This window comes from Crocodylus siamensis, chromosome 4 (genome assembly GCF_052110815.1).
Source record: "Crocodylus siamensis isolate JL-2025a chromosome 4, ASM5211081v1, whole genome shotgun sequence".
NCBI lineage: Eukaryota > Metazoa > Chordata > Crocodylia > Crocodylidae > Crocodylus > Crocodylus siamensis.
The window spans coordinates 1,538,855-1,998,978 of record NC_143398.1 but is presented as its reverse complement, the minus strand read 5'-3'; the positions used below and the strand labels follow the sequence as shown (position 1 = coordinate 1,998,978).

The following is a 460,124-nucleotide window of genomic DNA, read 5'->3' as shown; positions in this document are numbered from 1 at the left end:
GCTGGGGCCCGGACGCCTGGGTATCCACGTGTGTCTGCATGTGTGCCCCAGATGCCTGGGTTGTGTCCGTGTGGCTGTGTTTGTGTGTACCAACACACACGCAAAACACAGGCATTTGGGAAACACACACGTAACTCAGGTGTCTGGAGCATGCACGCGCACACACACACACACACACGCACACGCTTGACCCAGGTGTCTGGGATGAACATACAATTCAGGCTTCCAATACAGACACACCTAAATACACACACACCTCACACACAGATGCACTCACAACCCAGGCTTGCAGGTCTCTCTCACACACACACACACACACACACACACACACACACACACACACACTGTTGCTGTGGTCTATGAGCTCCGCAGTGCTGGGGGGTCCTCACGCAGCACGTGGAGCCCGGGTGCGATGAAGCGGTTGCAGCCGACCTCCTCCCACGGGCGGCAGATCTGCACTGGGTCCTGCACGCTGTGGGGGCAAAGGAGGGGTGGGGGTCCGTGGCTCCTACAACACAACAACAGTCTGTGTGTGTGTGTCCTGATGCACACAGGGGACCCAGGTGTCCGGGAGACAGAGTCACACATGCACAAGGCTCCTCCTTCCCCTCCGACCTTAGCCAGGGACCCCCGGGACCGGGAGTGGGAGCAGGGCTGTGGAAGACAAGCCTGCCCCCTCCTCAGCTGGGATCACTTTGTCGTTGTTGTCATCTTCGTTCTGGAAGAACAAGACATAGGAGGTGGGGAGCAAAGAATTTGGGAGGGCTGAGTGTTGGGTGGGGGGAGAAGACCCCCAGCCCCTCTCCCAGGGAGCAACAGCCTGCAAACCCCCCCCCCCCCCCCGCCTTAAACCCAGGGGAATCCAGTTCAGCCCAGGGCCCGTTTACACAAGCGAGAACCAGGCTGAGCTCAGCTCTGCCCCCCCCAGGCTGCAGTGGGCTGGAGTGCAATAGCTGGAGGGGGGGACCTGCACCAAAGGACACCAAAGGACAGGGGCTGTGCCCCCCCCACCCCCACCACCCCGCCACGACCAGCCCCGCACGAGCGGTGTCACCCACCGGCTGCAAGGGGGGACCTGGGGGCATTTCCCTATTTCCCCCCCTGGCTGTTGTAACCAGACCCCAGGGCAGCGGCGGGGGCGGGGGGGGAACCTGCTAGCCTCCCGCATCAGCCCCGGGTGCCCCCCCAGGCCAACAGCCCCAGAGCCCTGGGGCCCAGCAAGGCAGCCGTGCAGCGCTGGCGCTGGGGTCTGGCTGCTGTGGCCCGGGGCACGTGGGGTGGGGAGCCAGGAGCAGCCGGAGAACCCCCCATCCCCACGGGTCCCAGGCACGGCAGGGATGAGACCCCCTGCTCCCCCGCCCCAAGGCCTGGCCGTGGCCTGGCCCCCCGGCCTGCGCCTGTCACTTACTGAGGAAATAAACAGGGGCACATGGCACAGCAATGACCAGAATGAGCACGACAACGATAACGATGCTCACAATCAGGTTCCAGTCGGACCCTGGACGAGGGAAGGGGTCTGTGAGCGAGGGGCACCCCCAGACCTGCCCCAGTGCTGCACAGGCCCCGTGCCCCCTCCCCATCAGTGCCCCTGCCTTCTCCGACCCCCAAACCCTTCCCTGCTTAGCGGGGTCAGTCACCCCTCCCTCCCCGAGCGCGGGGGTCACCCACCCGTCCTGCTCCTGTCCCAGGGCACACTCAGGGCTGCACCCAGGCTCTCGTGCGCCACGTGGCAGGTGTAGCTGTTGCTGCTGCTCGGGTCCATCTCGATGGTGGCCCAGGTCTGGTAGGTCCCGTCTCCGCTGGGAAGGACCCCCGAGCGGCTCGTCTCCCGGGGCTGCGTCTCCCCGTCCTTCAGCCACACGACGGAGATGTCCTTGGGGTAGAAGCCGTGGACCCGGCACGACAGGGTGGTGCGTCCGTCCCGGGACGGCCTGTCGCTCACCTGTGCCACGGGACGCCCTGCGAGGGGGGAGACACCCCTTAGAGGGACCACCCCTGCGGGACCCTCAGCACCGCGCCCGGGAGCTGCTCTGGGCCCCGCGCTGGGCCACACAAACCGGCTCCAGCCGCCGTTTCTGGCAGGGGCAGACGGCGTCGGGTTGGGAGCACAGGGGACGGGCGACACGGCTGCGCTGGGCTCGGGGCTGCAGGAACGGGGTCGCATACTGCTGATCTCCGGTCCTCAGACACGTGGCCGGGACACGGACGCCCCGTGGGCTCTGCCCAGCTGGGAGGCCTGAGCAGGGCAGGGACAGGGCACCGGGTCCCACAGCAGCGCTGGGGCCTTGTCCGGCAGCAAGACCGAGACACAGCGCTCGCCACCCCGGACACGGGGGGACGGGGCGGGTGTTCCTGGGGGAGGGGGATGATGCCCCGGGCGGTGGCACCGGGACTCACTGCTCTGCAGCGCTGCCTCCCCGCGCCGCAGGTACCGCCGCAGCCACCCCACGCAGGTCTCCTCCAGGTAGGATCTTGTATGCTGAAGAAGGGCCGTATCCTCATTCCAGCTGCGCTGGGTGCGCTGGGCCTGCGTGGGGGCGGCTACCCAGGTGCGCGCTCCCAGGTCGTAGCTGATGAAGTCTGCCCCGTCGTAGCCCCACTGCATGTGGCCTCCAGTGCTGTTGTCTTCCTGGAGCTCACAGCCGTACGTGAACTGGAGCGTGTGAGAGCCTGAAACACAGATCCAGCCCTGGTCAGGGGCATGGCCCCAGGGAGCAGGGCCGCCGAGGGTTGCCAGGCCGGGCGGGGGCAGAGCCGAGCCCATGGGGGGCAGCACGGGGGCTCCAGTCATGGAGAACAAGGCTGAGGGGACACAGCGATGGCCCCCGCGCACCCCGGGGTCCAGGGCTGGGGAGGAGGGTGGGAACAGCCCCCGGAAGGGGAAGGGCAAGGTGTGGGGAGGAAGGGGCAGGGGAGACCGGCTGGGACGAGCCCAGGCTGGAAGGGGGTCGGCTGGGCAGAGGCCAGGCGGGAGCCCTGGGAACAGGACCTGCTGCCCTTGCTCTTGGTGACGGCACCAGTCACACGAGCTCCTTGTGCCCCAGCCCTGGAGATCCAGCTGCGCAGGCTGGCGACAGACCCTGCAGCCAGCTGTCCTGGGCACCGCAGGGCTGCACAGCCCCTGCCCTCTCACATGTCCGTCCTCCCCCCCTCCGCAGCCCCGGCTCCCAGCCTTCCCTGCCCAGCCCGTCAGTCCCTGCACGCAGGACCCGGAGCCCCTCGGCCTGGGTCAGACGGGGTCTGGGCCGGGGTCACGGAGGGGCACGGAGCCGGCCCGCAGCTCGGGGGTCATAACATCGTCGACCAGGAGGGCTGGGAGGGAGCTCAGGAGGGCACAGCTAGTCTGACCCCTGCTCCAAGCAGCACCAGCCCCAGCTCCATCATCCCAGCCAGGGCTTTGTCTAGTTGGGTCTTCAAAACCGCCAAGGATGGAGACCCCAGCACTTGACTCGATAACCACTGCCATTGTTTTATTACCCTCCTCGTGAGAAAATTCTTCCTAATAACCAACCTCAACTTCCCTTGCTGCAGCCTGAGCCCATTGCTCCCTGTCCTGTCTCCTGCCCCCACTGAGACCAGCCCAGCTCCCTCCTCTTTGCAGCCCCCCTGCAGGGAGGTGAAGGCTGCTATTCAATCCCCCCTCAGCTGTCTCTTCTGCAGAATAAATAATCCTTTCTGCAGTGGGGGGCCCACAGTTGGACACAAGGCTCCAGATGTGGCCTCCCCAGTGCTAACAGGGGGGAATAATTCCTGCCCTTGATCTGCTGGCGACGCTCCTACCAACGCAGCCCAGGATACCAGTCGCCTCCTTGGCACCAAGGGCACACTGCTGGCTCCTGTTCAGCTTCTTGTCCCCTGTCACCCCCAGGGCCTTTCTGCAGAGCTGCTGCCCAGCCAGTCATCCCCAGCCAGCACCGGGGCAGGGGATTGCTCCCTCCGAAGTGCAGGACTTTGCGCTTGTCCTTACTGAACCTCGTGAGATTCCTTTTACCCCAATCCTCCAGTGAGTCAAGGTCACTGAATCCTAGCCCGACCCTCCAGCATATCTACTACTTCCCCCCAGCTACGTGTCATCAGACACTCAGCTTCGGTCACGGCACTCTTTTCATCCCAGTGCCCACTTGTGAAGTAATGGGGACAGGCTGGTGTGCACAGAGGTCTGGGGGCCTGGCTTGCATGGGGCTGGAGCAGGCTGACGTGTCAGGGCTTGCAGCGTGGTCCTAGCAGCACGCAGCAGGGCAGCAACTGTCCCTGGCTGACTCTTCTTGGAAAGGCCGAGCAGGTTTGGAGGCCACAAGAGCTGACCTCAAGCACAGCCGCCCTGTCGTTGACACCGGTGCTGGGACAGGGCTCGGGGAGCTTCGTGCGACAGGTGAGGGCACGAGCTGGGGAGCTGTGCGCTGACCCGTGGCAGGATCGAGAACAGCTGTTCCCACCACTATCAAGCACATGGGTTTCCCCCCATGTGTCAGCCTGGGGGCTTCAGCCTGGGCACAAGAGAGCACACAAGCCTCCGTGGCTCACCAAAAGCATGCGGGTATGTCTCCTTGCTAAAAAGGAGACGTACACCCAATGGAAAGAAGGGGTCATCACCAGGGAGGACTATTCTGCAGTTGCTCAGGGATGTAGGGGGGCAGTTAGGAAGGCCAAGGCAGAGATGGGACTGGGGCTAGCTTCTCAGATTAAGAACAATAAGAAGTCGTTTTTAAAATACATAGGGGGCAAAAAGAAGGTCCCAGGTAACGTGGGGCCTTGCAGGATGCGTTGGGAAACTTGGTCGTCACACCAGATGACAAAGCCAACATGTTTAACGATTTCTTTGCCTCCGTCTTCCTAAGTAGGGACCAGAACAGCCACCTCCCTGCTGGGCCCCCCTCAGGCCCCACAGGAGGCCCACCTGGGCCAAAGGTTAGCGAGGAACTAGTTAGGGAGCTCCTGGAGGGGCTGGACGTATTCAAGTCAGCCGGCCCGGACGATCTCCACCCTAGAGTTCTAAAGGAACTGGCTGAGGTCATTGCAAGTCCCCTGGCACGGCTTTATGAGCACTCGTGGTGCTCTGGTGTGGTGCCGGGGGACTGGAAGAGGGCCAACATGGTTCCCATCTTCAAAAAGGGGAAGAAGGAGGACCCGGGAAACTATAGGCCAGTTAGTCTTACCTCAATCCTAGGCAAGCTGTTCGAGAAAATTATGCTGGCACACATCCAGGAGGGGCCAGCAGGGGACTGCATGCTTAGGGGCAACCGACACGGGTTCATCAGTGGCAGGTCCTGTCAGATCAACCTGGTGGCCTTTTACGATCAGATCACCAAATGATTAGACGCAGGGGGAGCAGTGTACATCGTCTTCCTGGACTTCCGGAAGGCTTTTGACACTGTCTCTCACCCCGTTCTCATTCAGAAACTGGGGGGCTGTGGTGTCAACACCCACATAGTCAAATGGGTCATCAATTGGCTGGTGGGCCGCACCCAGAGAGCGGTGGTGGATGGGTCCTTCTCAACCTGGAAGGATGTGGGCAGTGGGGTCCCCCAGGGCTCGGTCCTCGGGCCCGCACTGTTCAACATCTTCATCAGCGATTTGGACGAGGGGGTAAAAAGCACCTGTTCAAATTTGCTGATGACACTAAGATGTGGGGGGATGTGGGCATGCTAGAAGGAAGCAACAGGCTTCAATCAGACCTAGACAGGCTACAAGGGTGGGGGGATGGGAATAGGATGGGATTCAACACAGACAAGTGCAAGGTGCTGCACCTGGGGAGGAACAACCGGCACCATACCTACAGGTTGGGGAACTCCCCTCTTGTCAGCACGGAGGTGGAAAAGGATCTGGGGGTCATCACTGACTCCAAGATGAACATGGGCCGGCAGTGTGGAGGGGCAGTTAGGAAGGCCGACCGCACCTTGTCGTGCATCCAGAGATGCAACTTGAGCAGGTCCAGGGAGGTGATCCTCCCCCTCTATGCGGCACTGGTCAGGCCGCAGCTGGAGGACTGCGTCCAGTTCTGGGCGCCGCACTGCAGGAGGGATGTGGACAGCATGGAGAGGGTCCAGAGGAGGCCACTCGCATGGTCAGGGGCAGCAGGGCAGGCCCTACGAGGAGAGGCGACGGGACCTGAACCTCTTCAGCCTCCACAAGAGAAGGCTGAGGGGGGATCTAGTGACCTGTTACAAACTAGTCGGGGGGGACTGGCAGGCACTGGGGGAGTCCCTGTTCCCCCGAGCACTGCCAGGAGTGACCAGGAATAGCGGTCACAAGCTGGCAGAGGGTAGGTTTAGGTTAGATATCAGGAGGCGCGACTTCCCGGTCAGGGCGGCTAGGGTCTGCAACCAACTTCCAAGAGAAGTGGTGCAGGCTCCTGCCCTGGGGATGTTTAAGAGGAGGTTCGATGAACATCTTGCTGGGGTCGTTTGACCCCAGTACTCTTTCCTGCCATGGCAGGGGGTCAGACTATATGATCTACTCAGGTCCCTTCCGACCCTAGAAACTGTGAAACTATGAAAGAAGGGCTGGGATCCTGCTGCAGGAAGATGGGGGGTGTGGGGGAGAGGGCCTGTGTAACAGGGGCTCAGGCACTGACCTGCCGGGCAGGGAAGCACGAGAGCCTCGCTCTCCTGGGCGCAGGCCAGGGAATGGGTGCACGGGTGGGGAGAGGGCTCCCTCCACAGCCCCGACCCTGCAGCCCCCTCACCCCTTTGCTGGAGACTGAGCAGGTGCCTGCACCCCTGCCCGAGGCGACCGCAGGGAGGAGCTGGCTGCAGGGACCACACACCTGACACCCCGAGGTGCTGATGGGCAGGTGCCTCCCACGTGCCCTCAGTCACCCTCACTGCCAGGGTACCCCATGGCCTCCTGCTCACACCTGCCTGCTCACACTCACCGCCTGTCTGGTTGTAGCGATAGTGCAGGGTGACCCAGTTTGCGTCAAATCCTGCCTGCCAGCTCTGCAACGTCCTGGTTTCCTTGTCCCAGAAGTCTGGGTCGACGGCCCCCCGCACCCAGTCCCCGCATCCCTCCTGTCTCCGTGTCTCACTGTCATAGTGCAGAATTTGCTGGTCGTCCACGTAGCCCACGGCAGTGAAGGCGGGCAGGTCCGGGCTGGGATCCGACACCCCCGTGTAGAAATGCCGGTAGGAGTGGGAACCTGCGGGAGTGACGGGTCAGCACTAGCGGGGCAGACACCAGTGTCTCCAGTGCCCAGTGCCACCTCCCGCGGGGGCCGCAAAGGGACGACACCAGGAGGTCCCCGGGCAGCCACAGCCGCAGCCCAGCGCAGGAACGGCCGCGCGGGAGAGGGGAGGTGCTGGGTGCCCGTCCATGGGGTGCTGAGCCCGGGCGGCCCCAGGGAACAGGCAGTGCTGTGCTGAGGCCTGCTCTCTGCAGGGTTGGACCAGGCGCTGCCAGTCAGCAATGGTGGAGCAAGACCGGGGCAGCCGCGGGCACTGCTGCAGCCTGTCCCCGACCCCCACGCGGTCTCTGGGGAGTCGCTGTTCCCTGCAGGGCCCTGGACGCACGGGGACAGGGCGGATGCGGGAGAGAAGAGCCAGCAAAGCCCAGAGCAGCCTCTGGCTGCTTCCAGCTGCTCCCACATGCAGCCCCGTCCCGCTCTGCCTCCGACCCCGGCACAGCGGTGCGCGGCCCCGGGCCCGAGGCCCCGCAGGAAACACCTCCTCCTCCTTTCCGCTCCTTGTCACCCAGAAAAACACTAGAGCAGCTCCCGTGGGGCAGAGGCCCCAGACCCTCCATTGCTTACGAGGACGGGAGGAAGGCACCGAGGCGCTGGTCAGCGGCAGTGTCACATGTGGCCCTAGTCTCCCATGCAGCATCACCGCCAGAGACAGCACCAGGATCAGCAGGACTTCGATGCAGCCTGGGGGGGAAGCAGGTGTCAGAGGATCCCCGAGGCAGGGAGCACAGCACAAGCAGCTCCCCCCTGCTCCTGGACACCGGGTTCCTCACCCCGGGGCCTGGAGCCGGGGCCTGGAAGGGACCCCAGGAGCACGTCCACCCAACCCCCGTGAGGCAGCAGGATTGGACGCGTGCTGCCCAAAGACCCTCAGCCCCCAACCCCTTCCCACGGCTGCCCTCACCCTCGCCCCTGCCCCGGGGACAGCAGGGGGGCTGCGGCCGCCAGGTCCTGTTGCTACCGGGGGCTGGAGACACAGCAGAGCGCCCAGGCCCCGGCCGTGCCCCGCTGCAGAGGGAGGGGAACCCCCCAGCCCGCCCGGGCTGAGCAGGGGCAAATCCCTGACCCGGAGCGCGGAGGCAAGACCCTCCCGCCAGGACCCTGCAGGGTTGGTGCCGGCAGGAGCATTGGCGCAGCCCGGGCTGCAGCACCTAGTACCTCAGGGGAGGGGAAACCCCCTTGACCCTTGGAGCAGCAATGCCGGCGGGGTGGGGGGGGCACCCAGCAGAGGCCTGGGAGAGCAGCAGGCAGAGCCTGGGACCATGGTCACCCCGTACCAATGCATATCCAAAATGCTTTTGAATCTGGCCAGGAACAGATGTTCTGCGGTGTGGTCCTGCTGGTGCTGCGGGCTGGGTCCTCTGTGGGAGAAAGACACAGGAAGATGCCGTGCAGGCGCTGCCCACGCAGACCAGGCCAGACAACCCAGGTGAACGGGCTCCCAGCCCCCTGCTCCACTTCACAGAGCCAGGGGAGACCCCAGGCACCCAGGGCCCCGGTCCATCCCCCTTCTCCCCAAAACCCCCTACTCACCACCGGCGGGGGTGTCACTCGGCCACCCCATGGTCATGTCCTGCTCGGGCGATGCCATCCTGTCCTGCCCCGGTCCACCCTGCAGCACAGGGGAGATCCGGGGTGCTGCAGTCCTGTCCCCCCGCCCCAGAGCAGGGAGAACCCAGCCCCCCACCCACGTACCAGGCCCCCTCCCTTCCTTTCCTCCCCTCCACTTCACCACCTCCCCAGCACAGGCGGCCCTCACCCGGGGCTGGGCTGCCGCCGGCTCTGGGGGGAATGGGCTCTAGATGTGGCCGGCTCGGGGGTGGGCTGCAGGGGAGGTTCCTGGTGCCCCCTGCCCTGCCCCCAGCCCCCTCAACGGGGGGAGAATATTCTCACCCCCCTGCTCTCACCCCCAGCCCCTCCCCTCCCACAGCACCCAGGTGTCCAGGCTCCCAGCCCCCACACCCTATAGAGAAGACAGGCATCCGGGGTCCCCTCCCCACGCATGAGCGGCTGAGGTCGCGTGAGGCTGGGGGCGAACAGCGGGATCAGAACAGCTGGGTCTGGACGAGCCCTCGTTCTATGAGGGGTTGTTCAGCAAGGACAAGTGCCAAGTCCTGCACTTTGGATGGAGCAATCCCCTGCACCGGGGCAGGCTGGGGGGGATGGGCTGGGCAGCAGCTCTGCAGAAAAGGACCTGGGGGGGGCAGGGGACAAGAAGCTGGACAGGAGCCGGCAGCGCGCCCGTGCTGTGAAGAAAGCTAATGGCATCCTGGGCTGGGTTGGCAGGAGCGGTGCCAGCAGATGGAGGGACGCGATTCTTCCCTCTGTTCAGCACTGGGGAGGCCACATCTGGAGTCCTGTGTCCAGCTGTGGGACCCCACTGCAGAAAGGATGCAGCCAGGGATGGCTGTGGGGGTGGAGGAGGGGGCTGCTTTACAGTGATGGAGAGCGGGGGAGGAGGGCAGTTCTGTGAGGGGAAAGTTTGTGGTTCTGTGTGTGTGTGCACACGTGTGCATCTATCTCTGTGTGAGCACACCTGTCGGTACATGTGCATGAATGCACACATGTGCATCTGTGTGTGTGTGCATCTGCATACAGAATGCATCAGTGTGCATGGTCTCTGTGGCAGAAAGCCACCTTGGTTTCTCCCCAAAATCTCTGCCCTGTGACTCTGTGATTAGACGGTCCAGCACGGAGGATTCATACCTCAGCCGGTCTCTTTAGGTAACCTGAGCTGGCTGCAGTCCTGAGGGAGGGGGAACCTGCTCCCGCTGCCCACGGGACTTGCATCAATTACCTGGGTGGGGGGTTTCTACCTGGGGGGCTGGGATCTGCCCGGTAACAGGTGATGTATTTCAAATTGGTTGGCTGACAGCCAACCGGGGCTGACTTCCACTGGACCAGGTGAATGGGGTCACAGGGGCTATGTAGGTTGGGGGGGGAGGAGGCGCTCTTTCTTCGGCCATGAGCAAAGCAGGGGAGACAGAGGAGCCTTGCCATCGGGACCTAGCTCTCTCTCACCCCACGACTCCCGAGGGGAAACTGGAGACCTCTGGAAGATGCGTGTGAGGAAGCTACTCGATCGGATTAGATATCTAGCTGGCAGTAACACAGATGCGTGATCAAAAGGCTACCTCCGCCACACTGTTTGCTCTCTAGGATTTCTAACATATTGCTCAACCCTGTACCCTAGTTCACCCTACCCCCGTAATCAATAAAGTTCTCCTTTTTGACTGGTGTGGGAGACTTATTGAGGGGTGGGTCTAAATTATGCCCAAGAGACCCCTTAGGTCTGCAGACTAAGGGAGACTGTCCTTTTTGCCCCCGGACTTGGGGAAGTGCCCCAAGTGCCTGTACCGGGTCGAGTACCCGTCGGACATTAGGCCTGTGTTTCCCCGAGGACACAGGGCCGAGGCAGTCCCTTCTCGGGGTGGTGGCGGCACGTTACCCCCAGGCTAGCGAGGGTGCTCCAGGAAGGGGTCGGCCGGACATAAGGCGCCCCGGGGAGGCACTCGGAGCCTGGCAGGGGGTCGGGCGCAGGGGGGTGGGCGGCTCAACGCAGGAGCACCCCCTACTGGCCCCCCACATGCTCATCTGCGCACATGTGCATGCATATGTGCGTCTGTGTGCCTCCGTGTCTGCGTCTGAATCATGGGATCATAGAGCCATAGAATCACTGAGTGGGAAGGGACCCAGACAGATCATCGAGTCCGACCCCCGCCATGGGCAGGAAGGAGCACTGGGGGTGGAGGGGTCATGAGACCCCAGCCAGGTGCCTGTCCAGGCTCCTCTTGAAGATCCCCAGGGAAGGGGAGAGCACCCCCTCTCTGGGAGCCTGTTCCAGGCTCTGGCCACCCGTACCGTGAAGTCGTTCTTCCTAATATCCAACCTCAACCTGTCCTCCCGCAGCTTGTGGCCATTGTTGCTGGTGACTCCAAGGGGGGCCCTGGGGAACAGACTGTCCCCGAGTCCCTGCTGCTGGCCCCTGATAAGGTTGTAGCAGCCACAAGATCCCCCCTCAGTGGCCTCCTCTGGACCCTCTCCAGATTCCCCATGTCCCTCGTGAAGCGTGGTGCCCAGGACTGGACACAGGACTCCAGCCGCGGCCTGGCCGGCGCCGCATGAGGGGGAGCAAGACCGCTCGTGACCTGGTAGTGATGCCCCTGTTGATGCAGGACAGGGCGCGGTCGGCTCTGCCTATTGCTCCGTCGCATTGGCGACTCGTATTCATCCTGGAGTCCATCCTGACTCCAAGATCCCTCTCTGCCTCTGTGCTGCCAAGAGGGGCAGCCCCTAACCTATGACCACAGTGCTGGTTCCCTCTCCCCAAGTGCAGCACCCTGCACTTGTCCTTGTTGAACCGCATCCTGTTCAGGTCCACCCACTTCTCCAACCTATCCAGGTCTGCCTGGACGCGGTCCCTCCCTGCCGCTGTATTCACTTTACCCCACAGCTTGGTGTCATCAGGGAACTTGAACAGGGTGCTCTCCACACCCTCGTCCAGGTCCCTAATGAAGATGTTGAGCAGCACCGGCCCCAGGACCGAGCCCTGGGGGACTCCGCTGCCCACACCCTCCCGGGTCGACTTCGACCCATCCACCAGCACCCTCTGGGTGCGCCCCCGGAGCCTTACCTCGATCCTGGGCAAGCTGTTCGAGAAAATTATGCTGGCACACATCCAGGGGGGGCCAGCAGGGGACTGCATGCTTAGGGGCAACCAGCACGGGTTCATCAGTGGCAGGTCCTGTCAGACCAACCTGGTGGCCTTTTACGATCAGATCATTAGAGGCAGGGGTAGCAGTGGACATCGTCTTCCTGGACTTCCAGAAGGCCTTCGACACTGTCTCTCACCCCGTTCTCATTAAGAAACTGGGGGCTGTGGTGTCGACACCCCCACAGTCAGATGGGTCACCAACTGGCTGGAGGGCCGCACCGAGAGGGCGGTGGTGGACGGGTCCTTCTCAGCCTGGAAGGACGCGGGCAGTGGGGTCCCCCAGGACTTGGTCCTCGGGCCCGCACTGTTCAACATCTTCATCAGCGATTTGGATGAGGGGGTAAAAAGCACCCTGTTCAAATTTGCTGATGACACTAAGATGTGGGGGGATGTGGGCACGCTAGAAGGAAGCAACAGGCTTCAATCAGACCTAGACAGGTTACAAGGGTGGGTGGACAAGAATAGGATGGGTTTCAACACAGACAAGTGCAAGGTGCTGCACCTCAGGAGGAACAACTGGCACCATACCTACAGGTCGGGGAACTCCCCTCTTATCAGCACAGAGGCGGAAAGGGATCTGGGGGTCATCACTGACTCCAAGATGAACATGGGCCGGCAGTGTGGGGACGTGGTCAGGAAGGCCAACCACACCTTGTCCTGCATCCACAGATGCATCTCGAGCAGGTCCAGGGAGGTGATCCTCCCCCTCTGTGTGGCACTGGTCAGGCCGCAGCTGGAGGACTGCGTCCAGTTCTGGGCGCCGCACTTCAGGAGGGATGTGGACAACATGGAGAGGGTCCAGAGGAGGCCATTTGCATGGTCGGGGGCAGCAGGGCAGGCCCTACGAGGAGAGGCGACGGGACCTGAACCTGTTCAGCCTCCACAAGAGAAGGCTGAGGGGGGGACCTGATGGCTGTCTATAAACTTACTAGGGGGGACCAGCGAGGTTTGGAGAGACCTTGTTCCCCTGAGCACCTCGCAGAGTAACAAGGAATAACATCCATAAGTTGCTAGAGAGTAGGTTTAGACTAGACATCGGGAGGTGCTACTTCACAGTCAGGGCGGCTAGGGTCTGGGACCAGCTTCCAAGAGAAGTGGTGCTGGCCCCTACCCTGGGGGGGTTTAAGAGGAGGTTAGATGAACATCTTGCTGGGGTCATTTGACCCCAGTACTCTTTCCTGCCATGGCAGGGGGTCGGACTAGATGATTAAGCACAAGCTAAATCTATTCCAACACGGAGGAAAGGCAGCAAGAAGGCACAGCAGCCCCCCTGGCTCTCCAAGGACCTAGCGGACCTCCTGTGGCTAAAAAGGAAAGCCTACAAAGGATGGAGGACGGGATTCACCTCCAAGGAGGATTACTCCGCGCTGGTCCGGTCCTGCAGGGAGCAAACCAGGAAAGTCAAGGCTGCAACTGAACTCCAACTAGCTTCAGGCATCAAGGACAACAAAAAGTCCTTTTTCAGGTATGTGGGGAGCTGGAGGAAAAGCAAGGGCAATGTTGGACCCCTGCTAAACCAGATGGGGCAACTGGCAACTGACGCCCAGGAAAAAGCCAACCTATTAAATAGGTACTTTGCGTCAGTCTTTCATCAGTCCCATGGGACGCCCATGCCTGCTATGGGACAGGGAGATCTGGGTGAGGGGGATCCCTACCCTCCATCAATGCTGACCTCGTGAAGGAACACCTTGAGAAGCTGGATACCTTCAAGTCAGCCGGCCCTGATAACCTGCACCCCAGGGTACTCAAGGAGCTGGCGAGCGTCATAGCCCAGCCCCTGGCACGGGTCTTTCAAAACTCCTGGCGCTCTGGTGTAGTGCCCGAAGACTGGAAGAAGGCCAATGTGGTGCCGATCTTCAAGAAAGGGAGGAGAGTGGATCCGGCTAACTACAGGCCCATTAGCCTGACTTCTATCCTGGGAAAGATCTTAGAAAAGTTTATTAAGGGGGCCATCCTTGAGGGACTGGCCCAGGCTAGCATCCTAAGGGACAGCCAGCACGGGGTTGTTGTGGGTAGGTCTTGTTTGACCAATCTCATTTCCTTCTATGACCAGGTGACCTATCACCTGGACGAGGGAGAAGAGATTGATGTCATATATCTTGACTTGAAAAAAGCTTTTGATCTGGTATCCCATGGTCACCTCTTGGCCAAACTGCCCAGTTGTGGCCTTGGCTCCACCACGATCCGCTGGCTGGGAAACTGGCTCCGTGGTTGGACCCAGAGGGTTGTGATTGATGGCAGTCACTCATCGCGGTGCCCTGTGACCAGTGGGGTCCTCCAAGGCTCTGTCCTGGGCCCCATCCTGTTCAACATATTCATTAACGATGTGGACATTGGAGTCAGGAGTGGACTGGCCAAGTTCGCCGATGACACCAAACTTTGGGGCAAAGCATCCACGCCAGAAGATAGGCTGGTGATCCAGGCTGACCTGGACAAGCTCAGCAAATGGGCAAACGAGAACCTCATGGTGTTTAACACTGAAAAACGCAAGGTTCTCCACCTTGGGAGGAAAAACCTGCAGCACCCTTATAGGCTCGGCAGTGCTACGTTGGATAGCACTACAGAAGAAAGAGACTTGGGGGTCATCATTGACCACAAGATGAACATGAGCCTGCAATGCGATGCTGCGGCTAGTAAAGCGACCAAAACGCTGGCGTGCATCCATAGATGCTTCTCGAGCAAATCCCGGGACGTCATTCTCCCCTTGTACTCGGCCTTGGGGAGGCCGCAGCTGGAGTCCTGCGTGCAGTTTTGGGCTCCACAATTCAAAAAGGATGTGGAGAAGCTTGAGAGAGTCCAGAGGAGAGCCACGCGCATGATCAGAGGTCAGGAAAACAGATCTTACGACGAGAGGCTGAGAGCCATGGGACTCTTTAGCCTGGAAAAGCGCAGGCTCAGGGGTGATCTGATGGCCACCTATAAGTTTATCAGGGGTGACCACCAGGATGTGGGGGAACGTCTGTTCACCAGAGTGCCCCATGGGATGACGAGGTCGAACGGTCACAAACTCCTGCAAGACCGTTTCAGGCTGGACGTAAGGAAGAATTTCTTTCCTGTCCGAGCCCCCAAGGTCTGGAACAGTCTGCCAGCGGAGGTGGTTCAAGCACCTACATTGAACACCTTCAAGAGTAAATTGGATGCTTATCTTGCTGGGATCCTATGACCCCAGCTGACTTCCTGCCCTTTGGGCAGGGGGCTGGACTCGATGATCTTCCGAGGTCCCTTCCAACCCAAATATCTATGAAATCTACGAAATCTGCATGTGTGCTTGCATGTGCCTGTATGTGCATGCTTGTGTCTGTGCATGTTTGCATGTGTGTGCTTATGGCAGGGAAAGTGTGTTTGTGTCTGTGTGTCCGCATACAGAGAGTGAGAGTGTGCCTGCATGTGTGGGTGCATGTTTGGCCATAGTGGGGCAGGGGAACTGCTGGCACAGAGAAGAGGCGGCATGTGCCCTGCACCCCCACCCCGGCAGGGTCTCCCCAGCCTCCCTGCCGGCACCAGGGTCCACCACGATCCGCTGGCTGGGGAATTAGCTCCGTGGACGGACCCAGAGCGTAGTAATTGATGGAAGTCAATTGTCATGGTGTCCTGTGACCACCGGCGCGTGGAGTCGGGGGAGCAGGCTGCGAGTCCACCGGGCAAGCCTCCGGCCTGCTCCCATGCCCTGGAGCCTGTGGCGGGCCTCCAGGCAGGGCCTGCCCGAGCCACCCGGGGTTTCACCCCCAAACAAGCACCGCGCGGGCAGACACAGCACCTGCACAACCGCCAGGGGCTTAAGCCTCCAAAAAGTGCCCCTCCCCGCCCCCCCCAGGCTTAAGCCTCCATCTTCCACGGCCCCCCCACACTTTCCCGGTTCCCCTTGCACCCGACTGGGCAATCTGCAGCCCGATGTGGCTGGATCTGGCGATGTCAAACCTCTTGGCACTGCGGAGGGCCACTCACCCAAACTGGAGCTTTCTGATAACCAATAATGAGCAGTTTGATTCACAGGATTTTCCTGTCAATCCTGCGTAAGACCCTCTCTTGGTTTACACAAGTACAGAAATGTACTTGTACCCTTAGTTCAGTTGAAGATACTGAACTAAGGGTATAAGCAAGCAGCGAGAACAGGTAGGGGCGCGCTTCAAGAGGTAGAAACCTCTCCGACACCAACTGCTGCTGCGCCCCAGGCACCACCAGGAGCCGGAGAAAACAGCCCCTCTCTCTTGTCCCTTGCTTGGGGAGAAATCATCGCCTGAGAGCTAATGACTGCACTCGGCTTCGCTTTGGGCTCATCTGACTTTGAACGCTTCCGGGAGGAACGCACACCAGCTGCAGAGCCCTCCTCAGCCTGATGACGGGTTTTTGAACCCAAAAGCTTACTGTAATTTTTTTTCCGAATATTTAAGTTGATCTAATAAAAGATACCAGATTCACCCAAGAACCTTGTCTGCCCATAGTAAATAACTAAAGCCTTTCTGTCACCCACAGGACGAGGTGTCATGTCAATCCAGAGGCTAGCCTGGTTTTTATGGGCTCACAATCATGCCTGTAAGATACAGGTTTTGAGCAGTGTTAGTTCAAATTATTGTTTTCACTTTGGTCAGTAAAGTTTTAAGGTTTTTTCCTTCTTGAATTAAAATTTGTGATAGTGTCTGAACTTCTATAGTTATTATATACTTAATTATAGTGTCTGAACTTATATTTGTACTTGAGTGGGACTGACTGTTTAGGACTGATTTGTTTTTAACATTTTTCCAGTAATTACCAGCCAATTTTGTGGTGGGGGGAAGGGAGGAGGAAGCTGCCACGTGGCGGAGACCCCGTCCCTCCTGCCTGTTCTCAGCGCCCGGCGGCAGTGTCGGTGCAGATTTCGGTTTCTCTCTCAGTGGCAGGATATTTCCTGATACAGCCTGGGTTTTTGGCCTGCTCTGTTAGTGGCAGCCATTATTACTTTATGTTTTACTTCTGGAGGTTTGCTGGCACTACGGCTAATGAGGAGAAGTAGTGAGTAGTGAGTGAGTAGAGTGCACACCCATCTGCATATGTGTGTGCATGTGTCTGTGTGTGCATCCATGCGCCTGTGAGTGCATGCGTCTGTGTTCATGGCAGGGAGAGTGTGTTTGTGTCTGTGTGTCCATGTGCAGAGAGTGAGTGAGAGTAGTGTGCGCCCATGTGTGTGCACACCTGTGTGTGTGTGTATATTTGGCCATAGCAGGGCAGGGGGGTTGGTAGCATGGAGAAAAACTACAGACCTTGGTCCCCCCCACTACCTAACCTGGGGACTTTTTACATGCTCCCTGTAACCCACAAACAAGGGACCCCTGGCAGACCTGCCCAATCCAACCACGGGACCCTAACTGAGGAAATCTCAGGTTTTATCCAATCAACCCTAAAACCGCCTGTCACCCAAAGAGCAAGACACTACAGGCTTTTTACTGAAACTTATAAACACAGACCACCTTCCCAGCAACACCCTCCTAGCCGCCACGGACGTTACCAGCATATATATATATATATATATACACACCGACATCCCACACCAGGACGGCATCCAAGCCTGCCTCACATCGCTACAGGAACAAGATTACAACTCAGAGTACAGCCCCAAGGACATTACTGACCTTGTACGCTTCATCCTCTCACACAACAATTTCACTTTTAATAACCAGCACTGCCTTCAAACCACGGGCACAGCTATGGGCACCAAAACGGCCCCACAGCACGCCAACCTTTTTACGAGCCACCTGGAAGAAGACTTCCTCAAGGACTGCACCATCAGAGCCTCGCTATACTTAAGATATAGCGATGACATCGTCATCGTTTGGGCTGAAAACCTGCGATCCCTGACTGAGTTCCATCAGAAATTCAGCAATCACCATGCCTCCCCCATCCGACTTGCTCTTGAGCACTCCAGCACCAACATCTCCCTTTTAGACACGATGATCAGTATGCAGGATGAATGATAAAATACAGACCAGGTTATACGAGAAACCCGCGGGCCAGCCTACATGTCTGCCCGGAACCAGCAATCACCCTAAACACACCAAGAAAGCTGTGATATCCAGCCAAGGCCTCCGATCCCACAGAATTTGCACTCAGGACAACACCTGGGATTGCCACCTCACCCACCTTAAAAAGAGTCCTCCCAACAAGGACACTGCTCCAGAGAGCTCGCACGTTTGAAAGAGCTGGATACCACGTGAAGAACGGCTGCCGTACGGGAGAAACCCCCCGCCAGGAATCGCACTCCGCTGGTTACGACAACTCGGCGCCCCTCGAACCCGTACGGAAAACACTCAAACAACTGGAGCCCCGACCAGAAAGAGACCCTGCTCGTAAGGGATCTGCCCAGAGCCACCCATCCCAGCTTCCAGCGCACGCTTTCTACGATTCACAGACACAGCGAGTGGGTCCAGACTGCACCGGGGCAAGAAATGCAAAATTCCTTCATGAATGAAAATTTGTGTTAGCGTCTCAACTTCTATAGCTATTATGTGCTTAATTATATCGTTAGTGTTATGGTCCTAAACTTATATTTGGACCTGAACAGGACTGAACGCTCAGGATGGATTTGCTTTTAATATGTTCACACCATTATTATCAGTTGTGCAGCATTTGTCACGACGGGGGTGAGGGAAACCATGCCCGCCCGCGTTGCGTCCGCCTGGCTGTATCGAGAAGGGCCTCGGGCCTGGCGCCTTCCCTCACGCGGCGGTTTCCGACCGTAGCCTGGGGCCGACTCCTGCCAGAGCGGGGGAGCCGTTGGGCCGCGTCGCTCTCCCGCCCGCGGGCGGGCGCGGCGGTGCCGCCGTCTGCTCCCCCGGCTGCTGCCGCCCGCGGGGCTGCGGCGAGGAGACCGGAGCCGCTCGCTGCCCGGCCGGCGCGGGCCGCGGGCTGTGGGGGCGGCCGCTGGGAGCGGGGCCGGGGGCGAGGCGGGGCCGGGGGCGAGGCAGGGCCTTCCCCGGAGCGGGGTCAGCGCAGGCAAACCGCGGAGATACTGCACTTCGCAGATACCGCGTTTTTTACAAACTGAGGGTTTGGGGCAAGCCTGCCTCAAGCAAGTCTATTTTTAACTGCAGATGTGGTGGAAATAGCAAGAGAATTAGAAGCGGAGCCTGAAGATGTGACTGAATTGCTGCGATCTCACGATGAAACGTTAACGGATGAGGGCTTGCTTCTTATGGATGAGCAAAGAAAGTGGTTTCTTGAGGTGGCATCTGCTCCTGGTGAAGATGCTGTGAACGTTGTTGGAATGACAACCGAGGATTTACAACATTACACACACTCAGCTGATGAAGCAGCGGCAGGGTCTGGGAGGACTGACTCCGACTTTGAAAGACGTCCTACTGTGGGTAAAATGCTATCAAGCAGCAGCACGTGCTACAGAGAAATCTTTCGTGAAAGGAAGAGTCAATTGATGTGGCAAACTTCATTGTTGTCTTATTTTAAGAAATTGCCACAGCCACCGCAGCCTTCAGCAACCACCACCCTGATCCGTCAGCAGCCATCAGCATCGAGGCAAGACCCTCCACCAGCAAAAAGATTACGACTCGCTGAAGGCTCAGATGATGGTTAGCATTTTTTAGCAATAACGGAATTTTTAATTAAGGTATGTACATTTTTTTTAGACATAATGCTATTGCACACTTAATAGACTACAGTATAGTGTAAACATAACTGTTATATGCACTGGGAAACCAGAAAATTCGTGTGACTCGCTTAGTGCGGTGGTCTGGAACCGAACCCGCAATGTCTCCGAGGTATGCCTGCACCTGAGTGGTGGTCTGGGGTCACCAGCTGCATTAGCCCCTAACGAGAGTGTCAGCCTGTCCTTTGAAGCCGGGCATTGACTTCTCCTCTCTAGCTGTGAAAGTCCTAGATGGCATCTTCTTCCAATAGAAGGCTGTTTCGTCTACATGGAAAATCTGTTGTTTAGTGTAGCCACCTTCATCAATTATCTTAGCTAGAGCTTCTGGATAACTTGCTGCAGCTTCTACATCAGCACTTGCTGCTTCGCCTTGCGCTTTTGTGTTATGGAGACGGCTTCTTTCCTTAAACCTCATGAACCAACAACCCCTGCTAGCTTCAACCTTTTCTTCTGCAGCTTCCTCACCCCTCTCAGCCTTCACAGAATTGAAGCGCGTTAGGGCCTTGCTCTGGATTAGGCTTTGGCGTAAGGGAATGTTGTGGCTGCTTTGATCTCCTATCCAGACCACCAAAACTTTCTCCATATCAGCCATAAGGCTGTTTCACTTTCTTATCATTCGTGTGTTCACTGGAGTAGCACTTTTAATTTCCTTCCAGAACTTTTCCTTTGCAGTCACAACTTGGCTAACTGTTTGGCGCAAGAGGCCTAGCTTTCGGCCTGTCTCGGCTTTCGACATGCCTTCCTCACTAAGCTTAATCATTTCTAGCTTTTGATTTAAAGTGAGAGATGTGCGACTCTTCCTTTCACTTGAACACTTAGAGGCCATTGTAGGGTTATTAATTGGCCTAATTTCAATATTGCTGTGTCTCAGGGAATAGGGAGGCCCGAGGAGAGGGAGAGAGACGGGGAATTGCTGGTCGGTGGAGCAGTCAGAACACACACAACATTTATCGATTAAGTTCGCCGTCTTACATGGGCACGGTTCGTGGCACCCCAAAAGAATTACAATAGTAACATCAAAGATCACAGATCACCATAACAAATATAATAATAAGGAAAACGTATGAAATATTGCGAGAATTACCAAAATGTGACAGAGACACGAAGTGAGCAAATGCTGTTGGAAAAATGGCACCAACAGACTTGCTCGGCACAGGGTTGCCACAAACCTTCAATTTGTAAAAAACGCAATATAGTTTCATAGTTTCTGGGGTCAGAAGGGACCTGAGCAGATCATCGAGTCCGACCCCCTGCCATGGCAGGGAAGAGTACTGGCTTCAAACGACCCCAGCAAGGTGTTCATCCAACCTCCTCTTAAACACCCCCAGGGTGGGAGCCTGCACCACTTCTCTTGGAAGCTGGTTCCAGACCCTAGCCGCCCTGACCGGGAAGTCGCGCCTCCTGATATCTAACCTAAAATATCTGCAAAGCGCAATAAAACGAGGTATGCCTGTACTAACAAGCATTTCCCCTCCCCCTGCTACAGCTGCTGGAAGTGCCAACTGTCTTTGCCACCCTTGTCACAGCAGTCGCAGCTCTCAGGTTTTCTTGTTTGCCCTTAACGCGGCCCCGAGCCAGGGAGCGGCACACAGGAGGCACCCGCACTCTCACTTCGTAACTGGACAACCGCTGCGGTGAGCCCCAACTTCCTCTTAAAACCGACTGAAGATCTGCATTCCCATTGCCCTGGAAGTTTCGTTCCCGGTCCCAGACAAGGTTTCATAGATTTCATAGACATCAGGGCTGGAAGGGACCTCGGGAGATCATCGAGTCCAGCCCCCTGCCCAAAGGGCCGAACGTCAGCTGGGGTCATAGGATCCCAGCAAGATAAGCATCCAATTTACTCTTGAAGGTGTTCAGTGTAGGTGCTTGAACCACCTCCGCTGGCAGACTGTTCCAGACCTTGGGGGCTCGGACAGGAAAGAAGTTCTTCCTTATGTCCAGCCTGAAACGGTCTTGCAGGAGTTTGTGACCGTTTGACCTCGTCATCCCGTGGGGCGGTCTGGTGAACAGACGTTCCCCCAGATCCTGGTGGTCACCCCTGATAAACTTATAGGTGGCCATCAGATCACCCCTGAGCCTGCGCTTTTCCAGGCTAAAGAGTCTCTCAGCCTGTCATCGTAAGATCTGTTTTCCTGACCTCTGATCACGCGCGTGGCTCTCCTCTGGACTCTCTCAAGCTTCTCCACATCCTTTTTGAATTGTGGAGCCCAAAACTGGACGCAGTACTCCAGCTGCGGCCTCCCCAAGGCCGAGTACAAGGGGAGAATGACGTCCCGGGATTTGCTCGAGAAGCATCTATGGATGCACGCCAGCATTTTGCTCGCTTTACTAGCCGCAGCATCTTCGGGTACATCTCATATTTTTAGCCCATCTAATAAAAGATACCCGGTTCACGCAAAGAACCTTGTCTGCCTGTGTCCTTAGGCCAACGCGGCTACACCCTGCCCCCCGTCCCTCATTCCAGACACGCGCCTGTGTCCGGCCACGTTCACCCTTTCTGCCTGCGCCGTGAGAGATGCCTTCATGCAGGTGTCTTGACTAACCCTATCCCGTACAGCACGAGGGGCAGGAGGGTTTCCCCTCCGCCTAGGCGCTGGGTGCAGCCCGGGCTGGGGCTGCGGCTGCACCGCGCCGCGCCCATGCTCCTGCTGCACCAACCCCGCAGGCTCCTGGCCAGAGGGTCTTGCCCCATTTCCCCCAGGGATTTGGCCCCTGCTCAGCCCGGGCAGCCTGGGGGGTTCCCCTCCCTCTGCAGCGGGGCACAGCCGGGGCCTGGGCGCTCTGCAGCATCTCCAACCCGCGGTAGCAACAGGACCTGGCGGCTGCGCCCCGCTGCTGTCCCCGGGGCAGGGGCGAGGGTGAGGGCAGCTGTGGGAAGGGGTTAGGGGGTGAGGGCCTTTGGGCAGACTGAGGGGGACTGAAGAGCAGCCGTCACCTCCCTGCCGGGGGGCTGCAAAGAGGAGGGAGCTGGACTGGTCTCAGTGGGGGCAGGTGACAGGACAAGGAGCAATGGGCTCAAGCTGCAGCAAAGGAAGTTGAGGTTGGACTTTAGGAAGAACTTTCTCATGAGGAGGGTAGTAAACCAATGGCAGTGGTTATCGAGTCAAGTGCTGGGGTCTCCATCCTTGGCGGTTTTGCAGACCCAACTAGACAAAGCCCTGGCTGGGATGATGGAGCGTCCGGCAGCACCAGCAAAATGCGCAGCTGAAGCGTCTGCTACCACTGAGGCACCGAGGGGGCGCGTCTTCTGGAAGCCTGTGGTGTGAGTGCAGATGTGTGTGGTTAGGTGTGTATTTCCTGGAAGCCTGGGGGTGAATGTGTGTTTGTGCCTGCAGAGGAAACGGAGCAGAAGCAGCTGCCTGCGTTGGTGGGCAAAGCGCCGATGCACTCGGCCCGGGTGCGCCCCAGGCAGGAAACGCGCGCACAAAATGGCTGGCGACGTTGGTCCACAAAATGGCTGGTCATATACGTGTAACGAGGTGTGTGTGTGGGGGGGAGTGTATCTGTGTGCTGCACTGCGGAGCTCATAGAACACAGCAACAGTGTGTGTGTGCGTGTGTGTGTGTGTGTGAGAGCTGGAAGCCTGGGTTGTGAGTGCATCTGTGTGTGTTTAGGTGCGTGTGTATTTAGGTGTGTCTGTACTGGAAGCCTGAATTTTATGTTCATACTCCAGACACCTGAGTTACGTGTGTGTTTCCCAAATGCCTGTGTTTTGCGTGTGTGTTGGTACACACAAACACAGCCACACGGACACAACCCAGGCATCTGGGGCACACATGCAGACACACGTGGATACCCAGGCGTCCGGGCCCCAGCTGCACCCTGCGCCCACTATGGAGCTGGTGCCATTTCGCGTGTCCAGCAGCTGGATGTTCAGACTCTCCTTTGTCTCCGTCACAGGCCTGCCCTCTATTTACGTTTCAATTATTTAACTGAGATTTTATTTAGTTTAAAAGGGGTTAAAAACAGATTGATCCTGAGCTTCCAGCACAAGCTGAGACACTTAATAAAAAACATTAATCCCAAAAAGTACGACTATCGCTTCACAGCACTTCTCTGCTTAACGAAACGAAAGCGCCCAACAACCACACAGAGGCGGGCGGCTCGGGCAGGGCTCGAGCGTCCGGCAGCGCCAGCAAAACGCACGGCTGGGGCGTCCGCTACCTTGGAGGCACGGTGGGGCAGAGCGGGGGAGGGGGCAGGGCACGTGAGTGCGTGTCCTGGAAGTGTGGGTTGCGGGTGTGTTTAAGTGTCTCTCTCCTGGAAGCCAGGGGTGTGAGTGTGTGTTCAGAGGACCAAAGGCGGCAGGAGGGGGCACAAGCCCCCACGGCTCACCAAAAGCATCCGGGAACGTCTCCTAGCTAAAAGGGAGGCGCACCCCCAATGGCGGGGGGGGCCACCCCCAGGGAGGACTACACTGCGGTGGCTCGGGGCTGCAGGGGGGTCAGGCAGGCCAAGGCGGAGATGGGACTGGGACGAGCGACCCGGATCAAGGACAAGAAGAAGTCCATTTTTAAATACACAGGGGCCAAAAAGAAGGTCCCGGGTAACGTGGGGCCCCTGCAGGACACGCCAGGAAATTTGATCGTCACAGCAGACGACAAAGCTAACCTATTTGATGATTTCTTCGCCTCCATTTTCCTGAGCAGGGACCAGATCAGTCACCCCCCCAGCGGGCCCCCTCAGGCCCCAGGGGAGCGCACAGGTACTCGGTCTCTGGACGCATAGCCACGTGCGTGTGTGAGCAGGCACGAGGGAGCGAAGTAGGGCCTTTCCCGAACCTCATTTGTGGGAAAAACCAAAATCGAAAGGCCTCATAGAAAAAAAACATTTTTAAAGGCACACATGCTACAGTAGTCTATAAGGTACTGGTAAGTCACAGGTAAGTATCAGATCTGGAACAGGTAAACTCCAAAATAAACATTGATAGCCAACAGATAAACTACAGATAAGTATGGGTGAACAATAAATAAGCCACAAATAAAGAACAGGTGAAATAATAGCAACAGGGCTCCCAGCACAGCCCTGAGTAGGACTCAGCTCTACTGGTTGACACGCATGAAGTTCACAAAATACCAGACACAACAACACACCACTTACGATGCAAGAACCTCAAAGATAGACTCAGTCCCCAGGGGAAACCCCAATGCCCCACCAGGGAGCTGGTAAGGTCAGGGGGCCCTCCCAGCGGGACCTCCGCTTTCAGGAGGCCTTAGCTAACCGGAGGGACCCCCCTCCCCTGTGGGAATCCTTTTCCCCCGCAACTCACGGCTCCCAGGCCTGGAGGGTGGCCCTCGTCCTCTGCGCCAGGCTGCTCTCATGCCTGGGGTGGGCTTCGGGGGGGGGGTCGCTGTCCCCTGCAACACGGCTCCACTATGCCGGGCTTCTGAGGCCTCTGGCTTGGCCCTGTCTGCTGGCTCAGTAGGCCAAGCACCATCTGGCTCCCTGGACTCAATCGTTTGCTATGGCTTGCAGGCGTGGGCTGCCTCATGCAGCTCCAGGCTCCCCGACGCTCTGTGCAGCGCCTCCTGCACCGAGCTCCTGGCCTCGTGCGGGCGTGGGGACCTGAGCCACCTAAGCGCGCCGAAGGTCCTGCTCCGTGCACCATCCTGTGCACCATGTCAGCATAGCGCAGTTGTTGAGAAAATGAATCCTGCTTCCTTTCTCTTTCTGCCTCTTGTCACGCCAACAGGGTGGATCGGCCTGCGGTTAGCAGTGGAGGGGGAACTGAAAACTGGAGAGAAGGAGGATTATGAGAGTATGGGAATGTGTGTTAGTGCCTCTTGTGCACCTCCCTTCACACCCCTAAAAAATTCCACCAGTCCCATTTGCAATGAAGCTGAAGTAAACAATGCGTGTCCCCCCCTCAACCAGAGCTGAGCGCCCCCCCTCACCCCGTGCATGCAGAGCTAATGCTGCGTGCTGCGGTGGCGGGGGAGTTGGAAAATGTCTGGATGCGAGGCCAGCGGCAGCGTCCCCTCAGCCCGTCTCTGTGGGGCCCCCAGCGCGCTGTGCCCGGGGCTGTCACGTGTATTCGCGCCCCCCTAGGGACAACCCTCAGGGCACAGACAAGTGTCAGGGGTGACTTACCAAAGGTGGGGTGTAGCACATCGCTTTCGAGACGCACATCGCACAGGTGCAGGCATGAGCAGCCTGCGGTCTTCTCCAGCCCTGGATTCACATTGCCGTGCCCCCCAGGGGCAAGGCTCGTTCCTGGGATGAGTCCTTCTCTGCCCCCGCTGTGCTGTCATCTCTCACCTGCCCCAAACCTCCCTCGTCGATACAGCGAATGTGCACCCCAACTCCTGCTCCCCCAGTTTATAGTGCTTGACTGGGACAGCCTCCCTCCCCGGCAGCCTCATTTTGGTGTGGGAGAAAAACCAGACAGTCTGGCGCGGGGCTGGAAAAGAGTGTGAAAAGAAGGCGGAAAATTTTACAAAATCCCTGGGCTTGTTTGCAAGCAAAGCAGGTCAAGGAAGTCTTGTGAAGGGTGATCCAAAAAAGAGCACAATGTGAGGCCCTGACTTTGCACCGTGGCTGGAGGCTTTCCTAAAAGCAAGCCAGGCTGGCACTGTGCAGGAAGCAGCAGAGAAACAAAAAGAGGGAAATGAACCCAAAGAATGAACGAAATCCACCGTCGTGACCGAGCAGCGGAGGGATGGATGTGGAGGCAGACACCGGAAGCCAGGAGACCAGTTTTCATTGTCTGCAGAAGAGCGTCACAGCAGTTCCTCGGGCTTCTTCGCCTTCGCCCCACATGACCCTGGACCGCCCGTCCCCCTGAAATGCAGCGGTGCCCTCCTGGCCCCACTGTGACCCCGCTGAGTTAAGGGGAACCGGCTCGCCTGGAGTTCGTGGCTCATCTTGCACAGAGGCAAAGTGAGCGGCCCGACTTTTCCCGTTCAGGCATTGTAGCCGTTTCCTTAGGTAGTTCTGCACAGTCTGAAAGACATCCCTGAAAGTGGCATGTGAACGCCGTAATTCAGCACGGGACTCCTCGACCACGTCTCTCACATTGCACGTGGTGTCTCGCGCTTCCTCGCCCATCCTCCTTACGCCAGGACTCATGGCATTCGTGCGGCCAGGCTGCTTCGCTGTGGGCTCTGACTACTAAGGGCTCCGCCAAAACCTCGAGCGAGGCGCACGGGACCGTCTTTGCTTGCTGTTGATGCAAAAAGCGGTTTGTTTCTCTGGAGGCTCGCAAAGAGATCTCAGACACACACTTATTAGCAGCACAAAAGGTGTATTTGCAAATAGGGTCAGAGCAGAGTTAAAAGACTCAGATTACTCTGAACCCCTGAGGAACTTTTCAGCTGGTTTTTATCCTTTTCCTCCTGGGCACGTGTGCAGAAACAGGAACTCTTACAGCTCATTTCCGCTTCATACAAACATGTATGTGGCTACGTCACTTCATCCATCGCATGTATATTATAATTAACTACTTAAGTATGCAGAGCGGATAAGTAAATATGCATCAGCTAATTGCGCATGCTCAGAAAGTTCTTTAGGTCACCAAGAGTTGAAATCCCCCCCCGGCCTTTCAAGGACACAGTCAGTTGAATTCAAGCTTCTGTAATCTGCATGAGTATAAAACCATGGGGAGTGTGGGGGAGAGAGTGATTTAAGATAAAAACGGTAGCAAGGCTGGCCAAGGAAAGAAAACGTCCTTGGCAGTGTTTTTTGCTTATCAGGTACGAGATGCAAACTGTGCATTTCTAACAACACTCCATTTCTAACAATATTATAACAATACTCCATTTCTAACACTGTGAAAATCTCTGCAGCGCTCTGCTGAAGTGTGAGCGGGGCATCGTTCCCGGCGGTCACGGGTTGTGGTGGGTGCCCAGCAAAGAAAAAAGCAATGGTGGGCTTCCCCCCGAGAGGAGGAAAGTGCACCCCCTCTCCCCCACCCCCAGCGTACAGTGCACAAAATGCCGGCAGGCACGGAAACAGACCCCGCCACGCCGCGGCACCGCTCGTACTGCCCAAAACTTATGGGCTGCTCCAGGAACAGGTCCATGCATGCCACTGCTAGCTGCAAAAATTTAATTAGACCAGACCATTAGCTATCAAACCCAGCCTGCACAACCACCCTAAGGACACGGCAACCCACCTACAGCAACACACGAATTTCTCCCCCCCGCCCAGGGTGGGCTCCCAAACCGACCCAGCACGAACCCGGGAGTTGTCTGGCAGTGGCAAGAGGCACATCACAAGAGACTTCCCAGGTGCAGCATGTTCTTGGGTCTCGGTAACAGTAGATGATGCATCGGCTACATGGGCTTCTCCCTGACCCTCAGCCTCCTCCACTTCATCATCCGCTGCTGACGGAGAGGGGCAAAACGGAGAATGAGGATGAAATACGTGACGTGATGGAGGACATGGAGAAAGAGGAGGAGGAGGGGGAGGGGGAAGTACTGGCTGTGCCAGCGCAGTTTATTGCTGCATTACTGCGGGGAGGCTTGAGAAGGATAGGCACGGCGCTACGCCGTTCAGTGGCGAGTTGTGGTCCTGCTTTAACAGCATTAGCGACAACGAGAAGAAGAAGAAACAACTGGGAGCCAGGGGGCTTGCAAAGACGGCAAAGTGAAGAAGTGGCGCTTGCCCGGCTCCGTGGAGAAGCCGGAGGAGGACCAGCATCCGCACGGTGCGGGCCCGCGAGAGCAGCCCCGACTGGTGGGAGCGAATCGCGCTGACCGCTTGGCACGGCCAGCGCTGGCTGGAGACGCTCCACCATATCGTCCCCGTGCTCGGGCCACACAGCTCGAGGCAGGACTCGAACACGTGTCAGGCTCCCCGCCGTGACAAGGGGGTCGCAATGGGCACCGTGACGCTAGCCAGCCCCTGCTACGCTGCCAACCAGGCTGGCACGGCTGCAGCACAGTCCGGCTGGCAACGCGAGAGGTCTGCCGGCTGCTTAAGGACATCGCTGCAAAGAAAATTATTCACCCGGGGAATCAGCGACAAGTCATAGACGGCTTTAAGGAGAAGGGGCTCCCGAGCTGCGTGGGGGCTTTCACAGCGCTCGCATCCCAGTGCCGTGCCCTGAGAGGCGTGGCAGGACTTAAGCAGGAAGGGATATGCCTCCGGGATCCTGCAAGCGTGGAGGACCACCGGGGCTGGTTCACGAACATTTTACCGGGTGGGCCGCAGCGCGCGTGATGCACGCGTGTTCAGAAACTCCCCTCTGCCTGCCCTCGTGGCGAAAGGCCACCGCGCTCCCGGCGTGGAGGAGACAGTGAGCCGTGGTGTCGCCGTTCCCCTGGCTATACCAGCGCACGCTGCCTCCTCTCTACAGCCCTGGCTCGCGAAGCCTGATGGCGGGGCGTCGCCGACCCGCAAAAGCTGGCTTTCAGCGACTGCCCGTGCAGACGCAGGACGGCCGTGGAAGGCGCGGTTGGCCGACTGAAAGGACGACGGAGGGCGCGTACGTGCCCGCTGGCGATGGAGCCAGAAAATCGAATGGCCTTGACTGTGGCAGCCGGCGCGCTGCGCGGCGTCTGCGAGAGCCGCGGGGAGGTTTTCAAGGACTCGTGGGAGGCAGCGGCGTGCCAGGCAGTGGCCGGACAACAGGGACGTGGGGCAGCCGCGGCCGTGCAGGGACCGAGGGAGGCCCTCGAGGAGAGGCAGGTCGGGCGGCCCTCGTGCGTCCCTGCCTGGCACCCCCCAGGAGCGCTTTGCTCTAAAACACAAAAAATTCGGTTTTTTAGACTTGAAAGCTGTGTCTGCCTACAGGGGTGTGCGGTGTTGCGGACGGCGGGCAAGGGAGGGCGGTTAGGGGGAGGGGGAGGCAATCTGGACCGGGCTGGGGGTTGGCTGCTTCCAGACTGTGAGTGTTTGGGAAGGGGGCGTTGCACACCGTCTCACGCGTGAATGAGCCCCCGGGGAGGAACAAGCCGAACAGCAAGCCGCATTTTGAAAACCATTGCCAAAGCATTGATAAAACAAGTGACAACACACCTCCAGAAGCCGGAGGTGGCACTGCACAGACAGGTGAGGGTGCACCGGGGCAGGGAACCGGAGGGGTGCAAGGGCTGGACACTGTAGGAAGACCAATGAGCTCAGGCATGCTGGGAAATGTAGTCCAGTCCAGGAAAACCAACACCACCAAAAAGAGCCAGAAGACCTCACCACCACCATCGAAAGCAATCGCCAATCAACCGGGCGGCAACAAACACCCACCCGCCCACTGCTCTTACGATGTCATAGCCCCACCCGCCACTCTTATGATGTCATAGCCCCACCCGCCACTCTTATGATATCATAGCCCCACCCGCCACTCTCATGATATCATAGCCCCACCCGCTACTCTTATGATATCATAGCCCCACCCACCACTCTTATGATCTCATAGCCCCACCCGCCACTCTTATGATATCATAGCCCCACCCGCCACTCTCATGATATCATAGCCCCACCCGCTACTCTTATGATATCATGGCCCCACCCGCCACTCTCATGATATCATAGCCCCACCCGCTACTCTCATGATATCATAGCCCCACCCACCACTCTTATGATATCATGGCCCCACCCGCCTACTCTTATGATATCATGGCCCCACCCGCTACTCTCAGGATATCACAGCCTCACCCACTACTCTCATGATATCATAGCCCCACCCGCCACTCCTATGATGTCATGGCCCCACCCGCCACTCTTATGATCAAGCGGTTATTAAGCAGCTATAGTTAATGAGGGGTGGGGGGGAACTGTATATCTGTGGCAGGGTGGGATGGGAAGGGAAAGGAATGGCAGGGAGGAGTCACACGGCTTGTCTTCGGGATCGGGACGGGGTCTTTGGGATCACGTACTGAGGGAGAGAGACCAGATCGGCCGAGCATAGGCGGGTGCAAGGGACAAGGATTTGGGGGTGCCCGTGACGTGGCCAGGGGAGATTTCCAGTGAGAGTCCAGGAGCGGGGTCTGGGGATCGGGGCGGGGGGGGTGGCGTTCACGTGGGCCTCCCACTGTAATACCTTAGGAAAGACGTTTTTGGGAGTAAATTGGTATTTGACTCCCTCTGCTGACATCTGCGGGGATGACACATGGGGGCTTAACTCGCTCGAAAGCGCCGTTCGTGCAAACAGGAACGCTGTGGCGTGCAACCAAAAATGCACCACACCAGAAAAAAGTCACATTCACATTTTTTGGCTGGTCTACATTACCTGCCGTGTCATCTACAAACGCCCTGTTACGTCTGCTGGATCCTGTAGCAACATCAGTCAGTGAGACAGCTCTGACATGACCCTGATCGGAGCAGGGTTAAAAGTGCGGTTGTTCTGCTCCGCTTGTCCTCAGACAGTCTTGCAGATACAGCCATTACAGCGTAGGAGTTTATATCAACAGCTTCTGACACTGATACGACTCTTCTGTTTCTTTACACCACAGAAAAGTTGAGGGGTGAGCTGTCTACACATATGTATGCAGGGAACCAGAACTGGCACAGGCCGCTCCTGCCCTGCAGACCAAGGCAAAACGAGATGCAAGGGCTGGAGGTGCAAGCTAGAGAAATTCAGATGAGAAACGGTGCAAGAGTTTAACTGTGAAGATAATCGACTTTGGGAACAGCTGGTCCCCGTGGGGCTTGTCCCCCTGAGACTGCATGAGACGATCGAAACAATCTGCTTTAGTTCAAAAGGGAATTCACGGGGGAAAGTTTTCTGGCCTGAGCATTGCCGGAGGTCAGACTAGAGGGCCCCAGGGCTCCTTCCTGGCTTTGCAGCCGGTGCATCTCTTGACACAAGGAGTGCAAAGAGCCTGCCGTGCCTTGCTGTGCCGCCGCGGCGATGCACACAGCCGGCAGGCTTCAGGGCCAGGACAATGGGCAAATCTCACGTGATGCCAATGTATGTATTGTGCAATGTAATACAGCTTGGGAATTGGAAATGATACGACTGTGTAAGAGAAGGGGAGCAGGGGAATGAATGGAGACAGAGGGAGAAGCAGCCCCACAGCACAGCCGAGCTACAGACCGAGCGCGCCCGACCCCGGCGTGGAGGCCTGTGCAGGGCGACTCTGGACTAACGGCTGGTCCCTGGCACAGACCCGGAGGTGGGGAGGGAATTTGAGGGCTGAATGTCTGTATTTTAATGGCTCTGACTGCTGCCTGGTTCTTACCCGTCCAGCGTCTCTTGTTCTACTGCAAATGTCTATTTACCTGTACTTTCCCCTCCCCTGTGGCCCATGGGCTCGCGTCTCTAATCCCTAGGGCTTTGTATACAAAAGTGAGAAAACCCCTTTTGGCCGTGGTGCTCGTGCCTGACACTGCAGGGGGTTGGTGCAACTGGTGGCAGTGGTGGGATCGGGGGTCACAGGGCCGACTGTTGCAGTGAGCGCATCATTTCCTTGCTGTGCGAGCTTCGAGCAGGGGGGACGGATGCTGCAGAGGGGAGCGCACCCTCCGTGCGCCCCATCTCTGTATTCAATCCAGCACCCTGCACTGGGGAGCAGCACGAACGGGATGACTGGCACGAACAGGGCAAAGTGGCAGCTGAGTCAAACGGCTGGGATGAGACCGCTAAGCTAAAATTCCCCAGCCTGTGGTTCACAGGGAAGGCGTGAGCCGTCTACCGTGGGCTCAGGAGTGAAGCCAGGCGGGACTACAAGCTCCCGATAGGGGCCCTGCGGGACGCTTTGGGACCAGATGCAGGTCCCCGTGAGCCAGTGCCGCCTTCCTCAGTCGTACGAACGCCAGCTGAGTCGGCACGAGAGTTTGGCCTGGCCCTAAGGCAACTAGCTGTAAAGTCCTTCCCACAAGCCATGCCAGAGGGACCGGATGCGCTGGATCGTGACCGTTTTGTCAGCAATGCCTTCAGCGCAGGCCAAAAGGCAGGGAAAACCCCAGAGCCTGAATGTGGCTGTGAAGCTCCCACTGAGTTAGCTCTGGCAGACGAGCTGGGGGCTCGAAGGACCCCGGACGCTGAGGCCAGGGTACGGGTCGTGCTAAGGAGGAGAAGTCGGCAATACGCACCCAAAGGCCTGAACCGTCGGTCTTGCCGACGATGACGGAGACAATGAAGAAAATGGGTCTCGTCAGGAGGGGCGGATGGGGCCGCGACCCCCTGCAGAGGGAGTGCCCGGAGAGGGGCGGCGCAGTGGAGAGGGGCCCACGTGCTGCCGGTTAACCCGGAGGCCCACGGGATGAGGTGGTCATTGCCGGTGCCCCAGGGTTGCCCCTTCCGGTGCACGCTCACATTGCACGTGCAGTTCACACGATACATGACGTTACGAATACACACGTTACCGGTGTTTCTTCCATCCCCGCTCCCTGGAGGCGCTGCATCGCGGTGCCCGGGGGACACACGGCACCACCCGGTCCAGACACGGGAACAGGGCGAAGGAGACGCACACAAAGCTGAATGCTCAAGGGCAAGTTTATTCTGCTCGTATCAGAGAGCGTCACAGGCAGGAGGGGCACGGGGACGGCCACGTCCGTGGCAGCGGGACACAGCGATAGTTTGGAAAAGACATTTTACAGCCAGGGGTGCGGGGCTGGTCTCTCAAGGTGAGCTGCTCTCCTACAGCCTGTGCTTGCAAAGGAAGGCGAACTCCGTTGCACAGGGATAATCGTGCCACCCCTGGAAACCTAGGAAAAGGAACAGAAACGAGAGCTGGGAGGGGCAGGCCGGACCCCGCTGCCCTTACGTGGATCTGCCCCATGTTCATCCTGGAGTCAGTACTGACTCCAAGATCCCGTTGCGCCTCGGTGCGTACACAATGTGCCGCTCTGAGCAAAGGCTCTGCCTGCCGCGCCCCGTCCTCTTTGCACAGAGAGCCTTGCACGCTGGAGCCTGCCGTTGGGGCACACCTCATCCGTTTTCCCCCGCTCTCCCTCCTGCCAGGGAAACAGCCCGCAGCACGGTCCGTGCCGCCGGCCACAGGGCCCAGCATCCTCCCGTGTGTATTCTCCAGCACCAGCCAGGGGCAGAGACACAACAGCGCCTCGCTGCCATTTCACTGTCACTGGTTAGCAATAGCCTCCTCCCGGGGACAGGTCTCATAGTTTCATAGTTTCATAGTTTCTAGGGTCGGAAGGGACCTGGGCAGATCGTCTAGTCCGACCCCCTGCAAGATGTGCATCCAACCTCCTCTTAAACACCCCAGGGTAGGAGCCTGCACCACTTCTCTTGGAAGCTGGTTCCAGACCCTAGCCGCCCTGAGCGTGACATCGCCTCCTGATATCTAACCTAAATCTCCCCTCCGCCAGCTTGTGACCACTATTCCTGGTCACTCCTGGCGGTGCTCGGGGAGACAGGGACTCCCCCAGTGCCTGCTGGTCCCCCCTGACTAGTTTATAACAGGCCACAAGATCCCCCTCAGCCTTCTCTTGTGGCGGCTGAACAGGTTCAGGTCCCGTCGCCTCTCCTCGTAGGGCCTGCCCTGTTGTCCCCTGACCATGCGCGTGGCCTCCTCTGGACCCTCTCCATGCTGTCCACATCCCTCCTGAAGTGCGGCGCCCAGAACTGGACGCAGTCCTCCAGCTGACGAGAGGGGAGTTCCCCAACCCGTAGGTATGGTGCCGGTTGTTCCTCCCCAGGTGCAGCACCTTGCACTTGTCTGTGTTGAAACCCATCCTATTCTCGTCCGCCCACCCCTGTAACCTGTCTAGGTCTGATTGTAGCCTGTTGCATCCTTCCAGTGTGCCCACGTCCCCCCACATCTTAGTGTCATCAGCAAATTTGAACAGGTGCTTTTTACCCCCTCGTCCAAGTCGCTGATGAAGATGTTGAACAGTGCGGGCCCGAGGACCGAGCCCTGGGGGACCCCACTGCCCACGTCCTTCCAGGTTGAGAAGGACCCATCCACTACCACCCTCTGGGTGCGGCCCTCCAGCCAGTTGGCGACCCATTTGACCACAGCCCCCCCAGTTTCTTAATGAGAATGGGGTGAGAGACAGTGTCGAAAGCCTTCCGGAAGTCCAGGAAGACGATGTCCACTGCTACCCGTGCCTCTAATGATCTGGTGATCTGATTGTAAAAGGCCACCAGGTTGGTCTGACAGGACCTGCCACTAATGAACCCGTGTTGGTTGCCCCTAAGCATGCAGTCTCCTGCTGGCCCCTCCTGGGTGTGTGCCAGCATAATTTTCTCGAACAGCTTGCCTAGGATCGAGGTGAGACTAACCGGCCTATAGTTTCCCGGGTCTTCCTTCCTGCCTTTTTTGAAGATGGGGACCACGTTGGCCTCTTCCAGTCCTCCGGTACCTCACCAGAGCACCACGAGTGCTCGTACAGCCGTGCCGGGGTCCCGCAATGACCTCGGCCGGTTCCTTTAGAACTCTAGGGTGGAGATCGTCCGGGCCGGCTGACTTGAATACCTCCAGCCCCTCCAGGAGCTCCCTAACTAACTCCTCGCTAACCCGTGGGCCAGGTGTGCCTCCCCCGGGGCCCGAGGGGGGCCCAGCAGGGAGGTGGCTGTTCTGGTCCCGACTTAGGAAGACGGAGGCAAAGGTGTGTTTGCGTGTGCACCTGTGCATATGGCTTAGTGAAGCAGAGCGGGGGGCTGTGAATTCTGCCAGCAGAGGTACAAGGGACTTGTGCCTGGCACGGGGTCAGCATCACACCTTGCACGGTCGCAACGGTGCTGGGGTCCCCCGGATGGTGCACGACAATCTCACCTGCGTGGCTGCAAGATGCTGCGCAGTACTCGATGTTCCACAAATTATTGGGTTGCCCTCCGTCCCAAGATAAATAGCTGACCGCAGAGTCATCCGCCCACCTCCAGCTCCGATTCTGAAGAGACGAAGGGACAGAAGTCCTCGTGCAGCCCGCAGTCAGGCCAAGCTGGGCCCCCAAGTTGAGGCGCACTGAAGAAGCGACCGCCCCCGGGAAGCTGGTGTGACATGTCCAGCACCACCGAATTTATCCCCCTGGGGTTTTAACCCAGCCAGACGTAGCCAGGCATCTCAGAACAAAACATGCAGGCCGCAGCGAGAGCAGAGGAGACTCTCCGCTGGGAAATGGATGCTTTGGTGGGATTTGGAAATCAGGGTGGATAAGTATGAGCCCCCCACCACATGCATCTAAGGAGGATGACATGCTCCTTGGATGTCTAAGCTGGGGCCAGACTGCACGACCCCCGGAGGTCCCTTCCAGCCCCCTTCTCTACGAGCCCAGGACTTCTACCATTACTTCTGCATTTGGCGCTGATGCAGCCACTTCTGGGATACCACATCCTCTTCCAGGGTCTATAACTCCAGATGTTAATATAGTGGAGAGGAAAGCCACGCAGATGACTACAGGCCTGGAAACCTGCTTTATAGTGAAAGACTCCAGCAAGGCAGCGTACCCAAGAGACGATTAAGGGTCAGAGTGAATCATAGTGTATGAATATCTATGTGGGGAGCAAAACATTGCCGGCAGGTTCTTCAGTCAAAAGATAAAATCGTAGAAAAAGAGGGAGCGCAGGAGGTCACATCTGGCCCAGCACCCCTGCTCCAACCAGGACCAACCCCAACTCCATCATCCCAGCCAAAGTTTGTCTAGCTGGGTCTTCAAAACCTCCAAGGATGGAGACTCCTCCACCTCTCTGCGGAGCCTGTCCCAGTGCTTCGCCACCCTCCTCGTGAGAAAGTTTTTCCTAATATCCAGCCTCAACTTCCCTTGCTGCAGCCTGAGCCCATTGCTCCTTCTGCCGTCTGCCCCACTGAGACCAGTCCAGCGCCACAATACCATGGATGGAAGCTGAAACTCAGCAAACTCAGATTAGAAATGAGCCTTCAGATTTTAATACTGCAGGAGATCAGCTCCCGGCCCCAATCTGCCAAAGAGTGGCACAGATTCTCCATCACGGGCAGTTTTTCAGGGAGGACAGGAAGTTTTCCTGAAAGACGTGAGCATGTCGAGCGAGGATTAGTTCGGGGAAGTAAGTGCCTGCAGAGGACAGGACAAGGGGGGAATGGTCTTAAACTGCAGCAAGGGGAATCTCAGGTGGATATTAGGGAGCACTTTCTCACAGCGAGGGTTTTAAGCATTGGAACAAGCTACTCAGAGACCTTGCGGAGTCTCCCTCCCTCCTCGGTAGTTTTTAAGCCCAGGCTGGACGGACCCTGGCTGGGACGGCCTGGACAGGACAATGCTGCCTTGAGCAGGGGGCTGCACTCATGCGGCCTCTCTTCCAGCCCCCTTTTCCCATGCACCCAGGATAGGGCCGGACCCACAGGAGACAGGAGGTCGAGCTAGAGCCTGGCAACGGCCGGACGACGTGCGAGTGGCTGGACGGAGAAGTGGCAGGAGTGGCCGGGGCGGGGGGGCTGGCGCGGGACGCTCACGTGCTTGCGGTCATAGAGTCCGATCCAGACGCAGGCGTTGTTCCTGTGGTGCTGGGAGATGTACCGGGCGATCATGCTGCTTTCCACGGTACTGTGAAGGGAGGCCAGGTGGACCCCGGGACCGTAGCTCTGACACGTGATCTGGGGAGGAACAAGGAAAGGCAGCTGAAGACATTGCCCCAGCTTTGGTCTGGGTGTCTGCTTTCCCCAGTCTCCTTCCCAGCCCCCGTCCCCCTCGGCAGAGACCCCTCCTGCGTCACCAACTCTTCCCCCGCAGCTCGGGGCCCTGCTCGGGGCTCGGCCTCCCCTGGAAAACGGGCCTCGCCTCGTAGGCTGGGCCCGACACGGGTTTCCAGTGAGATCGTAGGTCTCCCTGGGCTCACGTGACTGCTTGCATGTGCTTTGGCACAGCAAGGGCACACGTGTGGGGCGGCGCTGGCCGAGGGGGGCTGCATCCTGGACAGCAGGGGCCAGAGAAGGACGCGGGGTCCCTGCAGGCAACGAGAGCGCCCCGGAAGCAGCTGAGACCTCGGATGTGCCAGCGGGGAAACGCGAGTGCCGCAGCTGTGCGTGTGCGTGTGCGTGTGCGTGTGCGTGTGCGGGGGGGGGACGGGTGACGGCCACATCTGGCGCTGCTGGGCCCATCTGGCCCCTGCAACCACCCCAGGCCTCGCCTCGCCGCTCTCCAGCCCCTCACCTCAGCATCCTCCCACCTCTTCTTCTGGGTGAGGCATCCGCAGCAGCCGCCTTGGTGGCGGAGCCAGCCCCTGCCGCACTTCTTGCCTCGACTGTCTCCTAAGGCGGCGCGTGCTGGGCTGGGGAGAGGTGGAGAGGACACGGGGCTGAGAGGCCCCGGCTGTGCTGCACGCAGCGGGGCTCCCCCCGAGCCCCAGCCCCAGCCCCAGCCCCAGCCCCGGGCAGGCGACACGACAGGGCTGGGGCATGTGGGCTCTGGCTGCGCCTGCTCTGGGCGGAGAGACCAGTTTTGGGGGGCAGTTCAGGCCCCCCTTGTTCACGGGCCCCGGGAGGTCCTGGGCTCCCAGCGCCAGGGCGGAGGCCAGGCCCGCGGGTCCCTGCACCCGCCCGCCCTCCGCAGCCTGGCGCGGGGCGGGGGCACGCATCCGGCCCAGCTGCTCGGGCGCCGGGGACTCAGTGCCACCCGCGCGCGGGGCAGCAGAGGAGCGGGCTCCTCCGGGGACCCTGCTCCGCCGGTCTCTCCTGCCGCGGGGGCGGCGCGGCCGAGGAGGCAGAGAGCGGTGCCGGCGGTGGCTCCCACCTCCTCACTTCTCCCGGGGAGAGCGGGCAAGGGCAGGGGCGGCACGGGAACGGGGAAGGCGCTTCTGAGCGGGCCCGCTCTGCGGCCCAGGCCTCTCGCCCGCGCCGCCCCCGCTGTCGGGCAGGGCAGCGCCGGGCACCCCGGGCCAGCGCCGTCCCAGCCGGGGCGACAGGGCCGCGAGGGGCAGGGACTCACCCGCGCACGTCCCGGCACCGGCCCGCGGCGGGAGGGCCGAGCTCAGTCGCTGCGGGCTGCGCAGGCCTTTGTAAGCGCCGGCGGGGAGGGGGGGGGGGGGGGGCGGCGCCGCATGCGGACACCCCGATCCGGAGCGAAGAGAGAAACGGGGGCGCGCGGGACGCTGCCGCGGCGCGGCCGGGGCACGGCGGAGGCGGGAGCCTTTCCCAGCCGGCAGGACTGAAGGCCCGTGCCGGCACGGGTGGGAGCGGCTTGCCCCGCGAGGGGCCCGTTCAACCCCAGGCACTGCCCAAGGCACCCTCCTGCGCCCGGGGCTGAGGTCAGGCAGTCCCCCTCTGCCCCGCGGGAAGATGCTTCCTGCCCCGACTTCCCCGGGCACCTGGACAGGGCCCCGTCCTTCACCGGCTGCTGCGTCCTGCCTTCCAGCCGCCGAGCCGCGGGGCAGGACAAGCGCGGGCGCGCGGTCCTGGCGTCCGGCCGTCCTCAGAGACGTGGGGCCGAGGCTTCTGCCTGTGCCGGGCCGTCCGTCGGCCGCACCCCGGTGCCATGTCCGCCCCTCCGGAAGCCTGACACCCAGCAGAAAAAAGGCACGGAAGAGTCCCCATCACAGATGTCAGACGTGTTTTACAACTGACGGCCTAAATGCATCTGACAGCAAAATGTTTCCTACCTGCCCGTTCCCGTGGTGCTCACCGCTACGTCAGACGTTAGCCAGGAAGGCGCAAGAGACAGAGAGGAAGCTCTGGACAGAGCCCAGCGCTCAAGGCTTGGTCGTGTCTTATCATTAGCATTGCGCTAGGGCAAATACTTCAATGGCCCTCATTAACCGCAGCAAACAGAGATCAATGCACAGCCCAGCGCTTCGATACCGGGGCGCAAAGCAGCCGCGGGCCCCGTCAGCCGTGCAGGCCTCAGCACGGCGCTTGTGCCTCCGACGGCGTCCCGGCGCTTCGTGGCGGGCCAGGAGGACCGCTCCGGCGCTGGGGCCAGAGGAACGGCAACGGCAGGCAGAAGCCAGCCCCGGCGGGGCACGGTTTCCCTTCCCGTCCGAAGCCCAGGCTGACAAGTCTGGGGTGGAGGATGCTTGCAGGCAGTCGGGCCACGTGTGGTTTTTGAATGATTCGAAGGATTTGGGACTACTTTGACCTGGAGCATGAGCATCCTTCCAAAACACGAGCGAGCTGCCCGGGGAGGGGGGCGGGAGGGGGCCGGGCGCTGCAGGCGGCGCCCGGGACAGGGCTGGAGGGGCCGGGGGCGGCAGGCGCAGGGGCGGGCGCGCAGCAGCCAGGGGCAAGGGGGCAGCTGGCAAGCCCAGCGCTGGCAGGGAAGAGACATGCACCGTCCTGGGTGAGCTGGGGAGAGCTGCTCCCGGCCTCCCCCTCCCCAGGCCCATCCGCGGGGCTGGGGGCTTGTCCTGGGGGCATGGGGCAGGGCAGCGCAGGGCCAGCCCAGCTGGCCTCCCCGACTGGCCGTGCCAGGTTGTCTCTAGGTTTCCAGAAGTGGCACGACTACCCCTGCCAACGGCGCTTCACCTGCATACGCAAGCTAGGAAGGAGTCCCCCGTTTCCCTAAAGCTGAGATCCTCCGTCTGGGAGCCGGCCAGTGGGAAGCCGAGGCTCTTAGGGGGAGTCCTGTCCGCATTTGCACTGGGGTGCACCCTCCGCTGCACAGTGCCATTTTAAATCTGTCCCCGCTCAGGTATCAGACCAATACAGCAGGACTTTGATTAGGAAATGTTTAGGATGGGGAATCCAAAAAACGATGACCACGCCGGTAGGGAAATACGGATCGCCCGAGCGCAGGACTAACAGTCGAAGGATGGGGGTGAGGAGGGCCCTGGGTCGTGGGGGTGGAGTCCAGGACGTGGCTCTTCTGCCTGCCGTCCGTGGGCAGGGAGGCACTTGGCGACACCGAAGCGCAGGCCCAGCCGCCTGGCCGCCTCGGACGTCACGTCCAGCGTCTGCTGCGGCGGGGTGGCGGCGGGGGCGAGGAGGACGAGGTCGCGGGCACAGGCCAGGACGCCCAACTTCTGGCCGTCCAGGTCGAGCCCGCCGGGGCCGCCCGCCACGGCTCGAAGGAGCGGCTCCACGGCCAGGTGGAAGACGATGGGGCTGAGGGGGCAGCCCTGCCTCACCCACCGCCGGATGGGGATCTCCGCGGTCCCTCCGTCGGTGGCGCGGACGGTCGTGCTGCGTCCGTGGTATTGCTCTCGCACCAGGTCGATGACACTTTCCGGCAGGCTCAGCTCGCGGAGGGTGCCGAAGGCGTGGCGGTGGGGCACGGAGCCGAAGGCGTCGGAGATGTCCAGCCATGCCACCGCACACTGCTTCTGGCCATGTCCAGCCATGCCATCACCGGTCCTCCCGGCGTCGTCCAGGGCCGTCTGGAGCGTGAAGTTGTGCTCGTAGCAGCCCTCCGTCGACGTGAAGCCCTTCCGGCTCCGGCGGACGGCCCGCCAGTCACTGCCCAGTCGAGGCGTCCCTCCAGGATCTCTCTCGCTGCCTTGGGATGGCTGGCCCGGGACAGCTTCTGGATCCAGGGGGGTGCCACCGGGTTGTAGCGCTGGTGCCTGGGTCACCTCTGTGGCTGCGGTCTGCGGTCTCGCTGCGTGGTCGGTCCACTGTTGATGCTCCTCCAGGGCTGGCCGAGCCGGGCGGCCGCCAAGAGCTGCTCTCTGGGCTGGGCCACCGAGGCCTCGAAGGTGGTGGTCCGGGAGAGCTCCTCCAGCCAGAGGGTTTGCCACGGGGTGGGCATCCTCTGCTGTGCGGACGTCTCCGCACCCGGGGATCCCGGCACGCTGGGGAGCTGGAGGGCTCTCGGCTCCTCCGGGCGGCTCCAGGATCCTCGGCGGGACGGAGGCATCGGGTGGCCTCGGGGGTCTGGGAGGAGGCTGTCCGGCCGGGGTGCAGACCTGCGTGGTGGCATCGCCGGGGCAGGCGTCTCCGTCAGGCGGTCCCTGGAGGTCTGGTCCGGTGGGGTGGCCGGTCTGGCGGGTCCTCACACCGCGGCCCGGGCCGGGGCGATGGACCTCACCAGCACGCCGGGTCTCCTCTCGGCTCCGGGGCCTTTGCATACCTTGTGATGGTTTTTAAGGGGCTCCAGGGCCCCGTACTCGGTGCCGCAGCGGGAGCACTACCATGCTGGGTGCTTATTCGTGTCACCGGGCAACCCGTGTTGTCTTGGCGGGTGGCAGGTCAGACACGGCAGCTTCGCAGGGACGGGGAAGGGGAGGAACGTGAGAGCAGCCACGTCTACACCTTCGCCTGGGTCGTCCGTGGGGGGATGCGGTGTTGGGGGGGTCGGGGCTCCTCCACCAGTGTGGGGAGACCCTCGGGGGGGCCATCCTCGGGACCGCCAGGGGCCAGGGGCCGTCGCCATTCAGGGCTCACCATCATCACCGAGGGGCTGTGGGGGTCCGGGGAGTCTGCTGTCACTCGGGGTGCTCCACCGCTGTCCGGGGGCGTCCTCCGCCGGGACGTGGCTCTCGTCAGCCGGGGCTCCAGGCCCTGAGAGTCTCTCTGCCTCCGGGGCTCCGCCACCGCCTGTTGGGGCCTGACGGCGTGGGGGGTGCGTCGGGGACAAGAAGTCCTTTTTTAAATCCATAGGGGGTAAAAAGAAGTTACCAGGTAACGTGGGGCCCCTGCAAGACACGCTAGGAAATCTGGTCGTCACACCAGACGACAAAGCCAACATGTTTAACATTTTCTTTGCCTCCATTTTCCTGGGCAGGGACCGAAACAGTCACCCCACACTGGGCCCCCCTCAGCCCCAGGGGAGGCGCACCCAGGCCCAGGGTCAGGGCGGATCTAGTCAGGGAGCGTCTGGAGGGACTGGATGTGTTTAAATCAGCCGGTCCAGACGATCTCCACCCTAGAGTCCTAAAGGAATTGGCCGAGGTCATTGCAGGACCCCTGGCACGGCTGTATGAGCACTCGTGGTGCTCTGGTGTGGTGCCAGAGGACTGGAAGAGGGCCAATATGGTTTCCATCTTCAAAAAGGGTAAGAAGGAGGACCCAGGAAACTATAGCCCAGTTAGTCTTACCTTGGTCCTGGGCAAGTTTTTTAAGAGAGTTATCCTGGCGCATGTCCACGAGGGGCCGGGGGGAAGATCATGCTTAGGGGCAACCAACATGGGTTCATCAGGGGCAGGTCCTGTCAGACCAACCTGGTGGCCTTTTACGATCAGATCACCAGATGATTAGATGCGGGGGGAGCAGTGGACATCGTCTTCCTGGACTTTCGGAAGACCTTCAGCGCTGTCTCTCACCCCGTTCTCATTAAGAAACTGGGGGCTGCGGTGTCGACACCCCCACAGTCAGATGTGTCCCAACTGGCCGGAGGGCCGCACCCAGACAGCGGTGGTGACAGGTCATGTTCGACCTGGAGGGACGTGGGCAGTGGGATCCCCCAGGGCTCGGTCCTCGGGCCCGCACTGTTCACCATCTTCATCAGCGACTTGGACGAGGGGGTAAAAAGCACCTGTTCAAATGACACTGAGATGTGGGGGGATGTGGGCACGCTAGAAGGGAGGAATAGGCTGCAATCAGACCTAGACAGGTTACAGGGGTGGGCGGATGAGAACAAGATGGGATTCAACACCGACAAGTGCAAGGTGCTGCACCTGGGGAGGAACAACCGGCACCACACCTACAGGCTGGGGAACTCCCTTCTCTTCAGGGCAGAGGCGGAAAGGGATCTGGGGGTCTCATCATTGACGCCAAGATGAACATGGGCCGGCAGTGTGGGGACGCGGTCAGGAAGGCCAACTGCACCTTGTCCTGCATCCACAGATGCATCTCGAGCAGGTCCAGGGAGGTGATCCTCCCCCTCTGTGCAGCGCTGGTCAGGCCGCAGCTGGAGGACTGCGTCCAGCTCTGGGCGCCGCACTTCAGGAGGGATGTGGACAGCACGGAGAGGGTCCAGAGGAGGCCACTCGCATGGTCGGGGGCAGCAGGGCAGGCCCTACGAGGAGAGACCACGGGACCTGAACCTGTTCAGCCTCCACAAGAGAAGGCTGAGGGGGATCTAGTGGCCTGTTACAAACTAGTCAGAGGGGACCAGCAGGCACTGGGGGGTCCCTGTTCCCCCGAGCACCGCCAGGAGTGACCAGGGATAACGGTCACAAGCTGACAGAGGGGAGATTCAGATTAGACATCAGGAGGCGCGACTTCCCGGTCAGGGCGGCTAGGGTCTGGACCCAACTTCCAAGAGAAGTGGTGCAGGCTCCTGCCCTGGGGGTGTTTAAGAGGAGGTTAGATGAACACCTTGCTGGGGTCGTTTGACCCCAGTACTCTTTCCTGCCATGGCAGGGGGTCGGACTAGATGATCTGCTCAGGTCCCTTCCGGCCCTAGAAACTATGAAACTATGACTGAGGGAGACCCAAGGTCTTCGGCTACTAGCTTGAGCCGGGGTTTTCACATTATTGGGTCCGGTGAACCACATGACCCCTCGGCTACTCGCCTGAGCAGCACGATCGCTTGTGCAACCGGCGCTCCTCCGGACGTCCTGGGGTCACCCCCTTCCCTAGCCCGTCGTGACTGATAAGAACCCGCTCTGCACCGGAGGAAGGAAAAGCAAGCTGTTAGCCAGCTCACTTTTTACATCTATTATTCCATCAGTCTACCGGCCTGGGTTGGCATTGGTCCTGGAGAAAGTGCTATACCAGGCCAAATGCAGAGAAAAAAGAAGCAGTTTTCTGTCTTTTCAGTGATTAAACTGATAAGAGCAGATTGACTTTTATTAGTAAATTTTTAGGATTGGGAATCTAAAAAGGATGACAAAGCCAGGAAGGAAATACAGATCACCCGAGCAAGGGACTAACAATAGAGGGATGGGGGTGAGGAGGGGAGCACAACTGCGTTACAGGAGATACAGGGTTAGGCGACTGAGCCCGGGGGTGTAGCAAACTACATTTGATCTGAGCCTTCAAGAGGCCGAGTGCCCATGGACTTTTTTTTCCCCAAAGCAAGGTCAGTGCTTGGTTTTTTTTGCAAAAAAAAAAAGACCATGGGCACTCGGCCTCTTGTGGGCTGAGATCCAGTGTAGTTTTTTTTTTTTCCCTCTCAGAGTTGCGAACCCCCCCCCTTCCACATCCCCCCCACCCCCGGGCTTAGTTGGCTAACACTGTATGGTATGTAACCTAGTCGCGTTCCCCTCCTCTCCCCCACCCCTCGATTGTTAGTCCCTCGCTCGGGCGCTTTGTATTTCCATCTCGACTTTGTCATCTTTTTCCTGGATTCCCCATCCAAAACATCTACTAATAAAAGTCATGCTGTATTGGTCTGATATTGCAAAAATATTTATTTCTATAATATAATATAACTCCACTTCCGACACTCTGCCAAATAGCCCCTGTGGCTCACTTGGCAGCTCAAAGCCCCTTACGTAGCTGGCCCTGTGCACCCATCTCCATACCCCCACCCACTGCCCTCCTGGCAAACTTCAAGCCAGGCTCCAGGTGAGGCTTGAACTCACAACCTGAGCCTTGCTTCACAAGTACTGCTGTGTAAGTACCACGCACCAGCCTACCGCACCACTGGAGCGCAGCATCAGTGTGCGCCACTTAGTCCCACTTCAGTCCAGGCCCGGCCTGTGGCGTCCGAGGGTCGGTGATGAGCGGGTTGCTGGCTTTCCACAGGGCAGACCTGAAACAGGAGAAGAGCTGCTCAGGGGGAGTTGGCGGGTCCCTTGCTGTCTGGCCGGGGCCCGTGGAGGACCGCTTGCCGGCCAGGTCTCTGAGCCCTGTCGCCGCCGGGAGCGCCCGGACTTTCCTCCCAGCTCCCCGGCTACGGGCAGCCCCAGGAGAGGTGGTGGATGGCTTCTGCCTGCCAGCGGCAGGTTGGTCTTGGGCAGTCCAACGGCCCTCTCTCCCCTGCGCTGTTTCTCCGTGCCCGCACGGGCAGTGCCCGGTGGGTACCTGCCAGCTCAGGCCTCTGTGCTGCTCCTGCAGCCCTTGTGGGACATTTGCCCCCACACGGCCTGACAGCAAATCCACAGGCGAAAGGCTGTTTCTTGCCCCTGCCACCTCCCGTGTCTTGCCGCGGTTCACCAGGGTCGCTAAGGTGGTGCTGTCTTTCTCTCGGAAGTGCTTCGGGACCCCCCCCCCCACGCTCACGAGCAGCCGGGCACCCCGGGCACCTCCTCAAGTGCCGGGCGAGCGGGCGGGTGCTCGTGAAGGCAACAGCCCCACGAGGACCGAGGCCCCTGCCCTGCCCGCGTCCCCCCCACGCGGCTCCTCGGGGCCCGTCTCGTCCCGTGCTCGGCACAGGCTGCCCAGGGAGGCCGGGGGAGCAGGGACGCCCGCCAGGCGGGGACCGGGAGCGGCCAGCCCGGGGTCACCGGCACTGGAGGCGCTGGGACCGGCTGCGAGAAAAGCACTTCTCTCGTTGCCGTTACACCTGCCTCCTGCTCGCCGCAGCGGGTATCGAGGGGCTTGGGGAGCAGCGCTTCCCCGTGCCCGGGGTCACGCCCGGCGTCGCTTTACAGACCTCCGCCCTACCCCCTCAGCAGCCCCTGCCCAGACGGGAGGGCCCTGGCCTTTCTAGTCTCTCCTCCAGGCCCCTCAGCCTTTCGCCTGCCCCCCCCGGGCCCTCTGAGCTCTGCCCCCTCCTCCGGGGGGCCCGAGCTGCACGCGGCCTTGTGCCCTGGCAGGAAGACGGGGTCTGTTTTGTCCCCGACGTTTTATCGGCTTGCTTGGCCGCCACCGCGCGCTGAGCTGACGCTGCCGAAGACCGGCCCGCAGCGACCCCGCGGTCTGTGCCCGGAGCCCGGCGCTGCGGACGGACGGGGGAAGGCGTTTTTCCGGGCTCCGTGGCCCACGGGAGCAGCTTCCTCCTCTCGCTCAGTGCGTGTCACGCTTCTGCTTTCCTGCCAAGCCTCGCATAAACCTCACGTAGCGGGAGCGGCATCCTCCCACCCGGGACAATGCCTGGAAGGAACAGGCTCCCCACCCCGCGCCTCCCTCGACACGGCCACGGACCGCGCCAGCCGCGCAAGCTCTGCTCGCGGTGAGGTTTGGAGCCGCGCTGCGTTACCCTCCAGCTTCGAAGCCCGGCGTGAGCCACGGCCACGTCTGGGCGTCCCGCGCGTGTGGTACGGGCGAGAGCCCTCAGAGATGGCTGCATTGCATGCTCCCCGCGTCCTCTGCGGCTGCTTTCCTTTCTCCGAGCCAAACCGCCGGGCGAGGACCTTCCCGGTACGTCCCCCAGCGGCCCGCAGCACTTCCTCCCTCTCCCAGAGGACAGGCAGCCCGGTTTCCTGGGTCGTGAATCTGCACTTGCAGCACAGCTGAGCAGAGGAAGAGCACCTTCTCACGGCTCGAGGGCCTTGCCCCTACCTCAGGCTCAGCTCGATGTCAGATTTGGGGGCAGGAAGGGGTTTCCTCCCCATTCAGACTGGTCCACACCGGGGGAGGCTGCTCTCCTCTGCGGCGGGGGCACGGCCCAGGGTCCCTTGAGTGCATATCGACAGTCTTATGTAGAAGCAGGACGTTGGCTGCCGTGGGCCCCCTGCTTTCCCTGTGGCTGGTTCAGGCGTGCCGTGCCGCGCCGCGCCATGGGCGATGTCTCACAAAGAGGATTATGGTTTGTCTGGGCTGGTGCGGACAGGCCTGATCCTGCCTCCGGATCCTGCCTCAACCTGCAGAGCTCCCTGCCAGCCCCGCTTCTCTCTGACTATTACTCTCTGAGTCATATGGGATCATTACCGGAGCGCAGAGGGTTTAAATGGGCTTTAGCCTGGGACAAGGAAGTAGAGAACAAAGGTGACCCAGATGAAGACAGAGTGCAGAGGCAACGAAGGGAGTCTTGACACAGTCGTCAAAGGGAAGTTAGGAGAGAGCCTCGGCGGGATGGAAAGCTCCTGTGGCCGCGACCGGGCGTCGCTTGTGCAGGTGGGCCGGCAGAGACGCCGAGACGAGGGGACGAGAGAGACGTGCCGTTGTCCTGAGGCCCGGCACGACGGAGGAACCAGCCCTGGTGAAAGCCTCTGGGTCGAGGTCGGAGGGGAGATGAGCAAGGGCAAGGCCATGGTGGGCTTCGTCAGTAGACCGCACGAGCCGGGGGAAGGATTGAAATTGCAGGGCTCTGTCCCAGGCCCACAGCGCCATTCCTGATCCGGATGATGGGACTCAATGCACACTTAGCAAATTTGCAGATGGCACCAAGGTGCGCGGAGGGCAGGGCTGGGATCCAGAACGACCGGGGAGAGTGCAGGAACGGTCCAACATTAATCAAATGAAATTCAAAAAGCAGACGTGCAAAGACCTGCCCTGAGGTGAGAACAACCCGCTGCACGAATAGACCCTGGGCCTCGGCTGTGGTATTGCAAAAGGGGCCGGGGGGATATGATGGGCGGCAAGCTGCATACGAGCCAGTGGTGTGCTCGGGCTGCAAAGCAAGTCGATGACTGGCAGGACTCACCTCTTCCCTCTGCAGTGAGGCTTATCCAGGCCAGTCCATGCAGGACACCTCCTGCCTCTGGGGTTTATAAGAGGGCTGTGGCGATGACGACACCTGTGCAAATAACCCAACGCGCCTGCTTCCCATCCCAGCGCCAGAGCAGACAGAGGTAGAAGAAGCTGGAGCAGGCGCAGAGACGGGCAGCGAGGATGAGGAGCGCTGCGGAGGGGCTTCCCTGGAAGAGACCCCCGAGGCCAGGCCTGGGCAGGGCAGGGCAGGAGAGATGCCGGAGGGGGCAGGAGAAGGGGTCACGACACACGAAACGGCCACGAGGAAGTCGCTGGGGATCGATCATTGCCCGTCTCTACCCGGACGAGGATGAGGGGTCACAGCATGGACCGGGCAGGTGCCAGCTGGACATGGACCCCAGGCCGCTCTTTTCCCCCCACGTGGCACTGAAGTGGGGGCTCGTGGCCACCGCTGCGCTGGGAGCCGAGAGCTCGGCCGGATCCGCCCGGGACTGGACACGGGCGTGGAGGGAAGGGGCGCAGGGCGCGTGGGACAGAGGGGGGTGGAGGAGGGCACCTCCTCGGGCCAGGACCTACGAAGGAACCTGAGGTTTGCAAACTGAGCCTTTGTTCTTGGCGGCGGGAAGGGAAAACACAGCCCCACACTTCCTCCTGGCCCATTCTCAAGCCAGCTCGCTCTGGCAGCCTTTCCTCTTTGGCAGCGCTCACAAGGGTGGCCCTTGATAAGGCTAAGCCTACGTGGCTCTCATCCGGCCCCCGTCGCCTGGGCCAGGCCCACCCGAAGCCCTTGCTCCAGGCAGATTTGCAAACACAGGCTGAGCCAGGCAGCGACTGCAAAACCGGCAGTAGTCAGACACCCCGAAACAGGGTTGGTGTCTATTTGGGAAAAAACAACCAAAAAGAAGTCTTTCTCTATATATAAAGGTTTTACGTGCGTATATACATACACATCCACACACCTTCTAGTCACTGACCGTTGCCTCCTCCACCCACCGTAGGAAGCCGGGCACCCATGACAGCACCCGCACCCGGGCAGTGGTGCACCCGCGCACCCGTCCGCAAGATATGGTTGCCCTTAAAAACCCCCGGTCTCCTTGTCCCTATGCAGGGTTTATAACTCAGTTCATTCACTGCCGCTTCCACTGGAGGTGTTGAGACTATTGTTTTAAATTGCCGGTGCGCAATCGGCCAGAGTTTGGGAACGGCTGACCTAGCCGATAACCTGCTGCTGTCGCTGCTCTTGTGCCCATCGCTGCCCTCCGCTCAGGTAGTCTCGACTTCTCTTCCACAAGGACCTGCGTAAAGACCACCCTAAGCACGGGGATGCAACCGTGAGTGACACGCACCTGTCTGTGCTTCGATTAGGTAAATGTTAATGCAAGAGGTTGCTCACAAAGGGCCCCCCCGCAGCTACGGGAAGGATTTAGAAGAAACAGGCGGACAATCCCCATCCCTCGTGCCCCGTAGGACGCCGGACTCGGCCAAGCTGCCGCGTGTGCAAGCAGGGAAAGGAAGAGTTACGGTACGCGCCGCGGAGCTGGCAGCGGGCCGCGCGTGGACAGTCAATGCATTATTTGGAGTGAGGGTGGCACGGTCCCAGACAGCAAGCAGAGTCCCCGTGGGAACCGAGCACTTCAGCACTTCCCTGGAAATGTCTCCTGTCAGGTGCTGCCACTTCAAGGTCCCCGCAGCTAATCCCCACCTCGCCCCTGCCCGCTGCAGGCATGTGCATGGACCGCAGGGCACCGGCTTCCCCCCGGCAACACGCCGCCCTCGGGCATCGGAGCTGGCTGACGTCTGTTCCTCAGAAAGCCTCCTGGCCCCAAGCCCGTGGCCTCCGTGCTTCGCCCACAGCGCGGGGGGGGCACCTGCATCCTGCTCCTTGCTGCGCCGTAAAGCCCGGGCGCGACCCCGGGGAGACCCCTCTCCTCTGGCACTGGGCGCCCGATGCCCTCCGTGCCCGCAGGGTCAGTCTCTGCAACTCGTTCCCCACGCCCGGGGACAGGGGAGCAGAAACACCCAGCGGGGACAAGGGGTACAGCCGCACCCCTGCGCAGGTTTCGGGGTCCCTCTGGGAGCAGATCGGGTCGGGGGCCATGCGCCCCCTGAACGTGCGGGTCTGCTCCCCGGGAGCACGATGCCGCCGTGGGCCTGGATCACGGCTCAGCCGTCGCGCGCTGTCCTGACAGAGCCCCGACGTGAGAGCAGAGCCCACGCTGCGTCTCCCTGGCTGGACCCAGGCACCGCTCACCTGTCCCCCCCGGGGGGGGCTTCCCTCGGCCGCTCGGACGCTCGCATCCACAGTGGGGATGGGCTCCCGGCGTGGAGGACGCAAGGACGAAGGAAAAATAGTGCGAAGGGGGGAGCAAAGCCGTGGACCCCCCTGCCCTGGCCCGAGACAGTCTCTTTGTTGAGGGCGGACATGGGAGGGACACACCGCGTCCCCCCCAGTGCGTCTCCGCTCCCTTCCCACCCCCGTGTCCACAGGGCCAGGGCTGGCAGTGGACGGACGGCTCCGCCACAGACTACCGGGCCTGGCACAAGGACAGCTCGGAGGACTCGGACTCGGCCGCAGACGAGGTCTCTCCCAAAAAAGAGCTCTGCATCAAGCTGGGGGAAGACTCAGGTGAGCGCAGGTGCAGGCCGGGGCACGGATTTCATAGATTTCATAGACATCAGGGCTGGAAGGGACCTTGGGAGATCGAGCCCAGCCCCCTGCCCAAAGGGCAGGAAGTCAGCTGGGGTCAGAGGATCCCAGCAAGACAAGCATCCAGTTTACTCTTGAAGGTGTTCAATGTAGGTGCTTGAACCACCTCCGATGGCAGGCTGTTCCAGACCTTGGGGGCTCGGACAGGAAAGAAATTCTTCCTTATGTCCAGCCTGAAACGGTCTCGCAGGAGTCTGTGACCGTTCGACCTCGTCATCCCTTGGGGCGCTCTGGTGAACAGACGTTCCCCCAGATCCTGGTGGTCACCCCTGATAAACTTATAGGTGGCCATCAGATCACCCCTGAGCCTGCGCTTTTCCAGGCTAAAGAGCCCCATGGCTCTCAGCCTGTCATCGTAAGATCTGTTTTCCTGACCTCTGATCATGCGCGTGGCTCTCCTCTGCACTCTCTCCAGCTTCTCCACATCCTTTTTGAATTGTGGAGCCCAAAACTGGACGCAGGACTCCAGCTGCGGCCTCACCTAGGCCGAGTACAAGGGGAGAATGACGTCCCGGGATTTGCTTGAGAAGCATCTATGGATGCACGCCAGCATTTTGGTCGCTTTACTAGCCGCAGCATCGCATTGCAGGCTCATGTTCATCTTGTGGTCAATGATGACCCCCAAGTCTCGTTCTTCTGTAGTGCTATCCAACGTAGCACTGCCGAGCCTATAAGGGTGCTGCAGGTTTTTCCTCCCAAGGTGGAGAACCTTGCATTTTTCGGTGTTAAACACCATCAGGTTCTCGTCCGCCCATTTGCTGAGCTTGTCCAGGTCCGCCTGGATCACCCGCCTGTCCTCTGGCGTGGATGCTTTGCCCCAAAGTTTGGTGTCATCGGCGAACTTGGCCAGTCCACTCCTGACTCCAACGTCCACATCATTAATGAAGATGTTGAACAGTATGGGTCCCAGGACAGAGCCTTGAGGGACCCCACTGGTCACGGGGCACCACGATGAGTGACTGCCATCAATCACAACCCTCTGGGTCCAGCCACGGAGCCAGTTTCCCAGCCAGCGGATCGTGGTGGAGCCAAGGCCACAACTGGGCAGTTTGGCCAAGAGGTGATCATGGGATACCAGATCAAAAGCTTTTTTGAAGTCAAGATATATGACATCAATCTCTTCTCCCTCGTCCAGGTGATAGGTCACCTGGTCATAGAAGGAAATGAGATTGGTCAAACAAGACCTACCCGCAACAAACCCGTGCTGGCTATCCCTTAGGATGTTAGCCTGGGCCAGTCCCTCAAGGATGGCCTCCTTAATAAACTTTTCTAAGATCTTTCCCGGGATAGAAGTCAGGCTAATGGGCCTGTAGTTAGCCGGATCCACTCTCCTCCCTTTCTTGAAGATCGGCACCACATTGGCCTTCTTCCAGTCTTCGGGCACTACACCAGAGCACCAGGATCTCTCGAAGACCCGTGCCAGGGGCTGGGCTATGATGCTCGCCAGCCCCTTGAGTACCCTGGGGTGCAGGTTGTCAGGGCCGGCTGACTTGAAGGTATCCAGCTTCTCAAGGTGTTCCTTCACGAGGTCAGCATTGATGGAGGGTAGGGGATCCCCATCACCCAGATCTCCCTGTCCCATAGCAGGCATGGGCGTCCCGTGTGACTGATGAAAGACTGACGCAAAGTACCTATTTAATAGGTTGGCTTTTTCCTGGGCGTCAGTTGTCAGTTGCCCCATCTGGTTTAGCAGGGGTCCAACATTGTCCTTGCTTTTCCTCCGGCTCCCCACATATCTGAAAAAGGACTTTTTGTTGTCCTTGATGCTTGAAGCTAGTTGGAGTTCAGTTGCAGCCTTGACTTTCCTGGTTTGCTCCCTGCAGGACCGGACCAGTGCAGAATAATCCTCCTTGGAGGTGAATCCCGTCCTCCAGCCTTTGTAGGCTTTCCTTTTTAGCCACAGTAGGTCCGCTAGGTCCCTGGAGAGCCAGGGGGGCTGCTGTGCCTTCTTGCTGCCTTTCCTCCATGTTGGAATAGATTTAGCTTGTGCACTGAGGATCGCTTCCTTGAGAAGCAACCACTCTTCTTGAACTCCCATCTCCCTGGGGTCACGGTCCCTGAGGGCCTGACCGAGTAGCCTCTTGAGCTTGTCAAAGTCGGCTTTTCTGAAGTCAAGGACTTCTGTGTTGCTGACTGACTTGCCAGCTTTACGGCGGATGGTGAAGGTGATCAGCTCGTGGTCGCTGTCACCCAGCTTCCCATCGATCACTAGGTCACCGATTAGGTCGTCCCCCGTAGCCAGTACCAGGTCGAGCAGCGCTTTGCCCCTTGTCGGCCCATAGACCTCTTGGGTGAGGTAGAGGTCATCCACGCACGAGAGAAAGCTTTGCGCCCGCTCAGATTTAGCTGAGTGATCTTCCCAGGAGATGTCCGGGTAATTGAAGTCACCCATGACAACCAAGGTCCTGGAGCAAGCGGCCTCAGTCAGTTCCCGGGCGAACTCCTGGTCAAGCTCGGGACTTTGAGTGGGAGGTCTGTAGTAGACTCCCACCGTTGTGTCCCCTGTGCCGAATTCCCCACGAATTTTTACCCAGAGGGTCTCTAGCTGTCCATGCCGGTCGCCAACATCAGCTTGCAGGGACATGTAGCTTTCCTTCACATAGAGAGCTACACCCCCGCCCCTTTTGCCAACACGATCCCTCCTGTACAGGGTATAGCCCTCTATCCCCGTGGTCCAGTCATGGGTGGAGTCCCACCAGGTCTCCGTTATCCCAATGACATCATATTTCTTTGCTCTGAGCAGGAGGACGAGCTCGTCCTGCTTGTTGCCCAGGGTCCTGGCATTAGTGTACAGGCAGGCGAGTGTGCCCTTGGGGGCCCTTGCCTTGCCCACAGATTGTGCCAGGGCTGGGGCACGGGTGGTCTCTCTTAAGTGCCTTGGTCCACTGGCTTTGCAAGGGCCGTTCAGCGGGTCAGCAGTGGCAGTCGTCCCCCCATCCCCCAGCGGGCTTAGTTTAAAGCCCGGTGGAGCAGGTCAGCCAGCCTGGCTGAGAAGAGCCCCCTCCCCAGGGGGAGAGGTGGAGGCCATCTCTTCCCAGCAGCTCGCTGCCTCTCTCGCCAAAGAGCGGGCTGTGGTCACGGAGGCCAAAGCCTTCCCGATAACACCAGTGCCGCAGTCTTTGGTTCACCGCGTGGATCCTCCTCTCCCTCCTCAGCCCATAGCCCGAGACTGGGAGGATCGACGAAAACACCACCTGAGCCCCCAGACCCCTAAGCCTCGCTCCCAACTCCCTGTAGCGCCTCGTGACCTGGCTGGGGGTGCTCCGAGCCGTGTCATTGGTGCCCACGTGAATCAGGAGCATGGGGTAGGGGTCCGTGGGCCGGAGGAGCTGCGGGATCCTCTCCGCAACGTCTCGGATGCGGGCCCCCAGGAAGCAGCAGACTTCCCGGGCTAAGGGGTCGGGGCGGCAGATCGCCCCCTCGGTGCCCGCAGAGTCCTCCCTAGTCGTGGGGGGAGACGGTGCTCCACCCTGCGGCTCCCGGGGGAGAAGGGCCGGGGCAAGGAGAGAACCGAGAGGGGCACGGAGGGCTGCGCGGGGGCAGAGCCGCCCCCTCGCTCTGGGGCTGAGTCCATCCCACAGCCCAGACCGGGGTTAGGAGCCGCAGGGGAAGCCCCAGGCTTGGGGAACAAAGCATAAAGCCCTGGCAAAGTGCTGGGAAACTGCAGTGCATGGGGCGAGCAGGGGCTGGGGCTCCGGGGCCGTGCCCCGAGCCTGCCGGTGGGAGCGCATCCAGACCTGGGCACGGAGAGACCCGAGGCAGGCGGCGTGGGAGCCATGGGCAGCCAGACGGCAGAAACCCAGAGGTGCTGCTCTCTGCATCCCCCAGCAAACTCCCCACATCCGCTGCCCCCTCGATTCACCCTGCATTGCCCTCGCATCCCACTCCCCTGCACGGCCAGGGCAGCTGTGGGGTCCTGCAGCGGGAGGGCACGTAGGAGCGGGCAGCTCTGCACGCTCTGAGCAGACCCGAGGCTGGCTGCCCCACGGGCAAGCTGGTTCAGCACTTGCCTCTCCTCTTCTCATCGTTTCTGTAGTGGGGGCCCACTGCTGGACACAGGACTCCCGATGTGGCCTCCCCAGTGCTGAATGGAGGAGGAATCACTGCCCTCCATCTGCCGGCGAGGCGCCTACCAATGCACCCAGGATGCCCGTAGCTTTCTTGGCACCAAGGATGCCCTGTTTCAGGGAACCCCAGCACCTCCTCGAATACTTTGTTCTCTTTTTATTGCCATAAATACTGCAAGCAGGCCCTGCCGGCCTAACTCCTACTTCCAGAAGAGCCCAAATGCTCCCAGACCAGGCCAAGGTAATCAGAAGCTTTGGGCACTTGGGGGCACAAAACAAAAGTTGTGAGAATCATTTTTGCTGGTGCCCACGGCCCCGCTGTGTCCCGGGGCGGGGGCGATGCCTGGGGCTGTGTCGTGGACGACTGTAGTTTTGTGAAAAGTTCACATGATGGTTTATCTGGTTGGGACAGGGCTGATCCTGCCTCAGTTTCCAGCTCCTGAGCCCTCGAGGGGCCTTCCCCAGGGGCTGCCTCGGGGGGAATCGACCAGGAGCGCCGCGCTGGCCGGACGGCTGCGTCATTAGTTGATAAGCTGGATCTGTAATGCTTTGTCCTAAGACTCAGGCGTATTTCCAGGAGTGCTTTTTCATCATGCCAATTTGTCACTGCAGTTGGCAGGCTCCTTCGTGCCAGGCGTGCTTTATGAATGCCCTGGAAACTCGCTCCCATTAGGCAAGTTTGAGAGGCCTTTGGGTTTTGCTAGATTTGGGAGCGGTTCAACAGGAGCCTAGACTGAGAGCCATGTTGTGATTACAAGACACGAGCAGAAAGATATATGGAAGTGGTGTTTTTGGCACTTGGCAACCATGAAGACAACCGGATCTAGAAACCTGGACTGCCAGGGAGAGGGGATGCCACCCTTTGTGCCTTGCTGGGCACTCGCAGTCTGCGCCTGCAGCAGCTTTCAGGGCCAGTCCTAAAAGCAGCCCTCGCCCAGCGTGCACCTCCTGTCTTTGCACAACCCCACGGACCTTTACTTGGAAACTTCGTGACAGTAACAGGCGCCGGGAAAGCAGGAGCAGCAGAAACGGCGCGTCGTGGACCCACTCGAGACCCCGGAGCCGCCCACCCCGCGTGGAGACGTGTGCCCGAGCTGCAGCAGAGCCCTTTGATCCTGAACTGGCCTCGTCAGCAACCGTCAGACCCGCAGATAAGACAATCGTAAAAGACGATTGTCCTCGGCTGTGGGGATTGACGAAGAAGGAAAAGGAGGAGAAAAGCCACGTGGATCCCTCCCCGGACGACCGAGGCAGTGTTATGATCTCTGCCGTCGGGCGCAGTGATGATATCGGGTCTATGCCGGTGAAGGGTCTTGCCATAGAGCAGCGGTGGGCAATTATATGGGCCCCCAGGCTACATAGGGAGTTTTGGGGAGCTGTCATGGGCCAGGGCGGCACCCCCACCCCTGCACACCAGCTCCCCAAGCCTCCCCACGGCAGGCAGGCAGGCAGGGGCCGGCGTGGGCATGGGTGGGCTGGCGCGGGTGCTGGCGGCCGTGGAGGTGGGCAGGGGCCACAGGGCAGTTGTAGAGACACAAGGGCCGGCTGCGGGGTCACGTCCAGTCCAGGGTCAGCCCCGTCCAAACCAGCCCAGAAAACCCCGTGTCCAACCTTGGAGCCGCACCCTCCCCTGACACCGCCAGCGATGCAGAGTCCCCCCCGGCATCCCTCCCTGCTCCAACGGCGAAGTTTATTTTAACAGGGAAGAAGTTCGAAGAACTTCAGCGCTGGCTCTTGGCTCCGCCGTGAGCAGGGGCTGCGGCCACAGCCGACGGCGCAGACCTCCCCATCCCTCACCCGCCCTGCCGTGTTACCGCATTACGCTGAGGTCGTCCCTGGGGCCAGAAGCAGCTCCCGTGGTGCTCCCCACTTCTGGCCCCGTCCCTGGGCTTCTCTGCCCAGACTCAGTCCCAGGGTCTCGGTGCTGCCCTCGGGGGGCTTCCCCTTCAAGGCAGCCCCCTCTCAGGCCTCCAAGTCTCCAAGCCAGTTCCCAAAAGCAAATCTCTGAATGCTATTGTCAAGCTATCCGGGGCTTCATCTGCCCCAGCCTTGACCCCCTTTTCTCCACCGGAGTCCACGGTCCTGGTCCGCTGCCTCGGACCTCAGCTCCTGGGCTTTGGCCCTTTGCACCTCTGCCCAGAGCCGGTCTCATCCTGCAGAGCCTGCGATGGGGCCTCAACACCTCCCCGGTAGCTGCAGCCCAAACCACCGATGCCAAGCACCAGCTCAGACAGTCACAGCTCAGGTCTCCGCTGAGGCTCCTAACCCCGGTCTGGGCTGTGGGGTGGACTCAGCCCCAGAGCGAGGGGGCGGCTCTGCCCCCGCGCAGCCCTCCCTGCCCCTCTCGGTTCTCTCCTCGCCCCGGGGACCCTCCGGCTGGAGCCCGTGCCTCCCTCCCACGCAAGCCCGGCTCCTCACGGGTCTGCAGAGCTGATGCTCGGGGCGCGGATGGGGTGAAAGGGGCTGCAGAGGAGGCATATGCTCAAGGGGAAGTTTATTGATTCAGAGTAAGGACGTGGCAGCCGAGGCAGCTGAGGCGGCAGGACACGGCTCCATGGGGAAGCAGAGCAGCCAGATCCACCTGAACCCGGGGCCCGGGAGCCGTGGTGCCACGGGCGGGCGCTGCCCTAGGGCGTGAGTTTGCAGACAAAAGCGTTCCTGTCATCGCAGCCGGTGCTGCCCCACGTCCAGTAACCTGGGGAGAGGAGCAGGGGGAGCTGGGCCGACCCTCCCTGCCCCACGCCCCTCCCCCACAGAGACGCGGGGCTGGGGTGGACGTGGCCCCCGGGCAGCCGCGTGCTCGTGGCTCGGCCGGGTGCTTCTGGGTGCCAGGCCAGCTGCGGGCCGGAGGCCGATCCCCACCGCAGGTGCAGGGCCAGGGAGAGGGGCCGTGTGGGGACAGGACGCTGCCTGCCCCCCTCATCCATGCCCCGGCCTGCACCTGCACTCACCTGAGTCTTCCTCCAGCTTGATGCAGAGCTGTTTTTTGGGAGAGACCTCGTCTGAGTCCGAGTCCGAGTCCGAGTCTGAGTCGAAGTCCAAGTCCTCTGAGCTGTCCTTGTGCCAGGCCTCGTAGTCTGTGGCGGAGCCATCCGTCCACTGCCAGCCCTGGCCCTGCGGACACGGGGGTGGGAAGGGAGCGGAGATGCACTGCGGGGGACACGGAGGCACAACGGGCAGCCCTGGCACCAAGGACTGGAGGGCTGGCAGCCGTATTTAAGAGGGGATGTGCAGTTATATCGGGGCAGGGAACCTAACTGCTGTCCCGGGGATACTGGTCGAAATACTAATAAAACCCAGGATGGTTCAGTACGGGGCGGACACGATGGGGTGAGGGCCGGGGATGCGTCAGCGTGGGGGTGTGAGCAGAGCAGAGATGCTGCACACACAGACAGGGGTTGTGGGGCTGGCGGGGGCAGGACGGGCACGGGGGGGGCAGGCAGAGGCCCATGGTGCAAGGTGGCACTTCCCTGCCAATGACCCCCCGAGCCCGGGAGAGACGGGCCCACTGGAGCCAGGGCCTCGGCGGCCGAGCTGGCGCAGACACCGGGCGCTCACCCCCGCCGACAGCTGGAGTCCGATCCAGACCCCGTCCCCGTCCTCATCCTCGTTGCTGTGCAGCTGATGGTGGCCGACGAGGTCGGCGACGGCGCGGTGCTCGTGCTCGTCGTGGAGGGAGGCGAGGTGGCTCCGCTTCCCCAAGCGCTGACACTGGGCCTGCGACGAGGCCGAGGCGGCTCAGCCCCACGGGCAGCAGGAGGGGAGAGCGCCCCACGGGAGACGCCACCCCGGGAGGCAGGGGGCCAGGTCGACAGCGGGGGCCGGGCCGCAAGCAGGGGCTGAATCCCAGGGGCCGATAGAGGCGGGACAGCAAGGACGGCTCTGGCCGCCGCGCCAGGCCATGGCCACAACAAGGCCAGGTGCTGCGAGATGGGGCAGCGCCGTCACCGCCGCGCCGAGAAGGCAGGTACACACTGCCGCAGGAGCAGGAGGGCAGGGTCCCTGCAGCACGAGCCCCTCAGGGCGGCTGTGTCACTTCCCCGCTACCCCGGGAGCGAACTGGTGCCCCCGAGCCCGCTGCGTCCTCGGCACCCTCCCCACAGCCCTGGGGCTGCTCACCTCGGCATGCCTCCAGCTCAGCTTTTGCGGGAAGTACCTGTAGCAGCCGCCTGCAGACTCGTCCCAGCCCTGGCGACAGCTGGCACCTTGAGCCCCTGCCAGGCCACGGGGGCAGGGTGAAGAAGACACTGCGGTGAGAGGCTGTTTTGGGGCCAAACTGCTGCTTTCCTGCGGCCCCGACAGCACCGGGGTCCGTGCGGGTGTGCACGGCGGCCAGGGGCTGCAAGACTCAGCAGGGCTCCCCCAGTTCCCCAGCAGCCCCCGAGCCCCAGCCCCGGGCAGGGCATGTGGGCTCTGCGGCTCCTCAGCCCCGGGGACTCAGTCTCACCCACGCCCGCCCCATTGCCCCGGGGCTGGTGCTGAGCTGCCCAGTAGGGACCTGGGGGGAAAGGGCTGTGGGGACCCCGCTGTGCTGGCCTCTCCTGCCCGATGGTCCAGCTCGGAGCAGGGGACAGGACTCACCGGCCAGCGACAGGTGGAGCACGAGGAGGCCGAGGCTGATGCCAGTGACCGGCCCCATCTTCTCACGCCCAGGGAGGACCAGGCGATGGGCTGGGTGCAGTGAAGGCAGCTGAGCTGAGCTGAGCATCGGCGGCAGAGGAGAGATGGTGAGGGGGCACCGTGCCCAGCCCCCTGGGCTGGAAGGGACAGGACCCGGTCCCCCGGGGCACAGGGGTGGTGGCAGCCCCGGGTGCAGGACCTGGGGGAGAGATGCCCTCACCTGGCGGTCCGTCTGTCTGTCCGGCCCACGGGGTGCAAGTGCTGGGGCCAGTCGTCGGCGGCCGCGGATTTATGCAAACCCGTCACCGGATCCCAAAGCAAACAGAGTAAGGAATCCACCCGCCCCGGCCAGCCTCCCGCGGCCCAGCCCAGCCTAGGGCGAGCCACGGTCCCCCACCCGCGGCCCCCGCTCCAGCACCGAGTCCCTGCCGCAGCCCCGTGCCCAGGAGACTGTCCCTCACCTGCAGGGCCCGGGCACTGCGGCCCCAGGCGTGACCACGAGGCGTGGCAGCAGCGGTCAGGGAGGGAGGCAATGGTCAGGCTGGGGATGCTGGTGCCCGGGGCCGAGGGGGACCCATGGGAGGTGCGATCATAACGGGAGCAGGCGCTGCCTGTTGCCCAGAAAACAGGGGCTGCAAATCAGATAGAAAGCGGGGAGCAGAAAGCAGAGCAGCAGATTGGGCAAGGGGGGGCCAGGCAGGGAGGAGAAAGCAGAGCTGCAGACTGGGCAGGAGGCACAGGGCTGGGAGCAGACAGCAGAGCAGCAGAGAGCACGGGGCAAGAAGCCAAAGCAGAGCAGCAGATCGGGTGAGGGGGCCTGGGCTGGGAGCAGAAAGCAGAGCCGCAGACTGGGTCCCCGGCCGGCAGAGCAGTCTCCCCGTGGGCCCGAAGCCCAGACGTGCGCCTGCAGAAGGGGCGATGGGCCGTGGCGGCCAGGCTGGGCACGGAGCCACGAGCCCCTCTGCAGTTTTACCCAACCGGCTGCCAAGTCTGCTCATAAGGCACCAGGGCACGGGCAGTCTCGCCTAATGGTTAGGCCACAGAGGGAGGGCGGGAGCCAGGGGCTGAGGCAGGACTTAGGAGGGAAACCCAAGGGCAGAGTCCAAACCAGGCACGGGGCCGGGGCCGGGGCCAGAAGGCCCGAGGGACAGTCTGCAAGCCGGAGTCCATGGGGTTGCACCGGCTTTGCTGGATCGGGACCGAGCCCAGACCCCCGACACCTGGGCACGGCCCAGTTTCCTGCCACGTTCCCCACGGAGGCCCTCGCTGCTCAGGTCCTCCGGGCTGACCCCACGCTGGCTAATCCCTGACAGCAACTGCCCGCGGGATTTTTATTCCCCTCCTCCTTCCCCCCGGAGGGCTTTTGCAGCTGACGGCACCGCGAATCCGGACAGACCAGTTTGTGGAGTCCGGGCGGGTGTGAGAGGGCTCCTTTTAGTTCTTGCTGCCTGGGTCTAACAGGGCAGGGCAAGCAGGGGGGCACCTCACACCAGCAGGCAGAGGGGCTCGGCGCTGCAGCCAGCTTCGAAGCTGGGATTCAGTCGCTGATCGACGTGGCCATCGATTGCCGTAGAGTCAGGCAATCCCAGGGGAGTCAGGCTGGAAGGGAGCGAAGCAGGATGAGCCCTGTCTAAACCAGCCCAGCACCAGGACGCAGCCCCTGGCATCGCCGCGGCCCTGTCGGTTGCTGTAAAGGCTCAGGGCAGCTCACGATAAAGGAGAGCCACGGGGCACCGCATGGGACAGTGCCGGGGCGGGGGGGTGCCTCCCTGCCTTGTGCTTGGCTTTCCCCAGTATTTGCGGACAGGCCCGGTGACGCCTGCGCGCCGGCTGCTCTGACCGCAGGGCCCAGCCCAGAAACAGCCGGCGGGCCGCGGGCTCGGGCGGGTGCCCCAGGCCGCCCTGCCTCAGCAGCAGTTGCCGGGCACTTGATGCGGGGCCCAGGGTGGGGTTTGCAGGGCTCATTGCCCCAGGCAGCCGAGCTGCCAGAACAGCAAGACCATTACAAGGAAGGAGGTGTTGATGCCTCTGGAGTGAAGAGTTTAGCAGGAATCGGGGAGAGGCCGACGAGCCGCCAACTCCCTCAGTGCTGCCCCACTAAAAATGTCGCTGCCGCGGCAAAGCCGTTAGTGTTGATCTTTGCAGTGGGGCAGGAAGATCAGGGTGCAAGTGCCCCAAAGCACCCCCTGGACCCACCCCTGCTCCTGGCCCAGCTCCTCACGGCACCACTCGGACCCCCGGAACAGGGCTGCCGCGGCAGAGGGAGGGGCTGCCCTGGGGCACTTGCCCCCCCGGGCACCAGCCGCGGGGGGAGAGTCCCTGGACTCGGTGGCTCGCTGCCACCCCCGCTTCCTGCTAAACCCTTCACCCCCGGCACCGCCGGCCGCTCTGTCTCAGCGGGCTTGCAGGTGCCCCCGCGCCCGCCCCGCAGCGGCAGTGACGGAGCCCGCGGCCGCGGCGGGGGCGGGGGCGGCAGGCCGGTTGCCGGGAGACCCGCAAACAATGGGCCGGCGCCTCCGGCCGCGCTGCCCCGCACTGCTGCGGCCGCCGCCGCCGCGTCCAGCGCCCGCCGCGCAGGTGAGCGCCGCTCGCCGCGCCCGCACGCCGGGGCCGGGGTCACGGGGGCCCCCGGGGGCGGCCCCGCACCGGCTCCGCCGGGTCCCGGCTGCAAGCCCGCGGGCCCCCGCGGGGAGGGGTGCTCCAGCCCCACCCCGCCCGGACTCGGGCACCCCGCACTGGCACCGGCCCCCTCGCTGGACTCAAGACCCCCGGCTTCCGTGCCTCGGGGCACCCGTTCCGCTCGTCCGCTGTCTCCGCGCGCCTGGGCACCCTCCAAAGGCCCCGAGCCCTGCCCGACAGGGCCCGCGGGCCCCCGCCCTGGGGCCGGGTGCCAGCCCCCGCAACGCGGCTCCTCCGCCCCCGCAGCTCCGAGACGCCGCCGAGCGCCCGGCATGTCGGCCGACGTGTGGGTGGGCCCGTGGAGGCCCCACCGGCCCCGCGGGCCCATCGCCGCGCTCTACAGCAGCCCCGGGCCCAAGTACGGGCTCCCGACGAGCGTGGGTGAGCGAGCAGGGCCGCGGGCTGCGGGAGGGGCCTGCCCCGCCCACCCCGGGGCTGCCGTGCTCGAGACCCGCCGCGTCTCTCGTGGCCCCGCAGGCTACCACCTCCACGACCCGTCCCGCCTCCGGGCGCCGGCCTACAGCTTCGGCCTGCGCCGCCTGCGGCAGGAGGACAGCTGCTCCCCCGGGCCGGCCTACCTGCTCCCCGCCAAGATGACCGTGCGGGGCAAGGACGGGACCCCCGCCTACTCCATCCACGGCCGCCCCCGGGACCTGCAGAGCTTCCGCACCCCCGGGCCAGGTCAGCCCCGCCGCCAGCCCAGCCCCCGGGGCGCCGCGGGGCCGTGGGGCAGGGGCTGGCTGCGGGAGCGGGGGGGGGCCGGGGGGCAGCTCAGGCGCAGGCAGGGCCGCCCCAGGAACCGGCACCGCCGCCTGCCTGTGTTGCAGGTCGCTATTCCCCAGAGAAAGCTGGGAAATGGGCCTTTCCTACGGCCCCCATCTACTCCCTCGCCTCCCGCACCAAGGAGTTCTCCAGCGACCAGACGCCAGGTAGGCCAGGCCGCGCGGCGCGGCGTGGCGCGTGCCGCCCCCTCCGGCCGGCTCCGGCCTCCGGTCTGACCCGTCGCCCCCCCAGGGCCCGCTGCCTACGGGCTCCCGCCGATGATGGGGCCCAAAGTCGTTGGCAAGAGCTCGGCCCCCAACTACTCCATCCTTGGGCGCAGCCTGATCGGTAGCTTCTGCCAGGACTTGTGCAAAGTGAGCGGTGGCCGCGGGGCCGGGGCGGGTGGGTGACGCGGCGCAGCGTGCCACACGAGCTCTGCTCCGCTCTCCCCTTGCACAGACACCAGGCCCCTGCAACTACCGTGCGGTGGACTCCAACGTGTACAAGGCACGGGCCCCCCAGTTCAGCATGCTGGCCCGCAACGTGCTCCCCGGTGACAACACTCAGAAGCCCGGGCCGGGCACCTACAGCCCTGAGAAGGTGAAGGGGGGGAAGGGGATCCGGGCACGTGCGGGGCAGGAGGGAGACCCCCGACACAGGGTGCGTGCTCGATGCCACGTGTGCATGGGTGATGGGCGGGGGGTGCAAAGGAGAAGCCGCGGCTGCTAGCAGAGGGCGGATCGGAGATCTCAAGTGGGTGTGTGTGTGTGCGTGTGTAAGATGGGGGTGGGGGGTGAGATCCCCTGAGGGAGGGGAGTGTCTGGATGGTGAGGAGAGCAGATGAGAGGTCATGTGGAGTACGTGTGCACACGCGTGTGTGACATGCAGAAGCTCATGCAGGATTGCAGCAGAGAGACAGAGCAGATGAGATCCCACGCTGCTTGTGTGCCTGGGTGGTGTGTGCGCATGCAGATGCGCACGTGCATGCGTGTGAAATGCATGAGCTTGCATGGCTTGCTACGGGAGCAGGCGTGCACAGCTGCAGCAGGCACGTGTGGGTGTATAAAACCGGGGAGCCGTGCCCTGGCACGCCCCCCCCCCACACCTGCAGTGACACCGGTGCCACCCCCCCTCTCTCCGCAGTACTCCCAGCACCGCGGGCAGACCTTCGGCATCCGCCACTCGGACTACCTGGCTCCTCTCATCGTGGACGTGGCAGATTAACCACGGTGCACCGTGTGGCCTGGCACTGCCGTGGGCACCCAAGTAGGACGGGCTGGAGAACAACCGGGCATTCGTACACGTGGGCTCCTGGTGCTTCGTGTCCTTGCAGCGGCTCCTCGTGCCCCGGTGCACCGGGGACCGGGGGCTGCTCTCCCTCCGCCCTCCCCTTCCGCCGCGCTCAGCCCGGGGGGTGGACAGGTCAGCTCTGTGGCCTCTCTCGGGGGGGCCCTGACGTCCTGGCTGCTACGTGGGGAGAGCGGGAGGTCGGGCCTGGCAAACACCGGCTGTGCCGAGCCGGCCCCCCCGGCCTCTCCCCACTGGCCTCTCTCTGAAGCCCACGTATGCCCCCGCTTCGGCCACCCCCTCACCCCGTGGCTCGCAGGGACGTCGGGCTGGAAGGGACCCCCCAAGCCACACCTAGGGTCCTCCTTGCTTGAACCGGCCCGGCCACGGCTCTGTCGATCCCGCGCTGGGAACGGTGCCCGGATGGAGAACTTCTCTGGGCGCCTGTCCCACTGCTTGACCACCCTCCTCTCCTCCTGCCTCGGTTTCCCCGGCTGCAGCTGCAGGCCGTTGCTCCTGGTCCTGTCCCCGGCAGCCATCTCCATCCTCTCTGTCTTCGCCCTGCAGGGATTTGAAGGCTAAATCCTCCCCGTGAATACCCCAATTCGTCCCCCACGAGCTGCCGGGCTCTCACGAGAGGCATCAGGAGACAGCCGGAAGGGGAAGCGCGGAGGGTTTTCTCTGCCCCCCCCGCGTGTCCCAGACGGGGGTGATGCTGTGGGCGCGGTTCCTCCACCAGCGTGACCCCCGGGTGGGCTCCCCCCGCCCTGGGGTGAGGGGTCTCCGAGTCCCCCAGCCGCTCCTGCAATGCCGCGGGCACCGGCCTTGGTCTGGTCCCCTCGCCGCGGGTCGAGCAGCACCTCCACCTGGGGAGGGCCCCTGTGAAATGGGAACACAGGGGTGGGCTCCCCTGTGCCGGTGACAGCTTAGCACCCCCATGTGCACGCGCGCGCACACACACGCACGCACGCATGCACACACACACACACACTCTCTCTCTCTCTCTCTCTCTCTCTCGCTGTGTTTTCTGCTCCCATCTTGCCCTGCCATCCCCTCTGTGTCCCCTTCGGCACGGCTGCCCCCCAGGACACCGTCCCTGCGGTCCACACACAGGGACCCCGCATTTGGCCGTGCTAGGAGTCACAGCGCCAAAAGGAGCCCCGGGCAGGAGCCGCTCGGGTCCCTGCGTACGCTGCCCCCCACCCGTCATCTGCCCCACCAGCAATTTTGACATCAGCTGCTAGTTTTACCAGCCGTGATTTGATCCGGTCTAAAGATGATGAATAAAACCCTAGAATAGCATTTTGCTTCCCTGATCAATCGCCGGTGTCCCGTGTGCCAATCGCTCCCCCTTGCTACCCCTTTCCCTGTTTCCCATTCCTGCCATCATTTCCCTCTCATCTTCGTCCCCAGGGAAACTCCCGTGGGCGCCGGTTGTGCTCTGCCGGGCCTCGAACGATGCATTGCGATGTGTTTCCAGCTCTCACTCGCATGCTTGGATTCAAACTTTTCCTCGCACTCAGTTAAGCCCTGGGGTGCTTCCAGCCTCAGGCAACCTCCAGGGCATTTGGGTGCCTATATCCCTTGGGGTCTATGGCCCAGCTATCCTTAGCACTTACACCAAGTCCACCCGGTCACGATACCTGCAAGCTTCAGAGACCGCAGGGCCCAGCCTAAGGCCCGTGGCATATCTCTACTCACAGGTCTAGCAGGCCCTCGACTTCATCTCCAACAAGCAGTAAGGCACGCCCGAGGGGCCTCCCCTGCCCACTGGGCTCAGCGCCGGGCGCCCACGACGCCCCTGCAGCCAGCTCCCGGTGCAGCCCCGCGCCCTCTTCCAAGCCAGGGCCCCGCAGCGTGGCGCAGGGTGGGCCGGGTCCTGGGCTGGGGGGAGAAGCTGCCTCTGGTTTGCGGGCGGCAGCAAAGTGACCTCCCGGGTCCAGGGAAGGGGGTGCTGGCTCCCCTGGGCGATGCCATGCTGCGCGAGGCTCGTGGGCATCCCTGGTGCCCTTTAAGGCTGGCTGGCAGGGATCCAGGATCGTGGCCTTGATTTGTGGCAACAACAGCCTCGTTGCGCAGCACGGCTGTCGCAACTGTGTTGTTGCAGCAACACGCCAGCATTGCGCAGTCCTGGGGGCCCCGGACCTGCTGCCCCTCGTGCTGGCAGGACGGGCCTGCATCGGTGCCGTGCCACATGCCTGCGCGGAGCGCCCTCGCCGCGTGCCCCTGCTGTCCCCGCGCTGCCTTGGGCTGGTGCCAGCTGCGGCTCTTCCCGAAAGCCCGGAAGGGAGAGGCCCTCGCTGCGCTGGTGTGGAGCCAACTTCCCTAGTGAAACCTGCTGCAACAGAGCCAGCGCCTCGGTGCCGGGATGGGCCCTGCAGCAGCCCATGTGACGGCGACCGTCGTGGAGCCGCGTTTCCTGGCTCTGAACCGTCCCGGGACACCAGCCCAAGGCGGCAGCCTGACGCCACGGGCCGCGGGGGCATCTTGCACGGAGATCCCCGGGACTCTGCGCGCTCCACTCTGCTGACGTTGAACAAACTTCATATCATTTTTGGTTTATGAATCATTTTCAGATTCAGAGAACAAAATCTAGCCTTCTTGAGCAGCTTGCCAGCGCCTCCCGTGTGAGCCGCTGGTTTTCAACCCGCTGCTGGTGGTCTCAGTGGGGGGTTGGCTCGAGGTCTCCCTGAGGATGGCCCCGGTGGGCATCACCCGGATTGGAGACCTCCCGGACTACGCCGAGCAAGGATGGCTGAGCCCCGCGGCGCTGGCCCCGAGCACGGGGCGTGCAACTTGCTCGCGCCTAGTGCAGGATGTGAGAGCTGCGCTGCCTGCAGACGCCCTCACCTGTCAAGCGGGTCCTGCGAGCTGCTGGCCCTGCCCTCCCGAGTCCCCCGGCCTGGCAGAGTTGCTCATCCGGCCCACCTCGCGATGGACCCCGGGGCACTCCCCAGCACACCACCTTTCCAAGCTGGGGGATACTAGCCCAGTCCGCTGTTCCACAGCCCACTGGTGCCAGCCCTACACGCTCGTCCGCCAGCCGACCCGTCGCACCCCCGGGAAGCTGTCTGGCAGGACTACTTTGGCAAGGGCGAAGCCAACGGGCCCCGGCGGCAGAGCCTCTACTCAGAGCTGATCCTGAGCCACCGGGGACCTGCGCTGGCGGCTCCTCCACGGGGCCGTCGCGCCGGGCGCGTGGCTGGCGCACTTCAAGCTGGTCTCCGACCAGGGCCCATTTGGTACTGAGAGGGGGACGCCAGCGCACCTCACCATGGAGTGTGCCAGGCTGCAGCCCCCGCACCTCCTCCTCCACAGCTCGCTCCCCAAGTTCAGGCTGCACACCCCATCCGTCGCCCCACCAAGGCCCGGGGCCTCCCGGTCATCCTCCTCCTGGCTCTGGCCAGGCTGGGCATCTGGCTATCTAGGAGAGAGGCTCTGGCCGGGAAGGCTCCCGGTGCCCTCGGGGCGTTTTTCCTCGGTGTCCTGCACGCGCATCCCCGCCCGCGAGCCCTCCAAGTCCGCGAGCCACTGGGCGCTGTGCGGGGCCCGGCTCCGCGCCCCCCGGCGGGCAGTCGCGTTGGCCTGTGACCCTGCACAGCCCGCCGTCGTCTCTTCTGGTGCCCTGACTCGATGCGCAGCGGCCGAGGGCCCCGGCCCCGACCCCGCGGGCATCCGACCTTCCCCTGCCCGTCAGAGCCGCCCCGGGTCTCCGGAGCACGGGTGCCACCGGCCACCGGGGCGCGCGCTGCGGCAGGGCAGAGCCCCGCGCCCTGTGCCCGGCCCTCCCCCGCGGGGAGGAGCCGCCCGGCCCGGCCCGGCCCGGCCGGCCTGGCCCAGGCTGTGTGCGGGGCATGGAGCCGGCGGAGGAGGACGCAGGCGGCTTCCCGCGCCTCATCCAGAAGAAGCGGGATGGCGAGCGGCTGCAGCCGGCCGAGATCCAGCGCCTGGTGCAGGGCGTGTGCGGCGGCGGCTTGCAGCAGGGCCAGATCGGTGCGGTGCGGGCCAGGGCTGGTGCAGCGGGGTGGGGGGCGGGGGTCCGGGACCCGCACCCCCCCCCGGCGGGTCCCCGCTCATGGCGGTGCGGGGCAGGGGGTCCGGGACCCGCACCCACACCCCCCCCGGCGGGGCCCCGCAGGGGCGCTGCTCATGGCGGTGCGGGGCAGGCCGGGGATGGGGGCGGGGGGGCAGGGGTCCAGCACCCACACCCCCCCCCGGCGGGTCCCCCGCTCATGGCGGTGCGGGGCAGGGGGTGGGGGGGCAGGGGGGTCCGGGACCCGCAGGGGTCCCCCCCCCCCCCCCGGCGGGTCCCCACAGGGGCGCTGCTCATGGCGGTGCGGGGCAGGGGGTGGGGGGGCGGGGGTCCGGGACCCGCACCCACACCCCCCCCCGGCGGGTCCCCGCAGGGGCGCTGCTCATGGCGGTGCGGCTGCGGGGCATGGATGCGGGCGAGACGCTGGCGCTGACGCAGGCCATGGCAGCGTCGGGCCGGGTGCTGGCCTGGCCGCAGGCCTGGCGGCCGCTCCTGGTGGACAAGCACTCGACGGGCGGCGTGGGCGACAAGGCCAGCCTGGCCCTGGCCCCCGCCCTGGCCGCCTGCGGCTGCAAGGTGAGCCCGGGCCCCCCCCAGGGCGACCAGGCCGAGCAGGGGGGGGAGCAGAGGAGGTGGCAGCCCCGCCGCCCCTCACCGGGCCGTGGGCCGCTCCCCCACCGCCAGGTGCCCATGATCAGCGGGCGCGGACTGGGCCACACCGGGGGCACGCTGGACAAGCTGGAGTCTATCCCGGGCTTCAACGTCTCCCAGAGCCCGGAGCAGGTGAGCATCCCCAAGGGGCCACGGGCGGGCGCCCAGGGAAACGGGGTCCGTGCTCCGAGACTGGGCAGACGGGGATTGCACCATCAGGAGCTTCCTCTCCCCCCGGTGCCAGGCGACACACGTCACCATCGGGGCATTGCTCAAATGAGGAACTGGGCTACAAGTGGCCACGAATCATGGGGGTATACGTCACGGGGCCCCTGGCCTGAGGGAGGCTCAGGAAGCTCAGCTGGCGGCATGTGGACCACAGCTCCTTGGCACACCTGTGCACAGGTCCCTGCAGCCGTGAAGCTGGGCTGTGGCACTCCCCGGCGCCGTGAGAGCTCCCCTCTCAAAATGCATGCCCTGCCCTGCTCCTCTGAGTCATGGAGCCAGACTGGAGTACAGGGCAAGCCCTGCACCGGGTTGGGGGTGCAAGAGAAGCCCTGCACCAGGCTGCAGTGTCTGCAGAGCCACCCAAGACAGGAATCTGGGAGCAGCTAATCCCTGTCTCGCAGTGAGCGGATGAGGAGGGCAGCGCAGGGCAGGGATGCTTTGTCTGGTGCAGAGCAACCGCCAAGGAGGAAGTCTCCAAGGGAGGGTGCGCAAGCTGATGCTGGCCCCCGCTCCAGGCTGCAGCAACGTACACGGCGGCGGGTGCGGGGACAGGGGAGCAGGCGCCTGTCCTTCCGGCAGGACGGAGGAGAGGTTTTGGACGTGAGAGGCTCTGGAAGGGCCAGTGCCCGCACTGCACGTGCAAGGGTGGAAACCACTGCTCCGGGGGCACGCGGGCAAGGGTCAGCGGCGACCCGACAGGAAGGGGACCAGACAGAGCGGCGGGTGGGCAGTTGGACAGCCAGCGGGACACATCGGAGCAGTCCCCGGTTCTCCGGGAGTGGCCGGCAGCAGACGCCCTGCTCTGGGGGGCAAGAACTCCCGAGAGGAGGCGAGGGCTGTGCTGCCTCCCGGAGCCGGCCCCACCAGCCCGGGCTGGAAAACCGTCATTGGGAGAGTCTGCCGGGTGCTGCATGCATCGTGCTGGATCACGCAGCTTAGACACCTGCTGAGACCTATAGGTCTCGACCTCCGGGCATTTTTGTCGCTCTGCGCTGGACTCTTTCCCATCTGTGCACCTCCTTCTCGGAGCAAAACTGGACACGGGCCTCCAGGAGAGGCTTCGCCGGCATTGAATCAAGTGGAAGAATCGCTCCCCTCAACCTGCATAGGACAGTCCTGCCAATACCTCCCTTTTGCAGCCACGCTGAACCAGTGACTCCTACTCAGCTTGCTGTCCACTGAACCCCACGGGTCCTCTTCTGCATGGCTGCAGTGCGGCCAATCGCTTCCTGGGTCTTATCTGTCCCACCCTCGGTGCTGGTCTTTGCCCTCGTCCTGGACTGACTTTTGCACTCCAGGAAAGTCAATTGCAAAACTCAGCTGCACTTGATTTTTGCAGTTAGCTGCAACCGTCTGTCCCCTGCTCCCAGCCCCCCTTGGCACGGCCTGCAGATCTGCAAAGCAGGCCCTCAGCCCTTTCTTGTAAGTTGTTAGTGCAGATATTAAAAAGGACAGGATCCAGGACTGAGGTACCTTCCCGTTAGACACCAAGCCGTTGAGGACTGTGCTTGGAGCACAATGATCCCCTTTGCAAGACTTCCACCTAGCCTATTTCCTTAGCTCATTAGTGAGAGTCACCGGAGACGGGGCTGAAAGCCTTGCTAGAATCACACCACAAATCAAGGCCCATCACACCTGTCACAAGGTGCATCATATAGGAGGAAGGTCCTAGTGGTATACACAGAGCGCGACGAGGCAGAAAACACTGGCTCTGCTGCCGGCCTCGCCTTGTGGACTCGTGGAACAGAGTCAAAGATCAACACATTACTTAACAGCCGCAGAAGGAGCGCTGGAGGGGCCGTGGTGGCCCCGAGACAACCTGGACAGCAGCCCGAGGAATCCCAGCGGCAGGAAGGCAATGTGGCCGCGGCTGCTGAAGAGCTGACGGCGGCTCGGACCTGGCTGCGATGGATAAAGTCGTCTCTGGCTGCCAGGGGGCACGATCCGATCACGCTCGCTCTCAGCAGACAAAGCAGTCCCGGCCAATAACACAGAGGCTTCGTGCTTTCAAAGGGCAGGCATCCCTGGCGCAGGGGCTGGGTGGAAAATGTCAGAGGGAAAACGATCGTTAACGTCTGGCGGCATCTCCAAGAGGAGCTCTTTAGAGACGTGTGAAAAAAGATGAGCGGTCTGGTGCAGAGCCACTCATTTTGGGGCAAAGCAAAGGCAGTACTTAGAGATATGCAAGCAAAATATAACACGGGGCGCAGGGGACTCAAGAGACAGCAAAGCATGAAGTTGTGAGCCAACCCCCCCGCAATCACACCAGTCTGAGCAGGGGGAATCCCTTCCTGCCCCAGGGCGGTGGGGCTGAGCCTGCGCGCAGGGGCAAGGCCCTCCAGGCAGGACCCTGCGGAAGCCCAGCGCTGCAGGAGGATCTTGCTCCTTGCAAGCAGCCAGACCCCAGCACACCAGCAGACGGGCCTGGGGGCCAGGCCAAGCAGCGGGTCGCACAAGGGGAGCTGCGGGCCACGGAGCCCTGCTCCCCCGCACGGTGCCCCAAGCTGCACCTGAGCCAAAGCCCCGCTCCTCTGCCTCGCCCGATGCCTGCCCAGAGCCTTTGGCCCGGGCACAGAGCCGCAGCAGGCACCGGGAAAGCGGCCGGCTGGTCCCTGCCCCAGCTGCGGGGCACACGGGGGGGACGAGGGGCAAGGGCAGGCACTGAGGAGCTGCTCTGGCCACAGATGAGGCAGATCCTGGAGCAGGTGGGCTGCTGCATCGTGGGGCAGAGCGAGGAGCTGGTCCCGGCAGACAAGGTGCTGTACAGCCTGCGGGATGTCACGGCCACCGTGGACAGCCTGCCCCTCATCACAGGTACGGGGCAGACTGCACACGGCTGCACCGGGCAAGGGGAGAGGCTGGGGTGGGGGCCGCCCTGGAGGAGGAGGCGTCTGGGCTCTGGGGCCTGACCGACCGCCTCGGCCTGCAGCCTCCATCCTGAGCAAGAAGGCGGCGGAGAACATCTCGGCCCTGGTGCTGGACGTGAAGTTCGGCAGCGCCGCCCTGTACCCCACCCTGGAGAGCGCCCGGCCCCTGGCCCAGAGCCTGGTGAGTCCCGGGCAGCAGGGGGGCCCCCCAGCACACTCCGGGTCCCCTCCACCCAGGCACCAGCCGCTCTCCTCCGCCTCGCAGGTGTCGGTGGGCAGCCAGCTGGGCATCAACACCGCGGCCGTGCTCAGCGAGATGGATGCGCCCCTGGGGCGGCGCGTGGGCCACTCGCTGGAGGTGCTGGAGGCGCTGGAGTGTCTGCACGGCGGGGGGCCCCGCGGACCTGCGTGAGCTGGTCACCGCCCTAGGTGCGGCCCCCGGGGGCGGCGGGGCTGCCGCATCCTGCACCCCTTCAGCCCAGCTGCTGTCACCCCCTGCCCTTGCCCCCGGGGCGGCAGCAGCGGTGCCCAGCCTCGCTCTCCCCGCCCAGGGGGCTGCCTGCTGCAGCAGTGCGGCGCAGCCGAGTCGGTGGAGGCGGGCTCCGCCAGCATCGCGGCAGCGCTGGACGACGGCTCGGCGCTGCGCACCTTCCAGGCCATGCTGCAGGCGCAGGGCGTGGCGCCCGGCGTGGCCCAGGCCCTGTGCACGGGCACAGAGGAGCAACGCTACCAGGTGCTCGGCCGGGCCCGCACCCAGGAGGAGCTGCTCGCGCCCCAGGACGGTAGGCAGGGGCTGGGGGGGGCGAGTCCCGCCAGCTCCTGGGGCCCGGGCTGCAGCTCAGCACCACGGGGCAGTGCCCACAGCTGCACCGGGCAGGGGGCCGGAGCCTGGCACACCCCGGGTTGGCCGCACACCCCTACCCACTATCCCAGCCGTGCTACTGCCAGAAACGTACGCACACACGTGCAGACACGCATCCTGTCGCATACACGGGCGTGCGCTGTGCATGCCCACTTGCACATATACACGTGCATTCGCCCATGCAGTCACGCATGTGTGCGCTTACACACAGATGAAGTCATGCACGCACACCTGCGTAGGCATGCACGCGCGCACACGTATGCACGCTCCCCCGGCCTCCCCTTACCCTGCCCTTGGGTCTGTCTCGCCGGCGGCTCCGTCCCCACAACCCCCGGGCTCTGGGGCGGCTCGGCCGAGGTCAGTCCCACGAAGGCCTCCAGCCCTCTCTCCCACCCCCGACCCAGTCCCGGGGGGCGGGGCCGCAGTGACGCGGGCCTCCCCCGGCAGGCACAGTGCAGGCCATCCTGGCGCTGCCCATCGCGCGCGTGCTGCACGGCCTGGGCGCCGGCCGCACGCGCCAGGGGCAGCCCCTCAACCCGCGCGTGGGCGCCGAGCTGCTGGTCGCCGTGGGGCAGCGCCTGCGCAAAGGTGACGCGGGCCAGGGGCCGGGCCGGGCGGGGCGGGGCGGGGCGGGGCCGGGCCGGGCGGGGCTGACCCCGTGTCCCCACCTCCAGACCAGCCCTGGCTGCGGCTGCACCACGAGGCGCCGGCGCTGGAGGCGGGCGTGGGCCGGGCGCTGCGGGACGCGCTGCTGCTGTCGGACGTGCCGCCCTTCCCGCCGCCGCCCCGCGTCCGCGACCGCCTGCTTCCGCCCGCGCCTGCGCCCTAGCGCGCCGGCCCCGGCCCCGGCCCCGGCCCCGCCACTGCGCACGCGCCCCGGCTAGCTGCGCATGCGCCCCGCGGGGAGGGGGTGGGGCGCGGGCTCCGGCTCCGGCTCGGAAGCGGCGTTCGCTCGCGCGCGCTGCCCAGGTGGGGGCTGCGGGGCTTGGCGGGGGCAGGAGGGGAGTGGGGAGCTCTGCGTGGGGGGCAGTGGAGGGGCCCAGCTGGGGAGAGAGGGGCTGCTGGGGGCAGGGGCGTGGGGGGCAGGTGGGGAGAGAGGGGCTGCTGGGGGCAGGGGCGTGGGGGGCAGGTGGGGAGTGAGGGGCTGCACGGGGCTGGGGGCAGGGGCGTGGGGAGAGAGGGGCAGGTGGGGAGAGAGGGGCTGCTGGGGGCAGGGGCGTGGGGGGCAGGTGGGGAGTGAGGGGCTGCTGGGGGCAGGTGGGGAGTGAGGGGCTGCACGGGACTGGGGGCAGGGGCGTGGGGGGCAGGTGGGGAGTGAGGGGCTGCTGGGGGCAGGTGGGGAGAGAGGGGCTGCACGGGGCTGGGGGCAGGTTGAGCATCAGCCAAAGGCCCTGCCCCCCCAACGCCCACACGCGCGTGCCCGCACACGCTGTGTCCCCGGGCAGGGCCCAGCCCGGCGCTCCCTTTCTTCCAGCCCAGGATGCTGCCGACCCTGCGGCTGCTGCTGCTGCGGCTGCAGCTGCGGCTGCGCGGGGCCGCGCGCGCCTGCCCTGCTCTGCGGCGAGGGAGCACGGCATCTGCTCCCCGACGCCCCCCGGGCATGGGCCCCCGGCGGCCTGCATCACACACCTGCCCTTGGCCCAGCCCGAGGCTCCCGGCACTGGAGCCCCTCACCAGCCCTGCGCGAGCCCTGTCTGGGGAGGCAGGAGCCAAGGACAAGACCCCGGTCATGATGCGGCTGCTGGCGGTCTTGATGCTGGGGGTCAGCGGCCTGGTCGTATTGCTGTCCCTGTACCAGGAGAAGGAGCTGAAGCGCTGGCAGCAGCGGGTGGAGCAGCTGCGGCACATGGTCGTGGGCCAGGGCGACTTCCAGCTCGTGGACCACACGGGGCAACCACGGTGCAAAGCTGACTTCACCGGGCAGTGGGTGCTGCTCTACTTCGGCTTCACCCACTGCCCTGACATCTGCCCCGAGGAGCTGGAGAAGCTGAGCGGGGCCGTGCACCTGCTGGAGAAGGACCCCAGCCTGCCGCCCGTGCAGCCCGTCTTCGTCACCGTGGACCCCAAGCGCGATGACCCGGCCGCCATGGCCCGGTACGTGCGCGACTTCCACCCGCGCCTGCTGGGGCTGACGGGCAGCCCTGAGCACGTGCAGGAGGCAGCAAAGACCTACCGTGTCTATGCCAGTGCCGGGGCTCCCGACGAGGATGGCGACTACATCGTGGACCACACGGTGCTCATCTACCTGCTGGCGCCCGATGGGCTCTTCCTAGATTTCTACACCCGCGGCAAGAGCGAGGCCCAGATTGCCCACAGCGTGCGGCGGCACATGCTGACCTACCGCTGCATCAACCAATAAATCCCCCGGTCCCGACCTCTGCTCCTCGTCTCTATCTTGGCTCCTGGCCCTACAGCAGGCCACGGCCCCGAGCCCTCGGTGTGGGCATGGCCAGCCCCTGGCACATGCTCTACCTCCCACCTTTGCATGCATGGGCTTGTGGCACAGCCTGCATACCAGCAAGAGTAGGAGCCAGCTGGAGTCTCGTGCCTGGTGCTCCCAGCCCTGCAGCCTAGGGTGCCAGTACCTGTGTCAGCCCAGCCTGGCCTTCCTCGCCTGCTTGTGGCAAATGGGCTTCCATGCTTTGTGGCAGAGCTGGAGCTGGAGCCACAGCCCCAGGGGCAACAGTGACCTCAGTGTGGGGGTGCCACAGGCTGAGGAGAGGCCCAGTCCCTTCCTCCTCTCCTGGGTTCAACAGCCCCAGTCATAGTTTCATAGTTTGTAGGGTCAGAAGGGACCTGAGCAGATCATCTAGTCCGACCCCCTGCCATGGCAGCAAAGAGTACTGGGGTCAAACAGCCCCAGCAAGGTGTTCATCCAACCTCCTCTTAAACACCCCCAGGGTAGGGGCCAGCACCACTTCTCTTGGAAGCTGGTTGCAGACCCTAGCCGCCCTGACCGTGAAGTCGCGCCTCCTGATGTCTAACCTAAACCTACCCTCTGCCAGCTTGTGACGGTTATTCCTGGTCACTCCTGGCGGTGCTCGGGGGAACAGTGACTTCCCCAATGCCTGCTGATCCCCCCTCACTAGTCTGTAACAGGCCACCAGATCCCCCTCAGCCTTCTCTTGTGGAGGCTGAACAGGTTCAGGTCCCGTAGCCTGTCCTCATAGGGCCTGTCCTGTTGTCCCTGACCATGCGAGTGGCCTCCTCTGGACCCTCTCCATGCTGTCCACATCCCTCCTGAAGTGCGGCGCCCAGAGCTGGACGCAGTCCTCCAGCTGCGGCCTGACCAGTGACGCACAGAGGGGGAGGATCACCTCCCTGGACCTGCTCGAGATGCATCTGCGGATGCAGGACAAGGTGCGGTTGGCCTTCCTGACCGCGTCCCCACACTGCCTGGCCCATGTTCATCTTGGAGTCAATGATGACCCCCAGATCCCTTTCCGCCTCCGTGCTAAGAGGGGAGTTCCCCAACCTGTAGGTATGGTACCGGTTGTTCCCCCCAGGTGCAGCACCTTGCACTTGTCTGTGTTGAAACCCATCCTATTCTCGTCTGCCCACCCTTGTAACCTGTCGAGGTCTGATTGAAGCCTGTTGCATCCTTCCAGTGTGCCCACGTCCCCCCACATCTTAGTGGCATCAGCAAATTTGAACAGGGTGCTTTTCACCCCCTCGTCCAAATCGCTGATGAAGACGTTGAACAGTGCGGGCCCGAGGACCGAGCCCTGCTGCCCACATCCTTCCAGGTTGAGAAGGACCCATCCACTACCCCCCTCTGGGTGCGGCCCTCCGGCCAGTTGGCGACCCATTTGACTGTGTGGGTGTTGACACCACAGCCCCCAGTTTCTTAATGAGAACGGGGTGAGAGACAGTGTTGAAGGCCTCCCGAAAGTCCAGGAAGACGATGTCCACTGCTACCCCTGCATCTAATGATCTGGTGATCTGATCGTAAAAGGCCACTAGGTTGGTCTGACAGGACCTGCCACTGATGAACCCGTGTTGGTTGCCCCTAAGCATGCAGTCTCCTGCTGGCCCCTCCTGGATGTGTGCCAGCATAATTTTCTCGAACAGCTTGCCTAGGATCGAGGTGAGACTAACTGGCCTATAGTTTCCCGGATCCTCCTTCCTGCCTTTTTTGAAGATGGGGACCACGTTGGCCTCTTCCAGTCCTCCGGTACCTCACCAGAGCACCACGAGTGCTCGTAAAGCCGTGCCAGGGGACTTGCAATGACCTTGGCCAGTTCCTTTAGAACTCTAGGGTGGAGATCATCCGGGCCGGCTGACTTGAATACGTCCAACCCCTCCAGAAGCTCCCTAACTAAATCCTCGCTAACCCGTGGCCCAGGCGTACCTCCCCCGGGGCCCGAGGGGGGCCCAGCAGGGAGGCGGCTGTTCTGGTCCCTACTTAGGAAGATGGAGGCAAAGAAATTGTTAAACATGTTAGCTTTGCCGTCTGGTGTGACGACCAAGTTTCCCAACGCGTCCTGCAAGGGCCCCACATTACCCGGGACCTTCTTTTTACCCCCTACGTATTTAAAAAAAGACTTATTGTCCTTAATCTGGGAAGCCAGTCCCAGTTCCATCTCTGCCTTGGCCTTCCTAACTACCCCCTACATCCCCGAGCAACTGCAGAATAGCCCTCCCTTGTGATGACCCCTTCTTTCCATTGGGTGTAAGCCTCCTTTTTAGCAAGGAGACATTCCTGGATGCTTTTGGTGAACCACGGAGGCTTGTGTGCTCTCCTGCTCCCTTTGATCCTCGTTGGGATTACCTTCCTTTGGGCTTGGAGGATCGTCTCCTTAAGGAGACCACTCTCCTTGGACATCTGGCTCCCCTCCCTCTGGGACCTCAGCGCTTCTCCAACTATCCTCCTCAGCTCATTGAAGTCTGCCCTCCTGAAATCTAGGGCCACTGCCTTACTGCTTGCCTTTGCCACCTTGCGCTGGATGGTGAATCCCAGCAGGCGATGATCGCTGTCACCCACGTGGTCGAGCACCCACAGCCCCCTCACCAGGTCATCACCCGTGGCCAGCACTAGGTCCAACAAGGCGTCTCCCCTGGTGGGGCTGTCCCTTCCTCCGCCCCAACCAGGAGCCTGGGGTACAAGGTGGGAAGCTGGGCACAGTGCAGGGTGATGGATGGGGCTTTGTGAGCGTGAGCAACCAGCCCCTACCCACAAGCATGGAGACAGCTGGTACAAAACAGCCAATTTATTGCACAAGGGGGTGGAGAGTAAGGGTAGGGCCCCCAGCTGAGCGGGGAAATAGGGATGTCCAAGAGGCTCACTGTACAGGGGGCAGGACCGCGGCCACCCGGGGAGGCCGTCAGGTGCTAGAGACGGATGGAGCTGTGTAGGTATGGAAACGCTCGTGGGCCCGCTCCTGCGTGAGCAGGCGCAACCGCATGGTGTCCACGGCTTCCTCCAGCCCAGGCTCCTGCGCCACCTCCACCGTGTAGTCGTTGGCCTGTGTGGGGGAAGGGGTCAGGGTGTCTTAGTACCAGCTGCAGCTCTTGGGGCACCAAGTCAAATCTGCAGTACCAGGCTGTGGTGGGGACCTGAGTCCAAGCGTGGAGCTGTGACCTTATCAGCCCCCTGATATGAATGAGTGGGGAGGACCTGGGGCCTGCACAGGACAGTTTCTGTTGGAGACCGTCCAACCACCCGTAGGAGGCCTGGGTCTTCCAGCGCCATTTCCGACACTGGAGCAAACCAGTGCTGGCAGGTGGATCAGCAACCCCCAGCACCCAGAAAGGCTGGAGTGGGAAGGATCCAGGCATAGTGATGCCTGTGCTCTGCTGTGGGGTGTCTGTCCCAGGCTTCTGGGCTGTACTACTTAACACCCCCCCTCCCCCCTCAGATGGAGCAGGACAGGGTGGGGGGGCAATCCTCCCCCAGGGGTGCTGGATGCTGCTGCCACCTAGGCTGGGGCTAGGGGTGGGGCTGGGCTGTGCCAATGCTCCTGCTGGCACCAACCCCGCAGGGTCCTGGCTGGAGGGTCTCAGGCTCAGCCCCACGCTGCACTGGGGCAGGAAGGGATTTCCCCCCCGCTCAGACTCGTCGCACTGGGGGGTTTTGCCTTCCTATGCCGCGGGGCACGGCCTCGGCCTGGGGTCTCTGCAGCACTTATGACCCCCCTGGCGGCAGCAGGCCGTTGGTAGATGCAGGGGCGATGTCTGGGGCTTTGTCATGCAGCTCTGAGGTCGGACATGCGGTTTGTCTGGGCTTCTTTGGACAGAGCTGATCCTGCTTCAGGCAGGGCTGGGACTGGACATGACCCTGTAGCTCCCTGCCAGCCCTGTGCCCGTCACTTCTCTATGATTTCTATGACGTGGCTGTGGCAGGGAGCAGAGCGGCTGACCTGCCCTGAGTCACAGGGGTCCTGAGACAGGCAGATACCTCCCCCAGCACTCACCAGCTGCAGCGAGGCCAGCATGTAGCGACACACTTCGAAGGCCGGCTGCCCAGCCACTAGGCTGGCGAAGGAGCGCCATTCCCCCGTGCGCTCAAAGCGCGACGCCAGCCGGTCCCCATAACTGTGGATGTCAAAGACGGTGCGGTCCTCCTGCGATGGAGAAGCGGGCATCACCCCTATGCTCAGGGGACCAGGCTGGGGCCCCTAGGCATAGGGTTACAGCCCCTGGGCCCCGAGGGTTACAGCATCCAGCCTGGCTGGGGGAACCAGCCTAGAGCAGGCCCCATCAGGACTGGGCTCTAGAGCCAGAGCAGGGCCCAACCCTCCCTGGCTCTCTGCCCCCGGGCGGGCAGGCAGGGAAAGGGTCTCACCTGCTCCTGCAGCAGTGGTCCCATCTTGTCCTCCCAGTCGCAGATGCGCCGGGACAGCACGGTCTCCCGTGCGTACTTCTGGGAGTTGGCTATGAATAGCTCCTAGGAGAGAGGAGGCGGGATCAGCACGGCGGGGCACAGCCCAGCCCCCTCTGCCTGGCTTGGACTGAGGGACCGTGCTGGGGGCACATGCCAGGACAGCTGGAAGTGGGGCGATGCAAAGGGGCTTAGCAGGTGCTGAGGTCTGACCATGGCAGGCAGAGCCCTGGGGCTGCAACTGGTGGGACATGGGGTTGAGCTAAGGTCTGCCTGCAAGTCATTCCTGCTTGGCCCCAAGCAGGGAGCCCCAGGCCACTGAGTGCAGTGGCAAGATGGGTGGGGGGAGAAGGGGCGATGGGCAGGTTGGGGTGGGAGTCTGGCTCCCCCCATCACCACCCCACAGGAGGAGGCTACGTACCACATTCTTCCGCACTAGCTCCTCGTAGCTCAGCGACTCGGGGATGTCTGTGGGGCCTGGAGGTACAGGGCAAGCTGTAGCGAGCGCGCTGGGTGGGTGCAGCAGGGCCACTGCTTCCCCCCTTCAAGGCACTGCCAGTTTCTCCTTCCCCTGGGGTCTCACCCTCCACCGTGCGCTCGAGCAGCAGGGGCCATATGAGCCCCCACGCAGCTCCCTGCCCCTCTTCGTTCCAGCGGAGCATCCCAGATGCTGCAGTTCTGTGCCTATTTCTTGCAGGCTCCCCCATCCCGAGCACTACAGGGTCCACCTAGCAGCAGCCGGTGCTGTCGGTGCCTCCCAGCCTGAGCCAGGCCGTGCCCATGGCCAGGTCTGCAGGAAGAGAGCGGTGGGCACTGGGGAGGGTATGTTACCTGGCACACCCTCGGCCAGCTCCACGAGGGGCTCCAGCGGGATGTTCTCGGGCTCCAGGAAGTCATCTGCAGGGGAGAGAACCCAGGTCAGGGCCCTTGCACGGCCATCGTACTTGTCTGGCCTCAGCCTGCAGCCCAGGGCAAGGACTCAGGACCCTAGAGCCTGCCTGGGCCCAGCCCCCTCCGCAGAAGCTGGTCCAGAGCAGCTAGTTCAGAAAAGCCTGGGCTTGTTTCAACCCGGAGCCTCCTCGCCAGCTCAGCTTGGCCCCACACAACAGGGCTGTGAACAGCTGGCACAGGAGGTGTCTGTGCTCCAACCTAGCGCTGGCAGAGCCAGGGCCACTCACAAAACCCCGGTGCTGGGTCGATTCCCTGCATGCCCAGCAGCCCCCGCTGGGTGTGACCACACCTGCCTCGCCGTCATCATGGTCCAGGTAGTTGTCCTCCCGCTCCGCCTCCACAGCAGGCAGCTCCTCCTCCGGCTCGTCAGCCTGATCCTCCGGCAGCCGGTTCAGCAGCTGCAGCCCCTGGCAGGCGGGTGAGCGAGAGGCACAGGCATCACCACCAGCCTGGCCGCTCAGCCTCGGTGCTCATTCAGCCCTGCCCCTGGAGAGCTCCCCTGGGAAAGCCCCTGGCTGCAGTGCAGCCTACCCTCTCTGCGCCACATGCCCAGACCCAGCAGATGGGCCAGGGACTGGAGCCCCTGCCCCATGCAGCTCCCCCCTTACCATCCTCCTCTGCAGCTTCCTCTGCATGTTCATCCGCTCCCGCAGCTGCCTCCAGTACATAACCTCCAGATCTGCACGAGACACGACAGAAGCTTGGCCGTTGCCCTGGCTGGGAGGGAGACAGAGCCCCAGCCCAACCAGAACCCCTGCTGCTCCCATGGACCCCAGAAAACACCCCAGGTTGGCTGCAGTCTCACAGGCCACATAGGCTCCATCCTCATCCCAGGTGGAAGGGGAGCCCCAGCCCAGGGCGGGCACCACAGGTAGTAGCTAGGCCTGCCAGAGCACCCCTGCAGCAGGCAGCTGCATGGGCCCCACCACCCCCATGCGAGAGCTGCTTTGGCAGAGGTTTGCTGGAGGATGGGATGTTAGTTGGGGGGGGGGAGGCCAAGTATACCCAGGCCACTCACCAGCGAACGTGGGCCCTTTTACTCTTGTCCTTCTGCTGTCAGCTCCATTGTGCTCTAGAGAGGCCAAACACAGCTGCAGTTAGACCTGGCCGGAGGACGGCTCCGTCATCGCGCCCCCCCTTGCAGCTGCTGCCAGATTGGGTCACCAGGAGGCTGGTGGAAGATGCGGGGGTCTACGGGCTGGAGAACTGGAGCGCGGTACTCACGGGTGGCTGTGAACCACTTCATAAAGTCCTGCAGTTTGCTGAACCGCCTCTTCCGCTTGCTGCCAGGCTGGTCGTCCAGGCCACGCGGCACTGAGAAGGGTCTCCCTGGAGTCAGGGGAGAAGGGGGCGAGATAAGCCACGGGCAGGGGAGAGGGATGCACTAGGCAGCTGCTGCCTCCACTTCCTGCTTCCATAGAGCAAGGCCAGGGCCAGGCTGACCTGGATGGAGCCACAGCCAAGCAGAGACTAAAGCCCAGAGGCAGCTACCCCTGCCTCACCTTTTTTAAAGGGCTTGTCCTCAGAGTTGCTGAAAGGGTCGAGGCTCCGCCACGGATCCAGCATCTCCTGGTGCAGAGAAGGCAAGCATGGAGAAAAGGTGCCCGGGCCATCTAATCCTGATCCCACCCCTGCCACCCGCTTGGCACCAACAACGATGCAGTCATCCAGCTCCGTGGCCACCGCCAATGGCTGCAGGGTCTGTGCCCGGCTGCAGCTGCCCCCGGCATCAGCAGGGAAGTAGGGGCAGCCATAGGTGCCTTCTGCACTTGCCTCCAAATGGGCCAGTGCTGGCAGGGACCGGTCCTTTCCCTACTGGTGCACCACAACCTCTTACCTTTATGTGCGTGCTGTGGTCCATGGCAGTGGCCCTCTCCCGCAGCATGTAGCCCTTTGTCTGGGAAGCACACTAGGAGACGGAACAAGCAGCACCATGAGCGATACAGCAGGAGCAAGTCCCAGCTCCCCACCTTGCCCAGGAACCCTGACACGGCCCCTACTTTCTGCTGCTCAAAGTGCTCGACCACAGCTGGAGCTACCTCCCCGTCCTCCTCCGGGACATCAGGCAGGAAACCACCGCCACCGTCACTACCTCCATTGTCGTCAGCACCATACTCAGGAGCCGCTGCACCTGGTAGGGGAAGCATGGTTAACTCCTTGGGAGGAAACACCCCTCCCCATCCAAGCAAGGAGAGCCCCAGCGAGCTCCCACGTCCTGCCTGAAGCCTGTCCTGGGGGAGGACAGGTGCTTATGTCCCTCCAAGCAGGACACCTTCAAAGCCTGGGGATGGGGAGAGAAGCAAACACTTCCATCCCGGTGATGCAGGGCTCAGTGCACCCACTTCCCTCCTCCAGCACAGGACAGGACTAGAGGATTACAGCATCAGTCAGCCTCTGTGCTGGAGAACCAGCCCCCAAGCACTCTCTCTGTCAGCACAGTACCCCCCCAAGACACGGGAACCCCAGTTTGTGCTCAGCTTGCAGGCAGCATGCCTCACCTCCATCATCTGAAAAGTTCAGGACTGGGATGGGGGCCTCGCAGACACTGACCTCCCTGGACCCGTCTCCGCCCCCCGGGGCGGCAGGCTGCGGTCCTGTCAGGGCTAAGGAAAAATGGGAGTGAGCACAGCACGATTTTAGTTCGGTAACAGGGAGGGATCTACCACACGTTATGACTCGGCTGACTCCTTGCTCGCAGCCGGTGTTGAGTAGCGGCATTCAGACGATGACTGGATTTAAATAAATGCATAAAGCAGACAAGAAGACTCTGAGCTTGAGGACAGGGAAGCTAGAAACAGCTGGAGGGATAACAGAGGAGGGATGTGACCAGCTGTGCCAATAATCTCACTGGGACTTAAATCTGCAGGGTCCTGGCTAGAGGGTCCTCCCCTCAGGCTCAGGCTGACGCTGCATTGGGTCAGGAAGGAATTTCCCCCCAATCAGACTGGTATGGATTCAGGGGGTTTTGCCTTCCCTTGTAGCAGGGGGCACGGCCTCTGTCTGGGACCTCTGGAGAGTCCTAGCTGCAGCCCCCCCTGCTTTACCTGGGGCAGGTTCAGGTGCGATGCCTGGTGCTGTGTGAGCAGTCACAGTAGTTTTACTAAGAGGTTAGATGATGGAATTGTCTGGGCTGGTTTGGACAGGGCTGATCCTGCCTCAGGCAGGGGGTTGGACTAGGTGACTTCTGGAGCGCCCTGCCAGCCCCACTTCTCTAGGACTCAACATCTGCAGCAACATCCACGGTCACCTGCACCATGTGGCCAGCCCCGTCCCTACTGCCCTCATCCAGCACGCGGGACCGACTGCCGTGTTTGTAAAGCTCAACCTCGAAGGTCAGACATATCCTTCCCCCCCTCCTCAATTCCACAGCCCATGGCTCAGTTTTGCAAGGGAGACTCAGCCCATTTATTTCTTATTTCAATATTAAAGCTGTTGGAGTCCCCTGTGGTTTGGTGGTATAACCCATGCCTACCATGCAGGAGACCTGGGTTCATAGTTTCATAGTTTCTAGGGTTGGAAGGGACCTGAGCAGATCATCTAGTCCGACCCCCTGCCATGGCAGGAAAGATTACTGGGGTCAAATGACCCCAGCAAAATGTTCATCTAACCTCCTCTTAAAGAGCCCCAGGGTAGGAGCCTGCACCACTTCTCAATTCCCAGACAGTTATACAACTACAGCCACGGAGGCACCAAACATCTGGACTCAGTCTGGTCTTTGGATTCTGTCTCAACAGCTTTAAAGGAGGATGGCAGGTCTGGGAAGGGAAGCTTCTGCTCCTCCAAAAATTCCTGCCCAGGCACATGCATCAGAAGTCTGGGTGGCCCTTGTGTTTACACCATGATGCCAGAGGATTGATGGTTGCCACATTCAAGACACGGTAATGAGTGCGTGCTTGTTTGGCCTGAATTTACTTTGCGTTAAAAGTCAAACCTCACTGAAATAAGGTTTATATTTTTTTAAAAAAACGCAGTTATCATTTACGTAGCAATAAACCAACACATTGAAAACCAAAGGAGCTTGTTTTGCAATCCATCGGTTCCCCCACCTCACCCCGCTTGGATAGGCCACACTCTGGGACAGGCCAGAGGCCCTGTGCTCCTGACATGGTCTTGCTAAGACTTTGGCAAAACCATGGCTCAAGAAGGCCTCCCCTTCCCCTTAACCCCACTTCTCCTCAGTGTAATGAGGCCTCTGCTTCTACCCGAGTTTCCCCCTTCCTTAGGAAGAGACCGGGCTGGGTCAGGCTGCTAAAAATATAACAAGCAGGGAGTTCCCATCCTCTTGCACATCGCACCTGGAAGAGGGTAAGCGACATCTTCCAAGAAGACAGGGAGGTTTGAATGAAGGTCTAACAGCAAAGGACACACATCCCAGTGCTGCACCTCCGTGGGGATTTGCCCAGTCACTGGTGCCCGGTTTCTTACACAGCCGTTACAACCGGCTGGTTTCTACAGTTGCCCAAAGCAAAACCCAGGTACATGGAGCGCACCCTGTTCTCACTCATTGCCTACACGCAACCCCTGCGGGGCTGATCAGCCAGCCAAGCGCGATCCAAGCCTCTAGCTACGTTCCCTGCATCATTTCTTTATGCTTAAGTACCACGCGCTAATAGCCAGGGATGAAAACAAACCACGCGGGGCTGGGACTGATCACAACAACCCAGCTGCATACCTGCCGCCATGCCAAGGTTCCCGTCCTGGCCCCGCGCCTGTAGGTGCTGCATGGGCGAGAGGCCGGCCAGCTCCAGCATGAAGGCTCCGCTGGGGTGAGGGGTGCACGTGTTCACGCGGAAATCCTTCCGGCTGGCCAGGATCTCTCCCTTCCGGCTGAGAAGGGGAAGACTCGTGTGAGGGGAGCTCCCAGGAGCTGGGGCATGGCAGCGATTGAGGACAGGCAGAACAGGGGGTTCTTGCACACAGCATGGGTGTTAGGAGGAGGAGAGACCCATTATGGGCAGACCCTGTGTCCCATCCCAGCCGGCACAGAACACGGGGCTGCAGGGATCACCCTGGAACCCAGCCCCGTGTCTGCCCACTCCTGCAGGCACCCAGCACCACACCACGTGGGGCCCCGGTGCCTCCCCCAAGCCCATCACGAAGGCAGTGATGGAAAGGCACCATGAGGTTAAACTCTACCTGAACAGGGGGTTGCCCTTCTTCTCGGCCTCCTCCGGAGGCACCAGGGCCATGGGAGTCAAGGGGACGATGTTCACGGTCTGTGAAGACAAGGCTGCGTGATCGTCCTGTCGCTCCATCCTGCCAGGACACCACAGGCCCAAGCCGGGAGCTCCGAAGGCTCCCTCACCCCCCAACAGCCAATGGCCAAGGTTTCTGGCTCCCTCCCCCCAGCCCTGTGCGAGGAGTGCACCGCGCAGCCCAAGGGGCTCAGCTGCCCGTGCTCCCAGCTGAGGTGGGATCCACCCAAAACCCCCTGCCAGGAAGGGGGTACAAGAAGCCAAGGCTGGAAATGGGATCTCTTACACTGTGCGAATGGTCCTTCCTCATGTTCACGTTGGCTGCAGACTCATTCTGAATGTCATCCAGTGAGAGGAACTGTGCAGAGAGAAACCGAGCACTGAGCAGGCCAGCACAGGGCCTGGAGAGCTGGGTGGAGACAGCACGTCTGGGATGCTGACAGGCGAGTTTGCTGGTATCCACTGAGCCCCCAGAGAGCTCTTGCACGCGGCCAAGAGCACTGGACAGTCCGCAAGAAGCTGCTGACAGCCGAGGATGATCTTGGACCTCCCCGACGCAGCGAGGGCTCGCCTGCCCCACACCAGCCCTCCTACCTCTTCCTCCTCCATCCTGGTCCTAATGGTGGCGTCAGCATCGTGGCCGTCCTCTCCCATTGACGTAGGCTGCTTGTCCCGCCTGGGTCAGGAGGGAAAATAAGAGAGTGCGGGAGTCTGAAACTGTCACTGCCAGCAGAGAAGTTCCCTGGGGCTGTGACTGGGGCATTGGTGCGACCCTAACCAACAGCACTGAGGAAATCGCGGCCCATCTCCCCCAGCTCCAGGGCAGGCAACGCGTGCAGCTGCCAGGCATCTCTGGCCCTTCCCACGAGCAAACGTGTCAGAGACAGGCCTGGCCTCGGTCGCCCAGGAGAGACAGGGCAAATGAAGAGGGCGAGTCCCCCAGTGGGCACACAGCTTCTCCAGGGACAGCCAACGCAGAGCCGTCCCCCAGCAAGGGGCACAGACGGCAGCGGGATCCAGAGGAGGAAGCAAGGCCGCAGCCTGCCGCGCTGGAGGCAGGCGTGTGCCAGGGTCTCTCCCTGCTGGCAGACGGGGCAGAGGTGCGGGGTGGCCACAAAATGCGCCGGACGCACGGCTGTGGAGGCAGCACCGTGCAAGAGCCGCCGGCTGCAGTCCCCGGTGGCCCGCGGCATCAGGCTGCAGCATGAGCTGGTCCATCAGGACATTTCAGAGCCAGGAAACATGTGATGAGGAGGGAAGGGGAGACCAGGTCTGGCTCCACAACAGTCACCGTCACCCAACTGCAGCAGCTCCGATGCACCAGCCGCCCGCCGCAGGGCCAATCCCACCGGGCCCAACCCAACAGGGCGCAGCAAGGGCCTGTCCCGGCACGCGGGTGCCAGCTCCGATACAGTAGGTTTCACTGCAGAAGTCAGCGACGGGGCAGGAGCCTGGTGGCAGCTTCACACCACGGCGGTCAGAGCCTCGCCCTTCCAGGCTTTTGGTAAGAGCCACAGCCGGCACCAGCCCCAAGACAACATGGGGAGCGCTTCGGGCAGCGCCGGGGACAGCAGGGGGCACGCGGCAGGGAGGATGCTCCCAGAGGCACGTGGCACGGCACCAAGGCAGACCTGTGCTGCCAACACGAGGGGCGCTGAGCCCAGTCGGCAGGAGACTTACTCAGGCCCTGACTTACTTCTTGTTGGAGATGAAGTCAAGGGCCTGGTAGACCAGCGAGTAGAGATATTCCACCTGCCGGATAAAGCAACGGGCCTTAGGGCTGGGCCCCGACGACGCTCCCCCCAGGCCATCTTCTCCCCCAACCCAGCCCCTGGAAGGGGTTTTCTCCCGGCGGCAGAACCCCAGACGCAGCTTCCGCGGAGCAAGACCAGGGCCGGAGGCGGCCGCGCCTGGCGAAGCGCCCCAGTGCCCGCGACCCGGCTCCGGGCGCTCACCTTCCTGCTGTAGATGCAGGCGGAGCCCTGGATGAGCAGCGCCGCCTCGATGAAGTTCATGGTGGTCCTGCCACCGTCGAAGGAGATGCAGATCTGGTCCAGCTGCAGGGGGGAGAGGAGCAGGGGCTGCCGGCCACGGCGCGGACGCGTGGCGCGAGCCGCCCGGTCCGGCAGGCTCTCGCACCGGGCCCCGCGCCACGGCCCCGCGCCACGGCCCCGCGCGCCGCACCTCCTCCAGGTACTCGCCCAGCTGCGCCGCCACGTCCACCTCCCAGTTCTTGGTGAGGTCGCGGATGGGCTGCTGCAGGTGCAGGAAGCGCGACTCCGCGTCGTCCATCGCGCCAGCCGGCTGGGGCCGGGGGGCGCCGCCGGAGCTGCCGGAGGGGGGAAGCGAGGCGGGGTCGGCACCGCCCTGCCCCGCACACGCGTGCGCGCGCACACGGGGCCTTCCGCCGCGGGGGTGGGGGCGGGGGTGCCGGCCGGAACCTGGCGGGAGGGGGGCACAGCGGGCCTGGGCTGTTCCATGAAGCATGGCGGGGTGCGGGCTGTACCGTGGGGCTGGGGGGGGGGGGCCTGGACAGTGCCACGGGGTGGAGGAGGCGGGGGGAGCACCCCGGGGTGTACCATGAGGCGGTGGGAGGGGGGGCACCACCGCACTGGTGGGGGGCGCGGACCGCCCCGCGCACTCACCGGCACCGGAGGGTGGGGCCGCTCCCGTCGGCCCCCGCGCGGCGGCCGTTTCGCGCTTCCCGCGCGCGGGTGACGTGCGCCGCGCGCGCTGACGTGCGCCGCGGGGCGGAGGGGGCGTGTCCTGCGCGGGCGCCGCCCCGTCGGCGGGCGGCTCCCGGGGCCGCGCAGCGCCGCCGCCGCCGCCGCCGCCGCCATGGGTGACCCCGCGGGCCTGCCCCGCCGCCTGCTGCTGGCCGGCCTCGCCGCCGCCTACCTCGCCGCCTTCGCCTCGCTCTACTGCCAGCTGCCCGGTACGGGGCGGGGCGGGGGCGCGGCGCGGCGCGGCGCTGCAGCGCGCGGGGGGGAGGCGAGCGGGGCCCCGCGCGCACAGCCCCTGACGCGGCGGCGGTGTGCGCAGGGCTGTACGGCCGGGACGGGGTGCTGCCGGCGCGCCGCACGCTGCGCCTGACGGGCCGGCGGCTGTGGGAGCAGCTGCGCGACGCGCCCACGCTGCTGTGGCTCGGGCCGCGCCTGGGGCTGGACACGGAGCTGGGCATGGAGCTGCTCTGCCTGCTGGGCCTGCTGGCCTCCCTCGGCGCCCTCGTGTGCGACCGCCTGCGCGACGCCCTCGTCTTCCTGCTGCTCTGGGTGCTGTACCTCTCGCTCTACCAGGTACGCGGGCGCGGCCCCCAAAACCGCCGCCCTCCCCGGGGCCGCACGCGCGCGCGGCGCTTCACACGCACGCGGGCACGCGGTTTGGCGTATGCGTGTGCGCGCCTGGTTCAAACACGCGGGCACATACAGCGACATGCGGTACTAGCCTGCCGCGCGCGGGCACGTGCACGTGCACACGCACCGTTCTAGCCCGCTTGAAATTTGTGTGCGCACGTGGTTCTAGCCTAGCGCATGCGCGTACACGGTTAGAGCCTGTTTAACACAAACACTACGCGGAGTAGTAGTTTGCTTAACGCACACGCGCACAATTTGCGCCTGTTTAAAACACGCATGCATACACAATTCTGGCCTGTTTTGACGTGCGCACACACAGCGCTAGCCAGTTTAACGTGTACGCCATTCCAGCCTGGCGCGCACGCATTTAACATGCGTGCACACTTCATGCGCACGGTTACAGCCTGTTTGACACGTGCACCACACCGTTCTGGGCTCCGCGACACGTGCACGCGGGTGTGGCCTGTTGAAGCGCTGTCGCGCAACCCAGCAGCCCGCTGAGGAGCCGGCGGGCGGGTGAGTCAGCTGCTGGGAGCAGGGGCCGGGGGGGCCAGTTTCTCTTCCGAGTCGAGCTCGTGCTGCAGCCTAATGGTTGCGTTAGCCCCCGCGGTGCCGCTGGGCAGCGAGAGCTGGGCCCAGCAGCACGGCCCCCCGGGCCCTGAGCTGCTCTGCCGAGCGCCCTGCCCCTTCCCAGCTGCAGCTGAGCCTCCCTGCCCGGCGTTCCCCTTGGGGCATGCAGGGGCTGCCGAGCCGTGTGGCTGGGGGAGGTCCCCCCCGGCGCACCCCCAGAGCCTGCTTTTCCCTCCTCTGGGCTGGGCTGGGCACTCGCTGCCTCTGCCCTTTTAAGGGGAGGCTGGAGAGAGACTTTCTCCCAGCTCCCTCCCTCCGGAGCAGTGCCGCGGGCTCCCGAGCAGCTGCAGCGATCGGTCTGCGGGCAGAGCCTGGGGGCCGTGCAGCACAGGCTGCCCCCGCTGATGCCCCTTGCCCCCACCTGCGGCCTCCCGCACCCTCGGGCCTCTCCAGATTGGAAGCAAATGACTAAACCTCTCCCGGGCACTAGGCCAGAGCTGGGCGGCTCTTCTTGCTGCAGCTCCTGGTACGGCCCGGCCCTGGCACGCCGGCCGCAGGCACCGTCTTTCTCTGGGCTGGCCTCAGCCCCATCCTCGCAATATCCTAGTGACGGGGCCAGGAGTCTCTGCCTCCCTTTCTCCGCGCCCTCTCACCCCGGCCCTCTCCCTCTCTCTGCAGGTGGGGCAGGTGTTCCTGTACTTCCAGTGGTAAGTGCCTGCCCGTGGTGGCCTGTCCGCGTGCGTGTGCACACGTGGGAGCTGCGTGGCACCCTCGCTGCCCAGAGTTCAGAGCAAAGCTGGTGTTGTCCTGGGCCGAGCAGCCCCCTGATCCCAGCAACGCGCTGCCCCCCACCCAGGCAGGGAGGGGAAGGGGGGGGAATGACGCGTCTCATCCTACATGTGGCCTAAGCCTGTGGAGATGTGACGCAGGAGCAGGCGTGGCTGTCACGGCCTCCCGCGGCTCCGCGAGCAAGGTCAAGGCTGCATCTGGACCCGGGCAGCCACGTGGTCGCAACGATGGAGGCGTTTGGCGCTCTGGCACGAGGGCTTCAGGGGCCCTTGCTCGGGGGCGGGGCAGGGGTGGGGACATGGACTCCAGAAGCAGCTCTGTGCAGGGTCCCGGGTCCTGCCCCCACCGAGGCCCGAGTGCCCACTTGTGGGGGACAGCCCTTTGTGACGTGCCCTCGTCGGCTCTTTGGGGGCTGGGGTCTCCGGCAGGCCCTGGATATCGTGTCCCCACCTGTCCTCTGGCCAAAGCCCCTAGCTTTGACCCCTGGGTATGTCCCCTCCTCTCCCCACAGGGACAGCCTGCTCCTGGAGACCGGCTTCCTGGCCGTGCTGGTGGCACCGCTGCACCTGCTGAAGTGGCGCAGCACGGCCTGGCGCCCCCACGACGGGCTCCCGTTCTGGCTGATGCGCTGGCTGCTCTTCCGGCTCATGTTCGCCTCGGGCGTGGTGAAGCTGACCAGCCGCTGCCCCACCTGGTGGGGGCTCACAGGTGAGGGCCCCGCTTTCCCCGCCGGGGCCAGCCGGGCAGGCCCTGGTGCTGGTAGCAGAGTCCCAGTCCCCTGCGCCCGCTGGGCCGTGCTGCCCCTCTGGGGTTTTGCCTTCCTCTGCAGCGGGGGATCCCACTGGGCCTCGGCCTGGGATCTCTGCAACATCCACGACCCCCCTGGCAGCAGCAGGATGTTGGCGGCCCCCTTCCTTGGCAGGGGCGATGCGTGGGACTGTCGGGGACGGCTGTGTCGTGTAGCTCCAAGGCCTCACACAGTAAAGTCTGGGCTGGCTTGGACGGGGCTGATCCTGTCTCAGGCAGGGCTTGCGTGGGATGCGACCTCGCAGCTCCCTGCCAGCCCCGTAATTCTAGGACTCCGATTCTATGGCCTGGTCTGTGGGTGGTGTCCCTCCGTCTGCCCCCACACCCTGTCCCCTGCCCAGCCCTGCCCCTCTCCCGCTCCAGACCCTCTCGCTACCCTCCGTGCCAGGCACCTGCCCCGCTCTGACCGCCTGCCCCGGGGGCCCGCTGTGTGCCCGCAGCCCTGACCTACCACTACGAGACGCAGTGCATCCCCACGCCGGCTGCCTGGTACGCCCACCAGCTGCCCGTCTGGTTCCAGAAGCTCAGCGTCGTGGCCACCTACGTCATCGAGATCGCCGTGCCGCCCCTCTTCTTCGCGCCCATCCGCCGTCTCCGCCTCTTCGCCTTCTACTGCCAGGTGCATGGTCCAGCTGGGCCTGGGGGCTCCGGGGCCCTGGGCCTGCCCCATGGGCTGTGTGGGTCCCAGCCTTGCTGCAGGGGACAGACTGATGCCTGAGGGTCTCAGGGCAAAAGCAGGGTCCTGCTGTCATCTACACCCACAGCCAGAGGCCCTTTACGAGCCCCTCTGAGGCTCAGAGCCACGGAGCTAGGCTGAATGCAAAGCAGGCCTGTCCCTCACGCTCCAGACCCGGGCATCTCCCTGCACCACAGTCCTGGCCTTGTGGTCCCTGGTGCCAGCAGGAGGAGGGTCCTGCTGCTGCCACCTGCATCTGAGCAGCAGAGATTGAATGGGGCTGGGAGGCCGTGCAGCAGTCAGTGCTGTGCAGAGCTCCTGCCCTGCAGGGTCTGGGTGGGAGGGGGCCGGGCGGGCTCTGAGCTCCCAGTGTCCCTGCAGGTCTTGCTGCAGGTGCTGATCATCCTCACAGGCAACTACAACTTCTTCAACCTGCTCACCATCGTCCTGGCCTTCTCACTGCTGGACGATGAGCACGTGGGGCTGTGGCTGGGGCGCAGCCGCAAGAGGCACGGCACCGGTGAGTCCGTTGGGTGGGGAGGCGGTTCCCCTCTGGGCTCAGTGCCCACAGATCCTGGGTATGGGTGTGGGGGTGGGTCCTTTCCCCTGTGCAGCTAGGGCAGTTGTGGGAGGAGTGCCTGGCTGGATAGAGCACTGCCAGCCCAGCTCAAGCAGCCATCACTAGGGTTCAGAGTCAGCGTCCCACACGGAGGGCTTGCCCTGGGAGCTTGCATTTTAGACACTGGCGGGCGGCTCTGTGTTGACAGTGTTCAGCCGTCGTGACGCAGCTTGTCCTGTCTCCTCCCCGCAGCCTGGCCGCCAGGCCTGTCCTCCTCCTTCTCCGGGCTGGTGGAGCTCACGGTCTACGGGCTGCTGCTCTACGGGACTGTCCTGTACTTCGGCCTGGGCATCAACTGGGAGAAGCAGCACATTGAATCCAAGATCGGTACAGAGCGGGCCCTGCTAAGTCCAACACCTGGGCCTGCGTGTCCCCTCGCGCCCCAGGGCACTAGCAGGATGCAGCCCCTGAGTTTGACCATGCTTGGAGAGCCCCTCCAGGTTGAGGCTGGCCAGGCTGCCCCCAGGCCTTGGATACAGCATCACTCAAGCCACCATCATTAGGCTTAAAAATTAACAGCTTGTGGGAGCTCTAGTACGTCCGAGCAGCCTGGGCCCGGCGGCTGTCAGCCTGAACTTCCCTATCCATGCTCAGTGCCTGTGGCTCCTGCAACCCGCCGCGTCCCTGGGGGGTGAGGTGGTAGGGGCCGCGGCTGTCGACTCCCGCCTGGTACTAGCTGACCGCTGTGTGCTTCCCCCCTCTTAGCTTTCACCTACCATGAGTTCATGCAGTGGTTGAAGACCGTGATGTTGCCTCTCATTGGGTTGGGGCTGCTCTCCCTGAGCTGGGAGATCCTCTCGTCCATGTACCGGTAAGTGACCACTGGGGGCCTGGGAGGTGGTGGAGGCATCCGGGAGAGGCTGCGGAGCCCAAAATCATAGACCCTCAAAGCTGTGGGGCTGGCAGAGAGGATCAGGCGTGTCCAAACTAGTCCAGACAAACCTGTGCCCAACCTTGTAGCCACACGACACAGTCACCCCTGACACGGCATCAGGCATCGTCCCTGGCCCGGGAAAGCTGGGGGGTCGCAGCCTCCAACGTCCTTCTTCTGCCATGGGGGTCTCGGGCACTGCAGAGAGCCCAGGTCCAGGCCGTGCCCCTGCTGCAGAGGAAGGCAAAACCCCTCAATGCACATCAGTCTGAGCAGGGGAGAAATCCCTCCCTGCCCCAGTACAGCCTGAGCGTGGGGGCAAGACCCTCCAGCCAGGACCCTGCGGGGTTGGTGTCAGCAGGAGCATTGTCACAGCCCAGCCCCATCCCCAGCCCGGGCTGCAGCAGCACCAGCACCTCAGGGGGAGGCTTGAAAACCCCCTGACACATGGAGCAGAAACAGGGGCAGGGGGCAACCAGCACAGCCCAGAAGCCTGGGACTTCCCCACAGCAGAAGGGCCCTGGCTCTTAATGCCCAGGGTGAGGCTGGCTGTGGAGTGGGGGCATTGCCGGCAGCCCTTCCCACATGTCTGCATCTGACCCAGACCTGCCCCGTGCTCGCTCCCCTAGGTGTGCCTGCATCCGGGGCTTCCTGTGGAAGCTGTGGGCTGGGCTGCAGTGGGCCGTCTTCACCACCGCCACGTTGGGGATGTTCAGCCTCTCTCTGGTGAGTGCCTGCACCCGCAGCCAGCACCCCATTGCTGCAGCAGGGAGGGCACGGGGCAACCTGGTTGCGGGGCTGGGCTCGGCCTCCTGCCGAACACCGTGGGGAGAGGGAAAAGCTGCAGCCTGTGGGGGTTGCTGGCGCAAAGCCTGCGGGCATGGGAGCCCAGGGATCTGGCTCCTGCTTTGGTATATAGTATACGGTGGTATCAGCATCGCAAGGAGCAGTGTGTGGGAATATTTAGCCTGGGAATTGGAAACTAAAGCACCTATGGAGCATGGGAGTGAGGGGTATGGCCTTTGCATCAAATTGCCTGGACTTTCAGTGCTGGAGGCTGGAAGGGAGAGAGGGAGCAGGGGAAACCCTGCTTGCACCCAGTCACTCTCCTGTCCAGCCTCCACTCCATGCGACACTGGAATCTGGGCACGACGGACATGGGTCTGACACAGTCCGCGGCAGCGCTGATGCTCCCGTGGTGCCGGGTGCGAGTTCTGCTTAGGGCAGTGCGTCTGGGGCTGAGGGGGCAGCCAGTTGTGGGTGCTGCCAGAACCATCTGTGCCTCATGACCGTCTCCCCATGGCCGTTCAGGTACCATTCACCTACATCGAGCATGAGTCGAACGGGAAGCTGTGGCCCAGCCTGCACCAGCTGTTCGGTGCCGTGGACCGCTACCAGCTGGCCAACTCCTATGGGCTCTTCCGGCGCATGACGGGGGTGGGAGGCCGTCCCGAGGTGGTGCTGGAAGGCAGCTACGACATGGAGCACTGGACGGTGAGTGGGGGTGTGAGCAATGGAGTCCCCCAGCTTGGCCAGGTCACCCTGCTGCCTTTGGGGGCCATCGGGTCTCCCCTCTGAGGACCTGGCATCTATAAGCCGTGAATCAGGGGCTTTAATAGGGTCTGTGTCACACGGGGTGTTGCAGGTTGCTGATGCATCGCCCCCAGCCAAAGCTAGTGCCGGGGTCCGTAGCACCCTGGGTCCGTAGCACACGGCACACTGAGCTGTCTTTTTCCCACCTTAGTTTGGTACCTTTGACCACTGCCGCGGCCCCCACCCCAGAGCCAGCTGCCTTTCAGGGAGGGGCAGTGATGCATGCTGGGGGGGGTGCTCTGCAGGGAGCCTCCAGATAAGGGGTGGAGGGGGCAGACCCAGCACCTGCCCCCACCGCTGGCTGCAATGCCAACCTCCCCGCCCCATCGCCACAGGAGATCGAGTTCATGTACAAGCCGGGGAACATCAGCGCGGCACCGCCCCTGGTAGCCCCCCACCAGCCCCGCCTGGACTGGCAGATGTGGTTTGCGGCCCTGGGGCCCCACACCCACAGCCCCTGGTTCACCAGCTTCGTGCACCGCCTGCTGCAGGGCAAGGAGGAAGGTGAGCAAGGGGTGGCGGGGATGTAGGTCTGGATGTGTGCCCTTAGCCGCCCCTCCTGCCATTCCCTGGCCCCATAGTGCTGGGGCCAGGCACAGCATGGGGTCCTGAGCTGATACTTCCCGGTCCCCACAGTGATCCGCCTGATCCAGGTGGACAAGTCCAACTACCCGTTCAGCGCACAGCCGCCCACCTACGTCCGAGCCCAGCTCTACAAGTACTGGTTCACGGAGAGCTCCAGCAAGGGGTAAGTGCTGTGGGGTGGGGGTCTCCCGTGGCCTCCAGGAAGTGGAGGGGGGAGCTGGGCTTGCTGGTCATGGACAGAGCACTTGGGGTGACCATGCGTGGGACGGAGATAGGGTCGGGACCCAGCCGCAGCCCAGGGGAGGGAGCTGGGCAGAGCTGCGGTGCCTGCAGAGACTAGCTCCCCGCGCCGGGCAGGGTGATCCCTGCAGCGCCTCCAGGGCTCTGCCTGGTCCGAACAAGCAGCAGAAAGGCAGGTTCCCCCAGTTCTGGGGGGGGGGGGAGCTGGTGTGTCAAAACCACCCCCCTGGGGAGGGAGCTGAGGGCTGGGCTGAGTCCTCCTGTCCCGCAGGGAGCCCCCACGGCAGTGGTGGCGGCGGCAGCACGTGGAGCAGTTCTACCCCACCGTGTCCCTGGGAGACCCCACGCTGGATGCCCTGCTCAGCCAGCACGGGCTCAAGGTAAGCGCCGCCGGCAGGCCCCGTGCTGGGGGGCCGCGTGCCAGGCCGGGGGAGTGCCCAGCCCCCCTCACGCTGCCCCGTCTGCCTCCCTGCAGGACAAGGCTCCCCTGAAGCGCCCGGCGGAGGCCCCCCTGCCGCAGCTCCTGCAGCTCGTGCGCGAGCTGAGCCGCCCCTACGCGGCCCCCACGCTGCTGTGGACCCTGTACCTCATGGCCGCTACCGTCCACCTCCTGCGGGCGCTGGGCAGCCGGGCGGCGGGCGGCACCCCCAGCGGGCGGCACAAAGGCCCCCGGCCGCGGCTGGAGGGGGCTGGCGGCAGCGGGGACCCCGGCGGCAGCGACAAGAACGGGCAGGTGCGGCGGCGAGAGGCCGAAGAGAAGGGCGAGGGCCGTGTCCGCGCCACCAAGAAGTAGCCGCCAGCGCGCCGGCCCCGGCCCCCCCGGTCTTCCAGGCACGGACTGACGGCGCCTTGTCTCTGCGCTCACGACCCCCCAGGTCTCGGCCTCCTCGGCGGCAGCTGCGTGGGTCCTGGCACCTCCCCTCCCCTCCCCCAGACACCAGGCCCATTCGTCTGTCCCCGCTGGGCTGGGGAGGGGCCGTGGTGGGTGCGCTCCCTTCCCTGCGGCCTGCCTAGCCTTCAAGGTCTGTGCCTTCAGCTCCAATTCTGGCACCTGCAGGTCTGCCGGGGCTGGCGTGGTGCTCCCAGCAGCTGTGCCGTGGGGCTGACCACTGCCCCCCACATGCCTGGCAGCTCAGGGTTGTGCTGGGACCCCGCCTGCTGTCACGCCCCTCCCTGGGTGCTCATGGGGCCTTTCTGCCTCATAGTTTGATAGTTTCTAGGGTCGGAAGAGACCTGAGCAGATCATCTAGTCCGACCCCCTGCCATGGCAGGAAAGAGTACTGGGGTCAAACAACCCCAGCAAGATGTTCATCCAGCCTCCTCTTAAACACCCCCAGGGTAGGAGCCTGCACCACTTCTCTTGGAAGCTGGTTCCAGCTCCTAGCCGCCCTGACCGTGAAGTCGCGCCTCCCAGTATTTAGCCTGAATCTCCCCTCTGCCAGCTTGTGACCTCTATCCAGAGAAACCACTTCGCTTAGCCTCCTCCCGTGCCCCTTGCGGGGCTCAGCCCTGGGCTGGAGGGTCCCCAGGCCGGAGCAGTGCTGGGGCATGCAGCCCGCTGTCCCCTCAGCCGCGGCAGGGCCCTGCTGTCACGTTCTTCCAGCCGCTGCCCCCAACAGACTTTTCCTACAGTTTTCTAAATAAAGCTTTGACATTCCAGGCCTGGGTTTCTGCCTCTCCCGGCCTGTAGCGTGTAGGGGTCCCTGCCCTTGCTCACATCCCCCAGAGCCCGTGCCCCCCACGATGCAGATGCTCGCAGTGGAGGCTGGTGCAGCCCCTCCTACCAGGGGCTGGGGCAGGGGGTAGCGCTTGGAGCAAGCAGGGCTGAGGGGAGAGCATCACCCTCCTGCCCTACGCAGGGTCGGGGCCCTCCATCGACTGTTTTACCCCTGCCCAGGGGGGCCGAGCGGGGCCGCACTGAGGCAGGGGGCAGGCGAGCGCGCAGCACAGGCTTTATTAAGTCGCTTCTCCGGGTCGTGGTCGTTGGGGCTGCTCTGCCTTCTCCCCACCCCTCTTCATGCAGGTGCAGCCCCTGGGGTGGGTGGGAAGCTTTGTGCCCGGGTGTATGTCCTGGAGAGGCCTCTTTTCCAAGAGGTCAGCAGGAATCCACCCCTCGGCTGGGCAGTGCTGCCATCTCTCCCCCGTGTCCAGCCCTGGATGCTACAGGCCAGACTCAGTGTGGGGGCCTGCCCCCATCACCAGTACAGCTGTCCGGGGCAGTACTTGTCCACGAGGGACTGGTAGTAGGATCTCAGCTGCGTCATGTCAGGCAGGTCCTCGTTCTTGGTGTACAGGTCGAACTTGCTGCCGGGGAGTATATGGCAAGGGCCAGGTTAAAGCCAGGACCTCCTCAATTTGCCCCACCTTTCTACCCAGCTCTTGCCAGCCTCCTCCCCCAGGTTGCTGAGCCCAGCAGTGTCCAGGTCAGGGGGCCAGCCGCTGGCTGCCTGGAGAAGGGCTTTCTTGCCCAGACGTGGGTCCCTGGAGCCTCCAACCCCGTGGCTTTCCAGCCCCGTGTGCAAGTCCCTGCACTGGTGGCTCCCTGCAGCAGTGGCTGGGCTGGAAGGAGGGGGAAGCTCTGGATTAGCTGCATCCCTTGCCACCACCCCAGCAGGGGCACGCACTTGAACAACTGCACCCAGGGCAGCATGCGCCGGTCCTCGGGGCTGCACAAGTGCATGTAGGCGCTGCAGGTGTGCCAGGGGTAGAAGGAGTGGAAGCGGATCATGTAGAAGGCCTGCGGGGGCACAACGCGGTGAGGGGGCTGCCCCCGCCAGGTCTCAGCCCCCCGCCGCCCCTGGCCTGGCCTCACGTACCTCCGGGGGGAGGGCGAAGTTGTTGAACCTCATGACCTGGTACATGTACTCTGCGGGCAGAGAGCAGTGGGTCAGCGCCAGGCCCCCTTCCCGCCGCCCCGCTCGGCCTGTGCCCCCGGCTCGCCTCGGAGGCAGGGCGTGCGCCGGAAGTGTCAGCCCCAGTGCCTGACACCGCAATGGCCCATCGCAGGGGGAAGCAACTGCACGGCAGCGCCAAGAGGATCGAGCGCTCGGCCTCGGGCAGGTCCTGGGTTCTGCTTCTCCCTCTGCCACTGATGGACCCATCGCCCTTGGGCCTCTCCCTCCCCTGTCTGTGCCTGGCCAGGAAATGGATGGATGCTGCTGTTTCCCAGCACGCGCCCCGCCTGTGCGTTCCCGCCCTGGGTCCTGCCGTGTCCTCACCGTCATGGCCCCAGGACATGAGCACGTTCTCCAGGCCGCAGTGGGGCTGGTACATCCCGTACTCGGTGCTGAGCAAGGGAGAGGGGTGTCAGCAGATCCTGGTAGCCTCCCCCCACCCTGCTTGGTTGCCCCCCCCAGGGCCAGGCTGCCCAGCCCCACAGGGAGCTGCGCAGGAGGCCGTCATGCCAGGATTAGCAGGTGGGGGCAGGGAGGGTCCCAGGGCCAGATTCGGGGCGCTCACTTGTACAGGGGGTTGCAGGTGTCGGGGTTGTCGTGGAAGGTGGAGTCGCTGAAGACAACCGACTTCTGGACCTTGCAGCCCACGGGGAAGGTGTCGCCCACCACGGCCCACTGCAGGGAGAGCACAGATGAGGCTGGAGCAGCCTGCCCGTGCCCCTGAAGCGCCCGTCCTTGGCGCCCGGGACGATGCTACTTCCTATTGCTGGAAAACCGTGCAGCCCCATGCACGCCGCACTGGGTCCGGCTGCCACGTGGGGCTGAGAGTCCTACTGGCTTCTTCCTCCAGGGTTGAGCGTGTTAGTGCATCCCTGGCTGCCCCTTCTCTGTTAAATTTCATGGGGACCTGTCCACAGCACTTACACACCAAGGGCACCAACCTATTGCTGCTGCCAGCTGAGAGCCTCTCATCCTCCAGCCCCGCCGGCTGGGGTGCAGCATGGCCGGGCGGGGATCCCGGCCCTGCCACTGCCCGTGGTGCACGCACGCTAGTGCCTGAGCATGACACGCGAGCAGCTCCAGCCGTGGCGACCGTGACCTGGATGGGGTGCTCAGTGCAAGAGCCAGTGGAGACTGGATCAGACCCAGGTCCATCTTGCAACTCCACGAAGTCCTGGGACCTCCTGGCCAACCTCCTCCTGGCCCTGGCCAAGCTAGCGATCTACCTCACCGGGAAGGGGGGTCTGGCCAGGTGACCCCCAGGGACCGTGGGGCAGCTTTCCTACCCCTGGTCCCAGGCAGTTTCCCTGGGCAGTGTCCACTGGCAGCTTGGACTGGTTGGAGGGCCGGCGCGTGCTGTCCAGTGGGCTCTCCCCTTTCAGGTCCCTTATTTTGAACCTGTGACCTCCCTTCCCGGTTTGCCTTTGACCTCATCCCAAGACATTAATAGCTGCTTTCTCAGTAGCCTTTTTCAGGGAGGCTTGGAGTCTTTCTTGGTGGGCACTGGCCCATCATCCCTTAACTTAGCAAATAGGCCCGTGTCACGAGGGGGCAGAGCGCGGAGCTGGATGGGAGATGACTGGGTCTCTCCCTTGCAGCCTTTAAGGTCCCCCTCTATACTGCGCCTCATCCTCGCTGCCTGTCTCTGCACCTGCTCCAGCTCTTCTCTCTCCCGTTGGAGGTGCGGCGGCGGAGGGAGGTTGCACCCGGAGGGAGGAGTCGGTGTCCCCCTTCCAGAGCAGGCAGGGGAGCCAGCTCCTGCCTCTGCGGGCAGCTCCTCTGTGCCCAGCACGTGCACCCCGCTTGGAGCGGGTGTCCCTGGGGCCCCACCACTCACCTGCGGCTCCCCGGAGAGAGCAAGGATTTTCCCCAGGTCGTGCAGCAGCCCCACGAGATGAAACCAGTCTGCAAGGCAAGGGTGGGGGCAGCATCAGGTGGGCACCCCAGGGAGCAGCGGGGAGACCTGGGGCTCCCCTCGTTCCCACCTTTGTCAGGGTGCGCCTTGCGGATGCCCTCGGCCGTCTGGTAGGCATGGTAGGAGTTGGGGAAGTCCACATCCGGGTCCGACTCGTCCACCAAGTCGTCCAGCAGGTCCAGGGCCTCCATGATGCTCAGGCGGCGATGGGAGCAGGCCCCGTATTCTGCGTGCTGGGGACGGCCTGGCCGTGAGCCCCTGACTCAAGCACTGGGGCCGGGACTGGGGGGGTCACCCCAGCCCCCACCCTGGGATCAGGGCCCATCCGAGGCAGGTTGTTCGCAGGGAGGGTTGCCCAGGCTCTGGGGAGGGGGTGGCCGTGCACCGGGGCGGGGAACGTACCTTCCTGCGGACGAAGTCAACGGTCTGGTGCGTGTGCATGAGCAGGTAAGTGTTGTACACGCGGTCCAGGAGCGTGCCCTCCTGCAACGGCACCCAGCCTCAGCCAGGAGCAGGGGGCACGTGCGGGGCAGGTCGGGAGCATTGGCTGGTGCAAGCGTGGCAGCGCCGGCCTTTGCCAGCAGCAGCCTCCAGTCCTGCCCCGGTGCCTGAGGGAGGAGGGAGGAGCTCACCGTGTAGTTCCTGAAGTCTGCCTTGGGCTTGCCCGGCGCCGCCCCTGCCTCTGGACAGTACGTCTGCGAGGGGTCTGCGTCCTGGGGGAGAGGAGCCGTGACGGGAGGACGGACACGCGGCCTCCTAGCCCCTCCGCCCCACCGGCATGGGCTGAGCCGACGGCATGGCCAGCCATGCATCCGTCTGCGCCTGAGCGTGTTCGGGACGCTGGCCCTGGCCTTGCCCCCCTCCCAGGTGTCCCAGCATCTGCATGGGTCATTCAGGGCAGTGGACCTCTGTCCCCTTTACAGCGTGAGAGCACAGGCAGCCCGGAGCTGCCCCAGGCAGGTGCTCCAGGGATGTGAGGGGCCCCATCCTGTGCACCCTGCAGGACTGGGCACCCGGGAGTGCCTGCCTCACTTTCCCCGCTTGCAGATCCGCCCGCACCGCCGCGGGCAGGGAAAGTCCGGGGGGTCCCTGCTTGGCGCGACGTGCCCCTGGGCTGATCCGCTTCGTTGGGCTACTGAACGTGGGAGTGAGGGGCACGGCCTCTGCATCAGACCTGCCTGGACCCGCGGTGCGGACCCAGCCACTCTCCCTTCCAGCCTCCGCTGTGAGACCGGGCACGACGGACCCGGGTCTGACCCGGTCCAGGGCAGCTCTGCTGTTCTTACGACCTGTTTCTTTGCTGAAGCTGTAGCACGGGGCAGGGAGGAAGACGGCAGATCCCAAGAAACCAAGGAGGTTGCATTGTGGGCGCTATCAGGGCTCATGCAACTGCCTCTCGTTAGCTCTGCTCCCCGGTGACGAGAGCTCATGCGCCTCACAGGTGGTTGGTCCACGGCTAGGAACAGACGCTGCCTTTGTCCCTGGACAGAGTTTGACCCGGATCAGATGTACCCCAGGATGGGCACGTACACACGTCACCCTTGCGATCGGGGTTTAGTGAAGTTCTGCCTTTGATTCCAGGATGCAATCCCAGGTGCGCTGCAGCATCCCGGGATAAACCGGCAGTGCTTCTTATCCTGGAAACCTTGCTAGCTTTATCCCAGGACAGCAAACACGGGCGTCTGAATGACTGCACTTTGTCCTGGGATAACATGATGCACCCCGGGATAAACACATTGTCTGTTTGTAGCCTGTAAGGTGCAAATATCCCTTTGCCCTCAGAGCCTGAAGGGCCACCCCAAAACCTGGGGGCTGGAGCCCCTGAAGAGAGGCCAGATGACGACCAGAGCAGCAGAATTAGCCCTCGACAACGGGGAGAATTTGCCAAGCAAATCTCCTGTCTGGGGTTGGGCTGATGTGCTGCCCTCAGCAGGCGGGGAGACCCCAAATTCTTCTGGGGAAAAGCCCAGAGCCCCAAACAAGCATGCGGGGTCAGTGCCAGGTTCATCTGGGCCGGTTCATGGCTCCACGCATCGCAGGGCAAGGAGAGGACCCAGCGGGCCGTGGTGCCCAGCCCCTTTCAGGAGCTCTGATGTGGTCCCACCACTGCCAGGCCGGGTTGGGCACTGGGGGGACCCCTGGAAAGCGCAGCCGTTCTGGATGGCATCAAAGGTGCCGAGGTTCATTTCGACCAAGGGGAAAAGCTAAGGAAGCTGGTAGCTGCGGGCTCAGAGCGACTTTGGAGAGCTGCTGGATGACACGAGCTAGCTGCCCTGGATAGCACACCCCCCGGAGAGAGGTGGACCGGTGGTCACAGGAAGGACAAGGCCACCCCCGGCAGGGCTGCCCGGCAAGGCCAGGACGGGACAGAGATTCCTTGGCCCCGGGAAGGGAATCCGACCAAAGTTAGCGGCGCAAACCAGCCGCCCGAGCAAGGCCCTGCCTGTGCAAAGAGGTCTGACAGCCGCCGGCTGCAAAGCTAGATAAACAGCTTGGGACACTCAGAGGGTTTGTTAAGAAGGGCTCGGCGTGGTGGCAGGAGGCATAGCATTTGTTTGCCCACCGGCGCTGCAAGGAAGGTGTTACAGATGCTCCTGCATCACAGACACGGTCCAAACCTGCATGCCAGGTCTTTAAAACTTCCAAAGATGGGGACCCCGCCACCTCTCTGGGTAACCCGTCCCAGTGCTTCACCACCTTCCTCATGAGAAAATTCTTCCTAATATCCAACCTCAGCTTCCCTTGCTGCACCATGAGCCCATTGCTCCTTGTCCTGTTGTCTGTCCCCGCTGAGGCCAGCCCAGCTCCATCCTCTTCGCAGCCTCCCTGCAGGGACCTGGAGGCTGCTATTCAATCCCCCTCGACCTTCTCTAAACTTCATGCCCTTGTAATGGAGAACGAAGCTCTGTGGCCTCAGGACGAGATCTGTTGGACCTGGCCACCGGGTTCAGCTCTCACAGGCCTAGCTGTAACCTCTTGAGGTCCCTTCCAGCCCTCCTCGTCTGTGATTTTATGATAGATTCTGCAATTCCCGGGGGCTGGACTAGATGACGGGCTCTCTTGAAGCACCAGTGCTGCACACGACTGGCTGGGACTCTTCCCTGTCGGCCCCTCTTGGATCAGACTGCACCCCCCATTCCCTAGGCCAGGGGTTTTCACCCCGCGGGGGTCCGCAGACTATGCCTAAGGGCTCCACGGGAGATAACTGTGATCAATCAGAAGCACGTGAATACCCACGCTTGCAATCCAGAGGCGTTCGCACCTCCATTCAACATTTTCTTTCGAAGGGTCTGCAAATGAATAAAAGGTTGAAAACCACCGCCCTAGACAACCACCAGCCTCTGGTCCAGCAACTAATTCACCAGCCTCGGTCCCAAGGAGGTGTGGGATAGATTCACCTCCAGGCAGGTGAGGGCTTTTCTTTCTGCTCTGCCTCTTGTCCTAGCCTCACTTCTTCCTGCCCTGCAGCACGCTGCCTGCTGCTCATCCCTCGCAGCCCCTGAGCAAGTATTTAGTTCATTTGCCGCTCTACGGGCTGCACCGCATCCTCGTTCTCAGAAAAGGAAAGTGCATGGGTACATCCAGACCTTTCCCCTTTATTCCTCCGTTTCCTCCCCACGGACCGTACACGTGTCGCTGCAGACAGATTCATGGGCTCATTGGATCTGCTGTATTTAAAACAGCGCTGGCCAGCTAAAAATGCATACGTTCCTTCAGGGAGGAGAAAAGGCCACGGATCTACAGGTCTTCCTTTAGCGTTAAGGATGCCAGTGAGAATACGTCAGCTAGATGGAGGCAAGAAATAAACCCTGGCAAAGGAAAGAGAAGGGCAGGAGGGGTTTCCAGCTCCACCCAGCACTTCACTCCACAAAAAGGGCACAGGGGAAGTCCGCGCACGGCAGGGACCTACTTTGTGCAATGTGGCAGCAGGAAGCATGGACCTCAGCCCCAAATTATACCAGCCGCAAAGTGCTCGTGGCTGAGCCCTGTCGGCCTGAGTGTCCGTGGGTCCATCCTGCCGGCTCCTTTCTGTAGGGCCAGATACCAGGCTGCGGGTGAGGGGGGTGTGAGGACACTTCACCCGGCCCCTTGCACACTCCAGCATGGCTCAAGCCTGGCCGTGGCCTGGACATGCCTCCCGATATGTGGGCACAGATGATACAGCTCCCGAATACACAGGATCCTGTTGGGCAGGCAGGGTCCGTGCCAGCAGGAGAGGGCATGGGGGGCTGCCCAACTGAAGGCTGAGGGGGCCAGGGTGCGCCGGGTATCTGCCAGGGGCTGGGGATCAGGCTCTGCGGGGAGGGCAGTGGGATGGGGCCAGTACCATCCGTGAGGGGAAATGAGGGAGGTTGGTCGCAATCACACCCCGCTTTGATTCCTGCTCCAAAGTTTGAAACCAGTTGCCTGGTAGGGGCCAAGGGAGCCGGTGGCTTCCAGGTCTCCTCTTTTATCACCTTCATTCCTGCTAATCTCGTCACCCCGCAGGTGTTAACAGGCCGTGATCTCCTTTCTTCTTCCTTTATCCTGGCTGTTGTCGGCCTCTGCTCAGCCCCCCGGCCCACCCAGTACAGCTGCATTGTTACCGAGGACCCTGCACTGGGCAGCTTTGTCCTTTGGGCATTTCAACCCAGGACAAATCAGAGATGGGGGTCGGGGGGGTAGAGCAAAGCGCATGGAGCTGGCTGAGCATGGGGGAGATGTGGGGTGCAGGGGACAGAGCAGAGCCGGGGGTGTCTGAGGGGCAGGGGCAATGCGCGGAGGGCAGCGAGGGCACTTCGGGGCCGTGGGGGCATGTCTGGGGGACCCGTGCATGGGGGTGCAGGGAGCAGCTCTGTCTGTGGCCAGGCTGGGGGTACCAGCCCCAGGTTTCTGCCCTGCCCTGGAGCTGCAGCCAGTGCCCCCCAAACCCAGATTTGTTTGCAAACAGCTTCCCCCAGCCCGAGGCCCCGAGCATATCAGGGCAGCCTCTCATTTCTTTTTCACTGGAAAACAATGTGCGTCTTATTATGGGACGATGCCCCGCACCCCCTGCACGCCCTTTCCAAAGCCTTGGAGGAAAGGGGCATCGGGAGCTGCTGCGCGCGGCAGCGAGGGGCACGGTCGCTGAAGCAGAGCTGCCTGGACCCTAAATGCAACAGGGAGAAAACCCTGGTCAGATCCAGGTCACTCTCCCTTGCAGCCTCCGCATGACACAGGAGACTGGCACGATGGACCTAGGCCTGACCCGGTCCGTGGCAGCTCCGGGGACACTGGGAGCCAGGCAGGCACGAGCCCGCGGGGGCTTGGGGCGACGTGGACGGGCAGGGCGCAGCAACTCGGGAGCAATTCCTCTCCCTCGGCCCCGTCCGGCCTGCTGGTCCATACTCACCGTGCGAACGACCTCCATCCCGGCTCCTTCCCTGCAGCCCCGGGAGGGAGACGGTGCACGTGAGGATGAGAGACGGGCACCTCTGGGGCAGGGACGGATGCCTCCGGGGGTTTATATGGGGGGACGACTTATGCAAGGGCTGGGGCTGGTCGCAGCCTGTGCCGGCCAGAGCAGCAATGAGTCACCAGTTAACCAGCCCTTGACCAAACTCTCCGGCCGCCGAAGTGGCCTCTGGGGGGTCGCAGTTAATGTTTGAGCCCACGGGCCCCTGGCAGAGTGGGGGGAAGAGCCTGGGCAGGTCGGGGCCGGGGGCGGTCGCTGGGGAGAGAAGCCTGAACTTGCGCCTTGTGTAACCAGGCGGCACCGGCCAGCGGCACGTCCGGCGAGCACGGCTCGGGGGGCGGGGGCACCCAGCGGAGCACACCGGGGAGGGCTCCTCACGTGGCCGGACCGTTCGGGGCAGGGTGGGAGACCGCAGGGGCCTCGGGGCTCCCACCTGCACCCCAAGGAGGCTATGGAGGGCAGGGGGTCTTGGCTGAGGATGTCCGTGCCGTCCAGGAGTGCGGGGATGGAGGTTATCCTTTGTCCTGGGGAGGCACAAGCCTGTCTCCAGAGCCAGTCCTGGGCCAAGACCAGGGGCTGCAGCTACGTGCACAAATCCCCTACGCAAAGGGCAGCCAGACCCCAAAGCGCCTATGCAGTCCCCCGACCCTACAGGCCTCCCCCTCGAGCCTAAGTCACTTGGGGCAGCTAGCCTTCTCTCCATGCGCTCGTCTAGGCAGCGTCCCTAGCGTCTCCCTCGTGGCGCCCAGCTCTTCCCAGCTAGCTCAGGCAGCAACGGGACTGCGCAGCCCCAGCCGCTTCTCCGCACGTGGAGATCTTGCGGCTGCAGCTGGGTGGAAAACACGCCTCACTGGATTTCATTCGTCATCGTATTGTGCTCCTGGCCCAGGGAAAGCAAAAACCGGCCTGCGTCGGTGCCCGGAGGGAGGAGGTGGATGTCGCTCTCTCTGCAGCGTGGGAAACGTTGGTTTGGAAGTGCAAGCTGCTGCCGTGGGGATGCTCAGGCTGGGCCCAGCTGGTTTCTGACCTCAGCGATATATTCGATCGCGGAGCCGGCTTAACGTTTCCGGCGCAGCCTGGCCTCAGCAGAGACGGTTGCGATGCCCAGCTGTACTTGCCCGCACTGACATCTCCCAGGCCAGGGGTCTGCACAGGAATTCATTGGTCTGGAGAGCTGCAGCTAAGCAGGTTCAGCCGTCCCTGAGGACATAACGCAGACCCACCGCGTGAGACGGGACCTCTCCATCCTTCACCACCGTGCCACCCCTTGTGTGAGCTGGCCCCGTTGCTGAATGGAGACGGGTGGCAGCACAGCAGCCCTCGTCACAGCGGGGGCTGATCTTGCCCCCGCGATGGGCACAGCAGAAGCTGGCGCTGCCCCGGATGCCCCGTAGCCGCCTGCCCCGGGTGCTGCACCTTGCTGAAAGCAGGGAGGCTTTCCCCCGGTCCCTCCTCCTGGGATGCAGGGCAGCCCCGCAGAGCCTGCCTCCGATGCCCTGCCCAAACGGGTCGGTGGCCCGCTGACCCCTGCTAGCTCTGCTGCCGGCCCTGTCCTTCAGCGTCCCGGAGCCGTGGGGCTCCCCCCGGCCCAACTCAGCGCCGTCCGAACCAGCCCCCACAAACCCCGTGTCCGACCTCGGAGCCACATGACACGTCGCCCCGGCGCAGCCCCTGCCCAGACTGGTGCAGACGGGGGGTTTTGCCTGGCCTGGGCTCTCTGGAGCGCATATTTACAACTTTTACAGCAGCAGGACCTTGGCTGCTGTGGTCCCCGGGGCAGGTTCAGGTCTTACGTTGCGTTGGGCTGACGGTAGCTCTACCAAGAGGCTGGACGATGGGTTTGCCTGGGCTGGTTTGGACGGGGCTGATCCTGGACTAGATGCGATGTGTGGAGCTCCCTGCCAGCCCCCAGCTCTACGATACACAAGGGAGGCAGGGTAGGTTTGCACTTTATAGACTAACCAAAGCTTTTGCAGGCTAGAGCCCACTTCCTCGGGCACCGTGAAAGGACGTGCAGGGAGCGGTGCATAGGGGGAGGGAGATTTGGCCACCAAGGCACAAGGGAAGGGAAGGAGCTGAGACTGTTTTCTAAACGTTTGCTGCCTGCGAACAGCCACCCTCCCGTCAGCGCTGAACTCCAGGGAGGCCACGCGTCTCCGCGCACCGGATGTCAGAGGGGCGATCGCTGTTTTGTCATGCCGGGGTGGCCCCGTCTGTCCGACGCAGACTGCAGAGGGGCGCTGGGAGCAGGTGACGGCAGCGGTAGGGTTGCAAGCAAACAACTCCCAAATGTTATCGTGCACGTTACTCAGTCCCGTGGCGATGTGGTCCGCGCGGATGCCGGGGCACAGAGCGCATCCGGGTCCTGTGCAAGGCCTGGCGCCTCGGCGAGATGGGTGGTCAGGCGAGCTGTGGCTTGAGACGCTGTTCGAGGGCGAGGGGCCGTCTGCAAGCACAGGACTGTGAGACAGTCATCCTCCTCCATGCACGACATGTCGAAGGTGTCCAAGCCGGGGGCTGTAGGCGACGGCCAGAGGGCTTTGGGCGTCCGTGTCCCGGGCTGATACTGGAGCAGGTCGGAGCAAGGTCCGAGTCTGGCTCTGTTGATTCGAGTTGCGCGGCTGCACGCGGAGGACTGAACTGCGATGGCAGCAATCCCCGCGCCGGGTCCCGAAGCAGTCGTGGGCTGGAGACGGCCCGTCCCCCGGACCTCAGCCTGCCAGACCCCCGGGGCTCGGCGGGGGTGGCGGTATTGCCGGTCCCTCTTCCCACGAGCTGTCTTGCCTCCGATGCCCCCGTTCAACATCCTGCAGCTCAGGGGTTCGCGCAGTTCTTCCATCCCCGTTTACTGGCAGCCTGGACCTACCTCAGCACGCAGCTTTGTTCTCCTGGCAGAAATGCAGCTGAAGTAGCCTTTGCAGTTTGTTTTTACTTCCTATTTGACTTCTTCGTTTCTGCTATTTCTCTAAGGTCCAACGCCGCTCCACCCTGTCCCTCCACTTTCCGCCCTTCACGAAGGAGCTTCCTTTGCTGACGACTTCCACGGAGACTTGCCCCGAAGCTCCCTCGGGAGGCGGCCGTTGCTCTGCGCTAGGTCCGAGGCCGGCTCATTCGCGGGCCTTTCGCTCCAAGCACCGTCAGGCGTGCCCTGGGCCCGAGCGCCTTTGCTTTATCAGTGTTTGCCCCCGTTGGAATCGATAGCCTGCCTGGCAGGCCCAGTTTTGTTTGTCCCTCCACCTAACTGGTGTCAACACATGATCGCTCAGGCCAAGGTGCTGCTCTGTGATCCGATTTTCTGAGAATAACCTTGCTGCTTACTCTGAAATCACCTCGGCCCTTGCAGGTTCAGTGACTGCTCAGCGAAGAAACCGGTCGGCTCCGATATGCGGAAACAAGCCCCGGGGACTCTGGTGACACCCATCTGCGGAGGAAAGTCCCCTTGCTGCGACAGGGTCCCAGGCCGCAGCATCCCAAAGGAGCCGTCCTTGTACCGTCAGCTGCGGGTTGCTGGCTTCTGAATGAGTTAGTCTATAAAGTGCTACCCACCCGGCCCAGTCCGGTATCTTGTCCGCTGTTACTCTCCCCCTCTCGGGATCAGATATATTGCCCTGAAGACCGCACAGCCCTCTTCTTGGAGCATCTTCTGCAGCTCGGCACTGCTGCCTGCGATGCGGTCCTGGAGGAGCCGGACCCGACAGCTCCATCAGTGCCGCCCCCGACCTGCAGCGAGTCCTGAGTTGCCCTCTCCGAGCTCTGCAGAGGCCCCTGCAGCTGAGTGGTGCTGTAAGATCAGACCCACACCATGGTCAGGGTCAGGAAGGGATTTCCCCCACCCCGGTCAGGTTGCCACTGTCTTGGGGGGCTGCCTTCCTCTGCAGCAGGGGCACGGCCTCTGCCTGGGGTCTCTGGAGTGGCTATTAACAACCTGGCATCAGGTATCCAGGTTGCAGCTGAATTGCTCTAGAGGCAAAAGCAATCAGGGCTCGTGGTCGAGGTGCTATCTTTTAAACCAACTAGATTTTTGCAAGAAAACAAAACCATTTTTTTTTGCAAAAGTCTAGATGGCCTAATAGAAGATATCACTTCTGCCATGAGTCTGGATTGCTATCAACAACCTTGCAGCAGCAGGACGTTGGTGGCCGTGGCCCCCCTGCTTTCCCAGGGGCAGGTTTGGGTGTGATGTGCCACATCAGGTAGTTTTACAACGTTGAGATGGTGGCTTTGTAGCAGGTGGTTTGAGCAAGGCTGATCCTGCCTCAGGTCCCTGCCAGCGCCACGGCTCCACGACCCACACTGCGCGCCTGGCAGACAGCCGGGCACTGCTCCAAGCTCGGGGCTGGTCGCCCCAAGCTCCAGTTTCGGCTCCAGGTGACGCACAGCCTGCCCGGACAGACCTGCCCACCTGTCCCTGCGGCCGAGCGGTTCCCTACCAATATGTCCTCCACAGGAGGTCTATATTGAGCAGATTTTTTTTTGATGTTGGGTGGTGGAACCGGAGTGTGCTCCATCCACTCCATGCATTGACCTGGTATTGCAGTGTTTCCAGGGCCGGTGCAAAAAAACAGAAAAAAAGAGAAAAAGCTGGTTCCCTACCAGGGCCTGGGGGGTGAAGCTCTGTCACAGGGTGCATGATGCACCGGGATGGCGAATTAGTCGGCTGTGACTGCATTAATGAGCAAGAGCCGCCGGACTTGCCAGAAGAGGGCACTGAGACCTCAGGGAAAGCCAAGCAGCGGGGAGCAACCGGAGACCTGCAGAGCCATCCTCCTCGTCTTTTGGGGCGGTCTGAAATCACTGCGGGGAAAGGAGCCTGCGGCCTGTGGTCTTGCTGCCGTGGCGCAGGGAATTGGGCACTCCTGCCCTCCAGTTTGGGGGAAAGCCCAGCTGAGCCATTGGCACGGAGGAGATGCACCCTCCCTCGGCAGCGGCAAGCGCTCAGATACAGCTGTCGAGGAAGATGGGGCGGTCGTGTTGTCATCGGGTTGCACAAAAGTTGGCTCAGGCAAGGCCGTTCGATTGCTCTGTTGCGGCCCCCGCCAGTGCGCACCCGTCTGAGCGGGGGGGGAAATCCCTTCCTGCCCCAGTGCAGTGGGGCTCACCCTGAGCGCAGGGGCAAGACCCTCCGGCCAGGACCCCGCGGGGTGGGTGCCAGCAGCAGCGTTGTATCAGCACAGAGGGTCAGGCAGGGTGGCACCTTGGAGACTAACTTGCTCAGAGATGCAGGTGCCCCACCGCGAGGACGCAGCGCTGCCGCGGACAGAAGCTGCGTACCGTGCGGAGGGCTCTGCGGCCGTGCCGCTGCCACGGGGGTCGAAGCCACGACAGCCCCGGCTGCATCGCTCCTTCTTTAGACGGCCCGGCAGCAACGTGCGTGCCTCTTCCTCCGGGCAAACGCACAACCTGATGCAAAAGCAACACGGGGCTTGTGCGGAAAGCCGATGTGACCCCATGAGCGCGCGTTTCATAGTTTCATAGTCTGTAGGGTCGGAAGGGACCCGAGTAGATCATCTAGTCCGACCCCCTGCCATGGCAGGGAATAATACTGGGGTCAAATGACCCCAGCGAGATGTTCATCCAACCATCGGATGAGCGTTACGGGTACCCCTTTGCGCCCGCCTGCGGAGGAAACGAGCTGTTGCAGCCCCCAGCACCGGAGGCCGGACTCGAGCTCGGACTGTGCTTCGCTTTGCTCCGAGGGTCCCAAGTTCAGTTTTCTGCGCACCGGTGAAGGGGGAGGTCACGGTCCGGCTGTTTGCAGGGAACAGCCAGATGAACGCAGCGCTTCAGCGATTGCCCCTACGCAGACACGGGCGCCGAAACCCGTACGTGTGCAGGGGGCTGGGCGAGGCGCCCCTTGGGCTCCCTTCCGGCCCGGGATGCTATGAGCTTAATATCACATGCAACTGCTCGGAGGCGACCAGCCCGTGGCGCGAGCAGCCTCTGTGCGCAGCAGCAGAAAGCAGAGCAGCAAATTGGGTCGGGGGTGCGGGGCAGGGAGCAGAAAGCAGAGCAGCAGATGGGGCGCTCGGCTACAGCCTGCCAAGGGACGATGACTCGGAGCCCTGGGTTGTTTTCTTCCAGCCGAATGTTTGCAAAAACTTTTCTCACCTGTCCACTCAGCTCTATCCCAGGATTTTTACTGCCTCCCGGGCATTTCTGTAAGCAATTAGCACAAACACCGAAGGCAGATTAGATTAGCAAGAGCCCTCCCCGAGGGGGACCACAGTGGTCAGGGCCGGGGAGATGCAGAGCTCTCACTGCTAACATGGGGCCTTTCCACCCGGAAATCACCCCCCAGCCTGAACCAATCCCCAAATACTCACTGGGACCAGGAGCAAGGAGATCTGCGCTGCTCCAGGACCTGCCCCGCAACCACGGCTAAGTTTCGTGACCGCCCAGCCTGGCTCCTGCCCCGTCCAGCCACGCGGTTTATTTTGGTTTTCTTGTCTTCTCGCCCTGGAAACTCCCAGCTCTGAATCGGTGAATCTAATTAGGCCGTGCCTGCTGATGAGCATTTGTCTGGCGCTGGACAGGCGTCCCAAGGGCGACAAAGCGACCAAGCCGGGGAAGGCTGCAGTTTCCGTCTCCTAGTCCTGGCCCAGGTCCGACACGAGCCGGGCGCGGGAGCGGTTCTGCTCTCTGCGTTCCCCACGTCGCGCCGGCATCCCCGTCCCGCGCGTGGGAAAAGAAAGGCCGCGGTCGTGACCTCGGCCCTTCCTTCCTGCGTCGAGTCACAGTCTGTTGAGGAAGAAGGAAGATTTGCTTCCTTGAGTTTTATGATGTAAAATTCCCTGGCGCAAACTGTTTTCCCCGGCCGGAAACGGCAGCCGTTCGCGAGGCGGAGCGCGCCCCGGGGCGCTCCGCACCGTGGAAACCCAGCGCAATTCCCGGCCCGTTATCTACATGAGCATTGCCTATCACAGTTTATGACCTGCGGCCGGAGCGCACGCAGCATTCAGACCGGCTCCGCTCCGGCCTCCCCAGCCAGCGCTGGCTGATAAAGGGCCCGGGGCAGCGGCCAGGAATGCGAGTTGTGAAATCCTGCAAACGCCCTGGCCCAGGACCGCGGTTTCGGAAGCCAGACAACCTGGCTGGAAGACGCACGGGGCCCCAGGTAACTCCTAGCAGAGTCTGGCTCTTTCCGGCCCGCTCCCCTCGGATCGCCGTCGAAGGGCTGGGGGCAGCGGGCAAAGCCCGCTGATGCCCGACACGCGTCCTAGGACCACCTGGATGCAGGATGCCCACGCGAGGGTGGGAGAGCACAATTCCTTGCCGAGCTGCAGGTCGGCTGTGTAAAGGGCCCCACGCACGGCAGGGAGAAACCCTGCTGCAGATGTGCCTGGGAAATAGCAACCAATGCTCCCAGGATTTTAGTAAAGTAAAAAATTGTTCTGAAAACCCTGCTGAAAGCCACGGGTGGATCTAGACCTTTGAAAAAGGGGGTGCAGGCGGTGAGTGGCCTATGTTTTTCTCCAGTTAAAAAAGTTTGACAGGGGCCTAGAGCTGGGCGATTCGGGGTAAGATGGAAGCAAAAACAAATACAGCTGCATGGGAATGAGTTAAAAAACAATCTGCCAGGCTGCGACATAGGACATTTGTGACCAGAAGCCAACAAGCTGGCACGACCGAGGCCGGCTGGACTGGTGGGACATCAAGATCACTGAAAAGGAGAGAGAGGTGTTAACGCCTGTGGAGTGAAGAGTGTAGCAGGAATCGGCTGGATGACAACGAACCGTGAAGTCCAGGGACTCCCTCAGACGTGGCTGCTGTGGCCAAGCCGTTGGTGTTAAACTCCGGGCAAAGTTAGGGGGCTGGGGGGCAGGACTGGTGGGGAGAGGCTGGGGGGACTGGGCTGATTGAGTCTGCAGAAGAGAAGACCGAGGGGGACTGAAGAGCAGCCGTCACCTCCCTGCCAGGGGGCTGTAACAAGGATGGAGCTGGGCTGGTCTCAGTGGGGGCAGGTGATGAACAAGGAGCAATGGGCTCAGGCTGCAGCAAGGGAAGGTGAGGTTGGATAGTAGGAAAAACCTTCTCACCAGGAGGGTGGTGAGGCACTGGAACAGGCTCCCCAGAGCAGTGGCGCAGCCTCCATCCTTGGAGGCTTTGAAGACTGGGGTAGGCAAGCCTCAGCTGGGATGCTGTAGTTGGGGCTGGTTCTGCTCTGAGCAAAGGTTGGACTGGATGCAGCCCCCAGCCTCCCTGTCTATGAGTCTGTGAAGCAGGAATCCACAGGGGCACAAGTGCCCCAGCGCACCCCCCGCCCGGGCCCACCCCACATCTGCGAACCAGCCCAGCGGAGTTTCCCTTGTCTGTTAGCAAACGACAAGCTGCAAGTTTCTAACATCTCGTTTCAGTAAAAAGAAGAACGGCTCTGGAAAATCCAGAGCGGGGCTTTTTAACCAGAACTGACCTCCCTGTACTCAACTTGCTTCCCCTCCTCTTTTGTTTAAAAAAAAAAAAAGCAACCTTTTGATCAAAATGCTGACTTTCTGGTCTGGCTTCCAGCAAAATTGAGTCAGGTCCAGAAAACGCCTGCGAGCTCAACCCGCTGCAGCTGATAATGGGCCTGGGGAGGTCCCAGCACCTGGGCGAGGTGGCTTCAGCGCCAGACCTCTGCATCGCGGCGTCTTGGACGCCTGCCACCGCAGCCGTCTCCGCGCTCGCCGGGATCGAGGAGGACTGAACTAGTTTCTGCACGACCGGCTGGCTGGGAGCTATTCTGCTGAAGAGAGGCCGTCGGGGACCGAGAGATTTCCTTCTGGTTCTCTGGATGCTTCGCCCCGAGGCAAATGAATGGGAAGTTATACAAATACCGACATGGGCAGCGCGGTGGTAATGCTCGTCCCCCTTCCAGGCAGATCATGATCTTGCTTCTGACTTTGCAAAAGCCGGCGGCTCCTACCATGAAGGTCGCCTGACATTTCTCCTGACGAGCCCCTGTTCTCAGATGCTCTGAACGCTGCCAGACGAAACCAGCCATGACAAAATTTTCCACGCAAAGCACCTGCCTTCAGCTGGGATTTTCTGGAAAACTACAGCCAAGACAGTTCAGCGGCTCCTCCCCGTGAGATCGGGGCGGGGGGGAACGACTCTCTGGCCGCGCGCCGGGGGGCCGGGCCCCTCTGTGCTTTGAACTGTCAGGAGGGGGCACCAGGCTCTCCAGGGTGTACCTGGCCCCTCTCCCTGACAATATCTGCCCACATTTGGTCAAGTTAGAAGGCTCCGAAAACTCCCTCTGCACAGACCGGTTCCTCAGCTCCTGCGCCCGGCTTGGACCGCCCATCCCGGGTCCCCACGTCGCCGCCGAGCTTCCCACCCTCCGTGTCCCGCGGGGTCTGTCCTCCGATGACCTCTATAGTCCGAACCATGGACCAAGCCTCGGCTGGGATGATGCAGCTGGGGCTGGTCCTGCTTGGAGCCTGGACGTGACCTCCTGAGCTTCCTTCCACCCGCGTTGTCCGCGATTTTCTGAGTGCTTCTACCTCCAAAGCACCCTGTGCAACAGGGGAAGGGGAGGCCTGGTCTGGAGCTAAGGCTTTGAGGCCAGATCCTGGCTCTGCCACCGGCTCCTCCGCGGCCTTGGGTCCGTCCCTTATCGTCACTGGGCCACAGGTCTCCAGCGGGGTGGGGCCGCGGCTCTCTCCTGCCTGGTAGACTTTAAACTCCAGGCTCGCACTTGCCCTGCTCGGCCTGAGCGAAGGCCTCATCCTGCCCCCGCGCTGGGGAAGGGGCCAGTCGGGGAGTCCGGGGAGCTCCGAGCAGTGGCTCTGCACCCCTGGCACCCCCGGGGCCTGGCTCGGGGTGGCTTCGGGGGTGCTGGCGAGGCTCAGAGAGCGGCACGAGGTCCCTCCGCAGCTTTCATCTTCAAAGCCCTCGGCAAACATTAATCCCCGGAGACGACTTGGAAAACCCAGCGTGGAAAAAACGCCTGATTAACCAAAGCAGCCAGAAGATTCGGAGGAGGGAGACGGCAGCCGGGGGCCGATCGCCCCCCGCCCCCCTCCGCCTCCTCGCCAGCGAGAAGTTTGAAGCTTTGCAGAGCGCGCTGCTTTCTAGGCGCTGCAAGCACGAGGCCTTTGATGTCAGGGCATCTTTGCTCTGGAGAGGGCGGATGGGCCCCGTCCCCCAGCCCCGCCTCGACCCGCCAGCTTGTCTGCTGCCCGATTACGAGTGGGATCCAGCAGCCGAAGGGGGGGCCCGGCTCCCCGGGCCGCGGGCGCCCGTGCGGGGGAGGAGGCCAGGAGCAGCAGGAGCGCCTGGGGGGCCGCGAGGGCATCGGGGGCCGCGCAGACGAGACAGCTCGGCCCTGGGGGCTCCTTTCTCTTCCCCCCCGGTCGGGGAAAGGGCCTGCTGGGGGTAGGGCAGGATGGTTCCCCCACCCGCAGTGAGCGCGAGCAGCTCCGAGCTGGTCCTGGCTGGCCCTGTACAGCTCCGGGCACTCGTGCGGCTCCAGAGGGCATGACGATTGTAAGTCCCCACGTCCCAGCGGTGCTTGCACCCTGCGTGGTGGGGGTGGGATCCCGCTGTCACCCCCCTCGTCTGCCCCGAGCCGTGGTCCCGAGGGGGTCAGCGAGGCGGTGCAGGCGCCCCGCCGGCTACGTGGGAACAGGCTCACCGTCTCGTCCTCGTCCTGGTGCCGAGCCGTTCGCCGCAGGCTCGCCCTCCGCCTCCCAGCACAGACAGCGAGAGCGAGCCGCCCCTCGGGACACGGGCCTCCTTCCAGCCGTGGGGCCGGATTCCCAGCTGGCGGCAACCGGCGGGCATCAAGTTACCCCAGCTGCAGCCCTGGCCCGTTTCCCCTCCCGACGTCTATCCAAGCCCCAACTCTTCCATGCCCGAGGCAAAAAAAAGCACCTGCCAAGTTTGTCCGGCGCCCTTGGGATTATGCAGGCGGTGCTGCGGCCCCTTCCCGTGGCGTCGGCAGCAAGCACGCGGCCCGCGTGGAAATCCCAGAGCAGCGGGGCTGGAAGGTCACATCCAGATCAGCCCTGTCCGAGCCACCCCAGACAAACCTCTGAGCAACACGATACAACCCCAGGCATCGCCCCCCGCCCTTGCCCCTGCCCCTGCCCCGGGGAAAGCAGCGGGGCCGCGGCCACCAACCCCTGCTGCCCCCGAAGCAAGACGTGAACTTCCCCACGCTCGGGGCTGGCATTGGCGTGCAGGCACGTGGGATTTCGGCCGCGGGCATCGCAGTGGTTTGCTCGCCGGGCTGGGAGCTTGGCTGGAAGAGGACAACCGTTCACAGGGGCGAACGTCATGCTCACCCCTGCCCTGGATTTATTTCCCCGGCTCCTTATCTTCTGCTCCTGGATGCACGTCTCCCTGCACTGCACGGGGAGGGGCACTGGGCTTATCCGGCACTAATGACTGCTCCTGAGGAAGAGGGCAGGCTGGGTTTTTCCAGGACTTTTCATCCGTGCTGGCCGGGTCTTGGCACAGAGCTCCTTCCACACCGCCTGCTCCCCGGGTGTATCCAGGACCTCCGTCTCCCCTGGTCTGGGGGGTCAGGGGAGTTTCCGGCCGGCTTCGCCCCAACCCCTGGCCTAGGCCATTGGTCGCTGCATCCGCGGATGGGCCGAGATGAGACCCGGCTGCAACGCGTCCCAGGGGACAGGCTGCCCCTCACCCCCGTTTGTGGGGGCGGCTGCCGCCCCTGCCCTGCCGCGCTTCGCAACCCGGCGACATCTCGGCTCCGCTCCGTCCATCCTGCCTGGCCGAGAAGGGGCCAGCGGGCCCCCAGCTGGGCCACCCGCCCCCCCAGCCCCCATGGGAGAGACCCACCTGGTCTCAGCCCCTCGCTGGGACCACGAGGTGCCTTGGCCCCAGCCCTGTGCGGTGTTCCCAGCCCTGCCGGACCAGCACGGTGCTGTCGCAAGCTCATGGTTAATTCAAGTGCAATTAAGAGAGATTGTAAACAGCTTGGCGTTCCCACCCTGAGCCCTTCCCCTCCCGCTAGCCTCTGCCCTCCTCATGCCCTTGCCTTCCCCTGGGAGCCTGGACCACTCCGTCGTCACGCCCCAGACCTCCAGGGAGGCATCAGGGACCTGCCAGAAACCCCAAAAACACAGGGCCAGGGGCACACATCCCACATCCCCCCCATTCCCCATGTGTACGGCTGCCCTGCGGAGGTGGGCTAACCGGCCCTCACACCTTCCTGCTAGCCTCAAGAGGCAGGCACCGGGAGCTTGGTGATGTGGGGAAACTGAGGCATGGAGAGGGCAGGTCAAAGGGTGGTCTCTGCAAAGGGAGAGGAAGTAGGGAAGGAGCCCGGAGAGCAGGCCCAAAGGCTTTGGGAGCTGGCGACTGTGTTGGAAGGAGCCTGGAGGGTGGGGAGGGGTCTCCTGCATCTCTGGGGGGGCTCTGCTCCCCCCGGCCCTGGTGGGGGAGGAGACGGAGAGCTGTGCCATCATGTCCCGTTGCGCTACGTTTTGCAATGCTGACTGCACAAGGCAGCACAATGCCTTGGGGCTGCAGCACAACGCCTCGGGGCTGGGGGCGTGGGACTCGCACCGGGCACGGGGGGCAGGTTCCTCCTGCTCGCGGGCTGCAGGGGTGGGGCAGGTTGCACCCGAGCTGGGGGCCAAGTGCTGCAGCCATTCCCCGCTCCTGGCGCGGGCATCAAGGACCCACCAGCCGCCCTCGCCCCCAGGAAAGTGGGAGCAGCCCACGGCGGGTTCCCACCCGTCTCCTGTCTGCAAGCCCGAAGCACCCCAGAAGCCCGACCCGGGGGGCCACGGGCAGGCGCAAGCAGGACAGATCACCGGCGCGGCGGGGTCCCCGGCGCTCCAGGAGGGCACAGCCCTGCAGGGAGGAGCTGGTCTCCGGGCTCGCAGAGGAGCAGAGGCCAGCCGTGCGGGTGCTGGCTGCCACCCAGGCTGGGCAAGCTGCCCTGCCCCAGCAGGCACACGCGTCACGTGGGCCACACGGGCCACGAGCCAGGCATGAGTCACCCGTGGAACGGGCCGCTGCAGGAAGCAGCTTGCAGGGCGTCGCGGCTCGGGCAGGCTCCCGGCACTCACGGCTGCGCCGGGCTGGGCTCGGGCACGTCACCCCGGCTCCAGGAGTGCCTGGCAGGAGGGGGGCTCCCTGCGTGGGGGTGGCCTGGGGGTGCCCTGCACCCCTTTGACTCCCTGCTCCACCCAGAGATGGACACCCCGGACGTCGCAGCTCATCGTCACCTACCCGATTCCTGCTAAACTTCACCCCACAGGCGTGAACGCCCCTCTCTCTTTCAGTGGTCTTGATGTCCCACCAGTCCAGCCGACCTCGGTCCTGGTCACAACGCTCCTACAGCTGGTCGCAGCCCGGCAGGTTGCGTTTCACTCGTTCCAGTGAAGCGATTACCTGTTTCTGCTTCCATCTTACACCAAATCAAGCAGCCACAGGCCCTTGGCGTCTTAGTAAAAGCTTCTAGTTTATTTTTAAAAGGGGAGAAAAAACATGTGTTGTGCAATATGCATCGATGCCCCTCGCCCTCTGCGGCCCCCTTTTCCAAACCCTACATCTGCCCCCGCCTGCGAGCAGCCTGGCCGGCTCCAGATGCTTTCAGCACAGCGCGTCGTGCCTCCCAGGCTGGGAACGTGGCGAGGGTCCCGCTGCGGCGTGCGTCTCCAGCCCGTCCCCAGGCGCTCCCGGCGCGGCAGGGTCTCTCCCGAGGAAGGGTGCCAGAGCCAGGCAGGGCTGGGCGCAGGGAGGCGTTTGCAAAGCAGCTCTGCGGGGGCCTGGGAGTAGTGGCGAGTCCGAGCCGAGCCAGGACGGAGGGGGCCCGGCATCCTGTCCTGTCCCGTCCTGCGTCCCAGGGAACGCCGAGGAGCGCCCAGCTCAGCTGGCAGCCCCTGTGCCAGTGCAGGGCGGCCGTCTCGAGCCGTGCGGGGCAGAGAGGGGATCGTGGGGCACTGGGCCCGGCGCGAATCCCGGCAGCGCCGTGCCAGGACAGGGAAGCTGCTGACTCAGAGGCCGGGGGCCAGCCCCGTTGCGGCCGGCGCGATCTGCTCAGCTAAGCACTTGCACAAGCGCCGGCTGCTGCTGCAGTCAGCAAGATGCAGCGCGGCCCCGGGCGCCCCTTGGACCCGGGGTCAGCGTCCTGCGGGCGGCAAGACCGGGCCCCCTCCCACCCCCAGCCGCACGACGGACGCTCGCATCCTGGCGAGGGGGTGGGCTGGCCCCGCCGCTGCAGCCCCCAGCCGAAACGCGGCCACCTCGGGTGAGGGGCAGAGCAGGGGAGTGGCGACCTGGAGCTCAGGACAAGCCCAGGGACCACTCCCCTGGGCAGCCAGGCCCCTCTCCCCCTACGTGCCACCCCCGGGGCCTAAGCCAGCCGCGGTCCACCTTCCCCCCCATTCTGAGCTTCCTCCTCCTCATCTGCAGCCGCCCCTCCGGCAGCCCACGGGGTTCCTCTGCAGTGTCCCCCAGGCTGGGGCCATGCCCATGGGCCCTGAAGACACAGCAAGCAGAAACCGGGGCTCGTGCGTCTGGAAGCTCTTTAGTGAAGGATCCTACACAAGGGGCAGGAGACGCGATGGCGGCCCGGGGGCGTCCGCTGGTCCGAGGCGGCACCGGGACGGCCTCACCCGTAGCTGTGCGGGCTGTTGGGGTTTATGGGGGATGAGTCCTGGCGCCCCGACTGGCCCATGAGCTGCCAGAGGCGGTGGCTGAGGTTCTGCACCTGGCAGGTGCCCAGCACGCAGCCCACGCGCATGAGCTGGCCGTGGTGGAAGCGGGCGGCGTGACGCTTCCCGCGCCGCCCGCCAGTCCGGGGCCCGCGGCCGAGCTGCGGGGCGATGGGAGGCAGCGCCGGCGGCTCCTCCCGGCCCCCTCCGCCCCTCGCCGGGGACAGCTCCAGCGGCCGCTCTTCCTGGTGCCGGGTCCCCACGGGGACAAGGGGTCTCCGGTCGGGGGGCTCCCTGCAAGAAGGAGAGAGCAGACGTCAGGCCGGGCAAGGGGGGGCTTTACCGACCCCAGTCCTAGCGGCAGGACCTCGATCCGGGTCTGACTAGACGCCCACCCCCCTGGGCACTGCTGCGAGGAAGCTCGCAGCACCAGCCCCGCCAAGACCTGAGGCTCCCCCCTGCGCACGGCTGCTGAGAGCTGGGTGGTGGGAGCAGAGTGCAGGGGGAGGCAAGCAGGGGCCCCCCCCGGGCCTGGGAACGCCGTCGGCAGGGCCAGCACAATGGGGCTCGTTGTGGCCGCAGCGGTCCCCGAGGGAGGCGCCGCGAGGGCAGGGAACAGCCGGAGCCTCGGGCATCTCCCCCGGACCCCCCCAGCACGTCGGCGCGGCCTCTCTCAGGCAGGGAGAGACTGGCGCGGCTCCAGCCGGCCTCTCGCTCCCCGCGGGGGCTGGGAAGAGGCAGCTTTGGGGGTGCCCCACGGGGCCGGGGGCATCGAGCCGCCGGGCAAGCGCCGGCACAGGCACGGCACGTCCCACGAGGCTTTGGTGCGAGAGGCGGGACCGGGAGCCAGGAGCACCCCGCTAAGCTATGTGGGTATCCCGAGGAGCAGGGCTGCCCGAACCCCACACCCAGCTGCGCAGAGAGGTGCTCCAGCCTCCCCCTAGCCCAGCCCCTGCCGGTGCCATCCCCACGCAGGACACAGCCCCCGCCCGGGAGAAAAGCCTGTACGTCGTGGCCGGGCCCGCGCGTCCCTGGCCTGCACTTCCTCAGGGAAAGACGGGGCCGGGCTGCGGGGCCAGGAGGGAGAGACCTGGGTAGCCCCAGGAAGGGAACAGGATTAGAAAGCAAGGGAGCTGTGGGCACTGCTGCGAGGAAGCTCGCAGCACCGGGGGCAGTGCCAGGGCGCCACTGCGAGGAAGCTCACCGCGCTGAAGCCGGCAGGCCCGGGGGGGGGGGGGGGCCTGGGGCCCTGCCAGGACGGCGCCAGGCAGGAGAGGACCGGAGGAGCCGGCAGCGGAGGGCGGGAGGCCAAGGGCAGCCGCGGCAGCTACCTGCCGCGGCACACGTACAGCCTCCGCGGCCCAGAGGGGAGGGAGGTGGCAGAGGCCCTGCCCCAGCTCCTGCCACGTCCTGCCCGGCCGGGGCACGTCGCCAGGGGCCGGCACGGCTCCCGGCTCTGCACCTGGAGGCTCCCCCCCAGCATGCCTTCCTTGCCCGGGCCCCCCATGCCTCCAGCTCCCCACCTGCCAGCCACAGCCCCACGCGCCCCAGGAGGCGGCACGTGCTACCGGGGGGGGGGCTTCCTCACCAGTGCCCAGCCACAATGGGAGAGCCAACCCTACATAGCTAGGCCCCAGGGCCAAGGCCAGAAGCCTGCAAACACCCCCAGGCTCAGCAAGCAGGCCTGGGCACGGGACCCCCCTGCACGGCCACGACCCCCTGGACACGGGAACCCTGTGGTCTCGGGGCTCTGCTGCCAGCCACCCCAACGCCCCACGTCTGCAGGGCAGGGCCCAGCCGCGGCTCCGTGCCGCCCGGGCAGCACCGTGCCCCCTCAATGCTCCACTGCGCACTTGGGGTCACTGCCCTCGAGGCATCTCCCAGTGCAGCGCTCACGGCACCGCCCTGCCCCACGTGGGCACCCACCCCTGGGCATCTCCACCTCCCTCAGTGCCCAGGCTGGGTGCACACACCCGCGTACGCGTGCCTGTGCATCCCCTCCCACCCCTGCACGCCCCAGAGTGCACGCACACCTGCACGCAACCTGCAAGCACCCCCCCACACGCATTCACACCTGCATGCGCACGCATGCTGCCTATCCATATGCGCAGCCGGGCACCTGTCCCCCATCCATCTACGCCTTCACACGCATGTGCACCGGCACACAGATGCCTGCGTGTACACGCATCCTACAGGAGTGGCTGCACACACCTGCCTGCACATGCACGTGAAAACACGCATCTCCGCCTGCACACGCAGCAAAGCGCGCAGCCGCCCGCAGGGGCCAGCACGCGCGAGCCCGGTGCCCGCATGCCAGCTGGGCTCACGTATGCATGCCCACGCGCCCGCTGAGTGCACGTACGCACCCTGCCCCGCGCTGCGCTCGGCCAGACTCGGGCCCCGGGGCTGCGCGCTGCCTCCCCCTCCCACCCCAGGGGCGCCGGGGGCACCCAGGAAAGACGCTGCCCCGCGCCAGGAGAGCGCGGCCAGCCGCGGTGGGAAGCAAATCCCTCATCCCTGGGGACGGACGGCCTGCCGCCGCTTGTCCCGGCCTCCCCCCGGCGCCCGGGGTGAGAGGTGGAGGGGGGCACCGCGCCCCCGGCCCCCTCCCGCGCGGCCGGGGGGGCAGCCCAGGCCAGCGCTGCGCGGGGCGGGGCGGGACGGGACGGGGGGCACTCACCTGCGGCGGGGCAGGGGCAGGGGCAGGGGCAGGGGCAGGGCGGGCAGCAGCAGGCAGAGCAGCAGGCTGAGGCGCGGCAGCGCGGGGGGCGACGAGCTCCGCATGGCTGCGCGGGGCGCGCGGCGGCCCCGCGTTAAGTAGCGGCGGCGGGGCGGAGCCGGGGCCGCCCCCCCCGCCCCGCCCCGCCCCGCCGCGGGCACCTGCGCCCGGCCCCGAGCCGGCCCCGCGGGGGCAGCGCTGCCCCCCCGCGTGATGCCGCGCCGCCGGCCCCGCCCCCGCCCCCGGGCCGCCGGCGGGGTGCGGGGCCGCGTGCGGGCGCAGCGGGAGTTTCCAGGCGCCGGGGGGGCCGGGGGGCCGGCAGCCGCGCTCGGGCCCCGGAAAGGCCGAGTCACCCGCCGCGCTGGGGCGCTGGCGGCGCCGGGCCGGCTTCCGGGCAGCCTCGCGGCCGCGGCCGCTCTCGCGGGGGACGCGTCGGGCCCGGGCCGGCCCCGCGGCGCCTGCGGGGGCCCTTGAAGCCCTGGCGCGCCGCGCTCGGGACCGCGGAGCCCGGGCCGCACCCCGGGGGGCTCGGAGCATCCCGCACGCGAGGGCAGGGGCCCCCGCCCCGGGTCACTCGGAGGTCCTTGCTGCGTGTCCAGCCGTTGCAGACGGGGGCCGGACCGGCAGCCGCCCCGCGGGGTGCCGCCGCGGCCTTGGCAGGTGCGCGGCCGGCCCGGCAGGGAGCAGGAGGACGCGGCCTCCACGTGCCTCCCTCTGCGGCGGGGCACGACTCTGGCCTGGGCTCAGTGTGGTGCCCGTGACCCCCCGCAGCAGCACGACGCCGGCAGCCGCGGCCCGCTGTATCCCCGGCGCAGGGGCGGGGGCCATGCCTGGGGCTGTATTGGTGGCTCCGAGGTCGGGCACCGGGCTGATCCTGCCTTGGGCTGGATGCGACCCCCCGGCTCCGGGGGTCTACGACTCCGGGACCCCTCTTCAGGATGCTCCGCGCCCCCCAGGGCCGGCCCGTGCGGTCCAAGCGCTCCGCGCTGCTCCCTGCCGAGGCTCCGCCTGCTCTTTCCACCCTGGCCCGGGGAGGGATGACTGCATTGCACGTCTCTCACGTCCAGCTCTGCCAAGTTTTCCCCTTGGTCCGTGTCCTGGAACCGCGCCCCTCCCCGCACACCCCACACGTCCTCCCCACGGGCTTGGTCAGACCTCAGCTCCCACCCGTGGCTGAGTCACCCTAGGCAGGCCGGGCAGGGTCACTCCTGCCTGGGCACAAGGGTGATCGCAGCAGCTTTTCCAGACCCAGTGTGAGCGCCCTCCAGGTTGTCCCGGTCCCGCTGGCCCCTGGGAGCAGCCGACTCGGACGCCAGATCCGTGGCTCTTGACCAGGTGCCGCAGCCCCCCTGGGGCCCTGTGCGACCCTCTGAAGGGTGTGGTGGGTGTGTGGGATGAGCACTGCCAGGTGTGCAAATGCCTGCACGTGATTCAGGAGGTAAATCCGGAAAGAGGACTCTGGGGTGTCATAAACTCCCTGCCTCGCCATGGCCTTGCTGCACTCGGTGTCCCCGGGAACGGCTCTAGTAGTTTTCCATCATTAAGAAATGAGTGACCGCAGCGGGAGGGCACGTTTGGATGGGGGCTGAAGTCTAACAAGGCTGAGAGCGTGGCTAGCTGCCCCCACTCCTTTCTGCTGTAGGTGCTGGGGTTTGAATCCTCCCCCCCAGGCGCTGGGGCTGGGGCTGGGGCTGGGCCATGCCAATGCTCCTGCTGGCACCCACCCCGCAGGGTCCTGGCTGGAGGGTCTCAGGCTCAGCCCCGCGCTGCACTGGGGCAGGAAGAGATTTCCCCCTGCTCAGACTGGTCCACACTGGGGGGTGCCTCTGCAGCAGGGGCACGGCCTGGGCCTGGGCTCTCTGCAGTGCCTGTGACCCCCCGGCAGCAGCAGGATGCTGACAGCCGCGGCCCCCCTGTACCCCGGCGGCAGGGGTGATGCCTGGGGCTGTGATGGGGCATCTGTGTTGTGTGGCTCCAGGGTCAGACACGAAGTTTGTCTGGGCAGGTTTGTACGGGGCTGGTCCTGTCTCGGGCTGCATGTGACCCCGCAGCTCCCTGCCAGCCCCGCGGCTCTGGGATGCTTTGACTGTGACTTCGTGCTGCCAATCGTGCACCCATCCTGCCTCCTGCCCGCTCCTCATGCAACCAGCACCGCTTCCCGGGCTCTCCCCCACCCCCCCGCCCCGCAACGTGGGGTTGCAGCAGCTTCTCCCAGGTGGATTAGCTGGATTTTTCCAAGCTGAGACTCGCGCTGTGATTTCTTGCTCGCATTTCTAATTCTTTGGTTCCTGGCCGGCGTCGGGGGACCTGCAAAGCTCTTTGCTGACTCACGCTTGCAGCCAGGCCAGGCCTCCGGCTCCCATTCTGGGAGCGTGGGAGGCGGCTGGAGGAGATGCTAGAGCGGTGATTCTCAACCGGGGCCGCTGCGCCCACAGGTGCACGCAGCATTAGCCCTTTGAGGTGCACAGGCACGATTCATGGGATGAACCCAGAGATTTCCAGTGTTGAAAGCATCCCGACTGCTTGAGGAGTTTTTTTGTAATGTAAGATTTATTCTAGCACTTCAGCTAAGATACAAACCTGCCTTGGTGGTTGTGAGAAGACCAAGGGTAACCCCCAGCAAGGAGAGCGGGGCTTTTGTATGTGCGAGAGACAGAGAAAGAGATGGGGAGGAGCAGTGCAGGGACCCCTCCAGCCACCGCCGTGCATTCCCCATCCTGACCGGTGCCTGCAGCTCCTCCTATATGAGGCCTCGTCCACGCTGCGGACCTTAGCTCGGGTCCGTCTGTGCTGTCGGCAACCCCTGCCTTGCTGCGGGCGGGTGGGGGATGGCCCTGGGCTGAGCTGTGAGGGGCGCAGGGGACTCTCTCGCGCCCGCGCGCCTGTCCTGGGGTGAGCGGAAGACCCGGTCCACAGCTCCGATGCTCTTATGTAATGAAAGGGCCTCTGTGAATTTCCTTTATGCTGCCAGCTCCGTATGGGAGAATATTACTCACCGCTGTTATCACCATCATCACCCGCGTTACCGTGCGCAGCCGGGCTGGCAGGGCCCGAGCCCACAACAAGATGGTCCCCACCCTAAAGAGCTTCCAGCCCCTGATGAGAGGTGACGGGCGGAGGCAGATGGACAGAGGAGCACGAGATGGGTGGTAAGCAGCCCCCACCTCGACCCCCTGGTCATGTCTCCATGCCCCTCGGGATGTTTGCAGACCCCTCCTTCCCCCACTGTGTTGCATGACATAGAGGGGTCCGTGCTAACGGCAGGATCCTGGGGCCTTCCTCCTATGGGGGAATGGTGGGCTCAGCCCTGGGAGAGTCGTCGGCCGGCAGTCGGGACAGCGGCTGCCATCCAGCTGCTGACAGCACAGCTCCCGAAACCTCCAGGGCTTGTCTTTGTCTGGGAGATGCTCTGGAGCCGACCTGCCGCACAGCCCCTCTACACATAAAGCCGTGCATCTTCAGCACTCTCATGTATTGCTCGTGATGTTATTTCTTTATGCAAATGCACATTTGCCACGTTTGAAGCCTTGGCTTTCTGTGCTTCTCCCTGGACAGGTGGTCACTGCCGTCTCTGTGCTGCTTTGCTAACTTTTCTGTTCATATTCGTCTCCATTCCTGTTTGCATCGATTCAGTGCTGGTGGGACTGGCTCGTCAAACCTTTCCAGGTTCCCACAGTGCCCTGAGGGTCAGCACTATGGACTGCCCTTGACTCCAGACCCTGACTTCGGCCACCTTCCAGGTTTCTGCTTCGGGCTGGGGCCCTGACCAGTGGAACTGACCACCCACGTACCGGGGAGGGGCAGCTGGGACCCTACTGCAAAGTCCTGCACTTCGGATGGAGCAATCCCCTGCACCGGGGCAGGCTGGGGGGGACGGGCTGGGCAGCAGCTCTGCAGAAAAGGACCAGGGGGGACAGGGGACAAGAAGCTGAATAAGAGCCAGCAGTGGTAGGCTGCATCGGTAGGAGCACTGCCAGCAGATCAAGGGCAGTGATTCTTCCCTCTGTTCAGCACCGGGGAGGCCACATCTGGAGTCCTGTGTCCAGCTGTGGGCCCCCCCACTACAGAAAGGATGTGGACATGTTGGAGAGAGTCCATCAGAGGGCAACAAAAATGGTTTGGGGTCTGGGAGACAGGACTGGTGAGGAGCGGCTGAGGGAAATGGGCTGATTCAGTCTACAGAAGAGAAGACTGAGGGGGATTCAATAGCAGCCTTCAGCTCCCTGCAGGGGGGCTGCAAAGAGGATGGAGCTGGGCTGGTCTCAGTGGGCGTAGATGGCAGGACAAGGAGCAATGGGCTCAAGTTGCAGCAAGGGAAGTTGAGGTTGGATATTAAGAAAAAAATTCTCACTAGGAGGGTAGTAAAGCGCTTGGAACAGGCTCCCCAGGGAGGAGAGGGAATATCCATCCTTGGAGGTGTTGAAGACCCAGGTAGACAAAGCCTTGGCTGGGATGATGTAGTTGGGGCTGGTCCTGCTCTGAGCAGGGAGTTGGACTAGATGTGACCCCCTGAGGTCCCTCCCAGCCCTCGCTGTCTGTGGGTGTGAGATTCTGCGATTCTATTCCCTCTGCTTGATGTGACAGTCGAGGGGTGTCTGTGCCCATGGAGATGGAAAAGCCTCTCCTTCTGCACCCCACTGGTGCAGGGAGCCAGACCCAGCAACCATGTATGTGTCAGGGGGGAATTTAACTGCAGGCCAAGTTTCATAGTTTCATAGTAGCTAGAGTCGGAAGGGACCTAGGTAGATCATCTAGTCCGACCCCCTGCCTTAGCAGGAAAGAGCACCGGGGTCAGATGACCCCGGCAAGGTGCTCATCTAACTTCCTTTTAAAAATCCCCAGGCTAGGAGCCTGCACCACTTCCCCTGGAAGCCGGTTCCAGGCCCTAGCCGCCCTGACTGTGAAGTAGCGCCTCCTAATATCTAATCTAAAGTGGGTGCAAGGGAGAGAAGCAATGCACGTGCAGCAGGCTGAGGGCAGGCAGGTGCTGCCTATGCACTGTCAAGGGGGATGGTGCCTCCAGCACCACGGTGATGGGCTGCTCCCTGCCCATGCCTATGAGGGAGGGGGGGTGATTTTCCACCAAGACCTGCTGGGCTGCCTCAACTTGAGCCCTGCAACAGTGCAGGGTGCCATGAGGCAGGAGGTATGGGGCTGGTCCAGGCTTTTCCAGTGCTCCCATGGCCAACAGGTAAGATGCAGAGGACCTAGATGAAGCACTGGAGGACCCGCAACATTTAGTCAGACCCTTCACAGCCTCCCACCTGCCAAACACGGCACACCGAGCGGCAAAGGCAACAGGGTGCAGTTGTTCCCAGACAGCGACTCGAACTGTCCATGCCCCAGTGGAGCCGGGCGCCGGACGTCTGCAGCTTGTTCTCCACCTCCCAGCCTGAACACCCTCCCCGTGCTGCGTGCATGGGTGCAAGGTGCGTGGGCGGCACGGAGGGGCATCTGCCTGCTCCAGCTCTGGGCTGTGCTAACAGGGTCCCCAGCCCCAGGGGTATCCAGGGGCTGTGTCGGAGGCGGGAGGAGAGCCTGTACGCAATGGCACTGGGGGTCACCAGGGAATTGCAGCCCCATCCCAAGGCTGCTGTCCCATTTGTTCTCAGAGCAGCTGGTGCGTGCTCTCCATCTGCTCCTTCTCCTCTTTGTGGCTCTCACAAACATTGGTGCCCTGACTTCCTCAGCTTGGGGGCCAGAGGAAACAGCCAAGTTGGGGGAGCTGGGCACCGAGAGACACGGGATGCCAGGTGGGGAAGCCACTGAGCGAACAAGGGAGCCAACAGCGGGTACATGCTCAGCTCAGTGCAAGGGGGGGAGATGAAACCGTTTGCATTTATATAGACCCAGAAGGATGAGAGCAGCATGCGGAAAGGGGTCATTGCCCACCACCCATGAGAGGGAAGAGAGACTGAACCTGGATGTCTTCCCCTGCCCCCGGCACCAGCGGTGCTCAGACCGCATGTTGCACACCGCATGTGGGGAGACCCCGCATCCTCTGACCACTCCTCAGGGTGGGCTCAGCTCCCAGTGTGCTTCACCTGAAGCATGGGGGGACAGGGCACTAAGGCCTGCAGAGATGATGTCTTGGACTGAGAACAAACAATAGATGCTCGAGCCCATGAGCTTCAAGCAGCTTTGGAAAGAGCCCGAGATGTGGGATGAAAGGAAAGCAAAAGGTGAGTTCCTCGTAATGCAAATAGCGTCCCTGGGAGAGACATATTGTGAGCCGGCAAGGTGGGCACAGCAGGACTGCGGCCTTCAGCCGGCTACCAAGGGCGGGGAGACACCGTCCTCGAGTGCAGAAGGAGGCAGGGGAATTTGTGCCCCCACCCAGGTGCCTGAGCGCAGTCCCGTGCAAAGCTCCCTGATGGACAGGCTGCAAAGCCTTCAGGGGTTAAGTAATGTACGGTGGCAGCAAGCATAAAATCAGTTGTCCACGGGCAGCCCCGAGGAAGGTGTTGCCACTGTCCCTGTACCGTGACACGAGCATAACTCGAGACCGTGACTTACGGTTTGCAGGTGCTGATAAAAAATGATGTAAACCAACTCCAGGAAAGGAGGAGGTCCTGGCCATAAAAAGTTTTATGGCTTTATTATGGGAGGGCAGCATTAACAGTAAGCCACTGTAAACTGCTTGCCATCAGGGCTGGACAAACACCTCTTCCTGGGCACGCTGTCTTCCTGGACAGTTTGATTTCAGTTGCAAAGGTGAGACTAGCAAACTGAAGCCAAACCTGGCAGAAATGGGGTGGTGGTGACACCCTCATTAGTGTGTTTGAGTGAAGTTCGTTAGAGCAAAGTCGAGAGCTATTTCTTGTACATATCAAGGTGATGTAAAAAAACTCATCTATTTTCAGCTGAAATATGGACAGTGATTGCCAGAGCTATGCCTCGGGATGAGACCCTGCAGAAAGGGACTGAGGTTGTTGGCTCGGGGAGGCCAACAACCCCTATCCCTCTTTAAGTGGGGGGGCTCTCATTGCTAGGTGTGATCCTGTCTAAAGGCACCAGACAGATCCATGAAACAGAAAAAATATGTGGAAAAGACAAACGAATGGGGACTGATGATCAGAGAGGAGGGACAGAGACATTTTATACTGGCTGCAAATGAACAGTAACGTGGAGGGAGCTTTCAGGGCAGGCTGCATCGATCAAAAAATACAGGCCAAGGTCAAGGACGAGGGAAGCTGTCCCTGGGAGCAAAGCAGGCATGGATTTATTGATGTTGGCTGAGAAAACCCATGTTGTACCTGTCTTAGCCTATTATTCTCACTTCCTCTAGATGGAAGATACTACGGCTACGCAAGTGGCAGCGCTGATAAAATCTGCCTTGGCTAGACAGGAGATACGGTCCCTGGAGCAGGAATGTAATTGGACCGCGATCTTGCAGCGAGGCACAGTTTAGCACACAGGTGTTTTACTGTTTCCTCCACTCTGATGCACAATCTCAGGTCCCCGGGACCCCGAGGCCACAAGCTGGTGGCAAACAGATGCTTTCGTATCTTTGAGACCCTCGAGGAAAGGTGGCAGAGTTGGCCCCTGACCCGTGCCTAGCTCCAGCAAGTTGCAGAACAGCGCGGAGGGAGAGTGGCCGGTCGCCGGCCGACCGAGAAGCAGGACGCCTGGGTCTCGGCTAGCAGAGACTTGCAGGGGTGTGCGCAGGTCTTGTGGGCTCCCTGGAGCTGCCACCTCCTCAGGAACAGGAGGCTGCGACGGGGAACGAGGGTGCCACGAGCGGTAAGTCATCGAGTCGTAGACAATGAGGGCTGGGAGGGAGCTCAGGAGGTCACATCCAGTCCAACCCCCTGCTCCAAGCAGGACGAGCCCCAGCTCCATCATCCCAGCCAGCGCTTTGTCAAGCTGGGTCTTCAAAACCCCTGTGGATGGAGCGTCCCCCACCTCTCCCATGGCATGTGGGCTTGGGGGATCCCTGCGGCGCAGGGCACCTGCTAGATGAACCACACGCAGCTCGTTAGCGCCGAGGTATCAGAAGGCTTGTGCACTCCATGTATATAAGTGTTATGTGGCTGGTGCGATGACTGCTAATTGCTATCACTAGCTGAGGAAGGACCGAGCGGGGAACTGGCTGTGGAGGGGATGCTGAGGGGTCAGGAGCAGGGAGCCGGGGTGGCTGTCACGACCCAGATGAAGTAAACACACGATGCTCGGCCCAGACAGGACTCCAGACCCCCCCAGCACCGTGCCTAGAGCTGTGACCAAGCCATCATAGAGGATCCTAGAGCTGGGGGCTGGCAGGGAGCGCCAGAAGTCGCATCTAATCCAAGCCCTGCCTGAGACAGGATCAGCCCCATCCAAACCCTCCCAGACAAACCTATCACCTAACCTCTTCGACAAACCACACACCCAACCCTGACCCAGCGGAAGACTTTACACCTAAGAAAGCAATGGGGACCACGTCCTGCTTCTGTAAAAGGGCCTTAATATGCCCTCAAAAGAGAGCCCAGGCCAAGTCATGCCTCCACCGCAGAAAGAGGCAAACACCCCCAGGGTGGACCAGTCTGAGCAGGGGGAATCCCTTCCTGCCCCAGTGCAGTGGGGCTGAGCCTGAGCGCGGGGCCAAGACCCTCCAGCCAGGACCCCGCAGGGTTGGTGCCAGCAGGAGCCTGAGCTGCAGCAGCACCCAACGCGTCTGCGGGAGGCTTAAAACCTTCTGACATAGGGAGCAGAAAGGGAGGTGGGGGGACAGCAGAGGCAGGATGCCCCACGGCAGAGGCATGACCTGATCCAGCCTCATCTCAAAGGCAGAGAAAAGCCGCCTTGACGCCTGTCTGGTTCCAGCATGCTCCGGTGGTGGAAGGGCAAGGAGGGCCCGGCTGCCCGGTCCGCACGGCCTGGATGTGGTGACCCTGCGGGCCTTGCCCAGCCGAGCTCCCAGCTGCGCCTTAGGGCTGGACGCTCCCTCGCCCAGGGCTCGGTCACACAAGGCCTGTGGCTGTTGAGTGCTCTGCCCGCTCCCATGGCACCTTCTCCTGCAGACACTTGCCTTGCACACGGCAGGTACGTGCCAGCCTGGCTGCTCCATGCCCAGGCCCAGATCTGCCCATGGCGTGTGAAGTGTGGTGCCGCGTGCCCCGCTTGCCTGGGAGCTGCACCTCTCTGCACCTCCCTGGCTATTGCCATGCGGGGCAATGCAGTGCTGGTGGCTGGACCCAGAGGTGCCCTGGGTGCTTTACCTCGTCCTCGCCTCTCTGCAGCACCAAACCCGGGTCCCCAGCAATTCTGGCAGTGCCTCTCGTCAGTCCCAGTCCCCCATCACTGCTGGAAGACCAGGTGCTCTCAGGTAACCCCACAGTTAATGAGGTTTTGCCCCTACTAATTACACATCCTGCTAAGCAGCTGTGGGGTGTGGTACCACTGCCCCGCTTGCTCCCTCCCAGGGGTGGCTGCACGCCAGGGGCAGCTGCCAGTCTTGCTTCCAGGGGCAAGGCGATTTCAAGCTTGAAGAGGTGGAAAGCGGGATTGATTTGCACCTTACAGACTAACCAAAGCAGACGGATAGCTAGAGCAAGAGGTTTTGTGAGCTGAAGTTCACTACATCAGTGGCTGTTTTCTGCGTGTGAAGCCCGTGGAGGGCTGCAGCAATGAGGCAGCAGGGCAGCGGGTGTGGGAAGGAAGGTAAAGGATTCTTTGCTCTCCGGACCACGCGGCATCATGATCAGCAGCCTGTGAGCTGAGCACTTAGCATCCCGGCTTGGAGGCGCCTGCCTGCTTCAGTCCCTTTTCCTCAGAAAAGGGCTCTTGGAAACCACAGCTGAAGGCACTGGGCTATGCCAGCCGGGTCCATGCAACCAGCAACCGGCAGCCCCCTCCACCTTCCTGGAGTACAGCTTTCTCCAGGGGGTCTGGACTTCAGAGCTGCTGCGACCCCAGACCTGTGACCGTGACCGGCCTGGCTTATGGCAGAGAGTCCCAGGCAGTGGGCGATGCCCTGAGAGTCATCCAGGGCATTGCCTCTCCTCTTCCTCATACCAAAATGCAATGGTCCAACCAGTGCTGCAGGAACCCACACCCACCAGGTCCACCGCCCGAGCTCAGCCCTGCCCAGGCTCCCAGGGCAGCCCACTGCAGGGGCATCTGACCGCCGCCGTGGCCTGGACCCGGCATGGCCTGTGTGCAGGATGAACCCTGGCAGAGGACGTCTCTGGGGCTGCGCCTGGTGATCAGTGCTGGGACCCTCTCCTTGCTGATGCTACCCTCTCGGGAGCAGGAGCTGTGGCAGCTGCTGCCTGCTCCAAGCACCCGGTGCCCTCCTCCTCCCGCGTCTCCCAGGGGTCAGGAGCCCGGGCTGCACAGGTTGTGGGCGCGTGGGGCCCCCCTATCCAGCTCTGGGGCCAGAGATGTCCTGACCTGAGCACTGCTGGCTTCTTCTGGCCATAGCCGCTGTGCTGCCCTGCTGCGGGGGGGGCACCAGGTAGTACCCCCTCAGCAAGCTCCCCAGGGGGGAGGCACAGGGGCCATCCACAGCAGTGGAAATCACAATCGGAGGCTGGAATAGCAACTGCCGTAGAGCTGGGAGGTGCTGCCCAGGTGCACAATGAGACCTAGCCCCAAGGGCAAGGCTTCTGGCCCCAGCTGCCTGCCCAAGACCACTCAAAGACCGAGCACCCCCCAGGGCAACCAAGAAACCCAGCAGGAAACCCTGGGGTACAGGGGGGCTGTGGCCACCAACGTCCTGCTGCTGCCAGGGGGCTGCAGAGCCCAGGCTGCGACCGTGCCCCCGCTGCAGAGGAAGGCAAACCCCCACAGCGCGCACCAGTGTGAGCAGGGGGGAAATCCCTCCCTGCCCCAGTGCAGCATCAGTGCAGGGGCAAGACCCGCCAGGCAGGCTCCTGCGGGGCTGGTGCCGGCAGGAGCATTGGCCCAGCCCAGCCCCAGCGCGTCTGGGGGAGGCTTCAACCCTGCAGCCCCCGCTCCACTGCACTGGTCCGTGCAAGTGGCTGAACTTCGGGTCCTGCCCCCGGGGCCACGTCTCGTTGCGCTCCCGTCCAGCCCGGCCCCGTGCGGGGTGTCAGGGCACCGCCGGGGTGCGAGCGCTCCTCCGCGAACCCCAGCTGCAGCCTGGGCCGCGGGGACCGCGTCCCTGCCTCGCCTCGGCCGGCTGCTCCGTCAGGCAGGGATCAACGGCCCGCAGGAAACGTGGGGAAAGGCCTGAGGTTTTGGAGGATGCAGCACAGCCCTTTCCTCTTCCCCTGAGGTTTCTGCGGCCGAGGATAACCATCCCCCCTGCCCCGCCCGGGCCACGCTGCACCCCACAGCCAGCTGCATTTCCCTGGAGAAGCCGGGTCATGCGGTGCCGGCTCCGGCTGCTCCCCCGGGGTCTCTCCCCCACCTCCCGGGGGGGCTCTGGGCAGGGGGGTGCCTGGGGCTATAAGGGACCAGGTCTATATGGGCCTGGGGCCATATTAGGCCAGGGTTATATGGGCTGGGGACTAGGTGCTATATATGGGCCTGGGGCCACAGAGACTGAGCCTATAGGAGCTATATGGGAGCTAGAGGCTATACGGGCCTGGGGCCGCATGGAGCCAGGTCTACATGGGGCTGGGGCCCCATTTACCAGAGATAGATGGGCTGGAGGCCATCTGGGCCCGGGGCTGTACGGGCCCATAGGCAGCTGCGGCTATATGTGCCTGCAGCTACAAAGTGCCGGGCCACGCAGCTCCTGCTTTATATGCCCCGTGCCCGGCTTTGCCCCGCCCACCCCGGCGTCCGACCGGCCCCGCCCCCTCCCCGGGGGCAGCCAATGGCGCGGGCACTCCCGAGGCCCCGCCCCTTTCCGCCGTGCGGCGCAGGCGCAGTGCTGCGGCCGGGAGGTCGGGTGGAGGCAAGATGGCGGCGGGTGGTGGCCGCGGGCGGGTGGCGGAGCGGGGCGGCGGGGCCTGAGCGGGCCGCCCCCCCCCCCCCCCGGCCCGGCCCGGCCCGGCCCGGCCAGGCCAGGCCATGGCCCGCCTCGCTGACTACTTCGTGCTGGTGGGCTACGAGATGGACAAGCGCGGTGAGTGCGGCCGGGCCGGGGGGGCGGTGAGGGCAGCGGTGAATGGTCCAGCCCCCCTCCCCCCCTCGGTGCAGGCCGCAGCAGCCCGGCCCCGGCCCCGGCCCCCCGGTGCCTCGCGGAGCAGCCTCCCTCTGAGAGGGTACGGGCGCCGTGGGGAGATGCCGGGTCGGCGGCGGCAGGGAGCGCGGCCCCCACGGCAGGATTTGGTGGGACCGGTTGACCGGCCCCGAAAGCGGTCCCTCTGGCCCCGCGGCGCGGCAGTGTGTCGGGGCGCCGGAGGACTCCCAGCCGGGCTTCCACGTGCAGCACCCAGCGATGCTTCCCCATCACTGCCAGGAGTCGGCCTGATACAGTGGGCTTGCACGGATAAGGGCGGGAGCGAGCGAACGAGGCTGTCTCCCTTGCCTTGGGGTTTGGTGGCTGTCTGCGGGAGGGGAGGGGAGGGGTTGTGCATGCCGTGCAGCAGAGCGGGGTGCCGGCCGCGCGCCACTCAAGCGGGCAGGCATCGTTGTGACTGCGCAGCCTGATCTCTGGCGTTACACGAGCAGTGGGACTTCCTGGGGCTAAATCCCGGTGTGAGCTAGCGCCTCTTGCAGAACGGATCCGAGCCGGATCGACCAGCAGCTGACACCAGCCGATCCGTTGGATCCTCGCAGCGGGCACCTCTGTGCCCGGCTTCTCCCGCTGGCTGGCGCTCGTTACGCCCTCGCGCACTGTCGCGTTTGCGCTGCACAGACGGGCACCTGCAGACCGTGACTGAGTTGCCCCTCCCCTGCACATGCAGCTCAGGGGTGCGTGGAGCAGCTGCACACACATGTGCAAACAGCACCGTGCTAAAGGGGAAGTTTAGGGCCTGACGTGCGACGGGCGTCACGCTGGGCAGCAGACCCCTGCCACAGTCCTTAGGCAGCTAGCAGACTGCTGAGCTCCACTGCGCCGTGGCACCTTTTGCGGGCCGTGCACTGAACCCTCGGGCAGCCCTTGATGATGCTGGACTGTGAAAGAAGAGCAGCTGCAAGCTGCTCTGGTTCCTCCCAGTTAGAGGGGGTTCAGTGCAGCCTTCGGCTCTGTGGAGCTGGGGCCGCTCTCCTTGTACTGTTTTGGTCTCTTCTCTCAGGTTTTTGGGCATTGAGTATTAGCAGCATCAGGGATGCAGCATTGCTCGCCAGGCCCCAAGGCTGCCACCCCTCTGGAGCTGAGAAAAGAGGGACCTTAGTTTTTTGGGTTTCGGTCTGTGAACCAATTTCCCTGGAGCAAGAGCTAGAAGAACTGGGTCAGTAACTTCGTCAGGAGACAAGAGGAGGAGTGAAAGGGGCTGGTACCCTCTCAGTCTGAGTCTTGCTGTCTGCAGCCCTGCTTTTTGTGGACAGAAACCCCTGGGGGCACAACCACTAACATTCATTTCCAAGCAGCGGGTGGCTGATTTTTGTGGTCCCTTCGGCAGTGCTGCCTGTTCCCCATCTCTCGCTTCCTGCTCTCGTGCTCCTACAGCCGCGGAGGAGCTTGGGTGGTGTCTGAGCCTGGAGAATGCTTCTTGCATCAGCCACAGTGACTCACTGTCTTACTGGTTGGGTTGGTCCTGACAGCCAGAACTGGTGTGCCCAGCCACAGAGGGCCTGGCCTCCTCTTTACCAAGAGAAAACGAAGCAGATTTGTCCTGCAGCCCACTGTAGGTACACACAGCCCTTTGGGGATCTGACCTGGCAGGCCAGGCCTCCGGGTTGCTGGGATGGGCTAATGGAGTCAGGCTTCCCAAGTCCTTCTGCAGCAAGATTTGCCAGAGCCTGCACATGGCGCGACGGTCCAACTGTGGCAGAGTGCTGTGCTTACTGCCAAGTGATCAGGGGGCTGGGGCTCCTCAGGGTGGAGGCTGGAGGGAAGCAGCAGTTTGGCACCTCAAGCTAGTCTCTCTCCCTGGCTTTGTACAGAGCCAAAAGTCAGAGAAACCTTTTTCGTGGTACTTGAGAGAGGCAGGAAGTGCGATTTGACTGTGGGGGCTGTGCTGGGGGTGGACCTGTCATGCTCACAAGACTGTTTAGGTTGGTCGGTCTTGCCCTGGCAAGAAACATCCTCTGTGCCAGGAAGCCTGGCCTGGCCCTCTCAGGGATGACCTGCCAGTGCAGAGTCATGCTGGCCTCTGAAAGCACCGTTCCCTGCAGCCAGCCCTGCCCTTGCCCTTCGACATGGGGTAAAGCAAACGCTGCCTCTAGCCGGGGGCTGTTTCACTGAGGGATCCTACCATGGCAGGGCTGGATGCCAGCACACCTGGCATGTTTGTAACTCCGGCCTGCAAGCAAAGGCTCAACGGCTTTTCCTCCAGCTCAGCACAGTCCCTAACGGTGCACCCTGCGCTGCAGCGTGCTCAGCCCCTCTGTCCAATTGGGGCATGCGTTACAGCTGGCCGAAGCCTTGCAGGCAGCCCAAGTCCCTCTGCATCAGTGCGGTGCCCGGCTGTGGGTGTTTGTGCCAGGAGAGAGGGCTGCGTGTGTCAGAGCCTCCAAAGAACAGTATTTTTGAGAGCCAGTATGCCCCAGCTGAAGGAAGCGGCTGGTCACATGGGAGTACGTGTGTCATACTATGTCATCGTTTGTCCCACGCTCTGCGAGAGGATGTTTTCAAGCCTCTTGTGCTCTTGGCTCCCAGCTCTTCCACCAATGGCAGGCAGCTCTGCTTGCCAAGTCAGGGCTGCTTCCTGGGTGTGGAAGACTAGGCGCTGAAAGGTGTCGTGTACCCCTGCAGCAAGCTGTGAGATGCCCTGGGAGAGGTGCGCCTGGACTTCCACAGCTAGCTTAGCACTAGCCAAGGACAAGCAGCCCAGACATGGGCCCAAGGAAAGATGCCTTTCTGGAGTCCTGCCCCGTGTCTGCCTCTCCCCTTCCAGACCTCCTGCCCTTGCCGACCCCATCGCTGTCCTGCCACTGACAGGTCGGCAAGTTCTGTAGCCATCGCAGCGGGAATGTGAGATCCTGAATGTGGGGCTTGGGAAATGAGGGAGGATCTCTGCTTCCTTCCCCCCCCCCCCCCCCCCGAAGCATTGATTCTGTAATTTAACTTTGGGCCTGTCTGTTCTCTCTCAGTCACTGTAACCACACTCCTCAGTCTTTACGTTAGCTTTGCAGAGTGGCCCTGGGGATGTCTGGGCTCGTATCCTTTTTATGCTCGTGTGAGACGCTAGTTCCCATCCGTAGAAACTGCCAGGCAATCAGCGGCACTGGCAGTCTGCAGAGGGAAGATCAAGACGAAGAAGAGCTTGAAGGTGGGCCTGAGGGCTGCGGTGTGAATGATTCACTGGTAGCAGAAGGTGGGGGGAGGCCGGGAAGGACTGGCAGTGCCGTGGGAGGGAAGTGTGCGCATCTCAGTCCCAGCCCATGCTCCCTGCCTCCACAGTGAGTTCTGAGCTGCACCCAGGGCTGTGGTGACTCCTTGCAGCGCAGTGACAGGGCGAGCTGGCAGCCAACAGTGTCCTGGACCAGGCCCACAGCTGCCTGTGTATGGATGCCTAGTTTTCTGCAGTGGGGAGCCAACCCCTACTGGCCTCTGAGAAGAGTCCGTCACCCAAGGAGCTTGATGGCTTGGGCGCACAGCACCTCTTGCTAGCGGAGAGGCCCTGCCTCTTTGCAGCTCCTTTTGTTGCACTGACCTTCGGGACTTCGAATCCCTCCTCTCCATCCGGGCCCTGTGCATCATGCCTTCAGCCTGGGTGCTGCTGCCCAAACGCTCTGCTGGCTTGGGCAAGCTCTCCACTTGTTCAGCTGGTTTGTGGCCCGGGGATCTTGCTAGGCTCCTCATTGCCACTGGCTGTGAAAAACTTGTGTGTGGAGCTGAGCCGTGGGAGGTCGGCACAGGCTGGGGGGGCGGGAAGGGGCTGGCAGGCTTGACTCGGAAGCTCAGTTATTGCCGTTCAGGTCTGGGATGAAGTCATTTAGTGCGGACAGCAGCGGCCTGTCTTGTTCCTTGTGCTCTGCTCCCTGCCCTGGAGCCTAGCTCCATGGCTCTGGTCAATCCGTCCATGCGACTGCTGGAGAAATTATTCTTCCTGTTGCAGAGCTGCGTTCTCCTATAACAACTGAGCCCTTGGTGTGTGGATGAGGCCCCAGGTCCTCCCTTGGCACCCTGGCGCTGCACTCCCATCCCTGGTTTATCAGGAGCTGTCCCATGGATTCAGTTCCTTATGGACCTAAGTTCATACATAACAAAAAGGCCTGAATGCCGGAAGCTGAACTATCCCAGTCATGAGCCTAGGCTGGAGATGGTGAGTTTTGCCTTGCCCCAAACACAGTCCTGCAATTGAGCAGGCGTCCCCCAACCAGGATTATGCTGACGAGGGCAGGGGAGGACATGGGTTGGTGCTCTGGGGTGCAGTAACGGAGTGCTGTGGAGGTCCATGGGGAGGTGGAGGTGGTGCAGTCCCCAACCTTGGAAGTCTTCAAGAGGAGACTGGACAAACGCCTTGTTGGGATCATTTGGCCTCAGCAATAGTCCTGCCCAGAGCAGGCAGGGTGGACTCTGATCTTTCAAGGTCCCTTCCAGCCCTTAATTTCTATGATGACTGTGGTCGCAGGTTCTTGCCTGCCCCGGTAACGTTTTGCATGGCCATTGCCCCACTGCTCAAAGCAACAATACACTGAGCTCTGCGTCAGGGTGCCCTGCCCTGCTGAAACCCAGTGCGTGCCTGCCCTATGCAGCACATCAGCCACATGGTCAGACTGGGGGTATTGCTGTGCCCATCTCTGTGCTTGCTTAGGAGTGCCCTGGCCTTCACCCAGGAGCTCCTCAGGCTGGACTTGGAGCCACTGCAGTGGCGACTCAGTGTTGCGTGGTCAGAGCTCCATTGGGTTTGCATTAGGGTAGCTGCTTTTCCCACCAGGGTGATGGCACGGGACCTCGTAGGCTCATTTCCTACCAGCTGTTCTGCAGGATGGCAGAGCTGGGTGTGATGAGGGGGGAAGTTTGAGCTACTGACCCCCTGGCCTTTGCTTCCAGCTGACTGCAGCTGGTGTGACTGAGCTAGTGCCATGTCAGTGTGGGTCTGCGTGTCCTGGGCTGTCTGGCCAGAGCGACATCCATGATCACTGTTGATGGCACTGTCCTTGCCATGGTTCCCCTGCCTGGCACTGGCTTTGTGGGAAGGACTGTCAGGGCACCAGTGGGGACCTTACCCTGCCAGCTGGTCTGGTAGGCAATGGCAAGGCTGGTGCTGGTGGGAGAAGCCCCCCTGGCCACAGGGCTCTCTCCCTATCCAGTCTGCCCCTCGCTGCCTCTGGCCTGTGCCACTTGGGGCAGCTGTGGCATCCGCTCCATCAGCGTGGGCATTTCGTCTGTCACCCCGCTTGCTGTGGTATCTGCAGCCCCTGGGGGAGCGGTGGGGATGAGTCAGTGCCAAGGGGATTTCCACCCTCTCTGGGTGGGGGGACAGCCTCCCCTAAGATCTGGACAGGGTTGGAGTCCCAGCAGGGTGCAAAGAGCACAAGTCTTTCCACTGCTGCATGTTAGAAATCCCCAGGGTGGTTCAGTGACGTGCCAGCAAGCCCTGTCATCTTCCTTTTCCTCCTCCCCTGCCCTTGTAGGCCCCCCGGCTACCTCACCTTAGCAAGGGAGCGCCGCAGTAGCACTGTTGTGACCCTGGGTCTGCGCTATCCCATCCTCCCATGCAAGAGCTGGCACATGCTCTGGTGGGGATCTCCACACTTTCTCTTCAGGGGCTCTGTGCACGAGTTCACTGAGGTGGGGACCCTGGTGACTTGTTTCCCGGGGCAGGGCACGTGGACCATTGCTCTCCTCCTGATTTTTTGGATGGGGAAACTGAGGCACAGGGGACTGCCCAGAAGCAGCACAGGCTCTCTTGGGGGTTCAGCCCACTAATCCCTGCCTGTCCTGATGCGGTGGGGGACACGGGCTGCCGGGGAGGTCCAGGGAGCGAGGGCTTTTGCCTGGGAGAGCTGTTGGGGGGCAGTAACATGGAGTAAGAGAGGAGTGCTGGGAGGGGAAGGAAGAGGATCCTGGCTTGCCAGGAGTCACATCAGCTTTCTATTTACATGGAGCCTGAATGCAGCCACGTGTCCGTTTGTGGAGGGCAGTCTGCATATTTGGTAGCTGCTCGCAGCCCTGCCCTGGACGGGTTTCCCTTCTCAGCTCCTGGGCGGGGAGGGCACAGGGCAGGGCCCCAGCTCGTGGGGACCGCAGGGAGCAGCGCAGCGGCCCCATCAGGCTGCCTGGCTTCTGCTTTTTCTGCATTCATACTTGAAGTGAGCTCTGTTGCCTATCGCTGGCAGGGCTGGGTGGGCTGGCAGAGCCCTTGCCGGAAAGGAGCTGCTTGCACGGGGCAGTGGACAAATCATTGCTCCTATAGCAGTGCTGCTCGTCCTGGCTCAGGCTCTGGCGGCTTCTAATTTGAGGGATTCACAGCGAGGAGATGCCAGGCCGGTTCCCAGCCCAGGCCTGCGTGCAGGGGGGTGGCTTTCTCTAAATCAGGAATGGATCTGGCTTATCCTCTTCTCCCCAGCTGGCCCAGGCTGCAGGGAGCAGAGGGAGCCCTGCCTGCTCTGACTCTTTGTGCTCATTGCAGTTCTGTACCCCACATAGCAGGGAGCGCGGCCTGCCGCCATGGATCCTGACAGCAGGTCAGCACCTCTGGATCTCCAAGCTAAGCATGTGACTGTATGTGAATAATAAAGGCAGTAAGTGCCAGCTGTGGCATCCTAGGTGTTAACCACCTCTCCAGGAAGTTTCCTTGGAGAGGCCTACTCTGAGCCAGGCTAAAGCATAGTGACGGACCCTGGGGCCCCCAGCCCTGCTCTGCACTCATGCACAGGCAGCAGCAGTGGAGCCAAGCCCCAGAAGCAGTAAAGCCCAGATTTGGCCCGTCTGCCCTCCAGGGTGTGAGTGTGACACCCCACCAGAAGCTCATCCCTGTAGCGCTCAGCCTCTCAGCTCCTGGTCTGGCCAAAGCTGATGCCTGCTGCCCTGATGTGAGCAGGGCTTGCAGCGGCGCACATGCACCCACATTGCGGTTTGCTTTGGTATGATGCTGGCTGCAAAGGCTGGTGTGTTTCTGCAGTGCCGACCAGGCCGTGGCCACTTGAGCGTGCTAGGATCAGGCGTGCGTGTGCTGGCAGCATGGCTGCCTGTGTCTGTGGTAAATAAAGCTTGGCAGCTTGCTTATCTTGTACCTGGCTGAGCTGTTCCGTCTCATCCACCGCAGCAGTTCAGCACCCAGGAAGGGCCTTCCCTAGGCCGAGCAGCTGCAGGGTGGAAAGCGGGGTTCTTGGGGGGCACGCTCCCCAAGCCCTGCAACCCTTTTGGGCTTGTACAGCTGCATGCCTACGCCACTGGGGTGGGAGCCAAGTGCAAGGGCACAGTCTTCCCCCTCCCCTGGCGCACAACGGCTCCATTCAGCCCTGCCTAGGAGCGGAGCAGGGAGGACAGTTGCCTGCTTCAGGCTCCGGAGCGGTGGCAGGAGCAGCAGCAGGGAAGCGATGCCGTCACCAGCCTTATTTAGAAACAAGCCCTGGTGATTTTCATGGGTTCTCAGATCACTGCTTGGTGGACCCATGCACGGGGCCCTTCTGAGATGGGAAAGACATGGCAGTCATGCAGATTGAAGGGGGCTCTCGGCATTGTCTGTTAGCGAGATCTGAGCACCGTGCAGGGCTGGGGGTGCAGTGATGGAAACGGGTCATGTGCTCAGACTTTCACGGGCCGCGAGGCCGAGACAGAATGGTAGATGAGAAGGCGCATGCAGTGCGATGCAGCAGGGAAGTAAGTGAAGAGCTCCTCATTCCTTCTGTCCGTACTGGGAAGAGGGGAGCTTTTCCCTGTTAGGAGAGAAAAGGAAGGCATGTTTCCTATAGCAGGCAGTTATCTGTGGGCGGGAATCCCACATGTTATCAGCCAGATAAAGAGCTCAGGTGCTGTATTCATTAGCGCCTTAGACTTTCCCTCTGCAGAAATGTCTGCCACAGGAGGAGTTTTCAAAACAGCCAGCCTGGGCATGAGTCAGCCCCGACAGACAGACAGACTCAGTTCCTTCCTGCCTCTGTGCAGGTGACTGCACCTCCTCGCCTCCCTCTGCCTCAGCTGCTGTCGCAGACCAGGCACTTACCCAGCACAGTGACGCCAGGCTCTTGCAGGCCCCTGGGGGGGTGTTGGGAGATCTCCGAGGACCTTGCGCTGAAGGAATCCCAGGCAGCATGAAGCCAAGGGGTCGTAAAGAACCTCCCGTCCTGAACTTGGCCCATGTTAGCCATCCTAACTGGGTGAACGGAAGCTGGGGGCATGGGATGTTTAGATCAGTGATTCTCAACCAGGGTGCTTGGCACCCCTGAGATCCTTCTGTGGGTGCTACAGACACTGGTACATGACTCACGAGATAAACCCCGGGATGTCAAATAGGAATCCAGCATGTCACAAGCATCCTGCCCTGTCGTGGGCTTGCTGAGTTCTTTGCAGAATTGCTCTAGGATTTTTCTGCACTCGAGCAGCGAGTGACAGCAAAGAGCTGGCACTTTCCGATGGGGGCCCAGAGTCTAAATACATTGAGCTGCTGGTTTAGATCTTAGCAAAGGGCTTTGCTGCCACAATCACAGGTGGAGAAGTGGCACTGCCCGGCTTGAATGCGACGCTGATATCAATTGAAGGCCTGTATGCAGCGGGTCCCGATGAGCCATGAGTGCTAGGGGAGCTGTCTGCTAGGGTAGGCAGAGATCTGCGTTAGAGTGTCTAATTATAGACTTCATCAATGAGCTGGAAGGGAATGTGTAAACAGCACTAATACAATTTGCAGTTGACGCTCAGTGAAGAGGGAGAAGCTGCAACTATCAGCCAGCACCAAAATAACACAGAGGCCTGGAGAATGGTTGACCTAGGCTGAACACGATGGCTGAGACTTTCTATGAGGAAATGCCACCAGTTTGCTGGGAAAATGGAGCAAAACCCTGTTCAGCAGGGAGGGAAAAAGTGGCAATGCCGGAGGGAGGTGTGGGGGGAACGCACAGCAGCTCAGACATGGGTTTCCTTACGTTGCAAGCGAGAGAGATCTGCGCGAGCCAGGAGGCCGTCCCTTCTCTTGCTGTGACGTGGCTGCATGTGGATTACTGCATTCCTCTCCAGACCTCTTGCTTCCCAGCAAGCTCTTGAGAGAGGAGCAGCAACAATTATCAGACAGCTGGAGGGCTTGATTCTCAGGGAAAGACTAGAAGAGCCAAATGTCTTTCCCTTGTAGGAAAAGGACGTGGGTCTGCAAATACCTGCACGGTGCAGGCACGGAGGGAGCTGAGTTTAGTGTGGGTGGGGGAGCTTCGCCAGGGGTTTGGTTGGGGGGCAGAAACAAGAGGCTGTACAGCAGGTGGACCCAGCAGGGATGTGAACAGAGCCACAGAGACACTGCAGGCCCCATCACTGCAATGTGCTGTGGGTAAGAGACCTGTTGTGACCTAGGAGAGGTGGGCAGACGAGTTTTCGCCTCTCTTGCATCTATCTTACCACTGCCTTGGCATCATACGTGTGCTGTTCCTGCTGGGCCACCAGGCTGGAGCCATTGGCTGGGAAGTGGGACCGGGGGTGGGTCAGCAGTGGGCACTTGTAGGTGGTACTTGCCAAGTTGAGGAGAGTTGAGTGCCTCCTCTTTGCCATACACCTGTTCCTTGAGTGGTCCTTGTTTGCTGGGAGGCAGCTTGAATCCCTGTCTTCTTCCAGGCCTCTGGCATTAGCCATTACCTCTCTACTGGCTTTGACCTGCCAGCTCGTGCCTAGGCCCTGCACAGCAGACAACCGTCCTAGCCCCAATGTGTTCACTGCTCTTGGCGCTGCCCGGGAATCCTCAGTGCAGTTTGCTGCCTTCTGCTACTGATTTGTCAAATGAACTGATAATATTTAACTCAAATGAGATGTTTAGGGCCACTGAATAACTTGGGGGCAATCTGCCTCCGTGCGTGTTGGCCAAAGTGCCGAGTCTATATGTCAGCCCAGGTTTTGTCTGTACCTGGGGGTGGGGAGGCAAGCAGTGGGCAGAAAGGGGACATTAGGAGCCTGGGAGTTGCTGTAACACTGGGTGGAGAAGTTGCAGTCGCAGTGCGGTGCTCTGGAGCCAGCCTTCCCCAGGGCCCGATCCCCGAGTCTTGCCAAGGGCTTGGTGAGTGCCACCTCAAACTCGAGAGCAGCTCAGTGCCAGGGCAGGAGGAAGGTCCCACATAACTTGTTGAGCTTTGATTCCTCCCCTTCAGATGGCTTGGGCCTCCTGCCTGGTCTGTCTAGGTCTCTCATAGAAGAGCTCAGATGCAGCAGTGGCATTGCATAAGTTGAAGGGTTGCTTTTGCCTGTCATAGTGACAGACCAGACTTTGCCTGCGAGTCTTGAAGAGCTCTGTTGGGCGGGTATTTCTTCATTGCCCGTCTAGTCTCAGTTGCATCTGGCAGTGTCCCATCATTTACAGCTTGCAAAGCACGCATCCAGGAAGGCTGAGAAGAGCCTTGTGTAATGAAGACCCAGGCAAATGAATCCTAGCAGAGCTCTGAAGTGCACTCAGTCCCCTTCATCGCTTTCTCCTTCCCCTGTGGTCTGGCAAATCCACCCCTTTGCTTGTGGGCATTGTGCACTCAGCAAAAGCCTTGTTTGCTGTGCTGGCTGTGGCAGTTTGCTCTTCCCGTTCCCACCGAGCTGTCCCAATGTGCAGGCTGAACATTTACCTACTGCACGGTGCTGGCTTTCAGTTCCCCAAGAGCCAGGGACTTGTTCAGCTCATGTAAACCCCATGACCGTGGTGCTCATTCATACCTGGCCGTTCCTATTGGACCTGGTGCCTTTGTGACTCTGATCCTGGCGGTTTAATAACTTGCATGGGGGGGAGGAAGGACATGAATTTCCTGCCTTTGACTTCACAGCCCTTTGATGAGCTTCCTCTTCTCGCAGGTTCTCCTTCAAGCATGCGGCAGTTTTGTGCTCTCACCGTCTGTCTCATCTGGACACGGGGGCGGTCCTTGTGCTGCCAGAGTGTCTCGTGCATTTCTTAGGACTAGGACAGTAGGATCTCTTGTGCTTTGGGACCAGATGTCCCCAAAGCTGCTCTGCCAGCAGTTGGGAGCTGTGCGTCGCGGTGCTTGGCCGGGCCACTGCGGCAGTCCCCATCGGGACTAGCTCCCCTCGCATTTCTCAGTGCCGTGTGCTTTCGTTTTCTCGGTAGAGCAGCCGGTGGCAGCACCCTGCTGGCGCGCTGCATCCTGTGACTCATGCTTTGCAGTCACAGAGTCTATTTAGGATCCTCTCGCTCAGATTTCCATCTCGGGCAATTTTGCAGCTCTAATACATTGGACTGAAGCAGTCTCTCTGTGACACATTGCACTGCTTGTTGTGGGTCTTTTGGGCTCTGGTCTTTGTATTTGGGTGTTATCCACATGTGTCTGCTGCTGTCAGGGTTGTGGGAACCTGCAGCCCCATCTGGTTTAAGCAGACAGACCACGTGTGGGAGGAGAAACAAGGCTGGACTCAAAGCCTCCCATCCAGTAGTTACTCTGGACAGGCTCAGGCCCTGCAGGTCTTGCGGTCATTACTCCCTCCCTTCCTAATGGATTTCAGTAGCTAACAAGTGACTTCTAGAAGCTGCTGTTGGTGCCCTTAGAGATCCTTGTCAGCCTGCAGGACTGTCACTGTCTGCATGTGGTTCCTCCATTGTTATCAGATCCCCGAGGGACTTATCTCTCCTGCTGTAGAATCATAGAAAATTAGGGTTGGAAGGGACCTCAGGAGATCATGTAGTCTCAAGGCCTAGCGCTGAAGCCATCATCTTCCAGGCCAGGCCCTTCCAGCAAGACTCGTGTGGGCTTATGAGTAGTAAGTGCCACTTCAGCGAAGGGATGGTTGCAAAACGGGTCAGGTGGCCAGGACCTGTGCTGAGACCTGGCCCCAGGTGACCCAGCTGGGAGCTGCTGGGGGACCACAGTGCTTGGCTACCTCGCTCTCCTGTGTGCTGGTGGCTATGTGTCCTTGGGCCACCTTGGCTCAGGATGGACTGGTTGCTTTTTTCTGGTGTAGAGGACCACAGACCTGCTACCTTGGATATGTCAGCCTGTTTGCAGCAGCTTTGGCCCCATCAGCCCCTGGCAGTGGTGGGGAGCCCGGCCCCACAGTGTTTCTGTCCCCCAGGGGCATGTGCCTCCCTGCTAATGGGAAGGGGCCTGCATGGAGGAGGGGAGGTCCTCTTCCCAGGCTGAGAGCAAGGGTGAGTAGTAGCCTCTTGAAACATTTTTGGAGCAATCTCTAGCTCAGGTTTGCTGGCCAGGTCTGAAGCAAGCTGATGAAGACAAGCTCTCCAAGAGGAAGCGCATTATAACGCAGTGCTGTTTCCCCTGATAATCTGTCTGGCGGTTTTGCTGGGTTCCTCCAGCCACCCTCAGAAGGAGCAGACTATTTGCATGCACTGTGTGTCTGCATGATTCCTCCTCCTCCTCCTCCTTGCAGGAGAAAGGCCAGGTCACCTCTTTAGAGAGGATTTAAAACAACCCAGCATCCCAGGAGGACAGGCTCGGTTTGGTCTTCCCTAAAAGAGTCTTCTGAAACCATGCCCCAGTATTCACAGCTGTCCTAGACAGGCAAGACCCCTCACCGTGCATGCTGGAAGCGTGACAAGTGGACCTACGGCTGAGAGGTGCCTCCGTGTGCGTAATGACTGCGTCATTTGGGGTTGCTCTTAGCATTAGATGTGGCTGATTTTTCTGGTGCTCAGACGTGGCATGTCTAACTGTGGGGACTTCCCCTGCAAGGATGGGCCTTCATACTATGAGGTGCCAGGCAGGCAGTCTCAGCCCTTCTGCCGGGCAGCAGAAGGTCTCAGGCCGGCACCAGGCCAACAAAAATAAACCAGCACACGCGATCTGTCATTCAACCCCAAGTGCAGCTTTCCAGATCAGTGCTGTGAGTGCGGTCTCTCTCTGCCTAAAACTCACAGGTCCTCTTTCTGAAAAGAGGAGAGAGAGATTTCCATCAGTTGCATGGAGATGCATGGGCTCTGGGCCCAGGGCTCGGACAAGGGGGTTCCCAGCTATCTGAACGCCAAACCTTGGGAAGCCTCCTGGAGTGCTGAGGCTATTTGGTTACTGGACAAGTCGCCTTACAGTAGTGCCACCTGCCAGGTGCTGAGCAAGGAAGGGAGATCATATAGCAAGTGGAAGTGGGCAATGGAGCAGTAGCTAAAACAAATGCAGAGCCATTGACAGCCTCTCCAGCCCTAGCGGGTGCCAGGCTTACACGCTTTCAGAAACCACTTATGGAGTTCTTTGCGGGTTGCTCTAGGCTTTTTCTAGAGTTGGCAAAACAAGTGAAAGCAAAGAGCTGGCATTTCCCAAGGGGCCTGAACCGCTGGAGACCACTGTCCTAAGGTCTCAGAGAGGTACGCACCTGTTGGAAATATGTTCAGCGTGCGAAGGTGGGACTCTGTTTATGAGCAGGGCTGTGATGTGGCTGTCCAAGATGACAGGGATTGGACTCAACCTAGGAGGTCCGTTCCAGTCCTTTGTTCCTAATTGGGGCCATTGATAACTGGGATCGAAAGAGGCCGTTGGATGGTGGCCAGGAAGGGCATCCAGTTGAGCTGCGCAGGCATTTCAGGGACAGCGTTGTCCCATTCCCTGTCTTGGCAGCCTGTGCAAAGCCTGCAAATCATTTACCCTCCAGTTCAGAGTGGAACATTTATGCTCTCACTCTGCATCTGACCTCCAGAGAGGCCTGGAGACATCCATGCTTTAGAAGGAGGCTGTTGGCAGAGTATTTCCATACTGCTGCCTCTGCAAGCTCATGGCAAGCATATCTTGACTTTGACTTTGATTGTCATTTTATCTGGCATGTGGTCCCGGAGCTGTCCCGAGGATCAAGACCCTGGTTTCAGGGTTCTGCACAGAGAAGAAGCTGGAATAAAGACTGAGGCATTTCTTCAGGAGTATCTTGGATTCAGGACAGATGGACACGTGATGTCAGGGAAGTGGGTCACGGGTCTGGGCTGAGGCTGAGTATTGTCAGTTCAGCTTAGTCTCAGCAGAATGCTAATGGACGATGAATATGCCCTAATGGAAACCAAATGGTGCGACGGAAACCCAAATCCATTTCCCTCTGGAGTCTGTTGTGAATTCTGACCGCATACACAGGCAAGCTTCAGCAATCCAATGTGTGTACCGTACCTTTCCAGAAATTCAGGGCATCTCATCACGCTGCTTGGCAGAGATGGCGATCCATTGGTACGTTCCCCACGCCTACAACTGAGGGATGTGGCAAAATCAGATTTCCTCAACAAGATCTCCCACGGCATCTACCAGCTGGAGCACGATGATTCACTGAGGTCGTGGTACACAGCTGCTTCCATGCATAATAAATCTGTTCTGGTTGCAACCTGCAGCGTGTCAGAGAGCTTTTTCCTACTTATTGGGAAGAACGCGATGCTCTGTACCCCATGGAGTTATCCCATGGTGAGCACAGCAGAGTTTCTAGTCTCTGTGCATAGCTCACCCAAGAGAAGAGGTGCACCGAGGTTTAGGACAGGAAGGAGATTAGCAGCAATACCTACATCTGGAAATGTCTATCGCTGGCCAATGCAGTGGGCTGATGGGAGCCACCTCTGTATCGGGACAGGTCAGTGACACCCCACGATGTCTGCATCAGGACCTGTAGTGCAGGCGGGTGGATGACTTCCTGCCATGCGGGGAAGGTTGCTGCTATGCCTTCCCCAGGCTCCCCAGAACGGTACAAACCCTAACGAGAGTAGCGCAGCGATTAATGCTGTGCCTTCTGCAGCCAAGGAGGCCCTTGCACTCAAGCCTGATTAAACAAGCATTTGGGCTTGGCGTGCCTTGGTCTCCACAGAGATCTCCTCTTGCATCAGACCCATCCTTCGTCCAGGAGAAGGGAAATTCAGAGCTTTTCCTTGGATGAAGCAATTGTTGATCTCATGGAGCGCAAAACTGTCAGCAAAGATCTTATTTGTCTGCAAAGCCCATAGATTAATCACCCTCTTCAAGTAAAGCAATCTTTGAGTTCCCCCCAGGGAGGCTTTATTGTGGGGGTGCAACTGTCCAGGAAAAAAGGCTGGGTTTCTCCAACATCTTTGAGGCAGTAAGCTTTGTGCAAACCCCAGCATTAAAGGCTTTCTCAGGGCACTGACCTTAGCCCAGCCTGGCAAGGTTACATAGCACGGTCCTGGAACCGTGCCGCTCCTCCCATCTCAGTCCTCATTAAACTCTCCAGCGATAGCGTCCTCCTTGCTGCCTTAGTCATCAGGGGCCCACTCAGGCTCCAGCCTTTGTCCTGGAGCTGGGAGCTTTATAAAGGAAAGTCAGGAGTGGATGTGGACTTGTCACTCTCCAGCTTTCAAGAAACTCTTCTCCTTTTGGGGGAGCGTGGTAGCCCAGTCCCGCCCTACATCGGCACAGCGAGGTCAGGTCTCCTTCTTCAGGGTCTGCCAGGAGTTCACCGATTTCTGCCTGTTGATCACCCACTCAAGGCCGTATCACTGCCTTCCTTTTCCCAGACACCTACTCAAGTCCGTGCTATTCCTTCCTTCCCTTCAGACACAGGGGAAGACAGTGTCTTATATAAAACCTGCCTTGAATTTTTGTGCCTTGTTTAGGGGGGATCCTGGAGAGAGACTGCTATGAAAATCCCATTGTAACGGACCTGTGGCTGGAGGCACAAAGAGCCAGAAAATATACCAGGGTTCACCCATTTTTTGAGCAGCCAAGAGTATAAACATAAGACAAAGCTGCGTCAGAGCTCCTTCTTCTGACTATAAGGGGTGATTTTTGAAAGGAGTTAGGCTCCTAATTCCATTAGGCCCTTTCTGCAGCTTTCAGCTCCTAAATACTTTTGTTTGGAGCCTTGGCCTGACGTCCAGTCTGTCAGGTAGCTGGCTGCAATTAATATTTCCTTTATTTATTTATTTTTTTCAAGGCAAAACCTGTTTGGTGAATATTGTCATGCAGCCAATACCTTATGGTAGTTCTAGTTGACTAATAAATGAGATGCTGTTCTGGTACATGTTAATTGGATTCCACTTTACATTCCAGCGCAGCTTGACTTGTATCCTAAGTAGAAATTATCTAATAAATAAGAAGAGTCATCGTCATTTCCTAGTACAATAAAAGTAAAAATTAAGAAGCCACACAGATGTATGGTATGTATGTATAGTATTTAGTCTGCAGAAGAGAAGACTGAGGGGGGATTTAATAGCAGCCTACAGCTTCCTGCAAGGGGGTTGCAAAGAGGATGGAGCTGGACTGATCTCATTGGGGGTAGATGACAGAACAAGGAGAAATGGGCTCAAGGTGCAGCGAGGAAAGTTGAGGTTGGATATTAGGATAAACTCTTTCACTAGGAGGGTAGTAAAGCACAGGAACAGGCTCCCCAGAGTGGTGGTGGAGTTTCCATCCTTGGAGGTTTTTAAGCCTCAGGTAGACAAAGCTTTGGCTGGGATGCTGTAGTTGGGGCTGGTCCTGCTTTGAGGAGGGGGTTGGACTAGATGTGACCTTCTGAGGTCCCTTCAACCCTCATTTTCTATGATTCTGTATTTAAACGTGATTAAATGTAATGATTCCCCTGTTTACTGCAGTGTACAAGCATACTGCAGCGTTGATAGTTGGTTGCAAGTAAGTGCTTTTTCATGGTTGTACCAAGCACAGAGCACGGTCCACTTAAGGGAAGTAACCAGAGAAAGCAAATATAGAACAAGGCTGCAACTAATGACTTAAATCAACGCTTAAATCCAGTTTGAACTTGGTGTTTTAAGTTGCACAGGTATAAACCAGCCCAGCCGACTCTAGACCTTTGTCCCCCGGGGCCGATTTGCCTTACAGACACAGCAGGAATTGCTGCCTGTTCAGGGAGTGAAAACCAGGGCGCAGGGATGGGGAGTGAACATTTGGCTTTGGCCTGATGAGCTGGAAGGCCAGAGGGCGAGGGAGCAGGGCACTCGAGTGGGGCAAGGGCAGGGAATCAGCTCTGGGTTTCATTCCCCAAAGCGCTGGCTACCTGTTGTTCCACCCCAGTACCGTGCCAGGGGTGGGGAGCTTGTGGCACCCACAGAGCATCTGCTTTGCACGGGGATCAGCAAGGTGGTAGTACACTTGGTAGCACAGCAGTGAAACTGAAACCCTGGCTCACTGCTTTGCTCTCCCATGGCCTGGGCTTGCACTCGCCTCCTGTGTGGTGGGGTCAGTCCTGCTGCAGTAGAATCAGTTCTATCCATGGGCATGATCTGGTCCCCAAACCTGTGCTGTTGGCCCTGCATGGGCACTGGCAGGCTTTCTCAAACCAAGGGGGCATAGTTAATGGGTTCTCAGTGCCAGGCTGTCCCACCATGGCAGAGATAGAGGAGAGGCATCCTCGGCTCCCAGTCCCAGGCTCCATCCATGCTGTGTATCATGGCTGCGCATGCGTCATTCCTCTCTGCTGCACATGTCTGTGCACTGAGCTGGCAAACGTGGTGGTCCTTGGCTGTCCGCCCCATGCCCACTGCAGGAGGGGAATTATATAGGGCAGAGCTGAGCGGTCGGCATTTCCAGGTCCCATTGCACTGGCAGGGGCCTCCGGGGGTTAAACATGTACCCCAGCAGTACACCGCTGCTCAGGGCTGACGGAGACATGATGCACCATGCGTTCACAGCACAGGATGTGTGGGAGGGACCGCAGAGATGCTCTGAGCTGCTGCCATGCGCTGGAAATTACCCACTGCACAACAGCCCTTGGAAGAAAGTGGGCCCCAGAGCCTGTGCAGTGTGGATACAGCCCTAGCAGCTGGGCCTAGCATTCACCCTGCGCTGGACTAGAATCTCCCCTTCGGGGCTGTTGGAAATGGGCATCCTACAGGACCCGGGGGCTCTGTTTTGTTTAGCAGCCATGAGCTAATGGGACCTGTTCCGGGAGCTGGGCTGGCATTGCCCACGTGGGTACCTGGCGCAGAGCCCTCAGTCTTGTGTTCTGCAGGGAAACCTGTGGTGAGGAGGGGGCTGCTGGCTTCAGCCAGAGCTACTCGTCCTGGGGGCTTTGTGTAGGATCTTTGCCCCTGGGGTTGCCCCAGAAATTGTCCTGCCGAGCATGGGATGGGCCACATTCCGTCGCACCAAGTAACGGGAACCGGTCACAGGCGCGTGTCCAGGATGGGAGCAAGCTGGGCAGAGGGAGGCCGAGCCACAGGCATGCTGGCTCTGCCAGCCCTGGGCTGCCTCTGCCCATGCTTTCTGCCACATTGGTCCTGGCTTTCTGTGGCAGCCATTCCCACGTGGTCACTGCCCCCTCCTTGGCCAAGGGAACCTCATCCCTGCCACCATCTCCCCCAGATATCACATCCACTCGGTGTCCTGAACAAGACCTGGGAGGGCTGGCCCTGGGGATGTCACCTCAGGGTGCCTGCATGCTGGTTGCACCAGATGTCGCCCCCACTGCTGGACTGATCCTTTCTGGGGCACAGGAGGCTTAGAAAGCCCCTTCCAGCGAGGCATCTGCCTCCCTCTCATGACAGCCACTGCTGCCTTTTAGGAATAGGGGGAGCCTGCACTCCCTGCTTAGACCGGAGGCCCTACCTGGCCTCGGACTCATGCGGCTTAACCGCCTCTTTGCTTGGACTCCTTTTGTTTTCACATTAGCGGCGTAGTGTCCTTGCAGCCTGACTGCTCTCTTGCTTGCATTGTTTCACGGAAAGGCCCTGTTGTGGGGAGGAGGAGGAGGCTTAGCAGGAAGCTGAGGTTTCTGAGCCGTGCATGGCTGTCAGCTGTCTTTCCCTTATATAGGCACAGCCTCTGCCTACCTGACTGGGCGGCATGGGGTGCCTGGCTCGCAGGGGACACATGCTCAGCCTGGCAAGAGGTCTGGGAGACCTCTCAGCCACAGGCGATAATTCTGCCAACATCCATTTACCTCATCCAAAGCTGCGCGTGGTGGGAACCGTTCAAAGGATCAGTACCTGGGCATTAAAAAATCACCCTTAGCTTGGCTCCCGTGCCTGTGAGCTCGGATCCTTGCAGTGCATTGCCGATGCGAAGCGCCCCCCCAGCCAGAGCATCACCCGCCTCTTGGGTAGGGAAGGGGCTCGCCCACGGCCTGCGAGGTGTCGTTCCCAGAGTGGTGCATGTGAACTACAGAGGTGCTGCAGCTCAGCCTGGAGACCTTGGGATGGCATTTGAGTGACTTTCCTATTAGGAAGGGTGTGTGCGCCGGGTTTAAACGGGCCAGGAGAAATTAAGACGTACCAGAGAGAACAGTCCTGTGTTATGTGACCAGTGATTTAGAGTGGGAGTGGGCAAGCTATGGCCTGCAGGCCACATTTGGCCTGGGGCATCTGAGAGGGCTGGTTGCAAAGAGCAGCCTGCTGTCTGTTGAGGTTGCCGACCATGGACTAGGTGGAAGATGCGCAAGAGCTCCCCTCCTTTCCAGCTTTCCCACCTCCACTGCATGGATGGGATTGCTTGTAGGAGTACCACTGGCCATGCCCTTCCCTGCAGGGGGCTGTCCCTGACCTTGTCTCCTTCCAGACATGGGGTTCCTGGGCATGAAGGCCTGGCTAAGGCATCAGGTAATCTTTAGCAGCGGGGTGTGGCATCCTGAAGGGTCTTCCCAGTCTTTCTGGCAGTGAGTGAGTGCTCTGTATGAAACTGTCTCAGCCCTCCGTTGGACCCCTGACCCTCTGGGTAGAGGGTGCTACATGAGCCACCGAAGGAGAGGAGCAACCCCTACTGTCACCGTCCGGGGAGCACCAGGTCCAGTTATCAAGGAGCTGCAGCCAGGCACTTGGGGCAAGGTCTACCCCAGAGGTGGGAGAGGACAGTGTTTGGGGAGAAAGTGGGCTGCATTAGCTTGGAGTGAGGGAGCTGTACCCACAGCAGGGCCTGTTGTGCAGCAGGTCGGGAATTTCCCCCACTTGCACAGATGCATGATCCTTCCTGACCCCCACCCCCACAAACACCCCATACCCACTTCCCCTTTTTTAGCGGGCAAGAGTTTCCTCTCCAGCCCTGTGGCAGAAGGGCGTAGAGCAGCCTTGCACCGTGCAAGCGCCTGCTGCTTGCACCTGCAGTTGCCCAAAGCAGAGGAACAAAGCTGAAGTGCTGGTGTCTTGGGGCTGGGGTGTTCACTGTCATCTCCTGGGCTTGGCTGTCTGCACGGGAGTAGCGTCAGATCCTCGGGCTCCCTGGACCCCGCAGCTGGGGTTTGTCACATTCCCAGAGACATGCGGGTTGATGGGGCATCTCCAGCCTGGGGAAAGGCTGCAAGGGAAGCAGCAGCAGGGCTTTTGGCAGCGATGGAGGAAGTAAGAGGAGTAATGGTGGTCAGGAGTAGGTTCCTCTGGGATAGATGTACATGTGCATGCTAGCTCTCATGCCACCCACCTGTGGTCCTCAAACCACAGCAGATCAAGTGCAAAGGCGATCTGACGGCTGAGAGCACTGCCTGCCTGCCTCAGCCGGGAACCGGGGCAAAGGGGACCTGCACAGCACAGCAGCTGCAGTTGCATCTTGATGAGAACCTGTGCTCTGAGCCACTTTCCACTGCCCCTGTCTCCAGGGCAGTTATGAGCCTGTTGTTGGCTGTGTTCCTTGTGCTCGGTGGCTCCTGCTTTCTCCCCTGGGATGCACCATCCTTGTCCTTGTACCTGGCTTCCTGCTGCTCACCCCATTGAGGGGCAGTCTTCTTTGGCTCCGTGGACCTGTACTTACCTCGCAAGGAGGAAAGCATGTGCGACTGACTGCAGGCATCGCCAGAGGAGCAGCCAGGCCCCCCAGTCCAGCTGCACGTGACTGGTTCTTCATTGCCTATGGCGTGGCCTTTGCTGACCAGATCAGCTCTCCATTCAGTGCTCCGTCACCGGTAGGCAGCCGGCCAAGCTCCTAGCACTAAGTCCTTCCCGTGCCACAGCCTTCCCAGCTGGTATCGTAGCAAGGTCCGAGGTCCGGAGCCCTTATGTCCCAAGGGAAAGGCCTGGTGCTGCCGAACTTCAGTCCCTGTGGCCCAGCTGCTCAGATATCCCTGGGGCCAGGACAGAGATCTGCATTGCTACCTCTTGTGGCTGCAGGAGCTATCCCGCCTGGGGGTGCCTGGCCTGCCACCCCTACCTTCCCTCCGGGACCTGGGCGCTACGGACAGGTCCCTCTGGCTGTCAGGTAGGGCGCAGGCTGCTTGGTGTCCCCTTCTGGAGCCCTTTTTTCACATTTTGACCCTTTAACCCCCATGTCACGCCTGTCCTGCTTTTTCTTTAGTTGTCTCCCCCCAAAAATAGTTGCATCTTTCACTCTGGCCCCACCTGTGGGGCTGTTAGTTAGATGGGTGGGCTTTAAGGCCCCTGTTAACTGGAAGATGCGAATAGACAGGGCACTTTCCTCTGCACTCAACCCCAAGAGCGGGGCTTCCAGCCCATCCCCTTCCCCTCACCCACGTCAAGCTCCTGACCTTGGCAGCCCGCCCTGGCTTTGGCGACGGGAGGGAGAGTGAGAAGATTGTTAACATGCCTTGGATCCTATCCCAGAAATGCTTGTTGGAAGCCATGGACTCCTCTCCTTCCCCGGGGTCCGGGGGCACATGGCGATGAATGGGACGGAGTGAGTTGATATTCTGCACTGTGGGTCTGTCCTGTAGCGGCCGGGTTGGCCTGGCACTGCCAGGCTGCATTTGGCTGCTGCTAGCCTGTGTGCTGACGTGATTGCAATGTGGGAGCATCCAGGCATGCCTGGGCTAGCGGGCCAGCTAGGGACGCCGCAGCCCTTGCTCCCAGATGCTAGTCTAAGCAGATGAAAGCCGGGAGGGGGAAGACAAGCAAAGCAAACCCTGTTCCAGCATGAGTAAAGACCTGTTCCCCAGCAGAGTCGGCCGGCTTAGTTTGGCACGATGTGATGTGGCATGAACTAGAGCCTACGGTTGCTAGCGCAGTCCTGGGACCCTGATGCTGGAGGCTGACTTTTGTACTCTGTAGATCTGGGGGGAAGGCGGGTTGGATTTTAGCTGGCTCTGTGGTGGCTCAGTAGCACGTGGTACCTTTCCCAGCAGACACTTGCTCGCTGGCTGTCAGTGGAGCTGGTGCAGCGGTGGAAGCACCCGGTGAGCAGGGGGTCAGCGGCCTTTTCAGACTTGGCCATGCAGGTTGTCCATCTTTCCAAGGTAGCACGTGGCAGTGGGTCCCACTCTTTACTTGCTGGGGGCTGGGCTGGTTCCTGGGGTCAGCTGCCTTCATTGGAGTTGCAGCAGATAGGAGCTGTCTCGGTTCGTGGCTCAGCTCCTGCTGTTGGTGTTTGTCCCCTGCCCCTTTGTGGTGTTCGCCTGCACAGCAACACCCCCATGATGCCTTCCCCTGCCCCTTGCAGGAGGGCAGCCTCAGTCGCCTGGTTTGAGAGAAAAAAGGGAGAAGATTTCCGTACCATGGAAGCCCTGTTGCCGTGGGCAAGTGACCAGCTGGGTTCTGGGCGCTCCAGCACTGTGGGCCCTGCCACATCGGGATTGTATACGGCATGGACTGAGCCAAGCGCCCGCCTCTGCTCTCTCACCCCTGCCAGCTACCCTGAAGTTTGTCCTCCCAGCAGTGAGGGACTACGAGGCAGTGCTGCACCAGCCTTAGACCGGTTCCTTCCCAGCAGCAATGATTTGCTGCCTGTGTTGTCTCTCGGAGTAGAAAACATGGTCTGCTTAGTCTTGAAAGTGAGTGTGGGCTGGCTTTTGGGTTAGCTCCGAAGGTATGCAGCAGGAAGCTTGAACATTAGAGTCCCAGAGCCGTGGGGCTGGCAGGAGCTGCGGGGGTCACATCCAGTCCAACCCCCTGCTCAGCCCTGTCTGAACCACCCTATAAAAATCCATCATCTAATTCTTAGTAAAACTACCATCAGCCTTGACACAACACTAGAGATCACACCCCAGCCTGCCGCAGAGGAAGCAGGGGGACCACAGCAGCCAACCTTTCTATAAAAGGGTGTTAATATACTCAAAAGAGTCCAGGCTGAGGCTGTGCCCCCACTGCAGAGGAAGGCGCACCCGCCCCCCGTCTGGACCAGTCTGAGCAGGGGGGGAAATCTCTTCCTGCCCCATTGCAACATTGGGCTGAGCCTGAGCACGGGGGCAAGACCCTCCAGCCAGGCCCCTGTGGGGTTGGTGCCAGCAGGAGCATTGGCACAGCCCAGTCTCATCCCCAGCTGGGGCTGCAGCAGTACCCAGCACCCCTGGGGGAGGATTAATGCAGCCCTGTGTGCTTCTCTAGGGCCCGTGAGTGGGCAGCAGGTTTCTGTGTAGATTGATTTGAACGGTTTGAAGACTGTGGCATTGGAAGCTGTTCTGCCAAAGCCCTAGCGCTCGGCCTAGCTGTACAAGATGGGCAGTGGAAAATCAGTGCTTGCTCCTGAATGGAGGAGCCATGGCCTGGACTCGGGAGCCCTCTCTTAGCTGAGCAAGGAGGGCTTAGGGCTGTTTCTGCAGAGCTCCTATGCTGCAGCAGTGCTTACGTGTGAGGCAGGAAGTAAAGACGGGCCTGAAAACCCCAGCATTCACCTGGGGAAACTCAGCTGGGATTCCCTGTCCTCACCCCAGCCTTGGGGGAAGTGCCGTGGGGTTGTAACGATGTTGGTAATCAGGCCCCTTCTCTCCCTTCTCCCCTGCGGGGCAAGGTGGCAGGTCCCAGAGCAGTGCGGTTATCCTCTATAGAGACTGGATACCTTCTTCCTTGCAAGGTTCTGGGAACACCAAAATAGCACCAACCTCTCCCCACCCCCAGCCCAAACCACTAACTAGTGGTTAATGTAATTGGTCAGATCAGTGTCTGATGTCCTGTGGTGTCAGCGTCCTTGGTGCTGATCCAGATGCGGGGTAAAGCCACTTCCTGTCCTGAAGAGGTCACATGCTAAGAATTCCTGCCTTGAGGCCGGGGGCCCTGGGAAGTCCCCAGGGAGAAGTCGCTCTCGCTTTTGATCATGTTCTGTGGGCATGCTGGAAAGGCCGAGCTTTCGGGAGAGACATGAAGTGCGGGAGGAGGGTTTGGGGCGAGAGCTCATTTGTTCTGTGGCAGGGTAACATGGAAAACCTAAGGGCAGGTGTCTGGAGTGTGGAGGTAGCAAGACCTTGAGACTGGCTGGTGGGTAAGCACTAGCGACTGGCAGGGGTAGGCTGGAGGGGAGGAGGAGGCCGCAGTGGCGAGGGCATTTGCACAGTGCAAACGATCAGCAAAGCTTCTGTGCCCCATGGTGCTCCCGGCATGCCAGCACCCCCTGCCCAGCACTCCTTCTGGAGCCGGGGACCGTGCTAGCACCCCCTGCCTAGCTCTTCTGGAGCTGGGGACATCTCAGTACCCAAGCTGTGGGCAAGAGCTGCCATCACCAGCAGTCCTCTCGAGATGCAGGCTGTCGTTGTCACCGTGTCCTGCCACTCCAAGCACCAGAGCTCTTTCCTTGTGAGAGGGACCCACTCCCGCGCCACACTCATCTTGGCTGCTGTGTGATGCAGAATCAAACTGGGCAGGGGTCTGGGCTTTGTGCATCTTCAGCTGCTGGGGAGCTGCATACCCCTTGTCCATGGCAAGCAACATGGCACTGGGGTCACTGCTTGTGCCATGGCACAGCTCTGGCTGGATCCCTGGGCCGGGGCTGCAGCCTGCCTCCAGCCTGAGGAAGGTTTGGGAGCCAGCTCTGTTGCCAGGATGACTTTAAGTGGCTGTTCCTGTTTAGCCTCAGAGTAGCTGTTGGTGCTGTTCCAAGGCTGAAGTCGGAGGTGGGGCATTGTTCTTCCACTTCGCAAGCAGAAAGGGATCTTGGAGTCATTATTGACTCCAAGATAAACATGGGCCGACAATGCGAGGTCACGGTTGGCAGGGCTAACCGCACCTTGTCGTGCATCCACAGGTGCATCTCAAGCAGGGCAAAGGAGGTGATCCTCCCCCTCTATGCCACGCTGGTCAGGCCACAGCTGGAGTACTGCGTCCAGGTCTGTGCGCCCCATTTCAGGAGGGATGTGGACAACATGGAGAGGGTCCAGCGGAGGGCCAGCTGCATGATCCGGGGACTACAGGGCAAACCCTACAATGAGAGACTGCAGGACCTGAACCTGTTCAGCCTCCACAAGAGAAGGCTGAGGGGGGACCTGGTGACCGTCTAGGGGGGACCAGAGGGGTTTGAGGGAGACACTGTTTCCCCTAGTGCCCCCTGGCATGACAAGGAACAAAGGACACAAATTATTGGAGAGGAGGTTTAGATTAGACATCCGCAAGAACTACTTCACAGTTAGGGCAGCTAGAAGCTGCAACCAACTTCCTAGGGAAGTGGTGCTGGCTCCTACCCTGGGGGTCTTTAAGAAGAGGCTTGATGCCTACCTGGCTGGACTCATTTGAGTCCAGTCTTTTCTCCTGCCCAGGCGGGGGGTCGGACTTGAAGATCTGCGAGGTCCCTCCGATCCGACTTCTGTGATTCTATGATTCGCTTCTGAGCAGAGGTTCTGAGTGTTTCAGGCCATTCACCAAGCCCCTGCTCTTGCCAAGTATTGGCCATTGCCCCTCTCCAGGCAGCTCTTCTGGTCTCTAGGGGTGCCTGTGAGAGCCAGCAGTACCCCCCTGAAACTGGAGGTCATCCCCAGCCATTCCACCTTGGGCTGCAGTAATTCGGGCCTGCACTGGGCCTGCCCCTTCCAGTGGGAACCTGCAGCAGAGCTAAGCTGAGCCCCTGCCACTTCTTCCTTGGAGCCCTCCCCTGCCCAGGGTCTGTGAGCCGGCTGTTTGCATCATCCTCACAGCACCGTGCACGGGAGCAGCTCTGCAGCCAAGAGCTTGAAAGCATGAAATCGGATGGTGCCCAGACCCCTGCCCCCCCAGCTGCTCCTCAGCCACTTGCTGGGGGTTCTCTTGGAGAAGACCAGGTCACCCTGCTGTAGCCTTCATCGCAGTCTGGCGAGAGGCCCCAGGGAGGATCTGGCCCCAGTGCCATCCAGAATGGTCTGCAGGGTTTTCTGCTGCTTTCTGCAGTGACTCTGCCACACTCTCACCAGGAGGCTTTGCTGACCTATCCTCTGTGCAATGATTTGGGCCTGAAATCGGGTCCCATCAGCCTCAGCAGGCAGCAGTTCTCCTGCTTTGAGCCTTTGCTGGCAGGATGTCCCTGCCCAGAGCTCCCCTGCAGCAGTGCAGCCCTGCCCGTCACTGCCCAGTGCGTCTGTACCCCATGCCTCCGTGCTGCCCCGAAAGGACCCTCCCACGATGGAGGAGGGAGTTGGGGCATGGTTTCCCCACAACTGAGCCTGTCAAGGAAGGAAGCTGCTGGTGATGGAGGCTCAGCAAGGAGCCAGACCTCCCCTCCCCTACTCGCAGTACCAGCTGACAGGCATTCAGCGACTTGTGGGAGAGACGTCTGGTGTCCATCACTCGAGAGCTAAGAGGCTGCGTCTCCGTGCAGATGCCCGAGTCCCTCTGCCCCATGTGCAAGGGGCACAAGTACAGTGCTGAGCTGAAGACGTTGGGGAGCTGGACTCGGTGTGGATGAAGGTCCAGCCTGGTGCTGGGAGCGGTCTGAGTGCTGAGCCTCCACAACAGAGCATGGGCCTCACGGCTTCCCCACCAGGAGAAAGGCCTCCTGCTCCCAAATCCCCCCGGTCGTGCACCTGTCTCGCGCACCTCTAACCTGGGTCTTGGGAGGTGCCTGGCCCACCCCCACCTCTGAGCTGGTGGCGTCCGTGACTGGACAGCAGCTGACGTGGCTGGAGACGCTATAATCCCCTAATCTCCCTGGCACGGCTCTGCCCAGCTGGTGCACTGAGATCGTTGTGTGGGGCGGCGCTTATCAGGGTTGGCTGCTAATGACAAAAGGGATTAACAGTGGGGAGCTGCCTGCTGCTGCCCTGGCCTGGCACTGCTGACTTCCAGCGTGGGTGGGAAGCAGAGGAGTGTCTGTAGCCTCCCTGCCCTGGCACTTGAGGCTGGGACATGGCCAAGCCCAGCCCCCTGAGTGGGTGCATAGCAGGGTCTCCCTGCCGGTGCCCGTGGGGTAAGTGCTGGCCTGCCTCATCTGTACCTTCCCCAGGCCCTGTACAGATGCTCCTCTCTCTCCTGGGAAGGAGGCCAGCATCATCCCTGCTTTGCTGGGGAAACGGAGGCACTGAGTGAAGTGACTTGCCCCAGGCTGTTCGCAGTGGGAATAAAGCCCGTTAGTGGGGTTGGTTCTTCCTGGTCTCTGTGCTTGAATTCTGCTTTGAAGCTGGCGTGTCTGGTGCCCTGGCATGTCCCCTCCGGATGCACCGCATGATGTGCACAACACCTTTGCCTGGGGTTGCTGTTATGTTTTGGGGCAAGCACCGGCCATCTTCAAGAAGTGATTGGATAAGTGTTGGTCGGGGGCGATCCACTTCTGCTGTGCGAGGGGTATTTCCCAGGCTTCTGGACTTTACTGGTTGCTGCATTGGGCTGGGAAGGAATTTTTTCTTCTTGCTTTATGTTTCAAGGGCTTTATTCTGCTTTCCCCAGAGACACTGGTGCTGCCGCAGCCCAGGCTGGTGCTGGGGCTGGGCTGTGCCGATGCTTCTGCTGGCACCAGCCCCGCAGGGTCCTGGCTGGAGGGTCTTGCCCCTGCGCTCAGGCTTGGCCTCATGCTGCACTGGGGCAGGAAGGGATTTCGCCTTTGGTCAGACTGGTGTGCACTTGGGTGGGGGGGTTGCCTTCCTCTGCAGGGGAAAGGGGTTGGTCCTCCTGGTTCTCTCAAACTTGTTTTAACAACCTTTGCAGCAGCGGCACACGAGCCACCATGGTTGCCCTGTCTTCCCTGGGGCAGATCAGGGTGCTGTGTTTGGTGGTTGTCTGAGGTGACTAGTTTTAGGGCTAAAATCAGACAAGGACTCGGATGGGAATGTTTGTTTGGGGAGGACCCTGCCTCAGGCAGGGGGTTGGGCTAGATGTGACCTCTGGAGACAGATCCCTTCCAGCCCTGCTTTTCTCCAGTTCCTTGATGCCACGGGCTGGACCTTGAACGACAAGACACCTTAAGAGTCACCACGGTCCTCTTGCCTGAACTGGCGGCTGCGGGCAGCCCTGACCCTTGCTACAGAAACTTTTGCCCCGCTCTTGTTCCTGGAGAAAGCAGCCAGGCTCCTGTGAGCTCCAGGCATCTGCTTCCTGAAGGAACGAAGCTTCTGCTGCCTCCAGCACCGGTTTCAAAGGTCTGGGCAGGAGTGTGGCCGTGCTGGGCTCTGTCAGCCACTGCTGGAATCGTGCACAGTCCTGGGCCGTCGGCTCCCTGCAGTATCCACTCAGAGGCTGTGGCCCCTGGACAGCCATATGGAGCTGCCCGGACGGCTTGGACCTCGGCAGAGCTTGTCCCCCTAGGAGGAAAGCCCTGCAAGGGGAGCTTCCCGAGCACCAGGTGCAGGGGGCTGGGTGCTGCCTTCTTCTGCAAACCACTTGCACTTGGCTTCAGTTTGCATAAACTTTCACCTGCTGACAGCTGCTTCCACTTTTCCCAGCTTGCAGGGGCTTGGACTGCTGCATCAGCGGGGCACGGGCTAGCAGCTCTGGCGAGGTGCTAGAATCTGTCCTTGGAAATGAAGCGTGGGTTACACAGACAGGGCTGCTCCTAGCCCCATGGAAACCAAATGGCTCGAATGGACGTGACCTCCTGAAGCCCCTGCCAGGCCTGTCACTTCCTTCATTGTCCACCCCCAGGAGAGGGCAGGGTCACTCTGCCTGCCGTTGCTTTACACCTCCTGCTTCCCATCTGCCCCAGGTCTGGGGAAGTGCTGTGAGGCAGACAGTTGCTGCTGCTTGGGCTGCGAGCTGTCATGCCATTCCCCTGCTCCCTCCTGCAGCAAAGTCCTGGCTCTTTGCTCAGATAGTTTGGGATTTTCTGGTGGGGCTCCCCAGCTTGCTGCTGCCTGTATCCCCATGGCTGAGCAAGGGCTCATCTGTGTGAAAGACATGAAGGGGTGTCTGTTAACTATCGCACACAAGAGGAGAGACTTAAATGATAGGCCAGGGCAGTCTGGAGAGCACTGGAAGGAGGCTGTGTGGGCAGCTGGGGCCCCCGTCTTGAGTTGGGGATGCTGGAAGGAAAACGGGGCATTCCTGGGTTCAGGACCCCTGGAGGTGAAGCATGCTGCCTCTCAGCGCTCAGTGTCCTGGACAGGTGTGGCCAGGTGTTGGCACGCTACACCCCTCGCGGCCTGGCATACCGAGCACACAGGCAGCAGCAGAAACCCCATTAGCAGCTCAGCAGTGAGCCGTGGGCTGAGGCCCGGTGCTCCAAGGTGCTAACGTGCCCTCCAGCCTCAGAGCGGCTGAGGCTTCCCAGCCAGGTCCCCCAGCTACCCATGCTGCAGGGTTGGCTGCATGCCTAGCTCCCTGTTTCCTCGCCCCTTGGGAGCCTGCAGGTGTAAGTGTCCCTTCTCCTTCCCTTCCCTTTCCTTCCCCTCTCCCTGCCTGCCACTTGCTTTGTTCTGGGGTGGGAGGAAGCACCAGAGCTGAGCTGAGCTGAGGCTGGGGACAGCAGCAAGAGCAGGGAAGAGAATAGTTCCCCCCCTTCCTGCCCTGTCTGCCAGGAACAGGCTAGGAAAGGGGATCCCCTACCCACCCCCACTGTCAGCAGGAGCAGCTCTGATGCTTCCCCTACCCCAGCACAGTGGGGAAAACCACTGCGGCAGGTCCCGGAAGAGGAATGGAGGGGGATTTTCACCTCCTTAAGGAAATCCCCAGAGGCTCGCCTGGTGCACTGCAGTCCAAAAGCGGGGTGCAGCTGTGCCACTGCACCCCCTCTGCATCCACCCCTGGGAGCAGGGTCTCCTCTTCCTTGCAGGTCAGCATGGAGCCGCTTCTCTGTCCTGATCTGTGTGTGGGAAGCTCCCTGACGAGGGGATGGTTAGGGCTGACGTGAGCCACAATATCATGAACCCAAACCCTAACCCCACCTCGGTCCCCCCTGCGCTGAGCCCTGGCCTGCATTAGGTTTAGCAGGGATTTAACACAGTGTTTGCTGTTCGCTGACCTTTGAGGCCTGCCCCAGTGTTGGTCAGGGGCAGGATTGTCTGCTTCGAGCATGAGGTAGCTGCCAGCTCCAACTCTGGGGCATCACTTTCCCATGCCTCAGTTTCCTTCTCCATAAAGAAAGATGAATTCAGGCAGCTGGTTGGTGCTGTGCCCTGGGCTCCTGGCTGATGAGATGTGCTGCAGAGTACTTTCCTTCTTGCTCTTGTTGGTTCCAGTTTCCCATCTGCTGCATTCCCCTTGGCAGCCTTGCCCAGGCAGCTTCGCCTCTGAGCATGGGTTGCAGCTGGGTTCCCTGCACATCACCATTGCGCTCGGGAGGGCTTGTAAACAGGGCCGTGATCTCTCCCAGCTTGGGCTCTCCTGCCTTTGTCTGTGCTCTGACCTCTCGGCCTGCCTCATCCCTTTCCCTCTGCCTTGGTGCTGCATTCCCTGGAGCAGGCTGCCTGCGGCCCACCTACCGACGCTTGAACTCGAGCCGGGATTTTCCATGCGTTCCTACTTATTTATCCTACTGCAAAGCCGCCGTGACCGACCACGGTCCTTCTGACAAACTCCTTTGCTTTCCAAGGTGAAAAAGCAGCTGAAGAGTTTGTTGAGGCTCCAGGAGCTTAGCAAGTTCTGTAGCTTCTCGGTTTTGTGGAGAAGCAGCCTCTGGTTTCACTTCAACGGCGAGAAATTTATTCTGCTGTTAGTGGGAAGCGAGGAGGAACGTCCCAGTTCTCCATGCGCCTCGTGAGACCCGACAGGGAAGCTGTTGGCCTGTGTAGAAGCCCAGAGGGGGAAGAAAGGCTAGAGAGGCAGGCGGTGATGGAAAGGGAAGCGAGCCGTGGTGGCCTCGGTTGTCATCGCGATCGGCTCGGGGGCGGTTGGAGCGTACACCCTTCAGTGCCTGCTTTCCTGGAATCCCGAAACTCCGGGCACGTGGCAGCATGTTGGCCGCTCTTTCTAGACCGGTTTTGGCTTCTGGGCTTAGCAGCATGGAAAGTGCCAGGCGGAGGCTGCTCGTTCTGTCTTGTAAATGTGGTTCCCAGATGCAGGCAGTGGCTAGTGGTATAGACACCAGGGAAGCGGGGGACTCTCCAGCACTGGGGGGGTTCAAGGAGAGGGTGGATGGGCACTGGGCAGATGATCTAGGCATAGCAATGCCTGGGGGGATCTCCCAGGCTTCTGGGCTCTGCTGGTTGCTTCCCCCCTCCCTTTTTTTGCTCCATGTGTTGAGGGGTTTTCCCCTCCTCCAGAGGCGATGGTGTTGCTGCAGCCCGGGCTGGGGATGGGGCTGGGCTGTGCCAATGCTCCTGCTGGCACCAACCCCGCAGGGTCCTGGCTGGAGGGTCGTGCCCCTGCACTCAGGCAGGAAGGGACTGGTGTGCACTGGGTGGGGGGTGCCTTCCTTTGCAGCAGGGGCACGGCCTCAGCCTGGGCTCTCTGCAGCGCCCATGACCCCCCCAGCAGCAGCTGGACATTGGTGGCCGCATCCCCCCTGCTTCCCTGGGGGCAGGTGGGGGGGTGATGCCTGGGGCTGTCAGAGTTGATTTGTTTTATGAAGAGATTAGATGATGGGTTTGTCTGGGCTGGTTTGAATGGGACTGATCCTGCCTCTGGCAGGGGTTGGACTGGATGTGACCCCGCAGCTCCCTGCCAGCCCCACGGCTCTAGGACGATTCCCCACAGTGAGGCAGACAGGTGACTGGGCCCAGAGAGCCATTCGGCAGCGCTACAGCCTGTGCTGGCTGCCCTGGCGTCCTGGGGAGACATAGGGCAGCAGAGCGGCCACACGGCTCCAGAGCAGGCTCTGCGAGCGCTTTCTCCATGTGGCCGTGCCACGGACCTCCTGGACGTGCCATTAGAAGTCCGCTCTGCAGCTCCTGCACTCGAGGACCAGGAACGGCTGGCTCCAGGCACAGCCCAGATTCCTTCCCTCGTCTGCGCTCGGCTCTAACAAGGCAGGGGCGGCTCAGGGCACCCTGGTGGAGTCTGGTAGTGAGTGATGGATGCCAGGGTGCAGAAGCAGAGAGGAGCACCACCTCCAGCCAACCTCAGGCCTGGGCCCAGGGGGCCATGCAGCTCCATCAGGCCTCCCAGGACAGCTACAGAGACACCAGGCCCTGCACAGTGGGATATTGCCCGAGGCGCCGAGTCTGAGAACTCAAAACTGAGGCACCGGACGTTCAGAAAGAACAGCGATGTCTGAGCACCTGGAGTCAAGACCCTCGGGCCTGTCAAGTCCAGCATTCACCTGTCTGCCAGGGGAGCTGCAGTGCCTCGTGGCATCTGTCGTTAGGTGTTGTGCTGGTTTTCTTGGATCCCTGGCCAGGGTGCACACCCCAGCATGTACGGAGCAGAGACAGCTGTGCCAAGGCGTCCGGCTGAAATGCACCTCCCAGCCACTGGCCCTCTGGCCTGGGCTGTCCTGTCGCGCCCCGCTCTTCTCAGGCTGCGATGGGAGCTAGGCCCTCCACTCCTTTGGCCTCCGGCTGCCCGTGTGCAGCGCGGCCAGGAGGCACCTACAGGGCAGCAGGTGCCGTTTTTAGCCAGCGGGGGCGGCCCTGTAATTACCTCAGAGCTGGCGAGGTCCCCCGGGCAGAGAGCTGGAACACGGCAGCGGGTAAAAATAGAGCCGGTTCCTCCCCACGCGCGTGGCAGCTCCCCCGCACGCCCAGCTCCCTGTCTGTGGGGCCAAATGGTGCAGCATTTACCCTGGCACGGTGGGCTGCGATTCCTCCGGTGCTGCCGGAGAGGCCGACTGGATGGGCGCCCTGTCCTGCCTCCCGCGTGGAGCTGATGGGAGGCCTTGGAGGCTTCCAGGCACCTGCTCCTAGGTGCTGGCCCCAGCCCCTGGCTGAAGGGCACGGCACTGGGGACTCATGGTGGGCGGCGGGGAGAGCCGTGCAGTGTAACACAGGGGAGCAGACCTGGAGACCCCACATCCTGGCCATTAGTAGGTCTTGGATGTGGCAGGTGGGGTCTGGTTTCTCCATGCTGCCTCTGGAGGAGGTTTCCTTCATTGGCTCTGAATGTACTGCCCCTTGTTACAGCCACTTGGAGCCACAAGACATCTTCTGCGCTCCCCTCAGCCCTTGAACCCAGAGGGAGAGTCGTCCTGTGCGCTTAGCCTGCCGGGACCTTTGCCAGGGAGTCCCTGGCACTGAATGCTTGTAGGTGGCACGGTTCAAGGCAGGTGTCAGGCCTGCCTGAAGCCAGCAAAAGTTGCCTGGAGGTGGTTAGTGGCCTCCCAGACCACTGGGTCCAGCCAGACTCAAGCCTCGGGAGCAGGGAAGGGCAGAACCCAGCATGGGCAGTGCGGGGAGCCCTTGGTGCATGAAGCCAGGCAGTGGGCTGGTGCTGGGAGCCAGGTACCCACATACTAATGCCTGCACCTTGCTAATGCAGAACTGCAGCCATTGTGGGAGCTGCATTGAATGGGAGTCGCCTGCTCAGACAGACCCTGGCCTACCCTGCAGAGACAGCCCTGCCACTGCCTCCGACCCCCTGGCAGGGATCCCTCTAGCCCAGTGGCTTTCTTTACCCATTCCAGTGCCATTGCCGCACCCTTACTTCCTGCCTCGCCGCTGAATCCCTTCCTCCTGCAGCCCAGGCTGGGGATGAGGGCTGGGCTGTGCCAGTGTTGCTGCTGGGACTCAACCCCTCAGTGTCCTGTCTAGAGGGTCTTGCCCCTCTGCTCAGGGTCTGACTGATGTGGCATTGGGGGCCAGAAGGGATTTTCCCCCCTCATCAAACTGGTATGGGTTGGGGAGAAGGATTTCCTTCTTGTGTAGTGGGGGCACAGCCTCTGCCTGGGATCTCTTGAGCATATTTTAACCTTTGCAACAGCAGGATGTTGGCAGCCACGGGCCCCCCTGCTTTCCTTGTGGCAGGGTTGGGTGTGATGTCTGGTGCGTTGAGGCCCTTGTCCAATTCTGCTGAGAGGTCAGACATTGGGTTTGTCTGGGATGTTCCTGCCATGTGCACCCCACAGGGAAGGAGGAGGTGGAGGCCTGCAGAGCACCCCCAGATCTCATCACTGCTGCCACTCTGCAAGCTTCTCCACCAAATCCTCTCCATTCGGAGCAGCCACGCCAAGCCCAGCAAATGCAGTCGGAGCAGGAGCTGCAGCTGTTTCCAGCTCCCTCCAGTTCTGGGGTATGTACTGGCACTTGCCCTCTCCTCCCCACATTTTGGAGATCTGCATTGTGCTGGACTGGGGGCCATGGAGTTGGGCTGGGTGTCACCTACAGTCTGGAAACAGAAAGAAGGGTTGGGCTTGTAGGAGGCCAGTGCTCCTGCTGGCGCCCGTGACATCACACAGGTGAGCAGAGCAGGCCCTGCTGCACCTGAAGGGCAAATGCTTGTCGTGTCCCCCCTGCCCCATGCCTGAGAGGCCTCTCTTGCACCTCATCGTGGGCTGGGGTGATGGTGAGCATTCGCATTACAGTGTTTGTAGGGTGGAATCGCCAGGGTTTATTCTGTGTTGGTTGCAGCAGTACAGGCCCATGTCCCAGCCCTGCTCCCCCACCCTATTCCCCAACTCTGCACCACAAGAGATGGATGTCCTGAGATGTGCTGGTGGCCATGCCAGAGACCCTCCACCTCCGGCACACTCGTGTCCCATTCAGAGACAGGATTGCAGTCTTCTCGCTGCCCCTTATCTTCCCTCCCGCTTCTCGGTGCTGTGCTCCCTAGCTGGGAAGGTGCCAGCCTGTGCTGCTGCCGTGCCAGTGTCTGGGTAGGCCACGTGCCAGGCCTTATCTTTTGAAGACCTGTCCGGGCTGGAGTTACTGGCGCAGAGCAGCCAGGTGCGATTCCCAAGAGCACATGAAAGAAACCAGGGCCCCTTTGCCAGGTGTGATAACAGTCAGCCAACAGCTCAGCCTCAGGTTTCTGCTCCCACCATGGTGTGGCACAGCATCTTCCTGCTGGGCAGTGTAGCCCTTTGTCAGAAGGAGCAGATCTCTTATCTTCATGCTGTCCCCGAGGCTCCTGCTGCCGCTTCTCTCCGGGGCGCCCTGGAGAGGAAGCAGGTGCTTGGAGACCAGACCCCAGCCTGGGCTTGCCCCCGTTCCAGCACATGCTCTCAGGACTGGGGCCAGCGCCCCCAGGTTTGTCGCTCTCCTGCTGCACCCAGCCGAGCTCGGGGCTACCCACTTACTGAGGCTGCTGGAAAAGAGTTGGTTGGACTCTCTCCCTCTTCCCTCCCAAGGGGTAAAGGGCTGAAGTTGACCTGGGAGACAAGTTTTATACCTAGTCGAAGCTGGGTGGTGTGTGGATCTGTCGGGGAGCCCCTGCAGAGAAACAACACAACCCCAGCACCTGCCTGCACCCCCCAACCCAGCCAGGATGCAGCGAGACTCCTGTGCTGTGGCCGGGCCCTGCCCTGATGCTTAAGCTTCCTCTCAGGCTGTTTTGGAGGTGCGTTTAAGTGAGGATGGAGCTGAGCCCGAAGTGTTAATGGTGGTTTTCTGTTCCCAGAGCACTTCCTGGCACGTAAAGTGGCTAGCAGGTGGCAGGCCGCCCTGGCATCCCTCTTGCTTCTCCATCCTTCCCCTGTGCCAATAGCTCCCTGGGTCTGAGCACATCGGCCGTGAGACCACTCCCCACCGGACAAGCTCTTCCTAAAACAGGTTCAGCTGGAGCTTGCTAGGTGCCCATAGCCATGGGCTCCCTGGCTTGGCCTGAAGTTTTGGCTTGCAGGGGCCTTCTTTTTTTTCCGGCAATAGCTCCTGACCCATTTCCTGGGGGGCGGGTGGAAAGGTGCGGGGCAGCAGGTATCACCCACCTCTCTGCAGGGGCCCGGTGCCCTGCCAGGCTAGGATGAGCTCAGGTGTCTCGCTGACACATCCAGGTTTTAATTTGAGAGCACCTAAGAGCAGGTTTGAGCAGCTAATGACAGCCTTGGGGAGAGAGGGCATGGGGTGAAAATAGACTGCGAGGGGAACGAGACCGCCCTGTTCCTTGGAGACGCTCTTTAATTTTAGCTCTGCTATAAAAACCGTATCTCCTGTCAGTTCCTGAATCCCACATTCATCACCCAGCACCACCTTTTCCGGGGAGCGTGGCCTGCCAGTGGAGTTGCCTTGGGGCAAGGCAGTGGAGGAGCTGTGTCTGGTGCCGTCTGGGGCTGAGAATGACTGTCCCCTCCCATGCGGTGTGGAGGGGACCACTTGTCAGGACCAGCTGGTCTCAGCCTTTTTAGATTTAAGGCCCCTGCATCATACTGGAGGCAACTTCCATAGCTTTGTAAATGGAGCCATGTCATTTTACAAGCTAATTGATGTATTTGTTGGTTGCCTGCTCTCCCTCCATCCTGCTCCATGCATCAGGGGGTTTCAAGCCTCCCCCAGAGGTGCTGGGGGCTGGGGCTGGGCTGTGCTAGTGTTCCTGCCAGCACCAACCCCGCAGGGTCCTGGCTGGAGGGTCTTGCCCCTGTGCTCAGGCTCAGCCTCATGCTGCACTGGGGCAGGAAGGGATTTTCCCCCCTGATCACACTGGTGTACAATGAGGGGTTTTGCCTTTCTCTGCAGCAGAGTCATGGCCTTAGCCTGGGCTGTCAGCACCGCCCATGACGCCCCTGGCAGCAGCAGGACATTGGCGGCTGCGGACCCCCTGTATCCCAGGGGCAGGGATGGGGGCGATGCCCGGGGCTGTGTCAGGGGTGACTGTTGTGTGGCTCCGAGGTCAGACACAGGGTTTGTCTGCGCTGGTTTGGGCAGGGCTGATCCTGCCCTGGGGGTTGGACCGGATGTGAACCCACAGCTCCCTGCCAGCTCCATGGCTCTGGGACTCTGTGGTTTACCCGTGAGTCTCTTCCTCTACATCCTCCTTTGCAAGGAGTGCAGGAGGGCTGTCATCACTGCCGCCACGAACACCGGGCTCAGCTGTGCACCTTTGCGTGCATGAGGGGAGGGGGCTGTACGCGTCCCTCGGTAGCATGCAGCAGCCTGGATTGTCCCAGGGTGCCGGCCCAGCAGGGTGGGCGCTAGGTCCAGCGCGTGGCCAGGAAAGCAGGCTGTGCCAGGTGCCCAGCTTTGAAGCCCACGTCCCCTGCTTTGAAGCAGGCGACGGGCCCAGTGTTCCCAGTGCCTCCAGCCAGGGCGGGCAGCAGCTGGGCCAGTCCCAGCCCTCCGCGGCGCCGCACACACAGCCCTTTTGTTTGTGTCCCATAGAAAAGCCATTCTTGCTCTCCTCATCCATATGTAGCGAGGGAACAGGGCCCTCATTGTCCCCCAGCAGACACTTGTTGTGCTGTGCGGGTGCGGCCCCAGGCGTCCGGGCAGCTGTTGGGCAAGGCCACGGTGGGTTCGCCCTGTCCGCCAGGCGGTCGTGCAGAGCAGTGCTCAGCTGTCCCACGGGGCAGGGGCCGAGAGGCTTGAGGCCTGTAAAGGACATGCACAGCCAGGTTTATGGGCTCTTATCTCCTGACCCGTGGTCTTGGAGCTCCTCTGACACCTGTGGGGATGCCGCATTGATAGCTGCAGCCTGGCACCATCTCTGCAGCCAGTACTTTTCGCTTTGCTCCTGTTTCTAGATAGCAGCAGTCCCAAGACCCTCTACCTTCCCTAGACCCTGGTTCTCCTAACCCAGAGGCTGCCAAATGCTTGCAGGCCCCTTGCCGATGCCTGTGGCTGTAGCTATGGTAGCAAGATGCAGGCAGCAATCGTGGGCTTGGTTGCTTTTCTCTGGAAGCTAGCGCCAGCAGCTGTGCCAGACCTGGCTGACCTGGGGGAGTTTATCCCATTGCTCATAACTCAGTGGGCACCATGTCAGCAGGACATTGGTTTCAGTCTGTGAAACCTTTGCAGGTCCTGTGGGGTTGTGCAGCACTGCTGGAAGTGCTGCTAGCATCTCCCCTGGGACTGGCATAAACTGTGGCTGCAATTCCAGCTCGGCTAAAGGCAGCTGGAGGGGAGGCTGTTTGATCAGCTCCCAGGGCAGGTGGCTGGGGAGCCTGTCGCCAGCCTCCTGTTGGCCTGGAAGGATTGCACTGATGCAGATCCTCTCTTCCCCATCAGAGCACTGCCCCACTGGAAGTTCCTTGTGTCCTGACCTTTCCACCAGGATGGCCAAGGGGCTGCACTGGAGGGGCTCAGGCAGCTAAGCTCTCTCCAGTGTCAGGCAGGAGAGGTGAGGATGATAAGGGATTCCTGCAGCAGCTGGTCGCCAGGCACATCTGCAACTGCTGTGTGCCAGGGAGGAGAGGCAGCTCAAAGGGGCTGGGGGAGGTGGGGAAAAAAACTGGGCATGGGCTGGGACCACCAAACCCGTGATGGTCATGCAGTTTGCTGACACTTGGCACAGGTGGTGAACATGATGCCTCGGCACCTTGCAAGGCAGAGCGGGGGTCTGACTTCTTGGGGACTCCCCTCTGCCCTGGCATCACTCCACCTGTGCCCAGACCTCCCCTGCATGCCCTGAGGCAGGGCCTCCCCCTCTCTACCTGCCTCCAGGACTTCCTGGCAGAGCTCCTGGAATTTGGAGTCCAGCTTTGTACTGTGGCTGCATCTCCTGTGCCCAGCACTGAGCTCCCTGGGACTGGGGGGCTGGGTTTGATTCGGACCTGCGGTCTGGCACCGTTCGGTGGTCAACAGTCTGGCCCTTGAGTGTTGCCAGCAGTAGCCCTGCTGGTCCTGCCTGCCAGGACCTAGGAGGAGCATGGTGGGGGCACGTAGGCAGCCCTTGGCAGGATGGCTGGGCATCTCGCAGGTTGCCTCGGCTCTGAGCAGCGCGTAGGCAGGAGCTGCATCTCCCACGCCCTTGGCCAATGCTTTGGGTCGCATTGCAGGCAGGAACTGACAGGGATGGGGGGAGCTTCCTGCCTCTACTCTCTTGCTTTGGTCATGTGAGCCCCGAGCCAGGTGTCGAAGCGAATCCTGGCTTCGGCCCAGCCTTGATGAGCTGCAGCCAGAACGTGTTTCCTGCAACCCTGGAAAGCTGCGGAGTGCAGCGTGGGGCCTGCCAGCTGCCTGCTGGGCCTCCCTGTGTGTTTTGCCGTGCTCCCGGTCTCATGACAGGTGACCACAGTGGTGTGACAGAGCAGGACTGCTCCTTCCAGCCCTTTTGGATAGCTAGAGGCTGCCTTGGGCATGCGAGGTGATGTCCTTGCTTTCTGGAGGGCACCATGGAGCCAATGTGCTTCCACCAGGGAGGGACCTGGCCCACTACCCCCATCCCAGCACCTTGTGTGCGATAGCATGGTCCTCTCTGCAGTCCATGCTGCCCCCATCCCTGCTTCCTTGTGAAAGAGGCTTGTCCAGGCTCTGCCCCATCCTAGGGCAGCCTTGGCCTTGTCAGCAGCCCAACTGCATCAAATGGAGCAGGCTCTATGACTTGTTTCTGCAGCCGGTACAGCTGCCTGAGCATGCCTCACACCCACAGGCCCCATTGCAGACAAGCCTCTGGCCATCCTGGGCTTGCAAGTTACCTGGTGGGGGCATCCCAGGGCAAGTCCAGGGGGCTCTGCTGGGGCACTTGCTCCCCCTGCCCTGGGACTCCTGAAAAGTCTGGCACCACCAGCCTGGCTGTGGCAGCTGCATTTCTAGTCGGGCAGTGCTTGATGTCAGGGCTCTGTCACCAGCCTGCGATTCCTGCTAAACTCTTCACTCCACAGGCATTAACACCACTCTGCTTTGTAATGGCTTGATGTGCCACCAGTCCAGCTGGCCTTTCTTGTGCCATTGTGCTGTCTGCTCCTGGTAGCCCCTATGTCACAGCCCTGTAGATAGTTTTCAGCTCATCCCCAGGAAAAGAGATTTGTTTTTTGCTTCCATTTTCAACTGAAGCATCCAGCCCCAGGCCCCTGGCATTTCAGTAAAGCTTCGAGTTTATATTTAACTGGAGAAAAAGGTGTGTTGTGCTATATGGGATGATGCCCTTTGCCCTCTGCACCCCCCTTTTCCAAGTCCTACATCCACCCATGTAGTGAATTGCAGCAGGCAGGGTTTCACCTTCCTTGTCCAGAAGGTGGTTTATGAAGCTCCAGGCTCTTCCTGTGGCCGTGGGTCCGAGCTGTCAGGCAGTGCTTGGGAGCCTGCCCACTGGGGTTTCCCGCATCTTGCTTTCTGGTGCGTCTCTGTGAGCTGTCTGTTTTGCCCCAGCGGGTCTTGTGGAAGGAGGGTCCTGCACCCCGGCCCTCCCAGGCAGAGCAGGGAAGGCGCGTCCCGTTAGTTCTGCCCAGGTTTCATTTTCACGGGTGTTTCATATAACACCCAGCGGTGGATGTGCTCGGCAATAGGAGCGGAGCCACGTCATGGCTGTGGAGAGGCTGACTCATGGCCCTGCCTCAGCACGGCGTGCTGGCTGCAGCGTTCAGGTGCCTCAGGGGAATGAGGGTCCTGTTGTGCGGAAGGGGGCAGCTCCCTTCTTTTGCTCGACACACAGTCCTGTGCCTTTCCCAGCACTGCAGCAGCATCCTTCCCAGGGCTGATCAGGTCTTCCCCTGCTTGGAAAAGCAAAGCCAAAAATGAATTGTTGGTTGTAATTGTGTTGGTCTAAGGCGGGGTGGGCAAAATGCAGCCCGCAGGCCAGATGTGGCCCACCAGGCCATTCTGACTGGCCCACAGGGCCCCTAAAAAAAAATTTAAAAAAATTAATATTCATCTGCCTCTGGCTGTCTGTCATGTGGCCCTTGATGGCTTGCCAAAGCTCAGTAAGTGGCCCTCCCCCCAAAATAATTGCCCACTCCTGGTCTAAGACAGGCAGACAAGGATCTTTAAGTAAATGCGCTATCTTTTATTAGACCAACTAAGCAGTTGGAAAAATTGTGCTTTGCAAGTGGGGACAGATCACACTCGTGTGAAGAGGTGGAAGGAGGCTTGAGAAGGGGGCAGGTGGGGCGTGGAGATCTGGAGTGGTGCCCTCTGCCATTGCAGGCACCCAAGTCCACATCCCCCCATCATGAGTGCCCCAAGGTCCATGCTGCCGCAGGGAAGCTACCCCAGACCCTCCTCGCTCCGGAGACAGGAAGGCTTCTTTCCGCCTGCAGTTTTGGTAGTGGGGGATGGTGCCGGAGCCATGGTGGTCCAGGAAACATGCGAGTGCCAAGGACTTTCATCTAACCGACTGCCTGGTTCCCTTGCAGAAGCTGGTTTACAGCTCTTGCCCTCCCAGCCTATGCCGAGTTGCGGGCTGTTCACACCCACTTGTCCTGACTTGTGCGACTCAGCTCTCTTCCCAGCCTGTCTGCAGGCAGCAGTGGTGTCCAGTCAGACTTCATGCCAGGTGTTAGGGTCTCCTCTCCAAAGGTTGACTCCCAACCCTGATCTGAGTTCAGCTTCCCTGATGCAAGGTGGTGCAGTGCCCCAGACAAGCCCTTCCACGGCTTGGGGCAACGATGCTAATCCTGCCCCATCTCTGTGGGAGATGCTTGGCCTGGTGCACTGTAGGGCCCTGCTTGCCCTTTCCAAGCTGGGTGATGTCAGGAGCCTGGTCACCCTCCTCGGGTCTTCCTTACACGTGTTGTACGTATCATACAGGCATACCTGAGGCTAGGAGGGCCCTTGAAAATGGATGTGGCTCCTAACGTATGCAACCACTTGTGCTCTCATGGAGGCCAAGCCCACGTTGGCACGAACTCAGGTCGTGCTGAGCAGGGACCTAGAATCACCTCGCACTTCCTCGCCTGTGCAGCTTGGCAAGAGCAGCTTCCTGGATGCACATGCCATGGTCACGTGCGTCCCTGCCAATGCAGGAGAGAGCTCTGAAGGTCAATGCATTGACACAGCAGGGGATGGGGTCCTTTAAATATTGGGTTTGTTACGTGACGGCATGATCCGCAGAGGGGACAGAGGGAAGAGCGACATGGAATGGGGCATCGCTGGTTCCTTCCCCCCAACCCCTCTTTTTCCCCCAGGGGCAGCTTGTCCTTCCTGTTGAGCTTTGTCTTGGCCCTTTGGCCCATCATTGAGGGCCAACAGATGCTGCACCTGACTCTGGTTGATAGCAAGCCAGGTCCTCTTTCTTCCGACACGGACCAAGCCCTGAAGGAAACAAATGCAACCACGGATGGGTTGCAAGCAGGCCCCTCACGAGGGCCGGCCTGCGGCTGCTCCCAGAGCCGTGCCTGCTGCTACCGGCAGGTGATGCTCTGCACAGGGGAACATCAGGTTTCCAGCCCCTGGTTTCAAAGTCTCCCATGGGTAGCCCAGCCATATTGCCCATGCATATGTACAGAAAGCCCAGCCCCTTGCTGCAGCTGCTGGAGCCACCCTGTGCAGTCCAGCCCTCGTGTGCCGAGAGATGGTCTCTAGAGTGACAAACCCCTCGCTGGCATCCACCTGGGCAGGGCAGCAGGGAGGCAGTGGAACGGATACTCTCTGTGGCGCCCACGGCCCCCTGGCAGCAGCGCTGGTGGCCGAGGGCAGGGGCTGGGGCGATGCCCGGGGCTGTGACTGTCGTGTGGCTCCGAGGTCAGACACGGGGTTTATCTATCCGTGTTGGTGTGGATAGGGCTGATGCTGCCTCAGGCAGGGCTTGGACTAGATGTGATTTCTAGAGGTCCCGTCCAACCTCACTGCTGTATGATTCAGTGATCAGCTCAGAGGTGCAGGGCTGATTGGCTGTCAGTAGTTATCGGGGATGGCCGGTAGGAATGGGCCCCTCTCCACAACTCCCCCCTCCCCATGGGGGGAGGCTTTGTGCCAGGAGCCTGTTCCCCAGTTGCTGGTGGCCGGAGAAGCTGACACACATCTGCAGGGCAGAGGCTCCAGAGCCAGTGCCTGCAGCGGGTGAGGAAGCAGCCGAGCCTCGTGGCAGGCAGGCGGGGGGCACTGGCGCATGCACTCCCATCCTTGACCTCTGCATCCTCTTGGCTGAGCTGTGGGAAGGCCCCCAGCAGTGCCGGGACATAGCACCCTATTGGGACCATGCCAGGGGAAGCACATGCGACGCACGGGTGCCTGCAGTGGGAGTCATCTGCCCACATGAAGCCAGGTGCTATTTTCTTCCTTGCTCAGGCCTGACCTTTCCTTTTTGGTCCTGGAAGGCTATAAGTGGACTCTCTCCTGCTTTTCTGAGCTTCTAAATTCAGCTGTGGGCAGCCGGCGGTCAGTGGCGTGGTAGGAACAGGTCTGGATGCCCAGAATAGGCCTGCCGCGGTGAACATGTCGTGGGGCAGGGTTCCTCCCACCGCCCGGCCCCCCAGCCAGGCCAAAGTCAGCCAGCCCCAGGCCGGTAGAGATGGGGGGAGCCCAACCAGCTTTGTTTGTGTTTGCAAAGGCGAGGGCTGCCAGCACCAGACTGTTTTGACGGGACGCCGTGTGCCTGGGGTGCTGGAGTGGGGGAGGCTTTGTGAGCTGAAGGCTGAGCAAGGGGCACATTCCTCCGTGCAGAGCCGGGAGGCGTTAGCCAGCCGGACCCTGGTGCATCCTCAGGAGGGAGCTCGGGCTGCTGAAAGCATCCCGTTCACATAAGGGGTGTGTATCCTGCTCCCCTTCGGGTTAGGGGCGGCAGAGCCTCTTTGCAGCTGGAGGTGTCAGACCTGCAGTAGGGCTTCCTCAGGCTGGCAAGGCTGAGCCCCTGCAGTTACAGGCAGCCGTGCAAAATCCCTCATGTAAACATATCTAGCTCCCCCTTGCCTCCAGTTAAAGCCCTTCTGATTCCTCCCTGCAGTTGTGCATCATTGACTGAACTCCGCAGGGTCCTGGCTGGAGGGTCTTGCCCGCATGCTCAGGCTCAGCTCCACGCTGCAGTGGGGCAGGAAGGGATTTCCCCACCGCTCAGACTGGTCGCATTGGGGGTTTTGCCTTGCTCTGGAGCAGGGGGTATGGCCTTGGCCTGGGCTCTGCGGCACCCGTGTCCCCCTCCCGGCAACAGCAGGGCGTTGGCGGCTGTGGCCCCCCTGTATCCCAGGGGGAGGGGCGATGCACAGGGCTGTCGGGGCGACTGTATTGTGCGGCTCCAAGGTCAGACGCTGGGTTTGTTTGAGCTGGTTTGGACGGGGCTGATCGTGCCTCACGTAGGGATTGGATTAGTGGTGGCTTCTGCAGTCCCACAGCTCGAGGACTCTGACATTTCCAAAGCCTGTGCCCTAAGAAAGGGCTGCACCAGCCCTCACATCTGTGGCTTCCCCCATAAGAGAGGGCAGTATTCTTCCATTTCACAGACTGGGCAGATGGGGCCCATGGCAAGACTGCATCTGGGGCAGAGCTGAGGTCCATCGTGGGAGCTGTGATACTTGCTGCCGGGCCTCGTATGCTAGAACCCGGATGCTTTTTTTGATCCGTGATTTGGCTTTTGCTTGGGAGGCAATGGAAGTGTGATGATCCCCACAGAGCAAAAGCACAGGCGTCCTTCATATGTTCTCTCGTGCAGTTTCCAGCATGGATACAAGAGTCACGTGCTAGTTCGGGAGAGTCGGGCGCAGCCAGGCGGGCGCGTTCCCTCGGTCAGACACAGCCCACGGGCATGGCACAAACTGTAGACACTGCGAAGAGCCCAACTGCAAAGCACCGCATGGTAGTAACAGTAGCAGGGAAGATGGGGATCCATAGCCCAGGACATACGTGGCACAGTGCAGACTGACCCCTAGCTGGATGGTGCACACGTGTGGGTCTGTGCATGTACATTAAAACCTCCCAACCCAGGGCCAGCGCCGGGCGTAAGTGCACCGGGTTATCCACCTGCTCCATGTCTGTGCTCTGGGATTCCTCGTAGTCGCTGGCAGCCTTGGCAGCCGGCTGCATTGACAGCTGGATGGGGTGCTGGCTGCCTGCCTGCCTGCCTTCTAACACACTCCTTCCTCTTCCCGCAGGGAGCGGGGATGGCCAGGGACAGATTCTGCAGCGCTTCCCGGAGAAGGACTGGGAAGATAACCCCTTCCCACAGGGCATCGAGCTGGTGAGTGCGCCATCGGGCAGGACTGGGACACCGTGGGCACGTGAGCAGAGCCGGTCGCGGTTCTCTGCGTGCGGAGCTGCAGAGACCTGTCCCCATTCCTGGCATGTCAACGGGACCTTTGGCTCAGAGCCTGTGGGCCAGCCTCGTCAGGGCTAGAGCAGGGCAAACAGCAGCCTCTCCCCTTCCGCAGGGGTGGGCTCTGGGATTGCGAGTGGTGCAGCATGTTCTGGCCCTCGCAGCCAGCACGGGCTACGCCCAGCACTGAGTGCAGGGTGGCTGCTTTCCACGGCTTTCGCTGCCAGCCTGCCACATGCCTGTATAAATAGCCCTGGCTGGCTGCAGTCTTCTGGGGCCTTCCAATGTCAAAGCCTTTTGCAGCACTCAGTCCCTCTGGAGAGCTGGGCTGGTGGTGCCGGCTCTTCCCTCAGTGTTTGTTCTCGCTGCTGTGGGAGTTGGGGGTCTCTGCCCCACCCCCTGGGCACGTGGGCCTGCGCTAGGCAGTTTCCTGTGCCTGTAAAATTGCCAGGCTGCAGCCACCAAACAGCACGCCCCAGCTCCCTGGCTAGAGGGTCTTGCCCCACATCCCACTTAGGCTCAGACTGATGCTGCACTGGGGCAGGAAGGGATTTTCCCCCTGCTCAGACTGGTGCAGACTAGGGGGGGGATTTGCCTTCCCCTGCAGTGGGGGCACGGCCTCTGCCTGGGCTCTCTGGAGTACATGTTTAACACCCCTTGCGGTGGCAGGACGCTGCCAGCCCTGAGAAAGCATGAGGAAGGTGTGCCATGCCTGCCCGTTGGCACAGCCATGGTGTGTAGTGCTGCTGCATGCTCGGTCCCTTTCCTCCAGTCTCCTGCAGCGATACCTGCTGCCCGAGCGTGGTTGGCCTGTCACAGCCGGTCTGAGGAAGGGACTGGATTCCCCGGTGCCCCAGCCTTGTGTCTGCAAGAGTTAAGCATCTTGCTCAGCCCTGAGATTCCCAGCCAGCTCCTTGGTGTCTGGCTGGCCCCTTCCCCAAAGCCAGCTGTTGCTTCCCTTGCCTGTGACCTCAGGAGTTCGTTTCTCAGCTCCCCTGGTACAACAGCTCAGGGCTTAGGTTGAGGGATCAGGGACTCAGTAACCAGCCCATACTCTGCATGCTCAGTGTTTTCAGGGAGGCTGTCAGGTGCTTTGGTGGAGCAGCTGTTGATGTGCAGTGGGGACCCAGCCGCAACCTTCCCCCTTTGTCAGGGACCTCAGAGCCAGGCTTTGCCATCACTTGGTTCCTCTTGGGAGCAAAGGCAGCTCCATCCCTGGGAGACCACCCTGGCAAGGGGTGTCAGGCTGTGGTCAGTTCTGTAAGGGTGCATGCGGAGAAGCTGGCATTGGCTGAACCACTCAGGCTCCCCGTGCCCTGGTAGCTGTTGCCCCGCTGTGCTCTCAGCGCATGGACCATGCTCATCAGACTCAGGCCCAGCCCTGGGAGCTATCCCTCCGTTGCCCTGTCTGCTGTGGATGGGCAGAGGAATTGTTTGGGCACTGAAGGAACTCTCTGGCTGACACTTGTGTGTCCTCCTTATCGCGAGGGGTGCTGAGGACTCATGCCAAACCCTGTGACGCTGCACTGTTCCCCAGCCAAAAATCCATGGAATTTAAACAACCCCATTCCAACCCTGTCGGGATCAGGGGACGGCTGCGGCTTCCCGGGCGTCTCCAGCCCCAGCACACACCATGGGGAAGCAGCAGCGGGGGGCTGGGAAGCAGAGAAACCCATTCCAAGGCTTCGTGCAGTGCCTCAGGTCAACCCGCCTGGCCATGTGTAGGAGTGGCTCTTCCCAGGCCACACAGGACAGCAGTGCCAGGGACCACGGCACCGCTCTGCGCTGGCTCATGTGGAGCTGAGCCTGTTTGGGAACCAGTGTCTTCCCTCAGTCAAACTGCTGGCAGGGTGCTTGGCCTCAGCACCCAAATCCTGCCAACCCGGGCCCCAGCCATGCCTCAAGCCTGCGCTTCTGCAGCAGGAACCCAGTTGTATAACCCGGCTGCGGCTGGCCCTGGCTTCAGCATGACTCGAACCCCGTGCAGTGCGGATTTGTGTATATGGCTCCTCATTGCGCTATTGTTTAACAAAGTTTGCACACGGCAGGGCAATTTTCTGCCATTGTCTGTAGCACTGCTTGCCTGTGGGAGAGGCCAGAGACTGCTTGGCACAGAAGCAGAGAGCAGAGAGCTTGGCTTGTGGGGCAGCAGGTGGATGGGTGCATCCTCCTGAGTTTCCCACGGTTCAGGGCACTCCTGGGAGGGAACAGCTGGTCTCAGACACTCCCTGAGGCCACCGTGCTCTGCTCCGAGTGCCAGGGCTAGCCACAGGGGGAAGGGAGCAGCACACACCTCGCTCTGCCTTGGCATGGAGCTGGGGAGGGACTCGGGACCCAGCACCGTTCTTCAGGACCCAGGGATCCTGAGGCGGGAGGTAGCGCTTGGACCTGGTCTGGGTGATGCAGATGGTGTCTGGCTGGCTGGATTGGCCCTGCCTGCAACATAGACATGGGGCCCAGGAGATGTTTGCGCCACACTGTAAACTGTGTCCTGATTTCAGAGCTGAGCTCAGTGAGGAATGGGAGCTCTGCCCCTGGGCTGGATAACTGCTTGCACCTCCCACGGCCAGCTAAGCAAGAGCTGGCTCAAGTTGTGGGTGCAGGGCAGGGGGAAGGATAGCCTTGCTGCCCCTGGTACATGGCTCAGCAGGGTTGTCACCGCAGCTCATCATCCCAAGACCTGGTGCTCAGCAGGAGAGCAGGGCCCTGCTGCAGTCAGCAGTGGGCACCTTCCAGCTACAGAGGGGCAGAGAGGCAGGGCCATGGCCTGCAGGGAGCTTCAGATGGGATCTCTGCAACAGTCCAGCAGCTTCAGGGAGCCGGCATTTCGCCCTGGCTCTTCAGGCCCCTGTTGAGTCGGCTTCTCTCAGTCTCTGCCATCCCCCAGCCTCCGTCTCGAGGGCAGTCATGACTTCGGGGCCAGTCAAGCACAGAGCCTGGGGCTGCCGGAGTATTGATAGGGCGCCGCAGCGGTAGCTCAGGACAGGGCTCAGCAGATTGGAACAGAAAGCAGGAAAGCCCTCCGCCACCACTCCTGCTCCCACAAACTGGCTCAGCTTCAGCCCAGCCTCGGTGCGTGCAGCAGTAGCTCCACCTCCTGGACGTGGGGCTGCTGCTGCCAAGGCTCTGAGCTCACAGGGCCACGTGTTGTGCCCACTCTGGGACCTGCAGCTCTCTGAGAGCCTCGGCCTCTTCCTGGCATCCTCCTGAGAGAGCTGTACCACTCCGGGCCCCTGAGCTCTGTCCCTCTGAGGTGATGCTTGTGCACTGGGTGTTTTCTCTGTGTAGCAGGGCATGCCGGTCACGGCTTCTGTCTGCCCAGCCTGGTCACAGGGCTGGGCACTGCTGTACCCACCGCTGAGCTGGGCACTTCCTTGCCGGCTCCTGCCTGCTGCCTTGGCTCCTGGTGCGTGAGGGACTGGTCTCTGGGAGGGCTGGGTAATAAGGGAGGGGGTGGCTCAGCCTTCAACTGCTTCGGCTCCCCTCCGCTGGCCCCTTCTGACCTCAGCTCTCCCCTCCTGTCTGCAGTTTTGCCAACCAAGCGGCTGGCAGCTCTTCACCGAGCGGAACCCACCCAACTTCTTCGTGGCCGTGCTGACCGACATCAACTCGGAGAGGCACTACTGCGCCTGCTTCACCTTCTGGGAGGCTGTCGAGATCATCCAGGTAACGAGGGGTGAGCAGGACCCATTGGACAAGGTCCGGCGCCGTCCCGGGTGCCTAGCACAGCCAGGGGAGCCGGCGCCTGACCCACGTGTCTCCCCAGCCTCAGAGCCACAAGCGGAACAGCGAGGAAGAAGAGGAGGAGGAAATGGACTCGTCGTTGCCTGTCCAGCCCGTGCAGCTTTTTGCTCCAAAGAGCTTGGTGCTGGTATCGCGACTGGACCACACCGAAGTCTTCCGGGTAAGGGGCATGGCAGGGCCTGGCATCTCCAGGAAGCGACAGCTATCCCTGGCATGCTCTCTCCAACATGCTCCTAGCTTCTGCCTACAAGGCTGCACGGGGCCCTGCACACAGCAGAGCTGCCAGGCAGGGACCACGCAGGGCTGGGCACCTGTGGCCATGACCTACCTCTTGGCACAGCCTGTTGTTCCTGGAGTCTTTATCTCATCCATCTTTATATGCTCCCCACCTGTCCCATTACACAGCTGTAAAAAGCTCAGCTCCTGGCAGGCTTGCAGAACCCTGCATGGGGCAGCAGCTTGTCAGCAGCTCTGCAGGCTGGGGCAGGTGCCCCAGGGGAGACCCTGGAGCCAGCCTGGTCCCTGCAGCCCGGTCGGCTCTCAGTCGCAAGTTGCAGCCCATTGCCTGACATAGATATGGGGCTCCCTGTCACCCAGCAGGCAATGTAGCCCACATACAGAAACCCCCTTGCCCACTTGAAGCACACCAGTGCTGGTGCTGGGGTCCCTGTGCCCATCCTGGTTGGGGTCAGGCCTTGCATTTGCTGCACGGAGAGTCCTAGCTGCCAGCCATGCACTGTGTCCCAGGTGCTCCCCTACAGCAACAGAGTTACCCCCTTTATGCCCCCTTGTCCAGCCCCGACTGCCCGGCAGTGACCTGAAGCAGGCACCTGCTGGGCTCGGCCCCTGGCTGACCTGTGCAGATAGACATACGTAGCTGTGAGCCCCCCAGGGTGTCGTGGCATCACTGGGAGCCTGGCCCTCTTCGGGGCTTGGCATCAGTCCCACTGCTGGTGTTGGAGGCCCACTCGCATCCTGGTGTGGGCAGCACACACAGCTTGTTGCTGGCACCACGGACCAGTCTCAGCAGAGAGGCTCTCATCCCCAAGTGCCCATGGGGGGCAGGTGCTGGGAGTTGCAGGTGCTGAGCAGGACACACCAGACCTCTTGACCTCCCCGTCTCTGGGTCTCTGCTCCGGCCCAGCGGCTGCCCCTGCCACACTCGAGTGGAGTCTCAGCTTTCTGTCTTGACACGCTCCTGTGCTCTGCTTTGCTCCTCCAGAACAGCTTGGGCCTCATCTACACCATCTATGTGGACGGGCTGAGTGTGTCGCTGGAGAATGTCATCGGGAACCTCTTGACGTGCACCATCCCCATCACTGGGGGGGCGCAGGTGGGTGCCTTCTCACTCCTTCCCCTTGCTGCCTCTCACCAGCTCACAGGCACAACTGCTGGGGGGGTCTCGCACTGCCCCCATTCCCTTGAGTCAGCTGCACTGCGGGCGGGGGTGCAGGTGTCAGGCCTTCCATACTGCAGGCAGCCTGGGTTGCTCGGTCCAGTGGAGCCTGGCAGCCCCCCTTCCCATTGCAGGGGGTGCAGCTTGTGAGCGTGGCGTGGCCTGGCCGTCAGCAGAGCCAGCCTCATGCGCAGACAGACGCACTGTGCAAACAGCTGCCCGGGCGGCTGGGCAGGCCTGTGGCCAACAGGCCTCCCCCACGGCCGCGTCTGTCATGCACGGAGCTGTGCTAGAGCCAGGCAGTCACCGGCTGTCTATAAGAGCAGATGCAGGGGGCCAAGGCTTGCACTGGGAAGAACCAGGTGCCCCCTCCTCACCTTGGTCTAAGGGGCACCTGCAGCCAGTTCCCCGTGTCTTTGGCTGGGATGTGAGAATCAGCCTCCTCGCTGGGCATCTCTTGCCTTGCTGGGCCTCGCGAGTGGGAGCAGACAGACCTCCTCACTGCGCTCCACTCTCTGCAAACCCCCATCCTGTGCCTGCACGGCTGCTGAGAGCGGGAGAGGCTTCCCAGAGGCAGGGAGGGTTGGGAGAGTGCAGCCGTGTTGCTGGAGCTGGTGACTAGGCCTGGGACTTCACTCCAGTGGGGCCTAGTCCAGCCTGTGACCTTGCTTGTCTCAGTACCACATGGCTGCCTCTTTCTTGAGGCTCTCATGGGTTGGCTCTGGACCTAGAGCACACATAGCCTAGCCCTCCAGCACTGGGGGTGGCTTTTTACTGGCTTCCCCCAGGCCCCACTTGTTCTCCCAGAGCCTCTCCTTTGCTCCCAGGTCCTTGAGCTGAGGGTACTCGGTGCCCTGGAAGCAGCAGACTCCATCCCCACCCTGGGCTCTAGCACTGTTGGGCTGCCCATGAGACCCTTGCCTCCCCGCAGGTGTCTCTAAGACAAGGTTGTACATGGCGGGGGCATCTCCAGACCAAGCTTGGGGCTTCCTCTAGCCACCAAGAAACGTGCAGGGTGTGGGGGGCCAGTAGCCACAGGTGGCTGGTTCCAATCTTGCAGGAAAGGAGGAAGGCTGCTTGCAAGGTGGGCATATGCAGGCCACTGCGAGTGCCAGCTTCCTCCTCGGTCCCGAGCGTGTCCTCCCATGAGCCATGGGAGGAGTTCAAACAGGAGCAGTTCCCCCATGCCGCAGGCTCGGGGATCATGCCCTGGAGCAAGCTCAACAGCACCATTGCCTGTCCCCCGCTCTGTGCTTGCCCCTTCTCTTGCTGTGGCTGGCAGGGCTCTTTCTCCATGTGCTGTGTCCGTCTGTCCCTCTCCTCTCCTCTCCTCCTCCCACAAGGGCTCAGGCCCCTGTCTGTGCTGCTGTGTGTGTCTTTCTGTCCATGTCTCTCTCTTCCTGCTGCTTGGCTGTGCTGCCACGCTGTGCGTTTCTAACTGACTGTGCTATCTCTGTCTGTCTCCATCTCAGCCTGACGTGGAGGACGAAGGAGCGGTATGCACCTCTTTTCTTTCACTGGGTCTGGCCCCTCTCTAGCAGCTCCTCCCAGGGAGTGAGGTGGCTCAGGGCTTCCAGGGCCACCTGCAGCCACCCACTCACCCCACCCAGCGCATCCCTAAGAAGCAAGGGGAAGAGGTCTGGCGTCATGGCCTCTGGCTGGGCCCGCTGCAGAGCCTGAGTGAAGGATGTGGCCACACATTGGCTGTGGCTGGAGGGAGGTCTCATTGGCATGGCTCTGGGCAGCCCTCTGAAGGCGCGCCAGCTGTCCCCTGGCCTCTCGCGGGGCAGGCCAGGCTGCTCCCTCTGCTCCAGGCTCCAGAGGAGCTGTGAGGGATGTCTCACGTGGGGCAGCGGCCAGGCCGGACCGTTTGGGGTTGTAGATGTACTGCGATGACCTGTGAAGGGAGGGCAGGGGAGTTCCACCAAGGAGCTGGCCGAGTCCGTGCAGGGTTCAGACCTCCAGGCTTGGAAAACGAGATCCCCCTTTTCCTCAGTGAGACCCTGCTCTAGGGAAAGTCCTGCCGGCTGCTCCCAGCTCTGAGGAGCTGCCTGTGCATCTGGGTCTCACCAGGGCACCCCAAGGACCTGGCCCCCAAGCACTGCATACGAATGCCTCTGGGCCCATGTCCAAGCCCAGCCCTGTCCCAGCCCTGGGACCTCCCCCAGGCCCAGCAAGCCCATCCTGAGTATCTCCCATCAGTAGCCGCCAAGTTGACCCAAATGCAGCCGCCTACTCCCTTCCCTGCTGTCTGGCAGCCTGCAGTGGGGACCATGCTGGGGGCACACAGACGTGGTCCTGCCCATCATGGGGCAGAGGGAGCCCAGCTGCTTGTAGGCTGGGGTGGGGAGACATGCCCTGTGCAGGGAGGAAAGGAGACGCCCATGCATGGCACTATTGCTCGGACAGCTCCTAACAGCCGGTGCCCCTGTTGTTTTGTCTTTTGCAGAGGACCATCTCCCTTGGCGCGGGCGACAGGCAGGTCATCCAGACGCCCATCAATGACTCGCTCCCCATCAGCAGCTGCAGTGTAGCCCTGCTCTTCCGGCAGCTTGGTGAGACAGCCCCAGCCACTCCTCCCTTGGGGCACAGGCGCCACATTGCCCCAGGCGGCACCCTTGGCTAGGAACCCCAACTCCCTGCCCCAGCCTCTCCATTGGTGATATCACCCATCCCCTATCCTTGTGTCTTCCTCTTCTCAGCAAGAAGGGCCAGCAGCTCTGCCCCTGGGTGCATCCTTGCTGGCCCTGGTGAGCTCCTGGGGCCTGTCTGGCAGCTCTTGGCTTGGCAGCTGGTACTGGGTGATAGCGGGTACACAGGCCAGTCCCAAGAGGGGTTTTCCAGGCTCCTGCCAGAGGATAGGGCAGAGATTGGAGTAGGAAAGGTCCCATTCCCCCTTTCTGGCCCTAAGATAGGGCACAGGGCTGTGGCAGAGACATGGGCGAGAGCAGGAGTATGGCAGCTCCCCAGCCAACAGGCCAGGCCTATGTGGAGCCCCCTGCGAACGCTGCCGCTCTGCCCTCCCTCCGCCCAGGGATCACCAATGTGCTGTACCTCTTCTGCGCCGCGCTCACCGAGCACAAGATCCTGTTCCTCTCCAGCAGCTACCAGCGCCTCACCGATGCCTGCCGTGCCCTGCTTGCCCTCATGTTCCCCCTCAAGTACAGGTGAGCCTGGTGCCTCCCGTTCCCCTGCAGCCCAGCCAGCCTCTCCCTTCGAGCCCACAGACTGGGGATCTAGCACGTGCTATGGGAAGGGGGTGGCTCAGGTAGCCAGCGGCCAGTCCGCAGGGTGCTGTGTGTCCTGAGCAAGGGCAGCTCTAGGCCATCAGACTGCAGCACTTGGAAGGTCAGGCATGTCAGGGTCTCTCCAGCACTGCCGGGCCCCAAGCACCGTTTTGAGCTCCGGGGCTTCCCTGTCTGGCCCCAGCCATGAGCTGCTGTAGTCCCATCCCAGCCTCTGGCCTGGCACCCAGCAGAATGAGGGGAAGGGGACCTAATTCCAGAAACCACCAAGGTTGTGGAAAAGATGCTGAAGAGGTGACATGAGAGTAGTCTTCAAATACTTGAAGGGATGCCATAAAGAGGAAAGAAAGCCCCTGTTCTCTCTTGCTGCAGAGAGGAGGACATGGAGCAATGGCTGGAAGTTGCAGCCAATAGAGGTTAAGGTTGGGTATTCGCTGTCAGAGCAGGGAGGCCATGGGAGAAACCAGGGGAGGGGGGACTCTCCATCACTGGAGGTGTTAGGGAGAGGGTGGATGGGCGCTGGGCAGGGAGGATCTGGGCACAGCGATGCCCGTGCTCTGCTGTGGAGATCTCCCAGGCCTCTGGGCTGTGCCGGTTGCCCCCACCCACACTTTTCTGCTTCATGTGTCAGGGGGTTTTAAGCCTCTCCTGAAGGTGCTGGGTGCTGCAGCCCAGGCTGGGGATGGGACAGAGCCGATCCTGCCTCAGGCAGGGCTTGGACTGGATGTGACTCCACAGCTCCCTGCCAGCCCCTGGCTCTGGGATTTCTCTCCTGCTTCTCCCATGATCCTCCCCAAGAAGGGCATCCTACGAGGCTTTGAGCAGCAGGGAAAGGCCTTGGGACAGCTGGTGCCCTGTTCGCCCTGCCTGGGCAGGAGCTGTGGCCAAGGCCAAGCGCTACTTCCCCCCAGCACTTCCTGGCTCAGACGGGCAGGGGTCCAGCACCCTGGGATCCCTGCCAGCTCTGTGCACAAGCTGCTGCACCTCTCCCAACCCAGGCACTGTCAACATGCCCTTGTGGCTGAGCTGCCTGCCCGCTGTTTCCTACCAGCCTGCCCCAGTCCTGCACATTCACTGTCCGAGCGCCACACCAAGGGGCTGTAGTGACCATCTCCTTTGCTTGCAGCTTCACGTACGTGCCCATCTTGCCTGCACAGCTCCTGGAGGTGCTCAGCACACCCACACCCTTCATCATCGGCGTCAGCTCCATCTTCCAGGCAGAGACCCAGGAGCTGGTGAGGCTCTGGGGACCCCCATCACCAGTACCCCCCCAAAGCCACCACCGTAGGGGTGAGGGAGGGGTTGGGGGGCGGTCCTGGGCCTTTTCATGGGCACAGGGAATCAGGGAGCAGGCAGGGTCAGCCTGGGACTGGTTGGGGGACGTAGGTCTCAACTATTCAAGCACGGTCCCCACTGGCTGAGGATTCGGTTATTAAAGAGATTTAAAAGGCCCTGTGAGCACATGGTATGACACAGGCAGCTGAGCTGCTGCTTTGCAAGCTTCTGCATCTCTGAGCTCCATTAGCCTGTGATTGGCAGCTCTACCTGGCCTGGCTGTGGTTGGGCCTAGTTGGCGTCTGATCCGGATACTTATAACCTGGATTAGACTGAGACATGTTTATCCACACGGCCTTTACCCCAGTTCAGAATCCCCTTCAGGGACTGAGCAGGGCAGCAGTTCATGCAGCAGGACAGCATCGGTGTAGCAGCTGGTGCCAGGGGCACTACCCTCTCCGTGCCCAGCCTGGCAAAGCACCACCTTTCATGCAGGATGTAGAGCTGCTCCTCACCCCTCCTGGTCACTGCCAGCCCCCGCACACTGCGCTGAAGAGCAGGGAGGCAAACCCCAGTGCTGGGGGTACTGCATCGCCTGGCTGGGCAGCATGAATGTGGGCTGGCACCACCCTGGCGGGGGAAGGGAGCCCCATGTGCTTTAGCAGGCTCTAGAATATAGTAGCAGCAGGCACCAGACATGGGCCTGCTGAGGCTGCCAGATGTCCTGGGCTTTTTGGGAGAAGAGAGAGCCTGTCCATACCCAGGTGCCTGGCTTAGACGGGGCTGTGGTGTGGTTCTGTGCTTCCAGCTGGACGTCGTCATCGCCGACCTGGATGGGGGCACGGTGACCGTCCCCGAGTGTGTGCACATTTCTCTGCTGCCTGAGCCCCTGCTCCAGCAGACCCGGGAGGCCCTGTCCATGGTAAGCACCATTCCTTGAGCGAGGGGTACCTCTAGCCAGTCAGGCCTCCTGTGTCTGGGAGCATGTGATGGGGCACTCGCACCTCCTGCTGCCCCCCTGTCACTTGCTCCAGACAAGGACCAGCTGCAGCCCTGGTCCTCCTTCTCCTGCCAGCATGGACAGGTTCCCAGGTAGATTTTATGTCCAGAATAGCATGGATAAGCAAGCTTGCTGGGCCCTACAGAACCCATGTTGCCCCTTCTTGGCATCTGCAGACACAGGGCAGTGAAGCTGGTGAGGGGAGAAAGGCAAGACTGTCTGGCAGGGCTTCCCAGAGCTCCTGGCCCCTCTCTGCAGCCAAGGGCACAGTGTGAGGGAAGGGTCTTCTGCAGGGGCCCTGGCAATGCTGCCTTAGTTGCAGGGGGTAGTCATCACTGCACTGACCTGGTGCATGTTATACCGGCCACAGGGTTCTCCCTGCACCCTGCCTGGTTCTCCTCTCCAGGCCATGCTGAGGGCCAGGGGTAGTTTCTGGAGAATGCTTCTCGCACTGGAGCCAGCCCTGAAGCCACCTGCATTGTGGGCCTGGCCTATTTGCACCTTGGGGATGGGAAGCTGGGTGGGCCGGGGCTGCAATGCCCAATCCTTCCCCCAAGCATGCTCTGTGCTTTGTCCACACAGGTCCTGGACCCTGAGCTGGAGGTGGCAGATGTGGCCTTCCCCCCGTCCACTGTCTCCGCCTCCTCTCTCAAAATGCAGGTGAGTGTGGAGCATGTGCACGTGTGTATGTGCATGTCTGCGTGCACGTGTACATCTAAGCGGAGTTCTTGGGCAGGGATCTGAGTCCATCCCCAGGGCAGACAGGGGTTGCGGCTCCCATCGAGGTGAGACAGGGATTTGTTTGGGATGATCTTGCCTTGTGCAGGGCTTGCTCTAACTGTGACCTGCAGGGTGGGTCCATGCAGGGCCCCGCCAGCCTGACTGCCGTACGGTTCTGAGAGGTGTTGGCAAAGGAGCTGGCCGTGACATGGCAGCGGGGCTTGCAGGGCTGAGCTGGGGGCTTTCTCCTTGCCCTCCATGCACATGGAGACCAGCAGCTCCTTTCAGACAGACGATACCCCTGCCCCGGGTCAGCTGCTTCTAGAGCTGAGCTCTGGAGAGCCCTGTGGAAAGGCCTCTTTGCAGCCAGCCTGGGCATGTCCTGCCAGGCAGGTGGCTCGGAGCCCGGCGCAGTGTCCCCACCACTCGGGCGGCTCCTCTGCTCCCCTCTCACAGCTGACCGGCCTGTCCTCCCTCCGCGCAGGACAAGGAGATCCGGGCTGTCTTCCTCCGCCTGTTTGCACAGCTGCTGCAGGGCTATCGCTGGTGTCTGCACATCATCCGCATCCACCCAGAGCCCGTCATCCGCTTCCACAAGGTACAGATCACAGCAGGGCCACACGGGTGGTAGGCATTCTCCTGGCACTGCCGAAAGGAAAGGCCAGGCTGAGCAAACCAAGGATGGGTTCGTATTTGGATGGGGCAGCATCATGGGGAGCTCAGTTAGGCGGATTCTTCCGTGCAAGGGCTTGTCTGTGCAGACTGGATGTGTGGGGGGCCTTTCCAGATTAAAGCACCAAGTGACCACACAAGCCAAAATCTTCCCGGAATCTGCCACCCCGACCTCTTAGCCCGGGAAGTTTGCTGCTTCCCAGGAGCCAGAATCCCAGGCATTGCAGAGGAGATCCCTAAACTCGTTCAGCCCACTGACCACTACCCTATGCTTCTCATCCATGCGGGCACCAGTAACACAGCTCAGAGCGCTCCCAGCCGGGTCATGAGGTGCTACAGGGATTTGGGTGTGGGGCTTAAAGGTCTGGGGGGTGCAGGTGGTGTTTTCTTTGATCCTCTCAGTCTCGGGGTATGGGCTGAGGAGGGAGAGGAGGACCCAGGTAGTCAACCGAAGACTGCAGCGCTGGTGTCATCGGGAAGGCTTTGGCTTCCATGACCACAGCCCACTCTTTGGGGTGAGTGGCACCGTGCTATTGGGAAGGGACAGCCTCCACTTATCTCTGCTGGCGGGGAGGCTCTTCTTGGCCAGACTGGCTGACCTGCTTCACCGGGCTTTAAACTAAGCCCACCAGGGCATGGGGGGACTACCGCCCCTGCTGGCCCGCTGAGCAACCCTTGCAAAGCCAGCAGGCCAAGGCAGTTAAGGGAGCCCACCCCTGCCCCAGCCCTGGTGCAATCTGTGGGCAAGGCAAGGGCCCCCAAGGGGACACTTGCATGTCTATACCCAAATGCCAGGAGCTTGGGGGATAAATGGGAGGAACTTGTTTTCCTGCTAAATGCAAATACTATGATGTCTTAGGGCTAACGGAGACCTGGTAGGACTCTACCCATAACTAGACCACGGGTATAGACAGCTATACCTTGTACAGAAGAGATCGAGTCTACAGGCCAACGAGAGGTAAAGCGCTGCTCAATCTGGTCCTGGCAACCGGGGACAACCTAATGAGTGACTTAACGATCGAAGGGAAGCTGGGTGACAGTGACCATGTGCTGATCACCTTCACTGTCTGGTAAAGCTGGCAAGTCAGTCAGTAATACAGAAGTCCTTGACTTCAGGAAAGCTGACTTTGACAAGCTAAGGAGGCTTGTCAGAGAGGCCCTAAAAAGCCACAACCCAATGAAGAGGGGAGTTCAGGATGAGTGGTTGCTCCTCAAGGGAGCAATCCTGGATGCGCAAGCAAAGTCCATTCCATCTCAGAGGAAAGGCAGCCAAAGGGCACAGCAGCCCCCTTGGCTCTCCAGGGAACTGGCGGACCTCCTGTGTCTTAAAAGGAAGACCTACAAAGGATGGAGGACTGGATCCACCTCGAAGGAGGAATACTCTGCTCTGGTCCGGACCTACAGAGAGCAAACCAGGAAAGCCAAGGCTGCGACAGACCTCCAACTGGCTATAAGTATCAAGGACAACAAAAAGTCCTTTTTCAGATATGTGGGGAGCCAGAGGAAGAGCAAGGGCAACGTTGGACCCCTGCTAAACCAGATAGGACAACTGACATCCAACACGCAGGAAAAAGCGAACTTGCTAAATGGGTACTTTGCCCCAGTTTTTCGCCAGTTCCATGGGATGCCCCTGGCCACTGTGGGTCAGGGAGGCCCGGGTGAGGGAGATCCCTTACCCTCCATTGAAGCTGACCTTGTGAAGGAACACCTTGATAGGCTGGACACCTTCAAGTCAGCTGATGGGTTACACCTAAGGGTACTCAAGGAGCTGGCAGGCATCATAGCCCAGCCTCTGGCATGGATTATTGAGAGCTCCTGGCGCTCTGGTGTAGTGCCCGAAGACTGGAAGAAGGCCAATGTGGTGCCGATCTTCAAGAAAGAGGGGAAAGTAAATATGGGGAACTACAGGCCTATCAGCCTGACCTCTATCCTGGGTAAGGTCTTGGAAAAGATTATCAAAGGGGCCATCCTTAACAGACTAGCTGAAGGCAATATCCCGAGGGATAGCCAGCACGGGTTTGTTGCAGGTAGGTCTTGCTTGACCAGTCTCATTTCCCTTTACAACCAGGTGACCTATCGCCTGGACAAGGGGGAAAAGATTGATGTCATATATCTTGACTTTAAGAAAGCCTTTGATTTGGTATCCCATGATCACCTCTTGGCAAAACTGGCTAACTGTGGCCTCGACCTCACCACAATCTGCTGGCTGGGGCACTGGCTCCGTGGTAGGACCCAGAGGGTTCTGGTGGACAGGAGCCAATCATCGTGGTGCGCGGTCACCACTGGGGCCCCCCCAGGCTCTGTCATAGGGCCTGTACTATTTAACATCTTCATCAATGATGTGGACATTGGTGTCAGAAGCGGACTGGCCAAGTTTGCCAACGACACCAAATTCTGTGGCAAAGCCTCCCCACCTGAGGACAGGAGGGTGATCCAGGCAGATCTGGACAGGCTCAGCAAATGGGCGGATGAGAACCTGATGGTGTTCAACACTGAAAATTTTAAGGTTCTCCACCTTGGGAGGAAAAACCTGCAGCACCCTTATAGGTTCGGCAGTGCTACCCTGGCTAGCACCACAGATGAAAGGGACTTGGGGGTCATGATTGACCACAAGATGAACATGAGCCTGCAATGTGATGTTGCGGCTAGTAAAACGAGCAAAACGCTGGCTTGCATCCATAAATGCTTCTCAAGCCAATCCCGGTGTACTCGGCCCTGGTGAGGCCACAGCTGGAGTACTGCGTCCAGTTTTGGGCTCCACAATTCAAAAAGGATGTGGAGAAGCTTGAGAGAGTGCAGGGAAGAGCCACGCGCATGATCAGAGGTCAGGAAAACAGACCTTACGACGACACCTTGTCCAGACAGGAGAGGAGTTAAAAAGGCTGAGTGGAGCTGAGCCAACAGAGGACAGGGCAGCAGTGGCAAAGGAAGGATTTGCTGGCACAGCTGTTGAAGGAAACGGGGAAGCCACCCACAATGATAGAGAGCATCTGAGCACAGCGTCCATTCAGCACCCTGACCTCAGCTCAGATGCGTCCTGCCACCCACAAAGATCACCTGCTGTTGGGGCCAGGACATGGGCACTCCCCACCCAGGCAGGGAGACTAGTGAACCCTGGGGTCCCTGTAGCTCCTGCAGCTCTGTCTGTTACTGCATGCCCCCTGAGGCAGGCGGAGAGGCAGAGATCCTGCTCCTGTGAGCACCAAGCACAGAAAACTCCAGGACTCCACAAGGGCTCTTCATAGAGAGCAATATAATCATGAAGCAAACTGTTGTTCGAGAAATCTGGAGAAGAGAAGACTGAGAGAGGATTTAATAGCAGCCTTCAACTCCCTGCAGGGTGGCTGCAAAGAGGATGGAGCTGGACTGTTCTCAGCGGGGGGAGATGACAGGACAAGGAGCAATGGGAAGTTGAGGTAAGATATTAGGAAAAACTTTCCCACCAGGATGGTAGTAAAGCACTGGAACAGGTTACCCAGAGAGGAGGTGGACTCTCCATCCTTGAAGGTGTTGAAGACCTGGATAGAAAAAGCCCTGGCTGGGATGACGTAGTTGGGGCTGGTCCTGCTTTGAGCAGGCGGTTGGATTAGGTTTTACCTCCTGGGCTCCCTTCCAGCCCTCATCTGTGATTTGAAGTCCCAGGACACTAGAACTAGGGCTCACCTGCTGAAATTAGCAGGTGACAGGTTTAAAACTAACAAGAGAGAGGACTTTTGTGCAGCGTGTTGATAATTTGTGGAACTCACTGCTGCAGGAGGCAGCCAAAGCCGATAACACAGCAGGCTCAAAAAGGGACCAGCTGTGTTCATGGATAATGGATCCATTGGTAGCTATTAAACAACAGTCAAAGATGCTGGTTCTGACATCCATGTGGTACTGGATGCAGGGAGGGTACAGCAAGGGGATAGATCACTCTAGATCAGGGATCCTCCACCATGGTGCCATAAGATTCTTTCAATGGCACCACGGATGCCAGGATTAGCCATACGAGATGAACAGATGTTTCACAAGCTTGTTGATGCCTTCGGCCACATCTGTGCTGTCACAGTCCATGAAACCTCCCCAGTGCCGTGTCCCTGGGTCAGCCCGGGAGCTGTTTGTTCACTGTGGGTTTTACTGCTTGTCATGGGTTCTCGACCCAGTACAGGCACTTGGGGCACTTCCCCAAGTTGGGGGCCAAAAGGAAAGCCTCCCTTAAAACCTGTGTATGGGCCAGAGACACCGCGGCACGGCCTTTCATCGAACTATAACCTATGCGCACAACAAACTTCTGCTCGTAAACCCCTCGTGCAGATGCTCTTATATAAGCTGTGCCAAACTTGCCTTCCGGAGTCAAGCTGGGGCTGGCAGGGCCTCTGGAGGTCACGTCCAGTCCAACCCAACCCTCTGTTCAGGGCAGGATGCACCCCGTCGAACCCGTCGCAGACAAGTGTTTGGGAGGGAGCAAACCCCGCTCTGCCCAGTCAGGGGCATGGACCAAGGTGGTCAAAGGCCCAAAGGTCCGCCACACCAAGGCCCCCCCTCGCCTTAGCTTAGCAACAGGTTCGCACCTCTTGCAGCCCCAGCACAGCCCGCGCAGTCGCCAGCTCCCGCAGGCAGCCCTGGCTCGACCGCAGCTACTGGCCCCGCTCTCCCCAAGACAAAGCGAAAGGTGTTTGTTGTGGGAGACTCCATCATGCGGGGCACTGAGGGGCAATCTGCCGCCCCGACCCCTTAGCCCGGGAAGTCTGCTGCTTCCCGGGGGCCCGCATCTGAGACATTGCAGAGAGGATCCCGCAGCTCCTCCGGCCCACAGACCACTTACCCCATGCTCCTTATTCACGTGGGCACCAATGACACGGCTCGGAGCACCCCCAGCCAGGTCATGAGGCGCTACAGGGAGTTGGGAGCGGGGCTTAGGGGTCTGGGAGCTCAGGTGGTGTTTTCCTCGATCCTCCCAGGCTCGGGCTATGGGCTGAGGAGGGAGAGGAGGATCCACACAGTGAACCAAAGACTGTGGCACTGGTGTTATCGGGAAGGCTTTGGCTTCCATGACCACAGCCCGCTCTTTGGCGAGAGAGGCAGCGAGCTGCTGGGAAGAGATGGCCTCCACCTCTCTCCCCTGGGGAGGAGGCTCTTCTCGGCCAGGCTGGCTGACCTGCTCCACCGGGCTTTAAACTAAGCCCACTGGGGGATGGGGGGACGACTGCCCCTGCTGGCCCGCTGAACGGCCCTTGCAAAGCCAGCGGGCCAAGGCACTTAAAGGGGCACTTAAGGGAGCCCACCCGTGCCCCAGCCCTGGCACAATCTGTGGGCAAGGCAAGGGCCCCCAAGGGCACACTCGCCTGCCTGCACACTAATGCCAGGAGCCTGGGCAACAAGCAGGACGAGCTCGTCCTCCTGCTCAGTGCAAAGAAATATGATGTCATTGGAATAACGGAGACCTGGTGGGACTCCACCCATGACTGGACCACGGGGATAGAGGGCTGTACCCTGTACAGGAGGGATCATGTTGACAAAAGGGGCGGGGGTGTAGCTCTCTATGTGAAGGAAAGCTACATGTCCCTGCAAGCTGATGTTGGCGACCGGCATGGACAGCTAGAGACCCTCTGGGTAAAAGTTCGTGGGGAATTCGGCACAGGGGACACAACGGTGGGAGTCTACTACAGACCTCCCACTCAAAGTCCCGAGCTTGACCAGGAGTTCGCCCGGGAACTGACTGAGGCCGCTTGCTCCAGGACCTTGGTTGTCATGGGCGACTTCAGTTACCCGGACATCTCGTGGGAGGATCGCTCAGCAAAATCTGAACGGGCGCAAAGCTTTCTCTCGTGCGTGGATGACCTCTACCTCACCCAAGAGGTCTATGGGCCGACAAGGGGCAAAGCGCTGCTCGACCTGGTACTGGCTACGGGGGACGACCTAATCAGTGACCTAGTGATCGATGGGAAGCTGGGTGACAGCGACCACGAGCTGATCACCTTCACCATCCGCCGTAAAGCTGGCAAGTCAGTCAGCAACACAGAAGTCCTTGACTTCAGAAAAGCCAACTTTGACAAGCTCAAGAGGCTAGTCGGTCAGGCCCTCAGGGACCGTGACCCCAGGGAGATGGGAGTTCAAGAAGAGTGGTTGCTTCTTGAGGAAGCGATCCTCAGTGCACAAGCTAAATCTATTCCAACATGGAGGAAAGGCAGCAAGAAGACACAGCAGCCCCCCTGACTCCAGGGACCTAGCGGACCTACTGTGGCTAAAAAGGAAAGCCTACAAAGGCTGGAGGACAGGATTCACCTCCAAGGAGGATTATTCTGCACTGGTCCGGTCCTGCAGGGAGCAAACCAGGAAAGTCAAGGCTGCAACTGAACTCCAACTAACTTCAAGCATCAAGGACAACAAAAAGTCCTTTTTCAGATATGTGGGGAGCCGGAGGAAAAGCAAGGGCAACGTTGGACCCCTGCTAAACCAGATAGGACAACTGACATCCAACACGCAGAAAAAAGCGAACTTGCTAAATGGGTACTTTGCCCCAGTTTTTCGCCAGTTCCATGGGATGCCCCTGGCCACTGTGGGTCAGGGAGGCCCGGGTGAGGGAGATCCCTTACCCTCCATTGAAGCTGACCTTGTGAAGGAACACCTTGAGAAGCTGAATACCTTCAGGTCAGCCGGCCCTGACAACCTGCACCCCAGGGTACTCAAGGGGCTGGCGAACGTCATAGCTCAGCCCCTGGCATGGGTCTTTGAAAACTCCTGGCGCTCTGGTGTAGTGCCCGAAGACTGGAAGGAGGCCAATGTGGTGCCAATCTTCAAGAAAGGGAGGAGAGTGGATCCGGCTAACTACAGACCCATTAGCCTGACTTCTATCCTGGGGAAGATCCTAGAAAAGTTTATTAAGGAGGCCATCCTTGAGGGACTGTCCCAGGCTAACATCCTAAGGGATAACCAGCACGGGTTTGTTGCAGGTAGGTCTTGTTTGACCAATCTCATTTCCTTCTATGACCAGGTGACCTATCACCTGGACGAGGGAGAAGAGATTGATGTCATATATCTTGACTTCAAAAAAGCTTTTGATCTGGTATCCCATGATCACCTCTTGGCCAAACTGGCCAGTTGTGGCCTTGGCTCCACCACGATGCGCTGGCTGGGAAATTGACTCCGTGGTCGGACCCAGAGGGTTGTGATTGATGGCAGTCACTCATCGTGGTGCCCTGTGACCAGTGGGGTCCCTCAAGGCTCTGTCCTGGGACCCATACTGTTCAACATCTTCATTAATGATGTGGACGTTGGAGTCCGGAGTGGACTGGCCAAGTTTGCCGATGACATCAAACTTTGGGGCAAAGCATCCACGCCAGAAGATAGGCGGGTGATCCAGGCTGACCTGGACAGGCTCAGCAAATGGGCGGACGAAAACCTGATGGTGTTTAACACCGAAAAATGCAAGGTTCTCCACCTTGGGAAGAAAAACCTGCAGCTTCCTTATAGGTTCGGCAGTGCTACGTTGGTTAGCACTACAGAAGAAAGAGACTTGGGGGTCATGATTGACCACAAGATGAACATGAGCCTGCAGTGCGATGCTGCAGCTAGCAAAGCGGCCAAAACGCTGGCTTGAATCCATAGATGCTTCTCGAGCAAATCCCGGGACGTCATTCTCCCCTTGTACTCGGCCTTGGTGAGGCCACAGCTGGAGTACTGCATCCAGTTTTGGGCTCCACAATTCAAAAAGGATGTGGAGAAGCTTGAGAGAGTCCAGAGGAGAGCCACACGCATGATCAGAGGTCAGGAAAACAGATCTTACGATGATAGGCTGAGAGGCATGGGACTCTTTAGCCTGGAAAAGCGCAGGCTCAGGGGTGATCTGGTGGCCACCTATAAGTTTATCAGGGTGACACCAAGATCTGGGGGAACGTCTGTTCACCAGAGCGCCCCAAAGGATGACGAGGTCGACCGGTCACAAACTCCTGCAAGACCGTTTCAGGCTGGACATAAGGAAGAATTTCTTTCCTGTCCGAGCCCCCAAGGTCTGGAACAGTCTGCCATTGGAGGGGGTTCAAGCACCTACATTGAACACCTTCAAGAGTAAATTGGATGCTTATCTTGCTGGGATTCTATGACCCCAGCTGACTTCCTGCCCTTTGGGCAGGGGGCTGGACTTGTTGATCTCCCGAGGTCCCTTCCAGCCCTGATGTCTATGAAATCTAACTTCATCTTAAAGACTTTGTGTAAAACCCTCTTGCATAACAGATGGGCAGTGTAGCAGGAATCCCCCTTTGTTTCTCCCCAAAATCTTTGCCCTGTGACAATGTGATTAGGACGGGCCCAGCAGAGGAGGCACACTCTTACCCTGTCTCTTTAGGTAACCTGAGCTGGCTCCAGTCCTGAGGGAGGGGGGACCTGCTCCTTCTGCTTACATGACTGGTATCAGCTACCTGGGTGAGGGACATCTACCTCGGGGGCTAGAGTCTGCCCGGCAAGTAGTGATGTATTTGAAATTGGTTGGCTGACAGCCAACCGGAGCTGGCCTCCACTGGACCAGGTGAATGAGGTCACAGGGGCTATATAAGTTAGGACTGCCCGCGGGCTGGGGAAGCAGCTATGCGGGGGACTCAGAGGAGCTTGACCATCTGAAACTGGCTCTCTCCCCCAAAACTCACGAGCTAGAAACGGCCTGCCTCCAGAGGGGATTTCTCCAGCCTTTGGAAGATGCTTGTGAGTAAGCTACTCGAGATCTGATAGATCTCTAGCTGGCAGTAGCTCAGATGCGTGATCAAAAGGCTACCTCAGCCAGACTGTTTGCTCTTTAGGATTTCTAGGATATTGCACAATCTTGTACCCTATTTTCACCCTGTAATCAGTAAAGTTCTCCTTTGAGACCAGTGTGGGAGACTTATTGAGGGGTGCGTCTAAATTATGCCTAAGAGGCCCCTTAAGTCTGCGGACTAAGGGAGGCTTTCCTTTTGGCCCCCAACTTGGGGAAGTGCCCCAAGTGCCTGTACTGGGTCGAGTACCCATAGGACTTTAGGCCTGTGTTTCCCCGAGGACAGAGGGCCGAGACAGTCCCTTCTCGGGGTGGTGGCAGTACGTTACCCCGGACTAGTGAGTGTGCTCCAGGAAGGGGGTCAGCCAGACGTGAGGCGCCCCAGGGAGGCACTCGGAGCCTGGCAGGTGGTCAGGCTCAGGGAGGTGGGCGGCTCAACACAGGAGCACCCCCTACTGGCCCGCCACAGGCACCGTGCCTGAAAGATCAGGAATGCCCAGACTTGCCCCAGGTGGAGCTTGCAGACAAGGCCTCTGCCACTGTCCTGCTGCTTTGGGGGCAGGAAGGAGCAAGGGGGTCAGGGTGGCCAACGTCCTGCTTCTCCCAGGGAGGTCATGGGCACTGCAGAGAGCCCAGGTCCAGGCTGTGCCCCTGCTGTAGAGGAAGGCAAAACCCCCCAGTGCAACCAGTCTGAGCAGGGGGGAAATCTCTTCCTGCCCCCAGTGCAGCGTTGGGCTGAGCCTGAGCGCAGGGGCAAGACCCTCCAGCGAGGACCCTGCTGGGTTGGTGCCAGCAGCAGCATTGACACAGCCCAGCCCCATCCCCAGCCTGGGCTGCACCCAGCACCTCTATGGGAACGGAAAAATCCCTGACATTTGTAGCAACACGAGGGGGAAAAATTCTTTCTTGGCCCCTTGTAGCAACAGCAAACTCCAGAAACTGGAAAACCAGGCAGCCTCCCCTCTGCTCTGCAGCCTGGGAACAGCAAGCAGAAGCCACATATCCCAGCTCTCCTGGACAGAGCTCAAACACCCTCTGTGCCATCCTTTCTCTCCATAAGCTTATCCCAGTTGCTTTAATCTTTTATACGCAGGCCAGTTGTGGAGCTCTACTTCACTCCTTTGCTGCTTCATTCCCCAACATCCATCTACTCCAGGCTGCAGATGTCTCCTGATCTCCCAGTGGGGTGATCTCCTGGGCTTCCAGCTGTTGCTCCTCCAGTCCAGGTCATCCCTAAGCAATGCTTCACCCTCTTCTTGAACACCTCCAGCGAAGGAGAGTCCACACCTTCCCTAGGTGTCTGTTCCCCCGCCTCGCTGCTCTGACAGCAAAGACATTTTCCCCCAATTATTCAATCCAGACCCTTTTTTGCTGCAATTTCAAGCCATTCTTGCATGTCCTGCTCTCTGCAGAGATGAAAAAGAGGTGGTTTACTTCCTCTTCATGGCAGCCCTTCTGGTTTTGAGAACTGCTCTCCTGTCTCCTGTTAAAGCACCTTTTCCACAAGCTGAACATGCCCAGCTCCTTCCACCTCTTCTCATAGGACTTGCTTTCCATGACCTTTATCATCTTGGTTGTCACCTCTGGCCACCTCTCTGACTTTTCTCCACGTCACTTCTAAACGGGGAGCCCAAACCGGTGCACGCTGTGCTGGACCAAGGCCCAGCCAGTGCTGAGCAGAGTCACTATCACCTCTCGTGTGTCTTGCACCTTATGCTTCTATTGATGGCTCGCAAAGCTGCATTCAGCTTTGTGCAGCTGCATCCCTGCTCACATCAGGAGCACTGTGGAGAAGGATCTCCTCTGCAGCCTCAAACCCAACCGGGAATGAAGAAAACAGGCGGGTCTGTGCATGACCTCCCTGGTAGCACCTGGCTGTCTGGCCTGAGCAACGGCACCTGCTCTATAGCATGCGTGTCTCTGTGGCAAACTTCCCCCCAACCACCCCCATATACTTAATCTCCAAACTGCCCAGCTCCTGAGCCGTACTTGTTGGGGCCAGCGAGCTTCTAGAGGGCTTGGCTGTTGCATTTTTTCCATATCGGAGTCAGGCGGGCAGCCTGAGAACCAGCTCCCACCGTCCCCTCAAGCCCTGGCCTCACAAGTACCAGTGAGCTTGCTCCGCATGGCATCAGAGACCAGGATTGGGGAGTTTCATAGTTTCTAGGGTCGGAAGGGACCTGAGCAGATCATCCAGTCCGACCCCCTGCCATGGCAGGAAAGATTACTGGGGTCAAACGACTCCAACCAGGTGTTCATCTAACCTCCTCTTAAGGACCCCCAGGGTAGGAGCCAGCACCACTTCTCTTGGAAGCTGGTTCCAGACCCTAGCCGCCCTGACTGTGAAGTCGCGCCTCTTGCTATCCAGCCTAAACCTACCCCCTGCCAGCTTGTGAACATTATTCTTGGTCACTCCTGGCAGTGCTGGGGGGAATGGTGATTCTCCCAATGCCTGCTGATTCCCCCCTGACTAGTTTATAACAGGCCACAAGATCCCCCCTCCTCTTTTGGAGGCTGAACAGGTTCAGGTCCCGTCACCTCTCCTCATAAGGCCTGCCCTGCTGTCCCCTGATCATGCAAGTGGCCTCCTCTGGACCCTCTCCATGCTGTCCACATCCCTCCTGAAGTGCGGCGCCCAGACCTGGACGCAGTCCTCCAGCTGCGGCCTGACCAGTGCCGCATAGAGGGGGAGGATCACCTCCTTGGCCCTGCTCGAGATGCATCTGTGGATGCAGGACAAGGTGCAGTTGGCCTTCCTGACCGCGTCCCCGCACTGCCGGCCCATGTTCATCTTGGAGTCAATGATGACCCCCAGATCCTTTTCTGCCTCCGTGCTGACAAGAGGGGAGTTCCCCAGCCTGTAGGTATGGTGCTGGTTGTTCCTCCCCAGGTGCAGCACCTTGCACTTGTCTGTGTTGAAACCCATCCTATTCTCGTCCGCCCTCCCTTGTAACCTGTCTAGGTCTGATTGTAGCCTGTTGCATCCTTCCAGTGTGCCCACGTCCCCCCACATCTTAGTGTCATCAGCAAATTTGAGCAGGGTGCTTTTTACCCCCTCGTCCAAATCACTGATGAAGATGTTGAACAGCGTGGGCCCGAGGACCGAGCCCTGCGGAGCCCCACTGCCCACGTCCTTCCAGGTTGAGAAGGACCCATCCACCACCGCTCTCTGGGTGCAGCCCACCAGCCAGTTGGCGACCCGTTTGACTGTGTGGGTGTTGACACCGCAGTCCCCATTTCTTGATGAGAACAGGGTGAGAGACAGTGCTGAAGGCCTCCCGAAAGTCCAGGAAGACGATGTCCACTGCTACCCCTGCCTCTAATGATCTGGTGATCGGATCGTAGAAGGCCACCAGGTTGATCTGACAGGACCTGCCACTGATGAACCCGTGTTGGTTGCCCCTAAGCATGCAGCCCCCTGCTGGCCCCTCCTGGATGTGTGCCAGCATAATTTTCTCGAACAGCTTGCCTAGGATCAAGATAAGACTAACCGGCCTATAGTTTCCTAGGTCCTCCTTCGTGCCTTTTTTGAAGATGGGGACCACGTTGGCCTCTTCCAGTCCTCTGGTACCTCACCAGAGCACCACGCGTGCTCGTACAGCCGTGCCAGGGGACTTGCAATGACCTCGGCCAGTTCCTTTAGAACTCTAGGGTGGAGATCATCCGGGCCGGCTGACTTGAATACGTCCAGCCCCTCCAGAAGCTCCCTAACTAAATCCTCGCTAACCCGTGGCCCAGGCGTACCTCCCCCGGGGCCCGAGGGGGGCCCAGCAGGGTGGCGGCTGTTCTGGTCCTTACTTAGGAAGACAGAGGCAAAGAAATCATTAAATATGTTGGCTTTGTCGTCTGGTGTGACAACCAAATTTCCCAACGCGTCCTGCAAGGGCCCCACATTACCCGGGACCTTCTTTTTACCCCCTATGTATTTAAAGAAGGACTTCTTATTGTCCTTAATCTGGGAAGCTAGTCCCAGTCCCATCTCTGCCTTGGCCTTCCTAACTGTCCCCCTACATCCCCGAGCAACTACAGAATAGTCCTCCCTGGTGATGACCCCTTCTTTGCATCGGGTGTGTGCCTCCCTTTTAGCAAGGAGACATTCCCGGATGCTTTTGGTGAGCCACGGAGGCTTGTGTGCTCTCCTGCTCCCTTTGATCCTCGTTGGGATTATCTTCCTTTGGGCTTGGAGGATCGTCTCCTTAAGGAGCGACCACTCTCCTTGGACACCGGCTCCCCTCCCCCCCGGGACCTCAGCGCTTCTCCAAATATCCTCCTTAGCTCGCTGAAGTCCGCCCTCCTAAAATCTAGGGCCGCTGCCTTACTGCAGGCCTTTGCCACCTTGCGCTGGATGGTGAATCCCAGCAGGCGATGATCGCTGTCACCCACGTGGTCGAGCACCCGCAGCCCCCTCACCAGGTCGTTGCCCGTGGCCAGCACCAGGTCCAACAAGGCATCTCCCCGGTGGGGCTGTGCCCCCCCCGGGTTAGATGGAGGTCCTGCACTCTGGCCAAGAACCGACGTGAGCGGTCAGACCTGGCTGACTGCTCTTCCCAGCAGATGTCCGGGAAGTTCAGGTCCCCCATGGCTACCACATCCTTAGCCTTCACCTCCTCTGTGAGCTGACCCAAGAGTTCCTGGTCAAACTCTTCCCCCTGGTTGGGAGGTCTGTAGTAGACCCCCGCCGTTAAGTCTCTTTCCCCACGACTGCCTTGTACTCTAACCCAAGGCACTTCAGAGTGCCCCTCCCCTGGCTCCTTGCTAATCGATGAGGATGTGTATTCCTCCTTAATGCAGAGTGCTACGCCCCCACCTCTCCTTCCTATCCTGTCCCTCCTGTACAGCCTCTAGCCCTTGACATTCACCACCCAGTCATGCGTTGTGTCCCACCACGTTTCCGTGATCCCCACTGTGTCCGGGCTGGTGTCAGCCATCAGGAGGGCGAGTTCCTCCTGCTTGTTTCCCATGCTATGAGCTTTTGTGTAGAGGCATTTGAGGCCTCCTGCGGGTGTGCGCACTGTCCCCCTAGTCCCAGCGTTACCCTGGCCCCCATTGCTTACCTGTTTGCTCGTTTCGCTCGTCGGTCTGGGCCGGGCTGTAGTTGTGGGTGCTGTTTGGTCTGGCAGTCCGATGTTTCCTCTGGCCTCATCTTCCCCTTCCGCCGACGAGCCTAGTTTAAAGCCCGCCGGAGGAGGTCCGCCAACCTAGAAGAGAACACATGCTTCCCTTTCGGGGAAAGGTGGAGCCCGTCCCACCCCAGCATGTCTCTCGTCGTGATGTGCCGGTCGTGGCTGAGGAAGCCAAAGCCTGCCTCGAAGCACCATTCCTGCAGCCGCCAGTTGGTCTGCGCGATGCACGTTTCATGCTGTGATGGGCTCTTCCCTCCATCTGCCTGGCAGTAGGTTTGAAGTGGCCCTGGGCTCTTTCCAGACAAGTCAGGGAGTTGCTGGTGCTTGCCAGTCCACCCCCAAGGTCCTGTGTCCCCCCCAGTCTCCTGCAGTGCTCCACAGATATATCCCCAGCTGCCGGGCAGGGCACCATGCGACACAGGGCACCTGGCTCTCCTGGTTGGCGAAAGCTCTGTGCCGTGGGACGGGGAAGCTGGCTGCGCGCACACAGTTGTTTTAGGTTTGCATACATGTTCTGCATACGTGCATCCTGTGTAGATGAGCCTCAAACCTGAGCTTCAGCACGGCCCTGCGCCCCTCTGCTTCCAGCCTGCGGCAGGGTGGATACCTGACCTGCCCCCCAGACCAGAGGAGGGGTTGGGCAGCTGGCAAAGCTCTTGGTCCCGTAGTTCAGCCCTGTCAAGGCCTGTGACGACAAGGCAGGCCCAACCCAAGAGGCTCCTTTCCCATGAGTGAGCTGGGGACGCAGGGCTTGGGCACACATCCCAGTTGTGCTCCCTGTGGGGGCTGATGTCCGGAGGGGACTGTGGGGCTGGACTCCCCCCAGCGTTTCCCCCATGCCTCAGCGTGCCGTTCGTCCTTGCAGGCAGCCTTCCTTGCGCAGCGGGGGCTGGTGGAAGACGACTTCCTCACCAAGGTGCTGGAGGGCATGGCATTTGCCGGCTTTGTGACAGAGCGGGGAGCCCCGTACCGGCCCATTGACCTGTTTGACGAGGTAAGAGGATGCCCACATCTCCCTGGCTCACTGATACTGGGCCAGGGAGTATGCCCCTGCTGAGACCTCCCAGCCATGCCAAAAACCACTGGGGATGGGGCCCACAGTGTCCCTACCAGTCCCGGACCACGGGTACCACGAGTCCCTGCCGCCTCCCTCATGCCTGCCCACTCCTTCAGCTGGTCGCCTACGAGGTCAAGCGCATGCACGCGGACAAGGGGAACAAGCAGAAGATCCTGCGGCACATCAAGGAGCTGGCGGAGAAGCTCTACAAGAACGTGAGTGCCACAGGGTGGGGCTCAGGGCACTGGGGGGATAAGGGGAGCCCACGCTAAATGCTCCTTTCCTTTCCCAGTGTCATCTGCCAGGTGCAGGGCTTGGGGTGGGTTCCTGCCTGCCAGCTTTCAGCCCCCACCCTGCCTACAGCCCCTGGTTGGAGCTAGGGGGAGGGAGTCAGCACTGGGTCTTGGCCCCAGGTGGTAACGTCCCTCCCTTGTCACATGGGGCATCTCATGCCCACAGCCCCGCTGGTCTCCTAACCTGGGCTGGACTCGCTGAGGGAGTTGGAGCACGACACCTCCGCCCCATGTGGCCTTCAGGCCACGCTCTTGCCGGGCTACTGGGGTGTAGCTGCCGCCGGGGTGTTCAGGGAGCCTGGGGTCTGTGGGAGCCGCGGCACATGGGGCCCATAGTGGAGGGTGACTGCCCACACTCGCCGACACAGGAGAACCCGTACCCCGCGGTGACGATGCACAAGGTGCAGAAGCCCACAGAGGGCTGCCACCTCCGCCTGCACCAGAAGCCCTTCCCCCGCCTGGACGAGGGCACGGTCCAGTGGATCATCGACCAGGCCACCGCCAAAATGCAGACTGCCCCGCCAGCCGTCAAGGCAGAGAAGAAGTGCATGGTGCCACTGGGGACCCCGATAGGTGCGTGCGGGTCACCTGGGAGCAGGCTGGGGTGGCTGTTGCTAGGAATCGGGACTCCCAGGTTCCTCCCCGGCCTAGGCCACTGGCTTGCTTCACTTCAGCTACCCCAACTTGCTACTGAGTCACTGCCTCCAGTCAGGTGGCAGTGGGGTCGCTTCATCTCCTGTGCCAGGCCATAAGGCACAATTGTCCCCAGTGCTCTTAGCTGGGCAGGGCATAGTCTTGGTCGCAGCCTGTTGCGAGGGGCTGGGGGTTCCCAGAGCCGGGAGGCAAGGCAGTGGGCCAGCTACAGCCCGGAGTGAGTTGGGCAGGCCAGAGCCCAGCTCCCGGCCACTCGGTGACGGCACCTCTGCCCCCAGCTGCCATCCTGGAGCGCAATGGGAACGCCCTGGCCAACAGCGCGCGGCGCCTGGAGGTCGTGCGGAACTGCATCTCCTACATCTTCGAGAACAAGATGCTAGAGGCCAAAAAGGTGGGAGCTGGGGGAGAGGAGGGGAGGGGGCTGCCCCAGCTTTGGCTCTGGCCGTTCCGGCCCCTCACCCGCAGACCCGTCTTGCCTCGTTTGGCCCGTGTGGGCTGGCCAAGCCACGGCACAGCAGCTTGCAGCATGGTCTGTGGTGAGGGGGTGGGAAGCAGGGAGCCTTGTTCAGGGGTCAGTGAACTTGAACTACAGGGGGTGGGTGGAGGTGAGTCTGGGGGCTCAAGCCACGCCTTTCCCCACCACCAGGCATGGAGCGCTCCCCTGCATGTATCCAAGGTAGGGGAGGCTTGGCATCATCTCTGCTGCCGCCAGCTGCTCTCCAGCAGGCTGTTCCTGATGCCATCCCCCTTGCTTTCCCCCTACAGCTGCTCCCTGCCGTGCTGAGAGCCATGAAGGGCCGGTCGGCCCGGCACTGCCTGACCCAGGAGCTGAACCTGCACGTGCAGCAGAACCGGGCCATGCTGGACCACGAACAGTTCAACATGGTCGTCCGCATGATGAACTGCTGCCTGCAGGTGCAGGCACCGGGGGTTGGGGGCAGGGAGGAGGTAGCATGTGAGCTTTGCTGGGGCCTTGTGGCAAAGGGCCCTTCCCTGGGGCTGCCATAACCTCCCCTTCTGTCTCTCTATGGCAGGACTGCACAGCCATGGATGAGCATGGGATTGCAGCAGCGCTGTTGCCACTCGTCACTGCTTTCTGCCGTGTAGGTACCCACAGCACAGCCAGGGCCCACCCGGGAGCATGGCCAGAGCTGGCCAATGGACCCTGGGTGGTCTGGTCGTAGCCGGTGCTGGGAAATTCCTGGGAGCCATCCATCTCCCCGGCCCCAGGGTCAGCAGCAGGAACTGTCCCTCTTTCCAGCAAGGGCCGGATCTTTCCGGTTCCAGCTCTGGGGGACCTCACCCGCTTGGCAGGGTGGTGGGGCAGGGGCATCTCTAGCCTCACTGTCCCAGCTGGGGGTAGATTTGCCCCTGCCTGGACTCAGGCCTGGAGGAGATGCCCAGCTCCCTTGGGGGTGCCAGGGGCTTCCTGCCAGGGCTGGCTGGGCCCTGAGCCTGCAGGCAGGGGGGGAGGGCTGCAGCTCCATGTCACAGGGTGCCTGGACAAGGGGGTGTCCATGGGACTGTGCCCTGTCCCAGGCAGAGGGGTCAGCACGCAGGAGAACTCCTCATTGCGCCCCTCTCCCTCCTGATTCCACAGAAACTGAGCCCGGGCGTCACGCAGTTTGCCTACAGCTGCGTGCAGGAGCACGTGGTTTGGACCAACATCCAGTTCTGGGAGGCCATGTTCTACTGCGACGTGCAGAACCACATCCGCGCCCTGTACCTGGAGAGCACCGAGGAGAACCACGCCGGCGAGGTGAGCTCAGGATCCTGCGGGCTGGCACCTGGTGTGGATTCCCCCCACACACTTCAGCAGAGAGCCAACCCATGCCCTCCTCCCACATAGGAGGGCCAGGAGGGGCAGCCAGCGGAGAAGGCAGCCCTGGAGATCGCGTCGGAGCAGCTGCGGCTCTGGCCCACCATGAGCCGGGAGAAGCAGCAGGAGCTGATCCAGAAGGAGGAGAGCACCGTGTTCAGCCAGGCCATCCACTACGCGAGCCGCATGAGCTACCTGCTGCTGCCCCTCGACACCAGCAAGAACCGCCTGCTGCGCAGCTCTGGCCTGGGCGATGTTGAGAGCGTCAGCAACAGCTTCGTCACCAACAGGTGCCACGTGCTGGGCCGGGGCTGGGAGCCAGAGCTGGCAGGGGCTGACGGCCGTGCTGAGCTGTGGTCAGTGCCTGGGGGCAGGCCAGGCTCACACTCCCACGCTTCCCCACATCAGTATTGCTGGGAGTGTGACCGAGAGCTACGACACGGAGAGCGGCTTTGAGGATGCTGAGCTCTCGGACGTGGCCAACTACGTCGTGCGCTTCATCAACCGCTTCGTGGATAAGGTCTGCACTGAAAGCGGTGTCACCAACGAGCACCTCAAGGGGCTGCACATCATGATTCCTGGTGAGCGGGGCCCCGGGGGGGTCAGTCACAGGCGCCTGGCTGCTCCTCTGACCTTGCCGCAGGTCCTCTCCAGAGCAGGGGAGGACTGGGGGCAGGCAGTCCCTGCCACGGGCTAGGAGTTGGGGACAGGCAGCAGTGTTGTAGCAGGGCCACTCCTGGGGCCCCCTGTACTCATATTGGGTCTCACTGCTCCGCAGACATCGTGCAGATGCACATTGAGACGCTGGATGCCGTGTACAGGGAGAGCAAGAGGCTCCCCGCCACGCAGAAGGTACGTGACTGCCGCCTGCCTGTGCAGGGGCTGCCCCCAGCCCCCTTCTCCATGCCAAGGGGTCACACTGCATGCTCTGACCTGTCCACTCTGCCTGGGGCCTTGCTCCCTGTTTGGGGGGTGCCCCTCTCCCCTGTCACTGGGGGCAGGGCAGGGAGGTGCCCTGCTGCCAACGCCCCCTCCCACATGTCCCCACAGCCAAAGCTGCTGTGCCCCAGCCTGCTGGTGGGCGAGGAGTGCGTGATGGAGGGGCTGCGCGTGTACCTCATGCCCGACGGACGGGAGGAAGCCACCGGCCAGAACAATGGGGGGCCTCCACTGCTCCCTGCAGAGGGGGCCATCTTCCTCACCACCTACCGCATCATCTTCAAGGGCACACCCACGGACCCGCTGGGTAGGGCCCCCCGCTGCTTCCCTCTGCCTCAGCCTGGGGGGCTTGGGAGAGTCTATCCCAGGGGGTGGGGTGCACCCTGTCACAGGGGCCATTGACTCCGCTGCAGGCTGCTTCTCTCCCATGCTGCCACCCTTGGGCACTGCTTGGCGCTTCATGGAGCCCCAGGGGAGCCTGCATGGGGCTACAAATATCACACTTGTAACTTGGGACAAGGCAGCAGAGGGAGACGTCCTTCCTTTGCACCCCAGGCGTCTGCGGGGGGAAACAAGGCACCCATCCAAGGCAGTGCTTGCAGTAGCTATGGGGCCTCCAGGCTGCTCCTTCCATCTCTAGCACCCGCAGGCCTCTTCCCTGGAGCAGGCCTGGGAGATGCCAGGGGTCTGCTTGGCAGCCCGGCGCTCCTGGAGAGCCCCGGGGCCATGGCCGGCAGGTGCTCCACTCTTCCCACGGGTGCTACTGACACGTCCTGTCTCTCCCTCCTTCCCTCCTGCCCAGTGGGGGAGCAGGTGGTGATCCGGTCCTTCCCGATTGCCTCGCTGACCAAAGAGGAGAAGTTCAGCATCCAGATCAAGAGGGATTCGTCCACCCAGGAGGGGCTGCAGCTGCGCTCGTGCACATTCCAGGTGAGCCACAGACCCCGCAGGAGGAGAGCGACTCCTTGGCTCAACTGAGGGGGGTCACCATAAGCCTGGCAAGGCCACATCTAGCCCCCAGCCCAGGGGACCCCAGGGCTGTGAGTGCAGCACAGGCTGCTAGGAGCTAGGGCTCTGCTGGAAACCTTTTGGGGCTTGCAGTCGAGTCCTGCAGCTGCCCCCATCCAGCTACAAGGGTGCTAGGGAAGGGGAGGCATGGACAGGGTGGGGCTGGAGCTTCCACCTTGGGATGCCCGTCAAGTGCCATCCAGCACCTTTGGGCTGCAGCCAAGGGGGGACGGGGGCAGGGAATCCCATGCCCGATGGGGAAGGGCTGGCCCCACTGTGCCCCAGCCCACCCTGCGCTCACCCTCCCGCAGTTGTTGCGGATCACCTTCAATGAGGAGGTGGCTTCAGAGAGCGCTGAGGTCTTCCGGAAGCACCTGAACAAGCTGCGCTACCCCCAGCACGTCCGCGGCACCTTTGCCTTCACCATGGGCCAGTCGCCCAAGCAGGCCATGCAGCCCAAGGCCAAGGAGAAGAACTCCGCGATCAGGTACCTGCAGCGGCTCCTAGGCAGAGGCCACGCTTTGGGGTCCCAGCTTCGCACCCCTTGCTGAACCAGCTCAGCCAGCTCCCTGCCACTTGCCTCTGCCTCCCTACTCTCCGGGGTCTCATCTCATGGTCTCCCAACCTTTCCCTGTCTACGGAGCAAGATCTAAGGGGCAGTCGACAGCCAGGAGAGTGGTCTGGCCCCGGCTCTGAAGGAACGGGGCAGCTTGGGGTGCAGGGATCCCACTCCCAGCCTGTGAGCAAACAGCGTTCGTTAGCTTCTATGGGGCAGGGGCAGGCCTTGGAGGAGCTTCTCCGTGAGGGAAGGCCTCAGTTCTGCAGCTCGGGGTTCACAGCGGCTTCCGGGGTGAGACAGCTCCTGTGTGGCAGGGCCCCAAAGCCATCCACGCCCCGTGGCTGGCTGGTTTGCGGGTACCGGGCTGAGTCTCAGGCTCTCTCCTGTGTGTTTGTGACCCAGCTCCCAGCAGGTGACCGATATGTTCCAGGGCCTGACCGTGGGGGTCCTGTCCCTCGGGCACCTCAGCCACTCAACCACGTAAGACACCTTGACCGGGTGGGGGCTTGCGAGGTGGCACTGACTCGAGGCTGCAGTCTTCACTGGGTGGGGGCTCCTCTGTGCACCCACGCTGCATGCTCTGGGGCTTGGGCGGGTGTAACCCTGTCCTCACGCTGTGTGCAGGCTGGACGCAGAGCGGATCCCGTGGCGCCGCTCCGTGCTTGTCATGGAGGTGCCAGGACCCCTCGGGTCCTCGCGTGCAGTTCCCTGCGGTCACAGGACGGCCCCATCCAGAACCTCGTTGCTCCCTGTGTTCTGCTTCTCTGGTCTCTTGCCTCCCCGCAGCTTCTGGGCGGATGGCTCTAGAGTCATCTCCAAGTCCCCTCGTCTCCCAGCCCATTTCTCTTGTTCCGCTCCTCACATTCTCCTGCTGCCATCCATCACGGACACGTGTATCCACCGCTGCTCTTCCCCTCTCTCCCTGTCTCAAGATGACAACGACCCCATCCCCCCATTGCTCTGCATGCCCTTCTCTGCAAGCTTCTTGAATGTGTCTCCTTGACTGGAGGTGACTGGGACAGTGCTGTGTCCTCACATGGGCCTTGCATGTGGCTCTTCCTCCGCCAGGCTGCAGCTAAGGGTCACATCCATTCTTCTCATGGCCATGCACTGGTCTCCCACCGCCTGTCTCAGGATGGCGAGGGGTCGGCACGTAAGCAGGTTACACAGATTTAATAGATTTCATAGACATTAGGGCTGGAAGAGACCTTGCGAGATCATCTGGTCCAGCCCCCTGCCCAAGGGGCAGGAAGTCAGCGGGGGTCAGATCACCCCAACAAGATAAGCATACAAGGCTTTCTTAAAGGTATCCGGAGTAGGTGCCTGCACCACTTCTGGGGGGAGTCTATTCCAGACTCTGGAGACTCGGACCGTAAAAAAGTTTTGCCTTATGTCCAGTCTAAAATGGTCTTGCAGGAGTTTGTGACTATTGGACCTTGTCTTCCCTTAGGGTGCTCTGGTGAACAGACGTTCCCTCAGATCCTGATGTACACCCCTCATGTAGTTATAGGCAGCCACCAGGTCACCCCTGAGCCTGCGCTTCTCCAGGCTGGAGTCCCATGGCTTGCAGCCTCTCCTCATCAGGCCTGTTCCCTTGCTCTCTGATCATGCGTGTGGCTCTCCTCTGGACTCTTCCCAGCTTCTCCACATCCTTTCTAACATGTGGAGCCTAGAATAGGATGCAGTACTCCAGCTGCAGCCTCACCAAGGCTGAGTAAAGCAGGAGGATGACTTCTTGGGTCTTGCTTGAGATGCACGGGTAGGTGCAAGCCAGAGTTTTATTTGCTTTGCCGGCTGTGGAATTGCACTGGTGTCTCATGTTCATCTTGTGGTTAATCGTGACACCCAAGTCTCTTTCGGTCACGGTGCTAGCAAACTTAACACTGCCGAACCCGTAAATGTGTTGTGGGTTTTTTCTCCCGAGGTGGAGCACCTTGCATTTCTCCATGTTGAATGTCATCAGGTTTTGATCTGCCCACCTTCTGAGCCTGTCCAGGTCGGCCTGAATTGCTATCCTATTGTCTAGTGTGACCACACTTCCCCATAATTTGGTGTCATCCACAAACTTGGCCAGTCCGCTTCTGACAACTGAATCCAGATCATTAATGAATACGTTAAAGAGTACTGGTCCGAGTACTGAGCCCTGGGGAACACCACTGGTCACCACACACCATATTGACTCTGTTCCATCGATTGTCACTCTCTGGGGTCGACCCCAGGGCCAGTTCCCCAGCCATCGGACCGTAAGATTGTCAAGGCCGCAGTTCCCCAGTTTTACCCTGAGGACATCGTGGGAGACCAAGTCAAAGGCTTTTTTGAAATCCAAGTTGATGATATCAACCTCTTGTCCTTTGTCCAGGAGATGCGTCACCTGGTCATAGGAGGAAATGAGGTTGGTCAGGCAAGACCTACCGGCAATGAAGCCGTGAACATTGCCTTCCCTTAGCTGTTGGTGGTTTCTTTGATGATTTTTCCCAAGATCTTTCCAGGGATTGAGGTCAAACTGATTGACCCGTAGTTCCCTAAATCTTCCTTCCTTCCATGCTTGGAGATAGGCACCACACTGTCCCTCTTCCAATCTTCAGGAACCTCACTTGAGAGCCATGAGTTCTCAAACATCCTCGCCATTGGTTGTGCTGTGATGTCAGCCAACTCTTGTAGCACTCTTGAGTGCATCCATCCGGGCCAGCTGACTTGTGGATGTCCAGCCTCTCAAGCTGTGCCCTCCTCACAAGATCTTCACCAGTTATAGGCGTATGATTGCCCTTACCCTGGTAATCCTGTGCCCTGTCAGTCAGGGCAATCTCCTTGGGCTGGTGGAAAACCGATGCAAAGTAATTGTTGAGGTTAGCTTTTTCCTGGGTGTCGGTTGTCAGCTGCCCCATTTGGTTCAGCAAGGGTCCGGTGTTGCCCTTGTTTTTTTTCCCGACTTCTCACATATCTGAAGGCCTTTTATTGTCCTTGATTCCCGTAGCCAGTTTGAATTCGGTTTCAGCCTTGGCTCTTCTGGTTCGCTCGCTGCAGGTGCGGCCCAGTGCTGTGTAATCCTCCCTAGTGATAGTTCCCGACTTCCATCCCTTATACGCTTCTCTTTTCAGGCTCAGGAGGTCCGTGATTTCCCTATTAAGCCAAGGAGTCTCCCAGTCCTTTGCTGTCTTTCCTATGGGCCAGAAGGGACTTCCCTTGTGCTTTTAGGATCATGTCCGTAAGGAACGACCACTCATTGTGGACTCCCCTCCCTTTCATAGGTGGCTTGGTGGCATTACTCACCTTAACCATCACCTTTGCTCTCTGCTGTTGGTCAGCCGCGTGTCTGCAGACACCCTCGTGGTGTGAGGTCTGTCTGGTCCCCAGGCCCACGACCGCTTGTCCTTGCAATCCCAAAGGTCTCTAGGTGTCACCATAAAGGATCAAACTGCCCCTTCTTTGAAGGGAGGGGAAAGCTCTTCTTCGAGACCTCCCAAGTAGCAGCTTTATTCGGTCTCCTGTTGGGAGGAGTCTGGCAGCCATCCCTTGAGTAGCCCCCTGTAACTCTCCATGTGATGCCCTCCCAGACGCCCGCTGCCGTTCGGAGCAGATCTCCCGGTCTCCTGTTGTCTCTGTGTCTCTGACCCCGGTGCCCGCAGCTCAGTCCGGCGCTCTCCCTGGCTGCGGGTCCCAGGTGGTTCTCCCCTCTCTGCGGCGACAGCGTCGGCCCGGTTGGTAAATCCATGGGGGCCCTGCTCAGCAGACAGCCCCGTTGTCAGTGCTCAGAGCCCGTTGTGAGCGTACTCCAGCATCCCGGTCTCCCTGTCAGGCCTGCAGACACAGGCTGCTGTTCGGACCGCGGGCAGCCGGCCACTGGATCAGCTGCCCTGCGTGGCCCCCGCACTGCCTCACGGCCCTGTGCCACCTGCCTTGTCTGGGTTGGGGGACGAGAGCCCAGGGTTGGGCTTAGCTGTCTGCTCGGCTAGTTCCCCAATCCCCTCCATGCCCCCCTTCCGGGTGGGGAGCTCAGACACTGCCCCGACGGGGGCCGTATCTGAGGCCCCTGGTCTGTCTTCTTGGAGAGCTGCTAGCAGGCATCTCCCCCTGTGAGGCCAGGTCAGGGGCCATGGTTCATCTTGCTCCAGCTCTCCCAGCCCCTCCATGTGCCTCATAGTTTCAACATTTATGCAGGGCTGGGAGAACGTGCCCCTCCTGGGACCAGGCCGGTCTCTGCGCTCCCAGCCAGGGCAGATCCCAGCTGCCCTCGAGCGGTGGGGAAGGAGCAGGGATCGCGTGACCCCCTGCCTGCGGGCAGCACCAGGCCTCTGCCTCTTGCCTCTGCTTTGCTCTGGGTGTGACTAAGTGTTGGTGTTTCTCCTTCTAACCCTCTGGGGCCAGGACGGACGCTGCGGCTCCCTCGGGGGGCAGGCTCCGTGGCTGCGCGCGGCATGAGGTCTTGGGCCTGCGCCCACTTGCCCTCACTCCTCTTCCCCCTCCGCCTTTGCAGGACCTTCTCCAGGAACGTGATGAAGAACGCCAGGACAATCGGGCACCAATATGTGACGCGCAAGAAGTACACGCCGCCCACCTGGGAGCAGCGCGGCAGCCAGCAATTCCACGAGGACAACGAGGATGAGATCTCAGGTGGGCAGGGGGCAAGGAGAGGCGCGGAGATCCCAGCTCCTGGGGGGACGGGAGTGGGAGCTTGCGTGGGGAAGTGACCAGCCCCTGGTGGTAGGTCCAAGCATGCTGCGGGGCCAGAGGCAGGCAGGACAAGACCCCCTGAGGCCCCTGCTCGAGTCTGCATCGCGGCCCAGTCCGGGAATTGGTCACGTCAGCACTTGTCTCTTTAGGGAGGGTTTCCCAGAGCCCTCCACCCCCTACCTGTGCAGATCAAATGGCATGCGTCCTGCCCTAGTTCATCCCCTCCCACGCTACAACTGCCTGCGTGGAAACCTGCCCCCTTCAGTCGTCTCTTTCTTAAGCTGCTCCTGAAACCTCCCCTCGTCGGTGGTGATAAACCTCCTCCCTTTTTTTGCTGCTGTTCAGACCCCCCACCCCAACCCCAGCTGTTCCCCACATCATTATTTCATAGTCATGGCACAGCTGGGCTGGCGGGGCCTTCACCAGCTCATGTAGAGTCCAGCGCCCTGCTGCAGGCAAGGTCAGCCCTGACTAAACCAGCCCAGCCATGGGCCTGTGCAGCCGCCTCTTGCAAACTTCCAAGGATAGAGATCCTACTGCTCCTCTAGCATCAGCCCCCAGAGTGGGCATAGGGGCCTGGGGGTTACTTCTGATGACCCCTGTTCCCATGCAAAGCAAGTCGACATCAGTTGTCTTCCTGCCTAGAGCCGGGGGGCTGGACCCGATGATCTGCAAGGTCCCTTCCAGCCCCTAACAATCTATGAATGCACCTGAGAGCCTTGAAGGAGCTGGCAGACATCATTGCACCCCCCCTTGGCAGAGATGTTTGGAAAACTTGTGGCACTCGGGCGAGGCCCCAGAAAACTGGAAAAGAGTCAACGTCGTCCCTATCTTCAAGAAAGGGAGGAGGGATGACCTGGGGAATTATAGGCCAATCAGTCTGATATCCATCCCTGGCAAAATCCTGGAGAAAATTGTCAAGGGATCCATCGACACCAGACTAACAGAAGGCAAGCTTCTGAAGGCAATCCCATGCGGCTTTGTGACTGGCAGGTCCTGCCTGACCAACCTCATCTTCAGTGACCAGGTGATACAAGCCCTGGACAAGGGAGGGGACGTGGACATCATATATCTGGATTTCAAGAAAACCTTTGACCTAGTTCCCTATGATGTCCTCGTGGCTAAGCTGGGGAACTGTGGCCTTGATCATCTTATGGTCCGATGGCTAGGCAACTGGCTACGGGGTGGGACCCAAAGAGTACTAGTCGAAAGGAGCAATTCAGTGTGGCACAGGGTGAGCAGGGGAGTCCCTTGGCTCGGTACTTGGGCCAGTACTCTTTAACATCTTCATCAATGATCTGGATTCAGGAGTCAAATGTAAACTGGCAAAGTTTGTGGATGACACCAAATTATGGGGGATGGCAGTCGCACCACAGGACAGGCTGGGGATACAGGCTGACTTGGACATGCTGTCATGGTGGGCTGGCCAAAATTGGATGGCTTCATTGCAGAGAAGTGTAAGGTGCTACACCTCGGTAGGAGGAACCCCCAACATACTTACAGGCTCGGCAGTGCTATGCTCGCTACCACCACGACCGAAAGGGACTTGGGGGTCCTGATTGACCACAAGATGAATATGAGCCTCCAATGTGATGCTTTGGCTGGCAAAGCAAGCCAAGTTCTGGTGTGCATCCACCAGTGCATTTCAAGCAAAACTAGGGAAGTCACCCTCGTACTTTACTCAGCCGTGGTGAGACCGCAGCTGGAGTGCTGCGTCCAGTTTTGGGCCCCCCACTTTAGGAGGGATGTGGAAAAGCTTGAGAGTCCAGAGGAAAGCTACTCATGATCCAAGTCATGGAGGGAAGGCCACACAAGGAGAGGCTGAGGGATTTGGGACTTCAGTCTGGAGAAGAGAAGGCTCAGGTGGTAACCTACGGTTATGTAAGAGAGGTACATCAGGGCCTGGGAGAACAGCTGTTCACCAGAGCTCGCCAAGGGATAACAAGGTCTAATGGCCACAAACTCCAGGAAGGCTGATTTAGATTAGACGTAAGAACAACGTTCTTCACAGTGCGAGTGTCCAGGGTCTGGAGCAGATGCCCCCAGACGTGGTGCAGGTACCAACTCTGGACTCTTTCAAAAAACATCTGGATATTTTTCATGCTGATCTCACTTGATCCCAGATGACTTCCCGCCTATGCTGTGGGGGCTGGACCCATTGATCTCATGAGGTCCGTTCCAGCCCCTAACATGTATGAAATCTATGAATCGAATCTCCCTATAGTCTTCTCTTCTCCAGATTCAGTCCCCCCAGTTCTTCCAGCCTTTCCCCATCAGTCTGGTCTCCCAGGCCCCAATCCTTTTTGTCACCCTGTGCTGGACTCTTCCCAACCTGCCCACCTCCTTCTTGAGGCACAGGGCCCAGAGATGGATGCGGGACTCCAGGGGAGGCCTCCCGAGCGCTGAACAGAGTGGAGGAATCGCTGCCTGGGTTTGCAAGGACGCTCCTGCCAGGCAGCTGGTCTGTGGCTGGTCCTGTCTGCAGTTCTGCACACCGGGTCTGTCCCTGCACTCTCAGCTGGGGCCATTCACTGGGGCTAAAGCTACGCTGCTGGGTCGCTGGTGCGCATGGACAGGGCCAGGTACTCAAGGCTTCCTCAACAAGGGCAGCAGGACTGGTACTTTTAGGTGCACAAGGTCCCCCAGCCATGGGGCCTTCCTGCCCAGAGCATAGAGTAGCCTCATTTGGGCCCCCAGCACACCCACAGTGATGAGGTCTGAGTGATATCCCATGGGCACAGGGCATTGGCTGGGGCACATGCCTGAAATCACCCCCTCCCCCCTGCACGGGCCTGACCCTCTCCCCCCACTGTCTCCGCAGTGTCCGAGGAGATGGACAGGAGCACGCTGACGCCCTCCACCACCATCAAGCCATCAGACAAGATGACCATGAGCCACTTGGTGGAGCGGGCCTGCTGCCGGGACTACCAGCGCCTGGGGCTAGGCACCCTCAGCAACAGCCTCACACGCTCCAAGAGCGAGCCCTTCCGCATCTCCACCGTCAACCGCATGTACGCCATCTGCCGCAGGTGCGTCCTGGGGGCGGCCGTGGGGCAAGGGCGTGTGGGGGGCCTCTGTCGGAGGTTGTACCTGGCATGGGGGGTGTCTCCCAGGATCAGGGGCATTCCCAGCAAGGGGTGCAGAGGGATACCTGCATGGGCAGGGGTGATGCCCCAGGGGGATAATGGCGGCCGTGGACCCACCTCCAAGCTGTGTCTCTTTCTAAGCTTCTGCCAGCCATTTCCCCTCGTGGGACCAGGCCGGAGGCCATGGGGTTTGTTCTGACCCGGCTCCCTCGACCTCACCTGGCTGCAGCTTGCAGACAGGGTGTGGGTGGGGCCTTCTACCAAACGCGGGGAATGGAAAGAGGGTGGCAAGGGGTCTGCGGCACCGGGTATGCCCTACACTGTCCACCCTGGCTGGCCCCTGATAGCCTGCACTCTCTGCCCCGCAGCTACCCTGGGCTGCTGATTGTGCCGCAGAACATCCAGGACAACACGATCCAGCGGATCTCACGCTGTTATCGCCAGAATCGCTTCCCCGTCGTCTGTTGGCGCAACGCCCGCACCAAGGCTGTGCTGCTGCGCTCAGGCGGGCTCCACAGCAAAGGCGTCGCCAGCCTCTTCAAGGCCCCAAACGCCCCCACCTCAGGTGCTTGCCCTTCCCTGGCCTTGGCCCCCTGACCTGGTGCGGAGGGGGCTGGCATGCTCCTGCTGCTCCCCAGCCTCACGCAGCCACTCTGGGGGCACTGGGGAACGTCCGTGGCCGGTGACGCCCCCGTGTCCTCTGGCAGGCCCCTCGCAGACAGACTCCACCAGCCTGGAGCAGGAGAAGTACCTGCAGGCCGTGATCAACTCCATGCCGCACTATGCTGATGCCGGGGGCCGCAACACACTCAGCGGCTTCACTTCCGCATACATGGGCAGCTCAGGTGAGGGGAAAGCCCAGGCAGGCCAGAACTGGTCGCAGGGGCACCCAGGCAGCGCCGCCTGGCTCCAGCTCCTGCCCCAGGCCACACTGGGGGCCCAGCATGGCTGGGGATGTGTCTGGGCAGCTGCCGGGGCCCATGATGGAGCGGCCAGGTAAGTCCTTGCCCCCTGCGCCGCCCACTTCTTGCCCCGCTCTCCAGCCCCCAGCAAGCAGGCCAGGGCTACCCCGGCACCCCATCCTCCATCCCGTGCTCCATCTTCATTCATCGTCTGTCTGCACCATCCCATGCCCGGCGCGGCCCGTGGTAGCGGAGGCGATGCAGCAGGTGCCAGGAGAGGAGAGGAGGCCACTGGCTGGGATCCCCTAGGCCTGGAAGAGCCTTTAGGGGCCTCCTAGAGCAGCAAGCTCCTTGCAGCCGCTGCTCCCAGCCCCCTTCCTGGTTTTGGAGGGGCAGAGGGGGTCTAGGACAATGTTGGGGGGCTCTCCAGCTCCAGCGGCAGGCTGGGGGTGGGCTGCATCCCTTCTCAGTACACCAGGCCCCGAGCTGCTGGGTGCTGCTGACCCCGGGCTCCAGCCAGGCCCCAAGCCCGTGTTTTGTTGGTGCTACAGATTCCTGTGACAAGCGTCAGCCCAAGCTGGGATCACTCATGAAGCAGGTGCTGGGAGGGAAGGACGATGGGCCCGGCACTATTGGCCGTGGAGGTGAGGACAGGCGGGCGCGGGGTGCTCGCAGGCAGGCCACTGCCGGCCATAGCGTAGACACTGCACCCGGGGCCGGGCACAGGAACCAGGGGGCGGGGGGCCGCTTGGAAGCACAGCCCACCAGAGCCGCGCCATCCCCTCCACCCACGGCACCACTCGCTCCGTGGCCGCACGGAGCTGCCTCTCCATCCTGTGCTCTTCCGGCGCTAGGTCACAGAGCTAGGGTCGTCACCTTCTCCATCCCCAAGGGCCCGCCGGCGAGGGGCCGTGACTCTCCCCGAGGTACAGTACCGCCCCGTGGCCAAGCTCACGCCCCCGCACGCGCCACAGCCCTGCTCACACAACTAACCTGCCCTGTAACCCAGCCCCCCCGCGGTTACACGGGTGAGCTAACGAGGCAGCCCCTTAATGATCGCCTCTGACAGCGCAACTGCTCGTGGATCCCACCCCGGCAGGTAAGTGCCCAGCTTGGCTTGGCTTCGCCGTCCACACCGTCCGGCCGGCACCTGTGGGGTGCACAGGGACCCCCGCAGCGAAGCACGGAGCCGCGGTCCAGCCTCTCGGGTGCTGAGGTGGGCAGAGGGCTCCGGGGAACCTGGCACGTCCAACAGCTGCAGCGCCCTGCATCCGTGTGCACGCGTGTGTGTGTGTGTGTGTGTGTGTGTGTGTGTGTGTGCGTGCAGGGGCGGGTGCGAGCGAGATGCACGCCTGACCCCAGCACGGGGATGCTGGTCACGACCCTCTTTCCCCCCCATCCAGCAGGCAAGTGGGGCAGCATTCGGGCCAGCGGGCGAGCGAGCAGCTACGCCCTGAACATGGATGTGGGGTCACGCCTGGCTGGCAAGGACCTGCTAAGTGCCCAGCACAACGGGGCGCCGGCTGAGGCCAGTTTCCTGCGCCGGCACCGCGCCTCCCTCTACATCATCGGGGACAAGTCCCAGCTCAAGGTACTGCCAGCGGTTGGGCCAGGCTGGGAGCTGGGGTCGGCTCTGGGCACATGGCAGCTCCGCAAGGTGGCAGGGGGAGATCTCCATGTCCCCCTGAAGCCTGAGTCCCGTGGAGCTGACGGTCCATCCCTTCGGCAGGGCGTGAAGCCGGACCCGCTGCAGCACTGGGAGGCGGTGCCCGTCGAGGTCTTCGATGTGCGGCAGGTCAAGGCCAGCTTCAAGAAGTTGCTGAAGGCTTGCGTGCCCAGCGGCGTGGCCACCGAGGCTGGCGGCACCTACTTGTGCTCCCTCGAGGAGTCCGAGTGGCTGACCCAGGTCAGCGCCGCCGGGAGTCCTGGGGCTGGGCCCTGCTGCCCCCCACGGGGCTTGGAGGGATGAGGCTTGTCTCAGCTGGGAGCCAGGGACAGGGCACTAGGCTGGTGCCTGCAGCTGTAGGGGCCTGGATGGGGACCCTCAGTGCAGCTGGCAGGGCCACGCAAGCTGCCAGGCAGGCAGCGAGCACCCTTCCCCGGGTCTGTGCAGCAGCAGGCCTGGCCCCTGCTACAAGCCAGCCACGGAGGCTGCCGTCGTCTAGCCCCGTGGGTCAGTGAAAGCTGTTGTTCGAAGCAGGCAGGGCCAGGGGCTCTCAGTGTGTGCAGCAGTGGGCCTTTTCTCCTTGAACAGGGCTGAGATCAGGACCAGGTTGGAGCAGGACATGCCAGGTTCTGGGAGGGGTTTGGATGGGGCTGCGGCTGCCTGGAGCAGGGCCTGGGCTGTAGGTGACCCTGGCAGCCCCTGCCAGGATCCCATGAGTTGTGGGTTTTGGGACCCATTGAAACAGAAATTTGGTGCCTGGCTCTCAGAGGTCTCGCACAGGTTGCCCTGAGGCGGAGAGCCCTGGGGAGCAGGCAGGCAACAGGTGGCTCAAGGGGGGCAGAGGAGAGAGGAACAGGAGCTGGGGCGGAGGGGGGTCAGATGGATGCTGAGGTCCCGGGTCATGGTAGCCGGAGCAAGTGGCTACTGCAGTGCGCCCAGGGAGAGAGGACAGGGTGGGGGCTGTGCCGGGGCTCCAGCACCTTTGGGGAAGGGAGAAGAGGAGCTGATGGCTGCTTGCCAGGCAGGGCCTGTGGGGCTGAAACTCCCCTTGCACGGAGCTGCTGAGGCCCTGCTGGTTCTCTCAGAGCTGCCGTGGACCGGGTCAGACCCAGGTCCGTCATGCCCAGTCTCCGGTGCCACGGGGCAGAGCGCGGAGCTGGACGGGAGATGACGGGGTCCGAGCAGGGTTTTCCCTGCTCCTCTCTCCCTTGCAGGCTTTAACGTCCAGGCCGGTCTGATGCGGAGGCCGAGCCCCTCCCTCCCTGCTCCAGAGCGCCCCGCGCCCCTTCCCTCCGCGCCCGCGTCCAGTCCCGGGGGGATCTGGCCAAGCTCTCAGCTTCCACCACAGCTGGTGGCCAAAAGCCCCCACTTCAATGCCACGTGGGAGGAAAGAGCAGCCTGGTGTTTGTGGTTAACTGACTCCTGCCCAGTCCATGCTGTGACCCCTCGTCCTTGTCTGCGGAGAGACGGGCAATGATCGATCCCCAGGGACTTTCTCTTGACCATTTCGTGTGTTTTGACCCCTTCTCCTGCCCTCTCCGGCATCTCTGCCCTGCCCAGGCCTGGCCTCAGAGGTCTCTCCTAGGGAAACCCCTCTGCAGCGCTCCTTATCCTCGCTGCCCATCTCTGCACCTGCTCCAGCTTTTCTGTCTCCTCCTGGGGGTGCAGGGACAGAGCTGGGCACAGCATTCGAGGTGTGGCTGCCCCATAAGTGTATAAAGGGGCATCATGATCCTTGGGTTGCAGTAGTTTTGGCTGGGAGGTGCTGGGCCCGCAGGAACTGCTACTGGCGGGTGTGGGTGATCCACACCCCATCTCAGCCCCCAGCCCGGGGCAGGCTCCAGGCCCCGTCCTTGGCAGTCTCTGGAGGGATCAGGGCAGAGCGATGCCCAGCCAGTGCCTTCTCCCCGCTAACCACCCCCCTAACCACCACTGTTGTCCTGGCAGATCCACAAGATCCTGAAGGTCTCGGTGCTGGTGGTGGAGCTGCTGGACACCGGCTCCTCGGTGCTGGTCAGCCTGGAGGACGGCTGGGACATCACCACCCAGGTAGATGCCAGGCCTCCCTCTCCTCTTGCTGTGGCCTCGGGCCTCCGCCCCCTGCGGACGGTGACACGGCTCCGTCCATCCCCGGCAGGTCGTGTCGCTGGTGCAGCTGCTCTCGGACCCCTACTACCGCACCATGGAGGGCTTCCGGCTGCTGGTGGAGAAGGAGTGGCTGTCCTTCGGCCACCGCTTCAGCTACCGCAGCGCCCAGACCGCGGCCAACCAGAGCGGCAGCTTCTTCCCCATCTTCCTCCAGTTCCTCGACTGCGTGCACCAGGTGAGCACCCCGTGCATCTCCCCGGGCTGGACTGGGCCTGGGGGTGCAATTGCAGCCGGCCCTGATGCGCTTGCCCCTGCAGATCCACTTGCAGTTCCCCATGGAGTTCGAGTTCAGCCAGTACTACCTGAAGTTCCTCAGCTACCACCACGTCTCCAATCGCTTCCGCACCTTCCTGCTGGACTCCGACTACGAGCGCATCGAGCTGGGTAAGGCCCCGGCCCGCAGCGCCCACGGCCGCCCCCCACCCGCCATGCACCTCACGGGGCCTTTGTCTCTTCCCCTTCCCCCCAGGCCTGCTGTACGAGGAGAAGGGCGAGCGCAAGTGCCAGCAGGCCTACAAATCTGTCTGGGATTACATCGACCGGCTCAACAAGAAGACGCCTGTCTTCTTTAACTACATGTACGCACCCGAGGATGGCGAGGTGAGGCGAGGTGCTGCCTGCCCCAGTCCAGCCTCCTGCCCATCCTGCTCCTCTCTCCCTGATCCTGATCCCGATCCCAGCCTGTGCTGCTGCAGTCTGGACACCGTGCCCAGCCCCCCGCACAGTGGTTTCCGTCTAGGTTTAGGGCAGTGCGTTCATGCTGAGAAGCTGCTAGTGGGTTCCCTCGTTGCCTCCATGTCCCCAGACCTGGCCTGCCTGGATGCTCGGCTTCCCCGCATCCCGTGCCAGCAGTGCGCATCTGCGTCCTCCTGACTGGGAGGGATGGGACCATCCTGGTGCTGGCTGCTGGGGGGGGAGGGGGGGGCTGTGTCATGCCACGTGGCAGAGCCAGACCTGGACTCCGCCGGGGACCCCACGGGCAGCTCGTGGGGGCAGTGGGAGATGCCAGAGACAGCCACTGTCCGCATCCTTCCCAGGGCTGCTGCTGGGCTCCCACCTCCAGGGCCGAGGGCTGTGCTTGCCGACGCCGGACTCAGGGCAACTCCCGCAGGCGGAGGCGGCCCCGGGAGGCAGGGCATCAGGCCAGCTGCACCTGGGAGCCCTGTGGGGCAGCCAGCCCAGGCGTGGTCCCTTCCCTGCTCTTCTCCGCAGCCACCAGGGCTGGCAGCCGGCTCAAGAGAAGCCACCGAAGGTGTCTCCTGGGGTCACTGGACTCCAGGGGCAGGCTGGCCTGGGGGGCGACCCAGAGCTTGGGCTCTGGCTCGAGCGGGGAGACCATGCTTGGCTGTGGGACGGGCGGTCCTTGGCATGGCCCCGGCTTGCTCCCACGGGCTCCGTTGGATGGAGGCTACCAGCATCCTTCGTCCATGCCTGGGTCGCCGTACAGGGTTGGGAGCAGGGTCATTGGGTGCCCCCGGCCCACCCTGACCCCAGGCTGCTCCGCAGGTGCTGAGGCCCTACAGCAACGTCTCCAACCTGAAGGTGTGGGATTACTACACGGCAGAGACGCTGGCCGAGGGCCCCTCCTACGACTGGGAGCTGGTGCAGGGCCCGGCTGAGCCAGCCGACGAGGCCGAGCGGCAGGAGACCGGCGCCCCCCAGAGCAAGCGCCGCATCATCTGGCCCTGCTACGACAACCGCAGCCGCATGGAGCCTGACGCCATCTCCAAGCTGCTGGAGGTCAGCGGGGCCCTTTTCCACCTTCCCCGTCTGCCCGCCCATCTCTCCTCTGGGCTCCAGGGGGGTGGCCGGGAGCAAGCAGAGCCTGGGGTGGGGATTCCTTTCCTGCCCCAAAATAACTGGGTTATCCCCCCACCCCTTCCCCACCCCCAGGAGCTGCACAACCTGGAGGTGGAGCTGGGCCACATGCCGGAGCGCTGGAAGGACACGTGGGACAAGGTCAAAGCCTCCCAGCGGACAGAGGCCCGGCAGGAGGGCAGCAGGGTAGGTCCCTGGGCAGCTGCATGGCAGGAGAGGGGGCTCCAGGGCTGGAGCTGCAGCTTCCTTGGGGTCTGGACTCGGCTCCTGGGGGACAGGGCAAAGCCAGGCCGGGTCCAGCCTGTGGGAGGCTGGGGAGACCCCCAGAGCGGAGCTGAGGCTCCAGCCTTTCCTCCAAGGCCTGGGTGGGGGTGGGTGAGAGGGGGAGGCGAAGCTCCCAGCTGCCCCCGCAGCGAAGTGAAAACCAAGGTGGCTGTGAGGAGCTGCTTTAGGATCTGGCACCACAGAGCGAGCAGACAGCTCGGCCGGCACAGTTCAGTGGAGACTGGGGTGAAGTGATGTGCACAGGCAACAATCCCTGAACTGACCCACGCTGGGACGGGCTCTGCGTGAGCTAGGACCACACAGGACGGAGACCTGGGAGTCCTCATGGACAGGTCGCTAAAAACACCAGCCCCATGCTCAGCAGCCGTCAGGCAGGCAAACAATGCAGCAGGGGCGATTAGGGAGGGAACCAAACAAGATGGAAAGGATCACAATGCTCTTTATACATCCCTGGTGCGGCCACACAGTGAATGGTGCACCCAGGTCTGGTCGCTCTACCTCCAGCAGGAGAGAGAAGAGCTGGAGCGGGCGCAGAGACGGGCAGCGAGGATGAGGAGCGCTGCAGAGGGGCTTCCCTCGGAGGGGCTCACGAGGCCAGGCCTGGGCAGGGCAGGAGAGATGCTGGAGGGGGCAGGAGAAGGGGTCACAACACAGGAAATGGCCAAGAGAAAGTTCCTGGGGATCGATCATTGCCCGTCTCTCCCCAGACAAGAGCAAGGGGTCACAGCATGCAACTAGCAGGGAGCAAGCTTAAAATTAAGACAAGGAAATTTTCTGAGCTAGCGTGGCATTAAAGTGGGGGCTCGTGGCCACCAGCTGCTGTGGGAGCCAAGAGCTCGGCCAGATCCACTCGGGACTGGACACAGGCTTGGAGGAAAGGGGCGCGGGGTGCTCTGGAGCAGGGAGCGAGGGGCACGGCCTCCGCATCAGACCAGCCTGGACCTTAAAGGCTGCAAGAGAGAGGAACAGGGAAAACCCTGCTGAGACCGTGTCACTCTGGACACCGGAGCCTGGGCAGGACGGACCTGGGATTGACCTGGTCCACGGCAGTTCTTCCATTCTCATGCTCTCCCCCCTGCAGATGGCCTCCAGCTCGCTCCTGATGTCGTCCAGCCTGTCACACCAGCGGCGGTCGCTGGGTATGTACCTGCAGGAGCCCGGCATGGGCTCCACCCTCAACCTCAGCCTGGACAGCGACACCAGCAGCACCTCCACCCCATCCAGCGGGAAGCAGGGCGGGCGCCGCAGCACCAGCACCCTCTACAACCAGTTTCAGATGTCGGAGAGCGAGAACAGGCAAGCGGGGGCCCAGGGAGGGGCGGGCGGGGGGCCGCAACCCCAGCAGAGACCCTGACCCGCCGCCTGTCCTCACCTGCAGGTCCTACGAGGGGTCGCTCTACAAAAAAGGCGCCTTCATGAAGCCCTGGAAGCCTCGCTGGTTCGTGCTGGATAAAACCAAGCATCAGGTATGGGCTCCCCAAGCTGTGGCTGCCTGGAGCCGGGCTCGTGCTCCACGTTTGGAGCGTCTGACGATTTGGGGTGTTTGTCCATGGGGAATGGTCTTCCGCGCCAGTGCACCACGGCGCTGTCGGCTGGGCCGTAGCACTGTTGCAGTGGGAGCGGGGTTCTCCGAGGGCTGGAGAGGACGTAGGAAAGGGGTTCACATCCAGCGGGAGGGAAGGCAAGCGCCACGTAGAGCTGTCTTGCTCTGTCCTGTTGGACAGAAGCCAGGCAGGGCCGGGGCCGGGAGTGCCTGACATGTGCCATCCGCCCCGCAGCTGCGGTACTACAACAACCGGTCGGACACGGAGTGCAAAGGCGTCATTGACCTGGCCGAGGTGGAGTCCATCACGCCGGGCACCCCCACCATGGGGGCCCCCAAGACGGTGGAGGAGAAGGCTTTCTTCGATGTGAGTGTTGGCCCGTGCGGAGCCAGGGCTGGGGTGGGCATGGGGGACACAGGCAGCTCCCAGCCTCACCCGCCACCTCCCTCTGTCCCCGCAGCTGAAGACAACGAAACGTGTTTACAACTTCTGCGCCCAGGACGTACCGCTGGCCCAGCAGTGGATCGACCGCATCCAGAGCTGCCTCTCGGACGCGTGAGCCTGGCACTGCCGCAGCCCCCGGGCCCTGCTGCGTGCCCAGGCCGGGGCCATAACTGACTAGAGAGGAGGCGGCGCCAGCGGCCTTCCCCCCCCCGGCGAAGGCACCTCGTACTGGAAAGCCCTGGGCCTCGGCTGAGCTGCGGACGGCAGCAGTGGCCTGGCAGCATCGGTCTGTTACACTGCGCTAGGACCTGGCTCACGGAGGAGGCGCTGGTGAAGCCATCCTGGGCTGCTAGAGAAGAGCAGGAGCTGGCAGGGATTCTCCTGGAGGGTGGGGGCACCACGCCTGCTCCCTCCGCACCCACCGGTGCCCTGGGACCATCCCCCCTGCTCTGGCTAGGACCCCCACGGCCCCCAAGCGCTGGGGGAAGCCGAGTAGCACAACTTGGGCATGGGCCTTTGCCCCCAGCAGGGGTGGGTGGCTGAAGGCCACGGGCTGGGGCTTGATGCCCTCCCTGACAGCCTAGGCTCCCTGGGGTCCGTGCCTAGAACAGGGGGGCAGCCAGGGCAGCGCAGGACCTGGCTTGGGCTCTTGAGCCGTGTGTGGGGGCATGATGTCGAGCTGTTTGGCCTCTGCCCCGGGCTCCTCCCGGGCCACTGAGCTGCCCCCAGGGGTAAGGGGAGCTCCTGGCTGCTGTGCCCCTGGCTCCTGCCCCGCAGCCCCCACCCTGCCCTGCTTTTTGCTGTAACTTATTGCAAAGGGGACGGGCTCCAGGTACAGACGCGAGCTATGGCACTTCTCCTGCCCGCAGCCCCGGCCAGGCTCCCTCGCGGTGCTGGGGCGGGCACGGGCACGGGCAGCGCATCCCCCTAGGGCTGGGACCCGGCCCCATGGTCGCTGCCTTCCTGCCATTGCCTGCTGAGCCTGGGACAGGACCCCCACCACCCACAGCCCTGGCACCGGCCGGGGCGCAGCCCTCTGTACAGTCTTAACCCCAGGACCCCTGCGCCCCCCACCCTGCACGCCTGAACCTGCCCGCCTGGCAACTCAGGATGCAGGGTCTTTTTTGTAACTCCCCGGAGCAGTTGTAGATGATCGGAGTTTCTGTACAGTGTGTGCGAGCCGCAGCGGCCGTGTTGTGTCGTGCCCACAGGGGAGGGTGTCTGTCCGCACAGAGACTGATGGGGTTTAATAAAAAATTAATATGACACATGGGCTGCCGCGGTTTCCCCCCAGGGGCCAGGGCCTGATTGCAGCCGTGGGCATGGGCAGGGGCAAGGACCCTTGTTCACAGGCTCCGGCCCACGTCCTTCCTGGGATCTTGGTGCTCATCCACTGTCCTGCAGGGAAACCCTGAGCCGAGGAGAGCAGCGGGGAGGCAAGCTCTGCCCCCTCAAGCTCCCTCCTCGTGCCCTGGCAAGCAGGACAGCAGAGCTCCTGGTCATGGCTCTGGTTTGGGGCTGGATTGTCACAGGAGCTGGGGAGGTTGACGTGAATCCCTGTGCCTTGGGCCTAGCAGCAGGATGGGCACGTGCTCCTGCCCCTTGCATGACTGGACAACCAGCCTTGCAGCTGTGGTGGGGTCTGGGCAAAGTCAGGGGCCCTGGAGCCACCCCCTGGGCCCAGTCACAGGATCCACGTGTGCTTGGAGCCCCAGCACAGGTAAGTTGAGCAGCTGGGGCTGGATGTTGCCCCTGCACACAAATGCAGACCCCCTTGGACCTGCCCCATGCAGCTCGGCCTAGGATCTCTCTCCTCTCCCTGCCCTGCTAGCCCCACCTGCTGCACCTTGCCGGGTCTCACCTCTGGCTCCTGGTGAGACCCTGCCACTTCCTCAGCAGTCATCAGGTGAACTGGAGTGGCCCTTGCCTTTGACATCTGCATATGGGGAGCAGGGCTTGGTTGGGGGGATGCTGATGTGTCCGGGGGGGGCGGTCCTGCCTGAGGTGCTGGTGCTGTTCCAGCCCGGGATGGGGCTGGGCCAATGCTCCTGCAGGGTCCTGTCTGGAGGGTCTTGCCCTCAGGCTCAGCCCCACGCTGCACGGGGGCAGGAAGGGATTTCTCACCCCCCAGCTCAGACTGGGGGGGTTTCCCTTCCTATGCAGTGGGGGCTCTGCAGTGTCCATGATCCCGCCCTTGCAGCAGCAGGACCTTGGTGGCCAAGACCCTGCTGTCATGGTGGTGGGGGCCATGCCTGGGGATGCCAGGGCCAACTGCTGTGCAGCTCGGAGGTCAGACGGGGTTTATCTGTGCTGGTTCGGAGAGAGCTGATCCTGCCTCAGGAGGGCTTGGACAAGATGTGACCTACGCCTCCCCGCTGGCCCCATGGCTGCAGGCCTACCTTCTTCCTGCAGGCTGAGGCTTGGGGCCTCCGCGAGCAGCAAGCATAAATGCAGCGGGCGTTTCAGGCCTCAGGGCACCGAGGGCAAGACCATGACTGTGGAGGGGGGGCTGGGGGCTGTCAGCATGGAGACACCAGCTGTTCCCAAGGGCCAGCTCAGCATTAACCCCCAGCACAGGGGCCTGGAGGATGCGCCTGCCCACAGCAGCTTCCTGTCCTCCGCGCGGGCCCCAGGCCGGACAAACCCTGGGGGCTGCCACCGAAGTGTCTTGCACTTGCACTCCCCCCGTTACAGGGGTGTAACACTCTCGCTCGTCCCTTCTGCCAGCCGCCCCAGCTGTAAGGGCCTGCAGAACGGTTGTCCCTGGCGGGGTCACATCTGCCACCCTGCACGGTTCCTTGTCCCGTTCCCTGCCCGTGCGGTGGGTGTTGTTGGAGCAGCATCTGCCCCCCTCGCACCCACCAGGCCTTTCATCCCTGCCGCGCCGCGGCTGAGCAGGGACCCGGCTGCACTGGGGCAGGCCGACGGCACCTCAGCCCTGTCCGTCTGTCCTGCCCCCGCAGCAGGGACGCTCCAGGTGTCCGATAACCGTGGGCACTGGACAGCTGCACCCCCAGCCTGGAGCCCGGCCCGGGGGCAGACAGGACAATACCCCCAGTCGAGCACCCACTCGGGGGCCAGGTCCCAAGCCACGGCCCCATGCTGCCCGCGGTCGTGCCAGGCCCAGCAGAGCCGACCTGCGGCTCGAGAAATCCACGGCCCTGGAGCTGCATTTCGAGGTTTTATTGATAGTTGGAATTTACAGCCTGGAAGGACGACAGAGGGGGCAGGCGGCTGCGGGGCTCCCAGCTTGTTTTGTGTTTTTTTACTTTTCTCTTTTTTTTTTTCCTTCCTTTTTTACAAAAAAAAAAAGAAAGAAACCAACCCAAATTACCCCAAACCCGCCAGCATAGGTTTTACAATAGAAAAGTTTCAACAGTCAAGAGACTCAAGTACATCTGGAATTACTCAGAAAAATAACGTGAGGGAAAAGGGGGAAAAAGGCAGTATGTTTAAAACTCTGTACCTCATATATACACATAAATACACAGACATTGCTTACAAAGACCCAGGGTCAACGTTTAAGGGCAGAGAAAAGGCTCCCCCATGTCATTGCACTGAACTCGCCAGCCCTTTGCTGCCACCCCCCGGCAGACGAAAAGCCGCTTGCACCGATCGTGGACCGCTCTTGCCGGACCTGTCTTACATGCAGGCAAGTGTTTCTTATTGCTATCGGGGCTGCATCCAGCAGGCCTCCCTCCTGCCTCCCGGAGATGCGCGGATGCTCCCTGGAAGCCCTGTCCAAGCCCAATTGCAGGCCCAGCGGGAACCTCGCAAGCCCACGGGCTGGAGGTCCCACAAACCAGAGGCAAGTTTTCAGAACGAGCCCCCCCTCCATGTAAGTGCCCGAACCCCAGGTGAAAGGCTCAGCGTGGCCGGGTTCAAAATTGCTTGGAAAACCTCAGCCCATTTGCTGAGCTGAAAATCCAGCTCTGAAGTAGACACGGATACACCGTCTGCGCTGTCCCCGTGGGTGTCTAGCACCGCCCTGCGGCCTGGGCAGCTCTTTGATGGATTAGCCCCCTCTCCCATGGTTGGCCCCCTCTGCCCAGCGCGGGACTCCAGCACCACCCAGCATCACGAGCAACGCATGGAGAGGACAAGTGTCAACGTCCCCGGCTGCTGGGTGCCTGCGACAGAGCTTTGCTGTGAAGCCAGAACCAAAATGGCGTGCCCCGCAGCACAGCCCCCCAGAGCTCATCCTGGGATGGGAGTCATGGGGAAAAGCAAAGGATGCCATCAAGAAGCACCAAGCGGTGTGCAAGATGGTCTGCTGCTAGTGGGGAACGTGCAGCTATCCCGAGCGCTTTAAAGGAGGAGGCCGTCAAAGGTCTAAGGAGCATGACGAAGAACCGCTAAGCCCGTGGCCTGAAGGGAAACCATTAGCAGGCACACCCCGGGGAGGCCACGATCCTAGGTGTCCCGACTCGCAAGAACAGGCCCGTTCCCAGACCGGAAGACGTAAGAAGCAGCGAAGATGTAAGATGTCAGCGGTACTGCTGCAAACGCTGGTCTTTTTTAAGTGCATTTTCACCTGATAACGTCCCTGTCACATGGATTTAATAAAGCAAGGACTCAGAAGGTGCTGGTGCCACAGCGAAGTTGGGCCAGCATCGCCTCCCGGGTCCCCCCGGCACTCCCGGCCCTGTGCAACTTGCTGGGCTCCCAATCATTCATGCCCCTTGTCCGTGGACCTCGTACCTATGTGGGATTCTCCGTACCAACAATTAAAACGCCAATCAAGAAAGACGCGACACGCAGCCCTGGCACTTCTGAAAAGATTAGATTTAGGACCACCTTTTTAGAAATCGCCACGTATGATCCCCATGTACATTAGCAACTGGTGTGTTACCCGCTCTGAACTGGACTGCGCCAAACCCCCAAATGACTTTTCTAGTCCAGGAGCCCCTTAAACCCGACCTGGGGTCCTTCTGGAGCCTTCCCTTCATGCCCAGAGCGCCTGCCACGTCGCCAAGTGTGGCCTGGTAGCCCCAGGGCCTGCTGACTTGTCCCACACAGTTGTACCGCCCAGTCTTGCCAGCTCCCAGACCAAGCTCTGTTCCTCCTCTTTCCCCGGCACGGTTGTTACCACGAGGTGGCTACGTGGGGGGGGTGATCTGTGAAAACACTAAGGTTGGGTATTTAACTAGTCAAAAATCACCAATAGATCCAAATAATACACAGAAAAAGCACAACCTTTCCATTAAAAATATGTCAACACAATAAAAAAACATATTTCTTTCAAACTGTAAAAAAAATGTAGGTTCCCCTCCGCCATAAAATTGCTATAATCTTTGACCAGTCAAAATTATGAATTGTTTGGTGGACAATAGTTGACCGGACAGTTGACCAGCTTACCAAACCTAGAAAACACAGCGAAACACTGAAGCAGCACCAAAACTAAACCAAAAACGGGACCGTTGTTCTTTCCTCTAGGCCTGCACGTCCCTCGCAGAAGCAATTCTTTCTTCAAACCCCCAGCTCTTTTTGAAGTGAAGTCCGCTCCCGTCGGTATGCTACGCGCCTCGCGCCTCCAGTCAGGTGCGCAAGCCCAGACTGGTCACGTCTTCATCCGAACGGAGCGAAAAAAGCAAGGGGTAAAGTTATGTCGGAGGTAATGCTCTCAGAAGTGAATTATGGGGAGGAGGGAGACCTTGATGGTGTACCACTTACAAATCTGCCACAGATCCCCCAAAACACACACACACACCCGCACACCTAAGATACACAGCACTCCCCACCCCATCACCGTGCTGCCACTCCCGACCAAAGCTTCACGCGCTGCTTTCCCCCACGTGCTAAGTCTTTGGAATCAAAGAGCAACCGAGGAAGGGGAAGGGACCGGTCGTATTTCAGACCTCTTGCCTATTCCGGCTTTGGAGGCCCAAGTTTAAGAGCTGACTGTATGCCCGGTGGAAACATCCCATTCAGAACGTAAATATGAGTAACAGCTAAAAATCAAATACTTGGGCATGAGTTTTTAATCACTTTGTCATCGTTTTGAACAGTCTGATGAAAAGCTGGCTGCTATTCCACTTAGATGATACTCACCCCACATGATGAGTGTGGCAATTAGCAGTATGCAAGTGACACGACTCGAGTTTTAATGTTCTTGTCATCGCAACCACCTGCGGACCACAACAGGATTTCTGGTATTTTTTCGAGGGAAGAACCAGTTCCCTCGGCTAACGCCCTGTACTTGGACGTAGCGGGATTCCCGGTGCTTTCACGGAGGGGAACGCACTCCATTTCCTACACGCAGAGCCCCAGGTTTCGCCCGTGTCTCCGGTGTAAAGGATATTTACCGAGAAAAACTGCAAAGGGCCACTCAAGTCTTTAGAAACGGCTCTGCCTTTCCCACGTCCCCATACGTTCCTACCGTGTATTATTCCAGGCCATTTTCACACCACGACCCAAAGTCCCAAGGTGTCTGCAAGGCAAGTCCAGGGAAGCAGCTAGCCAGCAAGGAAAATGGAAAGGGTCCTGCTGAGCTATTTTTCTTTTCGTTCCAGTGGGGGTGGGCTGGGAAGGTTTGGTGAATTCATAAGAGGGGAGACCAACATCTTAATTTGAGACAGGCAAACGAGGTCAAAATGACACCATGCCTTCAAGGGACTCACGACCTGTGTTGAGGCCGTGGGAGAGACCCCAGAAAGCCCACAGCGGGGCAAAACGCTCGCGATGCTCCAGACTCCCGTGCGAAATCTCTGGGTTTGTCTTGTGAATCACCTTCACAGGCCTCAGGGGCAAACATCGCGTGGTACCGGTTGAGACTCGCCGGCTTGCACCGCGTCCTCACGACGGGGAGTGGTTTGTAAAGCAGCCACTAAGTGCTGCGCCCAAGGGCTCAGGCCTGGTAGCAGGGCAGCATGGTGATCTCACTTTTCCAATAAGGGAGTACCGGATAAGGGCCTCCGCGCAGAAGTCTGAGCAGACTGTGCAGCATCCGTGAGAACACCGGGGCACCTTGGTAAATCACATCCATTATAGCTTCAGTTAAAACCTTTTCTCTCTGATCGTGCAAACACAAGCACGTGCAACATGCGGGTGCAAAGCAGGCTTGCTGCCAACACAGCACTTGTTAGGCAATGAAAATGTCCGCGCCAGAGCTGATGCTCCAATCCTGACTGCAGCATTCAAGGGACCTCAAATGATTCGGAGTTCTACGAAAGGAAGTTGCGTTGCTATTTATGAGCTTCCAACATGCCCGGAGTTCATCTGTCCCTGTCTGGGTGCACTAAACAATCCCATTTAGGAGCTACTTTCCTAAAACACGGCAACAGTGTCCTGCTGCGTAAACAGATCCTATTCCAAATCCGGCAATGCGGGGAATCCCTTTGCACCAGTTAGGATTACCAGACCTTTGAAAAACTAGATTAAAAAAAAAAAATCGAAACTACATAAAAAAGGCATTCTCCTTGAAGCTGCAGCTGAGATGCACCACTGCCCACTGAGCATCACTTACGCTGTCCCCATGGCAACAATGTCCAGCAATAAAGCTGGAAAGGGTCCTTAGGAAGTCAACGGGAGATAGTGCAAGCCCAGTGGTGGAGAAAAACCTTAGTGCCCTTCCCTCAGCTCAGCCAAAGCCCTGTCTACCGACGGACCATGTCCTGCAGTGCCTAGTACTTTGGCACAGAAGCCCTATGCAAAAATCAGCAGCAGTCACTGTGGGGACAGATTCAAACATGAAAAATCCCGTCAGCACGACTTCCCTGACCAGAGGAAACCGGGTCTTGTGTGAGCAGGCAGGGGAAGATGTGGCTGCTACTTATCAAGCTGTTCCATGAAGACAGGGCTATTCCAAGCCATCCCAAAATGCACAAAAGACAGATTCACACAGCTGCACCGTTGGGCAGCCTTTCATGGGGTTTAGCTTGTTGCAGGTAAGCCTAAGGTGTGCTCAGACCAAGCAAAGGGGCACGGAAACCTGTGCACTCCCGTATCACCTTGCTTTGAATCTCTGCCAGATTTTGCACAATATTAACTCTATCAGTCTGAAATTCACTGATATTTCAGTGGTTTCAGCGGGATTTTTAATTTTTTTTTTTGGTACAATGGAATCGAGACCTTGCAACCACATGGCTTTATAACAGAGTACGAGTTCCTGTCCTTGCAGACTAAAGAAGAAAAATCCACGAAGCAAACGATTTAACCCATCTGGTAGCCCGTCTCTCTTATGCAAAAGCCACCCCGGCAGGTGGCAGGTCCCAAATCACCTCTGCTCGATCAGTCAGACCAAACACCGGACAGGATGCCTGGAAGCTACCCGAGAGGCCCACTGGGATCATGGAGCATTTCTGCTCTGAGCTAGCAGGGTCCCCAGCTACTGACAGCCTGGGGTCTAAATCCAAGGTGTGGATCGAACTAGCAAGACCCGCAGCTGAAGACTGGTCAGAGCTTGGGAAAAAAAAATACCACGGGGTTTTAAAGGTACTCAGCTGACGTCCCACTCAGCATCTGTACACCTGAGTGGTGCATAAGTCTCGCTTTCAAAAATGACTTGGGCATTTAGGAACAGAAGCGTCTTTGCAAGTCAATAGGTCTTGAGAGCCCAAGTGCTTAGGTCGCTTTGGAAAATGAGACCTATATGAAGTGTGGGTTGAGATGCGGCCCCCCTCACAGCCAGACTATAGACTATGTCAGGTAGTCTGAGCAGTGGGGCTTCAAAGCATCCCTCTGTATGTCGAACTGGGACACCGCGCGAAGGAGATGGACCGCAGAAGGACATGACCCTAAAGGCGAGAGAAAGTAACCCTCACTGAGAGGCTACAAGCCACCAAGAATGCCAAATGTTGCGGTAAATGCTGTTGGCTCAGAAGTATATTTAAGAAAATATCACAGTGCCGCTAACTGATCATTTTTCAGCTCTTCGCTGTTTTGTGGGCACGCTTTTTTTTTTTATATCATTTGACCCAGCTGAGCCCATTTGTAGAGGACCGCTGGATTGCACCGATGTGTACAGGTGGGCAGAAACACACACGCACTCTCTCTCTCTCAAACCCCTGAGTCGGCCTCTGCTATTCTTCAGCCATTTCCTGCAGGCTGTGAATATTTCTTAAAGAAAAAAACAAAAAACAACGCCCCAGTCACAGAAAACCTCTGCCAATTGTTCAGAAACGGTGGTTAAAAGAATGAGCTAGTGATGTCCAAACACCCTCAAGTGGAGCAAGCAGCACCGTACAGCACCCCTACGCTGCCAGCTCACCACCGTACCCTTGAACAACCAGGCGCGTGTGATGCCACGCAGCTACCTTGGCATTATTTTTGCCCATGACGAGCCCTCCTCCTGCACCAGGTAAGAGAAAAGGAAGAGGTCGCTTAAGAAGTCAGCGTGTTGGTGTCGCAAGATCCATCCAAAAGATCTTCTTTCTTGAGATGGCAATGGGGAAAGGACAAATACGTGAATCGTGCTGGCCCGGCAAGCTTGTAATCAGAGAGAAAGACTCTTTTGGACCGAGAATGAAGTGCTAGAGCTGCAGTCGCAGAGAGCTGATGTTGGGGTGAACAAAAAAGAGAAATAAATAAAAATCAAGAAACCATTGTGAATGACAGGGTTCATTTTGCTTTACAAAAAAAAAAAACAAAAAACCCAGCTGTTTGGAAGGTGAGCAGAGCTCAGTAGTTCAGGGCGAGACCACTGCTGTGGGAAGAGCAAGAGGAGAAGAAAATCCTATTTTTACTTTGGCGGTTAAAAATGATGAGCTGCTGGAACAGCAAGCTGAAATCTAGCTGAAACAACTCAAGGCCACAGGTATTACACTGCAAAAAATCAAATCTCTTTGCTTGTCCCATCACTGTCTTCCAGGTGACCGTGGCCGGCAGCGCTCGCAGGGGACCCTGCAGACACCAGAGCAAAGTTACTGCTGCCCCACTCAGATGACCTGACAGAAGAGTGAACAGGGGCTGCTCACATCTCCCTGGGGCTGGGGCTGGGGCTGGGGCCACGCCAGCGAGATGCAGGAAAGGAGGCACGACACAAAGGGAGACAGAAAAACCCGCCCTGCCCAGCACAGGGTCGAGCATCCCCACACCCTATTTTTAGGTACAGCTCCAGCAACTGCTGAAGGAGAAGGGAGATCGGGGAGCTCTGGCTCGGACAGGCTGAGCACCTGGGCCGTTCTGCAGGGGACTTTCAGGGACCAGCTCCTGGGGATGGCTGCCACATGGCCTCTTGCCTGACGCAATTTGAGGACTACCTTTGAGAGGGTTTCAATCACAGCTGGCTGGGACTTCTATGATCGCAGCAGATAATGAATGCAAACTTGTTAGCTCCTTGCTTTCCTTAAATTCCCACCTACCTCCAAACTTCATGCCCCACCACCACACAACCCCAAACACTTTCACTGACAAAGTCGATACGTGTGAGTTTTCCTAACTGAATGATCTTCAGAGGACACTACACGGCTGGTCTCTGCCCAGAGTCTGCCTCGCACTGCTCTTCCAGCTGCAGCATGATAACTAAGCAGTGAAAATGGGATGATAAAGAAGCTCAGTTGTGTTGCTGATGGGTCCTCCAGCTGTGGGCATGGGATTTTATAGCTGTTGCCTTGGGATCTTTTGTGGACAAAGTATTTTTTTTAAGACAGGTGAGACTGATCACAACCCACTTAATTGCATTTCTGCAAAGGGATATTTTATTTAAAACCTGAACTTGGAAATGAGGGCTGAAGGGAGCTCAGGAGGGCACATCTAGTCCAACCCCTGCTCCAAGTAGGACCAGCCCCAACTACATCAATTCAACTTCAATTTTTCCCCCATCATGGCTGTATAATTTGAGAGCGGGCCATACCACTTCACAGGAACTCACACCTGAGAAACGGACCCCTGCTCTCTCAGGCTGTAAGCACAGGTCTCCTTGGTACTGGCATTCATTTTCTGTATTTTCTCTGGCATCTGTTCCCCAAATTCTGCAGAGAGCAACTCGAAAGAATTTGGATAAAGAGCTCTCTCTGGACAAAGGCAAGGCAGGTACTCTGAGGTTACACATCCCCACCCATCCAGATCGGCCTTGTACCTCTCTACTGTGGGATTATCTGACAGAAACCCCCCAGAGTTTTCCCTTCCACATTCATTTCTTTGCCAATGTAATACCCTGGTCTTGAACAGAGCGGTCATGGATGCTTGAAAACAATCAGCTGACACCACAGCCCAGATGGCTCCTCAGTACAAACACTGCCGAAAGGAAGAAAGGATTTTTTTCACGGTACAACCAGCTTTAAGGAGAGTTGTTGTTAAAATCCACAAACTGGTAAATGCCAGCTGAACTGAACAGGTTTCACTACCAAGTGTGCAACCAAGTCTCCGGCTTCCAATGTGAAAGCACGCCGGCAGGAGGAGTATTTCACAGCAAGGGACGTCAAGAGCAACAATGCTGATCAGTCCTTGCACAGCCAATGCACCCTGATAATTATAATCCATTTTCAATGCCCTCCTGGGTTCAAATCATTCTGCTAGACCACCCGGTATGAGAGATTATTTCACACCAAGCTATGCTCCATCAGCTTCGATCTTTCCCAATGAACGTGGCTGTGCTATCGAATGTGTACTGGCACATACACACATAGTTATCGGGATCATTGCACTGCGAGGCTCCACTTCACCTGGTTTCATACACTAGTATCCCTTTGTGTGCATGTATAAATATACATGGCATAATAGAGACTGCAAATATATCTCTACACACACACACACACACACACACACACAGAGCAGTATACAGTCGAGACTAAACGAATTATACATACAGATATGGGCAGTTTTTCTAACTCCTGAATATTGAAAGGGAAGGAGAGAGTTGAAGCTCATTTTTGCCTAGTCTTCATTGCTGTCTGGCCAGGTATCGCACCCAAGTCTAAGATGATTTTTGAAGGATACAGCTGGGTATAAATATATCCACCTTTGATAGTATTTGCCTTGCTCCCGCCCTGTGCAACACTTCCTTCCCAAAACGGTGCTTGCCTACAGAAGACCAGGAGAAATCGCACACCTGTGATGAAGAACACCAACAGTATTTCCCACGTGCCGCTGCAAATGAGTGAACTCTGTAAATTGTAAGTCTGAGATTCCACAAAGCAGGGCACGCTCGCAGAAAGGATTAATTCAACTACTGATCAAGTGACCGAACACTTAAACAACCAGGAAAGGTCGTGTGACTGCAGTACAGCATCCAAATGCCCTGACGGGCACAAGAGAAGGGCTCTCTAGGCAGTAGCCTGAACAGGCTAGGAAAAAAGCTCAGATAGCAATGAGGACCAAAAGAAAAACTGCATGTCACGAGCTCAAGACCAAGAAACACTTGATCTTCCCATACCCTGATTCTCAAGAGGAAGGGAGTTCAATTTATGGACAAGAGAGTTGTGCGTGTATAAGGACAGGCAAGGGTATCATGACCTGATGGGCTATCAAGGGCGAACACACGCGCCAGATACCTTCCAGCTCAGTCTGTTGGGAGATGGCAAATAGGGCCAGTGAGATATAACTCCCAACTCAAAGCCCCGGAATATGAAGGAATCATTCGCCATTAGAAAAGCAAGAAATCTTGTGCATTTCTACATGTCCAAGCACGTACAGGATGTCTAGCCTTCAAGGAAGTGAGGCACGAGTGATCAAGTTCACTATTTCCAGATAAAGAGCCCTTAAAATAAGCCATACCATGCCATGGGGCTGGGGTCTCACTCCTTATACCTTCTGGACTGGGCAAAGCTATTTATTGTCTGTATTTTAAATCATTTTTGCAAGCTCTCAATTCATCATGGACTCAGAACCAAATGCTAATGAATAAACACAACAAGTTGGTAATGTGCAGCATAACTTCATGCATCTTGCTGTGTACTCCAGCAGCTGAAAAGGCACCAAGCTACGAGACGTCTCAGACTGAGTCTGCTGCAGGTACTCCCCTGACACCTGTCTGAGTGATCCTAGCCACATTGTGCTTTGTTAGTGACCTGCAGCACAGAAATGTCATTTTTGGGGGGCTAAATGGAGAAAACTGGGAAGGAGCTTTTGGCCTTCATGGGACTTTGAAACTCAGTCAAGGTTTTCAGTGAATTGCTGGGATCAGCTGCACTTGCACTGCATTTGGTAAGAAGATTTTTGCGTTTAAGTGGTTAAAGTCATAAAACAATTTTAGGAATGCAATACGAGATGCCTAAAAGGGGCCTGATTTTTAGAAGCTAATACACATTAGTCTCCTGCAGAATCAGACTCTTAAGACATCTTCACTTGAGCACCCAGAAACAGAGGTACCCACATCAAGCAATCACTTCCAAGGAACAGGACTGGTCTTCGGCAATCAAGGGGACTCACCATCACCATGGGTGAACTTCTCTTTTGGCACAATTTAACTCTTAATTATTCATTTATAATTATGTAAAGGGGGAGAAGGAGAGAGAGATCTAAGAACCACTAGCTGTGCCACAAAGGGTTTTCCTGGCCAGGGAATCGCAGCTGACTGCACCACTGATGCTCAAAGGCAATCCTCAGGCTGCCCTAGATCAAAAATGACAATAAATGTCAGGGTTCCGTTGGGGCACTTCACTGCCAAATACTGATAATAGGACAGTCTAGCCTGCTGGACTGGGGCAAGCCTCTCCATCACCTTTTAAACAGAACATGGCATATGTGGTATCACAGAGATGAAACCAGAGCACTCTGAAAAGCAAACCTGACTATGGCAAGCGTGCTTTTGCTCATGATGGGAGGCCAGTGCAAGGCACTCTCTCATACTCACAAGGCAGAGTCCCTCAGACCACATGGATGAGAGTATCTCTGAAAATAAGCCATCTAGTTACCTATGTGCCAAGCTTAATGCTTTTATTCCAAAGTAAACGATTTTCCAGCTTAGACCTTGGATTGGGAAAATAAGTGGCATTGAAGAGAGGACAGGTGGGTCTCAGCACACAGCTTACACACATGAACAGTAAAGCCTACGGGGGTATAGAGCGAGCACTGTTTATGGCAGTCTGCTGTTACCGGCACGAGCCCGGAACTGAAGTGGCCCAGCTTCTACACCCGTATGATCTATGTGCACAAGTCCAGTCTGGGAACAAGCTCGTGGCTGAGGCCAGCACACTGGGCTCGACATCAGTGTGGACCTGGGGCAGACACCGGTACAGTCTTTATGCTGGAGAAGGTCCTACATGCTTATGCAGAGGATCCTCTGTTCCAGGGTCAAATACCCATCCTGAACTGACCTTGCTCCCAGGTCATTTGAGGTGTAGTCCTGTCCCCCATCCTGCTCTACCCACTAGCCTGGGAGCAGCGTGCCCCCCAGCCCTCTCTGCGACTTGACTACATGGTGAGTAACAGCAAAAGTCCCATGATGGGGTCGCTTCCCTCTCCAATGCTGTCGCTAGGTACAAAGTGCAAAAGTGTTGCTGTTCCTGCATCCATTAAAAACTTTTAAAAACAGAACAGAAAACCAAAAAAGATCTCCATATGAATCTGAAAACACATTAGTTTCCAAAAAGCCAGCAAGCACCTCATCACCTGGTCGGGCCACGTCTGCTCCTGTCCCTGCATGGCAGCCGTCCCATGCGTCGCTGTCCTCTCAGCCGACGAGCATGACACGCTACCTCCTTTACAGGCTTCCCAGCCCAACGTAGGACGACATCCAGAGGGTTGAGCTTGGATGGCTCGGATGGAAGTGACCAGCTGCTAAAATGGTCCAAGATCCTGCAGTGAACTGTCATGTCGCCAGAGATCAGAGCATGGTGCCATTCACTGGAACGCAGAGATCTCCCGTGTCTCAAGATGGTTCAGTGTTACGCTAACTTTGCTATCTGGCCTCTGGCTTGGGACCATGTTGATATCTTCCCTCCCACCCCACAGAAAAAAATATCCCTCCCTGCCACATCCCGTTTGAAGTGTTTGTATCTTTTCCTCCTATGAAATGTTTCTGATAAGGCTTTATTGCTATACAAAAGCGGTGCAAATGCTGCCTGAGGCAGCTCCATCAGGAACTTTGGTCAGACGACTGCAGGACTTTTTGTGCACTGTCCAAGCCCCAGCGTTAGACCTGCTACCTTTCTGAAGAGAAGCTGAATACTGTGTGCAATAACACTAAGGAAACAGGACTGAACCCCAGAGAGAAAACAAAAAAACCAGGGGAGAAGAAGAGGGGGGACAAGGAACTGAAACCAGGCAGAAGGCTTGCTTGGGTAGGACCCAGTCACTCTGATGACTAACTGATCCATGCTACATTTAGACAATGCAAGTGTCTTTCAGAACAGGTTGTTGGTGTTGGAATCGCGTCTGGTCCTGAATGCCAGCTCTCTCATCAATGCAGCATTTATTAAAAAATAAAATTAAAATGAAAAAAACTGACAAATTGCATCACCAGGTAGCAGCCTGGCCTGGATCACACATGTCCCATTGCATTCGCTTCATCAAGCGGGGCCATTTAACGTGGTTTCGGCACACGGTAAGACCTCTTCCTTCCTACAGGAAAAACAAAGAGCAACATCAGAGAAATGCAACAGCTGTGTCACCCGCTCAGCTTCAAGCTTATTTTAATCCTTGGAAAGTTCCTTTTTCCTGTAGTGTTTACCCCATTCTACCAGCACCTGTTCCTTCTAATAGCTGTGACCACAGTCACTTACCTCTTCTGAATCCCCTCAGGGAACCTGTCCAGCAGGAAGGTAAGTACATTCCTCCCATTTTCCAAAAGGAGAAGTTGTAACAAAGAAGTCACAGAATCACAGACAGCGAGGACTGGGAGGGAGCTCAGGAGGTGACATCTAGTCCAACCCCCTGCTCCAAGCAGGACCAGCCCCAACTACATCATCCCAACCAAGGCTTTGTCCAGCTGGAGCTTAAACACCTCCAAGGATGGAGAGTCCACCACGTCTCTGGGGAGCCTGTCCCAGTGCTTCACCACCCTTCTACAGAGAAACTTTTTCCTAAAAGCCAACCTAAATTTCCTTGCTGCAACTGGAGCCCCTTGCTTCTTGTCCTGTCATCTTCCCCCACTCTGAACAGTCCAGATCCATCTTCTTTGGAGGCTGCTCAGAAAGCTCCTCTTTGAAAGTACTCATACTAAGTATCTTCCAAGTCGTTTGCCCAAATCCAGCAACAGAACAGACATCAAGCCAGGATTCAGAGCAGCGTGCCCCAGGCTCCCAGCTTCACTCGCACCCCTCCTCTGAAATGCGCTGGGTAGCTGAAACTTCGCTTGTCGCTCTACTTCCTTAGCATAACTGGTTTTGCTCTGAACATACCAATCAGACAAAAACCAGATGTAGCACTTCGTTGGGACAGGCAGTGTGAAACAAGGGCATTTCAGCAGGCATGCACGGGCAGAGAAAGATCTTGGACAGAGGAGGAAATGATCACTGGGGGAAGGGACATGGATCTCAAAGGAAAATGATAGTTTGTAGGGTCGGAAGGGACCTGAGCAGATCATTGAGTTTGACCCCCTGCCATGGCAGGGAAGAGTACTGGGGTCAAACGACCCCAGCAAGGTGTTCATCTAGCCTCCTCTTAACCAAAGTGCACGTACTTCAACAATTTGCCTGTCTGCTCTGCCTAAGCTTGCCAGCTTTTTGGGGCAGGGAAGGGCTTAGGGTATATTTATATGGTCCGCAATGTGAGAGGCCCCTAGTCCTGACCAGGTGCTCCTGCAGCAGTAGCAGTAGTTAACTCCAAACCCAAGTTTAATTAAAACAAATCAGTTTAGGAAAGGAAGAAGCAACTAACACACAGTGGGGCAGCAGAAGGGCAGGGATTTCCCTGCTAACACCCCTTCGCCAGCGTGGTACGCAAAGCTCCTGGGGCCGTTACAGAATTCATCACAGAGCACAGGCAATTAAATTAGCAACACAAAATCAGGAGCTTGGCTGGGCAGCCATATTCCTACCTCAGCCTTTCCCCCTGGGGCTCCTGTTTCTGCCTGCTCAGAAAGCTCCTACAATTGGGCTATTTCAGATGAAAGAAAAAGCCGATCCCGGAGCTTTTACACCAAACGCTTGCCCACCTGCTCTCCTCTCATGGAGGAGACCCAGCGCGGGCACCTCTGCTGCCAGCGTCTGCAGGATGGCATGGTAGACTGCTCCCTGGCCACTCAGAGCTTGAGAAACCCCAACCAACACCTCAGGCACCCAGAAAGCAGGTGGAGGGCAGCCAACACAGATCTCAGGACTCTGGCACCCCGTGTTTCCAGCAGGACGCTAGGTGGCGTGCCAGAAGGAAATCACGGTGCTTTGACCCCAGCCACCAGCTCCAATGGGTCTGAGGGCGCAGTCCCTCAAAAAGTGCGTGGCAGTGGGGTAAATCCCAGGGTGACAAATGCATAGAGAGCCAGTCCAATCCTGAAAGGACAGGCCACATGCTCTTTACTAGGCACAGATGAAAGCGAGCTGACCAGGTCACCGCTGCAATGACACCAGCTGGGATCGAAAAATCAGCCCTAATTTGTGAGCACCAGTAACTACTGGCAGATATACCCCTCAGAGGTCTCTTTTCGTGGCTTCCACTTACCACCCCCTCCCCAACCGCCACACTGTGATCTTGGTTAAGACTCAACCAGCTTGCTCTCACCCTTGCCAGTCTCATCTCGATGGTGGCCAAGGGGCTGAACTACATCACCTGAGTCTGAGGAGACGGCTGAAAATGCAGCACCCCCCATCCCTCCATACTGACAGCCCCACCAGCAGATGGAACAGAAGGGGGACACAACGGCACCTGGCAGCATCTCATACCTGAGAGTTTTCCATCCGCCACCATCCATTGTGGTCTTACAGCAGAGAAGGAAGGCAAGGGAAGAAAGAGAGTTCCCCGCTATGCGCAAGCAATGCTGCTTGATCCATGATACCAAAGGCAGCTGAAAGATCTCCCAAAAATCACCTGAACATCTGGTCACCACCCAGTATGAGGAGGAAAATCAGTGGCCACTGCAACCAGTGTAGTCCTTGTTCCATAGGCAGGTCTGTACTCAGATGGGCAAGGATGAAAGAAATCAAAGCCAGCTGGATACGAGCATGGCTTCTCCACACCCTCCTTCAGAGCTTCACAGAAGAAGCAGGATCATAAGAAAGTAGGGCTGGGAGGGACCTCATGGGGGAATCTAGTCCAACCCCCTGCTCCAGGCAGGATCATCCCTGACTAAACCAAGCGTCTGTTCAACCGGCTCTTGAAAATGTCTATGGAAGGAGATGCCACCATGTCTTTGTGTGCCTGTTCCAGTGCTTGACCACCCTCAGAGCAAGAAGGTCCCTCCTCATCTCCAACCTCACTTTTCTCTGCTGCCAGAGCCTGAGGCCATTGCTCCTAGTCCTGTCCCCAGCAGCTGCAGAGAACAGCCCACCTCCATCCTCTCTCCAAATCGCCTTTCCAGTATTTGAAGACTGCTAACAAATCCCCCCTCAGTCTTCTCCTCTCCAAACTAAACAGTCCTAGTTCTTTCAGCCTTTCCTCAAAAGTCACGCTTCTCAAGCCTCTAGGACCCCTGACAGATGTCAAATTAAAGGTGTTCTGGGATCTGAAGCGCAATCACAACAATTCTGCTTCCTGCCTTGCACGCACGTATGGCAGAAAGCGAGCATCACTCCCCACTGCACCATGCTGCTGGTGCAGGGAGAGCCTGCAATCATGAATTTCTACAGAAGTGCGGCTGAAAGGGACCTCCAGAGGTCATCGAGTCCAACTGCCCACCTGGGGTAGGATCAGCCCTGTCCAAGCCATCCCAAACAAATACATTATGTAACCTATTCGCAAAACTACACAGTCGATCCTGACACAGCACCAGACATCACACTTAAACCTGCCACAGGTGAAGCAGGGGGATCACAAGAGCCAACATCCAGCTGCTGCAAAGGCTGTTAAAATACGTGCAGGAGATCCCAAGCAGAGGCTGTGCCCGTGCTAGAGGAAGGCAAATCCCACCCCACACGTCCATACCAATCTGACCGGGGTAAATCCCTTCCTGACCCCAAATGCGGCAACCCTCAGCAGAGGCAAAACCCTCTAGCCAAGATCCTCCCGGTTGCAGTCCCAGTAGGAGCACTGGCACAGCCCAGTTGTAATCCCCAGCCTTCACTACAGCCAACACCCTCTGCCTTTGAGGAAGGTGAAAAAAGATCCCTGGCACATGTCGCAGCAGGAAGGGGGAAAAATTCCTTCCAGGCCCCACATGGTGGGCAGCAAAGCCCTGAAGCCTGGCAAATACTCATTGCAGAGGACAGGCACTGGCTACTCCTGCCCGGCCTCTTCCCGAACACCTCCAGCGATGGAGGTGCCACGAGTTCCCTAGGCTCAGCTTCCTCTAATCCACTGCTTTGCTGTCCTGACAGCAAGTCACCCAGTCTGGCTCCCTGCTGCTGCATAAATCTACAGCACGCCATCCACGTCAGACACTTACAGAGCTCCATCTTAGCAGCGGTCGTGTTTTGTGCCTTGGTACTTCTACTGGGAGACTTTCGGGCCACCACTGCTTTGGTACTTGGGAACCTTTTCCAGCCTCATTTACTCATGGCCAGTCTAGACCTATTTGTCCTTATGCCAGCACTGTCCTTTTAAGTTAAACAGTTCCTTTCCCTCCAGGATATTTGAAATAATGTATTTACTTTAATTTTAATCCCCCCACCCTGCTATGCACAGGAACTGTTAAAAATATCCAGATGCTTAACAGCAACACAGATGTAATAAAACCCGTGAGAAACTGAAGAATGTGCGCTTGATGCTGCAATCACCAGCTACACTGCCTTCAGTCTAGCGGGACCACGAGACATTTGAGTCAGAGCGGCCAACAGGATAGTTTGATGCCAGCACTAGTGCTAAAGCTATCTGATTCAATTCTACTATGACTGGCTCACCTGTCTTTTGCTGTGGCTTCTGTAGCAACTGTACCAACAGCTGCAGCGTTCTGGTGCTCCTCCGAATGCTGGGCCGTGCTGTTCAGTGGCTTGGAGACCTTTGTCGTTGCCATATCAGTGATGGTCAGTTTGTCGATCACCATGCAGTCTGCATCACTGTGTGAGGAGAACTCAAGTTCAAGTTAAACTGGCCACGAAGAGGTGTTCAGTTCCAAGGGAGGACAACAGATTCTCTGCTACTTGTAGTGCAGAGGTCACGCTTCCACAAAATGGAGTTATTTACTGGACAAATTCAAACAAGCTGCAAAATCTAGCTGGAATTACAAGCATCAGATGCATCCAGGGACTACGTTTCTCAAAAATCAGCTGGACACTGAAAACACACAAAACCCAACAACTCTCAAGAAGGGTGCTTCCTTTCTCTGCAGCAGCACGTCTTTGTTGCCTGCAAGGGAAATGGATTAACGCTCCTCTAGATATAAAATCTCTACCGCAGGGTGTGTCCTGAGCTGGAGAATGGAGAACAAACACTGTTGTTATTGACCTGTCAGGTTGGCAAGGCAGGGCCCAGTAAATGGGGGGCATTCAAACAAGTTGCTTGCAAGGGAAGAGGTCACACCAACTGAGTTCGCCGCTGGATAAAAGAAAACTACTTACCTAGAACAGTGGCTGCATATTATCTGCTTTTTGGGGCAGTAATACTGCACCCAGCCAAGGCTGGCTGTCCCCAAACCCACAACTCAAGCTGTTGATTCCAGCAGATCATTATTCTCACTCAATAACAGGGACCCCGATAGCTCTGACCTGCGGTTTCCTTCCAAATTAAGTACCTGCCATTTGCATGTAAAGTTTGAATTAAACAAACCCTCTAAAATTGTGTAGAAGATGATGGAGAACTGGTGATCTCTTACAATTGATGACCAGAGATTAAGAGTGACCTTTAGTCGCAATCAAGCGTCCTTAAAGATACGTAGCACAGCAGAGCCCCCTGCCTGAAAATACGCAGTTCCAAAGATGTGGCTATAAAACAAAATAGAGCAGACACCACAAAACCTGCAAGCAGTAAAGCTGCAGGCAAGGTCAATATGCCTTGGACGTTAATATTAAAGCAAAAAACACCACTTCAAAGTGGACAAAGAAGCCACTTCAATAAAATTCTGCATTTTGCATGTTTTACAATGAGTGAGCACTGTTTTCAACCCCTCTTGCTAGTCTTTGGAGAGAGCATAAAATAAAGTTAATGCACTTCTTGCTACAAGGATTTGGGAAAAGGCAGGTCTGTAAGCAGGGCTAGAATCCTGCCTTCAGAAAGGCTAAGTCATGGTGCTTTGTGGCTTCAAACAGCTTCTTAAATTCAGGCAGGACCACACTAAGCCTATCCCTATCTCCGCGGGCTCCTTATACAGGAAAGAGTTAAATGCATCAAGCTCTTCCTGATCTAGACTATTACGGGCTGCATAGAAATTGCTCTGCCTACAATGGGCTCATAGAGGGACAAAACAGATGCCAAAACTTCAAGGGAGGAGACTGAAAACCTGGACTGAGAGGTGAAGAAGGGAAGTGAAGCAGTCAGAATGGAGCACAGCTTATCCACACAGCCTTCTGGGGCCTGGAAATCCTGATAGCTTTCCAGTTACAGGGGCCAGGGAATCACTACAAAATGTTTAAGCTGCCGTGACTATAATAAATAATAATGCAACATTTTTTCTTCTCCTGAGGATGGCTGGAGAGAGACTGAGGAAGAGATCTCTGAGCAATGGACCCAAACGGCACCGCTTTATAACCGAGTCTGTGTAGTGTAGCCTTCCAGTTTTTTGTTCACTGGCACTAACTACAGCTCAGTCATTTCCCACTCCAGACAGATCCCAAGGTCTTTCTCCTGGTCCAAGCCCACTTGCGTGAGTCATCTATCAGCAGGCTCAAGCTGGCCTACAAAGGTCTTCCTTCCCCAGTGGGTAAGTGGCCATCAAGAGTATCTTTCCAGCGCAGGGAAGCAGGGTCCATTTGCTTTGGGCTTTTTATTGATGTACACCATTATAGTCCACTTGGACCATTTTCTGAAGGTCCTTTGCACTCAGGACTGCTCTCTCCAAATATTACGGATCATGACTCAGTGACTTACATTTAGAAGCTGTGTACATGGACTCTCCGTGCCTGTCAACGCAGGGCTGGAAAAGACCTGCTGGATCAAGACCAGCCCCTTATCAAAGCAACAAGCATAGATCCACACTTACTAATTTGGACCAGAGGAATCTGAAAAGTCTCCTCCCAATGGCAGGTTGTTCATGGATGGGCACGAAACTACAGAGGTCAACTGCTGGATGTTACATACAGTGGAGCAACATCAAGAGTTCAGGGTTGGCTGAATGTGCCTCATCTATAGGAATACCCAACCAATGGGGGGGCGGGAAAAGGAAAGAAATAAAGATGAAGTGATCTTGGGGCACTCTGACCACTGTCAATGAAGCCTTAACCCCTGGGGATAGGTAGCATTGACTTTATTGTGGAGACGGAAAAACTCTAACAGAATTGAGATTCCTATTTTAGATACCTAAAAAGATGAAGGGATTAAAATAAAAATTATAGGTCATAGCTATGTTTGGAATTAGCCCCAAATCCAAGCCATCACTGAAAATCTAGACTGAGGGGGATCCGATAACAGCCTTCAACTCCCTGCAGTGGGGCTGCAACGAGGTTGGACCTGGACTGTTCTCAGTGGGGGCAGACGACAGGACAAGGAGCAAAGGGCTCCAGCTGCACCAAGGGAAGTTGAGGTTGGGTATTAGGAGGAAAATCTCACAAGGAGATTGGTGAAACACTGAACTAGGCTCCCCAGAGAGATGGTGCAGTCTCCATCCTCGAAGGTTTTCAAGAACTGGGTAGACAAAGCCTTGGCTGGGATGACGTAGTTGGGGCTGGTCTTGCTTTGAGCAGGGGGTTGGAGATGTGACCTCCTGAGCTCCCATCCACCCCTCATTGTCTATGATTCTATGAAATCCCAAGAGTACACCAGAAAGCCCATTATTTGGGGTTTATCCTGGTTTCAAGAAAGCTTATACCCTTTTCAAAGAGCAGGCACCAATTCTCTTCTATGTGACTATTAAGAAAACACACACTGGCTCTTGACTGCCTCTGGGGGAAAAAGCAAGCATTCTCCCAGCACGACAATGGTCAGGCAGCTGCCACCAGGTAGCTTCCTCCTTTGCTTGCCTAGTAATTTGTCTGAGACATTTGCCTGTCAGCAGTCTGTCTGAATAACTGGTAATTCACCTCTCGCTTTAGCAAAGAACTTCAAATGTTGCCAACTTGTTTCTCGAAGAAAGATGCACTACTGTCCAAGTTTAGCACCAAGTTGTCACCTCTTAGCGCACGTGCAATCCCTAAGGAGTAATATGCACCCCACAGAATTATTTGCAATGAGCCTTCTTTGGTAATACCGTCTGTCTGAACCTAGAAGCTTAGCTCCCTTTGTCCTACTTCAGAGTTATCGCCAAAGCTAATCCCCTCCCTCCAATAACTTCCCTGAAAGTATAATTTCCTCCTGAGGAGTGAACTGATATGGTCGCTGTTTGGGGTTACTGTAAATCTCAAAAGCATCCTAGAAGAAAAATGATCAGTAGTTAAATAGTGTCAAGCTGTCCAGCTAATGAAGAATCAAGTCAAGTCAAGTCAGCTCCAAGGCCACCGTGACGGTTGAGGCATCTTAGATGCTGCGCATCATCAGCCAGTCTTTGGGCAAAGCGACCTGGTGGTGCCCTTTTCTTCTCCAGGTATGGACAGTCGTTGGCTCACAGGGAGCTCATCCGCCCTTTGACAGGTCTTGTTTTTAGTCCTGCTGGGTGTTCGCACACCGTTCTCACCCAGTTTAGCCTAGGTGGGGGTGCTGGTTTAGTCACCGACCTCCCAACCATGGAACAGGCTGTACTGCTTTACACGGTACCAGACAGCAGACCAAGAGAGGCCTGGCCTGACGGGAATGATGGAGGAATATTAAAGAAAGGAGGCTCTATCTATCTGTCAGCTTCACTCGGATGCTTCTGTGCAAGGAAAGGTTTGTATTTTTATCTTTTTATTTTTCAGGTTGCCTTTCCTCCCCTATCCTCTAATGTCTTTTAATTCTGTTGAGTCTCTCATTTCTACTCCTCCCTCCCACCCAGCTTTACTAGGGAAGCTCTTTACAATGACAAACTTAAGCTTTGCCAGCACCATCAATGCTGCTGCATTCAAACAGCCTCTCTCTCACTAGCCCGCAGGCTGGCACAACAAAGGTCCCCACAACTTGAATGGGAATTTCAACGTGCCAGATGGAATCTGATTCACACCATTCGAACGGGGGGGGGACCCCCAGACCACATCACCTAATTGTGGTTTTTCACAACGATGAGCACAACACTGAAACTACTCTCCTGGTCAAATTATCTGTAAAGAAGTCAGTTTGAAGTGGTCAATGATACAAAGGTCTTTAGTATTAGTCAAGGTAACACTGAATAAAATAACCTTAGAGTCCAATTCTACCCACCTCCGAAGCTTACTATCGTGGCTCCTGGGATACACTTTAGTTATCCGCTAGTCTCTCTTTGGTAAACAATCAGTAAGTATCATAGACATCAAAATATTGCAAGAACATACTAGGAAGGATGGTGACACTACAAATGGATACACAAGACTTGTATAAACAGCACACCTAAACATGACGTGCTCCATGCTAAGCCCAGAAACGAGCCCTTGCAAGCTGAATTTTGTGAACAAAGGAAGTGCAATGGCAGCCATGCTAACGACACACTTGTCAACAGGCTGTCGAAACCATCCGCTGGCCAGTAATTACAGGAGGTCACATAACATGGTAGGGCTTCACTGAGCGGCTCCAGAAGCAAATATGCCATTTTAAGTCGTAGAAGCCCCGCGTAAAAGATCGTGTCTATGACAATTATTGAGCTCAACGTCCATCTCTGAGAAACGTTTTTAATTCTGACAGCGAAAGCCGTGACCATTAGTTTGGTCACCTTGTAATTAAACAAGCACAAGTCAGATCAAGAAAATGGATATTTAACATTTCAATAAAAGCGCTGGAGACATGGCGCATGCCCGATTTTCCACAGCATGCATCCTTTTGGAAAAATGCACTGAATGCATTTCAGCAACTCTTTGAGTTAGTGGCGGAACAAGATATGAGCAAGACAGCCAACTTGTGGGCTTATTTTTCATGCTTCCCATAAACAAATAAGAAATCAACAGGTCATGCAGGATGAACAGTCCAGCAGGCACGGAAAAGAAAAATGTATCCCAAAACGGGAGAGCTCAAAACATCCACGGTGACAGTATAACTCCATTCAGTCTGGGAAACTGGAGGGCCATTCTCTCTGCTGCATGTCAGCAGATGCTCCACCAAAATCCCTTGCACAATCATGAAAGAATGAAAAGCAACAGCTCTGTTGTATTTGCAGATGCCATCATTGCCACGCTCCTTTTCCGGAGCCCTCATGCAGTGGAGAGAATGCCAGCTCTCACCTCAGAGTTCATGCCCAAAGCAATGGAAACAACAACCATTGCCAGCTACTATTTCAAGAGCTATTTCGGCAGAAGGAATTGGCAGGTTTTCACTGCTGCTGGCAGGGATATAAACTAAACAGTTTCATCCTCAATCTTAACTATTATTGGAAGCAAAAGTAGGAACTTCCGAAGCGGTTGTACAGGTGCTCCACTCAGTGGATCCAAAGCACAGAAGTTAGCAGCCTTTACGAGAGGCTTTACGAAATGAGACCTGCAATATACAATTAAAGAAACGAAATGGTTTCCACTGATAAGAAGCACTAGTTCAGATTGGGCACACCTACGCATGTGCTTTAATGCGCATCAGCTTATTTTAATGTGCTTAAAGTGTCACTAAAAACTGTGCTATTTAGCTAATGTGCATTAAAATAGGCTAACGCGCATTAAGTGTCACTTAAAAACTGTGCTTTTTAGCTAATATACATTAAGACAGGGTAATGTGCATTTTTCTAGTACCTCACAATGGAGTGCATTTACCATACTATTAAAGCGCCACATCTCTTGTATCAGTGTTGCCGTGCTTAAAAATGATGGTGGGGGTGCTTGAACTAAACCTTGTCAAACAAGCTTTAGTTCAAGCACACCTGCTGCCATTTTTAAGTGAAGGGGGCTGATATATGAGATATGGCAGGGATTTAATTAGAACAGCTCTCTGAGATGGTCTAATTAAAGGGCTGCCCCCTCCACCTCTGGAGCATGTGAAAAAGTGACCAGAGGTACTAGATTTAATGCACATTAACTAAAGCGTGTTAATGTATGTGTAGATGCACCCACTGAATTCCAGCTTTTGTTCTAAACTCGTTTCCATTGCTGCTCATTAAGACATTCTTTGAGGCTGAAATTTTTGTGATTGGTCTCAGGTCAGGGTGAGTTTTGTTTTTTGGTTTGGTTTTTGGATATGCCAGAAGTTTGAGTTGAAAGGGATTTCAATTGTTTTTCAGAAAATGGAGCATATAGAAAAGATATTAGTACCTAATTTAAAGCCAGGTAGCGATATAGATGATAAATATGACAAAGTTTTAGTCACCAAAGAAAGAAGAAGAAAAAAAAAAAAATCAGCCCAGCGTGGAGAGAAATTTTAAAAGTTGGTAGTACTTTTTAAACCTGTACATGAGCATACACAGCAAAATGCTTGCAATTTTTTAGTATGCCCCAGCTTCAAAGGAGCTGCTTAAGTACGACATTTAACAATGGCTCAGCAGTGAAACACTTTCTATACCCTTTGAAAAGCGAGGAAATAAAATGCAAAAGCTTCTACTAATGTAAAATGGTAAAAATGAAAAAAATCAAACACACACGACATGGAAATGCAGAAATCATTTCCCAGAAAGAGTAACTATCATACTACATACAGGTAGTATTTACTTTCCCTGCTTTCCTTATTATAGGTAAATTATATGCTTGTTTATGTTGTTAGCCACATACCACAACAACCCTGGATGTGAGACATGGCTGAATTAACACTGCTGGAGATATCTTCACACGTTGCACTTTGCTGTATCGCATACTTAACCCTATACCCTGAACAATATGTTCACAAAAACTGTTTAAAGATCCTACGCTAGAGAGGTGTTTGCTTTCAACACAAGTTAGAGAACACTCGACTTGTTGCTACCAGCTCAGTTTTGCTAGAAGCTCCCTGCCCAAGGGCTTCAATCTGACTGATGCCTCCCAGCAGGAAGCCTGACTCACACTGCTATGCCATGAGGCTAAAGAACTGCAGCTCAGTTTTTGACTGCTTGAGAAACACAGGACACCTTCAAGATGTGTAACATGGAATTTAATAGCACAGGGTTAAAAGCAAGCACTTCAGTGGGCCAAAATATACTTTTAAATACCACTCACCTTGCAATAGCTTGGAAAGCCTCCTGCCTTTCAGGCGCATGTAAAGACTGAGCTGCACTTCCTGTCTCACTCATGACAGTAGGTCAGAAAAGCGGCTTCCTCTGCAAGACTTAGCTATCCTTTATTGCTTTGACAGTAAACTTTTTAGTGATGTACGTTCTTTATGATAAAACATAATTATGCTGTCATTTATTACACCGGTGTTTTTTCCTTTCATCTCTTAGCTAATAAGGAAATTACAGTAGAGCCTTGCTAATTTTGCACAACATGATGGGGAGACGCTGTTTGAATTGATGAATTTTAGACAGCAACATGTACAATGCAATTAAAAATGCAATGCTAACCGTAAAAAACGACTCTGATTTGACAAGATATAGATCTTATTTAGTTCTATTACTGATTCTACTTTGTAACATGCTAGCGAACATTCACTAATGTCACTACAGCAAAGTCTCAAATTAGGAGACCTCACAACAGCACTGTCCCCCATTTTTATAGAAGAAAACTGTTCTGCAGGTGTATCGAGCACATGAGGAAACCACAATTAACAAGGTTTTACTGTAGTCAGCTTAAATAACTGGCCCTTCCTGTATACCGTTAAGAGGTATTCCTATTTGCAGAAAGAGCTCATGAACAGGTGAAATGGCAGAAGCTCGAGGACTGGATGAGATGTATGGAGTTATACAAATGCTGTGTTAATTTTTAAATGATTCCTTTACCAGTGTACTGCCTCTGCCTGCATCTTTCACCCAGGACTGCCTATAATCTCAAATCAGGCTTTTCAAAGTGTTACTTCTGGGCACATTTTTAATGATAGTGAAAAGATGGGCTTTCCAGTATCATTCGCCAGCCCAGCAGTACAGCAACCCTAACCCCAACCCAGCATCAAATGTTTAATTAGAGATTACTTGTCAGGTGGATGTTTGGAACCCTGAAAATGTCGCCATTATACATACCCTCTGACTGCAGGTCTAAATATTCTGAGCAATACCCACAGCAAGAGAGAAAGGCAGCAAGAAAGGCAGAGACAGAGAGAAAGCAAAGAAGAAAGAAAAAGAAAACAGTAAAGATTGTGGCAAAAACAGACAAAAGAAACTACTTTGCATCAGACAGCTTCCCCTCCTGTAGAAATGACAAGGAATGTTTAACAGGGTTTCTTCTAGGCATACAGTAATTGAATACTGTGAACCGAGTCCTCGACGTAAAATTAAATCCAATGGACACACAAGTAACCGAATGAGCACATCCTCTGAACATCCTGCTCGAAGCTGAAACTTGCACACAGTCTAGGTTACCAAATCATTGACAAAGTACAGCAGTAACAGGAAACAGGTCATCACCTGCAAGGTACACCTGCACTTTTCTTCTCCCCCAGCAAATTTACCATGTGATGCTTACCACAGATCAGGGGCTCCCAAACTGGTACACAAGACATCTCTGGGGGGTACACAAGAGCAACTGTGTAATGGTGGATTTAATGTTCATTATAATAATAATGGGCATTTAAGGGGTTCATATATAAAATGCATGGTGGTAGGGGTACATGGGCAGCTGGTAAATTTGGAAGGGTACATAGTAAGAAAAAGTTTGGGAACCTCTGCCATAGATCTTCCAGGGTAAACCTTCTGGCTAGCTTATCTGAAAAATCCTATTACTTGTGTGTGACTTAGAGCTGCTGCTAAGAGTACCATGCACCTACAAAAGAACAGTCACATATAAAGTTGTGCTGTACAACGCAGGGAGAGAAAGTTAACCCAGGTGCATCTGGGCCATACCATAACTTAAAAAGCACATGGCTAAATGCAGATCATTAGCAAGAGGGCTCCAACCTGTGGATTCGCAGCAGAATAAATGGTACCCAGTACAACCGGTATTTGGTGGGGCATGTGTAAGAAGCAAGATCCTAATTTAAAGAGGTTCCGAAAATTTGGAAAAGTTACGTGGCAGGAAACTTAAGGACATCATTATATATATCTATATAGATATATCTCTATCAACTATCCCTTGATACAAGGATTATGTCTGCCGGGGTGGGAGGCGGGGTAAGGAGGGAATTATTGGTGAGTTTTAACCCTTCCTAACAGCAGGGTCTTTCTACTTCTAACTGTAGATTGATGACACTGCCATCGGCTGAAAAGCAGGCTAAAAAGCTACAACAGGCTTCAGTTCTGTGGCAACCTGGCCAGTAAGATTTGGTGAGAGCAGTGTGGTCAGTAGTTAGAACTAAATAGGAATTATTATATGGAAAGCCGCAGTAAATAGAGGGCTGACAACTGAAACACGAGTTACCTACATTTATCACTATTGCCAATGTAAGTGTCAACTTTAGTGCTTAAATATTTAAAATTTGAAATAAGGCATACAAGGTCCAAGCACTGGACCTTTTTAAAAGGTTAGTTTAAATGAAGGTTTGGTATTATCACTGCAGGACAAAATATAGAAAGAGGACTTAATCTGCCTCAAATGCAAGTCATCCTTCTGATGCACAGGTTTTCCAAAGGAAACTGGAAATTCAGCAGCTTTAAAAATACTCATCTGGTGCCTCTCTAACAGTGCAACATAGATTAAAATTCCAGATGGACAGATTAAAATTCCAGATGGATAAGAGCTGGTGAGTCACACACTCTGCTCATTAAACAGATCATGGCTGCTATTCCAGCCGGGAGTCCTACAAGGGAAAAAACAATACAATGCGGCAATACAGTGAAGGGGTGAAAAATTCTCAGGAGGTGACCTAAATCCCTACATATAAATACTGGATCCATTGTCTTTATTAGTGTTTAATGCTTCCTTAACCATCCTTATAGTGACATGCTATGCACATTTTTCTCTAAGAACTCCCACTGCAGGCCAATCCCCTTTCTTTAACTGCTGTCAGCCATTGCTCAATGTTTTCCAACTCCTTTGGAAGAGATTAGCAAAGGTATGCTTTATTGGCTGCATCTGGGAAAGAACTCCTACTTAAACCAAAATAAGCCCTGTGGTGATCTAGAAAAACTTTCTAGTCTTCAAAATCTCTGATGCAGCCTGGCATTACTTTAGTAAATTGAGGATAAATTACTGAATTTTCTTTTAATATAATGTTATGATGGCAAACACGTTTTTAAATACTACTTACTAATTATTCTTTAGCACGTGACACATTAATTCATTATTCCCTCAGTAAGTAGAGAATTAAATATTTGCATTTCATGAATAAGTAAATTAAGGAGATGCTCATATCAAAATTTTACCATCAAGCATTTAAAGGACTTAAAGGCTGATTTCTCAGAGTTGTTGGCAGCCATTCTTGCAAAGAGTGGGAATAAGTGACGCCAGCACCTCTGGAAAACCAGCATGTTCTGTATAAGATTGGTACATACTGATTTTGGAGACTAACTCAGACCCCTCAACGTGCAAATTTTACCGTGAGTGACTTGTCAAAGCCAAAGAAAGAACTGAGTTCAAATCCTGGCTGAATCAAATGTCTAAAGCTTGGACAGCACCGAGCTGTAGAGAAATGGACGCCCATCAGCACTCTGAATTCAGGGAATTTTTCATCAGGAAACCCCAGATGTTTTTATCAAGCACTGCCGTTGGTTTATGTGGAGTCATCCAGGAACAGGGTAAAAACTGACGCACCCACAATTGAGCGTTTCAGATTGGATTCATTTGTTATGGGCGAGTAAAATGAAATCGAGATCAGCTGTGATGAATACCAGGCAGCCTCAATTCTCATAACCGGCCAACCAGGTATTTCACACTACAGGACATACACCATGAATTAAAACTGCTGGACAGATCTGTGGCAGCTGACTACAGCTGTTACCGCCATCTAAATTAAAGGCTTCTGCCTGCTCCCAGCAACTATTTGTTTTAATTCCTGACTCAGGCTGTAAACTTTGGAAACTATTCATGTTTTTTCAGGTGGAGATTATGGTTATAGAAGTATTTGGTTTCACTGCAAAGGCAGGGTGAGCGTAGCAGTTGCAAATCATTCAAAGCAAAACAGGCTGTGGATGCTTCGACTTGACTTAGCTCCTAAGTGACTTATTTTTTTCATATATCCATTTCCAATTGCAGTGTGTATACTTGACAGAGTCATGGCCCACAGTCTGTTTAACCAGCCAAAGTGAGAATCTGCCTCTCTCTATTGGTTGGGAAGTGAATAGAAAGTTACAGTGCCAAACAGGATGGACAGCACCACCGTGAACCAAGGCAGACAGTTAAATGGATGGAACAGCCCTGGCCACAAATCTTGGCAGTTCAGAACTGAACAACACATGTGCAAGATGCACGTCACCTCCACTTGTTCCAAGGGTTTTCACTTCATAACACGAGAATCGGTGGAAGTTCAATACAGAGCCTGCTGCACCATGAAAAGAGTTAATACCGCAACTCCGCAATCAGCAATATTATGCTGACTTTCATGTTTCCTTCTATCCTGGTTTCTCACAGGTGAACCTGCTTGGCCATGCCATCTCTCAGCCTAGAGACTTGTCCCATATTTTAAGCAACCCACCAGAAGCAAATCCCCACAAGCAAAGAAATGTTGCCCGGGTGATTTGTATGTGAAGTGTGCAGCATGAGGCGCGGCCTGTGCTGACACAGACATTACACGTTTTCCAATTGCAAAAAACTCAGGTTTGCTCATGTTCAAATGACCAAAATCTAACAGTCTTTTATTTTCTCCAATAATTTTCCTTTACAGCTGTGTAACTTCAGCAGCAGCACAAGGTATAATGAGCCAGCTTTTCCTACTCTCAGGTGTCTGCTGGTTTGATTATACCTCAAACTTGCTCATTACAGTAAGTCATATGTTGGGTGAACCTGGTTCACTTTCTAGTACACTTCCCCCATGACTCCAGATTATAGCCCACATCTGCATAGGGGTATATGAGGAATAGTTTTTATGTAAAATTTCCTAAAGTGTTTATATGACTTTGAAACCAAAGCTGTTTCTGAAAACAATGGGAGAAAGCACAAAACCCAGAATTAGTTATTACAAGTTCAAAGTTCATGGTGTTTTAGACACCAGCTTCTTAAGAGCCAGAATACTTAATTTCTCTGGTTGAACTATGGCTGTATGAAATGTGGCCTTTAGCCCAAGGGACTTTGCAGTGAAAATACCACCACAGTTGCAATACATAAAGGATTTAATGCACTCACAGTTCAAGGGGAAGAGAGAAAATGCTAGGGATAACCTTTTCAAAACCATTCATGTCCCATTTTTAGAAGTGCTGGAAGAGACACTAAGACTCTTTTGAAGCTTTTTGACTGGAAAATTACCATGAACTTATGATCTTATAAATATTGGATTCTGGCTCTTGTGCATCACACAGTCCAGTGGGTTTCAACCTGTGCTCTGCAGCCCCTTGGGAGTCCGCAGTCCGTGTCTAAGGGATTCACAAAAGATGACTATGGCCAATCAAAAGTATGTGAATACCCATACTTACAATTCAAAGGGGTCTGCATCTCCATTCAAAATTTGTGAAGGAGTCCATCCCTCCATTCAAAAATGTTTAGAGGTCCACAAATGAAAAAGGTTGAAAACCACTGGAAGTTTTACCAATGAATATTTTGCTTATGACTTGAGTCAGGTCCCTTCCCCCTCACCATCTTGTGGGATGCATTGCAATCTCAATCTTCCATGCCCTCTGCTACTTGTCATCACACAAGGCCTCCCATGTCTCTGCTAATGGATCTCGCTTGGATTGCCCCCTCACTGCACTTCCAGTGCTAGACCTCCTCTCAGAAGCTGTCAGCTGGGTGGTGGTTTCTATCTGAAAGCAGGCGATGCATTGCTCTGTACCAGCAGCCTGCACCACGAAGCCCTGAGAACCCCTTTCCAAATTTGAACCCGCATCTCCAAAAAGGAAAAGCTGGTCCATTAACCTGTAGTGCCATGAAGTTCTCACAAATTTACATTTTTATCTTTTAACAAGTTGCTGTGTTTGAGATTTACATTTTGGATTACAGCACAGTCCATCTCTAGGCTCACATTATGCTCTCCAAAACCTCAGTGGCCAGGCCTACCCCACCCCAAGGCGATTCCTTTCGCACCTGGTGAACACAGCTTTCTCATTCTTAGCATCCATGGTCAGTTTGATGGTTTCCTGGCCTGACCCCGTACTGATGGTTTCGGTAACGATGTCGGTCTTGTCCTCATCTTCCTCACTGTCGGAGCCTCCAGAGGAGCTGCTGTCCGAGGCCACGAGAGGTGCCTTCCTTGTCACACAGACGTTCCAAACACAGGGTGACGTAGTGCTAACTGCAAAGAGAGAGCAAATCATTCACAGGACAAACCGAGCAGAGGCACCAGGAAGACTTCTACAGCCCCCAGATACAACTGGAACATTTTCAGCAACAGAAACCAGAAGGCGACTTACCTTTCACTAACTGTGCTTTTCAAGAGGATGACGTGAATTTGGATCTCACAGTAGGCAAGCATGAGCTTCACATGGGCACGACTGGATTTTTTTTTAAAGAGCAGTATCTGTTGGGACCACCCATGGCTTGTGCCGCCTCATGCTCACATATGCGGGCCCAAAGAACAGAACAGCCACTGCCTTGCTTCACTTCCTTGAGCAATCAAAAGCCAGGCAAGTGGGAACTCAGACAGGCATCCACACAGGTCACAGGATCTACACCATCTCAAAGAACCACAGTTCCTGGAGAGTAAGTAACCTTTTATGTTCAAATAGGCAAAGTGGATCCCTGCTGCAGGTGACCAGCAAGCAGCAGCATCTTGGAAGTATGTGCACAAGGGACTTCAGCAACATCAAAGCTGATCGTAGCACTGCTCTCCCCAATTTAGCATCTCATCTAGCAGATAAGCCCAGTGTGTAATGCTTGGCAAGAGGCAGTGGACTACTCCATGTCACCAGCTTACTGGCCTCAAAAACAGGTCTCTCTCTGAAGGAGTCCTAGAACACTGCTGGAGCACGGCTGGCTCATTTGGAGAGCTCCATCAGACAACTAGTGACACAGGAAAACATGTAGTGTCATCCCTTTCATTACTCTCAGTGAAGAGATGGTCTGACCTTTAGAGAAGCTGACTAAGTACAGACAGAGACACTGTCTGATGTATTACGTAGACAGGACCATTCAAGGTCCGGGATACATCAGATGCCTTTAATTTCTTTTCCCTCTATGCAGTGTGGCTCTGGGAAGATGCTGATCAACTGGGATACAATTATCACAATGAACTTGGAGGGGGGTATACAGCATCAGCGTGCCCCCTTTTGCATGAAAATTCGGGGAGGCGGCCATCAGTAAAGCGCTGAAGTTCACTCACTCTCGTGCCTGGAGGTGACAGCCACTAGAAAGCCCACATGGACAACACAAAAAGATGGAGGCTTGAGTCATGTGTCCCTGGACATGAGGATCTTAATGGAGGCGGTCTTGTGAACAGAGAACTCACCCAGGACATGGGTCTTTCCTAGGCAGGAGAAACACTTGCTGTGCCCATAACAGAATGGGCACAGTTTTGACTTCACCATGCCACTGCTGCAATCCACCCAGACCCATGTTACAGTAGGGATGTGAATTCTCTTTCTTTATGTTTTAGTTTTTGGAACAACTTTTATACGAAAAGTGTAAAAATGCAATACTTAGTGGGCTAAATGAACTGGCCTAAGGTCGCTGAAGAAAGCAACGGGTTACCCATTTGCTGAGTTACCACTTGCTAACACAGGCAGGTAGAGGGCACTGAGGGAGCATCACAGACACTCCACCTTTTATCCCCTCACATGGGAGCACAAGGTGACCAAGGACAAATACACAGATACAAACACTGTGATTAAAAAAAGAACCCAAAGCTCATGCACATAAACACCTACGGTGGAATCCACGCTGACATACGCTTCAAGAAGAAATCTGTCATCTGCACTAGGTAATTAAAGACTGTGCTACTGCAGGGCCAGAAAAAAGTGTGGGCTGAAAATAAGCTACATTAGGAGCCCACCCCAGCTTTTATAAGAACATTTAATATTCACCATCTGCTGCCTGTGACACAATTTTAGAGACAAATTTCAATGTTTTTCTGTGCTATCAATTCCTCAAATTCTGCTCTGATCTAAGATTGGGCAAAAATGCAAATTGAAATGATGGGGTTTATTAATGTTTTGAGGATTTGGTTAGCTATCAGTGGGCACATTGACACGTGCTATTAAGGTGAAATTATAAACTCTAGTACATATTGCACAGGAGTTTATTGCTCCCAGGTGCCATATTTATGTGCGTGCCTCAGACCGTAGCATGTTTAGCCAGGTCGGAGCAGCCCTGGCTGGCTGGGAGCACCGGGGGTCAGCCTGCCAGCCCAAGGCTGCTCTGACCCAGCTCAGTGTGCTGTGGAGGAGCTGGATGGGGCACAAGGGTGCTTCAGTGTGGGGCTAGCTGGCAGGGAGCCCCCACAATGAACTACCCTTGTGTATTTACAAGTACTATCCTGCACCTGAGTTAACTAGCTTAAGCTGTCCTAATAGCACCACACATAGATGGTGATGTTTTACTGCAGAGCTAATTACGCAGTTCTGCAGTAAGCGCATTGTGTAGATGCAACCAGTGAGAGCAGAGCACCTACAAGTCAAAGAGGTTTCTCTATATCCAGGGTATCAAATATATGGCCCATGGACTGGATTTGAGAGGCACTGCAGCCCAGATCTGGAGCTGGATCATCTGTACCAGATGCTGGCTGCAGCAGGGGATACAGCCTGCCAGCACATCCGAGTTTGACACTCCTGCTCTCTATTAACCAGAGAACCACATTTTTCAACTAGCAATGGGTGAAGCACACCAAAAAAGCAGAAAACTCTCACCAGATTTCTGGTACTTCCTGGCTTTTGCCTGTCAGAAATCTATCAGGATCACTTCTCTTTCAACTGCCTGACACTGTCACTACTGAGCTCCCCCAGAAAATCAAATAGCACAGAGGAGGGCAAGCACCCTGAGAAATGAACCCCGGGCAGAAGCACCATTTAACAGGATTCTTGAATTCAGTCACAGTCAAGCTACTTGACAGATCTGTTTTGATGCCTATGTGAGGCAGGACCGGAGGGGAACTTTACCCGTGAAACCTGGGATATCTGGCAGTACTCAAAATGACTAGAACAACAAACCAACCCCTCCATGTTTCATAATATTCCCACTTACAGGTCTTGTCCTGACTTTGCTTGGGGTTTCCCTCTGAGTCGCTGCTTTCTGTGTCCACAGGAGAACTACATCGTGGACCTGATTCTGAGCTGGAAGACAAAAGAACTTGCAAATGAACTCCATCTGCCATGGTCCTGCTCCCTAGAGCTTCCTCTCGGAAGTCATTAAGAGTCCCTGCACAGTCTCCCACGAATATCTATAGACTTATTACTTACATTAGGATGACAGCCCTGCAATAATAATAGTGCTGTACTATCACGCTAGCACAGTGGTTTTCAAACTTTTTTCATTTGTGAACCCCTAAAAAATTTAAAACAGAGGCATGGATGCCTTTGAATTGTAAACATGCGTATTTATATACTTTTGATGGATCATATCTTTCATGGACCCCTTAGACATAGGTTGTGGACTACAGGTTGAAAACCACTGCTCTAGCAGGTGGCTACCTACAAACTCATCAGGGGAAATCAACAGCAAATAGGAAGAGCCCTTTTCTCCCCAGCACCACCTGGGGTGACAAGCAACAATGGTAATAAGCTGATGGAGAATAGGTTTAGGTGAGAGATCAGGAGGCAATATTTTACAGTTGGGGTGGCCAAAATCTGGAACCAGCTTCCCAGGGAAGTGGTCCTCACCCCTACCTTAGGCAAGTTCAAGAGGGGGGTTGGATGATCACCTGTCTGGGGTCTTGTGAACCCAGCATTCATTCCTGCCTGTGGCAGGGGGTCAGGCTAGATGATCTGTTCAGGTCCCTCCTGAGCCTAGCTACTATGAAACTATGAGACATGGCCACCACATATCAGTCAATATAAGCATAAGGTGGGATGAGTGCCCAAATGCAGATGGACAATATTAAAAAGGGGAAAAAAAGGGAAGATTCAAGGTCAGACTCCTCCCTTGCTGTTTCATCCCTCCAACCCACCCCCAGTCCAAACATTTCTTCACGCAGAAGCTCTAGAAAAGGTGAGGCCGTCTATGCTTCATTTACCAACAAAAAGGTTGAAAGTCTGTAAACTTTGCCCATCCTTTCTCCTCAGGAGTGGTGGTCTCTGGTGCTGCTGAATCCCACACACTCGATCCAACATCCATGGCCACACAAGGTGCTGGGGGCTTTGAATTCACTGGCTCGAACACGGCTGTCCATCCTGAGCCTGAAGGCATGGAGAGAGAGACAGAGGGGGAGAGAGAGAGAGAGAGAGACAGAGAGATTCTTGAGGATTCTGAGGAATTGCATGGTTTCCCAAACCAAGCCAAAGGAGAGGGAATTCCCAGAGTTAGGAACAAAGACAATCCTTCCACGTAATCAATGGGAGAATAACCTATCGAAAATTGGCTGATCGGCCCAAAAGAAATCTCATGAGATTCAATAAGGACGAGTGCAAGGTCCTTCAACTTAGAAGGGAGCTGACTAGCTAAGTGGCAGCTCTGCAGAAAAGGACCTGGGGGTGACAGGGGACAAGAAGCTGAACAGGAGCCAGCAGCGTAGCCTTATTGCCAAGAAGGCTAACACCATCCTGGGTTGCGTTGGTAGGAGCATTGCCAGAAGACTGAGGGAGGTGATTCTTTCCCTCTATTCAGCACTGCGGAGGCCACATCTGGAGTCCTGTGTCCAGCTGTGGATCCCCCATGACAGAAAGGATGTGGACACATTGGACAGTCCAGTGGAGGGCAGTGAAAATGGCTGGGGGAAAGGACTGGTAAGGAGAGGCTGAGGGAACTGGGCTGATTCAGTTTGCAGAAGAGAAGATTGGGGGGAGATTTGATAGTAGCCTTCAGCTCCCTGCAGGGGGGTTGCAAAGGATGGAGCTGGATTGTGCTCAGTGGGGGCAGATGACAGGACAAGGAGCAATGGACTCAAGTTGCATCAAGGGAAATTTAGGTTGGATATTAGGGAAACCTCTCTCACGAGGACGGCGGTAAGGCACTGGAGGTTCTGAAGACCAGGGTAGTTGGGATGATCTAGCTGGGAATGGTCCTGCTTTGAGCAGGGGGTTGGACTAGATGTGACGCCCTGAGGTACCTCCCAACCTTCATTTTCTACAATTACCTACAATTTGCACATAACAAAGTGACAGCTATCTTTCCAGAGGGATGTGCTCATTAAGCAAGATGACTTTATACGCTTCCACAACATCAAAGCACTAGCTACAGTCAGGCACCGTGCTGCTAGTGTGTGTTGAGCAATTCTGTCTAGGTACTAATAGAGCCCTCATCAGATTTAGCAGCAAGGCACGAGCAAAAGAACTGGTGAGCATAATGAAGTGTCCAAGGTCGCCCAGGTGGTTAACAGCAATCAGGAACAGAATTTAGCTCCCCCGAGTCCCGGTCCATTGCACTGTTCTCAGTCCACAGAGGCTCCTAAGGTCCTGCCAGGGATTTCCTTCCTGAGCTGAAATGCTATAGCTCTCTTGAGAAGAGGAGATCTGCTGTGGCAAACTGATCAATGGTCTGTGCTGCTCAGAGTCTGCAGGAGATCCCACACCCCTATCATGGACTGCACCAATGCTTGAAGGACAGCTGCACCAACGTGCAGCCGCCACTAGCCATCAAACTGCCTTCAACATAAATAGTCATTGTTACCCTGGTCTGGGCACAGGAGCCCATTTTTTGTTATGAGACATTCTCTATGTGTGTCACAGAAACAGTAGGGAATGGCACAGGAACATGCTGCTAGCCTTGGCCATTTTTAATAGGCTAGATAAAGCTACAGAAGTCCAGCAAAACACCAGGCCTGAGGCAGCTTTAAAACTCCCAGGAACTGCAGTGGGAATCCTGTAGGTGTTACTGATGCCACACTGGCTGGCCGTTTCAACTGAGCAACCTGCCTGGTTAAGCAACCATGCAAATCTGCAAGTTTAGGTTAAACAGGAGAGGCCTGGCAGGAGGCAGCACATGGGAAGGCCTCGAGATAACTAAACCTTGATATCATCATTTTAGTTTGAGAATATCAGCAGCGACTGATTTAACCAAATGCACCAGGTGCAGCTGCTCTACAATCAGTATGCCCTTAATGCATTTTTAAACTGGTGGTAAAAAGCAGCCTACATCAGTGTGGGGGAGAGAAGATGGCGACAGGCAACCTTCCAAGATGGTGAAAAAAACAGATAAGCAATCCTCCCTTCCAAGAACTGTAATTTTCACAATCCCAGTTGACTGAAACCTTCCAGAGCCATGGAAGAACTTGTGCAGCCTGGTTCCCAAAGTCCCAGTGAAATAAAGGGATATTAGCCTAGCTAATCGGAAGACATTAGTTAGAGTTAAGAGTATGCATACATGGGTGAGAAGGCAGGGAATTACACTGAAAGGCACTCCTGCTGCCACGGACCCATGACTCCAGAATCCCTGCATCAACCCTGGCCCAGCAGGATCTGGGCACATGTCTCTACTCAGCTGTAAAGGGAAAATCAGAAGGCACTGAGATAGCTGTTTATTTTTCTACTTGGGACATAAATAATAAAAAATAAATAATAAAAAGTTCAGGCTATAGACCAGTCTCTTGCCTTATTTATTTGCTGGCTACACTGCCCCTGTAATCCAGGTAACAAAGGCTATCAACAGGAGGTAGATCTGCTTGACGCCTCTCAGTTGTTGTGCAGGGATAATATCTTAAAGATAAATTTTGTAACTAGAGTAGGTACAAGTAACACCAAAGAACACATGGTTTTGGAGAAAGAAGCTTGTCTCGCTTTACCTAAATCTGGACAGCTGAAAGTTCAAAGAGCACAGCCATTTGCACTTCCTGCCTCAACCGCTCCCATAGGGTCACCTGTCTACATTGCTCTGGGGAAACTTGCTGCCTGCCCGCTCTTTCTCCAGGCTGCAAGAATGGCTTTATAACAAGCTAAGCTGAACCGGAAGCACAGCAGCTAGCTGTGACAATGTTGTGCCTGAAGATGCTTAGCAGTGCTCTTCAGAAAGCCTTGAAGAGCAACACATCACTGGTTAGTGCTTACCCAATATCGTTTCCTCACCCAGGAAATTATGCAAGATGCAAAGATTTCTTCGGGTGTTATCTTTTATTGGACCAACTATGTAGCTGGGATAAAGTTATAGACAAGCCTTTGAGTGTAGCACCTTCTTCAAGACCTGATGAAAGTCCCAACAACACAGTTAGTCCAGTAAAGGACACCACCTGAAGAAATCCTTGCCTCTTGCACTGGTTTTTAAGAAAGCACATAATGGCTCAGGGGCAGAGGCACATGACTTGTGAGGACACTCTGAGAGAACTGGGCATATTTAGGATGGAGACAAGAAGACCGGGGGGTGGGGGGATTGAATAGCAGCCTTCAACTCCCTGCAGGGGGGCTGCAAAGAGGAGGGAGCTGGACTGTTCCCAGTGGGGCAGATGACAGGACAAGGAGCAATGGGCACCAGTTGCAGCAAGAGAAGCTGAGGTTAGATATTAAGGAAAACTCTCACGAGAAGGGTAATAATACACTAGGAACAGACTCCCCACAGAGAGGTGGTGGAGTCTCCATCCTTAGAGGTTTTGAAGACCCGGCTAGACAAAGCTCTGGCTGGCATGATCTAGTTGGGGATGGTCCTGCTTGGAGCAGGAGTTTAGACTAGATGTGACCTCCTCAGGTCCCTTCCAGCCCTCGTTGTCTGTGATTCTACTGCACCCTGTCTGGCAGCCTCAGTGTAACATTGCAATCCTTTTGTTTCCCTGTATGCGGAGAATCCAGTCTCTCAAATACGTGAGACAGGAACATGCAGACTGAAATTCAGAACGGACACTGATTTTTCATCTACAGAGCCTGCATGAGAGAGCAGTCATGACAGAAGAGTGGTTCACAGGCCCTACATACTCCCAGGAGGCATCTCTCTAGGAAATACTGCCCAAGCCAATTTGGAGGATTAAATTAAGGCGCTCAAAGCCCTCACCTTCAGAGGAGTCTGTGCCCTTCTGTTCAGAAGCGTTACTTTTGTTGGCATTCACTGTAGAAGGTGAGGTTTGTTCTTCTGCTTCCTCCTCCTCTTCCGAGTCCACACTGCCATCGTGGTCCCCGTTCTCTAGATCACTTTTTGAAGAACTCTCTGAGGTCTGAGAGACTCCAAACCTACAATGCAGAAATCACAGTTAGAAAAACCTATTGGACCAGTGATGCTCAACTTCTTGCCCCTGAGAGCCATAACAGGCCATGGCATTCCATCCCAGCCCTACGTGGCCAGATCCGGTCACAGTGCCCCGTGCCAGCCCCACATGCCCAATCTAGTATGCAAGGCCACACTTTCCAGGCCACAGGGCTCCCCATGGGTCTAGAAATCTGGCAGCAGTGAAGCAGCCACCACTCCCCTGCTGTTAAATTTTGGGCCCATGGGGAGCCCCTGAGGCTGGATGACATGGTTCCAGGGGCTGGATCTAGCCCATAGGCTGGGGCTGAGCACCTGTGTCAACCAGAAGGGGGAAGAAAGTGGCAGTGTAAGTCTGTTCCCTACCAAGTACCCTTCAGTGCTTTGATCCATATCATTTTTTATGTGCTAGGGGGACAGAGCCTCCTATACTCCCTCAGAAAATTGGTGCAGTCTCTTACTAGAAGTTCTGCTTGCCTTCAGCCCATGTTTCTGTTTCACACCTTCATCCTATCGCTTGTGTTTATTTTCCCCACACAACCCTTAAGAATCCCCTTAGTGGACGGGTCTGTATCGTCTTGGCGGGAAGTGGCCAGTAGTGTCCCGCAGGTTCGGTTCGTGGCCCGGAGCTGTTCAACATCCTTATCAAAGATTTAGATGAGGATGTGGAAAGCACACTGGTCAAGTCTGTGGGTGATACTTAGTTATGGGGAAAAGTGGTCATGCTGGAGGATAGGATGTGGATCCAAGTGGACCTAGACAAGAAGGGAAGGTGAGTGAAGCAGAATTGGAGACAGTTCATTAAGGATAAGGGCACCCCTGGGGAGGACAAAGAGCAATGGCCATGAACTGTTAGAGGATGGTTTCAGGTTGAAGAACTTCTTTATGGTGAGGGTAACCAGAATCTGGAATAGACTTCCAAGGAGGTGGTGCAGTCCCCAACCTTGGAAGTCTTCAAGAGGAGACTGGACAGAAACTTTCCTGGGATCATTTGACCTCAGCAGCAGTCTTGCCCAGAGCAGGACAGATGGATTTGATGATCTTTTGGGGTCCCTTCCAGCCCTTAACGTATATGAGTCTATGAAAATACTGTATGTGCAAATGTTCTTTCGTATTTCAGTTTCCACATACCAGTATTGGGCATACGGTGAGCAAAAGTAAATTCCTATATGCTCCCATATTAAAGAATCATAGAAAATGAGAGTTGGCAGGCACCTCAGGAAGTCGCACCTAGTCCAATCCCCTACTCAAAGCAAGACCGGCCCCAGACCCAGCTACATCTTCCCAGCCAAGGCTTTGTTGAGCCAAGTCTTAAAAACCTCCAAGGATGGAGACTCCACCATCTCTCTAGGTAATCCACTGCAGTGCTTCACCACCCTCCTCGTGAGAAAGTGTTCAAACTAAACTTCCTTTCCACTAACATCAGCAACTCACTACAGATGCATAAAATAATTTAAAAAAATATTAGACTTCTGGCAAAAGACAAGTGAATCTTGGGAAATGTACTGGTTATTTTTGAGCACACAGAGGACATGTATCAGGTTAAAATGGTAAACTGTAAAACACACCATTTTGGTTGACTGCATTTCTGATACTGCAACAACTGAAAAAGCACAGTGAAGAATTAGCACATACTAACGAGAAACAGGTATGTGAATAAATGAGCAACAAGAGTGAACATGTCTAAGGGCAAAAGGTTGATTCATACAGTTAATCTTTACCATGGAACAAAGACTGCCCCGTCTATTTCTGAACACACTTACTGGCTGATGTTAGACTGGGCACCATCAGTTTGCACTGAAGGACAACACTTTCTCACAGGCACAGTGAATGGACACAAAGGGTCAGTCCGGATTTTTTCGCATGAATCCCATGCAGACAGAAGTGCCAAACTGACCATGTGGAGACTGAAGCCTTTTCAGGGTATTTATTCCCAAAACAAATACAATGCACAAGCAACGGGAGTGCAAAAATCCCCATACAGACCCAGTACATCAGGGGTGGGCAATTATTTCAGATGGAGGGCTGCTTAATGAGGTTTGCTGAGCTTTCAAGGGCTGCATGTGTAGGCCCACCCCTTGATAGTTGCTCCACCCCCTGCTCACCATCTTGGCCCACCCCTAACCCCTGACAGTTGTCACCCGAAGTCCCTCCCCTTGCCTCTGGAAATACTCCTTTTGGGATGCAGGCTTTCCATCCTAGAACCAAAAAACCCCCCAAAACATACACTAAAATCAAACATCTACTATAACATATTTTAATTTTATTACAAAAAATATTTTTGTCATGATTTGTGTTTGCGTCATGTGTATACAGGAGATTGCAAAATAACTCAAAAATAAAGTCTAGGCTTGTATATGGTGCGTGTGGGGGGTGTATGGTGCGGTGTGGGGGTGTATATGTGTGTGGGGGGGTCCATGAGGGGTGTCACTATGTATGTGGGGAGTTGTGGGGGCAGGGTGTGGGGCATTTGTGCAACGTGAGAGAGGGTTGGCTTCCCCGCCCCCAACCACTTCCCTACCTGCTGCCTGGAGTGAGCAGGTCCCCAGTAGCTGTAATGGCCAGGCCCTTGCGCCCATGAGGATGGGAGCAAGGTACAATCAAGTATTTTGGGGGCATGTGTATACGTCGGCACCTCGTTCCCACACTCGTGGGTGGGAGGGCTGGACAGGTACAATTCACTGGTGGGCGCCATGGGCTGGATGAAAGTGCTTGGCAGGTCAGATCCGACCCGCAGGCCGTATTTTGCCCGCCCCTGCATTACAAGACCAGGCCTACAAGAATCACACTGAGCATTGTCAATATACTTGGCTCAGTCTCAATGACCTGTGAGATGGATAAAGGCAGGCAAAACAGTGCCACCTCTTAAGGTAACACAGACACCTCTCTTATTAGCAACCAGATCAAGTTTACGTGTCACACAACTCACTTTCACTCTCCTTGATATTTTTGTTGGCTAATTTATTCACATCTTTCAGAATTGCAGTTATCAAAGAATCTGATTTAAATTATTTATTAAAATCAAAGGGATAAAGAAGTGCAAGTTCATTACATATTTACCACATGAGAGCCCACTTATAAAACACTTTTTCTTCCTATTCTGAACAAGGATCTCTTCTCTAGGTCATAAAATAAATTAAAAATTCTTTCTACACCTTGCTCTCTAACAGCAATGGCTGTACACTCAGAAAGGAGAAACGGACTGGCTTCTAAGAACTATTCAAATAAACCTCATTTCTCTCTTCCACTATGGGGTATGTATTATCATGCTTACAACACTGTTGCTGATCCTCCAGCTTCTCTCTTTTGGAATAGGTGTCTTATTCTAGGACAAACTCTCTCACAAGGAACAACAATTCATATAACACCACTCAATTTTATACCAGACGGGCTTCAGCGCACATCCGTACAACAAATAACCAACTGAAACAATATGAAACAGCCAACAGACAAACCTTCTGCTTTCATCTTACCGTGTTCTCGATTTCACTTGGGTTGCATAGCTTATTTCCTTCTCCTCCCAGATATCTTCCTCCTCCTCATTATCATCAAACTGTTGAATCCGTTCATTGCAGCAGGCTTCAAAGAGGGAAGCATTGGGCTGAAACACAGTTAAACAAAAATCAGGTTCTGCAGATCCTTGGAGGACAATCCTGGGGCAGAGTAGAATTCATAAAGCAGAAGTGATACAAAACTGTTCCACCTTTTTGTTGCGTGTGCGCCCAAAACAGGGAACTTTGGTTCAGAAGTGGAAGAGACAAAAGTCTGAATGAAGCAAACCCAGAAGAGACGTCAAAGGAACCAGTCTGTCGCAACCTCACTTGTTTCTGAACTGCTCCTGTGCCGTTCTGGTAGCCAAGTTTCTGCTTAATCCCCTGGCACAGGGAGGCTCTCAGCCATGAAGGGAGCACTCACAGGTATTTCTCAGCACACCACTCAAGCTCAGTAGCTTGGACCTTAGAAAATAAGGGGACAGGGCCATGGACAGCCTCCTTTCCACACAGACAAATGAGCATCCTACAGTGTCATCTCAGCCTCCACATGAACTTTCAATCAAATACTTACCTTCTACAGAATCCCATTAAAAGCACATTGAAAATTAAGTCATATAAAATCAGTATGATAATCCTGAATTTTGTCCATGCACTTTCTGTATGACAGGAGATGCCTTAGCAGTAATCAAAGTCAAACTGCTCTGTATTTATATAAACAGCTTGCCAAGCCAAGTGCTATAGGATCTCTGAATTAAAGGTTTGGAGCACGTACCAGTTATGGGACTGTCCAAACCAAGAGCAGTAGTGGAATTTTGCCGCGCAAAAACCTCTCCAGTCAGGAAAAAGAACAAGCTAAGCTAAGCATACTAATTGCTATTTGTGGTTTCAGTTTTAGTTTGCAGTGGAAAAACAAAGAATTTTTGCAGCTGAGAACTTGTCTGAGCTGACAAGAAGGAAGGGGGAACTTGTTTTTCACAACACTGTTTGAGGGAAGGCCTAAAGGGAAGTGTTTTTAAAACTAGGGAAATCAAATGCCATCAGCTTTGAATAGGACAGGGTGTGTCAGGGAACAGGTGTCTGTTTCTACCACCATCCATCTCCTGCACCTGAGGATGATTCAGGGCAATATCCAGAGCTGTTAAGGAACCCCTCTCTAGACTTTACCCTCACTGGCTTCCTTTCCTATTCAGTCAGTGGAAAGGGTGACAGAGAGAGACTTCAGACAGCAACCAGTTTGCACAAAGCCTTCCAGCACTTACGTAGAAGTACCCTCTAGCGTGGCCAGTGACCATGTGCAAGACCCTGTTGAAGCAGAGGGCGCAGGACCAATACCGATGTCAATGCCCTGAGTCCCCTCTGTGGCTGCAGGCACTGGGGTGCTCTTCCCTTGCCACAGAGAGCCCCTCTTCTACAAGACAGCGAGGACAGCAGTTGCCTCATGTAGGCACTGATCAGCTGCCTCAGCCCTGTTCAACAAACACCCCCAGGCCCCACTTACACTGTCATCATCTGCATCTATGTTGAAGTTTATCTCCGCAATCCTGTCGAAAGGTGCACTGCAAAAGAGGGAGAGAAACCTAAATGAGGGCTGGGAGCAGCATTTCTGCAGCCTCAGCATAAGGCCAAATGCAATCTTTTTGCAAACTCAGCACACAACCCGAGGCAGCTGACCACACAGCAGCTCTGCAGCTTGACCTGACACACTCCTCTATTGTCTCTGAACACTTGTTGCTGTATTACCCCCTGAACAGTCATTGCTGTATTACCCCAAGACAGCAATTTCTTTACTCAAGACTTTGAGGGGAAGAATGACCCATCTTGCACTTCTGCTCCTCTAAAAAAAAAATCACATTGAGGGTTTCCAGCTTCTCAATCTTGTCCGGTTCCTTGGCACGACAGCTGGAGCTGCCTGGGTCACAAGGTATTATGAGCCCTCAAGGCAAACTAAGCAGGGTGGCTTGGAACCAGACCGCTACTGGCTGTCACATGCCAACATCTGCAGAATATAAAGGCTGTCACCGAACACTTCTGTCTGTTCTTTCAGCACTGGAGCAAAGCTGGCATGAAAGGAAAAAAAAACTGAACTTGATCATAGTTTCAAAAGCTTGGCTGTATGGCAGAGATGATGCATGCTTCCCACAGCAACAGGGGAAGGAGCTAATGACCCTGCAAGTTCCTTACAGTTCTGCATTTCTTTGGGAACTCCTTACAGAACCACAGAAAATGAGGGCTGGAAGGGACCTCAGGAGGTCACATCTAGTCCAACCCCTGCTCCAAGCAGCACCAGCCCCAACTACATCATCCAGCCAAGCCTTCATCTACCTGGGTCTTCAAAACCTCCAAGGATGGAGATTCCCCCACCTCTCTGAGTAGATGGTTCCAGTGTTTTACTACCCTCCTAGTGAGAAAGTTTTTCCTAATATCCAACCTCAACTTCCCTTGCTTAATGGGAGATCTGATGAGAATCCAATGGAGGCTGGAGAATGGGCAGTGACTGTGAGCTTCCTATATAACAGTGTTCTGCCCTTGGCAAATCGTGTGTAAAGAAACGCAATCAAAACAGCTCATACTAGCAATGGTGTCAAGAGACACCATTACAAGAACAAAGGATGCTATAAGTCCAGTATCATTAGTATGTCTAATGGGAGAGGGGGGTGTCTATCTTTGGTCACTGTTATTTACATCCTATTTATTAAGCTTTCTCCCCTTAAGTGAAAGACTTATGCTTGAATATTTTTACTATTTTATAGCAGAGGCACAACATCACCAACCCAGTAAAGCAAAGTTCAGTTTTTTATTGCACCCTGATTCATGGTTTTCATGGTCCAATGGGGAAGGGACCTCCACACTATTGTGAAAACTAGTATAACCGACGCTGCAGAGACTGCTTTATTCTTTCTTTCCTCTCTGGATGAAAACTAGGGAATGGATAGCATGTTTCAGTTATAATTCTCTTTCAGTTTTACATTGTCTATCGCTTGCATGAGATAACCTCCTCTTAGTACAGGTTTAATTTCTACTGAAAAAATGCACAAAAAAATTAGATTACACCATAATCAGTGCAACTGCCTGACAGACTGAAAATGCCTGGTCCTTCTGTCCACAATTCTCAGAAAAGTGGGGGCAAAAAGATTCTCTAGACAGAAAAGGAGTTTTCTTTATTTAACAAGGCATCAGCACATGCCTGTCCCCAGATCTCCCCTGCCCCAATCAAAGGTAGCTGCCAACATGCTTTCAGGGCAAGCTGCTGGCTTTTTGCTTGAGAGACATTTCAAAGATGGCACAAAGAGCTGAAGCTGTTAAAACTGAGATGAAATGACAATTTAAACATACAGGTAGTTCACTGGGGCCCATAAACAGTGGGTTCCTCACCACCCTACACCTGTTCAGAGCTGCCAAAGACTCAAAAGGGTCATTTTGCAGCTATGTACTTCTCTGAACTGGCTTGCCGGGGGACAAGGAGCTCAGCCAGCTGATGTTTTTTCCACTGGTAATTAAATTACACAAGACAGAAGGGGAGATCTCCGACTCTTTCACTATGACGCATAAGCAGGACAGTTGCAAGATGTTATTTATTTTAAATGACAAAAGCCTCAAAGCAGGCTCCCAAAACTGTGTGGGAGTGAAGCTGGGAAGAGGCAGTTAATGATGCACACTCTCTGAGGTACAATCTCATTTCAGAACGCTGAGTTTGGTAAGCTTCATAAAAATGAAACCTGTCCACCCTTCCCTTCCTTGGAAGGCATGATCTGGCCCTGTCTCATTAATGTCCCCTTATACATATGGAAGAGTAGCTGGATGCTCCTGGGCAGTTCACCTACTGCAGGTCTTTGGTTTTCTAGTCCACACTTGACTATAAACTCTTCTGGACTGAACAGTGCCAGCACAGTTGCCTGAATTTAGAACTAGCGATTTCTGGTTTTAATGAAACAAAACAGCAGGCACAGAGATAGTTATAAGACACAGCACCTTATTCAAAAAGAGTCTGTCCTTCACCACTCCTCTGCTGCTGCTTCTGCTGGGAGACTTTCAAGCTCCCAGCAGGGCCCTTGCAACTGGGTTTTCTGACTTGTTTCTTCTTAACCACCCTGTTACACTGAACTTACTGTTTTTTCAGGCCCATAACCAATCTTCCACATTTCTGAGCTGAGCACGGAGGTGCATCCTCCACTGTAAGCCCTGAACCAGAGGAAGCAACTAAAGCCCAGGAGGCCTGCAGAGCCGATAAAGGACTAACAGTTCCATTTATAATGGATGAACTCACTTGATATTGTCATCCTGGTCTGCAAACTCTTCATCATTGAAGCCAAACTGATCCACAAAGTTGGCTGTCATCTGCTGGATCTGATACTCTGAGAATGCCTGAGGGATGCAACCAGCGAAGAGTCACAAGTGTGCAAAGAAATCATATTCAGGGGGTTGAACGCAGGCACAAAGGGAGATGCTGTTGTTCAGCACACTCCAGCCATGGCTCGGTTTATCAGCAAGGTGTCTGTACAGCTGCAGTTTCCAATCTACTACACATAATGGCCCTGACATCCTGCACCTGTTCTGACCCCCCAAGGTATTTAAGGACTCCTATTCATACTTCTGCTCAGAATGTTACTCTGCTAGCACAGGGGGAATACTGGAATACCCCCTGCAGAATCAACTCTGTTTCCTATTGTTCTCAAGGGTTTTTTAAATTGTAACCGGGAAAAGGAAACCATGAGCAAAGGGAAGGAAAGCATGCTTGTAAAGCCACACAAGCAGAGCGTAGGGACATCAGCTATTTCACCATTTCTGGAACCTGACAAGACTTTAGATTGAAGCCATCCACATATTCTCCAGTGTTACCTTCATGCTACCAGCAAGACAAACTTCTTGGCTGGTTTTGGCAACTTCCCTTTTATCCACAATGCTTAAAAGGAGAAAGAGAATGCCTGGCATCCTTGCTACACATTAAAAAGATGCTTCCACCACTGACTACCACCTCTGCAGCACCCCCAAAGCTGTGAGATCTCCTTACCCACACAAAGCCCTAGTGGTTTGCTGCATCTGCCTTTCCCTAAGCTCTGGCCCTCACTCCCTGCTCTTATCTAACAGTCCCCATGCAAACACTCCCCTCCACAGCATGCAATGGCCTTCCCATTATTCCTCCTGTCTCAAACAGCAATTATTAGGAGCCAACTTCAAATTCAGCATCCACACAATGCAGAGCTTCTTATTTTGGTGCTCAGTGGCCATGTCTACATGAGATGCTGACTGTGCAGTTGTTAAGCACAGTCATTTAATACTTGCATACCCAAGTACCAAATGACTGTGTAGTAACCAGCATTACAGTGAGTAGCATCCCCACACAGCTTCGCAGCAACACTGACTGTGCAGTAATTCAGTACCGCTGCCCAGCAGCATATTACTATTGCACAGTAGTGCTGCATCACGGTTCGTGCCACATGATGCTACTGCACAGTAGTAACGAGCTTCTGCGTAGTAAGCGTCTCGTGTAAACATGGCCAGTTTGTACGAGAACACAGGATGTTGTGTTTGGGGGTTGGACTAGATGACCTCTGGATGTCCCTTCCAGCCCTACTTCTCCATGACATGCATATACCATCGGCCCACCTTCTCTTTATATAAATTGTCCTGTTCTATCCAGATGTCCAAGCACCTCACAGGAGGCAAGTATCATTGCCCCCATTTTACAGTGAGAAAAACCAAAGACCAGACAGCTCACAGAGTGGGCACTGGGACCAGCAGGAGTACAGTTCTAGGATATTCAAACCCTGTACAATAACCACCCTGCCTCTTAATTAATGAGCAGATCCCACAAGGCATCTCAGCAGAAGAGAGCCCTTCACTACAGTCAGCTTTCCACTCTGCTGCAGAAAGCAAGTAATATTTCTCCCAACTGGCCCTTCCTTCCTTGTCAAACATCTCTTGCTACCAACTTAGACAGACACAAGGCAGAGAAAGGGGCAGTCTGCATAAGAACAAGTTCGGGAAGCCTAATGACTATGATTAAAGGACGAAACCAGAGGAACATTTTCCTCAGCAACAATCAAAAACACAGCATCCGTCACCTGCTGGAGGGAGAGTTCATTGGGGAAAGCGCTCTCAATGTCTTCATCCTCGCTGGAAGAGTGCAAATGGTGAGTGCTCACCTGAAACACAGACCACAATGAATGTCAGGGGGGCGACAAGAAAGCTGGCCACGTGTGATCATGGAAAACATCAGAACGCATAACACCGCCACAACTCAACTTTCAAGTGAAACAGCCAGAAGGCAACAGGCCCATGTGACAGAGAGAAGCACTTATTACTGTTCTCACCAAATCCACTGTATTCCGCCGGTTCGTCTCGGTCAGAGTCTCTTCTACAAAACTCTCCCACCTCCCTCTGCAATCCTCAGGTAGCTCTGGAACAGAAGGGCCATTGCCATGGTTAACATAGCTCAGGGGGGCTCAAGGAACAAGAATCAGTGCCAGTCACTGCAAAATTCAGTCCCACTTTCTCCCACGTTATGTGTTACGTGTAGATCTTGCAGCCAGCCAGGACCACTGTCCTAAGCTGCAAGCAGCTCCTCAAGACCTTTTGGCAACACCATCAGTACAACAGGCAACATGGCTGTAATCCCTCTGCTCCAGCAGGCCCATTAGCACACAATGCAACATAAACATGATAACCCTTAAATACCTTCCCAGAAGCCAAAATGCTGGAAGGAAAGGAAGAATCCAAAAGAGAAAACAGAAGACAAAAAAAAATGGGTCCAAATCTGAGAACATGGACATTTAAGAGAAAAAAAGGGTATGCTGAGGGTGTTACTTAGAAGGGTGGACAACATGGGCAGAGATGCATATCAGAGGACAGAGACTGTACAACTTAAGGACCTGTAGAGTCCTTTCTTATACCTGAGATACTACGTACTGCAACTGCTAGGTAATACACTCTAACATGTGGGCAGGTTTCAATCCTGGGTGTAGTAGGGCTGCCCCTGAAAACTGTCCAGAATGCAGCAGCCTGCCTTCTCTATGGGGCTGAGTCACCAGGAGCACACAACTCCAGTGCTCTTTATCCAATAGCTTTCTGGGCACAATTCAGGGTATCTGTTTTGACCAATAAGACCCTACATGGCCTGGGCCCTCCATACTTAAGGGACTGCCTGCTAGCTTATGCAGGACCATGATGCATCCTACAAGTACCAGCAGTGCACCAAGTCCACTTGAAGAAAAGGCATGGGAGGTCACTCCTGGCACTTCTCAGCTCTGGAACTCCCTGCCCCACAAAGCCAGCCACAGGGTGAGCCCGGATGGCCTTCAGAAATGGTGTAAGACCTCCCTGTTAGAGCACGCATTTAGCAAACAAAGCTAGGCTGAGATATTGTCTAGGGGAGTCTGTTTTATGTAGATATTCCAGCTCCCTTTAAAGTGGTTTTGTTCTCTTGGCACTCTCCTGTTTTGTAAATTATTCCATCTCTTGCCGTAAGCTGCGCTGAGTCTTTGTTAGGAAGGGCAGCATATAAATCAAATAAGTAAATAAATAGTTGCAGTTTTAACACATAGACACCCAGGTGATTGGGTTCGACAATGAAGACAATTGAAACACGGCAAATTTTTAAATGATCAAGTGAATTACAAAAGGAAAATAAGCTGAGTCAATTATTGAATTTTTTGTTTCTGCTGCTGGAAAAAGATAAACAGAAAGAGCCGGCTTTCTGTAGATTACACCATTGATTCATGCACTGACCCCAAACATATTGTCAGATAACTGTATCAGGGGAAGGACCAAACAGTACATCCCTGAACCAGTTAACTGATTGTCTTTATATGCACGTGCACGTGCGCACACACACGCACACAGGAAAAGGCTATGGGAAAACAGGAGAGAATTGACTTTGAAGGGAGGAGAATTAACTTCTCTAACTTCTTCCTCTGTCCATCAGACAGCAGAGCCACAGTCTGCGTGTTAGTCGCTCATATGACAAATACATTTTTATAAATGTTTTGAAATTCCTTTCCAATTCATTATAATGCTGACACTGCAGTCTATAAAGTCATTAACATTTGTATCTGGTCAGCTGACAAGAAGCCAAGAAAGGAGGGAAATCCTTCTTTCTCTACTAATGTGTTTTCAGGAACCAACCTCATGGGGAAATTATCTCTGCCTAGAGAGGAGAAGAGCAGTTCTCAAAAATGTAGATCACAGTCCAGCGAGATGCTCCTTGGCCTGTCTCAGACACCACAGAGATTCAGGGCCTCTATCACCGTTCACCGCAGCCTTTCCACACCACTGTTCGGGCCCCAAGGCCATCATGGGATCTGTTCCTCCATTCCAACAATTGGGCCTCCTGCTATGTCACACATGCATTGCATGATATGCAATGCTGGGATCAGGGATCAGATCCCAGTCATGCCATTACTACTTACCAGTGAAGGGCGAGCCTGGGATCATGATCCTGGACTCCCCTTGCACCAGAAAGTAGAAAGCCAGGTGCCTGGTGACCCACTGTGATCCCAGGGCTGGGACCACCAACAGGTTGATAGGGAGTCCCAGCCTTGGGACTGCACTGGGGCTGGTCCTAGAGCCGCATCAGGCTGCCTGGCAGGGACCCAGCCACACATTCAACTTAAGACACAATGGAAACCAGCCAAAAGTGATTATACAGATTTTGTGGAATCATTAGCTGGCTTATTTCCCATTTTACCACACCACTACTTGCATGAACGTGTGGTCAGATTACTATTTAAGGCACGATTAACTGGCTAATTTAATATAAAACACCGGTTGGGGCAGGTCCTGTTTAGAGCAGGGGGTTACACTAAAAGACCTTCTGAGGTCTCTTCCAACCCTCATGTTCTACGATTCTATGTTTTCAACCTTTTTTCATTTGCTGTTCCCTAAAAAATTCAAATAGAGAAACCGACCCCTTTGAATTTTAAGTGTGGGTATTCACATACTTTCGACTGATCGCAGACATCTTTTATGGACCCCTTAGACACAGTCTGCAGATCCTCAGGGGTCTGCAGACCACACATTGAAAACCAGTGGTTTAAAGTGTAAGATCTGTGAGGGACCCCTCCTCCCCACACACATATATATATGCATGTACACAATATACTGTCACACCATATTCTATTTAAACTAGACTGCAAGCTTATTGTTATAGGTTTACAGACAAGAGATGGGATCCTCACAGTGTAAGAGTACAGCAGGGACGCTCCAGTAATGACAGTACGGGACAAATTCAACCTCATTTATACAGGCAGAATGACAGACTCTGATATGGCTGTATGTAAACATGCAAGACCAAAATCTAGCCAGAAGTCTGAATGGTGGGAATCTAACGCAAATGGTCGTAAGACCTTTTTTTTTTTAAAATTAAAAATGCATCTCAACAGCATTTAATGCATGGCAAAAAGTGCTCTAGGAAGCCCTGCAAGAGCGATTCAATCAGAAACACACAAGATACAGGACTGAACAGGAAATGGAGCATGTACCTTTAATGAATTCTCTGATCTGAGTTTGCACGGGGCCTTTCTCCATGTTCTGTACCACAGCGTTGGCTATTCGGGTCAGGTGGCCCATATTCCCTCGCCTCATGCCACCTTCTGCCCTGAAAACAAATAGTTGGTACCAGTTTAACAGAACACTTATCAACAAGTCCTTAAGTGTCACTTGCTGCTCCTGCAGCAGTAATTGCATCTGTGCAAACAGAAATTACTCCAACTGAGGCCAATGTTGAGATGCTGCCTTGACCCCGCACCTGCACCGAGAGGCGCTGGGTCTCCTCATGATGAGAGATCCTGGTCAGGTAGATTGACAGACAGCGACAGGGGATGACCACAGTCCTGCCTACTCCAAATTCACTGGATAGCCTTTGGTGCCAGCTAAAATCTTCACTAAAATTTTAACACAGATCAGTTGTCTACTAAGCGCTACGGGAGACTGGCACAGAACTAGATCATTTATCATCTTTTTATAATTTTAACTAGAGGAAAAAAAAAAACACATTGGAACTAAGAAGGATGAGTCACTGCCATACTGAAAACGCATTTGAATTTGAATTGTTTGTCTCTGAGCAAGAGAACATAACCCTAGCCATAAATTGCTCCATTACAGAGAATAGAAAAAGTCAAAATAAAGTCAAGCAGTCACCAACACACTTTGCCCTTCTATGAGCCAATGAAGGAGTCTCTCTCAAAAATCAGACAGCAAAGCGGATGGATCAAAAGAAAACTTATGAGGTTCAACAAGGACAACTGCGAAGTCCTGCACTGAGAAGGGAGCAATCCCATGTACCAGTGCAGGCTGGGGGTAACTGGCTGGGCAGCAGCTCTGCAGAAAAGGACCTTGGGGGGGATAGGGGACAAGAAGCTGAACAGGAGCCAGCAGTGTGCCCTTGCTACCAAGGCTACTCGCATCCTGGGCTGCATTGGTAGGAGTGCTGTCAGCAGATCCAGGGCAGTGATTCTTCCCCTCTATTCAGCACTGGTGAGGCCACATGTGGAGTCCTGTGTCCAGCTGTGAGCTCCTCCCCACACTACAGAAAGGATGTGGACACATTGGAGGGAGTCCAGTGGAGGGGAGTGAAAATGGTTGGGGGACTGGGGAACATGACTTGTGAGGAGAGGCTGAGGGAACTGGGCTTATTTAGTCTGGAGAAGAGAAGACCGAGGGGGACTGAAGAGCAGCCTTCAACTCCCTGCAAGAGGGCTGCAACGAGGATGGAGCTGGACTGTTCTCAGTGGGGGCAGATGGCAGGACAAGGAGCAATGAGCTCAAGTTGCACCAAGAGAAGTTGGAATTGGATATTAGGAAAAACTCTCTCACTAGGACGGTAATAAAGCACTGGAACAGGCTCCCCAGAGAGGTGGTAGAGTCTCAATACTTGGTGGGTTAGGGTTAGGGTAGACAAAAGCCTTGGCTGGGATGATGTAGCTGGGGCTGCTTGGAGCAGGAGGTTGAACTTGATGTGATCTCCTGAGGTCCCTTCCAGCCCTCATTTTGTATGATTCTATGAAAAAGCAAATACCAAAACAGCTGAATCCCACTATCTACTATTCCAAGATTGAGGCATATTAAATTAATACAGACAGAAAGGCTTAAAAATTAGCAGGTCAAAAATCAAATTGTATTAAAAGCCCATCATAACAGCACATCAAGAAGGCTGTCCCATGTTTCTAAATCCTAAGCAGGATACTGTCAAAGAAAACCACTTCTCTGTATGCCAAGTGGAAGCTGATGGTCTGTAATCCAGTAATCTGTTAGTAAATGCTAAACCCTTTGACTTCGATATAGTCAAATTAATCCAAAACCCAAAGTTAATTTTGAGGTAGCAGGCTGCTTTCATGTCGATTCCTCCCTGTAACTGCTTTAGGTTTTCTACATGCTGTTCCAGTAACCCTTCATGTTCAAGTCTAAACTGACGGATGTTTCACTTTACTCCTACACAGGACCCATTTCTCCTAACAATATGAAGTCACAGCTAAGTGTTTGAGCCTGTGTTATGAGTTAAAAATCAAGGGCACCCCAAGCATTGCCAGAACCTTAAAAGAGTGACATGGCTGTAACCTAAAACAAGATCTGTCTCCTAACAGCGGCACTACTATATGAAAAAAAGTGAATGTTCTGTCTCATTTTTCCACCTATCTGTAGATAGAACAGTGGACGTATGTGAATGTAGGTGACAGTTGTGTAAAAAGCCCTCTCCTTCCACTCCTCTCACAAGTCCTACTTCTGCCAGTTACACCTATTTTTGTCCAAAATATTAAAACCATACTCTACAATGCAACACAGCCATGCACTGTCTTTGTGTATGGTTTCCTAAGCCACTTAATTTGAAAAATGAGAGAGGCAGGACCCACAACTTGCCATCTGGGCTGACTGGGTCAAGGAGCAGTTTTAATACTCAATTAATAATAACATGCAAGCTAGACTCTTGTCTTGACACTATCTAACAATCTATTCCTACCATGCATGCACTTGCTGTTTGCTACTTTGACAGCACAAATGAAAGGATGTGCGAAATCAGATACCAAAATTACTAGGTTTTCTTTAACTGGATTGAAGTTAATGTTTTGCTTGTTTCACCTCCGAAGTTCTGACGCACACTAAGAGTTAACACCAAGTAAAATGGACCATCAGCAGCAGAAAGTGCTGTGGAAGGAAAAGAAAAGGGGTTTTGAATACATGACTTACCACATAAGGATTGTCAGGAGCTGACAATTGCCGGTACAGCAATTATTATTTATAGCACCTCACAGCTTGAAAGTACAGAGCAAAAGGTTTAGGTGAACAAGGAAACAGCAGCTCCATCCACAGTCATTCACACTTCTTTCATTATTTTTAAAATACTTGGGTCATACCAATCATCATGTTTTCTGAGTGGATTCCTCAGCTAGAAAACTGAGGAATATAATGTCTGTCAACCTAGGTGCTACTGCCCTTCCTCTTCACAAGGGATAAAAATTGCAAACCCCTGATTTTGGTTTATTAAAAATAAGTAAACCAATGCGGTATTCTTTAAGGCAAGAATGAAACATATTTTGCAGAATGGTCTGAGGTCATTCCCAGTCTCCTATACATGCACAAGGGTCTGTTATCCATATCTGTATTTAAAATCACAACATAGCAACTAAAAACAATGTGGGTTCTTTTTCAAGGATGCTAGAAAACTTTGCAAAGTATTCAAACAGGCAAAAGAATATTCAAAGGAGAATTCAAAATCCACAGCCCTAGAACTGGGACCCCATTATAACAAAAATTTCTTACTGTATTTTATCATTGGTTTCCCAGGCATCCAATATCCTCTGCACCAAGCAGCACTTCTGGAACAGCTGGAGAAGGAGAAAGAATGACAGCGGTTAAGACACTAGCTAAGGACAATCCCATCCCCTGGGCAGGCCTGTCTTAAATTGTGTGCTACTTCAGTTCATCTCTATTCCTTCTGTCACTTAGAAGAACTTTAAAATGTGTTTTAAATGGATTTGCCTTGATAGGGCAAACTACACAAGAACCTTATAAAAAGGTCCAACATTTCTCACATCTCCCATAAAAGGCATAAAGCTTCCTCTATAGCTTAAGATACCTCTTGCCTTAGGGGAAAGGAAAGACAGTGATACCTAAAATCTTTTTCAGGATGTCCTTAGAGGTTTCAGCATCATACTAGTGAATGAAGCAACTGTGGTTTCATAACCCCTGCGAAAAAGGAGCTTTTCAAGAAAAGCACAGGCACAAACAGAAGAGTCAGGGGTGTGTAATAGTGGTGATTGTTCTTTTTTTGTCCAAACTTTCTATGCACGTTTAGTAAGAGATAAAAGGAAAAGAGATCTCTAAGCTTATTAATGAACAGGGGTAAGAGGCTTCATTTACAAATGAGCCAACAAATCAGCTGTAGAAAGGCAAGTACATTTCTGTCCAAAACTGGAAGAACAAAACGATGTCTAGACAGTTTTGATAAACATCACTGTGCCCTCTTCAGCAGTTTATCAGATTACTTTCTTGTTAAGCAAGACCTCTGCCAAATCCATCCACTTAAGGTTCTCACATGACATGACTAGACTTACATGTGTCACCATGATATTTTCTGGCCTGCTGTCTGGAGTCTCTGAGTTTTCTGTGGTCACATTCCCATTCAGTACCTCTTCTTTATTTTCCTGGTCATTCGTTGTTGTTTTCCCTTCGTGCACAGAGTGCGAGAGGATCGCTCCTATGCACAGTTCCACTTGGAAATGCAAAAAGTTATTCCATGTGTATGCAAAAAATAAGTCCTGGAACAATATAAAGAAAAGCAAAATATCAGTTCAGGGCCAGCCTGATCAGCCCTTTCCACACAAACTTATTTTGCAACTGGGACCAACAGAAAACGCTGTCAAACATTCCAGGTTACGAAGCATATGGGACTTTCTCGCATACAACACACCCTCAAATGAGATGCGCACCTTTGTGTCAGCACCTTAATTACTTCTGTAATCTCCTGAAAGTAGGAATATTTATTCTCAAAATAGACTTTATCATATAATTGTACTTGCTTAATGCATTGAAACAGACTTTGGGATTTAGATATTAACTGTTCCAGTAATGTAACAGATCAAAAAAGAAAGCGGCCATGTTTTCAGCTTAAAACGACATCTTCCTTCACAGTACATCACACCGTGTTACTCACAAGTAATAAGTCCATGGTATTGAGCCTGCATAGTTCCCGATTAATACTGGGAGTGTTTGTGTGGAGCAGAGCAGCTATCAGTCGAGCTCCATGAAGGCGAGCATTCCCCAGCGGCTCCTCCAAGACACCAATAGTAGTTAGGATTGATGTTTTCTACCACAAACGGAAGAGGAAACAGATGTTAGATCCATCTGAACACAGGTCAAAATGGCCTTACTGAACATGGCGTTTAGTCTGATGTTATCCAGCCGGTTCACCTCCTCACGTGAATTGCTTCTAAAAAGGCAACTATTCAATTACTTAAACCACACTCCCTTTCTGGCTTGGAGCTAGACAGTAAATGAAGTAAGGAGCCGTTTAAAAGGTAGCAAAAAACTTGGGACACTGTTTTTATACCTGATTTCCCAAATACAGTCAAAGAGGTATAAATAAGAATTTAATTTTAAAAGGGCCCATGAAAGACACAAATTCTGTCTTTCATACAGTGTGACCATCAGATAAGATACCTCTCTCAGGATTAAGTTTTACATGTGTAACACAAGGATCACCCACAAATTCCGACTCTGAAACATCCAGTTTCTCATGGTGCAAGCCTCCAAACTCCAGTCACGACAGATCACCCTATCATTTCCTACTCAAACCCAGTGCCTCAAGTACCATCTCCCCCTGCTTTGTTCCTAGGTGCTAACCTCAACTCTGAATCCCCTTCTAAGAATTCAAGTCAGATCTCAATTTATTGTAAAGAGTCTGTTTCATTACACAATACTTTCAGGTGAAGAAAACTGGAAGCCTCCAGGAGGGAAGTGATGTTACATAGAAAGGGAAGGAAACCTCAAATGCCGGTCATTAGCCGCTTAGCATCTAGAAAGACTGAAATGCTTTACCTTGGGGGGACTGAGGAGAAGCTGGTGGAAATCCTTTAGCCGTGGTTCAATACCATGTAAAATGCTGCTATTGACAGTGTAAGACCTTTCAAATCCCTGAGAGAACGAGTCCATCAATCCTTCTACCCTGCAAAGAGAAAGAAGAAATATAATAGCTGAAGCTTGGATAAAACATGAAACCCCAGTCTGTCTCAGCCCCATTGCCTGCCCTCATAATTCCCTCTTCAAATTCGCAGCTCTTCTTCAAGAGAGATTATTTACAGCTGACTAAAGTTTAGACTACGGTGTAAATACAAACCTATAAAGCAGATGGAGCAGGAAGATACAGAGTAAGCTGTTTACTCTGCATGGTGAAGGCAGCAAGGAAAAGGATAAAGATGCATCCTTCTGTTCAGCACCTCACAAATAAATATTTGGGCATTCAGATGTGTCTAGAAGTGTTACATGAACGCACTGGCGGAAGGCTTGTTATAATTTCTAACAGGCGTTCACAAACATTGATGTAAATATTCTAGGTGATAAAAATAAGCAGCAGATATCTGTGGATACTCATGCACCTATCTCTCTTCCTAGTAGGGAGCAGGAACTTGCATCAGTACTACTGTTAGGCCTGTCTTTTCCAACAACAGTGATGGATCAGAGTAAATAGTTTCATAGTTTCACCCACCCCTGTAACCTGACTAGGTCTGATTGTAGCCTGTTGCATCCTTCCAGTGTGCCCACGTCCCCCCACATCTTAGTGTCATCAGCAAATTTGAGCAGGGTGCTTTTTACCCCCTCATCCAAATCACTGATGAAGATGTTGAACAGTGCGGGCCCGAGGACCGAGCCCTGCGGGACCCCACTGCCCACGTCCTTCCAGGTTGAGAAGGACCCATCCACTACCACCCTCTGGGTGCGGCCCTCCAGCCAGTTGGCGACCCATTTGACTGTGTGGGTGTCTACACCACAGCCCCCGTTTCTTAATGAGAACGGGGTGAGAGACAGTGTCAAAAGCCTTCCGGAAGTCCAGGAAGACGATGTCCACTGCTACCCCTGCGTCTAACGATCTGGTGATCTGATTGTAAAAGGCCACCAGGTTGGTCTGACAGGACCTGCCACTGATGAACCCATGTTGGTTGCTCCTAAGCATGCAGACCCTAGAAACTATGAAACTATAGTTTCAAGGGTCGTAAGGGACCTGAGCAGATCATATAGTCTGACCCCCTGCCATGGCAGGAAAAAGTACTGGGGTCAAATGACCCCAGCAAGATGTTCATCTAACCTCCTCTTAAACACCCCCAGGGTAGGAGCTGGCACCACTTCTCTTGGAAGTTGGTTCCAGACCCTAGCCGCCCTGACCGGGAAGTCGCGCCTCCTGATATCTAACCTAAACCTACCCTCTGCCACCTTGTGACCATTATTCCTGGTCACCCCTGGGAGTGCTTGGGGGAACAGGGACTTCCCCAATGCCTGCTGATCCCCCCTGACTAGTTTATAACAGGCCACAAGATCCCCCCTCAGCCTTCTCTTGTGGAGGCTGAACAGGTTCAGGGCCCATAGCCTCTCCTCATAGGACCTGCCCTGTTGTCCCCTGATCATATGAGTGGCCTCCTCTGGACCCTCTCCATGCTGTCCACATCCCTCTTGAAGTGTGGCGCTGAGAACTGGACGCAGTACTCCAGCTGCAGCCTGACCAGTGCCGCATAGAGGGGGAGGATCACCTCTTTGGACCTGCTCGAGATGCATCTGCGGATGTAGGACAAGGTGCAGTTGGCCTTCCTGACTGCCTCCCCACACTGCCGGCCCATGTTCATCTTGGAGTCAGTGATGACCCCCAGATCCTTTTCCACCTCTGTGCTGACAAGAGGGGAGTTCCCCAACCTGTAGGCATGGTGCCGGTTGTTCCTCCCCAGGTGTATCACCTTGCACTTGTCTGTGTTGAAGCCCATCCTATTCTTGTCAGCCCACCCTTGTAACCTGTCGAGGTCTGATTGTAGCCTGTTGCATCCTTCCAGTGTGCCCACGTCCCCCCACATCTTAGTGGCATCAGCAAATTTGAACAGGGTGCTTTTTACCCCCTCGTCCAAATCACTGAGGATCAAGGGCAAGTGCAACCGCATGTTAAGTCATCAGTGGCTGTGTCTACATGAGATGCCTTACTACACAGTTGATTAGTCTACTGCACAGTAAAGTGTCACTGTCCATATATGCAGGCACTTACTGCACAGTAAAACAGTTTACCGAGTTGTAAATATACAGCGCAGTAAAGCCAAATAGCATTAATTGCAAGTGTAGATGCACATAGTGATTGCTGGAGAGCGAACAAACAATTCCAACACCACTAAATGGATCGCTAAACACCAGCTTGACAGCATCAGGCCTAAGCTTTCTGCAATATTTAAAGACTGACTTATTTACTTCCATGGACCCCATCAGCAAAGTATCTGAGTGTCCAAGAACTTGTCCCGAATACACACTTCATGTATAGAAAGCACAATCCTCATTTTATAGTTGGGGAAGTGACCAAGGAGAAATAAGGTGAATCCAAGTTCCCCACGAGAAGTTGGGAAAAGATTCCAGATCCTGCCCTTACAACCTGGCCTAAAGGCTTTATAAACCTAAAGTTTTTTCCGCCTCCTCCCAAACAGACTGGAAGAAGCCTTAGTTGAACTAGTCCCCATTTACTGTTTGGAGTGTTACTGGTGGCAATGGCGAGACCCAGACACTGCTTGACATTAAGTCTCTGCTTTAATGCAATGCAATTAATTCTGAATAATGCATTGAATCCACTCCAAAATTTCAGGGAATGTTCTAAGCTACGGTCATCCCAACTTGACCACCTGTATGGTGGTAGGAGAAGGAGGACTTGTATGAAATGGAGGGGGGGTGTCCCTGCTTATGCAGTGGTGATACAATAGGAAGTTCACTCACACACTGGTACCTGCAGGGAGGCTGCACTTGGTGGGGGTCCCAGGGAGCCCGCACGGCCCCCATGGAGCCTGCACAGTATTTAGTCCAGGACCTGCAACTTCAGCAGTGCATGGCCACTGGCCACGCTGAAGTTGGACAGCCCTATTATAAGCATTAACAGGCTGGAGTCTATTGATTTGCGTAAAAGTATGAAAAAGCAAAACAGGAAGGTGGGGGGAGAAGAGAGTCTGGGCTGGGAGATTTTTCTGCGGATGAAAGGGCCAACCGACAGCAGAAATTAACGGCACAGTTAATTAACAGCACAGTGTTATGACCCCATTTCCAGTACTGCCCATATCCCATAACCTACAGCTCTGAATGGGAAAAAAGAGAGGTTAGGACAGTGGGGGGACACAGGGAGGCATGTGGCAAGAGAATGAACCCAGAGCCCCTAGCACAGGGAAAGCTTTGCACGCAGGGGAAGGGGAAGGGTGTCACACAGAGCTCCCAACATGGATGAAAGGCAGAATGTGACGGTACGCAGCCCCTGGCAACAGAGATAATGAGGGACCCTTCTATGGGGGAAGAGGGATGTGGAGAGCCCCTGGCACGAAGGGTGGGATTGCAGCAGGTCCCTGAGATAGATGGAGATGGGAAAAAGACGCAGATGAAGCTTGTGGGAGGAAAGGAGAGAAGCAAGGAGCTCCTGCTGTGTGCCTACAGGAGCAACAACATGCACTATTAGCAGTCTGCCGGTCACGCTGTCGTAAGCATTCTTCCTCTTCAGCCTACTACGTGTAACTGCCGGGCAGAACCCATGGGAGCCTTGGCCCTCTCAGATCAGTGCAGCCCCTGGCTGCGCAGCATTTGGAGAATTTCTGTTCTGGACACGGTTCGGACTGGGCTGGGCCAATGCTCCTGCTGGGACTTGAACTTGGATGTTCCTGGCTAGAGGCTGTTGCCCCTCTGCTCAGGGTCAGGTTGATCACTGCATTTGGAGTGAGGAAGGAATTCTGGGCCCAGACCGGGGGGGTTTGCCTTTCTCTACAGCAGGGCCACAGCCTCTTCCTGGCATCTCTGGAGCATATATGAACACCCCTTGCAGCAGCAGGAAGCTGGCTGCCATTGTCCTCCTGCTTTCTCTGAGGCAGGTTCGGGTGTGATATCTGCTGTGGTCTCAGGGTTGACGGTAGTTTTACAGAGGTTAGATTGTGGATTTGTCTGGGATGACACGTACAAGGCTGATCCTGCCTCAGGCAGGGGTTGGACTAGATACGACCTCCAGAGCTCCCTTCCAGCCTCACTGCTCTAGGACTCTATGGCCAAGTCCAGACGAGCCCAGACATGTGGTATGCGGCGTTGCAGATCTGTCTACAGCACCCCACACCGCACATGCAGGTATTCCCCATGCTGCTACTTTGTGGAGATCCCAGGGTCAAAAAAACCCACACCAGAAAAAGTAGGGCAGTGCATGTGACAGCAGCGCGCACTGCTCAAAAACAGAGGCTGGCAAGCTGAAGCCATGCTCCAAATGTCAGCCAGGCTCCCTGCTGCAGGAGTGCCATGGCTACAGCTCCCAGAGGCCCCCAGGTAAGGCTGTTAGGGCCATGTACCGTGTGCCAGAGTGGCTGTGACATGGGCATTTCCTGGGGACAGGTAAGAGCGGCACAAGGTGTGCCACTGCTATTTGTTCCTGGGGAAACGCACAAACCTGCTCGTCTGCTGACTCCCCACCCTACTCTCTTCCCTCTCCCCATCTTCAGATAGCCCCAGTCTCCCAGTCCTGCCTTATTACCCTTGCATTTCCAAACACAACTCTCTTGCTTCTACTTATCCTTCCCTTCTGGTCATTCTTCCCCCTTGCAGAATAAAGGAATACATTTTAAAAATCAGAGAACTGGAACTAAAGAGCTGCCAGCCCACTACCACCTGGAGTGGTTGTGATATACCTCTGCCCCCACCTTCCTGCCTCGACTCGGACTCCAATCTCTTTGGTTCAAGGACAATGTCTCCCTTCTGTGTCTATGTCCTGGCATTTAGCAGAGTGGCCCTGACCTCAACTGCCTGTCTTTAAGTGCAACCATTAGATTTAAAGCAGCTTTTCCAGCTGCATCTGTTTTTGCAACCCCTAAAAATGTTTTGGGAGCTGCCTCTCTCAAAAACAAACATACCAAACCCCCTCCAAACCCCCCCCAAAGTCAAACTAGATTACCAGCATTGAGTGTGTCCTGCCGAGAGGGGTTCACCTACCCAGAGCGCCTTGTCTCCAGTAATGTTAATAAAATCTGAGTTCCGTTCACTATGCAGTTTTCAGCCTGGTCTCCATCAAACATGTTCTTCAAGAGCTGCTCCACGCATTCCTGCCTGTTAAATGACACATGGAGGTTAACGGCATTAGGGATAGAGATATTTTGCAATTTTTTTAGTTTTACAAACAGAGGCCATCCTAATTCAAACCAGAAATAAGACGGAAATTTCCAAAGTGATGGTAACTGACCACTGGAACTGATCCACAGGGGAGGCAGTACACTCTCTGTCTCTTAAAAACTGAACTGAGATTGGATGTCTCCCTCAGGCTGTAGCACCCCCTGAAATCATGGGCTATACACAGGAACCTTGTGCTAGAGATCACACTAGATAACTACAGTGGCTCCTTCCAGCTTTAAGATCTATAGTGCAGTCTTAATTCTCAAAAAGGGGTTTAAGGACTCAAGACCCAAGTAAAACTAACCCCAAAAGCAGACAGGCAGTACCTCACCTTTCTATTACATGGTACATCTGGAGGCCTGTTGCCTCTTGCTGAAGTTTACTATGTACCATAAATAAGAGGCAGCAGTGATGCAACATTATAGTGTGGCCAGGTGCCATCAGCCCCTCATCCATGACAATCTCGGTGCAATCCCCACTTCCAAATATCCGTGTAAGGTTGTTTCCAAAGTGGCTTCTAGTAGCATAACTAGAAGAGGGCAAATGGGGCACAAGCCCCAGGCACTGACTAAGGGGCTACCAGAACAGACTCAGAGGGGCCACTTCTCTCACCACACCACTTGATAAGGGGGCCAGAAGCTGACTGTTTCCCAACAGCCCAGATAGTTGCTCAGGTGTTGGAGGTATCGGGACAGCCAGCAGAATTCACTGGCTACATCACTTGGCAGAGAGAGGCTGGGGCAAGCAGGTCCATTAACCCCTGGGTGCTGGCTGCATTGTCACCTGCCCCCATAGCAATGGCTATTCCTGGCAATGGGCAAAGGCTGGCCACGGGTGTAAATGTTAGCAGTTCCACCTCTGGGCTTCTGCAGACATGTCTGGAATAGTCTTTCAAAACCCAATACAAAGCAAGCCCTTTTTTCACACATCTGGCTAAAGCAGCACTGGCTAACGTACCCATCTAACTAAAGCAGCACTTTCCAAGTCTATGGATTTGCTAGCACCTAGCTGTTTCCACAGGGTTTCAAAAAGCTTGATGATGTCCAAGTGCATAAAATGTAGCTTATTGTAACAAAGAGATAAGATTAATGAATAGCATCGACAACAGCTTTTTATTGATCTTCTTTGTCACTTCACTTAAGACGAGCACAAGAGGGCATTCAATCAGACGAGCTGCTTTACAGTAAAACTGAAACCTCTTTTATTACAGTGTGAGCCTAACTGTGGAACTTGCTGCTCTAAGTACTCTGGTGAAGGGTAAGGTCCTGAGAAAGGATTACACATTTATTCTCTGATTACAATCATGGCTCTATGGTTCCACAGCTCACTGGTTATTAAATTCTGATTTGCCCCACAAAAATATATATCCAAAAGACCAAAGGACACCAAATAACCGAAGAGAGGAAGCACTGGCTGAGAAAAGCAACCAGATAAATGAGCAATGCTTGGAGATCTATGGAAAGATGCAAATAGTACAAAAAGAGCCATCTCAATCAAATTATTTTTCTGTTTGTGCTGTGAAATTTGTTCACTTCTGCAAGGTTTTCTGAGCTTAATGAATATGCATTTTTCATCACTTTTGGTCTTTTCAGCTGTGTTACAGGTAGAGCTAAAAGACATCTGTGACATCTAGCAGGTGAAAGAAGTAGAATGGAAAATAAGAAATGTTCTGCCATTTTTTCCAAGGCCTCAGTGCCCTGACAGCTAACCCTGCAATTCCAACAGCCATGTGCTATTCACACAAACAGCTAGTCTGATTGACCTTCAATTTCCTTTTTAAACATTTAATAATGATTCTGTTAGATCCTCTTTCATTTCCTTTCTTTCTTCTCTTTTTGTAACAGCCCCTGACACAACTTTCCTGAAATGTATGTTTCCAGGACTGAGAAGGGATTGGATAGCAGCCTTCAACTCCCTGCATGGCAGGTGCAAAAAGGATGGAGCTGGACTGTTCTCAGTGGGGGCAAATGACAGGACAAGGAGCAATGGGCTCAAGTTGCAGCAAGGGAGTTTTAGGTTGGATATTAGGAAAAACTCTCTCACTGGGAGGGTGGTGAAGCACAGGAACAGGTTACCCAGAGAGGTGGTGGACTCTCCATCCTTGGAGGTTTTGAAGACCTGGCAAGACAAACCCTTAGCTGGGGTGATTTACCTGGGGCTCTGAGCAGCAGGTTCAACTAGATCACTTCCTAAGGTCCCTTCCACCCCTCATTTGCTATGATTCTATGATTGTCAGATTGCACAGACATGGGCAGTCTTAAATCGAGCACTTACTCCTTTTTATGTGGTTGGCTTTTTCTAAATGTTCATGTTTAGTGCAGGATTGTGGATGTAACTTCCTAGGTTTTTAAAAAAGCAACTTGGTGGGAAGGAAACCAATTCCAGCGTTATGTGGAAATGTATTGGTTCCTACCTTGGGTCATTAGTAGAGTTTGAGAATTGTACATCCACAGCAGAGATCTCCAATTAATTAAACAGGGACATAAATACCAGAGCAGGGCTCAAATTTAGGATGTGGACTATAACAATAAATAGCCTCACAGTGTCTCAGTGTGCAGTATTCCAGAATAGCCCTTCAAGTCTGTAGCAGTGGCCCCTTTGGCATGTTACTTTCTTGATAAAAGTCCCTTTTTTGTAACGGTGCTTCGTACGAGCTCCTGCTTTCGGCTGACTTTGCATATCCAGTACTTCTTCAGAGCTCACTGTTGCATGCCCCCATTGTCTTGCGCTGGAACTTTTAAATGATATTTTTCCCCCCAGAGCTGGTCTCTGTAAGACTGTGTTAGATGAAACACACTCATGAGAAATTTGACCTAGGAAAAGCAAAGCCTTCTCGACCTACAGCTTCTCAAACAACATTAGACACTTTCCAAATCAGAAAACGTTAAATTTTTCAAAGCCCTGTGACTAAAGCTGCTTGCATATGACTTAATGGGATCATAGAAATTAGAGATGAAAAGGAATTGTTAGTCCATCTAGTCCATTCCCTCGGCACTACAGGATCATTTCCTACAATGTGTTGTCAAATATTTTTTCCATTCCAATTTTAAATTATTCATGTCAGCACTTTCAGTCCTTCCTTTGCAAAGCTATTCAACAATTATTTGCCTCAAACCTAAAAATATTCACTTCGGTTTTGAGCTTGAATATGAGCTTTTTAGGCCAAAAGGCATTATTTTGACAAAAGTGGGTCAGAGTAGGACTTAAAATGAGTGAGTCTTGTCCTCAAGTACTGAAATGAAACATAGGGGGATTCTTTGAAGGCCTCTGTGCTTTCCCACACGTGGAATGCGGTGCTGTGTGGTGAGCTGCAGGAGTCCCTTGAACAGCTTTGCTCTTCGAGGGCAGGTTGATGTCCTCTCTCGACCCAGTGTGTGGGAACGTGCCTTCCCATGTGCTTCAGGTCCACGCCTGCTGCAGCTGCAGGGAGCAAACAGAACTTGCCTTTGTGTCCTCTCCCCTTAGTCTGACTTAATATTTCCTTCAAAATCAGAAATCAGCATAGTAGGGCTGGAAGGTTTAGGTTGGATATTAGGCAAAACTTTCTCACTAGGAGAGTGGTGAAGCAGTAGAATGGGTTACTTAGAGAGATGGTGGAGCCTCCATCCTTGGAGGTTTTTAAGGCCCAGCTTGACAAAGCTCTGGCTGGAATAAGCTAGTTGGGACTGGTCCTGCTTTAAGCAGACAGTTGGACTAGATGTGACCTCCTGAGCTCCCTTCCAGCCCTCATTGTCTAGGATTCTATTATTCTAAAAAGAAAAAAATGCTACCAAAATGTTGAACTGTACTGCGTCTGCCTCTCCCTCTGGAGATGATGAGAGAATAGAGAAAATGCTTGATGGGTGTTACATCCGTTGCTCAGTGCATTAGTGGGAGGTGCTCAGATCCTGCAGTGATGAGTGCCATACAAAAACTTCTTGGAGTCTCCTCTGCACGTTTGATTCAACAGAACAAGTCAGTGGCACCTAACCTCTATAGCCATTTATGGCTGTAAAATAAACCTTCGAAATATGAAGCAAACATAACCAATGTCTTCAGTTTGCAGATCCCCAGACCTAGTATATCTGTGCCTGTTCCTGGTTTGGCCAGTCTGCAGCAGAATGAACTCACTAAAGACACGTTGCTTTTCACTGTAGCTTTTCAAACCTTGTGCATAGTGGAAGTGACAAGAACTATTCAGTTTCTTTCCACTGCTTGTTAAAGCTAGGGGACAAAAAAGTCCATGAGATGAACATGAGCCTGCAAGGCGATGCTGCGGCTAATAAAGCAACCAAAATGCCGGGTTGCATCCATAGATGCTTCTCGAGCAAATCCCGGGACGTCATTCTCCCCTTGTACTCGGCCTTGGGGAGGCCGCAGCTGGAGTCCTGCGTCCAGTTTTGGGCTCCACAATTCAAAAAGGATGTGGAGAAGCTTGAGAGAGTGCAGAGGAGAGCCACGCGCATGATCAGAGGTCAGGAAAACAGATCTTACGATGATAGGCTGAGAGACATGGGACTCTTTAGCCTGGAAAAGCGCAGGCTCAGGGGTGATCTGATGGCCACCTATAAGTGTCTCAGGGGTGACCACCAGGATCTGGGGGAACGTCTGTTCACCAGAGCGCCCCAAGGGATGACAAGGTCGAACGGTCACAAACTCCTGCAAGACCGTTTCAGGCTGGACATAAGGAAGAATTTCTTTCCTGTCCGAGCCCCCAAGGTCTGGAGCAGTCTGCCAGCGGAGGTGGTTCAAGCACCTACACCGAACACCTTCAAGAGTAAATTGGATGCTTATCTTGCTGGGATCCTATGACCCCAGCTAACTTCCTGCCCTTTGGGCAGGGGGCTGGACTCGATCTCCCGAGGTCCCTTCCAGCCCTGATGTCTATGACATCTATGAAATCTATGACAGTGTCTGCAGTTAGGCACCGGAGCTCTCAACTGAGGAGAATACCCAAGAACAGACTGGGGACAGCCTCTGTTCACGTGCAGGACCAGCCCCAGCCCCAGCTACATCACCCCAGCCAAGGCTTTGTCGGGCTAGATCGTAAAAAGCTCCAAGGGTGGAGAGTCTACGTAACTTGTTCCAGTGCTTCACAACCCTCCTAGTGACAAAGTTTTTTTTTCTAATATCCAACCTAGATGTCCCTTGCTGCAACTGGAGCCCACTGCTCCTTGTTCTGTCATCTGCCCCCACTGAGAATGGTCCAGCTCCATCCTCTTTGCAGACCAACTGCAGGGAGCTGACGGCTGCTATTAAATCCCCTCTCGGTCTTCTCTTCTCCAGACTAAATAAGCCCAATTCCCTCAGCCCCTCCTCATAAGTTAAATTACATGATCATATACTTTTTTTTTCCACAGGCCATCAGTCCATTTAATGCAGCGTGGGCTGTACTCCAGGGAGAAATAGAGTCTGTACAACTAGTGTTTAGGACCCCTGGCTAATATGTTGCAGAAGCAGAAGTGTATGCCACAAGTGAGTTCAGGGCTGCAGGAAAGGAAAGCATAGTCTCTTGGCTCAGGACAGTGACCACAATCTAAGCTTAGAGAACCAAATTCTATTGCAGCCCCTCCCTGAATGTTCCTGTGTAGTGCAGGGCAAATCTCGTAGACCAGATTCACATTCAGATCCCTTAGTTCACAGCTGGGCACTAAGTGTTCACTGTTTTGTGGGTGCCCACATGAGACCCCAAGGGCCAAACACAGACACCTGCAATACAAACTGATCAGAGGTATGTTTTGGAAACAGTAACAGAAACAAAGATGTCGAGTTCCCTGACCTTTCAGGGTCTCTGTGTCTCAATTTAGGCACCAAAAACTAACAGACAATTTTGTCCATTTGGGCTTTAATAACAGCCAGGCAGAAAGGGGAGGGCAGAGGGATGTGAAGTTATCCAACTGTGGAAGTGTCCAGCGAGTAAGGCAAGATCACAGCCACATTCAAGAGAACATTACTAAGTTTGCACTGAGCCTAGGCCATGAATGACATATATTAACATTCAGTGAAAGCCATACCATAAACAAAAAGAAATATTCAATATTCACTTAATGCATCAGGTCCCATGAATAAGGTAGTACACATAAACATGTTTTAGAGACTACTATCATAATGCTTAAGAATGAAGCAACCAAGCTAAGGCTACAAGGGCAGCCCTAATTAAAAATGGTTACTCTGCAAAGACTATGATTCTTCATAGTGGTTGGCGATATTAATCCCGCCTACAGGATTAATCCCCCCATTAGTTCAAGATCATATCCCTTCACCAGCGGTGTGCACTGGAGACATGCATGTGCCCTGTAAGTCCTTGCACCCCGACCTATTGTGGGCAGCTAAAACTAGTTCTGAATCCCAGCAGAGCTAGGCTTTGTACAGACATTCAGTTTCTCCTGGGAGAGTCACTGCTCTCTCATGAGAAACTGCAAGTGTCCAGATGTTCAGGCTTTTTCTCCCAAAGTAAAAATGGCCAATCCAGGAGAAAATAACCTGGGAGGAACCAAGGTTAAATCACTCTCAAGAAAGTTTCTCCTGGGAAAGAGAACGTCTGTACATGCTGTGGATTTTCTCAGAAGAGAACAATCCTCTAGCAACTCCTTTGTAGGCCATGTGGGAATTCATCTACCAACAACAGGAGTCATGATCGTAAAAGGAGAGTCGACACCTGACGTTTCACGGGTTGGTGAGAGTGATGCTGTAGTCTACAAAGTCGGGGTGTGTACCATGTCACGTGACCTATTAGCTTGAGAAAATGTCTTGCTGTTGCTGCACTTTGGTGGAGAACAGGGGCCTGATGATGTGAAACCAGCCTAGAGGGTGACATGTCTTATAGGCTTGGAATCTAGAAGATCCTCTGTAAATGTGATTGAGAGGTGACATGCTGCAACTCACTGTCAGGCCCAAAGAGCAGACTAAGAAGCCAAATGCAGAGGGGGTTTCCTTCAGATCTTATTGCTGTTACAACTAATCCTTCTTCCCAGGTTGTCACTATTGTTTAGTGCACTTGCTAACAGTGTCTTATCTTCAGTCAATCACACTGAAACCTTTATCAGGTGGAGACTGTTTTCTTTCATGCTGGTATAATGCCAACGGCAGTAGGTCTCAAACAAGACCTTTAGGTGCTGCCATGATGTAATGACAATATTAAATACCTGTAGTTACAGGAATTGTCAGGAGCATGGCCAAAGTTGGATACTGGCTGCATAATTAGTACTTCCAATGACTTCTCAGGAAATTACATTACCAGCAGCAATTACCAATTTAGTGACATCCCTCTGGCATGTACTTACGATTCCAGTGCTGTGAGAAGTGGGTCAGGCTCAGGTATGTCCTGTAGCTGGTTGCTCTGGTCTCTGCTCAATCTTATGATATCACACAAGGTCTGGGAAGCATTTGATTGCCTCTGTAAATAACAGGAAAAGGTCAAATGTAAGTACTAACTGCACAGTTTCGATTCTCCTGGCTTCCAGAGAAACTATCGTGTAATTTGGAAGGAACAGAACTGAGGCCAGCAGTGCATGTAACTCAGCAAATGAGAATCCCTCAGAAAAAATGCTATACAACTGCACAATAATGTGAAAAATCTAATTTACTATGCCTTAATGAATAAGCTTCCATTCCAAGTTTGTATCCTCAAAGCATCATTTATATCCACAACACAATTACCAGAGATTTCAGAATTAAGGGGAGGGGAGGGGTGCTTCTGAACTCTGGAATTAAACTCAGCTGTACTTTTTTGTTAGGGCTTGTTGTTTTTTTAATAAAGAGTGAAGGGTTTTTCTTTCCCTTTTTGGTTAAAGCTTCAATTGCAGTATATGTGATAGATTCTGTGGTAGACTACGTGGTTACTAATCAAAGCCATTTCTTTAGACTCTGTACAAGGCCATCTGTAGCTTCCACCTAAGGGACAGCATTATAAAAGATAAGCAAGTCCATATGCTATGAGCTATTTCCTTTCTATTTTCTCAGTGGGGCAGTTTCTACCATGATGATAGCAGAATTGAACCCCTTCCAGCAAAACATTACCAGCATAATAAGAAAATCACTGTGCAGCCATCAAGTTTATTCTGCTGCTGGCAGCTGTGATAATTTGTTAGCAAATAGCCAAATCAAATACAACCAGCTGAAACAGAGATCAAAAATTATCCTCGTGTTTCGTGATCTTAAATGTCAGCACTGGTAACCACAGTCAGATGGGAGGTGCTGATGTAACAGACCAAGATCCAGAGCTCCTAGGTTAGAATGTTTTGCAGAAATGATTAGGAAAAAAAAAAGATGGAACATCCCGTCTGTCCTTTTCAATCTGGGTGATTTAAAATCTGGCACATATGACTTGAATAGCCTGGAAGTAGTGCAAAGAAGTGCATTTTGCAGATTTCAGGACAATACTAAATCAATAATTTTTTTGGCTTGAAGAGGACCAAAAACACCCCCAGAAGAAGCCAGTTAGTTTTCAAAGTCTTTCAACAGGCAGCTTCCAGAAGCATGTGTTCTTAATTAAACCTCAGTTATCACTGACTATAGAAAACAATCCAACATTAAATAAATACAGAGCTAGGCTAAGAATAAACAGGAAACTAGACTCTAGTGAATGAAGAAAGCCTCTTTAATTGAGACTTTCTAGCACTATTCTCATACTACTAAACACATCCTCTATAGTTATTCTCCTTGCACTAGAAAAACAGGCATTACATCAAGCGTAAGACACCCAAGGGTCCATCCTTTCACACCAGATCTTCATTTTACCACAAAAAAAATATCATACTCACATCCTCATCCTGGCTTGAATGGATCAGCTCCACAAGTCTTTGAATTACTTTTGCTTCATTAAGCCACTGGAGGGAAAAGAAAGGGAAAAAAATAAGTCTCTGGTTTGCAATCATGGAACTTGGAGTACAAGATTTGTTAGGAAGTCGCTATTTATGGCGGCTCAGCACAGGATGGAAGCAGCAAGGGGGATCTTTCTGTTTCCAAATCTACAAGCACCGGGGTGCTGTTTCATCGCAGCCCAGACAGCAAGAGCTTGGTTTACATCAATAATAGCTCAGTGGCATAGTCCAGAACAGAGCTATCCAAGTTCAAACACCTGAAGGCCGTGCGTCACAGAGGCAGCACGAGTGATGGTCACTGATCCTCGGACTGCACAGCCCACAGGTATGTGGGTGGGCACTCCACCCACTACTGCAATGTGTGTGCCCTCCACACATCCAAGAAGTGGCCGGCATACCCTCCTACCAAGGGGCAACCCACCTCCCCTGCAATTCCCCGGTCTAGAAAAATGAAATGTCTCTTCATCTGCATCTGAAGAAAGACAACAGTTCAAATCCATCCATGGTGCCCTCTGGGTGGCTGTGTAATCATGTGACACTGTCGCAACATCTTCCCAGGCTTGGTGCTGCTTGAAGAACACCCAGTCTTGATCTTGACTGAGGCCTCCAGATGCTATCATCATCTGATCCCCACAAACACAGAGCATCCCGGATAACAGGAACATGATCGGGGCTCACCAGCACACTCCATCTTGGACCAACAAGCTCCACAGACTGGTTATGAAGGATACTTCAGCCTGCTTGCAGTCGGGGCAGAACCAGACCTCTCAATCCTGACAGCAGGGGGATGCCTCACCTCTGAAAGTCCCACAGCCAGGATGAAATTTAAAATCTACTTAAATTACAGAGCTGGTGAAATCATTGTGAAGTGAAAAATAAGTTCTCCGACAGAGAAATGTTGCAGTCTGAAGTAGGCAATGGATTTCATTCCTGTTCCAGCTTTTCCTGTAGTTGCTAAAACTGAGACTGGGATAAATCTGTTCCTGGTCTCCATAATGCTTCCCTCCGGACAGCTATCCAAAACTGTGGCTAGCTCTTTGCTTCCACACTGAAAGAGCCTGGCAACAACTCGCACGGACTGGGAGGAGACCTGCAGATAGCTCTGAGGCAACAGTGTCATGGCTGACTTTGAACCTTGCCTAGCTACTATTGAGAAAGAGGCATCACCTCCCATTGTGCTCCACAGATTATCTCAACTTGCCATATGTCCCTTTTTCTATAGAGCTGAGCAAATGTCTCAACCTTCTATAAAGTTTCCTGTTGCTTTGCTAAAACACCTAGTGACCGACTTCACTCATTAACTAAAGCCTCATAGCACCTGTATGAAACAGATTTGAATCCTTCCTTCTTTCCAGGGAGAAGCCCTCAGGGTCAATCCATTTCCAAGCAGAGAAGGACTAAACTAGCACTATGCTAGCACCACTTGTGAAACCAGACAGGAGAGCGCTGGGTGACACATTTGTTTTACCCATATTTATTTTTCTTGGCGTAACACCACCTGAGAGAGTTTTCATGTCCAAAGGAAGGGACTGAGACACTTTCCTGCCTGGACCTGGTTACCTGAAAAGGACTGCTGTAGTGAGGAGACTGCTCTTTCAGGTAAAAAAAATACCTCCCCCAGCTAGAAACACCAAATCACCAACCACACGGAAAAACTGCCATGTTTATCTCAGCAGTGCTAGCAAGTGAAAGTGCTCCCCTGTATGCTGAGTCACCTTCCAAATCTATCAAGTGAAGGCCAGGCCAGAAAAATGAAGGGTGGGCCAAGAGGTCGCTTCACACCTGCTGGTTCTTCCACATTTATGCTGCTGTCCTTCTCGCTGCTTCATATTATCTCATGGGGGAGGAAATGAAGGCAATCTAAAACAGAAGCTGGAAGCAGGAACCTGAACAGGAGGGCCTGATGACTCACTGCAGCAGCTGGGGAAACTAGTCTGATATTTCACCAATCTCTTACATGCGACAGGATCTCTCTGCCCCTCTCTTACATCTTCCAGTGGGCAGGAGGAGGAATTTACGGCAGAGCAACTAGTGATCCCCTAAGCACAGCGGCATGTTAAGTGGTACATGTTTGCTGGCAGAGTCCATCCTCTAGCACAGTGGTTTTCAACCTTTTCTCTTTTGCGGACCCCTAAACATCTTTGACTAGAGGTGTGGACCCCTTTGGAAATTTCAGACAGAGCCACAGACCCCTCTGAATTGTAAGTGTGGGTATTCACATGCTTATGATTAATCATAGACATTTTTTGCAGACCCTTTAGACAGTCTGCAGACACTTAAGAGTCTGCAAACCACAGGTTGAAAAACACTGCTCTAGCAGGTCTGCTTTTGCTATGTGATTTTCTAACCAACCTGGACTGCAGGCCTTCCTGCCTTGGGGAGGAACAAGATCGCTCCGGGAGCATGCGTACATATGGCGAGAACCAGCATATGTCTGCAGCTTGCCCTTCCCTGCACTGACCAGCTGGTGCAGCACACCATGAGGGCAAGCAGGAAAACCAGATTATCCTTCCTGCTGCTCTCTCAGAGGGTAACAACAGTCCTGACTGTGGGGGAAACCAAGTGCTGATTTTGTTATTCCCTTATTTCCCCATGGGCAGTTTACCCCCAGATTCCTGCTTCAAAAGCACTGGAAACCTGGGGTCAAACAGTGCTCTGAAAGCATTTCAAGGAGCTAATGATCACTATATCCTCCAGGCTGGGCATATTTGTCTCTGCACCCCTATGCAGGTCCCTTCCAAGCTTCTCAAAGGAGGAGCTGGTCCTCGTCAGAAGGATATGCTCCCCAGAAGCTCTGCCCCTTTCTTGAATGAGATCTACATGGCCCAAGTGAACAGGTTCCCCATGTAGACCTGTCTAGGACAGCAGCAGGAATGCTTCGGGTAAGGATTCAAAGGTAGCAGGGGGTGGCACCACTTTATCGGCACAGCAGGGATGGGGGAGGCAGGTGTGCTCTGCAGCCAGATGCGACTCCTGCTGTAGGCTTCAGCGACTCAGGTGCACTCCCTTATCGGGCATGCCCCCCTCACACACATGGAACCAGAACCACTTCTTTCCCAATCCTGCCAGGAAAACTGAATCCTACCCACAGGGCCAGCCCAGCTCATGAGACACTCAACAAGGCTGGGTGCAGGAGACACAGACCCTTCCTTCAGCCTTTCCTTGGCTTCGCTCTATCCCTGACACCTGCAAGACACCAGGCACCAAACCCAAATTATTAGTATGAAAGTGTGGAAAGAGCAGCAGCCTCCCTCAGACGAGCTCTGTGGCAGGGAGGGGCTGACAGAGCCACTGTTAATGCGGCACCCAGAAGAACAGAAGTGTGACAGGAACTTCAGCAAGCAGAGGATTCCCCTGCTGACCACAGGGCTGGTCCTGGCCCCCGGCTGCAGGCATGCAGATCCTGCAGATCTGTGCTCCTTAGCGCAAAGAAGAAAGACTGTCCTTTAAAAAGGACCTATCTAATCTCTTGAAAAAAGGAGCCATAATTCCTTGGAAAAAGCATTCCCCTCTGCTCCCATGGGGAGAGGTGAGAAAAGCCCTCACATTTAATACTTCCTGCCGTAGAGGTGCTGGCTCCACACAGCTGATCAGACGAAGCAGCAGATCCATCATTGCAGACGTATCAATGTGCTTTAGCACCAGGCTAATGAATTTATCTTTTCTCCTCAAAAATGCGATCACCTAAAAAAAAAAAGCCACACATGAGCTCTCTGTCCAACGTGTCAGCAACACTACAAAACTCCCATTACACCCCAAGCCCTTCCTTCAACCAGCCAAACCTAACATGAAACAGTTACTAGTATAAATAATTCTTCCTGAGAAAAAAGACAGAACAGGAACATGTAGCTGCAAGGGCATATCAAAATGAGTTCCTTTAACCGTCTCTTCCAATATGAAAATGATTCTTCCCCTGTATTCGGCACTGGTGAAGTCATATCTGGAGTCCTGTGTCCAGTTGTGGGCCCCCCACTACAGAAAGGATACGGACAAACTGGAGAAAGTCCAGCAGAGGGCAACAAAAATGGTTTGGGGCTGGGGGACAGGACTGGTGAGGAGAGGCTGAGGGAAATGGGCTGATTCAGTCTGCAAAAGAGAAGACTATGGGGATATTGAATAGCGGCCTTCAACTGCCTTCAGGGGAGCTGCAAAGAGGATGGAGCTGGACTGTTCTCAGTGGGAGCAGATGACAGGACAAGGAGCAATGAGCTGAAGTTGCAGCAAGGGAAGTTGAGGTTGGATATTAGGAAAAACTCTCTCACTAGGAGGGTGGTGAAGCACTGAAACAGGCTCCTTGGAGGTTTTGAAGACTCGGCTAGACAAAGCCTTGGCTGAGATGATGTAGGTGGGGCTGGTCCTGCTTGGAGCAGGGGCTGGACTAGATGTGACCTTCTGAGGTCCCTCCCAGCCCTCGCTGTCTGTGATTTCTATGATTCTATGAACATCTTGCCCCACCAAGACTAAGAAGCTGGAGGACAGTAATGAAGATGCAAATTCTGAATCTCACTGGTACACTCTGCTATGAAATATCTCCATGTTAAGAGCTCAGACTGGAGTTCACTTATCCCTGATAACAATATAGGACAGTGTTCCCTATACTTAGGTTAGATCCTAAACTTCCACTCTGGTCACTTCGTTCCTGGTTATCAGTTCCATTTCTGGTTTCACAGGGTCTGATGGGGCCTCAACGGTCATCTATGGTCCAACTCCTTTTGGGGTTGGGGGTTGGCATTGTGTGTCGAAGAAAACCTTCTCAGCCTGTGAGTGTCTCCTCAGCCCGTGAATGTAGGAGGGCTATTAGGAAGCCAAGGCAGAGATGGACTCAGGCTAGCGTCCAGAATTAAGGACAACAAAAAGTCCTTTTTCAAGTACACTGGGAGCAAGAAGAGGGCACCAGGCAATGTAGGACCCCTGCAAGACTCAAATGGTAACCTTGTGGCTATGCCAGATGAAAAAGCCGATACTTTTAACAGTTTCTTTGCCTCTGTTTTCTTGAACAGGGACCGGGACATCCCTCCTGCCAGAGGGAGGGACAATCTCGGGGATAGCTCTGTCAGGCCTTGTGTCAGCACAGATGTAGTTAGGGATCTTCTGGAAGGGCTGGACATTTTTAAATCTGCAGGTCCAGATGCCCTCCACCCAATGGGGGGTGTTGTGGGAGCTGGCAGGTGTCAACACAGAGCCCTTGGCCCGGCTGTACGAGCATTCATGGTCATCCGGCCAGCTGCTGGGGGACTGGAAACTAGTCAACGTGGTCCCCATTTTTAAGAAAGGGAGGAAGGAGGACCCAAGTAACTATAGGCCTGTAAGCCTCACCTCGGTGCTTGGGAAGATCTTGCAGAGAATCATCAAGGAGCACATCTGTGGGGGGTCAGCAGGGGAGATCATGCTCAGGAGCAACCAGCATGAGTTCATCAAAAGCAGGTCCTGCCTGACCGACCTGGTTGCCTTTTATGACCAAGTAACTAAATCCTTGGATGATGGTGTTGCCATGGACATAGTCTTTCTAGACTTTAAGAAGGCCTTTGACACTGCCTCTCACCCCATTCTCATTAATAAATTAAGCGACCGTGGCATTGACTACACGGTTGGATGGGTAAAAAATTGGCTGATGGGGCGCACCCAGAGAGTAGTGGTGAACAGGTTGTACACAACCCAGCGAGATGTGAGCAGTGGGGTACCCCAGGGCTCAAGCCTGCACTGTTTAACATCTTCATCAGCAACTTGGACGAGGGGGTTGAAAGCATGCTGTCCAAGTTTGCTGATGACACTAACACGTGGGGCGAGGTGGGCACACTTGAAGGGAGAGAGAGGCTGCAAATAGATTTAGACAGACTACAAAAGTGGTCAGATGAGAATAGGATGGGGTTCAACGTGGACAAATGCAGGGCGCTGCGCCTTGGGAGAAGGAATCCACACCATACATACAGGCTGGGGGGTTCACTCTTGAAAGCACAGAGGCAGAATGGGATGTTGGAGTCATTACTGACTCCAAGATGAACATGAGTTGCCAATGCCAGACCGAAGCCAGCAAGGCCAGCCAGACCTTGTCATGCATCCAAAGATGCATCTCAAACCAGTCCAGAGAGGTGATCCTCCCACTCATGCAACTTTGGTCAGGCCACAGTTGGAGTACTGCGTCCAGTACTGGGCGCCACACTTTAAAAAGGATGTGGCCAGCCTGGAGAGGGCTCAGAGGAGGGCCACCTGTTTGGTGAGAGAGCAGCAGGACAGGCCCTATGAGGAGAGACCGAGGGACCTGAACCTGTTCAGCCTCAGCAAGAGGAGGCTGAGGAGGGACCTGGTGGCTCATCAGGGGAGATCAACAGCAAACAGGAAGATCTGTTCAGGTCACTCCTGACCCTAGCTACTATGAAAACCAGTGCTCTACGCCAAGCATCTCAGCCTCTCTTTTCTCAGCAAGACACATGCATGACTGAGGTCATAACCAAACTGCAAGTGTAAAGTCCAGAGGATGGATAAACATACAGTACTGTAGACAACTGCCGCTCTGGAGGAAAAAGTTTATAATTGTGTCTAGGTACATAAGAAATTCACATCAAAATGGGAAGGCTGGCTACAAGCCTTATTTTTCCCATCTGCAGAGGAGGGCAAGAATTGCCATGCAGTGTTAATACCATCACAGAACATACATGCCATTAATATTTGTCTGCCTGCAGCAAAGCAGACATAATTGCTACCTGTTCAGTTTTTCTTGCAATGAGATTCCCAATGGTCTTGCTGAAGAAACTGGCAAGCAACGGGTTCAAAGGTGGCTCATGATCCAGGAAGTCATAAAGGATATTCAACAAGGTTTCATCCCCTCCTAGCTTGTCATTGATCTGCGGCACATCAGAGGTCAGCAGTTCACAGGCGGTGTTTGGGTATCTGGAGACAGAACCACAGCAGCCAAAGGTGAGATTAGAGCTCTCATTAAAAATATCACTTTGCAACACTTCCTAGGAAATAAACGCTGAAATCCATCCATGTTTCTGATCCCAAAACCTCGCTTTGGAACTTCAACTTCAAGCATGCATCATCCAGAGGCTTCCAATCCACTTTGCCCATCTGCTCACAGAAAGTTATTTAGGAAAGGTCTAATTAAGAGCTCACCACCACACATGCAGTTTACTGTCATCATAAAGCACAGGTCCAATACACAGAGCTATACAAACATATGCGCCCTTTCAAATGCTCCGGAAGCAGATGAAGCACTTCAAAATAGTACCTCTTTAAATGAGGAATATTTTGAAGCATTTCAGTTTTTGTTAGGTATTTAAAGAGAGAGGAGACCTGTAGGTCCTCCAGAATCCCACGGTGCTCTGCTCCCTCTCTACCCCCTCCATAAAAGGGGGTGAGAGGAAGAAGCAATGCAGGCAGTGCTCAGGCTGAGTGACAGCCTGCAGACTGTACAGCTATGGGGTCTACTCCCGTAAAAGGGAGAGAGCGAGCAGACTGGGGCTGGAGAGAAAATCCCGGCAGCAGAGAGCTGGAAAATCCTGGCCACCGTCCTCCACCCTCCAGAGACATCTTCTGGACCCTCTAGTGCCTCTCGACTGTGGCAGTTTTGAAACGTTCGAGCAGGGAACACCATAGGGACTGGCTGAAACTTTTCCAGCACATTTCCTAAAATACTTCTGTCCACGCCCCAAGATGGCCTGACACTGAAGAGGGGAGGGTTTCCTCTTAAGCAGCTCAGCAAGCCACTTATAGGGGCCACAGCCATGAATACTGAGCTTCTTGCTCAACAATCAGCCCATCTCCATGACCTGCTGCTATCAAGAAAGGAAGAAAAAAAAGCAGCCCAGAGCCTGTTTTTGACCTGAGCTGCCTTTCTTCTACTGGCAAAGCGGGTGTAATTTCCCTTTGCAAACAAAAACACCCACAGCCAAACAACTCGACATGTTTTAGGAATGGAAACGCATGAAACAATCTTGCATTGTAAGCATGTTCATTTCCTCAAACATCAAATGGCACAGACACCATCCGGAGAAAAACCTTTGCAACTGCAAGTAAAAACAAATTACTCTCGTTAGCTACCTCAGGCCTCTTGCACCAGTCCGGGCTTCCAAGCAAAGGCCACATTTACCGACCGGCTTTCTCAGCTCTTATCCCGTTACAACGTTTTCACTAACATATTCTGAATATGTTATCTTACCGGAAATCTAAAAAGCAAAGACACTGTGGCTGCTACAGTTTCATAGTTGGTCGGGTCTGAAGGGACCCGAGCAGATCATCTAGTCCAACCCCCTGCCATGGCAGGAAAGAGTACTGGGGTCAAACGACCTCAGCAAAGTGTTCATCTAGCCTCCTTTTAAAAAACCCCAGGGTAGGAGCGAGCACCATTTCTCTTGGAAGCTGGTTCCAGACCCTAGCTGCCCTGACCGTGAAGTCGCGCCTCCTGATACCTAGCCTTAATCTCCCCTCTGCCAGCTTGTGACCGTTATTCCTGGTCACTCCTGGCAGTGCTCGGGGGACAGGGACTCCCCCAATGCCTGCTGATCCCCCCTGACTAGTTTGTAACAGGCCATTAGATCCCCCTCAGCCTTTTCTTGTGGAGGCTGAACAGGTTCAGGTCCCATCGCCTCTCCTCGTAGGGTCTGCCCTGCTGCCCCCGACCATGCGAGTGGCCTCCTCTGGACCCTCTCCATGATGTCCACATCCCTCCTGAAGTGCGGCGCCCAGACCTGGACGCAGTACTCCAGCTGCGGCCTGACCAGTGCCGCATAGAGGGGGAGGATCACCTCCTTGGACCTGCTCGAGATGCATCTGTGCATGCACGACAAGGTGCAGTTGGGCCTGGCATCCCCACACTCCCAGCCCATGTCCATCTTGGCGTCAATGATGACTCCAAGATCCTTTTCTGCCTCTGCGCTGATGAGAAGGGAGTTCCCCAACCTGTAGGTATGCTGCTGGTTCTTCCTCCCCACGTGCAGCACCTCGTACTTGTCGGTGCTGAATCCCATCCTGTTCTCATCTGCCCACCCCTGTAACCTGTCTAGGTCTGATTGCAGCCTATTCCTTCCTTCTAGCGTGCCCACATCCCCCCACATCTTAGTGTCATCAGCAAATTTGAGCAGGGTGCTTTTTACCCCCTCGTCCAAGTCGCTGATGAAGATGTTGAACAGCACAGGCCCGAGGACCGAGCCCTGGGGGACCCCACTGCCCACGTCCCTCCAGGTTGAAAATGACCCGTCCACCACCGCTCTCTGGGTGCGGCCCTCCAGCCAATTTGTGACCCATCTGACTGTGATGCCAGAGTCACCCAGTTTCTTAATGAGAATGGGGTGAGAGACAGTGTTGAAGGCCTTTCTAAAGTCCAGAAAGACTATGTCCACCGTAACACCTGCATCCAAGGATTTGGTGACCTGGTCGTAGAAGGCCACCAGGTTGCTCTGACAGGACCTGCCTTGAATGAACCCGCGTTGGTTGCCCCTAAGCATGATCTCCCCGCCGGCCTCTCGCAGACATGCACCAGGATAACTCTCTCAAAGAGCTTCCCCAGGACTGAGGTAAGACTGACTGGCCTATAGTTTCCCGGATCCTCCTTCCTCCCTTTTTTGAAGATGGGAACCACACTGGCCCTCTTCCAGTCCTCTGGCACCACACCAGAGCACCATGAGTGCTCGTAAAGCTGTGGCAGGGGTCCCGCAATGACCTCTGCTAATTCCCTCAGCACTCGGGGGTGAAGATCGTCAGGACCTGCTGATTTAAATACAAGACAGCCCTGCTAGTGTGAAGTCAGGTAGAAAGCAGGGCAGGGTAGCACCTTATAGACCAACATATTCAGAGGCATGGAATAGTCGGTAAGGTGCCCCGGCCTTCTTTCTACTGAAGTTAAACAAGCTTGACATGAATTGGTCTTCTTGAAAAAAATCATAGCATCAGAGGCAGTGAGGGTTGGGAGGGACCACAGGAGGTCACATCTCGTCCAACCCCCTGCTCTAAGCAGGACTAGCTCCAATGCCATCATCCCAGCCAGGGCTTTGTCTGTTAGGGTCTTCAAAACCTCCAAGGATGGAGATTGCACCACCTCTCTGGAGAGCCTGTTCCAGTGCTTTACTACCCTCCTAGTGAGAATATTCTTCCTAATATATAACCTCAACTTCCCTTGCTGCAACTTGAGACCATTGCTCCTTGTTCTGTCATCACTGAGAACATTCCAGCTCCAGAACTATTTGCTTTTTAGGGGTGAAGTGTCCTAGACAAACCTAACTGGGTTCAGAATAGATGGATTCAAGCCAGAAGAGGTGCAGAGAAGAGCTACGAAGACACCCAGGGAAGCATGGAGGCGATCCGGCAAAGGAAAACCACATGTGCTTGGCTGCTTAAGCCTTGCAAAATGAAAGCTAAGAGGTATCCAACTGCTGCATATAAATACACGGGGGGCAAGACAAACACCAGGGAGCGAGAGGAGCTGTTTCAGCTACGGGATGATGCCAGCTCAATAAACAGGTCATGACTACATTTAGGCTGGAAATCAAAAGGATCCCAAGCACCAGAGCTGGGAGGAGCAAGAAAGGCCTCCCCATCAGAACAGTGACAACAAAACTATGACATCCAAGATGGAGCTCAGTGAGCTTACAGAGGAGTCTATAGGCTGGTCCTGCTTGGAGCAGGGGGTTGGACTAGATGTGACCTCCTAGATCCCTTCTGGCCCTGATCTTTTCACTATATTTCACAAGTTTTGTTTCCTAAGAATCAGACCAGCTTGCACATGACATTCAGTTGGCAGATGCGGGAGCTCCGAGTGCACCCCACTGCCATGTAGGCTTCTAGTTCAAAACAACTAACAAATGAACCTGAAGCTCTCCTCCCACAGAAAACATTTAACCAAACAAGCAGCTCAACATCCTTTGCAAGCCAGCACGAGGATGCCAAGGCCATTCCTGCGCTTGTGATTTAATGTCTTGCAAGGATTCCACGGGGCCCCGATGGAATGATAACTGCTTCATGGAAGCGCAAATCGTTGGATGTCAGCCCAGAGCAACACAACTGATAAAGGTCAAGACTGCTGTTACCTACAAATACCCTTATGGGCTATTGATTCTCCACACAGGAAAACAGAGCCCAGTGAATCAGCATTCAGGCTACAGGGAAAAGGAAAACATCGGCCCTTCCAAATCAAAGGCTCCTGCATGTCTCCAGCATAGAAAACCATCCCCTTCCAAACACTCCAACCACCAGCATTTATATCTCAGATAATTTTAGCTAGATTAGGCTGCTCTCTTTAGACATGGTCTATACCAGTGGTTCCCAACCTTTTGTGTACCAGGGCCCATTTGTAAACATCAATGGCCAGTCTCGACCCAGTGCCTCTCACTCTTGACCCACTGCCTCACGCCCCCAGATGCCAGGGTGTGGGGCAGTGGGTGGGTATGTAGGGCATGGGAGGCCCCCAAGCAGCCCCTTGCAAGCTGGAACTCTGATAGCCTGCAAGGGAAAAAGCCATGGTTTCCCACTTTTTTCTCCGTTAAGGAGAATCTGTTTTTAAAGTTTGTTGATGAATTTTTAAACATTGTTTGTGATCCTTTCAAATATTCTTGCAACCCACTTTTGGGTTGCAACCCGTGGGTTGAGAAATGCTGATTTATGCCATTTCTACAGCAAGAAAACTATTGTGATTAGGGACATGTGTTTTGATTTTACCCACAATTATATCAAATCCACACTTGGTGCATAAAGTTGCATGGGAGTAGTTAGACTGGTATAATGTGTTCCTCACAGTGTACCTGCCTCCACAACAAGAAGGATATGGGGACTATACTAGCATGCAGAGTCAGGAAGATTTCCAAAACACTTTTTCTCCGAGCTCAGGGAAGGCGTCTGCTCAAGAGAAGGGCAAAGAAAGCACAAGGACATCCTCAAGGCCAATCTGAAGAAATACATCAGCATCAACACATGGGACACTATCACCCAGGACCGCCCCAAAAGGAGAAAGGGTCTACTGCAAGGATCTCAGGACTCTGAAACTTCACAAAGACAACACAAGATGGAAAAGCGGGAAAGGCAGAAACAACGTAGCGTGGACCGAACCGAGAAACCAGAGCCACCCACCCCGCACAGAAACACGTGCCTGAGTACAGCAGAGTCTGTCAATCCCAGATTGGCATCATCAGGGTAGGGCTAGGATTCAGAGTGACCTCAACAAATTGGAGGATTGAGACAAAAGAAATCTCATGAGGTTCAACAAGGACAAGTGCAAAGTCCTGCACTTAGGAGGGAACAATCCCATGCACTGGTGCAGGCTGGGCGTGACAGGCTGAGCAGCAGCTCTGCAGAAAAGGACCTGGGGGAGATAGGGGACAAGGAGCTGAACAGGAGCCAGCAGTGTGCCCTTGGTGGCAAGAAGGCGACTGGCATCCTGGGCTGCATCGGTAGGAGCGCTCCCAGTAGATTAAGGGCAGTGATTCTTCCCCTCTAGTCAGCACTGAGGAGGCCAAATCTGGAGTCCTGTGTCCAGTTCTGCCCCCCTACTACACAAAGGATGTGGACACACTGGAGAGAGTCCAGTGGAAGGCAACAAAAATGATTCAGGGGCTTGGGGACAGGACTGGTGAAGAGAGGCTGAGGGAAATGGGTCTACTCAGTCTGCAGAAGTGAAGACTGAGGGGGATTGAAGAGCAGCCTTCACCTCCCTGCAGGGTGGTTGTGAAGAGGATGGAGCTGGGCTGTTCCCCATGGGGGCAGATGACAGGACAAGAAACAATGGGCTCAGGCTGCAGCAAGGGAAGCTGAGGTTGGATATTAGGAAGAACTTTCTCACGAGGAGGGTGGTAAAGCACTGGAACAGGCTCCCCAGAGAGGTGGTGGAGTCTCCATCCTTGGAGGTTTAGGGTTAGGGCTTGGCGTTGACAAAGCCCTGGCTGGGACGATGTAGTTGGGGCAGGTCCTGCTTTGAGGAGGGGTTGGACTAGATGTGATCTCCTGAGCTCCCTTCCCACCTGAATTTTCTGATTCTATGATTCAGACCCACAGATAAGACAATCATGGAAGTCAACCATCCTCAACCGCACAGGACTGACCAATTCATCATCATCAGAAAACTAGCATAGCGAAAAGGGTTCTCTCTTTTTGTTTGTGATGTCGTCTAAATTTAGCCTCAGGAATAAAACAGACAGCATAAAAATGAGAGAGTTACTAGCAAGCTCCTAGATTTGCTGACAGCAACACGCAAAACCCCTTAGTACAAAGTTTGCAATATTCATCATCTGTGCTACTCTGTTGTTAGATGTACTTTGGCATTCAGAAAGCAAACCACAATGCATAAATATCGTGAGAACACCTCCACCGACATACATAACAGAGAGTGCACATATCTCGTGATCTCGTTTTGTTGTGACCTGCATCCACCCTGCTCTCATTTCAGTCATCCAAGGCTTGGTTACATCTAACATAGGTTGTGAATTGCATAGGATGCAACATAGTGCAAGTAAAACCTTCAGATACTGTATTTCTCTTCACAAGCAAGATGTGGAACTACCAACACATCTTGGAGAAAAACAATCAGCGGTAACAACTGCCTGTTGGGGAGGCACTGAGGTCCCGGCGGGGAGGGGAGTTGGGAGTCCAGCAAGAGTGGTCGTTCCTTAAGGAGATGATCCTTCATGCCCAAAGGGAGGTAATCCCAACACGGCTCAAAGGGGTCAGGAGTGCCCAAAAGCCCCCATGGCTCACCAAAATCATCCAGGAATGTCTCAAAGCCAAAATACAGGCATACACCCAATGGAAGGGAGGGGCCATCACCAGGGAGGACTATACCTCCATTGCTCAAGGCTGTAGGGGGCCTGTTAGGAAGGCCAGGCGGAGACGGGACTGGGACTAGCAACCCAGATCAAGGACAACAAGAAGTCCTTTTTTAAATACATAGCGGGTAAAAAGAAGGTACCAGGTCACATAGGGCCTCTGCAGGATACGCTAGGAAATCTAGTGGTCACGCCAGATGACAAAGCTAATCTATTTAATAATTTCTTTGCCTCCATCTTTGAGCAGGGGGATCCCCGACAGAGCCAGGGAAGGGGCTGCCAGGCCCAGACTCAGAGAGGACCTAGTTAGGGAACTTCTGGAGGGACTGGATGTGTTCAAATCAGCTGGTCCTGACGATCTCCACCCCCGAGTGCTAAGGGAATTGGCAGAGGTCATTGCAGGACCCCTGGCACAGCTGTATGAGCACTTGTGGTGCTCTGGTGTAGTGCCAGAGGACTGGAAAAGGACCAGTGTGGTCCCCATTTTCAAAAAAGGGAGGAAGGAGGATCCAGGAAACTACAGGCCCATTAGTCTTACCTCAGTCCTGGGGAAGCTCTCTGAGAAAATTATCCAGGAGCACATCTGCAAGGGGCAAGCAAGGGAGTGTATGCTTAGGGGCAACCAACACGGGTTCATTCAAGGCAGGTCCTGTCAGAGCAACCTGGTGGCCTTCTACAACCAGATCACCAAATCCTTGGATGCAGGTGTTACGGTGGACGTAGTCTTTTTGGACTTTAGAAAGGCCTTCGACACTGTCTCTCACCCCATTCTCATTAAGAAACTAGGGGACTGTGGCGTCAATGCCTACACAGTCAGATGGGTCACAAATTGGCTGGAGGGCCGCACCCAGAGAGCGGTGGTGGACGGGTCATTTTCGACCTGGAGGGATGTGGGCAGTGGGGTCCCCCAGGGCTCGGTCCTTGGGCCTGCGCTGTTCAACATCTTCATCAGCAACTTGGACAAGGGGGTGAAAAGCACCTTGTTCAAGTTCATGGATGATACTAAGATGTGGGGAGAAGTGGGCACGCTGGAGGAGAGGGACAGGCTGCAATTGGATCTGGACAGGTTACAGGGGTGGGCAAACGAGAACAGGATCGGATTTAGTACAGACAAGTGCAATGTGCTGCACCTGGGGAGGAAGAACCAGCAGCATACCTACAAGCTGGAGAACTCCCTTCTCATCAGCGCAGAGGCAGAAAAGGATCTTGGAGTCATTATTGGTGCCAAGATGAACATGGGCTGTCATTGTGGGGACGCGGTCAGGAAGGCTAACCAGCATCGAGGGGGTCCAGAGGAGGGCCACTCGCATGATCAGGGGGCAGCAGGGCAGGCCCTATGAGGAGAGGCGACAGGACCTGAACCTGTTCAGCCTCCACAAGAGAAGACTGAGGGGATCTGGTGGCCATCTACAAACTGGCCAAGGGAGACCACCAGGCAATGGGAGAGTCCCTGTTTCCCCGAGCACTACTGGGAGTAACGAGTAATAACAGCCATAGGTTGACTTAGAGTAGATTCAGACGAGACATCAGGAGGTGCTACTTTTAGTCAGGGCAGCTAGGATCTGGAACCAGCTTCCAAGGGGAGTGGTCCTAGCTCCTACCCTGGGAGGTCTTCAAAAGGAGGCTCGATAATCACCTGGCTGGGGTCGTTTGTCCCCAGTACTCTTTCCTGCCCATGGCAGGGGGTCGGACTTGATGATCTGCTCAGGTCCCTTCTGACCCTACTAACTATGAACTATGAAACAACTATGAAACTATGGCTAGACAAAGTACTGGTGGAAGGCATGGAAGTACTGAAAATAAAAAGAACTTTGATTTGATTAAACAGGACCACCAAAGCGTTCTGCACAGATGTGTGAAACCCATGGAAGGATTCACTTTCCTAGAACCAGTCACTGCCCCAGCTGCAGAATATGCTTGGACCCTGGAAATGGGGCACAAAGGGGCACACTCCCTAAATATAACACACACCTTTGTTTCTTCAAGGCAAAATGAAGAAAAAGGGTTTTTCCAGAGTTATCGCTGCAAAGAGCAGGGACAGAGACTCACCCTCTGTTTCCTACATAGCTAAAATGGAGTCCCTGGCTGCTGCTGAAGACTGGTTTCTCAAAGGGTGGAGCTATGCTTTTGAAAAGAGCTAAAAACCCTGTGCCAGTGGTTTTTAACCTTTTCAGACTTGCGGCATCCCCAGATAGATTCAAGGCACCCCTCCAAAAAGTCCAGGTCCTGGTTTTCACTCTTTTTGTGAATACAGAAAAATAACAGGTCTGTTGCAAAGACCTCAGAAAGCACCCAGCTATGGATTCCTACTTGAAATCTCTGGGTTTCTTTTGTGAATCATGCTTGTAAAATGTACCAGTACTATCACTGTGTGGCACCCCAGATGGCATGACACCCTGGTTCAGAATCACTGCCTTGTGCTAAAATGCTAGAGTCTGAGCTAAAGAGGGTATGAGACAGACCAGGAGCAGACAGCAAGACTGCCCTTGACTGGTTAGCTTCATTAGTGGAACACTGAGACCACTAAAAAAGAGAGACAATTGTTAACACTTGGAAAGTGAACCAGCATGAGCCATTCAGTGAACTGACTCCCTCAGTTACTCAAGCAGTAATACCACAGCCGCTGCACTCTGGAGCAGAGATCACAACACAGCACTTCTATCCCAGGCAGAAAATCAGTTTGCCTGATTAAAAACTGAGGAGGGGGGTCAATTTTAGGGGGAAAAGGTGCATTTTGTATGTGAGAGAATATGGCATTGTCTCATGGCTCAACAGTACCTCTCCAGTCTCACTAAACAAGAGCACTAACAGACTCCCCAACACAAGGAAGAGACATCCATCCTCACTGGAAAAGGCAGCTAGTCTCTAAGACCTCACCTTGCAGGAAAGGTAGGGTTTTCACCAGAAAAGGTAGGTTTTCTGCATCATTCTGGGGAATGAGCGGGAATGGTAATGACAGGCTGGACGGGTTCCATCAAGGACACTGCAGTTTACCTATACCAACGCATACTGTTGCAAACCAACAATAGACAACACAATTAATAATGCTGCCTCCATAAAGTCTGATGCTATACATTATCTGATAGGCATCTTCACTTGTATGAGTAGCCACCTAAGGCAGGCCTCATGGTTCCTTCTGCTCATACATACTTTACAGCTGAAATATTACAACTGCCCACCCTACATGCAGCAACATGGCACATCATGTGTCACACACATGCCACTGTCTCTCATCTAGACAGTACATCAATGACATCATCACTAACCATCTGCTTTTTAGATTTCTAGCATCTATGGTAGTAATTGCCCCGATCAAATCTCCTGAGGGCACACACTTACTTGTATGCCTGCATCAAATTCCCTGCCTTGAATGCAGCACAGAAACAAAACTGGTTCACCTATCTCCAAAACACAAGAGCAGTTAGTCGAACCTATGTGTGTAAATATGATTTGATACTTGGCAGGTGGCTTGTATTTGGCTGCGGAGAGGAAGAGCTCTTTAAAATGTCCCTAATATGAACATCCAGTTGCTACTCTAGAACGCTTTCAGGCAATTACGCACTTAAGGTGCAAGCAGCAGTATGCAAATAGCTAGCTTTCATCTGTGGGAGAGCTCCAAATCTCATACAGACTGCATACATTTTAAGCCAATGATGCTCAGTGAACCTGTAGCTCAGCAAACATCACCCACTTCATTTGGGGTGACTGTGACCACAGAATGATGATCAACAGGGAGCTTCTGAAAAGTTTCCAATAAAAAGTTTGATTTAAGAAAACAGCAAACACAAATGCAATGAACCCAGGCAAAAAATCAGAGCACATACTTAAATGGTTAGTCATGTCAAAGCACTAAGACAGCAAAGTATTTCACAACCCAAACTTCAAGGTCTTTTTCCTGGGCAGCAAGTTTAATTTGCCTTATGGCACAAAATACTCTGGTGGCTATTTCTACATTCATTTTTCTTCCCAGAAAGCAAAGAAGGCGTACATACTTGAAGCGGACCTTCTCCTCCATGTCCATGGGGGGCTCATGGGTGATGAGGTTGACCAGGTCCTCCATGCACTGCTGCTGGCAGATGAAGTCCAGCAGTTTACGGTTCTGTGCCTTGCACTCCTGTAGGATGTCATCTTCGTCCATCAACTCATGCAGCGTCACATCCTCCTTATCCAGCAGCTTGTCCACATGCGATGTTGTGTTCAAATCAAACTTCCAGAACATGATGATGGGACACACCTACCTGTAACGTACAAGAAGGTATGTTAATATTCAGGCTTTGCAAGTCAATTCTCTGCTATTTCCCCCCTAACATGGGGACAGAACTGCTGCCGCAATGCTGCTGCTGGGATGCCTCTCACACCCATTGAAAAAGATTAAGCCTGTGAATAGTCCTAGGAAAGACGAGAGGAGCACCTGTGTCCTTTAATGCTTCGCTAGGCTGGGGCACAACATTCTGCTTTCACAGGGTCAAGCCATTCCACTATGAATATGTTACCATGACCTATATTACTATATTGAGTCCTAGCCACAGTCATGGACTAGGTCCCCAGCATGCCAGGCCTTGTGCAAACACAGAACAAAAAGACAGATTTTAATCTGCCCCAACAGGGCAGGGGCTATAAAACAACAGAGACTAGAGAGAGATGGATGCACCACAACAGGACAGCAGAAGTGAATAATGGGATAGCACTGGTCAGTGAGACAGAGAGCAACCTCAGCACACCAGCAGCCAAATTACTAATGAGATTTTTATTGGTGTGATAGCATAGGAGAGTGTTTTGCGATGAGATCTGATGACAGATAATGAGATATACTCTCTCTAAACACCCACGACATAGCACAGGAGAAAGTATAACAGTGCTTGTTCGAAAATGTAACACAGGGCTGACAGAGGGGCTGAAATCCCAATCATGGGTTGTGAAATGTGATCCAGAGGCAGGATGGTAACTTTGAGGTTAAACAGAACCCAACGACCAGTAATTTTTCCTTTCTGAAATTGGGCATCTAGTACGCTCTGATCCATCACAATTGAGTTATTTCTCCCTCTCCAACCATGCGATGTATTAAAAAACAAAAAACCTTCTTACTGGCTTCAGGACATATGAACAACAGAGGGAGCTACTCAGGGAACTGACCCCCTTCGACAACCCCAGCCACCTGCCCATGCCAAGACACCAGCAGATTCTGCTTTAAAACCGTCTTAAAAAATAAAGTCTCTTGCTGGGAAATGGTTAATCTTTGCTTTACTCGTACATTTATTACACAAAAAAATAAGATGAAGGTTTAAGGCAAATCAAGACCCTGGTATTACGAGGATCTCAAGATTTCACCATTTCACTTCGCCAGGAATATTCTCCATTACAGCAAGGAAAGGAAAGGTGATGGGAGAATGAGGATTAGTTATTTCCCCTCCTCCCAGCATTCAGTGCTAAAAAAAGAGAAGTCCTTAGCCGGGGTGGAACAGAAGTTACAGGCATGTTTTACACTTGTGGGCACCTGGTGTTCTGTGATCCACTTACTGCAACCAGGAAAAAGCCACCAACAGGACTTAATGCCTAGTACACCGGTATATCCTGTTGTGCATTATTGTCTTTTCTTGCCTTTCCTATTTATCCACTACATGTAAGTTTTTAATAAGCAAAAGAAAAGGAAGAGACGATCTAAAGTTGCACCACCCAAGATAATGTATTTTAAAGTGACAGATAAAAGGATGCATGGAAGAGCAAATGGCTACACGCCAAAATGAGCTAAAAAAGTATGTTATTCTGTCCAAGAAATGACCATGGCTTGAGTGAGCCATGCCTAAAAGAGGGGATCTGTTAATGAATAGCTTGTCATCTTGAGAAACTCCTGAACATATTTGTCAGAAAGAACCAACAGGCTGTTTTACAACACACATGTCAAACAGCAGATCTTAAACTTTCATCCAATTTTATTCATGTCTTGTCAGCATTTAAATGTTCCAGCCACTCCAGCAATGCACAACTGCTTTTCCCTACTTGTGCAAGGCCTCAGCATACAAGGCCAGCAAGGAGAAGAGATTGTGTAAGAGCCATAATTTGGGGGAGATGAGAAGTCTGCTGCCAGCCAAAGACTCATCTTGTGGAAAAAAAGTAATGTAAAAATTCTACAAGGGTAAGGCCCCCAAACTTACTAAATCTCCTACCCAATGTAACTGCGAACCAGAACAGCTTTTAAGTATAGCTTCTGTCTGTGTATTAAGAATGATTCAAAGATGACTCCCTGAACCACCAAAACATACTTGTCTCCAGATGTCATCACCACAGAGGCAGGTCCTTGCTATCAAAAAAGGCTCAAAGCAGGAGTATGCTACAAGGTTACAGGCACAAACGCCTGGACTTTCTGAAAGTAGGGACCTGGACCCAAGCAAGAGCCAAACCCAAGGAAAGGAATATTGCAATATATCCCTGGTTGAGACCAAATAGTCTCTTCCCTTCCAGAGCACCGTAAAGACCAAGCTCACAATCCCTTGAAAAGCTCTCATTTGTGACAGTTTCTCATGACTATTTAAGCTTTAGAAAGTTAAACCTCTCTGAATCTAAACCAATTGAAAGCAAAACCTCTCTGAATCCAAACCAATAATCTCATGTGCTGCAACACTTGAGTTCGAGAGCTGGAACAGAAGTCTGCCCCTGTTCAAGAGAATCCAAAAAATGCAAAGATGCATCTAAACAAGCAAGCGTCAGAGTCCAGGAGTAAAAAGACTTGGGGGTCATCATTGACCACAAGATGAACATGAGCCTGCAATGTGATGCTGCGGCTAGTAAAGCGACCAAAATGCTGGTGTGCATCCATAGATGCTTCTTGAGCAAATCCCGGGACGTCATTCTCCCCTTGTACTCGGCCTCGGTGAGGCCGCAGCTCGAGTACTGCATCCAGTTTTGGGCTCCACAATTCAAAAAGGATGTGGAGAAGCTTGAGAAAGTGCAGAGGAGAGCCACGCGCATGATCAGAGGTCAGGAAAACAGATCTTACGATGACAGGCTGAGAGCCATGGGGCTCTTCAGCCTGGAAAAGCGCAAGCTCAGGGGTGATCTGGTGGCTGCCTATAAGTTTATCAGGGGTGACCACTGGGATGTGGGGGAACATCTGTTCACCAGAGCGCCCCAAGGGATGACGAGGTCGAATGGTCATAAACTACTGTGAGACTGTTTCAGGCTGGACTTAAGGAAGAATTAGTTGACTGTCCGAGCCCCCAAGGTCTGGAACAGCCTGCCAGCGGAGGTGGTTCAAGCACCTACACTGAACACCTTCAGAGCAAATTGGATGCTTATCTTGCTGGGATCCTATGACCCCAGCTGACTTCCTGCCCTTTGGGCGGGGGGCTGGACTCGATGAACTCCCGAGGTCCCTTCCAGCCCTAATGTCTATGAAATCTACGAAATCTGGATCATCAGGTTTCTAACAACTACTTGAAGATTCACTTATTAAATTCTCATTCCCACACATCAAATTGGTGCCTCAGTGGTAAGCTGATAACAAAGCTTGTTTGCTCAAATGGAGGTAGTTTTAATCATCAGACGCCCTTTGCTGAGCCCCTTTGAGCGGACAGCCCTAAAAGAGGTCTGATTGTCCCCACCAGCCGGTGCGCACTGCTATAAACAGATAATATAAGCAAAAGAAAAAGAAAAATCAACAAAAGCTTCCTACTGCAACAAGCTAGTCAACATTTTCCTTGTTCGGTCAGGATTTCTCACCTGTATCCTCCTGCCCCACTTTGGAATTACCACTAGGCCACAGACACCCTAGCACTGGCTGTCACAGGAATGGAAACCAAACCCCGAGGAAACCTTCCCGTGGTAGTTCTTGCTGCACAAAGTGGTTTGCAATTCTGGGAAACTTGTGAACAGCTTTTGGGAAACCACAGGCCTTCAGCTGAAAAGGCAATCACCCAGTGGTCCACAAAATAATTTGATTTCTGCTTCTGAAAATTCCACCGATAACCAGGAAAATGTGTAAAGAGGTATATCACCTCCACAGAACAGTTTCCAAATCCAGGCACTGGCATTTATATATATATATAAAATGGAGTGCTTTGGAGAGCAAATACTTGAAGCTCTCAGAACAAACACAAACTGAAATCTTATCCTGGGCAACTGGTTTAGAACAAGGAACATCTCCAATGCCCAGATCTGGACAAGCCCCTCAGAGGGTCCTAGGGAACATTTATGAAAATCAGAGGAAGTCTAGAAGGAATGTGGGCAGTTGAAACATCTGGTCAAAATGTAGAGACACTACTTTTCTGAAGAGGCAGTCAAGTCAAGTCAGTCCCGAGGCTGCTGCAACCGTTGGGAGACCTTAGATGCTGTGCATCATTGGTATTTCTTCGGGCAGAGTGATGGGTGGTACCCATCTCCTCTCTAGGTATGAACAGCTGTTGGCTCACAGGGAGCTCATCCACCCTTTGACAAGTCTTTTTTCTAGTCCTGCTGGGTGCCCACAGACCATCCTTGCCCCAGGCTAGCCCAACAACCCAACCATGGAACAGGCTGTATTGGTTTACATGGTACCAGAAAGCAGACCAAAAGAGGCCTGGCCAGACAGAGGTACCTATCAAGGAGTCATCTATGACATACCTGACACAGACTGACCATGAAAGCTATCACTGGACTGGTGATAAAATAAGGAACAGAAGCTATTAGTTGCTTGAAATGGGAAACAGGTCTACAATGCTTTAAAGTGCAGCACTGACAGGACAAATTGGCACTTGCAGACTGGCTTCCTGGGGAAGTAATGAAACCTTGAGGCATGTTCCCATCAGAAGAGTCTCAGTTCCACCAAAAATGTGGCCTTCACAGTCAGTCAGACTGGAGAGAACAAACACTGGGTGAAATTGGTCTTCCCTCCTTTCCTAGAAAACAGTCCTGAACAAACATCAAGTCTCTGGGAAAGGAGTCGTCATTCCTAGGTCCAGAGGGTGGATGAAGGGGAACGCAAAGATCTATGGAAAGACATGGTTCTGAGTCTGCCTGATGAATGTGAGGGTTTTAATTTGATTTGGAAGAACTAAACTTTAGAACAAGGTTCTCTCTAAGGGAGGAAGATGCAGAAACCCATATTCCCCCAATCCCTCCTTTTTTTCCCCACTCCAACCCTACCCTCCTGGGACAATTCCTTGATTATGACATACACAGTCATTTGAATAAAGGCTTGAGCAACTCCTTGCAGAAACTGCAGTGCAATCCCTTTCTTTGGGATTGTCTGGTTTCAAAACGGTGAAAACTTTGCCGCTTCAGCAGATACAGCCTTATCTGCTGCCCCTCAAAGAGACAAGGGAATGCCTTTTAACAACAAGACAGGAAAGATAAGGAACAGAGAAGAGCAAAGCTGGACCTAAATATTCCTACAACAGGGCTTCCTTAATGCAGATGCATGGTGCAGGATTGCAGGAACTTGGATAACCATGGGAGCTGGCAGGCTAATTGCTCTCATTAAATGCCCTTGGCGATGTTGCTAGGAAGTAACCTGCTGTCAGGCTCGGTGAAATGAAAGGTTAAGCAGGTCTTGTGTATGTGAAGGGAGAATGGAAGGGAAAAGTCTGACTCCAATTCCAGCAGTTCTTGTGATCGGCTCTGCTGTGCTGCTGAAGGCTATCAGCAGATCTAATGTTAACAGCCGACTGGATCAGAGCACACTGGCCTACAAAGGGCTAAAACAAAAAAGTTACTGTACTAACACACTAGCAGCATATAGCCTGCCAGACAGTCCTTGTTATCACAAAATCCTAGAAAAGAAGGCCTTTAAAGGACCTCAGAGGTCACGTCTAGTCCAACCCCTTGCTCAAGGCAGGATCATCCCTACCCAAATCCTCCTACACAAGTCTCTGTCTAACCTGTTCTTAAAATCTTCAGGAAAGACCCTCATGCAAAACAACCAGGAACACACATCAGAAACACCCCAGGTGAAGCAGGGAAAAACCCATCAACATCCTGCTGCTGCAAGGAAATAATCTGTTAACATACACCCCCGAGATCCAAGGAAAAGGGCCATGCCCCTGCTGCAGAGGGAAGCAAGAACCCTTCAACTCCAGCTCCCTTAATGGTCTTTAGGCCTTTCCTGGAACAGAAACACCTGATGATTACAGCAGCTTGAAAGAGGGAGATTGGTAATTAGGAAGAATCTCCACTTTCTCAAAGAGGTCCCTGGATGCTGTATTTCAGGCTAATCAAATGAAAAAATGCACCTTAAGACCTCTAAGCTTGCTGCTTCCCAAGCAGCAGGACCTGCTACCGAATTCCCAGCCCAAGCAGCTTAAGGCTTGCCTATGACAGGACTCAGCCCTTCCCACCCCCCATCCCAAGGCAGCACCTGGGGCTGCAACCCCCTCTCCAGTTATGCTACTGTAGCTCTCTCTCACTGGTGAACAATGAAGAGAGAAAGAAAATGTGCGAAGGTAAACAAACATTTAAAGGAAATGAAACTACACAGAAAAAAGCCGATCTGCAGAAAACTGCAGGAGCAATGAGAGAAAAGGAGAAACGGAGAGTAAGACCTCGGGTGTTCTCTACCCACAGATGGATGGGTACATCTTTCATGCATTCCCTACATCCTGGAAGGTGCTCTCCTTAACGTGACCTCAGCAATGCCACTGGCTCATGCAAAACTGATGAATTTGGAGTACTTTTCAGTACCTGCTGGACATAAAAGTTTAAATTCATTTTTCATGAGCATGAATGTCCAGAATGATACACATCATTCCAGGTGAGGTCTCAACAGGGTCTTACATAAAGGCATGAATGCCTCCCTTCAACAGGAGGATACCATCAATACATCACTCTTTCTACCCAGGAGAGCAGACAAAAAAACAACAGATGCTCCCTGTGCCTAAAGAGGGGTGTTTGTACCCGAAAGCTTGCAAAGAACATTTTCTAAGTATTTAGTTGATCTAATAAAAGATGTCATGTTTACCCAAAGAACCTTGTCTCTCTTCAATAGAAAGGCCCCTCCCAACATATCCTAAATCACATTTACCTTAGTGACTCGGTCATCCTAAAATCAGTTAATCTCTCCTCCTCCTCCTCTCCCACATCCAGCCAATGAGCCCCAGATATCTGACTTCACTCTTTATATTACTGAACTACATCCCACTTCTGTTACTCCAGAACAAGGTCTGACAATAGTTAAACAAATGACCCACAGGCTGGATCTGGCCTGTATAGTCATATAATCTGGCCTGCAGGTCACTGGACTGACTCCATGTGCTGGCCCCATCCCCACATGCATGCAGCACAAGGGCTGGACCCCATGCCGTATGGGCTAAAGGTGGCAGGTCAGGGGCAGTGCACACAGCCCGAGCCCTACACCCCTTGTGCTATGCAGAGTGCTGGGTCCAGTCCCCACACTGCAGGCAGCGCATCCCCGTGCCGGCCCTAGAGGCTGTGTGCACAGCGAGCCCTAAGGCCAGTGTGCTGCAGGTAGTGTGCAGGGCTGGACCAGCTGCATGCATTGCAGGTGACACAGGGGGCTGGCAGGGGGCACATACTCCATGCAGCGCTCCACTGGACCCAGAGACAGCGGACAGGGCCAGTCAGCAGGGTGCCACATGAAGCAGGTGCTTCGTGCCATGTGCAGCCAGTCCAGCCCTCCATGTTGCAGACAGCAGGCACCAGCCCCTGCCACTGCCGGACTGCATGCAGCGCCCTGGACAAGCCCCTGTGCTGCCTGCAGTGCTGGGTCCAGCCTCCATGCCACAAGCAGCACATGACCCATGCCAGCCCAGGGGCCTGGTGCGTGCTGTGTGGCACAGGCTGTATCCAGCTGCTCCCCGAGCTGGCCCACAGACTGGCTCAGAGACACTCATCCAGGCCATGGCATTGGATGACTTTGACAACCCAGCTGTACAATATCTTAATGCATCTGCATTGATAGTATCCAACTCTGTGGCATCAGCTAATTTATAACCACGTACTTGTTTCGTACAAAGGCAATTACTACAAATATTAAACAAAATCAGGCTCAATGTAGATCCTCAAAAAACTCCACCCCACCTCCCTCCAGACTCCTGCTTCGCACTGTAAGGCTACCTGGGGCTATAGCTAGCTTCTTACCTTAAATTCCTCTACTGACTCCAGTCTTCTCCAACTGAGCTCACCATTTTGCATGGAGCACTGTACTAAATGCTTAACTAAAGTTTGGACAGAGGAGAACTCCTGCATTTTCTTTTCTGAGAAAAATCAGTTATCTAACCAAAAGTGGCTAGCACATAAAGCTGGTACAATCTACTTTTGGCAAATGCATGTTGAGATTTCTCCTGTTTTCCATTTACCTCCATGTCTTTAAATGCCCCCTGCCAGGACTTCACCTTCCCCCACTATTTTTTTAAGTGTCCCAGTAAGATACAGCTATTACTTTCTTCCCTCAGTAACAGATGAGTTGACGTTAAAAAGAAGTTGAACTGCTTCATTAACTGAGAACTTGTGTACAGACTTTCATTTCTGGCTCCTAGCAGCTCTCCGAGGCTCCATTCCTCCACAGACATTACCTCATCCTCAGTCAAAATCCTGAGCTCTGCTGTGTTCAGCGCAGGGCGAACAACAGATATGAATCTTTTGAAAGAAGAGGGGCCCTCCCCGACAAGAATCAGTATACACAGGGTCGGCTGGGCCACGGTGTTGAATAACAGGCAGACCGGACAGCTGAAATCTGAGTCCCTTCAGAGACATCGTGCTTTCAGATCCTGTGGAGATGTGTGATGGTTTGAAGGAAGATTAGGATCTTGCTGGTTCAAAGTGTGATGGAAAACGGAAGTGGAAAAGGAAACTTTTTGTAGGCAATGTGCAGCTACGCAACACATTATGTAAATGCTGCATAACCACTACCAATTGAAGCCAAATCCAGAAGAGGCAGAGGTAACACCGGTGGGCAGTCTGCATGAGCTGAAGTCAATTAGGGCACCCTTCATTGATAGGGTTCAGCGTCCCCTGGTCACTCAGGTTTGCAGCCTCTGGATCATCTGTCCAGGTGGCAGTGGTGGCTAGGAGCACCTTTAACCAGCTCCATCAGGTGAGAAGGCTGCAACCCCTCCTTTCGCATCTGGATCTGGCCACCACCATCCAGGCTTTTGTAACATCAAGGCTAACTACTGCCATGAGCCCTATACAACAGTCCTTGAAGACCATCCAGAAGCTGCAAATGATGCAGAACGTGGCAGCCTACTTTCTGATCTGGGGGTGTTGCCAGAAGCACGCCATTCAAATGCTCCAGAGTCTGCACTGGCTCCCATTTGGGCAAACCTTTTGCAAGTAAGGCTAGGCTGGGATATTGTTTAAGGGTCTTTTTTCCGTTCTGCTTTGGACTCTATAGCTTATTTTAAACCTCTCCTTGCTTTTATAACCTTTTGTTTCTCTTGTTGTGCTCTCTTGGTCACTTATTTTATAAGTTATTTTGCTGTCTTCTGGAAGCTGGCCTGAGCCTTTGTTGGGCAGGCTGGCATCAATCTAATCAATACATAGACAACGCAGCAGGGAAGGGCTCCATGTGTTCAGGATACCCAATAGGATGAAATGGTTGTTATGAAAGGATGAGACTGTCACCCTTTTTAAGCCTTCTGCTCCCCCTTTTAAAAGGCATCAGCCAGGGGCATCTACACATCACCGTATGGCGTGCTCTGGCAACATAGCGATCACATAGGTCTATACGTGATCGGCTGCTATGTCAGTGTCGCAGCACACTCCCTTGTACAGCGGCGCCGCTACAGTGACATAACGGCGAAATCTAACTGTGCACAGCGCGCACGGAGCAGTACAGGCGGTTACAGCCAAAGAAAGTACTAAAGCTCAGTGCCGTGTAGACATGCCCTATAGGGGCAAATCTGCTGTTGCTGTGGTGCATTAACTGTCCACTTAGGATCTGCAAATATTTGGATACTTTGGCACACAATTAACACCAAATGTCCTGATTTTCTAAAGCCTGGGGTTTTCTTTTCTTTTAATAAAAACATACTTTAAAGGGTTGGGGTTTTTTTACTCTAAAATTAAGTATTCTTAGACTTAGTATGAGCTAACAATTAAAGGCTGGGAATTTAATATAAAAGATGACTCGGTCAAATCAAGTCTCCTTTCATCAGGACGGCAGACTGGCTACCACCCCGACATAAGACAGCGAATGCTCTCTGACTGCACCTGGTTCCCAAAGGTCCCCGAAGCTCATTTTATTTCAGGGAAGCTTTTATTCACCTCACGTGCACTTTATTAACCTTCTTTCAAACTCAACTGTACTTTCTGAGATCAAGACCTTGTTCTACCTGTGAGCCTGTACCTGTGAGCCCTGATCCCAATGGAGAGTCCAAGCAGTACAAAAATAAAGCCATTTCAGGTCTAAAGATGTTCTTCACTATTGGCCAGGTGGTTTTCCAGTTGCACTGCTAAAGCTTCATTGAGATGGGAAAAAATGGTAATCTAAACACCACTATGACAACAGGGCAGGCAAACAGCCTTGCAGCAGAAATTCCAAGGTTACATTCACAGTAGATTACTGGAATTATTTACTTGCCTCTCCTTTAGCTTGAAAGCTGATCTAAAGTTAAAATTTCAGTAAACACTCTGAGGACTTGTGATTTATCATTCAAAGGGGCGTTCAAAATTACCCTTACTGAATGAATACAATGCCTTAAATTATACAGCAGAACTAGAGTACAACCTCGTATTTGATAGAAGCTCTTCCTATTTCTTTTAGTGAACTAGATGCTTGCTTCATAAAGGAGGGAAAAAGGAAAACAAGAGAAACTTGCATTTTCTCCAGGGACTAGAGGAATAGAGAGAGGGCAGGAGACGAAGAGTCCGGCCCTCATTCCAGCTGCAGTGTCTCCTTTTCAATATATTCTTAGATTAGGATCAGCTCAGCCACTTGAGAAATACTCTGGCATCAGAAATCAACTAAATAGGTGCTAGAATGAGAGAAGCTGATTCTGTCTGAAGTGAATCGAATCACAACATATCCCAAAAGCCCAGGATTCTCTGTTTAAACCCTGGCAAAGTGCAGGAAGTTTTGCTCGGTCGGTGGCATTTTGCAAACAGAAAACGTGCCCCAATCTGCTGCACCAGAAAAGTCTGGGAGAGAAAAAATTCTAAGCTGCCAAACTTGTTGCCTTCTTTCTCCTAGAGAAAGCCAGACAGAGCAGGCCAGTTGGCAAAACGCTGCACAGCTTTCTATGTTTTCCAGAGACCTGTACCTGCCCTAATCATTCAATGAGCTGGCACACAACATCTCCAACTAAAAATAACCCATTTTTAAATCTGAACCTGTTACCGAGCTTGTATGGGTTCAAGACCTTTTCCACATCTACAGGGAAAGTCTGCCTATCTATAGGAAATGCCCCTGTCCTTTCCCATTTCCCCACTTCCCCAGGAAAGGACAGCCCATCAAAACTGCTCCTCCTTCGGCACGCTGCCAGACAGATCTCCCTGCCAAAGGCTTAGCAGCACTTCTGACCTACAAAGCCATTCCCCCTCCTCTCTGGCTCCCTGCACTGCCTCCTCCCAGGCTGGGGGCAGATACTATTCACAGATGCCCCTCAATGTCACTTGGCTCCCTGGGGAGAAGAAGGGGAGCAGAGTGAACCCCCAAAAGTAAGGAAGAAAGAGCAGCAGAATCTAAAGAGGTGCGTTTCAGCCTTTACCATCAATGATGACTCCCACTGAGGGGGTCACCGCGCCTTTGGCAAGAAGCAGAGGAAGCTGGAAACTGGGTGGATCCACTGGAGAAACAGGAGGGAGAAAGGTAAGCAAATCAGAGTACACTGATGGCACAGAGCCATCCAGCTGTTCTCCTCTGCTAGATCCCAAGTATGAGGAGTACAGAGTAGCTCTTCCTATTTGTGCTGTGTACTTCAGCATGGCCAACAACTGCTTTAAGGCCTCATCCAGACTCAGGATTTCACCCCAACTACCAATCAGTGGCTGAGCAAGGTAGTTGGGGTTACAGGCCAAGGAAATCTTTTCTGTGAAGACACTACTTTGGCGTATGGACTTTACTCTGCCTGAAAACAGGGGGTAAAAGTCATGGCTGCAAACAGCCTTGCCTCTCCAAAGTAGCTGGGCCCTACCTAGGGAAAATGACCTAGCTGGCAAAGGGCTATTCTATGCAAATGTAATGTTTTGCCTAAAAATGTCAACCTATATGCTATTGTACAAGTCAGCTGCAAAATAACAAGTCTGGCCAAAAATGAATGACAGGCACACTGACCTTAAACCCACCCAGTTTTAAACAGTTAAAGGAGTTTCAGATACTACTCCTGTCTTTAGGACTGACTGCCAAATATGCTCCTCCTCTTTTCTTCTGTGCAAAAGCACACAAATAGGGAAAGTGAGCGTCTCTATGGTGGAAGCAAATCAAGTTTCAGAGGGAAAAAAAACTGCCTTTCAATTCGTTCAGTCATAGTAATAACAAGTAACAAACTGTCAGACAAACAGGCTTTAGGCTGGATGGTCTTTAAAACATATGGAGTGATAGAGCTGTAAATACATTATACGATAGGATATACCTGGCATTTTAATTCATGGAAATCACAGAGAAGTAGGGCTGGAAGGGACCTCAAGAGATCACCTAATCCAACCTCTCTGCCTGAGGCAGGAAACATCTTGTGTCCTGTAGGGGGATCGAACCTGCAACCTTGGTGTTATTGGCACCGTGACCGACAGCAAGGAAGGATTCAATGTTGTGTTCAACTGTACTCTTCAATAGTCTGTTCCTCAAAGACAGTGCTTTGTTTCTGGAATTTTTTGAATCCTCCTTTGCATTGCAAAAACTGAGATGCTTGTTCCAATGAGGTATCATTCATACAACAGGCATAAGGAAAGTTAGTGTGATCCACTGAATGTTTTCTTCTTTAAATGGTAGAACCAGAAACAGCATGCACTTCAAACTGTTGGCCTGTATCAACAATTATTAATAAACCAGTATTATGTTGGCTGGAAGAATACTGAATATCTTATTGCTGTATAGCTATTTTAAATGTACTAAATATGCTTCCAGCAGTTGTGATTCGCAGACTTCCAGAAACATTTCACAGAATCACAGACAAGGATGGTGGAAGCGAGCTCAGGAGGTCACATCTAGTCCAACCCCCTGCTCCAAGCAGGACCAGCCCCAACTCCACCATCCCAGACAAGGCTTGGTCTAGCTGAGTCTTCAAAACCTCCAAGGATGGAGACTGCACCACCTCCCTGGGGAGCCTGTTCCAGTGCCTTACCACCCTCCACAGGAGAAAGCTTTTCCTAATATCGAACCTCACCTTCCACTGCTGCAGCTTGAGCCCATTGCTCCTTGTCCTGTAATCTGCCCCCAGTGAGAACAGCCCAGCTCCATCCTCCTTGCAGCCCCCCTTCAGGTAGCTGAAGGCTGCTATTCAATCCCCCTCGGTCTTCTCTTCTCCAGACTCAATCAGCCCAGTTCCCTCAGCCTCTCCTCACAAGTCCCGTCCCCCAGCCCCCACTGGCATATATGGGCCCCATGATTATGTCGGCCTTCTGCATGCCCTCCAGAGCTGCAGGTAAAGTAGCTCCAGGTGCTCAGGTCCTTCTCTTCCACAGGACCCGATTGACTCAGGACTCTGCAGCAGCACCAAGGAGAGCAAGGCACGAAATCCAAGGCACCTGAGGGGAACTCTTCCGTTTTGGTCAAGTAATTGTCTACACATATCTCATGAGGGCGTTATCAGAAGCAACACTCTCAAGACCCGGACATGGGCTTTCTGAGTCTATGACAGCTGTGTCAAAGAGAGGCACTACTTCCCGGTCAGGGTGGCTAGGATCTGGAACCAACTTCCAAGAGAAGTGGTCCTGGCTCCTGCCCTGGGGGTCTTTAAGAGGAGGCTGGATGAACACCTTGCTGGGGCTGTTTGACCCCAGTACTCTTTGCTGCCATGGCAGGGGGTCGGACTTGATGATCTACTCAGGTCCCTTCCGATCCTAGAAACTATGAAACTATGAAGCAAGTGCTGAAGCTCATGCCCTCTACCAAGGAGTGGTGCTGGGACAACATATGAACTGAACTGCAAGCAGGGTCTATTGGGGGTTTTAAGGGTCTGAGGCTGAACAGCCCTGATCCAGGGTGGTCTCACCCTTTAAGTGGGCCAGATGGGCTCCTACCCAGGACCAGCTGTGGGTGACTACCTGGCACTTAAAAGCCCAAGAGAGCACCCTGCTTGAGCTGGCAAAGATTTGGACTGGCAGAGAGGCTCCTCTGACAACAAAGCTCACCTTCATGGCAGCAGGCATGCCAGCCCGCTCACCAACCCAGTCATGAAGCTGCATAGCTGCTTGAGCCCCGCTGGGGAGAGCTATGATTTAGTCCAGACAATGTATCACACAGCAAGCTCTAAAGCAGCCTGAAAATACAGAAACAGCCTTTGTGTGAATACAGGAGACCTTCTGCTTGCCCATAAAGCCCAAGAAGAGTTGAAGTCAAGGAGAGTTTCTGCATGGCCTTGCTCTATCCAAAGAGCAGAGACAATCCTGCCAATATACAAAATGCATCTCCCCCCCAAGTGGCTGAAGGTGCAGAAAAGAAGCCTGTCTGGTGGATCGCTCCAATCCCACCAAACTGCAGGACTTGAGACATGACCCGTGGTCAAGGTCGAGCTGCCCCTTTACGCTGAACTCTCTGTGGTGGGTCAGTCAAGAGGACTTGGATCTCTCCTATTCCTCAGAGCAAAAGCCACTGAGGAAAAAGTACTTACAGGCACAAAGGGCAAAATATCAGGGGTTTGTTAACCCTGCTAAGATGACACCAGGTGAGGACGAGGAGAAGTAGCTACCAAAGGGATTTCATGGTGCTGATGAGAAGCACTTGGGGCTAGCCTGTTATTTACGACAGTAGCTTCTGGTGACTTTAATAAAGACAAGCTTCCATGCAAATGGGGAATTTCTTCCACTCGGCTGAAGGAGTCCGGTCCCTTCAGTGGACGTATTAACTACAAGCCAGAACGTCCTGTTAGCCACCCAGACTCCAAGCTTCCAGGGACAGCAATGTTCAGTCCATGTGCAGGGTGCCCAATACACACGTGCAACCATCCTGAGGTTCCCGAGGACCTGCCGCTCACCACTGAGCCAAGCTACCCTGAGAGACAGAGGAGGGAGTCCAGGCACATTTCTAAACTGTGGCAGAAGATTCAAAGTAGAGTAGAGTTTGTCATAAATGTAAAATATTGTTTAAATATTGTTTAAAATATGGCAGTTCATCACTGTTCAGGGAGTGGCACCAGTTGTGATCAACTTCTTGTTTCAAAAGAAATCTCAAATATCCCATTATGACCATCTCACAATGAAAACTGTCGTTTGGTTTGCAGATTTTTGGACCCTCCAAGTAGAGCGCTGAAGTCAAAATCAAAGCACATTTCAACTGAGCCAAGCCAAATTCCACCCCCCTTCAATGGTCACTTGGAGAAAACCTGAGATTGACTCCTCATCCTCATCCCAGTTGGCAAAAACATTTCTGCCCACCACTAGAAAAGTGCTTCAGTGCCACGTGCTTCAGCTGCCTGAAGTGGAAGACCTAGTTTGTTTGTTTTTTGCCAGCAGCCTTAGAGTAGAAAAATGGAACTATACTAACATGCACATCAACTACAAGTGGAGAAAAATCAGTGTGCTGGCTGACACCTGCTTGGGTTTGGTTTCTCAGCTGTAGACAGCAAAAAAGGAAATGAAAGCCTGTTGCAGCCACTTGCTCTTGTGATCCTTTGCTATGGCTGTGGGGAGCAGGGGGAAAGGGAGGTCAAGAGTTACTACTGCTCAAACAAAATACAAATCTCAGGCCCATGGGGGATAGGCAGGTACCAGCAATGGATTACATGTGGACAATCACACAACAAACACCACTTAATTTTGGAACAAGACCAAATCATGTATTACATTTAGACTTTCCAAAAAGACAGTATAAGCAATACAACAGAATATACTAACGAGTCCCAATAACAAGCCTTTTTGATAATAAATAGGTCTTTGACTTAATCTGTTCACAGAGGATGATTTTTTATGCATTTTTCATTAAAATAAGCATTTTTTTCCCTCCATCTGGCAACAAATGGTCTTAAGCTGGAACCATCTGTATTTCTCCAACTGTGGGCCAGGACATGAGAGGAGTTATAGTAAATCTACAGGGAATCACAGATTTTATGCTTTTGTCTATTTTGAGACCTATACATTTGATAATTGTGTATTTCCTAAGCTCTGACAGCTTGTTCACTAGGAAACCAAGAGAGAAACTTGAAAAGATTTAATAAGTTTTCTTTTCACTCCATCACCAACCCTCCTCCCCCACACTTCACTCCATCTCCAACCCCCTTCCTACACTCACCCTCCAGCCTCAAAGTTTTGCATAAGACTAGGTACAACTGTACCTGGTATTTATATAAAATCCTCAACTAAACAAGGAGAGCACAAAAAGAGATGAAGGAAGGAATTAAAGTATCCAGCTTCCTAAAGGCAAAAATAAGTCCATGCAGATTTTCCCTGATGGATATGGTGCTCAGTGCATCCAATCTGCCTAGCACAAGTCAAATCCCAGTAAATGAATCCAACATAAAAAGTACATTCTGCAACTAAGAGAGTGCTCCTCTGATAAGAAACAAGTTCAGCAGAGTTTAAATTACTTTTTAAGCAGACAAGTACACACTTTCCCTACTCTGATAAATCAAATAGCTGCAAGGATTTTTCAGACTTTCCAAAAGAAGTCTGGACCGGGACCAAGTGGGAAAGGTTGAGCCCCGAGAGGAGTCTGATGAATTGTGAGTGAACGAGAACAGGGCAAACACCGTTGTCTCAAAACGTACCTCAAGCAATCTGGGCTCGGAAATAACTTGAGAATGCTGCATTTCTGTCAACAGCTGAGAAGAGGCATGACACAGTCCTTCAAATGAGCAGCTAAATCCAATTTGCATACAACGCCAACTCGCTTTATGGCCCTGAACAATTCACTTATCCTCCCTGAGCCTGTGTTTTCCACCCTCATATTGGAGCAAACACCTCCCCCCGCCCACAAAAGGATGCTGGTAATGATTAACATTGGTAAATACACGTTTAAGATAAAAGACCGCAAGTACTGATATGCAATCACCAGTCTGCCTACATGGGGTCGGGACAGGGGCTGTCACCCCAGTGGTCTTCTACCTACTTGAATTCCCAGAATAAGACTGCTTATACCCAAGACACAACCTCATATGTTGCGCTAACCTCCTCCGGCTTGGCTCTCCTCCACTACACTTCAGATGCAGCTGGGAAGAAGGCTAAATCAAGGCATAAGCATAACAAACCATGCCTCGAGCCTTCCAGAGTCATGTGATGGCATGAGAGCCTGCACATTCATTTTCAAAATTGTTTCTTGTCCTTGTGGTTGGAAAGAAGTTTGAGAGCTCAACTGATACAACTGGATCCAACCGCCTGAGCCTGCAGGCAGCACGCAGCAAAAGGAACGGCAACAACAGCCTGAGCTAGAGAAGAACAAGGACAGGAGCCCAGACTGGTCGTGGGGGGCCTGAAAGCCCAAGACTGTTCACCTTTCATGGTGGTCAGATGGTCTTCAGACTTCGCTGATCACTCAGATGAGGGCAGGGAGGGACCAAAACCATGCTCCCAAACAATTCTCTGTCATGAAAGAGAACTATTGCTCCCAAGAAGTCCTATAAAGAAAACCTGCACAATCTTTCATTTCGTTTCCCTTGTTCTTTGATCAACAGTGCAGTGGTTAGCACGAGTGACCTTTAAATAATCATCATAAAGGATCTGACTTGGAGCCACTGAGATGAAGTACTCAAACCTCATGTACATGTACATGTGTGATAAAAGCTGACACGAAAGAAGGAAGTCTCACTGAAAAAGTTACCAGTGCAGGGACGTGCACACCAGTCCTGCTCTCAAATTATGTCATCTGGGTGACTTGTGACTTCTCTGGAACAGTCTCAAGTTTTCAGCTCACATCTAGAATAATATGAGTGGGTTTTTACACTGGATCCTAAGGAAGCTTTTTTTCCTTCTCTCTTCTGAACCTGAAGCTGTTGCATTTCCAGCAACCGTAACAAAAAATACGGCTTCACGCCTTTAATTCCTTGAGAATACCACCTGCCTGCTTTAAAATGCCACCTGCTTTGGTTCTAAAAGCTGTCTTGGGTCAACTTAAGTATAGACAATATTTTGTGTCCACCCCTGCCCCCATAATATTTTAGTACTTGAAAATAGTTTACTACCTTAGGCCCATCAGGGCCCAAGAAAGACAAAATGTGTACCTGTGAGAAACTTTGGTCCTACATAAGCTTTGCAATTCCATGCGACCCCAAATATCTCTGGGTTTGAGAATAACAGACAGCTTCAGGCTTGCTCCTTTTAGCAGGCTGGGAGGTCCTGTGCGTCAGCTCGAGGATCTACAAGTTATTGGTAATAGAATCGGTCACATTAATATCCAAAACCAAACACGAAACCAAGCACTATGTAAATTTTCCACTGCTTATTAACATCCTGCTTTAGTCGGCTGTACTAGAATCAAAATCTTGAATATAATCTCTGTGTACAAGCTTTTCCCCCCACCAGCTGCAGCAGTCAGTGGAGTAAAGCACAATCAAGTCCCACAGGTATCGTTTCTTGATGAGATTCTGCACAGGCTTTTGACTTTGCTCACTCAGTTTTGCTGCTGCTCATCAAAATTACTGGTTATTACAATCAAAACTACTCTGCTCGACGCAATCCTCCAGCCCAGCGAACACTGTACAACCGAGAAGCAAGTGTTCTTTGCAGCGATAAGACTGCCACCACCAGGAATCTTTGAAATGATCCTTCCCTTTCAAAAGGAAGAAAAAAAGCAAAACAACACGGCCCGCCCCCCACAGTAGCTGCAATTCATGCCTGTTTTCAGAGCACTGTGCGGCAAGTGTGACTGTCTTTTAAATCTCAGAGCAAAGATGTTTTTTGTAAAGGGCAGTTCATAGCACATGTTATATGCTTCCAGATGGCCAAAGAGGGCTGTCCTGGTTCCAGGGGGCATAAAAGCAGGCAGCAAGAGTTGGCAGAGGTTAGGGAAGGACATGAAAACTAAATTTCCTATAGATAAAATGGGGGTCAAACTAGAAGACCTCCTGAGGTCTCTTCCACCCCTAATTTCCTATGAAAATTTTCTATGATAACAAGAGACACACAGTAGCAACAGTAAGCGCCTATACACATACTGAAACTGGTCTGACGCACTGTAATTTCAACACGTTGGAGCAGACTCACTTAATTCAGTCTGCTGGAGCATGGTAATTACTGCACTCCAGCAGCCTTCAGCATCATGTGTATCAGCGTCCCTGTGCTGAAAAATGATGGTGCAGGCACTTTAACTAAAGCTCGTTTGAGGTGGGAGCACTTTAACTAAAGCTCAGCTTCATTAGACTTAAGGCACTGCTTGGAAAGCTTTTCGCTTTCAGTCATTTTTGACTTTGGAAAAATATGAAGAGCAATTCTTCTATCGCGAAGAACTGTTCATAGCACATGTTATGTGTTATGAACTCAGTTCATACTGCATGCCCCCGCCACCATTTTTCAGCACGGGGATCCTGATACACATGGAGCTCCAGGTGCTTTAACTAAAGCAGCTCTCAGAGACGTTATAATTAAAGTTCCCCCTTCCCTCCTCCACCCACCTCCTGGAGCACATCTATAAACACCCAATTATTTCTTCTGAGATTTAGATCATCTGCTGCAAGCTTCTAGCTCTCATATTTAGTGTGAGATGCTTAACACTGATTGTAACTGTGATAATTTGAGTGAAAGCAGCTTTGTTCTAGGAACGTTTTCTCTCGCATACGTATGCGAGTCCAAGTGGCTTCCTTCATACTTCCTCCTCATTTGTGGACAAGTAGGATAACGCACGCAGCTCTGAGAACACGCAGGGTTTATTGCTGTTCAACTGCAACGTTGTCCTGGAAGTTACACAGATGTGTTATTTTCCTGAACAAATTAAAAATTAAAATCAACGGCAGCACACGTAATAGAGATGAGGAAAACACAAACCACCACCGGACTAGAGGTGTGGTCAAACGGACATTCAGAGCTGTTTCAGAAGAGAGGAAAGGGGGCACTGTACACTAACTGCTACCTGTGCATGGGCCTGCAGAGATACAAACAGAGTAAAACCGCTTCAACCTCACCCTGGCTTCATCCAGCATCAAAACCTGGCTATTTAGCTCACTCTTACCACCAATAGCTCACGCACAGGCAACAAATACAGCATAAGAGCTGGCCTGAAGAGCAGCTCCCCTTCCTTTTTCAAATCATCACAAGTATACACCTGTCCATGCCATGAAACTGGAATTCAAATCGGAGACTACTGTATTCTAGGGAAACATCCTTCCCCTCACCCACATGTCCAGACAGCCTTCATACCTTCAGAGGGGAGGATGAAGTCCAGACTGGCTAATAAGAAATGAGCCCAGTGAGTCTCAACTGGGCTGCCATGGTACCCTACGGTACCCCGAAATCATTTTAACGGTGCTCCTCACTGTTAACACTGTTAGGTGTGCAAACACCTACACAATGCACAAAAAAGGCAGAGATTTCAAATAGGTATCTATTCACATAGGAAAACATTCTGCCCTGTTCCCAGGTTCTCTGCGATTGGATTCATAGAGTCGGAAGGGACCTCAGTGAGCCATCTAGTCCTACCCCCTGCCCCTGGCAGGCAAGAAAAGGGTCACCAACCCTGGGGTCACATGATCCCAGCCAGGTGCCTGTCCAGTCTCCTCTTGAAGACCCCCAGGGATGAGGCAAGCACCACCTCCCTTGGGAGCCCATTGCAGATCCTGGCAACCCTGACCATGAAGAATTTTCTCCTAACGTCCAGTCTAAACCTACTCTCCAGTAGCTTATGGCCATTGTTCCTTGTCATTCCAGGGGGTGCCCTGGTAAACAGATCATCGGCTACTTAGTGTTGCTCCCCCCTTACAAATTTGTATGCTGCCACAAGGTCCCCTCTCAGCCTTCTCTTGGAGAGGCTGAAGAGGTTAAGGTCCCTTAGCCTTTCCTCATAGGGCCTGCTCTGTAGGCCTCCAGTCAGGTGAGTGGCTCTTCTTTGGACCCTCTCTAGGTTGTCCGCATCCTGCTTGAACTGCGGTGTCCAGAACTGGACACAGTACTCCAGCTGTGGCCTGACCAGTGACGCACAGAGACGGAGAATCACCTCCCTGACGCGCAGAGAGGGAGAATCACCTCCCTGGCCCTGTTTGTAAAGAACCTATGGATGCACAATTGGCTCTGCAGACTGCTTCATCACACTGGCAACTCATGTTCATCCTGGAGTCAACAGTGACTCCAAGATCTCTTTCTGCCTCAGTGGTGCTGAGAAGGTCGCCCCTCAGCCTATAGGTATGATGGCAGTTCTTCCTCCCTAGATGCAGCACCTTGCACTTGTCCTTATTGAACTGCATCCTGCTGCTCTCTGCCCACTTGCCCAACCTGTCTAGGTCAGCCTGGATCTGGTTCCTCCTCTTCAGGGTGTTAGCTGCACCCCACAATGTTGTGCCATCCGTGAATATGGACAGGGTGCTTCCCACCCCCTCATCCAGATCACTGATGAAGATGTTGAACAGCACCAGCCCCAGAACTGAGCCCTGAGGGACTCCACTGTACACATCTTTCCAGGCTGACACTGACCCATCTACCACCACCCTCTGAGTGCAACCCCTGAGCCAGTTTGCTTCACTGTTCTTCATATTTTTCCAAAATCAAAAATGAGTAAAAGCAAAAAGCTTTCCAAGCAGTGCCTCGAGTCTAACAAGGCAGACAACTCCTGAATTCGCTCTATAACTATGGGTAAGCAGAGGGTACTCCAGTGCATATTATGCATATAAAAAAAACGCAGCTAAACAATTTGTCCCAGCTACTGCCCTGACTGTCCCTCTTTGGGTCATGTATCTCACCCTCCTCCCCACCCCTTTGCTTTTTGGCAGGAGAAGGGTGGCCTGACAATACATTGTTTTTCACTAAGTCTATATATTAGGCAGCACATTTGGAGGCTGCTGTGATAAATGGTAGTTTGAAAAAAAAATTGCAGACTTAGAACATAACATATTTATGTTCTTGAGAAAAGAGAAAGCCTTAAAACTGAGAAATATTGAGAGCGACAGAGACAGAGGCATCCTACATGTAAGTTAACACGCTGTAAACTGATAGACACTGTAAATTATAGAAGCAATGCTATTAAGTTTTCTTTTATATACTAAGATAACCTTTAACTGTTTAACCTACTACATATTACAAATTAAACTAAGATAAACTCAGAAGGGTTTTCCCAGTAATTATAGGATTTTGTGAAGTACGATTCTGGACAAACAGGCCCTAATGTTTTACAGGCTTTTACATCCTTCAATTGATTTTTAGAGAAACTGTAATTTTCCAGAGATCAAGTGAAGTTGTCTTTCACCCGTTAGTTATTAATAATTTGTAGAGAAGGAATTACTTCAACTTAAGCTTTTATTTGCATGAAAATAAAGTATAGTAGGTACCCAAAGACTCTCATTATCCAACTCAAATGTATTAGTTACTGCACAGAAAAGAAACAATCCTTATGTAAACAGCAGGTTCTCAAATTAAGTTCTGGGATACTTTGTGAAAACCAAATAATGAAAAAAACCTTCAAGTATTTACAAGATTATTGCTTCAAGGTCTTATAAAACTTGGTATTTATCCTATTTTGATAAAAAGGAGGAAAAAATTGAATACTGAAATTATCCAAAACATCTTTAGTCACTAAAACCCAACCAGAAAGAAGGAATCACAGACTTGAATTCAACTCAAGTTACAGAGGTGGGTGGATGAGAACAGGATGGGTTTCAATATGGACAAGTGCAAGGTGCTACACCTGGGGAGGAAGAGCTAGTAGCATACCTACAGGCTGGGCAACTCCCTTCTCGTCAGTACAGGAAAAGGATCTTGGAGTCATTATTGATACCAAAATGAACATGGGCCAACAGCGTGAGAACGTGGTCAGGAAGGCCAACCATACCTTGTTGTGCATCCACAGATGCATCATGAGTAGGTCCAAGGTGATTCTCCCCCTCTATTTGACACTGGTCAGGCCGCAGCTGGAGGACTGCGTCCAGTTCTGGGCGCCGCACTGCAGGAGGGATGTGGACAGCATGGAGAGGGTCCAGAGGAGGCCACACGCACGGTCAGGGGGCAGCAGGGCAGGCCCTACGAGGAGAGGCTATGAGACCTGAACCTGTTCAGCCTCCACACGAGAAGGCTGAGAGGGGATCTGCTGGCTGCCTACAAACTTGCCAAGGGGGACCAGCAGGCAATGGGAGAGTCCTTGTTCCCCCAAGCACTACCGGGAGTAACAAGGAATAATGGCCATAAGTTAACGGAGAGTAAGTTCAGGCTAGATATCAGGAGGCACTACTTCACAGTCAGGGTGGCTAGGAGCTGGAACCAACTTCCAAGGGAAGTGGTGCTCGCCCCTACCCTGGGGGTCTTCAAAAGGAAGCTAGACAGCCAGCAAGCCGGGGTCATTTGACCCCAGCATCCTTTCCTGCCCAGGCAGGGGGTTGGCCTTGATGATCTGCTCAGGTCCCTTTTGACCCTACCTACTATGAAACTATGAAACTCCAAGTTTAGTTTAAAATAAAGTTTAAGTAAATGAGGGCAGACAATCACAATGAGTATTTCTACTCTGTGCATCAAAAGAGCTGACTTTTGGGACAAAAGGGGAAAGAGGCAGACAACAGGGTGGAGTCTTCAGCGGAACCTCAAAATATCTACCACCAGACTAACTGAAATTAAATAATCATTAAGTTTGCAGATGGCATGCGATTCATTGAATACATTTCTTTGAAAGCTTTGCTATTAGCTCACTGACAGCCACTAGCTTTTATTCACTGTAAGACATTGCAGGTGTTTTAAGCGCAGAACTTGATGGTCAAAAGCAGCTAGTTCAGAGCAGGAAACTGCTGACCACTACGGTTAATTTAAACGTCCCTTTTCAGAAAACAGAGTTACAGCTTGTCTCTTCAGCCACCTATAGATATGTATTTCTGTTTTGTGACAACAGCCCACATGTTCTGTTGCAATATTATTTCCGATTGCCATAAAGTACACTTCATCTCTTTCTCCCTTCCTGCACACACGCACGCAGAGCTGGAGTTCCCAGTTGAAAATACTCACTTAGATAAAACTTAATTACCACCTTCAGCACTGATTATACCTCAGGAGATTTTGACACTGCTGGGCAGTGCAGCTCCCCCCAGACCAATGCAGATAGCCCAGCTCAGTTTCCTTCCCCATATGCACACCAAAAAAGTGAAGAATTTCTAACTGGCTTTGGTGGGTCAGTCTCCCAGGGGCCCCGTTGTGCTGTTTTGATTCCTTCTCTTCTGATGACTCCTGTTCCCTGACTGCAATCTGGACTCAAGCCCTGGCTCCTCAACCCGCTGCTGCCTGACTACAGAACAGAGCATGGAGCACGCACTGTAATCCCGTTAACTCTCATCGTACAGAAAACAGAAAAGCAAAAGGCAGCTACAACCAGGTCCCTTCAGGGAGACCCAGCATCTTCTTGAGTAGCAGCAGAAATACAGCAAATTCTGCTGCAAAAAAGCTGAATTCCACCATTCTGGAAAAATGACAAGTTCTGCAGACAGAACAGCACAGATCACGGGAACCCAGGAACACAAGAAAAGCCATTTACTGGGTCAGACTGTAGGTTTATCTCGTCCAGTCCCCAGCGTCACATGGCGGCAGAAGCCAGACGGGAGAATGAAGTGGGTCTGACCAGGGTTTTTCCCCCACACTGTTTCCCTGGCACTTGCAGCCTTCAGCATTTAAGGTCTAAGAAGTTCTGATTCAGAGGCCATGCCCCCCACTCCCACATAAAATAGGTCCTGATGCCCCTTTCTTTCCAAGAATGGGTCCAATCCCTTTCTGAATCTGGCTAAGCTCTCAGCTTCCACCACATCTGGTGGCCATGAGTTCCACACTTTAATTGCACACTGGATGAAAAGGAACTTCCTGGCATTAGTTTTAAACTCACTGCCTACTGCTTTCATGCTGGGATCCCTAGTTCTTGTATTGTGAGAGACACTCAGTAATAAATCCCTAGGGACTTCCTCTTCACCAGTTAGTGTGTTGTAAACCCTTCTCCTGTCCTGACTCTTTTCTAAACTGATCAGGCCTGGCTCTTTAGTCTTTCCTCATATGGATGCCCCTTACCCTTGCAGCCCTTCTCTGGACCTTCTCTAGTTCTTCTCTCTCTTTTTGGAGGTGTGGGGACCAGAACTGGGTACAGGCTTCAAGGCATGGACGCATCATGGATTTATAAAAGGGCATCATGATACTCTCCATGTTTCTTACAATTCCCTTCTAAGTAACCCCTAACATGTTCGTCTTTTTGATGACTGTTGAGCACTGACCTGATGTTTTTAGCAAACTGTCCACAATGACTCCCAGATCTCCTTTCAGTAACAGCTGATGTATAGCCCAGGACCGCATAGGTAGCTCAGATTATTTTTGCCCAGGTTCATCACTTTACACTTCTCTACATTAAATTTAATCTGCCATTTAGTTGCCCACTTGTGCAACCGTGCCAGATCTTGCTGAAGTTCCTCAGCTGGAAGGGATCTCCCGGGGCCCTGGCTGAGAGGACTGGGACAGCAGACTAACTGTTTCAAGCACTGCGCAGATTCTGGCAGAAACCACTGGTCTATGCAAACTTTATTCACATTGTAAAATCACCTCTGCACCCGCACAGACAATTTCTTTTAAGTTAATAAAAATACAGGAAATTATTACACAGCTTCTGGTTCTGGAAACTGACCACATTCACCCTCTTTGCCTCAGCTTTGCAATCAGAACTTGCATGGAATGGCTTATCCACGACGGTCCCTACAAGAGTTTCAAAGTCAGCATGCAACTCCCCCTTTCTGTAGATGCCGGCTGCTTTTCTTATACATCTAGAGATGTTACATCTGCTAACTTCAAAATACATTTTATTTGAATGATTCTGTCTTACTACAACTGCCTCCCCCCCCCACCTCCCAGGCTGCCCCAATCCCCCTTCCCCTGTTCCTCTCACTCCCCACCCCCATTGGAAGGTGAGGGGCTTTTTCCCCCCCACATTAAAAGGGTAGAAAAACCTCATTTTCTAATCAAGTAAATCCAGTAGCTTCGTAAAACCCTGTTGTACAAATCAGAACTATCTCGAACAACTGTGAAGGAAACATTCAAGACTAAATCAAATGTAAATAAATGTGCTGTCATTTCCCCAGGTCAGTCAGCTCTGCTACCTGTCCTAATCCTGTTCAGGGCTTTGCCAAGAAACAGCAGAGTGAAATGATCAAGCCTAAGAAGGTTTTCACAACCGCTATACAAAACCCTGGGCAACAGTGAAACTCAATCATGCAAGCTTCATGTTGCTGCTTCTTGGAACAGCTCCAAACTGCTCCAGGGACAGACACCCACTGGGAATGAGGGCTTCATCTCCCTTTCAGCAGCTGCACATGCAGAGTTAGGGCTTCAGTTTTAATCAGATGCTTCCCAGCTGAATTTGGTCACAAAGAGCCCACAGACAGCACTCTGGCAGATACCCTAAGTGCCCGCTCCTGAACCTCACTGGTAGATCCCTCCTGCCATCACCCCCTTCCTCTTTACCCACCTCTAGGTATTAGAGATCAGGTACCATTTATCTGCTCTCAATATCGGCATGCATAATACGGTTGTACGTCACAGGTAATGACTTTTAGTTTAAAGAGGACATATCTGTACCTTTTGTAGAAATATTCTTTCAAATACGAAACCTCCACGGGCAGAGAAACATTTGGGTGACGGTTCCTGGAGCGCACTCAGCTTTAGAAAATATTTTCATTCAGTGTGAAGTGTCTCTCCAACCTCCTATTCTGTGAAAAGGAAAAAAGAAAAAATTGTAACCACTTACCAAAAAAAAAAAAGCCATTGAGAGGTTACTGTCCCACGAAGAATTTCACATGCAAATTCACCCACCGGACAATGCCAGTGAGGCTAAAGAAAACTGGAATGCAAGACGTGTTCCCTAAAACCATTACTGCCAGCAGACTGGGGGCACTCCCTTCGACTGCAATACCTGTGGGTTTAATAATGCCACCAAACACAAACTCTTATTTTGGTTTGTGGCTGTGCAAGGGTTAACAGGCCCTCTTCTCAGCAGCCCCCAGACTCAGCTGTGAAATGCATGCTTCGTTCAAGAACACAGGGTTGTTTTCCTGACATCACTCGAAAAGAAATTTCTAAGTTGTCAAGGAAACCGAAAGGTCGTTTTCTCTTGTTCCAAGAGTAACCGCACCAATAGAATACGTGCATTACACATTCAGGCTGGGGCCCCTATTACTTTAAAGGGACAGTAAGGCATTGAAGCCCAGAACTGAATTTACAATAGTCTGAAAAGGAGTGATTCACTGGGGAGGGCTAAGAGAGAACAGTATTTGGCTGACAGCCTCTTCACTTTGCCATTAAAACCAGGATTTGAACCAGATGCTTCTCCTACACAAGTCAGATTCTTTACCATCCTGTGTTTATGACTATATTAAACTGAAGCATTAATAACGAACCCATAATATCAGTAATACTGGTCAGGTGTCTCCCTCTTCTGTACCACTCCTGTAAAACTGTGGATTAAAATTAGATAAATACTCTACATAGTTATCACAGAAATCATAGAAAAATGAGGGCTGGAAGGGAGCTCAGGAAGTCACATCTAGCCCAACCCCCTGCTCCAAAAAGGACCAGCCCCAACTAGATCATCCCAGCCAAAGAAAGCCTTGTCAAACTGGCTCTTCAAAACCTCCAAGGATGGAGTCTCCACCACTTCTCTGGGTAGCCTGTTCCAGTATCTCCCCTCCTGATGAGAAAACTTTTCCTAATATCCAACCTAAACTCCCTTGCTGCAACTTGAGACCATTACAACTAGACCATCTTTCAGACTAAAACTTCAGCGGTCATGGAAGTCATAAGATACTGCAATTTATGAAGCGCTTGTGGAAAAAGCGCCATCTCCCCTCTCACCTTCTGCATCACGAGTTAGTTATCTGCAATTTTTCATAACCCCCTCAGAGGTCTCTGAATCATAGCTGCAAATTAGCCATTTTCAAAATGTTATGCTCTTACAATGCATCTGGACTTGATGTTTCTTTCATCTCTTGTAAAATGCAAGACAGAGCAAATGAAGGTGACATCAATCTACTCCACACTCTCTGTTGTGTGAAGTTTTCTTGCTAGGGTGTACCAGCTCCAACTCACCATGCTACCTCCGGGCCTTGTGTGAGATGGAGTGTTTCCAACAAGGGAAGGTGACCTTGTGCCACCAGTAAATGAGCATGCAATCTCTGCGATAGGGCTTTGGAGCTTGCTGAGAAATGCATCATGCTGCACACATGGGAGATCTCAGTATAACTGCCAAGATGGTCCTTACGATTAGGGGAGGACAGACCCAGAGGAGCTATGGAGGCCAGGAGTAAACTGCAACCATATCCAATGTCATTTTGGACTGCTCATCCCGATCGAGTCAGGAATAGCATCAACGGGCTCTCAGAGGAACCCTTCTACCACTTACTCTCCGTGGCCAGAAAACTTACAGCTATACATGGCTTTTTCGGTGTTGATGGAAAATGAGAAAAAAAATGACAAAAAGACAAAGCTTTGAGAGAAACAGAGGTGCAAGGCAAAGATTTTCTATTCCCAGAGCACCTCTGAAGACACTTTTCTGCTACACATCATAAACTGAACGCTTATACTGTATCCACAGGCATGTCTCAGGCCTTTTTGTCAGGCACATTCCTGTTTTTACAAGTACAGCATGAATATATCTATTTTTTAAAACCTGACTTCTGGATTAAAAGCAGACCCTCCAAGGAAAACAGAGCTATATGGAGGTCCTCTGAAGAAGGGGCCAAAGTGATCTGGTTAGAGAAAAATAAACCCACTATGGGAGGAATCATGCCAGCTAACTGCTTAGGGGACCTTCTCCTGACTCTTGCTGCTGTGGCTTTCTATGGGATATGGGGCAGGTCCCTCATATGCCACAGAGTAGGGAGCTGAAGCTGTAGGGCCTTAACAAGGAAGGCAAGATAATGACCAAGAGCAAGGAAATAAAAGAGGAAGAGCTCGTTCTAGACTGGGGCTGCCTTTATACCGAGATGCTTTCCTCCCTCCACAGGTCACTAAGTCTCACTATTTTAGTCTGACCAAAAATTATGACAATTTAAGTGGTGTATTAGCAGAAAGGAGAGAAATTTGCATTTGCCCTCATGCAAACTTTTCCAGGCTTAGCAAAGAGAATATTATGAGTAGGGTCCTACCTACATCATGGCAAGACAAAGGGATTTTCACAGGCTGCTTGCGGTGCACAGAGCCAAGTCTGCGGTCTTTTTATGGTGAGACACCCCTCCCCCCCCCCACTCATGACTGACTGGCCAAGAGGCCCCAGTGGCCTTGCCCCTCGCTGCTGATGGGCCAAGAAGCCAATCATTCAGACCACACCATTGCATCTGGCTTCTTAAAAGATAGTACCAAAACTCCTGTGCTTTCCTGACCGGCACCTTCACTGAGTCCCCTCACTCAAACCGCATGCTCTATATGGCTGCATGGGATTGCTGCACTTTCTCTGAATTCCAATAAGCTTTTTGGGGGGGTCAATATCATGGGAAACACCATTTTTCATGGTAATAGCAGAACTGCCATTTTTTAAGGTTTCCACAAAAATTGCAAAACCATGATTTAAACAGGTCCCTAATTAGGAGGCAAAAGTCAGCCAGGCAGCTAAGGAACAATGACTGTTCTACACCATAGGATAGGACAGGGTATCTTTTGTTTCAGAAAGAAGAATATTTTCTGAGGTCAAGGGTGTGCTAGCGACAGGCAGAGAAGAGCAACTCAGAGCCTATAAAACTCTGCAGGGTTCCAGGTCAGCGTGGCACATTGGATTTTCTTCCAGAAAATTTGTAGATATATATTCTGTTTGCAAACTGCAAAAAAAACTCACATGTATCAGCTCCCACCAACAGAGAGAATGACTTAGTCCAGACGTAAAGAGATGATGGCAAAGCCTGGGGGGAACTCAACATCAAGGAGAAGCTGAACTAGGTTATGTGTTTTCAACGTTAGGAGTTACACAGTGCTGATGGAGGTTTCCTTCACAGACATGCCATTATGCGGCCTAGGGAAAAAAACAAGGGTCCAAGCACATTCAATAAATTAGTGGCCTCATTTCTTTCAGCTGTATGGGAAAAATAATTGTGTCACTAACAAACTGTTGCTATGCTTTCCTAAGTTATCTGCTTATATGAAATGTAAAAGGTACATAGTAATATATACAGAAAAATCTTGGGACAATATATATGTATATAATACACACACAATTCCCTGTCTGCAAAGAGAATCCAAACAGGCAAAAATTCGCAAACCATAGCCCTTTCTTTGTGGTGCCAGCTTAGAAAAAAAAACTACCAGAATCTATGACACTTTCTTTCATTAATATTTATTCTCTTCCTTGGCAAGTTACAGATCCTAATTATCTGCATTACCTAAAAGCAGTGAAGCTTAGGGTGGCAGAAAGGCCTTTATGTACAGTTTTCTCCTCTTCTCTCTTCTTCCAACTTTTAGGACTGGTCTATTAAAAAATTGCAAGTGATAAAGTCAAACCCTGGGACATAGTAACTGCCATACTTGATCCATATATAATCCAGTTAATTCAGTGATTCTCAACCAGGCTGATGGGGCAGTCAGGGGTATAGCAAGATCCTTTGAAGTTTGAACTGAAAGTGTGAAGAGATAAACCAGGTGTGGCAACTGCTGCACGCCAGTGGCCAACTGCATCTCATGTATCAGTGCCCCAGTGCTTAAAAATGATGGTGAGTGTGCTTGAATTAAAGCTTGTCAAACAAGCCATAGTCCAAGCAGCCCTGCCTCCATTTTTAAGTACAGGGACACTGATACAGGAGATGCAGCAGCATGTTAATTAGAGCAGCTCTTGAAGCCACTCGAATTAGAGTGCCACCCCCCCTCCTCTCGCGCACATGTAAAAGTGCCCCAAGATATTAGAGCTGATATTGCAAATTGTATTAAAAACCATCCTTGTGTCTGCATGCTTTACTATACAAACTTTAAAAAACAACAACAACAAAAAGGTTTGGCCATGATTTTCAATGTGTACACAGCAGCTTGTATTTGAAAAATAGTATGGGATCATGCAATTAAAAACTAATTTATTAGTGTATACGCATAAAGTGCAATTAAAACAGGCTGTAATGTATATTGATCATTGAATGTTTAATAATGTAATCTTTGTTCTCAACAAAAAAGTTCTGACTGAGAGATTACTTTTCTACAATTGCTGAATCCATACCTAATCTTTCATTTCTTTTCATGATGTTCAAATCAAGTACTATCAAGCACTCCATGGGCTTAATTTGTCACCCTCCTGAACTGAAGCTGTTCAGCTATTGGACCACAAAGACCCTGCAAGCCTTGTCAAATAAGTTTCTAACCACTCAGAACCAGAGTGGCCCACCAAACATTTGGTGTATATTAATAAGTTCACAGAATTTTCTAACAATTTCAAAACCTCCTGCTGCTCATAACTGCCTATCCATAAAATCAAAGAAGCACAGAAAATGAGGGTTGGGAGAGACCTCAGGAGGTCACATCTAGTCCAACCCCCCTTCTCCAAGCAGGACCAGCCCCAACAACATCATCCCAGCCAGGGCTTTGTCTACCTGGGTCTTCAAAACCTCCAGGGATGGAGACTGCACCACCCCTCTGGGGAGCCTGTTCCAGTACTTCACCACCCTGCTAGTGAGAAAGATTTTCCTAATATCCCTTGCTGCTACTTCCAAACACAAAAAAAAGCAAATATTGTCAAGGAGCATCTTGAGACTTGGGGGAAAAAGAGAAAATGGCATCATTCAAGAAAAGGGGTCATTAGCCACATTAGTCTTATGTCAGGCAGAAGCCAAGACAGACCTGCACCTTACAGACGAACTAAATCAGAAATATATAATTTGAGCCCTTGTGAGTCTGGGCTCACTTCAGTCTGATGAAATGAGCTGGGACTCACCAAAGTTTATGTTATATATCACTGATTTAGTTCATCCACAAAGTACAAATCATTCAGGAAAAACGCACCTGATCTAAAATATATCAGAGTCCTGCTCAAGACAGAACTGAAACACAGCTAGGCCTTTGACAGGCATCTCCTGTCATTTAACAGTCTGTTCTGAAAGCTAAATTTGGGGCACTGACTTTTCACTACTACAGATTTGTTTTGGGCCATGGGTAGAAAGGGAAGCTGGGTATCACTTTGATAGCAGTTTGATGAAATGCATTTACTGGTTACAAGCTCCTTTTCTTTGCTCTGAATTTCCACGATAAAGAAATCCGCATGACATATTTATGCTATGTGTTGTCAATATAACCCTCATCAGCAACACAAGTTCTGTTTTTTCTTAGGTCCTGAGTCTGCGAAGACATATGCATATGCTTAGCTTTACGTACCAAGTAGCCCCATCAACTTCACATGAAGTATTCACAATGCATGAAAGCCAAGTATGTGCTTAAGGATTTACCAAATCAAGACACAAGGGGATTAGAAGAGTACCTCATCAAACATCAGTATACGCATAGTCACAGGCTCCCTACATTCTTTACACTGACTATTTAAAGGATACAGCTTGGTCCGGATGATGATCTTCAGAGGCCTTAAGTAGGCCACGCCTGTGATCGATGCTTGCACAAGCCTTGACCTAAAGGTATTCGCACTTTGATACTACCTTTAAGCATTCAACCAGCAAGGGAGGGTATCATTGCTAAAGTGGCTCCCAGGGCATCAAGCCTGCTGTGTGTTTGCATCATCACTCCCTCCATCTCTGCTTTAGGACAACAGGAAACATTTATTCTTCTAAATTTTGTTATATAACCAATATTAGTCCTACCCTTAGAAACTCTGTCTTCACCTTCTATGACATTCCCCAGCCTGTGTGTCAGGGGTCACTGTACTATTTATATCTTGCAAAGCCCCTATAATTTATTCTGAATTCAAAAAAACCCTGTTTGTGTTAGCTGGGTGTGCCCTCTAACTATGTTTTGGAGCACCGTGGTGCCTGCTGCATTTCAGCCTAACTCAACACAGGCTTGGGGTCCTTTATAATCTAGTGAGCTACTTTGGTTCATTTTGAATCTTTAAGCTGCCTGGCCCTGCACTTGGTTTTCTTTGGGCTATTTTGATGCATCTTCTCTTCTTTAATGTTTTTAATCTGACTGTTTACTTGAAGTAAAACAACATGTCATGTGGAAACTCCATATTTAATGGAAAGAAACCTTTAATTAGTAAAGTATTGCACCATGGGACAGATGTCAACATTTATACTTTCCACTTTTCCTGCTGTTTTTGACTTATCCCATGCCAGTGGACCAACAGGAAATTAATTCTACTGCGCATGCCTAAATGCATCTCCCATCATCTCTTCTGGAAACATTTATGATTAGCACACCCACAGCCTATATGTCTAGGCTCCCATGTTATTAAACATTTCATGTCTGTTATATCAATCATCCATATTACAAGATGACAATTTATGTCCTATGGGATTTGTTTAAGTGAAGAGGAAGAAATAATGAACCCAACTAGATAAAGAACATATTGAGCAGCCACATATCTTACCTGAAGAAATTGAACTTCTGAAATGTATTCTGAATTCCAGCTACGCTTTGATTCATGGCAGGGCTGCGGGATTGTGACAGTAATTAGGGCAAAACAGATTTTACGGAGCAATCTGAAAAATGCCTCGTCTAGAAATAGAAAGGAACATCTCCAGCTATATCAGCTGAAACTTTCCAACATACATGTGTGTGGTAAGGTGCCTGAATTTAGGAAATGCTGAACAACCACCCGTCTCGATGATGCCATTGAGAGTTACAAGTGCTCATGCCTCTGAAAATCAAATCACCTATCTGTAGGTACTGATGTGTTAGAAACTCATTTCAGACAGCCAGGACTGAAAATTGTCTTTTCCTTATTGAATAACACAGAAGTTTAACAAAATTTAAAGCTGTGTTGCATCTCAGCCTGAACATTTCAGTGTTAAATCTGAGCTTGTTACCCTTAGCCATCCATCCAAGGAAGACGCTTTGAATTTCTGGACAAAACACTGATTGTGCAAACACAGCAGTGCCAAAAACGTTTCTGTGCTTCAGAGCCCTAGAAGGCACGACCCAATATATCCAGAATGGAAGCACTGAGGAATTAAAGGCAATGCATTTAAACCTGATAAAAAGAAGCGAGTGCTAGTGAACTGTGCATAACTTAATCTGTCAGACAAGGTTCATTGGGCAAAAGTGATATCTTTTATTAGATCAACCAAGTAGTTGGAGAAGTTGTTCTTTACAAGCTTTTGGGCACAAACACCCTTCTTCAGGCATAGGGAGAGTCTGCTGGAACCCACAGCCAGGAGGTATCACTGATGCTAAGAGATCTATAGGACTCACCAATATATTGGACATTCACATAGGTAAAAACATGCACAGCAACACTTTTTTTTCTTTTTTAAAGAGATGCAAATCCTCATGTTGCAGGCTGCAGCCAGTCAAAATGGGAAAGTGATTTAAATCAACAAGTGAAAAGACTTGATTAAAGACCCCATTTTTATAACTCTTCCTTTTGTACCTCAGTTCTTTCTAAAGAAAAAAGTGCCTTCTCATTGGTTAATAAAACCAATAAAACATAGGATCATTGGAAAGCAAGGCTGGAAAGGACATCACGAGGTAATCTAATCTAAACTAGGATCCGCCCTGACTAAACCAGCCCAGCCAAGTGTCCTTCTGACATGCTCTTGAAAATCTCCCAAGGACGGAGATTTTAAACTTGTTTAAATTCGCTGATGATACCAAAATTTGGGGTGAGGTGAGCACGCTAGTAGGGAGGGAAAGATTGCAACAAGATCTGGATAGGTTACAGGAGTGGGCTAACATAAACAGGATGTGTTTCAACACTGACAAGTGCAGGGTGCTGCACTTAGGCAGCAGAAACCAGCAGCACACTCATAGAATGGGAAACTCCCTTCTTGAGAGCACGGAGGCAGAAAGGGATCTCGGAGTCATTACTGACTCCAAGATGAACATGGGCCGACAATGTGAGGTCACGGTTGGCAGGGCTAACCGCACCTTGTCGTGCATCCACAGGTGCATCTCAAGTAGAGCCAAGGAGGTGATCCTCCCCCTCTATGCAACACTGGTCAGGCCGCAGCTGGAGTACTGTGTCCAGTTCTGTGCGCCGCACTTCAGGAGGGATGTGGACAACATTGAAAGGGTCCGTGAGACCACTCGCATGATCTGGGGACAAGGCAGACCCTACAATGAAAGACTGCGGGACCTAAACCTGTTCAGCCTTCACAAGAGAAGGCTGAGGGGGGACCTGGTGACTGTCTATAAACTCACTAGGGGGGACCAGAAGGGTTTGGGGGAGACACTGTTTCCCCTAGCACCCCCTGGCAAACAAGGAATAATGGACACAAATCATTGGAGAGGAGGTTTAGATTAGACATCTGCAAGAACTACTTCACGGTCAGGGCGGCTAGGAGCTGGAACCAACTTCCTAGGGAAGTAGTGCTGGCTCCTACCCTGGGGGTCTTTAAGAAGAGGCTTGATGACTACCTGGCTGGAGTCATTTGAGTCCAATTTTTCTCCCACCCAGGCGGGGGGTCGGACTCGAAGATCTACAAAGGTGCCTTCGACCCGACTGCTATGTTTCTATGGAAATCCCACGTCTCCGGGCACCCATTTCCAGTGTTTCACCACCCTCAGAGTCAGAACAAATGTTCTTCATCTCCAATCACAATTCCCCCTGCCACAGCTTGAGAGAACTGCTCCTGGTCCTATCCCTACAGCTACAGGAAAAAAAACCGTCTCCATTTTCACTATAATTACCCTTCAGGTACTTAAAGATTATCTACCCCACCACCACCCCGTCTTCTCTTCTCCAGACTATTTAGTAAAGAACTATTCTCCAAACTATTTAATAAAGAACCATTTAGTCCTAGGTCTTTCAGCCTTTCCTCATCAGTCTCATCTCCCAGGCACTTGATCATCTCTGGTGCTCTGTACTGGACTCTTTCCAAACAGTCTCCATCTTCCTTGAAGTATGGGGTCCAGAAATGGACCCAGTACTCCAGCTGAGGCCTCACCAGTGCTGAATAGAGGAGAACCACTTCCCTCAATTTGCAAGAGACTTTCCCATTAATACAAGCCAATATCCAACTGGCTTTTTTTGCAACAAGAGTACATTGCTGACTCATATTTGGCTTATGGTGTACTGGAACCCCCAGATCCTTCTTTGCAGTACTGCAGCCTAGTCAATCATTTCCCAGTCTCTATTTGTGCATGCAATAATTCTGTCCTAAGTGCAGGACTTTGGACTTGTCCTTATTCAATCTCACATGATTGACTGTGGACCATTTTTCCAGTCTATTCAGGTCATTCTGGATCCTAGTCTGGCCTTCCAGAGTATCTGCAACTCCACCCAACTTGGTGTTGTCCGCAAATTTGCTATGTGTACATATGATCCCATCATCCAAATCATTACTACGCCCAGGATAGATGCCTGGGAAGCCCACTTGATGCTACTTCCCAACTAGATATTAAGCCACTGAGGACTACTCATTGACTGCTATGATCCAATCAGGGGAGGGGGCACAGACTGATTTGCCGGGGTGATGCTGTTCTACTTAACTTTTTCTTCTACTGCTATAGGCTGTTTGTCTACTTCCCTATTTTTGCAGCCAAATGCACTCATTCAGTAGCTGCCCCTATTTGTGATGGCCAAATCAAAAAGAGGCATTAGACACTTCAGCTTCATCTGCATCAACCATAACTAAGATTGCCTTCTGCATTCCATAAGGAACCTATGGTTTTTCTGGTCTTCCCTTTTACTCTTGACATACTTGTAAAATCTCTTATGGATTATTGTGTATGGATTTACAAGTAAACAGCCTAGATGTGGAGCGCCTTTTGCTATTTAGGAGGATATGCTCTATATTAAAGGCAGTTATCTAATTATTTCTATGTTAGAAAAAAGTGAATGATTCACTACTAGTAAAAAAGTAATAAACAAACATTTTGCTCCTAACTGGTGTCAAGCAGCTGCATTAGGATGGTAAGTGAAATTTAATTCTGATGAGTTGCACTGTAATATCTCCTGGAGTCAGAGGCTGGGTGCCACTCCCTGAGATAACTCTGCCAGTCTTTTACACCCAATAGCACAGTCCATGAGTCCCCCACACTGAATTAAGCCCTTAATATAGCATATGACCTAGTGTGTCATACATACACAGCTTGGCTTAAAAGTTAGTGTTTTTTCCATTGATTCTTTCTTTACCTAGATAGGCATGCAGCTTGTAAATCAAAGTTGCTGCACAGGCTCATGAATTCAGCATATTTCACTGTTTTTCTTTAAAATACTGCTTTTTTGTAGAAATTATAAGTAGCTTCGGCCCCCTCTCCCCCTACTCCCCCTACACACAATATACAAGCAAACCCCCCACAAAGGGAGTATTTCCTGGGCAAGGGGAGAGACTTCCAGTAGCAAACATCAGGAGTTAGGGGGTGGGACTTCCGGCTCCAAGATGATGACCGGGGGTGGGGCACCTGTCGAGCAGCAGGTCTACCCTTGCAGCCCTCCACGCCTCACCAAAACTTGTTAAGCAGATCTCCAGCCAAAATAACTGCCAACCCCTTCCCTAGACTGATCCTGTAAGGCAAATCTAATGCCTAAGTACAGTGATTCTAAACCAGAGTGCCACAACACCCTGGGGTGCCTTGAGATCCTTCCCAGAGCGTCATGCAAGGTTAGCGCCATTAGGTGTGCAAACATGATTCACAAGATAGACCCAGAGTCTTCCCATAGGAATCCAAAGTCTCTATAACATCCTGCCCTGTTGTGGGTTTGCAGAGTTCCCTGCAACAAACAGAATAATTACTCTATTATTTTTCAGTGGTTAAAAAATGAGTGAAAACTAAGAGTTGGCATTTTCTGAGGGGTGCCTGAAGTCTATCAAGGGGTGCCTCGAGTTTAAAAAGGTTGAGAACCACTGTCTTAGTAATATCCATGCTGCAAGACATTTCAAGAGAGGTGGAAAGCCGTAATGCAGCATGTGGGGTTGTGCAGAGGTTTTGTTTTTACATTTTGTCACTGGCAAATCATCTTCCCACTCTGGCAAATTTCCAGAATAAAATCTCAATATAGTAACATAAAACCTATGTTCAGTCTGTAGAGCCTCTCTCTCTCACCTCAATATCATCGTGTATTCTTCCACCTATTCTCATCTGTTCTACAATGTATGCAGCCCTGAAGAATGGAGCACTACTTGTTATACCAACAACACATGAAACTATCACGCAATGAAACATAAGGAAGCTGAAAAATTGACAATTATTAATAGTGATTTCCATCTGCAAAGTACTTCCAATGCTAAGTAATTCCTGTGCACACTCCTACAAGAAAGGAAGATAGAAAAGTAAAAATATTAACCTCTTTTTACAGAAGAGGCAATATCCTTAACTTATCCCAGGCACACCACTAAAACAGGTTTATTATAAAGCTGTAAACCATTATAAATATACTACTTTGAACCACGATACTCATGCCCAAAATGGAGAGAAAACTCCTTATAATTTCATCCTCAAATTGTGAAGCAAATCCTGTATCAAGGGCTGTTTGAGGAAAAACACATTTTTTTCTCTTGCTGCAGAGAGCAGAAGGCAGATCCAGGGCTGGAAGCTGCAGCAAAGTAGGTTTAGACTGGACATCATGACAAACTTCTTCACTGTCAGAGCACCGAGGCCATGGAATAGACTCCAGGAAGGATGGGGACTCTCCATCACTAGAGGCGTTCAAGGAGAGGCTGGACAAGCACTGGTTAGCAATGATCTGAGTAGCAATGCCCATGCTCAGCTATGGGTATTTCCCAGGCTTCTTGGTTTTGCCGGTTCCCACGTGGAGCTGGAAATGAATTTTTCCCCCTCTGGTATTATGAATCAGGTGGTGGAGGGAATGGGGGGGGCTCACCTTCCTCAAAAGCACCGGGGATTGTCTGCAGCCCAGGCTGGGGATTTTGACTGGGCTGTGCCAAAGCTCCTGCTGGGTCTTAAACCCAGTGATTCCTGGCTAACGGGTCTTGCCTTCCACTCAGGGTCTGATCAATCACAATATTTGAGGTCAGGAAATAATTTTACCCCATGGTCAGACTGGTACAGCCTGTGGGGTTTTTTGCCTTCTTCTGTAGCTGGAGATCCTCTTCCTTGGATCTCTCAATATCTGCTTTAACACCCATCACAGCAGCAGGACAGTGGCCACCACTGTCCCCCAGCTTTACCTATGGCAGGTTAGGGTGTTACACCCTGCAACTGTGTCAGGATTCACGCACTGTTTTCCTAAAAGCTTATAAAATGGATTTGGATAGGGAGGATCCTGCCTCTGGCAGGAGGTTGGACTAGATGTGACCTCTGAAGGTCCCTTGCAGCCCTACATTTCTATAAGGCTATGATTCACTAGCCTATGGTGGAGTGAGACAGACAAGCTGGTTACCCACAAACATAAAACTTTACAAGCAAAAACACTTTAATGGAACACCAACAGTCCCTCACCGTCCGCTCTAACCCACAGGAAGCATAAGAGAAAAAGAAAATCAAACAGCGAAGAGTTTGTGAAGCAAACATAAGGGAGAAGAGGCCAATATAAACGTGTCAATAAGATTTCAGTGGAATTTCTGCCTTCTTTTAGATACTCCTAGAAGGCTGCATAGGTCTTCCAAGTCCTATACAAAGAGTCTGTAAAGTTTAGGGTTCAAGACCTAGCAGCTACTGTATATATTTCTGCCGGGGCATGAACTTCTTTTGTGAAAGAAAGAACAACTACTGTATTTACCTGAACACAACACCCATGCTTTTTCTAAAATAAGCAGCTGGAAATTGTGGCGCATGTCATAAAATGGGGAAATGCAGAAAGCAAAGAGCTGTATCCTGCCAGAGCCAAGCTGCCCAGTCCCTCTTTTTGAGGTGGATGGAAAGCCTGCAGCACCTGTCCAGTCTGCTGAGGAGAGTTCCCAGCTCAAATGGGGGGGCCGGGCAGTTCAGCTCCAGCAGGACGAGCCTTTGGCTGACTTGGCTGTTCTGTTCCATCAGCAACATCTTCTGCGCCCCTCTTTCTTGTTCGGGCTGAACTGGGGGGAGAGGCAGAGCTCCCGCTGGGTCAACTGAGGGCCCAAACCCACTGGAACCAAACTGTCTGGCCCTTCCTCTCAGCCCTGCAAGTGCTGCTGACTGCCTGCCTGCCCAGCTCATCTTGGGAGGAGATGGGTTGGGAAGTGCAGTTCAGACTGTAGCATCTGCTAATGCCCCGCAGCTCGCAGGTTAACAGGGTAGCCACAGGTTTTTACTCCCCGCTACCTACTGCAGACAGCTGTGCTTTCCCTGCAAAAAGAGCCATGCAAGCAGTGTTTGCAATTTTTTTTCTTCATTCTACCTTTCAAGGAGGAGCTCTCTCTCATTCAGAGGCATGTGCATGTATGCAAGAAGATACAATAATGACATCAATATTTTTTCCCTGGTTTTCTTCAGCTACCAATCTGCTGCTATTCCTTGGAAGGGCTTTACCCTACCAGTTAGGGTTGTATACCACAAACTGAGGCTGCTGCTTCCTCTCTGACGTGGCTTGATAGTCGACCTATCTGAGTGCCATTCATGGGCCATGGGCTGGTCGCTACACTCCAGGTGAGTTGACCTTGAACACAAGAAGTGCCCCACACAAAGTAAAGGATCCTCATGTTGATAGGTTCCTGAGATACCTGAGAGCAGCTTACTGCTATGGAAGGAGCAAAACTGTTCTACAGATGAGTCCTTAATTTTGATGCCCACGTTGGAGATTGGGTAGGTATAAAACAAACTGTCCTAAATGATAAACAGTCAAACCAAATCTTTGCTAAGTTCACTTTAAAAAACCATGAATTCTGGGATACAGGTTGTAACCATGTTTGTCTCCAGGCAAAAGCAATCAGCACTCTTGGTAGAGGTGATAGCTTTTATTAGGCCAACTAGATAGGTGTGAAGAGAGACATTTTTTTGCAACTATGTAGTTGGACAAAAATTTTGGGACTCAGATGGGCTGGCACCTCCTCAAAAGCTGTATCCTGAAAATGCTGAGATCAAAATAATCTATTGGCATCCATTTAAAAAACATAAAACTAACTTGTTCTGCCGGTTTGATCTTCTTACTGCTTTTGCTATTCATTAGGAGTTGGTGCAAGTGTAAAGGAACTGGCTTCTTTGACGAGAGCTATTTTAGCTCACTTTTTGGGGATGTCTCCCCTCCACCCTCCTTTGGACCAAAGTCAAGAACTTCTTGGTAGCTCGTGCAGAGGGGTCAGACTAGTTTTTCAGACTCCTTACAGAAGCATGCTGGGCTCTTGGACGGTACAGACACTTTTAAGGAATTCCTGCAATGCTGGTAGCATCTACGCAGCAGGACCAGCTAAGACTGGTAACCGGCTTTTTTATCACTGAATCCCACTTGGAGTGGGAAATGGTGATAAAAATGTCAGCAGCTGGTCTAGCCCCCTCAACTGCTGTTCTATTATTAGTGTACCTCTGATTAAAAATAAAAAAACCCCAGAAAAATCCCCTGCAATTTTCAATACATACCTGACTCCAGCGAAACTACTAATCCAATTTACTTTCAACAAAGAGCAATAAAATGTGTTTTTCTGCTCTGCCAACTAAATTGTTTTCAATCCTAGTTGCAGGGAAAGAAATCCACTGTACCTAGAAAGATTGCTCGTTACCCACTGCCAACAAGATGTTGGATTCTCCTCCTAGCCGCTGTGACCAAAACACACTTTTTTTTAATTTACAGAGAATTAACAGAAAAATACTTAGGAGACTGTAATTCATCTTTCAGAAGCACAGATCCGAGGACACCACATGCTAAAATACCCCACTAGCTGGACATATGTGAAATAAGATGAGTTATCATAAGATATGTGAAACGATATGAGTAATCAGGGTAGCAACTGAAACGGTTACTATTTTAAGCTGTTTGGCTTGTACCACGAAGTCTCCCATGTAAGCTGACCCACATATAAATCAATACAGTTATGATGGAGGCTCGCTGAAACCACGGTGCAATGCAGGAGACGCAGAAGTCATGAAGCTCCTTTCAGGAACAAAATAAGAGAACCAATGAAACCTATAATCCGAAATGCAGGCACTGCCAGGCAAGTCACCATCAACCACGTCATGGGACTTGAGCCACTAACCAAAGGAAGTGCATCCTGCAACAAACCCCAAATGTTGTCCTACTGCTCTGCTCAAAAGAAACTGCTTTTAAAATGTCACATCCAATCCTAATGCTCTCTGAAAAAAAGAGCACAGTGGCGTGGCACCTAACATTTCATATTTGACTGTCTACAATGGTTTAGTTCATATCCAACAAATTAATGGTCTAACTCAGCTACAGTAACTCTTAGAAAGCTGGTCGGCTGCTTGGTCATGAGACAGATACATGGAAAAGCACAGAATAAATCAGGGGTTCATATCATGGCACTTTTTTGTGACCCCTTCGTGATCTGTTATAAAAAAGATCAAATTAGATCACTTGCCCTTGACCTTAAAACCTACAACCAGCCATTTCAAAGGTGGCCAGCAATATTGGATGTTTCACGTTATTTGTTCAAGCAACCTGAATGACTTTAAAGGCCCCTAATTTTTTTTAATTTAAAACCCAGGCTTTGAAAACCACAACCCATCATAGGGTCTTAAGTCAACCGCCCAAAAGTCGGTCACTTCAGAAAAGTATGAACTGTATAAACCTATCACTTTCTCACTAGGCACTAATGACATGCAAAACAAGATTTGCAGAAAGCCGATGAAAGAAGAACACAATGACTTTGCAGCACATCCTTTCCAGAGAAGGTCCAGAAATTTGTGATGGGCACACTTCTTCCTTATCACCAAATTCATCCAACACAGGGCACTTAGGGCACCTATACATGTTTGATGTCTGCTCAATTAGCATTCGTCAGAGCAGATTCAATTAATCAAGTCTGCTGGAGTGTGTTGTAACACAGAGGCTGCTGGAGCGTGTCATCTACTCAGTGTCCCTGTACTTCAAAATGGTGGTGGGGGGCCGCTGAACAAGCTTTAGTTCAAGCCCCCTCCTGCCATTCTGAAGTGCAGGACACTGAATACGCATGATGCTACAGGCACTTTAATTACAGTGGCTCTAATTAATGCACCCCCCCCATCCACCCCAAAGCACGTGTATAGATGCTCTAAGTCTTAAGTGCTATTTCTGTGCCTCTAACCTGGACATAAAGAGCAATTTAAACTCAACCAAATGTTATTATTACGTTAGCAGAATGGAAAAAATCTGACAAAATGGCTGTATCCTAACTTCAACAATAAAAGCAATCAGATCATAGATTGTCAAATTGCTGCAAACCTCAGAGTCGTGTTGGATTCATCACAACATCTGGATATGCCAACTGCCACTCCAGCAACAAATGCTTTCTTCCATCTTTTACACAGAAGTAGATTACACGCACCCTTTCCAAGAGCCCTAGAGCCCTGGGGCTGGAAGGGAGCTCCAGAGGTCACATCTAGTCCGAGCCCCTGCCTGAGGCAGGATCAGCCCTGTCCAAGCCATCCTGTACAAATCCACTATCTAATCTGTTAGCAAAACTACAATGAGCCCTGACGCAACGCAAGACATAACGGCTGAACCCATGCACTACAGAATGCCATGTTCTGCAGAAACACTGCAGAGAAAGGTTTTGGTTTTTTTTAATTCAGGTTTAAAATAATGCAATGGAAAGGGGAGAGGAGGCAGAGTATGTTCTATCAGGATATCAGGTATGAAATTCCTTGCCAGAAGGTAAACCCCGGTACCAAATCTATCTGGCACCGTCTCATGCCTTGCCCCCCATTCTAGCCTGGCAGCTAGGAAAAACCAAGGTGTTTGTTTCTCCATGCTCCCTTCACCATCTCAGTCACCTGGAGATAATCCCAGGGGGCTTTTGCTCAGCTTTCTGCGGGGTGTCTTACATTTGCCAGCAGAAGCAGGACTCATTCATGATGCCTAAAAGTAGACATAAAGAAATCTTGTTTGATGCTCTGACTAAAAATAAGATGCTTCTATGTCTAATCTAATGAATGGACAGCAACAAGAGTCATATGAGGCTGAAAAGACCCAGATGGAATACAAATAGACCTTTTACACTTCTGACTGATTTTTACCTACAACCCTATGTTAGAGTCATAGAAAATGAGGGCTCGAAGGGACCTCAGGCAGTCACATCTGATCCAACCCCCTGCTCAAAGCAGAACCAGCCCCAACTACATCATCCCTATTGAGGCTTTGTTGAGCTGGGTCTTCAAAATGTCCAAGGATGGAGACTCCACCACTTCTCTGGGGAGCCACGGGCCCTCCTACTGAGAAAGTTTTTCCTAATATCCAACCTCAACTTCCCTTGCTGCAACTGGAGCCCATTGCTCCTTGTTCTGTCATCTGCCCCCACTGAGAACAGTCCAGGTCTGAATGTTGATATGAATTTTTTTTTGCCCATGGGTAATGGGATGTAAGTACTGCAATTAAATGGCATACATGCCAATTCAACCTTGCAAATATTAAGATTATCCAAATTAACTTTCCAAATGTAACCAGTAAAATGACTAGGGATTACACAATTAGCAGAGTCTGGTAATGTGTATCCAGTTTTACTACAGTCCAGCATATTCCCATTCCAGTATTGACATCAAAGTTACTGGATGCATTTTTCAACTTACTTTCTCGCTATGTTCTGAAAGCCAATTTACACCATGGATTAAATTTGTTACTAAAGCAAATAACACAATGTCCAACTAGTATTGCACTATGAAGTAATGAAAAGTCCTTTGGATGCTGCATTGAACTGCTGTGGACGGTATCTCTTCTACACATGTAGAAATCTTAAAGAGGGAAAAATGATCCGACAGATAACTGTTTTATAAAACCAAGAAATAACTTCTGTTCTGTCTAGCCAGTATTCCAGCTAATCTTCTACTTAACTGTGTTACAGTATTATTTATTTGTTATATAGAAAAGCCTTTTCAAGATTCAGTTTCCACAGAACAGCCTATGCAAAAATGCAAGCGCGGTGTATGCAAAATCAGAGAGATCCCAAATAGAAATTGTCAAAGCCACGCTGTATGCAGAATAATTTAACTAAGACTTTAACTTTTCATATGCACAAATTTTGCTGATGTGGTAAGAACAATTCTTCCTTGACAACGTAGTAAGCTGACAAAAAACATTAGCTTCCCGCTGTACATCTGCTAGAAGTGAGCAGATTATTTGAAACATTTGTTCCACACTACACTGTTAAAAAGTAACCTCGGTTACCTTGCTGTTGATTTGCATGCTCCCTCCTCTGATCCAACTTGCATAACCAAGGCTCTGGGAGCATTTCTCTTTGTACCACCAGAGAAGCAACTTTGCAAAGTAAATGGAAAAAGCGTTCGGTTCCAAATCCTTCAAGAAGGTTTTGGCAGCTTCTTGCTGTAAAATAGCATGCACTGGATCTTATGGGCCATGGATAGCAATGCTGCTTTTTTTAGCTTAAGTTGCTTGGTGCCTATTAGCAGAGTTAAAGGCTAACCAGCCAGCAAAAATATGTCTGGCTAGTTCCTACAGCAACATCTTTTCCTGCAAGAACTAAAAAAAAAAAGAGCTACAGATACTCCGGGCAGCCTGCCAGATAAACTTAACTCGACAGGAAGAAACAGCAGCAAGTAAAAACTTTGCAAACTAAAAGGTGGCTGTTTTCTCATTTCTATTTCCTTCTCTTGCCCTCCCCGCCTGTACTTTTGTTTATAAAAATACTACTCCCCGCTACCTCAAAAAAAGGTCACAGTGCACAGAGGCAAACCCCATGCCACCGCTTAGATGCATGAAGAGGGAAGTCGTCAGGGTGCCTGAAAAATTCCTGTCTCCGAATGAAGTCCATCCATCTAGAAGAGCAAATACTTCAGCTTGTTTGCAGCTGGGGTAGAGCTGGGACTGTCCCCGGCAGAAGCAGGGTCTCACGTTCTGACAGTCTCTCCCGCTGAAACAGTTTCTGCTTTCCACATCATCCATTTTTTCTTAATTACAGAAGAGGCTAAATATATCTTGAACGAAAATCAAAACCTGTTTAGCCCACATCCTACTGGGCTCCTAATGGAATAAACCCGAGATGTTCAGATCTTTCTTGCTCTCTCTTCTGGAGGATTTATTCACATGGAGACCCAGATCTGAGGGCCTTGTTATTCCAAGAAAAGAAGCCATCGCAGAAGCACAGATACATTTTCCTGTTCTTCACCATGCCAGGCTGCCCAGTTCCGTTATGAAGGCATGTTCAAAGCCACGTGCCCCAAGAACAACAGCAAATTCTTAATGAAGACATTAAAAATAGTGTACATTTTATTTCCTTTTCATACAATCATAGACAATGAGAGTTGGACGGGACCTCAGGAGGTCACATCTAGTCCAACCCCCTGCTCCAAGCAGGACCAGCCCCAACTAGATCATCCCAGTCAAAAGGCTTTGTCTAGCCAGGTCTTCAAAACCTCCAAGGATGGAGACTGTACCACCTACCTCTGTGGGGAGCCTGTTCCAGTGCTTCACCACCCTCCTCATGAGAAAGTTTTTCCTAATATCCAACCTAAATTTCCCTTGCTGCAGCTTACGTCCATTGCTCCTTGTTCTGTCATCTGTCCCCACTGAGACCAGCCCAGCTCCATCCTCTGTGCAGCCCCCCTGCAGGGAGGTGAAAGCTGCTCTTCAATCCCCCTCGGTCTTCTCTTCTCCAGACTAAAGCAGCCCAGTTCCCTCAACCACTCCTCACCAGTCCTGTTCCCCAGCTCGCAACCATTTTCACTGCCCTCCGTGGACTCTCTCCAACTTGTCTAAATCTTTTCTGCAATGGGTGGGGCCCGCAGCTGGACACAGGCCTCCAAATATCACTGGGACAGTAAGAAGATTTTTGCCAAAAATGCCAGTTACTAAAGACTAGATGACATGTATGGAGAGTCTGGTAAATGCCACGCACTGAAAGACATCCGACCCAAATCTCACTACAAAAGACACAACTTCCCTGCTCTGAGCTTGTCAGTGATCCTGCAGATGTGACCCCGAAACTTGAAAGACAGACACCTTCCTGCATTTGTTTTGGGAATGATTGTTACAGCCAAAACTTCCTGTCTGAATTCCATGTACAATACCGTACCTCCTCCAAGACACCTTTTAACTTCAAAAGCTTGTTGACTTAGAGGTACCTCTTAGCTCCACTTCAGTGGATGAGTACAATTACCATGACCAAAGCAGGTCAGCTGGACCGAGGCTTCAAGAACCTGAAGGAGGTTCAAGGATTATCCTCTATCCTCCTGTGGGGCTGGAAACAGGGGCTGTCCAAAGCAGGCTTTTTATGTCAGGGTTTGCAGAACGTGCCAAGAACATACACAGACGTGACATTTTTGGTTGCACATAAGAGAACTCCTTAATGAATTTAAAGCAATGTTTCACTTGCTTAAAGTAGTAGTTAAACTTTGGTTTTGGCAAGAGAATAAGTTCTATTTATGGACTTTCCCCCCAACTAGGAAAGAGAAAGAATTATTTCAACACACCATCCATTTTAAATTGAGCTGGTGGTGGATAGAGGTGATGTTTTCGCAACAGAAGACCCCTTCTGTGAGGCAGAGCCATTGGGAGGTCAATTGTTAGGTTAAATTAGGCCGGAGAAATATTACCTCTTCAGCAAGAAAGGCAAATGTTATTACTCTTTCCTATCTTGTGAACAGTTGGGAGGAGCAACGGAAAAGCTACAAAAGCAGAGAGCAAAGTCCTTGTGTCCAATTTTGCAAAAGATCATCCATCTCCTCACCTGACACAAAGAGGTCAAAGGGCACTCCCTTGCTATTTCCAGATGCAAAGAGGTCAAACACCATCCCCTCACCCTATCTAAATCTCGTACAGTGAATAGAGATGCTTCATTATTCAAAGTCCACTCTGTTCAACCCAAATCCTCCCATGCAAGCCTTGGTCTTCAACTCCCCTGTGACGGTCAGCCCGCAAGAATAATAAATTCTGCTCCACCCAAAGGTCATCAACTCCTTTCCTAGACAGGGTAGGGCTAATTGCATTGACCCAACCATTTACAGAAACCCCAACATACTGACTGTCCTAAGCAGACCCAACCTATTATTCCCTACCTCAGAACTGAGTTAAGACACACTTTAATTTACCAGTTGTGCAAACTGCAACCTCTGAAAGCTAGGAAATATAGTATGAAAGCACGTAGCCATCCTACCCTGTAACATTACTTCTGCCCTGTGGGGCTGGCAAGAAGAGCTACTGGAGAATACACTGTAAGTCTGGCTGCCCTATAGTTTCATAGTTTCTAGGGTCAGAAGGGACCTGAGCAGATCATCTAGTCCGACCCCCTGCCATGGCAGGGAAGAATACTAGGGTCAAATGACCCCAGCAAGATGTTCATCTAACCTCCTCTTAAACACCCCCAGGGTAGGAGCCTGCACCACTTCTCTTGGAAGCTGGTTCCAGACCCTAGCCGCCCTGACCGGGAAGTCGCGCCTCCTGATATCTAACCTAAACCTACCCCCTGCCAGCTTGTGACCGTTATTCCTGGTCACTCCTGGCGGTGCTCGGGGGAACAGTGCTCCCCCAGTGCCTGCTGATCCCCCCTGACTAGTTTATAACAGGCCACAAGATCCCCCCTCAGCCTTCTCTTGTGGAGGCTGAACAGGTTCAGGGCCCATAGCCTCTCCTCATAGGGCCTGCCCTGTTGTCCCCTGATCATGCGAGTGGCCTCCTCTGGACCCTCTCCATGCTGTTGACATCCCTCTTGAAGTGCGGCGCCCAGAACTGGACGCAGTCCTCCAGCTGCGGCCTGACCAGTGACGCATAGAGGGGGAGGATCACCTCCCTGGACCTGCTCAAGATCCATCTGTGGATGCACGACAAGGTGCGGTTGGCCTTCCTAACTGCCCCTTCACACTGCCGGCCCATGTTCATCTTGGAGTCAATGAGGACCTCCAGATCCCTTTCCGCTTCCGTGCTGACAAGAGGGGAGTTCCCCAACCTGTAGGTATGGTGCTGGTTGTTCCTCCTGAGGTGCATCACCTTGCACTTGTCTGTGTTGAAGCCCATCCTATTCTCGCCCGCCCACCCCTGTAACCTGTCTAGGTCTGGTTGTAGCCTGTTGCATCCTTCCAGTGTGCCCACGTCCCCCCACATCTTAGTGGCATCAGCAAATTTGAACAGGGTGCTTTTTACCCCCTCATCCAAATCACTGATGAAGATGTTGAACATAATAAGCAGGTCTGATAAATGACTAAATACACATCATTTTATGTGGTGCAGTATGGTGTCCCCCACAGAATGACACAGTTTCCTCTGCGCTGCAGTCCAACAGCTTGCAGCAGTGGGTTAAGACAGCTATGCTACTAACCAGGACAGGGATTGTGGGTGGCATGCTGCCATAGCTCGTGCTGTGGCATGAGGAAAGATGCATCTACACCTCCAAGGATCATAGAGCTCTTTGAGATGTATAAAAATAAAGGACCTCAGCTGTGTGACTGTGGGAGCTGTAACAGCATAGGGGCAGAGGTAAGCTCAGGCATCATTGCAGAAGGAGAAGCTTCTGGGCGACCCTGTCAGATTGTCACAACCTTTCCCTTTTCCCCACGACAACTGTCTAAGAGGAACAGCTCAGATATGGAAGAGGAAGCAGGCAGTGGGGACTCAGCCCACAGTTTGTGTCTTTCCAGTCTACCCACCTTCCATTTCATTAAGTCATACACTTCTTCTGCATGCACCAATCCAAATTTCACTCGGTGTCGCTATCAACAGTAAACACAGAGATCTCCCCTGGCAACCTGTGACTCAACCTTCCTAACTTCGTAATCGGGGGGAGATTTCTCAGCTGATTTGTTACCTTGCTGCATAATACCTCTGCACACAGCCCAGGACTGTCTGGCATGGCCTCGCTCCCCTCCCCCTCCGCCCAGCATGAAAGCTCTAAGGTCTCATCAGCCCAACAACAACAAAAATAGAAATTATGACGTGCTGTTTAACATGCTCCATCTGCTTTCACAAGCAGTGGTAGCATGGGTGGACAGTACTGTATGCAGGGCCTGCTGCAAGCTTAAATCCAGAACCACGGACCAAGAGAATGGGACATACAGTTCTTTCATATGGGTGAGCAGGGTCTTCTTTCCTGAAGTCGGACGCAAATCAGAAAGGTCCTCGTTTTGTAGGAAGTTGAGGTTAATCACAGAGCGACTAGAAAAATAGCCCTGGCTCCTATAAGGGTCCACTATGGAAAGAAACACAGATTGCTCTTTTTAAGTAACAGCTGGAGCAAACTCAGGGAGCTGAGACAAGGTCAGCAGCTACCTTCGGCCGTCCTGAGCTACCTGCATGACTTCCAACTGATCTTACCTGGCTGTTGTCAGCCTCCTGCAGTTTGGGAAGGAATGGCTACCTACAGCTTTGCTCAAAATGAGGTCTCTAGGCACTGGCTCAAGCGCCACTCTCCAACTCCGCAAGAGCCACCAAAACAAATCTGTCCCATTGTCAATCTAACGCAGACCACAGACATGGCAAACAGGATGTCACCTCTTAGGTCAAAAGTAGATGTATGCCCCTATCAGTTGATGAAAAATGGATTTTAAAAACTTACCAGAAAGCAATACCACTCTGAACAACTACTCTCACAGTCTGAAATCAGGCAGGTGCCATGCTGCCCTGCCCTGGGTCATGGCTAACCCACTTCACTGCTGGATAAAAGGGATGTGATTTTGCCATGCATCGGCTGCTCTGTGGTAACTGCCTACGTGCACACTTCCTTATGCCCTGGGAAGGTAGAAGGTGGGGTAGGGTGACACCTTAGAGACTAACTGGTTCACAGGCAGGACCTTTTGTGGTCATCCACCTACCTCGTCAGATGCTAGGAATGGACTGGCAGAAAGAAATTATTTTGTATAGAAGGGAAAAGGACATGGGAAAGGAGGGATTACACCTAGGAGAGGTCTAAGTGGATTGATCAGATCAATTCAGATGAATGAGGCCTCTTGAGTGACACCAGAGTAAATAGCTAGTGCAGGATAAGGTCCATAGTCCCTGTATTCAGCCTGTTTATTCTGTACGGGTGAAGGATACAGAACCAAAAAACCCCAGCTGTAATCTGCAAAATGAAGGCAGAAGGTAAGAAGAGCTTGCCAGAAGTTTTTGCTGCATGACAGACTGATGTGACCTGCCTTGGATCTCAGCAGTCAAAGCCCTTCTAGTGTAAAGAGAAGTGCCCAAACTCTGCTGCTCACTCTTGTGCGGTCCTCAGAAAAGAATGCACCTACTTATGAAGATGGGAGAAGAACAGACCAGAACTGTGCCAAATACTGCAGGTATGTATATCCACAAGGAACAGGGAAGTGGGGACAGAAGTCCCCTCATCCAACATCCCTAAAGGGGCAGCATATGACCTGAAGTATTACAGACACTGGACTACAGCTGACTAAGCAACAACAGCAGATGCATCCACACCAGAAGTCACAAAACTTCTCAGCAGAGACTCAGGGACTTCCAGCACTGGCTCCTAGCTTTCCTGGACGAACAATTTTTAATCCTGAGTGAGTGATGCCACAGTTTCCCAAGCACTATTTCAGATACCAAACTCTGCAGTACCAACACTCACAACACTGAATGGCCTCATAACCTCGGCGATCCATGACCCGCTGCTGGTATCACCTGAAGTGCTGATACCCCCACTCAGTGCCAAATGCCACCTTGGCATTGATGTCAGATACTTCCACTATACAAATGAGGAATTCTGCTATACCTCCACAGACCCTACCAGAATCTGTTCAGAATTACTTTCCTTTCTCGGCATCAGAAGACAGCGTGGACACTCCTTTCACATATTCCTCCAAACCTTTTCTGTTTAAAAACCTTTACAAATAAGACAGGAATTCACAAAGCACATTAATGATGTTGGGGCATAAGGGGCCTAAAAACAGTGGCACCCACCCTAAGTACCTCCTTCCAGAACTGCTGGCTCCTTTTTCTAAAGCTTTTAAGTGAAGTACCAGGCATAACAGGAGTTTCACCCAGCTAAGGAACAGTCTTCCTCAAATGCTCTGGACAGACACCACAATCTCTACTAAGACGCTTGGAGGCTCAACCCCACTCTCTGCCCCCCAGGCTCCACACCGTTCCCCAACACTGCAACAAGGGGAAAAAGCAACCTCTGCCAGCAGAGAGCAAAACTCATCCAGGTGTCATTTCTTCATCATCAGTTAAAGTCAGTGCTCCTGCATCTGTCCTACCCTGACGATCCCGAGTTTGTTCAAATGTGATGTCAACAGCTCTGGAAGCCCCTGCCAGAGTAACTCAGGAGAAGCCTCAAACTTTAGGACTGCCTCTGACACTCAGCACTATAGCTTTAACTGGCTATGCCAAACAATGAGGACATGCTGAAGCCTGCACAACAAATCTGGCAGACAGCGGCATGCATTCCTCAAGCATCAGAGACAGCCATCAAACGCTACCAGGCACCCCCATAAGGCTCAATACTTGTACTGTACAACCTTCTAGCTCAGAACTGATTTTCACAGGGGCACAAGAGTACCCTTTGTACCTGCAAAGAGGATGGAGCTGAACCATTCTCAGTAGTGGCAGATGATAGAACAAGGAGTAATGGGTGCCAGTTGCAGCGAGGGAAGTTAAGGTTGGATATTAAGAAAAACTCTTGCACTAGGAGAGTAGTGAAGCACTGGAACAGGCACCCCAGAGAGGTTGTGAAGCCTCCATCCCTGGAGGTTTGTAAGACCCGGCTAGACAAAGCCTTGGCTGGGATGATGTAGTTGGGGCTGGTCCTGCTTTGAGCAGGGGGTTGGACTAGATGTGACCTCCTGAGGTCCCTTCCAGCCCTCGCTGTCTGTGATTCTATTACTTTAGGACAGAACTTGCAGGGTTTTAGATGTGGAATTTAAATATTTTAAATTAAATGCGATAGCCCCAGATCCTAAAGAAGATCCTAAAGAAATATACCAGACAAATGCATAAAAGAAAAGCAAACAGCAAGTGCACCATGAAGGCATACTATACCGAAGGTAAACCACAATGTAACTGTAAAATAAGCAAAAGGATGTGCCTTTGCTCTAGCTTAAGCTCTAGTCACTGGGCTAGATACGGGAATCAATGGATAAAATCCAATGGCCTGTTATTTACAGAGGGTCAGACTAGGTTAGTATGACCTTAAAGTCTATACATCTGTATCTCATTGCAATGATAATGTTAGCAGAGCTGCACATTTAACAGCTCCATTATTTACCTTGCTGGGATCCTATGATCCCTGCTGACTTCCTGTCCCTGGGGCAGGGGGCTGGACTCGATGATCCTCCGCGGTCCCTTCCAGGCCAAATATCTAAATGTCTATGACAATTATTTTAGTTTGAAAATACATTCAAACTATCATTCTTGCTTCTCAAATTCAGGAATCTGTCTGTTTTATGAAACGGTCAATGTCATCACCTCCAAAAACAGACCCAGGGATGAGTCACATTTTACTTAAGGTTAATTTTGAAATATGGTACCTTTTCAAAAAGTGTTATTTCAAGCTAATCAAGGAATTGATTAAATCAGTTATGAAATAAATCCAAGCAGAAACCTGACGTTATTGGTCTCTTTATTCATTTTTTCCCTCTCCCTAAGCGTATTATGAGCAGCAATTTCAAACGTTTGCTCACTGCACATACTTCTTACATTGATGGCCAAGGCCCTGACATAACCTGCACTTTAGACTAAGGGTATGGAAAAGCAAACAAATCACAGCAAGCAGGGGTGTGGGGCTGATTTAGCACATCTGCTGCTAAGCAGTAAGCGCCTACATGCCTGCCCTGCTCCACGGGAAGCTAGAACGGCAAAAGCAGCTTATCCCCATTTCACAGAGCAGCTGACATGTTGTAAGCCCCCCACCCCCAACTTTAACTCACAGTGATTTTTTTTGCCCATGCTTTAAGAGGTATTTAGGCAATAAAGAATAAAGCAGATTAACCTTCTCTGGGCCCTTCACAGCAAACCCTTTCAGGGTGAACAAATAACTAAGGAATAATGACTAAAATTGATGTTTTAGAAGAGGAATGGCCAGGAGGCAGGGTGTGGGGTCAGAGGGCTACATTGCAGCATGTTGGGACTGCACTGACCCAGCTAGGCAGCCAGTGGAGGTTGCCCTGGCCCCTGGGCCCCACTCACCTGCTGGGTCAGCCCAGGTTGCTGGGCCACTGCTGCTGTTCACCAACCAGTAGGGAGGGGAAGGGGAGAACAGCCCGCAGTGCCCGGCTGTGGGGAGGGGAGGGGCGAAAATGAACCTGTGCAGCCCAGCGCAGGACACAAACAGCAGCACTCAGGTCTTCGCCTCCCTGGTGCATGTCAAACTGACCACTCTCCTGCCCTTGGACACTGTCAACCCCCCAACACACCACAAGTTTGGGGGAGCTTGCACCCAGGGCACAAAAACCCATTAGTTACGCCTCAGGCCAGCCCCAGCCCAGCCTGACAGTACAGGTCTGGGGCCTGCATACCCACAGCAAGCGTGAGTGAAAAACGCAGAGTGAGACTGGCCCCATTACTGTCCCTCACCCCTAGAAATACAGCAAGGCACTCCTAGTGCCCCCATACACTGAGCCCTCTGTCCTGGATACCCCTAGTTATGTCCAGTCCTGGGGAATCCAATGTCACTGCCTCAACAAAGGAGTCCTCAGCCCTGCTGTACCCAGTCATGAAACCAGGATGTCACAGGGTGGTACTGCCTCAGAGCCAGCCCACCAAGACGTGAGGGTGCCACCCAGCTAAGCCCTGAGGGTGAGTGGGGCAACCCCATTAAGAGGGTTCACACTGCACATTCTGCCTAGTAAGGGGAGGCCGGCTGTTCCAGGGGACCCCAGGGGCACGTCCCCAGCAGCCTCTGGTAGTGTCTTTTACACTGGATTTAATGAAGGGCTCCAACAGATTATATGAACTTAGGGAAACAAATTAATGTGAACTTACCCTTAACGTTAAAGCAGCAGATGCTCAAAATATCCCTTAGAGAATAAAATGTAAAGTCTGAAGAGTGATAAAGATTAGCAGAAAAAAAGTTCCTATTATAAATCCTCAGTTGCAATCTCAATATTGTCTTCATTTAAATTTCAACTGCTGTGTTTAAAACACAACAACGTCTCAGGATACCATGATGTACAGTCCTGTAAAAATACATCACTTGTATATCAAGGGCCAAACCTGAATATGAATGTCAAATATCCCAATATTTTTCACATGATAGAATCACACTTACCCAAACATTTTGTAAAGCTGAACGTTCCCTATGTTCACTCTGATCTGATCACCGTATTGGGGATCAGGAAGTAATTTTACCTCTGCTCACACTGGTACAGATTGTGGGGGTTTTGCCTTCTTCTGTAGCAGGGGCACAGTCTCCTCCTGGGATCTCTCAAGCATATATTATAACCTTGCAAAAGTAGGAGGTTCGCCGCCACAGTCCCCCTCCTTTACCTGTGGCAGGTTTGGGCATTGTCTGCAGTTGGGCCATGGTTGACTGTGTAGTTTTGTTAACAGGTCAGACAATAGATTTGTATGGGATGGTTTAGATAGGGATGATTCTGGCTCAGGGAGGGGGCTGGACTAGATGCGACCCCTGGAGGGGTGACACCCTCTATGATCCTGAGATGTGCTGACCACCATAAATCACACTGACATTTGAGAGGATACTCAGCACTTCTTTGGACTAGAACACTACAAGAACTTTCAACTTCAAATATCATTTTCTCTTAAAGTTAACTTAAAATTTTGTTTCATGGCACATGCTATGGGCAGGTGTGTAGCATGCTCCAGCAGCACCTGGGGCAGAGGGCTGACCATGGGAGAAGGAGGAGGAAGGAGAGGAAAGTTGCTGGGTGGGGGTAGAGTCTTACCCCAGCTCTCTCCTCACTCGGGTGGCAGCTCCTGCAGCTGTAGTAGCATGTGCTCATGCTGCTGCAGTCGAGGAGCAGGCTTAGAAGGGGACACCAGAATGCCCCCGCCATTCTGGGCCCTGAAAGTCATTGCTATGGCAGGAGCAGCCCTGCACTGCCCAGCAATGAAGCTGGGCAGCCCTGCCATATCTAGTGTATCGGGGAGGGGCTGAGCTGAGTGGCACCCCGCCCCAGGACCTTTGCCACAGAAGACACAGCACCACACCCCATAGGGTACTGCAAGGGGGAGGGGGTGCAGTAATGAACAGGGCACCAGGGGTGGCCCCCAGAAAGCCCGTACTACAAGGCTGGTGCAGCCTGCATGCAGTGAGCTTGCCCTTCACTATGGAGCGCAGGGCTTCTATGGCTGGGAAAGCACAGAGCTTTGCCAACTGTAGCAAAGGGAACAGGGAATGGGGTGGAGGGTAATTCCGATACCCCAACTATGTCAGCACCCGCAGTGAGTGCCCCACTCGCCCACCCTAGTCACTTCCTGATTACGGCTACAAAAAAGAGAAAGAAAAAAGAAAAGAACAATGATCTGCTCTAAGATCAGACCATCTCCTTTTGATATTATTAACAGAAAACCTCCAAAATACGATGTCCAAGTGTCTTCAGCACAACTAAAGAATTCCTAAATGACATCTGAAAGAGCTGGTTAGCTCATTACTGTTTTTCAAAACCCCCATGGCTTCTAAATCTCACTCTGCCACTACAAACAGCCGCAAAGGTAAGGAGAGGGAATGGGAGAGGGGAAGAAAAAATATAAAAAATACTATAACAGATCAGACCACTGACCTACTTCAGTCCAGTATCATGTCTCAAAGCAGCTAGTGCCAGATGCTTCAGACTTTGATGAAGGAAACCCCACAGTGATGGAATAATCTACCCAGAGAGGAAGTTTCTTCCTGAATCCCATGTTACCTTAGATACTCTGCATGCTCCCTCACACTGTCAGATGAGGATGTTTTTGTCACCTATATAAATACCTAAATCTTTTCTGACTTTCAGCTGATCTTGTGGCATGGAGGCCCACAAGCTAACCACACACTGTATAAAGGTATTTCTATTTAGCATTTTTTGATTTAGCATCTTGCCGTTCTAACAGATTTCCCTTGGCCCTTTTATTATTAAAGATGGTATGCAGAAATGTCTATAAACAGTCTCCCTACCACTCTTTATTTTGTACATCTTTAGTGTGCATTTTAACTGTTTTTATTTAAACTACATGGTTGTGTCTGTTTTAGATACCTCCTCATGTACATGTTTTACTAGCCAGAAATATATGAGGCAAAGATCTGTTTGGTGATAGCTTTTATTGAACTAACTGTACAATTGGTCCCAACTATGCACTGAGTCCGATAGAAGATATTACCAAAAATCCCCCTATTTGCTTACATATTTGCTCATCTTTCTTCTAAAAATAAGTCAGTTCACCAAAACCAGGGTCCATATCTTAAGTGGGGAAGCTGCTTTCTGCTCTGAAAGAGAACCAGGGAGATGCTGTGCTCCAATGACTGTCAACAGCTGCCACTTCTCTCTGGCCCAGCAAGCAGCACTGTACTGTTAAAGCTGCTACCAATTCCCCAGTAGCTATGAGGGCTAGCACTGTAGCTTGTGCCTGAAGCAGCCACTGAGCTGGCTGAGGGTGAGCAAGCTGCTGCATGCAGTCAGCCATGCCTGGAGAACGGGGGAGGAGGAGGGAGAGAAAAACGCTTGTTTGTTTGCTTCGTTTTTTTACATACTGTCTTCCAAAAAACTATACGCATGTCTTATTTTGAGGCATGCAGTATGCCAGAAAATACAGTATCCTTACATCTCTCACTATGTTTCAAGTAACTCCAACACCCATCTCTAAATCCCTTCTATTTATACTGTATCTGCTCTGAGAATACTGGGGCAAGGGCTGAATCCTGGATCAACAATGAGATGTTATTACTTTACTTAATGGTAATCTGCATCTCCAACATTGTTTTTCACTTCTACCACAGTTTTACCAAGCTGTCCATGACCGTGTCAAGTTCTTTTTCCCCACTGACTGCCTACGGTTTCAAACAAACCAAGAGCAAAAATGTTGCTTCTAACATCCTTTTTATTTATCAACATTCAATTTGAGCTGCCATTGTGCTCCCCAGTCACCTAGCATTATTAGCTGCATTTAAGCTCCTTTGTCACACTGCCTAATGCAAATAGCCTTGATTATGTGAAATTCTGCCAAAGCATTAACTCCCTCTTCCCACCAATAAGTTAATGTATTAATGCCAGTAGTGCTGGTACAGATCACTGGTTCTCGCTGATAAGCTTTTGCGATTTAGAAGAAAATTGTTTTCTGCCTAGCAGTCAATTTCTAATCCGTGAGAGGACTAACTTTTTGCCCCGTGGCTGTTTCCTTGAATAGCTTCTTGTGAAAAATCTGTCGGGAGCTAACGGAAAGTCCAAGTCCAATTTCTTCTCCTTCAGCCACTCATTTACTGACAGACTAAAAGAACAGAAAATATATTTGAAATGATATTAGAAGCAACTGGCACAAATACTGTCTTCATTCAAATGTCCTATAAACAGCAGTTGCAAATCTCCCAATGATAAGCAAACAGAAACGGTGCAGACGAGTACGGCCAGAGAGACATGGCTGCCTTCTATGGAAGGGAAGGAGCCGAACATCCTCTCCCAGTCTCCTCCTCTAAGAGACGGACCAACAAACAGAAGCTAGAAGGCCACAAGCAGATGCAAGCGAGGACAACAGCAACCACCTCTTCACTGAGGAGTACAGAATAATTAGTGACAAAGCTGATTTAAGGCCCCAAACTGACTGAAATACAAGGTGACAGAACTAAGTGGCGAACAGAAATGACACCCCAGTGAGGAACAACTGATTTTGTAAGAGGAAGCAGCGGGCAGAGCACAGATGTGCCAACAAAAATTAAACACGAGTGCTCTGTGGACATGATGCCACAAGTATTTTTCAACAGCTTTGAAGAATTAATCCTTAAACTTGCAAGTACCAGTTCTGCTTCCCAAGCCATTTTTCTAACGTTCACTTGCCCCCCCTTCTTCAGCAAAGCTCATTTACCTGTAATCCCCAGATCACACTTAGTGCCTTTCTGCAAGATGTGCAACCCTCTGTTATAGTGGCCAAAAATGAATAAATAATTGAATATTTTTCTGTTAATAACTCAGGTACTTCCCCCTTAAATTCTTTTAGAACTCATAAATGTGTACCATCTGTTCCGGATGAGCTGTCATCATTTAATGTTGTTTCTCCTAGCAGCATGAGCAGGTTAAAATTGAGTTCTCTTTTACAGTACAAAATTTGTAATGAAGCTATGCCCAAAGACCCAGTCAGACCCCATTGTGCCACACTGAACAAATGTTTCAGGAAGAAATAGCCCATACCCTGAAGAGCTCACATCTAATTGGAAATACAATCTAATGAGAGGGTGTCACAAACAGCAGGTGGGAGGACAGGATAAAAGGGAAAATGGGACCACACTGCTGCAGAGATCTGTGTCATAGTGGCCTCTGAAGCCTCAAGTCAAAATCCAGACTCTCAGCTGTGCTGAGCAGCGTGCAGATGTCTAAAGAAGGACAGCCCCTTCCCTGTCTTCTTGCTATGCACAGCACAAGTCAACAGCTTTGAAGCATTTAAAAGGATTTTTACCTTTTATGCTTAGATATTCTGGATTGGGCTTCAACATCAAATGTATTAGCCACCTACAAGTCAAGCCAACATGAAAGCCACCTTGCCCTTTTGCTTGCTTTTTTCCCAGCAACTGGAAATGGAGGTGGTGAGCTCATCCTCAACTTCCACGTCAGGGTTTAACTTAAAGGTTTTGTCGCTGGTCTGCAGGTGTCTGGTGAAGGTTCAAAACAAGCATACAAGACTAAATGGGGGCAAAGACGAAAGATAATGAGGGGGTGTATTTCGAAAAATACAGTATTGAAAGAAAAAAAATGATTTAGGGGGGAAGAGAGAGAAAAAAAGAGAATCCAAAAATACAGAATAAGGGGAAACAAAAAACATAATATAAAGAAAGACACAATACCAAGTGGAAGGAAAGCAAAGGAAATGAAGGAAACACTGAAGCAACTCAGAAAAAGATAGAGTTTGATTTGTAGAAAGGAAAGACAGATGATGAATGCCAAGAAGAAAAGAAAGGTATAATGAAACTAAATCAAAATGTTAGCAGTTACATTTTTAATAACTATTAAAATTATTAAATGAAGAACCCAGTGCACAGTAAACAGCTGTTTTAAACTGCATGGAAAAAGACTTTGGGAAAGTGACCAGGAGGAGGCTGTTCTTGTGCAAAGGGCACAAAATACACTTTAAAGACTAGTACTGTACCCCACCCTTCTGACAGGTAGAAGTTGGGTCCAAGTGAAGTGAGGTTGGAACAAACTAATATACCCCCCCTCTGCGATCTCCTCCATCCTCCAAGTCTCCTGAGATGCTGGGAGGAGAGAGCCAAGGAAGCAACCCCACTATGGCACCAGCCTCCAATTTTGTGCTCTCTTTTCAGTAAATAGCTCCCATGTGTGCCTCTGCCACTGCCTGGCCAAACAAAGCAAGACTAAATCTGTCTTAATACCTAGCAGTTTCACTGCTGTCCAAGGGGTCCTGAAGAACAGCAAAGAAAATGGACAAGACAAGCCTGTTTTTCCCTCTTCTTGCTTGACAACACTAGGAGGAGCAGCTGCCACACTCACTAGGGCCTCAGGCTCGACACAATCTTGCGTGGGTGATTTGGTTCAACTCTGGGAGCCCTTCTTCACAGTCACAAGTTAGAAAACTCTCCCTTCTCCCCCACCCCCCATCCCCCTCCCAATATTTAGAGTCTGTAGAAGTTAACGACACTTGCTGGAGGAAGTTTCCTGTTTGCACAGACGGATCAATTTTTCAAGCTCTACCTATCTGCTTAAACAACCTCTTGAACTTTGCCATTTAGCCATGCTGTTCTTTTCTCTTGCCTTCCTGTTTCCTCTCCTATAGAGGTGAGATCGTCTCAAACAAGTGACATGCAATTGCATAAAGGCTATAAGCCACCATTCACATTACAGGAGTATTTGGGGCCCCGCTGTCCCAGGCGCTGGACAAACGCAATGTAGACATGGTCTTTTTTCATAGGCAGATGCAAAGCCAGGAAAGCACCAAGACGCAAGGAGTATGTAAGTCAGCAGTCACAGTTCACCAGCTGCATAGCCACCAGGCTCAGTTTACATATTTTAACTTCCTCACATTTGCCATTAAGTTCTTTCATACCAGCTTCTTCATTTTACCGAACTCCGCTTCGCTAAGGCTTAGTACACAGGACCTAATTTTACCTATCACTCTTCCCGTAATAAAACAAAGGCCTCAGCTGCATTCCGGTCATAACTACCTAAAGGTTCATTAGAGCTACATCTTACATTAATAGCTGCATTATTTAGGAATAAAATGTGCTTTTCTTCTTCTCTGTAAAACTTACCACACAGACGAGGAGTCATTTACAGCAGCTGTGTCACTCCCAGTCTGCAGGCAAGGTCTGCTTATTTCATGCATTTATATTGTCTGCATGAAAGTTCAGATCCAGCAAAATTTCCACTTTCGTTAAAAAAAAAAAAAAAAAAAAAAGATTCTGGCTGTGACAGGTACCCTGTAACCATGGAGCAAGTAAAACTGAGACACGAGCACCTTTTGGACTTTGCAAACAGACAGTCTTCAAAATAATAGGTCTGAACATGACCAGCCTACTTTCCCATGCATTTGAGTAGGGTGTTAAACTCTACAGATGATGACATCATCAAACACTGATACTAACTACTTAATGGCTGAGTTAGCAGATCAAACAAAAAAGAGAAGGAAGGGACAGGAAATTGGAGGTTAGATGAACATCTTGCTGGGGTCATTTGACCCCAGTACTCTTTCCTGCCATGGCAGGGGGTTGGACTAGATGATCTGCTCAGGTCCCTTCCGACCCTAGAAACTATGGGAAAGGAAATAGAAAGTATAGAAAGAGAAAGGGGAAAAGAGGGGCCTGGAAAAAGTGTGTTTAATAAAAGACAGCATATTTTCCCCACTACATGCCACCGAATGAAAGGAGGCCACAAAAGTAACTAAATTAATTACCGATGATGAGACATACTCCATCCTTAATCCATATACAGGCCTATTGACAGCAGTAGGAAACTCACAATGAAAAATATGACAGAGTCTAATCTAAAATTGATTCCCCAATTTATAGACCATAAGTCAAAACAGAATTCAACTCTCTCCACAGTACAAGCAGGGCATGCAAGCCAAAGGTAAGAAATGGAGAAACAGCTTCTCCCAACTGCACCCTGAAATTCAACCACCTTCACTCAACTAATCACAATCCATCATCAATATCACTATATTAGCTGACATCTCCCTCAACATCCTCAACATTAGCCTTTCCTTTTCCTGACCCTGCCAGCTGAAAGTAAAACCCTGCCAGCAGGCCTGTACTGTTATGACACGGGGCTTGTATTCACAGAACTCCTCTTCACTCAGAAATCATATCGGATGAGACCCCACAGAAGCTTTGATTACAGTTCTGCTCTGTACGTTGTCCTCCCTGCACCCTTTGTAAGTGCTAAGCATGTCATTCCACTGGGTTTCATAGGAGCCATAAGTTCTTCTATTTCTAAGCATTCCCGTCCACTTTTGTTCTTAAGCTCCTTACACTGATATACCACTGGCCCCTGTAGCTCCGAAATGTTGTCCTGGAGGCCAACTGTGATGAGAATAAAATATATATTCAATTAGGAATTGCAATTCTCTCCCGCAACCTATGTCCTGGAATTTTTAAACTTAAGGATTTTAATCAAGGCAGTCATCTTCCTCAGCAGCCAAGACAGCTCTGAGCAGAGGCTGCCCCTCGAGCTGCTCGGCAGATTGCCCACTAGCCACCTGCTGCATCACCGGGGTGGGAAGAGACTCGTACTGGATGTTCTTCTGTTCCCCCCTTACCTGATGGGTTGTGGAGGCCCTAGAGAGAACAGGACAGAACTTGACTGAATATGCCTGACCCCATATCAGTGTATGGCAAAGACAGCTTCCCTCCCACATGCACAGAACCAAAACCAGATACTTTCCAGGTTCAAGTCTAGGTTCCAGCAGCTGATGCCAGCTTGGCAGCTAGAGTGCAGCTTAGTCCAGCCAGCTTCTCACTCAACACCTGCACAAGAAGGTGCAGGGAGAGGGGTGGAAGAGCTATGTACCGATGACACCTTGACCCCTCTGGGAACTCCTCAACACTGGCGACCTGCAGATGGTCTTTGTTCCTTCCACACAAGGAAGGGCCAGCGCCCAGACTACACCCCTAAGCAAGAAATAAAGGCAGTCCCCTTAATGTGGGCTCCAGCCAAAAATATTGGGCTTTAATTAATACAAATTTAGTCGAAGCATGCACCTATTTTCAACTCTTTTCTGATGCTCTCACTTCTCTCAAGTATATATCTGTCAACTTCACCCATCCCTCTTGCAGCATACCTAACTTCTAGTCCTCACTACAGGATGCAGAGTTACCTCAGACGATGAATTCCCCTCACCACAAAATGATTCAAAACCCTCTTCAACACCCATCTCTATTACACAGCTCCTAGTTTAAAACAAGTCTCCCCAGAAGTTGGTGCAACTTTCCATTCTAGCAGTCCACTACTCCTTTGACTAAGGGGAATTCATCCCTTTTACTAGGCTCTCCCTTCCCCAATAAGTTTCATCAGCACCTAATAAATTAGCCAGAGCTTCTGGCCAGGATATTATCATGAGGCCCCCAAGACAAAAACATACTTTATCTTTTCAACCTTCATCTTGCATATTCTTTAACAAAGTATAAAGCAAGCAAAGAAGTCATCAGAAAAAATACCAAACACTGCACACGATGAAAAGTGAAAAACAAGCTATCGATTTCAAAGAATCTTGCTCTGATCCAGTCTTCCCTCTTTCTTCTGCACCCTTGTTTATTATTAGTGTCGTTAAATAAAGATATGATCTATACAGCTCGTGTTGACAATCCAAATATAAGCCGACATGCCATGACATCAAAATCAGTGTCTTCGGGCATAATTACACTGCTGCTACTAGATTTTCACTATCACATTTTTTTAAATCAGAAGAACCATGAAAAGAAAAGGTTATTTTTATATTTTTTTTCTGATATTGTAAAAAACAGCCCCATTAAGATCCCAAACCTGCAACAGCATGCACATTACAGGGCAGGGCTATGCGATCAGAATTTGCTCCCTTGCTCTCGAGAATGATTTCACAAAGGAATTAAGTTTCGGTTTCAACCTCCCGTTAGGTTAACAAAATGTGCATGGCAATTAAAATCATGAAAAATACCTTAACGCCCTTTTAACTGGTCTCAATTTCTCTATTTCACTTCCTACTTCTCTCTCTACTACAAAGCAAGGCTGTCAAATTGGGAAAGAAAAACTTTCATCGGATTTGTCAAGAAAGACAGTTTTCCTGTCAGCTCAAAAGCTGCAGCCACAAACTGACTTGCTACAGATCCTACCACAATTTCTGTATCGTCACAGACGCAACATGTGAATGTTACATCATACGTACGATACCTGTCAAAGTCCTCATTCAGATCTGAACTCTGTAAATTAGACTCTCGGGCATCCGAATCAGACCATAGTACAGCGGTGGACTCAAGACCTAGCTTCCCCTCTTTTCTGGACTACCAGGAAATAAAGAAGCATTTTTCTACTCCAAAAAAAACTCATCAAGAGCCCAACAGGTCACAGATCTTTTAATGCCGTTTGAAGTCTCTAGGTTATATCTTATCGACTGTGTTTGCGCCTCTAACAGTGCTAATGCTGTGCGGCACCCAGGAAGCAGCAAGGCACCCCAGGGTGCTGCAACACCCCAGTTGAGATCACTGCCATACCAGCATTAGCAATTCACCAATTGCTATGAGTCAGAAAAGGCAGGGCCCCATGGGCCGCAGCTTCTCTCTTGCCCTTCTAGAGAAGCCCTGAAAAAGCAAGCTTCAGTTTCACTTACTCCAGCACAAGGTGAAACGGACTCAAACGACTGCATCAAGTGACACCGCGACTTCAAACGTGTCCACTCGGACATGGGAGGATGCTGCAGTTCAGGGCAGACTAAAGACGTAAAAGAGTAAATAGTAATAATGGCATTTCCTCATTCGAAAGGCCGTGAATCTCAGCACCAACCAGCTACTTAAAAAAAAATAAAGTGCTACCAACGACAACATACTCTAATCACCTGCAAGTTAACTGTGACTGGGGGGACTTGCTTGACAGGAGTCTGACAGTCTCTCTTGAAATACCCCCCAAAAACCCGAATCCTTGTGCTCTCCTTCCTCTGTGAGGTGGCTAATCTGGAGTCAGCCTGCAGGCCGTGTAGACGTGCACCTACGCAGGATCGCTACATAGAAAATGGGGTGTCACAGGGCAAGGGGATGAGCCGCTGCGACCCCACACTGTCGGGGGGGGGGTTAGTTACCCCGAGGTCGTCCCTCAGGAGACACGGCCGACGCGCACCTGTGCAAGCGAATTAAGGTGTGTATATGTGTGTGTATATATGTGTATATAGAGAGAGCAAGGCGAGCGCAGCAGCTGTCACTCCCGTGCCCGTGCCCCCGTGCAGGGGGTCGCCCCTGCACGAAGTGGGCTCATGCGGAGACGTGGGGTTGAAACGGGACTGCGCGCCCGTGGGCCCACGGGCCGGACCGACGGGCGGACGGACGGGCGGACGGGCAGCGCTCGGGCCCACGGAAGGGACGGACAACCGCACGCGGCCTAGCCGGAACCGACGGGGCCGGGCCTGTGTGGGGAGGGGGAGGGGGAGGGGGCCCGCGCTCACCTGGTCGTCTGGCCGCGGGCGGAACCGGGCGGCGGTGACAGGCTCGGCGGCGCCTACCGATCGCTCCAAAATGGCGGCCGGCCCTGCCTGCCCGGAGCCGGGCGGGGGCGGGGCCTAGGCGGGGGCGGGGCCGCTGGGGGGCGGGGCTCCTGGCGATAGGGGGTGGGGCCACGGACCCCTTTCCACGCCGTGGTGGGCTGAGCTGTCGGTTCAGGCTTTTCCTTGCCTTTGGCGGCTGCCCCGGCCCCGGGCCCGGCCTCTGTACAGCTGCCCGGGTCCTGCTTGTCTCGGATCTCCACTAAGCCCCAGTTCGGGATGGAAAAAAAGTAACCCAAAATCCACTTTTTTCTGTGATCAAAATGAAACGCCGCTAATAGCTATAGATAGTTTTTGACCTGTCAAAGATGATAGCAATTTTACCAGAAAAATTACTTTTATTTTGTAGTTTTCTTGACAAAAACGTGATTTCTTTTTTTTATTAATATTTTTAACCAGTCGAAGATCATAGCATTTTACCCCCCAAAATGACATTTTTTGGTAGCTTTCTTGACAGAAATTTGATTATTTTGGTTGTTTTTTGACCGGTCAAAGATGATAGCAATATTACCCCCAAAACTGTGTTGTTTGTTTGTTTTGTTTTTGGTAGCTTTCCTGACAAAAGTGTGATTTTTATTAATATTGTTTTTTGTCTGGTCAAAGATTATAGCAATTCAACCCCCAAAATTACTTTTTTTTTTGTCGTTTTCTTGACAGAAATTTAATTTTTTTAAATTGTTTTTGGATACGTTTCTTAATGGAAATTTTGTGTACATCTATACATAGTGGTTTTTCATTTTAATCATGGAAAATGTGGATTTGGGGTTACTTTGTTTAATCCCAAAATTGGGTTGGTTTGGGGTTTTTTGTTGTTTTTTTTTATCGGGAAAAACCAGGATCCCTGCAAGTCACATCTCCGTGGTGGAGCTGGCTGGAGCCGCCCTGGACCCCCGCGCTGGACTCGTGCATCCGTGATGGAGCTGGCTGGAGCTGCCAAGCACTTTCAGGCTGGGCCCTTGCACCCTCTTATAACTGGGCCTGATGCGGCATTTCACGCTGCTAGCGCTGAGCAACGGAGACAAGCAGAAGAGGTTTTCTCATTTTCTCCCAAAAAGTTGAGTTTGTGGGGATGTTGAGCTGGAAGAGACCTCATGAGATCACACGAGTCCAGCCCCTACTCAAGGTGGATCCACTAAGTCATGGGTCTGTCCAACCTGCTTGTGGCAACTGCCCAGGATAGAGATCCCACCGCTCCTCTTGGCAGCCTGCTGCAAGGCTTGGGCAGCCTTCTCTCTCACGTGAGCTGGTCCCGGAGGGAGGCCAGGCGGAGGATTTGTGCAGCACGTGCTGCATGTTCAGAGGTGTGAGCAGAGCCTTCGAGCAGCAGTTGTCACCCTTCTCAGATTCAAGGCCCCCGTCACTCTAAACCACTTCCAGAAATGCCAGCTCTGCATAAAAACTGACTTCTTTTTCAACTCTGGAAAACATAACAAAGTGCTTTTTCTGTTGCAAATAACCTAGAAAAACCACAACAGGTCAGGATGTTTTTAATATGGTGGATTCCCATTTGAAATCTCTGGGTTTATCTTATGAATCACAGTACTAACATTGCATGGCACCACGCAAAACTAGGGTTGCCAGCCCTCCAGGATTGCCCTGGAGTCTCCAGGAATTAGATATAAATCTCCAGAAGACTGCTGAGAGTCATCCAGGAGATAAATGATAGGAAAATTCATTACATTTTCTGGCAGGGCAGGGCTCGGTCCTCAGGCCCGCACTGTTCAACATCTTCATCAGCAATTTGGATGAGGGGGTAAAAAGCACCCTGTTCAAATTTGCTGATGACACTAAGATGTGGGGGGACGTGGGCACACTGGAAGGATGCAACAGGCTACAATCAGACCTCGACAGGTTACAAGGGTGGGCTGACAAGAATAGGATGGGCTTCAACACTGACAAGTGCAAGGTGCTGCACCTGGGGAGGAACAACCGGCACCATACCTACAGGCTGGGGAACTCCCCTCTTATCAGCACGGAGGCAGAAAGGGATCTGGGGGTCATCACTGACTCCAAGATGAACATGGGCCGGCAGTGTGGGGACGCGGTCAGGAAGGCCAACCACACCTTGTCCTGCATCCACAGATGCAACTTGAGCAGGTCCAGGGAGGTGATCCTCCCCCTCTATGCGTCACTGGTCAGGCCGCAGCTGGAGTACTGTGTCCAATTCTGGGCGCCGCACTTCAGGAGGGATGTCGACAGCATGGAGAGGGTCCGGAAGAGGCCACTCGCATGGTCGGGGGCAGCAGGGCAGGCCCTATGAGGACAGGCTGTGGGACCTGAACCTGTTCAGCCTCCAAAAGAGAAGGCTGAGGGGGATCTTGTGGCCTGTTATAAACTAGTCAGGGGAGACCAGCGGGCATTGGGGGAGTCCCTGTTCCCCCGAGCACCGCCAGGAGTGACCAGGAATAATGGTCACAAGCTGGCAGAGGGTAGGTTTAGGTTAGATATCAGGAGGCGTGACTTCCCGGTCAGGGCAGCTAGGGTCTGGAACCAGCTTCCAAGAGAAGTGGTGTAGGCTCCTACCCTGGGGGTGTTTAAGAGGAGGCTAGATGAACATCTAGCTGGGGTCATTTGACCCCAGTACTCTTTCCTGCCATGGCAGGGGGTCGGACTAGATGATCTGCTCAGGTCCCTTCCGACCCTACAAACTATGAAACTATGAAATTACATATTCAATGTTGAATCCAACGTGTACAGTAGTCCAGTGGATTTTTAAGATGCAATAGCTATGTGCATTTGCCTTCCTGATTTAATGTCTATGTGGGCATGTTCACATTGTGCATCGCAGGCACGTTGGTGTCACAGAAACCTGGAATAGATTCAAACAGGATGTGTCTAAGCAAGACGCTAACTGCGCAGTAGCTCAGTACTTCGGGGCAGTAGCTTGTTAGGACTGCACAGTAGTGTCGCCAGGAACAAAACGTGATGTGATGCTCCTGCGCAGCAGTAATAAGCTACTGTGCAATAAGTGTCGCCAGGCAACCATGCCGGGATGCTACTGTGCAGTAACACCAGTTACTGCGCAATCATTTGGTACTTGGTTATCCAAGTACTAAATGACTGTGGAGTAACGACTGCGCAGTGGGTGTCTTGTGTAGACGCACCCACAAAACTGGCAACCCTACACAACAACTTCAAAAGGATCTCAAGGCACCCTGGGGTGCTACGGCACTTTATTGACAATCGTTTTAGTAGTCATTACCCTCTAGACCTGCTACATCCCTTTCCCAGTCCGAGCAGGAGTACAGCCAGGGAGCTTTGCAAACTGAAAGGAAAGCTGCCCCCCATCGATTCCCACTGGACCGGCCAAGATCCAACTTACAGTCTTACTTGGAAGAGGATTTAAATTACCTGTGGCTCACATTGTACAAGGAGGAATCATTCAACAGTGTCTGCAGTTATTAAAGTGCTGGGAATTGTATCAGTAGACAGATAACCCTACAGACACCCATTGAAAACCCTCCCTGTTTCGCAACTGCAGTTATATGTTATGGCAGTTTTTTTTCCCTTCGTTATTCCTACCCACAGTCGCAGGCTGAATACATTTCTAACATCTTCTTTTCAAAAAGACACAACATCAAATCTTTGTTGTCATTTGCTCACACATGCGAACGGTTCAGCCATTTTAGGTTTGACGTCTTTTGCTGCTGTTATAATCAACAATGGAATAGAAATGCTGAAAGGTATTAATATGTTCTTCCTCTTTTTCATCAGTTAAATCTAACAAGTGCTCTCTGAGTTTCAGAAATGGATGATAACCCAGTGTTTTTGCTCCAATAACATTAGCATTTTCAGTGAGGTTGCTTATTAAGATTTATGCTGTCTATTAATGAGTCCTGTACGTAGTCATTTGACATACGGCTTGATGAATAGGTTGGTCTTTTAATTACTTGGTTTTCAACAGCAGAAGGATGATGAGGAAAGGAGTCAGCCCTTGCTTCTGTCACCGCAGAGTTGTCATCGTCCCAAGAAATGTGAACATGTAGGCTAACTTCATCCACTAATTTCTGTGAGTTTCCCCAGCCTGTAATCTGACTTTTGGAAGTCAGTAAAAGGAGCTTCATCTTTAAGGTCTTCAACTTTATCAAATGTATATGTGATATAGCACTTATATTGGTAGGGGGCAGCAGCTTACACAAACAATCCACCTGATGTTGTTTTGCAACAGTTATCTGGAAAGAGAAGACAGGAAGGAGTAAGGCAAAGCAGTCAGTTCCCTCTCAGTTAGGGTTAGATATTTGCCCAGTCAAATAAAGCTTGGTCAAATATCGGTCAAAAATTGTAAAGAAATTGCCAATACGTTTACAAAAAGAAGCACAGAATTCCCATTAAGAAATGTGTAAAAAATAAATTTAAAAAATCACATTTCTGTCAAGAAAACTATAAAAAAATGTAATGTTGTAGGTAAAATTGCTATCATCTTTGACCAGTCAAAAACCAAGCAGTAAATTGACTGTTTCACAGGTCAATTGACTGGCTCACCAACCAAATTTACCAGGATAGTCCCATTAATCTGACTACTGATCCCTGTTTTGTGTCTCAGAGGAAATCAAGAGATTTCAAGGACCCAGTCAATAGGCTGTGGGGAAAAGGCTTATGGAATAATAGCTGGGTTGTTAGCTTTTTGAGGCACTAACATTATCTTCTTATCTATTTGTAAAGAGTTTGGCAAGTTGTTGATGCTACTCAAATAAGAAAGAAAAATCAGTCTAAAAAACCAAAACGTGCAAGCAACCGCAGCTGGGGAACTCGTGGCAGGAGATCAAACCTATTGAAAGAATCATTGAACAAGATTGATTTTTTTATATTGATGAAAGCTGAAAAAATGAGGCCCCATATGCAAAGATAGGAGCCAGGGGAAAGTAAGAACTTAACCAAAACTACTTTGTATAGACCTGACAGTGCCAAGATCAAATAATTAACGTAACGATTAGCAGTGGCATAGGCCACAGGCTGTCTTTGCTAAGTATTGAACAAACACACCTCAACTAAATCTATTATGTTAAATTAATTCACGTCTCATCATTTTAACCTGACAATGAGCAACGCGAGCAACTGAGCTGTAGGATGAATAGTGAATTTATCAACGCTTGTGTTCTGTTGTGTGTCATGCCACAATTACAAGATGTTAAGGGGTGGTTGTTTTCAAGGTTGTTCTCAACGTTTTAAGGATGATGTCTTGTGAAAATTAAATAAACATAAAAAAAATAGCAACAATTATAATAACGTGCATCCAAAATGTCCTCCTGCTCCAGGGGGGAGCCAGGTGTGGGGGATAGCCTGCGCTGTGGCATGTCCGGCCAGTCCTGCCACCCTCAAGCGCACAGCAGGGCTGGGGCGGCATGGCAGCTGGACTCCCATTTCACAACAGCCCTGGCAGTGGTGGCTCCTTCCAGCTGCTGGCCCCACTACCTGAGCATCCCAGCCTATCCATCTTGCACCCACGACTGGGTATTTTTAATATCAGAGAATTAAGTTTTCTTGCTTCCTAAGGCAGGGAATAAAAGTGCTGAAATGCATACATAGGCAGACAAAGGCTCTTTAGGTACATGTGATAGCTTTTATTTGACCAACTAAATAGTTGGAAAAATTGTCTTTGCAAAGTTTCAGGCACAGTCTTGCAAAGAACAATATTTCCAACTATTTAGTTGGTCTAATAAAAGATATCACATTTACCCAAAGAACTTTGTCTGCCTATATCTTTAGACCAACACAGCTATAACCAACACCTCAAAGTTTACATAAGCTCCAATAGAGATGACATAAAGGTTGACACCTGGCTCACAGTATATTGCCAAACAATAGCCCGTGAGGTTATGGGAAGTGGTTTGTGGCTCACACCTTTCCCCTCTTCTCTATGGCTCACTTAGAAGCTTAATGAGAAGGGTGCATGGTGATCCATCAGAAATGTTGCAGGTTTCATAGTTGGTAGGGTTGGAAGGGACCTGAGCAGATCATCAAGTCCAACCCCCTGCCATGGCAGGAAAGAGCACTGGGGTCAAAAGACCCTGGCAAGGTATTCACCCAGCCTCTTCTTAAAGTCCCCCAGGGTAGGAGCCTGCACCACTTTGCTTGGAAGTTGGTTCCAGATCCTAGCCGCCCTGACCGTGAAGTCGCACCTCCTGATGTCTAATCTGAATCTCCCCTCTGCCAGCTTGTGACTGTTGTTCCTGGTCACTCCTGGTAGCGCTCAGGGGACAGGGACTCCCCCAGTGCCTGCTGATCCCCCCTGACTAGTTTGTAACAGGCCACAAGATCCCCCCTCAGCCTTCTCTTGTGGAGGCTGAACAGGTTCAGGTCCCATTGCCTCTCCTCGTAGGGCCTGTCCTGCTGTCCCTGACCATGCGAGTGGCCTCCTCTGGACCCTCTCCATGCTGTCCACATCCCTCCTGAAGTGCGGCGCCCAGAACCGGACACAATACTCCAGCCACGGCCTGACCAGTGCCGCATAGAGGGGGAGGATCACCTCCCTGGACCTGCTCGAGATGCATCCGTGGATGCATGACAAGGTGCGGTTGGCCTTCCTGACCGCGTCCCCACACTGCCAGCCCATGTTCATCTCGGCATTAATGACGACTCCAAGATCCTTTTCTGCCTCTGCACTGCCAGGAAGGGAGTTCCCCAGCCTGTAGGTATGGTGCCGGTTCTTCCCCCCAAGGTGCATCACCTTGCACTTGTCGGTGTTGAATCCCATCCTATTCTCGTCCACCCACCCCTGTAACCTGTCCAGGTCCAATTGCAGCCTGTCCCTCTCCTCCAGCATGCCCACATCCCCCCACATCTTAGTGTCATCCGTGAATTTGAGCAGGGTGCTTTTTACCCCCTCATCCAAGTCACTTATGAAGATGTGATGAACAGTGCAGTCCCAAGGACCGAGCCCTGGGGGACCCCACTGCCCACATCCCTCCAGGCTGAAAATGACCCGTCCACCACCGCTCTCTGGGTGCGGCCCTCCGGCCAGTTGGCGACACGTCTGACTGTGTGGGTGTCCACACCACAGCCCCCAGTTTCTTAATGAGAACAGGGTGAGAGACAGTGTCGAAGGCCTTCTGAAAGTCCAGGAAGACGATGTCCACTGCTCCCCCTGTGTCTAAGGATTTGGTGACCTGGTCGTAGAAGGCCACCAGGTTGGTCTGACAGGACCTGCCTCGAATGAACCCGTGTTGGTTGCCCCTGAGCATGATCTTCCCCCCGGCCCCTCGTGGACATGCGCCAGGATAACTCTCTCAAAAAGCTTACCCAGGACTGAGGTAAGACTAACGGGCCTGTAGTTTCCCAGGTCCTCCTTCCTCCCCTTTTTGAAGATGGGAACCACGTTGGCCTCTTCCAGTCCTCTGGCACCACACCAGAGCACCACGAGTGCTCGTACCGCTGTGCCAGGGGTCCCGCAATGACCACAGCTAATTCCCTCAGCACTCGGGGGTGGAGATCGTCCGGACCGGCTGATTTAATTATGTCCAGTCCTGCCAGACATTCCCTGACTAGATCCTCCCTGAGCCTGGGCCTGGGTGCGCCTCCCCAGGGGCTTGAGGGGGGCCCGGTGAGGGGTGACCCGGTCCCTGCTCAGGAAAATGGAGGCAAAGAAATCATTAAATCTGTTGGCTTTGTCGTCTGGTGCGACAACCAAATTTCCTAGCGTGTCCTGCAGCGGCCCCATGTTACCTGGAACCTTCTTTTTGCCCCCTATGTATTTAAAAAAGGACTTCTTGTTGTCCTTGATCTGGGTCGCTAGTCCCAGTCCCATCTCCGCCTTGGCCTTCCTGACACCCCCCGCATCCCCGAGCAACCGCAATATAGTCCTCCCTAGGGATGGCACCTCCCTTCCACTGAGTAAGCGCCTCCCTTCTAGCTCGGAGACCTTCCCGGATGCTTTTGGTGAGCCATGGGGCTTGTGCACCCTCCTGCTCCCTTTGATCCGTGTTGGGATTACCTCCCTTTGGGCTTGGAGGATCGTCTCCTTGAGGAGCGACCACTCTTGCTGGACACCCGGCTCCCCTCCCATCCAGGACCTCAGCGCCTCCCCGACTAGTCTCCTTAGCTCACTGAAGTCTGCCTTCATGAAGTCCAGGGCTGCTGCCTTGCTGCCGGCCTTTGCCACCTTGCAAATGGTGAATCCCAGCAGGCGATGATCGCTGTCACCCTGGTGGTCGAGCACCCCCGCAGGTTGATCATAATTTCTTGGTCAAAAATGTTTGAAAATAGCTGCTCTGCAACACAGGCAATTCACATCTCTGCCCCCTCTTTCCATCAGGGCTCTCAGGAGTACAACCCCGCTCCATATTGTTGGATGTTTTACTTTCTTGGTGAATCTTTCTGCCTGTAACAAAATTGAGCATGTTCAGACGCTTGAGAGACCTGATGCAAAAGATAATTAGGGGAGAAATAGCACCACTGTGGTTAAGGTTGAAAAACATTCTACTTATTAAGCTTTCTTAGGACCAGTGCAGAAATTACATACTGTAGCTCCAGCAACGTCAGAATTCAGGAGACCGTCAGGTCTGTAAAATTATGCAGAATTAAAGGTGTGCAAATGCAATCCTGCTGAGCTTAGACACATTCAAGAATTGAAACTCTGGACCTGTGATACTCAGATGCTCTGTAGAAATGTATTGTTTCACTGTCAAAGCCTGGGCCTTTGGTATTTAAGACTTAAACTTTTTTGCAGGAAAAGATCCCTTTGCAGTTCTCTCCTGCAGTGTTCTTGTGTTCCAGGACACTAAAGCTTTTATGAAGCTCCAGTCTATGTTGCTTGGGAGCTCTGGAGCCTAAAGATAATTTTTGTTAAGAGCCTTACACCCCTTCCCTTTCTTCACCTTCTAAAATAAAAACCTAAGAAAATAGATTAAACCACTTTATGCTGATATGGTGGTAAGGGGCCCAACCACTACCAATAGCCCACCAAAGGTAAAGAAAGATCACTCTAAAGACTCAAGACCAAATCTTACCTCAAAGATCTGGTGTGTTGATGATTCACCCTTTAAACACACAGTTGCCTATTGTTTCTGAAACAATATAATATTACAATACAATAATGCAATGTTTAAGTTACTGGTAAGCAAAGACCTCACCCACCAGGCTGACCAGTATTATCACATTGTCTCCTCGTGCTCCTCTGTCTGACTGCATTTCTCAGTAGTTTCTTGTTGTATCCCTAGATATGAAGTTCTTTGAGAAAGACTCTCTTATTGATCCATGTTTGTACAGCACCTAGCTCGGGGGGTGGGGGAGGAGAAAGGGAGGTGCAGAGGCAAGATGCTGGTCTGTAAGTAGGGTGTGTGTGATGATGCACATGATCTGAGCCCATTGGGCCAAGAAGGGGAACTTACTACTGCAACAGAAACAACTTGTATGTTCTAGGAAGGAACTCATACTATGCATCTAAAGTTACAGAAAAAATCATATTACATTGCACTGCATTATCTGAGATGCAACATTATATGCAATCAGCTTGGTCACACTAGATGCACACAAGGAAGCGAAGGTGAGATACTTTATTTTCTGTATCATTGAGAGCTTTCTTCTTCCACCCACTGCATTAATAAAAAAAGGTACATATTCTGGATGAAATCACCCTTCTGCAGAGGTCTAACATAGGGCCAATGTGGTATTTAAGTCCCACTCAAAGCCTCAAAATAGCATTTAATAAGCAGAGCTGGTCATCCACACAGGCCTGAATTTCTCCCTTGATAAATATATAGAACAAGCTAGCAGGAAAAGGCAATGAATCAAAGATTAAAAAAAAAGACTTGTACACAATGAATATCTCTATTTCTTTATAAAAGGGGGACTTGAGGGATAGCACCAAAATTTTAAAGTGGAAATAAGATGAACTGAACATGCCAGTTATTTGGGCCAAACAGATTCTTCCTGTTATTCAAATGATTTCTCATCTTATTTTCAAGGAAACTGAAGCTTATTTCAGTTACTGCCACATGTACGTTGTTTCTGGCCTGCTGTTCACCAAAAATATTACAGTGAACAAGAAATGTAATTATGATACTTGTAACATCGGAGAAGCAAACAAACAATAATTAGAAGACATAATTCATAATGAAATCTGCACCTTCACTTCAAACAGGATCAATAGCCGGCATGAAGCCAGCCCAGATCCTGGGAAAGATCCATCAATCCTCCTGGTAGTTGCAGCTTCCAAGACTCGGGTAACAGGGCAGAAAAGCATTCAAGACCAGCTTTAGGGCTTGATAATGAATGTGTCAGTTGCGTGCATCTACATGTTCATTAATGCACTTTAGGTAACGCACATTAAATCCAATACCTCTATTGTGAGGTAGTAGAAAAAAGCGCATTAGTCTATTTTAATGTGCATTAGCTAAAGAGTACTTTTTGTGATGATTTAATGCACATTAAAATAGACTAATGAGCATTAAAGCACACATATAGATGTGCCCAAATATCTTGGATAAATAAGCACCAAGGGAAAGGAGGACATTTCTACTCTAGTGTTAAAGGGATTTCTCTCTTTGTAGAGACCAGTCTGTTTCATTTTTGTTCCAGGCAGTTTCTAGTCAATGTTTCAGATTCTGCTCTGCTTTCTGATGGTGTGGGTCTGTGGGCTTTGGTGGAATGACTCCAAATTTTCACTTTTAGCTTCTCATATGAAGAAGCATTAATCTACTAAAACAAACAACCCTCCCCCCAAGTCCTTCCTTCCATGAAAATAGTTAAAGGATTTATTGTAATTGTAAAACAAAATAGACCTGACAGTGTTATCAAATTATAGCTGTTGTTTATTATCTTTACTGCGGTAGGGTCAAGAGACCACAGTTTCACTGCATTATGCATGGAGCAAACGTATAACAAACAGCCTCTACACCACAGAGCTTTCAAAAAATCTATTTATGTTATGGTCCCGTTGGAGTAATGTTGTAGTTGTGTTGGTCCAGGAAATATGTGAGGGACAAGGATTTTTGCCTCTTCTTCAGTCCTGTAGAATGCCTTGCGTTCGAAAGCTTCTCTACATCTGATCCAGCTGGGCAGTTGGTCTAATAAAAGATATCAGACACAAAGATCCTTGCCTCTCACATACTAATTCACTCTTATATCATTAAGTGGAACAAATATTAAATATCAAACAGGGATGCTCAAGTCACAGTAGACATACTGACACTGCCCTAAATGATACATGCAGAATTATAAGAGGTGCCTAAAACCCACCCCTGTCCCCTGCCTATATGCACTATCCGGCATAGCACCCTCTTACATCAGAAGGAAAGTAGCAGGCAACATTGGCTGGCAGGTACAAGAGTCAGACGATTGCCACTTGCTATATGGAGATCAATTAGAGCACTGTCATCTCTGATTGAGAAATAGCTTTTTGTCCTCTATTGTACCATTGAATCAGCTAGAACTACCCTCTGGCAAAAAGAATGGGAGAAACTAGGTGACAAAGCTGTTGAATGGAGCCGGTGAAGAATTACCCCCAGTGAGAAGTTAGCATCAGGCTCCAACTACAAATGGCACATGTGGCGGAGCCTGAACAGATTGAGAGCGGATCTCAGCAGATGCAATTTTCTTATGAAATCATGGGGCAACCGACCAACGTGTTTGTCAAGAGAAGCAAACCATGGATCATCTCTGGAAATGGCCTGTAGCACCACCGTGCACCCCGCAAGATGTAGCAACACCAGCACCAGAAGCAATGGCCTGTGCAGAACATGGGGAACAGACCATATAGAAAAGTTGGACTGGAGACACGATGACATTGACAAAGTAAAAGATCGAATGTGCATTTCCCTTAGTTTTCCTGAACCACGCTGAACAAAATTCACCCCGGGCCAAAGCCTATGCACTGCTTGAGCCTCATTCAAGTCTTCAAAAAACAGTTGGAGACTACCACAAACTACGTGTTTGACTTCACCTGGATGCTGGACCCAATCACATTCATTTTCTGTGCATGGTTAATGTTTTCTTCTCCTGCATATGCACATACTGCAGGGGTTTCAACATAGGGTTAGTTAAAGGAGGATGGATGTGTTGCGAGATGCCAGGTGTAGTATTCAGCTACTGACAGGGTAATAGTCTAGGCTCCACATGCCCTCCTTAACTCCTGGCCATTCTACATAGATATAACAGCAGCTGGATGGAGAGAGGATCTTACCAGCCGCCACGTCTGTGGTGAAATTGATTCTAATTCACAGGCACCCAATGCTCGGCCTGTATAGTCCATTTAATTAGCCAGCATCCTTGGGAATCTCCCCTGAAATGATCATTTCCCACCCTATTTTGTATTTAAATAGGAATGTAATAGGGCTCATTGTTATTTTTGGAAAGGTATTTATTTCACTGAAACGTGAGGCTTAAACTATGTATGGCTGCTTCAACGCCATGCAAACTCCCTGAATTTCTACCACTTCTCAGTGTAACGGTGCAATGGCAATGCTCCTACTGCAGACAAGGGATTTATGGGCCAGTTCACACTCATTTTGACCAGACCTTTCCTGAGGTCCGTTCCAACCTTATTTTTCTATGATTCTGTTTAATCTAGTTGGGGATGCTCCTGCTTTGAGCAGGGGCTTGGACTAGGCATGACCTCCTGAGGCCCTTTCCAATAATTTTCTGTGATTCTATGATCTGCAGCTCCCCGCCATGTTGGTCCTGTTCTGGACCCCCACCCAAGAAGTGGATGCAATTGTAAATCTGTCCTTTGCGTAAAAATAAAATAATAAACCCCACCCCTGCATTATAGTGCAGTTTGGACCATAATCTTTAAAGCTCACACACCTATGAACTACGAAACCTCTGACTCAGTTATTATCAGGTGCAGCTCCACCTTGCCTTCTGCCTGCCTTCAGACACAACCATGGCTAAGTACCTCTGGCTTCCCTACTGTGATATTTAAGAGGCAAGAATTCTTGTGGGTGATATCTTTTATTGGATCAGCTGTATGGCTGGTATAGACATAAGCAAGCTTTTGGGTATCAGGCCTGAGGAAGGGACTATGATATTCAAAAGCTTGTATCTCTACTAAAAGCTTGTATCTATACTATATACAGTCCTTAGAGATCTCAGAACAGCAGATTCCCAATGCCTGAAGACAGGCAATTGCGCCTGAAAGCTTGCAAAGAACTTTTTCCCAACTACTCAGTTTATCTGATAAAAGATACCATAGATTTCATAGACATTCGGGCTGGAAGGGACCCCAGAGGATCATTGAGTCCACCCCACTGCCCCAGGGGCAGGAAGTCAGCAGGGATCATAGGATCCCAGCAAGATAAGCATCCAAATGTGTCTTGAAGGTATTCAAAGTGGGTGCTTGAACTGCCTCCGGCGGCAGTCTATTCCAGACCTTGGGGGCTCTGACAGTGAAGAAATTCTTCCTTATGTCCAGCCTGAATCGGTGGCGGAGTTTGTGACCTGTCAATCGTGTCATCCCTTGGGGTGCTCTGGTGAACAGACGTTCCCCCAGATCCTGGTGGTCATCCCTGATATACTTATAGGTGGCCATCAGATCACCCCTGAGCCTGCGCTTTTCCAGGCTGAAGAGTCCCATGGCTCTCAGCCTCTCGTCGTAAGATCTGTTTTCCTGACCTCTGATCATGCGCGTGGCTCTCCTCTGGACTCTCTCAAGCTTCTCCACATCCTTTTTGAATTGTGGGGCCCAAAACTGGACGCAGGACTCCAGCTGCGGCCTCACCAAGGCCGAGTACAAGGGGAGAATGACGTCCCGGGATTTGCTTGAGAAGCATCTATGGATGCAAGCCAGCATTTTGGTCGCTTTACTAGCCGCAGCATCGCATTGGAGGCTCATGTTCATCTTGTGGTTAATGATGACCCCCAATTCCCTTTCATCTGTAGCGCTAGCCAGCGTAGCACTGCCGAGCCTACAAGGATGCTGCAGGTTTTTCCTCCCCGGTGGAGAACCTTGCATTTTTTTGGTGTTGAACACCATCAGGTTCTTATCTACCCATTTCATGAGTCTGTCCAGATCCACCTGGATCACCCTTGTGTCCTCAGGTCCGGACGCTTTACCCCAGAGTTTGGTGTCATCGGCAAACTTGGCCAGTCCACTTCTGACACCAACGTCTACATCATTGACGAAGATGTTAAACAGTGTAGGCTCTAGGAGAGAGTCTTGAGGTAACTGTGCACCAAGACGATTAGCTTCCATCAATCACCCCCCTCTGGGTCCTGCCGCAGAGCCAGTTCCCCAGCCAGCGGATCGTGGTGACGCCAAGGCTGCAGTTAGCCAGTTTAGCCAAAAGGTGATCATGGGATACCAGATCACATCTACCCAAACAACTTTGCCTGCCTATATCTATATTAGGGTTTCTCAATCAGGGCAATGGGGTGTCCTGGGGTGCCTGAGATCCTCTGAAGGGTGATGCAGGAAGTGTGAGGTGATACGCAGATAAAGGCAGGCTGAGGCTGGAGGTGTGAAGAGATAAGCAGGTAGTTCTTGCCCATCCCTTCTATAAGGAATCACAAAATCCTAGAGCAGCAGGGCTGGAAGGCACCTCCAGAGGCCATCGAGTCCTACATAGCTGGTCCAGGAACAGATCACTGGCAGAAATCCTTGCCTCTTCACAGACTCCTCAAGCTGTGGGGCTGGCAGGGAGCTGCGGGGTCACATCCAGCCTGAGGCAGGATCCATCCTGTCCAAACCAGCCCAGACAAACCCTGTGTCCGACCTTGGAGCAACACGACACAGTCACCCCTGACACAGCCCCAGGCATTGCCCCTGCCCCTGGGATACAGGGGGGCCACAACTGCCAGTGTCCTGTGGCTGTGGGGGTCATGGGTGCTGCAGAGAGCCCAGCCCAGGCCGTGTTCCCACTGCAGAGGAAAGCAAAACCCCCCAGTCTGGACCAGTCTGAGCAGGGGGGGAAATCCCTTCCTGCCCCAGTGCAGTGTGGGGATGAGCCTGAGTGCCAGGGCAAGACCATCCAGCCAGGACCCTGCAGGGTTGGTGAAGCAGGAGCATTGGCACAGCCCATCCCATCCCGAGCCCAGACTGCAGCGCCATGGGGGGTGGATTAAAACCCCCTGACACATGGAGCAGAAAGGGAGGGGATATAGGAAGGTGCCGCCCCTAAGGGAGCCGGTGCTACAGACTGCGCCTGCTCTACCCTTATGTGGCACCCTCCTTATATTGCAAAATATTGCCTTAGTGCTTGTATTTTTATCTGTTCATAGGCTATTTGAGGAAACCCACATTGGTGCCTGACTCAACTTGTTCATGGGCTATTCAAGGAAATCTATTGCACCCCTCACCTATTGCATGCCTTGTATTCCATCCCCCTTAATATTGCACCCCTCCCATTACATTCCACCCCCTCCTAATATTCTTAGAATCATAGAAGTAGAGTCGAAAGGGACCTTGTAGATCTTCGAGTCCGACCCCCCGCCTGGGTGGGAGAAAAACTGGACTCAAATGAGTCCAGCCAGTAGACATCCAGCCTCCTCTTAAAGCCCCCCAGGGTAGGAGCCAGCACCACTTCCCTTGGAAGTTGGTTCCAGACCCTAGCCGCCCTGACCGTGAAGTAGTTCTTGCGGATGGCTAATCTAAACCTACTCTCCAACAACTTGTGGCCATTATTGCTTGTTATGCGATGGGGAGCACTCAGGGAAACAGTGTCTCCCCCAAACCCTTCTAGTTCCCCCTAGTGAGTTTGTAGACAGTCACCAGGTCCCCCCTCAGCCTTCTCTTGTGAAGGCTGAACAGGTTCAGGTCCCGCAGTCTCTCATTGTAGGGTCTGCCCTGCTGCCCCCTGACCATGCAAGTGGCCTCCTCTGGACCCTCTCCATGCTGTCCACATCCCTCCTGAAGTGCGGCGCCCAGACCCGGATGCAGTACTCCAGCCACGGCCTGACCAGTGCCGCATAGAGGGGGAGGATCACCTCCCTGGCCCTGCTAGAGATGCATCTGTGGATGCACAACAAGATGTGGTTAGCCCTGCCAACAGTGGCCTCGCATTGTTGGCCCATATTCATCTTGGAGTCAATAATGACTCCAAGATCCCTTTCTGCCTCCGTGCTCTCAAGAAGGGAATTTCCCATTCTATAAGTGTGCTGGTTTCTACTGCCTAAGTGCAGCACCCTGCACTTGTCAGTGTTGAAACGCATCCTTTTTTTGCAGGCCCACCCCTGTAACCTATCCAGGTCTTGCTGCAGTTTTTCCCTCCCTACTAGTGTGCTCACCTCACCCCAAATTTTGGTATCATCAACAAATTTAAACAGGTTGCTTTTCACCCTGTCGTCCAAGTCGCTGATGAAGAATTTGAACAGTGCGGGCCCGAGGACCAAGCCCTGGGGGACTCCGCTGCCCACTTCCCCCCAGGTTGCACTTCTGTATATTGCACCCCTCTTATATTGCCCTTTATATCACACCCCCTGCTTGTATTTCACCCCTATATTCCACTCCTTTAATATAGTGCTCCTCTTTATAGTGTCCCCTTTATATTGCACCCCTTCCCTTAATATTACCCCCGACTCTTATACTGCACTCCCCCCACCTGTTGCCACCTTTATACTGCGCCCCCCCCCCCCCCGCAGGTGCACAGGGCCGGGTGGGCGGGGCGACCCCGCCCAAAGTGTGACCCTCCCAGCCCGACTCGCTGTTCACCGCGGGACAGAGCGGTCGCGGGCGTTCTAGGCGGCGGGCGACGCGGTACGCAGGCGCGTAGCGGGGTGGGGTGGGCGTGGCGCGGCCGCCATGGACGCGCTGTGCAGCGCCGAGCCCGGGCCCCGCGGGCGGAGAGGGGAGGCCGCGGCCGCCTCGGCGCTGCCCTGGGCCCGCTTCTCCGCTTGGCTCGACTGCGTCTGCGTCGTCACCTTCGACCTGGAGCTGGGCCAGGCCATGGAGGTCAGCGGGGGGTGAGGGGAGGCAGATGTGGGGGGGCTGTGGATTGGGGTGGGGGGTGTCCAGATGTGGTGGGTGGAAGTGGGAGTGTTCCGGGATGGGGGTGTGTGGATTGGGGCGGGTGTCCTGGGATGGAGGATTTGGGGGGCTGGATTGTGGTGGGGTGTCCTGGGGTAGGGAGATTTGGGGGGCTGGATTGAGGTGGGGGTGTCCTGGGGTTGGGGGATGTGGGCCCCAGTCACCCCCACTGTAAACAAGTGTCTCAGCATCTGGTGACCAGCCCCCCCCTCCCTCCCGCCCTGTCTCTTCCTGGCTGGATTGTGCCCATTTGCGGTGATGGAGAGTTACACCTCATAGTCACTGTGGGGGTGTGATCCTGACACCCCCCCCCCCGAGACTGGAGACCTAATTATTATTAACTTGTAAAGCCCCTGTGGATCCCTGGATAGGAGGGCCGAGAGGTCAAACTCATCCGTCCCTGTCTGGGGTTTGGGTTAGTCTCGGTGCTGATTCTTTTCTCTTTCCTTTCAAATGGGAAATACTTGGAATGAGAACTCTGCTGCTCTAGTCAGTCTGGTTGGATTCCCAGCAGGCCCCTTACCAGCCAGACCTGCCATGTCCTGGAGGGGGAATGAGTATCGTTTTAATGCTGAAGAAGTTGTTCTTTCTCCCATTACTGTTGCTTGTCCATCTTTCGGAGATAGGACTGTCTTCCAGGGAGTTGATTTGTCAGCGCCATGAGTTAACTCTTGGCATCAGACTTCTCTTTCATACAAGTTCCCTGGTATGGGAAGCGGTTGCCAGATATGCTGGGGGTTGTCTGCCTCAGGACTGCAGCAATGCATTTGTACATCACATAGGATGCTCTCTGGTCCTGCTCACCATGGAAGGGGAGCACCAGAGGAACCCCATTGGGTTATGTGGGCAGAGAGACTCAAAGCAGGGAGGTTTGAGCAAGAGGAGGAATATAATAATGTAGAGTGGGGCCTAACTGTTGGAGCAATAGGACAGCGAAACAGGCTGCCTAGGTGAGCTGCAGACTCCTTCCTTCAAGGTTTTGAGGAAGCGGCTGGGTTTTCATCTGTTTGGGATCCAGCATCTGGACGGGGCATTGGGACTAAGCCCATGATTGTCCGTGAGGATACCATGGGATCCTGAGGGCCCTGAAGGTCCTTGGTGCCACGTAATGTAAGCACATCTAGGTGTGCAAAGGTAAACCGAGAGAATTCAAATAGGAATCCAGCATGTCAAAAGCATGCAAACCTATTGGTGGCCTTTCTGATCTGTTTGTCACAAGATTTGCTCTATTACTTTTTGGCAGTCGAAAAACAAGTGAAAACTAAGAGCTGGCATTTTCTCAGGGTTATCTTGAATTTAATGAGGGGACCTGGAGTCTAAAAAGGATGAGAACTACTGGACTAGATAATAAGCAAAGCCCCTTCTAGGCTGACTTGAGGCAGGGCAGCTGGTAGGGGGCTTCAAGCTGTTGTGAATTTTATGGTGAATTTTAAGAGTAGTTAAGGGGGGGGAAAAACCTTAACTGATTTGTAAACTAGTGGAAAATGAGGGTTATCTCCCTAATCATGTGATCTTTTTCTTACTTTAATCTTTCTACACATACTTCTTTCCTTCGTGTTGTGTTAAATTACACCCTGATCCTGCAGCTGATCTATGCTGGCAGAGCCTTGTACCCCTCACAGTCAGTTATGTGGCTAGAGCCTCAGGCTAGAGCCTCTTATAGCGTGTGTGCTGCAGCACCTGGCACAATGCACCTCCAATCTTGATTAAGCCCTTTCTGCACTACTGGAATATAAAAATTATCTCTCCTAGCGCAGTGCATTGAGCTGAAGCCTTGAAAGAGCTCCGTGTGTGTATATAGGCCTCTAAGGGAGATCTGTAGAGGATGGATATATAGACTGGGGTGGTCAGTTATTTTGGCTGGGAGAACCACTTAATGAGTTTTTTGTGTCCTCTCAAGGTTCCTCCTCTCTCCCTCCCCCAAAAACCTGTCCAGAGCTGTAGCACACCCCGATCCCCACCCTCACCTGGAACCTGCTGATTGTATCTGCAGCTTATGCCATCACCCACCCAGCACAGGAGAGGCTGATGCAGGCGGATGCTGACATCAGCTGTGGATGCAGCCAGCAGATTTCAAGTGCAGAGTGGGGTGTCTGCCTGGGTCCAGAGCTGATGCTGTTGTGTTGGTGTTAGATGAAAGCAGTCCTGCCCGCCTGGTACCTCTTGGTAGCCAGAGCTGGGGCTGCCTGGAGGCTGGATCCCATGGGTTGGCGGCTGCCCACTCACAAGCCAGATACAATCAGTTGGTGGACTGGATCCAGCCTGCGAGCTGTGTTTTTCCCACTCCTGATATATACCTAGGTATCACTGTAATTGACGTTTGTAATTATTTCCAAGATACTTTCTGTGCGCCAATGACATGTCAAAGTGGACATGGGAGGAAGTAAGGTGTTTCCTTGTTGTATGCATGTATTGTATTGCTTTGGAGGAATCACTTATGCTAACAATGTGCTTCCTTTCTGCATGCTGCTGCGGTTCCCCGGAACACCCATGGCGCTTATCACTGAGGGATGGGTATACAGAATGTGGCTACCGCCCTTCTGTTAAAGGGATGAATCTGGCTTCCAGAGACTGGTAGTTCTTGTGGTAACCCTTATCTGAAGAAGCACTGTGCAGAGTCCATAGGTATGAATGAGCTGGTGGCTGCTGGTTCCTGCCATGCTGGTGAAAGTCATTGGTGAGACAGTCCGAGCATCCATAGTGTTGTATGCTCATCCACTGCCTTTCCTCCACACCTGCCTGGCTGGTCAGTGCATAAATTGGTACTAAGAGAGGAAAAGAGTGAAAAATGGTTTCTCTTTTTGCACCCTCTGGATGCTCTCCCGTTCTGGGCACATTCATTCTAAATGCTGGGGTTTCTTAATGGCTCACAGGAGTCTAGTCTTTATTTTGATCCATTTATTTTGCAAAGTGGCTAATAAAGTTGTCTAAATGCAGCCACTAAATAAAACATAAAACACGAGTACTGCAGACCTAGTTTTCTCAGTCTTGAAGGTTTCCTCTGAACTGTGCAGCCTCTTCCTTTGTGGAAGGCAACTTTTCTAGGAGGTCTTGAATTAGTTGAACCCTGCAAAGTCCATTCAGTCAGGTGGTTTCTTCCCTCTTACTGCTGCCCCAATTCTGTGTAGAAGCTGCTTCATCAGAGCCTTCTTGCTGTGTGCTGTCTGTCATTCAACAGCCCTCATGAAGGCAAACCCAACCAAGCCTGTTACCGGCTCAAATGGGCCTTGTGAATACACCCTTGACACCAGACAGTTTAGTCTAGGTGTGCACTTTTTCAAACATTGCATTATTTGTGTGCTGTCTGTATGCAGCCATTAAATCAGTCCTAAATATAGGAAGTCTGTTGGCTGAGGTCAGGCCCCTTGGCAGTGCGTGAGCGTAGGCAAGGTGTTACAAAAAGAGGCACCAGCTGATTCAGGAACCCGGTATAATTACAAAGGTTGAGTCAGGCACCAATTTGGGTTTCCTCAAATAGCCTATGAACAGATAAAAATACTAAGGAAATATTTAAAAAAATACTTCCAAGTTTGTTTGTTTGACTGCCAACAGCAAATGTGGGAAATGGGTCTTCCCACCAGCCTTTTGTCATTTAACTTCCAGGGCCCTGGCTGCTCTGTAGTTGCTGTCATAGAAGTGGACAGTGCAGTACTGAAGATGGGCCCTGAGCATGCAAGCACCATCTCTGCGTCCCTAACCCTTCCAAACACGGGCACTTGGTGCAGGAGGGAGTTATTTTGGGACTGCTGGGCTCCATTTTCAGGGATACAGTTTTGTTGCTATGACAGCAGCAAAGCACTCTGTGTCCTTGTAGAAATCAATGTGGAAAGGCCTGTTTTCCCCAGGACATGGAGCCTTTGCACTCTTTGGTCAGCATGGAAGGGAGGACCCTATCTCACAAAGCATCCGGAGCTATAGAAGCAGACTCGTATGGGCAGTTCCACACTGAAATAGTTACTCTTGCAGGTGGTCTTTATTGCAGTTGAGGGGATGGAGTACTTGCTTCTTGTCATCCTTGTTAGCTAATCATAGAAAATTAGAGTTGGAAGGGACCTACCTTCTAGGAGGTCACATCTAGTTCAACCTCCTGCTCAAAGCAGAACCAGTCCCAACACACCTCTGCTTCAGTAGGTCGTGTGCTGGTAATGAGAAAGCCAGGACCTACGCTCCAGACTTAAGAAAATAGTTTCTGATTTATTTATTTTTTTGTGGGGGAACACCAATTTTTTAATAACTTACTGTGAGACACCTGGGCTAGACTTCCCAAAATGCTGAGTGCCTGTAGAATCACAGAACCGTAGGCAATGAGGACTCGCTGGTTAAACAGAATAAGCAGTTCATGAATATACTTCACCAGAGTTCAGTTTTAATGTCCATCAACACATGCTGGTGTCTAAAAGTGCTGGTTCTTGAAGATTGCCTTTCCCCCAGCAGCCTGTTCAACCTCCACAGTGTACCTGACACAGCTCCTGCTGTTTCCCAGCCCACTTTGTTTTGCAAGGCTCTAGCTATTGGATTGCTAATCAATATAGCTCTGGTCATTAACTTCACCCTTTGGCAGGCTAGTTCAGCCAGCTTCAGAGAGAAACTCTGAGGAATTGTTAGAAGCTGGCCAAGCTCGGTTCTGTGAACCTTCTATGCTCTGGCTTAGCGCCTGTCACAGCTATTTATAGACTCGAAGGGGAAGCCAAGCTTTGAGGACAGCTTCTGATTTGAATACCGGTTGGATCTTCGACTGGCCTGAAACAGAACCATCTCTTGGGAGATGCCGAAGAGGACTGATGAGGAAATCCCTGTCTTGCAGGTCATCCGGTGCTAGCTACTTTATCATTGTCCCTGTTCAGCTTATCTAAAATCTGGCTGTGGTTTCAGACTTAAGCATTATTCTTCATTCTCCATTGAGAAATGCTGCTCAGAGGCAGCTGCTGTATTGTTGAAGGTGCATATGAACTGTAGGCTCTATTGGGGTAGGGGGAAGGTGGAACCAACAGCTTGATGTTCACATTGCTGCATCACTTCTGGGTGTGTCTGTGACTGAGATTCCTGTTCTGAAAAGCACCTTGCTGGTGCATGTTGGTTGCTTACAGGCTTCTCTAATTGCCCCCAGCAGAGAAATGTTGAATGAACTGAATTTTTCTTTATTGGCAGTCTGTGGCTGCAGGCTGGTGTAGCCCCCGTCAGACTCTTTAGCTGTGCCATCTGTGAAAACTTGGCAGTGGTGAGGCTGCAGGATGCTGAGACCACTGCTGATCCACTCTGCAACCTTCTGCTGTTTTCTTGTGCTCTTTAATTATAAGCTCCGTGGGGCAGGGCCTAACCTGTGCTTGCACTTAACTAGCACAGCAGAAGCCTGGTTAATGGTAGGACTGGAATAAACATTTCTGCCCTGCAGAAAGGGACCTGGGGGTAACAGTGGACAGGAAGCTGAATAGGAGCCAGCAGTGTGCCCTTGTTGCCAAGAAGGCTAATGGCAGCTTGGGCTGCATTGGCAGGAGCATTTCCAGTAGGTCAAGGGAAGTAATTCTTCCCCTCTATTCAGCACTGGTGAGGCCACATCTGGAGTCCTGCATCTAGTTTTGGGCCTCCCACTACAGAAAGGATGTGGATAAATTCGAGACGGTCCAGCAGAGGGTAATGAAAATAGTTGGGGAGCTGGGGGACATGATGTATGAGGAGAGGCCGTGGGAACTGGGCTGCTTTAGTCTGCAGAAGAGAAGGCCAAGGGGGGATTTGATAGCAGCCTTCAACTCCTTGCAGGGGGGTTGCAAAGAGAATGGAGCTGGACTGTTCTCGGTGGGGGCAGATGACAGGACAAGGAGCAATGGGCTCAAGCTGCAGCAAGGGAAGTTGAGGGTGGATATTAGGGAAAACTTTTTGACGAGGAGGGTGGTGAAGCACTGGAACAGGGTCCCCAGCGAGGTGGTGGAATCTCCATTCTTCGTGGTTTTGAAGACCCGGGCAGACAAATCCTTGGCTGGGATGATGTAGTTGGGGCTGGTCCTTTTTTGAACACGAAGTTGGACTAGATGTGACTTCCTGACATCCCTTCCCACCCTCATTTTCTCTGATTTCTATGATATGTATAAATGGGAATTTATACAAATTGAAGCTGGACTCAAACATACAACATGCATCTGTTGTTCGGCTTCTCTGGCCACAGGGATATTGTTCTTCTGCAGCCTACAGCATATTTGGACCATTTAAATAAAATCATGGGTGGCTTTTAAGTAAGGTTCAAAACCAAACAAGAAATTACCCTTCTCTTCATGCCTTAAGGTTGTGCTTAAGTGCTGTCCCGAACAGCAGTGGTTTCCTAACTGGGGGCATAAAAAGGGATGGGTGTTCGAACTGTGTCAAGCTGTGGGAGGGGAGCTGCATCTTGTGTTATTCAAATCGGGGGGGACACAACCTGTGGTGTGAGCACCGCTACTGGGACTGGCAGCCTCTGTGTGTGGCATGTGGCAGCCTGGGCAGCAGATATGGCAGAAAGCAGAGCAGGACATAAGGCAGGGAGCGCGGTGTGGGGAGCAGAAGCAGAGCAGCAGACAGGGTTGAGGGAGGGGATCTAAGTGGCATTTGGCAGCGATGTGGGGCTAATTTGTGGCTGACCTGCCAAAAAGGTTGCCCCCCTTCCAGTTTAGAGAACTGGAATCACATTGGCACTCCATGTTTTTCAGATTGAGTAGTGCCATCACCTAGCTCTTGTCTCTTCCTCCCTTCTCCATTAAACTGGGGAAGGGGGGTGAAGTTAAAATCTGAACTGTTTTTTTCCATCTACAAATCTGTTATCAAATAAATGGGGTTTCTCATAATTTGCCTCTCAGTAGTAGCCAGGAGACTCCTACTGTGCCAGGAGATTGTAGATGAGCACACACTCCTCTTGATAGTGTGAGCTACAATTTGTGGATTATGCAGCCTGGTTTCTCACATAGCTGCGAAGCTCTTGGTGATGCAGACTTTGACCTGTATAGGTGGAGAGGCAAGATGGAAACACAGCAGGCCTGAAACCCACAGCTCATTGTCTCTGGTTTGTTTTGCAGTTGGTATATCCTTTTGACTTCAGGTTGACGGAAAAAGAGGTAAGACTCATTTCTTTTGGCTGAAGGATTCTGGGCAGACACGGCAGCCCGGAGGTCTTACCCTGTGTGTTCTGATTCTTGCAGAAAACCAGCATTTGCTACTTATCCTTCCCGGACTCCTACTCAGGTAGGTAGCTTCTGTGGGTTCTGCCTGGAGGGTGCGGATGATTCTTGTCTCTTGTGACAGACATGAAGGTTTGTGTTGGAAAAAGTGAGTTGGTTTCGAATGCGGCAGCGAGACTGATAGGCTGCATCCTCCAAACACTGACCTCAGAGAGCCTGCAGGCTGAGTGCTGTGCACAGAGGCTTCCTATTTTGCTCCTTATCTAAATACAGACCCTGTGATCTTGTGGGTGACCAGAAAGTTTCTCCATTAGCGTGTGCACACTCATGGCTTACTGGGGCCAATCAAATAGTAAAAATAGTCAGGAGGTCCACCAGCTGTCTATCCTGTGTAGGTATGAGAAAAAGGCTGTGCATACAGGGCCAGGTATGGGCTTTTCTGGGGAAAGGGTGATTGGATTGCAAAAGGAAGCATGATTAAAAGCTGTGTTTACAAACCAGAGCAGTGGCAAGAAGGTGGGAAGCCATAGCAGGCCATATCCAGTCAATCCCTCGGGACTGGTATCTCGGTGTTCCTTGCTGCCTGCTATCTATGCATGGTACTTCCATCCATTCTTTTATGAGCACTGTCTCACAGATCTCTGATGCTCCTCCTAAAGTCTCTCTTTCTTGGTGTCGTCTTTTTACTTCTAGCTACACTCCCTCATAACCCACAAACTAATCCCTCTCCTTCCTTGGGTATTAAAGCAGCTACAAATATGTGGAGGGTGTATCATGTCTTTTCTTTCTGCATCTCGGTTAGCTGGGGTTTTTTTACTTCTGTTTGATGTATTTAGCTCTTTCTTTATAAGACAACACCTCTCACTTCCTGCCGCTATGGACTGTAGGTATATGATCCAGCATGCCTGGATTCTAGGACTCTGAACTGCATTGTGAACATGCTTGGATTATGGCTTGTTTTCCACAGCTCTGAACACTAGTGTCAGCTTAGCTTTCCTTTCATATACGTGGTGATTTGGAGTCTGGAGGAGGTGACCTCATTTTGCATATGTTCTCTCCAAGTTGCTGTCCATTCCATCCAGTTTATCATAGTATCAAGAGCATGAAATTCTCTCCTACGTGCAAAGTATTCTTAGATGGCAAGGGGAAGGATTCCCAGCTGTGCAGCTCACCCACTCCATCCACTTGCCAGAAGCAGTATGTACCGGCTTTCGGGCTATGGTGCACAGCTTACGTTTTTCACACAAACGTTTATGTGTTGGTTTGCCGTCTGGTGGGATAAAGGGGTGACGGTTGCAGCTGCTCTGTGTGGGTGGTACTAGCTGGCGTCTTTAATATACCCAGTAAGGGGCATGGATTAAATGCATTATTAATACAAAAACTTCTCCACTCTGCTACATCTTCTTTCTAATGGATGTTGCTGTTGCACAGATGTTGCTGTTGCATGCACTGTCAGTTTGAGTTTCTTATATTATAACATGCCTCTCGATTCTGAAATGCTTTTGATTAACAGCAAACCCTCTGCCTATTCCATACTGAACCTGCTTTCTGAGCGTGTGTGATTTTCTCTGTCTCAGGCGGCCTAGGGGATACCCAGTTTAGCTTCCGCCTTCGTCATTCGGGGGGGCAGAGGACCACTCATTTGGGGGATGATGGCGAGTATAACAGAGAAGCCCCCCTAACACTACAGGTCAGTTATCGCTCAGCACACAGGTTTCACCCACAACATGAGCATTATTATTTATGGGTTAAAATGGGGAAATATGTATACAAGTTTTAGTTTTGCTAGAAGTAACTCTTCTGCTCTTCCAGTGTTTGCCCCAGGCCCTAAGGACAATCACAGGGGGGGTAAGCTTTCTTTTCAGCACAGGAATTCCCCTTTATGATCAAGTTAGTAGCAGGGTACACTACAAAGGACTTTAACCTCTTGGAGAGCATAAAGCCTTGAGTGTTGGAAGGAGCCAGGCTAGAGTGGTGGTGCCATTACGCTATAAAGACTGATGTGCCTACATGCCACTCGGACCATTTTGCATAGAGAAGGCGAGCCTGTCCAGGTACTAACTTTCCTGCCAGAGCAGAATGCCAATGCACCAGCTTTTGTCCTCTCCTTCCTTGCTGTCTTGAGTAGCGGAGCACCTTGTAAAAGCCTCTTGAGTTTATAGAATCATAGAAAATGAGGGTTGGAAGGGAACTCAGGAGGTTACATCTAGTCCAACTCCCTGCTCAGAGCAGGACTAGTCCCAGCTAGATTATCCCAGCCAAGGCTTTGTTGAGCCTAGCCTTAACCTCCAAGGATGGAGACTCTACCATCTCTCTAGGTAACCTGTTCCAGTGCTTCATCACCTTCCTATTGAGAGAGTTTTTCCTAATATCTAACCTGTACTTCCATTGCTGCAACTGGAGCCCATTGCTCCTTGTTCTGTCATCTGTCACCACTGAGAACAGTCCAGCTCCATCCTCTTCGCAACCCCCCTGCAGGGAGTTGAAGGCTGCTATTAAATTCCCCCTCAGTCCTTTCTTCTCCAGACTAAATCAGTCCAGTTCCCTCACCCTCTCCTCACAAGTCATGTGCCTCAGCCCCTGAACTGTTTTCATTGCCTTCCATTGGACTGTCTCCAATTTGCATGCTTTCTGTAGTGGGGGGCCCACAGCTGGACACCGGACTCCAGATGTGGCTCCCCAGTGCTGAATGGAGGGAAGGAATCACTTCCCTCCATTTGCCAGCAGTTGCTCACTGCAAAAACAGAATAAGCAGTTGGTCCACTGTAACCCCCAGGTCCTTTTCTGCAGAGCTGCTGCCCAGGAGGTCAGCCCCCAGCTTGCACTGGTGCATGGGATTGTTCCGTCCTCAGTGCAGGACTTTGCACTTGGCCTTGTTGAACCTCATGAGATTTCTTTTGGCCCAATCCTCCAATTTGTCTAGGTCACTGAGTCCTAGCCCTACCTTCCACATGACATGTTTAAATATCACCCATTCAGGCTGTATTGTGGTTCCATCAGTAGGTGACCTGTGAGAGCATGCAGCCTGACCGCCTTGTCCCAGTAGTGACCATACAGACACAGGAATCTGTCTAGGGAAACATCACACTTTATCTTGCATACTTCACAGAGACTTGAGGTGGGGTGGTGGCCTTGTACATCCATAAGATCCCCGGACAAATACAGCTTCTATTTCCAACCTAAGAGCTTGTCTGGAGGGAGTGCTGCTGTTTGAGTGACAGAGTCCTCCTCTCACTGCCACAACACTCCAAACCTGTGTCTGCATGGCAGATGCAACTGATGATGTGATCAGGGTTTGTAGCACAAAGCACCAGGATTTGATCACTAGATTGCCACAGCTGGTTTAATTGAATGGAAACAGCAACTAACTCTTTAGATGAAGGTATTAATGATGGGGCAGTGCCAGGGGCTGGTGCTGTGATGGAGTGCAGATTGGATGCTGTTTTAGTTGAGATGAGTTCAGTGAGTCTGGTCCCTTCCTTAGCCACCCATTTAAAATAACCTGGCATTCAGTTTGACACTGATGGCTTCCACAAAACACAGACCAGATCTGGCATAGCAGCAGGTCCTGTCATTCACGAGTTGAAGTGCATTGGCAGATCTGTGGTTGGTGGCGGGAGGCTGAGAACCTGGCAAGGGGTGGTGATTGGATCCTTGATCATGGTATTGTTGGCCTCTCTCTTTGCAGCGAGAGACAGCTCATTACTTTGGCTACGTGTACTTCAGGCAAGTCAAGGACAGCTCAATGAAGAGAGGTTATTTTCAGAAGGTGAGTATTGAAACCAGATAGTGCACTGCTTTAAAGCAGCATGTAGTTGTAAAAGAGGCATCTGTCCATAAAAAAGACATCTGCATTCTCACCAGTCCCTACATGACACCAGAAATATTCCCATAGGAAACTCTAAGGGTCCCAGGGAGAAAAACTGCAACAGCTGGAATATGTAGAAAATGCAGGTCCAAACAAAACTGGAAGGGGTTGCCAGGCAGATGAATCGCATGACTGATGGCTGGGAGCCTGCTGCCATAAGTTTGGACACCTCCTTTTCTCACGTACTCCAGCTTCAGGGGCAGTCAGAGGGACTGTTGTATAGTAGCACCCAGAGCATGCTGAGCCCTATCTGAGCAGAGAGGAAGGTGCAGTCAGTGGGGGAAAGGGCACATGCCCCCCCAGATTTGTGCACCCACAGCAGGCATGGGGCTGCAGCCTGGCTGGACTAGCACAGGCAGGAGCTGCCTCTGCAAGCTGGCAGGTGGGACTTGGCGCAGGAAGGCAGAGTGGGGCAGTGAGACTCATTGCTGCTGCTGCTACTGCAACCTCCGCACCAGCCATGTGTGAGGAGTAACAGGAGGTCAAGGAAGCTGGGTGGCAGGCAGTGTCACTTGTGTCCCCCATCCCCCTGACGTTGCCTATGCTCCTGGCTCCTCTCCCCAAGTCCCATAGACTTACCTGTGGGGAGCTGCTCTCCTGGCTGCCCAATCACCTTCCTCTTGCTCCCCCCAGCCCCAAGCAGCCTGGAATTCTGCCAGCCTATAAGGGGAAACTTGTCATTTCCCATCTTTTTCTTCTTTAAAAGAGAATACATATTTAAAGTTTGTTTGCGACCCTTTCACATATTCTTGTGACCCACTTTTGGGTTGCGACCCACGTGTTGAAAACGATGCTGTAAAATCCTGAAACTTCAGGCCTTGTAATAGGTCATCCTGAGAATGTGACAGACATGGGGAGGCTGTTTTGTGCTCTTGCTCCCTTTGTGCTCTTCTCTGCTCACCCCCAGTGTAACTTCCAAAGAGCACTCCTAATGCACAAATCAGTCTCTTTACCACCAGATCAGATACCGAGGAAAAGAGCACTTAAGGTGTGGAGGATGATGGAAGACCAGACCTTTTTGGGGGTTTGTGAAGAACAGATTTTGCCAGGCTAATCTGCTTTTTTTTTGTCTGGCTAGAATAAGTGGGGAAACACAAAGGGGTTGAGTGTGATTGACAGTCATGCTTGGATCAGTAAAATAGAAGCACGTTGGAAAAGGTGCCAGTATGTACTCTAAGGCTCTGTCCTGGCTCTTTGTAACATCTTCATCAATAATTTGAAATGGAAAGTGAGCTGCTCCATTTTGAAATCTTGGGAGTGGGGGGGGCGGGGGTGGCACTGAACTGGAAAGAGATGTACACATTGACAGAAAGAGTGTAAAGGGAAGATTGGAATGTAGGCAGCAAAAGCAAAATGAAGCCAACTTGGAAAACTGGCCTGTTATCTCTCCTCTTTCTGTTCTCTTGCTGTAACCTTCCCTGTACCACCTCCCTACTTGGTCCCTGACTCCTTGACCCACTGGCCTGCTCCTATGCACCTGCTCTCCAGCTCTTCTAGGTTGCCTCCTGCTCAGGGAGCTCCCTGTGTGGTTGCACTAGTACCTTTGGACCTCTTGTGGCAGTTCCTTGTCATCTTTCTACTGGCTGATTTATTTATTTTTGGCTGGGCTACAGGGTCATTTCTTGTGCTTGCAGTGGCCTCTAGTGGAAGCTTGCAGCTGGAGTCTTTCATTTTTACAGCAGCTTCTGCAGGTATCCAGACTCTTCTGTGAGCCTGGGCAGCCTAGCAGTAGACCCTTGTAAGAGCAGCAGCAAGACTGTTCTTTCTTTACTGTAAATAGTTTATATAAGGTCCTGTAAGGAAAGGTGCATGTGGGGTTCAAGTAAATGCAATAGATACTGCGTTTGGCTTCAGGGCAAACGTGCACTGTAGCCTTTGGGTAGACAGAATCTGGGCACCTTGTGTGTACAGCACCATCGGTGGTGATGCTGCTGCCCTGACTCATAAATGTGCCTGTTACAGTCTCTAGTGCTGGTGTCACGCCTGCCCTACGTGAACCTGTTCCAGTCCCTGCTGCAGCTGATTGCTCCGGAGTACTTCGACAAGCTGGAGCCGTGCTTGGAGGCAGGTGAGAAGGCCGGGCAGCAGCAAGCGTTTGCATGTCTAAGTGCGTTAAGGATTTTTATATGGAGGTAGCTGAAAGATGCTCTTTGTCCAGGCTGTTTTGCCAAACCAGTCCCAGCTTCCCTTCTGCATCCATTTGTCAGATCTGTTTCAGTTCATGCCTAAGTCCAGTCTCAGTTTCCCTTCTCTCACCCCTCCTCCTCTGGTTTCTCTCCTTAGCCAGATTCAAAAATGGGATTGGACATGTGCTTAATGGAAAGGGGCATCAGGAGCTCTGAAGCATGGGAGGGAGGGGCATGGCCTCTGCATCAGACCTGCCTGGACCTTCAGTACTGGATGCTGCAAGGGAGAGAGGAACAGGGGAAAACCCTGCTTGGACCCAGTCACTCTCCCTTTCAGCCTCTGCTCTCTGCTGCTGTATGACACAGGAGACTGGGTAAGATGGACCTATGGTCTGACCCAGTCAGTGGCAATTCTTGGTCCTCTTTGCATTTGAATCAGGGAGCTCTCTCCTCCTGCCTGACCCAGTGCTGAGGGGAGCATTGGGAGCACATTCAGTTCTCAGTTCCAGTGCCTGGGCTGATCCACCCCACACCAGAGCTGCAGGGGCAGTACAATGGACACAGTCTTTCATTTGGCTTTATAGCGCTAACAAACCTCTACCGGAGATGTGCGAGTTGTGATTACACTTGTCATTTAGCCCAGTGGTGGTGGTGGTGGGGGGTGGGCATAAACAGTGGGTATCGGAGTGGTGGGTTTATGTAAACAGCTGGATGCCTACCTCTGCTTCACAGGTTTCTCTCTGAAAACTTTCCAGTCCCTTCTACATGCACTGCAGTCATGTCTGTAAGGAAAGGAGGCCAGGACTTTTACTTTTTTAACATGGGCAAAACTAGGTGTTATTTTAGAAACAGGGGGAACATTTGGGCTGAAATTTCCCCAAAGCACAAAGAATTCAGCCTGAAGGTTTGAAGAAATTATCAAAACTGGAGGAAAAGGGGATTTATAATGGGCAGTGTGCAGCAGCTGTAGTCAGTGGTGCCATCAGCCTCAGCTGAGATCTCTTTCTGAAAAGGAAGGAGTGTGGGTGCTTTGTTGCTACCGGTGGCTTTATTCTCTACTTGCCAACTGGACAGTCTTGATTCATTGCCAGTGCAGCTCAGCTGATTGGAGTGATAATTGCAGTAGACAGACTCCAGTGTTACTGCTCTGATCTAATCTTGGCCTAAGCAGAGTCACATGTGCTGAGAGGTAGCAAAAACTAGCTAGCATCCTGCCATAGGTCAGCAGGGGTTTGTGGGGACTGGAGTCGGCCTTTGGATTAACCCCTTCTTTGCCTGTATTTTTGCAGTGTGCAATGAAATCGATCAGTGGCCTGGGCCAGCACCAGGACAGACTTTGAACCTTCCAGTCATGGGAGTGGTCATTCAGGTGCTTACTGCTGTTTCTGCACTGAAATCCCCAAGCCCCAGTGCCAAGGCAGGATGGGAAGGTCTTCTGCATGTTTTATGCCACTGGGTGGGGATGTTGCTGCTGGCTCAGAGTTGTTTCCTTTAGCCTGATCATAGAATGATAGAAAATGAGGGTTGGAAGGGACCTCAGAAGGTCACATCTAGTTCAGCCTGCTGCTCAAAGCAAGACTAGCCTCAACTACATCATCCCAGACAAGGCTTTGCCTAGCCAGATCTTCAAAACCTCCAAGGATGGAGATTCCCCAGCCTCTCTGGGTAACCTGTTCTAGTGCTTTGCTACCCTTTGAGTGAGAGAGCTTTTCCTCATAGCCAACTTAAACTTCCCTTCCTGGAACTCGAGCCCATTGCTCCTTGTCCTGCCACCACCAAGACCAGCCCAGCTCCATCCTCTTTGCAACCCCCCTGCAGGGAGCTGAAGGCTTCTGTCAAATCCCACCACTGTCTTCCCTTTTGCAGACTCAGTAAGCCCAGTTCTCTCAGCCTCACAAGTCGTGTCCCCCAGCCCCCAACCCTTTTCATTGTGCTCTGCTGGACTCCCTCCAATGTGTCCACATACTTTCTATAGCGAAGGGCCCACAACTGGACACAGGACTCCAGATGTGGCTTCCCCAGTGCTGAACAGAGGGGAAGAATCACTTCCCTCGATTTGCTGGCATCGCTTCTACCAATGCAGCCCAGGATGCCATTAGCCTTCTTGGCAACGAGCCACACTGTTTCCTATTCAGTTTGTTGTCCACTCATAGATTTGTTGTACAAATGTAGATTTGTTCCATGAGCAATTTGCTTGTCTCTTACAGGGGCAGATGTCAGGGAAGTTAGTGTGTGCATGCCTGCCAGCTCAGCTTGTCTCCCCCAAATAACTTCTCTTTCTAAATGTAATCCAGATGAGAATCCCATCTCGGGTGGATAAACCTGGATCGAGCCCTGTGAAGCAGTTCAATCAGGAGGTAAGATGAAGGAAAGAGTGTGTTTTAAGTGAGAGAGATCCTGGAGCTTGTTCAATGCCCTGCCTGGACTGGTAGCTTCCTCTCCATTCCCCTCAAGTTAGTTCATTCACCAAACTCTTCAGGCTCCTACCTAGCTACACTGACACTGACTCCTGGCTGAGTACAGAAATCCCTGAGGTTGTCTGTACAGCAGCTCTCAGGAGAGGCGAGGTAAGTCAGCTGGAGGGGTGGAAACAGCGCGCGTAAGTTAAATCATGTTAAAACCCCTGTATGAAGGTTACCATATGGGAGACCCTTGTGTTGAACTACATCCTGTTCAACACGGACCACAGAGTACTTCCACACGGGGACCTCAGCACAGAGTGTTAATCCACTGTAACCAGTGTGCTGTCCTGTCTGCCTGTTCTCTCCTGAGAGTTCCCAAATCAGCTGGCCCCCAAGTTGATGCTGCGACGGTTTTGTGGGTCACTTTAGATCACCGATCTTGTTCACCCCTTCCCTTTATTTCCTTCTGGGACCAGACTTGATGATCTTATCGGTCCCTTCTGGTCCTTCTTTCTGTGATTGATTATGATTCTCATGCCTTCTGGACTGTTGGCATCCACCCGGTTCCCTTACCTCTTTCCCATGTTCCAGTGGAAGCTCGAGGGAATAAAGCGTCTTTGGGGAAGTCCACGGAGCTTGTAAGGCAGGGCTTTTGGCTGGCTTCTGAGGGGGAAATTCTGTGTGACCTTGGTTGGCTGAGTGGTTTGCCCCGGCGTTGGCCTCTGCAGGCATTATTCTTGTCTAGATTTTTGGGTGCTTTGGTACTCGCTCTAGAGGAGCTACTTTCTAGGACTGATGCATGTAGCTCAGAACGCTGCTTTCATTCACTCACTTTCTTCTCTCTTCCACTCAGAATCTGTTACCGGCCCCGTTAGTTCTGCCCACCATTCATGAACTAGATCTCTTCAGGTAAGAGTGAGCTTCTCTCAGCACAATCCCCCCTTCCCGCCTCCTTCCTCTCTGCTTTCAGTGTCACTAGCTGATTGGGAGGGTGGCAGTTATCAAATGTGATCACAAAGTTGTTGCTGGCAAAGAGCATCAGTCTGGTGGGGGCCCTGCAGTGTTTAAGGGACCTTCACAGGATGGAGAGGAGCATCTGACTGTCACAACATGGTCATCTTATTTTCTTTTAGGAGCGCGTCTCAAGCCTTACCCTGTGTCTTGCTTTTTCTGACTAACAGATGCTTTCAGCCACTGCTGATTCACATCCAGATGCTATGGGAGCTGATGCTACTGGGGGAGCCAGTTGTTGTAATGGCGCCATCTCCTACTGTTTCCTCAGAAATCGTTCTGGCCCTTACCAGGTACTTGGCATGAATTCTGGTTTGCAAGTGACTGAACTGAATGAGACTGTTAATCCTCCTTCCTGGAGAGTCATCACCCTGCGAAGTGATTTGCATATGATTAATGTGTACATGGAAGTACCATATTTTCTAGTGTACAGACACACTTTCCCCCCAAAACTGTCTGCTGAAAATATTGGTGTGCATTAAATGCAAGAAATATGGTAATAACAGTTTCTGCTGCTATCACAAAAAGTACAAGTAAAATCTGCAGGCTACGAACAGGGTGCAGACCAATAACCAGACTTTGCTCGTTAGCTACTGCTACTCAGTTACCACAGGGAAAGAGCTCTCTTTCTTTATTTAGCTTTTTAAAAGCAAGGTGTGTGTTTATATTCCAGGGCATGTTGTATGCGAGAAAATATGGTATATTTGTAAGATGGGAAACAGCATCATTATTTTGTTTGAAAGAGACTTGTTTCTGTTTTCAGAGAATTGTAGAAAATAAGGGTTGATGGGATCTGGGAGGTCACATCTAGTTCAACCCCCTGCTCAAAGCAGGATCAGCCCCAACTCCATCATCCCAATGTCAGAACCAGGAAGAGAACGGTGACTCGGCTTGCCTGTTGGTGGGCGAGGTGTTGGTTTTGAAACCAAATGCAAGTTCTCCTCTTCCCAGTTTTAAAAGCTGCCTCAATTTGGAGAGCAAAGCCTGTCCCAACTGTCTCCTTTGACAGTACGCATGACCTAGTTCCTCTCTAGGGTTGAGCTGCTGTAAAAGGGAGGGTCACCTGGTTCACCACCTTTTCCTTCACTGTTATTCTTGCAGCTGTCTGGCTCCTCTAAAATATTGCTGTGACTACCGCCCATATTTCACCATCCACGACAGTGAGTTTAGAGAGTACACCACCAGGACGCAAGCCCCGTGAGTACCCTAATAGTCCCTTGTGACAGAGACTGCTCATTTATCACAAATACATTATGGGTCCCTTGGCAGTAGTGTTGCTCAAGCTTTCCCCTTTTCCCTATAGGCCAAACATCGTTGTGGGAGTAACCAATCCTTTCTTTATCAAAACACTACAGCACTGGCCACACATCCTCCGGGTTGGAGAGCTCAAAATGTCAGGTAAGGGGCATCCCACAAGGCAGTTACTTTATACATTTTTTTTCTATAGGGAAGTGGCTTTTATAGATTCAGGACACTCCCAGTCAGGTGCATATATCTCTATCCTTTTGAAGATCAGGGCATCAGAAAGGGTAGACCAGGCTTCTAGATCTCCCACTTGGTTGATGTGCTGAGTTTGAACAGTCACTCATTCATGAGTAAATTGGAACAAGCTTAGTGTTTCTTTCCTTCTGCACCTTAAGGAAGTGAAAGGCTTTTCTTGGGAGAGAAGGTACAGGGGAGCAGGAGAGACGGGCCTGGAAGGGAGGACCAGGTGTTATTACTTGGAAAGCTGAGTTTGGCTGTAGCATGGACTGAGGCATTCTTTTCTGCAAGACCCTCTCATCCTTGGTTTCCTGTGCGCACCCTTGACTTGCAGGATCAGGTCGGAGAGCTCCCTTGGCCCCTGAGATGCCAGCACTAGCTCAGGGCTCGCATCACAAGAGAATACAGTCTTGATTCTGTAGTGTGAGCCCTCCCTTACATTCCCTGCTGAAGAAGAGGGCTCTGGAGCTTTTATAACCTGCTGCTCGCCGGCGTGTGTCTTTCCACAGGTGACTTACCCAAGCAAGTCAAGGTGAAGAAACTAGCCAAACTGAAAACTCTGGACACTAAGCCGGGTAACTGCTGTTCTGTGTCAGATATGGTTTGACTGCATTTATGCTTGTTTTTCAGTTGAGGCGTGGGTCTTGCAACAGTGTAGGCATCATGGGTGTTACCTGCCATCCCTTAACAGATGGGAGCTCCAGGGTCTCTGGGCTGCTTCCAGCCACAACGCAGTAATTCTGAGGATCCTTGGCTTCCTCTTTCCCTCGCTTGAGCCGGGTCTGCTTCCTAGCCTGGGCTCTTCTAAGCCCTCCGCTATTATAACTTAGCTCTCTAAAGGCTTCTGATATAGAGAAAAGTCTCAGGAAACGAAAAGGCTTTTCCTGTCTTGGTCTGGAAATCCCATTAGTGTGACTGAGAAAAGAGAAACCTTGGAGAATGATAGAAGCAGCTTCATAGGCTTCCCCAAGTTGTCATAGTAAACCGGTGGTGATTTGAGTGGCTCTCCTTTATTTTGGGCTCTCTAGGTAGATTGAATCGCCCACCTGTTTTCCTTTCCCTGGCATGCCTACTCTTTTGCCCCCCTCTAGCAGTACAGCTGAGTTTTGGCTTCAGTTCTCCTTGGCTCACTCAGCCATACTGCAGCATTGCCCCTCATGCTGTGTGAGAGCTGGGAGCCTCAGGCTAAGACAAGTCCTGGAAGTGGGAGAAAGCACCCGCTTCCATCACCTGGCCAGAAGACACTTGCTTGTCCTTCAGAGAGCCACATGTTGGGGACTGAAGCCAGTTATATTTCCTATGGTAGCACTGTAGAACCTGGTTTGCATAACAGCAAAGATCACAGAAGTATGTCACACCAGCGTGCTCCTCCCTGCACTGCCTCTCCCTTGGTAGTGGAGCTCAGTTTCTCCTCATGCTCTGAGTGACCTTCATCCTCAGAGCCTGGCTGCCTCATCACTAGGACCTCCCAGGACAGCTTTATTCCACTGAAGAAATGGAAAAACTGTAGGGCAGTATGAAAAGGCTCATGAATGCAGGGGACAGGACTTCTGGGGAGGCCAGGCCTGGAGTAGGGAAGTCCCTTATGGAGGAGCCAAGACCATGGGTTGTACATGCTTCCAACTCATCCCTGAGACTTTTAACTAGGTCTCATGAGGTGTGCAGCACATCTCCTCCTCTGCAGACAATCACCAGGAGAGGTGTGTCGGATTTTCTGTCTGACAGGTTGAGGGAGAATTGAGAGTTTTATTTTTGTTTTGTGTATCTGAGGTGGGGGGCGTTATATTGTGATGAGAGCCCGTATTAGCCAGCTGGGGAGATGCACCTGTGTGCCCATAAACTAGTCAGCTTGGGCTTCATCCAGGGCTAACTCCATTGGTTACACGACAGGGGAGCCTTGGGGTGCTGAGAAATGCTCGAGCTTAGTCCAGTTCTGAGTGTCACTTGCAGCAGCAGCTCTGGTGATCTCAGGAGTCTTTTCAGTTCGATTTCTCCTAACAGTTTATGCCCCTTGCTGGAAAATTCTCCTTTGCTCACAACTGAGACCCTACTATATTAATCCATTCACTTACTAGATGTATATACCACCCTCCCCAAAATAGGCCCATGGGAGGGTCTTACAATATAAAACAAGTTAAATTATACAAATATTTAAAAATATATGATTTTACTACCTTTTAAAAATGGTGCATGATGGATGGTGATTTCTCTGTCTAGGAATCTACACATCTTACAAGACTTTTCTGCACAAAGACAAAACTCTGATAAAGAGGCTGTTGAAGGTAGGCGCTTCCTGTCCGTCTCCTGCATCTCCTGATGGGGAAGTAGGGAACATAGGGCAGTCAGTCTTATCTCGGTCCTGTGGAAGGTTTTTGAGAGAATTATCCTGGCACATGTCCACGAGGGGCCAGCAGGGGAGATTTATGCTTAGGGGCAACCAACACGGGTTCATTAGAGGCAGGTCCTGTCAGACCAACCTGGTGGCCTTCTACGACCAGGTCACCAAATCCTTAGACACAGGTGTCATGGTGGACATAGTCTTTTTGGACTTCAGAAAGGCCTTTGACACTGTCTCTCACCCTAATCTCATTAAAAAACTGGGGGGCTGTGGTGTCAACACCTGCAGAGTCAAGTGGGTCACTAACTGGCTGGAGGGCTGCACCCAGAGAGTGGTGGTGAACAGGTCTTATTGGCCCTGGAGGGATGTGGGCAGTGGGGTCCCCCGGGGCTCGGTCCGCACTGTTCAACATCTTCATCAGCGACTTGGACGAGGGGGTAAAAAGCGCCCTGTTCAAATTTGCAGACGACACTAAGATGTGGGGGGGAATGTGGGCACGCTAGAAGGGAGGAATAGGCTGCAGTCGCACCTAGACAGGTTACAGGGGTGGGTGGATGAGAACAGGACGGGATTCAACACTGACAAGTGTAAGGTGCTGCACCTGGGGATGAAGAGCCAGCACCATACCTACAGGCTGGGGAACTCCCTTCTTGTCAGTGCAGAGGTGGAAAAGGATCTTGGAGTCATCACTGATGCCAAGATGAACATGGGCCGGCAGTGTGGGGACGCGGTCAGGAAGGCCGACCGCACCTTGTCATGCATTCACAGATGCATCTCGAGCAGGTCCGGGGGGGTGATCCTCCCCTCTACGCGGCACTGGTCAGGCCGCAGCTGGAGTCCTGCGTCCAGTTCTGGGCGCTGCACTTCAGGAGGGATGTGGACAGCATGGAGAGGGTCCAGAGGAGGCCACTTGCGTGATCAGGGGGCAGCAGGGCAGGCCCAATGAGGAGAGGCTACGGGCCCTGAACCTGTTCAGCCTCCACAAGAGAAGGCTGAGGGGGGGACCTAGTGGCCTGTTACAAACTAGTCAGAGGGGACCAGCCGGCACTGGGGGAGTTCCTGTTCCCCTGAGCACAACCAGGAGTGACCAGGAATAACGGTCACAAGCTGGCAGAGGGTAGATTCAGACTAGACCTCAGGAGGCGTGACTTCACTGTCAGGGCGGCTAGGATCTGGAACCAACTTCCAAGCAAAGTGGTGCAGGCTCCTACCCTGGGTGTCTTTAGGAGGCGGTTAGATGAACACCTTGCTGGGGTTGTTTGACCCCAGTACTTTTTCTGCCATGGCAGAGGGTCGGACTTGATGATCTGCTTAGGTCCCTTCCGACCCTACCTAATATGAAACAAGAGGCTGTATTTAACTGCTGAAGCCCATGATTTCTATATCTCATGGGTCAGCCTATATTATACGACCATGGGTTTACATTGCCCCAGAACACTCTTCTTGTCCTGCTGCGCTAGGATTTTTCACCTAAATTTAATCCTGGTGCCTATTTAGCAGGGGAAATGAGAGCTGATCATATTCTGAAGAGTTAAGCCATATAATGTGAACAAGATCTCATGTTAGCATCATATGTGGGTGGATCTTTCACTTTGGGCAGTACATGAGAGCATGCACAAAATTGATTTATCCAGCTGGGTCCTCCACTGCCAGTAGTCACAGCATTCAGGTTGAGAACGCTGCACGCACTTGCATGACCTCCGTACTTAGCTGTCAAAGCTGCTGACTGAAAAATGTTGTTACCTTGTGCTCCCTGCTTTGCTGTAATGTCTCTGTCTGCAGGGGATTCAGAGGAAGCGCCCGTCAGAAGTCCAGAGCGCCCTTCTGAGGCGTCATCTCTTGGAGCTGACCCAGAGTTTCATCATCCCCCTGGTGAGTTCAGGGTGGTCTGTCAAATGGAGGAATGTGGGGGGGGGGATGAACAGGAATGCTTCTGTCCACCCTTCCGTAGTGTCTGAACAGCCACCATGGATTCAGATACGTCACACCAGTGTGCTCTTAGTGGGTCACATTGCTCTTGGAGAGGAACAGATTGTCATAAAATCATCATAGAGAAGTTGGGCTGGCAGGGACCTCCAGCAGTCTCTTCTAGTTCAGTTCCCTGTCTGAGGCAGGATTATCCATATCCAAACCATCCTATACAAACCATCATCTAATCTCTTAATAAAACTACTGTCAAGTCTGTTACAATATGAGATGTAACACCCAGACCTGCCCCAGGTAAAGCAGAGAGACCGTGGCAGCCAGTGTCCTGCTCTTATAAAAGGTAATTAATATAAACTCAAGAGATCCTAGGCAGAGGCTGTGCCCCTGCTATAGAGGAAGGCAAAAAGCTTTCCATTCTGTACCAATTTGACCAGGGGGTAAAATTCCTTCCTGCCCTCACTGCAGCATCAGTCTGACCCTATGTGGAAGGGCAAGACTCTCAAGCCAGGACTCTGTGGGGTTGATTCCAGTAGGAGCATTGGCACAGCCCGGTCCCTGTCCCCAGCCTGGGCTGCAGTGCCTCTGAGGGAGGCTTAAAAACCCCTTGACAAAGAGAGCAAAAAGGGCAGGGGGTAGCAGTCAGCACCGCCCAGAAGCCTGGGAAATTCCCATAGCAGAGCACAGACATCGCTACTCCTAGATCATCTCTGCTCAGTGGCTGCCCACCCTCTCCTTGAGCACCTCCAGGGATGGGGAGTCCACAACTTCTCTGTCTGTTGATAGGCAGGTTCTAGGGCAGACCTGTCTGGTCCCAAGAGTTGATGAGTGGCATGGGGCTGGTCTGCAGGCCAGATCCTTGCAAGATTGGCACCCAAAGTTGGTTTGCAGGTGCGATCAGGAATTGCCAGGACAGCCCCATGGTGCCTGGGGCTGCGTCATCCCAAACACGGGATGATCCATGGACCAGGAAATTTGCTGGTGAGGGACTGGTGGCAGCAATGATTGCTGCAGCTGTGGGAGTAATTAGCACTGCCACTGCTCCCCTGCTGCCATGTTTCCAGCCGTATGGGAAGCCCTGTGGCCCAGATGACGCATCTGTGCAGGCTAGATCCGGCCCATGGGCCAGAGGCTGCGCCCCACTGTTCTAGTGGGTTTGGTCATTACTGTGCCTGGCAAAAAGATCTGTGATCCTGCTCCTAACATCAGGTACCAGGAAAAAAAAAAAACCTTTTCCCCTTGTGCAGGTTTTCCTTGCAGTTGGCTTCTTGTACCTACTTGTGGTCTCAGTCAGTGTCCAAGGCAAATGTTTACAGTGGGGGCCGGGAAGCTAGTCCTGTGAAAACTAGGCTAGATAAATCCCATTGCCATCATCCTCTCTTGGAAAAATGTGGTTAAGATCGATACACGAGTTTGAGAACTTCAAGATCCTGAAGGCCCCTGCTGTGGCCCTGAGCTTGTGGTAGGTGTCACCAGGGTGGTAGTGCTTTCTCATTTCCAGCCCCACCATCCTCTCCCATGCTGGAAAGCTGCTGACTCCCAATGCCAGCCTGTCCCATTAGAAACATGGTGATTTCTCAGCCTTCCTTCCCTGGGAGTATGCCAGCAGTGTCTTAGAGTCCTGGTGTGGATCTCAGCCTGTGTTACCCCCAGTGCTCCCACTGCAGCCAGTTCTGATGTCCTGGCAATGGATGGGAAACCAGCCAGCAGGAACAACTGCACGTGTGCAGACACACAGCAAAATGAAAAGGGAGGGGAGCGGTACCCAGGGTGTCCTTCTAGCACCTGGAGCACAGTGTGGAAGTGAGTGGCCTTGCAGCAGACTCCAGTTCTTCTAACTGGTGTCCACTGTTGTTCCACAGGAGCACTACATTGCCAGCCTGATGCCTTTGCAGAGGGCCATCACACCGTGGAAGGTAGGGACAGTGTGGGCTGCTGGGACTTGATTTCCAGACATGGGTTGGGAATGGCTGCACACTTGTGCTGATGGTTTTCTTTGCGAATGGCCCCAGTGGCCCAAATTGCAACAAACTGCTCGTGTATGGGGAAAACAACTCCAGGCCCAGACCTGCCAAAATCTTGGTGTCAAGGTGTTAAGATTTACTCTCCCACCAAGCAGGTGGGACTGCTATAGGAAGGATGTAGTTGTCTGTGGCCCACCGTGCACAAGGACAGGGTGGTTGTCCCTGGAAAAAGGAGTTTGGATGAACGTTGGAAATGGAGGCTTGCTGTCTGCAGTGATTTTTCAGCTCAGCAAGGTTGTTAACAGGTCTGCAGATAGGACTGTCCTAGCAGAACTGCAGGAGATGTATGCTTTTGGGTATTGCTAGCTCTCATGGGTTTTGGATGCATCCTGCATAGACTGCTCCTAGCAAGTCTGAACTCCATGCCTGATGCACCTAGCTGCCTAGTGACATGTTTTCTCTGTTGCACAGAATCCTCCCCAGATCCGGCCTTTCCGACAGGAAGATTTCATGAAGACCCTTGAGCATGCTGGCCCCCAGCTCACCTGTGTCCTGAAGGGGGACTGGTTAGGTCTCTATCGGTAAGAATGTAGGGTCAGTTGCCTTTTTCTCAGAGTGGGGACTGGTTTATAATGGATGTACCTGCCAGATCCTGATTCAGTTGTGGTGAAAGGAGAGGGCAGCACAAGCACAAGCCTGGTCACTTGGGAAGCTTGATGCCAGGAAGAAATTGGCTAACTAATACTGGCCAAGGGCAGCAGCAGAGCTTATTCCCTGTTACTGATTCAAAAACACTGAAAAGAGTTGGAACTGGCAGGCTTTCAGCCTGTAAAACCTCCTGCTTTGAGGCTGGTGTTAATTAGTGACTGATAGAACTGAGGAGAAACTTCCCCCATAGGCACACTTACTCCATTACTGCCCACCTGGCTCCTGTCACTGGCAGGACACTGCCCTATACAGGCCCTGGGTCTGGTCCAGCATGACAGTCGTTGTGCCTTCGCTGCCTAGCCCCAGCCCTGCGTGACTAAGGTGCTACAGGATCTTTAGGAAACAATGGGATGGGAGGGTCCCCCTCACTCTTATAAGAAAATTAAGCTGTGAGCAGAGAGGGGAAGCCTTCACCAGAACTAGGAAGGAGAAGAAAAGAATCTGAAACCTGGTATTCAATGAGAAGAGAGGCAAGGGAGGCTTGGTGCCGGAGGAGACCGAGAGAGCAGACAGTGGTGGCACTCATAAATTTGGGTGTGAAGTGGCTGCCATGAAGTTGATTCACTTTTGAGTTGCCTGCCCTGGAGGAAGGTGAATACTTCCCTGTACAGCTTAGGGGTGACAGTGACGGGCACTAATTTCTGGGCACGTAACCAGTAGTAAGATACTAACAAGCAGGAGGGTTTTCAGAGGAAATGATGGGGATCTGGAAGGCACTGGCCTGCATCCAGCGATCCCGTCTGCTGTAGTCCTTAGCTGTGGCATTTGTCCACAGTGTGTTCATCTGTTGATCCACAGCTGGGATGGGCAGGGGCAGACAATTGCTGTCCGTCTGTGTCCATTATGATACTGAACCAGGAAGTGTGTAGCCTCCAGGCCCAGTGCTGGAAACACCTTTTTAGTAGGACGTGAGATCAGAATGCAGCAGAGAAACCCCCCTGCCATTTGCCAGGGCCCTGTGTCCTTTCCTCTGTCTCGTCTCAGCTCCATCTCTCCCCTCAGGCGTTTTTTCAAGTCTCCCAACTTCGATGGCTGGTACCGTCAGAGGCACAAGGAGATGACCCAGAAGCTGGAGGCTCTGCACTTGGAGGCCATCTGCGAGGCGGTACGTTCCAGCGGCAAGAACACTTACTGGGTTTCTAGTGTTTAATACCTGCAGGGAGGGGCTGGCACATCTGGGACCAGGGCTTTCAGAGGTGCAGTTTCGTTTGTGTCCCTGGGGAGCAACTTGGCCTCCAAGGGAGGAAGGAGGACCCAGGAAATTATAGGCCTGTTAGTCTTACCTTAGTCCTGGGGAAGCTCTTTGAAAAAAATATCCAGGAGCACATCTGCAAGGGGCAAGCAGGGGAGGTTATGCTTAGGGGCAACCAACATGGGTTCATTAGAGGCAGATTCTGTCAGACCAACCTGGTGGCCTTCTACGACCAGGTCACCAAATCCTTGGACGCAGGTGTTGTGGTGGACGTAGTCTTTCTGGACTTTAGGAAGGCCTTCAACACTGTCTTTCACCCTATTTTTGTTTTAAAAAAAAAAAATTAGGTGGCTGTGGTGGGTTGCAGTCAGATGGGTTGCAAACTGGCTAGAGGCCTGCACCCAGAGTGGTGGTGGGCGGGTCATTTTTGACCTGAAGGGATGTGGGCAGTGGGGTCTCCCAGGGCTTGGTCCTCGGGCCCGCACTGTTCAACATCTTCATCAGCAACTTGGATGAGGAGGTAAAAATCACCCTGCTCAAATTTGCAGATGACACTAAGATCTGGGGGGGATGTGGGCACGCTAGAAGGGAGGGACAGGCTACATCTAGATCTGTACAGGTTACAGGGGTGGGCAGATGAGAATAGGATGGGTTTCAATACTGAGAAGAGCAAGGTATTGCACCGGGGAGGAAGAACCAGCAGCAGACCTACAGGCTGGGGAGCTCCCTTCTCGTCAGTGCAGAGGCAGAAAGAGATCTTGGAGTCATTATTGATTCCAGGATGAACATGGGCTGCCAATGTGAGGACATGGTCAGTAGGGCTAACCACACCTTGTCACGCATCCACAGATGCATCTCGAGCAGGTCCAAGGAGGTGATCCTCCCCCTTTATGCAGCTCTGATCAGGCCGCAGCTGGAGTACTGCGTCCAGTTCTGGGCGCTGCACTTCAGGAGGGATGCGGACAACTTGGAGAGAGTGAGAGGAGGGCCATCCGCATAATCGGGTTAGCAGGGCTCTCCTATGAGGAGAGGCAACAGGACCTGAACCTGTTCAGCCTCCATGAGAAGGCTGAGAGGGGATCTGGTGACCGTCTATAAATTTACCGGGGGGACCAACGGGGAACAGGAGAGTCCCTGTTCCCCCGAGCACTACCAGGAGTGACTAGGAATAACGGCCATAAGTTGATTAAGAGTAAATTCTGGCTGGACATCATGAAGTGCTACTTCACAGTCAGGGCAGCTAGGGGCTGGAACCAGCTTCCAAGGGAAGTGATGTTTGCTTCTACCCTGGGGGTCTTCAGAAGGAGGCTAGACAATCATCTTGCTGGGGTTGTTTGACCCCAGCATTCATTCCTGCCCATGGCAGGGGATCAGACTTGGTGATCCTCTCAGGTCCCTTCTGACCCAACTACCAAGCATGGCCATGATGGCATGACTTGGGGCTTGGATCAGCCCAGCCTTCCCAGCAGCCAGCATACATCCTGTGGGCAGCTGCTGCTCATTTGTTGTAAGACCATAGGAGCTGCCATCAACTGGGGCAGACCCTAGGTTCATCTTGCCCAGTCTCCTGTTTCACACAACTGCAGGGAAGGGAGGCTGGAAGAGAGAGTGACTGGGTCTGACCAGGGTTTTTTCCCCCTTTCTTCCCTCTTGCAGCCTCCAGCATGTAAAGCATGGGAAGCTCTGATGCAGAGGCTGTGCTGCTCACCCCCGTGCTCCATAGCTCCTGCTGCCCCTTTTCCTCCAAGCATGTGTCTAATCCCTTTTGGAATCCGACGAAACCGTCAGCTTCCACAACATCCCTTGGCAATGAGTTCCATACTTCAGCGAGTTTCCATGCTGTGTGAAAAAAGCTTCCCTTAAACTGTGGCCTGCTCATTCCATGCTGTCACCTGTCGTCCTTATCTCGGGAAGAGACGGGCAATGATCGATCCCCAGGGACTTTCTTTTGGCCATTTGGTGCTTTGTGAACCCTTCTCCTGCCCCTCCAGCGTCTCTCCTGCTCTGCTGAGGCCTGGCCTCATGAGTCTCCTCCTAGGAAAACCCATCCATAGTGCTTCTCATCCTTGCTGCCCTTCTCTGGACCTGCTGTAGCTCTTCTGTCTCCTCTTGGACGTACAGGGGCCAGAACTGGGCACAGCATTCAAGGTGTGGCCACCCCATGGATTTATAAAGGGGCATCGTGATACTTTCTGTTTTGTTACAATTCCCTTCATAATCGTCCCTAAGAAGCAGGCTTTTCAGGCCCTTCCAGAGCCGAGCGAGCCCCAGGTGGGATCTGCCTCCTGTTGCTCAACCCCTTCCTGCCCGAAGCCCCTGCAACGATTCCCTGCAGCGTGCATGTTCAGCTGTGCGGCCTGACGGGACAGTCCTGGTGCTGCTGGCCCCCACCCGAGTGGCTCCTACCTCTGCACTGTCTGGTGCTCCACTGCACAGGGCAGGGCTGCAGGGACACCTGAGCTGCCTCCTTAAGCAGCCCTGTCAGGTAGGGGCACACCCTGAGCAGAGCTTGGCTTAGTGTGTGTGTGTGTGTGTGACGGGACCCTGAGGCAGCCAAGGCCATGAGGGTACAAACTCCCTTCAAGGCAAGATCCTCAATTACAGGACAGCCAAGTTGAGATGTTAACCCCCCCCCCCCCCGACTTCCATAATTAGGGAAAATGCTACCACGGGACTAGGGAAGACAGAGCACAAAATAAACATTTTAAAACACGCTCCTAAGACTCTTCACCCTCATCCCTGGCCAGTGCTTTCTTCGCCGTTCCTGGCTGGCTCCAGGGACCTTCCCCTGGGGATGTCCCTGTCTGCAGCAAACTCCTCGTCCCTGGAGGGTCTTGGCTTTTCTGCTGCTATCTGCCCCACAGCTCCAGCCTTTTCACCTGCCAGCCTCGCATGGCAGGTCCTTTCCGTCTCCACTCTCTGGGGCTTCTTACCAGCTGGCTCGGACTGCAGGCTTTGGGCTGGCCAGCACCCATGTAGGTCTGTGCACATTCCAGCTCCCCAGCTTGCAACTCTTTCCCCAACCCCAGCATCTAAAAAGAGCCAGACGTGTATCTCAGGATATAGGACTTCCAGCACCATATGAGGTCAAGTTATTAGCTAGGCCCCCTCCAGCCCCTCTGCCTTCCAGGTATTAACCCTTTCCCTCTCAGAACAATCCCGCTCCCGCGCCCCCCCCAAAAACAAACAAACAAACAAACAAACAAAATCCTTTCAATGTGTGCTGTCGGGCGCTGGTCGGGGCATAGCTCTGCCAGGGCCTGCCCCGTTCTCCTCCCATGACTTCCCTTCTCTTCCTGCAGAACATTGTGGCCTGGATGAAAGACAAGTCAGAGGTGGAGATTGTGGACCTGGTTCTGAAGCTGCGTGAGAAGCTGGTCAGTTTTTCCTACCTGTTTGGATTCCAAGTGGAGACCCCTGGATCACACCTTCCCTTTAGATGAGTGGGCTCCTTCTGGGCTGGAGGGACTGGATGAAGGGCAGAATCTGCCAGGACTGGCCGTGAGACCCTCTTACATAGGCTGAAGGGACCCTGTCACTCTCCTCAGCCCCACAAAGGCAGCAGTTCCCAAGGCCTGTAGATCACACCCACATGAAGTGATAGCATGGGGCTTGCTTAGGTTAACTGCACAAGTGGAACGGGGTGCTTGGCCCCGTGATATAGAACAGGTGGCTAACGTGTAGCCCATGGCAGATTGTGTAGGGGACGGGCAGCGCAGTGGGAGATGGAGCAGAAAGCAGAGCAGCAAATTGGGCAAGTAGCAGAAAGAAGGAAGCAGAGCAGCAGATCAGGCAGGGGAGGGTCTGGGGCTAATTTGTGGCACACCTGCCAAAAAAAGTTGGCCCTTATTAATGGCAACACCCACACAGTGATTACCGTTACAGGTATTTAGAATTGCAGAATCCCAGAGCCGCGGGGAGCTGCGGCCGTCAACCCTGGTCCAACCCCTGCCTGAGGCAGGACCAGTCCTGTCAAACACTATAACAAACCATTATGTAAACTTGTTTGATCAAAATACTTATAAGTGGCTTACCGAGGAAGATCCTAGCTGTCTGGCTTCGGCAGATCAGCTCATGCTAGCCAAGCATCCATTTTTCTTTCCTCTCCTTTATCGCCCTGCATTTCTCATTGCGTTATATTCTTCTGAGTTCAGACCTAGCTGAAAACTGTTCTCAGTGGGGGCAGATGACAGAACAAGGAGCAATGGGCTCAAGTTGCAGCAAGGGAAGTTGAGGTTGGATAGTAGGCAAATCTTTCTCGCAAGCAGGGTGGTGAAGTGCTGGGATGGGCTCCCCAGAGAGGTTGTGAAGCCAGGGGGTCCCCCATCTCTCATCTCAACCATGGATGCCTGCAATTGTGCTTGTACCTGACCAAACAACCCATCACCTCTAACTGCATTTCCCACTTCCTACAGGCCCCCATGGTTACAGACTCTCCCTCCTCTCCTTCCCCCTGCAGGTGAGAGCCAGGTGCCATCACCTCCCTGTGAAGGAGGAAACACTGCAGCGGGTGGGCCTCTACATTGAGACCATCATCGGCTCCTTGCCCGAGGACCTCCAGACAGTGCTGCACCACCCCTAAGCCCAGGCACCAGGACTCTGTGGGGAGGAAAGGACCCCGCTGAGAGTTGTGGGCAGCTGCCGCTAGGCTCGGTAAGCGAGCAGTTTTCAAAAGCCAGCTAGTGCCACTGACCTGGACTCTGCCCGCTACTGCGTGCGGGTTCAAGTGCAGAGTGCGAGGGCTGGGACTGATGGGACCGCACAAGCCTTATGAGCGCAGCATTTCCTGGCCACTCCTGCTCCCCCAAGAAGCCAGAGTTGGGGTGTGGGGGGCCTCACGAGCAGCCAGGCCATCTGCATTGCAGCAGGGCCGAGGGAAGGCAGCCAGGCTCCCACGACTTTGCTAGGCCGTGTAGACCATACATCTTGCTGACAACATACTATCCTTGTGATCACACTACTGCATTACTGCTGTCACCTCCATTGTGCCCGCCGCCCTAGGGACAGGACCTGCTGCGGACAAGGACCCACCGGACACACCTGCAGTTCCAGCTTCCAGTGAGAGAGGCAGTTCCAGTCCCCTGCTATGCCTGGTCTATGGCAGCCTGGCTCTTCTGTAGCTGTGTGGACCTGGCCTAGTGTCTTGTGCAGAACTGATGGCCTTGCTGCTGTCAAAAGCAGGACTGAAGGGACGAAGACGGGGTGAGTGCCTGGAGGAACAGGCGTGCACTGCCCTTGCACTGCTCAGGTCATCCCTCTCCTCTCTGCTCTTCTCAATGCTTCAGGAGCTGCATTGTGAGACCTTGGTATCCAGCGGCGTTTTGCTGTCGCCTAGTCTGGTGCAGTCCCTGGACCATAGCTTGCCTGTGTAGCGGGGACCTTCAGCCCGGCCCTGGCGGCAGGTGCCCTGGGGTTGTGCTCCGGGAGGCAGGGGCGAACCCTGCCACCTTTCATGGTCCCCTGTCCATCTCTGCCCTCCATTAGACTGTTTCTGATGTGGGTTGGGGGAGCTGGCCAAGCACAAGCCTGCCTGCCCCTTCCTGGCAGCTCCCCTTCCAAATCGGGACCTGGAGACACTGGAAGAAAGCAGAGCAGGGGAGTGGAGGCAGCTGCTTCTTCCTCTAGCCCTGTGCTCGTCTTTGGTTCTGCAGCGCTGCCCCCTCCGCAGCTGGGCCAGGGCAGTGCTGTTGAAATGACTCCTGTATAGTAATAAAGGGTAGTTTAAAAAAACCTGTCTCCTGTCTCAGGACCTTGCTGAGAAAGGTGGGGCCTGCGGCAGGGATGGCTGGGATAGCCAGGGCCCCAGGTCCCTGGGCAGTTGTGCCACCCCCCAGTGCCATGCTGATCCCCTTCCCTTGCAGCTTGCTGTTCTGTTTTCTACTCCTAGCCCTGTGCTCTCAGCCTGATCTACCGCTCAGCTTTCTGCTCCTTCCTGGGAACAGCCCAGGAAAAATTGCGGTACCCCTGGGTGACAGGCACGTGCCCTGCTGCAGCTGCTGTTGAAGAGACTGGAAAGGAAACCAGATGTCAGACTCTGTTGAGGCAGCTGGGCATGGGGACCTGCCAGCCTAAGCCCCCTGTGCCTCATCCATTGGTCCTGGGGAAGGCGGTCTCTGGCTTGTCCCCACCGCTGGGGGACCAGCCTGCAGCCACGTTACTGTGCCCAAGGCCAGACTGTCCTGGTATTGCCTGCCACACTGGGCACTTGGGGAACAGGGGAGACATCAGTTGCTGTCCCTGGCAGGACGTGGACTAGCCTGGGCCATGCCACTGCCGGGCATAGCAGCAGTGGCCCATGTACCACACCTGGGCCCCATCCTGCCCTCCTGGGAAGCAGGGACTCACCTGAGTGATGAGGCCACCAGCTAGGTGTAGGTCAGCATGGACACGTAGGAGTGAGCCCACATCTTGCACTTACCTCCTGTCCTGGGCAGTAGTGGGGAGCTTGGCCCAGCTGGGACAGCAGCTGGCAATGGAGCAGAGCAAGAGCCAGAGGGGAACTGTGTCCTAATGCCCCAAAGAGCTGCCCTACTTCCCTGCCCCCCCCCCCAAGCCAGCACCAGGTCTCAGCTGGAGCAAAGAGCTCATGTCCCAGTCTTTGAAGCAAAGCTGGTGCGTGCACCTCCCAGTCCACCCCAAGACACAACTGGGTGTTTTGCCTCATGCCCCCAGTGTGCGTGGCTCTACCAGCACAGGTGCCAGGCCAGAGGCTGCAGGCATGGGAAGAAAGCCTGGGGATCAGGCCACACCTGCAGCACAGGCTGTGGTCTATCTCCAAACCTGTCCCTGGGAGCGGCTGGGACTGTGGCTCCAGCCTATCCTGCTGGGACCGTAGCAGGGATTTTGCTGCCTGGGAGGGAGAGGAGAGGAGAGGCGCATGCACTGCTCAACGTCCTTTGGGGCCTGCCTCCTGCCCATCTGTCCTGGATGGGGTTGACTGGGGGGCCTCCAGCCAGGTAGGTAGAACAGGCCCAAAGGCACCTGGTGACCCCTGCCTGGGGCAGGCCCAAGCCCAGCAGGCATGTGGTACCCAGGCTACCCACAGTGGCTATCTGGCTGTCAAGCAGTGCTGCCCACTGGTCTTGCCATGGCTGTGGCCTCCACAGCCACCTCCACTGAGTTGGGAGTCCGGCTCTGCTGGGGAAGGTGCCCAAGCAGTACCAGGCTGGGGCCCCCAGCCTGGTGTGAGTGTGCATGGCTCTGCCAGACATGGCTGGAGGAACTGGCCTGGTGAGACCCTGCTGGCTGTGGGAGGACCAAAGCTGGTGCCTCCCTGCAGTGCACAGGAGTTGTGAACACCATGACATACACAGATGGGACCCAGGGTCCTTGCTGGAGGGATGAGCAAGACCCCTGCTCGGGGTCACTGCTGTCCCCCTGCATCTGGCCTGGGGCAGCTGAGATGGGGGCTGGATGCTTCACCTCCCTGCTCTGCAGGACCCTTTCCAGGGCCTGGCTCCCTCCCTCCACAGGTGTGGATACAAGCAAGGCACAAGGGAGGGGGCTGATCTTCCCTCCCAGCTTTAGCAGACTTTTTGCTGCCCCTGGTCCAGCCCTGCTCTGGGCTTTCTACCCCCTTGGCCCCCACAGCTCTTGGCAAGGTGGGGGACAGGCATTATCACTATGTTCCAGATGGGAGAAACTGAGGCACAGACCTGCAGAGGGGTTTCCCCACCCAAATAAGGGATTCCGGGTCCCAGGCTGAGGGCTGGCAACGTCCCTGCTCTGCTGCAGGGGTGTGTGGAGACAAGGCAGCACGGAGTGGGGGTTGATCATGGTGTGTGGAAGGAGGCCTGGGGCCAGGCACCGACTGCGAGTGCCTCCTGCAGCCCCTGCAGGTGGGTGATGCACAGAAGGACGCTTGTTCGCTGCAGCCGGGACCACAATGCACCTTTAATGAGACCCATGTATGACCACTGGAGCTCATCACAACATGTGCACCCGGCAAATCAGCCAGCCCAGATCTCCTGGTGCTGCTGGCAGACCTGTCCGAGGGAGGGCAGGAGCTTTGCTGTTCACTGGCCTAAATTTTGGCCTGTGGAAACTTCAAAGCTCAGCGTTGGACACCAGCCCTGGGAAAGGGGCTATGGGGATGGCCAGATACATTACGCTGAAAGGGGCAGGGCAGAGAACCTGGATAGGCCCTACTAATACTGCTCACCAGCAGCACCGGGATGCCCCAGTGGCAGGAAACCCGCTATAGTGCCTGAGAGCAGCGCCTGACCCCCTCCTGATCGGAGGAATGAGGTGGCAGCACTCGGCAGGTCCCAGCACGGATACCCCGTGCTGCTGGGGGATGGCAGAGCCAGTAGCGCCATTCACCCCTGCTTCACGTGCCGACCTGCTGCAGCAACACCATCCTGCCCTGGCGGCTCGAGGGGCCTTACTGTGCAACCGTGCAGCAGGCAGTCCTGGCTCGGCAGTGCCAGTCCTCGAGTGGGAAGAGGGGCAGGGAGCAAGAGCACTGCAGAGGCAGCAGATGGAAATGCTGCTGCTTGTGGGTGGGAGACAAAAAAAGTGGGGGGGACAAGCTGAAGCACAGGAGGGGCAGGGGCAAGGGAGACCTCGACCCCAGGCACGAACACTGACTTCAGAGTGGGACTGGACCATCCCAGCTTGGTTCATTACCCAACCAGAGCGGAGGGGGCTCTCATGGCCTGTGTGCCCCACTCCACTAGCCATGCTGCACGGCTGGCACCATGATCCTGCCCCAGAAAGGCAGCAGTGCTGCTGGAAAGGGAGCAGGACCAACTGGAATTCCCCACTACTTTTGCTCCTGTTTCCTGGCAGGATCTTCCTTCCCACGACCCCGTGAGGAGGCAGCCATAGCCTATCTCCCCAGGGACTCTGCTCCTGACCAGGCTGGCGCATGGGCCCTTCACCACAGGGCACAGCCAGCCCCAGCAGGCTCTCAGGATGACAGCAGTGAGGCCTGAAGCATGCACAGGCACTCCAGAGCTACAAGACTCCCTGGTATTGGGAGGAACCACTTCTCCTGCCCTCCCCTTTTTGGACTGGCTCTGGGCCCCATCCAAGCTGTCACAAAATAAATCAAGTAAAATTACACTTAGAAGCAGCCAGGACATGGCAAAAGTCTCGGCAGCCTGCGAATGGCTGCCAAGGGCCAGAGCATCCCCTTAGCTTTGTCCCCTCGGCCTCCTTCCCAGGACAGCCCATCTCCTCCCAGAAGGCTGGGGACAGAGCAGTGACTGGTCTACTGCAGCACATACAAGGGATGTGGCCCAGAGCCACCCCTCGCTCCTCCGTTGCTATAAAGTGCCAGTCAGTGAAAAAGCTGGGAAAGCGTTTCCCTCCACATGAGCCCACGTCCGGCTCTGTGGAGAATCCCTGCTGCAGAGGGGACTTCTTGCTACGTTTCCCCAACCTTCCCCCCAGCAGACCTTGGCTGTTCCCACTGAAAACCAGGAGCCGTTTACTTCTCATGTGATTTTGGCCATCCCGCAAAGCTGCCCAGGATTTCCCATGCCCAGACAGTGGGAATTACATTTCACCCGTCACCATCACCCTGTTGCTTTTCCTCACACCAAATGTCACGAGCATTGTGTCTCCCCATCTCCAAAGGGCTGCTTCCTTCACTGCTCAATTGCAGGCCCACCTGGAAAGCCCACACACAAGCAAGTGACAGGGTCCCCCTATTCCTTGCATGCACGGAGGGTTGGCACAACAGGGAGAGGAGATTTAACACAGCTGGTGCCCTCAGTCAGGGTCTCCTCCCCACCCACCTGTGGATGCCTGTAGCAAAGAAATCTGCAGTCCTGGCAAATGACCAGAGCGATTCCGCCGTTAGAGTAGTGCTAAAGGCACTAGTGTAAAAGCTCAGCTCTCTGCTGAAGGCTCCCCAAGCCCCTCAGCGTTTGCCAGGACACACGCTGCACTGTAAGAAGGGGAAGGGCAGCTGGGTCTTTCAGGACAGACAGAAGCCAGGAATGTGTCATTACAGGGGAGGAGGAGTTCAAGTGAGAATGAGGTCTCACCTCTTCCCAGGCAGCCACCAGCTGCCATAGGCCGAGTGTCTCATAACCACTTGCTTCTCTTCCGGACTAAAGTGCAGAATAGTCAATATGGCTGTGAGCGTCTGCTGACGGCCTAGAGAGTCTGTCAAGGTCAAGAACCGGTAGACGATGTTTTTGAGATACTCCAGGTTGGCTCCCTCCCTGCTCTGGTCCCGGACGGTCTTCTGGATACGGTCCTGAAGGGCAGACACCTCTTCCCTGTGCTTCTCCCCCTCGACCAGGATCTTCTCCTGCAGCTGGTGGACTTCCGTCTCCAGCTGGTGCTTCTGCTTCCGCAGGGCTGTGATCTCCACCTCCTTGCGAGCCAGCTGCTCTGCGTACAGGAAAAAGGTGGGCTCACTGGCCGCGGCGATGTGCAGGGCCTGTGTGAGGTTCTCAGAGATGTCACCCGCTAAGCTGTCATCACCCACGTTACCTCCTGGTCCCAGGTAGCTCTTGGAGCCGTGGAGCCCATGTGGGAAGGCCACAGCTCTCAGCTGTTCCAGCTCCTGATCCTTCTCCGCCAGCATGGCTAGCGCGCGGTCCCGCTGCTTGTGCATCTCCTCCTCCAGCATGAGGCTCCTCTCGCGGTACTCCAGCTGGCATCTCTCCAGCTCCTGCCGGTGACCCTGCTGCAGGTGGCACAGCTCCTGCTTCCTGGCTTCCAGCTCTTGCTGATGCTGCTTCTCCATCTCCTCGCAGGACAGCCGCAGCGCAACATACTTCTCCTTTAGCTCTGCCAGTTGCTCCTGAGCCTCCTCCAGCTCCTTTGCTGTGCTGCCATCTTTGGCCGACTTGTTTTTGAAGACCACTTGGGCCCTCATCTTGTACCGTTCAAACTCCTCCTTCAGCTGCTTTAGTTCCTGCTGGTAGTAAAGGGCAGTGGCCTTCTCCCCATCCCCTGCCTCATGGCCCTTTGGCAGCTCCAGTTCACACAGCTTCTCGATGTCCAGAGCTGGCTGGCTCTTCTTAGCTGCTGCCTGCAGAAGCCTCTTCAGCATCTCCATTTTGTCCTTCAGGACGTTGAAGTCAAGGTTGGCCTCCTCCACGTGTAGGTCCGTGGGGGACCGGCTGGACACCGCAATAGCCAGGGTCTTGTTCTCCAGGTCCAGCTGCATGATGCGGTCTTTCAGCTTCTGAATCACCAGCTGGTCTTTCTGCTTGGCTTTCTCATAAGTGCCCAGCAGCTCCGATGCCTCGGAGACCTGCCCCTCCAAGCTGGCCACGCGCCGCTCCTCCATCTGGGCTTGCTGCCGGAGCTGCTCTTCTGCCTGGGCTGCCTGGAAAGAAGAGCACAGATGGGTTTCGTTACTGCCTCATTATACGCAGGGAGCCTCTGTGTTCAAGTGCCAGAGCAGCTCCCTCCTCTCTGCTACCACATCTGCTGTTTCAAGCCTTCTCTCTCCCCACCCGCAGAAACAAGGAAGCTACTTAACTCAGGGGTGCTCAACCCCTAGCCAGTGGGCCAAATCCAGCCCATGGGGACTCTGCAGAAAAGGTGACAGTGGACAATAAGCTGAACAGGAGCCAGCAGTGTGTGCTTGTTGCCAAGGCTCCCAGCATCCTGGGCTGCATTGGTAGGAGCGCTGCCAGTAGGTCCGGGGCAGTGATTCTTCCCCTCTATTCAGCACTGAGGAGGCCACATCCGGAGTCCTGTTTCCAGTTGTGGGCCCCCCAGCAGCTGAATCCAGCCCTACCCACCTGCCCCCCATGCTGGATTGAGCCCAGCAGGTAGATATGGCCCACGGATGGACCGGGCACCGCCCGTCCAGCCCACAGGGCGAAAGGTTGGGCACTCCTGGTTTAACCTGCTATTTGCCTGTCCCTCCCCAGAGCCCCTCCAACTTCACAGAGAATGCCCACTGCAGCTCCCCACAGCACGTCTTTGCTGAGCACACCACGACTCTCGCTTGTAGGGCACTGGACACATCACTTCTGGGATGTTTCCGCCAGCACGGATGAACCGTCACCAACAGAAGTGCAGGACCTCTCACTGTGGCACGGCCACTGGCCCCCACAGCCTGATCTGCTGCTGCCACAGGAAGGCTAACACACTCAAAGTGCATCTCACAGCCCGTTCTGCACAGAGCCAGGGAAAAGGGGAGCTGCTGAGGCCCAGAAGCCGAAGTGAGCCAACCCCTTATCTTTTCCCCTTCTCTTCCGAGTTGTTCAATCTTGACGTCACTGACGGAGAATTCTGCTGATCTACAGAAAACTACATTAAAAGTAGCTTCCCCTTAACAGTGGTACCCGCACTCAACTTTCTGCCCAAGGATTTTACAAAGGCAAGATGCGAGGTGCTGCCCCATGGCCACGGGACAACGCATCATCTGGACCGGGTGGGTGACTAGAATGGAGTGCCACGGGGAAGTGCCAAGACAGTACGTTACAGCACAAGAGAATTGCTTTCCCACCCTCATCTCCATCCGACCACTGGGGACCTACTCGTGCCTGGTGCTTCGGCTTGTGCGGGACTTGTTAGCTTCACAGGACAGAGGAGGTCCTTCTCACTTGGCACGGTGGGGGGCCAGCCTTTTCAGCCACAAGTTAGCCCTGCACCTTCCCCGAGTGCTGCTCCGATCCCCTTCCCATGCCTGTTCTACTGCTCTGCTTTCTGCTTCCTCCCTTGCGCTCCCTGACCAATCCAGTGCTCTAATTACTGCATCATTATTAGGGGCTGGAAGAGACCTTAAAGATCACTGGGTCCAGCCCCCTGCATATAGGCAGGAAAGACCACTGGGAGCATATTTGCCCCCAGACCAATCCACTGTTCTTCAGTGTCCTCCCTGCCCAATTTGCTGCTTTGCTTTCTGCTCCCAGCCCTGTGCTTCCTGTCTGATCTGCTGCTCTGCCACCTTTTCCCTGTTCTGCGTCCAGGTGGTCTGTACCACAGGGTGGCCACCGCTAACACAGAAAATGTTTTTTTTTTTAAATCTCTTACTCATAATATCGTAGTACTTGGGGTCGGAAGGGACCTAAACAGGTCACCAGGTCCAACCCCCTGCCCCAGGCAGGAACGGGTGCCGGGATCATATCACCCCAGCCAAACATCTGCCCAGCCTCCTCTTGAAGACCCCCAAGGTAGGAGAGAGCACCACCTTGCTTGGGAGGCGCGAGATGCAGGGTCTCTACTGCCTGAACTGCGCCGCAACCCCCCGGGGTCCCCGCTGCTGCTCCCTTCCTATAAACGGGCTGCCGAAGCACGAGCGACAGAACCACCTTTCTCATCTCTTGTAGCAGTTGCGCTTGGAAGTGATGCTTGAGGCCGCCCATCTCCTCCCGCAAGGTCTGCAGCCGGGGGTCCGGCTTGTTGCTCTCCTCCTGCGCAGCCTGCAGCTCCCTCTGGAGCTCCTCCACCTCCTGCCTCAGCTGCCTGATGTGCAGCTCGTAAGTCTCGGCGCGGTCAGCCGCGCACGCCCGCCCAGCCAGCGCCTCCCTGGCCTCCTCCAGCTTCAGCTCCGCCTCCTGGCGCGCGGTCCTCTCACTCTGCAGCAGCCTCTGCAGCTCCCGCAGCATCACTGCGTGGTCGCCCTGCTCCTGTGCCCGGTCGTGCTGCTGGGCGATGAGGCGGGCTTTGACCTCAGCCAGCTGCTCCTGGGCGCCCGCCAGCTCCGCCTCCAGCCTGCTCCTCTCCTCCTCGGCCTTTCTGGCGGCATCGTCCAGGTCCTGCTTCATCTTCTTCTTGTCCGCTTGGTAGGAGGCCTCCATGCGGGACTTCTCCTGCGCGACGGTGGCCAGGGAGCTGGTCAAGGTTGCCAGCTGAGTCTTCAGCTGCAGCAACCGTTTGTCGGCCTCTGGCGCCTCGGCACTGCCCGTGCTGATGCCGCTCTCCGACCCGCTGGCCTCTTCTGATTTCAGCGGGGAGGCCCCCGCGGCTGCCCTCTCCTCCTCCGCGCCCAGTTCACCCTTGGTACTGGTTAAACTGGCAGCCGTGTCCATGCTGGTCGCCGTACCCCCACTGTCCTCGCTGTGGACTGAGCTCCCATCGTCTGCTGCGTCGGGCAAGGGGGGGCCGGAGCCGGAGCCGGCAGCTGGGCAGCTCGGGCCAACGTCCGCCTCGTGGGACGCCGACAGCACCGTGACGCTGGCCTCCAGCGCGTCCTTCTCCTTCAGGAGGCTCTTGTAGGCCTGTACCACGTCCTTCAGGCGCGCCTGGTACTGCAGCAGCTGCTTCTTCTGCGACTCGATCGTCTCCACCAGGTCCCGCTTGCTCGGGCCGCCCCCAAAGTTCATGCCGAACTTCTCCATCACGCTGCGGCTCCGCTCAGGGGCCCTGGGACAGGACAGGGGAGGGGGACACGTGTGTCACTGTCTGCACAACCAACAGCACGGCAGGGCCCAATCCTGGCACGCACGGGGGGCCGATCCTCGCACACAAGGGGCGGGGGGGGCCAATCCCCGGGGGCAGGCTACTGCCAGGGCACGTGCCCCTCGGAGGGGCCTGGTGCCACCCCAGAGGCCTCAGCCCCCGGAGGCAGAGCAGGAGAGGAGGCAGGGGTCAAGGTTCAGGGGTCGCCCGACCCCGGAAGTGCCCCCCCGGTGGAACTAGCCCCGACGCGGCCCGGTCCCCACCTGCAGATTCACAGACGGCCCAGTTGCACTGCGCATGCGCACCTCCCACCCGGGCCCGCCCGCGCCTGTGCAGAGTGCGCGCTCGCGGGGGAGGGGGGCGGTTGATGCGCATGCGCAGCACATCCCCTCAATCGGGTCTCGGACTACGCATGCGTTGAGAGCGCGGGACGCTTTATCGAAGCGGCGTGGCGTGGCGTGCGCATGCGCACTGCCGGACCCGGAAGTGTGGCTGTGTTCAGGCTGCTAATAAAATGTGAACAAGGAGGGAGGCAGGAGCCGTGTGGTGGGCGCTGGGGCCACTGAAGTTATGGAGCATTGGGGTTATGGGGCAGGAGGGCATGGGGCTTGGTCAATGGAGCTACAGGGTAATAGGGTATACACTGTGGGGCTCTCGAGCTGCGGAGCACTGGGTCTGTGGGGCACGAAGCCAGTGAGGCCTGGTGTATGGGGCAGTGGAGCAGAGCTCTGTGGCGCGTGGCACATGGACAAGGGGCCACGCACTGTAGGAGAGGGCGGCGGGCAGACACGCCGAGGCCCTGGGGTGGGTCTGGATGGGATGGTGGGGGTGGCAGGGTGGGCTGGAGGGTTATAGTGTCGGCGATGATTGTCCAACATCAGTTTGGCTGGACCAGTGGCGTCATCTCGGTGTCTGACTCCAGCCCCCCAGAGCAAGTCTTAATTCCCCCAGCTCAGCCACGGCGCACGTGCAAGAGAAAGCACTTCAAGGACGTCCTCGAGGCCAGCTTGAAACAAGGCAGCATCGACATCAGCTCGTGAGAGACAATTGATTGCCCAGGACTGCCCCAAATGGAGGAAGAGGCGGCTGCAGGGAGCTCAGTGCTTTGAAGCCTCACGACAACAGCAGATAGAAAAACAGGAGCGGCAGAAACTGCGCATCAAGAACCGAGCCAAGAGCCCAGAGCCGCCCGCCCTGCGTGGAAACATGTCCGAGCTGCGGCAGAGCCTTTCGCTCCTGGATCAGCCTCATCAGCCATCTTCAGACCCACAGATGATGCCCTACCCTTGATCTGGCATCTCTACTGAGTCCAGTAGGATTCGCGCTTCTCTGCTGGAGTGCCATAAAAGCCTTGGTGCCAAAGGAAACTCGGCTATAGTTTGATTGTGGGATTAATAAACTGACCAACAACATTATAAGCCGTAGCTCTAGGACTGCCGCGCTGCTCGAGGAGGGACAACAGTGGCGCCCACGCACAGAGCCCTCATTGTCCCAGCCCAATTGGGGGGGTTGGGGAGCGTGGCCAGCTCACAAGACTGGAGGCTTGTGCGCCAGGATGTTGACCTCACACGGGTTCTGAAAAGCAAGAAGTGTTTGAAGAACCAGTCCCACCACATTAAACGCTCACCACATACGAAGATCTTCATCTTTAATAGCAAACTCAATTACCAAAAGATATAAAAGCCCAAACCGCACAGATAAGGCCTGGCAAGTGAAGATTAGAAGTTACAAGAAGCGTGTTTTTCTGGAGGCACAATAAGCTTATCAAGATTTGAAGGCAATTTAATTTTAACACATCTAAGTCCTAAAGTCTTAAAGCAGGTGGCCGGCCCGAGGGAAAGGACCTTCTTACCTAGGGCTCCAAATGAAGTCTCTAAATAGCGCTAACCAGGTACACTTGCAAGTGGGCAGTTCAGCAAGAACCGTAGCTCAAAATTGAGGAGCAAGAACTCCAAAGTGGACCTGGCTTTTATACTCTGGCTTGGTTAAAATATACAAAAACTTACTACAGAAGGTAAATTATAAAAGCATTCCTAACAGGTGCTTCCCTAATTAATACTTGGATGCCTGTTCTTGTTCCCTGTATTAGCTGGTCTGAAATTAGGCTGGAGACCTGCCTGCTGCTTGCACCAATCATATGTACCAGCCTGCGGGGCAAAATCAATTATCTGCTGTTTAAAATGGGGTTTTGGTGGGAGCAAGAAGGAATGTGTTCTGGGACCTGCACTGTTGTATGGACCTAGCAGGTGCCCAGGGAGGACCTGGCTTTCCAAAGCCTTCACTCACTGCAGAGCGGAGCGTGAACTAGAAGGACCCTGGGCAAGTTTCCGGACCAGCAGTTGCGGGAGGGAGGAAGGGAGTGAAGCATCTTACAGTTGGCAGCTAATGAGCGGGCAACTGTATGGCGGTACTTGGAATCAGAGTCCAAGAGCTGCGGGACCGGCAGGGAGCTGCAGGGTCACATCTAGTCCAAGCCCTGCCTGAGGCAGGATCAGCCCTGTACAACCCCACTGCAAACAAACCTGATGTGCAAACACAGAGCTACACGACACAGTTGCCCCTGACAGCCCCAGGCATCGCCTCCACCCCTGCCCTGGGATAAAGGGGGGCCGCAGCTGCCAACATCCCACTGCTGCTGGGGGATCATGGACGCTGCAGACAGCCCAGGATGAGGCCATGCTCCTGCTGCAGAGGAAGGCAAAACCCCACCAGTGCGACCAGTCTGGGCAGGGGGAAATCCTTTCCTGCCCCAGTGCAGGATGAGGTCAAGCCTGAGCGCAGGAGCAAGATCCTCCAGCCAGGACCCTGCGGGGTTGGTGTCAGCAGGAGTATTGGCCCAGCCCCAGCCTCAGCTGCACCCAGCACCTCTCGGGAACACGTGGAACAGCAGAAAGAGGAAAATTCCTTCCTGGACCCATGTAGCAACCAGTAAAGGCCAGAAGCTGGGAAATCCCCACTGGGGAGCCAAGATCCCCATGATCATCCCTGATATGGGGGAGATGCCCCTGTCCCTGTGTATCCCAGCCGACCCCTAGGAATGCTGTGGGGGTGCCCCTGGAGGAGCCTCCTCAATGCAGCTCTGGGAAAGGGGGTGCATGGGGTGGGGGCAGCAGCGACAGGGGCCCAGTCCAGCTACACCCTGATCTGCCTCATGCACAAGACCTGTCCTGGGGCTGAGCACCCTGCAGGCAGGAGAGGATTCCCAGCAGGATCCCAGCTACATGATGGTCCCATCTAGAGGCTGTGAGGGTTTTGCTCTCCTCTTTCCTTCCCCGTGCCCACAGAAGGCTGGTGGTTTCCTTCATTCTGCTTTTCAAATACAAGGTGAATCTTATGGGGGGCAGGATGTTGTACGCTAGAAAATACAGTATTTTTTCCCATAGTCAGGAAAGGAGTGAAAGCCAAGAGCTCTCCAGGCATTTTCCAAGGGGTCCTGGAATCAAATGAGGTTGAGAGCCCCTAGGCAGCAGGCCCCTAACTAGCAAAGCACGCTGGGAGTGGGCCAAACCTCCTGCTGGGATGCGCCCTGGGGCTCCAGCAGGAGGTGCTGCTGCCATAGGGACCCTGGGGGCAGCAGAGGGGCTGGGTGACCCCTGCAACCTGCCCCTATCCCAGACCCCCCCAACCCAGCCCAGGTGGTGCAAGGGGCCTGCTCATGTCCTGCCACCGCAAAGATGGGTTTAGGTGCTATACCGTAATTTCCAGCATGCAACGCCCTGGAGTGAGAGCCACAGCCGGTTTTTGAGAGGCAGAAGGAAACAGCTGGAAGTAAAGGAGCAGCAGCGCGAGGGCGACAAGTGGGCAGGGCTCTTTGTGCTTTCACCCAGCAGAAACAGCTGTTACCATATTCCCTCACGTATAATACGCCCGTGTTTGCAGCAGTTGGGTTTTGTAGAAAGGGTGCATGCTACCTATGAGAAAATGCGGTCTATTGGCGGTGAGGCTGGGCCTACATGGAATTGCCAGCCCGCACCTCCACACCTGGAGGACAGCAACAAATACCACGGACAATGTGCAGGGGACAGGCTAATAACCAGGGGTCCCAGGGGATGCAGAGCAGAGAGCTCCAGCCAGCACCCCCTGAATGCATCCACGGAGGCAGAAGATGCCAGGGGCTTCCTCTGTTTGCAGAAAGGGCAGGGCAGCCCACTGCGCACCAGGAACCAGCCCGTGCTTCTGGCTCGGTACAGGAGACACCAATATAGATCCCCGGTGGGGCTCGGGTGGAACAGGCTGGTCCCCAGGGTCAACATGGCCTGTGAGTGGGGCCCAGAGTGGTGGAGGTGGGTGCAGGGGGTTCATACCAGGGACAGTACCCTTTCTTCCCCGATCGTGTACGTGCCTCAAGGGGTTGCAAACAGGCTGGGCATGCAGTGCCCCCTCCACAGGCATGTAAAACCCAAAGCTGCTGGCCTGAAGGTCCTGCCGCAATATATTTATGATGCTCGGGATTCTCAGACAGGAGCTACAAGTCTTAGCTGCTGCCATGTCAGCCTAGTCCTTGTGCTAACCCCAGCCGGACTGCCTGGAGCCAAGGCCTGTCCACTACCGCTGGCCCACGGCGATGAGGCTGCTGAGCCGGGAGAGCGGCAGGAGCCCGGATGGAGTCTCACGCTCCCAGAACCCGTGGCGCGTGGTCTCACCCTTCGGTTTGGCCTCCTCGTCCGCATAGCTCGGGTCAGGCTCGGGGAGCTGCCCGAGGCACCTCTCACACACCATCAGCTTCCCTGGAAGGCATAATGTGGAGGCAAGGTGTGAACTCCAAGCAGCCCTCATCTTGGCCAATTCCTTTATAACTCTTGGGTTCTGGCTAGCTACAGCTGCCGTGTTGGGAATGCTTATCTTTATGACTATTGTCCAGCACCCATCTAGCTACTACTGGAACAGCAGGGGCTTTCTGTTGCAGGACATCCAGACTCTTGCCAGTGAGCAAAGAAAGATTTTAATGAATATTTCTGCTGTTTCTCCCTTGTGACTGAAAATGTTACTATCCCTCAGACCTCAGTAATGGCTGGGATTTCTTTTGTACCACATCACGGAGAAGATTCTGCCTTATTTTACTTAATATCGCTGCCTGACTTCTCCCGTCCCTGCAAAAACGATTCCTTCAGTTTCCCTTATCAACGGCTTGCGCTGCATGAAGGTGAAGCTCTTGCGGCTGCTGGCAGTGCTCTTTCTACTGGTCGTATCTCGTCTCTAATGACACGCCAGGCTTCGTGGGGCTTTAACCGTGCCCTGCGCAGCCCTCAGCGTCCCCGCCTGGTCTGTCTGCCCCGGGGTTTCCCTGGCTCTCAGCGATTCATTGCACGGAGAAGAATATCCAGAACCAGCACCGAGATCTTTCTGGTCAACTCCAGCACCCAGGAGAGGTTGGTGCTGGGGGCCTGGCACTGTCTGTGCATGCTGGGAAACACAGCCCAAAAATGCTCTGTCCCTACCAGCCCCTTCCTTGCCCAGGAGAGGGGGCAATTGCCGGCCCTGCCAGTCTCCTACCTCCTGGAGGGCCGGGGGCACCTGGGGCCTTGTCCCTGGCTGGAGGTTTGGCCTTGGTGGCGAGAGTCCAGAAGGAGGAGAGCCTGGGGGGAGGAAGGGAGAGGCAGGACTTACGGACCTTGCTGCCCACCCCAGACAGGGGCGGGGGCTGTGGGGTGGAGCAGGCAGGAGTGCCTGGCTCCTCCCTTGTCCGGGGGGGTGCTTCAAGGGATGGGGGATCCAGGGCCTCCGGCACTGAGGGGCGGCTGGCGGAGCAGGAAGGGATGGTACGAAGGGGTCTGGCTGGATCTTCCCCCCACCTCCCCTTGGACTCCAGGGCATCTCAGCTCATCCAGCAGCTGTGGGGAGAGGGTCCTCATAGCAGCATGTCTCACTCAGGGATCCCAGGACAGCAGCTAGGATCACTGTCCCCATTTCACGGATGGGGAAACTGAGGCACAGAGTAGGGAAGGAATTTACCCCAATGGAGCCCCTCATGGCCAAGTGACCTCCTTGGTGCAACCCTGGGCAGGGAGGACACCCCGCAGGGGGGTGGCTGGTCCCTGCCCCGGAGTCAAGAGGGACCCAAAAGCCCCTTGCTGCACAGGGGGGTTTGCCCCGATGCTCTCTCCTGCCTGGAGCCACCTGGGAGCCCCCTAGGCTGGGAAGCTCCCAGGAACCAGGGGGGAAAGACGGGAGGGGTCCAGGTCTCTGGCTGGGGCAGGAGCCCAGGTGCTCTTTACCTTCTCCAGACCAGGCTGTCCTCTGCCGCTCGGCCCAGTGCCATCCTGGACAGCCGCGACAGCCTCCTGCCCAGGCGGGCACTGGCGGGCGTCTGAAGTTCAGGTGCCGGCTGCAGGGAAAGGCTGCGAAGTTCCTTCCTGCCCGGGCGCACCCAGGAACCTGATAGATCCCCCCCATGACCAAGTGGGGGGCTCCATGGGGGCACCATGATGCTTGGGCTCTCAGGCAAGACCCCAGCTCAGCCCGGGCTTGACCTCCCAGGCTCTGCCCGCGCCCTCTCCCCTCACTCCCCCTGCCTTAGGCAATGCACCTCGGAGCTGCTGGAGGAGCCGGCAGGGCTGGGCACGAGGCTGTGGGACAGGCGCACGGCGGGGTCCTTGCAGGTGATGGAGAGGCCGTGGCGCAGGATGGCGGCCAGGCGGCCCCATAGCCGGAAGACGGTGTCGGGGTGCTCCGGCCGCAGGCACAGGTAGTACACGGGGCCCGTGGCCACCTGCAGCCGCAGCAGCCGCTGCATTGTGTCCTGCACCGACAGCCGCACGTAGCGCAGGGGCAGCAGCCTGGGCAAGGCGGGGGACAGTCACATGTGGTGCCCAGCGCAGGGGTCACCAGTGCCTGTTGCAGAGACCCTCCTGGTCCCCGCCCCGCTACCTGCTGAGCGCCACGGGGGTCTCCTCCAGCAGCCCCTGGGGTGCATCCTCCCACCGGGCCATGAGCAGCACGTTGGGCAGCGGCAAGCAGGGGTCAGAGGACGTCACGCCCAGCGTCACAGCCGTGGGGCAGTTGTGGATGTCCACCCAGTTCCCCTGCTTGGTCACCTGCAAGCGGTGGCAGGATATGGCTGGGGGCGCCGCCTTCTCCCCCTACCCCGCCACTGCACAGCTGTGCCCATTGGGAGGGGTGCCCAGCTCGGGGCCACAGAGCGGCCAGGGATAAAGGCTTTGGTGACCCTAACACAACCCCTTCATCAACCCTGCTGTGTCCTACAATTGCCCCCAACTCGGCTGCGGGGGGGGGGGGGGGGGGGGTCTCAATCCCTACCCCCACCCAGGCCTGAGGGAAGGAGGATGCTGGAGCTTGCCCAGGCAAGTGGGATCTGATTCCTGGCTTCCCATGAGGCTCATGGAGCAGCTCCAGCTCCAGGCCCGGGGGGCACGTAGCTGCTTGGGTGGGAGGTCTCCGAGCCCAGGCAGCACTTTGCCCCCCCCGGGGAAAGTACCTGGATGAAGTTGCTCTCGAACACGGCTGACCGGGGGAAGAGGTCGTAGTCCGGAGACCGCAGGAGCTGGCACAGCAGCCCCCCCTCCACCTCCAGGGCTGTCTCTCCCCTGTGGGCAGCATCGCCCTCTGCCCCAGCCGTGCGGACCCTCATCACAGCATCAGGCCACCCCTGGTGGCCAGGGCCACGTCGCTCTCGTCCCTCTGCTCCGAGCCTACCATGCTTGGAGACAGGCCTGGAGCTGTGGGGTGCCCCCCACCGGGCCCCACTGCCCTGGAGCTGTGGTGTCACAATGGCTGACAGGTGACCGTCTCCATGGTCAAGGCTGGGTGACCTGGGGTAGCTGTGGACCCCCCACCCTGCCCAACACCTCTGGATTGCAGCATGCGACACCCCCCCCCGTGCAGCTCAGGTAGCCTGGGGCACCAGCAGGGTGGTCCGCGGTGCTTGGAGAAAGGGGACATTGGGGTGGGGTGCGACCCCCCTGGATACAGCAGGACTGTAACATCTGCGCTCTACCCAGTGCTCCAAGGACAGCAGCAGCATTGCACCCAGCTCCGCATCTCCCCCAGCCCTATTCCCTGCGTCCTGGCCCTTGCAGGCAGCAGAGGTGGGTCTGGCAGCCCCAGGCCTCGAAGGAGCTCCTGGCACATCCAGAGCCAGCCCCACGATGAACCCCAAAGGTGGCAGGTTGGGAAAATCCCCCCCTCCGCCATGCTGCCCATGCCCCACCCGGGAGGCGGTGCAGCCCCTTTCCCCATCCTCTCCCCCTGCCCGAGGGGGATGGCCATAATGTTGTCAAGTACAAATTAATAACGGTGCTGTATGCACACCCTTGTCTGTGCCCCATCCAAATCATTTGAGACCCCCACACGGGAGAAACTAACCTTGAATTGTATATAACCCAGTATTATGACGTCAAAAAAAGATACCGTACCTATGGTAACAAGATAAAAATGAGGCTCCAAATTAGCTGACTTTAATGAAATTGTAAAATCAGAATAATGTGCCGCGCTCGCCCTCTTGTGACCAAACAGGCTCAGTACCACCCAAACAAAAAGACCCCCCGCAAAAGCTGAGCTGACAGGAAAGAAGAGCCTGTATTGAAACCTGAGCAGACAAAGGAAACCCGTTCATAGTCATGATTGGCAACTTGTTAAATTATTCATGCCTGGCATGCAGTGATAGGCCACCCTGCCAACTACAACTTTAAAAAGGTTTCTGCCCAAAGCAGGGAGCTCCAGGCATGCCCAGGAGACACAGTCAGCCAAGGGGCCATTGGCAGACACCGACGGCATACCCCATCCTTGCTAGCATGACTGTGCTCCTCGTCAAAAGCTCTTGGCGGTCTGCAGACCACAGTAGCTTGCGTGAGTCGCTCGAAACCTGTACCAAGCAAGTTCCTAAGCTACGCTACAATGGGTAGTGTAAGTAAAATGAATCTTCTGTGTAAGCAATATGCTTCGAGTCACCTGACTCCTGCTCGCCGTTAGCACCCACCTGTCCGGTCACCGGTCCCTTCCGCGCCAAGCCGGTCGCGCCGACCCAGGCTCGCGGGTTTCTCGGGCACGACGTGGCGTCACGAGCAGGATCTCGGGGAGGCAAGATGGAGTCGGCGCTGATACGCCACTGCCCGTGGCGCACAGGGGACCGTGGCTGTGCAGACTCGGACGACCTGTGGGCGCACATCGCTTACCACCAGGCGGACGGCCCTAGCGGCCCATTAATCACCGGGTATTTGTCTCTGGCCGGGGACAAAGGGGGCAAGGAGTGGGCCATCCGACTGGCATCGAGCTCTTTCGGATGCGTTATGAGCCGGAAGGGAGTGGCCTTTCGGCCCAGCGACGAGGTGGGCAGCCTGCCTCTGGCGCGGGGGAAGCCCCGCGGCGCGGGGAACCCCACACCCGCCCAGGAGTTCGCTCGCTGCATCCGGCACGTGCGGGAAGCGGGAGAGGCCACCCCGGCCGATAAGTTTAATTGCCCGAACCTGCCTCCCGATTCGCGCGGACACGAACTACTGACGCGACTCCGCGAGAGCTTAGAGTCGGAAGGCCGGACGGCGGCGAAGTGGACCGGGCCCAAGTGGGACAAGGGCAAAATGATGAACGTCCTGTTCCGCGCCGTGTCGGTCTTGCTGCGCGAGAACGCGAACTTGGAGGCGCAGCTGCGCACGGCCAGCGAACACGCCGCGGCCCTGGCGCTGAGGGGCAGCCCGCCGCCGCCGCCCCAAGATGGCGCCCGCCGGGAGCAGCCGCTGCGCAGGCGCTACCCCAGCCTGGAGGCGCTGGCGGAAGGGACGTCACGGCCGGACCGCCCCCCCGCCACGGCGCCGCCCCCTCCGTACGCGGAAGACGCTCCCGCGGCCCCGGCGCCGGCAGCCGGAGCGCCTGCTGGCGGGGGCGGCGCGGCCTCACGCGGCCCCCGCACGCGCGCCGAGATGGCCGGGCTCCGGGAGGAGACAGGCATCCGGCCGGGAGAGACGCCTGTCGTCTGGCTGGGCCGCTTAGTAGTAGAGGCAGGATACGAAACCCTCGACGCAGGGGAAGCGGTGCAGCTAGCCCGCAGCGCGGCGTGGAGCCGCGGGATAGTCACCGGCTCCGATGCCGTCCTCCAGAACCGACACTGGCCGATTCCCCTCCCGGCTCTCGCGGTGGAAGCCCTCTTCCAAAAGCCGCATGTCTGGCACAAAGGGCGAAATGATGGTGACACCAGCTCCGCCGAAACCCTCCTTTTCGCTGTAGTCGGGTGCTCGTACGCCACGTGGTACCCAGGAACCAGCCCCATGGGGTTGGCCCAAGCACGCCAAAACGGGCGCTGGCCTCACCGATTCCTCTTCAGCCCAGGCGCGGTCCCGTGTACCGCAGAAGCCATCGAAAGTGCCACCGAGCTCTACGGAGGGCCCCAAGGGTTACTGAGTAAACTCCTCCTAAACTTGAACATCGGACAACCGGTATTGTCCGTCCTCAGTCACCAAGGCCAGTTACAAGCAACTATGGGCCAGGGCCCCGGCAAGCGAGCGCAAGTCCAAGTCGCCACCTCTACCTACCTGCCGCAAAAGGGGGGCGGCGTAGGCGCCCGCTACCCCCGACGACAGCCGCCTCAACGATCGGCAGAGGAGAGGGCCATGTTCGGATTCCTGCTAAACCACTCCAAGCTCAGCAAAGCCCAGCTGCGGATGCTAGGAGATGAAGGTCAGTGCCATCTCGCCGAATGTTTCGGATTCAAGTGGACGTCTGACCACCAACAAAAGAAACTAAGTGCAGCCGACGACTTGCGACCCTACAGCCGCCTCGCCGTCGCAGACATCATAACTGACTTACCCTATAGGCACTTAGAACAAATACAGTAAAGCTAATGTCAGTGTACAGTTACTTGCTGTTTTTTTCTCTCTCTCTTCTTTTTTTTTAGGTCCGTAACGCCCTAACTACCAGTAACTCGATGAGCAACTTTTCGTGGTCCCTTTTGTGATGTATGTTTGCCGTGAATTGCCCGTCACCACCAACAACACCTTCCTTGATGCCCTATTGCTCTTCACTGCCAAGTTTCTACTATCAGCTGATAAAAGTCACGCCAACCACACTGACTATAGACTATGTTTTCCATGTTTAAGTAGTGTTAATTGTTTTTCTTTGTTTTTAACTGTCTCTTATACTAAGTTGACTAAAACAATTTGTAGTTAGTAGCTTAATTTTTTTAGTAAGTTTTAGTATTAGCATTTGTTGTTTATGTTGTATTTTGCAATAACTTAAGCGCAAAATAATGCATTTATCAGCTTTGTCTATACCCGCTTGCCAATAGTAGAAGAAACGGGAGACGACAACGGTGAACTTTAGTGTGTGCATACAGCAAGGGGGCTTGTCGAGTACAAATTAATAACGGTGCTGTATGCACACCCTTGTCTGTGCCCCATCCAAATCACTTGAGACCCCCACACGGGAGAAACTAACCTTGAATTGTATATAACCCAGTATTATGACGTCAAAAAAAGATACCGTACCTATGGTAACAAGATAAAAATGAGGCTCTAAATTAGCTGACTTTAATGAAATTGTAAAATCAGAATAATGTGCCACGCTCGCCCTCTTGTGACCAAACAGGCTCAGTACCACCCAAACAAAAAGAACCCCCCCTCCCCCCGTCCTAACAGTATCACAACAAATGTATCGCACTTATTAGGCTAGAAGGTGCACGTCTGCCTGGAACCAGCACATCAATTTTGACCCACACGTGTGCACATCCACCCTGCATGAAGATGCCCGACGGGGCAGGACAGGTAAAGCTCCTGTGCTGTTGGCTAAAATAGCCGTGGATATGCACGAGGAACTCACTACCTGGGGTCAGCGGGGCCTTTTGGCTCCGTGGACCAGAGGAGCGGCTCGGGGGCAGGTCCGCAGGCCGGACTGGGCTCCACATGCCAGGATTGTGCCCTCCCGTGTGCCGTAGAGCAGCCTCAGTGCCACGCTGGTGCTGCCCCCCCATCCTGGCGATGGGGGGAATGGGACCTTGCAGACGTGCCCAACATCTGGAGGGGCCATCCTGTGTCACCCTGGCACCAAATGGCAAGACAGAGGGGCGCAGGCCTGCGGACACCACTGCTTCCCCAGCTGAAAGAAAACCCAGGTGTCCTGGCGCCCGGCGCTTCCCCCCCCCACGCTAACCACTAGGCCCTAATCTCCTCCTGGAAAGGACCCCAGGCATCCTAGCTCTGCACCCCCCCTCCAGCTGGGCACAGGATGGCACCGGGGCAGGGGACAGGAGCCTCCTTGTTTCCCACCCCCGCTGCCTTGCACTCATCCCTGGGCCCTCCAAGGAGCCCCCAGAGCCCATCCACATGCCCCCCAGCTCCAGGGAAGGTGTTTACCCTCATGTGCATGGCCCTGTACAGACTCTGGACCTGGCTCAAGACACAGCTGTGCCAGGGCAGGGGGGACAGTGCCCCCCGCGCCTGGCTGAGACCCAGTGAGACACAGAGCGGGTGCAAAGAGGCTCTGAGCCCCCCCCCCTACTTTATTCAGAGACTGGATTCCTGCTGGTGGCAGCTCAGGGCACCCCTGGGCCTTGGCCACACATGGCGGAGGCCTGTCTACACTACGGCACCCTCCCTGGGCAGCTGGGTAAATGCAGGAGGATAGATGGGCTGAGCCCATGGGGCTCGGGGTGGGGGGGGCAGCCTGTCAAGAGCCCCCATAGCTGCCCCAGGTCCCGGCTTCTTGCTCCTGCCCTGGCTTGTGCCTGCATTGGCCCCTGGCTCCTTGACTGGCCCCGTCCCAGCTGTGGGGTGACTGCGGGGTGCTGGGGAGACAGGAGCATCTTGCAGGGGGGAAGGGGCTGGGGCTCAAGCCCTCTAGCTGCACTGGAGCCTGGCACCTCCCTTCCTCCTGGGGGGCGAGGTGCAGGACCACAGGGCACCAGGAGGGGCCCAGAGGCAGGTGGGGCGGGGGGACTGGATCCAGCACGGAGTTAGCTCGGTGCCCTCACCCTGGCCTGGAGCCTCCAGGGGGCTGCTTGACCCCCACTTCTGGCTGTGCCCCCCACCGCACCGTGGGCCTTTGGGGTCCCTGGGGTCATGACCCTGCTCCCCCTGCCCTGGGAGAACTGCCCCCCCCCCCCGCTCTGGAGCACAGGGGCAGGGGTTGTGGCTGGGGGATTCCCCTCTCCCTGCTCCCCCCCAACACCCCCTAACCCATAAGGGTGGGGGGGCAGCTGGGTCTTAAAGGGCCAGCACTGAGTTTCCAGCAGAGACCTACCTACTTGCAGATCGGAGGTGTGCGCAGATTGGATGTGTAATGGGGTGAGCGTAGAGGTAGGTCTGCAAGAGTGTGGTGCGTCCGGGGTGGGCGTGCAAGAAGTCAGTGTGTGTAGAGTGATTGTGCAATGGGGTGTGTGCAGTGTGGGCATGTAAAGGGAAGGTGTGCAGGGGTGGCTGTGCAAGAGGGAAGAGCATGCAAAGGAGGGGCGTGTAGGAGTGCACGTGCAAGGGGCAAGCCTGTGAGGAGCAGGCTGCAGCATGTGGGTTGCACACACACACACACGCGCGCGCGCGCGTTCAGCTTGGATGCCCCTTCACTCCTGGTGGCTGCATGGACAGATGCTGGATCCTGGCCCCGATCCTGCCCGGGGGGGAGTCCAGGCTGCGCTCAAGGGCCCCGCTCCCCCGTGGCACCCACCACCCCTTGCCCCTGGGCGGGGCTGGGCATGGCTGGGGGGGCGATGCCCGGGGAGAAGGGAGCAGCGCAGCAGGCCAGCCCGGCGATGCCGCGGTGCCAGAGCCGGGGCCGTGCCAGGCTGCGAGTGGCTGCGGCACCCGGATGGCAGCTAAGAGGCTTGGCCCGGCAGCCGCCTCTGTACGTCTAATCCCCCCGCTGCTCCCTCCCCCGGGGTGTCGCCCAGGCAGCGCGGCCCTGGGTGCCGTTACCAGGCTGCGGGTGCAGCAGGGGACCCGCTCCCCGGGAAACAGGCCGAGGGGCAGGAGCCGGGCCCTGCGGCTCTGGTGGAGCGTGCCGCCTGGGGAGGGCCTGCGCCATTGTCCCCTGGCACCACGGTGTTGACAGCCCCGGGCAGCAGAAATGCATTGCATCCTGCCACGGCTCCGGGGGGAGGAGGCCTGGGGAGGGGGCACAGGGCGGCTCTGGACCCCTGCCCCAGCTGGGGCTTTGCTCCTGGGACATGGTTGCAGAGGCAGTGACAGAGCCGGGTGACTAGCCTGGGTGTGGGGTGCTGGGACCAGGGGACTGCTTGCCCCCGTGCTGTGCCACCGCCCGGCTGCTCCGCACCGGGGCGACCTGCGCCCCCGTTTCGGGGGGAGGCAGGGCCGTGGCGGCCCTCAAGACCCAGAGCCGAGGCTCCCGCCCGCGGGGCTGGGATATTCCTGCTAATCGCTGCTCAGCACCGGCAGATGGAGAAGCCTCTAATACCCCACGACCTTGGCAGCTTGGCTCAGCCGGGGCTGGGGAGGCGTGGGTGGTTTCCGGGCTCCCCAGAGATCACCTAGTCCGGCCCCCCGGCCCCCCGTGGCAACAGCTCCAGCCCACGGCCCTGGGCCCAGGTCACGGCCTCCGTGGCGGGGAACCCACTCACCCCACACAGGGGCCCCCGGCTCCTGCCCTGCAGGGTGCAAGCCCGCGCTGTGTCGCTGGAGGTGTCGCCGTCACCGGAGAATTGTCCCGTCCCGCCCGCTGGCCAGGGCAGGGGGCGTGGGGGGGCATCCCTGCCGCTCCCACGGGCGTCGCGGGGCTGCGGGAGCAGGGCAGGACCCCCCGGGTCGGCCCGTGTCCCGCTCGGCCCCGGCCCGGGGCACGCCCGGAACCCTGCACACCAGCACCTAGAACCGCGCACAGCAGACAGATCCAGCAAACACCTAGCGCCCAGCGGCGCAACACCCCCAGCGCCCCGCACACCGACACGCCTCGAGCCCCGCCCCACAAACGCATCTGGGGGCCGCACAGGGCGCACCCGGGGCCACGGACACACGCCACGCACGTGGCCAGGCCCGGGGCGGGGACCGCGCTCGGCCGTGCCACCCCCGCTGCCTGCCCCGAAGTGCGGGGGGGGGGCGGGGGGCTGAGCCAGCTGCTGTTGCGGGCGCGCGGGGCCCCGCTCCGCGCCGGAGCCTGGGCGGCGAGGGGCTGCGGTCGGGCCCCCCGGGCCCCCTCCGCGCCTCAGCTTCCCTCCTTCCGGAGCGGGGGCGCAGCCCCGCCCCGCCCCCACGCGCCCGGGCCCTGCCTCAGCGCGGGCGGCCGCCGCCTCAGTTTCCCCCCGGCCGCGAGCGCGGCGGGGCGGGGTCCGGCCTCGCCCCGCCCCGCCCCGCACCTGCGGGACCCGCCGCCAGCCCGGCGCGGCCCGGCCCGGCCGCTCGCCTCGCCTCGCCTCGCCTCGCCTCGCCTCATGGAGGGCCCGCCGCAGGCCGGCGACGCGGCCGAGCCCCCCTGCGCCCCGCGCCCCGCCGCGCCCGCTCTGCGGGGGCCGGGCCCGGGGGTCCCCGCGGGGCACGAGACTGCGGCGCAGAGGGGCCGCTCCCGCCGGCTGCGGGCGGGGCTGGAGCCCGGCAGGTCAGCGGGGGGTCCCGGGGGAAGGGGCTGTTGTTGCCGGCGCCGCTTCCGCGTCATCCCGGGGGGGGGTCCCACGGGTGCCCCCTCCCCTCCCCCCCGAGGCGCCGGGCGGGGTGGCAGAGCTGCGCGTGTGCGTGTGCGTGTGCCCTCGTCCACACACTGAGGGTCCGGCTATTTTCTGTCTCCTGTGCACACACAGGGAGCCCAGGACATGGGCGCACACATGCGCGCATGCCTAGAGACCCCATGTGTCCAGGATACGCGTGCCTAAGGCGCACCTTGCACGCACGCAGGCATATGCACACACACAACCCAGGTGTCTGGGACACACAAAGTGCACTAGCAAACACACGCACACATGCCCATCCGCACACACAACCCAGGTGTATTGGACACATATGTGAAAACAAGTGGGCGACACACACAAGCACAGAGAACCCAGATGCCTGGGACATGCACATGCATGTGCACTCACGTGCATGCACACGCACACACGTGCATTACCTCTGTGTTCCTTGCACCCTTGCATGACTTTATCTCCCTCCCACACATACATGTGCACACAGCCCAGGTACCTGGGACATGTGCACGTACATACACACACAGAGCAGGTGCCCTGGATTGTGTGTGTGCATGCACACCCATATGCACAGAGAACCCAGGTGTCTGGGACACACACATGCAAACGCGCA

The 460,124-nt window shown here is 55.0% G+C and overlaps 17 protein-coding genes across 48 annotated transcripts in view; 8 read left to right on the top strand and 9 right to left on the bottom strand.

Annotated features, from left to right (window-relative positions):
* Nucleotides 1-6: 6 nt before the first annotated feature.
* Nucleotides 7-26,590, bottom strand: LOC149865356 (major histocompatibility complex class I-related protein 1-like). 4 transcript variants are annotated; one of them, XR_016441667.1, is made up of 11 exons: nt 25,621-26,590; nt 24,142-25,264; nt 8,714-8,792; nt 8,458-8,541; nt 7,748-7,864; nt 6,875-7,138; nt 2,398-2,670; nt 1,669-1,959; nt 1,409-1,498; nt 616-718; nt 7-508 (listed from the first exon to the last, which is right to left on the bottom strand). XR_016441667.1 is itself a non-coding variant. In XM_090041421.1 (10 exons), exons 3-10 carry the CDS (start codon nt 8,769-8,771, stop codon nt 708-710), a joined length of 1,188 nt encoding a protein of 395 aa, XP_089897547.1. In that variant the 5' UTR covers nt 8,772-8,792; nt 24,142-25,264; nt 25,621-26,590; the 3' UTR covers nt 7-707. The 4 variants fall into 4 exon arrangements, 3 of the variants coding, with proteins under 3 accessions (XP_089897547.1, XP_089897550.1, XP_089897548.1); XM_090041421.1 differs by having other exon boundaries at nt 7-718; XM_090041424.1 differs by having other exon boundaries at nt 7-718; nt 7,028-7,138.
* Nucleotides 26,591-56,950: 30,360 nt separating this feature from the next.
* Nucleotides 56,951-59,694, bottom strand: LOC149865355 (struthiocalcin-2-like). 5 transcript variants are annotated; one of them, XM_090041415.1, is made up of 7 exons: nt 59,555-59,694; nt 59,314-59,354; nt 59,055-59,173; nt 58,593-58,720; nt 58,032-58,190; nt 57,425-57,623; nt 56,951-57,168 (listed from the first exon to the last, which is right to left on the bottom strand). In XM_090041415.1, exons 3-7 carry the CDS (start codon nt 59,110-59,112, stop codon nt 57,101-57,103), a joined length of 612 nt encoding a protein of 203 aa, XP_089897541.1. In that variant the 5' UTR covers nt 59,113-59,173; nt 59,314-59,354; nt 59,555-59,694; the 3' UTR covers nt 56,951-57,100. The 5 variants fall into 5 exon arrangements, with proteins under 5 accessions (XP_089897541.1, XP_089897539.1, XP_089897543.1 ...); XM_090041413.1 differs by lacking the exon at nt 59,555-59,694 and having other exon boundaries at nt 59,314-59,446; XM_090041417.1 differs by lacking the exon at nt 59,555-59,694 and having other exon boundaries at nt 57,425-57,587; nt 59,314-59,446.
* Nucleotides 59,695-60,686: 992 nt separating this feature from the next.
* On the top strand, nt 60,687-65,123 carry CIMAP1B (ciliary microtubule associated protein 1B). Of its 7 annotated transcripts, none has more exons than XM_090041407.1 (6): nt 60,687-62,153; nt 62,250-62,453; nt 62,600-62,701; nt 62,787-62,908; nt 62,994-63,134; nt 63,678-65,123. In XM_090041407.1, exons 1-6 carry the CDS (start codon nt 61,025-61,027, stop codon nt 63,756-63,758), a joined length of 1,779 nt encoding a protein of 592 aa, XP_089897533.1. In that variant the 5' UTR covers nt 60,687-61,024; the 3' UTR covers nt 63,759-65,123. The 7 variants fall into 7 exon arrangements, with proteins under 7 accessions (XP_089897533.1, XP_089897535.1, XP_089897531.1 ...); XM_090041409.1 differs by having other exon boundaries at nt 62,994-63,158; XM_090041405.1 differs by having other exon boundaries at nt 60,687-62,453; nt 63,678-63,800; nt 64,389-65,123.
* Nucleotides 63,755-66,307, bottom strand: LOC149865353 (uncharacterized). 3 transcript variants are annotated; one of them, XM_090041411.1, is made up of 3 exons: nt 65,523-66,307; nt 64,176-64,382; nt 63,755-64,001 (listed from the first exon to the last, which is right to left on the bottom strand). In XM_090041411.1, the coding sequence occupies exons 1-3, from the start codon at nt 66,305-66,307 to the stop codon at nt 63,755-63,757; spliced, it is 1,239 nt and encodes a 412-aa protein (XP_089897537.1). The 3 variants fall into 3 exon arrangements, with proteins under 3 accessions (XP_089897537.1, XP_089897538.1, XP_089897536.1); XM_090041412.1 differs by having other exon boundaries at nt 63,755-63,998; XM_090041410.1 differs by having other exon boundaries at nt 63,755-64,382.
* Nucleotides 66,308-67,675: 1,368 nt separating this feature from the next.
* TYMP (thymidine phosphorylase) lies at nt 67,676-73,291 on the top strand. Its single transcript, XM_090041419.1, is given in 10 exon segments — nt 67,676-67,814; nt 68,228-68,430; nt 68,539-68,637; nt 71,418-71,547; nt 71,663-71,781; nt 71,866-71,988; nt 71,990-72,029; nt 72,152-72,382; nt 72,910-73,050; nt 73,137-73,291. Coding segments are annotated over 10 exon segments (1,380 nt in total).
* Nucleotides 73,292-73,293: 2 nt separating this feature from the next.
* Nucleotides 73,294-74,836, top strand: SCO2 (synthesis of cytochrome C oxidase 2). Its single transcript, XM_090041420.1, has 2 exons — nt 73,294-73,431; nt 73,908-74,836. The coding sequence occupies exons 1-2, from the start codon at nt 73,353-73,355 to the stop codon at nt 74,819-74,821; spliced, it is 993 nt and encodes a 330-aa protein (XP_089897546.1). The 5' UTR covers nt 73,294-73,352; the 3' UTR covers nt 74,822-74,836.
* Nucleotides 74,837-77,648: 2,812 nt separating this feature from the next.
* Nucleotides 77,649-88,207, bottom strand: NCAPH2 (non-SMC condensin II complex subunit H2). Its single transcript, XM_090041398.1, has 21 exons — nt 88,074-88,207; nt 87,613-87,757; nt 87,384-87,485; nt 87,125-87,180; nt 86,023-86,104; nt 85,715-85,786; nt 85,370-85,449; nt 84,906-85,060; nt 82,732-82,836; nt 82,234-82,364; nt 82,071-82,142; nt 81,736-81,802; nt 81,458-81,562; nt 81,252-81,305; nt 80,842-80,912; nt 80,523-80,640; nt 80,114-80,179; nt 79,704-79,759; nt 79,247-79,348; nt 78,876-79,025; nt 77,649-77,927 (listed from the first exon to the last, which is right to left on the bottom strand). Exons 2-21 carry the CDS (start codon nt 87,718-87,720, stop codon nt 77,787-77,789), a joined length of 1,893 nt encoding a protein of 630 aa, XP_089897524.1. The 5' UTR covers nt 87,721-87,757; nt 88,074-88,207; the 3' UTR covers nt 77,649-77,786.
* LMF2 (lipase maturation factor 2) lies at nt 88,178-97,190 on the top strand. The gene is made up of 14 exons (XM_090041397.1): nt 88,178-88,363; nt 88,471-88,724; nt 90,030-90,058; nt 90,652-90,848; nt 91,388-91,566; nt 92,005-92,143; nt 92,435-92,569; nt 92,948-93,053; nt 93,743-93,839; nt 94,425-94,607; nt 95,042-95,210; nt 95,343-95,454; nt 95,803-95,911; nt 96,007-97,190. The coding sequence occupies exons 1-14, from the start codon at nt 88,267-88,269 to the stop codon at nt 96,322-96,324; spliced, it is 2,124 nt and encodes a 707-aa protein (XP_089897523.1). The 5' UTR covers nt 88,178-88,266; the 3' UTR covers nt 96,325-97,190.
* A 277-nt stretch (nt 97,191-97,467) lies between these two features.
* Nucleotides 97,468-112,511, bottom strand: MIOX (myo-inositol oxygenase). Of its 3 annotated transcripts, XM_090041401.1 has the most exons (12): nt 112,098-112,211; nt 105,712-106,974; nt 104,251-104,369; nt 100,973-101,053; nt 100,743-100,823; nt 100,411-100,573; nt 100,263-100,330; nt 98,991-99,100; nt 98,750-98,817; nt 98,348-98,397; nt 98,156-98,268; nt 97,468-97,835 (listed from the first exon to the last, which is right to left on the bottom strand). In XM_090041401.1, exons 3-12 carry the CDS (start codon nt 104,275-104,277, stop codon nt 97,727-97,729), a joined length of 870 nt encoding a protein of 289 aa, XP_089897527.1. In that variant the 5' UTR covers nt 104,278-104,369; nt 105,712-106,974; nt 112,098-112,211; the 3' UTR covers nt 97,468-97,726. The 3 variants fall into 3 exon arrangements, with proteins under 3 accessions (XP_089897527.1, XP_089897528.1, XP_089897525.1); XM_090041402.1 differs by lacking the exon at nt 104,251-104,369 and having other exon boundaries at nt 112,098-112,210; XM_090041399.1 differs by lacking the exons at nt 104,251-104,369; nt 105,712-106,974 and having other exon boundaries at nt 112,098-112,511.
* A 7,732-nt stretch (nt 112,512-120,243) lies between these two features.
* Nucleotides 120,244-123,220, bottom strand: ADM2 (adrenomedullin 2). 2 transcript variants are annotated; one of them, XM_090046258.1, is made up of 2 exons: nt 123,067-123,220; nt 120,244-120,680 (listed from the first exon to the last, which is right to left on the bottom strand). In XM_090046258.1, the coding sequence occupies exons 1-2, from the start codon at nt 123,168-123,170 to the stop codon at nt 120,344-120,346; spliced, it is 441 nt and encodes a 146-aa protein (XP_089902384.1). In that variant the 5' UTR covers nt 123,171-123,220; the 3' UTR covers nt 120,244-120,343. The 2 variants fall into 2 exon arrangements, with proteins under 2 accessions (XP_089902384.1, XP_089902385.1); XM_090046259.1 differs by lacking the exon at nt 123,067-123,220 and adding an exon at nt 122,598-122,933.
* Nucleotides 123,221-134,941: 11,721 nt separating this feature from the next.
* Nucleotides 134,942-230,028, top strand: SBF1 (SET binding factor 1). 3 transcript variants are annotated; one of them, XM_090041396.1, is made up of 43 exons: nt 134,942-135,124; nt 179,809-179,894; nt 183,498-183,635; nt 183,736-183,873; nt 184,936-185,046; nt 187,559-187,664; nt 188,144-188,276; nt 189,481-189,589; nt 190,438-190,551; nt 191,212-191,289; nt 191,834-191,947; nt 206,735-206,863; nt 207,043-207,141; nt 207,588-207,792; nt 208,152-208,264; nt 208,639-208,788; nt 208,908-208,976; nt 209,474-209,632; nt 209,723-209,982; nt 210,101-210,273; nt 210,471-210,544; nt 210,743-210,938; nt 211,434-211,561; nt 211,951-212,126; nt 212,601-212,678; nt 216,673-216,809; nt 219,691-219,898; nt 220,324-220,520; nt 220,663-220,800; nt 221,409-221,501; nt 221,712-221,783; nt 222,261-222,448; nt 222,587-222,763; nt 224,471-224,572; nt 224,661-224,846; nt 224,929-225,055; nt 225,141-225,271; nt 226,178-226,411; nt 226,565-226,675; nt 227,856-228,070; nt 228,153-228,240; nt 228,553-228,684; nt 228,779-230,028. In XM_090041396.1, the coding sequence occupies exons 1-43, from the start codon at nt 135,070-135,072 to the stop codon at nt 228,875-228,877; spliced, it is 5,826 nt and encodes a 1,941-aa protein (XP_089897522.1). In that variant the 5' UTR covers nt 134,942-135,069; the 3' UTR covers nt 228,878-230,028. The 3 variants fall into 3 exon arrangements, with proteins under 3 accessions (XP_089897522.1, XP_089897520.1, XP_089897521.1); XM_090041395.1 differs by having other exon boundaries at nt 135,055-135,124; nt 221,409-221,502; nt 221,707-221,783; nt 222,264-222,448; XM_090041394.1 differs by lacking the exon at nt 212,601-212,678.
* Nucleotides 230,029-231,930: 1,902 nt separating this feature from the next.
* PPP6R2 (protein phosphatase 6 regulatory subunit 2) lies at nt 231,931-386,588 on the bottom strand. Of its 6 annotated transcripts, none has more exons than XR_016441666.1 (26): nt 386,479-386,588; nt 347,295-347,425; nt 320,552-320,797; nt 309,516-309,702; nt 306,361-306,498; nt 302,755-302,820; nt 301,276-301,388; nt 293,837-293,950; nt 288,695-288,821; nt 287,811-287,963; nt 287,212-287,415; nt 286,418-286,482; nt 283,144-283,259; nt 279,979-280,064; nt 279,730-279,810; nt 277,932-278,029; nt 275,166-275,223; nt 273,647-273,774; nt 269,985-270,160; nt 266,089-266,251; nt 265,101-265,189; nt 262,011-262,218; nt 256,925-256,948; nt 248,574-248,729; nt 243,253-244,203; nt 231,931-234,328 (listed from the first exon to the last, which is right to left on the bottom strand). XR_016441666.1 is itself a non-coding variant. In XM_090041389.1 (26 exons), exons 4-26 carry the CDS (start codon nt 320,776-320,778, stop codon nt 244,152-244,154), a joined length of 2,829 nt encoding a protein of 942 aa, XP_089897515.1. In that variant the 5' UTR covers nt 320,779-320,797; nt 347,295-347,425; nt 385,654-385,754; nt 386,479-386,554; the 3' UTR covers nt 231,931-244,151. The 6 variants fall into 6 exon arrangements, 5 of the variants coding, with proteins under 5 accessions (XP_089897515.1, XP_089897514.1, XP_089897518.1 ...); XM_090041389.1 differs by adding an exon at nt 385,654-385,754 and having other exon boundaries at nt 231,931-244,203; nt 386,479-386,554; XM_090041388.1 differs by having other exon boundaries at nt 231,931-244,203.
* A 16,633-nt stretch (nt 386,589-403,221) lies between these two features.
* DENND6B (DENN domain containing 6B) lies at nt 403,222-435,349 on the top strand. 5 transcript variants are annotated; one of them, XR_016441665.1, is made up of 21 exons: nt 403,222-403,396; nt 410,443-410,550; nt 410,635-410,677; nt 412,191-412,303; nt 414,302-414,382; nt 416,444-416,549; nt 417,897-417,976; nt 418,902-418,964; nt 419,863-419,918; nt 420,191-420,313; nt 421,122-421,217; nt 421,324-421,418; nt 422,012-422,077; nt 423,720-423,784; nt 425,623-425,712; nt 427,626-427,679; nt 428,199-428,308; nt 429,438-429,540; nt 432,930-433,004; nt 434,087-434,280; nt 434,629-435,349. XR_016441665.1 is itself a non-coding variant. In XM_090041386.1 (20 exons), the coding sequence occupies exons 1-20, from the start codon at nt 403,247-403,249 to the stop codon at nt 434,207-434,209; spliced, it is 1,731 nt and encodes a 576-aa protein (XP_089897512.1). In that variant the 5' UTR covers nt 403,222-403,246; the 3' UTR covers nt 434,210-435,349. The 5 variants fall into 5 exon arrangements, 4 of the variants coding, with proteins under 4 accessions (XP_089897512.1, XP_089897510.1, XP_089897511.1 ...); XM_090041386.1 differs by having other exon boundaries at nt 410,512-410,550; nt 434,087-435,349; XM_090041384.1 differs by having other exon boundaries at nt 434,087-435,349.
* A 2,158-nt stretch (nt 435,350-437,507) lies between these two features.
* On the bottom strand, nt 437,508-444,309 carry GCC1 (GRIP and coiled-coil domain containing 1). The gene is made up of 3 exons (XM_090041383.1): nt 444,213-444,309; nt 442,860-443,913; nt 437,508-440,920 (listed from the first exon to the last, which is right to left on the bottom strand). The coding sequence occupies exons 2-3, from the start codon at nt 443,886-443,888 to the stop codon at nt 439,619-439,621; spliced, it is 2,331 nt and encodes a 776-aa protein (XP_089897509.1). The 5' UTR covers nt 443,889-443,913; nt 444,213-444,309; the 3' UTR covers nt 437,508-439,618.
* Nucleotides 444,310-445,583: 1,274 nt separating this feature from the next.
* On the bottom strand, nt 445,584-453,024 carry LOC149865342 (Golgi-associated RAB2 interactor protein 1A-like). 2 transcript variants are annotated; one of them, XM_090041380.1, is made up of 7 exons: nt 452,885-453,024; nt 451,385-452,321; nt 450,817-450,983; nt 450,476-450,725; nt 450,165-450,274; nt 449,443-449,525; nt 445,584-448,676 (listed from the first exon to the last, which is right to left on the bottom strand). In XM_090041380.1, the coding sequence occupies exons 2-7, from the start codon at nt 451,535-451,537 to the stop codon at nt 448,495-448,497; spliced, it is 945 nt and encodes a 314-aa protein (XP_089897506.1). In that variant the 5' UTR covers nt 451,538-452,321; nt 452,885-453,024; the 3' UTR covers nt 445,584-448,494. The 2 variants fall into 2 exon arrangements, with proteins under 2 accessions (XP_089897506.1, XP_089897507.1); XM_090041381.1 differs by lacking the exon at nt 451,385-452,321 and having other exon boundaries at nt 452,885-453,014.
* On the top strand, nt 452,991-455,165 carry LOC149865341 (uncharacterized). Its single transcript, XM_090041379.1, has one exon. It carries the CDS (start codon nt 452,991-452,993, stop codon nt 454,731-454,733), a length of 1,743 nt encoding a protein of 580 aa, XP_089897505.1. The 3' UTR covers nt 454,734-455,165.
* Nucleotides 455,166-459,110: 3,945 nt separating this feature from the next.
* The window catches only part of IMPDH1 (inosine monophosphate dehydrogenase 1), a 13,803-nt gene continuing 12,789 nt past the window's right edge, over nt 459,111-460,124 (top strand). The window contains exon 1 of one of the 2 annotated variants that reach the window (XM_090041374.1): nt 459,111-459,432. In XM_090041374.1, coding sequence (XP_089897500.1) covers nt 459,269-459,432 — 164 coding nt within the window. In that variant the 5' untranslated portion in view covers nt 459,111-459,268. The remainder of the gene's footprint in view (nt 459,433-460,124) is intronic. The other variant, XM_090041375.1, reaches the window with a different exon arrangement.

Excerpts from the sequence above, each read along its gene's own strand:
- CIMAP1B (XM_090041403.1), top strand. The coding sequence starts at position 61,025 with ATGCGGGGCCCAGGGTGGGGTTTGCAGGGCTCATTGCCCCAGGCAGCC. Across the intron at positions 62,454-62,599 it reads CTTCCGCACCCCCGGGCCAG|GTCGCTATTCCCCAGAGAAA; the intron begins GTCAGCCCCGCC and ends CCTGTGTTGCAG. Across the intron at positions 62,909-62,993 it reads TCTGCCAGGACTTGTGCAAA|ACACCAGGCCCCTGCAACTA; the intron begins GTGAGCGGTGGC and ends CCCCTTGCACAG.
- SCO2 (XM_090041420.1), top strand. The coding sequence starts at position 73,353 with ATGCGCCCCGCGGGGAGGGGGTGGGGCGCGGGCTCCGGCTCCGGCTCG. Across the intron at positions 73,432-73,907 it reads CGCTCGCGCGCGCTGCCCAG|GGCCCAGCCCGGCGCTCCCT; the intron begins GTGGGGGCTGCG and ends GTCCCCGGGCAG.
- LOC149865356 (XM_090041421.1), bottom strand. The coding sequence starts at position 8,771 with ATGGCATCGCCCGAGCAGGACATGACCATGGGGTGGCCGAGTGACACC. Across the intron at positions 7,139-7,747 it reads GGTGCCTTCCTCCCGTCCTC|GTTCCCACTCCTACCGGCAT; the intron begins GTAAGCAATGGA and ends TCACTCCCGCAG. Across the intron at positions 1,499-1,668 it reads CTGGGACAGGAGCAGGACGG|GGTCCGACTGGAACCTGATT; the intron begins GTGGGTGACCCC and ends TCCCTCGTCCAG.
- MIOX (XM_090041399.1), bottom strand. The coding sequence starts at position 112,289 with ATGCTCATCAGCAGGCACGGCCTAATTAGATTCACCGATTCAGAGCTG. Across the intron at positions 100,331-100,410 it reads CAAGGCGCACCCTGACAAAG|ACTGGTTTCATCTCGTGGGG; the intron begins GTGGGAACGAGG and ends CTTGCCTTGCAG. Across the intron at positions 97,836-98,155 it reads CCCTGGGTGCAGTTGTTCAA|CAAGTTCGACCTGTACACCA; the intron begins GTGCGTGCCCCT and ends ACTCCCCGGCAG.
- GCC1 (XM_090041383.1), bottom strand. The coding sequence starts at position 443,888 with ATGGAGAAGTTCGGCATGAACTTTGGGGGCGGCCCGAGCAAGCGGGAC. Across the intron at positions 440,921-442,859 it reads TGCTACAAGAGATGAGAAAG|GCAGCCCAGGCAGAAGAGCA; the intron begins GTGGTTCTGTCG and ends TCTTCTTTCCAG.
- SBF1 (XM_090041395.1), top strand. The coding sequence starts at position 135,070 with ATGGCCCGCCTCGCTGACTACTTCGTGCTGGTGGGCTACGAGATGGAC. Across the intron at positions 189,590-190,437 it reads AGGCAGAGACCCAGGAGCTG|CTGGACGTCGTCATCGCCGA; the intron begins GTGAGGCTCTGG and ends CTGTGCTTCCAG. Across the intron at positions 191,290-191,833 it reads CCTCCTCTCTCAAAATGCAG|GACAAGGAGATCCGGGCTGT; the intron begins GTGAGTGTGGAG and ends CCCTCCGCGCAG.
- LMF2 (XM_090041397.1), top strand. The coding sequence starts at position 88,267 with ATGGGTGACCCCGCGGGCCTGCCCCGCCGCCTGCTGCTGGCCGGCCTC. Across the intron at positions 92,144-92,434 it reads CCGCAAGAGGCACGGCACCG|CCTGGCCGCCAGGCCTGTCC; the intron begins GTGAGTCCGTTG and ends TCCTCCCCGCAG. Across the intron at positions 93,840-94,424 it reads GGATGTTCAGCCTCTCTCTG|GTACCATTCACCTACATCGA; the intron begins GTGAGTGCCTGC and ends ATGGCCGTTCAG.
- LOC149865341 (XM_090041379.1), top strand. The coding sequence starts at position 452,991 with ATGGAGTCGGCGCTGATACGCCACTGCCCGTGGCGCACAGGGGACCGT.
- LOC149865353 (XM_090041410.1), bottom strand. The coding sequence starts at position 66,307 with ATGCCCCCGCGGCCCGTGGCGTCAGGCTGCCGCCTTGGGCTGGTGTCC. Across the intron at positions 64,383-65,522 it reads GTCGAGGGCCTGCTAGACCT|GGCGAAGACAGAGAGGATGG; the intron begins GTGAGTAGAGAT and ends AAATCCCTGCAG.
- DENND6B (XM_090041384.1), top strand. The coding sequence starts at position 403,247 with ATGGACGCGCTGTGCAGCGCCGAGCCCGGGCCCCGCGGGCGGAGAGGG. Across the intron at positions 403,397-410,442 it reads AGCTGGGCCAGGCCATGGAG|GTGGAGAGGCAAGATGGAAA; the intron begins GTCAGCGGGGGG and ends TGACCTGTATAG. Across the intron at positions 423,785-425,622 it reads TGATAAAGAGGCTGTTGAAG|GGGATTCAGAGGAAGCGCCC; the intron begins GTAGGCGCTTCC and ends CTCTGTCTGCAG.
- LOC149865342 (XM_090041380.1), bottom strand. The coding sequence starts at position 451,537 with ATGAGGGTCCGCACGGCTGGGGCAGAGGGCGATGCTGCCCACAGGGGA. Across the intron at positions 450,984-451,384 it reads TCGAGAGCAACTTCATCCAG|GTGACCAAGCAGGGGAACTG; the intron begins GTACTTTCCCCG and ends CACCGCTTGCAG. Across the intron at positions 450,275-450,475 it reads GCTCCTCCAGCAGCTCCGAG|CCGGCACCTGAACTTCAGAC; the intron begins GTGCATTGCCTA and ends CTTTCCCTGCAG.
- NCAPH2 (XM_090041398.1), bottom strand. The coding sequence starts at position 87,720 with ATGGACGACGCGGAGTCGCGCTTCCTGCACCTGCAGCAGCCCATCCGC. Across the intron at positions 87,486-87,612 it reads TGGGCGAGTACCTGGAGGAG|CTGGACCAGATCTGCATCTC; the intron begins GTGCGGCGCGCG and ends TCCCCCCTGCAG. Across the intron at positions 82,365-82,731 it reads GAACTTTTCAGATGATGGAG|GTGCAGCGGCTCCTGAGTAT; the intron begins GTGAGGCATGCT and ends TTCCCCTACCAG.
- PPP6R2 (XM_090041388.1), bottom strand. The coding sequence starts at position 320,778 with ATGTTCTGGAAGTTTGATTTGAACACAACATCGCATGTGGACAAGCTG. Across the intron at positions 283,260-286,417 it reads GAAACCAATGATAAAATACA|GGCAGAAGGTGGCATGAGGC; the intron begins GTAAGAAATTTT and ends ATTTGTTTTCAG. Across the intron at positions 279,811-279,978 it reads GGCGGAATACAGTGGATTTG|GTGAGCACTCACCATTTGCA; the intron begins GTGAGAACAGTA and ends TCTGTGTTTCAG.
- LOC149865355 (XM_090041415.1), bottom strand. The coding sequence starts at position 59,112 with ATGGGGCCGGTCACTGGCATCAGCCTCGGCCTCCTCGTGCTCCACCTG. Across the intron at positions 58,721-59,054 it reads GCTCCACCTGTCGCTGGCCG|TGTCTTCTTCACCCTGCCCC; the intron begins GTGAGTCCTGTC and ends CTCTCACCGCAG. Across the intron at positions 58,191-58,592 it reads TGAGCTGGAGGCATGCCGAG|GCCCAGTGTCAGCGCTTGGG; the intron begins GTGAGCAGCCCC and ends GCCTCGTCGCAG.
- ADM2 (XM_090046258.1), bottom strand. The coding sequence starts at position 123,170 with ATGCGGAGCTCGTCGCCCCCCGCGCTGCCGCGCCTCAGCCTGCTGCTC. Across the intron at positions 120,681-123,066 it reads CTGCCCCTGCCCCGCCGCAG|GGAGCCCCCCGACCGGAGAC; the intron begins GTGAGTGCCCCC and ends TCCTTCTTGCAG.